We start from the raw sequence: 576,716 nt of genomic DNA, 5'->3' as shown, positions 1-576,716 counted from the left end.
TTATTTCCCCAATTCCTCTGTGGCTTCAGCTGGGGCCAGGGTAGAGTATATTCAGTCATGTATCTCCTTAGGTCCAGCTCCCATCTGAAAAAGAGAAGCAGATTCTACAACAGAGAGTGAAGTTGGCGCAAGTTAAATGGGATAATCATTATTGATTTAGAGAAAATATAAAGGTGTAAACCCTATTATAGCCCAAGATTAGTTGGAGCTTGACAATGGAAAGCAGAATCATTATCTGTGTATGATTCTGACTTGTTTTCCAGTTCCAGATATGGTTTCCTTTCCAGTGAGTGGATGTATTAGCAGCTGGTTACCCACCATGGCTGTGTGCCACTTGTGGGTGAGCATTATGTCAGGTTGTTTGCTTCTAAGTCGCTTAGACTTTGAGTTGCTCAGACAGATGTTGGCCACTTTCCCCCAGTAGCTCATGTGTGCCTTCCAGTACTAGATGGGCTAATTGTCTGGGGACTGGCTCTCTTCTGGATTCCAACCAGGTCTCTCCATGGCTCATGCCAACAGCATATGGTATCTTCAGCAGTTGAATCTTACCATTAACCACTGATGGGTAATCAAGTGCTCTGAAAGAAGTCTGTCTTGTTTGTTTTGGAAGCGCTAGTAGGTCTCTCTGATCAGTAGTTCATTGTGAATGTAAACTACATCCTGTTACAGGGAGTTACAGGCCAGCACCAAGGAAAAGAAAAAAGAAAAATACAGAAATGAAAGATAGAACAACTCTAAGGTTAGGCTTCATCTCACCCTTTCTAGGGCCCTTAAATTCAGGTGCTCCTTCTAAGATCCTCTTGAAGGGTCTAGTTTTTAGAATAAGTTCTAGGATATAGGATTCTATGGTACCAGTTTAATTTAGGTTCAGTTTTGTGTCCCTCTTCCTCTTCCCCTTCCCTCAAGCCCTACCCTCACTATTGTCCAAGCCTCAAAATGCCATTCAGGTATGCCAGCAACTCGGGCTGATCCAGATTAGTAACTGCAGACAAGTGAGATCATGTGATGATTGTCTTTGTGTGATTGTGTGAGTTCACTTAGAATGATCTCTTCCAAGTTAGACTATTTCTCTACAAATTTCATTGTGTCATTTTTTTCTTACTGCTGAGTAGAATTCCATCTTGCAGATATACCACATCTTGGTTATCCATTCATCCAATGACAAGCACCTGGGCTGATTCCAGTTTTTACCTATTATGAATTGAGCAGCTGTAAACATGGTTGAGCAAATATCTCTGAACTGAGATGTGGAGCTATTAAGGTAAATGCCCACTAAGGGAATAACAGGGTCTGTTGGTAACTCTATATCCATCCTTTTCAGGAGTCTCCATATTGATTTCCATGTGGTTGTACCAGCTTACATTCCCACCAACAGTGAAAGAGTGTTCCTGTTTTTCCATAGCCTCACCATTTGTTTTCATTTGATTTTTTCATGTTTGCTATCCTTACCAGGGTAAGGTGGAATCTCATAGTTGTTTTAATTTGCATTTCTTTAATGGCTAGGAATGTTGAACATTTTCTTAAGTGTGTGTTAGCCATTTGTAATTCTTCCTCTGAGAACTCCTATCTAGTCCTCTGCCCCAGTTTTGGAGGGGGTTGTTTGATTTTAACTTTTACTTTTATTCATTTGAAAGAGAGAGAGAGGCAAAGAGAGGGAGAGAGAGAGAGAATGGGTGCAGCAGGGACTCCTGCCACTGCAAACTAACTCCAGATGCATGTGCCCCCTTGTGCATCTGGTTTACGGGGGTCCTGGGGAATTGAACCGAGGTCCTTTGGCTTTGCAGGCAAATGCCTTAACCACTAAGCCATCTCTCCAGCCCCCAGATTTTTTTTTATTGTTTAGTTTTTTGAGTTCTTTGTACAGTCTAGATATTAGGCTTCTGTCAATGATATAGCTTGTGAAGATTATTTCCCATTCAGTGGGTAATCAGTCTATTGACTCTGCTTATGGTATGTTTATCTGTGAAGAAGCTTTTTAACTTCATAAGATCCCATTGGTTGAGTGCTTGTTTAATTTCCAGCCTCAGGTATTTTTGATTAAGCTTCAAACTTAAGTCTCCAGCTGGAAGGGCCCTGCTGGAGGAGGTTGTGTGTTACCAGGAGCAGACATTGGAGTGTGTCTGAGCCAGCCTGAACCCTGGCTGTTTTCTTTCTCTGCTATGGATGTATGGTAAATTGAGCCAGGTTCTTCTGCCATGATGAGGCTTCCCCTGGAATCTGGAAGCCTGAAATAAACCCTTTCCTCCCCTAAGTTGCTTCTGATCTTGTGTTTGTTCCAGCAATGAGAAGGTAACTATGACATATGGTTTAGATATAAAATGTCTCCCCCGCAAAGCTCATGTGTTAAAGGCTTGGTTCCCCAGCTAGTGGAACTATTGACAAGTGATTGCACCAGGATGGGCTAACCTGATCTATGAGTTAATGTATGGATGAGTTCAGGCTAGAGGGAGGTAGGACTGAGTTGGAGGAAATACGTCAGTGGGGGTATGACCTTGAAGGGTAATCTTGTCCCTGTACCCTTCTCTCTTTCTTCTCTATTTGCTTCTTGACTACCATGAGCTTTCTTCCTCATGCCTTTTCTGCATGATGTTTCTGCCTTGTCAGTCTATGGCTTACTCCTTGGTAAGCCAGCCTTACCAAAAATTGGTAGCTCTGGGTTCAGAGGGAGACTTTCTCAAGGAAACATGCGGAATGAAATCTCTGGAACCATGAACCATGGTAAGCCCTTTCCCCTATGACTTGTTCACTTCACCTGCTTTTTTCTTTCTTACAAGAATGCAAAGCAGGCAAAGTAGAGAGGCAAACACTACCATGCAGACAGGTGCCAGCTCAGGTTCCCTGAGTCAGCTCTGGTTGTCTGTGGAGGCGATCAGAGGAGTGCTGATGGTGGAAGCCTACCTGGGAACTCTTGCTTTTTCTCTTTGTGATTACTCATTAAGAATTCATTTTGGGGCGGGGGCTGGAAAGATAGCTCAACAGGAAGAGCACATACCACGCTAGAGGGTCTAATTCACCCTGAGCCTGATTCCCCATCACCCATGTAAATAGCTGGGTGTGGCCACACATGCCTGTAACCCTGTTCTGTACATAGTGGAAACCAGAGACTTGCTGTGGCTCACTGGTAAGCCAGCGTCACCAAAAATGGTAGCTCTGAGTTCAGTAAGAGATGATGTCTCAAGGAAACAAGTTCAAAGCCATCCTCAGCTACATAACAAGGTCAAGACCAGCTTGGAGTACATGAGACTTTGTCTTGAAAAAAAGAACAGATACCGTTTTTGGCATTGGTGACTCAGATTGTGTTCTTCACCCCACTCAATCTTTCCAGATATATGGCGATTTTAGTTGTCGTTATTGTTGCTTATCTTTGGAGAAGGAAGCTGTGTATCTGGCAGTGGTAATTAAAGTGTGTGTGTGTGTGTGTGTGTGTGTGTGTGTGTGTGTGTGTGTGTGAAATGATGTAGATTCTAGTTGAAACGTTTGGGAGAAGGGAACTTTTTTTATTGATACCTTACAGATCAGGGTGAGGCATGTGGAAAGTTAGTGGTACCTTGGGAAGCCGCATTCTTTGGGTTTAAAATTTTCCCAGGGAAATATCATGACCCATTTCATCCCTAGGTAGCAAGTGTACAGAAGGACTTTGGAAGGTCATCTTCCTGGAGGTGTCAGTCACCTACTCCCAGCCCACCACCTTCTGTGAGTTTCCTGTATGTACTGTTGGTAGGCAGATAGCGCTACATGTGTTCGGCCTCATGTCCATAAGCAATTAGGGTGAATAGAACCTAGTATCAGAAAATCACGTTTTCACAGAGGCCTGAATTCATCTAGAGGCCATGTATTCGGGAGAGAGAGAGTGTCTGCTGTACAAATTGATCTCAGGTTGTAACTCCTTCTCTTGTAGGGCAACTGGCCAGGCAACTTCAGGTTAAAGATGAAATTCCATACTTACCTTTTTATTTATTTATTTGACAGAGAAAGAGGGAGGGAATAACACAGAGAGAGAGAGAGAATGGGAATGCCAGGGCCTCCAGCTACTGCAAACCAACTCCGGACGCGTCCACCCTCTTGTGCATCTGGCTAATGTGGGTCCTGGGGAATTGAACTTGGGTTTGCAGGCAAATGCCTTAACCGCTAAGCCATCCCTCCAGGACTTCCATATTTACCTTTCTCTCAGTCAAGGAGGCTATGAGTAAACTGTCTTAGAGCCAACCCCCTCAGTTCATTTCCAGCTCATGAGTGGAGTTTGCCAGAAACACGATGGGAGTGAGTTGATCTCAGTTTGAATCCCCAATACCCACATATATCCAGATGTATAAAGTGGCACATGTGTTGAGTTTGTTTGCAGTGGTGTTTTTTTTTTTTCTCTCTCTCTCTAATAAATAAAATGTTTAAAAAATACAAACCAGGATTGGGGAAATGATTATTTAGCGTATTAAAATGCTTTCTGAGTCTTAAGAGATGGCATTTGCCTGTGAAACTTAAGGACCCAGGTTCAATTCCCCCAGCACCCCCATAAGCCAAATGCACAGGGTGGTGCATGTGTCTGGAATTCATTTGCAGTGGCTAAAAGGCCCTGCTGTGCCCATTCTCTATCTGTCCCTTCCTCTCTCTCTCTCTCTCTCAAATAAATAAATAATAAAAATATTCAAAAATGCTTTCTGTATAAGCATGATAACCTGAGTTTGGGTCCCAAGGGCCCCTGTAAAGCTAGACACAGTAGAAAGATCTATAATCCCAGAATGTGTATGGAAAGATGGGATGCAGAGACAGGAGAATCTTTGCAGTCTCTTGGGCCAGTTAGCCTGGTGTGCATAATAGTGAATGAGAAAGTGGAAGGTGAGGACCAAAAGCCAAGTTTGTCCTCTGACCTCTGGGTACACATGCACAGGTGCATTCACTCACACATGAACACACACACACACACACACACACACACACACACACACACATTAAAACACAGATATACACACAAAAGTTTTAAAAAGTACAAATCAAACATATGGGAGGTCTATATACGAATATCTCCACACTGTTGGGAGAATGTGCAGATATGAAAATGGCAGCTGTAGCTAGGTTCAAAGAGAAACTTCCTCTCAAGGAAATTTACAGATGAGTAACACAGGAGGACACCCAGTTGCCTTTTCTGGTGTTTATATGCACACATTTACACATCTACACACATATGTGCATGCAACACACATGCGAAAAACAAAGACTCATACAGCTGGCAATTCTCCCAACTAGAAACAGGATTCAGGTTCTGGGCAGCCACGAAGAATATTTCATGGGCATTGGATATAACTCATTGAAATACTATAGTCAAAGGCTGCTAATTAATTAATCATTTTTTTTTATCTGAAGGCGTTTTTGGCAAACCATAGGTGGTGGTTTGAATCACACGTCCTCTATAATCTCATGTGTTCTGAACGCTTGCTTCCCAGCTGTTGGCAATTTGAGAGGTGGGGCCTTGATGGATGAGGTATGTTATTGAAGGCAGGCTTAGGGCTGTTATTGCCAACTTCCCCTTGCCAGAACTCAGCTTACTCTCCTGCTCCTGTTTTCCACCCACTGTGGTAGAAGTGATGTCCAGCCTCTGCTCATTCCATGCTTTCTCTGCCATCATGAAGCTTCCCCTTGAGTCTGTAAGCCAAAATAAAAACTTTCCTCACATCACATGCTTTTGGTTGAGTGCTTTGTTCCAGCAATGAGAAAGTAACTACAGGCCAGGCATGGTGGCACGCACCTTTAATGCCAGCACTCAGAAGGCAGAGGTAAGAAGATCGCTGTGAATTGGAGGCCACCCTGAGACTACATAGTGAATTCCAGGTCAGCCTGGGCTAGAGCGAGACCCTACCTTGGAAAAAAACCCAAAAAACCAAAGAAACAAAAAGAGAGAAAGAAAGAAATTAACTATAAAACCATACAATTTAGTCTTTTGTGTTGCAAGAGATGACTTTTTTTTGTTTCCATCATTAGCTTGGTTGAAGACCAAAACTAAACTTATTGTATTTGGAGATAACACAGAGCTAATGTGAAATACTAATTCATTTAAAAGTAAAGTAGGAGTCCCAGATTATTTCCAAACACCTGAACCCATCAGTGGGAGCTGGGGTCTATCTCAGTGAAGAGTGCTTTCCTACCATGAACAAGGCACCAGAAACATATAGTAGGCTCTGCTTTTGAGGTGTAAATCCAAATCCTTAACCATGAAGTTGCTATTAACAAACAAGGAGTCATTTAATGGGTTTCCAAGAAAGCTTACCAGATATATAGTATTTGGTACAAAGCCTTCTGCCTTGATCTGCATGGGAGGCACCATGGCAGAGACCTGTGCCAAATTTCTAGTGCCACAGTCTACAAGGGGCCCTACAAGTTGGCAGCTGTCAGAGGGCCAGCAAGATGGTCATCTCAGACTCATGGTACAGGAAGAATGAAGGAGCTGAAGGATCTTTGCCTGAACAGAAGCCTCAGAGATAAGAGAGAGAGAAAGAGAAGTGTGGGGAGTACAGTGTCATATACCGATATTCTTGGCTGGTTGGGAGGCTGAGGCAGGAGAAGCATGTGAGCCTGGGAGTTAAAAGGCCAGCCTGGGCAATAGTGAGACCTCAGAGCAAACAAAGAAAAATAAGGAAGTGGTTGGCTGGGAGTGCTTAGCACCCCGGTGGTAAAGAGTGGGTGCTTAGCATGTGCAAGGCCCTGCTTTATCCCCAATATGGAAAAGAACTTACAGCAGCAATAACCAAAATAGGGGTTGACAATTATTGAAAGGCTGTTCACATGGAAGACTGAGGTGAGGAAACAGGAAGCCCCCCACCCTGTGTGGAGAGACAGCAGAGTTACCATCAATGAAATTGTTCAGAGAAGATAGTGGAAGGAAGCACTTAGAGGTATGGTTCAGGAAGTTCAAACTATGTGTACAGGACATGAACATTCAGCTTTAAAATTCTATTTTCCATGAAAACAAAGGATTTCAGGGAAGAAAACTAGCTCTTGTGTGTATTTAAAGAGCTTCTTTAGGGCTGGAGAGATGGCTCAGTGGTTAAAGCATTTGCTTACAAAGCCTAACAACCTGAGTTTGATTCCTCACTACCCACATAAAGCCAGATCCACAAAGTGGCACATGCATCTGGAAGTTGTTTGCAGTCGCTGGAGGCTCTAGCACTCATTTTCTCATTTGTCTCTCTTCTCTCTTTCTCTGCTTGCAAATAAATAAATGAATAAAATATTTTTAAAGTGCTTTAAAAAGAAAAAGGAAAAACAAACAAGCCTCTGTTTTAGGGCTAGGGAAATAGCCTAGTCAGTAAAGTGCTTACTTACAAGGATGAGGAGATGAGTTAGATCCTCAGAACACACATCACAAGAAGATGGGCTTTGTAATCTCAGAGCTGGGGAGGCAGAGGCAGGTGGATCCTGGGAGACCACTGGTCAGCCAGTCTAGCCTACATAGCAAATTCCAAGACCCTGTCTCAAAAAGTTGTGGATGGCTCCTAATGAATGATTCCTAAAATTGCTCTCCAGCTTTCATGCACACACATATGCATGCATTCAAACACATGCTTGCATGCACAAATTGTGTTTTTTTTTAATTGTTTTTATTATGTTTTGTTTGAGGCAGAATCTCACTCCAGTACAGACAGATTTGGAACTCACTATATATTTGAGATCCAGGCTGGCCACAAATTCATGGCAATCCTCTCGCCTCAGCCTCCTGAGTACTGGGATTAGAAAACATTTTATTTTATCAATTAATTATTTAATTACTTAAGAGAGAGAGAGAGGCAGATAGAGAGGGAGAGAGAAAGAAAGAATGGGCATGCCACCTTTTGCATCTGGCTTACATGGGTACTGGGGAATTGAACTTGGGTCCTTAGGCTTTGCAGGGCAGCAGATCAACTACTAGACCAGTCCTTAGAAACCATTTTTTAACTTATTTATTGACAACTACATTAATTATAGAAAATAAATCATGATAATTCCCTCCCCTCCCCCACTTTCCCATTCACAAATCCACTCTCCATCATATCCCTTCCCCCTCTCAATAGGTCTCCCTTTTATTTTGATGTCATCATCTCTTCCACCTATTATGAGGGTTTTGTGAAGGTAGTGCTAGGCACTGTAAGGTCATGGATATCCAGGGCATGTGTCTGGAAGAGTACATTATAAGCAGTCCCTCCCCTTCTTTTGGCTCTTACATACTTTCTGTCACCTCTTCTGCAATGGACCCTGAGCCTTGGAGGGTGTGTTTCAGTGCTGGACACTCCTCTGTCACTTCTTCTCAGCACTATGGTGTCTTCTGAGTCATCCCCAGGTCACCATCTAAAAAGAGAAGTGTCTCTAAGCAAAAGTGAGAGTAGCATTAATATATGGGTATGAACATTAAGAGAAGTGCTTACAGGGCAGTTTGATGAGCATAATATATGCATTTAGATATCCACACAAGAGCAGGCATTACATTTCTAGGGCTCATGACCTCCCCAGCCATAGTCTTTTGATTAGGTTTTCAGTACCAGGCATGTATTCCCTCCCATAGAGCAGGCCTCCTGTCCAATTAGAGAGCAGTTGGTTTCCTTCAGAGCAGACATGTCATTATTGTACTTGTTCAGTCATTTGGCCTGTCTGTCCAAACTTGAGGCTTCCAATGTCCACTGTTTTCATCACTGATGACTTCTGTCTCCCATAAGGCTACATATATACAGTGCAGCTTTTTCCAGCTTTCAGTCAGCTGGTCTACAGGGAGGAGTTTTTCAACTCAGCTCCAGTTTGATCTGTCAGTGATCTTGCAGCCCAGGCATGTGGAGTCTTCAGCAAAAGGGTTTTATTATCTATTCCTGGTGGGAAACAAAGAGCCTTGGCAGTTACCTGTAATTATTTGGGGGCATCAGGGACCTCCCTGGCCAATAACTCAATGGAAGGTATTCTATCCTTGGTACTGAAATTTTTCTAGTAAAAGTCTATGTCTTCTGGGTACACCATTATCCAAAAAAGTAGGTTTCTATATGACTTATTCATAACATCTTGAATTTTGATCAAAACTTCCCACCCTTCTTTTAACCATCTCTTCCCATGACCTCACTTAGGCCATTGCATCCCCAGTAATCTGTTGATCTACTTAAATATATTGAATACTGTCCCCTTAAGTCCTCCCATCTCCTCCCTCCCTTATAACCCCATTCTAGCTTACTAGCCTCTGCTAACAAGTTTTATTCCAACTCATGTAAAAGTCTCATCATTTGTAGCTAGGATCCACATATGAGAGAGAACATGTGACATTTGGCTTTCTGGGCTTGAGTTACCTCACTTAGTATAATCCTTTCCAGGTCCATGCATTTCCCTGCAATTTTCATTACGTACCACATCTGCATTATCCACTTGTCAGTTGAAGGACATCTAGGTTGGTTCTATTTCCTAGCTATTGTGACTAGAGTGGCAGTAAACATGGTTGAGCAAGTATCTCTATCGTAGTGGGACAAGTCCTTAGAGTGGTATTGCTGGGTCATATGGTAGATCTATTTTTAGTTGTCTCATGAACCTCCACACTGATTTCCACAATGGCTGTATAAGTTTACATTCCCACCAACAGTACAGAAGGATTCTCTTTTTCCACATCCTCACCAGCATTGATTGTCATTTGTTTTCTTGATGATAGCCATTCTGACAGGAATGAGATGGAATCTCAAAGTAGGTTTAATTTGCATTTCCCTGATGACTAAGGATACAAAACATTTTTCTAGATGTTTATAGGCCATATGTACTTTTTATTTTGAGAACTGTATATTTAGTTCCATAGTCCATGTTTTGTTTGGGTTTTTTGATTGCTTATCCTTTAGTATTTTGAGTTCTCTGTATATCTTGAATATTAATCCTCTGTCAGATGTATAGCTGGCAAAGATTTTCTCCCATTCTGTAGGTTTTATCTACTCATCGTTTCCTTTGCTGTACAAAAGTCTTATACCTTCATGAGCATTCGAATGGTTGATTTGTGGTTTTACTTCCTGAGCAACAGGGATTAACATTCAGAAAGTCGTTGCCTCTGCCAATATGTAGAAGTGTCTCCCCTACTTTTTCCTCTAGCAGTTTCAGAGTTTCAGGTCTTATATTAAGGTCTTTGATCCATATGGACTTGATTCTTGTGCATGAAAAGAGATAAAGATCTATTTTCCTCCTTCTACATACTGATATCTAGTTTTCCAGCACTATTTGTTAAAGAAACCTTAAGGGCTGGAGAGATGGCTTAGCGGTTAAGCGCTTGCCTGTGAAGCCTAAGGACCCCGGTTCAAGGCTCGGTTCCCCAGGTCCCACGTTAGCCAGATGCACAAGGGGGCGCACGCGTCTGGAGTTCGTTTGCAGAGGCTGGAAGCCCTGGCGCGCCCATTCTCTCTCTCTCCCTCTATCTGTCTTTCTCTCTCTGTCTGTCACTCTCAAATAAATAAATAAAAAATTTAAAAAAAAAAAAAAAAGAAACCTTAAGCAGGTGGCTGTAGCTGCCTGGATTAACACCTGGGTCCTCTATTCTGTTCCGTTGCTCTATGTGTCTGTCTTCGTGCCAGTAGCATGCTGGTTTTGTTACTATGGCTCTGTGGTATAGATTAAAATTAGGTATGGTGATATGGCCAGCCTCATTTTTGTTGTTTAAAATTGTTTTGGCTATTGGAAGGGCTTTTGTGTGTGTGTGTTTCCAAATTAATTTTAGGGTTTTTTTTCTATTTCCATGAAGAATTCCATTTGAATTTTGATGGGGATTACATTAAATATGTAGATTGCTTTTGGTAAGATTGACATTTTCACAATATTTTAAATCCAAGAACATGGGATATCTTTCCATTTCCTAGTGTCTTCTGCAATTTCTCTCTTGAGTGTTTTAAATTTTTATTGTAGAGCTCCTTCACTTTCTTGGTTGGATTTATTCCGTGGAACTTTTTTTTTTTTTTTGGTTTCTTTCAAGGTAGGGTCTCACTCTCTAGCCCAGGCTGACCTGGAATTCACTATGTAGTCTCAGGGTGGCCTCGAACTCACGGCAATCCTCCTACCTCTGCCTCCCGAGTGCTGGGATTAAAGGCGTGCGCCACCACGCCCGGCAATTCCATGGAACTTTATATATTTTTTTTGAGGCAATTGTGAATGATCCCCTGATTTCAGTTTCAGCATACTTGTTGTTAGTATATAGAAAGGCTACTGATTTCTGTGTTTATTTTGTTTGTTGCTTTATTTTTTTATTATTTATTTTTTGAGGTAGGGTCTCATACTAGCCCAGGCTGATCTGGAATTCACTATGTAGTTTCAGGGTGTCCTTGAACTCATAATGATCTTCCTACCTCTGCCTCCCAAGTGCTGGGATTAAAGGCATGTGCCACCATGCCTAGGTCTGTATTTATTTTGTTTCCTGATACATTGTTAAAAGTGTTTATCAGCTCTAACAGTTTGCTGGTAGAGTCTTTAGGGCTCCTATATGTATAGAATCATATCATCTGCAAATATTGATAATTTGACCTCTTACTTTCCAATTTGTATTCCTTTTATGCATGCCTCTTGCCTTATTGCTATAGCTAAGACTTCTAGTACTATATTAAATAAAAGTGGAAGAGGGGCTGGAGAGATGGCTAACAGTTAACACACTTTCCTGTAAAGACAAAAGACACAGGTTTGATTTCCCAGTACCCACATAAGGCAGATGCACAAAGTGGCACATGCATCTGAAATTCATTTACAGTGTCTGGAGGCCCTGACATGCCCATTTTCTTTCTATCTTCCTCTTTCTCTCCTCCCACTCTCAAATAAATAAATAAATATATTTTTTAGAATGTTTAAATAAAAGTGGGGGCAGTAGACACCCTTGTCTTGTTCCTGATTTTGGTGGAAAATCTTGAAGTGTTTTTTCCACATTTAGTATTATGTTGGCTGTAGATTTGTTATAAATAGCCTTTATTATGTTGAGATATGTTCCTTCAATTCCCAGTTTCTTTACCTTTTGCTGTGAAGGAATGTTGGATTTTGTCAAATGATTTTTCTGCATCTAATGAGATGATTATGTGATTTTTTTGCCCTTCAGTCTCTTTAGATAGTATATTACATTTATTGATTTGCATATGTTGGACCATCCTTGCATCTCTGGGATAATGCCTACTTGGTTTGGGTAAATGATCTTTTTGATATCTTTTTATATTGTTTGCCATTATTTTGTTGAGAATTTTTGTATCTATGTTCATGAGGGAGATTGGTCTGTAATTTTCTTTTTATTTCTTTCTTTCTTTTTTTTTTTTTTTGTCCTGTCTTTGTCTGGTTTTGGTATCAGGGTGATTCTGGCTTTATAGAAGGAGTTTGGTAGAACACCTTCCTTTTCTATCTTATGGAAAAGTTTGAGAAGCATTGTGTTAGTTTTTCCATGAAGGTCTATAAAATTCACCAGTGAATCCATCTGGGCCTGGACTTTTTATAGCTGGGAGATTTTTTTTTTATAACTGCCTGGATCTCCATACTTGCATAGGTCTATTTAAGTGGTTTATCTTATCTTGATTAAATTTTGGTAGGTCATATAAATCAAGGAAATCATCAATTTCTTTCAGATTTTCCAAACTTAGTGGAGTATATAGTCTTAAAGTATGTCCTTATGATTTTCTTCAATAAATGTTTAAATGGTGCCTTCTTCATGTCTAATTTTATTAATTTGTGTCTCTTCTCTCTTTCTTCTGATCAGGTTTTCTAAGGGTTTATCAATCTGGTTTATCCTTCCAAACAACCAACTCTGTTTCATTGATTCCTGTATTTTTTTTTGGGGGGGGGGGTGATGGTTTCTATTTTGTTAATTTCTGCCCTAATTATTATTTCCCCCTATCTACTGATTTTTGATTTGCCTTGTTGTTCTTTTTCTAAGGCCTTCAGGTGAAGCATTAAGTGGTTTGCTTGGGAACTTCCTAGTTTCTTTTTTTTTTTTTTTTTTTAAAGGCAAGCCCAATAGACTAGCCTTTTTTTTTTAATGAGAGGGAGAGAGAGAAGCAAGACAGGCAATTGGCATGTCAGGGCCTCCAGCCACTGCATTCAAACCCCAGTCTTGTGCACCCCCTTGTGTGAAAGTGCATCACTGCATGCTTGCATCACTGTATGTCTGGCTTATGAGGGATCTATAGAGTTGAACATGGGTCCTTAGGCTTTGCAGGGAAGTGGCTTAACTGCTAAACCATCTCTCCAGCCCTCTAATTTCTTAATATAGGCACTTAAAGGTATAAATTTCCCTTTCAGGACTGCCTTCATTGTGTCCTAAAGATTTTGGTATGTTGTTTTATCATTTGATTCTATGGATTTTTAAAAATTTTCTTTTTGATTTCTTCAATGACCCAATCATCATTAAGTAGTGTACTGTTTAGTTTCCATGATTTTGTATATGTTCTATAATTTTTCTTGTTGTTTATTTGTAGTTTAATCCCATTGTGATCAGATGGAATACAAGGAATTATTTAAATTTTTCTGTATTCATTAAGATTTGCTTTGTGTCCTAATATATGGTCTATTTTATAGAATGTTCCATGTGCTGTTGAAAAGAATGTGTACTCTGCAGAATTTGGATGGAATGTTCTGTACATATCTGTTAAGTCCATTTTTTTCTATGAAATTATTTATTCTAGATGTCTCTCTATTTTTTTTCTGGGATTACCTGTCAATTGATAAAAGTGGGGTACTGAATCACCAACTACAATTGTGCTTGGTGTTATCTGTGAACTAAAATCTCATAGTGTTTGTTTGATGAAATTGGGAGCACCCATATTAGGTGCATATATGTTTAGAATTGTAAAGTCCTTCTGTTGGAATGTTCCTTTAATCAATATAAAGTGAACTTCTTTATCTTTCCTAACTAATGTTGGTTTGAAGTTTATTCTGTCAAATATTAGGATAGTAATACCTGCTTCTTTTCTAAGCCTGTTTGCTTGAAATATAAATTTCCATCCTTTCACTCTATTACAGTGTCTGTCTTTTATGGAGAGGTGAGTTTTTGGTGGCAACAAACAGAAGGATCCTGCCTTTTAATCCAGCCTGAAAGCCTGTGTCTTTTGACTGAGGTATTGAGGCCATTGATATTAAGAATTATTAGTTAAAGGTATGTATTTATTCTTTCCATACTTCTTGTTTTGTCATACCTGTTTTCCCTTTACTCTCTTGCCATTAACTGTTATTTGAGTATGGTTGATTTTTTTCCTGTTTCCTCATGTGTGTGTTTCCTTTCTCTGCAACATGAAGGATCTCTTCAAATATATTCTGTAAAGCTTGCTTAATGTTCATGTATTCCTTTAGCCTGTTTTTGTTGTGAAACGTCCTTATTTTTCAATCAATTTGGATGAATAGCTTTGCAGGATAAAGTAATCTTGGTTGACAGTTGTTATCCTTCAGAATTTGGAATACATCATTCCAAGCCCTTCTGGCTTTTAAAGTTTGTGTTGAGTAATCTCCTGTTATCCTGATGGGTTTGCCTTTCTATGAAACTTGATTTTTCTCCCTGCTTTCAAAATATTTCTTTGGCTTGTGTGTTTTGTTGTTTAATTATAATATGAAAAGGAGAGATTCTTTCCTGGTTTTGTCTGTTTGGTGTTCTAAAGGCTTCCTATATCTATATTGGCATTTCTTTCCCTATTTAGGGGACATTTTCTTCTGATTTGGGTGAAAACAGCTACTATGGCTTTGGAGTGAAATTTTTCTCCTTGTACTATACTCTAAATTCTTATGTTTGATTTTTTCATAGTGTCCCGAATATCTTGAAATTCCCATTTTTATCTTCCTTTTAGTTTGTCTTTAGCTTTGTTGGACTGTATTATATCTGCCACATGGTCTTCTAGTTTAGATATTCTGTTGTCTCCTTCATCTAGTCTATTGGTGAGACTTTCTAGTGGGTTTTTTATTTGACTTACTGAGTTTTTCATTTCTAGTATTTCTGAATTTTTTTCTTCAGTATTTCTATTTCCTTACACATGTCTTATATTAACCTACTTGTTTCATTAAGTTGGTTTCCTGTGTTATCCTTCAGGAGTTTGTTTTCTTTTATGATTCCCTTGAACATAATGATAATCATTCTTTTGAAATCTTTGTCAGGTATTTCATCTGAACCAGTCTTGTTGGCAGTCATTTCTGACAGATTTATAATTTTTGGTGAATTATATTGTCTTTTGTGTTTCTTGTATTATAATGTAGAGATTTTTACATCTTGAGTTAATTTGATGCTTGAGTTTTCTAACTTTCTGCAGTATTCCTAGATGTGTAACTTTAATCTTATATATTTTCAGGGTAAGAGCTTAAGGTACCAGGTGTGGCTCTCATATTACTCCCAGAGTAACAACAGAAGTAACCCTAGGTGTAGGGTTCACCTGCTATGCAAATATTCTAGTAGGCTAGGTAGAGCAAAATACAAACAAATTCTAAAATTCAACTGAGCAATACACACATTCAAGCAAAGCCTCATGGTGAATATATGTAATAGTCGGCATTCAAACAAGCAGATAATCTAGCAAAGTCAAAGTCCCGAAGGGTGTGTGTTGTCCCACACCCTCAAGCCTCTCAACTGGGAGGCTGAGATTTCTGGTCTGTAAAGGGTTCCAGGTCAGCCCAAGAATGACAAAAGAAGATGTAAAGACACTATAAGTCAGGAAGCAACAAAGGATAACCCCAAAATACAGCTTATTTAAGAGTGGCAAAGTAGCCGGGTGTGGTGGCGGATACCTTTAATCCCAGCACTCGGGAGGCAGAGGTAGGAGGATTGCCATGAGTTCAAGGACACCCTGAGACTCCTTAGTGAATTCCAGGTCAGCCTGGGCTAGAGTGAGACCCTACCTCGAAAAATCAAAAAAAAAAAAAAAAAAAAAAACAGATAAAAAAAGAATGGCAAAGCTGACCATCAATCAAATCTAACACATAATCTGCCCTAACATGGAAGGTATGATTAGCACTTCAAATGCAGGCTTATATACCAGCCTTGGGGAAGGTACTGACCCAGTGTAAGGAGTCCCTGTTGCCTTTTCCGGTGGACCCAAGCTCACCTTCCCTATGTGCCCACTTGGGTCCCTCTCTAGTGCTCTGTGGGCTTGGCTAGGCTGGCTGGGTTGGTCATCCACTGCTCTGATCACCTGTTCTCAGTTTGGTGTAGCTGAGTTCCTTTTCCCAGGTCTCTAGTGGTTGCTGGAGCTAGCAATTGGTGAGAGGTGGCTATGGAGGGTGCCTTACTTATGAGCCACTCAGCTAGTCCCTATTGCCTTCTCCTTCAGGTTTTTGACTTTATGAGGAGGCTGGTGTGAGTGAAGAGTCCCCCAACCTGGGTTCTGCTCCTGTGGCTCAGGAACATGGCTCTTCCCAGGGACTGGGACCGGGACCAGGGCTAGGGCAGGAGCTGGTCCTGGCTGGTTGCCTGCTTACTGGAAGCTCTGAGTCTCTCTTATTTCTCTGTTGAGGTTGATAATTTCTTACATACCTCCACTTTTTGGTAGAAGAATGTATTGTGGTGTTTTTCTGATTATTATTTCCTCTAGGATGCTTTGACATGGCTACTACATCGCCATCTTAACCCAAGTCCCCCAGAAGACATTTTTAATATGAGAAAGGGATAAAGAAGTTCTGGGGGTGGGGGTGGGAAGAAGTTCCAGGGACCAGCTAAGCCTGACAAAGACTGCACAGGAAGCTCACAAATAGAGAGTAAATGCTATTGGGTAAGCCTCAGATACAGCCACCAGTAAGGATGTTCCTAGGCCTGTTTGGTTTGGACTCTGAGCATGGGTCACAATAACCAAGAAATAAACTGCTATCCATTTAATTTTTCTTTTAAGGAAGGATTCAGAGCAGAGCTGGCTGCCGTTCCAGGGAGCATAGTGTTTTCTGGCTGCCCACATGAGCCAAGAGGTTATTCCCCAGGGGCAACCAAACCAGACAGCCAGTAATTGCTTATTCATTCTCCATGGAATACTTGGGCTACACCCAATTTATAATAGAACTTAAGGAATGTCCTCGTTTTACCTACAGGATTTGAAAGGCTTTTATTTCTTCTGAGTCACAGTAGGCTCATGAGCCATAGTTTGCTCCTAGAGAGGGGAGAAAGGAATCAGAGAAATGATTGCAGAGGAAGTAAACAATGGTGTTTAGCCCTCTGGTACTCAGAGAGACACAATTGAACCTCTTAACCACATACCGAGAGATGAATACTTCAGAGGCCAGACAGGGAGAAGCATGGTGGTTATGTTGGTTGAACACCTGGAGAGGTGTGGCTGGCCTGATAGGGTGGTGTCTGTGAGGTGTAGCGAATCATCACAGGCTGGCATTAAAGATGATAGTCACAACATGCTGCACCATCATTTCCTGCTTCCAAGATAACAGATTAATTAATTGCTCATATTCTTAGGTTAAGACATCATGGAAGGCAGCTGTGGTGGCTGGTTCCTATATTCCCAGTACTGGTGTTACCAGCTTCCTCTTTCTTTCTCTCTGTCGATGTTCCCATGTTCTTTGCATCTTACTCAAAGAATTGAAGGAAGACACACACAAGTAGTGAAGCAGCAAGGAAATAAGAGCAAAGCGCTGGTAAAGATTTGAGTATACTGCCGCAGGGGAAGCGGGACACTTAGGGGTGGAGAGAACTGAAGGGCGCCAGGCAGTGGTCTGGGGCTTCTGCTTATAGGATTTTAGGAGAGGATGAATTGATTGCTTGGGAGTACAGTTTGGGTGGTCCTCTGGTTTGATTGACAGGTTTGGGCTATATAATGTTTCCTTCCCATAAGACATCTGGTTTGAATCATATGTGCACCCAGTTTTACATAAACATAAGATGGTAAATAGGGGTTTCTCCTTAACAGTTCACTTCGAGGACACAGATTGCCTTATTGCATATGCAACCAAACTCTGTTGAGGCTGGATGGCCCCCTGCCATTCTGATTCCAGGTCTAAGCATATATTTGAATGGGTATTTATCATGAATAATGGTTTCTACACAGAAGAAAAAACTAGTTCATTGTTTGAAGTGAGGTGTATGTGCAGCTTGGTACAGGTGGGTCCTAGGTTCCCAGTAGCTCACTAGGTGCATTGTTGAGGAGAAGGGTGTGTTTACTGCTCAAGCCAAGCAGTGTCCCAGATAGCTAAACTATTCCTTATGTTTTCCTGCCTCATTTTGGGCAGTGGGCTAAGACAGAAGGACTACAGTGAGTACAAGACCAGCCTGAACTTCTATTTTTTGGTCTACATAGTGAGTCCTGGCCATCTTGAGCTACAGTAAGAGAACCTGTCTCAGAAAACCAAAGGAGGATTGGAGTGGATAATACACTTGCCACATAGGTCCCCAGAACCCATGTAAAGCCACACATGGTAGCATGCACCTATAACCCTAGCATTCCTATGGTAAGATAGGTGGCAGAGACAGGAGAATCCCTCGAAGCCTACAGGCAAGACTGCCTGGCCCATGCATCAGGGAACAAGCAGTTACCCTGTCCCAAACAAGATGGAAGGTGAGGATCAACACCTAGAGTTGTCCACTGACCTCCACATGTATGTCATGGCATGACATGTCTGCACTCACACACATGAACATGGACACACACATAAACACATACACACAAAGAATTTTTAAAAGATATTATGGTAGAAATAATGATTATTACTGATCAGTGGATAAAGCACTTGTCATGCAAGCTTGAGTACTTGAGTTTAGATCCCCAGAGCAAATGTAAAAGATGGGAGCCATAGTGAGCTTCTATAATCTCAGTACACCAATGACAAGTCGGGAGGTGGAGATAGAAGATTTTTCTAGAAGTTTGTGGACCAGTGCAGGGATAAATAATGAGAAAAAAAGGCTTTCCTCAAATGAGGTAGAAGGTGATGACCCATTGTCCTCTGATTTCTCTCTCTCTCTCTCTCTCTCTCTCTCTCTCTCTCTCTCTCTCTCTATATATATATATATATATATATATATATATATATATATATGTTTTTGTTTTTTTTCTTGAGGTAGGGTCTCACTCTAGCACAGGCTGACCTGGAATTCACTATGTAGTCTCAGACTGGCCTCAAAATCACAGCAAACCTCCTACCTCTGCCTCTCAAGTGCTGGAATTAAAGACGTGTCCCACCACGCCCGGTCCTCTGACTTCTTAACGCATGCAATAGTAGATGCACCCCAACCCCCACCACCACGCACATGAACATGCAGCCATGTATGCACATGTCTGCAAAGTTTTCTTGTGTATGTATGGTGAAGTGAAGTGAAGTGTGTGAAGATGTGGCATATGCACATGTATGTGTAGATGCAGCATCCCATGTGAACTTGTGTGGAGACCTCAGGAGAAAGCTGGGTATCCCTGCTTGCTCCATCATTCATTTATCTACTTGTGTCCTTGAGATGGAATCTTTCACTAATTCTCGAGCTTTGCTCTTTTTTTTTTTTTTTTTTTTTTTGCAAGCCCTTGAGATTATCTGGTCTCTGCTCCCCACACACAGGGTGGGGTTACAGACATATGTGGCTATGCCCAGCATTAATGGTGGGTGCTAGGGAATCAAACTCGGGTGGTCTCAAGGCCCCTCAGGCCTTCCTGCATGTGTGGAAAGTAGTCTTAACTGCTGAGCCGTCTCTCCAGTCTTCCTCAAAATGATTGAAACATTAGGGTATATCAATATTCATGTCTTTCAGGTCCATATAAAAGACCTTTATCTGGGGCTGGAGAGATGGCTTAGTGGTTAATGTGTTTGCCTGCAAAGCCTAAGGACCCAGGTTCAATACACTGGAACCGATGTAAGCAGATGCACATGGTGGTACATGTGTCTGGAGTTTGTTTGCATTGGCTATAGGCCCTGGCATGCCAATTCTCTCTCTCTGTTTCTCTGATAAGTAAACAAAAATAAAATATTTAAAGAAGACATTTATCTTTCTCCCCAGTGCTTCTCCAATTTACATTTTTATAAAGTCAAAATACACTTGTCCCTTAGTAAAATGGGGGATGTGTTCCAGGACCCCTGTAGATACTCAAGCCTCTTCTATAAAACATTGTAATATTTGTGCACGGCCTGTGTGCATTCTCCCATGTACTTTAAATTCCCTCTGGATAACTATAATACTTAATGTGATGCATATGTTATGTGAGTAGTTACTTTAGGAAAAATGATAAGAAAAATAACTGTTCATGTTCAGGACGGATGCTTTATTTTTTTCAGTTGGTTGAATCCATGGATGCAGACACCCTAGCAGTGAGCCACTGCTCCCGTGCTTATTGCTGCGTGCCTGCCCCAGGTCTTAACACACTCCCAGATGCAGGCAGATTCCCAGCGTGCAAGGCTCTGTGACTGCGACATTTTGAGGGCATAGACAAAGGGCAGCGGTTTCAAATGCATTCAGAGGGTTTCATGTCTACAGTGACATCTCAGCCTTGCAAAACTGAATGCTATTTTTCTGTAATTGCATTTAATTTACTCATAAGGAGATTTGGCACTTTCAGATAATTACCCCATGTCTGACTTTAAACGCTCCTGCAATTACATGGTCAATTCAAGATTTAACTTCCTCAGGGGCCCTTTGTCCTGCCTTTTCCTCTGGGTAAGCCTTGGGTCTGAGTTCCCCACTCCTGTTCTGTGGCCTCCCTTTGGTCTTGAAGACATCTTGTCACTTTGGTCATGAATGTCAGTCTTGGTCTCTTCTGCCTTCTCTCCAATCTAGATCTGCTCGCAGGCAGTGTGGGGTGGCTGCTCCCCGCCCCACGGAGCAGTTAGTGCTGTTCTCACCAACTCCTCCCTCTTGCAGCTTCCATGCCCTGAGCTGGGGGCTCCTTTCCTGATTTCTTCACGTCCTTGTTTCTGTGACCAAACACCAGACAAGAAGCAACCTAAAGATGCTGGGGCAGGTGAGACATTTTCTTCAGTGGTGTAGCTATTGGTAAGTTTCCCAGGCTCTGGTAAATTACCCTTCATCCACACTCATGCACGAGACCCTAATTAAACTCAGAGAGTCATAAAAAAGACATTAAATAGGGCTGGAGAGATGGCTTAGCGGTTAAGCGCTTGCCTGTGAAGCCTAAGGACCCAGGTTCAAGGCTCGGTTCCCCAGGTCCCACGTTAGCCAGATGCACAAGGGGGCGCACGCGTCTGGAGTTCGTTTGCAGAGGCTGGAAGCCCTGGTGCGCCCATTCTCTCTCTCTCCCTCTATCTGTCTTTCTCTCTGTGTCTGTCGCTCTCAAATAAATAAATAAATAAAAGACATTAAATAGAATTAGGACTAGTTGGGAAGAAAAAGGGGCCTAGCAAAAGGGGAGGGGCCAAGAGAAGATAATGGAAGGTGAATCTAATCAAAATACATTTTATACATATGTAGAAATTGTCAATACAGTGCATGGCCATTGCACTCATCAGCTCACAGAAGCTGTGGTTACCTGGGGTTACAAAAGATAGAGCCCCTCAACAGGATATCGAGGATGGGGCAGGGGTCTATGAGTTCGTAGCTAATGGAATTGATGACTGCTGGGGAAGAGGAAATCATGCTCTTCAGTGGTGGATCCACCCGTTGTCAGCGGTGGGCAAAAGAAGGGATTCAGCCCGGTGGGAGGGGCATGAAAAAGGGTAATGGAGGCCTACATTATCAAACTACAATGTATATACATGAATTTGTCAAACAACGTTAGAAAGAGAAGGTCCAAGAGATTTTACACACACACACACACACACACACACACACACACACACGCTGACAATAAATAAAATAAAATAAAATTTTAAAAAGAAGTAAAAAGCACCTGTGGTGGTTTGATTCAGGTGTCCTCCATAAATTTACGTGTTCAGAATGCTGGGATTGCCAGTTGATGGAGATTTGGGGATTAACGCCTCCTGGAGGCAGTGTATTGTTGGAGGCGGGCTTATGGGTGGTATAACCAGTGTTCCCTTGCCAGTGTTTGCCACACTCTCCTGTTGCTATCGCCCACCTTATGTTGACCAGGGGGTGATGTCCACCCTCTGCTCATGCCGTCGTTTCCCCTGCCGTCACGGAGCTGCCCCCTGGAGCCTGCAGGCCACAGATAAACCTCTTCCTCACCCCCCACCCCCACAAGTTGCTCTTGGTTGGGTGATTGCTACCAGCAGTGCGAACCTGAATGCAACAGCACGTTGCTGAAGGAAGGTTTTATTTTGGCCCACAGCTTGGGGCTGCGGTCCACCCAGGCCAGAAGCCGGCGGCAAGCGCGGGAAGCGGCTGGGCAGCCCAGCCTGCAGGGGGCGGGCGGGAGCGGCGGCGGCGCGCTGGGGCGCTCTCCTTTCCGCGCAGCCCAAGACCCCGGCCCAGGGACTGGTGCAGCCCACGTGTAGAGCAAGTCTTCCCGCCTCAGCTGCCCTGATCTAGAAAGTCCCTCACGGGTGTGTCCACTGGTTTGTTTCTGTGGTGATCAGAATTCTGTCACGTGGAGCACGGAGGTTAACCAGTGCACCCGCACAGGAAAAACGTGATGGAAACTCCAGGATTGGTTGTTTGAAGCTCCTTTTCAGTCCAGGTTACCTGGTACCTTTCTTATTCTACCTGTCGCCCCTCCCCATGTTCTTGCAAAGCACACTGTGAGGGTTTTCGGTGGAAACAAGGCCAAAGTATTTTTCCCTTCCCTCTCCTTACTCTCTACCCCAGCCAGCAACATTTCAGCTCAGGGGTAGACCCGCAGCTCCTCCGGGAATGTATGTGTTCTCTCTCCATCAATCTCTCCCTCCCTCCTCTCTCCCTCCCTCGGCCTCGGGCTGCCTGGGCTCTGCTCGCAACCTCCTCTACTCCTGGTCAGGACAACAACTTTTTTTGCTTTCCTTTGTGAAGGGAAAATGACCTTGTATCATGACCTGCATCCCTTAGAGGTAAATGTCTACAGTAAGCAGGATGCTTTGGTCCCTGAAACTTTTACTAACATCTTAAAACAAAACCCTTTTGGAATTGAAAACAAGCCACCTCTCTCACATGACTAGCTCTTTGAAGTCCCACTGGCTTCAGATGTGAATTTGATGTCTTGAGTTCAGCACCTCTACAGACAGCTTCGTTCTGGCTGTTTCCACTGAATGTCCTGGGTCCAATAGGGGCAGAGCTGATAACTCCGGGAAGGGAAGGAAACAGTTTAAAACTTTAAACATAGGATGTGCGTGGTGGTGCATGCTTTTAATCCCAGCACTAAGGAGGCAGAGGTAGGAGGATCACCTTGAGTTCAAGGCTACCCTGAGACTCCATAGTGAATTCCAGGTCAGCCTGGGCTAGAAACCCTACCTTGAAATCCCCCCCACCCAAAAAAAGTTTAAGCATAGCTGGGAATTCCAGGTCAGCCTGAGCCTGAGTGAGATCCCACCTCAAACAACAAAACAAAACAAAAAATGTTTAAAAATGTTAGAATTTTGTTTTGTTGTTTGAGGTAGGGTCTCAGTAGCTCAGGCTGACCTGGAATTCACTGTGTATTCTCAGGATGGCCTTGAACTCACGGCAGTCCTCTTACCTCTGCCTCCTGAGTGCTGGGATTAAAGGCATGCGCCACCATGCCCCACTCATTATTTGAATTTTTGATAAGTCCTATGTCTCCATGCTGAACAAATGAAGATCAAAATGTATGAATACACATCAAGAGGACATCTTTGCCGGGCGTGGTGGCGCACACCTTTAATCCCAGCACTTGGGAGGCAGAGGTAGGAGGATCGCTGAGAGTTCGAGGCCACCCTGAGACTACATAGTGAATTCCAGGTCAGCCTGGACCAGAGTGAGACCCTACCTCGAAAAACAAAAAACAAAACAAAACAAAGAGGACATCTCAGTCCTAGTGTAAGAAAAAGCAGATGTCTCCTTATAGGTCAAAAGAACTTATTAAGTTTGTTAACAATTCTGTTTTTAAACCATCCACAAAGAAAATCTCACGTAGGTCACGCAGCCTCCTCTGCGACCTTGTGGAGATGCTGACCATCTGCAGTTCTGTTTTCATCTTCAACAACTGGTAGCACAGTGGTCATGATTTGTTCTGTAGCGTGTCACAAGGACTGTATGTCTTAGAGGGAGACTTGCTTTCTGCTCTTTGTATCTGCCTTGGTCTTGTCTGGTGTGCCTCGGCTGTGTTTGGGTAAACACTTCTTATAGAAATGGTCGCTCAGGGCATAGTAAACACCATGGATGCCTGGGAGAATTGCTAAGACCCTTCAGACTCCAGTGAAGGGGGTTGCTGCCACTGCAGGCATCACTAGAGGGCCCCCTCACTCCTGGCACCATCTTCTCTTCCTCCACCAAGCCCAGTTTCCTGGGTCTTGTAGGTGGATGGCCCCTACTTTTTAATGGAGCATCCTGGTGATGGGAAGAGAAAATGGCCGGTAGGAAGTTACCCTAAGGGACCCATAGGAACAGCTGGGCTTGGTGCAGTGAAGGCAGGGCTTGTGGGTGAAGCAGGGAATGATTAAAAACCAGAAGATAAGATTGTTTTTTAAATTTCTTTTTATGAGAGAGAGAGAGAGAAAATTGGGCCTGGTCCTCTAGCCACTGCAATCAAACTCCAGATGTGTGTGCCACCTCGTGCACATGTGTGACCTTGTGCATGAGTTTTGTGCATCTGGCTTACATGGGATCTGGAGAAGCAAACATGAGTCATTGGGCTTCTCAGGCAAGTGGGTTAACTGCCAAGCCATCTCTCCAGCTGAACATATGATTTTTTTTTTTTAAATGAGGAAGAGGGTATTCATGGTCTCACAGGGCTGATACTATCTACATAAGACCTGCATAGTATAGGGGAAAACTATATCAAAATAGAAGGCAGACTAGTTGAAAAGAAGAAATACTGTGGCATGGAGGGTTCAGGAAAGGGAAAAGGGAAGGTGATGGGAGGGGACTATAATCATGATATATTGTCTATGTGTTTAGAAGCTATCAATAAAAAGTTTAGAAAACTGCATTCAGTTTTGAGGTTTTGCTTGGTAAGGCCACTCAGAATTCTAGGACTGTGTTTTGAATTTGGGATAGCATTTACCCAAAACCTTTATGAGCAAATTGTGATTTTTGAGGGAATGTTCCCGCTGACTTGCGTCTGGTTGTGTGTGCTTCAAACGGTTTAGGTCGAGGGGCTGCATGCTCGAGGGCTAGAAGGTGATGATACATTCATATTGTGGTGTAAATTCTGGCAAGGACACACGTGCCACAGAGCAGGGCGAGCGGGCGCAGGCGCGGGGTTTCCTAGGAGCTTTTCCTCCATCAGCATGTCTAGCAGTGACTTTATATGCAGATATTTCTACAGTTCTACTAGATGTAAATGTTCCCTCAGCTCCAGCTGAATGCATCCCTTCCTCAGCTTCACTTTACTTAGATCTCCAAAACACTCATCTCTTTGCCACCAAACACAGTGGGTGTTAGAGACGAAAGCAGATGTCTTGGCCACCTGAATGAACATTTTTTTGCATGTCACATAGCTATGAGTTCCTAGGGCCTTAGAAAGTCGAGTTTAACGATGTCCCTGAGCACAGTAGAGTCACATCCCAACAAATCCATCATAAATGGAAAGTATCATAAGTCGAAATACATTTAATGTCCCTAACCTACAAAACACTGCATATCAGCAACACTATCAAAGAGATGGTTGTTTCTGATTGTTATCATGAAACTGACTAGGTCTGAGGCTTACTACTCTTGCCACTGCATTAAAGATACTGTAGCAGATTACTAACCCAAGAAATTAAAAATCAAAATGTGGTTATATTAAATGCATCTTATTTTCATGCCACTGTAAAGTCAAAACATTGAAGTTTGGGCTGGAGAGAGGGCTTAACGGTTAAGGCACTTGCCTGTACAGCCTTAAGGACCCATGTTTGACTCTCCAGGTCCCATGTAAGCCAGATGCAAGGTGATGCAAGTGTGCAAGGTTACATGTGCACTAGGTGGCACACACATCTGGAGTTAAATTACAATGGCCCTGGCGTGTCAATTCTCTCTCTCTCATTCCTACTCTCTCTCACACACTAAAAAACAAAAAGCCAGTCTATTGGGCTTGGCTTAAAAAAAAAAAATGAAGCTTAACCATGGCAAATGGGAGAACTTCTAAATGACCACTTTGGTGAGGCAGAAGTCACCTTCTTGCTGAGAAGATTGGCACAAGAGCTACAGCACCACATCATTCCCTTCAGTGACTTGCTGACTATGTCACCTTGAAGGAGGGTAAAGGTGGGATTAAGCACTGACTGGCATCTGGGAAAGAGACCTTTTGCGCTCCCCAGCGTCTGCACAAAGTCAGCAACCCCTTAGCAAGTCTTCATCAGGATGGTGTTGAGACTTAAACAATGTCTGCCACTTTAACTTTCTGGACTCTGAAGTCATTCCATTCTTTTCCATGTTATGTTCCTTCTTTGAATGGGGGGTCAGGCTTGGTATTCTGTGATAGACCTATGAACCAAGGGTGTCGTTTGGCATATCTAACATACAGTAACACTGTCAGGTGCTAGAGGTTGAAGGGGAACACGTTCGTTGAGAAGCTACCACGGCGGCATTTTGTGGAGGAATTATAGTTGTTGCTCTTTAGGGTGTATTTTGCTTTGCCTGAAAAAGCTAATGTGTTTTATGGTTGCCTCCGGAAAACGACTTAGGCCCAGGGAGATCTTGGTGCAACAATGGCTGTCTTATGTAACAGTTGTTGGCTTTACGACCGCCCGAGGAAGCACAAGAAGCATATGAAACCCACAGGGCTGGTTGTGGGGGCTACCTTGTCTCCCGTCAGTTCAGGAAGGAAAAGATCAAGCCACACAGCCCGGGGACCTCGTGCCTAACAAACATCCCTGATTAGCATCAATGCCTGGAAAGTCAGTATATGGAGCAGTGAGCATGAGCGGCTCCCCAACAGTGCTGTCCTATCAGGGACCTGTCCATACTGGGTGATCATGACTGGTCGTTAAATGTCTTCCTGCTCAGGGCTGTCTGAATTTTAGGGGCAATGCTTAAGTATCTTTTTGTCCCCTCCTTCCACCCTATTCCCCCTTTCCTCTGAATTTCTGCCAAAGTAACTAGAGTCATGTAATTTTAGAGCTGGGAGCCCAGGAAGAAAGGTTGGGGTGCTGATGAACTAAGCGTGGGTGAGACTTGAAAACCTAAGCGAGCCTCTGTGGTGGGTCCCATGCAGTTACTTCCCATTAGCTGTGGCAGAGGCTGATGCTGGAAAGACTACAAATAAGCAAGTGCTGATTTCACTTAGAAAGCCTCTGGTTTTGGGTAACCAACTGCTGTCTGATTGGATTGGAGCCCCCCTTCACAGGAGGGAATTCATGCCTGGTACTGAAAAAGCCTTTGGCTGGGAAAGTCATAAACCCTCGGGGGGAAGCTAAGACTGTTGTTTGGCTAAATGGATATATTATGTCCACTAAATTGCCTTTCTAAGTGTTTATATTTATATCCATATATTAGTTCTACTCTCACCTTTAGTTAGAAACGCTTCTCTTTTCTGATGGTACTGTTGGGGAGACTGAAAACTAGTTAAAGAGCTGAGAAAAGACAGTTGAGTGTTCAGCACTAAATGAGACATCTCTGTAACATCCTGAAGGGCTCAGGACCATGGTGGAGGAGATAGTAGAAAAAATGTAAGAAGTAAAGGATGGAGAAGAGTGCTTGGAAATGCTTTCTTCCAGACACAAAATAGCTGGTGCCTTCCTGATCTCACAGTGCTGTTGTTTCCTGAACAAGACCTGCATTAACATGTTGTCATGGACACTGGGGAGCAACAATAACAACAACAAAATACGGCCACGTCCAAGTGGAAGAGGGACTACTTGGACAAAAGAAAGGGCTTCGTGGAAAGGGGCGTGAGAGAGCAGAACAAAGGAGAGTCACGGGGGATAGTAATAAAATAAAAATAAAGCCTCTAGCTTCTAATAACCACACAAATTATGCAGTTGCCTAGTCCCACAACACTCAGAGTTAACCAGAGATTTTTTTTAAAATGATTTATTTTTTATCTGTTGACAGTTTCATACATGAAAATGATGTGTTTTGATCACATTCACTCCCATTACTCCCCTTCCCCTTCCTGCTGCGCCTTTCTTCTTCCGGATCAGCCCTCCTTCCTCGTACTTAGGTAGGATTGCTTGCAGAGCGTGGCTTGGGGGTGTTTACTGGCGCAGGCAGGGAGAAGAAGGGGAGAGGAAACAGGAAGTGGGGGGCTGGAGCAGTGCAAGGGCACCCCAGTGACGTATTTCCTCCAGCCAGGCTCCGTCGCCCAGGGGTTCCCATAACCTTCTAGAATAGCGCCTCCACGCAGGGGCCTATAGGCATCATTTTACAATCAGACCACCACGCCCATCCTGCTGGGTTTTGGTTTTAGCTTCAGCATTTATATAATGTGGCGTTGGGAACCCCACCCAGGACTGTTATGAATGTACATAAAAATATTATATTTTTGAAACTGAAAGCCAAAAGTTCCAGATGCTTTGGCTTAGGGAATCAAACACATCACTTGGGTTTCTCTCTGTGCTCTGTACATTCATGGGGTACAACAGTACCTACGTTCATTCTCCCCTAATTAGGAAACCTCAAGATACTCTAAGGAAACTTAATTCCTCTTCTACTAACTGTATAGCCAGGCATGACCCAGACTTGATTTCTATTCCATGAAATAAGCACCAATATCCCAGAGAAAATGGTTATGTTCTACTGACAATCTAAATCTGTATGTAGCGTTTCTGCTGGCACAAGAACCAGCCATGGAAAAGAGATTCTAGGGCATGTTACCTACTATGCTGGACACACATTTGGCCTCAGGGAAGACGACTACTCATACATTATCATAAATTGCCCATGAATGAAAACACACAGAGTAGAAAACGTGAGCTTCTAGAAGAAGGAAGATTTATTGGTAAGTTTCCAAGGCTTCTCAATCGGAATGGTGACTTGATGTTGGCCTCCAAAGCAAAGACTCCAAGGGTCACTGTGCTCCCAGAGACACTAGGATGCTGAATACAGAGATACCATCCTTATGGCTTTTGATGTCTCTGATCACGCATCCCCACGAGGGACATTTGGGACTGAATTGCTTTGATGGAAATGAAACAGACTTTAGGAGGTCTGGTTTCAGAGGTGCTCCAAAAGCGGAATGTTACATTTTGATTTGTTCCAGAAAGTGCTGGCAACTTGGTACAGCACATTTGATCACCACCATACGTGGGGACTGCCTCGGCGATCTTGCCATGCGCGTGACGAGGCTGCAGAGCAGCTTGCGTTCGTGAGGAAATGACGGGCTCAACAAGGAAGGGCTGAGCAGCGGCGACTGCTCCTAATTGTGCACGGGGAAAGAAGGCTGTTGCCTCGCAGAATGGCATTCTGGTTGGAAGAAGGGATCCATCAGCAGGACGGGCAGGGTGAACGGAGACTTCTTGTGACAGAAGGGAGAACATTTTGTGCTTGTCGGGAAGGCAGGGTCAGAGGTCAATGTCAGGTATCCCTCAGCTGCCCTCCATCTGATATTTTGTGACAGTCTCCCACTGAACCTAGAGCTCATGGAATCAGCTAGACTGGATAGTCAGCAAGCCCCAGGGGTCTCTTGTCTCTGCCTCCCCAGAGCTGGGATTATGAGCAAGCACCACTGCACCCAGAGTTTATGTGGGTGCAAGGGGTCTAGATTCAGGTCATCATGCCTGTGCAACAAATGCTGTTTTTACCCACTGAGTTATTTTCCCTGCCCCCCACCCCCAGAGGAGCCTTTCATCCGAACTCTGGGAAGGATTCAGTCCCAGAGGACGTGAGCTGTGGAGTAGATGTAAACTGTTTTCAAAGCCTTGAAAGCCAGAGGCAAGCTTGCTTGCTTCTTGAAAGCTCCCTTACCATAGAGGATTTCCTCAGGTCTGGCTTAAAAGACTCTTCCTCTTCCCCAAGATTGTTTCTTCTTATAGAAGTCTAAGACTCATGGGTGGTCCTTAGGAATCACTCTCTTGCAAACTGGATTTCTGGTGTAGTTCATCTGAAAAACAGATTTACTGGAATATTGCCTTCACCAAATGGGGCTTACCTGTGGTTGGTGGGTCTGATGTTTAGCAAACAGTGGTGTTTCTAGCCCAGGCCTGTGTGGAAGAAGAAACCGAGGTAGGAAGAGGCGATGGTTGTCACCTTAGGGAAATGCTGGATTTTCCACAGCAGAAGCCTTGCTTGCAAGGATGGTTGCGTACCTGCTGAAAGATGTGCTCAGATGTCCAGAGGAAAGAGTGGGAAGCTGGAATGTTATGGAGAGCTTGGAGGAACTGGCATGGAAGCTTTTTCTCCTCCTTCTCCAGGTGAAAACAGTCTTCACATAGTTGTGGACAGAGAATAATGGTTCCCAGAGTCTCCAGCCTGCCTTGGTGTGATTGCTCAGAAAAGCAGCATGTATCAAGTGACATAATGACCCCACTCTAGAGCCAAGCCTGAGGTCAGGAGCACAAGGCAGGGTGGAGGTAGAAGAGGATCCCTCCTCTCTTACCGAGTTTGACTCGTAAGCAATTCTGAACATGAGAGCATGTTGACTTCCAGCCATCAGTGGGGGGTTGTTACTTTCTAAGCTGACCTCCAGAGGACAATTGTAGATATTATCTATCCCACAGCCTGAGAATTCAATACCTCCCTTTCTGTCTCGTGCCCTGTGATGGTCTGGTTAGACTGGCCTTGTGTTCTTGGAGAGGACAGGAATTGGAAGCAGACCAGAACTGGAAGCAGGGTCAGTCTGTGGCTTCTTCAGGTCACCTTTTAAGCCATGCCCAATCATAAGTCCTCTGCTCTGCTTTGCATATCTTCTTTGAAAACTTAAAAAAAAAATTATGGCTGAGAGTGCACACCTTTAGTCCCAGCACTTGGGAGGAATGATTTTGAGGCCAGCCTGGGGTTACAGAGTGAATTCTAGGTCAGTCTACCTCACTAAAACAAACAAACAAAACTAATTATGGGGCTGGAGGAATGGCTTAGCGGTTAAGGCGTTTGCCTGCAAAGCCAAAGGACCCAATTTTGATTCCCCAAGACCCATGTTAGGCAGATGCACAAGGAGGCGCATGTGTCTGGAGTTCGTTCGCAGTGGCTGGAGGCCCTGGCATGCCCATTCTCTCTCTCCCTCCCTCTTTCTCTGTTAAATAGATAAATAAAATATGTTTTTTTTTAAAAAAAATATGGACTACTATGTTTCATACATGTGGAAAAGTTCAAAAAATAATACAACGCAACCAACCACCTCTCAGATTTTTAAAAACATTAACATTTTGCTCCATTGTATCAGACACATTTTATAAATTTTTACAAACTGTGTGAATGACCTCACATGCCACAGTGCATGTGGCTAGAAGACGACCTTGAGGTGACTGTGCTCCACCTTCTTTGAGACAGGATCTCTTGCTGCTGCCAACAAACTGATGGGTTGTAAATGAATGCCAGACTAACTGGCCCAGGTGCTTGAGATTCTCTTGGTTCCACGTCCCCTTGTCATAGGTGCATTGGGCTCACAGATACTCCTGCCCCTATGCATCCAGCTTGATGTGGAGGCTGAGGAATCCTGGCCAGGAAGATTTGCATGCAAGTGCCTTTTAGTGGCTAAGCCATTTCTCCAGCCCCTATGTCAGATACTTTAAAAACTATTTGTACAGGCCCGGGGAGATGGCTCCTTGGATAAAGCACTTACTACTCAAGCCTGAGTACTGGAGTTCAATCCCCAGACCACAAGCAAAGCTGGAAACCGTGGCAGACTTCTATAGCGCCAGCAATGACAGCAAGATGGGAGGTGGAGGCAGGAGAAGCCCCACCTCACATGAGGAGGCATGGCAAGCACTCACCAGGAAGTTGTCCTCTGACCTCCACTCACCCACTGTGGCATTTACGCATCTACACTTATGCATGCAACATAAAGATTAGGGGCTGGGGAGATGGTTCAGTGGTTAAAGGTGCTGACTTGCAAAGCCTGTCAGCCTGGGTTCAGTTCCCCAGTGCCTACATAAACCCAGGTACACAAAGTGGCACCGTGTCTGGAATTCATCTGCAGTGGCAAGAGGCCCTTGTGTGCCTCTGTCTCTGCTTGCAAATGAATAAAAATGTTTTATAAACTTTAAAAATTAAAAATTATTGCTAGAAATAATACCTTGCATATGTTTTTGTTGGAGAATGGAGCTTAACAATCTAATTCTAGTTGGTAAGCTGTATTAAGTCACTGACTTTGGATTTTCAGACAATTGAAACAGTAGATTAGCATATAGCACTAAAGTCCCAGGTTTGTGTCCAACCAGAATGACTGCCAGGCAAGTGTTCATTTTAGGATTTGACCAAATCACAAATCTTCTCAAGCTTACATGGTGCATCTTTCTCCACCAGTCTGTCAGTGTCCATAGCATGAATACGTATTCCAGCCAAAGTCAAGAGCTTTGGGACTCCCAAGGTGACAGGGTTGAAAAAGTACCCAGCCAATTCAGAGTCTGGGGCCTATAAAATAAGACAAACTTGTGTAGATATACCACATCTTAGTTATCCGTTCTTCTAGTGATGGACATCCTGGTTGATTCCAGCTCTTAGCTATTATAAACTGAGCCGCTATCAACATGGTTGAGCAAATCTCTCTGGCCTGTGGTTTGAAGGTTTTAGGGTAGATGCCCAGTAAGGGAATAACTGGGTCTGTTGGTAACTTTATAGTCAGCCTTTTCAGGAGTCTCCATATTGCTTTTCAAAGTAATGGAATTCTACACAGCAGTGAGAAAAAAATGACACAATGAAATTTGAGGAAAAATGGCTGAACCTGGAACAGATCATTATCAGTGAACTTACCCAATCACAGAGAGAAAATTGCCACATAGTCTCACTTATGTACAGAACCTAACCTGAATCTACCCAAGATGCTGACATACCCAGCAAGCATCTTGAGGACTAGACAATAGGGTGGGTAAGGAGGGAGGGGAGGGCAAGGAAGGGGGTGGAAGACACAAATCTAGACCCAAACAGCAATGGTACAATACAATTCTACATCCTAAAAGGCAGACCAAATGGCTGAACCTTCACCAGGCCCTTAGAGGGAACGCCTGAGCCACAAGACACTGGAGAGGGTAAGACGAAGACTGACTTAATCTTCTACAGCTTCTCTCTCTCTTGCTCTCTTCTCTCTAACTCTTTTATATTAGTTATCTTTTTCTTCCTTTTCTTAGTGGGCACTAACCTGTAACTCCCAGTACCAGCATGTGGCTATCATCCACAATGAGCTTTTGATCAGAGAGACCTACAAGGTTTCCTAAAAGAAAGAGAGATTTCTATCAGAGTACTTAATGACCCACCAAAGGTTAGTGGTAAGACCCTACTGCTGAAGACACCATATGTGGTTGACACGTAAAATGGAATGACATGGCTGGAAGCTGGAAGAGAGTCAGTCCCCAAGTAGTCAGCGCATCTAGTGCCAGAAGGTGCTACATGGGCGACTGGGGGAAAATGACCAATATCTGTCCAAGCAACTCATGGTCTAACATACTTAGCAGCAAATAACTTGTGATGCCCACACAAGTGCAATAGTGGCACACAGCCATGGTGGGAAACCAACTGCTCTTGATTTGGCTAAATGATCCTCTCAGTGGAATGGGACCCATAGCTGGAGCTGGGAAACAAGTCAGAACCATATCCAAACATAAGCCTGCTCTCCATTATCAAGATATCATCAATGAATGGTGGGACACAAGAGGGCCTACACTTATTAAATTCTCTATAAAAAAATAAGGATTATCCCATTTGTCTGGTGCTAACTTTACTCTCTGTTGGAGAATCTGCTTCTCTTTTTCAGAGAGATGCAGATCCTAAGGAGAGAACCACCCCATCATACCTCAAAAGGGTCCCAGCTGAAGCTAAGAACAATTGGTGAAACAAACAAGGGTGCCATTTTCTTGGTGAACTGGGTACCAGCACAAGGGTGAAGGAGATCAACACAGAGAACAATCAACTCCTACCATATCAGATATCCAGAGACCCAGAGGCTCCCAACACCTCATCACTGAAGCAGACCTAAAAGGAACACAATATGGCTCAGGGAAATTTTGCAGAAGAGGGGGCGGAAAGAATGTCAGAGGCACATGTTAGGTCATGATATGCAGAGACATTTATCCTACTTATAACTGTGGGCTAACTCCAGAATGCATGACCCATATACCTCAAAGAAGGAGGGATCAGGGGGAGGGGGTAGGATATAGATGAGCCTAACAATGGTACCAACTTGACTGTATTCACTGAGTACAAACTAATTAATAAAAAATTAATAAATTAAAAAAATAATTAGAACTCTCATGAGCTGCAGTGGTTATGGCACTTGACTGCAAAGCCTAAGGACTAGGGTTTGATTTCCTATTGCCCATGTAAAGCCAGATGCACAATCTGGAGTTCATTTGCAATGGCAGGAAGCCCTGGTGTGCCCATACCATATTTCTCTCTCTCTCTCATAAATAATTTAATTAATAAATATTTTAAAATTGATTATAAAAAATAAGACAAAGTTACTAAATATATTTTGGAAATTTAGGTGTTGCAGTGAAGTTCACCTTGCTAGTAGAAATCACCTGAGCAAGAGCAGCTTGTGGGAAAAAGAGGTTTATTTTGGCTTGCAGGCTTGAGGGGGAAGCTCCACGATGGCAGGGAAAATGACATGAGCAGAGGGTGGACATCACCCCCTGGCCAACATATGGTAGGTCATAGCAACAGGAGAGTGTGCCAAACACTAACAAGGGGAAACTGGCTATACCACCCATAAGTCCGCCCCCAACATTACACTGCCTCCTGGAGGTGTTAATTCCCAAATCTCCATCAGCTGCGAACCTAGCATTCAGAACACCTAAGTTTGTGGGGGACACCTGAATCAAACCACCACATTAGGTAACTCTTTAGACAGCACTCAGAACTTTAAACATCCACAATAGCTAAACTGTTGGAAAGACAAGCATTTGTTCACCTACTGTTGAGAGGCTAAATTATATAAAGGGTTAAGCAGAGGCATCTCTCTGGAATTTTAGTCGTGAATTTTCCATTCAGTTAATTCCCACTAGAATGTTCTGTGACATATTTCAAACTTCAGAGCCCGAAGCCAAAGTCATTCTCTTTTCATCTCATTATCTCCTCTTTCCAGTTACCTTTGTTCTCTTCCCTCATGAAGCACACGGCTATTCTTCCTGCCGCCCGGACTCAAAGCCTCAGAACCTCAATTCCCTGGTCCCCCTTGTCTTCAGAGACCTTCCATCCACTAAATCTTATTGAGTTGCTCCAAAAAATATTTCTCTTATCTGTTTGTTTGTTCCATCCCTGTCCCACAGCCACTGTTCATGTTGGGATGCTCACACTGACGGTTTGCTAAATGAGCACTTCAGCCTCTCCCCTTTCTCCTTTCAATCTGTTATCACTACCAGATAAATCTGCTCAAAGAAGGATTTTTGCACAATTATGCTCAACCTAAATTCTGTGGCTCCCATAGCTTTCCAAAGTCAATTTTGATTCTGTTCAGTGTTTTCCACAGTCTTTTACATGCTCACCTTTCTACATACACTGCATTATTATCCCATTAATGCTATTATCTTAGGCACAAAGCCCTATTTTTTTAATTTTCATTTTGTTTTGTTTTGCTTTGGAGATAGTATCTCATTCTGTGTGAATCTTCCTTCCTCTCCTCCATCAAACTAAGCAGCCCTCATTGGGTAGCTAATGCGAACCAGCTCATGTGCAAGCCTATTATAGTAAAATGGAGAAGAAGACAGAAGTGATACCCATACAAGCCTTACTACCTAGTAAATAAGAGAATAAGTAGATAATTGGCATACCAGGCTGCACAGTAAGTACTATGCTGGGAAAGACAAGGCCCTCAGAGCCAGACAGGGTATTCCAAATGGGTTCTCCAGAGGAATAGATATCTAAATTATTATTCATGCTTCATGACAATTAACTGGGTAAAGAGGGAATGAGCTCTGTAGCAGAAAATTATCCTTTTTAACTTGTACCCATCCTTTGGTGCAGTCCTCTGGTGCCTTCTTGACTAGATGGGTGAGGTGGTATGAGTATACAGGCTTACACTTACCCTGGACAAATTCTAAACCTAGCCCTGATACATAGTCCTTGTATAAATGACTATGAAAAATTTATTCAATCTTACTAAAGAGCCAGTTTCCCAGTCTGTGAAGACTTTATATCATAATATAATTAACTTTATACCACAGTCTACTCATTCAATAAATACGTGCCAAGGATAAGAGCCAAATACTCTTCTTGGTGATAAGGAAAATCCCATGAGCATGACAGGAACACTGGATTTTATGACACTGACATTTTAATAGGGGAAATAGATAATAAATAAAGCAAGGGCATAAATTATAATTAAAATAGAGGGTGATAAATCCTACAAAGGAAAAGGATGAGGCAGCGGAGACATAGCATGTACATGGAGTTTCGATTTATTCATTCATTTCCTTAACTTACTCATTCGTTTAAACAAATAGCATTGAAAACCTTGCACACAATGCCAGGCGCTGTTCCAGGTCCCAAGAACAACAGACAAAAACATTTGCCTTTATGGAACTTATATTTTGTTAGATGGCAGTGATGCAAAACAAGAAGATAGAAAGGGAAATATGGAGACATTTGCTTATAACAGAAACATGAGAAAAATGAGGAGACATTTTCCAATATTAGACAAAGGAGGCTAGATAAGTGTAGGGAGAAGGCAGGAGCTGCTTCGAGGTGTGGGAGTAGTGGAGAGGCGAGCGAGTGAGGAGGTGGAGGGAGAGCTCCAGGGACAGCATCCAGAGCAGGGTGATGCTGGCCCACACAGGGGAGGAGGTGAGGGGAGAACAGAGAGACGCACGTGGGTAAAGGGGCCTGTGGGTTGTTAGTTTATATTCAGAGTGATGGACAGCCGTTTTGGAGGAGAGGAGTGACCTTGTCAAATTTATATTTTAACAGACAGTCTGGGAGCTGTCTGTCTGTCTGTCTCAAGAGGAGTCTGGTGTGCAGCCCTGTGGCTTCAGCTGCTTGGGAGGCTGAAGTTGGGGATTGCTACAACAGCCGTAGGCATGACTGAGGCAAGGGGGTGGACCGTGGCGGCAGCCAAGGAGGACCGGAGAAGTGGTGCTGCTCAGGGTGCGGTTTCTCTTCTTTATATCTTCCTTCCTTTTTTATTTTATTTTTTATTTATTTGAGAGCAAGAGAGTGAAAGAGAAAGAAAGAGGCAGACAGAGAGAGAGAGAGAGAGAGAGAGAGAGAGAGAGAATGGGTGCATCCTGGCCTCTAGCCACTGCAAACAAATTCCAGATGTATGCACCACCTTGTACATCTGGCTTACATGGGTCCTGGAGAATTAAAACTGGGTTCTTAGGCTTCAGAGGCAAGCACCTTAACCACTAAGGCATCTCTCTAGTGCGTTCTCTCTCTCCTTTTTAGACAAGGTCTTGTTGTATAGCCCAATGTGGCCTTGAATTCACAATCTTCCTGCCCCAGCTTCCACAATGCTCAGATTATAGGCATGCCCCACCACTTCTGGGTGTATTTTAAAGGCAGGACCAAGCAGTGAGACTGACAGTAGATCAGGGGCCAGACTTGGGATGTAGCTATAAGAATGGAATTGATCTTAGCTGTGATAGAGAAGATACTGGGGAGAATATTTGGTTGGGAAATATCAGAAGGTCAAGTTTGGACATGGTGGTTTAGGGCAGCCATTCAAGGTTTCGCTCCAAAGGAGACATTTTGTTAAGTACATGAAGGATTAGAGGGAGCAAAGATGATTAAATAAGAGGATGTTTGGGAGACCACCTAGCTTAGACAAGCTCAGGCGGAGTCAACTCCTTTTCCTTATCCATCACAAACTCCTTATGTGCCAGGGGGCACAGACTGCTGCTTCCTGGATGTAATACTCTCCCTCTAGTGGGAGACTGGACCTTGTCCACTGCAGTTGCTAAACTATCTTTGCTTGAATGCATGAGAGACAGGAAGAAGCTCTAATCAGTAATACAAACTGTTCAGTCAGCTTCCTTTTCTCCTTCCCTTCCAAGGAAGACATCCCAGCCAAGTTGCTCCTGCCTCTGGAAGGAAGGAACTGGAGACTCGTGTCTCTCAGCCTCTAGCCAGCAGTTTCACACTGTGGAGCCTCTCCAAGTGTGGCACCACCTGCCGTAGACTCAGGAGGGAACTGGTAAAATAGAAATACCTGGACCCTTTCCCAGATCATCTCACTCTGGCTTTTGGGGGGAAAGTGGGGCCATTCCATCACAGACACACCAAGCCTTGGAAACTAAATGTTAAGAACTCCCCACATGAAAGAAGATGACCCCTTGTTGACATATTTCCTCGGAGGGAGATGATTTCTGGCCATGATGTGGTGAATTATAGCTGCTCTGCAATTTTATGATAATGCGTGCTCATCACCTAATCAAACTGTTCCAGTTGAGCTGGACCCTGGCTGACTCCGATCCCCACGCACATTGTCAGGTGATTGCTTCAGCAAAAAGCCTCTTGCCAAATTCCACTCATTTGAACTTGGTGATGTGAGGAGAAATCTGAGGGAACACATGAATTGCACAGCTCTTCTAACTCTAAGAGTTTTCAAACAGTGGACATGATTCCAGCCCACATTCTCAAGAGTAGCATACCTGTTCTTCTCTCAACTGTAATGAAGCAAGAAACTCAGTTCTTCATGTAGCCCCAAGGCTGACTAAAAGTCTAAAAGTCACATGTTGACTTTTGGTTCTGAGATATGTGTGTGTGTGTGTGTCCATCTTGCTCTATCCCAGACTGATCTGGAACTCTCTGTAGCTTAGGCTGGCCTCAAACTTACAGTGATTCTCCTGCCTCAGCCTCCCAAATGCTGAGGTTAAAGGTATGGGCCACCACCCCTGGCTACATGTTAACTTTTGGCACTATTGGGGGGGGGATGGTGTGTGTGTGTGTGCCACGTGCAGTATACCTGTGCCCTGGCCTGTTGGGGGCCTGAGGAGAACAGGAGAATATTCTGTGTCCTTCTCCATCACTCTCCTGCTTCTCCGTGTTATGAGCTTGCTGTTCATGAGTGTCAGCAGTTCTCTAGTCTCTGATCCCTAGCCAGGGTTCTAGATGTGCATGGCCATGCCTTGCTGTTTACAGGGGACCTGAAGATTCAAACTCAGGCAGTCTCAGGCCCCTTCAGGCCTTCATGTGTGTACAGGAAATACCCTTGACCATCGAATATCCTCTCCGGCCCTGGCACCATTTTCAGTGAACCACTTATGTTCCACTTCCCTATATCATTAAAAATGCTAGCTTCATGAAATAAATATTAATGCCGCTCACTGCTCTCTCCCCAGTGCATAGGAGTGGCAAGCCCACAGTAGTCATTCTGTAAATGAATAGATACATATTGCTTCCTGAATAGAAGAGCCACGTTTGCATGCATCTCCATCTGTGGCACATCACTGTTTCCTGTAGTTTACTTGTACATTCCCCACCCCACAGTTAACTACCCCACATACATCTGTGCACTTTTCACGTAACTTATAACTTTCTGGTGACCCCATAAAAAGTTGGCAGAACTTCTCGGAAAGGATGATATTGTAATTGGTCTTGAGGGGATCCATGGAGGGATAAATTTCACATTATTCATGTTTCCAGATGGGCCTTACTCCCGAGGGCAGTCCTTTTCTCAGCATTAAGTTTACTGTGAGAAATATAAATAGTGATTTAGGGCTTGATTGCTCCCACAAAAGGCTCCCCTGTTTTGGTACAGGGTAGGAAGTGCAGCAGAGGAAAAGGCAGCTGGAATGCAGGATGAGGGGCTGGAGTCCATAGGGAAGGTCTTGTGTGTGAGAGAGATGTTGGTCCGCCGTGTCCCTCGGGAGGCTAAGAGCCGAAGGTGAGGAGGGGATCAGCTAGATGGAATTGTCCAGCACTTCAGGAAGCTGTGAGCAGCAGTGAGCCTTGGATGCAAATGTCAAGGTGGAAGTAGATGGAGGTTTGTTCAGCCCATCCCCCGAGTCTTTAAATCTTAAGGCCACTTTCAACCTTGGTGATCAATGGGGTGACAGACATTGTAATCAGGTGGCCTCACATCCCTAAGGCCACTTACAGCTGTTTGGAGTGCTCCTCTGCTGAGGTTGAATCATACTATCAGAGTATCTTTCAAGATCTTACTAGGCTCACTTTTTTTTTTTTTTTGAAGTGGGGTCTCACTCTGGCTTAGGCTGACCTGGCAGGGTGGCCTCAATCTCACAGAGATCCTCCTACCTCTGCCTTCCGAGTGCTGGGAGTAAAGATGTGCACCACCATGCTGGCTAGGCTAACATTTTAATACCTTCAACATGCATTGTTGTGTCCAGTTCTGTGCTGAGGATATGGCCAGGAACATGATGTGGACCAAGTTTTCTTTTTACCAGCGAAGTTCTCCATGGAATTGCCTGATTCTGGCTCTCACCAAATATTTCTCAAATACTTGCTGCTGTTTTCCAAGGGCTTCGTTCAGAATAGGAAGATGTACTCACTACCTGACCGAAAACAACTTCAAGAAGGAAGGGTTGACTTCAGCTTGCTTGCAGTCCATTGTGGAAGGGCAGGTATGGAGGCAGGAGCAGAGCTGGTCACACTGAGTCCATATTTGGGAGGCAGGAAATGCTGAACACTGGTACTCAACTAGCTTTCTGGTTTTCTATACCCAGTCCAGTTCCCCAGCCAGCAGAATGGTTCTGCCCACCGTTCAGGTGGGGTTTCTTACCTCAATGAACCCAACCATCAGCATGCCCAGAAGCTAACATAGTCTAGATAATTTCTCCCAAGTAACTCTAGGTCAGGCCAAGTTGACAAAAAATATAAATCATCACAGCATATCAGGGAAAATTCTTCACAGGTTATCAACTGTGGGGTGGGATCAGGGAATCATGATGTGTGTGTGTGTGTGTTTACGTGGTACAGTGTGTTGTGTGTATATAAGGTGTATGCACATGTCTGTAGAAGCACGTGCCTGGTACACAGAGGCCAGAGGAGAATGTTGAGTGTTCTCCTCTCTCTCTCATCTGCATGCTTCTGTGGGAAAGAGACTCTCACAGAACCTGGAGCTGATGTTTTCTGTCATACTGGCTATGGTGGTTTGATTCAGGTGTCCCCCATAAACTTAGGTGTTCTGAATGCTCGGTTCCCAGCTGATGGATATTTGGGAATTAATGCCTCCTGGAGGGTGTATTGTTAGGGGCGGGCTTATGGGTGTTATAGCCAGTTTCCCCATGCCAGTGTTTGACACACCCTCCTGTTGCTATTGTCCATCTTATGTTGGCCAGGGGGTGATGTCCACCCTCTGCTCATGCCATCGTTTCCCCCTGCCATAGTGGAGCTTCCCCTCGAGCCTGTAAGTCAAAATAAACCTCTTTTTCCCAGAAGCTGCTCTTGGTTGGGTGATTTCTACCAGCAATGCGGACCGGACTGCAACACTGGCTGACCAGCAAGCCCCCATGATTCTCTTGTTTCTGCTCCCCAAAGGACTGAGGTTGTGTGCTCATGTCCAGCTTTTGCTTAATATTTTGTTCTTATTTATTTATTTGACAGAGAAAAAGAGAGAGGAGAGAATGGGCACACCAGGGCCTCCAGCCACTGCAAAACTCCAGATGTGTGCACCCCCTTGTGCATCTGGCCAAAGTGGATCCTGGGCAATTGAACCTGGGTCCTTTGGCTTTGCAGGCAAACGCCTTAACCTCTAAGCAATCCCTCCAGCCTCATGTCCAGTTTTTTTTTTTTAAATTTTTATTTATTTATTTGAGAGCAATAGACACAGAGAGAAAGACAGAGAGAGGGAGAGAGAGAATGGGCGCGCCAGGGCTTCCAGCCTCTGCAAACGAACTCCAGACGCGTGCGCCCCCTTGTGCATCTGGCTAACGTGGGACCTGGGGAACCGAGCCTCGAACCAGGGTCCTTAGGCTTCACAGGCAAGCGCTTAACCGCTACGCCATCTCTCCAGCCCATGTCCAGTTTTTTATGGGGGCACTGGGGAATCAAACTCAGGGCAAATCGGGCTCTCTCCGGCCCTCGGGCTTATGCAGCAAGTGCTGTCACCTGCTCCTTTTCCCCAGCCCTGAATCCTGGCATTCTAAGGATATGATGATACAAGTTATGGTTGAAAACCATCCAGACAAGCACACATTAAGTGTTCAATCCGTGGTAAATCAGAATTTCAGCATGAACTTGGTTAGACCTGAAGCACTTTCCCACCTTATCTTTGCTTACCTCACTCCTCAAGATTCTGAGTTCAGTTCAACCATTTCCTCAGAGAGGTCCTTCCTGACCCCCTTATCTTAAGTAGTTTCATACCTCTTTCCCACAGCATCTCTTTATCTCTGCAGCACATTTCATATTCTTCATGGAAGGACTATTATATTAATTTAGGGTAATAAATATGTATTGCATGAATGAATATGTATCATATTTATTAATCACCCAAGGGTTTCCTGGAGACGTCTATGATTGTTAATAGCTTGGCAATGGTTTGCCAGCACTTTAAAAATCATATTTAAAAACACAGTGTATGACGTAGAATATAGTCCCTAATCTTCATGCAGTACTTAATCATTTTTTTAAAAATATATTTTATTTTTATTTATTTATTTGAGAGAGAGAGAATGGGCACTCTAGGGCCTCCACCACTGCAAACAAACTCCAGATGCATATTCCCCCTTGTCCATCTGGTTTATGTGGACCCTGGGGTATTGAACCTGATTCCTTTGGCTTTGAAGGCAAGCGTCTTAAGTGCTAAGCCATCTTTCCAGCCCAGTAATTTTTGTTAAATTAACTTGAACTAAGTTATCACCAGACCAGTGACTGTGGAAAACACATGGGAGCATAGGAAGAGGAGCTCTTAATAGTTGCTGGTTAAAATTGGCAGTGTGAGGGCTGGAAGTGTAGCTCAGTGGTACAGCCTTGGGTTTGAACCTCAGCACCAAAATCAAAACAAAACAAAACAAAATTGTCATAGTCACATATCTTTGCTAGAAATGCAAGATGGTGGGAGCGTGCATGGTGTTACCCAATAAAAGCAAGAGCATGTAGCAAGCAGGGCTGGTTGAAATGTGATGGACGGGTTTGATGTTGCCCTTCTTAATCTGTTTAGTAGCTACACTTCCTGAATTGACAGTCTCTCTGTGTAAAACTGACAAGGAGAATATTAAAGCTTGCCCCTGTTATTTCTTTTTTTCTTTCTGGTCACACATGAATAACCAATTAGGTCCTAGCAGCTGGTTAAAATTCATATTTCCCTTGTCAGGTTTTTAGCCACTGTGAAGATCGGGTTAACAGATGTCTCCCCTCCCTTTGTCCTCTTGCTAACTAGCTAGCCGTGCGTGTGTGTGTGTGCGTGTGTGTGTGTGTGCGTGCGTGTGTGTGTGTGTGTGTGTGTGTGTGTACTTTTTCCCTCTGCCCCCTTGACAAAGGCAGTGTCAGAAATGTCATAGTATCTTCACAGATGTTCTGTGTTAGAAAGCGTTTGCTTTTTTGTAAATAAAGAGACAGGATGTGTTTAACTCTTTCAGCGACTTAAGTTCAAAGAATATTTTTTTCTCAGAATTGAATGTCAACAAAAAGACTAGGAATTTGGACATTTTATAATCCAGCTGGAATGGAAAGTTCCGAACATTGCACAATAGTCTTCCATGCATATAGATTTGTTTACAGAGCCAAAACCAGACAACTGTTCCACTGCTTCATGGAAAGGAAGACTCACTTGCCTCAAACTTGGCATGCTTTTCACACCTGTGATACACCTGGCACCAGCGCCTGTCTTGCCTCTTCTCGGCTCTGTGGAGTGGTCAAATCAGAGCTGTGGAAACAGATGATCTTAACCCTCTGTTCATGTCCCTTCTTGACGCACACCTCACACAGCCCAGAGTCGCAGTGTCCTGCCAGCCACCCACAGACCTGCCCTCCAAACTGCTGAGGGAAAACTGAGTGAGAAACTAAGAGACACCCCTAGATTTTATAAGCAAAGCCCAAGAAAACAGCTGCCCATCCTGCAGAGGGATGCAAAAGAGAGAGTAGGCTACAAATTGTCCTCATCTCAAAACTTTCTGGAGGGAGGTATTCCTGAGGATTATGGGAAATTTGTTTTTGACCCAAAGGTCAGAGAATAGCTTACCAGGAATTTTAACTGGCTGCCAAGAAATTGCTAGTTTTCACCTCTAATTTTCAAAATAAAAGTGACTATTAAATGAATTTAGCACCCTATTATTTGAGATAGAGTCTCTCACTGAAAACGGAGCTCACTAATTAAGCTCTTCTAGCTAGCGAGCTAGCCCCAGAGATTCCTTACTCTGCCTCTCAAGCTCTGAGATTACAGATGTGCACCCCACACCCTGCATGTATGTGGGTTCTGGGGATCTGAACTCAGGTCCTCACAACTGTGCAGAAAATGTCTTACCAAATAAGTCATTCCCCAGCCCTATGTCACCATCTTATCAAGGTAATACTAAATGTACTTTTTTTTTTGGTTGATATTTCTTTTATTTTTATTTTTATTAACATTTCCATGATTATAAAATATATCCCATGGTAATTCCCTCCCTCCCCACGCCCACACTTTCCCATTTGAAATTCCATTCTCCATCATATTACCTCCCCATTACATTCATTGTAATTACATATGTGTATATTTATTATATACAAGTACATTGTGTATATATTATACAATTATATATGCAAGTATATTGTATATATATTATATATATAATATATCTTATATATTTTGTATATACTTCTTGTTAGATGTCATCATCTAACAAGTTCAAGTACAACTGAAAGCTGCCACTACACATTTTATAGGAAGCATGAATATGGTATTACCAGGTTTCTATAGAGATTTCTATACTCTTGATAGATAAGATGCTTTTCACTATGCTTTTATTACAAGAATTAGTAGTGCTTCATGGAGAACTTGTGCTCTAGATGCTGAGGGAACAACCATGAACAAAACAATTTAAACAAGATCCCTATCCTCATGAAACATACTGTGACCGAAGCAGGGAGAATGAAAATGCAAGTGAGGAGACATGTACAAGTACCCTTAGCTAGGAGAGAGGCCTAGAAGAGACTCTCCCTGGGGCCTTCGGAGGAGCACCACCCTGTCAACACCTATGTCACACCTCTGACCTCCCCAACACCTTCATCTCCACGATGGAAAAAGTGATGGTCCACTGACTGCCTTGTATACATGGGGACACCTCTCTATTCCCCAGCTGGATCCACCCTAAGTGGCCTCATCAGAGGGAGGTTCAGTACACCCAGAAAGAAAAAATTAATCTTCACACTTTGGGCTAGCTAGTGAGAATGTGTAGCCTTCTGGAGAGACAGGGAGTCTTCACACTTAGAAACTGTGGATCCCACCAAGGGTCCAGCTTACTTTCAGTTGGCATAACTCTTTAGTCTCCTGTGTTGTCTCACAGCTCATGGTTACAGTCCATCATGGCAGCAGGAGCTTGAAGCAGCTGGTTATAATCATTCCACAGTGAGGAGACAGAGCGATGAATGCAGCTTTTCAGCCAGCTCTCTCCTTTTTATGTAGTCCAGGATCCCAACCCATGGAATGTTACAGCCTACAGTTAAGATGGGTTTTCCTACCTCATTTAACCTAGTCAGGAAATCCTTCACAGGCATGCCCAGAAGTTTGTTTCCAGGGTGATTCCAAGTCTTATCAAGTTGGCAACAGGGATTAACCATCATATACAATAATCATGAGTGCTATAAAGAAATGAGTGTGAGAGCTGTGGAAGAGATGGGAAATTGATCATTTTACTTTTGCTGGAATGCCAGGGAAGGCATTTCTGAGGAGACTTTATTAGAACTTGGAAAATGAAAGAAGCCAGTCATGTGGAATGCTGGGGTTGAAGTGAGCAGGCCAAGGGCTGGAGGTGTAGAGCCGTGATGGAACATTTGACTACCATGGGCAGGCTCTGGGTTGGATCCCTGACATCACACATACAAACGTCCTGAGACCAGAACTAACTTCTCAGGTTTGGAGAAAAAGTAGCACCATGTGAAGAAAGGGGCTGACACATAATATTTGTCTTTCTGAGACTGGTTTAATTTGTTTAATATGATTATCACCAGTCACATCCATTTTCCTGCAATAATGTAACTTGGTTCATCTTTATGGCTAAAATAATTCCACTGGACATATATGCCACATTTTCTTATTCCATTCCTCTCTCTTTGGACACTTGGATTGGTTCCAGAACTTAGCTATTGTGAATAATGCTACAATAAACATTGAGATGCAAACATGATATGTTGATTTATAGGCCTTTGTATAAACACTGTATTAGTCAGGGTTCTATAGAGGAACAGAACTGCTAGAATGAATTACTTTAAAAAGGGAATTCATTGGATTAGCTTATTAGTCCAATAGCAGTTGCAGGCCCAATAATCACAGAAACTGGTAGCTGCTCAGTTCATGTGGCCAGATGCCTCAGAAGTCCTGATCTGGCTCTGCAGATGGTGTCAGAAGGCCTGGAGGTTTCCTGAGAAGCTGCTGGGTTTCGATCCATGCTCGTCTTCAGTCTGCGCTGGTCTTCAGTCCACGCTGGAAGGCAGCAAGTAGCTCCAGCAGCCAAGTGGACGGAAGGAAGGGGGCTTTCCACCCAGAGCTTCCTTGTATGAAGTCCCCCTCTGAGTGGGGCTGCCCACTCTGGGGGAAGGGCTACTCTGGGGGAAGGACTTCCACCTTTAGTTGATCCTTCCTGGAATCAACCTCTGAGACCCACCTGAAAGGGATTTCTGTGGATTACTAAACAGATCAAGTTGACATCACCTTAACTATAACAAGTCCACACCTTGTCAACTTTGCACCAAATCATATCTCTTTACATCATACTGAATTTCCAAATGAAAACAGTAACAAGCTCTTAGTTCCGCCTAACATGGTGTAACTATCCCACGTACAACTGGAACTGCAAAATCTTTCCCCAAATGCAAAGCTTACTCTCTAATATAATAGGTCTAATATAAATTCAACAGTGAGCTAGTGATATAATCTTAATATGGGTGTAGGTATGTATAAACACTTTGTATCAAGATAGGACAGAAACCTTGCAATTACCATCCTCGGTTCAGTAATTGCTCACGTGACCTTAGCTGGTATTTGTAACTGCCTTCTTCTACTACCCATTCTGTATTTCCTCCACCTTTAGCAAGCACCTCAGCAGGTCTTGGTTCTTTACCTGGAGGGGTGGCTCATACCTTCATTCCTGAAGGATCTGGGCCATTTATCACACTATTTCTATTGGGTTGTTCCAATTGTCCATTGGCTTTGATAACAAGGTATGGTAACACTAAGAGATGCTCTATGGGATCTCCTGTAGTCCAGACATACTCTTCCTTACCTCAACTGGGGAGGAGCAATACAATTTTCTCCTGGTAATATGGATCAATCATCCCTGCTATCACTGTAACTCCTTTCTCAGCCTGTTCACTCAAGGGCATTAGGAACCCAAAGTGACCAGGAGGAAGTCTTAGCTTCCAGTTCAGTGGAATGTTCTTTGTGTCTCCTGGCAAAAGCACTCCCCTCTCTGGAATCAAGACTTGTAGGCCAGCAGAGCGTAAGGTTGTGGGAACAAGAAGCAAAAATTTAGCTAATGGGTCACTTGGGGTGATAGTAAGTGGGACCATTCCCATTTCTACCCCTTGATTCCTGGACCTGTGAATCTGGGCTATAGGAGAAACAGTACCATATATAGGATGTTGATTCAAAGCATATACAGCTTGCTGGAGGACACGTCCCCCACCCTCCAAGCTATTGCCTCCTAGTTGGTGCTGTAGCTGTTTCTTTAAAAGATTGTTCCACTCTTCTATCAAGCCAGCTGCTTCAGGACAGTGGGGCACAACATGGTAAGGCCAGTGGATTCCATGATTATGAGCCCACTGCCTTACTTCCTTGGTGGTGAAGTAAGTTCCTTGGTCAGAAGCAATGCTGTGTGGAATGCCATGACGGTGGATAAGGCATTCTGTAAGCCCATGGATGGTAGTTTTGGCAGAAGCACTATGTGCAGGAAAGGCAATTGTACCCAGAATAAGTGTCTATTCCAGTAAGCAAAAGATGCAACCCTTTCCATGATGGAAGTGGTCCAATGTAGTCAACCTTCCACTAAATTTCTGGCTGGTCACCCAAGAAATACTACCATATCGGGGGCTCAGAGTTGGTTTCTGCTGCTGGATAATTTGGCACTCAGCAGTAGCTGTAGCCAGGTCAGCCTTTGTTAGTGGAAGTCTATGTTGTTGGGCCCATGCATAGCCTGCATCTCTGCCACCATGGCCACTTTGCTCGTGGACCCATTGGGCAATGACAGGGGTGGCTGAGGAAAGAGGTTGACAGCCCACTATCCACAGAATATGTCAGCTTATCTACTTGATTATTAAAGTCATCCTCCAATGAGGTCACCTTCTGATGAACATTAATATGGGACACAAGTATCTTTATATCCTTTGCCTATTCAGAGAGTTCCATCCACATACAACTTCCTAAATGTCCTTCTCATCAATTTTCCAATTGTGCTCCTTCCAAGTCCCAGACCATTGAGCCAAACCATTGGCCACAGCCCATGAATCAGTGTATAATCACTCATCTGGCCATTTTTCTTTCCAAGAAAAATGCACAACCATGTGCACTGCCTGAAGTTCTGCCCATTGTGAAGATTTCCCTTCACCACAGTCCTTCAGAGTTGTTCCAGAAAGGGGCTGTAATGCTGCAGCTGTCCACTTCTGGGCAGTGTCTGTATAACATGCTGAACCATCTATAAACCATGCCCTAGTCCTCTCCTCCTCAGTCAATTGACCACAGGGCACACCCCATGATGCCATAGGTACATGTTTGGGGACAGAAGGTATTGTGGCAGGAGTAGAAACCATAGGCATTTGGGCAACTTTCTCATGTAACTTACTCATACCTTCAGGGCCTGCTTGAGCCGGATCACTTATATACCACTTCCACTTAATGATGGACTACTGCTGTGCATATCTAACTTTACAGCCTTGTGGTCAGATAACACTCAGCTCATAATGGGAAGGTCTGGTCACATAGTAACTTGATGGCCCATTGTCAAACATTCAGTTTCCTCTAAGGCCCAATAGCAGGCCAAGAGCTATCTCTCAAAGGGAGAATAATTGTCTGCAGATGATGACAGGGCCTTGCTCCAAAATCCCAAGTGCCTCTGTTGTGATTCACCTATGGGGACCTGCCAAAGGATCCAAACAGCATCCCTGTCTGCCACTGAAACCTCAAGTACCATAGGATCTGCTGGATCATACAGCCCAAGGGGCAGAGCAGCTTGGATATGTTGAAGAGCCTTCTTTTTTTTAAAATTTATTTATTTATTTATTTATTTATTTATTTATTTATTTATTTGAGAGCGACAGACACAGAGAGAAAGACAGATAGAGGGAGAGAGAGAGAATGGGCGCGCCAGGGCTTCCAGCCACTGCAAACGAACTATAGACGCGTGCGCCCCCTTGTGCATCTGGCTAACGTGGGACCTGGGGAACTGAGCCTCGAACCGGGGTCCTTAGGCTTCACAGGCAAGCGCTTAACTGCTAAGCCATCTCTCCAGCCCGAAGAGTCTTCTTTTATTCTGGACCCTACTGAAAGCAATTTCACTGAGGTGGAAGGTCCTTGAATTGGATGGATTTATTTCCCATCCCCTGATGCGCATATGCTATACCAGCAACTTCAGAGTGATTGCCACCTTCTGCTCATTTGATCCAATTAGTATTATGTCACTGATATAATGGGTCAATGTGACACCCTGTGGAAGGGACAGGTGATCAAGGTCCCTGCAAACTAAGCTATGACACAGGGCTGGAGAGTTAATATAACCTTGAGGTAAAACAGTCAATGTGTACTGCTGACCTTGCCAGCTGAAGGAAAAATGGCTTCTGATGGTCCTTATGGACAGATATGGAGAAGAAAGCATTAGCTAGATCAATGGCTGCATACCAGATACCTGGAGATGTTAATCTGCTCAAGTAAATGAACCACATCTGGTACAGCAGCTGCAATTGGAGTCACCACCTGATTAAGTTTTTGATAATCCACTGTCATTCTCCATGATCCATCTGTCTTCTGAACAGGCCAAGTAGGAGAGTTAAAGGGAAATGTGGTGGCAACATCACCATCCCAAGTCACAGGATTCCACACTTACACAATCAGTGCCCTCACTTTAACTTCTGGTAGCCAGTGAGGCTGGGATTTAAGTTTACGTTGCAAGTTAGCCAGTCTCACAATGAGAGCTTGGGTTTGGTTTTTCTGCAATCTGAGCCCTGTTCTGCCTAGAGAGGAGACTCTCCTCCAGGGCACCCTTAGAAACTTTGAGATCATGTACGTAGGTCTTAAGCTTGGAATTTTCCTTTTTGAGTTCTTCTGTTCCCTCGCTAGTTTGTCCAGAGATACTAAGAGCGACCAACCAACCTCATCATTTGTCTTATTTTTCCACAAATATTCAAATGTTTTAAATACAGAGTCACTAATTTCCTTGCTCTTCACAAGACATGACTCAGGATCACCAAATACATCTATCACATGGAGTTCTTTAAATAGTGCACACCATGGATTATTAGTGCACTCCTTATTCCCAGTAAAAGTGCTCTCATTATGACCAGTAGGGCCTTTAGTAGCATTGAAGTTGGAGAGCCAATCCCAGATAGCACCAAGCCCACTAGAGAAATCCACCCTTACAATTCTGTTTCTCTAGAACCACTTCTGGTACCAAAATCTGTATTAGTCAGGGTTCTCTAGAGGAACAGAACTGCTAGAATGAATTATTTTTTAAAGGGAATTTATTGGATTAGTTTACAGTAGCCCAATAGCAGTTGCAGGCTCGAGAATCACGGAACCTGGTAACTGCTCTGTCCTCATAGCCAGATGCCTCAGAAGTCCCAACCTGGCACTGCAAATGGCACCAGAAGGCCTGGAGGCTTCCTGAGGAGCTGCTGGGTTCCGGTCCATGTTGGTCTTCAGTTGATGCTAGTCCTCAGTCCATGCTGGAAGGCAGCAAGCAGCTCCAGTAGCCAAGTGAAAGGAAGCAGAAGGGGCTCTCTTCACCTTCCTTGTATGAAGTCCCCCTCTGAGAGGGGTGGCCACTGTGGGGGAAGGGCTTACTCTGGGGAACGGACTTCCTCCTCTGGTTGATCCTTCCTAGAAGAAACCTCTGAGATCCACCCAAAAAGATTTCTGTGGATTACTAAACAGCTCAAGTTGACAACCTCTTAACTATCACACACACCTACATGTGGTATGGCTGGGTTATATGGTAGAGCTAGTTTTAGTTGTTTGAAGAATCTCTATTTTGATTTCCATATTAGTTAGACTAGTTTACATTCCCACCAGCAGTGTATGAGCCCTCTTTTGTCCACATCTGTTCCAGCCCTTGTTATTATAGGACCTGTGTGTGTGAGTGTGTGTGTGTGTAAAAGAGAGGTGTGTTCAGAGTATGTGTGTGGTGTGTGTGATGTGTGGTACATGCACATGTGTGTGCACATGCATGTCCAATGGATTACATGTGGGGGGAGGTCAGAAGAAAACGTCAGGTGTTCTTTTATCATTAGCCCATGTAATTTCCTTGAGATGGGGTCTGTTTCTCTCAACTTGTCCATCAGTGAACCCCAGCAAATCTATGGTCTCTGTCCCCCACTCTCCCTCCTACAGACAGGGATTATAGATGTTTGAGGCTACAGCCAGCTATTTTCTTTTTTAATCTACGTTCTGGGGAGTCAAACTTGGCAGTATCCAGTCTAGAGGACCTCATGTTTAGGTGGAAAGCAGTCTTAACCACTGAGCCATCTACCCAGCCTGTGATTTTCATTGTTAAAAGAGTATGCTGTGGAGGGCTGGAGAGATGGCTTAGTGGTTAAGCGCTTGCCTGTGAAGCCTAAGGACCCCGGTTCGAGGCTCAGTTCCCCAGGTCCCACGTTAGCCAGATGCACAAGGGGGCGCAAGCGTCTGGAGTTCGTTTGCAGAGGCTGGAAGCCCTGGCGCGCCCATTCTCTCTCTCTCCCTCTATCTATCTTTCTCTCTATGTCTGTCGCTCTCAAATAAATAAAATAAAAAATGAACAAAAAAAATTAAAAAAAAAAAAGTATGCTGTGGAGAACGGAGCAGCATGGAGACCAGTTAGTAAGCTGCTGCATCAGGAAGGGGCACTGTATATGCAATTTAGCAGTGGAGTGAGGCACCCTGAGTTTTGATGTACACTGGGATGTGTTTTGAAAGAGAGCTGGTAGAGACTGCAGCTTTACTGAGACTAGATTTTCACACACACTAAAAAGCATTACTACCAATTTCTTTCAGGCTCAGTGTCTTTGAATATACAGTCCACTATGCTGTGGTTTGAAAGTGAGATGTTCCTATGTGGCTGAACTCTTGGTTCCTAGCTAGTGGCACTGTTTAGGAAATTTTAGGATCTGGAGGAAGTGGGCTATTGTGGTGCATGGCCTCACTTCCTGTTTGTTTCTGTGGTTCCTGTCTGCCCTGGGGTTGCTGTACATCAGTTTCCCAGAGGTCCAGGCAACTGCAGAGCAGGGTCTTGAGTGGCTGTGAGCGGGAGGAGACTGTGGCAGAGAACAGCTCATTTATTTGTTGGGGAAATGGGCTTATAAGTGTTCATGTAGTGGTGGGAAAGGTACAGGGTATGGGTCACAGGGGGATTGACTGTGAAGGCTGCTGGCTGATACCTCATAAACATATAGGGACCTTCCAGGTGAGTGGTAAGAGGTCACATGGCCACAGGAAACAGAAACCTAAGTCTTATCTGTAGGTCCAGGTGCCCAAGGTAAAGGGAGGAGAAAGGCCCCATTCCTGCCAGTCTCAAGGTGAGATTATCAGGGTCTGGGCTGCTGCAACCTCCTGCTGCCTAAGGTCCTTAGTAGGGCCTGAAAGCTCAGGCCTAATTTAGCCTACCGTGGCCTGGGGCCCATAACTGTACCAGACGTGTTTCCTGTTTCCTGGCTGGTTGCACTGTGACCAATTGCCTCATGCTCCTGCTACCATGCCTTCCTCATCATGACAGACTGCATCCCTTGAAATTGTAAGCCAACATAAATCTTTCCTCCATTAAGTTCTATTTTGTCTGGTATTTGACCACAACAATGGAGAAAGTAACTGATGCAGACTATTGTGGTGTTTGGCAGAGAAACCTACAGGGTGAAACCAAGAGTTGGGAGATGAAACCCATAGGGTACCACGTATTACTGCCCATGTGTTATCTGCAGCGAGAACCTCTGGGGCTGTGGGGCAGCGAACTGCACAGCCTTCTCCTGCCATCCTTCTAGCTCCAGGCTCCCTGTATTCCAAATCAGAGCACTCTGATTTGGATTTCTTAGGATTTATCATGAATCATTCTTGTGGGACTAGGAGGGTAATGAATGCTACCTATTAACTTGCTAGTATTCTCTATAACTAGAGGATGTTTCATTGCAAAGCAAGTGAGGTAATGATCTCTTTATTGTGTATGAATGTTCTTACATGACTCACTTGGGCATTCAGGACTAGTTAGCTCAGATCAACAGGTGTACAGGTATAGGCTAAAGACAGCATCTCCATTCATGCCCCATCACTTCCTTCTAAATTTGGGGCCATAGGGTCCATCTCTTACAGTGTGAGTTGACCATTGAGTCTGAAAGTACAAATAGAACTATTTCATCATACAATGTTGGTAACTTGGTCTGTGTTGACTTGGGTTTCCAGAATGTAATAAACTCACTGGAGGCACTTTGGGGGACATGTTTCCTAACACAACATTCTGATAAGCAATCTTCCCCCAGTGTTTCTGAGACATGCCCCTGATTCCCACAAGTGAACTTGAAGAGACTCTTGCCTATGCTATGTCATTTACCTCCCTGGTCTCCAATGATTGGGCAAGAGGTGAATGCTCTGATTCAAGCAGGCCCAACCAGAATCTTTACCTCAGGAGCAGCCATATGGAGTGAGCCAGCTAGCCCCTGCTAGTGACAAGAACAGTTAAAATTGTGGTTCAGCCATATTCAGCCTTGCTGATAGAGAAGCAAAGGAAGCTGGACTCTAGTGTCTGAAAATGGAGTAGAGACACAAAAAAGCATGCTGCAGAGGAGAGATTGACCAAGAATGCATGTTGGGCTAGGTATGGTGTTGTATGGCTATAGTTCCAGCACTCTGGAGGAGAAGGCAGAAAATTGAGAGTTCAAGGCTGGCCTGGGCTATGTAGTGAGACTTATGGATGCACGCACACATGCTTACACAACTCAGGAACGTAATTACTTTGAACTCTCAGTTCCAACCCTTAACATCTGGCACCATTCCTGCTCTTGACACACTTGTATATCTTTCGACCAAATTCCCCTTAATGCTTAAGCAGAGACCAGCTGGTTTCTGTTATTTGCTACCAGAGTCTGGAGTTACATGACTGTTTCCTCTCTTGTCCTATCTCCCCAGGGAATTCCAATAGCCATGAGGGTCAGGCGGAGTGTGTAGATATGTATGAATCTATTGTCATTCATGTGGAAAGAATCTAAGAGCATCCCTTGGTATAGTGGCACCAAGCCTTTCCTTTACACACAACAGGCAGTCACGTTCCCTCTTGCAGCTCAAGGAAAACTCTTCTTGCATTGCCAATATTTTCTTTTCTTCCTTCCCTCTCTCCCTCCCTCCCTCCTTCCCTCCCTCCCCCCTCCCTCCCTCCCCTTCTCCCTTTCTTTCTACCAGAGGAGTTTCCCTGAGGTACAGACAGCAGAGTCTGCTGTTTGAAAAACAATTTCGAATGCTCATACTCCAGCAGGACTGCACACAAATGAACACTGTTCTGGATATCTATGGCTTAATGTGCATGTAGGTTGTTTATGATATCCTTTATGGAAACTCTCCCATCTAGTGGAACTACACAGAGCTGTATTTTCTAACTGCACACTGCATATCCTTTATGATAAGGGTGATGGTCCTGGCTTTAAATGGTTAGTGGCAGGAGGGGCAGTAAATCTGTCTGTTCTATGACAGAAATATTGGGAAAGAGGACTGAGAGTTTCAGGCTATCCTGGGCTATGGTATAAGATTCTCTCTCTCTTTTAATATTTCATCTATTTATTTAATTTATTTATTTGACAGAGAGAACGAAAGAGAGAGAGCGACAGAGAGAGGAGAGAGAACGGGCACACCAGGGCCTCCAGCCACTGCAAACAAACTCCAGACACACGTGCCACCTTGTGCATCTGGCTAACGTGGGTCCTGGGGAATTGAACCTGGGTCGTTTGGTTTTGCAAGCAAATGCCTTAACCACTAAGCCATTCCCTCCAGCCCCGGCCCCTCTCTCTTTTTTTTTTAAAAAGGGTCTGGAGAAATGGATCTGTAGTTAAAGGTGCTTGTTCATAAAGCCTGCTGGCCCAAGTTTGATCCTCTAGTACCCACATAAAGCCAGATACACAAAAGTGGTATGTGTGTCTGGAGTTTGTTTGCAGTGGTAAGAGGCCTGGTGTGTCCCCATTCTCTCAGTCTCTCTCTGTCTTAAATAAATAAAAATGCTTTTAAAAAGGAAAAGCAAAAGGAAATACAGAGAAGGCAAAAGGCTAATGATCCCAGAGGCCTAGATGGAAACAAGAAGTCAGTCATGCTTGTGGAGTGAACCATAAGAATGAAGACTGGAAAGAACTGATAAAATGATGCACTATGTTACCCATCACTAATAGGGCACAAATTTGTTTCCATCAGACTTAATACTCTTGAATTTGGCCACCCAATTATATTCTGAAGTCAACTGTGGACATACAAAACAAAATTCTAGAAAGCTTGTCAGGTTCCCACAGTTAAGACCCTAATATTGTTTTGTTTTGTTTTGCTTTGGTTTCAGCAGGACTAAGGATTATACCTAGTGCCTCATGAACACTAGGCAAGTACCCTACCACTGAGCAGTGTCCTCAGTTGGTCATACTATTTTGAATAGAGATGTAAGTCACAATTCAAAGTGCCTGATCTACCCCATGCATATATGAGTAGAAGGTTCACTCTGACCTTTGTTTTGCAATAGCCTTAAAAAAAATTTTTTTTTTACATAGAGGTTCAAATATCCCAGGCTTGCCTAGAATTCACTATGTAAGCAAAGGTGACCTTGAACTTCTGATCCTCCTGTCTCTGGGAGTACAGATGTGTACTATCACACCAGATTTATGTGGAGCTGGGGCTGAACCCCAGAACTTCATGCATGCTAGGCAGGTCTTCTACCAACTGAGACACATCCCTAGCCCAGGACCACTATTTTTTCAGAAAATATTTATTTATTTATGAGAGAGAGTGAGAGAGAGAAAGAGAAAGTGAGATATTTGGCATACTATGGCCTCTTTCCACTGCAAACAAACTCCTGACTGATGTATAGGAGTGTGCATCTGTCTTTGTGTGGGTACTTGGGAATTGAACCCAGGTCATAGGCTTTGAAAGCAAGTGCCTTTTATCACTAGGCCATTGACTGAGCTCCAGGATCACTTTTAATATTCTATTATGTATTTATTTATTATTTATTTGAGAGAGGGAAGGAAGAAGAGGCAGATAGAGAGGGAACATGGGTGTACCAAGGCCTCCTGCCACGGCAAACGAACTCCAGAGTCATGAGCCACCCCATGCCTCTGGTTTACGTGGGTACTGGGGAATGGGACCTGGGTCCTTAAGCTTCACGGGCAAGTACCTTAACCCCTAAGCTATCCCTCCAGCCCTCACTTTTAATATTCCAATGGCTGCTCTACTTGAGCCACCCCACCCATAAAAGACAAGACCAGCAGTACTTCCAACCTGGTACCTGCAGTCTGGTGCCAGCCCTGTGCTGAGGCACAGGAAACCACAACCACCCTTTTAATTACAGTCTCTGGAGGAAGACACTGTGCCTCTCTGAGTTGAAGAAAGCCTTTTAATTTTTTTTCTTATTAACAATAACATATTCCAGCACTCCAATAATTACAGACCTAGTCCTAAAGCAATCAAATTGCTTATTTGAAAGAAAGTCTGTTTCCTTTCCCTAATGAATGCGAACTGTCCCCCAGAGCCCAAAGGTGATGTGTGTGAAAGCCTCCCTGGAACAATGAAGAACGATTATAAATAAATGACAGAGAGTGGCTCTGTTCTCCAGAGTCACCGCGTGATCAGTTTGCACCATGCATCGCGATGGCACTCAGGAGAGTCTGTTTTAATTATTCTGCCCCAAGGAAAATGGTACTTTGTTCTTTGCTGGTGCCGTCCTATGGAGAAGCTTAAAGAGACCCGAAAAATATGATCGTATTCATCTTCTTCACACCACTGGCAGATAGAGCTGCCCTCGTTTGCCAGAGTCGGGAGGAACCGAGGTGCTGATAGACAAGTGTTTCTGTTCTCAGTGGGATGTTTAAAGGCTTATCATCAACAAATCTCACTGATTTATCTCTTTCCTACTTAATTGCCCTGACAATTGTTTGCGTTTGAAAATACATGGAATAAGGAAGAAATCATGGGAAGGCTGTGGAGACTAACTTTAATTTAATTTGTTATTATTGTTGTCGTTAACTGTTTTTTTTTTTTTTTTTTTGAGGCAGGGTCTCCCTGTAGCCAAGGTTGACCTGGAACACCCTGTGTGGATCCAAGCTGGCCTTGCCCTCATGGTCATTTTTGTACGTCAGCCTTCCAAGTGCTAGGATTAAAGGAATGGGCCACCATATCTGGCTTGAGAGAACTTAATTTTATCAGCTACCAATTCTTCAATGTAATTTAAAAATGAGGCATGTGTGCATGTGAATGTTTGAATATGTCTTCATTTTGAGGTCAGGAATTAGTATAGAAACATGTGTAAACTGAAGGTATTTCATGTCAGAAACTTAACACTGGACTCACCGTCCTGCATTGAAGGCTGGCACATATGGCCTACAGAGGGACTGGGTTATAGTTCTGCCAGCCCAGGGCACTTTTGAATAAAATCTTTAGAATATAAAGGAAATTCTGGCTGCTAGCTGATAGAGGGAGCTGTCTGAGCCCTGCCATCGCCAGGCACCTTTGCATCACCTCATTGTCTGATTCCTACCCATATGGCACCCATCAGGAGTTGGCAGAACACTCGAACTCCAACAAAACTTCACAGGAGGCTTGTTTTTGCTTCTTTCAGAAAGAAGAGTACTCAGAAAACATGTGAAAGGGTTTCTGGAACTTGACAATCTATATGGTTTGACAGCTTTGAGTGAATCAGCAAATCACTTTGCCCAGATCTCTGGTTAGCTCAGAAGAGCAAGCAGCAGCCCAAATTTCAGCTAATGCTCAAATCAATTAGTTGTTCTTGTTTGATTTCTTCCTCTCCTCTACCTACTCTCCATTTTTTCTCATGTTCTAAAAATGATCTATACTATCTGTTTCCTGAAGTATCCTTCATGTAACATTTCCCTGTGTGTCAGCATTAGAAATATATTTGGATAAGCTTTGGGTCTATTTTAGAATTTTCATCCCTCTATTTCAGCTCTTATCTCCATTATTTCAGGCAGCAAGGTAACATTAAAATGGACACACACACACAAACACACAGATATGTGTGTACACACATTCATATGGAAAGAAAAGGAAACAAAGCAAAACAAATAAAAAAATAACACGGGCTGGAGAGATGGCTTAGCGGTTAAGCGCTTGCCTGTGAAGCTAAGGACCCCGGTTCAAGGCTCGGTTCCCCAGGTCCCACGTTAGCCAGATGCACAAGGGGGCGCATGCGTCTGGAGTTGGTTTGCAGAGGCTGGAAGCCCTGGCGCGCCCATTCTCTCTCTCTCCCTCTATCTGTCTTTCTCCCTGTGTCTGTCGCTCTCAAATAAATAAATAAATAAATGAACAACAACAACAAAAAAAAAACAGGAAGGAATTCATGCCTGGTACTGTGAACCCAGTCAAAAGTCTATGGCTGGGATGGTTATAAGCCCTGGAGGGGAAGCTATTACTGTCATCTGGCTCAATGGATATATTATGCCTACCAAAGTGCCCTCTAAATATTTATGTCTATATCCATATATCAGCACTGTTCTCAGTTTTGGTGAGGGAAGATTCTGTGTTCAGCTGGCAGTGACTACTGACATGACTCAAAACTCACCAGAGTGCTGAGAAGAAGGGACAGTAGCGTGTTCAGCATTAAGTGAAACATCTCTGTCACACTGAGGAAGAGGGCAGGAAGAGTGTAAGGGCCAAAGGTGGAAAAGAGTACTTTGTAATGATGTCTTTCAGACACAAAGTAGCCAGTGCCTTCACTGTCATGATCTGCATAAAATCTGCCTATTATTGGACCCACTAACATGTCATGGATGATAGAGGAAAGCAAAAACAAAAAACAGATGACAGCAAAATAGAAGAGGTACTAGTTGGAAAGAAGGGATTCAGTGGAAAGTGGATGGGGAGGTGGTGGTGGGGAGAAAGAAGTTAATGGGAGGGGATCATGATCAATATATATGATTTCTTAATGATGATTTCTCTTATGATTTTTTAATCTGTTATTTTATTGCCTGAGCAAGTGGGGTTGTATTCAGAAAGTCTTTGCCAAGACCAATATGTTGAAGGGTTTCCCCTACTTTTTCCTCTAGTAGTTTCAGAGTTTCAGGTCTGGTGTTAAGATCTTTATTGTGAATGGAGAGAGAGAGAAGAATCTATTTTCATCCTTCTGTAGATACATATCCAGTTTTCCCAGCAGCATTTGCTGAAGGGCTGCCTTTTCTCCAATGAGTATTTTGGCATTTTTGTAGAATATCAGGTGGCTATAGTTACCTGGACTTGCATCTGGGTCCTCTATTCTGTTCCATTGATCTACATGTTTGTTTTTGTGCCAGTACCATGCTGGTTTTGTTAGTATGGCTCTGTAGTATAGGTTAAAATCAGGTATGGTGATACCACCTGCCTTATTTTTGTTGCTCAGTATTGTTTTAGATATTAGAGATTTTTTGTGATTCCAAATAAATTTTTTTATTGTTTTTTCTATTTCTGTGAAGAATGCCATTGGAATTTTGATGGAGAGTGCATTAAATGTGTAGATTGCTTTTGGTAAGATTGCTATTTTCACAATATTGATTCTTCTAGTCCAGGAACAAGGGATGTCTTTCCATTCCTAGTGTCTTCTGCAATTTCTTGCTTGAGAGTTTTAAAGTTTTCATTGTAGAGATCCTTCACATCATTGGTTAGCTTTATTCCAAGATACTTTATTTATTTATTTATTTGATGCAATTGTGAATGGAGTGTTTCTCTGATTTCATCCTCTGTGTGTTTGTTGTCAGCATATAGGAAGGCTACTGATTTCTGTATGTTTATTTTGTATCCTGGCTATGGTGTTTATCAGCTCTAACAGTTTGCTAGTAGAGTCTTTAGGGTCCTTTATGCATAGAATCACGTCATCTGCAAATAATGATAACTTGATCTCTACCTTTCCAATTTGTATCCCTTTTATGTGTGTCTCTTGCCTTATTGCTATGGCTAAGACTTCCAATACTATATTAAATAAAAGTGGGTCAGTGGACACCCTTGTCTTGTTCCTGATTTTAATGGACAAGCTTCCAGTTTTTCCCCATTTAGTAATATTTTGGCTGTTGGCTTGTCATAAATAGCCTTTATTATATTGAGATATGTTCCTTCTATTCTCAGTGTTTGTAGGGCTTTTAAAAAATTTTTTGTTTATTTTTATTTATTTATTTGAAAGTGACAGAGAGAGAAAGAGGGAGAGAGAAAGGGTATTCCAGGGCTTCCAGCCCTTGCAAATGAACTTCACACATGTGCTCCCCCTTGTGCATCTGACTAACGTGGGTCTTGGGGAAACTGAGCCTCAAACAGGGGTCCTTGGGCTTCACAGGCAAGCACTTAACTTCTAAGCCATTTTTCCAGCCCTCTGTAGAACTTATATCATGAAGGAATGTTGGATTTTGTCAAGTGCTTTCTCTGCATCTAATAGATGAGATGATCGTGTGATTTTTGTCCTACAGTCCATTTATATAAAGTATAACACTTATCGATTTGCATATGTTGAACCATCCCTGCATCTCTGGGATAAAGCCTACTTGGTCAGGGTGAATGACCAGCCGACATTACACCCCTAAGGCTCATAACTACCCCTGTTGTAGGTTTTCAGTATCAGGGATGTATTCCCTCCCATGGAGCGGGCCTCCAGTCAAATTAGAGAGCAGCTGGTTTCCCCCATAATAGGCATGCCACTATGGCACCTGTTGGCTCATTTGGCCTGGCTGGCTAAATATAAGGCTTGCAGTGTCCACTGAGTATCTTCGCTGATAATTTCTCTCTTTCCTCCACTAAACTGCATGCAGCATGGCTTGTTCCAGCTTTCTGTCAACTGGTCTACATGGAGGAAGTTTTCAGCTCAGCTCCAGCAGGATTTCCTCAGTGGCCTTGCAGCCCAAGTATGTGGAATCTTCAGTAATAGAGTCTAACCATTTATTCCTGGTGGGAAACCAAGGGCCTCAGCAATGGCCTGTAATGTTTTGGAGGTATCAGGGACCTCCCTGGCCAACAACTCACTGGAAGGTATCCCATCTTGGGCAGTGAAAGTTTTCTAGGAACAATCCTAGAAGTCCATATGACTTATTTATGTCCTCTTATATTTAGATTAGTCCTCCCTCCACATTTCCTTTACTCAATCTCTTCCTCTGACCTCATTTAGGGCTTTTCACCCCCATTAATCTGTTCTTCCACTTACATATATACAATACCATCCTACTAAGTCTCCCTCCCTCCCTTTCTATTCCCTTCTGTTCTCCTTTCTAGCTTACTGGCTTCTGCTACTGAGTGTTCTTCCTACTCACAGGGAAGTCCAATCACTTGTAGCTAGGATCCACATATGAGAGAGAACATCTTGGGTCTATTCCCTGTACTCCTGGAGTTCTTTCAGAAAGGTCTTACCTATACCTATAACTTCCAGTATATCAACTACATTTTCCTCTAGTATTTTCAGGTTTTATGGCTTTACATGAATGTCTTTAATCCATTTTTAATTGATGTTTGTGCTGGTGAGAGATGTGGATTTAATTTTATTCTTCTGCAGGTGGAGATCCAGTTTTGCCAGCACCATCTATTGAATATGCTGTTTTCTTCCAGTGTATGTTTTTGATGCTTTTGTCCAAAATTAGGTGACCATTGTTTTGTGGGCTTATTTCTAGGTTCTTCTCTTCTCTTCTCTTCTCTTCTCTTCTCTTCTCTTCTCTTCTCTTCTCTTCTCTTCTCTTCTCTTCTCTTCTCTTCTCTTCTCTTCTCTTCTCTTCATCTATGAGACTGTCTGTTTTTGTGCCAGTGTCTTGATCTTTGTCACTGTGGATCTATGGTATAATTCTAGAACAGGTATTGTGATACCCCCAGAAATATTCTTTCCACTTAGGTTTGCTTTGGCTATGTTAGGGTCTTCTGTGTTTCCATATGAATTGCTGGATGGTCTTTTTCTAGTTCTGAGAAGAATGCCAATGGAACTTTGATGAGAATTGCAATGAATTTATAGATTACTTTGGGTAATATATCCATTTTCACAATTTTGACTTTGCCAATACAGGAAGATGAAAGGTCTATTTGACATCTGGTGCCTTCTTTTATTATGTTTTTTAGTGTCTTAAAGTATTGGGAGGGGTATAAAGAAGCACCCACCCACCTAATCCTTCAAGGAAGTTTTAATGACCCTATGGAATTCTGCATTTTAAAACACATTGTGTACTTCTTCTCTGTAAATCTTGACAACATTCTGTGGCTTATTCAACTATTACTGTGCCTACATAATGTCAAAAACAAAATAAATTCACCAGACATGGTGTAACAATGCAGAAGGCTGGACAAAACAGGGGCATGGTGAATAAGAGGCTAACCTGGACTATGTACTGAGATGCTGTCTCAAGAAACAAAAGGAGAGGGGAAAGGGGATTGAAGGATGGAGGGGAAAGGAGAAAAGGGGGATAGGAAGGAGGAGAGTGGAATGGAGTGATGAGTAGGCCCCCGCATGTGCTGGGTAAGCACTCTACCATTCAGCTATATTCCAAATCTAAATTTCATGGTGGTTATTTTAATTTTTATTGACATGTTTCATATATATATATATATGTATATGTCCTTTGTATGGCAAAGGACACTGCATAAAGCAAAGAGGCAACCCGCAGAGTGGGAAAAAATCTTTGCCAGCTATACATCTTATAGAGGATTATATCTAGGATATACAAAGAACTCAAAAAATTGAATAATAAGAAATCAAACAATCCAGTTAAAAAATGGTCTATGGAACTAAATAGAGAGTTCTCAAAAGAAGAAATATGGATGGCATACAAGCATGTGAAGAAATATTCTGCATCCCTAGTTGTGGTGGTTTGAATAAATAGCCCCCAATATATTCAGTTTTTTATTTGTTTGTAGTTTGCATCTGCAGCCACCTGGCTGGAGGCAGTGTCACTGGATGGACCTTAAGGTGTAGTGGTGGGTTTAAGATTTCAATCTAAAGATATGCAAAGTGTGCCTAGCTGGAATTACTAAAGTGTGCTATGTGGCTTTTGACTTTTTGGCTTGTGCTTCTCTCTCTCTGCTTGGTCCTGTGAAGGCAGGCCAGTTTCTTCTGCCTTATGGAACTTCCCCTGGATCCGTAAGCTTAATAAATATCCCTTCCTCCATACCTGTATCTGGTCTGAAAGTTCATCTCAGTGAACCTGAAGCTGTCTGCTACACTAGTCTTCAGGGAAAGGCAGATTATAACTATATTGAGATTCCATCTCACTGTGGTTAGATTGGCTACCATGATGAAAACAAATGACCATAAATGTTGGCAAAGATGTGGAAAAAGAGGAACCTTTCTACACTGTTGATGGGAATGCAGTCTGGTCCAGCCATTGTGGAAATCAGTGTGGAGGTTCCTAATACAGCTAAAAATAGATCTACCATATGACCTAACCATAGTACTCCTAGGCATGTACCCTAAGGACTCATCTCATTACCTTATAGATACCTGCTCAACCATGTTTATTGCTGCCCAATTCACAATAGCTGGGAAATGGAACCAGCCTAGATACCCCTCAACTGATGAATGGATAATGAAGATATGGCACATTTATACAATGGAGTTCTACTCAGTGGTAAAGAAAAACGAAGTTATGAAATTTTCAGGAAAATGGATGGATCTGGAAAGGATTATACTAAGTGAGTTAACCCAGGCCCAGGAAGACAAGCGTCACATGTTCTCTCTCATATGTGGATCTTAGCTACAGATGATTGGGCTTCTGTGTGAGTAGGAAGAAAACCCAGTAGCAAAGGCTAGAACACAGATATAAAGGGAAGAGAAAAGAAGAGAGGGGGATACTTAACAGGATGGTATTGCATATATGTAAGTAGAAGAATGGATTAATAGGGGTGAAAAGGCTCAAGTGAGATCAGGGAAAGAGATTGAGTAAAGGAAAGGTGGAGGGAGGGCTAATCTAAATCTAAGAGGATATAAATAAATCATCTGGATACCTATGTTTTGGACAATGGAACACTCAGGAGCCATAGATTGTTACTAGAAAATTTTCAGTGCCAGGGATGGGATACCTTCCAGTTATTTGTTGGCCAGGGAGGTCCCTGATGGCCCCAAAACATTACAGGACATTGCCGAGGTTAGTTTCCTTCCAGGAATAGATGGGAAGACCCTATTGCTGAAGACTCCACATACTTGGGTTGCAAGGCTACTGAGAAATCCTGCTGGAACTGAGCTGATAACCTCCTCCATGTAGACCAGTTGACAGAAAGCTGGAAGAAGCCATTATGGATGCAGTTCAATGGGGAAAAGATAAAACACCAGTGAAGACACTTAATAGTGGACACTGTAAACCTTATACTTGGCCAGCCAGGCCAAATGAACCAAGGGATGCAACTGTGGCACATCTGTCATGGTGGAAACCACCTGCCCTCTAATTGGACTGGAGGACCCCTCCATGGGAGGGAGTACATCCCTGATCCTGAAAACTTACAACAAGTGTAGTCATGAGCCCTAGGGGTGTAACGTCTGCTGCTGTTTGGCTAAATGTATATACTATGCTTATCAAACTGCCCAGTAAGCACTTCTCTTAATATTCTTACTCTTATATTAATGTTGCTCTCACTTTTGGTAGATAATCTTCTCTTTTCAGATGGCAGTGACCTTGGGATGACTTAGAAGGCATCATGGTGCTGGAAAGAAGTGACCAGAGTGCTTAGTACTGCAATGTATCTATCATACCTTACAAGGCTCAGGGTCTATTGCAGAAGAGTTGGTGGAAAGTATGTAAGAGCCAAAGGAAGGGTAGGACTCCTAACAAAGTGCTTCCCCCAGACAGAAAATGGCCTGGATATCCTTGACCTCACAGTGCCTGATACTACCTACACAAGACCATCATAATAGGAGGAAAATATCATGACATCAAAATAGAAGAGACTGATTGAGATGGGGAGGGATATGATGGAGAATGGAGTTTCAAAGGGAAAAGTGGGGGGAGGGAGGGTATTACAATGGGATGTTCTCTATAATCATGGAAGATGTTAATAAAAAATTTTTTGAAAAAAAATTATGGAAAATGGATAGAATTAGAAAAAATTGTAAGTGAGGTAACCCAAACACAGAAAGACAGAAATCACATGTTCTCTCTCTTGCATGTGGATCTTTCCTTTTAATGTTTATACGTATGCAAATATGGGAATGTAAGACCAAGTCTGGGCTATGAGAGGAGACAGGAGGTCATGAGAGGGGAACAAGAGGTGATGAGAAGGGGGAAAGGGAAAGGAATCATGCAATGAAAAAGCTGATAGGAAGTTAAGTTGGGGATGGGCACAAAGGGAAGGGTGAAAGAGAAACCAAAAATATGTTTGAAAACACCTAATGAAACCTAATTATTTTTATTCCAATAAAAAAATAAAAGAATAGGTTGGGAGTTGGGGAGATGGCTCAGGGGGTAAAACACCATGGAAACATGAGGGCCTGAGTTCAGATCCCCATAATACACATAAAGTCAGATACAGTAGTGTACACCTGCAATCCTAGTGCTCCTGTAGCAACATAGGAAGTGGACACTGAATTCCTGGAAGCACAGGCCAGTTAGCCTGGTATCTGCACATGTCAACAACAAGAGATCCTGTCTCAAACAAGGTGGAAGGTGAGGACCACACACAGGAGAGGTTATCCATGTGCATGCCATGGCATGTGTGTTCCTGCACTCACACACAGGAACACACACATACCACACACAAGATTTTTACAAAGACGTAGATGGAATTAAGTGGGTTAAGCTCACCTGGTTAAAAAAAAAGAAAAAGAAAGAAAGAAAAAACAGAGGACTAGTCTTGCCAGGGAATAAAATCTCTGCAGAAATTGATTATGTGGAGGCCCTTTGTGGGGCTTCGAACAATTAGTTCTCAGAAAATGAGAGGACAGCCTTTGTACTTCTGAGTATTTGAAAATAGCAGGTGAGTATAGCTGATGTCCCTTAGGAAACTCCTCACTCCTTCCTGACTTGTTCACTCACTTTCTCACCTCTATCTATATTTCTGATGCCTTCTCCTGTGGGATAAATCCAAGCTTAATAAAGTTACAGATTTTGAGTCATTAAGGGCTTGTCTCATTGGAATCTTGGAATACATTTCTGTATCAAGAGCCCACCACTTCACTTCCAGGGGTGTTTTTCATCAAAGAAAAAAGGAGTTCTTTCTCCCATTAAGAAAAATTAAGAGCTAAGTTGCTGTAGTGGCCTGGAATGTAAAATGTCTCCTATGGCTCATCTATTTGAAAACCTGCTCCCCAACTGGTAGCACTGCTTTGGGAGACTGTGGACCCTCTAGGAGATGGAGCCTTGCTGGAGGAAGTGGATCACAGAGGGCAGGACTTGAGGTTTTCTTAGTTCAGCTCTACTTCCTGTTGCTCTCTGCTTCCTGACTACCAATGTAGTGTGATCATTCAACTCACTCTCCTGCTGTCATGCCTTCCCCTCCACAAAATGCAAATCCAATACATCCTTCCTCGCTTAAGTTGGTTCTGGTCAGGTAATTGGTTGCAGCAGTAAGAAAAGCACCTATATTACTGGCATAGACTTAAAACCATCCCCCATGGCTCAGGGAATTTTGCAGAAGAGGAGGTAGAAAGATTGTAAGAGCCACAGGTGGGGGGGGGGTATATCCAGAGGCACTCCTCCCCAATGACTGGCTGCTGCCCTCACAACACATAACCCCCAACCCTATGGGGGAATACAGCAACCCCACTGAGGAGGGCTCTCAGTGGAATGGGGGCAGGGAGGAGGGAAAATATGGTATCAACAGGTGATGTATCCATACAAAGTCTGTTGTTAATTTTAAAAAAAGTTTAACCATCTAATATGGTTGATGCAATTCCTATTAGGTGGGATGAGAAGGAGACATTTTTTTTTCTTTTCCTGTCAATTTAATGATTAAATCTTTAGGATGATATGAACAATGGAAAAAGTGACTGGGCCTGAATCTTCCTGAATTGTGAGCTTGGCAGTGTGTGTGTGTGTGCTCGTGTGTGTGTGTGCTCGTGTGTGTGTGTGTGTGTGTGTGTGTGTGTGTGTGTAAGAGGTAGTGCTAAGAATCAGCAGAAGCCAGGAAAGGACAGAGAGGGAGGAGGCAGAGGAGAGCAATTTTCTCATTTTACCTGCTGAGAAAGATGAGATGTATTTATGCCAGGACGAGTGTTATTAAACTGTTGAAGGACAATCTGACAGAGTTAATTAAGGAACCAGAGAAACCGATATCTCCTGGCCTGTGTAGCAGGAGGAAGGTGTGGAAAAGGGATGTCCCAGTGGGAGGCTGAGTGCTTTTCCCACAAGAAATAGGCAGAACATGCTTTCTTTAGGGTAAAAGACTGCAATATTTTGGGATGGGAATGACATTGGTAGTGCTGTGTATGCTTAGAAGGTGCTGTGAAAATTCCTTCTACGAAGAGACCCACTTTTGAGGAGACTATCTCTCTAAGCCTCCTGGGAAGGAGCCAGGCATCCTTTGTTGTCTAAGTCAAAGTCCTCAGAGGCCAGACAGGATAACTTTGCCTAGTATGGATCAAAGCTGAAGGAGGGGAGGATGGCACTGATAAGCAGGCCTTGGTGAAGCATGTGTGTTGTAGCAGTTATCTTCTTGTTGCTGGGACAAAAAACCCAGCCAGAAGCAGCTGATGGGAGGAGAGGGTTTATTTCAGCTTACAGTTTCAAGGGGAAGTTCCACTGTAACAGGAAACATATGGTGCAAGCCAAATAGCAGAGTGTCAACTTTGGTCATATCAGTTGGAGGAAATAGTATCAGAGTGAGCTACCTGAGAACACCCAGTGGGCTGAAATAATAAACCTCGAGGCTCCATCTCCCAAAGGTCTTCCAACTCCCTCAAGGTTCACGGCACACTTGAGAAATGAGCAAATGCCCAGCTCAGCATGAGATGATGACTCCTCATAGTTCTCCATATCTTCGGGATAGGTTAAAGTGGAGAAAAGTGCCTGATAGTGGATTATTTCCTTTCATATTATCTGTGATCATAATACCTGAAAGAAACCAAGAGGGAGGAAGGACTGATTTTTGGCATATAGCTTCAGTCCATCATAGCAGGAAAAGAATGGCAGACTGGCTGGGTCCGTGGCCCTTGGACACGTTGGCAAAGGCTGTTCACATGGTGCAGCCCAGAAAGAAGGGAGTGAGGCCATAACTAAGCACCTGGTTATATATAATCTCCAAAGGCCTATCCCCTAGTGACCTACTTCTGCCAGCCAAGGCACACACCCTGCAGGTTCCAGTGTCTACCAATACAATACAGGGAAAAAGCATTCAAAATTTGAATCTTTCTGCCGTGAAGGGGAGGAGTGGGGTTCAAACCATAATAGATGAAAATGGATTTTTTAAATTGGTCACCGTGGGAGGGGGACAGATATAGAATGTGTGGATATGGGTCCTGGAAGCAGAGGGACCTCTAAGCTGTAAATAGGAAAGGGATAGGAATCATGGTTGGCCCCACTTGATGTCTAAGTTATAGAATATTGTGGTTTGAATGTAAAATGTATTCGGACGTGTATTTGAACACTTGGTCCCAGCAGTTGAAGGCACTTGCTTGCATAGGATGATCTCAGCTGAGCCTAGCTCAGGCTACATAGCAGAGCTCTGTCTCAGATAACCATATGCAAGGAGGTAGCTCAGTGGTAGAGAGCACTTGCCTAAAAAGTGCAATGCCCTGGGTGTGATCTTCAGCCACACGAGAATAAGCTGAGATGTAGGAAAAGAAGAAAAAAGAAGGTGAGGATAGACACAGCAGAGTGTGTGGGAGACCTCACACTGCTGTGATGGAAGGCGGTAAGAGGGTCCAGTTAAAACAGAGCGGACGTGAGGCGTTGCAGTCACACCATCCAGAGAGAAGCAAGGGGGCATCTGGAAGTGCTACTTTGTTTTCTGCTCAGTCCTAATCTACGTCGGACGTGCAACGATACAAAACCAATCCCAAGCAGAGATCAGGCCTGGCCGTGGGGGACTGGTCTGCGTGCTTCCCTGCAGAACCCTGGGCAGGGCCAGTTCCGCCGGAGAAGCCTTTGTCTTTGTTTCTGGACCCGAACACAGCCCCAAGCAGGCTGCCGCGACGCTCAGGTGCGGCGCGTTTGCGCATTCTTAACGAGCCTGCAGGGAGGGGCGGAAAGCCCCTGTCCTCCCAATTCCTTATCGGGAAGAGGTGGAAATGCAGGTCGCGCAGAACGGAAAGAGCCAGGTGGTATCAAGCTTCTGTCGTTTCAAAGAGAATATGTTAAAACGCCAATGCTGAAAAACCACCAGAAAGGAGGTAGTCAGGCTGCATTGTGCTGCATATATTTATTTTCAAATGGTTGAAGAGTATCTCCTGTGCTTCCACTGACTTGAAGGGTGAGCAGGGCTTGGTGTCTTCAAAATGGCGATGTTGTTTCTGATAACTTTCTAGAAAAATGAAATGTGCTGTGAAGAATAAATTACAGTTTAATGCAAGTTGTCTTGTTAAAATGTCATTCCTCTTCCGCAGCAAACCTACTTCCCGTCTCATTAAGCCAGTTGACTGGCTATATCTAGACAATTATGCTGGTGATTTACTACCTTAATGCGTGGTTGTTACTGGGCGCCCAGGGGTGGGGGAAGGGCCACAGCCTTCCAGTCCCCGGTGTCTCTGGGAGGGATGATCAAGTCCTCAGCCGCAGCATTAAACACAGGGATGGAACACAGACACAGTAAAGCATTTTCACTGCGGTTGTGAGCTGAGATATAAAATGAGATTTATTTGCAACAATCTGATAGAGAAAATTGAGTCCTGGGAATTGATGTCCTAGAAAGGCTTTCAAGTCACCTAGGAGCTACCAGAGGATGTGATTCTCACAGCAAAGGGAAAAAAAAAAAATCAGAGAGTGGGGGCAGGGAATGAGCTTTGGCATTTTTTTTTTTTTTTGCAGCCACTATTAAAGATAAAGGAATTGACCAGTTTGTACAATATGAAATATAGCCACAATTATAGTCTTCCCTGATCCAGTCTCTCCTCACAGTTGGATACCTTGGATCTTAAATTGATGCTATAATTCAGCTTTTTAAAAAGCAGTTCTTCTGTACATGTCATGCCAAATAAACAAAATGTACAAATAGCGTGCTCCTATCCCCAAAAGGCTCAATCCTAGGAAATAACTTTAAATAATTGTGATGCATCTTCTGGCATTTCATGTTTTACTTCTGAAATTCTCTGAAAATTGCATTGCAATCTGAATGTAATGATATAGTCATTCCAAGTTAATATTTTTAAATGTGACTAGATATTAGAAGTTTGTGCTAAATTTCACTTGCTCAGGTATTCACCCAGTATTCATGGTTACAACTTTCTAATGTGCATCTGATGCTGGTAGGCTGTGTTCAGAGAGAAGGTCTCTATGACTTTTTAATTTGTGTATAATCCAGTTAGTGGTTCCAAAATACGTTCTCTGTGTCTATGTTTGCCAACAGCCAGAGACCAAGGTCAGAGCTGAAAGCAGGTCAGAGTTTGTTCACTCCATAGGGCTTGGGCGAGATCAGTAATGACTCCTTTCCTTTTGGACTTCCTTCAGTTCCCTCTCTTCCTCTATCCCTATGGTCCTTCCTTCCTTCCTTCTTCCCTCCCTTCTTTCCTCATTCTCTCTGCCTACCTCTCTCCCTCACTCCCTATCTTCCTTCTTTCCTTCCTGTCTATCTTCTTTATTTAAACAAATTTTTATTTATTTGAGAGACAGAGAGAGTCAGATAGATAGAGAATGAGAGATTGGGCATGCCAGGGCCTTCATGAACTCCAGATGCATGCATCACCTTGTGCATCTGACTTATGTGCGTCCTGGGGAATCAAACCTGGGTCCTCTGGCTTTGCAGGCAAGCACCTTAAACGCTCAATCATCTCTCTAGCCCTCTATCTTCTTTCTTATTACTTTTCTCCTTCCTTTTTCTTCTCATTTCCTGTGCTGTTTTTGTTTTCATGACAGGGTTTTGGTATATAGCTCACTTTGTTCTTGAATTCATAATCCTCCCCCTGCGTCTTCTTCCCCATGGTTCCTCACTATTCCTGGCTTAGTGTTTATTTTTATTTTTTACTATTTTATGGAGCAATGGTTTTGAAGGTTCAGGACAACAGGTAACTAGAACCAGTTTTCCTGCTGCCTTCTATGTTCTTCCCAAGATAATAGTAGACAACATTTACATACTATACCTGTTTTGGCTGCAGTAATGGTTCTCAGAAGTTTTATGAATCTTTACTTCCTCTCCCTTTTAAAATATTTTAATTTATTTATAAAGAGATAGAAAGAAAGACAGAGAGAGAGAGAGAGAGAGAGAGAGAGAGAGAACATAGTACCAGGGGCTCTAGCTACTACAAACAAATTCCAGATGCATGTCTGTGCATTTGGCTTTACGTGGGTCCTGGGGAATCCAACTTGGGTCATCAGGCTTTGTAGGAAAGTGCCTTGACTACTACTGAGCCATCTCTCCAGCCACTTGATCCCCCCCCCCCCCCTTTTTTTTTGAGGTAGGGTCTAACTCTAGCCCAGGCTGACCTGGAAGTCACTATGGGGTCTCAGGGAGGCCTCGAATTGTCAGTGATCCTTCTACTTCTGCCTCCAGGCGTGCGCCACCATGCCCAGCGATCCCCCCTTTTATTGATATGGATTTTGCTCATAATCTACAGCTACTTTAGTGAATAAGAAAGAGACTAACTCAAAAAAGTAAATTTTTCTGTCCTCCAGTACATGGAAACAAGAATCATACCTGTGACATTGTATTGTAACTGGGGCTTTTGTGGATAGCCTTTTATTCTCCTCAAAGTGTTTTTATAAGACTTTTCAGACATTTCCTGTTATACTTATTGTGAATATGTTCAATTCATTTTTTTCTGGGGAAAGTTTAATCAGTGTTCATGTAACTTAATAGTTCCAACTCGTTAGACTCATCAATTTTTTAATCCCCCAGAAGGTGACTAATTTGACAAATGGCTACTTGTGTGGACATAGTGAGTCTTCCTTTGTCTATAAAAGGTCATGGGTGGGGCTGGGGAGGTGGCTCAGTGGATAAGAGCCCTTGCCACTCAAGCATTAGGGCTGGTGGGCCTGTTTCCTCCTGGATTCAATTCCCCAGCACCCATATAAGCAGCTGTGCATGATCATGCGCACCTGTAATCCCAGTGGGAGCAGACTGGAGAACCACTGGGGCTTGGGGTCAGCTAGTCTGACCCAAATCATCAGCTCCACTTTTAGAGAGAGAGAGAGACTCCATCTCAAGGAAACATGTGACTGGATGAAGGAGGACAGCCAGTGTTCTCCTCTGGCCTCCACATGTGCACACACGTGTACATCAACCATACAGGCTCTGAAGTGCATATTCTCTCTCTCTCTCAAATAAATAAATAATAAGAAAAAAAGCTTAAAAAAGAAAAGGTGGAAAGTGATTAAGAAAGACACCCAATGTTAACTTTTTATCTCCATATACACACACATACACAAATGTGCATATATTACCCCCCACATACATGTACGTACATATACAAACATGCACACACATGTGTATCAGACAGATATACACATGAACAAAAAAATCAACTAAACAACACTCCCCCCAAATACCCTCTAAGAGAAGGGCTGCAGATGAATCCAGTGGCAAAGTCCTTTCCCAGGGTGGTGAGGCCCAGGGCCCAATCATTAGCACCCATATGTGTGAAAAAGAGATTAATGTGGATGCCACTGTGAAAAGAATTCCTGGCCAGTCAGTTGTTTCTTTGTTCAATTAATAAGATTGAGGCTTAAAAAACAAAACAAAACAAAAAACCTTTATTTTGAAGTAACCATAGACTCACAGAAAGTTGAAAATCTAATAGGGGTCTATGTACTCTCCTATCCATCCATCTTCTCCCATCTCCATAGAACTGTAGTATGATGTACTAACCCAGTAAATTACCATAGATTATTGATGCTAGGTAGGTCATCCACATCTTAGTTTCACAAGTTTAAAAGTTTTATTTATTTATTTATTTGTTTGTTTAGGAGAAAGATATAGTGACAGAGAAAAAGAGGAAGACAGAGTGAGTATAGGCATGCCAGGATCTCCTGCCACTTCAAACAAACTCCAGATGCATGTGCCACTTTGTGCATCTGGCTTTATGTGGGCTCTGAGGAATCTAACCAGTGTTGACAAGCTTTGTAAGCAAGCATTTTTAACCACCGACCCATCTCTCTAGTTCCTTCACCAGTTTTTATGTATGCTTATTTGTGTATGGGTGTTTAGTATTTGTGTTTATAGTTCTATGTAGGGTTCTTTTTTTTTTTTTCTTCTGGCCTTGGCAGTTGAATCCAGGGCCTCATGTATGCCAGGTAAGTGTGCTGATCACGTCTTGGCCCAGTTGTATGCATCCCCCCCCCCCCCCCCCCCCCCCCCCCCCCCGCCGACCAGATCTCTGTAACTACCATTGCATTGACATGCAGGACTGTCTTAGCACTACAAAGCTACATTTTTCTTTCATTTTCTGTTTACATCCTCCCTCAACCCCTTTCCTAACCTCTGGCAACCACTAATCTGTTCTCTATCACCATATTTTTCTGTATTTTGTATTTTATTGTTTTATTTTTATGTAGCAGAGGCTGGTGATTCTCCTGTTTCCACCTCCTGAATGCTGAAGTTGGCAGGTGTGCAATACCATGCCTGGCTTGCTTGAGTTTTTATTTTCTTCCTCCCTCCTTCCCTTCCTTCCTTTCTTTTGGTGTTGTGGCATGGTGTGTGTATGTATTGTGTACACCTATGTGTGCAGATATGTGCACCCCATGCACATGGGTATAGAGGCCCAAGGAGAAGGTCAGCTCAGGTGTTCTCTATCTCTCTTCCATGTTGTTTCTTTCAGGTGAGGTCATGAGAGTGAGGCCCTCATGATGGGATTGAGGGATTTTTAAGGGAGACCTGAATTGATACACTTCATTATTGTCATCCTGTGACCCCTCTGCCATGTAGTGATATAACAGGAAGCCAGCCCATCCTCAGGTGCTACGGAACTTGCCAGTCTCAAGAACTGTGAGAAACAAGCTTATTTTCTTCATAAATGATCCAGCTCGTGGAGTTATTTTTATGGCATAAGAGTATGTAACATTTTTTAATTAATTTATTATTTTTATATTTTATTTATTTGCAAGGAGAGAGAGAGAGAACAAATGAGAATGGGCATCTCAGGACCTCTAGCCACTGCAAAGAATACATAACTTTTGAGCTTGACATTTTTCAGTAAATACTTGGGACCCATGTCAGTTGTTCTGTGTATTAGTAGGTCATTGCTTTAATTTATACTTGTTTCATTGCTGGGTAGTACATTTCACTGTATGCATGCCAGGGTGTTTTAACTATCCAATCATCTTTGGAAGACATTTGAGTTATTCTTGGATTTTTGGCTAGGACAAATGAAGGGTCAGGAAACATTCCTGTACAGGTATGGTTTGTGTGTGTATGAACGTAAGCTTTAATTTCCCTGGACTAAATAAATTCCATAAAGAAAATAGTTGCTAGACTATACAGAAAGTGCCAGCTTATTTTTACTTTTATTTTTAAATTTTACCATAGAAATTTTTATTTTTACTTTTTTAATTAATTAATTTTTTATTAACAACTTCCATGATTGTAAACATTATCCCATGGTAATGCCCGCCCTCCCTGTCCCCACTTTCCCCTTTGAAACTCCATTCTCTATCATATCCCCTCCCTGTCTCAATCAGTCTTTTATTTTTTTTAAATTTTTTGTTTATTATTATTTTTTTAATTTGAGAGTGGCAGACAGAGAGAGAGAGAGAGAGAGAGAGAGAGAGAGAGAGAGAGAGAGAATGGGTGTGCTAGAGCCTTCAGCCATTGCATATGAACTCCAGATGTGTGGGGCCCCTTGTGCATCTGGTTAATGTGGGTCTTGGGGAATGGAGCTGTGAACCGGGGTCCTTAGACTTCACAGGCAAGCGCTTAATGGTTAAGCCATCTCTCCAGCCCCTTTTATTTTGATATCATGATCTTTTTCCTCCTATTATGCTGGTCTTGTGTAGGTAGTATCAGGCACTATGAGGTCATGGAGATCCAGGCCATTTTGTGTCTGGAGGAGCATGTTGTAAGGAGTCCTACCTTTTCTTTGGCTCTTACATTCTTTTTTTTTATTTTTGAGATAAGGTCTCTCCCTAGTCCAGGCAGACCTATAATTCACTATGTAGTCTCAGAGTGGTCTCGAACTCATGTAGGTCCTCCTACAACTGCCTCCCAAGTGCTGGATTAAAGGCATGTACCACCATACCTAGCTGGCTCTTAAATTCTTTCTGCCACCTCTTCTGCAATGAACCCTGAGCCTTGGAAGGTGTGATAGAGATATTGCAGTGCTGAGTACTCCTGTCACTTCTTCCCAGCATCATGATGCCTTCTGAGTCATCCCCAGGTTACTGCCATCTGAAAAGTGAAGGTTCTCTACCAAAAGTGAGAGTAGCATTAATATATGGGAATGAACATTAAGAGAGGTGCTTACTGGGCAGTTTGATGAGTATATATATACATTTAGCCAGACAGTAGAATATGTTACACCCCTAGAGCTCATGACTACTCCTGTTGTAGGTATATAGTCCTTCCCATGGAGTGGGCCTCCAATCCAATTCGAGGGCAGGTGTTTTCCACCATGACAGATGTGCTACTTTTGCACCCACTGGCTCATTTGGCCTGGCTGGCCAAATATAAGGCTTGCAGTGTCCACTGTCGAGTATCTTCACTGGTGATTTCTGTCTCCCATTGAACTGCATGCAGCATGGCTTTTTCCAGCTTTCTGTCAGCTGGACTACATGGAGGAGGTTTTCAGCTGGCTTTCTCAGTGGCCTTGAAGCCCAAGTATGTGGAGTCTTCAGCAATAGAGTCTTACCGTGTATTCCTAGTAGGAAATCAAGGGCCTCAGCAATGGCCTGTAATGTTTTGGGTTATCTCATCCCTGGCACTAAAAATTTTCTATTAATAATCTATGGCTCCTGAGTGATCCATTGCCTAGAAAAGTAGGTTTCCATATGAGTTATTTATATCCTCTTAGACTTTTTTAAAAAAAAAGATTTTATTCATTTTTATTTATTTGAGAGTGACAGACAGAGAGAGAAAGAGGCAGAGAGAGAATGGGCATGCCAGGGCCTCCAGCCAATGCAAATGAACTCCAGATGCATGTGTCCCCTTGTGCATCTGGCTAACATGGGTCCTGGGGAATCGAGCCTTGAACTGGGGTCATTAGGCTTCACAGGCAAGCACTTAACCACTAAGCCATCTCTCCAGCCCTCCTCTTAGATTTTTATTAGTCCTCCCTCCACCTTTCCTTTACTCAATCTCTTCTACTGACCTCACTTAGGCCTTTTCACCCCCATTAATCTATTCTTCTACTTACATATATATAATACCATCCTATTAAGTACCCCTTCCCTTCCTTTCTCTTCCCTTTTTTTTATCTCCTTTCTAGCTTACTGGCCTTTGCTACTGAGTTTTCTTCCTACTAACACAGAAGTCCAATCATCTGTAACTAGGATCCATATAAGAGAGAGAACATGAAATGTTTGGCTTTCTGGGCCTGGGTTACCTCACTTAGTATAATCCTTTCCAGATCCATCCATTTTCCTGAAAATTTCATAACTTCTATTTTCTTTACCGCTGAGTAGAACTCCATTGTGTAAATGTGCCATATCTTCATTATCCACTCATCAGTTGAGGGAGATTTAGGCTGGTTCCATTTCCCAGCTATTGTGAATAGAGTGGCAATAAACATGGTTGAACAAGTATCTCTAAGGTAATGAGATGAGTCCTTAGGATATATGCCTAGGAATGCTATAGCTGGGTCATATGGTAGATCTATTTTTAGCTGTCTTCAGAACCTCCACACTGATTTCCATAATGGCTACATCAGATTGCATTCCCACCAGTGGTGTAGAGGGTTCCTCTTTTTTCACATCCTTGCCAGCATTAGTGGTCATTTGTTTTCATGGTGGTGGCCAATCTGACAGCAGTGAGATGGAATCTCATGTCGCTTCTCAGTCCGACCAGCAGAAAGGAACGACACCACACAACGTTCTTCTCAAAGCAGTTTATTCAGGAACCTTTTCCGCATGCAAAGAAAGAAAAAAATGAATCCTGAGCCCTTCCCAGTCCATCCTTAAATCCCTAGCCTGCACCACTCAGAGTCTGCCGCATAAGTCTCTTCCATAGGCTCACGTCAGCACAACGTCAGATGGTCTGATCTTGCATAGCAATGAGTCTGCGCAGTGCGCACTGCAGACGTGGCTATTCAGGGGTGTATGAGGAAGTCAGGTGCAAATCATACGACTTGGCAGCTGTCCCGGGCGCCATCTTGGAATGGCTGCCACACCCGCTCCCTACAATTCCCCCCTTTTTTTTATTGTTTATGGCAGAGAGAATGCCTGTCTTAGGTTGCCCCCTGTGACAATGCTCCTTACCCGTCATGGGGAGTCAAACAGCATTGGTTTAATCCCTGTCTTAGGTTGGTAGCACGTCCAGGGAGTCTTACCTGTCTTTGACTACTTTTCTAGCATGCCAAGCCACACTTGAGGAGATTGTCCCATCTCCATCGCTGCAAATGCTTGTATAAGCAAGGCTTGATTCTTTTGTTGATGAACTCTCAAGTTACATATGCACCAGAACGCTAGGCAACTGATGAGGAGCAGGCATAGGGCTAACCCCCCCCCCAGTCCAGCTCATTCCTTCAGATGAGACATTGCTTGAGGAATCCAATTGGTTAATCCCAAAGCTAGAGAGGCATCCACTCTGGTTGAATTTATGTGGACAATGGACTGTCGCAGTTCCCTCAGCTTGGTATCCAGCTCGCAAGACCAATTACCTGTAAGATAGCTAGAAAGCTCTTGGGAAAGATTACCAGCAGCACTTGCATTATGGAAAGGAACAGAGGTTACACACAATCCTGGATAACGCCATTGTCACCCTAGCTGCGCTAACTCCATCAGCCTCTGCAAAAGGGAGCCCACTTGGGCTGTGCAGGAATACTTGTATTGCCCTTGGCAACAAAAGCAGGCCAAACTCCATGCATCCAAGTTGCATTTGCCTGAGTGGGATTTTTAAAGGGTGAATCAAACCAAGCTCCAGTTTGATTATACAATCGAACACATGAGCTATCATGAGAAATATTAGTCACTAATTGAAAACACAAAACTCCCTCAACTGCAATGTCAGAGGATCTTGCACCAGAGCAACCTCTCCATCCCAAGGTAAATAAGGCAACTGTAAGGAAGTATTGCTAACAAAAAATCTAGGAAAACTTGTGCAGAATGTATCAAAGGAATAGGCTTAGGAAACACTGACAATATATCCCATCGTAATTCATCACTCTTTATCATGGGAAGCATCCACATCAGCAGGAGCACTTTCATGGCTAGCATGATCACAATCTTCAGATTGCACAACTCTGGTTAGTCACTCTGGAACCCAAATCGGCTGTCGTTGATCCTGGGGAAACACACAAACAGAACCTCTTGCCCAGACCAACACAGGATCTGGGCCATTCCAGCAGCCTGTCAACACATCTTTCCACATTACCCTGCCTTTCTTGGAGGAATCGGGATCAGCATGACGATTGGCAGCAGAGCACCCCTGCTTATCTTCGGTCAAAAAATTTAGGGTAAAAAGGGCAATAGCTAATCTTTTCCTTGGCGTATGGCCCGAGGCAATTCCCCCTCTTTGTTTAAAAAGATATTCTTTCAGGGTGCAATGAGCTCGCTCAATAATTCCTTGTCCTTGGGGATTGTAAGGCAATCCATGATTAAGATGAACTCCCATCATTTTACAAAAGGATATAAAAGAGGCAGAAGTATATGCAGGCCCGTTATCAGTTTTTAATTCTTTAGGCATGCCCCAAGCACTCCAAGCTTCAAAACAATGTGCAATAGCATGTCGTGCCTTCTCTCCTGAATGCAGGGAGGCGAACAAAGCACCTGAAGCAGTATCTATAGAAACATGAATATATTTTAACTTCCCAAATTCAGACAAATGGGTTACATCCATTTGTCACACATGTAGAGGGCGCAAACCTCGAGGATTGACCCCTACACTTACTTGTGGTAAAAATGGAGCACAGGACTGGCATGATTTAACGATGTCTCTCGCTTCCGCACGAGAAATACCAAAGCGTGAAGACAGGGTCTTAGAATTTACATGAAACTGTGTATGGAAATTTCGGGCCAAATCAACGGAAGAAGAGGCTAAGAAAACCATACAGGCCTTGGAAGCTTTATCCACTGCATCATTTCCTTCAGCTAAAGGTCCTGGCAATCCAGTATGAACACGAATATGTTGTACAAAAAAGGGTGACATCCTATTCCAAATTAGTATTTGTAGTTTGGCAAGCAACTCTCCAATAATAGATTTCAAATTAATCTTTCCTACTATTTCCAGGGATTTAAGAATATTTAGAACAAATTGACTATCAGATATTAAATTGAATGAATTATGAAATTTTTCAAAAACAGTAATTACTATTTGCAATTCAATAACGAGGTGAGGCTGGAGGGAACTCTACTACAACTGGCTGAGATCCATTAACCATATATGCTCCACATCCTGTTTTTGAACCATCAGTAAAAATGACAGGACATTCTGACAATGGATCCACACAAGTAACACGAGGAAAAACCACAGGATGCATACTAACCATTTGTAAAATAGGATCTTTTGGAAAATGATTATCTATAAGACCATTAAAAGAACATCTTAAAACTGCCCAATCATCCACAGTTGCTGACAACACTTCAACCTGAGCTGAAGTATAAGTAACAAACAAAATTTCTGGTTGAGTTCCAAAATATTGGATACATTGTTGTATACCCATCATGGCCAGCTGGGCTACAGCTGTTGGGTAATGAGTAAGTGTTTTTGCTGGTGAAATCTTAGGATGCACCCAAAATAGGGGGGCCCTTTGCCATAACACTCCTGTAGGCTGACATTCAGTTTGTAAAATGCACAATACTATGGCCTTAGCTTCATCTCTACGCCTAAGGGCAGCCTTTTGTATACTCTTTTCCACTAACTGCAAAGCTGCTCGAGCTGCATCAGTAAGTTGTCTTGGGGAATTTAAATCTGAATCACCTGGCAGGATATCATATAATGGTTGCAGTTGTTTATTGGTCAGAGAAAGATAAGGACTAACCCATTGAATATCCCCTAATAATTTTTGAAAATCATTCAAGGTGCGCAGTCCATCTGTACGAATTTGAACCTTCTGAGGAGTTACTTGTTCTGGTGTTATTCTAGTTCCTAAATAATTTACTACAGAATCCTTTTGCACCTTTTCTGGGGCTACAACCAAATGTTTCCTTTTCAATTGTAAAATAACAAAACTGTAAGTTTCATCAAGCATTACTTCCGTGGGGGCAGCTATAAGAATATCATCCATGTAATGGTAACATTTAGCCTTGGGGAATTTTTCTCTAATCTCTTTTAAAGCATCATCAACATATAACTGACACATGGCAGGGCTATTTGCCATTCTCTGTGGCAAAACAACCCATTCATATCTTTTATCAGGTTCTGCATGATTCAAAGAAGGAACCGTAAAGGTTCCTGTATCCTTTTGATGCAATGGAATGGAAAAGAAACAATCTTTAATATCCAAAATCAAGTGGCTCATGATAGTGGTTACCTTAGGCATCCTGAAGTACAGGAAAACACTGAGCATGTAGCTCCCTCCAAACCTTGGGGTGCAAACTCCATCCCGAAACTCCATTAGGAGCGTACGGAGGCAGACGCGGCGGTCCTGGTGCTGAAGGTTCTACTTTTAGTTTCACTTCCTAAACTTTCAGCTATGCTTTCAAGCTCGTCTTCAGAGACCTCCTCATCGGCAGAACTCTCAGCAGCCTCAGATCTCTGCGACCACTCCTCTCTTAACTGCTCCAACGCCTCTGTGCCCTTTTCTAGTTCCACTCCACAGCCCTCCTTATCCTCTATACAATTCCTAACTAGCTCCCAGACTGGCAGTACCCTGGTCAGCAGTATGCCCTGCTCTTCAGCAAACTTTAAATCCTTCCCTAGCTTCTCCCAACTGGGTGCCGTAAGACGTCCTGATACTGAAAACCAGGGCGCAACTTCATCAACCACCCGTAAAAATTTCTCAACAGTAGCTTTCTTAAGGCCAACTCCTTTCGCTTTTAAAAGACTTCGGAGGGCCTGACTGACTGAACTGGCAGAAGATGTATTTCCCATAGTGCTTGTGCAACTTGTCCCTCAATCGGGAACCTTATTGTCTCTTGCCGAGAACTTGCCCTCGCACCACTTACCTGGGAACTTACCAGCTAGCTGCCCTGACTGCGATGAGTTCTGAACATCCCTGTACGGGCCACCACTTGTCGCTTCTCAGTCCGACCAGCAGAAAGGAACGACGCCACACAACATTCTTCTCAAAGCAGTTTATTCAGGAACCTTTTCCGCATGCAAAGAAAGAAAAAAATGAATCCCGAGCCCTTCCCAGTCCATCCTTAAATCCCTAGCCTGCACCACTCAGAGTCTGCCGCGTAAGTCTCTTCCATAGGCTCACGTCAGCACAACGTCAGATGGTCTGATCTTGCATAGCAACGAGTCTGCGCAGTGCGCACTGCGGACGTGGCTATTCAGGGGTGTATAAGGACGTCAGGTGCAAATCATAGGACTTGGCAGCCGTCCCAGGCACCATCTTGGAATGGCTGCCACACCCACTCCCTACAATCTCAATGTAGTTTTAATATGCATTTCCCTGATGACTAGGGATGTAGAACATTTTTTTAGATGTTTATATGCTATCTGTATTTCTTCTTGTGAGAACTCTCTATTTAGTTCCATAGCCTTTTTTTTTTTCTTTTTGGTTTTTCGAGGTAGGGTCTCACTATATAGCCCAGGCTTCCAACTCATGGCATTTCTCCTATGTCTGCCTCCCGAGTGCTGGGATTAAAGGCATGCACCACCATGCCCAGCTCATTGCCTGTTTTTTTAATTGGCTTGTTCCATTTCTTATTAATTTTTTGAGTTCTTTGTATATCTTAGATATTAATCCTGTATCAGATGTATAGCTGGCAAGGATTTTTTCCATTTTGTAGGTTGCCTCTTTGCTTCATTCACTGTGTCCTTTGCCATCTTTGTAATTTCATGAGTCCTTGTGGTTGATCTGTGGTTTTATTGCCTGAGCAAGTGGGGTTATATTCAGCAAGTCTTTGCCAAAACCAATATGTTGAAGGGCTCCCCCTACTTTTTCCTCTAACAGTTTCCGAGTTTCAGGTCTAATTTTAAGGTCTTTAATCAATTTGGACTTAATTCTTGTTCATGGAGAGAGAAGGATCTATTTTCATCCTTCTACAGATATATATCCAGTTTCCCAAGTACCATTTGCTGAAGAGGCTGTCTTTTCTCCAATAAGTATTTTTGCATTTTTGTCTAATATCAGGTGGCTATAGCTATCCGGACTTACATCTGGGTCCTCTAGTCTGTTCCACTAATCTACATGTCTGCTTTTGTGCCAGTACCATGTTGTTTTTGTTACTATTGCTCTGTAGTATAGGTTAAAATCAGGTATGATGATACCACCAGCCTTATTTTTGTTGCTCAAGATTATTTTAGATATTTGAGATTTTTTGTGACTCCACATGAATTTTTGGATTGTTTTTTCTATTTCTGTGAAGAATGCCATTGGAATTTTGATGGTGATTGCATTAAATGTATAGATTGCTTTTGTGAGATTGCCATTTTCACAATATTGACTCTTCTGATCCAGGATCAAGGGTTATTTTTCCATTTCCTAGTGTCTTCTGCAATTTCTTGCTTGAGTGTTTTAAAGTTTTCATTGTAGAAATCCTTCACTTCCTTAGTTATATTTATTCCAAGGTACTTTTTTTATTTATTTTTTTGATGCAATTGTGAATGGGAGTGTTTCTATGATTTCATCCTCTGTGTGTTTGTTGTCAGCATATAGGAAGGCTACTGATTTCTGTGTGTTTATTTTGTATCCTGCTACATGGCTATGGTGTTTATCAGCTCTAACAGTTTGCTGCTAGAGTCTTTAGGGTCCTTTGTGCATAGAATTATGTTATCTGCAAATAATGATAACTTGACTCCTTCCTTTCCAATTTCTATTCCTCTTATGTGCTTCTCTTACCTTATTGGAATGGCTAAGACTTCCAGTACTATATTAAATAAAAGTGGGGACAGTGGACACCCTTTTCTTGTTCCTGATTTTAGTGGAAAAGCTTCCAGTTTTTCCCAATTTAGTTATATGTTGTCTGTAGACTTGTCATAAATAGCCTTTACTACGTTGAGATATGTTCCTTCTATTCCCAGTCTCTGTAGGACTTTTATCATAAAGGGATGTGGATTTTGTCAAATGCTATTTCTGCATCTAATGAGATGATCATGTGATTTTTGTCCCTTAGTCCATTTACATAATGTATTATACTTACTGATTTGCATATGTTGAACCATCTCTGTATCTCTGGAATAAAGCCTACTTGGTCAGAGTGGATGATCTTTCTGATATATTCTTGTATTCTCTTTGCCAATATTTTGTTGAGAATAAAACATTTTTATTTATTTATTTATTTATTTATTTATTTATTTATTTATTTATGAGAGAGAGAGAGAGAGAGAGAGAGACAGAAGTAGAGCAAGTGAGTGAGTGAGTGAGCGAGAGAGAGAGAGGGAGAATGGGTATACCAGGTCCTCCAGCCACTGCAAATGAACTCCTGATGCATGTGCCTCCTTGTGCATCTGGCTTACATGGGTGCTAGGGAATTGAACTGGGGTCTTTTGGCTTTGCATGTGAGCACCTTAGTTACTAATCCATCTTCTCCAGCCCCCAGTTTAGTTTTATAAGTAACTGTCATGTTTCTAAAGTAGCTGTACATTTTATATTTCTACCAGGAGCTTTTCTGCATCCTTGTCAGTACTGTTAGGTAAATGATCATCTAAACATCCTTAGAAGTCACACAAAAGCAGAAAAAAAGCCTGAGAAAAGTGTAGGGAAGTAGATACCTGTCTTGTCTACAGGCTGCAGAGCATTGTGGGAGAGGTGGCAGCATTTATTATCACTTTCCTCTCGATGTACATCAGCTAGTAAATGGCTGCAAGTGACGGAAAACCCAACTGCAGTCATTTACCCATGTGGGGCTATTTTCCTCAGACAACAAGAAGTCCAGAAATCAGTGTGTGCAGAGGTCCAAATTGATGGCTACCACTCCCTCAAGAGTCATGTCCACATTCCTTCTTGAATGAGGAAGGAAAATGCTTTCCCAAGAACATGCCATCTTCTGGTTGGGTCTTGCCATAGTCCTGATATGGTTTGAGTGTATCCCTGTAAGTGCATGTGTGAGGGGCTCGGCCCCCAGCGTGGAAGTGACGAGGTGATAGAGCTTTACAAGTGGGGTCTGGTAGAAGGTGGAACGTTGGGTCGCTGGAAGATACTGCTCTTGGAAGAGATTATTATAGTTCTTATGGGACCTTGAGTAGTTCACACAAAAGCATGTTGTTATTTTTTTTTTAAAAAAAGGACAAGCCTGATCCTGAACTGCTCTGGCTCCCTGTCTCACCATGTGATCTCTCTCTTGCATTCAGCCCCACCATGAGATCATCAAACTATATTACTTACTTTTTCTCATTTCTGTGAAAAAAATACCTGATAGAAGCAACTTGGACAAGGAAGTGTTTATTTTGGCTCACAGTCTGAGGATACGGTCCATCATGTTAGAGAAGGCGAGGCAATGACAGCACGAGGCGGCTGGCTGATCACACTGCATCTGCGGTGAGGAAGCTGAGAGAGACAAATGGGTGTGTTCAACTGGGTGTTTCTTTTCTTCCTTTTTATTCAATCTGAGACCCTAGTTCATTGGATGGTGCTGCCCACAGTCAGGGTAAGTCTTCCCTTCTAAGTTAAACCTCTCTAGAAACACAGACACTCCCACAGGTATTGCTCCTAGATGATTCCAAATCCAGCCATGATGACAATGAAGGCTAACCATTACTTCCAGTGTGCTGTGACAGACCCAGGAGATGCAACTGTTCCCAGAGGTAACTAAGGTACTTCCCATGAGATGCTGGTCGGTTCTTGAGAAAAGTTTGCTAGGCTCCCTGTCCCTGATCTCTTGTTTTCTATCTTGTCATTTACCTCTCCTGTGACACAGCCATCTGTTGTGGTATCATAGTTCTTCAGCTGAGCAGAAGCCAATACGATGTTGAACCTCTGAAACTTTTACCTAAATAGACATCTTTTATTTATGTGAATCAGCCTGAGGTATTTTGTTATAGTAACAGAAAATGAACTAATACAGTCTCTTACCATCATGTTCATACCTCACCAACAAGATGGAAGAAAGTAGACAAAGGGCAGTATTACCTTACTTTTAGGACCATGACCAGGAAATTGCCTCCACAATTTCTCTTAAATTTTATTAACATTACCTTAGAATAATTGCTTCACTTAGCTGCAAGTGAGGCTGGGAAGTAAGGTCATGATTTTAGGAAGTCACTCAATTAATTATCAAAACAGGATCATAGATTTTGGGGAGGAACTAGCAGAACCAAGTACAGTGTCTTCTGGATTTAAGCCTGAAACGAGTGCTACAATTTAGGAGAGTGGCTCGTAACCAAAGCTACTTTTCCCTTGGGGGACATTTGACAATGGCAGGCTGTTATTGGTTGTCACACCAGGAATATGTGCACTACTACATCTAGAGGGGGACAGTGATAAATCTCCATCCTGTCCCCCACATTGCCCACAATGTCAATAGTCCTGAGATTGAGAAACCCTGCATTAGTGATCTGTCTTTCCTAGAAAAATGCCCTTTTAGGTGAGATTTGAGAGATGTTGCAATGAACTTTTCAATGCTGGGACAAAACATTCAATAAAAGCAGGTAAATTCCATTATGAAATAATTTATGTCAGCTTTTAGGGGAAGGTTCTACAAGTGTGGCAGAACCAACAACCAAGCATCACATCTTGTCACATCAGTAGGAAGGCAGCAGCAAGAATGAGCTAGCTGGGTACCCTGTCGCCACAGTAGCAGGAAAGAAGTACTCTGAGAGAGCTCACTAGCACTGGGGTGGATTATAAAGTCCCAAAGCCCACTCCTAGCAGCACACCTCCTCCAAAGCTCTACCTCCCAAAGCCTCCACCCACTGGGGATTGAGTGTGTGGCTTAATCACAAACACATAAGGCAAGAGAGAATATTTCACATTCAAACCATCACAGGTGATATTAGTGAACTTCCAGTAAAGTAGAATTAGAATTGTGAGACACTTTATAATACTGTGGCCATTTGCCATGAGACATTTTTTATTTTATTTTATTTTTTGAGGCAAGCCCAACAGACTGACTTTTTAAATGCAAGAATGTGTGTGTGTGTGAGTGTGTGTGTGTCTGTGTGTGTGTGTGTGTGTGTGTGTGTGTGTGTGTGTGTGAGAGAGAGAGAGAGAGAGAGAGAGAGAGAGAGAGAGAGAGAGAGAGAACTGGTGTGCTAGGGCCTCAGTCACTGAAATTGAACTCCAGACAATGTACCTCCTTGTGTGCATGGGTGACCTTGTGGCTTACATGGAACCTGGAGAGTGGAAAATGAATCCTTAGACTTCTCAGGCAGGCGCCTTAACTGCTAAGCCATCTCTCCAGCCACTGTGAGTCATTTTTTAACAAAAGAAATGAAACTGTGTATGCTTTCATGAGAGCCATTACCAACCTGGATTTCATTTTAAAGAGAAAGATTTTCTTCTTTGCGTTTTCCCAAGGTAGTTAATAATATATAATCCCTCACTAATGCAGAGAAAAGAAGTAAAGCTATTCAATTAAAGACAAGTATAATTTTGTGTAATTAATCAGTCTTCTTTAAGGGAAATAAAAATAATTTGTTTTTAGTAAGAAGGAACCCATAATTATTCAGTAAGAGAGGAAAACCCACTCATTAATATATCACATTTCCTCTGAGTGTGGCAAATGTGTTCACTGCAGTGTTGGCTCAGTCTTTTAGTCTCCGGCAGGAAAAGTGTATGCTAAACAGTGGAATTTCTGGTTCTGATCATCTGCTTTAATGGTAGATTAAACATGCCGCTTGGCATTTCGAGCATAAATCCCCAAATCACCAACCTGAGAGAATAGCGTGGAACCCTACCAAGAGATTTCTAACACAAGACAGTGGCACTTCTTAATAAACTCAGGATTAGTGATGTAACTTGTCACCTGTTCAAGCCAGAAGCTGCAGAAGAATGATACAGTTGTGACAGTGACCACTCAGAAGTTGTGTTCTTTAAATCTACACAACTTGTGGAGGTCCTCCCCTGGGATGGAGATATATGGTGTGACAGCCATGCATCATGAAAACCTTTGCTTATTTAAGGCTGTTATATAGACAGCAGACCTTTTTCTTATGCACAAGCAGATTAAGCCTTATTTCCCAGTTTCCTGTATCTGAACAATTTCCTTCTGGGTTCTTCACAGGACTTCAGCATTTCCTCTCTTAAAGCATCATTTTGCAGTGAGTCACGTGTTCCTTTTGTATTTGTATTTCATTTCCATCCATCCTGTTTTTCATGTCTTTGTTATTTGCCTTTCCAAATTTGACAGCAATAGTCTTTAGGAAAAATTTCACTTCTTGTACTTTATTTTTCACATACTTGGTCAGCTTTATACCTAAACCATACATGGTCACTGATTTTTGTGTTTTAGCTTTGTTTGATATATGGCTGAGTCACAGACGTTTATGCATTGTGAGACAGCTTGCTATTATAGTGTTCCGTTATGAAACATACACAAATTTTAATACAGAAGAATAGAAAATAAAGGATGTAGATTTTGTGAAATGATGAGCTATTTTAAGCAGTGAAAATGAACATGGATTCATTAAAATAATGTCTAGAATTTTAACCATTATATCTGTTGATACCTGAAGAAAACCATTTAAAGAAAAATGCATGTAAAATGTTAAGCATATGTGGCATCAACGATAGCTTCTCACATCCCCGTTCATTTGCTATGTGCCAGAAGCACAGCCTTTGCGCCAGGACAAGGACCTGGGTGCCCTGTCTTACCTCACCATTAACTGGCTGTGTGTCAATGAGCAAGTTACTTTAACCTCAGAGAGCCCCACTTGGAAGGAAATCCCCTATCATATCCAATATTAATAGAAAAACTTGAAAATGGCTGACCGTAAATAGCTTTAGAGTTTTAGATGTTCTCCCTTGTTGATATAGATTTGTATTTGCAGTATATTTGTAGGGTATTTTGTGTGTGAATATGTTGATGTGGTGTGTGTGTGTGTATGGGCATGCGCATGCCATCCATGTGGAGGTCAGAGGACAATCCTGGGGTGTCAGTTCCTTGCCTCCCACTTTGCTTGAGGCAGGGTCTCTCTTGTTGTTTGCTGCTATGAATACCAGTCTACCTGGCCCTTGAGCTTCAGGATTCTCCTGGCTCTGCCTCCCAATGCCATAGGTGTATTGGCATTACAAATGTGTGTGCTACTTGTTTTAGGAATCCTGACTCTGCCTCCCAAAGCTAAGCATATTGGGATTACAGATCAGTGTGCTACTTGTGCCAGGCTTTACCTGTATTGAAGATCTGAACTCTGGCCATTAACCTTGTCCAAACAAGTGCTTTTTAACCCCTGTGAACTAAAGTTCCAGAAACTACTGCATCTGCTGCGCCTACTTCCAGCAAGACTAAATGGACTGATAGAACTCCTGTGATTATATAGAGATGAGATGTTGCAAGGCCAGAGCCAGATTACCTTGGGCGGTCTTTAGGCCTCCAATAGCCATTTATTGCCCTTCTCTGCGTCTGACCTAACATCCTGATGATTATCAGTTAATCGGTGTGATCCTTTTTTGGGTTGTAAGAACAGACCCTCACCTGCTTCCTCCAACCCAAGGGCTAAGAATATCATCAGATAGCATCTGAAGTCTGTGGTGGAGATGCCCCACTTATCTGATGGTCAGCCAATGTATTTGAAAAGTGTCTTGATTTGTAAAACCTTCATGAAATTGTTAACACATTGGAACATGGAATTGGGGTAAACTAAACTGTGTTCCTGGACCATGGTTACTCCAGAATAAACTGTTTTATCCCCTTTGAGGTGAGAGCTGTCTTTTGCATTGACATCACTGAACCACAGCCCCAGTTCTGAGGAATTTTTTTTTTTAAATTATTTATTTATTTATTTATTTGAGAGAGACAGACACAGAGAGAAAGACAGATAGAGGGAGAGAGAGAATGGGCGCGCCAGGGCTTCCAGCCTCTGCAAACGAACTCCAGACGCGTGCGCCCCCTTGTGCATCTGGCTAACGTGGGACCTGGGGAACCGAGCCTCGAACCGGGGTCCTTAGGCTTCACAGGCAAGCGCTTAACCCCTAAGCCATCTCTCCAGCCCAGTTCTGAGGAATTTTATTATTCTTTATTTTCGGTGTTTCGAGGTCATGTCTTGCTCTAGCCCAGGCTGACCTGAAATTATGAGACTATATAGTCTCAGGGTGGCTTTGAATTCACAGTGATTCTCCTACATTTACCTACCAAGTGCTGAGATTAAAGTCATGTGCCACCATGCCTGGATCTGAGGATTTTTTTTTCCCGGTGGTGTCATGAGAGAACTTTTCCCCTAGGGAGATGTGAACACAAGTCTTCTCTCCTAGATAAGGCACAGATGACAGGCCAAAGGACAGTTATACCAAAATCAGTTTTGGTGAACCAATGAGTTTATTGAGGTTACTTACAGAGTTGGGTGAAGGGTTACTTACAGGGGCATGGGTGACTCAAGTACAGCTGCGTCACCAAAAAGTCCCACCCCATCCTGAATGACAACCTCATAGAAGCTACATCATGGCATCCCGCTTCTAGTTAACCTTCTCCCTCCTCCTAAGATCACTTGCAGCTGAAGGGAGGGCAGGAAACAATTGTTGCAACTTCAGGTGAGGGTCTTGTGACCCTCCCCTCCTCCATCTTCTAGGGAGCTGTCAGTAGCTCCATTACTATTATTATAGGCATTGTATCACAGTGTTGTTCTGCTGCAAAGTTGCCATAGCTACCTGACCAAAGTATCCTTTATGTCAAGATGGCTTCATGTTATGCCCAGAGGAAAAACACTAGAGACAGATGGGGTCTCGCTATATTGCACAGGCTGGTTTTAAACTTGGGGATTGAGGAAATGCTCCCACCTCACCCATCCAAGTAGTTGAAACTACAGGCACACCTACCATGCCCAGCTTGCAATATATTTTGAAAGTATTTAGTATGCATATATATTATATATTACATGTATTTTTTTAATATATGGAATATATAGTGTTGCTAAGGGGTTATTCTTAGATTATGTAGTGATTAAACATGATTGTCCTTGGTATTTCACAAAGCATCCATGTCTTTTACATGCTATTTATGCTATTTTTCTGAGGCTGGAGTGTGTTAACACTTCTTCCTTATAGCTAAGGATGAGAGAGATATCCTTGCAGAGGTTTGATGTCCAGGGCACACTGCTTTATGTATGAGTCAACACTTTATCCATAGTTTCAAAACAGCTCCCAGAATTGCACCTAAGTGCAGGCTTGCGCTTGTGTCAGGGAAATACATCTCTTCACACTGCAAACAAGGACGCAGCAAGTGCTCGCCGAGAAAAACATCTCATCACAGTGTTTTGAGGTGTGCAACTTTAGAAACATACTTGAGAAGAATCCTTTACAAAGATTCTTGTCTGACTTGTCAGACATCTGGCTTACATGGATACTGGGGAATAGAGCCTCTAACGGGGTCCTTAGGCTTCACAGGCAAGCGCTTAACTGCTAAGCCATCTCTACAACCCTCATGGTTATTTATTTAGTTTTGTTAGTGGACTCAGTATTATGCAGGTAACAGCTGCTGTGAGGTCATGACTGCAATGGCCACAGCATTGTTAGGTCAGGATAAAATGGAGTTATAGCAGGAGGGTGAATTGAATCATCCACGTTCCTCAAGAAATTGCCCAGCTATTTTCCCTTCCCCTGCCTAACAAGGCTCCACGTCTGGATTTACTCCCCCCTTATCTCTCACTGTGTCACTTCTGGTCTCACCCTATGGCTAATGTAAAGAACAGAAACTCATTGACCCAATAAAGAAATTTCTTCCCTTCCTCACCTTCCCCCAGTTGAAAAGCCTATAAAGCCCACTATCTGTAACCCCAAGCTGACTGCTCCGCTCTTGAGAGTCAGTCCTGGCAGCTCGCGCCCACCACATAAAAACTTCCATTTTTGCCTCAGGTGGTCTCTGTGGTCCTTGGTCCCTCTTGAACCTTACAGTCATGTCCAGAAGATAGTGTTACACAGCACTTCTCCGGCTCTTAAGTTCTTTCTGACACCTCTTCTGTAATTGTTTCAGGTTGGAGCTCTGGGTGGCATGATTCTTAAGTTGCAGGCTCTTCTCTATGTTTAGCAAAGAACTGAAAAACATGAACTCCAGAGAACAGTAAGTTGTGGAGAACTTACTACGGTAGAGTAGAAACAAGAGGGAAGGAAGTCCTTCCCTTCCAACAAGCTTGTCTGGGATGAGAGAGGAGATAGACAGGTGAAAGCTCCTCTGACCCCTTCTCCCTGAGCAACCCCAACACCACTAATTTGGAAGTAGGAAGCCAGGCTGAAGAACCCCGAAAGCAGGAAATGTAGGTTCTAGCAGTCAGTGAGGGAGCAGCCTGCAGAGGGCGCTCTGCCACCTCACTTGCTTCCTTTTCATGCCTGGGTCTGGAGTCAGCTGAGTGAGCCCGAGAATCCATCTTTGGGGTTGTACAGACAGCCCTCTAGGATCCCACTCTCACCCTCAGGGGCTCTTCTTGTGACCAAGTGAACTACCCCCACCTTCTGTAAATACATTTAATAAATGGTGCCGATGTATTCACAGAAAAAAAAAATTGTGGCTCACATGGGGAAAAAAATTTCTTTTCACACACATGGATCAGGTCCATTTATATGAGTTAGGCAGCCAATTAGAATGAACCTCATTGCCCAGATCAGTTGTATAGGAAGGACCCTTATTGGCTGACCACCTAAGAAAATAAAAGCTAACTTGCTCCTAATCTGTATCACAGTGCTGCCTGAGTCTTAGAGAGCATGAAGGAGATACCTCATTTAGAGCTGAACACTCAACAGTTACTTATTCTTGGCACTTTGTGGACTTTTAAGTCTCCCCAGTGGTCACCACTGTGTGCAAAAGGAATCATTTATACGTCTCATTTTTTAACTTCCATTCCTCTCAAATAAAGTAAAATATCTTTTGTCTGAGATTCAGGGAGTAAGATATTTCAAAAAATACTGATTAAAAAAGTAAGACCTTACTGCTAAAGACACTATATGCTGTTGGTACAGAACATGGAGTGACCTGGCTGGAAATTGAAAGAGAGTCAGTCCCCAGACAGTTAACTTGTCTAGTGCTACATGAAGGTGCTACATGGGCAACTCGGGGAAAATGACCAACATCTGTCCAAGCAACTTGTGGTCTAAGCTACCTAGCAGCAAACAACCTGACAGGATGCTCACACAATTGCAATAATGACACACAGCAATGGTGGGTAACCAACTGCTCTTGATTTGGCTAACAGATCTGCTTGGTGGAACAGAACCCATAGCTGGATCTGGGAAACAAGTCAGAACCATATCCAAAAAGTGAGCCCTCTCTCCATTATCATGCTCCCACCAATCGTGGGCTACAAGAGGACCTACACCTATTAAATTCTCTCTAAAATAATAATGGTTATCCCATTTATCTGGTGCTGGATTCACTCTCCATTGGAGAATTTGCTTCTCTTTTTTAGATGGATGGAGAACCTGAGGAGAGAATCAGCCCATCACTCCTCAACAAGGCCCCAGCTGAAACTGTACAGTAATTGGGGAAATGAGCAAGAGTGCTACTTTCTTGGTGAACCTAGTACCAGCACAAGAGTGAAGGAGATAGAAACATAGAACACTCAAATCCTACCAAATCATATATCCAGAGACACAGAGGCTCCCCAGACCTCATCACTGAAGTAGACCTAAAATGAACCCAATATGGCTCAGGGAAATTCATGGAAGAGGGGACAGAAAGATTGTTAGAGCCACAAGTTGGGATATTATGTACGCAGACATTGCCTCCTCCCCATAACTGATGGCTGACCCCACAATGCACAACCCACATTCCCCAATGAGGAGGGTCCCTTTGGAGTGGGGAGGACTGAGAGGAGGCTAATGATGGTACCCACATGGCTGTACACACTCTGTGTATATAACTAATAAAAAATCAATTAATTAAAAAGTACTTTCTTAGCTGAGAAACCAGAATAATGACACAAGGAAAGTCTCAATATAATGCACACACCATAATCCTCCTACAATGACCCCAGATTTCCTATTGGAAGGCAGCCTTGCTGCTGCTGCTGAGAGATTGTGAGCGGAGGCTTTGTGCTGAGTGTTTTCCACAGGAGCAACTCATTCATGCCTGTGAATAGCTCATATCAATAGTATGTTCCCTATTTGTCTGATAAGGAAATTTTAACTAAGAGGATATAATACCTTTCCCAAGTTCAAATAGCTTTGGAACAGCTGGGATTCAATCCAGGTAATTTAAATCCCAAGTTACACAGTGCTATATAGTCAATGTAATATAAGGTTATAAAACCTTGCCTAAAACAGCTACATTTGGAGGGATGGCTTAGCAGTTAAGGCATTTGCCTGCAAAGCCAAAGGACCCAGGTTCGATTCCTCAGGACCCATGTTAGCCAGATGCATAAGGGGCCCACACATCTGGAGTTCATTTTCAGTGGCTGGAGGCCCTGGCATGCCCATTCTCTCTCTGTTTTTCTTTCTCTGTCAAATAAATAAATAATAATAAAATATTTAAAAAACCAGCTACACTCAGTCTGTATTTCAAATGAAAAAAATAAATTCATGGGTCTGGGGAGATGGGCCAGAGAGTAAGTGTTCTTGCTGTGTAAGTATGAGGACCTGAATCAGATCCATGGTACTCACACAAGAAGCTAGGCATGGCCATGCAAGCCTGTATCCTCAGTGCTGAGGGGGCAGAGACATAAGGAATGATCCCTGGGGCTCACTGACCAAACAAATGACAAATGGTGAACAAATCAGCATTATATATCTATTTAGTCAGATAACAGTAGGTCATATGACAGTCTCCCAAGGGCATATGACCTCCTTAGCTATAGGCTGATAATTAGGTTTTCCGTACCAGGTATGAATTCCTTCCCATAGAACAGGACCCCAATCCAATCAGAGAGCTATTGGTTTCACCCATAACTGACATGCAACCATTGCAACGGATGATGCATTTGGCCTGGCTATTCACCCATGGAGCTTTCACGACCCACTCCTGATTAAGATCATTGATGACTTTCCTCCCTCAACAGGCTGCATAGGTCTTTCCAGCATGCTGACAGCTAGTCAACAGGAAGGACACTCCAACTTGATTTCTCAGTGACCTGCAGCCAAGCATATGGTATCTTCAGAAAGAGGATCTTACCATCTAGTTTTAGTGGATAACCAAGAGCCTTGGAAACAGCCTGTATTGTTTTGGAGGGGTGTGGCATCTGAGGCCTCCCTGGCCAACAACCCATTTGAAGGTATTCCATCCCTGGCACTGTATTTTTTATGTAACAGTCTATGGCTTCTGGACACAGCACTATCCACCCCACAGTGTAATTCTGCCCAAAATTTTTTAAAAACATACATATATTAGCTAGCAAAGGAAGTAGGTTTTCATATGGCTTATCCATAACATCATTAATTTTGATGAACCCTCCTTTCTCCCTTCTTTTTCTCGTCCCATCTCCTGACCCAACCTTAGTCCATTCCATCCCCAGTATGTCCATTTCACTTTGTGAAAACTAACCCATGGTGTCTTACCTCTGATGATATCATTTCCTCTTCAGTTTCTCCAGATGTTACATGATATGCTGGCTCTGGTATCTACTTCTGATTAATTAGGACAAAACGTTCACAGAAGTCATGAAGCTCCACTGCTTTAAAAAGAGAGGCATGGCATACATTTTACATTGAAAACCAGAGCATGTTTTGAATCGGGGTCACCGGCTTGCTGCAGGGTATCTTTTTCTATGTTTGGTTGAGCCTCCATGGTCACCATGTTTGGTTGCAGTTGCTCCTTAAGTCTGAGTACCTGACTCACACAGCAGGACCTGGTGAACCACTCTGCACAGGAGCTCAGCCATCAATGGACTGAGGAGCAATCAAATTTTCTGTCTTGAGCACAAGGAGCCAGAGTTCAGCCTCCTGCACTGAGAAGCTCTGTGAGGAGCTCTAGGCTGCCATTTCCCTCCCTACACCTGTGGGTGAGTAAGCAGAGAAAGAGGGTCTGCGAGAAGAAGGGGAAATTTGGAATAGAGGAGAGCAGAGAAAGGAGGTCTTGTGGCCTCGGAGAGTATTAAAGAGGCAGAGAGGGTTTGCTGCTGTGTTCCTTGAGGCTATGCAGTTCCCAGTCCCAGGTCTCAGGAGACCCCTTTCCTTTCCTTTCAGTGAAGCACTCCTATACAACTCATTCCTCAGTATTGAAAGTGCTTCAGTAGGTTTCTTTCTTACAGTCAGAAAAGCTTGATGATGTTATAACTGCCTAAGAACACTTCCCAGATTGGGGTTCAGGTGAACGTCATGGACTTCCTGCATGCCTGGGATGAACAGACAATCTGAGGTAGTACTTGGAAGGGCAGGCTTGCTAGCCAGACTGGGTGGCATTTCCAGTTCTGTCACTTCTGACTTGTTTGATCTTGAACAAGCTAACATCTTTAGGCTTTGATTTTCTTGTTTTCAAACACAACAGTAGCAATATTTTTATACAATATTTTTCTATAGCATAGTTAGTTGTGGGGATTAAACACATATTTATATTACTCTTGGTTCATAGTGTTTGAGGACCTAAGGAATGATAGCTGTTGTCTTAGCAAGGCCTTGTTTTTACACATTCCCCTCTACACCATGTACTCACATACATAAACATATACATGTATATGAATGCATGTACTACAATGCACATATGCCTATAGGAATACATACTTACAATAAAATACACACATATATGTATATAATGTATCCATACATGGACACACATAAACCTAATTATCAGGCCTGAGTTTGAAGCTCTAGATTCCTCTAACACTTTGTCTCTGGCGTTCTGATTCCACCCCTCCAGCTAGGCTACTCACAGTCCTGGAAAACTTCATCAGGGCCAGCAGCTTTCCTTAGCAGCCTTCTTGTGGTCCCGACATCACTGGGTCTCCACTGCAATCCATGGTTCATCCTCATGGCCCCATGGGGTCTCCATGCAGGCATCCAGCAAACCTCCTTCTCACTGCCCATGGCCATTTGCAAAACACAGGACCCTGTTGCAAATTCAATGACTCTCTCTTTCCTGCACTTCTTATATTCCACAATACCAGGTAGGGTGCCAGTTTGTTAATGGGGGGGGCGGGGAAATAAAGCAGACTTTGAAGAACAGAACACTTCTTGAGCACTCAGGCCCCTCCAAAAGAGTCTACATTCTTACTATTGCCCCAGTGCAGGTCAGCTGGCCCAATCTCAAAGGTTGTGATCTCTTAATTGCAGCTGAATGGGCAAGAGTTCACCCAAAGATTTTTCTTTCTGTGTCATATCCCTCTGCTCACTCCAGTTCATTTCTACACAAAGCAACCCTGCACAACTTCTCAGGACATAGGCATAAGAGTAAGCTTCTCACATAAACTGCTAGCCCAGTCCAAGCAAAGCTCATAAGCCAAACCTCATAGTCCATAATTCTTACTGCATTCAGGTCTTGCAGCTCTGACCTGAATAGTCAATCAAGCTGTACTTTCAGCACTGCAAGGTGTCTCTTAGGCCAAGGTTTCGAATCCTTCCACATTCCTCTTGAAAATCAGCTCCAAAAGGCCAAAACCACACAGTCAGGTGTCTAGCAGCAATCTCACTCCTCGGTACCACTTTACTGTTGCAGTCAGGTTTGCATTGCTGGTAGAAATCACACAACCAAGAGCAGCTTATGTGAAAAAGAGGTTTATTTTGGCTTACAGGCTCAAGGGGGAAACTCCATGATGGCAGAGAAAATGATGGCATGAGCAGAGGGTGGATATCATCTCCTGGCCAACATAAGGTGGACAATAGCAACAGGAGAGTGTGCCAAACACTGGCATGGAGAAACTGGATAGAACACCCATAAGCCCACCCCCAACAACACTCTGCCTCCAGGGGGCTTCAATTTCCAATTGCCATCAGCTGAGGAACCTAGCATCCAGAACAACTAAGTTTATGGGTGACACCTGAATCAAACCACCACTGTGACATTTCTCTTTCCAGCTTAATTCATAAATCAGCCATGGTTGAATGATATCAAGCCTCACTTTTCTTTCTTTCTTTCTTTCTTTCTTTCTTTCTTTCTTTCTTTCTTTCTTTCTTTCTTTCCTGTCTCCCTTCTCTCTCTCTTCTTTCTTTCCTTCTTCTCTCCTTTACTCCCTCCCTCCATGCCTGCTTGTGTTCTCCCTCCCTCCCTCCCTCCCTCCCTCCCTCCCTCCTTCCTTCCTTCCTTCCTTCCTTCCTTCCTTCCTTCCTTCCTTTCTTCCTTTCTTTCTTTCCTTCTTTGTTTGTTGTTTCTTTCTTTTCTTTGGAAAGCCCAACAGACTGGCCTTTTTATGTGTGAGAGACCAAGAGCAAAAGCAAGAGAGAGATAGAGAGAATTGGAAGCCAGCATCTCCAGCCACTGTGATTGAACTCTAGACGCATGCACTACCGTGTGCACATGTGTGACTGTGTATGTGTCACCTTGTGCATCTGGGTTATGTGGCATCTAGGGAGTTTAACATGGCTCTGTAAGCTTTGCAGGCAAGTGCCTTTAACACTAAGCCATCTCTCCGGCCCCTTTTCTTTTTTTTCCCTTTCTTTCTTTTTAAGCAGAGTCTTGCTATACAGCCCTGGCTGGCCTAAAACTTTTGATCCTCCTGGATGAAGCCTCTTGAGTTCTGGGATTACAGGTACAGTTATGGGCCACCAAGCCTGGCCTGAGTGGTGTTTTCTTGCAGCTTGCGGGTAGTAGAGTAGAACCGAACTGTCACATTGCATTATCTGCTAAGGCAGCCATAACAAAATATCAGACTGGGTAGCTTAAACAATTTGTTTTGTCACAGTTGGAGAGGCTAGAAACCTGGATCACGATGTCATCTACGACAGTTTCTGGAGAGGTCTTTCTTCCTAGCCCAAGGACAGCTGCCTTGTCAGTGAACTCACATGGCCTTGCCTCTGTATACTGAGGGAGAGAGGAAAGGAGAGAGAAGGAGAGAGAGAGACAATGAGGGGGAGGGAATGAGCACACTCTGTAAACATCATTTCATATCTCTTACTTTACTTATAAATTCACCAGTCCTGTTGGATCAGAGCCTGTCTTGTGACTTTCCTGAGGAGACATAAATGAAAGGGTTGTTTTTCCCAAATAGGGAGGGAGCTGACAGATCAAAGAAAGTGTCAAACCCTGCTTGACAAATAACTGATTTTACCGGAGGCACAAGAGCATGGATGACTCATAAACAGGTGTACCACTGAAAAGTCCCTCCCCAGTCAATCTTTGACCTGTTTTGTACTGTGTGCAGATGGGTATTTGGAAGGAAGGACATGTGATTGGAGACTCAGGGGCATCTCATATAATGAAGCTGTGATTTGGTTCTTTGAGAAGGAATGTGAACAGCTCCATTACTGTGAGTGCACTCTTAGCTTCCTGCTGTAGAGTTCTGCAGATTCCATTGTCATGACCTCCTGTGTATTATCTTTAAGATGATAACGGTCAGGTCAAGATGCCTGGAGGAAACAGCTTTGCTACAGGACTTTACTAACCTTATTCATTCATTCATTCATTCATCTTGAGACAAGGTCTTACTGCATAGACCAGGGTGAGCTGGAACTTGTAGTGATCTCCCTGCAGAGATACAGGCCTAAGACACCATACCTGGCTGACTTTACTAATCTTAATTACTTTCCTGAAGGTCCTAATTCCAAATAAGGTCACAGTTGAGGTTAGACCTTTAACATATGAATGTTGTATTATGTGTGTGTGTTGAAGGCCAAGCTCTAACAGATGTGAGTTTCGATTTGGAGGATGTTGTGTATGTATGTGTGTGGCATATGCACATGTGTGTGCCCATGGCCATTTCACATAGCAGTATGGGCTCCCTGCAGTGGTAGGATCAGAACTTTGGGTGTCCCACTTCATTCTAACTTCTTATTTAAGTCAGAGACTCTTGTTGATCCTAGAGCTTGCTGGATTCCCTCCGGTCCCCCCACCAAAAAAAACCAGGAGCTCCAGCAATTCTCAGGTCTCGGCTTCCCTATAGGTCAGCAGTTACTGATGTGCATATTTATGTGGGTCCTGGGGATCAAATGTGAGTGGTCTCTCAGGCCTCCTCAGGCCCTGATATTTTCACAAGAGATGCTCTTAACCTCTGAGTGATGTCTTCAGCGTTGGGGGGTGTCTTTCTTAAAAAACGGTAGCCCTGGTATCAGCATGTGGAAGCCCATTTTTATTACAAGGTTTTGTTTGGGGTACAAATTTTCTACTCTGCATGACTATGTGATCTGAAAGCAGGCTGAGGGTCTCTGAAGTCTACAGATGGAGGAAAAGGCAGTTGCAATGAAATCCCCAAGTCACACAGGTGCTGCCTGGCAAAGCAGAAGCCATCACACGCAGGACACTCCCACATGTGCAACTTGCAGTATGGACCGTGGCTTTTCCAGATGAACTTGGGAGAGTCCGATCAAGCAGAACCAGGTGTGGTGAAGGCTGCCAGCCAGAGGCAACCATGGCGGGGCTGCAAGTGTCCCAGAGCTGCCCCAGAGCCATGCCAGGTTCAGTGTGAGCATCCACAAGGGGCTTTGGGTTCAGAGACAGTGGTGAGTTATGAGTCAGGGAGACGGTGCAACTGGGAGGGCCGAGCCGGGCAGGAGGAGGAGATAAGGCAGAGAGATGAGATGGAGGTGGTGGAGGGTCTGAGGGCTGGCCAGCTTCAGAGCCAATTTCAAGAACTTTTTTTTTTTTTAATTCATTGCTTGGCAGGCATGCCACATTTGAGATGTGATCTTAAGTACCCAGAGCTACCATATGAAAATTTTGGGCAGATGACAAGAAATCTTGTAAAATTTCATACAATTACATTCTTCTACAGTCCTTCCTGCCTCAGTGATGTCATTAAGGAATAAAAACAAACTCTTGAGCCAGGATGGTGGTGTACAACTTTAATCCCAGCACTTGGGAGGCTGAGGTAGAAGGGTCAGCGTGAGTTCCAGGCCACCCTGGGCTATACAGTGAGTGCCAGGTCAGCTTGGGCTAGAGTGAGACCCTGCCTCGAAAATCCCCTTTCCCTCCCCGGAAAACAAATCCTGCTTTGACTAGCAATCTCTTCCATCACCTCAAAGGGAATTTTAAAATTTCGACTTTATTCTTTGTGTACAGATAACATAACCTACTAGTTAGCCTAATGGATTTGTTAATGACTTGAATCTGAAGGAGTGTACCCCGCAGGCTCTTGGTTTGAATACTTGTCGACCACCAGGTGGTGCTATTTTTTGAAGCCTGTAAAACCTTTAAGAGGTGGGGCCTGGCTGGTGGAAGTAGGCCACTGAAGGTGGGGGCGGGGTTCAGAAGATTATTGTCTGGCCCCTGGGTCCAACCTTCTTTCTGTTTCCTGTCTGTGGGATGTCAACTGTCCCCACTGTGATTGGCTGAAATCCTCTGAAACTGTGAACTAAATAAATCTTTCCTCTGACATTGTTTCTATCACAGCAGGTTCAAAATTGTAGTTTTCATTTTTGTAATGTTTCTTTCTTTTTAGTCATTTGCCTTATGAACATTATGTCCCCAGAGATACCTTCTCTGATCTCAGTCCTCAGTTATTTCCTCTCCTAATAGTTAGTATGTCTCCTTTATAGGTCATCCCATCTTTGTAATTCAATAGTAATTGCAGGATTGTTTCATGTCTGTCTTTTTTGCCAAAATATTTTCCCAATGAAAGCAACAGCCAGGTCTCTCTCAGTCACAACTATCTAACAGAGGTTCTTGCCTATAGCAATAAATTCTTTTTAAATAAGTTCTTTCATTCACTTGAGTATTCATCCACTAATTAATTTATTTAGCATTCACAAACTCTAGGAAGCATACTACAATTAAGAAAACAAAAATTAATAAGAAAAAGGACAGATTTATGCTTTCATGACCCCATAGTGAATACCATAACCCCACTGAGGAAGGCCCCTAGAGTAACAGGAGCTGGACAAGGGGTGAAAGAGTACAACCTGTTATAATATGTATAAAATTAAATTAAATTAAATTAAAAATAGATTTTAAAATTTAAATAACAAGACAGTTTCTTCATTCAAAGATTTGACAGTTGAGTACAGAAAGCTATTGCTAGTTCTAGGTAAAAGTTCCCTTTGAGAAAGAGGTGGCCTCTCTGCCCAAATTACGAACCTGAAATGACTGCAAGATTTTGCATTCTATGTGCATTCATTATCTCCCCAAAGTTCTCTGGAATCTGAAGTCAAGATCCTCCATGAAATAGACTTGGAGGCAAGGTCAGGGGAAAGAAAGAGAAACATTAGCATATCCTCTTGTATTAATTGCTTGTCACTGTGACAAAACACCTGGCAGAAACAACTTAAGTAAAGCAAGATTTATTTTGTCTCATGGTTTCAGACAGCCTGGCCCATCATGTCAGGAGGCAAAACAGGGCAGCTGGGTCTGTGGCAGCAGGCGTGGGAGGAGCCAGGTTTTCACATTGTGGCAGATTCTGAAACAGAAGTTTCCAGAACCACAGGCAGGTATATAACCTTCCAGGCCCACCGCTAATTACCCACCTCCTCTAGTGAGGTCTCACATCCCCAAAGCTCCAGGATGTCCTCAAATAATGTCACCAGTTTGGGAAGACTAGATGTTTAAAACTGTGGGGGAAGATTTCAGATTCAAACTACATTGGTGTCCATCCATATCATGGCTGATAACGCAGGCATCACCAGGAAAGAGACAGCAGTAGAAACAGAGCTGGCAGTGTTTGTAAAAGCATGAAGTGTGAAGAAACACACTGTGGCAGGGAATTGCCAGTACCTTGTGGAACTGAGGGGAGAAGCTGAGAGATTGTGGGGTGGTGGAGCGGAAAGGCTGGTCACTCATGAAGGAGGACTTTGTTATATCCTGTGGGAGCTCCTGGGGTTATATTCAGGACGACTGAGATGGGTTTGTGGTTTAGAGGGAGCTCTCTGTGGTGATGGCAGCAGCTACACTTGCTTTTTGGGCCCCAGGACCTGAGTAAAAGTGTGCGATAGGGGTGAAAGGGGGGGCACAGTCAGGACGAGAGTTACACAGGCAGGAGAATCAGCAGGGCTTTGTGACTGATGGGATGTGGGTAAATGAGAAAGGCTAGGAATCAACTCCCAGACTGTGTCTTAGATACAAGGATACTACTGGGTTTAGGTGTTCATGCCAGCCTCTTAGGCATGAATGCCAAGTGCTGAGTGGGGCTGGGGAAATGTCAAGCACAAGAACCTGAGTTCAAAGCCCCAATATCCATGTGAAAAGCCGAGCAGCCTGTACCTGTGATCCCAGTGCTAGGGAGGTGGAGATAGCAAGATCACTGGGGCTTGCTGGCCAGTCAGTCTACCTCAAAGAGTTACAAGTTCATTGGGAGATCCTGTCTCAAAATAAAGTGGAGAGAGATCAAGGTAGATACCAACACTGACCTCTAACGTACACACACTCATGTGCACATACATGGACATATACACACACACAAAACACAAACAGGTGATCAGGAGTTACTTCTTACACATCCAAAATGAAGGAAACTTTTGAAAATAATATGACTCTGTGCCTTACAACTTAAATGACCCAGCAGACTGAAGAATGCTGAGAAAATCAGTCTTGGGTGCTTATCAATCACAAATGCTACCTGGCCACACGAAGGCAGCTTTCCAGTCCTCTTCTTGAGCTAAGAGTACATTCTGTATTGGAATGCTGGGCTGGCCGTGCACAGTGCTGGTCAGGCACATCACTTGTCAGTGCCCAGTGACTTCTGGGAGGCTGTATTCTTGGTAGCAAGGGGGACAGTTTAGTTAGGGATCTCTTAAGTTGTATACCTTTAGTAGAGATTAATATTAAGTCAGAATTATGAACTGATTATCAATAGAATTTCCATCAGTCCTAGTAGCATGTGTCTATAATCCTAGCACTTAGGAGTTGATGAGAGGCTCAAGAATTTAAAACCAACTTGGACTGCATAGTGAGCTTGAGGTCAGTCTGGAGTACACAGTGAGACCCTGTCTCAAAATAAATAAACAAATCAGAATGGTGTAGGCTGTAATCCTGCAACCTGGGGGTATTAGCAGCAGGATCTGGAGTTTAATGGTCAGTCTGGGCTAGATGATATCTTGTCTAAAAAATTAGTAATACAACAAAATTTCCATTTGTAATCTTAAGCATGATAGATCTTGACTAATGATAAAAAACATTCACAAATGGTACACTCCATGTACAATTAGTTGTAGAGTTGATGTTCATCTACCAGAGTGGCAGGCTTTCAACTGAAAGCATTTTTTTAAAAATCAAATTCTGCTGTGATAGATTCAAATACCATATAATTTACACACATAAAATATACAGTGTTTTCAATTAAGTTGTATTTACTTTGAAAGGTACTTGTTTTCTAATTTCTGTCAATAATATTCATTGTGTAGAAAGAAAAATAATACAGAAATTTAATGTTTTATAGAACAGTCCTAACATATAAAGAATTTTCTCTTCTGATTATCAGAGCTGAGAGAAAATACATCCTCTGTGAATTTAAATTACAAAAAGTATAAAATATGATCAAAAGTATATGAGGAAAGTGATATGTTTCGTGAGAAGACTGAGATGTGTAGCCCTAATGGTTTTTGCCAGTGCCCTGCTGGAAGACCCAGTTTAATTTACAGACCCTGATTTTGCTATCAGGGGATTAGAGAAAAAATTCCCCTAGCAGCAATCCTTTCAGCTAAAGGCTGATAGGTTGTGATGGGGGAATTCTTATCCAGGGTAGTGGTGATATTGTATTAAGAGGAAAAAATAAACAGTAGCCTTGGGGTTTAAACTGATGTGTGTATTGAAGGAAAAGCTCAATCCATCCCTTTATTGTGTGCGCACAGAGAAAACAGATGGAAGGTGGTGAGAATTTGGACTGCCACCTCCCATCAGGTGTTGATGATCTTTAGGACAGGTGGCACAGATCTAAAAAAAAAAAACAAAAATCATATTGCCTTGTTAAAATAACTGTGTGTGTGGAAAACATATCACCCTATAATTCCCTATAAAGCAGATGGAACTGTCTGAAAACACTGATCTTTTCCACTTTGCCCTTGGGTGCTGGTTGGCTGGAGTAGGTGTAGCAGCTACACTGCCCTGTGCATGGGAGGCTTCCCTGTGCATTTTCCTTTCTGAAACTGCTCATGGGTATATTGTGGGAGAAGGGCTAATGGTGGTTGTTATTTCTTATTTATCTGTTTATTTTGGATGTAGAAGTTCACTCTAGCCTAGGCTGACCTGGCGCTCACTCTGTAGCTCCAGGCTGGCCTCGCACTCATGGCAGCCTTCCTACCCCTGCCTCCCAACTGCTGAAATTAGAGGTGTGTGCCATCACACTGGGCCTTGTTTTTGTTTTTGAACCAAGGTCTCCCCATGTACAGCCCAGGCTGGACTTGAACTCATGACCCTCGGTGTCTACTGGGATCACTGGCATATACCAATATGCCTGGCTTAGACTAATGGTCCTGTGTGTGTGTGTGTGTGTGTGTGTGTGTGTGTGTGTGTGTGTATCAGTGGGCACATGTATATAAGTGTATGTGCACTGTCAGCTAGACTAGCTAGCTAGTCAGCAAACCTCAGGCATCCCTGGTCTCTGCCTCCTCAGCACTGCACTGGGGATTGCAGGTGTATGCTGGATTCTGGGGATTTGAACTTAGGTCCTCATGATCGCACAACAAGCATTTTACTGACCAGAGCATCTTCCCAGATGAATGGTCTCATAAATTCAGCTTTATCTTACTTCTAGTGTCAAAATTCTGCACAACAGTCCCAGTTTAGCACTTGTGTATGGTTTTAAAGCCTGTTACAACCTTCTGTGGTCCCGCCATCCCTACTGTAGTTATTTTTATTTTTAATTTATCTTGGTTTTTTGAGGTAGGGTCTCACTCTGGCCCAGGCTGACCTGGAATTCACTATGTAGCCTACTACAGTTACTTTTAGTAAAGCAGAATAGATGCTATAACAATTGCCACGCAACCCTCTGTCCCCCATGAAGAACATTGCCCAGCATATTGCTAACTCTACCCTTTAGGAGGATCCACGAGAGGGAATAGTGCCCTGACCGCCCCCCTGTACAGCAAAGATGTTTACTTTGCATAGAATTTCTCACAAGAAATTGTATTCCATTGTTGCTTTGGCTGCTGGAAGACTCAGAGTAGCATCTGCGTCTCTGTAGTACTAACTAGATTTTTGTTTGTTTTCTGCAGTGCTGGTGATCAAACCTAGAAGCTCACATGCTAGGAGAATGCTCTACTTCTGAGCTATACCCTCACCCTAAATACTCCATATAAATTATTTAAAATTTTTATTTATTTGTTTATTTTGTGTTTGTGTATGTGCATATACTAAGGTCTATTGCTGCTGTAAACAAATGCCTCTGCTGCATTACATAGGTGGCTGGGGAATTGAACCTGGCTGGCAGGTTTTGCAAGTAAGCACCTTTAACCACGGAACAATCTTCCCAGCCCCATAAATTCTCATATCATGACTTTATTTGTATTGTTTTTCCACTGGCCTTACTTTATTGTACCAGCCTTTGGGAAGAAGGGATAGTTAAGGGTGGTTGAATGATTTATTATTTATTCAGGTTTTTAATGATATTAAAAATCCTTATTTATTTGAGAGACACAGGAGAAAGAGACAGAGTGAGTGTTCGAGTCTCCTGCCATTGCAAATGAACTGCAGAAATATGTGCCACTTTGTGCATCTGGTTTGATGTGGGTACTAGGGAACTGAACCCTGGTCATCAAACTTTGCAAGCAAGTGCCTTTAAGCACTGAGACATCTCGCCAGCATATATATATAGTACTGAGAAATGAACCTAGAGCACATGCTGGGGAAGTCCTCTATAACCTCAATGTTAGCTCCAGTCATCTTTTTTTCACATTTTGATTTTGTTTACTTGGGATTTTACTAAGTTTCCTAGGCTGGACTTTAACTCAGTATGTAGTTAAGGCAGGCCTTGAACTTTCCAGACTTCTGCCTCAGTGTCGCCAGGATTATAGGGATTACAAGGCTGCACCACTAGGACTGACCCCTTTTGCCTTTTTAAAAAATTTACTCTGGTTTGGAGTGGTGGGGCACAGCTTTAAGGCCACCACTCAACAGACTGAAGAGGAAGATCATGTGTTTGAAGGTAGGCTGTGGCAAGACTCTGTTTTCAAATCCTTTTGGCCCAGGTGAAATAAAAAGTAAAATTTCAATAATGCTCAATTTGTTCATAATCTTTTTGCTTTTCTCTTCCTGTTTTTCAATCCTTATCAAGCAATCAAATCCAGCTTTTCCATCGTTCCACTTATTCAATCCTCACTGATCTCCATTTTATTTTGAGTTCTGTGTTCATATAATTTTGTACTTAAGTAAATAACTTTACTCCCCAGTATTTCCTGTGTACTGGTTCTTTGTGGATATATTTTTTTCAATAGCCCAAGGGATCATGGTTTATGCTCTTCCTAATATAGGGCAACAATATTGTATCAATAAATGTTTTCTTTTTACCCTAGAATGGTAGCAAATGTTTACTATTTTTTAAAGGCTACTAACAGAGCACTTTTGTCAATACTGGCCCAGGGTTTCTCTGCTACTCTTGAACAGCTATTCAAACCACTCAATTACTGGCTCGTGCTGGTAATTCTAGCCGGGGTTCAAAGTGAGTTCAAGGCCAGGCTGTGCTGTGTAAGGAAACTGAACAAACCAAATACCATTTCTTGAACTCCTTCTGTACAGTACTCTTCCTTGTGGCTTTTTAAAATTTACTTTTCTGAGACAAGGTCTCACTCTGTAGCCTAGGCTGGTCTGTAACTCCCAGAGATCCTCCTGCCTCAGCCCCCTGAGTCAGGTAGAATTTTATGCCTGAGTGACCACCAGGCGACAGAGTAACAACACCGCGCAGGTAACAGGCACGTTTCTGCAGCAACTTGAGGGGGAAACACAGCTTTTGGTGCAAGGCAGGCGCTGACGCCCGGACATGCCCACGCCCAGCAGGACTTACTGCAGGTGCTTACTAGAGTTTGCCAGGGAAAGTCCAGAATCTCGATAACCTTGTTATCTCTGAGCAAAGGACTACTGGTTACCCAGGCTGTCCCGTCCATCCACGCGTGCCAGCGTGTGAAGAGGCCTCCAGCTGCGAGGAGCGCGCACTGCGCAGGCGCCACGCCTCTTGAAGACTACACATCCCAGCATGCAACGAAACTCCCGCGCCCTAGGACGTCGAGCAGTGCGTGCTGCCGTCGCGCTCCTCTCGTCCTCCTACACCTCCAGGCATGCCCCTGGAGGAAGTGCGGTTCGGGCTCTTCCTGCAGGTGTTTGTGTGACCGGAAGTTTGGATTCTGGGGTCCCTACTCCTCTCTGTCCTTCAGTCTGTGACGCCGCTGTCCAAGATGGACAAAGTCGGTGCCATTTTTGGAGGCTCCCGGGGTATTGGCAAGGCAGTAGCTAAGTTAATGGCCCAGAAAGGCTACCGACTGGCGATCGTGGCCAGAGATCTGGAAGTGGCCAAAGCCGCCGCGGGCGAGCTGGGCGGTAGGTACCGAACCCGAGCTCCCCAGCCGTGTGGCCCCGGTGCCCTCGTCCAGCTCGGGCCAGCGAGCCAGGGCAGCTTGCAGGGCTCGGTGCGACCGGCCGCCGCGTGCCGGGCACCCCGCCCCGGGGGTGGCCCATCCACACTCCGGACTAGCCTCGAGCGGAGCATTCGCGTCAGGGGTGTGCCGAAGTCCCGGGAGAAGGAGACCTCGCTTGTGGCCAGAGACCCCGAGAGGCTGTGCTGATGTAGGGAAGAGGACGACAGCCCGCCTCCTGGGTGCAGGAGAGGAGTTTAAGTGAGGCAGGAAGGTCAGGGAGGCTATACAAACCGCCCGCTCCTGTTCTTGCCCAATGCAAATACACAGAGCTCTTTCAAAGGGAACCCCCTTTGAGTACCAGCCAGTGGATAGATACATCTGGTGTGATATACTAGACCAATCAGACACTTTATAAGTTATTAGTTTGCTTTCATGCGTTTCATAAATAATTTTTTTTGCCAAATCCTTTTCGTTGCACTCAAACTTCATTTTTTTCTTTTTCTTTTCTTTTCTTTTCTTTTCTTTTCTCTTCTCTTTTCTTCTCTTCTCTTTTCTTTCCCTCCCTCCCTCCCTCCCTCCCTCCCTCCCTCCCTCCCTCCCTCCCTCCCTCCTTTCTTTCTTTCTTTCTTATTTTTTTTTCCGAGGTAGGGTCTCATTCTAGCTCAGGCTGACCTGGAATTCACTATGTAGTATCAGGGTGCCCTTGAACTCAGGGCGATCCTCCTACCTCTGCCTCCCAAGTGCTGGGAGCTGGGATTAAAGGCGTGTACCAACATGCCCAGCTTTTTTTTTCTTTCTGATTATTAATAAAGGATTAGTTAACTGTTTTGCAAGTTTAAGTCTTGATGATAGGGAGAAACAGGACATTTGTGAGATACTAAGACAGTAGAGCTGTTTAATTACCAGAATGGAGAAATACAAGTCATTATTAGGGAGGCATTGGCGGTAATAGAACTCTGAGAGTATTATCTTCGTGTCTGTCTGCCTTTCTTTCTTTTCCTTTCCTTTCCTCCTTTTTTCTTTTCTTTGGAAACAGGGACTTCCTGTGTACTCCAGACTGGCCTTGAATTCCTGCCTCAACTTCCCTAATGCCAAGGTGTGGCAGCAATAGTATAAACCATACTTTGAATTTGAATAGATTTCTAAGATAACAATATGCAATGTGATGTCTCCCACCTTCCTTTCTTTCCCTGAGACAGGGTCTCATTGTGTAGACCAGACTGTCCTGGAACACAGATTCTGCCTCAGTGCCTGGATTACAGGGGAGCACCATTGCTGCCAGCTGCCATAATTTTGATGTTGGGCTTTGCCTCAGCTCCCAGAAAGTCAACACCAACAGAGACAACTGGTACTCCACAGTGTGCTGTTGCTAAGTGACCTGATGGGTGATGTGATGATTAATCTCTGGTTGTCAACTTGACAGGATTTTGAATCACCATTGAAACAAATCTGCATTCATGTTGAGGGATTTTCTCAATTGGATTATTTGAGGTGGAGGACCCACCATAACTTTGGATTGTACCATCCCCATGAGCTGGGTTCCTGGACTGTATAAAGAGGAGGGAGATGGTCAAGCACTCAGCATTTGTTGCTCTGCTTGGCTTCTACTCTGCTGATGTGATGATGAGATGCTAGCTTCCTGCTCCTGTCATGCTTTCCCTGTTATGGTGAACTTCCCCTTGAAACTGGAAGGTGGAAACAAACCCTGTCAAGTTATTTCTGGCTAAATATTTTTGTCCCAGCAATGAGAACATAACTGATTCAGGAGGATAAGATGTATTTATTGTGCTTTCATTGTATGGTTGGTTTGTGTAGGTGCAGCCTCATCCACAGGGCTGCATAGTGAAATCCTGTCTCGGAGAAAGAAAAAAGGCAAAAGGGAGATGTCAGTCTGCATGTTACTAGCTTAGGAAATGATCCAAATTGAATCAAGGTGCTTATTAAGTAGAAAATGGTTTTTCTTTGAAGGTGGTAGTAGAGATCAAACAGGGAGCTGTACTGAGCCACAACCCAAGCTCCCCTGTCCCACTCTTCCTATTTTCTCTCTTGTTTGTGAGACTAGGTCTCTGTAGCACAGTTGACCTTGAACTTGCAGCAGCAGTCTCCTGTCTCAGCTCTTAGAGTGCTGGGATTATAGACATACACTACCACACACAGGTGGTTTTCCTATTTTTAAAAATTTCAAGTAATTTTTTTTTTTTTGACATCTTACTTGCTCAGGCTGGCCTGAAACTTGTGGGCTCCAGCAAGCTTCCAGCCTCTTCATTGTAGATGGCTATAGCTATAAACATACCATTACTGTCAGCAAGAGAATCTCCAAATTTAAAAGTTAATTTTCTATAATAACATTTGAATTCAGTGAGACTTTATGGTGCACACCTGTAATCTTGTTTGGGAGGCTGAGACAGAAACATTCTTTGTGGCCAACCTGTACTACATAGGAAGACCCTGTTTTAAAGAAACGAATATAAATGAGAAAATTATTTGCTTTGCCTGCTACCCATTTATTTTTATCTTTTTTCTAGGTTTAGCACAGGCCTGCCATAGAGGTTTTTTTTTTTTTTTTTTGAGGTAGGGTCTCACTCTAGCCCAGGCTGACCTGGAAATCATGTATTCTCGGGCTGGCTTCTAACTCACAGCAGTCCTCCTACCTCTGCCTCTGGAGTGCTGGGATTAAAGGTGTGCACCACCATGCCCAGCTTTGCCATAAAGTCTTACACGTATGTTGAGTAAAGTTAAAATTCAAGTTATAACTTGTAGGTCATTTTAATTTTTGTTTGTTTTGTAGGAAGTCACTTGGCATTTAGCTGTGACATTGCAAAAGAGCAGGAAGTTCACCATACCTTTGCAGAGATTGAGAAACATTTAGGTCAAGTAAATTTCTTGGTAAATGCAGCTGGTATTAACAGGTTGGTAACAAATTTAGGGAAATTTCTGATACTTTTTTTAAACATTCTTTTCTTAACAGGTTAGTATAAAATAATGTGTTAGGCTGTTTTACTTCTAGGTGAAAAAAATGGATATTTTAATTTAATTTTGTTTATTTGGGGGGGGAGAGAGAGGGAAGGAGAGAGAGATTTGCAGAGAGAAAGAGAATCTGGACATCCAGGGCTTTTAGCCACTTTAAAAGAACTCCAGACATGGGCTGGAGAGATGGCTTAGCCGTTAAGTGCTTACCTGTGAAGCCTAAGGACCCCGGTTCGAGGCTTGGTTCCCCAGGTCCCACGTTAGCCAGATGCACAAGGGGGCGCACGCGTCTGGAGTTCGTTAGCAGAGACTGGAAGCCCTGGCACGCCCATTCTCTCTCTCCCTCTATCTGTCTTTCTCTCTGTGTCTGTTGCTCTCAAATAAATAAATAAAAAAATTTTTAAAAAGTTAAAAAAAAAATAAAAAAAAGAACTCCAGACACATGCACCACCTTGTACCTCTGATTTATGTGAGTCCTGGGGAATTGAAACTGGATCCTTTGGCTTTGCAGGCAAACAACTTAACCACTAAGCCATCTCTCCAGCCCAGAAAAAGTACATATTTTAAGTATTGTCAAACCATATATTTTTTTGTTTCATATTGAGATAAATGCCCAGTTTGGCCAGTTCTGACATTGTCAACACCCATGTAGAGCTGTACAGCATTGCTGGCACTCCAGATGGTTGCTCAGTGTCTTCACTTTCCAGAGGAGACCAATGTTCTGGGTTCTGTCATCATACCTAGTGAGCTTAATACTGAAGGAGTCATCTTAGAGTAGTTTTGTTTTTAAAAATGGGTTTTGGAGAATATTGATTAATTATTTTGTTAAACAAGGCAACACCGGCAGTTGCTTAGTCCATTCAGTCTATTTTGGCTACATGACACTATGTCTAGCAGTTGGGACTGTTTGCCACTGTCGCAGAGGGAGTAGGAACCCGCTCTCCATGTGGATCCTTGTTGGTACATCTATCTCTGTAAAAGTGGTTTCTCAAGGCCAGTGCAAAATAGAACTATCCAGGCAGTTAGGTAGCACGCACATCTTCTACTCTACTTTTAAGTCAAATGGTACATATGTTTTGACTTGTTTTTAATCTAACAATGAATTCACATGCTGGTTTTTTAATTGTAGGGATAGCCTTTTAGTAAGAACAAAAATGGAAGACATGCTGTCTCAGCTTCAGACTAACCTGGTGGGTTCCATGCTGACATGTAAAGTGGCTGTGAGGACTATGCTTCAACGGCAGGGTGGGTCCATAGTTAACATAGGTGAGTTCTCACCCTGTGGCCTGTGATGATCTCATACTTGTACAAGTGCTTAATCCACTTGGGAGAGTAGAGGGGTTCATCTGGAGTGGGAGGGGATATGATCACACTAGAATGAATATATATATATATATATATATATATATATATATATTTGTCAAAAAAATTAAAAACAAAAAAGTACTTAATTTACTTATTTGTCACTTGTGAAAACTGGATGAAATTTATATTTGTATTATTTTCAGAAGCAACATTTAACTGATCAGAAAGTAAAACAGGAATCATAAGTTTCCATTCTGATAAGAGTCAGGAAGATAGTAAATGAGTGACATCTAACTTTAGCAGATCACAGTAGAAGGCAAGTGATGAAATTATAGATTATAATAGAGATGAAAAATCATCCTGCTTAGTATCTTTACTGTGGTTTTCTTTTACTGTTTTTCATAAATACTCATCATGACTTTACAGTTGCCTCCAGCAATGTGCTGTATAGGTTGCTTGTTGCCTGGTAACAATAGGCTATGCCATGTGCATAGGTGTAGTAAGCTATATATCATTTCGGATTATAGAAGCATGCTCTATGGTGTTTACACCAATGAGACCACCTAACAGTGTGCTTCTTCTCAGCATTATCACTGACCCTAAGTGATGCACAGCTGGGTAATCTGGGTAAATATATTAATATTGGGCTTATTGATTATAATAGAAAAAGTAGAATGGTTTCAGAGTAATTTCAAACATTTTTGTGAGATCTTCATTTAATTTTTATATCCTTACATATTTACTTATTTATAAAGATTTTTATTTATTTATTTACGAGCAGAACCTCTAGCCATTGCAAATGAACTCCAGCTACAGGTGCTACTTTGTGCATCTGGCTTTATGTGGGTACTCAGGAATTGAGCTCAGGTCATTAGGTTTTGCCAGCAAGCACCTTATCCACTGAGCCATCTCTCCAGTCCTCTTACATACTTGTTAAGTGAGGTGAGATCACCTAGGAATCTTTAGTAGGCAATGCTAGTTACAGTATATAACTGAATGTAGCAAAATTGCACTGCTGAGAAAAGTTTGGGGAAGAGAACTATTGTATGAACTATTCTTTTAGGGAATGTATTTCTTCATTATTATGGTTATGGAATCTTATTTAAAATTTTTTTTATTTATTTGCAAGCACACGGGGATGGGGTAAGGGGGAGAGAAATGTTAATGGGCCCAGTAGGACCTTCAGCTATTGCAGATGAACTCCAGTTACATGTTTCCTGTGCATCTGGCTTTACGTGGGTATTGGGGAACTGAACCAGGGTCAATAGGCTTTGCAGGCCAGCACCTTAACTGACGAGCCACCTCTCTAGCCTGGTTGTAGAATCTTAAAATGAATGTTTTTATTTCTGATTTCATATTCTTTTTGCTGGACTCTTGTTTTGTTATATCTGACTTTCACTGTGCTTACAGTAGGTCCCTTTCAGTGCAAGCCTCTTGTCTGTTGGTGGTTTTACATCAGTTCTCTTGCATCGCATTTTCTATATATATCTCAGCAGGTTGGACTCTTTCTTACTCTGCAAGGGATAGTGCTTAGAGTTACTGATTTTAGCAAAAGATAGGGGAAAGTCGGTTTTACATTTTGGTGTGTTGACTATATGTTGTTTGAATTTTCAAGTAACCCCACTAATTGGTTTAATTTATTTCCTTTTTTTCTTGCAGGGAGTATTATTGGATTAAAAGGCAATTCTGGCCAGTGTGTGTACAGTGCTAGCAAAGGAGGGTTGGTTGGATTTTCACGTGCCCTTGCTAAGGAGGTTGCAAGAAAGAAAATCAGAGTGAATGTCGTTGCACCAGGTCCGTGGTAACTTTTTATTAGACTAACATCATTATAATTTTGTTTTAGAGAGGGTATGAATTAGTACATTAATTAGTAGTCATTAGTTAACATTTGGGGAGTGTTTCTACAATCATTGTGGAATGACATAATAAACTGGTGACAAGAAAAAGAACTCTTTGTATCTCATATTTTATGAAGAATACTTATTTTGAAATTTTGTACTAGGTAAGTAAAAACAAGGTCAAGAGGATTTTGGATATCATCTTTAAAAAAAACTTTATTATTTATTTGAGAGAGAGAGAGAGAGAGAGAAGGAGGGAGGGATGGGGGAGGGAGGGGGAGAGGCACAGAGAGGGAGAGAGAGAATGGGTACACCAGGGCCTCCAGCCACTGCAAATGAACTCCAGACATGTGCACCAACTTGTGCATCTGGCTTACATGGGTTCTGGGAAATCAAACTGAGGTCCTTTGGCTTTGCAGGAAAATGCCTTAACCACTATGCCATCTCTCCAGCCCCTCCCCCCTTTTTTGGAGATGGTCTTACCATGTAGCCATGTAGGTGGGCTGGGAATTCACTAGGTAGCCCAAGGTGGACTTGAACTTGAGATCCTCCTGCCTCAGCCAGGCCTGTGCTCTCACATGTGGCTTATCCCAGTCCTAATGCAGACTGACATTGTGACCTAGATTTCAGAGTGGGTCGCCTCAGGCTGCCTGGCTATTTTACAGAAGGGCAGGAGATAACGCCCCTATGATTTCTGTTAAATTCTCTGCAAGTCTTAGATCTTTTTTGTTTTGTTTTGTTTTGTGTTTTTGTTTTTCGAGGTAGGATCTCACTCACTCTAGCCCAGGCTGACCTGAAATTCACTATGGAGTCTCAGGGTGGCCTTGAACTCATGGCAATCCTCCTACCTCTGCCTCCCAAATGCTGGGATTAAAGACGTGTGCCACCATGTGCAGACAGACTTTTTAAAAATTTTTATTCCACAGGGTCACAGGTGAATTTCCAGTTGGGAGATTATTTAACATTTATGACTTATTTAACATTTATAATCCTTGATAAATCTTTAGGTAGTGTCTTACTGTGACATATTTTGGTTCAGGAAGAAGTATTTTACTCTTTAAAATATTTATTTATTTAATTGTAGGGACAGGGAAATAGAGAAGAGAGACAGACAGAGAGAATGGGCATGTCAGATCCTCCAGCCACTGCAAACTTACTCCAGGTGCATGCACCTCTTTGTTCATCTGGTACTGGGAATCTAACCTAGGACATTAGAATTTACAAGCAGCACATTAACTGCTGAGCCATCTCTCCAACCCCACATCTATCTATCTAGCTATATACATATATATGTATATGTATGTATGTGTGTGTGTGTGTGTGTGTGTGTGTGTGTGTGTATGTATATATACATACATACATATACATACATATACAAACACATATATATATATACATTTATACTTATATATTTTCATTGACAACTTCTATACTTACAGACAACAAACCATGGTATTTCCCTCCCCTTCCCTACTTTCCCCTTCATAATTCTGCTCTCTATCATATCACTTCCTTCTCTCCATTAGACTCTCTTTTAATTTGATGTCATCACCATTTTCTCCTATTATGAGGGTCTTGTGTGGGTATAGCTAGGCGCTGCAAGGTCTTGGATATTGAGGCCAAATTGTCTGGACAGTTGTATGTAAGGAGTGGTACCCTTCCTTTGGCTTTTACATTCTTTTCTGCACCTCTTCCTCAGTGAACTCTGAACCTTGGAGGGTATGAGATGTTTCAGTGCTGGACAGTCCTCCATCCCTTCTTCTCAGCACTAGGTTGCTTTTGGGGTCATCACCATCTGAAAAGAGAAGCTCCTCTAACCAGAAGTGAGAGTAGCATGAATATATGAATATTAACATTAAGTGTAGTGCTTTCAGAGCAATTTGGTGAGAGTAATATATGCATTTATCCAGACAAGAGTAGGCTTTATACCCCTAAGGCTTATGACCTCCTCTGCCATAGGCTTTTGATTATGTTTTCAGTACCAGGCATGTACCCCCTCCATAGAGTGGGCCTTCAGTCCAGTTAGAGAACAGTTAGTTTTCCCCAGAGAAGACATGCCACTATTGCACTCGTTCAGTCATTTGGCCTGTCTGACCAAACTTGATGTTTCCAGTGTCCACTGTTTTTACCGCTGATGACTTCTGTCTTCCATAAGACTGCATATAGTGCAGCTTTTTCCAGCTTTCGGCTGGCTGGGCTACAGGGAGAAGGGTTTCTGCTCAGCACCAGATTGATTTCTCAGTTACTTTGCCACTCAGGCATGTGAAGTCCTTAGCAATAGGGTCTTGCCATCTCCTTCTCATGGGAAACCGAGGACTTTGGCAATAGCCTGTAATGCTTTGGAGGCAACAGAGACCTCTCTGGCCAACAACTCATTGAAAGGTATCCTATCCCTGGCACTGAAATGTTTTTAGTAACAATCTATGGCTTCTGGATGTGCCATTATTCAAGAAAGTAGATTTTCATATGTCCTATTCAGAACATCTTAAGTTTTGATTGACCCTCCCCCCACCTTTCTTTTATACAGTCTCTTCCCCTGACCTCCATTAGGCCTTTCCCCTCCCTGTAATCTGTTCTTCTACTTACATATATGCAATGCCATCCCCTTAAGACTTTCCCTCTCCTCCATGTCTTATAGCTTTTTTATAGCTTTTGGGCCTCTGCTACTGATTTTTGATTCCAGATCACACACAAGTCTATACATTTGTAGCTAGTATCCACATATAAGAGAGAACATGGGATGTTTGGCTTTGGTTGGCTTGGATCTTTTTAAAAAAATATTTTATGTATTTTTATTTGTTTATTTGAGAGAGGGGGGGATAGAAATTGGCAATTACAGAGAGAGAAAGAATGGGCATGCCAGGGCTTCCAGCCACTGCAGACTAACTCCAGATGTGTGCACCCCCTTGTGCATCTGGCTTATGTGGGACCTGGAGAATCAATCTGGGGACCTTTGGCTTTGCAAGCAAGCACATTAACCGCTAAACCATCTCTCCAGCCCAAGGTTTGATCTTTTCATCCTTCTGCAACTATATTTTATCTAAACTGGCCAGAACTCTCCCAGTTTTCCTGTCTGTCAAATATGTTGATTCAGTTTTCCTTTCCTTCATTAATTTTTACATTATTTGCCTTTTGCCATATTAGTAGTTGATAAAATTGTCTGAATCAGGGCAGAGGTGATTAAAAGGTGCTGGAACCCACATCTACATTGTCAGTTATTTGTTGGCTTGCTAGAAAAACTTTGTAAATTAGATATTTACTTGACTTCTGAATAAAATGAATGTTTTCACCTATCTCTGCCAGTTACACTGTTAGTTCTCATGGGCTCTTTGTTTTAGCTTGCTTAACAGGTAAGAGTTAATCACTTATGTTTAAAAAAAAAAGGCCATTGTCAGTCACTAGTGTTTTGTAGGAGATCATGCCCCCTTTCTCTTCAAGTCCCACACTGCTGTAGCTTAGAATGTAGAGGGGCTCTATCTGGTTATTGTGTTGAGCCAGTAGGTATCAAGGATTTGTCAAAATGCTTTGCTAACCCATTTGCTCTGTAGCTTGCCTTCTTCTAAGTGAGTTGTCACAGAAACTAATTAAATTCAGACATTCCAAATCCATGAGCATAACTGATTACACTATAGGAGTATATACCTTTAAAAAGAAAAAAAACCCTTGTATGTGAAAGCTGCATTGTCACTCTCTTGTCATTGTGTGTTGGTGTAGTCATCAACATGTTGCTGAGACAAAACATCTGACCGGAAGCAGCTGATGGGAAGAAAGGCTTATTTCAGTTTATGGTCTTGAGGGGAAGCTTCACCATGGCAGAGCAGAGGCTGGACATCATGTCTTGCCACGGCAGTTGGCAGGAAGTAGTGAGTGAGTGGAACTCTACTGGCAAAGGAGGAGCTGGGCTGTAACATCCCTCAGCCCATGCCAGCAACATACCTCCTCCATCAAGGCTCCACCGCACAAATTGTCACCATCAGGGGACTAATAATTCAGAGCACATGAGGCTGTGGAGGTCATCTGATACAAGCCACCACATGTACTTTGTTCAACTGTCAGTATTAGTGTAGTCTTAGGTTAACTATTATGAGATGACTGTTTGTGTTTGGGAGTTCATGCCTGGGATTGTGTGAGTAATGAAGGATTAATTCTAGTTCATGACCGTTTCAAAGCTAATTAGTTCAGGGGTAATACACTTGTCCCTAATTCATGTGAACTCATGTGTCAGACTTCCAGGAGTGTCTCCCTACATGTAAAGGCTGTGCTCAGCTCTGTAGTTCAAATAATGCATCAGATGTTTCTGCTACAAGGAGCTGAACACAGTAGAAAAGACAGATGTATAAATAAATAATTACAGTATCAGGTGATGAAGGTAAAATAGAGCTGCATTGTTCTGCTGTGGAAATGCTGAAGAAGCAATGCCTAATTTTGTCTAATGTGAATTAGGTGTCAAGGCAATGGGGTAAAGATGGGAATCCAGTCTGTGTACAGGCAGGAGGTTTTAAGAGTGTTATGCAAATGTGGTAAAGCCTTTCTTCCAGATCTTTCTTTCCAGTGCAATTAAACTATGGGTAAAAACCTATTGCTAAATACATGAACAGTTAATAGGGTAGCCTTTATAACAATGTTGTATTAGCTCTGTGATACATATAGTGGGTTTCATGGTTCACATGAAATAAGAGGATTAAATCAATTCAGTGGATTATTAACTACTTTTACTAGCCCCTTTAAAAAGTTTTATTAGTATAAATTAATTATACATAATTATGGGTTTCCCTTTAGCATTTTGATGCATATAATGTGCTTTGATCATATTAAACCCCCATTAACCTCTTTTGTCCCACTCCCGCTGATCACCTTCCTCTTCCCAAATTGTCTCCCTTCTGTTTTCATGTCCTTTCTTCCCTTCTGTGAACCATTGAGTTTAATTAGAGTTACTTCTTTGAGCATTAGTAAGGGGTTATTTACAGGGGCACAGGAAATTTAACAGTGGCTACCCCAGTGAAGAATCCATCTCTCCTCCAGTACCACTGAGCACCTATAAATCCTCAGAGAGGGGTGGAGCCTCTTGAGCCACCCCCCACCCCATGATGGACCACCGACAGGCCCAGTCTTGTGCAGGGTATTGCAGCTGCCGAGAGTTCCAGAGTGCACCCTCTATGTCATGCCTGGACGTCAGTGTCTCACAGCCCTACACCTCTTCCTCTCGCACATTCATTCCAACCTCTCTTCTTCAGTGTTCTCTGGGCTTTGAAAGAGGTAATGTAGGTGTCCCATTTAGGACATTTAGGAATGAACATTCAATAGTTGCATGTGCTCAGCAGCTTGACCAGTTGGGAGTTCTTGCAGTAACTTTCACTCACTGCAAAAAGAAACATCTATGACCAAAGGTGGAACCGTTCTGTGGTCATAAACATAAATGCTTCAAAGGTAATTTGATAGGGACATCATGTGCTTTTAATAACATGTGTGTGTGTGTGTGTGTGTGTGTGTGTGTGTGTGTGTGGTGTGTAGTATGTATGGTGGTGTGTGTGATGTAGCATATGAGTCTAGTGTACCCATTAGTCATGTAGGCTGAGGCCAGAGGAGAACCCTGGGCTTCCCTTCTCTATCACTCATTAACTTGTTTCCTTGAGTCAGAGTTTCTACTGATTCTGGAGCTTGCTATTGTTGCCAGCCCCAGCCATTCTCTAGTCTCTGCTCCCCCTAGGACTGGGGTTACAGGCGTGCATGGCCACACCCAGCTCTTTACATGGGTGCTAGGGATTCAAACTCAAGCAGATTCAGGCCCCTTAGGCCCTCATGTTTGTAGAAAAAGCTCTGTTAACTGCTCAGCCACTTTTTAGCCCATGAATAAGTTTTATTTTTGGTATCAATTTCAACCAGTGTCTTCACCATATTTTTCAATTTATTTATTGATTTAGAATTGGCATGTTAGGACCTCAACCACTGCAATCGAAGTCCAGATGCTTGTGCCATCTGTTGGGCATGTGTGACCTTGTACTTGCCTCACCTTTTTGCATCTGGCTTATGTGGGATCTGGAGAGAGATTGAATATGGGTCCTTAGGCTTTGCAGGCAAGCACTTTAACTGCTAAGCCATGGGGGTATCACTATGACCCAGGCTGACCTGAGACTACCTCTGTAGCTAGGTTGGCCTTGAATTTGTGGTGATTCTCCTGCCTCAGTCTCCTAAATACTGGGCGTATAGACCCAGCTCTTCACCAAATATTTTTATTTATTTATATTTTGGTTTTTTGATGTAGGGTCTCACTCTGGTCCAGGCTGACCTGGAATTAGTCTCAGGGTGGCCTCACACTCATGATGATTCTCCTACCTCTGCCTCCGGAGTGCTGGGATTAAAGGTGTGCGCCACCATACCTAGCTCTTCACCGAATCTTTTAACAGAGTTTACAAACATTAGAGTTAATGGTTCCTTTCTTTTTATAAAATGCTTGTGGACCTGAGTACCCACCTGAAATGCCAAGTGTTGTGGCATGGTGTCTGTAATCTCAGCATTGAGGAAGCAGACACAGGCCAGCCCTTGAGGCTTATTGGCCAGTTGGTCTAACCTATTCGGTGAGCTCTAGGCCAGTGGGAAATCCTATTTCTAAAGAGATAGATACTGTTTCTGAAGAACAGTGACCAAGATTATCTTCTGACCTCCATATGCATCCATATGTATACCACACATGAATCCACACAAGCACTTCCATATAAACTGTGTTTTAAATAGGCAGTAAATACATCCTGTATGGAAATCAGAAGTACAAAAAGGCAGAGTGATAAGTGAGTCTTTTAGACATTCAGGCTCCTTCCTTAAAGCCTATCAGTTAGTCTCTTCTATATCTCACATTTGTATAAGAAAACACAAATTATATCACACTAGTCAAAATCTTTTATTACTTGCATTCTTCACAGAATAATAGATATTGAGGGTGAATCTGGATTCCATATAGAGCTACTTCTTCCTTATAAAAACGTAATTTTATCTATTTCCAAGTCCCAGAAACTTAGATACATGGCATCTGAACCAGTATATGTATTAAACACTGCCAGTTTCACAGTCAATCATGCAGGTTGATAATCTAAACCTGAAATCTGAATTGCTCCAAAGTTTACAACTTTTAGAGTGCTACTACAAGTAGACAATTCCACATCAGTCCTCAGGTGACAGTTGCAGTCAAAATGCAGCACACAAAAAATAACTTTATAAAAATTGCTTTCATAGCTAGGCATGGTAGCACACAGCTTTAGTCCCAGCACTCAGGAGACAGAGGTAGTAGGATTGCCATGAATTCCAGGTCAGCCTAGGCTAGAGTGAGACCCTATCATGAAAAAAAAAAAAAAAAAGAAAAAAGAAAAAAATTACTTTCAGGCTATTTGTATAAGGTCTACTACATAACACATAAATGAATTTCATGTTTAGATGTGGGGGCCATTACCTAAATGTCTCATATATATACAAATATTTTAAGATTTGAAAAAAATTGAAATTCTTCTTTCCCAAGTATTTCCAGTAGGGGATACTTACCCTGTCCTAGGTCATAGGGTAAAATCCTAGTGTGCTGTAATTGTGAAAATCGCATTTGTTTACAAACATTTGGAAATTAAAGTAGTATCCTAGTAAGTGTGGAAATGAATAGCCATAGCTAGCCAAAAATGAATAAAATGTTTGCTTCAGAGTTTATAAAATTTGAGTCCTCAAATTGACTAGAGCTATATACTTGTGTTTATGAACAAAAATATCTCTGATTCTAAAGAGTTCATATTTTTAAAGTGCTTTATGAGGTGTGACTTATGGCCATAGCCTGTCCCAGCATGTACAAAGCCTTGGTGTTTGATCCCAGCTCCACAAAGTATGCTTGGTATAATGGTGCATATATGGTACTAGAACAGAAGTACCCTTGTTCTAAGTTGGTAGAGTGCATGCCATGTCACTTATCTAGCTGTCATCTGTCTGTCTGTCTGTCTGCCTATCTATCTATCTATCTATCTATCTATCTATCTATCTATCTATCTATCCATCCATCCATCCATCCCTGTCATATATCTATCATCTATCTTTCTATTGCTGTCATCTTTCTATCTCTGTCATCTATCTATCTATCATCCATCTATCTATTACTTTAAGGAAAGGCAGCTTTGTAGTTGATTGCAAACTTCTAAATGTCCAGTGAAGTAATGCAGTAACATCATTTGTTGGACAGTGGCACCTACTGGTAGTTTATAATTTTTATAGCCCAGCTTTGAAGTTATTGTAAATAAATAAATAGTAAAAATTCCAGAACTTTATTAATAAGACTGATATAAGGGAGAGGCTGTTGGGAGAAGGAAAGAAAACACAAACTCGAAAGTAAAACACTTAAGCATAAACCATTGCCTAAGGACCACAAATCATCTCCTCAAGTCTATAATACATAGTGTAGAACACAGAAGAGCGTTTATATGTAGAGCATTGGGTTGGGAATGAATTTATAAAAGGATTATGTGGCCCATGAGCTTCAGCACGTATTTCCTACTTATTTTTTTGATGAACTGTGACATTTCTGAGTTTTGAAACACTGTAGATAGATTAGGTCGAGGAACTATTCTGCACAATACTGTCGTGGTGGTAACATGCCATTATGCATTTGTCAGAACCCATAGAGCTGTACTGCCTGAAGTGTGGCACTTCATGCCTTGGGGATTGTATGTACTAAGTTCTTACTACTGCTTCATTAGTTTTGCACATGTAACACATAAAGATAAGATGTTAATTATAGGGGAAAAAGTGGGTAGGGTATATACTCCAAAGGAGATACAGGAACTTTCTGAATTTTTTACCTACTTGTTCTGTAAACCTAAAATTGCTTCAAAAGTTAAAAAGATGCTGCAGATGTCAAGAGGAGGCCCTTTAGGCAGATTTCCCCCTCATATCAAGCATAATCTAAGTGGAAAAGTCAGTACATCTGGGAGAATTCTCTTCATCCTTCCCACATACCCTGTCACACCCAACTTTACTTTTAGACTTTTATCACGGAGTTTAGTAATGGCCAGCAGCTGTCCCATGAGGCTGGTTATTCCAAGTGTGTCTTCATACATCTGGGGAGAGGCTGTAGTAAGGATCCTCTGATAAGAGATGTCCTTATCTTCCAGGCTGGAGCCCGGCTTGTAGGGAGAATCTTCTTGTGTAGTGAGCGGCTGAACATCTTGATCTCAGTTTCCAGACTTGTACTTAGGCTGGACACAGCAGTCACCCACTCCCTGCAAGGAATATTGCCTAACATGGGCAGAACTAAATCCAGGCACTAATGTTTTCTACCACTTTACAAAAAGCTTCAGGACCCGCCCTTTAGCCATTCCATGTGTTTTGCTGACATGGTTTGTTCTTGAGGCTCTCAGTGTCTCACAGCTCACATCCATGTAGTGGAAGTCCCTTTCCATCTCCATCTCATTGGGGTTGTCCTTGACCTTGTCTCACTGCCCAAGTCTCCCTTTCTACAGTTTGCCCCCACACATCCAGCCTTTTCAGATTTGCTGTTTCCCAGGGTGGAAACCCCTTCAGAGGGTGTCTCACTCATAGTGTGGCCTTATTCTTTGCAAAAGGATGTGCACATGAGAACTAGCATGTCCCCAGAGCAGGGTAGGTTAGCTCTTTCTTCCCAGATTAGCACCAGTGCTTTTGAACTGGAGCTTCTCTAACCTCCACACAGCTTTTCATATAAGAACCAAGGCCCTTGGAAGGGAGCTGAATTCTTTAAACTTCTGGTAGAGTATGAAGTCATAAGGACTACTTAATGAGGCATACTTTTCTCATTGAGAAAAAACTATGTCCAGCTGAAAGAAAACCTCAGGTCTGTCATTTTTCATCTGCCTCATTCCAGTTATGTTGCAGAAGCAGCCACCCACTCTCAGTTAATACATAACTTTCCTTAGGTTACCCATTAATAGCATTGCAAAGCAGGGCATAGACTCCTCTTTACTGTCTCCTAATCCAGGAATCTTTTTACTACCAGAAAAATACCATCAGAGCTAGTTAGACGTTAAGCCTGGAATTGCTAAATCATATTCTCAAGACCATTCTTAAAAAACATTTTTATTTATTTTTCTGTGTTTTAGATTAAATGACATCTTTTTTTTTTCTTGCTGAGAGTTTGTGGAGTTACTGGGAAGCATTTTATGCCAATTTTGTTAGAATTCAAAAAGATAGTGGTAGTATGAATGATATCATGAATTCTTTGAGATGTTAACATGGTTTTCAGTGCTACATTTGTAATTTAACTTTATACAGCTTTTGGGGGGATTGGATGCAAGACTTATTGGTGAACGTGTTTGATGTGGTGGGTGATTCAGTCCAGTGGAAACCTTCATGAGTGCAGGGCCCACCACACATCCAGGGGACTACAACCGGCAACAGGCAAACTTGAATTGGGTCCTAAACAGGCCCTCAGTCACATGTTCCTTATCCTGCATTGTGCTGCAGATGCACAAGATGATGTGGCTCCAGTGAATTCTGGTCACTGTGCCCCAAGACTTCCCAAAGGCATCTCACATAACTGTCTATAGCCCAGCATGGGGACAACATGAGACCAGAAACATGAATATCCTCCAGTGAACTGTGTCCACGGTCCCTTAGGGTAGCCCGTGGAAGCAGCAGGCTTGGCACAGTACCAGGGTGGCTGTTGCTGGTAGATGTGGCACCACTCCTGGGCTCCCAGAGTGGTTGGCTTAATTGGCTGCAGAGTGGCGAGTTGCCTTCCTAAGATTCTCTCCGAGGTGTCTGAAAGTAAGTCCAGAGACACAAAACCCTGGCTAAGAACACCTTGACAAGTTCTCAAGGTGATGCCGCTGCCTGCCAGTAGTGTGGCTCTGCTGGGGCGTCACACTTCACGTCACACTCAGTGGAATCCCAGAGGCCCATTGTCGTTATCTATGTCAGCTGCTACTGCTGCTGTTCTTGGTGCCGCCATTGTTTTCATGATGAAAGGAAACACTGGGAGTGTTGCTGACTCTTCAGATCAGTGTGGTAAGATATCATGGCAGAGGAGGTTGTATTTCACAATATAATCTCATTGAGAAATATAAATAATACAAAATTAGCTTTCTTAGTTCTGTCCTCATTGTAGACCCTGTGAAACTAGTACTATGCATATTTTTTTTAATAACTATCTGAAACCAAAATAATATGCATCTGTTTTGGACAGCTTAAAAAATAGAAAAGTACTGGGCTGGAGAGATGGCTTAGCGGTTAAGCGCTTGCCTGTGAAGCCTAAGGACCCCGGTTCGAGGCTCGGTTCCCCAGGACCCACGTTAGCCAGATGCACAAGGGGGTGCACGTGTCTGGAGTTCGTTTGCAGTGGCTGGAAGCCCTGGTGCGCCATTTCTCAATCATTCTCTCTGTCTCTTTCTCTCTCTCTGTCACTCTCAAATAAATTAATAAAAAATGAACAAAAAAAATTTTAAAAAAAAAGTAGAAAAGTACAAAGAAAATAATCATCACCTGATATCTAATGTAATTCTGATAGCATAATTCTAGTATCTAATGAGAATCAGATGATAATGCTTAGTATATTATTTAGTATATATTTTTGCTGTGTTTTTAGCTGTTATGTATTGAATTCATTAAAAACCTGTCTTTTAAGTATACAAGTGTTTTTTCATTTAAGTATATTTCTATTTGCATTATTGTTAATATTTAAAATATTATTATCTGTGTGGATGTGTCATGACTAATTTAACTAGTTCCTTATTGAAAGACCTTCATTTTGTTTCCAAAATGTCCCCAGTAATCTGCTACCATTATATACTTTATGGCAGAAAAAAATCTATGATTGCTTCTCATAGCACTTTAAAGAACATATTTAAGTATTTATAAGTGAAAACCCAAAGTAAATTTGCTTATGTAGCTTTGTACACTAAGCCAGTAACCTGATCTAGTATTTCTCTCACATATGTCATGGTATTTTATAAATGACAGTATATTTCAGTTGCTTTATAGTTTAAATTATAAGCAATTCACTTTTTTGGCATTTTATTGACAACTTCCATACTTACAGACAATAAACCTGAGAGAGAGAGAATGAATGAATGAATGAATGAATGAATGACTAGGAGCACATCAGGGCCTCCAGCCATTGTAAATGAGCTCTAGATGCATGTGCCACCTTGTATATCTGGCTCACCTGGGTACTAAGGAATTGAACCTGGGTCCTTAGATTTCACAGGCAAGTGCCTTAATGGCTAAGCTATCTTTCTGGCCCTCTGAACACTTTAATTGGACAAACATACCAAGATAAATACTGATTTTATATATATATATTTGTATCAGCATTAGATATGACTATAATATATTTTTTTCTTATAAGTATTAGACTTTCTATTCATGAGTTTTGATTTTTAGCAAGTAGAACTAATTCTTGTTAGAAGTGTCAAATCAATTCATATGGCCACCATTGTAATGCCTTTCTCAACATTGCTTCTTGCTTTTCTACCACCACCAAGTGAAACTGATCTCTGTAGTATTTTATTTATTCCTCTGTAAGAATATTCACCAAACTTCCTTATAATATATTATAGTATTACATTATAGTTGTATTTTATTTGTTCCTCTGTAAGGAGATTCACCAAAATTCCTCATATTACATTACAGTTATATTTCATTTGTTCCTCTGAAAGGATATGTAGCAGACAGCTTCAGGTTTGCTGAGATGAACTTCTAGACCAGGCACAGTTTTGGGGGAAGGAATTTATTGAAGCTTACAGATCCAGGAGGAGTTCTATAATGGCAGAGGAAGATGGCCTGTTTTTCACAGGTCCAAGCAGAGAGATAAAAGCCACAAGCCAAAACCTAAAGGCTACATAGGACAGTTCAGGTACTCTTCGCATATTTTTAGATTTGAATTTCAAACCCACCACCATAACTTAAGATCCAACTAGTGACACCTCCAGTCAGGTGGCTGCAGATCCAAACTACAAACTAATAAAACACAGAATATATTGGGGCCATCTTTTCAAATTACCATATTCCATCCCTAACCCCCCATAGATTCAAAACCATCACACACTGTATATTGTATTCAGTTCAATTTCAAAGGTCTCCATAGTCTTGATGAACTTAAGATAGTTCCAAAATCCCAAGTCTCCTCTGAGATTTATATTTGTCTCTTAGCTGTGAATCCTATAAAATCAAGCAAGTTATATACATTCAACATATAAAGGCACAGAGTAAACATTTTCTACTGGTATAAGGCATAGCAAGAAGAGATTAGAACAATGCTAACTCAACAACCATCAAGCAAACATCAAATTTCTGCAGTTCAAGTCCAGTGACTAGCAGTCTCAAGATTTTCCAATTCCTCACCTTCAGGTGGGCTGAGTAGACAGGAAAAATGTCCATCCCCAGACAAGAGCTTAGCCCTTGCACAGTCCTGGTATATCCAAAACAACTCTGGGTCTTCATGCAAACCACAGTCCATCTTCTAAAGGCTCTTTCAGCCTATTAGAGTTATCACGCCCTGCCTCATGCTGCATCTCAGCAGCAGCTCCTGGAACAATGTGCAATTCATGACCACTCCACACATTTTCATGCTTCCAAAACTAATATGAGGTGTGTAAGACACAGCCATATTCTTAATTCAGTGATGAAATAAATCATAACCTTGAAAAGCAAAACTAAGTCTCAAAGCTTGAGGTTTTCCAACTTAAAATTTTAAATCTTTCAGTCCAGTATCTTTAGCCAAGCACATCAGTCCATTACAAATCTAACCTTGATCAAACTCTCTGTATCTTGGCAGCAAAACACAGTCAGTCCTGTGCCAGTAGTCCACGCCCAACAAAGTCCTCTGCAGTCTTTCCTTCCCCTTAGAAAGCTCATAAGTCAAGCCTCAAAGTTCAATACTGTCTGTACTTAGCATTCTCAAACTCTCATCACAATAGTCCATAAAACTTCACTTACTGCTCCAGAAGTCATCTTCAGTTACAAGCACCAATTCCATGCCTGTTGCTCCAAAACAAAAGTTCCAAAAGGCCAAAATCCACATGGTCAGGTTCATTTAACCCCACTCCTGGTACTAATTTCTGTAGCAGACAGCTTTAGTTTCATTGAGATGAACTTCCAGACCAGGCAAAATTATGGAGGAAGGAATTTATTGAAGCTTAACAGACCCAGGGGAAATTCCATAATGGCAGAAGAAGTTGGCCTGCTTTTCATAGGTCCAGGCAGAGAGAGAAAAACCACAAGCCAAAAACCAAAAGCCAAACAGCACACTTCAGGAACTCTGCGTATCTTTAGATTGGAATTTCAAACCCACCACCATACCTTAAGATCTGCCCAGTGACACCTCCTCCAGCCAGGTGGCTCTAGATCCAAACTACAAACTAATAAAACGCTGTATATATTGGAGTCCATCCTTTCAAACCACCACAGGATATTCACCAAACTTCTTCATATTGTATTGTAGTATTACATTGCACTTGTGTTTCATTTGTTCTTCTGTAAGAATATTCACCAAGCTTCCTTCTATTACATTGTAGTGTTACATTACAGTTGTATTTTATTTGTTCCCCAGAAAGGATGTTTACCGAACTTCCTTACAGACAGTTGAAAGTCCAAGTGAGTGCTTCCTCATGTCAATTATATGTTACCCAAGTGGAAATTTTGTTTTATTCAAGTTTCTATCCACCATTGGTAACACAGTCTTTTCCTTACATTTTGCTGGGAGTTGGATCAAGTACTTGAAAACCTGGTATTGTGGTATTCAATAAACATTCATTATGTTAAAGTGAATAAAATTATAGACTTAGTTAATTATTAACAACACTCTGTGTTTCAGACACTGTTTATTAATAGTCTCAAAATCTCGAGAGTCAATTCATTGTTTTGAAGTTGGACAGATACTTTTAGTATCTACTCTTTTTCAACTTTAATGAACGTTTCTCTTTCAGGATTTGTTCATACAGATATGACGAAAAACTTGAATGAAGAACAGCTGAAGAAAAACATTCCTCTTGGGAGGTTTGGAGACCCCACTGAAGTGGCACATGCGGTCGTGTTTCTGTTAGAATCACCATATGTTACAGGCCATGTTCTAGTTGTGGATGGGGGATTGCAACTCGTGATATAACTGGAGATTACTTAATAACAATGGTGGTTAGCATCAGGACACATTTTGTTGGTTACTATTTAGATGATCATACCTGCAAGGATGACATTTTTCAGGGAAAAGTACATTGATTCCTGCCTTCATGTCTCAAAACAGCATTTAAGCAATTCTTTTTTATTTAATGGTGTGGGTCTGTTTTTATAGGCCATAGAAATTTTAGCATATATACATTTTTCAAGGAATATAAACCAGCATTAATTTATATACTTTGTCTTGAAATTAAAAGAAAATTATGTTGTCTAATTGTGATAATTTCCTTGTATCAGGCTGAATTTTCAAGAAGATAACCTTTTGGGTCACCAAATAAGAGTATTTATAGAACATTTATTAATTGCCAATACTTTAGTAGCCCAGCTCTAGTTAAACTTTTCTCTGTTTTTGTTTGTTGAGGAAGGATCTCATGATGAAGCCCAGGTTGAACTCAGCCTCAAACTCTGTTCTCTTGTCCTCAGCCTTCCTGGTTCAGGGATTACATGTGTGTGCCACCACACTCTGCTTACTGGATTGTTAAAGCATGTGTGTAGGCAATCAGCTTTTATATAAGTTGGAAAAAATAGTATCAGATAAAGACATGCATTTAGAGATGATTTCTTTCTTCAACCTTCCTCTTCCTCTTCGCTCCCTCTTCCCTTGCCCTTCTCTTCCTTTATTCTGTGGCAAGGTCTCATCCTGTAGCCCTTGCTGGCCTTGAATTCAGAACATTCCTTCTTCAGTTGAGTGCTGGGAATATAGACATAAGTCTCCATGCCTGGCTTATACTTGACTCCTTAATTGATAGCAAAGTAATCTGCAAGTTTAAGTGCAATGCAGTTGACTGCCTATGGCTAGACATTCACAAATTATGAAGATTGGTCCTTATTGTAGGGTTAAATATCTGCTATAGTTATACATTGCATCAATCATGAATTTAGGGAATTTTTTTCCCCTACAAAAACCTTAGTCCTAGCCCTCTACTTAAAAACCAGTTAAGGGCTGGAGAGATGGCTTAGCAGTTAAGCGCTTGCCTGTGAAGCCTAAGGATCCCGGTTCAAGGCTTGGTTCCCCAGGTCCCACGTTAGCCAGATGCACAAGGGGGTGCACGTGTCTGGAGTTTGTTTGCAGAGGCTGGAGGCCCTGGCGTGCCCATTCTCTCTCTCTCCCTCTATCTGTCTTTCTCTCTATGTCTGTTGCTCTCAAATAAAAAACAAAAAACAACAACAACAAAAAAAAACCCAGTTAAGAAGCTGAGCATTCCAAGTGTGGCCTTTGTGTCCCAGCACCCAGGAGGCTGAGGTGATGATTAAGAGCTTGAGTTCAGCCTAATCTACTTAGTGAAGCCAGACCACTTGGTTAACACAGGGAGATCTTGCCTAAACAAAAAGCAACAGAAAGGCTAGGGAGATGGCTCAGTGGTCAAAATCACTTGCTTGAAAATCCTGTTGACCCAGCTTCAGTTCGCAAGCCATCCATGTTAACCACACCACAAAAAGTAATGCAAACACATGGTGTTTATTTGCAGTGACAAGAGGCCCTGGTATACACACACAATACATAAACAAATATAAGATCAAAGCAAAAAACAGTAAGAAATATTAAATTAAAGGTAATAATTACTCATGAACAGTCATAAAATATGTGGTAACAATAAATGTCTTTCCAGGAAACAGAGTATTCATTTTCGTTTTATTTGTGTGGTGCTGGAGATCAAACCCATGGTCTAGTTAGGCAAGTGCTGTACCACCGAGCTACACACCCAGCACTTTATGCAGGGTATAGAACATTCAGTGCAGGTACCATTAGTGCTGCTGAGCAAATGCAAGGCACGGCACTCTGTAGAGTCTACTGGGGATTAGTATTCCTAGGCATGTGCAGCATCCAGGATGTTTTCACACGTGGTGCTTCTAAGCCAGGAACATTTATGCAGACAGAGAATGTAGTTTCTTGTGCCTTGGTCCACATTCATTTGTCCACGAAGGCATTCCTCTCAGGCTTCAGTCCCCTGCAGAACACATGTTCTGAAGTCTCCAGTGAAGTGGAGGTGATATATGATCAAGAAATTGAAGGGAGGGAGAAAGAGAGAAAGTAAAAGAAAGAAAAGGTGGGAGTGGTATTGCGCACCTGTAAATTTAACATCTGGGAGGTGCAAGTAGGTTAATCTAGACTTCATGTTCATTCTTAGCTACATAGTGAGCTTGAGGTCAGCCTGGGCTACATGAAGTCTTGCCTTTAAAAGATGAAAAGAAAAGGAAGGAAGGGAGGGAAGGAAGGAGGGAGGTAGGAATATCAAGATATGGCTAGACCAGTGACATTGAGATGTAGGTGCCCTATAGGATTAACCTTTAAGTTTGTGTATTTATACTTTAAAATAAGAGATTTAACCTTGCAAACTATTCTGACCCTTCCTTTGTGTAAAACTGGTGAAATATGTGGAATGATCTTGAACTAGGTGAAATTACCCTCCTGTAGAATATATAACTCAATACTTGCCAATGATTGCCTTATGTTCAGACTTGAGAACTTCAGTGAATGCTTAACAGAAGACTCATCTGTAGCTGTTACCTGACTCATAACAGCTCATAAGCTAGTCTCTGTTTAGCATTAAAAAAAAAAAAAAAAACAAGTTAGGGGCTGGAAAGATTGCTTAGTGATTAGGGAACTAAGCTGTAAAGCCAAAGGCCCCAGGTTCAACTCCCCAGGACCCACGTAAGCCAGATGCACAAGATGGAGCATGTGTCTGGAGTTTGTTTTTAGCAGAGGCCCTGACACACCCATTCTCTCTTTCCTTCATTCTCTGTCTTAAATAAATAAAAATAAAAAATATTAAGAAACAACAGGTTAACGAACAAAACCAATTTTTATACTGAGATTCTTAAATTTGTGCCATTTTATGCTGTTATTCATGCAGTTTATGAGGAGTTGTAACTGCTTTGTAGAGATAGAATTATTTCTTATAATAAACTGGTTTGGAAGGGATAATTTGTGCAAAAAAGAGACATTAACATACATGTTCTATCAATCAGAATTAGAAGACTGTCCAAAATTCCAGGCTTAATACATGATGTTACTGAAACATATTTTTCAAGCATTGTTCAAGGAAATATGTGTAAATTAAGAAACTATATCACTGTCCTGTTTGATAAACATACTTTTTAAAAATAAAGTATTTAATAGCTAACTTTTGTTTACCTTAATTTTATCTTTCAACTACATTGTAAGCCCTTGAGAACAGAGTATGCACCATGTTTTCATTTAAGTAATTAAATAATTGTTGAACTTTTCTGATATTCTGTGTCTGTTCATCTCCATACACAGACATTGGATTGGTGCGAACTAATCACACATTTTCATTAATTCAAGATCATCAGACATTGCATTGTGTTCTAATTAGGGAGGTGATTGCAAAAAGTATGTTCTATGCTTGGTACCTATCCCGGAATGTGTGTGTGTGCGTGTGTGTGTGTGTGTGTGTGTGTGTGTGTGTACGCGCGCGCGTGCGCGTGCTTGTAACCAGAGGGTAGTCTCAGGTGGGTTCCTCTGGAACACTCTCCCTTTCCTTCCTCCTCTTTCTCCCTCCTCCTTTCTTCTTTTTCTTTCTCCTTTCTCTTTTGAGATAGGGTTTCTCACTGTCCTGAAGTTCACCAGTGAGGTTAGACTGACTGCGATTGCAACAAGCACCACCATGCCTACATTTTATGTGGGTTTTGGGGTTGAGTTCAGGTCCTCATGCTTGCGAAGCAAGTACTTCAATGACTGAGCTCTCTCCCTAACCTCCTGAAATAGGGTTTTTGACCAGGTTGTGGCCTGTAGCACCTTCCTTTGTTGGCTATTTGTCTATTGTACTTATTTCTACTTTATAACTGAATTTACAGTGCTAAGCCAATCAGCCATTTCTCTTTGATCAATATGCCTTCAGTTTGAATAATTACCACCAGTTTAATTTGGAATTCTCGGGCCAATAATCTAAATGGAGGTTGTATTAGTACCATGTATGACTGAGTGTACTTGCCACTTGAGTGACTCAAGGAAGGTTGCCAGGGCAAGGAAGATGATTCATTTGTCAACCCACAAGATGGAAGATGGAAGACTGGGATCCCAAAGGCCATCTAAACATAAGTGTTAAAACTCCTTTTATTTTTAGGAGTAAATGATTGATGGAAGCTGACAGCTGGCAATCTGTTGGTTTGTATCAGTCTTGAAGGAGGAGGAGCAGTAAGATGAAGGGAGTTTTGGATAAATAACCAAGGCTCTTTCTGGTAAAGGTTAGCCATCAGCACAGTTACAGTTTTTACCTGGTGTCAGTGTACTATTTCACAGCCAGCCACTGCTGCTGGGGCTACTCCTTGCTGGAGGCAAGTGAATGAGGGGCTGATGGTGGGAGGGAACTGTTTTACCTAGACAGTTGGGACAACTGGAAAGTCTGAAGGCACAGGCCATCCTGTAAATCCTAAGTCTGCACACAGTGTCTCTACACTTGAGTACTAATTACATAATAGATTTCCTCATTTATCAGCTGCTACTTGTACTTGATGATGTGCCTTTCAGCTGCTTTTGAAATAGCTTTAGGGACTGGGGAGATAGATGGCTAGCTGGTTAAGTGTACCTGATTCATAAGTCGAGGGCCTGAGACAGTGTGAGTTCGATCCCCAACACTCACATAAAAAGCTGGGTCAAGAGCAGCTGTAACAGCCATGTGGAGGGTGGAAGACAGAGAATCTAGGGCCTCCTGGTCAGCCAGTCTGACCAAAAAAATAGTATCTCTAGGTTCACTGGAAAACTCCATCTCAGGGAAACAAAGTAGAAAAATGACAGAGGAAGAAGATACCCAATGTTTGCCTCTGGCCTCTGCACATATGTGCCTAGGGCATGTGCATCTGTGCACATACATGCAAACACTATACACATATACCTCTTTGTATTGTTAGGGGTGATCCCTTAACAATAATGTTAGTTGTAAATTCTTAATGCTTCATGAAGGGATCTGAAAACTCTATGGTATAAAGTTTTATTCCTTGTCAATGAAATCAGCCCTTCCCCATGTATCAAATGCTGTACATTGGGGTTTTATCTGTAGGCTAGGTTAGACTTAAGTCATCATTCCCTTGAGTGAGGGCACGAGCGAAGTCCCTCCTTTGGAGCACAGTCTAGGTAGGGCTGAGTCCATGTGAGAGAGCCTGTCTGCTACCCATTGTCCCCAATCCCACTGGCTGTAGCACTTTATCAAATTATCCCTGTAGCACTGCAAAGGGGGTCATAAGAGAAATATCTCCCCATAATATTAATGAGGAAAAGGTAAAATTACCATGGTTTTCTTAAAAATTTGAGTTCTATGGATCACACTCCAGAAGTTCAGTGACCTTGTTGGAATGGACAAACTTGGGTGTAGGCTTCAATATTCACTGGCTTTATTCTGGCATGTTTGGCAGATGAATAGTAGGTCTTTAGGAGTTTTCCGTTGGGGGCTGGAGCAGTGGCTTAGCAGTTAAGGCACTTCTCTGCCAAGCTTAAGAAACCAGGTTCAATTCCCCACTACCCATGTAAGCCAGATACACAGATACACATGTGAGCCACGTGTCTGGAGTTCATTAGTAACTAGAGGTCCTGGTGCACCCATTCTCTCTCTTTCTGCCTCTTTCTAAACAAATACACAAACAAACAAAATGTCAGATGGATGGTCCAGGCTGTTGATTTGTCATCAGTTGTTTGTTTTTCAGCTGGGATCTATGTGTCCCAGACTGGTCTCCAATTTGAGAGCCTTCCAAATAGCTGGGATTGTAGGAAGGCATCATTGTGGCTGATTCCTCCCAAGGGTTGGTTGGTTGGTTGGTTGCTTTTTGAGACATGTAGCCCAGGCTGGCTTCAAAGTCACTATGCTACTGAGGAGAATGACCTTGAAGTCCTGGCCCTCCTGCTTCTACTTCCCTAGCTTTGGGGTGACAGGCATGTGCCCCATGGCCTGTTTATGCAGTGCCAGGGATAGAACCCAGGGTTTCATGCCTGCTAGGCAGCACTCTACCATTTGGGGTTACAGCCCTGGCTCCTTCCAGGGTTTTTTTTAAAATGCTTTTAATAAAAATTTTGATCAATTTTATTTTGAGAGTTAGTGAAAAAGAAGGAGTGAGAGAGAGAGAGAGAGAGAGAGAAAGAAAATGTGGGGCACAGTAAGGCCTCCAGCCACTGCAAACAAACTCTAGATGCATGCACCATCTTATGCATCTGGCTTATGTGGGTCCTGGGGAATTGAACCTGGGTCCTTATGCTTCATAGGCAAGCACCTTAACAGCTAAGCCATCTTTCTAGCCTCCCACCTTTTCCACATTTTTTTTTTTTCCTATAAAGGACTGGTTGTCAAAATGAAGTAGCAGATCAGTGGGGTATACAGACTTGTCTTAGGCAAACTTTTGGATAGAAGTTCATATAGTCACTGGTATTTTTATGTATTGAACCACTACCTTATCCTTTAATAAACTAGCATTTTCGTCTCATGTAGGGGAAGAGATTGGAAACAGTCTACCATTTAGTATGTTGACTGAGTATTTTGGAAGAACTCATTTTGAGTCTGCTTTGAGGAGGCTCCTTCATCTGTAACAGTCACTAGAAGTGAAGATAACTTCTTGAAAGGCTTTTGTGATACTTTTACTTAAAGTGTGATTTATTTTCTCAGTCTTTCCTATCAACTAAGACCTCCAAGAAGAGTGTAATTTCCAAGTAACAAAGTGTCTTGAACATATCTTGGGCCACAGCCACGGCAAAGATCTGCTGTCACTTTGAATTGTGTTAGGCGAGCCAAATCTCCGGATGCATTCCTTTGAAAGTGCCTAGACAATTTCAAATACATTTTAATGCTGGTTGGGTAGGGCTATAACCACCAGGAGAGGAGTCTACAAAAACATATCCAATTTCTCAAGGCATGGGGTATTTGAATGAGATCAACTTGCCAGTCTGTGGTTGGGTATTCTCCAGAAACTGAACTTCCATCCAACAGTGATATCCTTTGATTATTGTTGGCAGATATCAGCGATTTTGAGTGACGTGTTGAAGAGTTCTTTGTAAATTGGACTCCTTATTTCTGTATCCATCGGAGGGTGGTATCTTTCCCATAATAAGTGTTATTATGGGTATGTTCTATCACAGTCTCTGGGAGGGCTGTTAGGATCTGACACTCCCCAAGAGACTGCTGATCAAAAGTGAAACTCGATTCCTTATCCCTCTCTGTTTTTATCAGTATATGAGATCTGTATTGAGAGATCCAATTAGGACTATGAAGTCACCCACACTGGTGGCCTGCTTGGCTGCTTTGTCACCAGGTGGTTTCTGTTATCCTTTAGGTATTCTTTTAGGTGACAAGAACCACATTATTGCCTAGCAGAGAGGCTTGTGAACAGCCTCTAGGAATTGCAAGATTTCAAGGGACATGTGTGATTTCTCGGCTCTCTGTAATAAGGCCTCTCTTTCCATATGGTCCCATGGGCTTGTGCTATTCAAAAGGACTATAATAAGCCAGTATGTATGTCTCCTGACTTCCCTCAGCTAGGGAGAGCCCTGGCAGGACAATGATTTCTGCCTTCTGAGCCAAGTGTCAAGAGGCAGTGCTTTGGCGTCCAGTGTTTTGTTTTTTTTGTTTTTTTTTTTTGGTCGGGTTACTATCCATACCCAGCCTGGCACTTACCTTGGCTCCTAAAGTGCTCACATCTGGAAACAGTTCTCACTTGTAGCTTTCAGAGAGATAGAGCTGGCCAACATACTTGTTTCAATAACTTCCTCACCATTACATTGTGGTGGGTCAAAGACCTCATTTGGGAGCAACACCACAATGTAATAATGCAGAGGTATTTGGTACTTTCATATTTTGGTACTTTCAGCATCTCACATAAAAGAAGAGATTGTCTGGTAGCATGGTTAAGTGATTTCCCACTGTCCCTGAAGTGAACTAAGAGTCCTTTCTGTTCTTATGAGGAGAAGACATGGTGAGATATGCCTGGTCACAAGTTTCCCAAAGCTTAATTTTACTCCTTTCTGCAGAATCACAGATGGCTGTACCTACACATAAGTGAGGAAAGCATCCTTAGCCACATCATAATTTGTTTGGAAAGATAACCACCAGACATGGTTCATTTCTTAAGGGCTAAGTTAGAACTCCAGGCATATCTCTTGTTTTTCATGAATGTACAGGTGGGGTAGCATTTGCAAGTTGGGAAATCTTAGGGCAGGAGTTGTTTCTAACTTCTCTTTCCTTGATTTAAAGGTCTTTTGATATTTCTTAATCCATTTTAAGGCTCAAGATCATGCCCCTAAAGGATCTCAAAGAACAGTGCTGTTATCAACTCATAATTGGAAAACCAAAATCTAGCCATTCCCCCCAATGTTTTCCAATCACCTCTAGGTGTTGGGAGTGATGGTTGCATGTTTAGTCTGGCAAAAGCCTCTTTACCCCTGGAAACAGGCAAAGCCCAAATAGCTGTCTTGATTTAACTTGAAAGACCGATGTAGTCAGCTTTGTATTGCAGGCAGAAAATACCTGACCAAGAGCAGCTTGTGGGAAGAAAGGGTTTATTTTGGCTTACAGACTCCAGGGGAAGCTCCTTGATGGTAGGGCAAATGATGGCTTGAGCAGAGGGTGGACATCACCCCCTAGTCAACATCAGACAGACAACAGCAGTAGGAGAGTGTGCCAAACACTGGCAAGAGGGAGATAGTTATAACACCCATAAGCCCGCCTCCAGCAAAACATCTTTTACAGGAGGCTCCAGTTCCCAAATTGCCACTAGCTGAGGGCCTAGCATTCAGAATACATACATTTATGGAGAACACCTGAATCAAACCAACACATTCCACCCCTGGCCCCCATAAACTGATAGCCATCCATGATGTAAAATGCAATCCATTCATTCCAACTTTAAAAATCCCCATAGTTTTTTTTTAATCCTAATGCTTTTCAAACATCGCCATAGTCTAAGGTCTTTTAACTAAGCCATAATACATACAAAAAAACCCTATAATGGCACAGAATAAACATTCATACTGCAAAAGATGGAACTGGGATAGCAAAGAAATATTCAACCTATACAAGATTTAAAACAAACAGAGCAAACACCAAACTCTAACTTCAAGTCTAATCAAGCCTAACAACTCTAGCCACTGACAAATCTTCAAGTCTAATCATTCTAATCAGTGATGAGTCTCTGGAGTTCCAATTCTAACCTTCCAGCTAGGCCACTCACAGTCCAAGAAAACTTCAACCGGTGCCAAAAATTCTCCTTGGCAGTCATGCCATAGTCCTGGCATCTCCACTGAGTCTCCACTGCAAACCACGGTCCATCCTCATGGCTCCATCTGACCTCCACTCAGGTGGCCCAACAAGCCTGTTTTACACTGCCCATGGCCATTTCCAAAACAAATCTATGTTTCAAATTCAATGACCCTTTCTTTCCTGCATTTGTTCTATACCATACTACTAGGTGGGGTGCCAACTTGTTAATCTCGGGGGAGGGGGATAAAGCAGACTTTGAAGAACAGGACACTTCTTTAGCATTGAGGCCCCTTACTTCAAAAGAGTATGCATTATTCCTGTTGTTCCAGTGAAGGTCAACTGGCCCAATCTCAGTGGTTGTATTTTCTTAAATAATTGCACCTAAACAGGCAGCATCTTCAGCTCAAATTTTAATTTCTTTCTATGCTGTATCAATCTGCTCAAACCAGTCCATTTCTAGATAATCCAACCCTGACCAAGTTCTCAGGACACAGGCAGGCAGAACACAGCAAGCGTCTCACATAAACTGCTTCTAGACTAGTCCTGACAAAGTACTTTCTCATCTTCATAAGTTGAATCTCAGTCCATAGTTCTTACTGCATTCAGTTCTTTCAACTCTGACAAGAATGGTCCATCAAGCTGTACTTACAGCACTTCAAGGGGTCTCTTAGGGCAAGGTTTCAAATTTTTCCACATTCTTCCCTCAAATAAATTCCAAATGATCAAAGCCACACTTACATGTCTAGCAGCAATGACCCCACTCCTCTGGTACCAACTTATTGTTGCAGTAAGTTTCTTACTGCTGGCAAAAAACACCTAACCAAGAGCAGCTTGTGGGAAGAATGGGTTTATTTTGGCTATAGACTAGAGGGGAAACTTCATGATGGTTGGATAAGCAATGCTATGAGCAGAGGGTGGACATTCCCTCCTGGCCAACATTAGGTGGAAAATAGCACAGGAGAGTACACTGTCAACATGAGGCTTTAATTCCAAATTACCATCAGTTGGGACCCAGCATTCAGAATATCTAAGTTTATGGGGGACCCCTGAATCAAACCACTACAAAGACCTCAGATGTTTTAGTCAGAATTTGCCCAAACAAGCTAAGGGGATTCTTATAACCTTGGGTTAGTACAGACCAATAGTATCACTGAGGTGACCACATTCCTGGGTCCTGCTACACAAATGCACAGTTTTTGTTTCCTACTGTGAAAAGTTGTCCCCTCATAGGAAGCTTTAAGAATAAATTTTAGCTGATCGTGGTAGTACACGCTTTTAATCCCAGCACTTGGGAGGCAGAGGTAGGTGGATTGCCATGAGTTCAAGGCCACTATATAATGAATTCCAGGTCTCCCATGGCTAGAGTGAGACCCTACCTTGAAAAAAAAAAAAAAAAGATTAGATTTTTGTCCTTTGTGGACCTTGACTCTGCCAGGGCCTCATGTCAGTTAGGGACCTTTGCTTCCCTATTCAGGAAATTATCTCAGGGAAACATTCTCAGTCTTGCCATGGCCCCACTGCCCACACGTTGGGCCTTACCTCCTGATGTCTTTAGGTAACATGTGTTACTCTCATGCTCCTTGGACTTCTAGAGGGTGAATGGCAGCTTCTAAGCCTACCCCGGTGTACCTCCATATAGTATCATCCTGGTGATGCAGTTACTTGAGCATTTAATTTACACTGGAGATCTCATCTGAAAATGGTAAATGGACACCCTGGAATATACAAGAAATTATATTTAGGGTCAAATCTAAGGATGACATAACTGTATTTTCCCCTCGACTCCTCTCATGGAAGATGTCTGTAAAGCTTTTTGTACCAATTTAGTATTCAGTTCCTACTTCATTGTTTTGGTACTTGGCAATAGTAGACACTAGCAAAATATTTACTGCACAGAAAAAAATGTGGTCAACTTTGAGGTAATCTCTATTATGTGTTCATGAAATAATGATTGTATTTCAGAAATTACTCTTTTCCACTAAGCAAATAATATTTTTAAAGTTCTGCTTCTAGAGAAACAAATAGGAGCAAATTCTACTTCCAACATCTTCAAACCATACATATTTAAGAATAAATTTAATGGAAGTATAAAACTTCCATTGCAATAAAACTTTTAGGAGACAATGTAGGAAAAATCCTATGACCATGGTGCATGCCTTATTCCTTAGATAAGATATAGACAGTCTGAATCATAGAGAAAAGAAATTGGTAACTTAGGTTTTATTAAAATCAGGAAACTTTGTCTTTGGAAGATACCACTAAGGAAATGAAAAGAGGCCCTGGGATGGCTCAGTGGTGGTGTCTTCACAAGCTGAGCTCTATCCCTAGCACCAAAACAAACAAACAAATAAACAAACAAACAAACCCTCAAAGTAGAAGCAGGCAAGTCATGAATGAGACAATTATTCTCAATCCAGATTCTCAAAAAGACTTGTGTCCAGAACACATAACAAATTCTTACAGTGAAATAACCACAACCAAGTACCTAATGTCCAGAAAGTTTAATAGCTACTTCTAAAAAAGGTACATAAATGGCCACAGGTACTTGAGAATGTGCTCAGGAGCTTTTTCCACTGAGGGAATGAAAACAAAGTACAGTAAAGTATACCTAAATACCTGTTGCAATGGCTGAGAAGTAAAGGACGGGCAGTGGCAGCTGATGCTATGGAGCAAGGAACTCCTTTAGTGCTGGAAGTAATGGAAAATATGACAGGCTGAAACAGTGTTTGGCTCCATCTTGAAATGTTGGACATAAGCCTTCTTATAAGATGTAGCCATTCTTTCCCTAAGTATTTTCTTGATATCAGTGAAAACATATACCCACACAAAATATGTTCATCATTGTTCACGGTAGCTATAGGAGACAAAACAGTAACAAAATATTTTTCTATGAATAAGAGAATGGATAAGCAGAAACAATATGTCTCTATAATAGACTATTATTTAGTAACACAAAACCAACACAGATACACGTGGATGAATTTTAAAATCATTGTGCTGCATAAAGACAATCAGATTTTAAGAGAGTGCAGAGTGCATAACTCCAGACATTCAAAATTCTGCAAAGTAATTGGAAGTGACAGAAGGAGGACCAGGGGCTGTCTGGGTCAGGGGGTGGACTGCAGAAGGATGTGAGAAAACTTGTTGAGGTGATGAAAATATTTTGTATCTTTACCATGGTAGTAGCTTCATAGGTGCATCAGGCACATATATACATGAATAATTACATATATAGTTATTCATATGAGATTGAATTGTGATTTAGTCAAGTTGATAAACAAAGGGGAGATGGTTAATGGAGGCAGCATTGTGAAGTTTAAGTGAAAATACAACTTAAGGTACATGGTTAGTGGAACAAAATTTCCCTCATGTTTACTAGGATGCAAGATGATAGCCTTGTAGTGAGTAACATGTTAGTCATACATCTGGTGATGTAAGCATGCAAGGTCGCACATGTGCACAAGGTGGCACATAAGTCTGGAATTTGATGTGGCAGCTGGAGGTCCTGAAGTGCCAATTCACTCTCTCTGTTTTGCTTTCTCTCTCGCTCACTCATTCATTAAAGTGGGCAGTTTGTTGGGCTTGCCTCAAAAAGAAATCATTTTTAGTTTAGAGACATTTAATATTGGTTATTCTTTGGAAAACTTTTGGGGGAAAACATTGGTGGTTAGTGCTCAGAACATATCTTTTTTTTTTAAAGAAATTTATTTAGAGAGAGAGATAGAGAGAGAGAGAGAGAGAGAATGAGTACTCCAAGGCCTCCAGCCACTGCAAATGAACTCCAGATTCATGTGCCACCTTGTGCCTCTGTCTTACATGTGTCTTGGAGAATTGAACCTGAGTCTTTGGGCTTTGCAGGCAAGCTCCTTAACTGCTAAACCAGCTTTCCAGCCCAAAATATATTTTTTTGTACATTGAGATAGGGCTCTACTGCGTAGCCCAAAGGGGTTTCAAATTCTTTTTTTTAAAAATTTTTATTTATTTACTTGATAGTGACAGAGAGAGAGAGAAAGAGGCAGACAGGGAGAGAAGAGAGAGAATGGGCACGCCAGGGCCTCCAGCCATTGCAAACGAACTCCAGACGCGTATGCCCCCTTGTGCATCTGACTAACGTGGGTCCTGGGGAAATGAGCCTCGAACCGGGGTCCTTAGGCTTCACAGGCAAGTGCTTAACCGCTAAGCCATCTCTCCAGCCCGCTGCCTTCACTTTCTGAGGGCTGGGACAACAGTTGTGTGCCACCATGCCTTGATTTACACTGAAGTTAGCTGTCTCACTTCTCATTTCCTAGAAGGAGAGTATAGAGTATGTTCATGCCTCACTGTTCACTGCAGTGAGCTCTACAAATCCTCATCTAGCAGGACAGTATGTCCATGCCACACTCTTCCCTGGAGAGAGCTCTACAGATTACAATCTCCTAGCAGGACAGTATGTCCATGCCTTACTTTTCACTGGAGTGAGCTCTACAGATTCTCATCTCCTGGAAGGATATTATATCACTGATTTCTAGTGCCCTTTTATCGATAATGTAAAAAACGCAAGCAGAAGGTTGTGTATCTTTTACAATGAGACCAAGGACAGGGAATATAAGGCCTGTAGAGCTATCAAGTGCTGAGTTTAAACTCCAACTGTACGTCATTGGAAGCATAGTCATTTCCGCCCCTCCTGATCCAGTGCTTCACCTGAAAAAGAGAGTAATACTTCCTACAGTTTTTGGTAAGGATTAAATAAATGATATCAAGGTCTTAGGACAAGCCTAGCACTTAGTAATGATGCTTAGTTAATATCACTTCCATTCCTCCTGAGAGCAATGCTGTTGCATTCTGTCTGGGGCTCACCTAGTGTTGGAAGCATCACAGTTTCTATGTTTGTCCCACTTTTGCTGATGCACTTTCTGAACTTTATTTTTCAAGTCTTATGTTCAAATTCATTCCTCTTGATCTGAAACTCGAGTTCTGAGCAGTATAGTTCTGGTTTGTTCACAAAATGCTCACTCTGAGCTTTACCACCGAGCACATTCCAGAGTCCAAATTCTCTGTCTTAAGCCCTACCCAGTAGGTTATATTCTTTCGGCCACACACTTGCATACTTCAGATAAGGGGGTCACTTAGTAGTAAATATTCATGTCCTCAGGCTATTGGGGTGCTGCCAAGCAACAATGTTAGTTTCCTAAGGTTCCTTCTGCCAAGATTTGGACTCATTTTAATCATACAGCTGGTAGCTGTGTTGTACTGAGCTCAGATTAATTCCTATGGCCACAGATGACAGCTTGAATGCCCTAGGCCTGGACTTCATGCTCTGTGTCTCACACACACACACCTGATGTCAGGTCTAAGGCTGGTTGCCTGAGTTCCTAACCTTTGACCCTTGGTGGGACGGACTAGGACTAGGGGTCAGGCTAGAAGATAGCTTTGGGATACTGCTTTCCACAGGGGCCTAGATTTGCTCTGCAGTTTTGCAAGTGGGAGTGTACCAATCTTGTGAATGAGAACTATGACCTAAACTTCAACCTGAATACAATCAAAAAGGAGACTAGAACCAGACAGAATCTGCTTGGCTGGCTTTGATAAATATTTTATTTATTTATTCATTTACTTATTTGAGAAAGAGAGAGTCAAAGAGGCAGATAGACAGAGAATGGGTGTGCCTGCAGCCCATGCAGACAAACTCCAGACACATGTACCACCCTGTGCATCTGGCTTATGTGGGTATTAGGGAATCAAGCCTGGGTCCTTAGGCTTTGTAGGCTAGTGCCTTTAGTGCTAAGTCATCTCTCCAGTCCATTGGCTGGCTTTGAAAAAGGACTGGATCCATAGTTGTAGCCCCATCAATTTTGTAGCTTAGTGTCTGCTTAAATTTATTTTTTCGATTTGTCAGTTTTACATTAACATAATTTAGTCATTTCTTATTCCTCATAATAATTTTAATCTCTGATCATTTGGTGTTAATTTCCTTATTTCTCAATGCTTCCTGGCTTTTGAGAATTAGGCATTATGTATTGACTCCCTACTAAAGAAGTAGATAATTCTGCTGGGCGTGGTGGTACACACCTTTAATCCAGCACTCAGGAGGCAGAGGTAGAATTGCCATGAGTTTGAGGCCACTCTGAGACTCCATAGTGAATTCTTGGTCAGCCTGGGCTAGAGTGAGACCCTACCTTGAAAAACCAAAAAAAAAAAAAAAGTAGAGAATTCTCCTTTTGTTGGCCAACACAGCCACTACTACATGCTTGGACACCTCTCAGACCCCAAGAGAGTTACGTCATAGTGAGTAGTTACATTGTAATTGTATAAATACTATTTATAGCTGGGGTGTGGATTATTTGTAGTTATATTTCCTTTTCTGTACAATATTTTGCTTTCACTGGAATTGATAATTCTCTACATTAATCCCAAACCTCCTCAATTGTGTGAATATCCTTTTAGTAGATTTAGAAACATTTATCAGTTTTGTATCCTGAACAAAGTTTTCCAGCCTCTAGATTTTCCAGTCTGTTCCATTCTTAGCTGACAATTCTTTTATTTATTTACTTGAGAGAGAGAGAAGGAGACAGAAAGAGAAAGAGGAAGAGAGATAATGGGTGCACCAGGGTCTCTAGCTACTTCAAGAGAACTCCAGAAGCATGTGCCACCTGGTTTATCTGGCTTATGTGGGTCCTGGGGAATCGAACTTAGGTCCTTAGGCTTTGCAGGCAAATACCTTAACAGCTAAGCCATCTCTCCAGCCCTCAGCTGATAATTCTTTAATTCTATTTCACTGATATCCTGTGACAGTACCATTTTGTCAATTCCCTTTGCCTCTCATACTGTAGATACCCTGTTCCATGCATCTCCTGTCTTTCTTTGCTTGTTTTAAAAAATATTATTACTATTTTGCTTTTGTTGCAGTAGGAATTGAATTCAGGAGCTCTTGCATGTTAGGCAAATGTTCTTTCTGTTTCTGAGTCACATCTCTGGTCCCCCACTTCTCGGCTTATGATCTCATTCCAAGAAGCACATCTTCCAGTAACTTTCTGAGATAGGGTCCACAGGTCATAAAATTTTGAAGGTGAAAAGTTTGATTACTAATAGACATATTCTTATGTACTTGTCAGAGAATGAGAGTGAAAAGGGCAAATGACATTGTAGCATTACTTTGAGAACAAATTTGACATTCCTACTCCCTTGGAGGAGCAAGGGACTGTCAGGGTTCTTCTCTAGGACACTTGGGTTCTTCAGAGAAGACTCTTGCCTAGAATGCTGTCTTTCACCATTCCTGACAGCCAGTCTCTTGTCAGGAGACTAAGGCCTGTAGGGGAAGAAAGCTTTGAAATTTGTCTTTATTCCACAGTCACTGTTCTGGCCACTCTCCATCCAGCAGCCCTGTGTTTTGTGGGTCAACTTCCTGCCCAAAGTGAGGAGTTCAGAGTCCAAGGACCTCTATAAGTTTGCCCACACTTTGACTTATAGAGTTACCAAGTCTATTTCTATGGCCCTTTTATGAGCCTTGTCTTAAAACTTGCTTGTTTTTCCACTTATCTCCATTGCTGGCTAACATATTAACATTTTGTACACTTAAGAAACATTAAAAGCATTTACTAGCTTTGGTTGCTGACAGTCTTAGAATCTTCCAGTTTCATGAAGTCATCACTTGGCATCTGTGGGCGATGAAGTGCGGGATTTTTGTGGATAAAATCTGTGAACACCCAAGTCCCTTTTATAACATGTTCTAGTATTTGCATACAATGAGCACAAATCCTCCCATATACTGTGGTCTCCAGATGACTTATAATACCCTACCAATGTACATGCTGGGCAAATAGTTCTCTTACCATGCTATTTGAAGAATAGTGTCAAGAAAAAGTATGCACATGCTCAGTAGAGACAACTAATTTTTCCAAATATTTCCAATCCATGATTGGTGGAATCTATAGAATTCCCACTTTCACATTCAGTCAGATTCTGGTGAAATGGTGGTGTACTCTCACAGGTTTTCTGTGGCAGTTTAGTTCTCTATTGCCGTGTCAGCATTTCACTGGGGTTGTGACCTATGGTTGCTGAATTTTGAGCAGACCTTTTTTTAAATTTTTTTTTAGTTTTTTTTTTTTTTTTTTTTTTTAGTTTTTCAAGGTAGGGTGTTACTCTGGCCCAAGCTGACCTGTAATTAACTATGTAGTCTCAGTGTGGCCTTGAACTCACGGTGATCCTCCTACCTCTACCTCCTGAGTGCTGGGATTAAAGGTTTGTGCCACCACGCCCAGCCCATTGAGCACACTTTGATACTATGGTAGAGGTTTAGGTTACCATTGGGACTCTGCTTAGTGATCAAGTCATGCTTTCTCAAACCCCTTTCCAGTGTTCAGCTAACACAACTGTTTGAAAAAGGTAGAGCAGAGCCAACACCTGGCTGCTAGCCACAGTCAACTTCTTTTAAATCCCTCCATGGTCCTAAGGAAAAAAAATTCTACATCTAAGTTTCTTTTGTATTCAAGCAGAGTCTTGCTGTATGGCCCTGGCTAGCTAGAAACTTGCTATGTAGACAAGGCTGGCCTCAAACTTTTGATCCTCCAATCTTCCTACCACGGGTTGGGATTATAGACTTGTACCACCACACCTAGCTATTTTACATGTTTTTTTTTATTTTTTATTTTCCAATAGGAGTAATTTACCAGTTCACCTACTCAAGCTAAATTTCTGACAGTTTAGATGGATAATGGATGTAACTTAAATATAATGAATTTAATGAACAGAAAGTCACTGGTGGGAGATTCTATTTTATATAGGGGACATTTTTCTCTTGGCACATTTTTCGTATTTCACACATCAAAGACAAGAATGAGTAGTGTTAGCCAAATGTTTGTCAATAGAATCCATTTCAATCAAAAAGGACTGGGGTGGAAAGATGGTTCAGTGGTTAAGGCACTTGCCTAAAAAGTCTAAGGACCAGGGACTTGATTCTCCAGTACCCACATAAAATCCGATGTACATGGTGATGCAAGTGTCTTGAGCAGTGGCTAGAGGCACTGGTGTACCCAGTCTCTTCCCTCTATGTGCCTCTTTCTCTCTCAATAAATAAACAAAAATAAATAAATAAATAAAAAGGGGAAACTGGAGAGATGGCTTAGTGGTTAAGCGCTTGCCTGTGAAGCCTAAGGACCCTGGTTCGTGGCTTGGTTCCCCAGGACCCACGTTAGCCAGATACACAAGGGGACGCACGCTTCTGGAGTTCGTTTGCAGTGGCCAGAGGCCCTGGTGTGCCCATTCTCTCTGTCTCTTTCAAATAAATAAATAAATAAAAAGGGGAGCTTATTCTGAGTTATACTGTACTGACTTCATGTGAAGTTCATTTGAACATTTTTGTATCCACTCTTCCTCCTTCCCCTCAGGTTGTTTCCTCCTCATATACAGCTCAGGTAGAATCACACTTTTTATTGTCAGGTTAGTGAGCTACCCTACTATACTCAGTAACTGAAACGTCATCATGGCTTTTATAACTTTTTGTAAAAGGAACTATTATTCTGTCCTTGTTGAGATGGAGAGATACAAAAATTATCCAAAGTCAACAGTATACCTGTCATGTAAGACAACCTTAGTGCCATTTGCATAATAACAGAACATTCTGCAGGCTTCAGGAAGTTTGGGTTGTCACACTAAGCACATGATTCTCAAGTATTTACAGCATGTCCATGGACAGGAATAACTCAAAAGGTACCTGGAAGCTTCTTGACACATGGTGCTTTGCATGAATTATGATCTTTCTTTTTCAGAGTACTCACTTGAATTATTGAAATATTTTGGGCATGTGTGTATGTGTACAGTTTGTGTGGCATGGCTGTGATGCGATGTAACTCTAGTGTATGCATGTTTGTGCAGATACAAGCACCCAGTACAGAGAATGTGCGCACAGGCTGTGGGAGAATGCTGTGTGACCTCTTGTTCTCACTCATCTGCCTGTTTCCTTGAGGTGGAGTCTCTCACTCAACTTAGAGTTGCTTTTTTTTTTTTTTTTTTTTGTCATCAAACCCTAGCAATTCTCTGGTCTCTCCTCCCTTCCCACCCATTGGTCTGGGGTAACAAATGTGCATGACCATATCCAACTGTTTATGTGGATGCTAGGAAATTGAACTTCGGTGGTTGCAGGCCCTCTTGGCCCTCATGCTTGGGCAGCAAGTTCTCTTAACCACTGAGCCTTCTCCCCTGCTCCTGAATCACTAAATCTTTACAATGATTTAGCAGTCCATGTGGTTCCCACATAGCCTCATGGGTTTTCTCACTTACCTTGCTGTATCAGTTACTTTCTCATGGCTGGGACAGAATAGTTCACCAGAAGCAGCTCATGGAAAGAATAGGGTTTATTTTGACTTATGGTTTCAGAGTGCACAGGGCATCATGGCAAGGAAAGCATGGCAAGAGCAGGGAGCTGCTGCCACATCATCACATCAGCAGGGAGGAGGTAGCGGGGGGGGGGGACTAAAAGCTGGAGCTCAGCCAGAAATCTCCTTGTTATACAGTCCAGGACTCCCCCCCACCGCCCCGCCGCTATTAAAGTGAGTCTTCCCACCCCAACCTAATCAAGATAATCTCTCAGGTGACTCTAGGTCTTGTCAAGTTGATAATTAATACAATCTAACACACTTGCCATGTTTATGGTAATGTACGTGTAGGGGTCAGAACACTTAGTGAAAGCCAGCATTGATACTAAGGATAAAGAGGTCTGAGAGTCAGGATTCTTAGCCTGACAATAAAGCTTTGGAAAATAAAGTTGTTCTGTTGACAGCATCTTCTCAAGGTTGTTGTTTGGGTGTTTCTGGTTTTACACGGGGACATAACTGAAAGAGCTTTCATGAGATTCTTCTGAATGGAGATGTGTTGGCTTAAACAATTCATTTTTGCTACACATAAATGTTTATTGTATGCATGTGTGAGTTTCCCTTCTGAGAGAGTACACAGAGTATATAGTCACAGATTCCCTTCTCCACTGGGAAGTGTCGGAGCTGACATTCTTGGGATGTAGCTCATGAAATGTTGCTGTGGCAGAAATGCCACAGTTGAGTGGTAGTTGTGCTGGGCATGTCTGACTCTGCTAGTCCAGTCAGCCATCATCTGGGTCCCTCAGGCTTGGAATCCCTAGAACATTTCGACTTTTTTCCTTCTCTTAGCTTCTGTGACCAATTGCTGCCAAGTTCATATACTACATCCCACATCTTCCGTTGTCCTCATAGTTCTTTGCTGGCCTTGACGTGTCTCATGCATCTTCTCTCTTTCGTCTATGTCAGACTAGCCAGTAAATTCTTCCTCAGTTTTTTCTGTGTCAGCTCTCTGTACAAAAACTTCCAGGAGCTTTTTACTGCATATGACAAAGTAAAAATATCTCAGCCTACCTGTGTAGAACTCTGTATATATTGTTGAAAGACTGGAACATGAAGTCTACCTTCACAATAGACTTTTAAATGTATCCAGTGGTACTGCTAACCCTGAGGACACTACGCTGTTGGGTAGCTGGCCAATCAATTTCCTTCATCGTCTTATAGTAAGACTCTGCTGACTGTTTTCTCTTCTCCCTAGCTCCTGGCAAACCCCTATTCTAATTTCTGCTCCTAAGAATATGACAGTTTTACTCATGTAAGTGGAATCAGTAACCACAAAATAGATAGATAATCACTTTTATTCATTTATTTTTTTCAGGGCTGCATTAATTTGAGAATAATTATATGCATATAGACAATACCATTTTCCCATACTTCATATAATTACTTCGGAAAACTGAAGATCATCTTTCCTATGTCCCTTCCAGAGATACTACTTCCTGACACTTGGATTATTCCCATGCATCTTTAAAGGGTTTTTTTTTTTTTTTTTTTTTTTCCCTCCTCCTCAAGATAGAATCTCACTCTAGCCCAGGCTGACCTGGAATTCACTATGTAGCCTCAGGCTGGCCTTGAGCTCATGGTGATCCTCCTACCTCTGCCTCCTGAGTGCTAGGATTAAAGGTGTGCACCACCATGCCCAGCTTAAAGTATGCTTTGTTAAAATTCACATAATTGATTTACATAAATAAGCCCACTCTGTTCACATCCTTTTGTCACCAAATGCAAGATTTAAAAAATACGTATTTCTTAAATTAAATTAAATATTTATTTATTATTATTTATTAGAGAGAGAGAGAGAGAGAGAGAGAGAGAGAGAGGGAGAGAATGTATGCACCAGTGCCTCTGGCCACTGCAGATAAACTCCAGATGCATGTGCCATCACCATCTTGTGCACCTGGCTTTACGTGGGTACTGGGGAATTGAACCTGAGTCCTTTGACTTCTCCCACAAATGCTTTAACCACTAATCCATCTCTCCAGCCCTAAATACAATTTTTGATGCTTACCCATATTCACGGATGTAAATCCGGTTTTGCACTTTAACTCAGTATTAACATCCCATTTACTGTAGTTGCATTCTCTTTGCTTAGATAAACCACCAACCAAAAGCAGCTGATAGGAAGAAAGGGTTTATTTTGGCTTCCAGTCTTGAGGGAAGGCAAAGTTTCAACATGGCAGGGGGAACCATGGTAGAGGAGAGTCTGGACATCACTTATTGCCACAGCAGCTGGCAGAAAGTAGCAAGAGTGAGCTAAGCTGTGGCAATGGGGGTGCTGGCTAGAACACTCCTAAACCCACCTCTAGCAGTACAACCGCTCCAGCAAGGTTCCATGAAATTGCCACCAGCTGGGCAAAACATAAGTCTATGGGGGACATCTGATTCTAACCACCATACGTACAATATGAGTACAGCACCTTATTTCTTTCAATAAGTAATTAAGGAGTCTTCTTTTCTTTTGGCAATTGTCCTGTGTAAAGCATTCTTGCTGTGTCTCCTTTTCCACATGTTTGTGTTTCTGCAGGCATAGTTCTTAGTTTTTTGAGGCCATGCTCTTCTGACATGTTAATGAATCATATGGCACTCTTATCAAAATGCTTATAATACATAAACTACATTGGAAATGAATTATTCTAACATAATTACCTCATATTAAAGACAGAATTATGATACATATTGCTCAAATCACACATATTGGTAGGCATAACTACTATAAATGTGAGGTAGTGCCAAGTGTTGGTGGTATTTTGTTTGGTTTTTATGATTTACTTTACTCAGTGAACATATAGCATATTGGTCATATTCCCATTGGGTTATACTCTTATATACCCTCTCCTCTGCCCCCATCCCACCAAGGGGCCTCCTTAGTGGGGTCATTGATATTCACTGTGGGCCCATGAATGTATCAGTCTTAGGTGGGCAGTGCCTCAGGATACCTCTTCCCACTCTGTAGCTCTTCACAGTCTTTTTTGCCCCTTCTCCTGCAATATTCCCTGAGCATCGGTGAGTGTTTTAAGTCTCCTTTAGTGTTAAGCTACTGATATCCTTTAATTTCTGCTTTTATAAGTTTTGAGTCTCCTCGGGTCTACCACCAGATTTCCCTGGAGGAGGTGGTAAAACTAGCAGTGGGAGCAACACTCATGTTTGAATTACTATTTTCTTTACAATGTCTCCTGGGCCCTGGCAGATGTGATAGCGGTGGCTCATATCTTTTCTTGTTGTACTGATGGATCTTGGTTCTCCCAAGTATTTGCTGCCATCCATTAAAAATTTAAAAAGCAGATTCTTCAACCAAGAATGAGAGCAGCATGTTGCTTTTGATTTTGGGGGGTTTGTTTCTGTCATTTTAAAAAATTTATTTATTTGAGAGCGATAGAGAGAGAAAGAGGCAGATAGATCAATAGAGAACAGGCATGCCAGGGCCTCTAGCCACTGCAAAGGAACTCCAGACGCGTGCACACCCTTGTGCATCTGGCTAACGTGGGTCCTGGGGAATCGAGCCTTGAACCGGGGGCCTTAGGCTTGACAGGCAAGCGCTTAACTGCTAAGCCATCTCTCCAGCCCTGTTTCTGTCATTTTTTTAATGTGTGTACATATGAGTGTGCATGCTCATTTGTGTGAGGGATGGCATGTGCTTGCTGCTGTGTAGTTAGTCATCAGAAGAAAACTCAGTCCTTGTCTGCCACCTTGTCTGAGGCAGGCTCTCTCATTGCTGTTTACATCTACGTTCACTCGCCTAGCTGGCCCATGAGCTTGTGGGAGATGCTCCTTACTCCCCAGTGGTAGGCACACAGGGTATACAGAAGCCTGCTATAGCGTCCAGCTTTTACATGGGTTCTGAGGATCCAAATGCAGGTACACACACTTGTGTGGTGCTTTATCCACCGAACCATCTTGCCAGTTCCTGTTTCTGTCTTTTAGAGATAGTCCCATGTAGTCCAGGCTCACCTGAAACTCCGTATGTAGCAGAGGATGGCTTTGAACTCCTGATCCTCCTGCCTTGGCCTCCTGAGTGCTGAAATTACAGGCCACCATACACGGCTTGAATACTGATGGTATTTTAGGATACTGGCAGTATTTAAAATATAATTTCTACTGGGATAGCTACAGGTACCTCTGTACTCCTGTGTATTATTGCCTACTTTCACAAGTAAGAGAAATTCTAAATTTCCCACCCAAGTTCATAGATTTTTACCACTTAAATTTATACCATTTGTAACTGAAATGTTCACCAAATTATTTTAGCGTTCAAACTACGTAAAAATACCAGCTGGCATTTACCTAGCTTTTAGTAGCAAGTATCAGGCACCACACTAAAAATTTTACATGCATGATCTCATGTAACTTCACGAGAGACATTAGTTTCATCTCTATTTTACAGATAAGAAACAGAGACTTGGGAGACCCACTCATCCCTGAGGGGCTATGGACAGTTAATGGTTGCTAGAGGAGGGGGAAGACACGTTCTTCAGTGTAAGTTGCCCATATACCAGTACCTAGCCCCTACCCATGCTCATGCAAACAAATAGGGTTTAACTCAGTGGTTCACAGAAAAGAAATGAAAGCAGGAAGAGGATTAGTTGAGAAGAAGTGGTTTAGAGAGGGAAGGGGATAAAAAAGGGTATAGTGAAGCAGTGACTGTGATTAAAATACATTTTATACATACACACACACACACACACACACACACACACACACACACATATATATATATATAGTGTGTATATAAAATTGTCAAAAATAAAAAAAAGCCTGAGACTTGGGGACATGAAGTAACTTCCTTAGTTAACATAAAATTGCTGATACACAAATCCTCGTTGGTCAACTCTAAAGCCCAAATTCCTTACCACCAAGCTGTAGACCCATGTTCCTATAATTTTAGAGAATCAGACTTTTCATTATATTAGCCCCTACCTACTGGGTGCACTAAACTGAGGGAACTATTGTGTTTTGCTCACGGTCATATAAAGATAAATTAAGAATACTTTCAGTATTAAAATATACAATGGATTTTCTAAGGTCCATAGCAAGGAAGAAGACAGAAGACACAGGGTACAATTGGTGAAGTATACAATTCTGGTTTAATCTGAATCTATACTCAAAGCTCTATCATATACCTATGGAAAAGATGAAATATTTTCATTTACTAGAGACTGTGAAGTACCTGTGTCCAGCTAATTGTTTTTACTATAGCAGACAATCTCTGGAGCCAAATATATTATCTACTTGTGGTAATTATTTACATATTAGTTTTATATATATATGTGTGTGTGTGTGTGTGTGTGTGTGTGTGTGTATGTGCATGCAGCCTCATTTTAATGTGTATGTCCATGTATTTATGCATGTGGCACATGCATGTGTAGGTGTGTATGTGTGAGTGTGCATATGGAGCCAAGAGGTTGATGTCATGTCTTCTTAGAACCCTCTCTACACTATTTATGAAAGCAGGGTCTCTTACTGAGCCCAGAGCTTGGCAATTCAGCTAGCCTAGCTAGCCAGCTGGCCTTAGGGATCCCCTGCCTCTGCTTCCTCAGTGCTGGCATTGCAGGCAGCTGCTCTCCCACCAGGCATCTTGTGGATGCTGGCAATCTGAACTCCAGGACTCAGGCTTTTGTGCAGTACGCGCTTTGTCCATGAGCTGTTTCCCCAGACCACCTCATTCTTTATTCAATAATGTTCTTACCCTTTCCCTCACTTTTCACTTATATTACTATCTTTTATGTACCCATGTAAACTGTGCCATTGATAAATATATGTGTTCATCAATACAATAACCTGATATGCTGGCAGAATTCTAAGATGGTACTTAGTATCTCTGTCTGTTTGTCATACACCCACCTCGTATTCGATCAAACTTGAATCTATATGCCACTCTGAATGGATTTTGAAGCTCCAATTAGGGTCCTAAATCAAGTGACTTTTAAGAAAGGGAGGTTATCTGGGTGGGCCTGACTTACTCAGATGCCTCTTTAGAAGGGACATGGCCCTTAACACGTACGTCAGAGGACAAGAGGGTATAACATGAGGGAAACTGGCTTTGCTGGCTTTGAAGATGGAGGGGGACCAGGAATACCCACAGTTTTTGTGGCAGGGGCATAGCCTTTGGCAGACACTGAATATGTCCTCTGTCTCACAATTGCAAGGCAGGGAATTCTGACACAGTCACTTAGCTTTAGATGAGAATGCAGTCTGTGTCACAGCGAGAGAACTGGGGCACCTCATGTTCAATTGCTAATCTACAGAATTGGGATAATATGGCAATATTTGAAGCCTCTGAGTTTTTGTCAACTTTTTACACAGCAGTAGAAAATTAAAACAATGGACTCTTCAGCTTCTCAGAGTTTCAACTACTATTAAGTATTTATTGATGTTGACTCCACATTACAACAGCACAACACTCCAAAGTAGTATGATAGTACTTTTTTTTTTTATAAATACAACATAGAAGGTGGCAAAATAATGCTAGTTAATCCCAAGCCCAGCAAATTAGCAAAAAAGTCACATTCAGAAAAATTTGGCAAGTACAATATATGACCTAAATCATAATTCTAGAAGAGATAGGTCCATGAGACTCTGTATGGTATCTTATATCCCACATCAGCAGTGCGAGTGTGGTCAGAGACTTGTACCACGCTGTAGAGAACAACTACCGCCCAGCGCTCAAGCCTTTTAGGCATTTAATACTTGGCTGGTTGATGTTCTTACAGAGCTGTAGAAAGCTGTACATGTGAAGCGGTAATATGAAATATATGGGGTGACTACAACATTATTTTAAGAAATACTATGTATGAATTGAGTAACTAAGCTAAGAAAGTTCAACACTTTTATAAATAATGAAAGATATATATGTTTTTCATAAAGAACACAGTGTTTTCTTTTCATAGCAAAGTACCATTAAAGCCTCATGTTTGTACTGTTCAGCCAAATTATTATTTTTTTTTTTCCTCATTTAAAGGTTTTATTGGTTCCGACTTAACACCATCAAGTCTGGTCAGAATCAACTCAGTCTAGCTGATGTTGAATCATTGCATTCAAAAAGCGGTCTTTGAAGATTGGCCTTACAGACTACTCAGGGCCCAGCACCTTCTTAAGGCAAGGTTCTATGCCATCAGGGAAGTGAAATGAACTAAACATTTTCATCTACCACATCTTAGTGCCAATGGGAAGAAATATCTTGTAGCATAAGCTTCTTTTCTTCCTCGCTAAGTCTCCCTTTCTCTCAAGTAGTCTAGCTCCTACGGGCAGCTTCTCATCGATGCCACTCTCAGTCTCACCCACATTCAACTTGCTCAACACGTCTCAAATCTTCAGCTACACAGGCCTCAGCTCCGTTCATGTCCCCTGGCACATGTGCTCCAAATGTCCAGCCACCTTCACATTCCTTGACTCATGAATGGCAGTGTTTTTTGTTTTTGTTTTTGTTTTTACCTACATTTTAAGGTTTAGAAGAAAAGCAAAGGAAAGTCTGGCCTCTACCAGCTCTCCTGCCCCTATGCTGCTTTTATCCAGCCAAATATCCACCCACCCCCACACCTTCCAAACCCTGTTTCCTCCAATCACTGTAGGCCTTGGTCATTGGGGTTAGGGGTCTGGATGCCTCTTGTGGAATGGACTGTAATATAGTTCTGTTTTATTCAGAATCCTTTAAATTATTTAAATTTAAGTTAGCTTTTAATATGGATTGTAAATAAGCTTCCTACCAAGGTAGCATATGAAGGAAATACTACACAAAAAAAAGGTGAAAACTAAGGTATTAACTCTGTTACAAAGCCCTTGATATGTATACAATTTAAGGCAAGTAGTTCCTTCCTTATGGTTTGATAGAAAGAATTTTGCACAGACGAGGCATTTACTGAGTTCTTTGTCTTTTGCTCTTCCTTTGCCATCCTCACGTATTGCACGGTTTCTCTGTAGCTGTCTGAAGACACTGCACCTTCAGAGCCACGGAAGTGTCCTCTTACACACTTCACACCAGCATGCTATGTAGCACCCACATCTTGTGTTTAAAGGCACTTGGAGATAATATAAAATGTGGTTACCTTTGAATATTTAGTTGCCTTTAGTATTTTGGCATTTTAGACCACTTTAATCACAGCAATTCCAAAAGTTTTAGATTGGACAATACATGTTAATTTTCTGTGCAATGTGTACAAGTCTATAAGCATCACCTACTTAAACTATCAAGTAAGAAAAATATTATTTTGGTGTTTTTTTAAAAAAATTCTCTTAAGTCAAAAGTATATTTCTGCCTTTTACATAAGGTGACAGAGGAGTATGTTGGTCAGAGCGACGGCTCACAAGTTTTCAGCTTGAACAAGGGTGCTGGTCACAGGTCCTCACTTTCTACCAAGCCGCTGCTCAGTGTCAGGTGAGATGGATTGGCCTCCGGCTGGAACGCGGCCTTGATGTCTAGTCCCTGGTCCGAAAGGGCTGCGTAGCGACTGGCTGACGGCCGCACTTTTTTTGGCTTGGTGGTCTGTGGCTGATGATGCCACTGGGCTACAAAGAGAAAGAGTGAGTTCAGATTTTTATCCAAGACATCCTTGGAAAGCCCTTAGATGCTTCTAGCAAAAACAGACTGTCTTTTGAACTGGGCATGGTAGCTCACACCTGCAGTTCCAGCACTCTGGAGGGGAGACAGAGCCAGGAGGATTGCTGTAAGTTTGAGGCTAGCTAGGGTTGCATAGTGAGTTTCAGGCCAACCTAAGCTACAGAATGAGAAAACAAAAAGCACACACACAAAAAGAATTTCTTTTGGTAGACACCAGGCACAATTTTTTTTTTTTTTTCATGAAAGACTGAACACATCCATGGTAAAGACATGGAAAATTTAGAGATATGCATTTTCTTCATATATCACATAATTACTATTTCATTACTTCTATGGTATGGTAAGAGCTAGGTAATAAAGGGCACATTTATCCTTACATTAATAATACTGCAACAGCAGAAATCCTTCAGAATAGTTGGCAAGCTTCTAAATCTTACCTGTCTTCCTCATTCTAAAAGCGTATTACCTTCAAGAATTATAGCTAGGAATTCTAGATGAATATTTTAATGTTAATAAATTAGACACAATTGGGCAATTAGAATGTTGAGGACACTCATTTATTGAAGGACCTCAGACATTGATTTCTTTTTCAAAAACAGGTAAAATTTAAAATTAGTTTTTATGGAGGGTTTCCTTACATCAGTGGATCATAGGATGTGATTGTACTAGTGTTTAACTTCAATAGGAAGTTTAAAAATGTTTTTAGGATGCACATAAACAAACACACATACACAAATAATGAGAAATATTCTAGTGAGCTGCTTAAGTATATTAATGAGAAAAGCAGGGAGCCATTGCACGCATCTCAACATGGGTGGTTCACACATTTAGAGTATAGTAGGACACTGTGACAGAATCATAACATAGGAAGAAATGTTAAAAGACAGTCATTTGCAGAACACAGTAACGAGAAAATGTGAAAAGTATTTGTTCTTGTCTATGGTTAACTCCTAAGGATGCTCAGTAAGGAAGCCACAGCTGACTAGCCAGCGTCAGAAATCAACATGCACATCTTGCTAATGTTCAGAGCTCCTGATTGATACTTGGACATTTGTTCTCCTGCTGGGATTTCACTATTAATGTCGAGAAACTACAAATAGAAAGAGAAAGAGCAACATGAATTGTCTTGGCAAACAAAAGAGGCTGCAGTTTATAAGACGAGCATAACGTCCAGAGATCTTTAATTCAGTGCGTGATGCAGGAAAAGGAAGGAAGCAGCACTCACTGTAGACGTCCAGCCTGGCGGTGCAGGACACAATGCCTGCGTCATTCTTGGCTGACACAGTGTACCACCCAGCGTCTTCTTTTGTGGCTCCCTGAATGAGCAGGCAGATGTAGCCATGATTATCCTGGTGCATGCTGGGGAAAAGGATGAAGTCATTAGGGCTCTAAATTTTTAAAAAGTAGCTGTGGACGTGAGGCATCATTTTTAATTAGGTCATTAGAAACAGAACTGTGCAAGTGGCAGATAAAAGGATCATGCTTATTCTGGAGAGGCGGCTAGCCCCATTAAGCGAATGGAGGAGAGAAGCAGACCTCCAGAGGGTGAATACATCTGCACTGATTCCTAGGGGAGGCCCCGCTTTCCCAAAGCCGGTGACCCGTCCCCTTGTCACCACTGTAGCAAGTGAATTCATTCGTCTTGTCTTTTTCATATCAACACTTAAAAACTCGGTACTGCGTTAAGTACTATGCGATTCATTCCCATACCAATATAGCTTCCCTGCAAAAGCTTAAACCTACATTTGGGTACACAGTGACCTTTGTCTTTGACATCACGACTTTTACAGGTACTGATTTCTATGCTGTACTGGTACCGATCATCAGAACTGAGCCATTTTGCAGTCTTACCTTACTCGGTCAGTGCTGTGAGTGAGTGACTCATTTTCTTTCTTCCAGAATATCTGAGGTGGTGGGACTCCTGAAATGCGGCACTCCAGCCGTACCGGGTACCCATCAGCAACTCCTGTGTTTTGCAGCTTCTCAAGAAACACAGGAGGTTTGTGGGCTTCTTTAGCTAAGAAAACATGAGGTGAATTATCTATCAGTTATTTATCAATGATACACAAAGGATTCAGAAGCCTTTAAGCAAAAGATTGCTTGAGTAGACATTTCATTTTGTGACACCATTTTCACTTCAGGTGGTAAGAGGCTAACCCTCTCCTGTCGACGCTTTACCAAGCGAAGGTGTGTTTCCTGCCCTCAGTCCCCTCAGTTAATTCACACTGATTGGCCCCCACAGCCCACTGGCCATCTGTCTGACAGACTGTGGCTTCGGAAGTCAGGGATATAGATAGCATCAGTGGGGTCTTTGCTACTGCTAATGTTGGCAGGTGTGCAGTCACAGCCTTGGCTATCTACTGCCACCTAGTGATGCTAGAGGGACAGTGTTTGCAGGAAGCGGAGCTGCTTGGATTCCCCCACTGCCAGCTGATATGTTTACTGTGAAGATTTTGCAGCGGTAACTTGTAACTTAAGTGAGACATATTGTATGGTTTAATGAGGAAAAACACAAGATGGATTTCTGTCAAAATTTTGCAGCTCTAAGTAGTTACCTGTAAACTAAGAATGTACATCCTATAAATTACAAATCCACACTTGTGTGCTTTGAAGGGAACTATTTAAAATGGCAATTTTTCGAGCCTACCCTGAGACTACAGTGAATTTCAGGTCAGCCTGAGCCAGAGTGAGACCCTACCTTGAAAAACCAAAAAAGAAAAAAAAAGGCAACTTTATCATTGTCTTATAGGAAGGAAGCTTTAAGACTCAGCCTGAATAATTGGAACTGACTGACTGATGATCAGTAACACTCTTGAGTATTTCCAGCCAGTGGAAATTATTTTGGAGGGCCATTGTGGAAACAATTTCAGAGGAAGAATAAGGTTTGATTTTCTTCTGCACTCACAAAAATGCATTTGAAGATTCACATCTTTCTGTCCCTACCACCTCATCTGGAGTGACATATATATCACAATGTGTAGTTAGGACAGTGCTCAAGAGAATAGAAATCCTACTAGAAATTTTCGAGCACCTAACATCTGGAGTTCTGTAGTGGGCTGCATTCTTACTGACATTTGCACAGTTATTGACCTAGACTATTTGGAGGAGAATGGGAACAGAAGCTCACTTCACATTCTGTCTGGGTCTCAGTGTTGAAAAGAGCATCAAGTGTTTAAAGCCATTCCGGATATTCTAACAGCTCAGTGGTAGGGATAATGTGCTGCTCTGGAGCACTGCTGGGCAGGGCACTGGTTAAAACATACTGAAACACTATGGTTCCCACTCTTATATGGGGAGGCTAGGATGCTGAGGCATTTGTCATCTGTTTGCTGAAGGTGATATGACTCCTAAAGTCTACACAGACTGGTAAACTAATACCCGATGGTAAAAACCTTCATTCCTGTCACTATGCACTGCCAATTCCTGACTGACGTGCTTAGGCATCAGAGATGTCTGTGCCCTTTGGATCCTCAAGTCTCAGTCCTGAAGGACAGCTGTGGCTGTGATCAAAAGGTATACTTAGGGCAGCAGAGATGGCTTAGTGGTTAAGGTGATTGCCTGTGAAGCCGAAGGATCCAAGTTTTATTCCCCAGAACCCATGTAAGCCATGTATGCACAAGGTGGCAAACGTGTCTGGTATGTGTTTGTAGTGGCTAAAGGCCCTGGCGTGCCCATCCTCTCTCTCTCTGCCTCTTTTTCTCTGTCTCTTAAATAAATAAATAAGTAAATAAAATATTAAAAATTTATTGAAAAAGAGGCATTTAATTGGAGAAAGGTGAACAGCTTTAGTGGAGGTGAGAGGATGAGTGACAGGAACCCTAACGGGAGGGCTCTCCATTGCTCTGCGCGCCATGCAACAGCACAGTTAAAGTGACAGCGCAGCTGCACAGGGCTGCGCGGGGACTCACCAAGACTGCACGTGGCGGGCTTCGCAAACAGAGGTTTAAAAACAAACGTTGCCAGGCGTGGTGGCGCACACCTTTAATCCCAGCACTCAGGAGGCTGAGGTAGGAGGATTGTGCTGAGTTTGAGGCCAGCCTGAGATTAATTCCAGGTCAGCCTGAGCTAGAGCAAGACCCTACCTCCAAGAACAAAGCAATAAAACAAACAAATGTTATGTTTTGGTATGCTTCTTCTTTTTTGAAAAAAATATTTTATTATTTATTTATTTGAGAGAGAGAAAGAGAGAGAGAGAGAGATTGAGAATGAATGGGTGTGCCAGAGCCTCAAGCCACTGCAAATGAACTCCAGATGCATGCGCCCCCTTGTGCATCTGGTTTATGTGGGTCCTGGAGAATAGAATTTGGATCCTTTGGCTTTGCAGGCAACGTCTTAACCGATAAGCCATCTCTCCAGCCCAGGTATGCTTCTTTTTAAAAACAGATTTCAGACTATCAGTATTTTTACTTATGCCATATTTCTAAGGATGGTATAAATCTTTCCATTAATGTATTTTCCTTTTAAACTTTTCAAAGGGTATGAGTTCATATAATAGCACTTACAAAATTTACTTAAAGTAGAATCATTTAAAGAGAAAATCTGACTTTAATTTGATTATGAAATTCGATGTGGGTGACAATGTTATTTATAGTTTTTTAAAATTAAATTACTATATTTATTGAGGAAAGTACAGAGCTAAGGAAAAGCACCCATGCAGTCAGAGATCCCATGTGGGGGGCCTGGAAAAACCTTGTAAAGAAGAGAGAGAAAAGGAGGCTGGAGAAATAAATAGCTTAGCAGTTAAGGTGCTTGCCTGCGAAGCCTAATAATCCATGTTCGACTCTCCAGCTCCCACTAAGCCATATGTACAAGAAAATGCAAGCATGCAGAGTCACACAGGCACACAAGATGGTGGACATGTCTGGAGTTTGATTGCAATGGATAGAGAGGCCCTTGCACACTAATTCTCTCTTCCATAAACAAAAATACGGGGGGGGGGGGAGAGGGAGGGAGGGAGGGAGGGAGGGAGGGAGGGAGAGAAAGAGAGAGAGAGAGGAAAATTTGAGGAACTCCTGCCATGCGGTGAGCTGGAGGGATAAAGAACCTATAAGAACTTATGTAGAGGGTAAGGGCTGGAAGTTCTCAAGTGGTCAGAGAGATTTACAATTTTTGAAGTTTGAAATCAGTGTCTACTCTGCTAAAAATAAGTGTACTGTGCAATGTGTGTAAGAACCTTCTTCAGTTCTTGAAGGCTTTGGTGCTGTTGGTCTTTCCTGTGTAACATGGGGGTCATCGTGTACGTGATGAGGTGTGACTCAGAAAAGATGCTGGAACCTTTTCCCTTCTATGTCAGGCTACAACAGCCATGCTGAAGTAAGAGAATCACTGCTTTTGATTTACTAAACCTCTAGCATGCCCTCATCCTATTTTGGTGACAATCTGTTTTGTTAGACTTTTGACTTATTCTCCACATTGCTTAATAATGTAGAATTAGTTTCCAAGCATAATCTGATGACATTCATTATGGCAATAAGAAAGGAACTCCGCCACAGCCTACCAGCGACCACAAGCTCCAGACTAAATGAGTTCTGTCCTGCTCTGTTGGTGGCTATACAGGTGTAGATGCCAGCATCTCGGGACGTGACGGGTTCTATGATCAGAGAGTGCACCCCATTCTCACGGACGAGCATCTTGTGAGCGCTATCAGGGCGAATTGGCTTCCCATCGAGTTGCCAGCTTAGATCTGGGGTTGGTAATCCACTGACCTAAATAAATCAGAAAGGAAATACATATAAATTTCTCTAATATTATAATGATGAATTCATGGATAACCAACAGACCAGCTTTAGTTCCTTCTTTGGTTGAACAAGAGAAGGCTGCAGAAGCAGCATGCATTATGTTAAGTCTTTTGCTTAAATCCTTTGCATGTTTTTATCAGCAATCACTGGCTTACTTTTAAACATTTCTTACAGAACAATCTAGAGACAAGTGGATTAGGGATTAAAAAAAAATTCTGCCATCATCTTCTTTCACTCAGGACTATAAAAATTCTTGGGGTGATGTCAGCACCAGTTCTGAGTTCTTTGGAAAAAAAGTGAACCCTTCGCAGCAATCACAGGCCCTCAGCTGGCACACACGCAGCTAAGCTCTGCATGATGGGAGTGGCCATTGCTATGGAGACACTGGTTAATGCATCCATTAGGACACAGAGCTATTATTATTCTATAATCTTTGAAACGGAATCACAAAAGCAACTTGAAATTACCCAGAAAGTCATCTCAACAAATTAGCATCACAATGGATACATCATAAAATCTTAAAACCATGACAGTTGTGTTGACCAAGGAGCAGATAAAAGCGCATTTAATTGCTACTAACACGTTGTGCTGGGAAGGAAAGGGATGGCTGCCATCTGTCAGCCTTTTACAGCACTGCCCTGATTGAGAACAGGAGAAAACCACAGTTAAGAATGGTCTTTTTTTTTTTTTTTTTTGCCTCCCCTTCCTCTACACTACTAGTGAGGTATTAAGACACGAGGAGAAATGTCTGTTCGATTATAAAACAATTCCTTTGAAGAGCTAGCTTTGCCCAAATCAGCCAGAGAACTCACAAATTCCATGCCTGCCTAATCACTTCTACCTACAAGACATTTCCCACTCATGCAGTAAAGTTTAGAGAATCTGAAGGAATAAAAATCCAGATACACCTAAACTATAGGTTCACAGGGCAAGAGTTCAGAGACAGTCGTAAAGTAGTGGCTTTTGAGATGACGAGGCTTCATTGCCCATCTGTGCCCTTGCCGTCCCCCGTTCTCCACAGGCGCACTTTCCCCACGCGGAGCCAGCAGAAGCAGTATAGAGGCAGGGGGAGTAGACACATCTGCTTGGGCTCCAGGCCTTTGCCATGTTTAGAAATAAAGTACCATGATGCTTCCCTTGCTCCCTGGGTTAGATACTGGACATGCAGGATCATGACAGAGGCTGTAGGAAGTTTAGCAGGAGAGAGGCCCAAGGCACCAGGTCCTCTCAGAACGCCTAAGTCACGGCAGACAGGTTCCAGCGGGTGGAGTACTCATGCCTAGGCAAGGGAGGCTGTCTTATTTCTGTCACTGCAATGCTCCCAGTGCGTAAGTAAAGAAGCATGATCTCAGAAGCGTGAGGCCATTACGAGCTGGCACCAAGGGATCTGCACTCTTGATACACGTGGGAACGGAGCGAGAAGAGCACGTCTGCTAGTACAAGATTCTTTCTCCTGGGATTTGCTACCTGGGAAGGTACAAGCGGAGCATGAGATGTGCCTCTGGGGATGCAGGGGTGGGCTCTGGAGGAGAAGTAAGCTCTAGTCTCAGCGTTTGGCTTGCTAAGACATCCCCCCACACCACCGCTCCTTTCAAAAGCTCAAATACACTGAGAAAAATTTCCCTCAGAAGTAGGTAACAATATCTATTCCTGTGGCAAGACTATTTTTTTTTTGAGACAGGGTCACATGTAACCCAGGTCGACCTCATTCTAAGTAGCCAATTACTTTGCACTCCTGATCCTCCTGCCCCTCCTTCTCTAGGTCTGGGATTACAGGGGTGAGGGGGTGCCACAACCTGGTAACTTTTTATATTTTCTTTATTCTCGTTAGATCATCAGAGTGAAATCAAGCACAGATCATTTTGTTTCCCAGTATCTTTTTTTTTTCTCTTTCTTCAAGGTAGGGTCTCACTTTAGCCCAGGCTGACCTGGAATTCACTATGTGGTATCAAGGTGGCCTCGAACTCACAGCGATCCTCCTACCTCTGCCTCCCAAGTACTGGGATTAAAGGTGTGTGTCACTACGCCTGGCCTAGAAAATTATTTTTAATTGGCAAATAAAAATGGTAACTTTATATTTATTGCACACATGATGTTTGGGGATATGTACACATTACGGAAAGGCAAAATTAAGCTAATTAGCACATGCATTATCTCAATGTTTACCTTTTTGTGGTAAAAACATTTAAAGTCTGCATTCATTTCAAGTACATGATAGATCATTTTACCAGCTTCTCAGACTTGCTCCCCCCGCCCTTAGTAACCACCCTTCATTTCTCTGCTCCCCTGAGTTCAACTTTTTAAGACTGTACAGAAGTGATGCGTGAATGAGGTCATGCAGGATTTGTATTTCTATGCCTGGATTATTTCACTTAACATAATGTCCTCCAGATTCATTATGCTGTCATTAATGGCAGAATTTCTTTCTTTTAAACTGCTGGAGAGTGGTCCATTGTGCATGTAATTTGTTGACAAATTGATTTATCTGTTGATGGACACTAAGTTGACTATTTTGGCTGCTGTGAAAACTGTGACTAATGGGAGTGAATATGCCTCTGATTCTATTACCTCTGGCATGGGATGTAGATTGTGCAGTCATTCAATGCATGGACTCTGAAGAGTCTAAAAATGAGGGTTGGAGAGGTGGCTCAGTGGTTAAAGGAATTTATTTGCTTGCAAAGCCTGCTGACCTGGGTTCAATTCCCCAGTATCCATGTAAAGCCAGATGCACAAAGTGGTCCATGCATCTTGAGTTTGCTGAAGTGGCAAGAGGCCCTAGCATGCCCATATTTTTCTCTCTCTTTCTCAAATGAAATATAACATAAATAAAATATATTGAAATTCAATTTGTCTTTATTCTGCAAAATTATTTTGGAAAACAAAATATTTTAAAGAATATATCTATTCTTCTTGTATGTTTTTTCTTTCTATTTGTTTTTAGGAGTCTAAATCTATTTTTTTGAAAAGGAAATAATGGCAAATCCTCTAAGCAGTTACTTTCTGAAATCCCAGACAGACCCAGCAGAGGGAGCCAAATAATTTTTAACACTATCCATATTTAAGAGGTTGCTAAGGAATAGAGCAAGAAGGGAGGAATACAAGAGTAGATATATGAATAGATGAAAAAATGAAGATCACCTGAAGGGCACTGGTAGATCCATCACCTTTAATACTTGAACAAAGTGAACAACTAAAGGAAGAAATGAAACCCTCCTGTGACTTTCTGGAATTGACGCCAGGGTTCAGAGTAAAGAAACCTTTACAAGAAATCCAGAAGTAGAGAAGCGGCATGGTGGAAAGTGTAGATATGGAACAGTTTCCATGTGCGGCCTTCTTAGTTTACCTAAGGAGCTGCACAGATGCAATAAGGGACAGGGGAGGAGCAGTTTGGAGGCAGGAGCCAACTCACTTTGCAGTCCATTCGGCAGAGCTTTCCTTCCTGAACCGTCAGGTCTCCAGGCGCCTGCAAGAAGTGAGGTCTGAAGAATCGCTCCTGAATGGGTTCGTTTTCATCTCCACTGTCCCTTGATCTAGACCGAGGCCTGGAAACAGGATACAAGGTAGGCTGATAAATTGACAGACACGTAGGAATCCAGGCTTAGGTCTGTTTTTTTTATAATAACATGATAAATTCCTTATCTGATACCTACACCCCCAAGATTTGCAAATAACAAAAACCAGACAAAACAAAACAAAAAAGACAAAAAGAAAAAATAAGCAAACAAAAATATCATTATTTTCACTTGGAAGTTTTTAAAACAAACATTTATTTATTTGAGAGAGAGAAAGAGGGAGGGGGAGGGAGGAAGGGAGGGAGAGAGGGAGAGAGAGAGAGAGAGAGAGAGAGAGAGAAAGAGAGAGAGAGAGAGAGAGAGAGAGAGAGAGGAGAGAGGGATGGAATAGGTGCTCCAGGGCCTCCAGCCACTGCAGATGAACTCCAGATGCATGCAACCCCTTGTGCTTATGTGGGTCCTGGAGAGTGGAAATGGGATCCTTTGGCATTGCAGGCAAACGCCTTAACCATTAAGCCATCTCTCCAGCCCTCATTTGGAAGTTTATGATGAATTAAATAGTTTGCCAAGTGCAGACTAATATATAAATGGAAAAGCTGGTCATGGTGGTGCATGCCTTTAGTTCCAGCACTTGGAAGGCAGAGGTGGGAGGATTACTGTGAATTCAAGGCCAGCCTGGGACTAGAGTAAGACCCTACCAGAATAGGCAAAACAAAACAAAAAAGTAAAATGGCTTTTCCTAATGCTTACCAAATCTTTTCATAGAAATTGCTATTAATTTTCTACTATGGTTTTAACTTTGTAGCTAATAAAAATTTATAAAATTAATATATTTCTAATTCCTTCTTTATGTAAATCAGGAAAACAGACTACATTTTTAGACAAGTTTTGGTTTTCATTAGTTTACCCATATGCTTAAGGACATGATTTTCTGCTTTAAAACAAGACTGTACAAATCTCTTGGTCATGTGTATCTGCTATACATAGATTTTCAGAGGAACTAACTCCAAGTCATTGTAGGAGAAGGCTTCAGAAATGAACAAGATGTGGACTATAAACTGTGAGAAACCATTAGGAAAATTAAATTTCAAAGCACCTGGAAAACACAACAGTGGAAGAATAATAGATTAGTACCTTTGGCTAATGATTTTCAATTTTGTTCATTTAGTTTAGTGTTCTCCAAATACAGACATAATTTGCAAAGAGAATGCCTTACAGGAGCCACTGACACATGGAGAAACTGAAATGAATGAAAACAAGGAGACGATACAGGCAATGGACCTGATACTTCATGTGTATTTCTAGCTGGAGACACAGGCCATTTCCTGGACCTCACACTGTATGTGTTTTCCAGCCACAGGTCAGGCCATTTCCTGAGAGCAGACGTCGCTGCAGCAGGCTGAGAGTGCAGTCTGACATGCTCAGGTACTTGCTATCCAAGTACTAAACTAAGGGCTCTTACATCCAGGCACATGAGGTGCTACATACATGCCACTTGTTAAGTGACTTCTCAGTTTTTCTACTTTCTCTTTACAAAAGGAGCTTGCATGTATGGCCTGTAATTTAGTCAGACTATTTTAGGATGCTCTCTATACTATATCTAAATGGGAATCTAGATGGACTAACCATATTCCCTTTTTTAAAAGATATTCCTTTCTTTAAAAAATTTTATTTATTTATTTGAGAGAGATAAAGAGGCAGAGAGAGAGAGAGAGAGAGGGAGAGAACAGGTGTGCCAGGACCTCCAGCCACTGTAAATGAACTTCAGACACATGCACCACCTTGTGCATTTGGCTTACATGGGTCCTAGGGAATTGAACCTGGGTCCTTTGGCTTTGCAGGCAACTGCCTTAACTGCTAAGCCATCTCTCCAGCCCTAACCATTTTCTTTTTAAAGTTCAAATGTATGACTAGGCAAAAACATCTCTTTTGTGCCCCTGTTTGCCACTACTCGCTCAGCATCCTATCATAGCCTCAGGGCTATTAGGGATGGCAAGGGCACACACTATGTTCAGCAGGTACCTGTCTGAATACACAGACTATGACAAATCTCACCTACGTGATTTATGTTCTCATGATGTTCAAGCTGTAACTAAGTGATTTAAGAATGTACATTAACCAGTTAGCTGATCTTAAGAAAACTGGAGGCTGGAGAGATAGCTCAGTGCTGAGGCATTTGCCTGCAAAGCCCAACAACCAGAGTTCAATTCCCCACTACCCAGGTAAACCCAGATGCACAGTGGTGCATGCAGTAGAGTTCGTTTGCAGCTGCCAGGGGCCATTCTCTCTTCTCGCTGTCTCTTCTATCTCTTTCTGCGTGCAAATAAATAAAAATTTTTAAAAAAGGAATCTGGGCACTCACAATGGTCAGCCTATAATTAGCTACTGGCTAGAGAGGGTTGGTTTCGACTTTGAACATCTGCTGTGTTATATATGGTGCTGAGTCTTGATTTCTGTACACTTTGTAAATGTGTTCTACTTAGCAAACCGAAGACCATATATCTGACCAGGCTTGGCACATACTGGTCCCTCTGCATTATGAATGGCAGAGGGGTAAAATAAAGGCACTGCACGCTTGAATTTGTGTTCATATTTTGTCTTCGGTTATGTCTGCTGTGTGGTTATGCTATGCATGCTCCAGTAGCACTGACTGGATAGCAGTAGGTCAATAAGGAGCAGCACACACAGGAAGGAACGTCTGAAATACCTTCTGGCATGAGGATGGCCCGAGGGAGAGCGAGGACTGCGACCTCTTTGGTTGACAGCCTGTACCATTAGCCGTCCAGTGCAACTGACGCGGCCCTGTCAGAGACACCAGGAAAAGACATTATGTGCTGTGAACAACAGTCCACCATTACACACTGTCATGACTAGCCTCCTCTTCTCCATAAGTCATTATTTCATACTCATGTACCACTGGTAGTAAAAACCCATCTGTCTTAGAAAGGCAGTTCCTTTACTTAGGATCCCAGCTAAACTACACTTACTCAAAGAACTCAGGTGGCAAGGTCTTTCTTGTGATGTTAAATAAAGCTTTACTGTTTTATCTAGGATGGCAGTTAAAGTGACACCCTGATTAATCTGCTAAACAAAGTCTCCCTAATGCAGGCAGCTGGTCTGTGAAAGATAGCAGGAAGACATTATGCTCTTGTGATGAGTCCATTTCCATGGTCAGATATTGACTGGTTGTGGCCAATTCTGAAATTAAAGTAGAGGATTTTAGTTTTCTGGAAAAACTAGTAATATATTATTATTTAGTAATATATTTATTAAATTTAGTAGTGGCATTTCCCCAAGCCATGTACTGAGGGGAGTCTGCATGAGAACATGAGCATCACATAAGAAGAATGCATGCACAGGACAGCAAGGAGAGCATTATGACTCTGTGATACTCTGTTCTTATGAAATGAATGCATGCGTGAGTTTTCTAAAGCTTTGGGCAGGAGGAGAATACACACATGTGAATACATACATACACACATACCTCACAGAGACGCTATAAGGGTTAAATATTTGAACATAAGTTGGTCTCATAAATATCAAATAGTACATGCCGTTACAAATCGTCATTATGAAATCATAGCTAGTACTGTGTTATCATTGCCATAAGACATTCGATATGCTGAACATGCCACCAGGTGACTTTCAGGGGCCCCAGCTTTGGCATGGCTGATCCCAATAACCCGTCCTCTCTTGGCATATGTATTTTTTTGCTGAGACAGGGTCTTTCTATGTAGTTGGGCTGGCCTTCAGCTCACTGAGTAGCCTAGACTGCTTTTGAACTTAAGTCTTCCTTTCTCAGCCTCCCAAGTGTTGGGATCTCAGAAAGACTGCCCAAGTTATTTTTTAAAGTTATTTATTTACTTGCGTGTGTGCCAAGTCCTCTTGCTGCTGCAATCAAATGTCTGTATAGCTTTATGTGGGTGGCTGGGGACTTGAACCCTGACTGGCAGGCTTTGTAACTGCTTTTAACTTTAACTGCTGAGCTATCTCTTCAGGCTTTCCCTCAGTGTTCTTAATGCCAAGATGAGCCTCAGATCCATTGAATGGCTGCTTTAGCTCTGGTTTCACAGAGTCTAGGTGTGTAAGTTAGTTGCCTCGCTTACAACTGAATGACTTAATGGGTTAAAAATGTAGTACTTGTTATTATGTTTTGCATATAGTAAGCATTCACAATGTTAAAAGATTTGAGTATTGAGTATGGACATAATGGTAATAACAATCAGATGAATATAAGGCATCTATTGAATTATTTTAGCACAAATTGAATTATTTTAGCACAAAGAATTGTTTCCTGCATCTGTAGTGAACTTTCCTTTTCTTGGAAGTAGGATGTAATTTACTCCAAAAGGAAAACAAAGTACTTTTAGCACAGAAGTCAGCAAGTTTGGGAAGCAGATAAACCATTTAAACTTGCAAGGAGTCAAGTGCAGTGAGGTTTCACAGGCTTGTTTTCGGGGTGGCTGCATGTGTGGCGAAGACGCGAGATGCTGGGCTGGCTGCAACTCTAACTCAGCCCTCCTCTCTCCCTCTGCAATGACCACAGGGTGCAACATCTTGACAGACTATTCTGGAGATATTACTCATTCCTATACTGCTTTCAAGCTGTTTACTAGAAGAATACATACAAATATTGCTGGGAAATATTACCATAGCCTAGAGTTTAAGAAAAAGACATAGGTTACCACTTACAACCTTTCTAATCACTACCGAGACAGGGAGGACATGGTCTACAGGAGGCAGGACTATTAGTCTGATTACTAGTATCACTGTCCAAATATGTCACTAGCCAGTACATGACCAGGAACATTTCAAAAGGTATCTCAACTAAGAAGTTATGTATTTTTATTGAAAAAAAATCTCAGAATTCTGTGAAACCATTCTGAAGATGCCTCCTGTGTACCTTACTGAAAAGGTCAGGCTTCAAGTGTGCACATCTTATTTAGGAGAATGCTCATCCAGTATCAGCATTAAGTACTTTTAATCAGGCCAGTATGCCAATTGACTATAGAAACCATCACAATTAGAAGGCTCCAATCCACTAATGCGGTAATGCTTTTGACATTCCTGTATCTATCTGCTTTTATCATCTATGAAATAACTATGATTGTGAGCATTTCAACTGAAGCTAAAAGCAAGCCAGGAAACCTTGCTAACACACACACACACACACACACACACACACACACACACGTGCATGCATTCAACACACTAGCCTTCTAATTTTCCTTTTATTTATTTATTTGAGAGAAAGAGAAAGACAGAGAGAATGGGCATACCAGGGACTCCAGCTTTTGCAAACACCACCTTGTGCATTTGGCTGATGTGGGTCCTAGGGAGTTGAACCTAGGTCCTTTGGCTTTGAAGGCAAGTGACTTAACCACTAAGCAATCTCTCCAGCCCCACACTAGCCTTCTATACTCAGCTGTTGTTACTTTCCTATTTTGAAAAATTCCACAGAGTTTAAACCTATCATACAAAATAGGACATCTGAATTATTAATGAGATTCTGTATTAAACATCCAGCTTGTAAAGGTTGCTTGATGCCTCAAGCAAAGCCAATTATTTATGTAATATGAAAATAACATTTATGTTTCATAGTTTATGAATTTAACTTGTGGCACGCGAGCCTTTGTAAAAGCTTGCCACTTGTATACACAATGCAGTTTGAGGAAACATAAGACTGCTAAACAGGCATCCCAAACCCAAACGCAGGTCCAAGTAACTTAGCAACACAACCAAACAAAGGAAAACATTCATGTTTAGTTTTAGTCGTGTCTTAAAGATAGGATTAGGGTCTCAAATAAGCAGTTTTGGTGATCCTCCTTCTGGCTCTGCCAGGTGGAACGGGCACAATCACGCATTGTTTGGCTCAGCTTCGGTCTCTTCGGAGTTGCTTTAGCTATACAGGCTGTGCACAGTTCGAGACGCAATCAGTATGTGTTTAGAGCAGTGTGTTCTATCCCAAGTAGAATCTGGATGCAGTCAACAATATGAGCATGTTTCTTATTCCCCAAAGATTAACCCGGGTGGGAAAATACTATATTCTATAAAATACCCTGCAAAACGTTGCTATTTTCCTCTTGGTTCTCGCCCTTTCCTTGGCTGCTTTCTGTATTATTTCCACTGCCCAGGAAAGCTTGGCCTCCTGGGTTTTATTACTGAATCCGTGTTCCACTCCAGTCTCTTCCTCTTTCCCCTGGTCATTTCACAGCAGTTACGCTTCAGTGAATTAGCTACCTCCTCCTCAAGCCCAAATGCTTTTAAAATTTGAAAAGAATTTAAGGTAACAAAATGATATCAAGGATGTAGAGAGCTAACTTCACTTTTCTGTCAGTTATACTTTAAGCCTTTGAAATTAATGTCTCTTGAGAGAATTAACATTTAATTCTGATTTTCTTTTGGTATTTGCTTATGGAATAAAAAATCATTTTAAATGCATAAATTATAAGAATACCAAAAGAGTTCAATATGCAATAATAAGTGGTATAAGGTGGTGATTATGCCAGTCTTAAACATTTTTGTTACATCATTTCCATAGCCACAAAAAGATAATTTATACTGAGGTTTAGGTAGCAAAATGGCCTGCTAGTTTGTCCTCGCTTAAATACCACTTTTTAGGTGTGTACTAAAATTCCTTTCATTATTTAGACATGATTCATAAAAATCTATATCTGACATACTTGGATACATATCCTACTGGAAAATCAGGATGAAAAAGGAGTTTTACTCTTGGAATTAATACCAGCCAGGCAACACAATCAGAACCTTGTAACAGCAATAGTGCTGAGCAGTATAAATGCCAAAATTCTCTTAGAGTAACTTCGATGTGATATAATCATCTACACACTCTGAGCCTAAGGGTATAGTCAGTCCACTTGAAGGGCTCCCCCACAGTCTCTTCATAAAGTTTCCTCTTCAATTTTTTTTCTCTCTCTCTCCTTTCTCTGGTTCTGGAGATAGGACCTAGGACCCTATGTATCTTGGGTACAGACTGTATGATTGAGCTACATGCTTGGCTCCCACCTTGTCTTCTTTTAACAGGGAAAAGGAGACCCGTTGCCCTACTAATATTGTGTACATTTGGAGACAATGACATTCTAAACATTAGGAATCAGTTTGAGTATAGTGACCCTAGGGGTCTTTGACTCTTTTGCTCTTCCTGGTAGACCCAGAGAACTCATAATAATTTCCCTTTGAAAATCATTGGTGGGATGGGAGGGTTATTCTTTTAGGAGTGCTAGGCTTTTGGTTAACTGATGTAAACTGGTTCCCTTTTAATGTGCCTGTCTTCTCTCTAAAGGATGGGAGGCAAGAACCAAGGAGGAGTAATCATGGGGTTTTGCCTGGATTTGGTAAGGCAGAATCACTGAGGCTTAGGATTAGAGCAGTGATCACTCTCTGAGTCTTCTCTTGGCTCTGAGGGTGCTGGGAAAAGAACATCTACCCGGTGTCAGCTGTGCTGTGGGTGTGACCCCCATCTAGATCACAGCACCCTTCAGCACAGCTGTGGCCACTGTGGCAAAGCCATGTTTGCTACTTAACTTCTTTCCCACGGGGGTGATAAGTGGAATAAGAGGTGGTCAGAGGACCACACACCAGCAGCAAGTTAGCCACACTCCACCCCAGCTGCCTTGCTCACTCCTAATGTTCTGTGGGGTAGACTACCCCAAACAGAACTGGTCTTTGCCATCCTGGTTCCACAGGCTCGGGCAAGTAAATAGGGTTAGTGTTTGTGAATTAGAATGATGACAATCATTGTATTTACTAAAGATCCAGTGTTCTTTATATGCACTATTTATACCTATACTATTACTCTGGCTGTTTAGCAGTAAATTGACCTGCTAAAGGTCACATAGGTGGTAAAAAGCAGAGCTAGCATGGCAACTGAGATTTGCTTGATGCCAGAATGCATGCCCCTTGCCTTCATAATGACCCTGTCTGTATGGCTTCTTCTTAAGATGACCCCCCCCCCACCATCGCCCTACCTTTTCAAGGAGAAAGGCACAGGGCTTGGGGTTAGACTGCATTTGTTTGTTTGTTGTTGAGGCAAGATACCATGGAATTCAGGCTGGTCTCAAACTTCTTATGTAGTTGAGATAAACTTGAACTTCTGATCCATCTGTCTGTATCTACTAATTATAGATTATAGGTGAGTATCTCCTCACCTGGTTTGTGCAGTGCAATTAAGGCCAACACTTGAACAACTGAGCTATATCTTCAGCCACGGTAATTAATTAATTTTTGGTTTTTTGAGGTAGAATTTCACTCTAGCCCAGCCTGACCTGGGCAATGTGGAATGATCTGGGGGGATCTTCCGCAGTTGTCAGCGCATTGCACACAGTCAGAAGAGGCTAGGTGAAGAGGCAGATGGACCCTTGAGGCATGTCCAGTATCTCACTATGCTCTGCCTTTCATCATTTAGCACTTTTCCGTTTGTGTAACTATGCCAGATGAAGAGGAGAAGCAGACTCAACTGCAGTTTTACATTCATGTTCTTTTGTCCTTGAAAGTGGTTAATTCCAACACCAATTTAAAACAGCCTGGGAAAATGCCTTGAAATTAACAGCAGGAGTCCAGTGCTGCCACGTACTTTAGATACACAGAGAATTCTACCCTACAATGAATCCTGGATCTTCTCGGAAAAAGAGGAATAAAGGATCCAAAAAAAGATTTTGAATTTTGTTGAGTTCCCTACCATTTCTTTTAAGCAGTTTGAAAGTTGTTAATTATTAAGGAAATTTGTTAATTACTACAGAAATCTACTGAAAATACAGTATGAAAAAAGCAAATGCTACATTTGTTTTTTCCTACAATTACTACAAATACGAGCATAAGCACTAAAATGTCATTTCTCAATAGACGCTATGATTTTGACTATTTGTAATATATACTTACTTATTTGCAAGAGGAGAGAGAGAATGGGTACACCAGGGCCTCCTGCCACTACAAATGAACTCCAGATACATGTGCCCCTTTGTGCATCAGGTTTTATGTGGCTACTGGGGAATCAAACCTGGGTCATTAGACTTTGCAAGTAAGCGCCTTAACTGCTAAGCCATCTCTTTGGCCCGATTTTTGCTACCTTTCAGGGTGATGGCCATGCAGTCATTATTACAAAAACAGACTTTAAGAAGATACTCTGCCATAAAAACTTTATATCCACAGTGACAAGTTTGCTCTTCTCTTCCATAACCTGATAGCTGGACAGTCTGTCTTATTTTAATTTGAATAGTACTGCAGACAAATATCTCTGCATGAATAAACTATTAAAGTAAAATAAATCTGCCGGGTGTGTTGGCACATGCCTTTAATCCCAGCACTTGGGAGGCAGAGGTAGGAGGATCACTGTGAGTTCAAGGCTACCCTGAAACTACATAGTGAAATCCAGGTCAGCCTGAGCTAGAGTGAAACCCTACCTCAGAAAATAAAATAATATAAAATAAATCTTATTCAAGCTTTCTAAAACTTGCAAGTTTTGTTTAAATATCATTTTTTCTCCCACCTAAACACTAAACAGGACCAACTCTGTTTATCTTAGAAATCTGATGGGATTGAGTACATTCAACATACTATGGTCACACACTAAAACATTTTCCAATCCAATATTGTTTTCAAAAAAAGCAATGAAATATGAAACAATAAAAATAGAACTTGGGACTTGGAAGATAGCCTAGTAGTTAAAGGTGCTTGCTTGCTACATACAAAAAGTGGTACAAGCATTTGGCAATTGTTTAAAGTGGTAAGAGACCCTGGTACACACATGCACACACGCACGTGCACACACAATCAAAACACAGACCAGGAGCCTGGGGGAGTGGTTAAAGGTGCTTGCTTGCAAAGCATACTGCCTTGGATTCAATTCCCAAGTACTCATGTAAAGCTAAATGCACAGGTAGTGAATGCATCTGGATTTTGTTTGCAGTGGCAAGAGGTCTTGGTACACCCATACTTACTCATTCTCTCTCTCTGCTCAAAAACAAACAAATAAAATATTAAAAATATAGATCAGATATTTTTAACAATATTGCTTCTGGACTATCTCACTAGTTACAAAGTAAGTTAATATTAGCCTCCTTTTCAAGATTAATATATTTTTGTGGAATCAGGGAAATTACCCTGTCATACATTGAGCTCTTAAGGTACATAGTAACTTCTTACTCATTTTGTATCCCTTAAAACCAGCATAATACCTAAAATATAAGATACTCAATCAAAAAGGATGTGTTGGTTTGAGCTGGGAGCATGATACCCTGCTGCCTACTAAATTCTAGAAGAGCAACTGATTTTTTTTCATCCTAAATTTAAGATCAATGTAAGATAAAACATCTTGATACAAACAAAACCTAAGGTTTTCTGTTATTTATAATCTATACATGCCCTCACTCAGTCTGCATCCTTTTCTCTTTTTATTTTCTTCATAGAACTTAACTTTACCTAAAATTATAAATAAAATTCACTTGTTTACAGGCTTCCATTCTTTCTCAGAGCTTTGTCCTTGCAACCACTGAATCCCATAATGTAGGAGGCCCTTTATATTCGTGGAAGGAATACACATGCGTGCCAGAATTATTCCTACATAGGAATACTTGATGGAATAGATGCTTAGGATTCAAAGGCTTTTTCTATTGTTGAAAGCAAGATGGATACAGGATCTGGAAAATAGTCCCATAGGTCAAGTGAGCAAATTCACCACTTAAGTTAGGCAATTCCTTGGTCCCATCAGAGTCCTGTAAACACCAAATCCAGAGAAAAGCCCAGACCCCTACACCTCTTCACCTGAGGGTTGGCAGCCAGGATGGTATAGTTCCCATCATCATCCAGGGTGGAGGCTGCAGTACGGAGAGAACAGGTCCCATCAAGGTCTCTCTGAATGGTGTAGTGATCACTCTTGGGAGAAATCTGCTTTCCATCTTTAAACCAGTAGATCTGTAGAAGAAAGCAGAGATTTAAAGATCACAAATGTACTCTTATTGTGTGAAAAGTGTGAAAATAACAATGTAGTCTGCAGAGTGGATCTAAGTTTTCATGTTAACATGTTACACCAAGAAGGCTCAGGAGATTACTCAGTGGGTAAAATGCTTGCCGCAAGCATGAAGACCTACCTATGTAAAAGTTGGGTGTGGTGGCATATTCCTGTTATCCCAGCACTGGGGAGACAAAGATAGGGGGATTCTTGGGGTCTGATTAGCCAGTGTAGTCTTCTTCCTTCCCCAACATTTAAATAAAGCTGCCGGTTCAAGATGTGTGCTAACCTATTATTCTCTGTGCACTACACAGGTGCAAGATGGGACCATCACAATGAATCAGAATGCAGCATCCTGTCCACTAGACTCGCGGTTAGGAAAAAAAAAAGTCTCCTTTAGAAACCAAGGTTAAATTCTTCATTGCCACACCTGACAGAGCCTAACTTGAGACTCTTCCTTAAAACATATATGCAAATTGAAATCATAAACTGGCATTCACATTCAGTTTTGTAAATTATGTGAATCTGAAAATCTTTTTTTTTTAAGTTCTACTTTTTAAGCAGGGTAAAATAAAAATACATGTAATAAAGTAGAAGGGGTCCTAGGACTAACTGGGAAAAAAGGGAACTGGTTGGAGGGGTACCCTGTTTGGGGGAGAGTAGCAGGAGTGAGGATCAAATGGGAACAATGAATATGACACAAGTGCATGCATGTGCATGCACACGTGTGTGTGCACACACACACACACACACATACACACACACTCACGCTGATGCAAGCCATTACTTGATATGCTACCTTACAAAGTTAATAAAGACAAGTTTTATTTTTAAAATAGGAGAGGGTTAGAGACATGGCTTAGTGGTTAAGGCACTTGCCTGCAAAGTCTTAAGGACCCAGGTTCAATTCCCCAAGACCTATGTAAGCCAGATATACAAAGTGGCACATGCGTCTGGAAATTGTTTTCAGTGGCTACAGGCCCCAGCACACCCATTTTCTCTCTCTCTTTCTTCCACTTTCTCTATCACTCAAATAAATAAATAAAAGGTAAAGATTTATGTAAAAAAAGATAGGAGAATATGAAACAAATATAGTACTGCAGAAATGCACCAGCAGGATGTGGTGGTTCACAGCTTTAACCCCAGCACTCGGGAGGCAGAGGTAGGAGGTTTACCATGAGTTCAAGGCCACCCTGAAACTAAAACTACATAGTGAATTGCAGGTCAGCCTGGGCTAGAGTGAGACCCTATTTTTTGGGGGGGGAGGGAAATGCATCAATTATCAGAATCTGATTGCTCCAGTTTTTCTAGCTCCAACATTTTAAAAGTAGATCTAAATTATGCAAACTGTATCATGTATTAATCATTCAAACTAAAAGTTAATCACCAACTAGACTTAACATTCAGTTCTAAATTAAGTTATACCAGGTATCATACTTTCTACTTCTGTTTTTCGTGACTCAATTATTTCTGGCGAAACAACACTACAACTGGGAAACAATTTCTTCCTTCTGCATTGTGGTCATAATGTTGGATGTGCAGAGTATTTTTTTCCTCTAAGCATATCTTTCATTTCCTCTTTTCTTAGAGTACAACTTTCAAACAAGAATAAATAATATGAATTTTTCCCAAGAGTGCCAATGGAGAGAGGAGGGCACAGGAAATGAAAACTTGATAGATTAGAAATTATTTTCCATCTTTCCATTTCTCTACTAGAACAAGCATGCCAAGGAAAGAATATTTTTCTTTCTCAAAAAAAATAAGCTAAAAAGGGATATATTTCTTCAAACATGATGGATCTTCCATACACTAACAGTCTCAATATGATTTATATAACATGCACAGAGATGGGTCTTTGATAGGGAAGGAACAAACAGGAGAGAGAAAGAAGGGTGAGAAGGGAAGAAGGATGAAAGAAGAAAATGTGACAGTAATAAGTTCCCGAATCTTTTGAAGCAAAGATTTTAACCATCCAGAACTACATTTCATATTAATTTTTCTGCTTTTGAGTCAATATCATGTGAGAGTATAAAGTCAAGGTTTTACTTATTTATTTATTCTTTTTTCAAAGTAGGGTCTCACTCTAGCCCAGGATGACCTAGAATTCACTACATAGTCTCAGGCTGGCCTTGAACTCACAGTGAAATCCTACCTTGGCCTTCCGAATGCTGGGATTAAAGGTGTGTGCCACCATGCTCAGCAAATTCAAGATTTTAATATATCATCTTTTTCACACAAGTTAAAGTATAAATTTGTTTAGTGCTATGCTGAGTTGTTGAAGAGTTATTCTAATACACCTTTTTTATTTTTTAATTATGTGTGTGTTCTGTGTACCTGTGGACTGACCCATGTGAAGGCATATGTGGAGGTCTCAGGGCAATCTCGGGGTGCCCATCCTCTCCCCCAACCCTGCTAGAAACAGATGCTGTTTTGCTTCATGTGTGCTAGTCTAAATGACTCATGGGCTTCTGGGTTATCCTGGCTCTGCCTCCCAATTCCATAGGCTTTTTGGGATCACAGTGGGCTTTACATGGGTACTGGGGAATGGAACTTGAACTGAAAGGCTTGCAAGCAAGTGCCTTTTAATGCTATGCCATCACCCTGGTCCATCTAATCTGTCATTTAAAGATAGTATGGCTCCCTATAAAGCAATTCAATTTGTAGGGAGAAGGCTCCCATGCCTGTTGGTTCAGTCATCCATACAATGAGCTCTGTGTCTTTTTCTGAGGCAGTCTTGCTAATTAGTCCAGGCTGGCTTCAAGCTTTCCAGTCATCCTTCCCCAGTCCCCTAGCTGCTAGAATCAAACCTCAGCTTCACTCCTCTTTCCCTCCACTCTTTTTGGTCTCTAATGCCTCCTGAACATAAGGGCATTTCAAATATTTTACATCTGCCCAGCATATTGAAAAAGCCAGTCTATATCTCTTCTTGCCTGATTGGCTTTGTTCTGGAGGTTAAAGTTTCTCCAAAACCACAATTTTTGTTGTAGTGTGGTTTGCACTGGAACTCATTGGCTGGACACTCAGAACAGCAGAACTGAGAGGTGAGACCTGCAGGAGGTGATGGGGTTTTGAGGGTTCTGCCTTCATGGTTGATAAAGTCACTCAAAGCTGTAATGATGCAGGGGCCATGTGAGGAGGCGTTTTCCTGTAACACGTGCTGTCTTGCCATGCGCTGACCTGCTTGTTACCATGAGCTGCAGCAACAGGGAGGTTTGGGCTTGCACCACGCTACTACATTTTCCGGACTCCATAATTGTGAGCCAAAATGAGCTTTTTTCCTTCTGAGCTACCCAGCACTTCTTCAAAGTCAGGGTTTCTGCTTACCTTTGGCTTTGGGTTCCCAGCCACTCGACACGTGAAAGTTACAGGCATTCCCTCAAAGATCTTGTAATGTTTCAGCTTCATCTCAAAGAACGGTGCTACTCCATTTTCCACAGGAACATCCCCATACTGAATTTCATCCCCTGACTCCTCCACAGGAGACCTTTCTAGCCTGTACTCGATCTCACTTATGAGCCTCTGTTCACAGCTGGAGACCTTGTATTCCTATGCCAGACAAAGAGAGTTCAGGTTAACAACCACAATCTCTCCCAGCACAGAGTATCTCATTAGTCTTATTCCCCATCTCCTATAAAACACTGCAATGTAGGGGGTTTTTACTACAGGGCTTAAAACCACAGTCTGAGCTCAGTTCAGTTCCACAGAAAACATCTGGAAATGAGTATATATGATATTTCAAATTGTCTTCAAGCCCTATCATTAAAAAAAAACCCAAACAAATAAGAAAACCTTTCCCTTGGAAGGTGAAGGGGAGATGGAATGGGGCAAGAGCTCTCTATTCCTAAATCATTCCTTCTGGAGAGTAAAAGCTGACTCAGGGCGGTGTATCTCTCCAGAAGGCTTCTAGTACATATGGCTAGCAGCTGTAGCAGTACACAGAATTTTATCAAATGAGTAATAACCTCATCTCATAGGAGCTCTCTCCTTAATCTGCACCTATTAGGAACCACCTCTTTAAAAGAAAAACAGGGCTGGAAATTCCAGCCAAAATTTCAGTTAAAAGCACAAAAGCAGGGCTGGAGACATGGCTGAGCATTTAAGGCACTTGCTTACAAAGCCAAAGGACCTAGGTTTGATTCCCCTGGACCTATGTAAACCAGATGCACAAGGTGGTGTGTGCATCTGGAGCTTGTTTGCAGAGGCTGAAGGCTCTGGTACACCCATTCTTCCTCTCCTCCCCCACCCCTCTGGCCTCTTTCTCTTTCAAATAAATAGAAATTAAAATTAAAAAAACACAAAAGCAAAACCAAGAACTGATCAACATATTATGGTGTCTAAGGTGGATGCTATAGTCTTCCAGCATACCAAGGACAGTGAATGAAGACAAGAAAGCCTACCGTAACACATTCCTTACAGACTACTAAGACTTTTTGCTTATTTGTTTGTTTGCTTGAGACAAGGTCTTGCTATGAAGGCTAGCCTATTTTGCACCTTGCTATGTAGCCCACACTGGCCTCAAACTCAACCATCCTCCTGCCCCAGCTTCTTGAGTGCTAAGACTACAGGTATGCACTGCCACACTTGGCTTATGAGGTCATTTGACCTACATTGTTTTCCCTTAGAGGTAGTTATTTAACTTTTGAAAATAGTTTATTGGTTTGAAGGTAGGAATACAGTGGTATGAATAAAACTGAACAACACAACACAAATTGTTAACTTTCCTTTACTTCCTATCAAATTAATTACTTCCAAAATTAATGAAAAGTCACACTGCAGTAAATTTGTTCATCTGATATTAAGTGAAAAACCAATACTGATTATTAAACTTATAGTGAAGGCCTGACAGTAAAGACAGACATACAGACAAGAATGGAAGGACAGAAGAAAACAGATACAGTGGAAGTCTGGAGAGAGAGGAAAGAGAAGAGCTTAACCTTTTGACCATCCAGAGGACTCCCTGCAGAAGCATGAGGAGACCCAACGTCCTGTAACGGCAGAAAAGAAGAAGTGAACACTAGCAGTGGAAATCGGCAGATGCAGTGAGGCTCTCGTGTCCGTAACTGAAACTTGTGTGGGAGCACTATGTAACACAGGCACACTTCCAGATTTTGAAGGATGATCTATTTCTCAGTAAAGATGAGAAACAGTTTACTTAATCCTTTAGACTTGCTTTAAAAGTTTGTTTGTTTTTAGTTTGAAACTTCACCTGGGAGCTCCAATCAGTATATTCGAGCTCACAAAGAAGCTTCCATCAGTCACAAAATGACCTTTTTGGGTAGCAGCAGGGGAATGAAAGAGCATCTTGGGTATTTTGTCGGGTAGTGTCTTTTGATTCTACACATGAAGGAAGACAGAGACAGTCTTTTCTGAGCAGAGATGTTTTACTTTGGCTGATAATCAGAATAGTATGGGAAATATTTATAAGCTTACTTAGTACATCAGTAGGAGTAAGTTTGTCCACACAAAACTATTTTGTAATAAAGCATAGGACAGGAAAAACAAAAATACCAAAAGGAAATGAGCTGATCAATAAGAAGATTAAAAGAAAAACCAGATACCACTGATCGGGGTGACTCTGCTGGCCACGTAAGTGTGTCAGGCACAGAGAATCTGCCCAATAAACATTATCTATGGGGTGGACTGATGAGATCAATACTGCTTCTCTGTGATTTGCCCTGGACTTTTCAGAACACTGATCCTAAGGATAGTGTCCAGGGCAGTGGTCAAGGTAGACAGCAGCATTCTTAGTGTCCAAAGAGTCCAGAGCAGCCAAGTACCTGATTTGCCATTTCTTCTTCTGGCTCCTGGGTATGGAAGACATTTGCACCGTCAGCACCTAGTAGTCGGCGAGCCATCCTCTCCTCATATGTTAGCCTCTGAACAAAGAGAGTCACAGAGACACAGACATTAGAAAACATGCAACTACATACTCCCCTGTGAAAACAGAGTACATAAAGAAAACATTTTTGATTGTTTTTATAGCTATCTCTCTTGAGCTTCAGATAGCTGCAGTGCAAAAGGAACCTTGTTCCACCCCTGATTCTGGTCCTCATGGCCTGGTCCAGCGCTGGGAGATGAGGCAGTGATCCTGGCCGCCACCCACTGATGCGGCATAAGTTACATGAACAGTAAGTAACAAGGTAGAGAACACACAGGAAAGTTATGCCACTCTTATCCTTAATGAAGAACAGAGTATAAAGAAAGCCATGTAAATAGCAAAATACAAGTTACAGGAAAAGTTATTTTTATAGACTTAGGCTTCGGAACAGCCAAGTCAGTTCCAAGACAAAATGTCAGAAAAAGATAGAAAGCTACTCAAAAGCAGAGCAAGCACGTCAATAAGAATATTAAAAAGAACAGGTATCACTGACAAAAATCATTCTACCAGGCCAGACATGGTGGCACAGCCTTTGATTCCAGCACTTGAGAGGCAGAGGTAGAAGGACCGAGATGAGTTTGAGTCCAGCCGGGGACTACAGAGTAAGTTGTTCCAAGATAGTCTGAGCTACAGCCTACTCATAAAAACAAAACTATGCCTCCCCCCCCCAAAAAAAAATAAAATAGAATATCCTACCAGTCACTTAACCCTGTCTGGCATATAGTATATGCTCAATAAATATTAGCACATGGAAGTTTCAGGCCAGTTTTACCTCTAAGAACACGCCCTAGGCTATTGTGTAATGTGAGTGAATTGAGGCAAATCTAATCCAGAAAGAATGACTGCACATGGCTGAAGAAGGAACAAGAGTATGAATGATGCTAGCTATGGTAGTTTCAATAGATGGCCCCCAATATATTCAAGATTTTATTGCTGTTTATAATTTAGATGTGCAGCCACTTAGCTGGAGGAGGTGTCACTAGACAGATCTTATGGTCCAGTCCTAAGGTGTGGTGGATTTGCAACTCCAGTTTAAAGATAGGCAAAGTGCCTGGAGTTCTTGAAGTGTGCTGTATTGTATGGCTTTAGGGTTTTTTGGCTTGGAGTTTCTCTCTGCTTGGAGCTGTGAAAGCAGGCCAGTTCCTTCTGCCATTATGGAACTTCTCCTGAATCTGTAATATTTAATAAATACCCCTTTCTCCAAAACTGTTCCCAGTTTGGAAGTTCATCTCAGTGACTTGAGGCTGTCTGCTACACTGGCCAAAGCCTGTATCCAGGATTCATAACTCAGCTCAGAAGCAACCTTGTCTATCAAGAAGAAAATGGCACATCACTGGGCGCATGTAGCAGGTCAGCCCTTAGGAGCTGGGCTATACCACTTGTGGAAGTCATTCTCATTCATACAAAGTGCCACATTTGCGTCCGGCCTTGTGGGGGGATTCTTCTATTTCCCAATCATGAATTCAGGAGAACTTTTGAGATCCTTCTGCCCCTTTAGGAGCATTTTAAGAGCATGGGTTTAACTAGAAATAGGGAACAGCAGGGCATGGTGGTACATGCCTTTAATTCCAGCTCTTGGGAGGCAGAGGTAGGAGGATCAGTATGAATTCTAGGTCAGCCTGGGCTAGAGTGAGACTTTACCTACAAAAACAAAGAAAAATTGTTTGGGCTGGAGAGATGGCTCAGTGCTTAAGGTGCTAGCCTGCAAAGCCTACAGACCCAAGTATGATTCCCCAGGACGCACATAAAGCCATATGCACAAGGTGGCGCATGCATGTGGAGTCCGTTTGCAGTGGCTGGAGGCCCTGGTGTGCCCATTCTGTCTATCTGCCTCTTTCTTTCACTCCCTCATAAACATAATACCTAAATAAATAAATAGAGAAATAAATAGAAATAGGGAGCAATTAATAAGGCAGACTCTACGAAAAAACTACAAACATTATTTCTGATAAACATACAAACTTTTGGATGTAGATACAAATACTGTCAGAGATTCTCTAATTGGGAAAATATGTTGGGTGAATTTACAGTTTCCAGTAATTGCTGGTTCTAGTCCCAGCTGAAACCGGGAAGTGAAAGAAATCAAGTGCCAACTAGTCCTAAAGTTCAAATTACTTCATTTACTAAAGAAAGGGCAAGGACCATCGGAGTTAAGGCCTCTGAATGTTGCCTGCACTGACTCAGTCCAGAAGGCTATTATGTAAATTAGCTTTTTCAGGTCAACACCAGGGAGTTCAGTTTTCAAAGGGAGCTTTAAATCTCTGTTCCTTTAAGTAAGAAGGCCACCTGGAGTTCTGATGGAGAATAGCATCATCCATGGAGGGCTATGGTTTCTATATCTCAGCTCCTCTCCGGCACAAACAGTAATGTCTTGACAGCTATTCTTTCACCAGAACGTACCTGCTACTGTGAGAAGCCATACTGCTCAGACGTGTTTCTGAGCCACTGTGCCACATGGAAAAAATAAAATAACAGTATTATGTAACATTAGGAAAAAGTTATTTTAGAATACCAGCTCCTTTTCCTAAGAAAGGAATCCTTATTTTTTTCTTGTACTACAGTATCAAATGTGGATGCCTATGGAACTAATGTGAATGTTCTTTATTGCTAAGTAGCAAATACAATTAATGTGTAATCACATAAGATATATAATAGGTAAATTAAAATGTAACTATAGGGCTGGAGAGATGGCTTAGCGGTTAAAGCGCTTGCCTGTGAAGCCTAAGGACCCCGGTTCGAGGCTCGGTTCCCCAGGTCCCACGTTAGCCAGATGCACAAGGGGGCGCACGAGTCTGGAGTTCGTTTGCAGAGGCTGGAAGCCCTGGCGCGCCCATTCTCTCTCTCCCCCTCTATCTGTCTTTCTCTCTGTGTCTGTCACTCTCAAATAAATAAATAAAAAATTAAAAAAAAAATGTAACTATATGCAATATAGTTGAGTAGTGGCTTATAGAAAGCTTACTTTACTCCAAGAGAATCCTAGACCATAAGGACTATTTAAACAAACAACTGAAAATGGTGGTGGGGAAAAATGCTGGAGAGATGCCTTTACCTGGCTAGAAAAAGTTCCCATAAGTATTCACTTTAATCTTTCAAAGGCTTTAGTTTCCAGAGCCAGGAAAAACTTCCAGAGTATGTACATTACACATGTAATCACTTATTTCAGGGAGAAAATATTTTCCTTTTGTGAGGATCTTTTCTATATCCCATGAAATGAGCAACACAAAACTCATTAGAATTTTAATCTTTCTTAATCATACTAAGATGTCCTAATCATTAAAATCAGGATCTAACACCCCATTTTTCATTATCCACCTTTCCAATTAAATTTCATCTGTCTTCATGTTTTAATGTATCATTGTTTGACAATTAAAAGCCCCAGGAAACATAATTAGGATAGGTTTCTGAGAGGGAGATGTTATGTGAAAAGGCCTGCCTCATCTAATGAAGAGCCAAGCATGCGTATTCTCCTGAAAATATCTCATGATAAATCTACCTATGACTCCTCTCCTTTACTCTGTTTGCTAGGCTTGCTTTTTCTAGCCCCTTAAAATGGCTTGAATAACATGTCAAGGTCAGAGTTAAGCAAGTAAACAGAATCATTAAGTATTTAAGTCCAGTAGAGTCCAATGTCTATTTCTCATCTTCACATGTGAACTCTACAATCTTTTATTTAGTCTAAAATATTTTGTTTGTTTGTTGGCTGTCTAGTTCAGTTGTATTGCTGTAACACCCGAACAAGACTGTAGATGGCGTTGCCCTCAGATTGCTGAACCAGTGTCAAGGCAGAGGCAGAGGCAGAGGCAGACAGAACAACACTCAGCTTCAACATTGGTTTCTCTAGTACAGATGTTTTTGTGTACAAGTAATCTGCACCATACCATCCTTAACTTACAGCTCTCTGATTATGAGAACCAACTCTCTGAGATCACCTTCTCCCTGCATTCACCTAGCAGTCTGTAGGTCTTTTTCTTTATAACAATGTCCTTATTCACTGGTTGTATTCTTACCCTTAATTGCTGCCATCCCTCTTCTATCCTACTCACTAGGAGGAGTGCTGAGATTGAGGGCAATGAAACAGTTTGCTGGGCAAAATCTATGAGTCTAGCCCTCAGGAAAACAAGAGATCTGTGATGTAGGGAGCTAAGATTCCAAGTCCATGCCCCCCATCTGTCTCAGTACCGGCTGGCCATTGTTCAGGAGGTCCTCCTTGAAGCGAAGTTTCCGTTCCAGGTCTTGAATGACAGCATCCTTTGTGCCTTGGATCTCCTCATCAGACGCTATCCTAGCAGTTCTACTGGTTTTCTTTGGAAATCCCCTGCAGGACAAAAGAAAGACAAGGTTGTACAGTCAAGTGCCGGGCATCTACGTCGGATCAAACATTCAAGTTCAACAAGGAGTGCAGTGTATCAACATGCCATTTGTATATATTTTTAGTTTTTACAGTTACATATATTGCAACTAGTATGTAAAGAATCATGAAAGATGGTTTCAGCACTGCAAGACACACTAACTGGAACTAGTGTTTAGAGAAGTTCCAATGCCCAAGGGGAGTATGCCTAAGTAGTTAGGGAAATGCCAATGACAGGGAAGGCCTGTGTTTCAGTGTAGTAAAAAATAATGGTGAAATGTGTTAACAGATTTGAAAATCTGATTGACCTTGTGTTCTGTTTGTATCTTGGGCAATTTTCCTGAACCCTCTGATTAAATACAAATAAAAATGTAGGCAACATATGAATATTAATGTTTCTCCCACATTTTAGTATTCTGTTTTATACTTTGTTTTGTTTTATTTTTGTTTTTGAGGTAGGGTCTTGCTTTAGCCCAGGATGACCTGGAATTCACTAAGTAGTTTTAGGTTAGCCTCAAACTCACAGTGATCCTCCTACCTCTGCCTCCCGAGTACTGGGATTAAAGGTATGTGCCATTCTGCCCGGCTTTATATTATTTTGTAATCTATTTTATTTAGGAACAGTGGCTAACTTACTATAAGCAAACACAGATGGAGTATCATTTATCAAAAGTACTTAGATGGTAAGATAAAAAGCAGACATAAAGGGAAGAGAAAGGAAGGGAGGAGGGTACTTAATAGGTTGATATTGTATATATGTAAGTACAATGATTGGGATGGGGAGGTAATATGATGGAGAATGGAATTCAAAGGGGAAAGTGTGGAGAGGGAGGGAATTACCATGGGATTTTTTTTATAATCATGGAAAATGCTAATAAAAATAAAAAAAGTACTTAGATGGCTCAGTGCTTGCAAAGCCTGCCAGCCTGAGTTCCATCCCCCAATACTCATGTAAAGCCAGACATACAAAGTTGCACATGTGTCTAGAAGTTGCAGCAGCAGGAGGCCCTCTAGCTTCCTCTCTCTCAAATAAATATATAAATATTTCAAAATATTAAAATAAATGTGAAAATTGTTAAAAAAATACTTAGAATTCAAAGCATTTTGGATTTTGCATGGTTTCCCTATCCATTATGAGATACCTTTGAGGTAGGGCTGGAGCCTATACACCCTTTATATGCTGTCTACATACAAGGAATGTCTCTACAGATTCCTTACTGTACCTGCATTCTGACTGTGTGGGCCATCACATTTCAGTCTTTGCATTTTCAGGTTTAGGGGTACTCTAAATCTAAACAAAGTATGTCACTTCCCCTTGGCCTCTATGTACCCATGTAACTAGAGTGAGCCCGTGTCAGATGATATAGGTCTTCAGTCTATGTTTTCATACTAGAGGCATGTCTGCAGGTTTTACCATGGCAGGCAGACCTTATGCTTCCTTGACTTCTAAAACAGGAAAGGTGATATCTTGGGACCTTCTCTCCAAGGACTATAGTTCCCTGGACCATATGAACGAAAGGCCACTGGTACCATATGGTTGAAGGAAGTGGGAATCACTTCTGCTGGCACCATAAGCAAGTTGCTTTCCAGTTTCTTTGCGTTTCCTTCATAAGTGAGTGGAGATTAATGGGAAACGAAATACCATATGAGATGAAATGAAGGCCCTTTCACTACCCTTATCAACAAAAGTGAATTTAAATGACAAAATATGAAAGAAAGCACCTAACAGTTCTGCATATAAACGGGCTGGACTGGGCAGTGGTTCTCAGAATGGACCAGCAGTGTCGGCGTGACCCAGAGGGACTGTTAGCTACAGTTCCACAGCCTCATTCCAAACCTACTGAATCAGAAACTTTGGGCTGGAGCCCAGAAGTCTGTATTTTAACAAGTCCTCTAGGTGATTCTGATACATGTGAACATTTGATAAACAAGTTAGGGAAACTTACATATGTGGTAAAACTATAAAAAGAACCAAGAGAACATTAACATAGAAATTCAGGGTAGTGGTTAAGTCTCCGGGGAGTGTAGTATATGCAACTGGATGTGCAGGAGCTTCAAAGGTACTAGAAGTAGATGGGCATGATTTTAGGATACATTTTATACATATACATACATATATATATATATATATGTTCCTTACTTGAACATTTCATGATAGGACATTTATAGGTTTAATGGTTTACTGAAAATGTGTCACAGTATTGTGTGCCTAACACAGAAAACACCAGTCTGATCTGCAAGACACTGGGTTTACCAACTCTCAGCTTCTCAGTTTCACTCGGTTTTTCTGGAAGCAACAACATCAGCAGCAGTAAGTCCCTAAGGACTGAAGCGCAAATCACGAAGATCCGAGCCAGCCCTGTCATTCATCCTGCGCGCTCCTGAGACTTGCTGTCTTCCCAGTGGCCATTCTTTCTAGTGGTCTTTTGTTTCTTGTTGAATTTTTCTGATTTTATTGGGTGCTTACCCTTCAATGTGCTTAAAGAGGTGATCCCCAACCTTTAATTCAAAGGTGGTTGGTCTAAACCAATTTTAATGTTTTTGATCTATCTCCCAAATAGTGATTTCTTTAGCCAGAGGCAGGTGTCTGGGCTAGTGAGACTGCTATCGGAACAGGAATGAGAGGGAAAGGTGCTCTCGTTCAAAGCCTCCCATCTCTCAAACAGGACGTACAGGAAGAGCAGACCCTTTCATTCACTGGTGATCGCTGTCATAATCATAACAAAGACTGCTGCATTTACTGCACGATGACAAGAGATCCCATGACACGTCAACAATGATGGGTTAGGAAGACAAAGTTCCTGGGCATGTTTGGGGTCAACACTGTGCTAATGTACCATGAACAAGCTCCTTTCTGAGCATTCTTTTCAAGTAAGCAGCCCTGTGTATGTATGCTACTTGTAGGCCAGTTGTCTAAATACCTACATTAGAAAATATCTTGATAAAATCTGTATTCTGAAGGCCATCCCACTTAATTGTTTGGTCCTGCACACTAGAATTAGACATTAACAAAGCAATGAAATAGTGTGACATCCTAAATGGTCAGTCACAAATTAACTTGTATTCTATACTGGGAATTGATCTTACTGTTTTGGGAAATGGGAACTGAACCTAAGACATGTCGGTGGCAAGTCGTGGGAGTTGTGATTTATAATTCCAGTTTTACTTCCATAGGGCCATTTAAAAAGTATGAATAGTTTGCAGGCTATCATAAAACTCTTTGCTATGGTACATCATCAGTCTTCATGCTTAATTATTCCTGGGGAAAATGTTCCAAAGTCTACTCTGTTAGTAATGCCCCGTTTGTTTTCTTCAAAGCACCAATCATGCTGATGTGTGCTTAAATGACTTCTCTCAGCACGGCTGTTTGGGTGACCACAGTGCGTGTGAGCAGACATTTCTACCATGAGTGAACAGAGGCACTGCCTCTCTTCACCTCTCCCTCTCTCCTTCCCCTGTTTACTTAAGGACACTCTGCCACATTCATCTGAAATCAGATGACATGTAAAAAGCCAGGCTTTACATGGGACAACTGGATATTATGCCATTTCAAAGAACATTTTACATTGCCTTGCCTAGAGCCCTACATCAGTGAAACAGAAGACCTGGGTTTTGAAGTCCCCAAAGACAATTGTGGAGATAGTGAGCTCTCCCATGAGCTAATGCTGGGCACGCAGCTTCCCACTGTTACACCAAGCCTGAGCAACCCAAGCGAGCCGCACCACTGTGCCACGAGCAGCCTCTGATGACAGAGGCGTTTCTCTGTTGCAGTCAGACTACACTGAGAGCTGTGTTCTCAACCAATGTGAACCAAAGTGGTAAGAGATGAATACCAAGGACAGAAGAGATCTGATGGGAAACATAGAACTGGTGTTTGTGAAGACAGTCACAATTGTCTTGGACAACTGAACTCCTGTCTGTTTATAATAGAGCAAGACTTGGGTTTGGAAGGCATTTTTCAGTGAACTTGACTTTTCCAGGTGGACTTACAACATCTGCTCTGGAACATTTCATGGATAAGCCATTTATCTTGGCTTGGGTTCCTTCCACCAGGTATTTTATCATTTTTCACAGTACAGTTAAGATTATTCTTCTATCCAAATAAAAATCCTATCCATTCTGTATTTCTTTTAACAAGCCAATTTCCTAAACATAACAAGATTACCAGTATTATGTACTGGATGTGGTGTCTCATGCCTCTAATCTCAGCTCTCAGGAGGCTGAGCAGGAAGATCACCAATTCAAGGCCAACCTGGGCTATCCATACAATCTTGTCTCAAACAAGAACAAAACAACCAAGATTAATAGCATTAGAAGGACATTTACATAGTTTCTGTTTTCTTCCTAGTTTCAAAACATTTTTATCTGTTGAAGGCACTCATATTTTCTTGGTTCTAAATAGTTAGCACTATCATAAGAATTGATCAATGGAAAGATTTGTTAATGTCCAATTCCAAAAACAGATACTGAACATGTAGTAAGACCCTGTGGTAGGCTTAAATATCAATGCAAATGTTGTTGAGTTTAGAAAACAAGCAGTTCATAACGTTACTGACTTCTTGACATGAAATTCTATGAATTAGGAGCAAAACACGTAGTACTTACTCTAAAACTGACAGGAGTCAGAAGAAATAGAAACTAATACTGGGAGAATGGCTGCCAAGAGCCATGTGCAGGAAGACAGACTGACAGGCACCTAAGGCAGACCATGAAGGGTGTGATGTTGTGAGAATCAAGGAGGAGGAGAAGAGAGGCAGAGTTAGCTCAGAAGGGCTGAGACAAAGGCATTTTTTCTATTACCATTTAAGAGACCTAAGGCTTGGGCTCATTCCTTCACGATGATGTACATTAGTTCCCTCCCTGGTAAGTGTGAACTGCAGATGTTAGAAGCAATGTGGCCACACAGGAATACTGGGAAGACAACGTGAGCTCGTGTGCAGTGAGCCCTCAGGACAGGACCTGCCATGATGGGGTGGACTTGGACATGCCAGTACCAAATATCCAGCATGGAAGTCAGTCACAGAGATGAGACTGGCCAAGGGAAACAGAACACTGATAAGGGTTTAAAATGATGCCAGAAAATTCTTCGAGTTTCCTAGAATGTGCAAGTAACCCTTACCAACTCCCTTTTCAGTGCTCAACTTTGTTCTTGATGCTGGGAATGTAATATTGAACACATGGACTGTCGTAGTACTCAGAAAAATAATATTCTACCATAGAGATGGCTGAATTAGGGGGAAGAATAGAGTGAAGGACATACCAGGAAGTGCCACATAGTGACAGGTGCATGCACAGATGGCTAGGTCAGTAGTCCGTCAAGCCTCTAAGGAAGTGACTCTAGAAAGCTACTAGTCGTGTGAAGACCTACAGGGAGAGACCTAGCCTGTGCAGAGGCCCCACATCAGGGTGAGCCTGGCAGGGCAACAGAAAGGCCATCTTGAGGTAGAGAAGGTGTCATTCCTCACACTTACCAAACTTTGAATTTCCTTGTCATCTCTCCCTCTTTTTTTTTTTTTTTTAAGAGTGCATCTTATTGAGATAATATAACTCAGAAAATATTTAGGAAAGTTTGTTAAAAACTTCCAACAGGGCTTAGGGTTAACATGTCAGGCTGGTATTTGATATCAAAAAGGAGCATATGGAGAGGGGAGACACATGGAAGGAAAAGTAATTGTGTGTCAGGTAAAGCATGGGAACTGAGTTTGTTTCCTATAAACATGATTCTGTGTTGGAGTCAAATATAGGAGGGCATGGGTTTGCTTCTCCAGATAGTACCAGTTCTTGATAAGATGGGGCCAGCTCACTAGGAAACAGATGTTCTCTACTCATTTTTTAAATACTTATTCAAAGTAAATCGTACCCAAACCAGAACACTTTACGAAAATCCATACGTGGAGGCAAACCTTACCCAATAAACAGTTCCTAGCAGGCCTCCCATACTGAGCACTTCTGTGTATACATGAAGCCCAACTGTGCACCATGACTGGGCTGTTTACTCAGGCTTTGACAGTAGGTCACCTGCCTTTGAAAACAGTACTCACTTGGCAGTGTGAAGACATTTACAACATATACACAAGCATCTGGAGGGTGAGCTTGTCCAGATATGAGCACCTCCAAGTCCCAGAAGCTCTCCCTCCTCCCTAGACTGCTGAACACCTTGACTGCCTCCTTCTCTTGATAAACTACTCCTGGTCAAGTCTGTCAGTACATTGCAGAAACTCAAATCTGCAGAGTTCAACCTTTACTTAAGAGTTCAGGTGCCTGTCTTTTTAAGTTGGTAAAAGTTCCTTTATTTTCCTGAAATTCAGTGGAATTTGAGCGTAACTAAACCCCACGGCCATTTCAACTCATGAACATGATGGTATTTAGGTATCTTCTATACTGGACGATACCTTATTCATGAATATAAAAAGAGAGCCTAAGATGCACAGTGTTTATCAGTTCTTAGCTGATTTTATGTTAGCAAAGTGGTCAAAAGACAAAAAGTGACCAGCTTCAGCTCTTAGCTTTTACTTACAAGAACATAGGTAACATCACTCTGTAATAGTCATTCTCTTTGCATTGTCTTTGGTGAAGAATGAAATGACAAAGGTACAACTGAGTGATGGCCATTCCTGACTGAGGACACGGCCCTGGGGTGCCTCCGGCCCTCTAAGCCCTGCTCTCTGATGGAGGATAGCAGGGATATCAGTGAGCTATCTCATTGATATCTCAATGCCCAATGCCCCTTCTGTCTGTTGGGTTCTTTTTTATTGGTTACTATTTAACCAATGCTAAGGCATTTCACCAAGATGCTCAGGTAAAGCTTAAAGGTTCAACTCATGTGTGACAAGCAGGCTTTCCCCCCGACACTTGGGAGTCTTTGTGCTCCTGTAACTGCAGTCAAGAAGCATCAGGTAGCAGGGTTACTTAGCAAGGGCTTGTATCTGCTGGGCTATCTCCCCAGCCTAGATACCAGGTTTAGTAACAGGCAACAGTGGCTATCTGCCAAAGGCCATGTCACACTCAATTCACTTTGCTCAGCTCATTCAAGGTGCCTAGCAAAGTGTTCCTCACCTGCCTGTTTCCTGTATGCCAGGTGTAAAAAAGGGGACACTAGGAAGGTTGTAAAAGCAGAGTGTCTTGAATAAAGCCATTCATTGCATCCACATAAAACCCCTGCTTGGGCTGGAGAGATGGTACAATAATTAAGGTGCTTGCCTGCAAAGCCTAATGACTTGGGTTCAATCCCCCAGTTCCCACATAAAGCTGGATGCACAAAGAGATGTATGTATCTGGAGTTTGGTTGCAGTTGCTGGAGGCCCTAGTGTGCCCATTCTCTCTCTCTCTCTCCCTCCCCTTTGTAAATACATAAAGAATGATATAATAAAAAAAGCTCCCATTGCTATATGCTCTTATTTGTGACAAATGGGATAACATTTCAAACTAAAACCTACGTTTCAAGCCTATTTATGTAAACGAGGAAAAAACTAACAGACAATATATACCAGACAAGGTGCACACCTGTAACCCTAGCACTCAGGTAGTGGTGGCAGGAGGACCAGGAATTCAAGTCAAAGTTTGGGGACAGTCTAGGTTACACAAGACCCTGTCTCAATAAAATGAGATGGAGGGGGGAGAAGAAGGACAAGGAAGAGAAGAGGAAGGAGAGGAAGAGGAGAGAGTTGGGATGAAAGAAGGGAATTCCCAAGGGGGAGAAGAAGAGAGACTGTAATTTGGGTTTAGTGTTCCATGCCTGTAATCTAAGCATTCAAGGCCTATGCAGGAGGATAATGAGGCCCTCCCAGTAACAGGAACAAACAAACACCCCCACCCAACCACAGATTAGAAACATTGTGACCCTTGGCATCCTGCTATCCCTCAGGAGAACAGCTCCCCAGTCTGTGAAGGCGGACACAGAGGCCTGATTCTTGGGTATGGAGCCATCCAGATCTACTTTCCAGACTTGGCACTGCTGTATGGAGACCCACAGAGACAGAACTGCTGCCCACACAGCATGGCATTGCCAAATCCTCAAGATCCCCACCTCTAGAGGACAGGTTACTGTGTGGAAAGGCAAGTGGTGGCAGTGGAAGCTGTCAAACGACAGCAATGCCTTATGTTTCATCAAAGTATAAACAGATTTCTTTCTCTGCAGGGTTCCTCAGTGCCTATGTGTGAAGATGTGCAATTCAGTCTGAAGGAAATGAAGATGTTGGAAATTGGTATTTACGATTTTAGTAAAACAAGGCAGGTGGGGAAAAATCTGCTGAATTCCTGTTTAGTTCAGTCATTCATAATCACCCCGTTGCTGGCACTGGACACGATTTGACTACAGTCTGGGAGTTCTTACAATTAGTCTCAGCAGCCCTGAAAGGGATACTATCTTTGGCATTTTTTTTCCCGACCATTAATGAAGGATAAATAGCAACATATTTTACTTTTTAATTCAGAATGCAAGTTACAGTTTACAGTATTCTAGAGGAAAACATATTTGGAAGGACACAGTATCCAACTGAAGAATGGATTCTTCAAGTATGTGTGATTGAGCAACAGGAAAATTCCTTCAAGACAAGAGGGCAGCCACATAATAATGGCTTTCTGGGCTGACACAAGCTAAAAATCTGCAGCCTGATATTGTTACCTATCTTTGGCATCATGGTATGTAACATTTTTTGGTATAGCTTTTCACAGGCATACATCAACTTGGCCTCTCCACTGATTTTTATGAGATGTTAGGAATTACTGGGCCCTTGTGGTAACAATTATATTTTGGCTCCAGAAAGTAAGTGTGATAGACATTGCTAAGGAGGTAAGCCCTTCAAACTGGTATCTTCGTGAGAGTTTCTAAGCCAAAGATCTAAATACATCATAACTTCTACCTAAGATGATTTAAGGCCATGACCATGCAGTGCCTTTGAAAGACTATTCCCTTTGATCAAATTCTCCACGAGATGAGAAGTGTCAGATGGATTAGCTGTGTGGTCCTTATCTTCGGGGGAAACAAGACTTCATACCTCTGCAGTGAGGGCACCACCCATTCGGTGCATCTGATAGCCGGCCTCTTTGTAGCAATATGAAGCTTCATTTTCTATCAGTAAAAAAAAAAAAAGGCTCCAGCAGGAAAGTTGGGGACAGAGTTTTTCCTTAGGCTCTCTGACTCAACTTTTAGTAGAAGGCCATTTTCCCATCATTACTATACAGAATCCACTCTTTCATTTACAGATTTGTTTTGACTTATGCTCACTCCAATCCGAATTTAAGAAGAAGCCAGATTTAAACACAGAATTCACATAATCAACACTTGGAAAGTGTCAACAAAGCAAGCCATTGCTCATTGAAGCTCTGTGGTCTGCCTAGTTAAGGCCAGACATAGCAATGCTTGTCTTTTGTGTGTGTGTGTGTGTGTGTGAGCCAGAAGTCGAAATCTGAGGTTTTCCTCAATAGCTCCCCACCCAGTGTCCCTGGCTGACCATGGAACTCACCAATTCAGCTAGAGGAGGCTAGACTAGCTAGTCAGTGAGCCAGGGTTTCTGTCTGGGGCTCCCCGGTGCTGGGGTTAGGGGTGCATGCACGACTTCTGACATTTTTATACAGCTGAGGAGCTATTGCCCCCGTCCCAAAATGCCTGTCCCTAATGTGGTACTGGTATGTCCCGTCAATGGAAAACTGCCTAAGAATAAACATAAATCCAGTGTCTCCTAGTTTATTCCTTAGTAACGGCCTATCATGTCTGTCCCAAGCATGAGGCCTCTGACAAACAATGCAGTAGGCTTTCAACAGGAGTAGCCGCCCCTTGCTAACGCTTATGTTTTCCTTTTGAGACAAGTTCTCACGTAGCTGAGGCTAGACTGGAACTTCTGATCCTCCTGCCTCTACCTCACAGTGCTGGGATTATAGGCATGCCTTCCATCCTTGGTGGGCGAGGTGCTGAGGAGGATGGAACTCAGGACTTCATGAGTGCTAGGTAGCACTGTACCTGTGGAGCCGCATTCCCAGCCAGCCTTCACGCTTACTCACTTTTGAAATCTACCCTGAAGTGAGTGCTGGTCTCGCTCAGATTCATTTCACCCTCCAGCAAGTCAAGCCAACACTTGGCTGATGTTTCTCCTGAAGGTTATATACTGCACTTTTATCTAGTAGACTATGGTTTCCTATTTTAAAGAGTTTTACAGTTGTCACTGTGAGATTAGGAGAAACAGATATATCATCTGAGCGGTTAAGGAGTTTTCCTACAAAGAAGCCAAAGGACCCAGGTTGGATTCCCCAGGACCCAAACAAACCAGATGCACAAGGTGGCACATGCGTCTGGAGTTCATGTGCAGCAGCTGCAGGGCCTGGCGTGCCCATTCTCTCCCTCTCTCCCCCTCCCTCTTTCTCGGTATCAACTACATAAAAATATGCTTTTTTTTGAGGTAGGGTCTCACTCTAGCCCAGGCTGACCTGGAATTCACTATGTAGTCTCAGGGTGGCCTCAAACTCACAGCAATCCTCCTACCTCTGCCTCCCGAGTGCTGGGTTTAAAGGCGTGCGCCACCACGCTCGGCAAAATACATATTAAAAAAAAGAAAGAGGAAGAAAAAGCGAAATCCTGTCATCTGCCTAGCGACCACTGTTGGCCAGGGGCTCAACTGCTACCATCATTTCTCACCTGATCTTACACTTCTGGTTTAACTGCATCAGGGTATGAAGACATTTAATGCTTTACCCCAAACTTGGATGTGTTGAAGGCTTTATTAACTCTGTTTAGTTTTTCTCACTTATTTTCCTCACCCAACTCCACCTAGCATATTACTGATCTGAAATACGGATGCAGCATGGAGCTGCGAGCCCTTGGAGTGAGACAGACACACGGAGTCCATCTCAGGTTAGTGACCATGTGACCCTGGGCAGGTCATTTAGTTAGGGAGTGTGACAAGGACACCTCCTAGGAGTGTCGTTCGTAGGGGGTGGAACGAGACACCGTGAGCGGCTTAGGCGCACGTGTAGTAAAAGGCAGGGCAGGGCACCCAGGCGGGGACCCCAGGAGCAAGCGCGGGTGTCACTCACGCGGGGGTGACGCCCCGGGGCAGCCCCAGGGCGTTGACGGCGGCGGGCGGCGGCTGCGAGGGCAGCAGCGCGCTCAGGAAGGCGGCGGGCGTCTGGCCGGGCGCGAGGCGGGCCGCGGGCGAGGGCGAGGGCGCGGGCGCGGCGGGCAGCGGAGGCGGCGGCGGCGGCAGCGGGAACACGTCGGGCACCGGGAAGGCCGAGCTGGGGCTGAGGGCCGGCGGCGGCGGCGGCGGCGGCGGCGAGGGCGAGGACGGGCCCCAGGGCGCGTCGGGCTCGGGTCCGAAGGGCGGTCCGGACGCGCGGCCGAGGCGCTGGGGCGTCGGGGACATGGGCGACGGCAGGCTGGACGAGCTGGGGCTGGAGGCCGGCGTGGGGCCCCGGCTCTGCGCCGCCGCGATGAACTGCTTGGGGCGCGCGTAGTTGAACGAGCCGGAGGACTGCATGGAGGAGGCGGCGGCGGCGGCGGCGGCTCGGGACGCCAGCGCGCTCATGGGCTCGGCGGGCGCCGGCGACACGCAGGCCGCGAGCTCGGGGAAGGCGGGCGGCGGCGGGAAGGGCGGCGACGGCGGGGTGCCCGGGGCCGCGGGGGAGCGCGCGCCCGCCTCCTGCTCCAGCCGCACCTGCTTCTGCAGCTGCTGGAGCTGCAGCGGGTCCCTGCGGACAGAGAGAGAGAGGCGACACCGTCAGAGAGGTGGTGACATGACTCTCAGACCCACCTTTCCCAAGATGCTCCAGCGTGCGGGGCAGGGGGAGGTCCCGGTGACGGGAGACCCTGAGGTGTGGGGGCTGGTCTCTTGGGCACCAAGTGTCAGCCGCTGACATGGGATGGGCCAGGTCAGTGTCTGACCAGTTTGCTGATCCCAGGAAACCTGTCCACCTTCCACGAGCTGTATTTCAACACAACCAGAGAAAAATCAAGAAATCAGAGAAAAATCAAGAGAAAAACTTGGCATCAAGAGAGTGACAAGATTTCTCAGTCTTTTTGTCACCTATACCCAATGTTTTTTTTTTTTTTAAGATTTTATATTTTACTTATTTATTTGAAAGGGAGAATGACAGGAAAAGAGAAAGAGACAGAAAGACAGAACGGGCACCCCAGTGCCTCCTGCCACCGCAAGCGCGGGTGCACACACACACTCTCTCCCCCCCTCTCTCTTTCTCAAATAAATATTTTAAAAAATCAAAACAAAACAAATAGGCGTGGTGCTTTGTTGGCAGCACTTGGAAGGCAGAGGCTGGGGCCTCAGGAGTGCAAAGCTACATGGTGAGGTTGAGGCCAGCCTGGGGTACGTGAGACCTTGTCACAAAACAAACATACAAACAATAACAAAAAAAACCTGAGTGAAAACAAGTAAACACTTTCATTCTGAGCATCTTCCTTGAAAGAACCTTTGGTATTTAACTCTACAATGCCAAGTACTTATACAAACCTTAATACAGACTGATAAAGTATGCCACAGCTCAGGCTGGAGAGATGGCTTAGCAGTTAAGGCACTTGCCTGAGAAGCCTAAGGACCTATGTTCTACTCTCCAGATCCCACATAAGCCAGAAACACAAAGGTGAGGCAAGTGCAAGGTTGCACATGCCCACTAGGAGTTCAACTGCAGTGGCTGAGGCCCTGACATGCCAATTCTCTCTCTCCCTCTTTCTCTCTTAAATTAAAAAAAAATTAAAAAGTGTGCCATAGCTCAAACAACTCAAACAAATGACAGTGTTTTTAACATATAGGTATACAATAAGCAATAATTTACAAATCTTTTATTGTAGGTTTCTTTCCCCAGCATTTTCCATTTAATAAAAGTAAGCAGCAAACAATTGGAAAAAACCTGCCTTTTTAACAATCAAGTTTTCTTATATAATTTGATTGTATATGTAAGATGTTTCCCCGGCTGCTGAGGTGAACATAGGGACCAATGGCTGTCAAAATAAACTTCAACAGAAGGTGGCACTGTGAGCAGCAGATAAAATAGGAGCAATTTTATGGAAAGGCAGTTATTACTTTAAACTTTAAAAAATAATATTTAAAAAGTTCCCAAAGCTTTTTGATCCCCAGGGACTTAATCTTCAAACACAAAGACTCCCAAAGCCCAGAGCAAGAAAGGTGAAGCCATGGATGAGACATGAGAATATGGTTCCAAATTCTTCATCTTTGCAAAACATCAAAGATTCCTAAGGACAAGGGAGTTAGTTGGTGGTGGTGGTGGTGGTGGTGTGTGTGGACGGGGAGGGGAGTCCCACTGGATTAATTTGAGCTTTTTTTTTTAAATTTGGTTTTTGGAGATAGGGTCTCGTTCTAGCCCAGGCTGACCTGGAATTCACTATGTAGTCTCAGGCTTGTTTCAAACTCACAGCGATCTTCCTGAGTTCTTGGATTAAGCAGTCATGTGGCTGCTGGGACTCACCACTGCCCTGAGACCCCAAATATCTATGTAGTGTGGGCAGACTCTGGCTCATGTGCTCCTGCTTCATGACTTGAGAGCTTGTAAAAGCCACCCAGCAGCTCTCAAACCCATGACCCAGCAATCTCACGCCCCATTCCCTAAAGCTACATCCTGGACTGCCTTTATTAGCTCTGCATATTGTCAAGCAAGGAAAGACACCCTCTTCTGGAATCCTCTCCCACACTTCAGCTGACACTGTGCCTGGGCTGGAAGCGACCTAGGTGGCACCCCACAAAGACTGCCACTCCTCTTCTCTGCGGCCTCACTCCTCACAATGGCGAAGGAGCCACAGCTGTGTCTGAAGGTATTTTAAGCATGGCCTGCATCAGCACATGGCCTGAGGTGTGGTTCTTGAGGCTGCTGCAGACATCACATGCCATCTCCCTGGGGTGAGGAGCCATCTGCTCCTGGAGGAGGGAGTGGCTCTGAGAAGCCACCTACATTGGTTCTGGCTTCCCATCACCTCATCCTTCTCAAGCAAGAAAGACTAGGGGATTTGCTAAGCAAATGGTTTCGGAGCTGCTGAGGTGCTACTTGGAGGAAGGTAATAGTCCAAGGAATTATTAATATGGCATTTCAAAGGAAATCTTGTGGTTTGGCTGCTGCTCTGTTGCACTGAAGAAGTTTGCTGGGATATCTGCTCTTTCATGTTTCAGTGCTTCTATGCAAAGAATATAACAGAATATGCAATATAATATAATATGCAAGAACGTGCAGGTAATCAGGGACCCAATACACTGATCTTGAATCTTCAAGTGTTTGGCTTGATTTCTGTGCAAATGACAGCTTTGCTCAAGTACTTAAGTGTACTTGAAACCTGGATTTTGAAATCATGAAATCCACACTTTTAAATCATTTTCTCCAGCCTTATCAAGTTACTGTTATGAAAGTTGATTTGCACAGAGATTGAAAGACAAAGAAAGCAACTGTCAGAAACTCAAGGTTGTCTGTGGCCTTCAGAAGTTACTTAAAATTTACTTATGCAATAGGTAAGAGGGTAAGAATGCTTGCTTCTGAAGCATGAGGGCTTGAGAGGGCCCCATTAGCCCCGAGTTTGATCCCCCAGCACTCTTGTAAATAGCTGAGTGTGGCCAAGCATGCCTGTAACCCGAGCCTGTGGGGAGCAGGGAGAGGAGAACCTCACTGGGGCTGGCTGGTCAGCCAGTAGCTCTGGGCTGAGGGAAAAACTGCTTCACGAAAGCCCGTTCTCTCTCTGAAACAAATATTTATGAGAATCTGTGAGAGATAGAGGAGGACATCTGGCGTTCTCCTCTGGCCTCCACATCTGCACACAGGACACATGCATCTGCACACATATGGATATACCTTACACACCATGACACACATACGATAAACACACACACATGTTATTTGCCATAAAAAATTTCAATTTTTTTGTTTTCCTAACTTAAGCTGACCTGGAATTCGCTATGCAGCCTAGACCAGCCTTGAATTTCTCAATCTGCTATCTTTCTACTGAAAATGAAAGTGAACTGAACCTTTGGGGTATACTGTGTGAAGAGAAAGTTATTGTAAGTTGCTACAGTACCAAGGACATGTTGAATGTTATATTGCTTGAATCTTAGGTTATGCACCACTAATCCATTAATCTCCCTCCTGACTTTTTCTCCTCTCTCTTCACCACACCCTCCCTTCAGGGAGTCTAAGAAGTACCCCACTCTTCAATTCTAAACGTTTCTAGACCTCAGGAAAAAAGCCACCCAAACCTTCTGGTGTGAACCTGTCTATTTGCAAATGGGAAGAGGTGTACAGTAGCTTGGTCAAGTTTACAGACCCATGTTAGAACCTATGACTGCCTTTTGCTTCTTTTACTATACAAAGTATGCCAGCATCAAAGAACTTTGACCTTACAGAAAAAAAAAAAAACAAAAAACTAGGGTTCTATTCCCTCCTCAGTACTTTATCAGTTGCATGGATGGCTCCTTGCACAGATGAATAGTCCAGGATTTTGTTTTGTTTTGAGACAGTGTCTCCCACTCACTCAAACCCAAGGTGACCTGGAATTCGCTATGCAGCCTAGATTCCTCTTGAACTCCTAGCCAATCTTCTTGCCTCAGCCTGCCAAGTGCTGGGATGATAGCAGTGAGCCACCATGCTTGGCTTGACAGATCAAGTTACATATTTAAGAATATATGACTTCAGACTTTATTCATTTTAGGATGACATAGGACAGAATAAGGTTTGGCAGCATACAGGAAGGAAACACATAAACACTAACCCAATGGAGTCCCCCATCTTACATGATAAAAAAAAAAAAATCAAGAACCCACTCCAATAGTTTTCACAAAGCTTTCAACAAGAATAATCTTACAGATGGTTGTATTGGGCAAATGTTTAGATTTGATAAAGTTTGTGGTGGCCTGAATGTGATGTCCCCATAGCCTTAGGTATTTCTGATTAAGCTTAAGCTTCCTGGGCTGGAGAGATGGCTCAGCAGTTAAAGGTGCCTACTTGCAAAGCCTGACAGACGGTTCAATTCCCTAGTCCCCATGTAAAGCCAGATGTGAAAATGACTCATGTATCTGGAGTTCGTTTACAGTGGCAGGAGACCTTAGCATGCCATTTCTCTCTCTTTCCTGTCCCTCTCAAATATTATATGTGTATGTATGTGTGTGTATATATATATATGCATGCATGTATGTATCTTTTTTTTTTTCGAGGTAGGGTTTCACTCTAGTCCAGGATGACCTGTAATTCACTATGTTATCTCAGGGTGGCCTCGAACTCATGTTGATCCACCTAACTCTGCTCCCGAGTGCTGGGATTAAAGGCGTGCACCACCACGCCCACCCACAAAAATATATTTTTAAAAATGATTAAGCTTCCTACTTAAGTCTTCAGCAGGCAGAGCCCTACTGTAGAAGGTGTGTTACTGGGGTCGACGGACCCTCAGCCTAGCCTACTCGATGTGCTCTGAAGCAGCTCGGGCTGGTGGGTGCTGGCTGCTTCTCTCCCAACCCCCTGCTGTGGATGCATGACAACCTAAACCTGCTTCTTCTGCCATGATGAGGCTTCCCCTGGAATCTGGAAATCTGAAATCAATACTTTCTTCCCATAAACTGCCTCTGGTTCTGTGTTTGTCTCAGTGAGAGGGAAGTGTATAACCCAACTCATTTTCCAGTTAAGGCATCTATCCTACAACCACACTAAAGCAAGATGGGAAGGAAGAAGAAACCAGACTGTGAGAGCAGCCCCAAGCAGCAGCACCGTCCGAGAAGGGGCTAGTTCCCCAGTGAGGCTGCTACAGCCTGAACCTAGACGAGCTGTTAGCTGTGGGTGATTAAATGAACACCAGCTCAGATTCACAGGATGAACTCAAAAGAGCCTTTCCTGTCAGAAAAGAACAACCCTGTCAAGCCTGGTGACTTCCAAATGGATCTCTGACAAGAGGGAAGAGAGTTCCACTTACTGCAGGGATTTTCCTCACAACTGTTTACCATTGCAAGTGGCTGGCCAAGGAGTAGCAGAGGCAGATTGGAAGACTTTCAGCACTGTTCTCTCTCTTAGGCCTAGGCATGGGGTGCCTGTCATGTGCCTGGAACTGGATCAACCCATTGTAAAGTTGCCAGAGGCTAGTGAGGTCAAGTGCTTTATCCAAGGACAGAGCCTATGTGTGAAAGATCAGGGCTCATACAACCTTGTTCTTCATCCTCTCCTAAGTGTCCAGTAACAAAGAGGCTCCCTGAAAGATATAACATTATTACTGCACACTACTGTTTCTCTGGAGAACTGCTGCCCAAGCTCAAAATAAACAATGAGAAAAGAAACTTCTGGAAAACAACTTTTATGTAAATTGGAAATTCCCAGCTATGTCTCTTGAAAGCAATGTTTGAGTTGTGAGAAATAATCTGTCCCCTGTTCAAACTAATATAGATGGAGGTGCATAATTGTCATAATTCTCAAGATCATGAAACTTGAAAACATTTGTAATTTTAGAGTACATAAGCTATTTATATGTTTTCTTTCATTTGATTGTGTAATACAGAAATCACTGTATGACAAAGAATGGCAGTCCAGCACCCTGTGAGTTGTGAACTTCTCTGGTCCTGCTATCCATGCACACTTTGAAGGCAAGGACTGGAACTTGAACTTAACAAAACACTAAACATGGCAGACTCAGAATTGTCAAGGAAAAGTATTCCATACCTGTTTAAGCATATTTAAGAAAGATAATTCCTAGCTGGGCATGGTGGTGCAGGCCTTTATTCCCAGCACTCAGGAGGCAGAGGTAGGAGGATCGCTGTGAGTTCGAGGCCACCCTGAGACTATATAGTGAATTCCAGGTCGGCCTGGACCAGAGAGTGAGACCCTACCTCGAAACACCCCCCCAAAAAAAAACAAACAAAGAAAAGAAAAGAAAAGAAAAGAAAGAAAGAAAGAAAGAAAGAAAGAAAGAAAGAAAGAAAGAAAGAAAGAAAGAAAAGCAACCCTACAGCAAGGAGAGTGTCCTGTAACGGACTGGGGAAGTTTTAGAAATTTCCCAGTGAATTTGAGAATTAGGGGATAAGTCACTGCATGTTCCTGATCTCTATTTCTTTCTGGAGAGTCTCGCTCAGCATCCTATGACTAGACAATATATTAATTTCTGGAGCTTATGAAATCAGTGTGGTATGAAACTCCAAACGTGCCCGGCCAGGTAGAACTGACTTCCTTTGCCAGTGCTCCCACTTCCACCGCTTTCCTGTGTTCGTGCTGCAGCTGTCGTACTTGCGTTCAGTTACTTACGCTTCAGCATATTCAAATTCAAATTGTAAAAACTGAGCCAACTTCTTGACAGTCAAGATGCACGCATGTCCTGTGCGTGGTGGTGCACACCTTTAATCCCAGCACTCAGGAGGCAGAGGTAGGAGGATTACTGTGAGTTCGAGGCCACCCTGAGAATACATAGTGAATTTCAGCTCAGTCTGGGCTACAGCAAAACCCTACCTTGAAAAACAAACAGCAACAACAAAAAGATACACTCATTTGTTTGCTTTAGTGCTAATTTACTGCCCATCTTAAAAGGTATAAAATCCCAATGTTGAGAGTAATATTTATTCTATAATAATCTAAGTCACAAAGTATGACATGTAATGCATGAAAATGCAAGCAAATGCTCTTAACTGCTGGACCATCTCTCCAGCCCCATAGATATGAAAATGACACAGCAAATCCCATCAGATTGTGTGCTAACTTAAAACACTAAGAGAGAGCAAAAAACATCAGTGTCAGCCAAATGAGAACATATGACATTGCCCTTAAAGGGGTATGAACATAAATATAACTATGAGTCCAAGTTCATTCTCCAGAGGTTGCAAGACAGAGCAAGGGTAAAGATGTGGGTTTGGTGCAAAGGACAAGTTGAAAGTGATCATTTCTTGGGAATGTGCATTTATTTATCATGTATTGCAAAATGACAGAGGTTTCTCTGCAAAGCCCCATTCTTTGATCTTTAATTCATTTTTAGCCTTTTGTAAATTGTGTTGACTCTAGAGAGAGCCAGAACTGAACATAATTAATTACACAGGAGGGTTCCAGGGAAGAAGTGGCCTGATCAAAATCAGCACACGGCTTGAGTGGCTTTAAGACAGATCTGTCCTTTGCATTTAGAATAAGAACCACATTTGGCTTTGCTACAGAAAGACAGTAGCTTTTATGTCTTCATTCATAAAGCTGATCTCTGTTTGAAGTCATTCCTTGTACCATGATAAAGAGAGAAGGAGCCACTGCTGACCAGTTCTTAATCCTCCTGGGAACTTCTGAGAAATCAAAGGAGGCTACATTTCTCTCATGTGGTGCAAGAGTAAGGACTGAAAAGATGGGAAGCTGGGGTTCTGTCCAGGGGAACTCTCCCTCAGAAACTGAGTCCTGCAGCTGGCTCCTGAAGTGGAGAATTCACATCTTGGAGGTCCACGTGAGTTGAACTCTGTGCAGAGCAAAGTGCAAGGCTGTAGGACGTTCTTCCAAACTTTTATAGTCCCACCTAAATCTCAGGGTTTGTAACCTTACACGAGCTTTGTGATAACAGGTGGGGCTCTGGTGATGTCAGCAGTCATGGAAGGACGTACAACACTGGGGTTTTGGCTTCGGCCTCTTTGGGGGAGGAATGCAAGGTCAGGTTCTGAAAGCACTAACTCAGCACTGCAGTGAAATGTGCCTTAGTGATTTTCATTTCTACTGCTTCAAAGGCCAGTGAAAACAGCAGGAAGACATTAGCTGCTGATTCTTATAAGAGCTATGCTAATTTAGTGGACATTAAAGGAATACAAACTGTTCCTAATTGAAAGTACATGGGATTAAATCATAACATAGGCAAAGTATATTTTTGAAGAAAAATCTGTTTTCTAACCTTTTTTTTGTCAATGCTTGAGGCAAAATCACTGATCTCATTTTCTAATTGAAACCCAAAGAGAATTCCCTGTGAGACAGATGTTGAAGAACTTTTAGTCTTTAGGCAGAAAATTTCTCTTGAGATTTTTGAAGAACTGGGGAGAAACAATGAACAAATAATTAACTTGCTGCCATACAATTAAATAAAGAATTTGGCATATTTCAAGGTTGCAGATGGTTAACATTTCTTGAACTTTCCATTTTACCACTGTAGGGGCTTCTGCCATCTCCATTTTAGCTCAGGCTGAGATGAATATATGGAATAGTTGATTGAACAGTGGTGTAAGAATGTATTACTACTGAGGAGGGTCATATCTTTAAAGAGAAATAATAATCAATACATGCTTACTACATGTCTACAGAATAGCCACTCCCTGTGTCTCTGTGCCCTCTTCAAATGTTTTCTCTATAGGGCCTTTCTCTCTTAACTAAATTTGACAAATATAAAACCCTTAGTGTCTGTTCCATCCAGTGGTATAACAGCAACACATAGCTGTGTGACTAATCTGAGAGACATCACCATCAGCATGTCAGTTATTTACAAGTAGAACACAAAGTCAGCAAAATAGAGATGTTCATTCAAGAAGTTCAATTACAGCTCTGCCAAGAGCTGTTTATGATTTTATTTATTTTTATTTATTTATTTGAGAGTGACAGACAGACAGACAGACAGACATAGAGAAAGAGGAAGAGATAGAGAGAGAATGTGTGCTCCAGGGCCTCCAGTCACTTCAAACGAACTCCAGATGCATGTGCCAACTTGTGCATCTGGCTAACGTGGGTCCTGGGGAATTGAGCCTCGAACAGGGGTCCTTAGGCTTCACAGGCAAGTGCTTAACCACTAAGCCATCTCTCCAGCCCCTGTTTATGATTTCTGACAGTTCACTTATCCTTTCTGGGGCCATCTTTTTTCAGTTTTGAAATGGAAATTTATAATGTGATATATATACATCTATCTATCTATCTATCTATCTATCTATCTATCTATCTATATATGATTTCAATAAACTTAGATTTTTATGACCTGTGCACTTTAGCTCTTTAAGATTTAAACAATATAAAGAAACTATTTTTTAAGGAGCAAACAACTAAATCAGCAGTTCACATATGGAATATAAACCTTTTCGTTCTTTCTACCACAACACTTTTATTGCTTAGCCTGATTTTGTATATCTTCCCAAAGTTTGTTTGTGCTATTTTGCTGGACATAAAGGTAGGCTGAGGGTTAGGCTTTGTCTGGGCTCCGGAATCTTGCAGTACCATTGCCTCTCTGTTATCTTGCAGCATGTGACAGTGACTCACCACCCCTCTTTCTTAAAGCATTCTTCTCCCTGCCATCTCATCCTGCTTCTGATGCTCCACATTGTTTCCCTCCCTGGCTCTTTTCCAGCTCTTTCAATCTGGGGATTCCTCCAGGAGCTAAGCTTTATGATCTTCCTTGCACAGTCCCTGCCTCACCCTCACTCCCTGATCTCTAACTGGAATATCAGTCCTGAGATTCAGCTGTTACTCCCACATTAACAAATGTACTTCCCACTGCAGACTCAGCATGTCTGAAACACAGCCTCTCTCATCCCAACTCCTCTCCCTAACACCTGATATTCAAAATCTCCACAACATAATGCCAGATGGTCTCTTTCCACTTTTTTCATTCTCCCAAATTTGTCTCCTTGTTCCTCAAATTTACTTGGGTTTTCTGTCCTTTTGGTCTTTTCTCATGTCCTGCTCTTGTTGAGGAGACCCACCTCTGCCCATTTTTCTCCATTCACTGGGGCGTTTGTTCTTGGGTACTCATCTCACTGTCCATCTCTTTTGGCAGCCCTCCCTGATACTGCCTTGCAGACCTTTCTCCGGTTCCCAAGCTGCTCCAGCTCAAGGCTGATGTACTCTGTTGGCAGTGGCAGAAGTGTTAACACACCTCTCACCAACAAACCAGGTCTCCCAGGCTCATGTAGCATGACAGTGCTTGGCAAGTAGATGCATTAATTCCCTGTAGAGACTGCTAGGCGTCCTTTGACATGACATGTAGGGAAGGGACATGTGTCTTGTCCTAAGGGGTGGGTATATAGTTATATCTATGGAAATGCAAACACAAGTATTAGCATTAGTGCTCGTATAGCATCAGTACTTACATTTCTGGCTTTCTAGTGTCTAAAATGTTAAACTCCCATCCCCAAAGGAGAGTGTTTGTGGACCTGGCAAACTGAGTTCCTAACTTGGCATCTGCGAGGCACTCATCCCTTCATGTTCCAGGCAGTGGCTGGCTGTACTGGTGCCCATTTTCCATTTTATTTGGTTATTAGTCAAAAATGCATGAAGTTTATGTTTGCTCTGAGAAGCACCTCAGGGATATTTTACTGCTAGCTGAGAACTTCGGATGTCTCTGGGTGACTCTTTTCCTAGACAGGACCCGTCCTTCCCTCACCACACTGTTTTATAACTCAACATGGACGGAATCGTGAGGTAACAAAGTTGGTCCCTGTATGGAAAGAGGATCTGTGTGTCCATGTGTGGCAGATCATAAACACCCAACAGCAGCACTGACTGCCTAAGCTGGGTCTCCACTGTGAAGCAATGGTGTCTGCTTGGGGCATCACACTGATGTCCATACTCATTCTTTTCCAGGGTTGTGGAGTTCCTGTCAAGAGTTACAGGCTGATGCTAACTTGAAGAATGTGGAGGTTGAGGTCAAGCCTTCTGTGGACAGATAATGAAGCCAATGGTTGAAGACATGGCTGTAAGTGTTCATAAAAGCAAGTAATAATTCACGAGCAGGCAGAGAACTGAATGAGTTCCTCTTAAAGTCACTTTCCTGAGACTCTAGGTGGTATGGCATCCATGTTTATCTATCATTTATCTGTCATTCTTCCTTTCATCTGGTAGTGGCCTTTTCCTTCCTGTGCATACCTATTTCTACCCCACTTCTGGAGCTCTGCCAGTCATATTCCCCCAGCCATTGGTAACAGGGTATGTGGCTCAGAACTACTCAATAATTGTATGGATCCAGCAAACCCAGGAGAAATACATAAACCTGGTCAATCAGAGCCTTTCCTTCTAAGTTTCAATACTGAACATGGATGAGGAAAAAAATGTCTTTTTGCTCTTTCATACTACCAAAACAGGACAGAATCCCTAGATTTGCTGCCTGTTATGGAAGAGTCTGTAGGAAGAAGTCAATGGCATGGAAAAGGAGCCAAGTTGACAGATAACAGACAATGGAAGAAGGAAGTTAAATTCATGGTAGTATTTTAGCACCTAGATCCAAATAACCCTCAGAAAAATTTGATTTCTGAATTCCACTTACCAATTAACTTCTCTTTTTCCCTTTTCCTCCTTAAAAAAGTTATTTTAAATTGTCTCTAAAACTCGCGTATTTATTTGACAGATATGGAAACTTAGCAATATTTTCAACTGGTTGGTGCCAAAGGCCTGACAAGAACATCATGCTGGGAGCATAGTAAAAATTAACCCCATAATACTGTTTCAGACTGCAGTTTCAAGTGAATGGAGGAATGCACTGTGCAAAAAGTTGTAAAAGAAACAAATGATTAAAGGAGTTCATTTCGGAAAGATAAGTCTAGAATATAAGTGGAGGAAGTTTGTGATTTTTACATTTTATGAATTACAATGTTTGAATTTTATGAAATCATATAGATGTAAAATGGTTAAAATGACTCTTAAAATACAGAGGCCTAAGTATGCAGTTCAGTGTTGGAGTGTTATATAACACATATTAGGATGTACATTTCATGTCCAACACCATAAAAATAAGTAAATATGCACATAAAAAATTCTGGAAGTTTATATGAAAGAAGATACAAGGCTGTTGCCAAAGTAACTAAATATCTTGGAAGCATGCGAAAGGATTCATTTCTTCATTCCCCATGTTTGAAGCGACCAGGAGAGTCATCCTTTGAAGACCTTAGTCATTAGTCATAGTAATTACTACTGCTGCTATCACCAGCAGCCTGATGATAGCTAATTAGTAGTAGTTTAAGTGACTGTGAACCAAACCCCAGTATGAGGTGCTTTATCTACCAAAACTCATCTAATCTTTTAACATCCTAGGAACAGTGGTTGTAGAGATGGCTTAGTGGTTAAGGCATTTGTCCACAAAGCCAAAGGGCCAACTTATAATCTCCCTTTTATAGCAAGGAAACTGAGGCATGAAGACATGTAAATTTGTTTGGGGTTGCACAACTGGAATGCACCATAGTGTTACGTGTGTCTAATCAAAGTGCCTTAATGTCCCCAGTACTGACAATGTGCTTGGTGACTTCTCCAGAGAGAAAGACAGATAGAGAGAGAGAGAGAGAGAGAATGGGCACGCCAGGGCTTCCAGCCACTGCAAACGAACTCCAGACGCATGCGCCCCCTTGTGCATCTGGCTAACGTGGGACCTGGGGAACTGAGCCTCGAACCGGGGTCCTTAGGCTTCACAGGCAAGCGCTTAACCACTAAGCCATCTCTCCAGCCCGACAGACCTTTCTAATTTAGGTTCCTTCTAGGGTGTGACTCCCTGTCACTCCCCTCGCCTCTGTTTCTGTATTATTGAACTATAGATATTGCTATAGAACTCAAAACTGCTCACGACTGATATAGCCCATGCCCTGAAGACATTCCGTGTATTTAGTTTGAAGTAGTTAGGTTTCATGAAACAGGCTTTAAAAAATGTATTGGAGAAGCTGTAAGAATTCACAAAGCAAGAAGAGATGGGTGTCCAAACCAAAGCACTGTGTTGACTTCCATGACGCCTTCTTTCAGTTTTGGTTATCACTGGACAGCATTCATTGTATTAGGAAGCTGTCAGATGCCTAGTCTCTGAGCAGACATCATCTACTTACAGTTCTACACTTGTCCCCAAAATGTAGAGGGGTATGAGGAAGAAGCTGATAGGTAAAGGTACATAATTTTTAAAATTATTTATTTATTTGTACATGAGTGTGTGTGTAGCAGTGGTGGTGGGGAGGAGCCAGGGCTACTTGGAGTTACAAGTGAATACTGGATGCTTACACCACTCACTTTTTGTGACTAACATGTAGATAGCTGGGGAACTGAAAGTAGGCTGACCAGGCTTTGCAAGCAAGCACCTTTAACCACTGAACCATCTTCCCAGGCCTTGAGTTCATAGTTTGCAAGTAAGATATGAGTCCAAATGTCTGAGTGTCCAAAGGCATGGTACATAATGGCACTGAAACCTCCGTAAGAGTTTCACAGTTCAGGTTTCCAGCTACTTGTAGCTCTCATCCTCATCTCCACTTTAATGGAACATTTCTTACTGACAAAGTAAAGAAACAAACAAAGCAATGTGCAAAGTACTTGGGACTGAACTCTTACACATGGCTTTGGTTTTGAAATGTTGAAATCTCAGACAGCCCTGGTCATTTAGAACCTCCGGCCCCTGAGCCGCACAGCACACTCCCTGGCAGAAGTGACTGCATCGCCATTTGTGTGGGCCTGGCCTCAACTAAATCACTCTGCATCTCAGTTTCCTCATGATCGGTGAACTAGCAAGTTGGGTCTTCATGCAATTAAAAAGCACTGTCTGGTCTTCAAATGTGTATAGCCAAGTCCTACAAATATTCTCATAAGCTATGTTACTCAGCCTCTTGAGAGACTGTATCACTAACTATGCTGGGATTTAGGAATATATTATACATGTTGATGAAAAACATGTATTTATAAAGATGGTTTTTTGTTCCCAAGTTTCTATTAACATAGGATGATCAGTGAATCATTTCTGAATAAATAAAACATTGTCAATACATTTTCCACATATTTTGGTCTCACAAGAGTAAATAAATGGAAGGAATGTGCAGTTGGCTCTGGATACTTGGAGTAATTTATTTCCCCTTAAAGGTCAACTATTGCTAGTTTGAATATTAAAAGCCAAGACATACAAGCCAAGGGTTTTGTGACTGTAGACTTTACCCTTCACCAGGCTCCCCTTCCAACCCCTCATGTGAAGGAAGCTGCTGTGGAGAAAACCCCTCAAAAATGCACTCTGGAAACCTCAGGAGATGTTGCTTAGCAGATGAATTATGACACTTGTGACCATGGAAAAGAACTGTGGATTTGAAATGGCTTTCAACCCTTCTTAGCTTTTGACCAGCTAACCTTCACATTCCTTAGAGGCCAAAGGATGAGATGCAGTAATGGCAGGTCTAGCCAGCCTTTCCCCTCATGATGCAGATCCGACCTGCAGCAGCAAACAAATTCTATCCATACTTGTTCAGAGAAGAACTATATAATAAATGAGGTTCCTCCCAGAGAAGTGACTAAAACCTCCAAAATAATTCCTAGATAAAATAACCCAATTATTTAATATAATTATTCTTAGGGGGGGGGAAAGGACATTTATCATAGCTACATGAAGTTTCCAACATAAATTTAATGAGTCATTTATCTGGTACTTTGTTGCATGTAGTTTGTATAATATGGTACTTATGATCATTCTCAATACAGTAAAAATGCTAACCAACCTTGAAATGACTTTCAAAAGAACTGTATAGTGTGTATAGCTGTTGTACTGACTTATTGTGCATGTATGCAACACTGCCTGTGGCTCATTGCGTCTGGGTTTCATGAGGATACTATGTGACTATAAAATCCATTGTTTCATTTAGGGAGGTAATATATATATATATATATATATATATATATATATATATATATATATATATATATATATATGTAAAAGATGAATGAATGTGATCATTCTTTTAAAAATTAAGAGAGGTAAGGCAAGAAGTCCCTTGCATGTGTGATGACGTGATGGAGTCATGACATGTAGGGACCCGGGTCATACTGCCCACCAGTGAGAAGTTTGGTGGTGATCTGCACTGGAGGCTTTAATTAGTGTCTTTGCTTTAAGTCTCTCCCATGAGGACATCAAGGAAACAAATTCTCTCTCAAATAGGCTTAATCTTTTAGCTTATTTTCAATAAGAATACAGAATAAGCATTCCAAAGCACAAAGAAAAATAAATGTCCAAATCCGTCAGATGACATCTTCCCTTAAAGGGTGAGGATGAGCTTTTGTTTAAGAGTCAGACAGAGTGGGTTGTCCAGCAGCTTCAGATCCCAGTAACACAGCCCCATCATGTGCACACATGTGCATGCATGCATGTACACACACACACACACACACACACACACACACACACACACTGACTAGATATAGTGGTACTAAAATAATACATATTTTCAAGTTTAAGTGTGGTAAAATTACTGTCTAATGACTCAAATCCTAGGTCAAATGATTCAGAGAATATAGAATAGTGTCTTTTTGGCTAAGGCTTTCAAGTATTACTTTCTATCTCGACTGTAGGCAGTAGAAAAGAAGACAGTATCTTGGATTTGCAGAAGCACAGATGATTCATACTAGGGATCAAAATTAATCATTAGTACTTTTGTGACTAATAACCTTCAAAAAAGACATTAATAACATGAAAATTATGAATTTATAAAAGTTATGAATTATTTTCTTGCTATATTTGATATTTACATACATGTGAGAAGGAAAATTACAGATCCACAACATTTACAAAAAAAATGTTGAATTAATCCAGAAGACATTAAAGTTAATACATGATACGTGTCAATGACTTAATAAATGAGTCATTTTTCTCTTAGACTTTTTAGGCACATCATGCTATTGCCTGTAAGAAACCAGTATTCTATGGTAGCAGTAAGGCGTGAGAATGCTGAAAAGGCATCTGTCTGTCCCTGTGATTTCCTGGGGAGGGACTTTTGGAGAGAACCGCTCCTGGTCATTCGCTCTTCTTGCGGAGTGTGGGTGGTCGTGGGTTGGGGTTTGTCCCCACCCTCCCTTCTTCTTCTCATTTTGGATCTACAGGGATTAGAACACTTTTTATCATCTTGGGGAGAAGATGGAATCTGCTCCAATAAGCTCTATAATGATGCCAGTGATGGGTAAGAGTACTGAACTCCAGGGTGAAGCTTTCTTGGTCTTGAAACACACCCCTTTCTCTTTCAAGTGCTCCTAGAGTAAATGTGGCAAACAACTGTCTTTTTGACTCCTCAGGTTATCTTTCAAATGGTTTTAAACTTGATTATGGAGCAGGAAAATCTCTCTTCACATGTATAATGGTCATACTCTTTAGTGGCCTGACAGAATCTTAAGCTATATGGGCTACACAGTAACTAGTGAATCTGTAAACCAATGGTCATGGCTTGGTCCACATTTCATTTGAGGGCCTATGCCTCGCTGTGGTGAAGGCTATGAAGTTAAGTGTGTGGCTTTGTGTTTACTCAGTGCAAGGAAGTGAGTTTCTCAGTGCCAGTCCTTGGATAAAACTGGTGGACCATCTGTGGTACCTTTGGTGGCAGGGTCATAGTCCTGATCTTCAGGATTTAGAAAGAGTTCCTCCACTCTGTAAATCAGCTCTTCCTAAGCAGTTGTGGTAAATACAAATGTATTCATTTCTAATAAAGTTCTTACATCTCTCTCCACTCCTATAGGAAAACTTGTCTTTATGACTACTTTCAATTCAGCTGATGTAAATAGTTCAAATTTACTGTAAGAAATGGCTTGTAACATTTCTAGTTTCTTGCCTTGTAATGACTTAGTGCCATCCAGATTTGCTTGTAAAAAAGTTTCTAAAGGCCAGGCACTATATTAGCATGCAATCAAGCACATAAACTTTGTGACCAAAGGAATTTAACTGTTTTGCCTTAAAGAATGAAACACAATGATTGTTTCTGAAAATCAGTCAGGTAATCATTATATAAGATTTTCTTTTAAAAGTAGAACTCATAGCTAGTAACATTTTAAAATATTTTTTATCTCTTTTGAAATTAAGTTCTTTTCTTCACATCATGAAAAAAATCCAAAAAACATTAATGGAGTTTTACATACCAATCCTCTACTCACAACCGTTTCTTCCTGAGTTCTCCTAGCTCCCTAGACACAATATGCATATAGATGTTCACTGTAGGGTAATCCTTTGCTCTTTACATCAGAAGTGTTTTACATGGGTTTCCATACTTAATACGTTTCTGCAATTGTTTAGGGCAGTACCACACTTGTGATAGCACACACTGGTCCTGCACATAGCTGAGACTAAAGTCTTTAGAAGTAATTAGTTTTGAAGTTCGACTTAAGCAAATATGGAGATGAAACTGATAAAAACTTTTCTTTTGTTTGCCCCACCTAAAAAAATCAAAACAAGTAAAATCTTTCAGAAGTTGTCAGTCCCACTGTACTTATGAGGGCACACTTATATTTCAGCCATGTTGGCTATTGTAACTTAAGGAGAGATGTTGGCATTTGGGGCCTGGTACTAAAGTAATACTGCACTTCAGTTTCCCCATTTCCTTGGGCAGTATGTTTTTAAATAAAGACATTCTCTTTTAAAGATTAATGAGATTCTCTTTAGTCACTTTGATAATTGGAGGAAGTATTTGCCTTAGGCTGAAAGTATGTTTTCTTTTTCATACAACACAGCATAATTTACCCCAAAATGTGTTCACTTAATACATGACTGAGCAAGACATGTGTTCCCATCTCTAATCCATTATCCTGTTTTATTGCACAGCCCTGACTAGTGAAAGTACTTACTGCATTGGTGTATTTTTCCTTCTAGTTTCTGCCAGAATGCCCAACCTTCTCCTCCTACCTCTGTACCTGCCCAATACAGCAATGCCTTAAGAATGGGACCTTTTTTTTATGGCTCTGGATCTAAAAATATGGATGACACAGATTCGTTTCCACTGATGACCTCCATGTCTACCTCCGGGATTGGCCTTGGATACTGTACCCTAGCTTGTGAATTAGCAGCAGTTTTAGATGTGGATGATGGAGTTGACTGTTTATAAGAATGGATGGTTTCTGTAAAATTGGTTTGGAGTGTAAAGGTTTGTATGATTTGAATTCATACCTCCAGACTTGCCCTGTTAAAATATGGTAGTCACTGGCTTCATGGGACTCTGAATGCTTGAACTGTGGTTAGTTCAAAGTAACCGTATGTTGAAAATTTAGTTCAAAAGCAATGTTAAATGATTTCATTGCTCATTTGTATACTACTTACATGCTCAAATCATATGTTTTGAGTATACTGGGTTAAATAAAATATGTTATTGAAATTTATCTAAAAGCATTAATCTTGCTACTCTCTCCTTTTTAATGTCACTAGATAACTAGAAGTGTGTGAGTGGCCTGCATTTCTGGTCCTTACAACCTTTCTATTGCACTGTTCTCCCAGAAGCCTGGTTCTAAAGGTTCCCTAATCCCTCCCGCAGTTTATAGTCTCTGGGTCATCTACAAGCTTCCTAGGGCTTCACTTCACAGGAATCAAACTGCAAAGCCTGAGAATCCAGGACTTGATCTCTGAGGATTCAGTATTATGGAATAGTGGTGGATTTGTGCGTGATCGTGGCAGAAAGTTGCCCTCCAATTCCTTACTGATTTTTCTCACTTAAAAAAAAATTGTTTTTTGTTGCTATTTTATTTATTTTAGAGTGACAGACAGAGAGAAAGAGGCAGAGATAGAGAGAGAGAGAATGGGCACGCCAGGGCCTCCAGCCATTGCAAACGAACTCCAGACGCGTGTGCCCCCTTGTGCATCTGGCTAACATGGGTCCTGGGGAATCAAGCCTCGAACCGGGATCCTTAGGCTTCACAGGCAAGCGCTTAACTGCTAAGCCATCTCTCCAGCCCTGATTTTTCTCACTTATCAGCTGACTTCTCATCAAGCAATATCAGAAATGGCATGACCACTTCACTCTGCTAAGATGTCTATGTATGGTAAGACTATCCTGGACACCTCTGGTGCTACTGATGATGATGATGGATGTGGGCATCCCGTCTCCTGCATGCATTCTCCTCCAGGCAGTCAGAGGACTCTGCTTCCACAGAGAGCCTTATTCTATAAGAATGAGGTTGTAGAGGAAAGTCAGTCCAATGGATGCCACTCAGCTGAGGGGAAGAGCTGTGACCTCTGAGGGCTCAGCGGAAAGGGCAGCAGTACCAGGCTTTAAAGTTTGAATGTTCTCCCACACAAAATGCAGTATAAGGCTTGGTTCACGTAATGGAGCAAAGGCAAAAATATGAGAACATGTCAATAAAAGGGGACTAGTGACAAAGCTCAAATTTTATGTTTAAATAAGGTAGCAGATTTGATTTTCTCCACTCAGTTTATAAACTGTTTAAAAAACGTGAGAGCACAGAGACAGTCATAGTCTTAAAATACAGAGCCCATTTTAAAAATATTTATTTTGTGCATCTGGCTAACATGGGTCATGAGGAATCGAACCTGGGTCCTTTGGCTTTGCAGGCAAACACCTTAACTGCTAAGCCATCCCTCCAGTCCACAGAGCCCATTTTTAATTGAAGGTGAGTTTAGGGGAGGTGGAACTGAATCTGGGCTGAATGGTACCAGAATGTGGGCAGCAGCACACTGCTGTTAAACACACCTCAGCTCACTTCCGCAAGACTATGGTCATTTGCTAAAGTCCATTTGGAAAAAGTGAATTACAATCATGTCAACTATGGTAAAATAGGTAAGTACTGATCTTTTGATCCAAAACCACTATCTTGAAGAACTTGCTGAGTTAAAGAGAGGTTACAACAGACACTTTTTTATATACTCAAAGCAAAAGGTAAAATTTTAATAAAATATTATTTAAACTTGATCAAGCTTTATAAAAGATGCCTAGAAAATCAATTTCTAGTATTCTGCATGTAATAGGACTTAAAAAAGATGTCTCCCAATATTAGTAACTTATTTTGACTAAATAGTCGGCAGCCCACATGTTTCACAGCATGTTTCCCCCTGGAATTCAGCTAACATAAATAAAACAAATGAAGGGAATCTGGCCCCCCTCCATGAACATTACATCATTCTTCCATATTAGGAAGAGGTTTTCAAATCTGAAATTTTGATCCAAACAATCACAGTCTAATTCTCAATGAGTGATTCTAGATACGGCGTTGTTCTCACAGAAACACTATTTTATGTAGACAGAAATGTGTCCTGACAGCATTTTCTACCACAGTAATAAAAACAACATCAAGATGCATTTAGTTCCCAACTCAAGTATATTTAGGAAAGTATGTGTAATTAATTTTTCTCCATTTTTTGCTTTCTATTTTTTGACATGTACATATTACTCTGAATAGGAGAGAAAGCAGGAATGATAGTTCACACCAAAAATATGCTTGTATAATAAGGTTGCTCTTCAGGAGTTAAGTGGTGGTAAAGAGGCCAGGCAGACCCCCAGCCTCTCCTGAGTGATGTCTATAATGCTTGACAACTTTGGGTTGTCATTTTTGCTTTAAGGTATTAACATATTAACATGTTAACTAATTTAGGCTTCTTGGTGAGAAAAGACTTATGAAGTTAATATGAGTTTGCCAAATAAAGATATCAATCACTAATGCTCCTTCAACATTACCTTTCCATTGATAGAAATAAAGGTATTCCCTACTTTGTTTGCCCATTCTACTTAGTATTTCATTTTCCTTTCAAACATGATGCAAGGTCTAGTTTCATGAGAAAAAATCTAGTTGAAAAAAAACAGTGATCAATCCAAAGTCCACAGTGGTTTAATGGTGTTGAAAAAGCTAATACAAAACCCTAAAACAAATAATTTCTAAGTCAACAACCACAAGACACACACTACCATGCTCATATGAAACCATGGAGTTGTCCTATACCGTGTGCTGCTTTTACCTGATGGTACCTAAGAAGCCTCACCAATTTCTCACAGGACACTTTGGATTGTGAACAGAAGCACAGTTCTTGAAAATGTGTAGGGTGAGGAATGGCTGTCAGATACGGGCTATGGAAAGAAGAAAGGCAGATCTGGACAAGAAAACAAGAAAGTTCTGACACTTCCAAGGGTGTATTTCTACATATTTTATTTTAGTTTTGAGCGAGCAAGCAAGTGAGAGAGATGCAGAGAGAATGGGCATGCTAGGGTCTTTCAGCTGCTGTGAATGAACTCTAGATGCATGTGGCCCCTTGTGCGCATGTGACATTGCATGCTTGTGTCACTGTGTGTATGGCTATGTGGGACCTGAAGATATGAGCATGAATTCTTGGGCTTTGCAAGCAAGCACCTTAACTGCTAAGCCATCTCTCTAGCCCTGTTTCTACACCTTTTACTAAACTTTTCTAACATGCCATTTTCCAAAAGAAAGAACATCTGTGCTCACTCAGTGGGGTAGTGGATATTCTCACCATTACCCATCAAAGGTCCCTGCACTGGAAAATTGGGAAAGCAATGCCATTCAAGGACTTAAGAGAAGTTTCCAGGTCCAATGGACCTTTTCATTATCTGAGGTGTTTTAGTCACACCCTACTTACTGACTTAGTAATTAAAGTAATGGTATATTTCTTGGCCATGCAGACTCTGGAACAAAATTGCCTATGTTTAGGTTTCAAACTCTATTGCTTCCTCAATCACTTGACCTTTTGGAACCTGTTTTCTCTAAAATAGGGAGTCATAACAGCACCTATCTTCTAGGCTGTGAGATGAAGTATGTATATAAAGTGTATAGAGCAAGATTCCAGCAGATCTTCAATAAGTCTTAGCTATTAATATTCAGAATGAATATATATACAGATATATATTCATTCATCTATCTATCTATATATATATATATATATCTTTAATTTATTTTCCAAATGTTTGACATGTTGTTTGGGACATACGGTATATTGGAAGGCCTCTGGGACACTAGGCAAATCACTGTCCTGGGAAAAATTAAATATGTAGCTGTGTAATCAATTATATAACGTTCAGGTCACATTGAGATAAACTGACTTACAAAATTAACAAAATTTATACATCATTGAGTTCTAGAGTGTACAGAAAATTAGACTGCATAAGAAAACCTAGACAAAAAATTTCTAATCATAATGTGAAGCATTTAGGACAGAGAACATATACATGTCAACTGACATTTTGCTGAACTTAGAATATCCCTTTCAACATTATTCCAAATATATGATAAAGTTTACTTGTAATCATTTCAGCAACATTTTCATTCTTCTTCCTGGCCCCCTCTCCACAGAAATCAGGGAAATGGGAGTATCACAAGATGGAAAGGGAGGACAGGAACAGTAAATGAAGAAGTGAGTATAAGTTCAGTTTATTAACCAAGGACAACAGAGATAAATACAAGTAACAGGACTGTTTCTCTCCTGCCCTGGGGAACTGTCCCCTGATACATTGTCATTATGGAAATAGAAAACACATCTGTTAAAAATGAGCTTTAGTGGAAAAAATTCAGCTGGCATTCTCTTTTCTTGGCTGTAGCCTTTCTTTTTTTTTTTTTTTTAAAAAAAACCCTCTTATGTAAGTTCCTTACTATATATAGTTGAGAATGAAGAGTTGTGATATGACCTGTTCAGAGGCAGTCACTCAGATTTGGGCTCGTTTAATACCACCTCGTACCCAAAGGACGGCAGGAGCCTTGCAAGTTCCAAAACTTGGGATCTCTTGGGATACTGACGTGCCTGGCTCCCCTTGGCCTCTCCATCTGTGGGACTGGCACAAGGCCCACATGATTCATTAGAGGTGGCAGTGCCTGTGAAACCTGCGAGGACACCTGGGAATCTTCTCTTTAGCTCAATCAGTAAGTTGTAACTCTCACTCTCATGTCCACCCAGCTCTAACATCTCAGTCTAAGGATCCTAGACATCCTATAGACTCTGGCCAGCTTTTCCAAGCAAGATAACTCTGGTTAGTGCCTGTTTTTTCCATTAGGCTTCAGTCTGTGTGGACGCAGGGTCCACATCTGCTGTGGTCACCAATGTTATCTAAGGAAGTGCCTTTAACCACCACTGAGCCATCTTCCCTTCAACCAATGTTATCTAAAGCATGGCCAGCGGTCCAAGAACGGATGAATGAATGAGTTAAGAACACTTACTGTGTGGTTTTGGAGCATTCATCTCTCTATACCGTGGTTTTCTCATTCATGTAATAGGATAATGATAGAATCTGGATGACAAAGCTGCTATGAGGATGGGATGAGAAAAGAGTATGGCGTGTGCTCTGTTAACAGCAGTTGAGACTGCCTCTTCCTCCTCACCATTCTATCATTCCGATTCCACTTTGCATGTCAGAATGCCAGGGGTTTCAAAACTCATACATGATCTTGTGACTCTCTAACTTCCCTGTTCATGATAGCTTCTGCTGGCTACTAGAATAAATTCCAAATTCTTTAGTCTGGCCCACCAAGCCTGCATCTGGCTATTATCTCTTCTCAGAGTTTCAGCCTTACCTATCACTATGCATCTTCTCCTGACTCTACATCTTATCTCTCCCATTCATCCTTCAGATGTCAGTTCATACCTCACTTCCTATGCCTGCAGCATGTGTGAGGCTCATCAGTGGCCTGCCTTTCAGGGTTCTAGAACATGTGTCCCACAAGTGCCACATGGGTATTCCCTAGACATCTGTCTGTGCTAAGGCCATGCACTCATGCCCTTCAGGGCTTTTCCTATAGCTCTTTAATAAGACGAAAATGAGGCGACAGCATGAATAACAGGAAAAGAGTGGGTATGGCCAATGGAGAGACAATCCTGGTGTGGATTCTGCTGTAGCTCTCTCTGGACTTTACTGTAGTCATCTATAAAAAACAAAAATCTCTGCAAAAATTTTTAAGGCTGAAAGCTCTCTTGGGATTTAAAAAAAGGTCTCTGTACACACATGAAAAACTTGAGGATTTTGAAGTCTGAAAATTACCACACAGGTTGCTCTCAAATGTTGCCATGGCACTTCTCTTCCTCTTACAGTCATTTAGCTTAGTGTGGCCCCTCTCCATTACATAGCAATGTGGTCCCTTCCCATTTAACCTAAGGGCTGAACTTCAGAAAATTAATTTTATGAATCCTAAAAGGTAAAACTGACATTTTTTGCAAACTCTGATGACGAATTAACAAATAATATTCCCAAAAGCACCTGAAGAGGAGGAGATACTCCAGCACAAAGAATGAGAGTAAGCTGATTTCCCTCAGCCACTGGGAAATAAGGGAAAAAGTAGCCACTTAATTTAGTTATCTAAAAACCCATGGTACAGAATAAATAAATAATATGTTCATGGTTTAAGGCAAAGCTTAATGCCACAGGCAAAATAAGCAAAACTTTGAGATTCAACAACAGAAACACAGTCTTTATTATTACTAACTTTGCAGATCTTGGTGGTTTGAATCAGATGTCACCTATAAATTCATGTGTTTTGAATGCTTGGTCCTCAGCTGATGGCAATTTGGGAGGTGGAGCCTTGCTGGAGATGTGTTGTCGGAGGCAGGCTTAGGAATGTTCTAGCCAGCTCCCCCTTGCCAGAACTGGACTTTATTGCTGCTATTTTCCACCTGCTATGGCAGAAGTGATGTCCAGCCTCTCTCTACTCATGCCATGATTTCCCCTGCTATCATGAAGCTTCCCCTTGAGACTGTAAGCTAAAATAAATCTTTTCCTCCCATCAGCTGCTTTGGTCACATGTTTTGTCCAAGAAGTTAACTGCAACAGACATGGGCCCCTGCCCGGTGCTGTCCTGCCCTTCTTCCTCCTTGCCCACCCCTTTTGTGAGTGTCACAAACACTGAAGGCACTTTTGCATTTTGCCAGGCACTGAGGTGCTGGAAATATGCTGTAACCCACAACACTGTACATGTGATAAACTTTTCCTCTGGCATTTCTGGTGAAAGAAGTGTGGCTCAGCATGAGACTGTGTGCTAGACATGGCTACTGTAGTGTCTTTACTAATGTCAACTATATGCTTATCAACGTGGGTAAAAAAAATCATCATTTTGGAGGGCCTATAGAGATGGCTTCCCAGTTCAAGGCACCTGCTTACAAGGCTGCCAACTGCAGTTCCATCTTCCTTAGTGCCCACGTAATGCTGTAAAGCTGGCGGAGGCCAAGTGGTGCTCATGTCTGTAATCCCAATGTGCCTACAGCAATGACAAGCAGAGCCAGAAGAATCCGGAAGCTCTCAAGAAGCAGTGACAAGAGAAATCCTGTCTCAAGAGATGGTGGAAGGAGAAGACAACATCTTGAAGTTGTCCTCTGACCTCTACATGTGCACTCTACATACATCACACACACACACGCACATACACACAGGACTAAAAATGGGAGAAAACGAAAAATCATCATTTCAAAATCTCTAACATTAACAGTTTTGACAAATTACTGACTAATGTGCTATGGTATGAGTGTTTCCACTGAAATATTTTGGGGTTTCTATGGCCATATCTTCCTGAATGTGCCTGATCTCACAAAGAACTCAGGGTGAACAGCAATAGAGACCCCAAAAGACTGAAAAGTCAAAAAAAATTAACCTAGCAAATGCTTTTATTCTTTCTTTCACTTTACATATTTAGGTTGGTTTGAATTTGTGAGGGAAAGAGGAGAGAGAATAAAATCCAGATCATGGGTCTATAGTCTAAAACATGGAGAATTCATTCAGGAGCAATGGGTAGGGCGGAGACACACAGGAGGAATGAGTATGTGGCTGAGGAAAGGCAAGGACTGACCGCAGGAGAGGGTGCATAGGATGCGCAGGGAAGACAGCTGCCCAGCCAGCCTCTTCTTTATCTCAGTGATTAGCTAAGTCAGCAACATGTGTCATGGGTAGTTGGGGCATGCTGGGCTCTGAGATAGGACCTAAAGATGCTCATTCTAAACAGGAGCAGGGAGCATGTGTTTTGTGCAACACTTTGCTAGTTTGAGAACATAACTCAAAATGACAGAATGCGAAATCATACCACTAGTGACTATATAAGTGACAAAAGGAGATGGGGTTTCCTAATCAATGGTGCTTTGGATTTTTCTAGGCTTCTCAACTATGTTTGGAATGCGAAGAATTGCCATCTTTTTGAGGACTTTGATAGGGGATTTCAGTAGGATAGGCCCACACATACCATATCTAAAACAGACTATTTTACAGCAGGGAAATATTTTCCTGTTGTCTTTTAATTTTTGGTGGGACTGGAAAATGCTTGGAGAACATTTGCTCCTTCTGGTCTGCAGAAGACGGTATTTCCTCTGAGGAGGTGGAAGACAAGCTCACCCCACATTTAGGGCCTGGAAGATCACTTACCTCTCCCGCAAAGTATGTTTTCTGGCTTTACAGCCCGACTTAGCTCTGCCTGTCTGCTGTTAGAGCCTTTGTTTCTTGGTATTCTTCAAGATTCGGAGGGGATTAAGAGAGTTTAATAATTTTAAAAATTAAATCTATTAAGCAATAGGTTAGGAGGTTATTTATTGTATTTTATGACATTTTAGCAAATCAACTGTTAATTTCACATCATGAAACAGAACAAGATGGCTCTCTTAAGTTCCCTCCTCCCGCCCCCCCCCCCCGTCGGGGGTGGGGGTTAGAAGGAAGTGGAAGAACAACTGGGGATTAGTCTTGTATTCATTGTCTCACTGATCTAGTCAAATACATGTGGTATGAATCTGAAATGTCCAGGAAACTGGCCTCAATGGGGAAACTAGTGCTTACTAATGGTATTGCTGATAAAACTTCAGGGACATTATGAACACAAAAATATGATGTTGACGGCAGGGGTGATGGTTCAGTTGATAAAGTATTTAGTTTGCAAGCATGACAACCTGAGTTTGATCCTCAGCACCCACTTAAAATATCACGTGTGCTGACAAGCACCTATAATCCCAGAGCTTGGGATATGGAGACGGGAACTACTGGAACTCTCTGGCAAGACTGTCTAGACCACTGGTGAGCTCCAATGACAGATCCTGTCTCCAGTAGCAAAAGAAAAGGTGGACAGCATACCTAATGAAAATATCCAAGGTTGAACTCTGACTTACACACACTATAAAAAAAGGCATTGTTAAATACCAGCACTTGGGAAGCAGATGCAGGAGGATCACTGTGAGTTTGAGGCCAGATTGGGACTACAAAGTGAGTTCCAGGTTAGCCTGGGCTAAAGTGAGACCTTACTTTGAACACACACACACACACACACACACACACACACACACACACACACACAGAGGGGGGGGGCATTACTATATAATGTTGAATTTAGCTGTCAAGAAATTTTAGTCTCACTTTCCCTTAATACAGATAAAATCTGAATATTGTTTGGTTTGTACCAAAGTCTTTCTCAAGGTCTCAGAATCTATGGAGAATTTAATTCAGACATTTAAAAGCAGACACACATTCTCTGCAGGTCTGCCAATGAATACACAGTCTAAATATGTCTAAATATGTACTCCCTTTTCCTCCCCCCTTTGCTTTCATGACTAGGTTAGTGGGAGCACCTTAAACATATATCCTTCCTCTGCTGGAGTTGAGACAATGAAGAGAATCCAATGTGGCTTCTTGGGACAGCAAACAATAGACATCCAAGCACTTCACAGCACCCAGAATCTGAGAGCTGGAGCTTGCACAATGGGCATGAGGAGGTCTGGAGCCTGTTAAAACTCAGTTCTCAGTTCTCTGTGGTCAGCTTATCTCTTCCTCTTCTGATACTATCAGTTGCCAAGGAAAGCTAAGACAAAAGTCAACTGTTGAACCAAGTTGGAATGTGAGTGTGTTCAGGAATGTCACAACAGGGTAGGACTAATTTATATTCAGAAGGGAAGGACTCTACTGGTAAGGACTGAATCAGTATCTTTGGCCTGAAGGGAAAGAATTCTCACACCCTGTAGAAAGAGTTGCCAAGTTAACTCCTCCCATGTTTATGAACTGTAACCAGGACTCTCCTGTGAAGATTTAGGGGAAGCTTCTTTGTGTCCACTCTTCCCATGACTTTGCAAAAGGCTGATTCAGATCATTATGTGGTATGAAAGATGGTTTGTCAGTTGCAGCCTTTCAACTATTTAAGGCAAAGAATGAAAGTGCATTCTACTACATAGCCCATTATCAGTATTTAGATAAAAATTCAAATGAACATAGTTAAGTTTTATTTTGCTTTTGGTCTCATCTCCTTTCATATACTAAGTGTGTTTAAATTTTCTGCAACCAATTTTATCATCAGTGGTGCATGAAGACTGGGGGAAGGTGTGACTCCAAATTGATCTGTGTCTCATTTGTATGGCATTCTCTCTGGATTGAAAAGCAGTGTGTATTAGATCTGGTCACTTGTCACTCACTGCAAAGAACAATGCATGCTTTTCCTAAATTATACTTTATTAGTCCTAGATCCCAATGCCAAGCCCGATGTTGGGTACACTTTCACATGAGTAAGCAGCAAGGACTATGGATTCTTTCTTTCATTTTTTTAAAGTTATTTATTTATTTTTATTTATTTATGAAACAGAGAAGAAGAGAATGAGAATGTACATGCCAGGTCCTCTAGCCACTGCAATCAAACTCCAGATGCATGTGCTATCTTGTGTACCGGGCATTACATGGGTACTGGGGAATCAAATCTGGGTCCTTAGGATATGCAGTCAAATGCCTTCACCATTAAGCAATTTCTCCAGCCCTCTTTCAGTTTTATCTTCTTGGCCCTAGGAGTGCAGGGGTGAAAGGGAAGATGGGGGGTGAGTCTATATAGCACCTTGGTCACCACCTGAGAAGTGGCTCTCCAGCCCTTAGTCTTCTGGTCTCAGTTTCTTTGCCAGTAAAATGAGTAGTCAGGTAAAGTTCTGAGGAAAGGGATAGGGGAATGAGGAATGATCCTGAATAACTCTACCCGGGACGTAGGCGATCTGGTTTAGTTTTTCTGCTAATTAACTGACTTTCCAGGACTTGGTGTCTTTCTGATATTTTTCAACAGGAATAATATTAAGTGAGAGAAAAAAAAAAAGAACCAATGTGAAGCTGGGCGTGGTGGTGCACACTTTTAATCCCAGCACTCGGGAGGCAGAGGTAGGAGGATCACCATGAGTTTGAGGCCACCCTGAGACTACATAGTGAATTCCAGGTCAGCCTGAGCTAGAGTGAAATCCTACCTCGAAAAACAAAAACAAAAAATCAACGTGAGAAATTCAAGTATAAAAATATAAAAGATGGGCTGGAAGGATGGCTTAGCAGTTAAGGCATTTGCCTGCAAAGCCAAAGGACCCTGGCTCAATTCCCCAGGATGCATGTTTGCCAGATGCATAAGGGGGCACATGCATCTGGAGTTCATTTGCAGTGGCTGGAGGCCCTGGTGCACCCATTCTCTCTCTCTCTCTCTCTTTTTCTGTCTTACACCCTCTTTCTCTGTCAAATAAATAAATAAGTAAAAATAAAATAAAATAAAAATTGGGCTAGAGAGATGGCTTAGTGGTTAAGCGCTTGCCTGTGAAGCCTAAGGACCCCAGTTGGAGGCTTGATTCCCCAGGACCCACGTTAGTCAGATGCACAAGGGGGCGCACACGTCTGGAGTTCTTTTGCAGTGGCTGGAAGCCCTGGCGCACCCATTCTCTCTCTCTCTCTCTCTCTCTCTCTCTCTCTCTCTCTACCTCTCTCTCTGTCACTCTCAAATAAATAAAAATGAGAAAAAAATATTTAAAAAAAATAAAATAAAAATAAAAGATGTAGGATGATAAAGTAAAAATGAAAATTCTTCCCCATGATCACCTAGCCTGAGATAGTCCCATCCCCTCAGGAAAAACTACTGTTAATATTTTGGAGCTATTATTTTCCAGAAACTTCACTATTTGAATATAAATACATGTGGCACACTTATCTTGCATATGAGTTTTGTTTTAAAAATTTGAATTAAGCATATACATATTTTCCCATCATGATTTTTTAACCTTTCAGTTATATATCAGATAATTTTATGTCAGTGTGCAAAGATGTATTTCATGCTGTTTAATGGCCTTCAAATATTCCATATATAGGATATTATTCTTTACTCATGATATATATGCTCTTTTTGAATACTAACTAGTATTAAGTAGTGTGACAAGGAAACACTTCATATAATTTGTGTCCTTGAGTTTTCTATGGGGAAAAATGCTATGAAAGTGGAGCCAAACATATATGAGGGCTGGAGAGATGGATTAGCTGTTAAGGCACATGCCTAAAAAGCATAAGGACACAGGTTCGATTCTCTAGGTTCCACATAAGCCAGATGCATAAGGTGGCACATGCATTTGGAGTTCACTTGCAGAGGCTGAGGCCCTGGTGTGCCTATTCTCATTCTCTCTCTCTGTCTGTCTCTAATAAATAAATAAAAATAAATTTAAAAATGTATATGAATTTGAAATTTTAATGTGCACCATCCTCAAAAGGATGGTACAAACTTATCTTTATTGGGAAAAAGGAAGAAATAAAAAATGATAATTTTTCATTCTTGTTCCCAACTGAACTTTCAATTAAATTAAGAAGGATTAATCCAGGGCTGTGGTTTATATCTGTGGTACTAGTGACTTTAACAGGCTAAGGCAGGAGGATTGCTTGAGCTCAGGAGTTTGGAGCTGGGTTGGACAACACAGCAAGACTTTTCTTTGAAAAGCAGAATGTTAAGATGGGCACTTTGAGGTCCATTCTTTTTTTAATCATTGACTTCGAGATTCCTTTCATTAGCAAATATTAAAGCTCTGCTTTGCTTTAGTCATAATATTGGTAGATTAACTATTTTTCTTGATGATATTGGTAAACATATATGAAAATACTGTGTATTTCTAGTAGTGGGTAAGAAATGGATGCCCAGCCATCCCTGGAGATCACTGGTCTGGCTTCCCATGATGGTATGGCTGTCAACACAGGAAGGAGTAGTCATCCCCACTCTGTGAGAACTGTTGCGTTTTTAGAATGCCCAGTAATTCTTGAGTGTGGATTTGAAATCGGCATATCATCCATTACCTTACTCCGGGTAGACTATCAACATGAGTGTGAATGGTACTCACTGAAAGTGCTGTCGTAAGTCTTTCACATCTCACCTGTATGCATGCAGGCTCCTAACTCATCACCTGTAAGGGGCAAGCTGCAGGAGTCCACAGGGATTGCCCCCAGTTACCAGCTGTGCAGTGGACCTACTGCCCTACAGATACCACATACTTAAAAATCCTATAAGGTAGTTGAAAACAGTTCCATGCCTTCCACTCAAGGATGATTCTGTGCTGATGATGTGCTTCTGGCTTTGTATGGTTACTCAAGATCTTAAGTTTATGATAACCACAAGATGCCTATAGCTCCTGTAGCTTTTTAAATTGCACCTACTAGACAGTGGACATACTTGGCTCTCAGTTATTCAAGTTATAAAAGTAAGCAGGAGAAAATGAATGACATGAAAACTGTAATCTTCACCATTGCGAAGTAGATTTGAAGAACATCTCCAGTGTACTTTCTGCTCTACACATCTTGTCTCTAAGAATAAAAACAGTGCCTTTTACAGTGGCGTATTAGATACTATACTGGCTGCTACGATAAAACACCTCACCTGAAGCAAGCTTAAGAAACAAAGACTGATTTTGCTCTACAAAAAAAAGAAGACAGAATCCATCATGGCAAGGAATGCATGGTGCTGGGAGAGGAAAGCCTACTGGTCACACTACATCCAGTAAGGAAAAGAAAACAAGCAGGAAGACCAGGTTATGAAATCTCAAGACCCACCCCTAGTGACCTAATTCCTGCAACACTTCCCCACCTCCCAAATATTCCACAACCTTCCCAAACTGCAACACCAGCTGGGAACCAAGTGCTGGAGCACATGGGTCCACAGGGGCATTTACATTCAAAGTACAGCAGTGCACCCATTCTCCCTCACTATCTGCCTCTCTCTCTCTTAAATAACAAAATAAATTATATTTTTTTATAAAAAGGATGGAGGGATGGCTTAGTGATTAAGGTGCTTGCCTACAAAGTCAAAGGACCCAGGTTCAATTTCCCCAGGACACATGTAAGCCAGATGCACAAAGTGACACATGCGTTTGGAGTTGGTTTGCAGTGGCTAAAGGCCCTGGCATGCCCATTCTCCCTATCTGCCTCTTTCTCTCTCTCTCAAATAAATGAAATATATTTTTTAAAAGCACAACAGTGGGCATAGAATTGGATAAACTTGCAAGCTACTATTTAAATATACACAAGGTAGTGAATTTTATTAGTGATAAGGATGAAAACAGGCTATATGGATTTATTCTTTATACAGGAGATAGCCAAATTTGTCAGGCTGGATTATAAAATTGAAGACTTCTGGCCAGTCCATTGTGATATACCTCACCCACAAGATTGGGGTTGGTGTTAACTTGTGTGTACATGTGTGTATGGTGTGAATTTCAAGAGCTAAATTCCCATCATAGAAACAGCTGTGTGCCACCTCAAGCTACAGGAAAAGGAAATTTCTTTCCCTTAGATCACATTAATCAAGGATCTCCAATTGCCCTTAACAACTACAACAGGAGTTTGCCAAACAAGTCAATGGTGTGAAAACTGACAAAAGATCAGTGAAGACAAGCTCTGTTCAAGCCCTTTGGAAGAATGCATTATACTAGGACTTAAACCAGGGCATTCCTTCCTGCCAGGACTTTCTTAGTCATGACCAACCAAGGTCATTGTTGACAAAATCTTTCATCAAATATTTTTTATTATGTTAGGGTCTTTTAAGCCTATAACAACCTGTCTCAACAAGCAATCTAAATAAGATGATGCAAAGGTATCAGGAGGAAATGGTAAGTGGGTCCCACAATTTCTCAATAATAAAAAGCAGGACGGGAGGGAGAGTAGCCTGGTTTGAGAGAGGAGCCAAGACAATACCGTTTTAAGTTAAAGCTCAGGATAGTTGGAAACAATGTTCCAAGGTTCCATAATGGGGTCCAATGCCAAAGACAGACGAAGGGAAGGACAAGCTCCTGAAATCCAAAGAACCAAGCAAGGTGGTCCACCCTCTTGAGTTTCCAGAGGGACGGGCTCTGAGCATAGACTGCATGGAAGACGGCCCAGAGGCAATGGAGGGACAAGATGAAGGTCTCAGCCCTTCAAGGCCTGGGAGAGAAGTGGCTGTTCTGCCGGACCCTCCCCTTAGAAGGACTCAATGCCATCACCCAGGTAGCCTTGGTTTTCCCAGGCCACAAGGAGGAGGCTCTTAAAGTGACCATGTCTATTTTCTATGGTAAATACATCCAGCTAGGCTTCTCAAGAAACAGACAGGCAATATTTTTATCAGTTCGTACCTATTCATGGACATGCTGGAGATAGCAGCAAAGATCTCTTATCTCCTGTTTGGGTTCCTCTTGGGTCACACTTGCTACACACCAACCACCTCCAGATACACAGCCTTCCCCATCTCAGGCCTTTGGATGAGCCATTGAGCTGCTCTGACCCCACCTGTAACTTCCTACCTTTCTGAGGTCAGGTCTCGGGTTTCCGTTCTTTCCCAAAGCTTCTCCCTCCCACAGGTAGGACTGGTCCGAGGACAGGTCCTCCAAGGACCTGTGTGTGGCTCACCACTCCCTCCTACTTCTGGGCTCTACCCTTAGCTTTAGGGCTTGTACAATGTCTTATTCAGGTGAGCACTGAGCATGGAACACACTGGATGTGTGTTTGCCAAGTCAGTGAGAGACAATGGCTTTGTTTGCTAGCTCTGTCAAGTACTGGAAAGTCTTTCAAGTACGTCAGGCAATAGCCCTTTAAGATTTGGAACCCATCCTTATTTATTAGGAAGGTGGCAGGGGACACGTGACTTTTCTAATTTCCTGCTGTGCAACTTTTTTCACTTCACATATATAATAAGTAAATCTTAGATGAAGTTAGGAGCCTGCAGAAATTTCAGAATCTCATTCACAAAGAATATGCTTTTTTTTCTAATTTTTTTTATTTATTAGAGTCAGAGAGAGGAGCGGGGGGGGGGGGGGTGTACCAGGGACTCCAGCCACCATAAACGAACTCCAGATGCATGCGCCCCTTTGTGCATCTGGCTTACGTGGGTCCTGGGAAATTGAACCTGGGTTCTTTGGCTTTGCAGGCAAATGCCTTAACTGCTAAGCCTTTCCTCCAGCCCAAGGCATACGGTTTTTGAGAGATTGGGAGTGAGGAAATCTCACTGTGAGCTCTGTACAGCAGGACTCCTCTGACGGCAACCAATTTAACTCCTCAAGGATCATGTTTTTTACATTTTAAAAAAAAATTTTGTTTATTTGCAATTGGAGATAGAGAAGAGTTTTTAAACATACATTTATATGTACTTAACAAAAGTTAAAAGATAATTTCACAGGACTGTGGTAAGAATTAATCTAGACTGTACATAGCATAAGATTGCCAGCAACTTTAAACATTCACTGGAAACACAGCAATCTGGGTAGAGAAGGGTTGGTCAAGTACAGCTGTTGTTTCTGCACATAGTCAATCACGATGTGGAATTACTTGAAGGTAATCTTACTACTCTCTAAGAAATGAGGCCCTATACAAATATAATGGATCAAAATGCAAACTGTTTGCCAGAGCTCTTTGACTTATACAGCCCTTCACACTACTTTCCTGGTGAGCCACAATTCACAGTAGACTGCACTTGACAAAAGCACGTTTTTAACTGCAAGGATACCATACCATATTTTCCTCAAGGCTGTTAAAATGCAAACTTCAGTGCTGGGGAGGTTACTTAGTAGTTAAGGAACTTGCCTGTGAAGCCAAAGGACCCAGGTTCGATTCCCCTGGGCCCTCATAAGCCAGATGCACAAGGGGCGCATGCGTCTGGAGTTCCTTTGCTGTGGCTGGAGGCCCTGGTGTGCCCATTCTCACTGTGTCTTCTCTCTTTCTTTCTCTCTCTCTGCTTGCAAGTAAATAAGTAAAAATAAGTTATATAAAAAATGCAAACTTCACCTCTCCTTCACATTCACAAGGCTTCTTGAACAGTGTGCTACGTGGCTGTAATGACTCCAGGCAACATGAAGGTACCAAGTTTTGGCAGGGGAAGGCTGGCAGGGAAGCATGATTTCCGCAACATTGTTTCTAGCCCAGGAAATGGCTCAGGTGGTTTGGTATGGGCAAACCGCTGCCAGGTTTTCGGGTATGGGCTTGCTACCCTTGGATGACATCATTTACCTGAATTCCTTACTCTGTTTGCCCTAAAGAAGCCTTTACATTCAACTAGTCTCCATTTTTTTTTTTTTCTCAAATACTTCATGTGATTCAAAGAGCCTAATATGGAAGGGCTCTGAATTCATGTGATGAACCTCCCTGCCTGTTAACATAGCAACAGCATGTACTAAGGTACACGTCAAACCACTGCACAATGGCAGGGCATTTTACTGCAGCCTCATTACCTAGAAAAATGAGAGATCACCATGTGTGCACTGTGTGACCAGGACACTTACAGACCGTAAGTACCATATTAAATGTGTTTATCCTGAGGCCTAACAGCCATCTGAGATCACTGAAAAATCAAGAAATAAATTTAAAAGGTCCTTTTAAAAACTATGTCAACTTTTCTCTAACTTGGGCTAAACAGAGAAAACAAAGTCGTAAGCAGAGAACGCCTGTCAGCTAAACTTTTCATTTCGCAACATGGTTTTCCTGATACCCTAGTCCAAAGTATCATCTCTGGAAATATGCTAGCCTCAAAACTCCAGTAAACCTTACAAGTTATTCTTTTACTGAAGTTTCATGGCCCACTCATGGTAAGTCTTTCCATATTTGAAATTCCTTTCTGATAGAGCCACAGTAAGTCACGCTTATGAGCTAACTCGGTTGGGTGACGCAGTGACACAGCTGAGACACGGCCTTCGTAAGCTGTGGCATGTCCACATCTACACATTTCTTCGTAAGCTGTGGCATGTCCACATCTACACATTTCTTCGTAAGCTGTGGCATGTCCACATCTACACATTTCTTCGTAAGCTGTGGCATGTCCACATCTACACATTTCTTCAGCCACCTCTGTCATCATGTTTTTGGATAATGGGTACTTGGCAGCTTTGAGATGCCTTTATTTCTAAAGTAATTTTACTGATTATACACAGGCCTATAATTTGAATAAGAATGTATCACTTATTGAAGTTTGGGATCCATATTTTAACTTGTCCAAATCTTGGAAACCATATCTCATGCAATCATCAACTTCTTAACATATTTTAACCAAAAACTCCCTGAGAGCAAAAAGGTGAGGAGATCAGAGGCAGAAATAAGCTGGGAACAATTTTATATTCCTCCCTCCCATGACATTAAGAACATTAAAGATGAGAAGGACCTAGGTTCCCCTCACCTAGTCCTTTGACTTCATGACAAGTGGAGACCCAGAGGCAATGTAGCTAATCTCAGAAAAGACAGCTGGAGGCAGATGACTAAGGTAGAACCTGCAGCCCATCAGAGGGTAGACTTGGCACACAGCCACTTCCTCAACCAGTTCAGAAATAAAGGAAGACTGCTCTTAGCAACAGACTGCAGCATATTCCTAAGCCTGCCTGCATCCTTAACTGGAGACATGCACACACCGAAATGCAAGTCTCTGCCCAGGGAAAACACCAGGCGTGCACTCGCTGTGCCAGGAGATGACCCAGATGTTCACTCAGATCCTGGGCTTTCATAGTACTCTGACCTTTAATCAGACTGCCTGGAGCTACAATGGCATCAGTGTCTCCCTAATTGGCAATTTTAGTCGAAGGCTTGTCACCAGTAAAAGTTAAATTGTCTATCTTTTTTCCCCCAGTGGTTATGTACACACAAGAAGGAATGTGTATTTAAAACCATATCTAAAGCACAGCAAATGAAAACGTGAGCAGAGTAGTGTCACCTTGAAGTCAGATGAAAATCCAAAAGCTACTATGCAAAAAGAGAAACCACAAACAAGATACACAGCAGAGCTAACAGTACAGCTAGATTTTTTTTTTTAATGTGGCCTGACTGTAACTCAAGATATTAAGTCTTTACCCTTTCCTTGCCAAGTCTTCAAATGACTAAGCCTGAACACTGTAGAAGTTTCTCTACATGACAGCTGTTTACTTTCTTTACTTAAGACATAGTGAACTAATAAGGGTTGTACAACACAGGGTATAAAACCACTTACCATGAGAGTAATTCTGAGATACCTGCTAGTTATAGACAGAAGGTGAATACAAAATGAAAATGGGAGCCATAGCGACACTGAGCAAGTATGTTAACAGTGTGGTCATCTTCCTCTTTCATTTTCAGAGCTTAATAAACAGACGAAATAAAAATCCAGAGCTAAACAATAAACACATAAGAATGCTTAACTTCCAAAGTGGGTCACAGTCATGGGAATTACGTATTCTACAGAGAACAGAGAGACAGGTGCAGAGTAACTGTCACTCAACAGCTGCTGCACTGCTGCACCCACTGAGCATTACTGTCACATTCTCTCATCAGCTACACTAGGGAGGTGATCACCATGCATAAAGTGCCTCTGTGAGGCTGTCACAGTAATCCAGCCAGAAGGGGATGTCACAGTATTCCAACAAGAATTGAAATGTCTTTCCCAGGAAAACTGGTTTTAGGATTGACGTAGTATTTACTCTTCATCATTTTCCTGAACATGCAATTGGTGCCCTCATTTTGACTGTGTCAGATTTGCCATCTGTGCAAAAGCTTTTTGGAAAGTTCTGCTTTTGCTCTCATCCTGCCCATTTTCAAGGGTCCACCACCCTGCATCTTAGGGTCTGCCTAGTATGCAGAAAAGAAAAGCATAACTTGGCCTCAGGAAACCCACGTCCTAGAAGAACTGCACCTTGGACAAAGTCATTTCTACATAATGCATTTTTTAAAGGTCACCATAGCAGAGATAATGGCAGCTATCCTACTCTACTCCTCTAGTAAGAAGTGACACATGTCCCAGAGTTTCCTGATGAATGAAAACTGGGTCTTCACAAATATAATATCAAATGTACATCTCATCCCTTATAGGCTTCTCAGTCTAAAATCAGCCTTTAAAAAATCTCTTGGTACAAAAAAATTCCAAAAACCCTTTTTTGCATGTGTACATGTGTGTTGTATGTATGCACTTGTATTTATGTATACGTGTGTGGGGTGGGCATGCACATGCATGTGGAGAGCTGAGGACTACTTCAGGTGTTAGCCTCAGGTACCCCATCCATTTCTTTTTGAGAAATGGTCTCTTATTGGCCTGCAGCTCACCAATTAGGCTAGACTGGCTGGCCAAATGAACTCCAGGGATCCACTTATCTCCACCTCCCAGTGCTGGAATTATACCACATTTACATGCATTTACATAGATGCTAGGGAATGACCTCAGGTTCTCATGCTTGTAAAGCAAGCACTGTACAGACTGACTAACCCCTCCAACCCCCAAATAACTTTCTAAGGTAAGTCATCAGACTATGGCATTCATTTTGTACCCAAAGGCAAAGAATTGATCTGAGCAAAGGTTTGGCAGTTTCACATATGTAGTTTCACCAAATATCTACCACACACTGTTGGTTAGGTATGAGAAGATGGGAGATGAACTGACATTCAAGGATATAACTCTGTGTTTGCAAACTTACAGCACCTGCTGGTTGTGTATAAAGAGAGGCCAAGGAATGCATGGGCTTGGATAACTGCCCTCTTATCCTTGAATAATTTTTCTGCCAGACCAAAAGATTTGCAAATTCTTATATACTACTCTCTTGCAAATAAAGTCTCCCCTTTGGAAAGTAAGGTCCAAACCCTTATCTACTACCCCTGAGTATCTTGTAGTCAACCGCCTGGACAGATTTCCAGCTTTTGGTACGGCCAGTATGTTCTCACAGAGTACATTACATAACAAAATACTGTGATATGAAGAAAGTATGGTGTATATGTGGATTCATTTTATCTCTTAATAGGAACCAAAAATAAATCTATTGAAAAATCCATGTCACCTTCCATACAAACATATCCATTTTTAGTTAGGAAGACAAGTAAAAAATGAGACTTTACTAAGAAAAACCACAGACTTTTTTTAAAATTCCAGTTCTGAACCAATTCATTCGTAGTTTTACTGGAATATGTTTTGCTTCAATATTCTGTCATTGGGCAGATTTTGAATACTATGGACAGCTTAGTCAAATAAATGAGTTTGGCTTACTCAACCTTCCAACACAGAGTTTAGTTATTTTATCCTTTTTTTTTTTTTTAGGGGCAAAGCCATTCTCTCCCAAGGCCTTTTTAAAAAAAACAAACAAACATATTTTACTTTTATTTATTTGAAAGAGGCAGATTGAGAAAAAGAGAGAATGGGTACATCAGGGCCACCAGCCATTGGAAACAAACTCCAAATATATGCACCACCTTGTGTATATGGCTTACATGGGTCCTAGGGAACCAAACCTGGATCCTTTGGCTTTGTAGGCAAGCGCCTTAACGGCTAAGTCATCTCTCCAAGCCCTCCTAAGGCCCTAATTACAATATCTGGTGATCCTTCCCAAATCTCCTTGTTCCACTCAGATTTAAAGTGTTTACTTTTGGGCGGGGGGGGGGGGGTGGTATCTGCATGGGATGTTTAGAACTGTGCTTAGAAGTCATACACATTATCCCCTCCAGGACTCAGAGAATATCAGGAAGATGAGACAGCAAGAATGCACCATCTGGAAGATGGAACTATAGAACTCTGGTGACTAAATATGACATGAACAATGCACTTGAGAGCTCTCACCAGATGTGGCTGCCTGCACAAGACCTGAACATTATGGGGCCAGTCAATATTCTGTTATAAAGAGGGGAGGGACTTGGGAGACCATGCCCTTTCTTAATGTTCTAATGACAGTTAAAGGTTGTCAAGGAGAATCAGAGGCATAACTGTTGGTAAGTCATGAGAAATGATGAGGAATGCAGTGAGACCGAGGAGGAAAAGGGAGAGTAGAGTGGGGTGCATATGGTTAAAATCTAACATATATGCATGGAAATGTAAAAAAATAAAAAGCTAAAAAAAAAAAAAAGAATTGCATTGTTTGCATTGAACTTCTGTCCTTCTGTCTTTCCGTCTGTGAAAGGCAGTCTCATCTACTCACCCACACCCCAAGTTCATGGCCCTCCATCCCTTTCACATACCAACACCGAATGTAGTCCGTTCTTTTAACTTCCCTTAACATCCATTCATGTAACCAGTTCCTTTGCCTCTAAATCAGTTGAGATCATCTGATATCTACTACCACCCCCACTGGCTTTCCTACTTAGAGTTTGCCCCAACACAATGTGCTAGCCAGTGATTCACGTAATTCAAGGACAAGGTGTCTTTGCTGACCTCAACAAAGCCACAGTATGAAAGGAATCAGGTTCAATATAAGTAGGCACCCCCAACACAAAAGAGCATGGAAGTACGCCTTCTCTCACAGGAGACGGGTGTGTTGGTATATGGGTATGGTCTCAGCGACCTGGAGGATAATTCCCATCCAGGAGTTTGAGGCCAGCCTGGACAGTGAGACCCAGGTTCAAAATTAACCAAATAAAAAGAATCCTCTCCTAGTTTGCAGATTGGATTAAATCAAGGTTATTTTTAGCAATACAATACATTGGCATACCAGTGCTGTTTTAAAGGCCATATGAGTCAACATTTGAGAGGAGGAAGAGGACAATATAACATACAAGATAGAAATTTTCAGTGATCTTTCTGGACAGTGTATAGATTTATTGGAGCCATCACTGAGTAGATACTAACTGCCCATTAACTGAAGGGTTCTCTTAAGTGAGTGACAGACACACACCAATCACAAGACACTCCCTCTCCTCAAGGGTGAGCTCATTACAGAATTCTGAGCCCTGAAATTTGATGAATGTAAACACTGACAGTTAGACCTTGGCCAGACCCTGGGCGCATAATTCACCAGCAAACACACAGGTTCCCTCTCTCCAGGTCACTACTGCACATCTTTCTTCTTACAGTCTTCCCACAACCCTCCCAATCCACTCTCAGCTGACAAACATGCTCCCCATTTTACCAGAAAACAAAAGCAGACAGAAGAGAATTCCCACTCCTACTTCCCCCACCCCAGCACTGCGGACCCTGAGCCTGCAGGAGAGCCTTCCTTGGACTGTTGCCTCAGGCCAAGCCCTCTGCTTGTGCTATGGATCCCCACCATCTCCTGCATGTCTCCATCTCTCCTGACCTCTGGATAAGAGAGCTCAACCCTTCACGAGTTGTTCTTGGATACCGCTCAGTCATTCGCTGGGGGATTAACAGTGACTGACGAGGATGGCATGGACTCAAATATTCACTGTGACAGAATAAAATGGTGTAAGAAACAACAGTATGAGAGCTCTGGGTTTCCTTCTCTGACGTAGAATCACTCCACAGTCTGTATTTTCTTTCTTTTTTTTGAATATTTTATTTTTATTTATTTATATGATTGAGGGCAAGAAACAGGGAGAGAGAAAGAAGAAAAGAGAGGCCTCTAGTCACTGCAAACGAACTCCAGATTCATGTGCCACCTTGTGTATCTGGCTTACATGGGTACTGGGGAATTGAACCTGCGTCCTCAGGCTTTGTAGGTAAGCACCTTAATTGCTAAGCCACCTCTCTAGTCCTATATTCTGTATTTTCTATCTCACTCACTTGTATCCCAGTTTATTCCTTCTCTTCCTCATAGCTTTATTTTTCCATGTTACGTCCATCTGAAGGACTAGGTATTTAGTTTATGCTTATATTTTTTTTCCTGCCACTGTAATATAAGCCCTAGAAGGACACAAATTTTTATATATTTGTCCATTTAGAACACTGCTTGAGTTCCACAACTTATCACAATAAGGCACAGGAGTTGCTCAATACTATTTATTGATTTACTAAGGTAGAGCCCTGCCCTTTCTGGCATGTGTGACTCAGGGGAGATGATTTACTCTTTCTGAATCTCATTTTGATCCTTTTATAGATGGGGGTGCTCATGGTACTGACTACATGGAATTGGATGAGGATGAAATGACAGATCAAATATCTTAGCATGTGGTCTAATATGAACTAGTGCTCAAAAGTGTTACCTGTTCTATGATAAAACAGAACAGTATCCACACATACACCCACACACATACATATTATAACAGAATAGGCATATATCACATCTAAGATTACCTTAAATTTGCCCAACCCCAAGTTGATACCAGTTCAGGAATTTGGCAGACTGGCAACAAAAAGAGAAACAGTGTCTTTGTATTTGCTTTCCTTATACTACTAAAGATTCTATTTAAAACCTAGTCCTGTTTTTTATTTTTATTTTTTTAGGTAGAGTCTCCCTCTAGCCTAGGCTGACTTGAAATTTACTCTGTATTCTCAGGGTGGCCGTGGGTGTGTGCCACCACGCCCGGCCCTAATCCTGGTTTTAAAAACATTGAACATACGTTGAATAGTGTTAATGTCTAGGTCTATGTTCTGCAGTTAAAACTCATGTTTAGTAAGGAAATCCTTGAGTCATTGGGTAGCTCCCTTGAATAAGTCATTGCAATCTGGTCCCACAGGTGAAGGATGACCAGCCCTCTCTTCTTCCTTTCTTCTGGTTGTTACGAAGCAGCTTCTGCCTGGGTGGGGTCTCTGTTAGCATAAGGGGACAATGAAATGAAACCCTTCTCTGTACCTTGATTTCTCTCCAGGATTAAAACAGTAAAAGAGAAGGTGGCTCCTTCTGCCATTGTTGGTGGGATAGAAAAGAAAATCTCAAATGTTTATGTTGGAGCCTAGTGCATTTCGCCCACAACAGCCATGTTATATATAGTGTCTTGGTTTTATAATACTATCAATAAATGCTGGCCTTGGAATGAAAGCACTGTGTGAGATATAGCTTCAGTGGAAAAAAAAAAAAGTATTTACAGCTTTTAGAGGTAAGATTTGCAATCCACAGGTGGCGCACGCTTTTAATCCCAGCACTCGGGAGGCACAGGTACAATGATCGCCGTGAGTTCGAGGCCACCCTGAGACTACAGAGTGAATTCCAGGTCAGCCTAGACTACAGTGAAACCCTACCTCAAAAAGCAAAAAAAAAAAAAAAATAAAATAAATAATAATAATAATGATAAAATAAAAATGAAAGAATAAAAGTCCTAATTCCCTAATCACAAAATACAGATGTTCATCTCAGAGCACACTGTGACAACTATGGGGTCTACTTAATAAATGCTTAAAAAAACACAGCACAGGTTAGATATTTCTTTCCTGTCTCGCTGGTGAAATACCAACGTTTATTCTTTTTACTTGGCTTGGTGTGTCTTCTTAAGAGAGTCTATTTTTAACAGTTCTGTATATTTTTTTAAAAGCAACATTTGTGCCAACAGAAGCCAGAAAACAGTTACTGCTCATTTCTTCTGGCTGACACACCTTGTCTGCTAATGGCAGCTTCTCCCTCGGGAGGAAAGCTTTTCCATCCAATAAGCCTGCATGCATGCCTTCCAACAGCCAGTGCCAAGCTGTGAAAATCACCAGCTTCCTTTGCCATCGTGGCAACACGGCCAGGAGGGTTAATGTGTGGCGAGTGGGGCGACTCTGGCCTGAGATTAGTTAGTTTTCAGTTTGATACAAGTAGGAGGCTTCACCTACCTGGAATGGCTCATGTTACCAATTATGGTTAACCCTAAAGCAAGCAAGCAACAAGCCAGCTCATATTTACTGTAGGGAAGAAGTCTATGCCTGAAGGAGTCCATGTGGCAGGGAAGCACTGTCCATGTCCCTGGGCTCTCAGGCTTCTCCCTCCTGCACACCTCTGGCCTTCTTTCCTCCAGCTGCCCCCATGCCTTTTCTGTAACAAAAGGACCCTGCTTTCTGCTCACTAAATCTGCTTGCATGAAACTATCCTGAATATTAGCGTCTGACATGCATACAGAACTTCCCTGTGAGAACTTTCTCAATGCTGCACAAGGATCTATCACTGGAAAGGATGTATGGCTATAAAACAGCCAGAGCACATTCAGGAAAGCAGTTAGTATGCTTTTATTATTTGTGTTATTGTGTGTGTTATGTGGCGGTGTGTGCAAATGTGTATTCAGATGCAGGTGGGGGTGAAAAAGAAAGGTCCCACATCCTTTTCCATTGCTCATCTTCATATTTCCTTGAGGCTGATTCCCTTGGGACTGCAGTTTCTGGTCCAACTGGCAGATGGTGAGCCTCAGAGATCCTCCTGTTTCTCCTCTGCTCCCCACAAATCTGGAATTACAGGCATATGTGGCCATACCCACTGTTTCTAAGGGTACTGGGGAATTGAACTAGGAGTGAATCGGGTCCTCTGAGACCCTCACTCTTGTGCAGGCAAGGGCTCTTATCCACCAAGCAGCTGTACAAGCCCAGCATTATTTAAGTGCAAATTCGGTGGCTTTCTTCTCCATTTACTGGAAGAGAGGACATTGGCAAGATAATAGTAGGTAATTTGTGAAGTACAGTAGACTTAGATTAGGCAATGTTTATCTGGATCTTCTGAGATAAATGCCTAAAACGTACAATACATTTTGATATAAAACTACTTATATGGAAATAGACACAAAACAGATGACAATGACATGCATATTTTTTTCAGTTCCCCAAAACCAAAAAAGAAATCTGTAGAGAGGGAAGAATACATTCTTTGGATAGTTGGTAATTGTTTGAAGAGATTCACAACTTCCTATAGAAATAAAGCTTTGGTACTTAGAACAGTGGAGACTGCAAATTTCCAGGAAATGCTTTCCCTTTCAGTGATATATTACTAGTCAATGGTTTGCTGCAACTTGAATAAAGTAACACATGTGGGGGGGGGGGAAGGCTACTACTTCAAAAAGTAGTGTAATACAGTTCAGGGGCAATGTTTTAAAGACACTAGTTTTAGACTTAAGCACTTAAAGTTTGTTGATCAATCCCAACGCAATGTAGTAAGTCCCATTACATTTTTGTTAAGAAATGCTATCTAGAGGCCCCAAGGATATTCTGAAGCAATACCAAGGCTCCTATAAGGAGGGCATTCATCTATTGTCTAAGACAGTGCCCTCACCTGGGACAGGCTGGCACGCAGCTATTACATCATGAGAAGCAGGTAAACCGTTGTACCATGCCAGGTATCAGAATTTCATGATTCATGACTTTCAACAATCACAGAAAATAAAGCTACCTTATCTCCATCCACCTACCCATGATCTTCCCTCAGCACACCAGGCTTGAGCACAGACAGATGGCCAGCATGTTGTTTCTCACTGAACATGCTCAGTTTCTTAAGTGAGGTGGTGTGAGCCTAGGACAACTCACCCCCATTCCATTTACTAAAGACAATAATATATATTTGGCAAAATAAAAAAAAAATTAGGCTTAGGAATTAGTTGGAAAAAATCTATTGGCAATCTAGTTCTCTTGTGCTTTAAAATTTTTTTGTTTATTTTTATTTAGTTATTTGAGGGCGACAGATGGAGAGAGAGAGAGAGAGAGATAGAAAATGGGCGTGCCAAGTCCTCCACTCACTGCCAACGACTCCTAATGCGCCATCTCGTGCATCTGGGTCCTGGAGAATCAAGCCTTGGACCGGGGTCCTTAGGCTTCACAGGCAAGTGTTTAACCACTAAGCCATCTCTCCAGCTCTCTCTTGTGCTCTTACAGGTTTACTGTTCAATGTCGTGCTGGCCACTTAACTGCCTCACGAACATATTCTTCCAGTCACTGGAAGCAAAGAACTTAAGTGCGCAAGTAGCACACACACTGTCTCCCATCTCAGCCAATACCAATAGCCAGGGAAAGAAAGCAAATTCACTCAGAATTCTACCACAAAACCCAAGCCTGCCAGCTCTTGAGGAAAAGCAAAGCAAAGCAAAACACAACCAAACCAAACAATGAAGTCTTTGGTGGTGGTGAGGATGCCTGCTGTGTGCACTGCCCCGCAGAAGTACTCCAGCACCTCTGCCTGGAGGCAGCCAGCCTTCCCCTAGAAGGTGGCAGTCCTTGAGAAGCCTAGATAACAAATGAGCAAATGTCCTCACAGACAGCTGGTGGGACCAACTCTCTAGACTGGCAGTGGCGGGCGGGGGGGGGGGGCGGGGAGAAGCTTCTCAAATGTGCTCCCTAGGAATGTAGGAGTCCTCATTCCATGTCTCAGACTCTTGGCATTGCTTTTTCTGCCTTTCTCAAGTCAGTCAGTCCCCACATACCAGTGGGACAGCCTGCTACTGCTCCTGCAGACGGCGGGGGGCGGGGGGTGGCCGGGGGAGGTTCCCTGGGTTTCTCCTGAAGTCCACTTACTGGGCCAGGCTTGAACAAATCCTTTGTGGATTCAGAACTACTCACTATTCCGGACAGAGACACCCTGGTGGCCAAGAGCCAGAAGACCCCGGGCTCCGGACGGCTCGGCTAGCTTCCCCAGGCCTGGGGCTCCAGGTTTCGATGCGCATCATCCCTCATCCCGCAGAGGATGGGCCTGACTGGATATCATCCCGGAGAGGATGGCTGGACACTAGGTCTGACTCTAGCTAACTTGCGCCAAGAGCAGATCCCGCGCGTCCCGCGCTGCCCACAAACCGCGGCCCGGCGGGGGGGGGGGGGGGGGGGGCAGCGGGGACGACGCGGCGGGACCCGCACCGGCTGGCCTGCAAGTCACCCCACGGCGCGCGGGGACACCGCAGCCCCGGCGCCAGCCCGCCAGGGCCCGCACCAAGTCCGTGCGAAAGGCGCCAGCGCCAGCGCGCGGCGACCCACCCCCGGCGAGGAGGCTCGGCGTGGAGAGGGGCGAGGACGCAGCTCCGGCTGGGCTCGGGAGCCGGGGACCCCTCCTCCCCCCCCCCCCAGCCGGCCGCCAGAGGATGAGGTCATCCCCTCCCCGCCCCCAGCCCCCGGCGGCCCCGCTCGGTCCGTCCCCGACGAGCGGGGCCTCGGCGAAGCGAGGGATGGAGGCAGAGAAGTTAGGAGACGGGGTGAGCATCTCTAAGAGTGCCGACCCAGGGCAAACGAAGCCCGCCGCGAGCTCGGCTCTCGGGGGTCTGCGCTCAGATGGGGGGGGGCACTGGCAGGCAGGGCGGGGGTCCGGACGCTCGGGGGTCCCCACCACCCCGCCCCCAGCCTCCTCCTCCACGGGCTCTCCCCGCACCCTCCGCTCGCCGGGATGCCAGCGGACACCCAGCCTCGGGGCCGCGCAGTCCCGCGCCTACCTTGGGTCTCCAGGCTCGGCCCGCTGCCCGGCCCCCGCTCCCCAGTCCCCGCGCTCGACAGGCAGGGCGCCCGGCTGGGCTACGCGGGGCAGGTACCCGCGCTATATAGCGCCACGCCGCCGGTGACTCACCGGGGCTCCCGGCTGCTGCCCGCCGCCCTTCAAAATAAGAGTCCGCGGCGGGCCAGCCCGGCGGCCCGAGCGAGGCAAGGGGGCGTGGCCCAGCCCTGGGAAGCAGCCCCCAGGTTAGGGCTCCCTCCCCCTTTTTACGTGTCCCGCCTTTTACATCTTTCTCATTGCAAGCCTCTTCTGGGCCAAAGCCAAGTTCCTGGAAATTAAAAACAGCAACAACAAACACCGATAACGGGAAAGAACTTAGTTTAAACTTTTCTAAGTCAATAGGAATATTGGCTGCACGTTACATAGATGATTCCCCCTTTTAAATTCCGTTTTTCTTTTACAAACCAGTGTCCTAGCAATCCCACCCCAGGTCATTTCTAGGAGACAGGATTGAAAATTCAGAGGAATGGAGGCACCAGAGAGGAAGACAGCTTCCAGCTGGAGTGCATGGGGGGCGGGCAGGGGGGACGGGACGGTCCAGGCCCAGACAGTGCAAAAATAAAAAAGGTACATCACATTCCAGAGCAGGATTTTTTCCTAAGGAAAAAAAAAGGGGGGGGGGACTGGACAGTTTATTGACTTGCATAAATTAGCTCTGTGTATGGGTTCTGTGGCCATTGGGGTAAGAAGTGTATCTCAGTCCTCACAACGTCATAGAAATGCGCGTCCTCTGTCTGGCTATCCTGCTTTCCTCTTCTGTCATAGAGTACTGGAGGCCCTCAGTCACTTGCCTTAAGCTTCTACTGGGGAATTTCTGCGTAAGTGTTTTTAGCTGAAGAAGTGAAATCATTAGTTCGAGAATTAATTTGTTATGTCAAAATGGTGACAAATTATGGACTCAGTCATAAATCCAGATCTCCAACATTCCCCTTTCCCACTTCAGCTCAGGACAGCTAGGCTCTGCACAATAATCCTCTAGTATCTGAGCTGGCACTCTTATCATTTATTTCTGGCCTGTTTCTCCTGTCAGGGTGTGTATTCTTTGCTTACTGTGACCAATTCTATTATACGTAATAAGCTGTCAATGAGATAATGAATGAATGAACAAATAAATAAATGAATAAAAAAAAAAACACCTAATATTTACTGTAAGCTGTAAGAGACTTTCTGTAGGCCCTGTTAGGAGCTGGTGCCCAGCTAGGGGTCATAGCTGGGGCCCTAGCAATTTCTGTAAAGTGGTCAAAAAGTAAATGCCAGTAAATATCAACTAGTTTTAATAGTCAGTAGACTGCTAGTTTAAATGGTCTAGTAGCTTCATTACTACCTTCATTATTACATCTACAAAACTGCACAGTACTAAGGTATGTTTTCTCACTTTCTCTCACCACACAAATTTCTTCATTGATTTTGAGATGAAAAAAATTATGCCTGTAAAATATTCAAACAATAAATCAAAGATGAATGTCACTCTGTAATCTGGCCCTCAGAGATAAACATTGTTAACTGCCTAGAGTAGACTTTTCCAAGCTTTTGTATGTGTATTTAGAACATAGATTAGATCATTGTTTGCATATGATTCTATAGTCTATTTTAAAAACCTAACAATATGCTGCTGTCCTCTTTGTAGTCATGATACAGGGCTTATTATTTTTAATGTAAGAGAGGGTGATAAGTCAATGTCTCTATTGGCCGGGGGAAAATATTTTAAAAAGTGGAAAGGTAACATTTACGAAGTAACTTTGCCTTTCTTTATAAATTTGCACATTCCTGTGCCCAATGGCCATCAGGTGGGAACAGTGCCATCACTTGTCAGCCACAGGATCTTTTCACAAATTGTAGGGTGTCACTGAAAAAAGTTAGGACTTATGGTCTCTGTCCTTAACTGTGAGACACCCAGACTTTCTTATTTCCTCAAGGAGGGGACTCATGTGATGCATTTTAAAATCACATTTCTGAAGTCTTGTCATTTGTATGCTAAAAACATGGAAGGAATGAGCAGATACACATCAATTACTACCACTACCACATCCACTGTTTTCCAGCTCTAAGAGGGGGTATAGGGTAAAATAGACTCCTTGAGCCAGGTAACCCACTTCTTTTACTCTCAAAAGGCAGCAGAAGGATAGCCCTCCCATTAGATCTGCTGTCTTGGTGCTGGCCTTAGTCTTGCTCAAGGTATACCCAAGGAAGCATTGATTTTTTCATGTGGACCAACTTTAATTTTTCAGTGCTGATGCAAAAAAAACTGAAGATATGGCTGTTTTCAACATCAGGGTTTTTATGGAGAAGCTGCAATGATGAAGCAGGTCAATAAAAACTAAATGGGGGCTGGTGAGATGGCTCAGCAGTTAAGGCCCTTGCCTATATGTCCTAGTGACCTGGGTTTGTTTCCCCAGGACCCACATACCAGATGCACAAAGTGGTGCATGCATCAGGAGTTTGTCTGCAATGGCTAGAAGCCTTGGAATGCCTGTTGTCTCTTGTCTGTCTCTCTTTGCTTGAAAATAAATTTTAAATTCTTTTTTTTAAAAAACACCAAAAGGATTAGAGAGATGCCTCAGTTGGTAAAATGCATGCCTCTGAGTTTGGATGCTCAGGGCTCTTATAAAACGACATGGTGGTGGCATGAACCTATAATTGCAGTTCTGGGGAATCTTAGATAGGGAAGCCTTGGGGCTCCCTGGCCAGCTGTTCTAGATGATTTGGTGAGCTTCTGTAGTTCAGAGAGAGAACATGTCTGAAAGAATAAGGTTGAAAAGAGGAAGACCAACATTGCCCTCTGGCCTCTACATGCACATATACATATGTGCACCTGCATACATATGTACTCCTGAAAACATACACACACACATACATACATACTACACATACACATGTAAAAAAAAATAAGCTAAAAATAAATGGCACCCCTGAACAAAGATGATTTTGAATTCTCTCTTGCTCTCATAAATAGGTATTAATTATACATCATCAATCTCCAAATACTATAAGTAATAGTTTTTAAAATATATATATTTATTTATTTGAGAGAGAGAGAGAGAAAGTAGGCACTGCCACTGTAAATGAATTCCAGGTGCATGAGCCACTTTGTGCATCTGGCGTTATGTGGGTACTGGGGACTTGAGCCCAAACCATCAGGCTTTATAGGCAAGTGCCTTTAACCACTGAGCAATTTCTCCAGCTCCAGAACAATCTGTTATAAAAGCAGAGCACACTTGATCAATGCAGACTGGAAGAACAGTGACAACGAATGTGCAAATGTATACTGCCTAGCCAGCCTCTTTTAACTTAAACTTGAGCCCCAAATCTGTATTTTCATTACTTTGATTTACATGAAGCAGTAAAAGAATGTTAATATGTCTTCAGGCACTTTGCTAAAAATAATATTTTAATGGAAGTTAGCAAAACTTGAGGTTTTTCTCAGAAAAGTTTTGGCTTCTAGGCTGGCACACTTTACATAGGAGGCCTTTCTATGTATTTCCTCAGTGTGAACAGCGGTGCCCGAAACAGATGCTAAGATGTGTTTATCACTGAGGTCAATATCCATTCACTTCTGATGCTTTGATATTATTTTTAACACTTTTGTTGATTTAGCTTTTGCTGCAATTTTAAGGTGTAAAAATCTTGGCCCAGTGACCTGCCACTCCCTTCTGTAGCTATTTCTGCATCCCAGCCACAGTCTGCAAAGGAGAACCAGACTAGAAAATCTGTTGGTTAAGGATTCTACCTGATGGTGAGTCCAACTAATGTTAGTTTTAGGGAGTTTTTCTGGGAGTACGTGTCTTAAAACTACTTTTATTCCATTTATTCAAAAATAAATAACTTTAAAAAACCATAGACAATTTTGAATTTGGATTCTAATTAGAGATAATACTTCATAAGAATTGCAGTCATTTCTATATTACCACCTCTTAGTTATTCTAACAAAAATAAGAAACAAGCAAGATGTGGCTCTTCTAAAGAGATTAAACCCTGTGCATTATTTAAGCATGGATCCAGGCTGTTGGGGGAGGAGGGAGAGAGCAGCCCCCCAGGACAATTCATACCTTCAACATAAAGGTATTAATGTATTCCAATGGCCAAGATAACTTTATGGGTCTCTGTACACAATTTTTTACCAAGAGTGAGGGGAAAAGATAAGAAAGAAAATAATAAGTCTGTTTGTAATTCTGTGACCCCAGAGCACATGAAACAGTGTGTCAGAGGGAACATGACAAACAGAAGTTCTGCACTTGTGGAATGTAATGAAAGACCATGACTGGTAAACAAAAGAACTGAGTGCCTTTGTGCAAGCAAAGCAAATCTTGAGCCTCCAAAGTGACCTAAACCAACTCGAAAGCTCGGATCCAAGAGCAGATGGAAGAGAGAGGTCACCTCGTGTCCTGAAAAAGGTGGACTTTGGAGCAGGATAGTGCAGGGTCAATCATAGTCTGTTTACATGCACTTGAAAAGATGGGATTTTTTTTTTATTTGTACAATCAAGGTAAAGGCATGATCCTGAGCAGCTGTTAAGAAGATGGAGTGAACTGCCACTGTGTGGGGCCTAACACACCGACACCTATCAGTGAGACCACGTGCGTACATGTGCCCATGTGTGGGAGGAGGTTTTCCTTTTCATTACTTTGGGTTCTTTTATGATGCTGAAGTGTGGATTTAACCCAGGTTTTTGCATATGATGGGTAAGTGCTCTTCCACTGAGCTATATTCTCCACCCCCCATAAACGATATTGTTTCCTTTTTTTTAAAAAAAAATGGTATTTTGGGGCTGGGGGAATGGCTTAGTGGTTAAGGTGCTTGCCTACAAAGCCAAAGGACCCAGGTTCAATTCCCCAAGACCCACACTAGCCAGATGCACAAGGGGGTGCATGCGTCTGGAGTTCATTTGCAGTGGCTGGAAGCCCTGGCATGCCCATTCTCTCTCTCTTTTTCTCTGTCAAATAAATACATGGATAAAAATAAAATATATTTTAAAAATTGTATTTGGTTTGATTTGTGTGTGGCGTATAGTGTATGCATCTTGCTCTGACATGTTTTCTTGTGACAGAGTCTGGTATTTTTATTGTTGTTGTTTTTTAAATTTTTTTATTTTGGTCAGACTTGCTGACAAGTAAGCCCCAGTGATTCTTCTATCTAGGTCCCCATGGGGACCGAAGTCACAGGCATGCATGGCCATGTGTGGCCATGCCTGGCTTTTTATGTGGCTGCTGGGAATTGAACTCAGGTCCTCATGTTTGTGTAACAAGCACTCTTGCCCATTGAACCATGTCTCCAGACTCAGCATTAAAGCACATGCAAACATACACAAATTCATGCATAATGTGCGCGTGCACACACACACACACACACACACACACACACACCCTGGAGTGTTTAGTTAGGAACAGTGTGCAAAGTAATGATGTGAATTTTGCATGGATTGGCACTATGTAAATCGCTTATCATACATTCTCTCATTTTCTATGACTATGCAAACCATGAGGAAGTTTGGTTGTTACCATCTTTTTCACTCCATAGAGGAGTACAGTAAACACAGATGGTAGAAAACTTACTCAGGATGCAGAGCTTGTAAACAGAGGCACTTTGATGTAAATTATTAACTCTAGAGCCGAAATTCCAGGGTACATAAGATTAAAGTGAAAGATACATGAGTGGAAAGTACATTAACCATCCCAGCATATAAAGATCTCTTTCAGTAAATCAATAAAAGTTTGATTGCAAATCTTGCTGTCTACTCAACCTGAAATAGTTTAGTCAGTTTCTAAACATGTCCTGTTTGGGCCACAGAAGAATCCGACTCAATCTTTGTCCCAATTCCCAAATCAAATGTGTTATGCTGGCTCTGATGGGATCATCCATAGATTTCACTGAATTACCGCAGAGGCATAGTTAACTTAGGAATTTGCCTTTTATTTGACTCTTCTGAACCAATGAGAAGACATTATAACATGATTGGCTAGTTTAACTTTATCTTACATAGGAAAAACCTGGCTGTATCTTACAAATGTAGTAAAGTGGTTAGAATCACAGATCTTATGTTAATCCCAATGGCAAAGCACAGCTATGGGTGGGATGGTGCATAACTTTCTCAGTTATTTCTCTTAATACAGTTAAACTTTTGATGATGCCGTAACAGGGGATCTTATCTTATATGTCATATAGATTCTTTGAGCACTTAGAAAGAAAACATCAGGTCAGTCATCACTCCATTGTTGCTACAGAAATACAGGAAGTAAAACTAAGTAATGGAACCTTATGAGTGTTGGCACACCCTTTTTAGAATGATGAAATGAATGCAGAAGACACCATATCCTCCAACAGGACATATAGAGCCCCCCCTCTCTCTCATACACACACACAAACATACACCCCACATAAAAGTACACTTTCTTTTGCCCTTCTGCCTTCCAGTACAGAATTAAGCAAAAGCGTGTGAGGAATAAAAGTATTTTCTTTATAAATCATCCAATTCATTGTACTGCATTATGGAGGCACAAACAGATAAAAACATCTTGTCTCCTCCAAACACTTCACATTCTATTTTTATTTGTTTGTTTCTTTGAGGTAGGGTCTTGCTCTGGCCCAGTCTGACTGGGGATTCACTATGCAGTCTCAGAGTGGCCTCGAACTCATGGTGATCCTCCTACCTCTGCCTCCCAAGTGCTGTGATTAAAGGCGTGCACCACCACACCCAGATTTTGTATTATTATTGAGGGGGGAGAGAGAGAGAGAGAGAGAGAGAGAGAGGGAGGGAGAATGAATGAGAATGAGAATGAGAATGAGAATGAGAATGAGAATGCCAGGGCCTCTTGCCACTGCAAACAAACTCCAGATGCATGTAGTACTTTGTGCATTTGGCTTCATGTGGGTACTGGGGAATTGAACCCTGGGCCAGGAGACTTTGCAAGCAAGTACCATTAACCACTGGGCCATCTCCCTAGCCCTAGAACACTTCACTTGACAAATAGAATTGACAAAGTAAGAGTTGTAGACCCAAGTTTTCAAAGCAAAGCAAAAAAAAAAAAAAAAAGTTAGCAGCCATAAATAAGAACCAATTCCAGTCCTCCTTCTTTAAAAATCAAACTCTCTGCAAATTATCTCAGTTTTTGTGAAAGGCCTCATTAGAGGTCACTTTATTGGCACATGCATAACTTAGCCCATTGTTGCAATTAGATCATTAGCTTATAGGTGGTGACATTATTATTCTAACTTCATTGTGGGTGGTGTGAGAAGAAACCTGACATGACTTTGGTGTCATTGTTCCCATGTTTGTGTAGCTTCTATGTGGTGCTGAACAAAACTTATAACCCAGCAATTTAAAAACTGATCTGGTCAAAACTAATCCTTTCAAATTGATCAGATATTTTAGAGGACACAGGTAGACTTTTACTCTCCTAGAGGAATTAATTTTGGATTTAGCTCTCTGTCTCATGGTCTTCATGTAATAACCAGAAGACTCTCCATGAGCAGTACTGGTAGAGCAGGATGACTGAGGGGCACTCCCTGGCTTTTCTAGGCTACATGGTGTTATTCAGAGATAGAGATCTCTGCTCTTTGAGCTACCCACTACTGTGATAGAAGCATCAGGAAGAACAGAAGTCAAAGGGGATTCCCAATGTTCTTTGTTACATGGGGTAAAAATAGGAGAGGTCAGTTGTGGTTTTATGACGTTCCCTCATCCATCATCTTAGACAAGAAAAATTTACCCATTAGGCATGATAGATAAGTGAAGAGGCCCATCACCCTTCCACCCTTTCAGTAGGCATTTATACACACACACACACACACACACACACACACACACGCTACATGTCTAAACTCAGAAGAAAAGAAATTAGAATAAATGAGTAAAATAATACCTACAATATAATGAATCTAGAGTGGAATGTGTTAATATTCATATTATTATAATTATGACATATAATTCCAATATTTCAACTGCAAAAGGGATTCACAAAGACAAAAGTGCCTAAGATCCATAGAAGCCACAATGAAGCCCTAATCTGGGCTGTCCAGTGGTAATCTGAACCTTTGGCAGTTTCCTTTCATTAAATATAAAGACAAGCTACACCATCTATTCTCTATTCATGGCTTTATTCTATGTGAACCTGAACCAGTAGGTGTCACACATTCTTAAAGGAAGAAAGTGTGGTTTTCTGTTCTCAAGCTCTTTACAATCTAAGCAAGAAGACAAAATCAGCTGTGAGCAACAGGTGCTCTGCAGTTGTTCATTCATTTGGACACTGCTTTTATGAGTTAATTACTCATAACTCCCTTGTGAACCATCTGCACATCTGGGAAAATAAAACTGCCCACTGAAAGTGAATTACTGGAGCGTAGGTGAAACACAATGGTTAATTCATCTGGATACCCATAAAAGGCTGAACAAAAATCCCTGAAGCACTGAGAAGCTGGTCCTCATGTCTGAAGAGTGAGTTAGCATCAGGCTAAAAGCCACAACATGGGAGTGTATGACTCTAGCTCAGCCTTCAGCTCCTAGTACTTCCCTGGGCCACCCACCCTCTCTCATTTGCATAGCCATCTCCTTCGGAGCTCTCTCATAGTAGCATTGACCTCACCTGCAAAGAGTTCTGCCTTAAATTTTCCTTTTCAATTCCAACTACTTGTGGTAAAAAAGAGAACATTCTGTTATCAAACAAAATAGCCTATTTATTTGATAAAATAATGCCTAAGCCTCATTCATTATTTTCAATTTGTATTATCTACAAATTGTGCCCTAAGGTACAAGTCATTTCTTCTTATGTAACCTTATCTATTGTGGAGTGAAAGTACAGTATGAACCTTAAGATTCTCTCTGGCTGCATGATTCTGAGATTTGGCCCAAGGCCAACCCACTATGACCTGGTGGAGGACTTCATAGTGACTCTTCCAATGGGTGTTGAAGCATTGCAGACATTAGTGTTCTTCAAGAACAACACAGAGAGAAAAGACCCAACTGTCTCTTCATGCTAATGTTCACCTCATCCTTTGATTTTTTATTTGTGAGTGAGTGTGTGTATATATATGTATGTATATATATGTATATATATTTTGGTTTTCTGAGGTAGGGTTTCACTCTAGCTCAGGCTATTTGTGTATATTTTAAAAATCTGTATAATCACAAATATACATGTATATGTTCATATAGACACATACATACATATATAAGTATATACAGCATATCTTATTAAAAGGGGTAAATGATCATCCCCTGAATCCTATAAGTAAGACAAAAGACATTAATACAGTTCACCAGAAGATATTTAAGGAAGAGGACTTGGAACTTCCATGTCTAGCTTCACTGTAGCACTATTTTGTTTGTAAACATATAGCTCCAAGTAGATATAAAAATATTTGGTTTATTTTGTAATAATATGGAGAGCAGAATGATTACATAATAGGTTAAAGTAATTATTTCAAACTGTTTCATGTTTTTATTTTTAATGTTCCTTTATGTAGAGGTTCAACTAAATACACCAGAGCAATGGAAGACTGACAGAGTCACTGTGGAGGTGGGGGCTTGTGCTCACCTCTATCCTATAAGTAATGCACTCTATTATTTTGGGTAAAGCTTTATGGCTTCTGTGGTTGGAGCTTGGCTGTCATGAACAAGCAGAGCATTGGACTTACCCAATGCTTTTTACTATTGACGGTGCAAGACTCACATATCTCCCTCTAAGTACAGAGACATTTATTAGTCAACTCTTACTGAGATCCTCATTTAATTAATATAAATAGCCTCGATCAATTCCTTTGCTGATACTACATATAATATTTAAAAAATTATCTATCTGTCCTACTTTTTTACTTATGCAGGTAGTTTTGGAGCTGTCTGAAAATAACCATTCTCGTATTGAGAATGACAGATTGTCATTTCACTACCTGGTTCCTTGAAGATCATTTTATCTTCTCAAAGAAGAAATTCTTACTCATATTTTGGTTGCTTTCAAAAGAATTACAGTCTATTTGGATACTTTATGTCCTGCAGTAAAATCAATTTCATGTTGAAAACTCAGGCCTTGGATCTGAATTTTAACTTTATCACTTGCCAGATGTTTGACTTTGAGCACGTTACTTAACCTCTCTGTGTTATAGTTGCATCCTCTGGTAAAATGAGGACAATACCTCCAAAAGCCTCATGGATTGCTGTAAGAGTAAATTGAGAGGTTGGAAAACACTTCCCACAGTGTAGTGTGGCACTTCTATCCAAAGGCAACAAATTTCGGGGTGGGGGAGGGTACAGCTCAGAGGTAGAGCATTTGACTACAAAGGCAGTAATTTTCATCATTCCAACTATTTCTGAGAAACATGGACTTTTGTCTCCTATGAAGGCATTGATTCCTTGAACTGGATGAAGCAAACCTAGAAAGTCTCACCTTGTCTAAGTCAACAATAAGGACTGTCTGCAGCCCCCTTCAAATGCTTAGTGTGTCAGAACACCACTGATGGAAGTGCTGTTTAAATTCACCACAGAAGCTAAAGGCAGTAAGCAGAACTGCAAGAGAAAAACGTCCATTAGGGATTTAAATACTGTATTCAGCAGAGGCCCTGGGTCTGCCATTAACTCACTGAGAGGTCTTCTTGTGCAATCCACTTCAAGTCCTGGGTCTCAGTTTCCAATCTGTAGGAGGCTGAGATTATACTGAGTGTTCTATAGCTATTAGTTATTGCAACCCATGCATATATATTGATTTCCTTCTCTCTGCTTTTTGATACCTGCTGTTGCAGTCAGGTTTGCATTGCTGGTAGAAATCACCCAACAAAGAGCACCTTGTGAGAAAAAGAGGTTTATTTTGGCTTACAGGCTCGAGGGGAAGCTCCACGATGGTGGGGGAAAATGATGGCATGAGCAGAGGGTGGACATTACCCCCTGGCCAACATAAGGTGGAATAGCAACAGGAGAGTGTGCTAAACACTGGCATAAGGAAACTGGCTATAATACCCATAGGCCTGCTCCCAAAAATACACTACCTTCAGGAGGTGTTAATTCCCAAATCTCCATCAACTGGTAACCTAGCATTCAGAACACCTCAGGATATGGGGTCACCTGAATCAAACTATGACATTCCACCCCTTGCCCCCACAAACTATTTACCATGATGTAAAATGCAATTTATTTAAAAGTCCCCATCATTTTTTATCAATTCCAATACATCTCCATAGTCCAAGGTCTTCTAACTGAGCCATAACACCCAAAAAATAGCCTCAAAAAAACCCCATTATGGCGCAGAATAAACATTCACACTGCAGAAAATCGCATTAGGTATAGCAAAGAAGCATTCAGCCAATATAAGATTTAAAACAACCAGGGAAAACATCAAACTCTGTAGCTTCAAGTCCAACAACTCTAGCCAGTGACAAATCTCCAAGTCTGATAATTCCAACCAGCAACAAGTCTCTAGCATTCCAATTCTGTCCCTCCAGCTAGGCTACTCACAGTCCTGGAAAACTTCATCTGGGCCAGCAGCTTTCCTGAGCAGCCATCTCGTGGTCCTGGCATCTCCACTGGGTCTCCACTGCAAGCCACGGTTCATCTTCATGGCCCCATGGGGTCTCCCTGCAGGCATCCAGCAAACCTGCTTCACACTGCCCATGGCCATTTCCAAAATACAAGACCATGTTTCAAACTCAGTGACCCTCTTTTCAGCATTTCTTTATACTCCACAATACCAGGTAGGGTGCCAGTTTGTTAATCCAGGGGGAATAAAGCAGACTTTGAAGAACAGGACACTCCTTGAACATTCAGGCCCCTTCAAAACAGTCTACATTCCTCCTGTTGCCCCAGTGAAGGTCAGCTGACCCAATCTCAAAGGTTATAATTTCTCAAACAACTTGTAGGTGAATGGGCAGCAGTTTAGGCCCAAAGATTTCATTTTTTTTCTGTGCCACATCCCTCTGTTCACACCAGTTCATTTCTATGCAAAGCAACCCTGTACAATTTCTCAGGGCAGGGGCATAACAACAAGCTTCTCATACAAACTGCTTCTAGCCCAGTCCAAGCAAAGCTCTTTCTCACCCTCATAAGCCAAACCTCACAGTCCATAGTTCTTACTGCATTCAGGTCTTCCAACTCTGACCAGAATAGTCCATCAAGCTGTACTTACAGCACTGCAAGGCATCTCTTAAGCCAAGCTTTCAAATCCTTCCACATTCCTCTTGAAAATCACCTCCAAAAAGGCCAAAGCCACATAGTCAGGTGTCTAGTAGTAATCCCACTCCTTGGTACCACTTTACTGTTGCAGTCAGGTTTGCATTGCTGGTAGAAATCACCCAACCAAGAGAAGCTTGTGTGGAAAAAGAGGTTTATTTTGGCTTACAGGCTCAAGGGGAAGCTCCATGATGGCAGGGGAAAATGATGGCATGAGCAGAGGGTGGACATCACCCCCTGGCCAAAATAAGGTGGACAATAGCAATAGGAGAGTATGCCAAACACTGCATGGGGAAACTGGCTATAACACGCATAAGCCCACCCCCAACAATGCACTCCTTCCAGGAGGCGTTAATTCCCAAATTTCCATCAACTGGTAATGTAGCATTCAGAACACCTAAGTTTATGCAGGACACCTGAATCAAACTACCACACCTGGGTATGTAAGTAATTTGTAAACTGTTCTAAGTCTTGATTAATTTTCCCTTGGGGAAAGTGGAATAGTTTCCATGGATTGATTTCCTTTTTAGATATTGAAAAATATTTTTTAAATTTATTTATTGGAGAAAGAGGAGAGGGAGAGGCTGGCAGAGAGAGAGAATGAATGGACTCACTAGGGCCTGCAGCTACTGACAATGAACTCCAGACACATGCAACACCTTGTGCATCTGGCTTATGTGGATGCTGGGGAATTGAACCTGGATCCTTAGGCTTCACAGGCAAGTGCCTTAACTGCTAAGCCATCTCTCCAGCCCTTTTAAAAATATTTATTTATTTATTTATGTGTTTGTTTGTTTATGAGAAACAGAAAGAGGGGGGAATGGATGGGTGTGCCAGGGCCTCCTGCCATTGCAAAAATACTCCAGATGCATGCACCACTTTGTGCATCTGGCTTTATGTGGGTACTGTGCAACTCAGGCCATTAGGCTTTGCAAACAAGTGCCTTTAACTAGTGAACCATCACTTCAGCCTCCCAAAGAATTGATTTCTATAAAGGTTTTCTAACCACTTGGATGCTTTTGTAGTTTTTCTAGCAAAAGAAGAATCACCAAAACCGATGAACTTTAAGATTAAATGAATTTTAAATTTTAAGGTGAAATGAATAGTTCTGAGAACAGAGACTAGATTTCTGAGCTCTCGGTGTCAAGACTAAGTGACCAGGGGCTTCCAAAGATCCTTGTGTGGGTGTCCTGCATCTTCTTTTCTTTAAACGGGGATCCAGCTGATATGGATGTTATCCTGGGCTCACTTCACATTAGTCTAAGCCATGCTGGAGGGAGGACAGAGACATGGTCCCGAAGTCTCCACAGTTACTGGTTTTCAAAAGACTACAGCTAGCTTTGCTACTTCCATATGAGTGATATGTCGTTAGTATGCAAGGCATCACTATGAATGGTAGCCTGGTACAGTAAGTAACATTAATTACACAAAGTGACTTTGTGGCCTATATCTGCTGTGTAGAAAAGCTAGGAAGGTAGAGATATTTCTTACCTCTTACCTGTTAGCTTTTTCATTGTTCTTGAAAAAAATTACTTATAAAAACATTCAAGGGCTGGAGAGATTGCTTAGTGGTTAAGGCATTTGCCTGTGAAACCTAAAGACCTAGGTTTGGTCCCCCAGTATCCAAAGCCAGATGCACAAGGTTGTACATACATCTGGAGTTCATATGCTGTGGCCAGAGGCCATGGTGTGCCTTCATTCTCTTTCTCTCTCTCTCAAAATAAACAAGTAAATAAACAAGATTAAGAAATATTCAAGGGCTGGAGAGATGGCTTAGCGGTTAAGCGCTTGCCTGTGAAGCCTAAGAACCCCGGTTCGAGGCTTGGTTCCCCAGGTCCTACGTTAGCCAGATGCACAAGGGGGCGCACGCATCTGGAGTTCGTTTGCAGAGGCTGGAGGCCCTGGTGAGCCCATTCTCTCTCTCTCCCTCTATCTGTCTTTCTCTCTGTGTCTGTCACTCTCAAATAAATAAATAAATAATTTTAAAAAAAGAAATATTCAAATAATGGCCATAGAATATATATCCTTATTATATCTTTATGCAATGCACATTAGCACTATTATTTTCTCCTAAAGCATAGGTATACTAGTAGTCTAACTTTAAAAGGTACCCTTTTTGAATTATGTCATGCATCATGTCTTTGCCTTTGTAGTCTTAATCATTACTAGGATTATTTGTTGTATAATATTTCATTAGTTAAGACAAGCAAGCTAACATTCTGTTGTGGCTCTTAAATTTTTTTCTTTTAAAATTGTGGTTTAAAAGGTACATTAAATAGTTTTAAGGGATGGTGAGATGGCTCAGAAGTTAAAGGCACTTGCTTGCACAGCCTGACAGCATGGGTTCAATTTCCCAGTACCCATGTATAGCTAGATGCACAAAGTGGCTTATGTGTCTGGAATTCGTTTGCAATGGCAGGAGGCCCTGGCAAGCTCTCCTTCCTCCCCCACTGTCTCAAATAAATAAAATAAATTAAAACATCTCATACTGATTAGTTTCTTTCTTTTTTGAATTATTTCCTCAGGGAAAATTTGGAAAAGTATGATTTTGTAGATCTTGATTTCTTTTGCTAAATTGTCTTTTTAAAATTGAGTCAGTTTACCAAGCATGGCTAGGATACAGTTGGCCATTTAAAGATGGTAATTTTGGGGTAAACATTGTGTCTAATTTTCAACTCAGTTCTTTGTGCGATGATAAACATGTCCTCTTAGGCCTGGCATTTCCAGGAGAGTGGTCAAAGCTGTGTAATAAATGGAGTTTATGCTTAAGCTGAAGGAGGGTGTTTGGAACTACAGCATACTACACTCTAAAGTCAACTAAAGTCAGTGGTCAATCTTCGCATGCTAAGATAGCCCTTTTATTGTCCTCCAGTCAGCTCTGTGCTCAAACTCTTCTATTTACCATTCAGCAGAGTTCTAGTAGTTTCTGACTCAAGTGTGGGTGGTCCAATTGTGTATCTGGCGTGGGAACAGAAGGACAGATCTGTTCACTTGCCTAACTTAAAGATGCCAACAAATTAGAGTCATTGAAGATTTTCAAAATACTGACCCAGCACAAATGCCTCATTGACTACCAGCTGTGGCTATACATAGGCTTCTTGGTTAATAGAAAAATAATTCATCAAAGTGGTACACACGGCACGGCAGACACACACACACACACACACACACACACACACACACACACACACACACAAACCAATATTTATAATTAGGTTCAGCTGTATTTTGAATTCTTCTTCCAAATCTATGCCCCAATCTGTCTACACCATAAGAAAATATTAAAATAATATCACCATTAATCCATGTTTTGATAACAATATCACCACTCTGGACAGTTTGGAAGGAGATATTGAGGGACTGTAATGGGCACTCACAGTTCTCTGCATAGCTGCCTCATTTTGTATGGCCTTCAGCAATGATTAGCATATTTAAATTGACACTGTAGTTAATGGGTATTTAGTTTATTAAGATGTAAGATTAGAATATTCATAATCCAGTGCTTAGGATATGTTTGAAGGTGGGTTTCAAAATATTTTTGTTGATTCTTAGGAAGTTTCATCATCTTAAGCTAAAAGTCATATGAATTACACATAAAAAGGACATGATAATCTTCTACTGTACTTATATTTTTGTATGTTAATCAGGATTATGTTTATTATTTCATCTGTTTCTAAGAGTTTCTAAATATCTCTGCATATGCATGTCTACAAAAAAGCCAACAAACAGGGCCAGATGCAAATTGTATTTCTCATTTTTATTTTAACACTAGAGATACTATTTTTACTGTAGCTGTATGTAAGAGAGCAAAACTAAACTTCTTTGCCATTCTTCTTTGCTTATTTTTACTCATGGGTTGACTTGCATCTCTGACACACTTCTATTCTGAAAAACTTCAGCACCCACTTCCTTATTTGGTTGCTGGAGCTGCTCTTTGTCTTGTTAAACATTCTGCTAAGCTTGCAGCCTGCCTTTACTCCCGCCCCTTGCCCACTGCTCCCTCCCTACATGCGCGTGCGCGGGGCCACACACACACACACACACACACACACACACACACACACACACACACACACACTGGCTTCAACAGTTTGCTCTGACTCAGCCTTTTCCCTTCTCTGTAGTTCACTCACAATCACCCATCAGTTATGCCCATTTAAGGAGTACCTTTCGCAAATCATAAGGAACAAGACTTTTCAGCTGTTTGGAAAGATTACTATGTTGAAGTCACCACAAAGCATGTATTTCACACAATTACCCTCCTCATATAAGATATGTATTTAAAACAAAACTAACAAGAAACAAGACCCCCTCCAAAAAAAACCCTCAAAAAGCAAAAAGACAAAACAAAACAAAAAACAAACTCAAAATACCCTCCCAAATCTCCCACCCCCAAATTCCAGGCTGCTTAATTAATGGTTAGTGGTTACTTTAGTCCTCACTGTTCTGGCACTTAGATTTGGCTAGCAGATAGTGTGATTTTCTTTGGTTTTCAACTTAATCCACTATAGTCTATGCCAAATCCTCCAATCTAATATTTTGAGAAAATATATAACATAGGTCTGAGTAAATAGTCCAATACACAAAGTAAAGCCCTGTGTTCTTAAGTCAAGAGCATACACTTTCATGCTTCCCTTGCTCTCTGGAGTTGAAAACAGCCAGACATGTGAAGAGCTGAAGGCTAGTTTCTGGTTTCTCTGCTCAGATGTGTATGGAAACAGCTCAGCTCTCTCCATTCCCTATTTAAGAAAGAAGCCTTGGCCCCATCCAATAAAACAGACCAGTGTTTTCTTACATATAAACAACTGAGAAATTCCTAGGGCAAGCGCAGAGACTTTTGCTTCTTGGAACAAAGTGGACGGTGGTATTTATTATGTCAAATAAACACATCATCCACACTGCAGAGGGAAACCTGAAACAATAAGCTGGACAAAGCAGTTTTCAAGGTTTTAATCATTTCGCAATTAGCTCTTGTCTAACTCTGCTGAAAAATTAAGAACGAGCTCTTTTCCCAGAAGTCAGTAGTTATGTGATTAAATATCCAGTTTGTTCCCAACACTTCATCTGAAAAAAGAACCAGAGCTCATGTCCAGAGGCTAGTAATATAAACATACAGGATATCCTATCACTTAATATGATCTCTTATTTAGCCACCCAAAATGCTCTGTCCCTTCTCTTGTCTATTGTACTAATTACTACAGCCCTGACATTGGGCTACATGCTGTGACTAACCTTTATAGCTACCAGTTTGATCATTACCAGAAGCAGACCAAATTCTAAAGACAGTGCATTTCTCCTTGCCTTGGTACCATCCAGTGAATATTGCTTATTTGTGTTCTCCATAGTGACCAATGTGGAAATAGCATTCAGCTTATGAAATTCCCAAACTGCATGACCTTCCTTCATTTAGGACAGTTGTGGACTGGCTTGATGGATTCTTGCTGGGAGAAGATTCCCATCATTCTTGGCTATGGACAGACTATAAAGTATAAAAATATGCTTTCAGTGCCTTCCATTGGTTAGAACCTCCATGAAATAGAATCTGCATTACAATATGGCTTGTGGGCTCAAGCTTGTTTAGCTTCTAGAGCACATGGAAGTCATGGATTTTTGCACACTATTATACTTCATTCTTTTTTTAAAAAAGATAATATTCTAGCTGGTTATGGTGGTGCACTTTTGCAATCCCTGGACTCTGGAGGCTAAGACAGAAGAACTAAGAGTTCAAAGTCAGCCTGGGACATATAACAAGTTCAATGCTGGCCAGAACTACATAGCAAAATACAATTGTTGCAGCCAGCTTCATGCAGCTGGACAAACACCCAAATAAAGGCAGCTTATAGGAGGAAGGGGTTCATTTCAGGCTTACACGTTCCAGCAGAAACACTATCAATGGCAGAAGAAGCTGGCTCATTTTCAAAGAGCCACACAGAGAGACACCACCAACAGCCAGCAAACACCAAAAAGCATGAACATTCAGAGCTTTAAACTGCTCTCTACACACCTTAGGACTGGACTCATGATCTGCCCCCAAACACACCTTAGAGCTAGACTCCAAGATCCGCCCCCAGGGACATACCCCCGAAGCAAGTTTCTATCTGCCTGTTAGGGGCTCAAGTTGCAAGCTCAATTTTAATAAAATACCCAAGTCTATGGGTCAATACATTTAACCTACCCCATTCCAATTATCACAACAATCTTAAAGAGGAAAATGGTGATATACTTTACTTGGAATATTGAAATGTAAGTACATAACCTGAAAAATAAAACCTGCCAAAGTCCTTGTGATTTATTTTAAGTAAAATTTACATTTCAAGTAAAATCTGCATTTGTTTAGCCATCTGATTTTTGAGAAGAAAATTAGTAGCAGTCAAAGATTAAAAAAAAAATCACTTCTATAGGAGAAGAAGATGCAATTTAGGAAATTTAAGTGCAAGTTTGGAGAAACTATCACTATGTGCTTCAAGGCCAGTGTCCTGGAAGGCATCACTGGAAAATCTCTGGCATCAAAAACCCAGGCAGGTGGGCTGGGAAGATGGATCAATGGTTAAAGGTATAGCTTGCAAAGCCTGCTTGTTCAGTGTTCAATTCCCAAGACATCCACATAAACTGAATGCAAAAGTGGTGCAAGTGTGTGGTGTTGACTTGCAGCAGCCAGAGGTCCTGATACACACACACACACACACACACACACACAAATAAATAAATAAATAAAATTTAAAGAACATATAGTAACTGGGTAACAACAACAATAACAACAACAAAAACATTCTGATCCAGTTTGGGAGTACATACCTGAGACCCAGCTATGACCCAAGAGGCTATGACAGGATGATCACAAGTTCAAGACCAGCATGAGTATATCATGATAATTTGTCTGAAAAACCAAAACTACTGAAAGAAAGAAAGAAAGGAAGGAAGGAAGGAAGGAAGGAAGGAAGGAAGGAAGGAAGGAAGGAAGGAAGGAAGGAAGGAAAAAGGAGGAAGGATGAAAGGAAGGGAGGAAGGAAGCAACTTAAAAGACCTGTAACTTCTGTCTCCTGCCTTTTTTTTTTATTCTGCAGTTAGCTGTGTCACTTCTGAGGAAGTCATTTCATTCCATCAGTCTTCTTTTCCTCATTGACAAAAGGTCAACTAATTCTAAATCAGAATTCCTAAAGTGGATTTGGGTTCAGCATTCCAAGGAATCTTAGTAGAAATTTTGCATTTGTTCATAATAGACCCTGTAGGCTATTACTTAATGAATTTTCCCTCTCATTGTCCCAGCTTTGCTGGTATCAACATTTGGTACATAAGTAGATATCTGAATTTTGGGTGGGCACAAAAGACAGATTAGGAAGTAGTAGATTTCATATAATGTTACCCAATCTAAGCTTCTTAATTTTAGAAGGATAAAGGCTATTTGTCCTGATATTGTTGGTTTATAGACTTTGCACTGAGGGCTCCCAAAGTCAATCAGAATCATAGGTTGATTGAGGCCCAACCTTTCTCTCAACATTCATTAAATCAGTCTCAGTCTTTGGGTATGTCTCAAAAATGCTGCAAAAAAATGTATCTTGATAGACTCCAAACATACTTCTTTTGTTTGCCTTCACTGCACACCATCTTGGCTGAATCCAGGGCTCACTGGGATTCAGTTCTTTTTGCATCCATCCTTTCTCCCCACATCTTGTTCTGGGCTTAGTGTAAGTGAGGAATGCTGTGAGGTTCCACAGTGAGGTGGATCTGTGATGGAGCTAGGGTGAGGGGTTCCACTAGCCACATGATTCAATCATTTCAATAGTTTTTGTGGATAGGTCAAGTATGTGATATGTAGTGTATGCACTTGTATGTGCTGATGCGTGGGCCCCGTATGCATGTGTTTGGGGGCTAACCGAGAATATCAGTTGTCCTCCTCTTTTCTTTATTTGCCTTTTTCCTTGAGGCAAGTCTCTCACTCAACTTACAGCTGCTGTTTTATCATTCCCCTCACCCCCCAGTTTGCAAGCCCCAGCAGTCTCTAACTCCTCCTAGGACTGGGGTAACAGATGTGCATGGCCATTCCCAACTATTGAAGTGGATGCTGGGGGAACTGAACTCAGGTAATCTCAGGTCCCTTTAGACCCTTGTGCTTGAGTAGCAAGTACTCTTAACCACTGAACCATCTCCCTAGCCCATGGAAGCTTTTAAAAGCCAAATAAGCTGTATGTGGTAGTGTATGCCTATGATCTAAACACTTGGGAGGCTGAGGGAGGAAGACCTCCATGAGTTCAAGGCAAAAAGAAAAGCCAAAATGATGATATGTTTTATGTGGGGAGTAGTCAAAATATTCAATAGCTCTACTTTACCACTTAAGCTCTATATGAATGGACTATTAAATTTTTAATTCTCAGCAGAGTTTAACTGTTTTCTGCTGAAATAGGAAAGGATCCTTACAAGTATCTTTCATTTATATTCTCTGTGGACCTAGAAAAACACTGGGCACAATGCAGTATCAAAGACCATGACCTATAAGTGAAGAGCAAATAAAACACTATGATCCCAACAAATCAATAATATTGTCCTCATGCCTTCCACTCATTGCTTCTATGGGCTTGACTTTTACAGTTACCATTATTTTGAGAAAACAGTACTTCTTGGATCTTAAAACTTGAGGTAGGAAATAGATTTCAATTATTTTTTCCTCACAAGGATTGCATTTTCCAAAAGGAGATGAATCCATTCTTATAAAGCTCCAGGAGTGATAAACTGTTGTATGCCAGAATTCAAACTATCTATTTGCCTTTGGGGAAGATGCTCACTCCTAGGGACCAACATGTTTTTAGAGAGCCTGGCATCTGGGCTGGTGAGTCTATGTGTGGGTTGGGAATGTGTACAGTGGATGAGGGGAGGGATAAGGAGGGAGATAAAAGAGGAGGAGGAGGAGGATGTAGAGGAGGTGGTAGGAGGAAGAAAAGAAGGAAGAGGTGGAGGAAGATGTAAAGGAAGAAGAGAAAAAGGTAGAGGAGGAAGAGAAGGTGGAGAAGGAGGTGAAAGGGGGTGGGGGAGGATGGTGGAGAACAGCATGCACAACTTTTAGGTCTCATTCTAATTTCCATGCCTATTAGAAACTCTCTAATTTTGTAACTTATCCTCCAGGTTTTGATGATGAAAAAAAGGAAATGGTTGCCATATGCTTCTCCAAATTTGTTTCAAATGCAAAAAGAAACACACACACACACAGACACACACACACACACACACACACTCTTCATTATGAAACATCAAATAAATGAATATAATTGAAAGCTGATTCCTCAGTCTTGACTCTGAATCTAAATACTCATCAAGGAATCCTAATTGAGGATAAAACATGCTCATAATGTCTTCACATTAAGTAGTCTTCGCTACTATTAGGAAGAGCTGCAAAAATATCCCCTGAGATGGAAATTCTTTACAAACTAACAAGCAGGAGGGACTGCAGCTGAAATTGTTACCAGCAATGTGTTGGAAATGTAGTCTCCCAACATCTGGTATGACTCAGATTGCCATCCCGGGTAATTCCTTCTGAAATTCCTGCCAAGCTCTCTGTTCCACAGATGCTGTCCTACTTGTCCATCCATGTTGATCAGCTGCATTTAATTGAGTATTGACTGTAGTATAATTTTGTATATGCAGTGTCCAGACAAACCAGCCTGAGCTGGTTACCTTTGTGGAATGACAAACAGAAAGGAAAGTCTCAAAAAGTCACAGACACACCTTACAAATGGTCTGTACTGACATAGTTCTTAGGAGGTCAGGCTTGGACAAAAATGATCTGGAGGGAGCCTGGCTTGGTATTAATTGGCTCCAGGTCACAGTTTGAAGTTAGTTATCTTAAAACCAAAGTTGAGTCTTTGTCTCATCAATCTAATATAAGATGAGTTTCAGAACATCATTTATTAGTGTTTTACATGTATTGGCTGCAGAGATGGCTCAGTGGTTAAAGCTCTTCTTTGTAAAGCTGGCCAACCTGGATTTAATTCCCAAGTACCCATGTAAAGCCAGATGCACAAAGTAGTGCATGAGTCTGGAGTTCATTTGCAGTGGCAAAAGGCCCTGACATTCAACTATACTCTTCCTCACATACATACATACATACATATATACAATGTTTTAAAATAAAACCATTTATTGACACACATCTCATGAATCATCATAATCACTCTCATCTCATGTTTCTCTTCTTTTTTCATGTATATGTATACACATATACATATACTCTTACACACATGTACACACACATACATCTGCTTGGATTTTTGCATGTTTACATGTCTGTTTGGTGCACAGTGAGTGCATGTGCACATGTATGTGCATGTGTGTGTATGCCAACAAACAACCTCAGCTGTTGTTTCTTAATTCTGTCTACCTTTTCTCAGACAAGGTCTTTTATTGGTCTGGAGCTCTTCAACAAAGTAATTGGCCATGGGGCCTCAAGAATCATCCTATCTCCACACCCCCAGTGCTGGGCTTATAGGTGCACATCACCAAACCTGGCGTGTTTACGTGGGTGCTGGGACTGAATTCAGATCCCTGTGCTTATGAGGCAAGCACTTTACTGACTTGGGCATGTCCCCAGCTCTCTGCTTGATTTGTTGCTTCGTGCCCTTGATGTTTCTCTCTATTGTCTAGTAAAGCTCCAAAGTAGTTTTATGTGACCATGTTCTTACTTCATTCAGTAGCTCTTCGACAAGCAGGTTAGAGTAGGACTATCATCATTAGCCAATGTTTCTATTGAGTTTTTATATTTCCATCTCACACTCCTTATGTTGTAAGTTGAGCATCTCCTTTTATCCTTAAAGCTGCTATGGTATTTGATTACATTTCTGCCCAATTCAATAAGCACTTTTCAATAGCTATTGAACTATAAATCCAGATGATGTCATCTGTTATGCTTGCTCACAATGCTTTTTATTCCTAGTACAAAGTGGATGACTGATTTGCTGTAATAAATGCTATCTTTTCTCATCCTCTTTAAGCTGCCTAATCTCATCCCACCTCTCAACATCTGCTCTAGCTAGATCTTTATCACCTGATCTGTGGGAACACAATATAGATATTCTTTTTTTGTCCTCAGGTTCTGAATTTGTAAAAATATTTTCAATCCCTTGAAATACTATGGAACCCCCAAGTGCTGTTCATGGTTTGATTTCTTCTAATCTTCTCCAGAGTTCATATCCACCTTTGCTTTCTTGAGTTTTAAATCTTTGGATATCCTTTCATTGTCAACTGACATTAGTTTATTTTGAGGTCATCTTTAATGACCTTCATGATCACAAACAACCATTTTCCCCTTCCTTTTGTCACCATTTTTTCCCCTATGTAGTCTTGGCTGACCTTGCACTTTTAGGCCAAAGTAGACTCAGACTTGAAGTGATCCTCCTACTTCTGCTTCCTGAGTGCTGGAATTACAAGCATGTACCATGTAGCCCGACTTCATCACCACACATTTTTTAAAAGCATAGTATTTTGTGTGCTACCTGCTATCTCCAGGTTGCCCTTTTACATGACCTTCGTGACACTCTGACCCCTTGTTTTCTCAGCTGGAATAGTACCAAGACTGGCCTGAAAAGGTATTCAGTGGTTGCTAAAGCACCATAGTCTTTCATCATTGGTAAAGTGGGCTGAGATGCTTACACAAAGAGCAGACATTAGTGGCTGCCAGCTCCAAGCAGACCCAGCAACTAGCAGGCAGTTGGTAGGGTTCCTGGGAGTGGCTAGGAATTGAGACTGCACAAGGCAAAGGGCTGTGACAACAGAAACTGTGGGTGAGGCAAAGGGATTGGAAGGATGGTGGCTGCCAGATTCTGGAACAATTCCGGAGAGCTACCAGCAACTCCTAACTCAGGATAACAAGTAGTAAGTGGGAAATGAGTGGTCATACTGAGCTGAGGGCCACTGGCATTTGAGGCTTGTATATATAACATCAAAAGCTAAGGGCTGATGTTTGCCCTCAAAGCCTGAGGTTGTAACACAAAGTACTTCATATATTGGTGACTCCTATCCAAATAAAGTGAAATAGAGCCCTGTTTAGTAACAGCAGCATAAAAACCAGAAACAAAACAAATCTTAAGGTTGGCCCAAGATGAAGCATCTCATAAAAGACCTTCATGAAAGGACCCTTGGTGCAAAGACAAACCTATTTTAAAGACATTCCACACCCCAATGGTCATAGAGTTACAGAGGAAGTTACCTTGATATTTAGGAGAACAGTGAAGAGAAACAGTGTGGAGAATAATAAAACTACAATTGAACCTCTTGTGATTTCTCAACCTTAGATGATTGCAAAAAGAAAAGCCAGCCAGCAAGAAAACTGACAAACAGCTCTCAATCTTTGAATTTAGATTCAAACCATCCCAGGTTTGGGATTTCTTTAAACTTCTGGCAGAACCAAACAAATCCTGAAAAAGGCACCTTCACTATAGGCCTCTAGGAAGTCTCACATTTTTCAAAGAACACCAGTGGCTTTCAGTTAAATAAAATCATTAAGGATGCACGGGGAAAAAAGGCAGCATGAGCAAGAACCAGCAGATACAACAAAAGAGACTCAAACAACTTGCAATATAGGATTTTAGACATAGGGCATATAAAAATAATACTGTGCTTAAAGAAATGAGGCAACAATGTTTTTTATCTCATTTCTCATCTTCTAATTTCCTGGTTCAAGGGATCTTGGATCTCTGGCTAATGCTTAAACTTCTTAGCACTTATGTTAAACTTATCTGGATGTATTTCCTCTTATGTGACTAGCTACTTGATTGTTAACACATAGCTTAGCATTTGCCATTCTCATGATGTTCTCCCAAATTTATATACATTACCCTTATATTCTCATGAACTTTTTGTGGTATATAGTAGTATTATATTACAGGCATCAGATATGTTCTATTTTTCCCACTGGTCTTTTGACTTTCTTATTGGGTGTTTTGTCCCAGTAACAAGAAGTTTACTGCTGTACATGTCTTACATTTGAAAATATTCTTCAAATCTAACTGCCACCTACATTGCATTTTTATTCACTTTTGGAGTAAATAATCATGGCTGGTACCTGACCTATGATGTTAAAAATGATCAGAGATTGGATGTACACAATGAGCATTTACTGCATATCTACTATGCTGTGCTGGGCATGGGCCCAGGTGTAACATAATACGTGAGATAAAATCACTGCTTGAAAGAGTCTTACTTTGTAGGGAAGCAGAGATAGAGGTAGAGATACAGGGCCAAAGCCACCGCCTATCTGCTGGAGAGCAGGGAGGCCTTCCGCCTCACGACTGTCCACAAGCTGGCTGAGTAAGCAGGCATGTGCGGCGTTAGGAAGGGAGCAAGGGCATTCCACCTTGTGAAAACACTGCGCATAGGAGCATGAAGTTGGCTAAGAACCCTGCATGCTTAGAACTGTGAGAAGTGGCTTGAACATAACCCCAAAGGAAATCCAGGCAAGTTTAAGCATGGATTGGACCAAGGAGAGGAAAAGAGTGCTTTGGGTGTAAAGCAGGGGAAAAAATTCCTTGAATATTTTTGTTTGTTACTAGTCTCATCTTTGTGTTCCTTTTCAACCAGTAGTGGTGCTTTAGTTTCCCTCCTTACAGCCTTGCAGCAGAGCTTTCTTCCAGTCTCATGAACTTTAAGGAAAGGTTATTTTGTGCCCTGTTACAGAGGTAGTCTATAGACCAGGAAATACTTGCAGACCTAGTTAATGGGAGCCCTTCCTTTAAGTACATGAAAGGGAGAATTCAGCTTACTCTGCTTTACTCTTTTGGTTGATGCATTTATTTTGGAAACTTTTCCTTCAAAGAGAAACTACATATCTCTCCAGATTTGTTTTGAATAATCTTAAAATGAAAAAAAATATGTTCATGTATTAAAGTTCTCAATTAAAAATAATTCCTTTTTAGAACATTGACAGAGATGGGATATTATGGGCCATAAGTATGATATTTACTGAATTATAAGCAATAGAAATACTACTAAATGACAGGTCAGGTGTTAGCACATGCCTCATAAGACAGGTGATTGTAACTGTATAACGAGTATTATTTAGGGCTGCCACTGAAGCGGGACATTTGGGTGATGTGCCTGGCACTCACTTTTATCATCACCAGAAGCCAGAAACATCATCTATTACTAGAGCCACAGAATCTGACAATAAGAAGGGGCTTTAATCACAACTTTCAAAAGTCTTATGGCTTAGCGGTTAAGCACTTGCCTGTGAAGCCTAAGGACCCCGGTTCGAGGCTGGGTTCCCCAGGTCCCATGTTAGCCAGATATCTGCACAAGGGGGTGCACGCGTCTGGAGTTCATTTGCAGTGGCTGGAAGCCCTGGCGCGTCCATCCTCTCTCTCTCCCTCTATCTGTCTTTCTCCCTGTGTCTGTCACTCTCAAATAAATAAATAAAAAATGAACAAAATATATTAAAAAAAAAAGCCACCTGAATTGTATTGCATCAGTTACTCTCTCATCGCCGTGAACAGATACCTGATCAGAAGCAACTTTGGAAGGAAAGGGATTTAATTCGATTTACGGTTCCAGAAGGTAAAGTCTGTTATGGCAGGGAAAGCATGGAAAGAGCAGAAACCAACACCACACCATCACATCAGCAGGGAACAAATAGAGAGAGAAGAGCAAGTGGGCCTGGGCTCTAACACTACATGGTTTGCCGCTGCGACACACTTCCTACAGCAGGGCTCTGCCTAATAGAGGTCATACAACCTTCCCAAATAGTGTCATTTTGCTGGGGACCAACTGGCCTAACACATGGGTCTATGAGGGGCATTATAGCCAAACCACGACACATGTCTAAAAATTTGAAGATTATCTGAAAAATATCTACCTGTGGTTCCTCACTGTCTTCTGAACATCACCAGATGGTGGGCAGGTAGCAAAGCCACTGGTGTGTGGCTTAGACTAACTTTGAGGCAAATATTTAGGGACATTTTCTGGGGGTGACTGTAAAGAAACATCATCTATTACTAGAGCCACAGAATCTGACAATAAGAAGTTAAATTCTGAATTAATATATTTCTAGTTTGCTTTAGATATAAGGCACAAACTTCTTACTTTGATCAGAAAAATAGAATTTGGGGCTGGAGAGATGGTTCAGTGGTTAAAGGTACTTGTTTACAAAGCCTGCTGGCTCATGTTCAATTCCCCAGTGCCCAAGTAAAGCCAGATACACAAAAGTGCTGTATGTGTCTGGAGTTAGTTTGCAATGGCAAGAGGCCATGGTAATCCATTCTCTCTTTGCTTGTAAATAAATAAAGAAATAAATAACAAATAGAATAAATAGAATATGGGAGGGTGTGTTTTCTACCAGCAGCTCTTTGGACTGATACTGTCCTTATTGTACCTTGTTCCTACACTGAAAGTCCAGTAGTGTGATTACTACCACAGAAGCTCCACACTGTAAAAGAAAAAGACGACAGCATATCACCAGCAGAGACATGCCTGAACAGCATTCCCAGGAATCCTTCCTCCACAGGAAAAACAACTCCCAACAGGCCCCCTCAGTCTGCACAGAGTGTAAATTAGCTTCCGCTGACAACATACTCTGTACACCTCTCTGCACCAAAGATGTCTTGCCATGCCAAAGTCAACAGTGAGCTCTCTGACAACACAGGGCCCTGAAGCTGTCCTTTAAGCCCTCTCTGTCACAGCCCAAGAAATACCAACAAGAAAATCTTTTAAATTCCTGGGACAATTTTCAATGGGCCTAAAGAAGTCCCTAGCTGGGGATGAGCCCTGGAGCACTTTCACAGGAGGTCAAGTAGATTCTTTCTCTAGATCCTTGTTGTCAAGGAGGATTTGTTGCTTTGTGTCGTTTCAACAAGGAACACTTGCTATGTGAGAATCTAGAATTTAGATCATAGAATATTTACTATACAGATGAATGGGGCAGTACTTTTGTTTTGATTATTACTAGAGAGATACTAGTTGGTAAACACCCAATGTATAAGCTGTTGTAAATAATAAATGCATAAAGGGGAAAAGTTACTGTCATTGAGAGTGGGACATGCGAATAGAAGTCTGGGCTCTCTTCTTCCTCCTGGACACATAGCTAGACTACTTGCAGTTAAATCTACACATGAGGGAGCAAGAAGCAGTACCAAGCATCTGTGGTTATGTCCCACATTGCCCTTATCTCTGCAAAGAAAGTCTTCATTAGTGCAAATGGACTACCACTAAAGTTGGTGTTATTTATGTGGGGTTGCGGGTGAACAAGAGAGGATCTGCCCAAGACCCAGCAAAGCCCCTACAGATACAGCTGGGTGTCACCAAGAAGTGTAATCCCAATCCCTTTTTAAAAACAATTTTTTTTTTCATTTAAGAGGGGAGAGAGAGAGAAAGAAAGAGAGAGAGAAGAGAGAGAGAGAGAGGGAGGGAGAGAGAGGAGAATATATGAAGGCCCCAGGGTCTCCTTCCCCTGCAAATAAACTACAGATACACATCTAGTGTTTACTGGGGAATTGAGCCTGGGCAGTCAGGCTTTATAAGAAAGTGCCTTTAGCATCTGAAGTATCTCTCCATGCCCCAATACCTTTTATTACTTAGCTTGGGTATAAATTCTTAGTGACACCCTGCCTCTCTCTTCTCTATCTCTCTCTCTCTTTTTTTTTTTGTTTTTTGTTTTTTGTTTTTTGAGGTAGGGTTTCACTCTAGTCCAGGCTGACCTGGAATTCACTATGGAGTCTCAGGGTGGCCTCAAACTCACAGCAGTCCTCCTACCTCTGCTTCCCGAGTGCTGGGATTAAAGGCGTGCGCCACCACGCCTGGCTTCTCTTCTCTGTTCTTAAATAATTATAAAAAAATTTATCTAAATGTTAAAAAAAATGTACTCCTTACCAAAAAGTTATAAAACAAACACTCAGATGGTAACTACCACCCAGGTCGAAAACTGAAGTGTCCTGGGAGGTTCTCCTTTGTGGATTTTCTTTATTGTCACCATCCTGATATGTATCTCTAAACATTTTACTTTTCCCTCCCCCTTTGTAAAGCTTTATATAAATGAAACTCTCCTTTATGTATTAATTTGTGGGTTTTTTGTCCTATATTATTTTTGTTTTGAGTTTTATTTATTTATTTATTTTTTTGGTTTTTCGAGGTAGTGTCTCTCTCTAGCTCAGGCTGACCTGGAATTCACTATGTAGTCTCTGGGTGGCCTCGAATTCACATGGATCCTGCTACCTCTGCCTCCTGAGTGCTGGGATTAAAGGCATGCACCACCACACCCAGCCCATTCCATATTATTTTTGTAAGATCTATTTATATTTTTCGGACTAACTTTAGTTCATTTATGTTTGCTAAAGAACATTGAATTGAGTGATTCTATCCCTGATTCTTTCTCCAGTCTACTGTTGATTGGCCCCTCAATTGTTTCCAGTTTGGGGCACCAGGAGCAGGGTTGCCCTGCGTATGCTGCACATGGGTCTCTGGGTACACGTGTGGAAGTATTTCTATGAGGACATTCTTAAGAGTGGAATTGCTAGGTCACCAGGTTTATGTAACATCTGGGTTTATCAAATGTTGCCAAAATTTTTTTCCAGTGTGTGTGTGTGTGTATACCAATTTATACTCCCACGAGCAATGTATGAAATTTCCTGTTACTTCATATCCTTGCCAGAACTTAGTATAGTCAGACTTCAATTTTTGCCAGTCAAGTGGGTGTATAATAGTATCTCTGTTATTTTAATTCATATTTTCTTTATTACTAATAACGGTGAACATCTTTTCAGGTTTATTGGCATTTTGAATTTTCTCTTTGGTAATTTGGCTATCCCAGTCTTTAAATTATTATCATTGTTATTACTATTATTTTGGGGTGTGTATGTGTGGTGTATATGTGTGTACATGTTCAAGTATGTGCATATTTCAGGTGTCTTCTGTTAGGGTGGGACAGGATCCCAAAAATGGAGTCACCAAGGATACCTGAATAGCAACAGAGATTTATCCATATTCCTCAAGAGACCACCTAGCCATTATCCCTTCTTTGTCTAACAATGCTCCCCCCCATCATTTCCTGCCCCTTTATCTCCTAAGTTGCCTGCTCACTGTTCTGGTCTCACACCCTAGCTATTTGAAATGGCTAATGTAAAGAACAAAGGACTTCTTTTCCCTTCCTCACCTTACCCCAACTGAACAGCCCTATAAAGCACACTATCTGGAATCTCAGGTTGGCTGTGCTCTGTTCTTGAGAGTCAGTCCTGGCAGCTTGTGCTTTTCCCAAATAAAAGCTTTCATCTTTGCCTCAGAGTGGTTTGCATGGTCTTGTTCACTCCCAAACCTTACATTTTCAACAACTGCTCTCCATTTTATTTATTTTACTTTATGTATTTGAGAAAGAGAGAGAGACAGAGAGAGAGAGAGAGGGAGAGAGAATGGAAATGCCAGGGCCTTAGTATCTGTGAATGAACTCCAAATGCGTGTTGCCCCCTTGTGCATATGTGTGACATTGCATGTTTATATCGTCACATCTGCTATGTGGGACCTGGAGATTTGACCATGAGTTCTTAGGTCTCACAGGCAAGAGCTTTAACTGCTAAGCCATCTCTCTAGCCTGCCACTGTGATTTTTGAGACAGTCTCTCACTGACCCTGGAGCTCACCTTAGTGGGATTGGCAGGCCAGCAAGCCTCAGAAGTTCTCAGAGCTGGGATTACAGGCTTACATGTGCAGTCATGCCTGGCATTATGCGCATGCTGAAGATCCAAACTCAGGTCCTCCTATTTGCATGACAAGCACTTCACCCAATGAGCCATCAGCCTCAACCTCAATTGTTATTATTTTTTAAGTGATTGGTTAATTTCTTCTTCTTGATATGTAGGTTTTTTTTTTTTCTTCCTGGTTTTACTTAGTATATTGTGGACCAGTATTGTCTACATGATTTGCAAATATTTTCCACTGTGTGTCTTGTGTTTTTACCTTTAAATTTTTATTTATTTTTTGTGTGTGCTTTCACTTTTTACAGAGTTATATGATGCTCAGAAGTTATTTATTTGAACATATCTGAATTACCAAACTTTTCTTTATGATCTGTTTTATGTTTTCTTTAATTTACCTGGACTAGGCTTTTGTGTAAGGTACAGGGAAGGTATTCACTTTTAAAACAAAAGCGTGCTCTCTTCATTGGCACATATACTAAATTAAGAACAATATATGTAACAAGGATAACACACAAAATAGAAACATAATAGTTAGCAGGTATTGTTTTATAGGAAGGGGAATTTTTGAAGCAAATGTTTCATATTTTCCGGTATTGCAAATATGAATTCTGCCTCTAAGAAGAAGCCAACAGATTTTCATGGACCTTGTGTAGGGACACAACATCCATGAGGATACATATGTTATAGGCCTCATATAGGTAATGCCCCCAGTAGGACCTGATCTAAAGGCAGGAATACAAATATGTACACAATATATAGATAATAGGTACATTTAGTACTCTTTCTGGAAAGATATATGGGAAATAATTACAGTAGCTACTGTGGGTAATAAGTTACCTCAGCATTCTGCCTCAAGGCAAATAAGATGATGTTTTTAAGACACACTGCTATAGTACTTTAGAAAGAAAATATAGTCAGATATACCAACATTCATTACCTATGTTCTTTCACAAACCCATCAATCAAATGCAAGTGCTATTTTTGAATTATTTTATTTTATTTTACTTTTTCTTTTTAGGGGTGGTGTTTCACTCTAATCCAAGCCAACCTAGAATTAACTATGTAGTCTCAGGCTGGCCTCAAACTCATGGCAATCCTCCTACCTCTGCCTCCTGAGTGGTGGAATTAAAGGCATGTGCCACCATGCCCAACTCAACTATTTTTATTATTTATTTTTATTAATTATGTACACAGTGTGTATACAGTCATGTTGATACCATTGTTAGCCTCCTCCCTGTCTTCCCCACTCCACAGGGACCATCCTCTTTGGGGCATATGGGTCACGCATTGTGGGGTTAGCCATCAGTTATGGGTAAGAGGCAATGTCTCTGTTCATAATGACACAATGTATGGCTCTAACATTCATTCTGCCCCCTCTTCCATGAATTTCCCTGAGCCATGTTGGGTTCATTTTGGGTCTGCTTCAGTGATGAGATCTTGGGAGCCTCTGTGTCTCTGGATATCTGGTTTGGTAGACAACTCAACTATGTTATATAAGCTTTCTTCACTCCCTCAAAATGCTGGTTACCTGAGGAATACAGGAATGATTGCAATCCATAATGTGCCAAATGACAAAGTTCTCAGTCCTTGCCTAAGCCACAGGACTTGAGTTCGGATAGTGCTTTCCATAGGATTGATAGTGCAAGTGATAAGGGATATCTGTCTGTAAGTTCAAGGTGAGACGGAATAGAGCCACTTTAGGAATCTGTGTCATGGATGATTTGACTTTAGGATTCTTTGGCTATCCTTTTGGTGAACTACTTTGGAAGATGTAAAGGACAGGCATTTTCTTTTCCTTCTATATTTTCTGTTAGACAATTTAGTTGTACAGGGAATTATGATTTTTCTCACCCTGGACCAAATGAAGCCATTTATTTAAAGTTTAGTGAACCATAGCTACAATGTTATTGAAAGTAGTATAGTTTCAGCAAAAAATATGAATATACTTATATATACATTTTAAATGTTTAAGTCATTTCAGCCAAGCCAGTATTTACAATGTGTGATATAGTAGGATGAAATCAGTACATGTAATATATGGTTCTACTTTAAAAGTATGCCTACTGAAACATTTACAAGGTTAAGAGGGGAGGTGAACTAGAGGGTGTAGGTTAGTGGTAAAGAATGTATGTAGCAAGAATGCAATGAGGCCCTGAGTTTGATATAAATAAATAAAATTAAAGATAATTAATAGTGACAACAGGGATATAGAAGTGGGTTACAGGAAATTTATAATTATTTTTTATGTGTTTTCAATACCTTTCCAACTCTAGCTCTAGAATAAATGTAGTAAAAGCAATAAGAAAGTATGACAAATGCCTCAGCTCTAGTCATAAGCTTTCATTTGTAATATTAAGATTTTGAATAAAAAGAAATTTCCTGTGTTTTGGCAATTCAGGAAATAACACTTTCCATTCAGGAGTGCTAAATCAGGATTTCAAAATGAAACCTTTAGCTTTCATTCTATTTTGGTGGGGGAGGCAAAGTCTCATGTATTTTAGCCTGGCCTCATGTTTGCTAACTCATGAATGACAAACTTCTGATTTTTCCTGCTGCCACTCTCCCCCACCCCCGCCCATTTATGTTATTACAAGCCTATGCTACCATGTCTGGTTTATGCAGCAATGGGAATCAAACCCAGGGTTGTGCGTATGTTAAGCAGGCAATCTACCAACTGAGCTACATCCTTGCCCCAACTTTTCTTTACATACAGTTTAAGTTCATTCAAATGAATTTTTTTCCAGTGGCTCTTTTTACATACTGAGATCATAAGGATAAGAATGAAGATGAGGAAGAATACATCAGTAGAGTATGGTGCTGGGGAGATGGCTTAGCAGGTAAGCATGCTTACTGGGTAAGCATGAAGACCTAAATTTGAGCCCCAGAACCCATGTTAAAAAAAAAAAGAAAAACAGTTGTCCATGACAGTGAAAGCCCAGAGCCCAAATCTAGCTCTAGAATAAAAACAGTAAAAACAATAAGAAAGTATGACAAATGCCTCAGCTCAGTCCCAAGAGGGGAAGAGACAGAGTCACTGAGGTACCGCCAGTCAAATGAAAAATGGCAGCTCCAGGTTAGTGAGAGACTGCATCTCAAGGGAGTATTAGTGAAAGGTGATAGAGGAGGCCCACTGATGTTGTCTTCTGGCCTCTGCATGTGTGTGCCTGGGCACATGCATCTGCACACATATGTGTATACACTGTACATATACAAAGTAATTTTTTAAAAGTGGGTGTGCTGGAATAAACCTAATTTAATTTCCTTAAATTGCAACTCCTGACCCTGGATTCAATTAAGAAAGTGGCAAGTAGGTGTGCAGGCAGCCTTTCACAAAGATGAGGTGGCTTGCTCATGTATAACTCTGAATATAACCTTTCATAAGAGTGCCCTAGCTTCCACCTTCATGAGCAAACCAGGAAGAATAGCCAGATTAGGATCAGAAAGGAAGTTTCCTGTCTAATTCAATATATTACAAAATTTCCTGAGAGATTTGCTTAATGCGTGAATTATATGTAGGGGAAATAGGCTGTGTAATTGGCAAGTGAGCAGCTGAATGAGAGGGTGTGGCAGTGAGGGAGAAGGTCAGTGCAGAGCCAGTGACAATGACAACAAAACAAACCTCTGATGGCAGCTATAGTTGGAATTTTGATTTTGTGTTAAACTGTTAACTGCTGGGCTTTGATTTTTTAATTAGCTTTTCATTTTTTTCTTGCAAAGGAACTTGAGGAATAGTTTGACCTTTCCATGCATATTGTCAATTCCAAGTCCTTTACTGCCATTTATTCAGTGACCTTCTCAGTGTTGGGACAAAACACTCAGCCAGAAGCACCTAATGGAAGGAAAGGGTATATTTCTGATTACCCTTCTGCGGGGAAGTTTCATCATGGTGGGGAAAGCCTGACAGGCAGCAAAGAGGAAGCAACAAGAGTGAGCTAGCTAGCACTGGCACATAGTGCTAGATTACGAAATCCCAGGGCCTGCTCCCAGCGATACACCGCCTTCAGCAAGGCTCCGCCTCCCAAAGGCTGCACCAGCTGGAGATAGAGTATAAGGGGGGGGAGGTATTTTACAGTCAAACCACCATCTCTTCAGAATAAAGCTGAGAACATTTTAAACAAAAATCTAGTTCTCATGAATATTGTTTTGTTTTCATAAAGTACCTTCTCTTTCTCAGTGTGAAAATGCCTATGAACCTATCCCAGAGTAATGTATTAAGGAATTAAATAATTTCCTGTGGATGATGATGATGAGCAGATGAACAATTCTGCTTACAGTGTTAAACTGTCTTCATGGTCTAAATACAGGGCGGCCTTGGAGGCTTGAGAAGTACTGCCTCATGGTATTGGGTAAAGAAGACTCGAAGCCAAAAGGTGGGATGGAGGTATGCAAATGAGAGATTTCAAGCCAAGCATTCAGCCATTCAGAATATCTGCAGGCCAGTTGATGATGTTTTTCTTTGTCCATCCATCTGTGTCCATTTCAAGGTAAGGATTTTTCAGAGAAGTAAAACTGTTCAGTTATTCAAAGATTCTTACAAGTCAGAACACAAGCACACTGACACTACTGGACTTTTCACACATACACACACACATGAGTGTGTGATGCATGATGCATGTGTATGTATGGGTGAGATGTGTGTATGATGCATATGTATGTGTGAATGATGCAAGTGTAAGTGTGTATGGGTAAGTGTGTGTATGATGTGTGTGTATGATGCGTACGTATGTATATGTGTGTATGTGTGTGGTGTGTATATATGTGTGGGTGTGTGTATAATGTATGTGCATATATAGGTGAATGTGTGTATGATGCGTGTGTGGGATTGAGTGTGTGGATGATGTGTGTATGTGTGTGTGAGTGTGTGTGTGAATGATGTGTGTATGTGCATATGATGCATGTGTAGGGTTAGTGTGGGCACGCGTGTGGCATGGTGCATGTGTGGAGGCCAGAGGACAACTTCAGAAGCTGGTCTTCACCTTTCTCCTGTTTGAAGCAGGGTCTCTGGTGTTCCTGCTGTGTTCCAGGCTACCTGGCCCAAGAGCTTCCAGTTCTCCTGCCTTGGTCTTCCATCTCATGGTAGGTGTGCAAGGATTACAGACACACAAGCTTCCACACTGTCTACATTTTATGTGGGTGCTGGGGTTCTCAATTCCATTTCTCATGCTTACACAGCAAGTGCCTTATCTACAGAGCCATCTCCCCACTTTTTGGTTAGTTTTGAGAGGAAATGGAAGACACACTTATTTGGTTGAGTTTCTTGGGAAATAAAGACAGGTGAATTTCTTTCTTGCAGCCATCACCACTGCTTCTATAAACAGGCCAGGTATTCCTGGTGTGGTCCAGGTAACAGCATTCTGGAAGCTTTACATGGGGTAAAATGTACTTTGCTGGTTGTAGCTCAGCTTAGAGTGACCTCACATTGTGCGACAAGGAGAGTGAAATGTGTTCTCTGTAACACAGTTACTATTTCTATCACAAATGGGTACCCTTTTAACTCAATGAGACCCCTGTTTTATGGGAAACTATATGATATAATTCCTTTCATATGAATATATTGAAGCTTTTCTTCAAATACCCAATTTTACTGAAATTCTTTAGAATTTACAAGACAGGCCATTTGAAAATCTGCCAGAGGTGGTTTTCCTCACATAGATGGATCCTCTTGCTCCTTCCTCAATTTCTTTCTTTTTTCTTTCCTTCCTTCCTCCTTCTTTTCTTCTTCCTTCATCTTTCTTTCTTTCTTTCTTTCTTTCTTTCTTTCTTTCTTTCTTTCTTTCTTTCTTTCTTTCTTCCTTTCTTTCTTTCTTTCTTTCTTCTCTCTACCTATCTTCTCTCTATCATCTATTTATGCATCAATCTATCATGTTATTTGTGACAATGCCTCACAAGGTAGCCCAATCTGGCATTAAACTCAGTTTTCTTGCCTTAGCCTCCTGAATGCCTGAATGATAGGATTACAGTGTGCAACACCATGCCTGGCTACTCAAATATTGTTAAGCAGATGTTACAGCTTGGGCGGCAGTGAAGACCGAGGTGGACCCTCCAGCCTGGTGCACCTTAATGACTGACGCTGGTGCACACACACACAACCAAATGTGTTAGTAATTCCAGTACAAGTGGACAACCAGGCCAAGTGCCAGACGTTAGACAGCATTGACTAACACTCTTATGTTGGGCTCTCAGAATAAAAAGTGTAAAATATGTTCACTGTTTCTCATGTTTTGGGGACTACTACACTCATTCCTAAGAAATTATTATGGGACAACACAAAACAATTCGTTATTAGCTATGGAACAACTGTACTCACTGCAGAGGCCCATGGGGAACACAGTGTTCTCTGTATCTTAGTACTCACAAACACACGGACTTGTTTAGCAAGAACACACAGATACTTAAATGCGAATTAGTGTAGTGGGTAAATGCAAAACTTCAGATGCTACAAATAATTTTTGATGGTACACAATAGTAAATGCATTTTGAAACCACAGCACATATACTTACATATTTGAAAATGATAATTTTATAAAGCAAACCCTATTTAATGAAAATATATTATCAAGTTTTTCCTCCTACTATCTGACTTCACATAAAAATTAGCATCTGAATCCCAGAGATGGTGGTGCATGCCTATAATCCCAGTACTTGGAAGACTGAGCCAGGAAGATTGCATGTTGAGGGCCATCCTGAGCTATATAGTGAGTTCAAAGGCAAACTCAGTGGCATAGTAAGACACTGGCTCAAAAAAAAAAAAAAAAAAGACAAAAACAAAAGAAAAGAAAATTGTTAAGAACTTTTAAATTGATGTCCTAATGGTAGCTTATGAAAAACATTGCAATAGTCTAGACTTTTCAAACTCCGGTAAAGCTGCATGAGACAAGGCTACAGACAAAAATGTTTGTGTCCCTCTAAAATCTGTATGCTGAAATCACCAGCCCCAATGTGTCACTTTTAGTAGATGTGGCTCTTGCTAGATGATTGTGTCTATGGAGGAATCCTTATAAAGAAGATCTTGATGGAAGTGGGGAGATAGCTCAGTTGGTTACATGCCTGACTCGCATACCACAAGAACCCGAGGCTGATTCCCAGTGTCCATGCAAAGATGCCAGGGATTACAGTGGCCACATGCAATCCCAGCACACAGGAGGAAGAGTCAGGTGGATGGCCAGAGCTTTCCCTCAGGTCAGTCTAGCAGAGTTGGCGAACACCAGGCCAATGAGGGACCTTGTCTCATGGAAAAAGGGATGGTGCTTCTGAGGGTGACACTCTGGCTTCCACATGCACATGTGCATGTATGTGCCCTCGCACATGTGAGTGTTTACATATCCATGCATGCAAACCACACACAAACATGCCAAAACAATGAAGAAGTCCTGAACTCCATGGTCCCTTCTCTTGTGTGAGGACACAGTAAGAAGATGATCTTCTCTGAACTGAGAGGCAGCCTTCACCAGGAACTGAACCTGCTGCTTCAATGTTGGATTTCTATTATTTATTAGCTTTCTAGTCTATAATGGCTTGATATAGGGGCCTGAACAGAATGAGATTGTAAGAAAACACGTCTTGATCACTTCCTACTACAAATAATGATAGCAAATGTTTACTGGGCTGGTATTATTTACCATGCTTTCACTTTACTACAGGATGTTAGGTTGTAATTCCTTCAGCCTCAGTTTGACTGATTGCCCATAGGCTCTGAATGATAGAAGAGATACCAAATTGACTCTGAAGGAAACTGTTAAACAACCATGCTGGATGACTAAAGGATGGAGGTAGGCTGGGTCCACACAGAAACCAGTTCTGGCCTTTGATCACCCATCCAGCTTATGAAAGAGGAGGTCGAAGCAGCTGAGGAAGCTGGGTCTCCAGGATCCATCCATCCATCCTTCCTTACTTTCTTCCTTCCCCTCCCTCCTTCCTTCCTTTCCCTCCCTCCTTCCCTTCTTTCTTTCTTTCTTTCTTTCTTTCCTTCCTTCTTTCTCTTCCTTCCTTCTCTTCTTTCCTTCCTTCCTTCCTTCCTTCCTTCCTTCCTTCCTTCCTTCCTTCCTTCCTTCCTTCCTTCCTTTCTCCTTTCTTTCCTTTCTTCCTTCTCTTCTTTCTTTCCTTCCTCCCTCCCTCCCTCCCTTCCCTCCCTCCCTCCCTCCCTCCCTCCCTCCCTCCCTCCCTCCCTCCCTCCCTCCCTCCCTCCCTCCCTCCCTCCCTCCCTTCTTTCTTTCTTTCTTTCTTTCTTTCTTTCTTTCTTTCTTTCTTTCGTTCTTTCGTTCTTTCTTTCTTTCTTTCTTTCATGGTTTTCCAAGACAGGGTCTTGCTCTAGCCCAGGCTGACCTAGAATTCACTATGAAGTTTCAGGGTAGTCTTGAACTCAAGGCGATCCTCCTACTTCTGCTTCTGCCTCTGCCTCCTGAGTGCTGAGATTAAAGGTGTATGCCACCATGCCTGAATTTTTGTTTGTTTGTTTGTTTGTTTATTTCCCTAGGGAACAATTTGCCTTTAGTTAAGTGGGAGAGACCCCAGGAGGCCCGAATCCCCTGAACCTGAGGCTACATGGGAGAGAGCAGGGTCTCTCTGTGGAACAGCATACATGATTCCCCCTCATTCTAAGTGGCTCTAAGAAGATGCTTGTAGCCATAATTATATAAGGAACCCATCAGGAACTCATACTGGGCTGGAAAGATGGCTCAGTGATTAAGGTCATTTGCTTGCAAAGACTGAAAGCCTGGGTTTAGTTCCACAGTAATCAGGTAAATCCAGATGTACCAAGTGGCACATGTATCTGGAGTTTGTTTGCAGTGCCAGAAGGCCTTGGTGTGCCCATTCCCTCCCTCCCTCCCTCCCTCCCTCCCTCCCTCCCTCCCTCCCTCCCTCCCTCCCTCCCTCCCTTCCTTCCTTCCTTCCTTCCTTCCTTTCTTTCCTTCTCTCTCTCTCTCTCTCTCTCTCTCTCTCTCTCTCTCTCTTTCTCTCTCCATGTGTGTGTGTTTAAAAGAGGCCAGTCTGACAGGTGAAGTATCCTGACTTGAAAGGGAGAGACTAAGGATTAGAAAAGGGGAGACAGAACAGTGACTGCAGCTAGAAGGTGGGAGGAAGAGAGGGAGGGAGGGACAGAGGCTGAGAGAATGTCAACCCTGTGCTCGTCCACTCCACAGATGGCCCAGCCAGGCCCTGGCCTTCCTGACACAAAGAAGGGTGGGGTGGAAGATGTTTTTATATAGGACTAGATCTGAGTTTAGATTACTGCACTGGACAGGATTTTAATTACTATAATGATCAGTTGCTGATGAGAAAAGTTCTGTCTACATGCTTCTACAAAGTGAAGAGGTCAGCTGGGATTTCACCCAGTGCAGGGAAAGAACCGACCACAGGAAGTCTGCCAAGGAGGGAGGAAAGATGATGTGTGTATTGCAAAGACCCTCTCTGAGCCCTACATGCTCAGCGTTTACTGAACACATTACACATCTAATCCTTCCAAAGACTCCAAGATGTAATCACTTTGCTATTTGACTTTTACCAATGGGGAGACTGATGCTCAGAAGAAAGTTAAGTCATCTCTAGGCTAAGAAGTTTCATACTAGTGGCTGGTGGGGCCAGAGTGGCAACTAAGGCAGTGTAAAGCAGACTGGGAAGGAGCAGGAAGGAAAAGTTAAATAACTCAACTCATGGCTAACATGCCTTTCTCCATTCCACATAATGATTTTATTTGTGACGTATGTGCATATAAGATATATTTACTTAAAAATAATATACATATATCATTTAAAGATATGCCCCCTAAGGGGCAGGGCATGGTGGCGCACGCCTTTAATCCCAGTACTCAGGAGACAGAGGTAGGAGGATTGCCGTGAGTTCAAGGCCACCCTGAGACTCCATAGTGAATTCCAGGTCAGCCTGTACTATAGTGAAACCTTACCTTGAAAAAAATAAAAGATATGAAAAGATATGCCCTAAGTATAAACTCCATGAGATTGAATAATTTTCTGCTTGTCCACAGACATATTTTGTAGTGGATGCCTCTGATTGTGTGGACTACTTTAGACTTTGTTCCTAAAGACCTTGGGTCACTAACTAGCATTAAGCCCACCCTTCCGCTACTATTTGCAGTACTGGGGCTTGAACCCAAGGCCTTGGGCGTGCTATGCAAGTGCTGTATTACTGAGCCACATCCCTAACTGCTTGGACATCTTTTGTGGAAATATTTAAAGAGTGGGAGGATTGAGTTGAAGCAGGAAGAAAAGTTTCTTGAGTAACAGGACCAAGGAACCTTGAGGAAATCAAACTTTGTGGTTAGTGAGGGGAAAATGAACTATAAGAAAGATACCAGGCATGGTGGTGCATGCCTTTACTCCCAGCACTTGGGAGGCAGAGGTAGGAAGATCGCGTGATGATTTTATTTATGACGTATGTGCATATAAGATATATTTACTTAAAAATAATATAAATATATCATTTAATATATGTATATGTATATTATTATATATAATAATATAATATATATATTTAATATATCATTTAAAGATATGCCCCCTAAGGGGCAGGGCGTGGTGGCGCACGCCTTTAATCCCAGTACTCAGGAGACAGAGGTAGGAGGATTGCCGTGAGTTCAAGGCCACCCTGAGACTACATAGTGAATTCCAGGTCAGCATGGGCTAAGTCAAGACCCTACCTCAAAAACCAAAACAAAAATTTTGACATGGAGTGCAGGCTATTGACTGAAGACATTTAGCAGTATTCTTTGCTAGTTCTTAGACTACGAGGAAAGTTTTACCCTAAAAAGAGGTATATTTTGGAAGGCAGCCTCTGCTTTGTGCAACAGCAATAGGCATTGACTGTAGGGAAGCTAAGAGCACCAACACCACCTCAGGTATTTGAAAGCAGTAAAATTTACCTCACTAACCACCAATTCCCCAAAATCCTACTCAAGACTATGTCTGGGCACATAATGTGTTCAAAGAAAAGGATCCATAGCTTCCATCAGGTTTTTGAAGAGTTTTGATCTCCTAAAATAAGAATGGCTGTTCCATGTATGCATGTGAATAGATCTTTCCCTAAAACAGGACTTACCTTGTGAGAGGAAAGTCACTTTTTAAAAATGTATATAATAAGGAACATGTTTTATTCTAAAGCACTACTTAATAGAAGAAAAAGATGCACCTTTCCCTCTTACCTGTCTCCAGAAGGAAATTTTGTTAATAGTTTATTGTCTATGTGATCAAAACCAACCTTAGCAGTACTTTATATAGAACTTCAATATTGACTTAAAACCTACAAGGGGCCACAGAAGGCATCAGAGCTTGAAGGACGGGGCAGTGGGACAGTGCGAAAGGCTCTTTTGAATACAGGACACTCTGGTGCAGGATGCCTGGTTAGGGCATTCGATGGGGCTTTGGGCAGGCCAGCGTCACAGTGCAAAGGAAACTGACAAGTAGATTTAGGTCAGAACCAGAAATCCCCATCTTTAGGGCCCCAGTGGTGATGGGTGTTAAGGACTTTGGGGATCATTGCTATGGTCTCACATGCAAATAATTTATCACAAATGACAGGCCTGATATCTAATGTAACACAGGATTATAAAACCAGAAATAGACAAAATCTACATAAAGATGAAGAAAGTTTACTAAAAGAAATAGAAACATTTCTAGACAGTCATTTTCACAGATAGTAAGAGTCAATGACCAGAGCAGTGCCTGATGGCTCAGGACTCTAGTCCTGTCTACTCAGGAGGCTGCGGTAGGAGGATCTAAAGTTCAAGGCCTTCCTGGTCTACAGGGTGAATTCAAACCCAACCTGAACCAAATGCTGAGACCCTGCTTCAAAATCACTAGTAGGAAGTCAGAGATATAGCTCATTCTCAGAATGTTTGTCTTGAGTGTGCGAGGCTCTAGGCTCATATCCAGTAAACTACAGGCAGCAAAAAATTTCAGCCAGGTGTACTCACTCCTGCAGTTCTAGCACATTCGGTAGGCTGAGACGGGAAGACTGCTGAGAGGCCAAGGCCAGTGTGGGCTGTGACGGAAGGCCTGTCTCAAAGCAACAGCAACAAAAACTCAAAATTCATAACTTATCACTATATAACAACATACATTTTAGAAGTTAAAAAACGGAAAGTCAAAATATCAGTTGCCAATAGTACTACAGTTTTGAAACTTTTACATTTCTGGTCCTCCAGAAGACAATGCAGGGTCACTTTGCAATATTGTAGTTTTGCCCTATCACAATGTACCTAACAGAAATATATCACTGAAATTTACATATTTCAAAAATCATGCCTCCTTAAGGACAGGGAGTGTTTTCTTCAGTGTTACGTTACTAAAAATAAAAGGAGCAAATTTTCCAGCAAATCAGACTTAACTCTCTCTTTTTTTTTACCCTCCAACCTGAGAAGTCATGTTCTGTTGCTGAGTAAGCATACTCTGCGAGCTGGCGAAGCCACCATACTTGCATATTTCAAACCAGAAATGATAACACAGTGGTCAGTTCATCAGCACCACTGACGCCTCCCACTGCACAGCAGAATGCATTAATTTGAACTGTCACAATGGACTTGCAATCTGCCTAGTTAATGCCAAGGTTTACAGAAATGCTCGCCAACCCAATAAGACATGAGTAGGCCTTGTCAACAATAACTTTAGTAAAGCATCAACATAGAAAAGAAGGTACACTGTCATGATTGCTTTAAAGTCCCAAACTGAAAAAATGCAATTATGTTGTTTGAAAACACATATCTATCATAGAATTACAAATGAAATGAAGGAAATATTTATCCCAGAATTAAAGACAGTGGTTTACTTGTTAAGTAGGAGTTGTAAAACAAGAACAGATAGGTAAAATTAGGGTAGCAAGGGTCTATTTTTTGCCATAGGTGATAAACATATTAATCATACTTTACTTTTTAAATATATATATACTTTTGTTTTTTTGAGTCAAGGCTCTCTGTAGCCCAGGCTGGCTTTGAACTCCTTATCCTCCTGCCTTGTTCTCATAAATGCCACATTCTACTTTGAACACTTGAAGGCAGCTTGACCTATTAGAACTTGGGAGATTGTGGCGAGCTTGGAATGTTGCAGGTCCGGAGTCAAGTTATCTTGTGCTATCTTAGCCTGGTAAGTAGTCATTTATTGTGTGTGACCTAACAGCCTTGTGACTATTAGGGTAAATCCTTTTGGAATGTATGAGCAGCTTCCCTGGCTTCCACCAACAGGCAAGATAAGAATGACATCAGAAGTTGCTGAGGCCATAGTGGAGATTTTCCTGCTTTGCTGCAACCTACCTGCCTGATGCCTACACCAATGTATCTGAAAAGTATTTTGATTTATGACTTTACTTATTCATTTACTATAAAACTTTCATGAAATTTTTAATGTGTTGGAACATGGGAATTTGGAGTAACCTAATTACTCCTGAGCCATGGTCACTCAAGCATGGCTTCCTCATTCCCTTTGAGGTGAGAACTGATTTTTTTTAATCTTATATATCTATCATTATAACTTTTTAGCAGCACTGTCCTAAAACCCCCTGTGTTCTCCTGCCCCATCTCTTACCGTCCTCGGCCCTGGGACCACTGATCCTTTCACTAACTGTCCTCATGCCCCACCTTTTGCTAACAGTGTCGTTCGCTGGAATCATATAGTATATAGCTTTTCAAACTGACTCCTCTCAGTAATACACATTTAAATTTTCACCACATCTTTTCATGGCTCTATAGTTAATTTCTCTTTAGTGCTCAGTAATATTTCATTATCTGTATTACCAAAGTTTATTTAACTATTTACATACTAAAGAGCATCTTTACAATCATAAATCAAACTGTGTAGACATTTGTGTGCAAGGTTTATGTGGCCATGAGCTTTTACATCCTTTGGGTATATATATATCTCAAGGAGCACAATTGCTGGGTCATACATGTGGTAAGAATATACTTGGGTTTTGTAAAAAGCTGCCAAACCTTCCCAAGGGTAGTGTTTGCATTTTTTGCTAGCAACAAAGGAGAGATCCAGTGCCTCCTCACCCTCATCAGCATCTGGTGTTGTCATGTTTTCTCTTGGCAGCTCACGGTTGTTTTCATTTGGAATCTCCCAATGGCCCACCATTTTGAGTATATTTTCATATTCTTACTCATCATCTGCATAGCTTTTTTGGTGAGATAATTGTGCTTTTATTGTTTTCTGATGCTTTGATATCAGGGCTGTTATTGGTCCTGGTGAGACTTCCTCCCCCCAAGGCTGACCATTTCCCACATGTAGGATGGAACTTGCCTTTAGACAGGATTTTCAGATGCCCACTAATCACACCCATATATCCATCACCTCTGCTATTGGGCACACTTCCCTACTCTAACCACCCCAGGGCCATGTACCTGACAGCTAATCATAAATCTGCATGCTGGATCTCCCCTCTTCGTTCTCATAATCCTTCTCTGTTATTCCTTCTTTCCTGCCTGACCCTGGTGTTTCCCATGTAGCCCCCTGGACCCTTCTCTTAGTACTTGTATATGATAAACTCTCTTTTCAATGGCAGTTATCCTTTACCACACAAATAAAAGTCTGCATTTTAGAACAAAATGTAGGTCTTCTCTTAGCAATTACTTGTTCAACTGAGCATTTTTTTGGCGTGTGTCTCTATTGTAGTATTCTGTGTATGTGTGTGCAGTATATGCAGACATGTGTGTAGATGCATATACCCCATTGCACACATGAGGAAGTCAGAGGAGGATACCAAGTGTCCCTTATTGCTCTTCTGCCTTGTTTCCCTGTCAGAAACATTGTTTCTCATTCAACCTGGAGTTTACATAGCTTTTGGTTATCCTTACCCCTGAGTCCCAGTGATCCTCTTCTCTATGTCTCCCTTAGCACTGGACTTACAGGCATGCATGGCCATGGCCAACTCTCTACATGCTGTTGGGAATAGAACGCAAGTCCTTACGCTTACACAGCAAGCCCTCTTACTCAGTGAGCCATCTATGTAGGCCCTGAACATCTTGTTGCTAAGATTTTTTTTTTTCATGATAAAAGTGATAAATAAATGGTCAACTTAAGCGATGCTGTCAGGCACGGTTGTGCACACCTTTAATCACAGCACTTGGGAGGCAAAGGTAGGAGGATTTCTGTGAGTTCAAGGTCAGCCTAGGACTACAGACTGAGTTTCAGGTCAGCCTGGGTTTAAGTGAGGCCCTAAAAATCAACAACTCAAAACCAACATACAAAAGAGTGATGCTGCAACTCAGACATGGTGACACACACTTGTAATCCTAGCACTAGAGAAACAGGATGATTGCAAGTTTAAGACCAGTCTGAGCCACATAGTAAGACCTTGTCTCAACAAACAAACAAAAAAATGAAACCAACCAACAAAATAAACAAACATCAAAAACCTTACAAAATGAAAAACAACAGCAACAAAAAGCAAACCTGCCTTTAAGAAAGAACAAGGGGGGTTGGAGAGATGGATTAGCAGTTAAAGTTCATGTTTATGAAATTTAAGGACCCAGGTTCAATTTTCCAGGTTCCATGTAAGCCAGATGCACATAGTGGCACATGTGTCTGGAATTTGTTTGCAGTGGCTAGAGGTCCTGGCACACCCACTCTCTCCCTCCTTCCCTCCTTCCTTCTCTCTCTCTCTCAAATGAATGAATAAAAAATATTTTTTTTAAAAAAAGAAAGAACAATATATATACACTGTGCTTTTCTAGACATTTTCCTAAGAAAAGATCCAGTTCAACATAATTGTAAGGAACATTGGAAAATTCCTGGGCTGTGATTTCAGTTTTTACGTTTCCACTCAAATGAAAAGTAGGAATTAGGTCATTTTCACCTTCTATCTGTGGGGCTGAGCAATGTTTGTTGTCTTAAAAAAAAAAAAACTGGGATTTTTGGCAGGGTATCCAGCAGCAATACCCAGAGAAAGTGGACAAGAATGTCAGATTAGTAACAGTTTAGCAGTTTAACATTAACGAACATGCTCAAAGTCAAGATAAACAGAACTTTTCGCTGTTGCTGCAACTCTCAAGTGTCATTTACAACCATTTTACATTAATATTTAACTAAGTTTCTATAAGTACACGTAAGTGTGAGTGGATTGAGTGAGACCTTTGACGTCTGCTCTCTGGAGCTGGTGCTAAGACACGCTGGCGTTAAGAGCTCGTGTCTTAGCGAGTTTAGAAAAAAGTAGGGTAAACCAAAGCAAACTTCCAATCAGTATCCCAATTCTCCTTCTTTTCGGTATGTGCAATGTGCACCCATGTGTGTGTGAGTGCAATGCACATGGGCACATGCGTGTAGCTGTGTTCATGCTTGTTCAGTTTGTTCAGTGTGTGTGCATGCGTGTGGAGGTAGAGGTGTCTTCCTCCATCGTTCTCCATCTTACTCTGAGACAGGTCTCTTGTTAAACCTAGAACTCACTAGTTCAGCGAGGCAGCTAGTCGGTAAATCTCAGGGGATCTTCCTGTCTCTGCCTCCCCAGTGCTGGCATTACTGGTGTGTGCTGCCAGATCTGGTATTTCTACATGGTACTGGGGAGAAGAACTCAGGTACTCACGCTTTCATAGCAAGAACTTTATCCACTGAGCCATCTCTTTCCCTAGCTATCCTAATTCTTTTATTTATGTCATTTTTATTTATTTATATGAGAGAGGGAGAGAGGGAGAGGGAGATGGTGAGAGAGAGAGAGAGAACGGGCACGCCAGGGCCTCTAGTTACTGCAGTGTGCCACCTTGTGTGTCTGGGTGCTGGAGAATTATATCTGGGTCCTTAGGCATTGCAGGCAAGTTTCTTAACCACCGAGCAATCTCTCCACTCTTCCTAATTCTTAATACATGATGGAAAAAACTGTGGAAAAATGCCTCCTTACACATAGTGCTTTCAGATATGTGTAACCCAGCAATATCTCAGAGAAGTGTCCGTGGCGTTTTAGTTGTGCTCTGTCCAGACAGTCCTCTATAGTAGCCACCAACAGCACACCGACACTCGGCACTTGAAATGGGGCTGGAGTGACCGAGGAGTTAAAATTTTGATTTGATTATTTATTTATTTCAAAGAGAAGGTGGGGGAGAGAGAGACTAGGCATGTTAGGGCCTCTAGCCACTGCAAACCAACTCCAAACACATGTGCCACCTTGTGCATCTGGCTTATGTGGATCCTGAGAAATTAAAGCTGAGTCCTTTGGTTTTGCAGGCAAGCACCTTAGCTGCTAAGCATCTCTTAAGCCCCTTAATTTGATTTTTAATTTAAATGGTCACATGTAGTAAGTGCCTACTATATTACATAGCATAGGTTTAGACAACTGTACTAATTTATTACCACGTTACTTCTTGAAAAAATTAAAATTTAAGACATTCACTAGATTTTTAAATAATCATTTTTATTTATAATTAGGAGAGAGAGAGGCAGGGAAAGTATAAGCACCAGAGCCTCTTGCCACTGCAAATAAATCCCAGACACAAGCACCCCTTTGTTGATCTCACTTTATGTGGGCGCTGGGGTATAGAACCTAGGCTATCAGGCTTTGTAAGCAAGTGCCTTTAACCACAGAGTCATCTTTCCAGTCCCAATTCAACAGACCTTTAATGAACTTGTCCTTACTATAAATCAAGAATGTAAGTAATCTCTCCTGACCTCTTACACTCAAAAGGGACACACAAAAATTGACTGAAAACAGAAAACTTGAACAATGAAAAAGATTTTAAGTATGCCTACTATACATGGCTTTTGGCATGCTCTTAATAAATATTAGTGGAAAAAACAGATAAATAAGTTCATGAATGAAATGATAGGCAACTTACTTAACCTCCTGCCTAGAGAAAAGAAAAATTTGCTGGCAAGTTGTAAACAGCTTCACATCTACTTTTTATATCTTTTTTTTTTTTTTTTTTTTTTTTGAGGACCTTCCTCTGTAGCCTGGTCTGGAACTTGCTATGTAGCTTAGGGTGGCCTCAAACTTAGAGCGATCCTCCTCTAATTTCCTCAAAAAAATTCTGTTTCCTGAATGCTGGGGTTAAAGGCATGTGACACCACACTTGGTTGTGTGTGTGTGTGTGCACATGTGAGTGTGTGTAGAGGCCAAAGATGACAACTTTGGGCATCATTTCTCAAGCCCTGCCACCTGTCTTTGAGATAGGAAATTTCACTAGCCTGGAAATTACCGAATTTAGCCAGATTTAATACACAGAGAGCCACAAAGATCTTCCTGTCTGTCAATCCAGCATCAGGATTACAAGCATGTGATACCACGTCCAGCATTTTTACATGAGTTCTAGGGATTGTGCTTGGGTCTCATACGTGCAAGCCAAGCACTTTAGTGACTGACAGGCAGGTGGGTGGGTGGACAGGAGGCAGGCTGGCTCGCTAGACTGACCACTGATATGGTACACGGGGAGTGGCACAGTTGTCACTGTCTTCATGGGGCATTGCTTCTAGGTCTCTTCTCAGACACCAAAATTACCAGATGTGTACCACCTTCACATAAATGTATATGGTCTATGCACATTCCCTAGTACACTTTAAAGTATCCTTACTTGGGCTGGACAGATGGCTTAACAGTTAAGATGCTTGCCTTCAAAGCCAAATGACCCAGGTTTGATTCCCCAGGACTCATATAAGCCAGATGCACATTCTGGCGCATGCATCTGGAATTCGTTTGTCATGGTTGGAGGCCCTGGTGCACCCATTCTCTCTCTCTCAAATAAATAATAAAAAAGTATCTTTACTGATAATAGTCAATAAAATGTTAATGCTTACTATGTAAGTAGTTGGTATCCTTTATTGTTAGGGAACAACGACAAGAAGAAAATGTGTAGATCTTGAGTACACATGCACTCCCCCCCCCCCCACAATACTTTTGATCAATGGCTGTTTGAATCTGTAGACATAGAAGCAGACGGCCCCGGATATAAAGGCGGCTGTAACAGGTTTGCTCATGGTTATCTCCCAAGGGGCTGCCTCTCTTTGGCTTTGGGATGTGAAGAGCTTCTTATTCCCCTAACCCTCATGTTGCCTTTTCTGCTTAAAGACAAGTGATTGCATTGCATATATTGTTTTTATTTTTTATCTTACACAAGTTAATTTTTAGAAACATTCCAAAGGAAAGTAAATACTGCCCAGTATATTACTGCTCAGATATAATGGAGTAACAATTCTGATGTTGATCTGGCCTTTTCTCTTGTTTCTGAAAATGCCTGCATGTGATGTTTCAAAATATTCTTAAGTTGAAATGAGGTTTTATTTCATAGTTATATTTGCTGCTATTGAAACACTATACTATTGTTGAATATTGCTGTACCAACTAGTATGTTCCTATAATACTATTTTGACCATATTTATTGATACACAGTATTTTATTGCCTAAAATATTTTTTATTATATTTATTTGTAAGCAAAGAGAGAGAGAGAGAGAGAGAGAGAGAATGGGTGCACAACGACTTCAAGCAGCTGAAAAAAAACTCCAGACACATGTGCTACTTTGCGTATCTGGCTTTAGGTGGGCACTGAGGAAGGGAACCTGGGTCAGCACCTAACTGCTGAGCCACCTCTCCAGCCTGTCTAAAATGTTAATATGGGTGACAATCCTGCTTCTATTCCTCTCTTCACTTCTCTATATGGCTTTTAGTTTTAAAAGTTTTACCATATTTATTGGCATATGCGTATGGCTATACCAGGGCTTCTAGCTACTGCAAATGAACGTCAGACTCCCGGGCCACCCTGTGCTTGTGGCTTATGTGGAAGCTTGGGAATTGAACTCAGGTAAAACCAATTTTGCAAGCAAGTGCTTTTAACTGCTGTGCTATCACCCCAGCTCTCTATGCGGCTTTCTGATGATAACTGAACAACTTTCTTAAAACTGGCTTTATAATGCCGCATGAATTTCTTTAATGTATTAGGGTTAACATAATCAATAGAGCACAGGCTAGGCCCCCACTGTCAGGCCATCACATTCCTTTGAGATGCCAGGACTTAGATGACTTGAGAATGAACTTATTTGTAGGGTCTTCATGTACCATCAGAAGGGCAGTATGCAAGGCTAACAGCTGTCAAGTCTCCCAAACCAGAGGTGGGGTCTGGGAAATGAGGGAAAGGACTTCAGCACTGCGGCATGTGCAGGAACTTCTAGAAGGCTTGCAGAACTTCTAAGGAGTTACCACTTCCCAGAACATGGAGCATCTCTGGGTCAAAGAGCAAATGTTCACATTTTTCATCATGCAGAGAGCTCATTGTTTTGGTTTAACTCTAAAAGCCTTGGGTTTCATCACTATGAGAAAGGAATTTCCCATGGACTTGTTTTGTGATCCACACTCCTATCTGCAGAGAAGATAAGCCTTGGGTGATGCACACACACCGTTCCAGCCAAGGCATCCACTGCAGGATGGGGCGCAGGAGCCTGCGGTGATCTGTCACATTGGGAACAAACAGCAAGGCCCATATTCACGTACACCCCACCCCCACACACGCATGCACACGCACACTCACACGCACACACGCCTTGTGTTTGAAAGTCTTCAGGGTGCTCCTTGTTAAAATGGAGTCCCACTGGCTAGCGGGTTAATTCACCAGCCTGCTAACTAATCCCCACCAGCAGCTGAGATCAAAAGTTAATGAAGCACAGCCAGGGCCCCATTACGCTTCACATGTAACAATCTTTCACTACAAAAAGAGCCGGGGCTTCATTAAAAGGAAAATGTCCAGGAGATCATTTGGGCTGGAATGAACCCTCAGCCAGGGCATTCCTGAACTGAGCCAGGTCCCAGGGAAGTTGCTTCTGAGGCAGGAAAGAAACCCGCACAGGTCCCCATGGCTCGACTGACCGAGATGCTTGTGGCTGGGCAGGGTCTGCTGGGGACGGTAAGAGTGCATATGGACTACTGCACACTTTACAGCTTCACACCTGGTCCTGCGAGGAAGCTCACACTTCATTCCTACTTCCCAAGGAGGAGGAGGTGGGGAACCCATGTCTTCTCTGCTCCCTCCCACGTTTGAGTAAACAACCGCCTCTCTCTCTCTCTCTCTCTCTCTCTCTCTCTCTGTCATTCTCATCTTTTGAGTCAGAGTCTCATGTAGCTCAGACTAGCTTAAAACTCCCTGTGCAGCCAAGGCTAGCCTTGTGCTCCTGAGTCCACTGCCCCCAGCTATCTCTCAGATGGTGGACTATGGGTGTGAGCCACCTTGCCTAGTGCAGGAATGAGCAAATTCTTGACATAATGCTCTTTTTTCTGGGCTGATTCGCTGCCTGGACACTTTGGTGGTCACTTCTGCATTGATGGTTCCCGAGTATCCATCTAGGGTTTCAACTCAAACCCCCTCTGACTTCATGTGGTCTGCACCCTGAGTTTGCACCAGTACCTCCAATACACATGGGCAAAGTCAGTTTTCCCACAGACCAGATTTACTGCTTTACTTCCTGACACCTTCAAGAAGTCAGGCAGTCACCTTTCACATGCCTTATTTATCAGTCACTTACTTAGGATTGGGGGTGATGCACACCAGAAGAGTCTGGCCCATGTCCTGTAGGCTCTTGACTAGGTGGCCCCAGGATCCACTGTGACTCCATCTTACCATATCTTACTAACCACTCACTAGTTTGACTCTAGCTTTGATAACTACTGGTATAATATATGCTAAGGGCTAGAAACTGCTGTAAATATTTTACAAATATTAACCTTTTTTTACATGTGTTTGTATGAATTTGTATGCATGCTTGTATGTGTGTGTGTGTATGTGTACGTGTGTGTGTGTGTGTGTGTGTGTGTGTGCATGTGGAGGCCAGAGGTTGTCATCAAGTATCTTCCTCAGTTGGTCTCCATCTTATTATTTTCTCTCTTTCTTTCTTTCTTTCTTTCTTTCTTTCTTTCTTTCTTTCTTTCTTTCTTTCTTTCTTTCTTTCTTTCCTTCTTTCTTCCTTTCTCTTATTTATTTATTTATTTTTTATTTTATTTATTTACTTACTTATTTGAGAGTGACAGACACAGAGAGAAAGACAGATAGAGGAAGAGAGAGAAAGGGCGTGCCAGGGCTTCCAGCCTCTGCAAACGAACTCCAGACGCGTGCGCCCCCTTGTGCATCTGGCTAACGTGGGACCTGGGGAACCAAGCCTCAAACCGGGGTCCTTAGGCTTCACAGGCAAGCACTTAACCTCTAAGCCATCTCTCCAGCCCTTTTTTTTTTATTTTGAGACAGGGCCCCTCACTGAACCTGGCACTCACTAATTTGGCTAGATCAGCTACCCAGCAAGCCCTAGGCTTCCTCTTGCCTCCGCAGTACTGAGATTCCAGGCACCTGCCACCATGTCCCCCTTTTACATGGGTGATGGGAACTGAAACACAGGTCCTCAGGCTTACAGGGAAGGAGGCACTTTACTGACTGAGCTACAACTATTAACTTTTTTTTTTTTTTTTTTTTTTTGGCTTTTCAAGGTAGGGTCTTGCTCTAGCCCAGGCTGACCTAGAATTCACCATGTAGACTAAGGGTGCCTTGAACTCATGGCGATCCTCCCACTTTTGCTTCCTGAGTGGTGGGGATTAAAGGCATGCACCTGACTGTTAACTGTTAAAATCTTCAGGACTGTCCTACCAGGGTTGAACTTCCAACCTTCAACTGCTGGAAGAAGAGGTACAGAGTGGGATTGCCTTTCCTTGGCCAGCCTCCTTGCTCTGCTAACCTTCAAGTATTGTTTGTTGTCTCTCAATATCTCTGCTCCTGCTTTTCTTGGCTTTACTACCTCTCTTCTAGAATGTTTTCCTCTTTTCTGTTTACGGATCTGAGCATGTCCCAGGACCCATCCAAAGCTACCCTCCCTCATGGAGACCTAATTGCTCTTCTCTGAGCCTCCCTGCATTTGCTCTCTGCAGTCTTTGCTTGCTCAATGGCTTTGAACTTACTGACTTGTCTCCTACTCTGAGCTCCTGAAGGACAGAGATCACCAACATCTGCTTTTATCTACATCCAGCATTGGTCAAAAACATAGCTAGTACTTATTCATTACTATTTTACTAATTCAATATGATAAGCATTGCCATTACCCAAGAAAAAGCAGGAGAACTCACCCAAAGCTGTCTTTTGCTTTTACATGTACTTAGAGTATATATTTTTCTGAGTTCTATGAGAACAGTATGTTATATTTACGCACAGATACAGATGTTATGGTCTTGCTTGTATTTTTAGACCACGGCTTGATAACTTATAGCCCATGGTCAAAATATAACCATCCTAAGCTATTTTTACAAAGTTTTATGGGCACAAAGCCACACTTATTCATTTGTCTTTTCTATTGCTGCTTCTTCACCCCAAAGACAGATTTCTGGTAGAGACTGTGTATCTGACAAAGCCAAAGATAGTTACATGAAAACTCTACTACTCTCTTCTGTAGATGAAACAATCATTAACACTTGAGAAGGAAACTTTCCTTCCTCCCTCCCTCCCTCCCTCCCTCCCTCCCTCCCTCCCTCCCTCCCTCCCTTTCTTCCTTCCTCTTTCTTCAGTTTTCGAGGTAGGATCTTACTGTAGCCAAGGATTACCTACAATACACTATGTAGTCTCAGGTGGCTTCCAACTCACTACAATGTACCTCCTACTTCAGCTTCCTAAGTGCTGGGATTAAAATGTGCACTACTCTGCCCAGCTTTTTTGGGAAGGAGGGGTGTTTCCAAGGTAGGACTTCACTCTAGCACAGGCTTCCCTGGAATTCACTACAGAGTCTCAGAGTCTCAGAGTGTCCTTGAATTCATTGCGATCCTCCTACCTTTGCATCCCGAGAACTGGGATTAAAGGCGTGTGTCACCATGCCTGGCTTTGTTTTTATGTTTAATTTGAATTTATTTTTCAAAGCCTCCCTTCTCTTCTTTTCCCTCTCCTTCCTTCCTTTCTTTTGGCTTTTTGAGACAGGATCTTGTGAAGTTCAGACTGGCCTCCCAGTTGCTATGTAGCAGAAGCTGGCCTTGAACTCCTGACCCTTCTACTTCTCCCTCTCAAATGCTCGGATTACAAGTGTGTACCACCACACCCACTCCCTACTGATTTTGTTGATGAAATTGTGCATGTGAACCACAAGTTGCATATAAGAACACTCAAAAAGAGTTGGCCAGGGTAGGATGTATGCCCTAGAAAGTTTCATTTCTGATTGTAAAGTTCCTGGTGATCTGCAAGTATCTTGCTCAAGACAACATCTCTGAATGTTTCATACTCTTCTGTCATCTTATTAAGAGTCTGAGCCATTGGCAGCTGCCTCACGAGTTTGCTTGTGATTACCTACATTTTCCATGCCAATGGAGGCAGGAGGTAACATGGGTGATAAAATCAGATAATCTCAAGCAAACTAGGTAGGAAATGAGACACACAGAGAGACAATACTTAGCACTGAGGAGTGTTTTGTTTTTGAAATTCCATTACTGATTAAAAAGAGAGGAACTTCTTATGTTATGGTAACGAAAAATTCGTTAGTTAATTACACATAATTTCAACACACTGGAGGAATGACTTTATAATTTTTAAAAATATTTTATTTATTAGAGAGAAAGAGAGGCAGATAGAGAGAGAATGGGTATGCCAGGGCCTCCAGCCACTGAAAATAAACTCTGGCTACATGTGCCACCTTGTGTATCTGCCTCATGTAGGTACTGGGAGATCCAACCTGGGTCCTTGGGATTCACAGACAAGTGCCTTAATTGCTGAGCCATCTCTCTAACCCAACTTTATGATTTTACCTGAACCTGTTTTAGGCCCACTCCCATTCTTGTCTTCTGTGAGCCACAGCTATGTGAGCATGCCATGCCTTTCATTGCTGAATCGCTTTCCTGCTGCCTTAATCTAATAGCTCAGGAGTTCTGACTTATCAGCCCAATGCTACCTGGTGACAGGTGTCTCTCTTGTTGACAGTGTGTGTAGCTCTCTCACATCTCCCAGGCTTCCTGTCCTCATGTCACTGGGATGCCTTTTGGCCTTGTATCATGGTGTAGTTCTCCTGTTCACGCTACCAGTCATGCTAAGAACCTGCAGTAACATCTGCCTGGGGCACTGTGGAGTTCTTCATCACTCGTTCCTGATCTTCCCTGTCCCACTCCTCTTTCCTGGGCTCTTCCCAGTTTCCACATGAAACTGGGTAAAATGAAGGGGAGAAAGATGGCATTACATACTCACTAAATATCAACTATCATAGTGTTTAATGACTCTGGTGTATATATAGCCAATACCCAGTAACTTTCCCAGTTTGTATTCTATTTTGGTATCTTAAAGAAACTGAGGACAAGCTACTTTAACTTTCACAAAACCACATTTTATAGGTCTGTCATTACAGAAATAAGAGAAAAAGAGAGAGAGAGAGAGAGAGAGAGAGAGAGAGAGAGAGAGAGACTAACAAATTAGTTGTGGCTCTTTTCTGTGTATGCCAATATTACTTTGGGATTCAAAAAGTACTATCTTCAGAAATGTACAATAATGAAGCAGGATAGCAGTGAATGCTGGGTAATTTTGTATGGAAACAAGTGTCAGAGACTAAAACAGGATAGCTATATTGAGTAATAGCAGTAACAAAATTGTGCTAAATATTATGTGGTTATAAATCAAGAAATAAAGCATGGCAAGAAAATATCCTAGGGCTGGAGAGATGGCTTAGTGGTTAAGGCACTTGCCTGCAAAGCCTGAAGACCCAGGTTTGATTTCCCAATACTCATGTAAGCCAGAAGCACAAGGTGGTGCAGGCATCTAGAGTTCATTTGCAGTGGCTGGAGGCTCTGGCTAGCCCATTCTCTCTCTCTTTATCTTCTTCTCTCTTTCTCTCCCTCTTAAATAAATGAATGAATGAACAAATAAATTAAATAATAAAAAATTGCATTAAACTCTGGTGTGTTGGCACACATCTTTAATCCCAGCATTCAGGAGGAAGATGTAGGAGTATCACTATGAGTTTGAGGTCACCCTGTGACAACATACTGAATTCTAGGTCTTCCTGAGCTAGTGCAAGAGCCTACTTTGAAAAACTAAAAAAAAAAAAAAAACAAACAAAAAAAACAAACCCCAAACCACTAAAAATACAGATCAGGGGCTGAGGAGATGGCTCAGTGAGTACAGACTACTTCCCTTGAAAGCATAAGGACCTGAGCTCAATCTCCAGCAGCTACGTAAAAGTAAAAGTGCCAAGTGTGTTGGCACAAGCCTGTTATCCAAGAACTGGAAGATAGAGACTGAAGGATCCCTAAGGCTTATTACTTAGTTACACTGGCCTCATTGCTGAGCTCCTGGCCAATGAGACAACCTGTCTCAAGGGAGGGAGGCAGCATTCCTGAGGATGACACAGGTGATACCCAAGGTTCTCTTCTGGTATAGAGATGTACATGTGCACATATGCTCGTGTACCTATACACACGTGTGTGTACTCTTCCATGACACTCCCCCCCCCCACAGAGAGAGAGAGAGAGAGAGAGAGAGAGCGAGATCAAAAACATTTAATGGGAAAATGACAAAGACTGAATGAAGACAGAAGTCTACTGACTCAAATATTCTACATTTAGAATATTATGTGTAATTATTTGGGGCCTAGTCATTGAGAATGTTGTAGCAACTTCTATCTAACTGGAAATACTACAAAATGGGGAGCAAATAGAAAAACATGGCAGAGTAGACTTTTGCTGAGTGGTGCACTGAAAGCCAAATAAGTTACAAATCTAAGGTGTGTTCATGGCTATCCCAGAGTTCACAAGTTAGGTACAAGGATGTGTACATACAGCAGATATGCAAATTTTAAAATTAGCCCCTACTTACTATCAAAATAAAAGAAAATATTTTATCTTAAACATCTCTACATTGGAAAGTCTGAAATTAGCCAAGAACAAAGAAATGATTTCAGATTTATATTACAGGATAGAATATAGAACGAGCAAAACCATGGCTAAGTAAGCACTCTTCCTTGTGATTACTACAGTGAAAGAAGCCCTGATGCTCGGTTAGCTTAAGAGGAAGTTTGGGGTAGGCAATCGATAAGCGCTCAATCTACAGAACAAGATATGTTCTGCTGTTTAACTGCTTTAGAAAACTTCACATGGTCCTCATTTTAAAAATCTTTATTTCAGAGAGAGAGAGAAAGAGAGAAAATGGGCTTGCCAGTACCTCGAGCTGCTGCAGACAAACTTCAGACACATGTGCCACCTTGGGCATCTGGCTTTAAATGGGTATTGGGCAGTTGAACGTAGGTCCTTTGGCTTTGTGGGCAAGCGCCTTAACTGCTGAGTTATCTCTCTAGTTCTGTCCTTGTTTTTTTCTTTTTAATGTTGAATGATATTACAATCTCCTAAGTGTCATATATTACTGCCTGGAAGTTAAGTATCAACATCTTCTTATCAGTGTAAAGAACAGGACCTCTGGAGCCAGTCTGCTTGGGCTAGAAAGCTCACTCCTTTCACTAGTTGTGTGACCTTGGACAGCTGGTCAGCCTGTATTAGTTTGCCCTTCTGGAAAATGAAGATAACGGCTTCTCCTTTACTGTGTGTGAGGGGGAAGATGGTCTTATATCTGAGGATATTTAAAATAGTGCTTTACTGCTATATAAAGGTTTGTTACATATAAATATTTATTGTGTATCTACCATGTGCTAGGCACCCGGGATCCAAACACAGCCAGAAGACAGCCCTGCCCTAAAGGGATTCAACACCATAAATCATGATTATTGTACGCCACATATGCGAACAGAGAAGCTTTAGGTTTGACTTGGATTTGTAGAACCCATCTTCTCAGTCCCACAAATAGGCCAAATACATAACAGGCATTGATCATGTTAGGTACCTCACCTGCCTGTCTTAAGACCACAGCATATTTATCAAGTAGATCACATCTTCTTTTAGAGAGTAGGATGTTCTTTGGAGACAATCACTTAGCCAGACTCCCAGTAAGCAAGAACATGAAGATCCTACTTATCACTCTAAAACAATCACAGATTGGAGCTTTTGGTGACCTATCTACAAAAAGACATTCAGGAAAGATAACAGGAAGGAAAAGTTCTCTTGACTTTGGATCGCCTCCTCCTTTCCTTTTCCTTGCTCATCCCTCCCCAACATCTCCCCCAACCCTCTGCCATCGAAAGTTCTCAGAGTTCATCCACGAGATAGAAATGAAATGCAAAAGGGTGATCTGAGGTAGAGGCAAGTCTGCTGCTCCCCTCTGAGTTTTTCATGGCTGAACACAAAGTAGCCTGAGATCGCTATAAGCTGCTGTCATTTTCTTTTTCCCCAAGCCAGCTGGTTCCCTGGACTGTAGTGCAGGACTGGGATTCAAAGAATAGGTGAGGCCACACGAGGTGAGTGCTAATTAGTTGGCGCTGAATGAGCAGACTGTGAGAGTCCCTGGCCATGTAAGGTGCCATTGTCTGTGACAGGCTATAGTCTGAGCTTGTGTGGTGAGGCATTGCCTCCAAGGAAATAATTACAACTGGATTTGGGGAGAGGGATAATTTTCCAAATATATTAGAGAAAACAGAAAGTGTGTTAGAAGATTAATACTCTGTACAGTCTAGCCTTATTTTTCTCATCAGTAAACTAGGTGAGGAGGTCTCCATAGGCCCTGCTAGCCATTGATAATGTCTGAATCTATGTATAAAGCCATAGGACCTCCTGGGTCTGCTTCTTGTCTGTGTCCTTGGTTTTGCTTTTCTGGTTCATTTCCTAGATACTGTCTCTCCCATCACCTATTAAAATGGTTAAAATTAAGAAAAATTTAGAATACTCATTTTGGATAGGATTAGAGGAGCACCCATTCATTGATGGTGGGAAAGTAAAATGACAGGGCCATTTTGGAAAACTATTAGTTTCTTTAAAAATTAAGTCAGTAAGCCGAGCGTGGTGGCACACGCCTTTAAACACCAGCACTTGGGAGGCAGAGGAAGGAGGATCCCCGTGAGTTCGAGGCCACCCTGGAAATACAGAGTGAATTTCAGGTCAACCTGGGCTAGAGTGAGACCCTACCTTGAAACACCAAAAAAAAAGTACCTGTGACATGGCCTAGGCATCTCAGTCGCCTCGGTCTTATCAAAAGCTTTGTAGCAAGCAGCTTGGCTTATGACATGAGAAAATGGAAACAGGTGTAATAACAGCTGAATGGGTAAAATGGAATACTATTTGCTAGTAGAGAGTTATAAATGCTTACACATGTAACATGATGCAAATTTTAATGGAGTCATGCTGAATGAAAGAATTCAGATAAATAAGAGGGAACATATTTATGATTCCATTTATACAAATGTCTGTAAGATGTAAACAATTATATTCTAATACAAACAGAGCAGTGATTATCTGAAAGGCGCACAGGGCAGGAAGAGGGTATTACAAACAGGTAGGAGGACACTTTTCAAAAGATGAGTATATTTTCTATCTTGCCTGGGTGATACTTCCAAGGCTGCATACATGTGCCAAAAGTTATCAGATTGCTTATTAGCAAATATGTGCTATGGATTGTATTATGCTACTTTGAAAAAATATTAAAAGCTATCTGCACTTAAAAATTCCACAAGGGGGCTGGAGAGATGGCTCAGCTGCTAGAGGTGTTTGTTTGTGAAGCCTGATGGCCTGGGTTCAGTTCCCTAGTACCCATGTGAAGTTAGATGCACAAAGTGGCACATATGCCTGGAGTGTGTTTGCAGTGGGTGGAAGCCCTGATATACCCATCCACCCACTCACTCTCTATCTCATTCCCTTCCTCCTTCCCTCTCTGTTTCTTTGTCTCTCTTTCTCAAATAAATAAATAAAAGTTTTACAAGATTCCACTAGGGACCAAGGATAAGCTTAGTAGTCAAGCACCTTGCTTAGCATGTAGCATGTGCAAAGCCCTGCCTTGGATTCCTAGCATTGAAAAAAAAATACATAAGGTTTTAAGTTAGAACAATATTCACAATGTTAACTTTGAAGGAGGCAAGGCCCAGGTCACAGGATTTCTGGGACATGTGTCAAAGTTTTATTACTAGAGCTGAGTGGTGATACAGGACCCTCAGTTTATATTCACTTATTACATATGAATTCATTATTTATATACAATATTGCTTGGTTCTTGTAGTTTTCTACATTTGTGTTTCCCTTTAAAAGAAAAAGATTTTTTTTCTTAACCAAAAAAGAAAGAAAGAAAATAAGACAATGACTTGTGAGGAGGGGACACATGAAAATGTGACTCAGCTTGTGATAGGCACATTTCCAACACTTACTCCCAGGGCTATACAATAGTGAGGAAAGGGAAATTGGAATGATATGTGGTTAAATTGAAAATGAAGCTTAATAGACTTGTGAAATGGCTGCAGCATTTAAGGAACACTTCCTAAATATTAGAGGGGAAGCTAACTAAATGCTATCTCAAGTTGGGTGTGTAGCTGTGACCTTTCCAACTCAGTGAGAGAATGGGCAGTGAGGTGGGTGGGGAAGGCGGGGTGGGGCGCGTCACATGCCACAGAAGCTAAGGCACGGACATTAACAGAAAGGCCAAGAACAACAACAGTAAAAAAAAAATAAAAAATAAAAATCAAGACGTCTTGGCCTAGCCTATATGAAAGCTGTCATGAGGTAATACACGAGATGGCTTACAAGAGCATGGGTTCCAGGGTCTGCCTCAGTTTCCTTCCAACACTTAGACAAGCCATTTTTTTTTTCTGCTTTCTGCCTCACTTTGTCATTCTGTGATGTGGTCCCCATGATGTGAAATACCGTGAGAATTAAATGAGACAATACCTGCTCACCACTCAACATCCTACCTGACAAGGCAATAAACACTACCTGTAATTACTGTTGACATCTTAAGCATATAAATTTCAAATCTTGGTATTGACTCAGTGGTCAGATGAAGCATGGCTATACAAAGACATGATTGTGTGTGAGGCGGCTTCAGGGCTTGCATGGATGATAGATAAGCAGCTAGAAACTCTTGCCAGAATTCATTTAGAGTGCATTTTCGGTTTGGACTTCACCAGCCATTAGGATTTAAATGGATAAAGACAGGCTTGGGCATTTAGATCACACATAGCTTTTTAGTTATTTACTTGAAAGCAAAAGTTTCTTTGTTACTTTATCAAAATCCTCTTATATTCTAAACTCCTGGGAGAGTGTTGTGGTTTGAACACCAAATACCTCATGCTGGCTCATGTGTTTGAATGTTGGTCACTGTTTGGGAAGTCTGTGGTATCCTGAGGAGGTGGTGTCCTGCTGAAGAAGTTGTTCACTGAAAATGGGCCTTGAGGTTCATAGCCCAGCCCCACTTCCTGTTTGAGCTCTGCTTCCTGACTGCTAATGTGACTAGCTCTGCTGCATGCTCCTGCCACAATGTCTTCCCTATCATGAAACTTCCCCTCAAAACTGTAAGTTAAAATAAATTCTCCCTTCCTAAATTCCTTCTGGTCAGGTGATTGTTCAAAGCAACAAGAAAATAACTAATACAGAGAGTGTCCTAGAAGAAAGATTAATTCGTATGGGGTCATTGAAGATGGAATGTCACAATCTTAAACAATGACTATTTAGTAATAAGGTAAGCCAGAGACAGACCCACTCACAGAGAAGCACACACAGGGCAGCCATCCTTCTTCTTTATTGTCTCCTAATTCCCTCTCTTCTCTTTCTCTTCCTTGCTGTGCTTTTGTTTCTTTTATATTCTGACATATTTTTTTCTTTTTTTGGGGGGGGGGCAAGGTAGCACCTTACTCTAGCTCAGGCTGACCTGGAATTCACTATGGAGTCTCGGGATGGCCTCGAACTCATGGTGATCCTCCTACCTCTGCCTCCTGAGTGCTGGGATTAAAGGAATTTATCACCACGCCCAGCCTATTCTGGCAAATTAAAAAAAAAACAAAACAGCTTATTTAATTTAGTTTAATTTAATTTATTTGATTGCAAGGAGAGAGAAAGTGTGTGTGTGTGTGTGTGTGTGTGTGTGTGTGAGAGAGAGAGAGAGAGAGAGAGAGAGGGAGAGAGAGAGAGAGAGAGAGAGAGAGAGAGAGAGAGAGAGAGAGAGAGAATGGGTATGCCAGGGCCTCTAGCTGCTGCAAACTCCAGATGCAAGTGTGACTTCGTGTATCTGGCTTTAAGTGGGTACTGGGGAATTGAAACTGGGTCATTAGGCTTTGCAGGCAAGTGCCTAAATTGCTGAGCCATATCTCCAGTGACATGTATATATGGTGCTTGTTACTAAGCCCAGGTCCTTGTACATGGCAGACAAGTGTTCTATCACTGAGCTACACTCACACTCCTGTTTTCAGTCCTTTTATTAATTCATTTACCCATTCACTCACTATATTTACTACCTGTCATCACTAAGCCTTGGAAATACAGAAAAGAATGGGACATGTTTCCTGTCTTCATTCTGCTGGTGTTACAGGCATGCTACCCTGTGATGAAGTAAATATATTACAGAACACCCAATTTGGACTATGCATGTGTATCACTCCCAGAATGCATCATTTCTCTATTTCTAGGCTTGAAGCTTGAAAGCTTTTATAATTAAGACCAGAACTTAGTCCTGATCTCTGTGGTACACTGAGTGGTGCAGTTGTTAATGTCTCAGATGTGATTAGTCTATTGCTGCTTAGGCTTTCTGTCCAGTGGGGGACGTGAGACAAGTGTAAAGGACCTGTAATTAAGATGGCAATAAAAACACAGGTCATTTGAAAATGGAAAGAGTGAGAAAATGGCAAATTGGAATTGCTACAGTACTGACTTGGCTGTGTGCATGATGCTAGGAGACTAGACTGCAAAGTTCACCAGTCTGTATCATTCCTAACATTACTCTCCCCATAATCTTAATGAAGTCATTACCTGCAAAATGGGAATAAAAACCCATCCAGCTCATTGGGCTGTGATGAGGGTCATATGCTGGGCACATACTAACAATACTGTCTGTGAAAGAGAGTCTGTATGTCAGTCAGCCACAGACTGATGGAACATGTCTGTGCTGATAGTTCTACTATGCAAAAAGGGTTTAATTAGTAATGGACAACCAGTTACTTTTATGAAGGCATATTCCTCCCCTGTCTCCTAATCCTATCCCTAATACTACCTCAGGCATTCTGTGTTGGTTAATGCACGCTGACTTCCTTCCCTGGCTTCCAAGTGAGCTGTAAAGTGGCTATCCAGGATAGTTCACAAGTAAAAATTTAAAACATCCACAGCCACCCTTCTCTGTGGGCAAAGACCACTGGAAGCTCAACTGAAAGAAGTTGGCAGAGGGAATATGGGTGGTTCTGAGGGGCTCAGATCATATAAAACCCCAGTAGGACACATTTAGAAGATAGCATCTGGGGTAAGTATAGACAAGCTCTGTGAGGTGGGCTCCCATAGCTAGAATCAATCTTATTTACAACATTAGCTGTGCTGTTCAAAGGAGGGCCAGTGTGAATGAGTGTATTGAGTGAGACAGAGCGTGTGTGGGTGGGTGTGTATAGGTGCATGCTTTCCACTTCTCCTGGGAGAAGATCTTACTGAGCAATAACTGAATGGGCAGGACCACCATGTAGTCAGGCTTGATGAGCCCATTTCCTGAGCATCTCATCTAGGTTCAGAGCAGCTGTGAGTTGTTAATCCTTGGATGAAGAGTATAGGTATGTTCATGTCCTAATTCTATCTTTAAAATGCATAACAGTATATTTTACGTTTCATGCTGTAGCAGACTTGAATCCTTCTACAGCAGGGGGTACTCACACATTTTTTTTTTTTGTTCTTATTGTGTTTTACATGCTTATATCTAGGGATTCATGCAAATGCATGCTAAAAGTATATGCTAATTATATTTGAGTATGCAATAAAATGGGTAATTTTTAGGTAACAACTTCAAGATTTTGGACACACACACACAAATATATATTGGTACACACACACAAATATATATATATATATATATGCATAGCATTAAGGGTTTTAAAAGCTATAGTCTGATTATTAGGAAATTTTAAATTGGTCCTTAAGCTGTGGTTCCATTTGAAGTTTATAGAATATGGCCTCAGTAGAACTTTGGGATGTTTGTGGAAAACTATTTGGTTCAGGACTGGCATTTTTATTTTTTTGCATGTGTGTGTGTGCATATGCATGTTTGCATGAAGATGGGATATATGTGTTCAAGTGTGAGTGGGTTTATGTGTTTATTTCTTATTCACTATACCTTATTTATTAGGTCACAGTTTGTCAGTTGAACGCAGAGGTCACTGATTGGGATAGTCTGGCTAGCTAGCTTGCCCGAGAGAGCCTCTGTGTCCATCTCCCTGGAGCTGGGATTATAAGCAGGCCATTATGACCACTCAGCATCTACATGGGTGCTGGGGATCTGAGCCTTTCTCCTATACTCTTGACAGCAAGTGCTTTCCTCTCCAGACCCAGGGTTGACTTTTTATTTTTATTTATTTAATTTTGTTAAATTTTTTTTGTTCATTTTTATTTATTTATTTGAGAGTGACAGACAGAGAGAGAAAGAGGCAGATAGAGAGAAAGAGAGAGAATGGGTGCACCAGGGCCTTCAGCCACTGCAAACAAACTCCAGATGTGTGCGCCCCCTTGTGCATCTGGCTAACATGGGTCCTGGGGAATCGAGCCTTGAACCAGGGTCCTTAGGCTTCACAGGCAAGCACTTAACCACTAAGAAATCTCTCTAGCCCAGGGTTTACTTTTTAAAAGAGTAGAAGAATCCACTTCAGTGCAAGAATGCATAACAGTTTAGAAAAGATTTGAGCGCTCCATGAAAAACAGGAATTCCTTCTTATTGAAAGGTTGAAAGTCAGTCTTAGAACTTGGCTTTCTATTGGACTTCTGTTGTGGTCACCCCTCTGCAAGGACCTGTCAAGCCAGAAGGCCTTACCACAGAAAACCTGTGCAGTAGCTCGCCTCAGTTTAAGTACCCCCAAACTCCCCCTCCCCTCCACCGCACACAGAAGCACAGGGCTGGGTGTCCTCTGAAGGGATGCACACTTCTCTGGGCTCACCTGCTGTCACACGTCTGAAGGTTTGTGAAAATAATTTTAGCTAAGCTTGCAGGTGACCCAGGGCCAAATTTTTCCAGAAAGGGCACAACTTTAAACAGCGGTTTCAAGAGTATGTGTTGTTACTCAGGAGAAGGAACCACTGTAATATGTTTGCCTTTTCTGTCTTCATTGCTCCTTCACCACCAACTCACCATTGACCATCTAAGTTCCCTTCTCCTGAACCTCCTCTTGCTAAGATAAGACTGCTCCACGTTAAACACAGCAAGCATAGATTTTTGGCTACCTGCCTGTGCTTTGTAGGGATGTTGCTGAAAGCTCAGAACATAGAAGGAAATTTGTGCAGTGCCTCATTTGGGAGAGATGAAATATTTTAATAGCAGTGTTTATGTTCTTGGTCTGTAGATAACTAAAAACCAGCAAGATTTTTTTTTTTTTTTTACAGCATGTTTGAAATGAAAAATATCACCCACTCAATGGAAATGCAAATCTCATCCCTCTTGCCCTTTGCCCTGTCAATGTTATTCTTCACGATGTTCCTGCTCTCTTTGAGATCTCTGAGTCACCACAGAGGGAGACCCAACGTGGTGTCTGGCCAAGTTTTGCAGGCTTAGCATTCTCAACAAAAGCAGACTTGAAAGGTTTCCTTTCAGGGTTCCCTGAGCTCCCCAGACAGTCTGGAGCAGAAGCTGTCCTGGGACCCGTGATGGAGAGGAGGGCAGAGCTGCAGCAGGCAGCAGGAGTTCAAAGGTTCACACCAGCCCACTGCCTTCTGGGCTGTGTTCCGAGGCCAGCCAGGCCTGCCTCTACAGACCCAGGATGACTCCCAGACGCTGCTCGCCCTTAACCTTCCAAGTCCAGCCCTGTGAGAGACTCAAGCCCCAAATTCCCAGTCGTTTTCCCTCTCCCTCAAGATGGGAGCATAGCAGACAAAGCAAATTTTTTCAAGGTCACTGTTCAGGGGCAGTCATGTGCATGGCCACACTCTCCTGAGATTAAGTGGGCTTGAAAATCTGATTTATGGCAGTGAGGAGAATAGCTCATTTTTAATAGTTGACTGGGTTAAAATAGATGTTCTGTGCTGGAAAAGTCACCAGTATACTCCACAAAAACACATACCATTCAATTGAGCTGTCTCGGGCTGAGTTGTGTCTGTATTAATTTAGTTAGTGCACTCCAGAAATAAACGAGATCTATGTTACACATGTGAAATAAAGCAATCTTAATAAGCAGACTGAAGACATGCATCCTGAACATATAAGAGTACCAATTTAAGACACTTTTGACACCCACTACCCTTAGACTACTGACCAGAACATAACTTTGCTTCTTCCCTCTGCCCTTAAATGAGCCCATTATTCCAATGCCTGACCTGCCATTCCTTGGAGCACTGGGTCCCCGGGACAGTGTGATTCATGGGAACATCACAAGACAGACTATGAAAGGAAGAAAACCTCTCTTCATTCTTCCTCTTTCAACACAGTTTTCAGATGCTATCGTTTGGAATATGGCTGCTAGGGTAGGACTTGGTCTTGGTCAAGCATATCCAAAGAATTATAAAAAACACTAGTGTCTAAGATCAATAGTCAGGCAGAGTGGCTCACACTTATAATCTCAGCACTCAAGAGGCTGAGGCAGGAGGATTTCTATGAATTCCAGATTAGCCTGAGCTACACAGTGGCACTCTGTCTAAAAAATAAATAAGTTGACATAGATAGAGATGATGGAATGGGGAGCTGTGATGGCCAGGGTATGTGGGAGGAAGGGACAGGCTCCTGGAGGAGGTAACATTGTAAATTTTATCTTGAGGATGGTGGAGAATACTGGGGAGATCCAGGATACACCAATATATCAGGAGTAGATAGGCGACTGCATACCATGAGGTGGGTCACCTCTACCACATCTGCCGGGGGTCCCAGGAGTCATTGTAGAGGAAATGGAGTCATGAAGACTATTCTCATTGCCAGCCTGACAACCAGTTCCAGGAAGATAGCTACACTCAAACGTCATGAAAGCAGAAATGCAGAGGCTACAGAGACAGCCACACCAAATCAGATCCCCTATCTCGCCTGCCACGGCTCAGGTAACATTGCAGAAGAAGGGGCAGAAAGAGTACAATGCCTCCCGATGGGCGGGACTACCTTGAGGAACCCTCTCCTACACAGAGACCGACTGAGGCCTTCAGGACCCCACAACGAATACCAATAACCCTACTGAGGAGGACCCTCAGTAAAATGGGGGTGGGAGAGAGGGGTATAAGAATACAGCCTTTTATTTAAAGAAACTATAACTAGGGATGGAGAGATGGCTTAGTAGTTAGGGCACTTGTCTGTGAAGCCTAAGGACCCAGGTTTGATTACCCAGTACCCACATAAGCCAGATAGATGCACAAAGTGGTACACGTGTCTGCAGTTCGTTCGCCGTAACTAGAGGCCCCAGCATTCCCATTCTCTCTCTCTCTTTCGTCTTCCCCCCTCCTTCTCTCTCTCAAATAAATAAGTAAATAAATAAAATGGAAGAGTTTTCAGAAGCACAAATGAGGGTGATGGGGAAAATTCTAGAAGATCATGTGGAGTGAAGCAGTCTGAAGTGTGGTGGGTATGCACAACAGATGGGCATTGCTTGGGAATAAGGATAGAGATGTGCTGGTGTAAAGACCAGACTTGAATTGAGGTCTGCTACAAAGGGCATGTGGACTGATATGGTGTAGTCAGAGAGGAAGTGCTATAAACCTCGGCATGGAAGGAAAACCACAAATGCTTATTTTTTATAAAATATAATTTGCATTAGCATAAGAAAAGCTAATAGTGTCATCTCTGGATACATCTGGATACTGTAATTTTGGAAGCTGATTTTCACTTGTTGTACAATACCATGAAGATCACGTTGCTTGTAGAACAAAATGGGGGAAATCATTAAATGTGCATGTATAGAATGGGGAAGCACTGGGGGAAGAGCCATTCATGAGGAGATGGCCCTGTGGCTTATGCTGCTGTACCCACGGTGCATGCCACCATATGACTGTGGTGACTTAAAAGGCTGCAAGAAGCTCAGGGTCTTGTTTTCAGTCTCTGCTTGTTCAGTTCTGAGCTGTGATGCCCAGCTATGGGGACCCCAGTTTCAAGAGCAGAAGCTGGGTTTTCTGGAAGAGGGATATCAGAACCAAATGTCTGAAAACCACAGCATAAAAGGAAGTAGACAATATCTTGAGATGTTTATCCTGAAGAATAGATAACTTATGAAGTCACCATAGCCACCTGTCAATGATCTAATGAATTACCACATCAAGGAGAGAGTAGGCTGTCCTCTGGAGTTCTCTAAGTCAGTACTAATACCATGGCTGGCAGTTACAAGGAGGCCAGTTTTGCCTGAGTTGGAAGAAAAATTTAAGGTACAATGTTTTGGCTAGAAGTGACTGATGTCATATTAAACCTCACAGCTGAGCCAGAGTGACTTATCCTCAAGTTCTTCTAGCTGGTGAGTTGGGAGAACAAGAGCTGAACCATTTTTTTATTCCTCTAAGGCCAATACTCTCTCCTGCATTTTGCTCAGGTATTGGGATGTTTCTGCCCAGCTCCAGGCTAGATGTGGATGGCTCCCTGTCAAGGGTGCTTCTATGGAAGGTCTGTAATGGGCAGAATGTTATTTAAGTTACAGCCCCATAGACTGCTTTCAAGTCTACATTAGTTCAAGTTGAGTTTCGGGATATGACCTGAAAGCTAGACTTGAGTCAAATAGAACTGCAAGGATTAAGTGAAGTCTAAGAACTTGGGACAATGGTTGGTATAGAAAAAACGTGGAGGAAACTACCTAGTATAGTGACCCAATTTCTTAACTCACCACAGTTATAATTGGTATTTTAGGGTTGATCCATCTCTCCCACTTCTCACATTTGGCAGGAGTTGAGTGTGTTAGGTGGGGAAAAGGCTAGCTTTCTGTTTGGGTCCCTCCCTACCCTGCCTATTAGGAATGGTGATATCCCTACAGAAAGGAACTGAGTCCACATGGGTGTGCCCTGAGCCATGGCAGGATGCCACTTGGAAATTGTCACAGAACAGATTATAATAACACTCTAAGCATTTTCATTCATTTTGGCTGATGCCAAGAAAAGACTCACTCCCTTTTCCTCCTCCCCACCCTCACCCACCACACTTAAAAAAAGTCTGCACACCCATTACTAACTCAGCCATTTCTTTGGCTCACAATCATAGGAAAAGGCGGAATTGCTTACCTCACTAGCTGCATATCCAAATCTCGAATCTACACGTGGAAGAATGTGCAGCACAGGATTTCCCTCATTACCCGTGAACTGCAGGTGATAAATTCATTAATTAAAAGCCATTTTCTGGCTCCTGGTGTGTCTGCTCTTTGGGAAAGAGATTAACATCGGCGGTGTGTAGTAAGTAAGCCCATAAAATAAGAGCCCAGGTCTGTAGTATGAGCTGGCCCTGAGTTTAATTGTCCATGACCATGTGACTAAATGAATCTGAGGCAAAATTGTTAAGTATACACCATGACACTGTCTTTGCAAAGTTATTCTATACTCCTAAGAACTTCTTTGACTTGTATAACTTTAAGCCATCTTTTGATAAAATTTCTAGTGTATTCTTATCCATACATTCCTTTTCCCTACTTACATGTAACGATGCCTAATCTCATATCCCCAGGGCCCCGCCCTTTATCTCCCAAGATTATTATTTAAAAATTTCTCTTCTCTTTCTCTTTGTTTCTCTCTCTCTCTGTGCCCTCTCCTCTCTCACCATTGTTTCCATTTTCTGAATACCCTACATTCTAAGTCTGGTGCTGTATGTTTTACATATATAATCTCATCTGTTCCTCATTCATTGGATTCTTATGTTTCAGATAATTGAAATAACTTGCTTACCTTAAAATTTAGTGGTGTAGAGATGAGAAAACAAGATTTTGTTGTTGCTGTTGTTTGAGACAAGGTCTCATGTAGCCTGGGCTGACCTTGAACTCCTGAGATTCTTGCCTCTATCTCTGAACTGCTGGTATTAGAGACATGCACAATTTAATTCCTAAACTTTTTGGATGAAAGATTTGGAAGAAAAGTTACTTACTCTGACCAGAGACTGTACACTAACCCTTATTTTAAATGAGGAAAAGTTACCATATACAAAGGCAAGGTGGATAGGAAGTTAACTTTGACTCTGTTCCAGCCAAAAGGAAGGCATGGGAAGATGTGATAGGTGTTTCATATTGGCCCTCGAGGCCAGAAGAGGTGTCAGAACTCAAGGGGGTAGGTAAAGGAGAAAAGGATACTTGAGTCAAGATGGTACAGATTGAGGACACAGGAAATAAGGAGATAGCTCAATCAGTACAGTGCTTGTCTGTATTATAAGCATGAAAACCTGAGTTTGATCCCTAGTGCCCCTGTAAAATTGCTGGACATGGTAGCTCACATGCTTATAACTGAACACTAAGGAGACCAAGACAGGAGGCTCCCTGGTGCTTGCTGACCAGCCAGTCTAGCTTAATAGGGTAGCTCGAGGCCAATGACAGACTCTGTCTCAGAAAGGTGAACGGCATTTCTTAGGAGGCTCTCCTCAGTCTTACACATATGCACACAAGTGTATACATGCACATATGCACAACACAAACATGAAGACACAAAGAGTAAAAAATACTTAAGGGGGATGGAGAGATGGATTAGTGATTAAGGTGTCTGCCTGCAAAGCCAAAGGCTCTCGGTTTGATTCCCTAGGACCCACATAAGCCAGATATACAAGGTGAAGCATGTGTCTGGAGTTCATTTGCAGTGGCTTTAGGCCCTGGCATGACCATTTTCTCTTTCTCTGTCAAATAAATAAATAGATAGCTACATAGATAACAAGAATACTTAAGGGCCAAAGTGTACAAGGAGTTTATGAAATACACTTTATACATTATCTAAAGGAAAATACTAGAATTGCCTTGTGTCAAAGGGAAATCAAAAGGTGTAATATTTGTAATGAGCACGGTGGTTCATGTCTGTAACCTTAGACTTGGGAAGTGGAAGTAGGAGAATCTGGAGATCAAGGCTAGCCTGGGGTACATGGTGAGACCCTATCACAAACAAATAAGCCAATACCCTGAAAAGGGGAATAGTTCTGTTTATCTCCCTCCTCCCCTCCAGTAATAGTACTGAGACCCATGTCTTGAAGGAATGCCAAGCACTTGTAAAGTTGGGAATAAGCTCTGAGGATCTCCAGAGAACTGGGAGAAAGGTCCATGCAAGGCCTGGTAAACTCCCATCTGAAGCAATTTGAGTTAACGTCTGTTTGGTTCTGGATTTGCATTCCTAGCACTGACCTGAAACAAAAGTCATGGTCAGGGTACAATGGCTGCAGGCACTAGTGTTCATCATGACCTGTATCCTCAGAGTAGTCCAGAGGTTCCTGACTCAGAGGAGAACCAGCTTGTTCCAACCTGTAGAGCAGCTCACAGGGAAGCAGGGTCTCCAGCGCCTCTCCTGGGAACGTCTCTGTGCATGTGTTAAAAAGAGAGTCATCCAGGCTGGAGAGATGGCTTAACAGCTAAGGCGTTTGCCTGAAAAGCCAAAGGATCCTGGTTCAATTCTCCTGGACCCATGTAAGCCAGATGCACAGGGTGGTGCCTACATCTGGAGTTCGTTTGCAGTGGCTGGAAGCCCTGCTGCACCCATTTCCCCCCTCTCCCTCCTTCTCTCTCTCTTAAATAAATAAATAAATAAAATAAAATATATTTTTAAAAAAGGGAGCCCTTCATCTTCTTCATGTGTGCTAAGTGTTCTGGCAGCTGGATGGTGTGAGAAGCAGATGTAGTTTCAGATAGCGCTTCCTATGGGACCTGGTCTATGTCATAACTCAGAATCTCAGTTTTCTTGTAAATGAAAAGGAAACACCACCACATGCTTTGGTAGAAGGCGAGAGTGAAAGGACAACAAAGGGAACATAATTAGAGTACTTGGCCAAACATAAAAGGCACTCTAAATTGAGTCTAAATTTCATGAAAAGTTATTATAATTATTTCACATATGAAAACCATGTAGTGATTGATTTCAAGCTCTGAGATTAAAACTTTATCAAACTCTTTGGGTAAAGATTTGCATTTTAATGTAGCTTAAGTTCAATACGATATAAGTGCTCAATAATATAATTACAGCATGACAACACGAGGCAATTTTAAATAACCAGAAGGTGTACATGCACTTGATTCTGAAGTTGTTATTATGTGATTATTATGAAATGGAACTTTTATGGTATATATGTGTGTGTGTATGGTGCATATGTGTGCTGTGTATGTGTGCATGTATGGCATATATGTATGTGTGTTCATGCGTGTGAGTGTGTGTGTGTAGAAGTCAGAGGACATTTCTGGGGTGTGGGTCCTCACCTTTCACCTCATTTGGGGTGAGGTCTGTCATTATTCATGGCTCCACTTATCAGGTTAGCTGGACAGTGAGCTTCTGGTGGGTTCTTCTGTCTCCTCCTCCCTTCCTGACATCTGCATGCTGAGATTCCAGGTGTCCTCCATAGCACTCAGCTTTCTGTGTGCTCGGGATTCAAGCAGTCAAGCTTGCACTGCAAATGCTATCCAACGAGCCATTTTTCTACCACCATAAAATAACCTTTTTGGAGGGGCTTTTCGAGGTAGGGTCTCACTCTAGTTCAGGCTGACCTGGAATTCACCATGTAGTCTCAGGGTGGCCTCAAACTCACAGTGATCCTCTACCTCTGCCTCCCGAGTGCTGGGATTAAAGGTGTGCACCACCATGTCTGGCTAAAATAAATTTTTAACAAGTAGGTAAAGATAGACTTTATCTTTCTTTTAGGCCCTAAAAATGAAAATCACAGGGAAATAAGCTTTCAGAACAGAGAATTGAATAAGAGAAGATTATAAAATAATATAAAATAATTCTTTGCAAGTCCACATGAGAAGGGAAGCAAATACAATGACCCCAGTCCTTTGCTGAAGCTAGAATACACATACTGTTTTTGTAGGCCATTTTCTAGCCATCTCACAGAAAAAGTACCAGATACAATATTGCAATTCCAGAAAATCCTGCCAGTGTGATTTTAACTGGATAGAAAGAATCTCAAAGTTTTATGTGGGAAGAAAGAAGAGGCTCAGGGGTGTCCCTATAGCACACAGGGGGACTCATCTTTGAGAGTTCCAGTTGGAGAAATGCTATCATTTCTATGCCAAAGACAATAGCCTTGGGAACCACTGTGGGGAAATCTTTTTCCTTGGAAATGTATGTTTAAAAACCTTTCTTCCTGTACCACAGTGCCTTCTCTATACATTTCTTAAGAAGGAGAGAAAAGAATCACTGAGATCTTATCAATGTAGATTCAGACATCGATGAGCCCTTGGCTTCCAATTCTGTTTTTAAGTTAAAAGAATGATGGAGAGCCAAGCATGGTGATGTGCGCCTTTCACCCCAGCACCTGGGAGGCAGAGGCAAGAGGACTGCTGAGTGTTCAGGCCACCCTGAGACTCCATAGTGAGTTCCAGGTCAGCCTGGGTTAGAGCGAGACACACTATCTTGAAAAACCATATATATATATATATAAGCTGAGGCAAGAGGATTTTTGCAAGTTGGAAGCCAGTGTGGGCTACACTGTGAAAATTTTTTCAATACAAAATGATAACTGAGCAGAAAATGTGCACTAGGTATTTATAGGCTGACCTAGAATTCATTGCAGTCTTCCTGTCTCAGCCTCCTGAGGTCTGGGATTACAGGCATGAGCCACCACGCCTGGCTAGCAGCTTTCTGCTGGTTGAGAATGAGCCATCCACATTGCCCAGGAAGAGCAGAGGTCAGTGGAGAACATCATTGCTCGGCTCTGAGAGAAAAACAATAGGCACGAATGTTCTGGATTTCCCTTTTAAGAGCCAGACACTTGAGAGAAAAAATAGAAAAATCTTTTCTTGGTAGCTGGGCATTGAATATCCACAACCAATTTTAGACACTGAGGCCAAAAAATGTTCCAATTGCTCATAAGGCAGATGTTAGACATGGTGTAGGGGCAGCTCCTCTCCCCAGAGGGAAGTATAAAAGTCCTTTCTGGCCTGGGGGAAGATCATTTTGGAGAGTTTGAAAGGGAATAAGACTTCTGTTAAGGCTGCCCATGTCTCTTCTCAGGCACCCAGTGACACTCCCCCACCCCCGTCTCATGAAGGACAGGAAGAGGAGGATGAAAAAAACATAATAGAAATGTCAGATAGAACAGCAGAAATCCAAAGTTAGAAGAGCCATAATTGCAACTGGGTACTTGGAAGAAGGTCTCTGGCCCTCCAGCCAGAGGCAAAGGGGATGATGGTGTGTTCAGCCTAAGTGCCTGCTCCTTACTCCTTACTGCCCTCAGCCAGCTGTGGCCCTGAGTGGGGGTGAGGGGTGGGGGGGGGGAAGCAGCTGTGAGAGAAGGCGGGGGCGGGGGAGCAAGGACACAAAGCATGCACAATAGGCCAGCAGCTGCCCAGGAGGAAGGACAGCGGGAGAAGCCACTGTGTCATGAAGCACAGAAGCCTCATGACAGAGCCTTTGCCTCATGGTCTCGTCCTTCCTCCGAGGTGGAAGACAAGGATGGCTTAGGAGGTCCTTGGAAGCTGCGTAAGGAATGTAGAGATGGAGTTCACCCAGAAAAGCGTAGGTTAGACACAAAAATTGATGCAGTTTCTTTCTTAGGTGAGTTGAGGTACACACTTTTCTTGCCGAGCTGAGTTTTATCTATTATGAAGAAAGGTGGTCTTCTGCCCAAGAGGACTCGTGTGTTTTTGAAAAACCCACTAAATGTAAATGCTTAGTCAATTACTGTGTTTCACAATGGGAGGATCAGTACAATGAAGTAAACATTTTTATACCTTCAATATGATCCATTTGTGTAGGCCTAACCCACTGGTCTGTAATGTAGCATGTATTTGTGCATTTCTGCACGTGTGTATGTGTATGTGTATTTGTGTGCTGTATGTGTCCATGTATGTTCATGTGTGTGAGTGCTGGCATGTGCTTGCCGTGGTGTACGTGCAAAGGCTGGAGGACAACTTAGGTGTTGGGTCTTGCCCTCCACCTTGTTTGAGGACAAGGTCTCTAGTTGTTCATTGGTGCAAGCACCACCACAGCTGGCTGACCCGCTAACTTCCAGGAGCTTCTCCTGCCTGGGCCTCCCTTCTCCCCTAGACACACTGACATTACCGAAACTAGTGCCACAGTGTGCGGCTTTCCATGGGTTCTGCGGGTCTGAACTCGGGTTCTCACACTCACACTGAAAGCACTTTATCACTGAAACATCTCCTCATCTCTAGCATGTACTTGTTTTGGTGAGAGAAACTAGAGATTTAAACTATGCACAAGTCAAGGAAGTGGGAGGAAAAAAATAACATTTTAAAACATTTTAAATTTACTGTTCGTGGTTACAAGTTTCCTTAGGAGACATAATATTTTTTTTTTTTTTTTGCTTGTCTAAAAAAAATAATTTGGACTAACCTCAAAAAAGCTGAGTTTAATGTTTCTCAGACTGTCTCCAAGCAGACTAAAATACCAACAAACTCATGTCCACAGGGAGAGCTTTCTGGTTCACCAAGTTTTCAGGACTCATACTGAAGAGCTTACATGCCTGATTCGCATGATGGACGGATGTGGCACACATGGTAAAGGGTGGGTTCCTTATAGTGGCTGCCTGGCCCTGAGGGTCATGCGGGGGGATCATCATGGGAAGGAAATGATAATGAAGAATGACAGCTTTGCACATCATTTTGATCTGCATGGGAAAGCGCTCTGGTAGCACCTTCAGAAATCCAAGCTGGAGCAACAGCTGGGCCAACATTTAAGCACCATGTTCTAATCCACCCTCTTCAACACAACTGCTCTAGCCTGAAAATATGAGTTTCAAACTTAGAAAAAACTTTTTGTTTTTTATTTATTTATTTGAGAGCAACAGACAGAGAGAGAAAGAGGCACATAGATAGATAGAGAATGGGCACGACAGGGCCTCTAGCCACGCAAAGGAACTCCAGATGCGTGTGCCCCTTGTGCATCTGGCTAACGTGGGTCCTGGGGAATCGAGCCTTGAACTGGGGTCCTTAGGCCTGACAGACAAGCGCTTAGCCACTAAGCCACCTATCCAGCCCTCAAACTTTCTTTTTTAAAGTACGGTAAGGGCTGGAGCAAAGAGTCTCTATAGGAATAAAGCAAAGGACCCAGGTTCAATCCCCAGGACCTATGTAAACCAGATGCACAAGATTTGTTTGCAGGGGCTGGAGGTCTCATTTTCCCTCTCTCTCAAATAAGTAAATAAGCAAAACAAAAAAAAATTAAGATAAAGACAGTATGGAGTTATCTAATAGTTGATCCATCCATGGTCAAAATGCCAGTAATTAATTTTATGATGAGATCAGGCCCTTCCCTAAGTTACTCCATGTTGTATCAAACAGTGGTTTTCAGACTGTGCTTAGGCCTGAGAGACTTCATTTTGCATGCATCATTTGACTTTGTTTTCAGGATAGAGGATGACTGTGTACCTTGGGTGGGCAAATAAATAAACACCACCATCAGGCACCACCATGAAACACAGATTGATAAGTAATTTATTCCAAAAAAGGGCATGGTATAAATATGCGAACTATAGGAGGACATTAAAATCATATTCAGAAAACCAGACCCAAGCACATATTGGCCACATCAGAGTGAGGAAAGGGTATAATTCCCTTACTGGACCCCATAAAGAGAAAGATACCAACTCTACGAGGGTCATGGCCCCATTACCCATCCTCTGACCACCCAGTGTGTGTGTGAAGGGACTGACAAGGAGGGAACTCCTGACTGTCCCAGGGTCTCCGGCTAGGCTTTCTCCATGCTGACATGAATTGCCAACTGCTCATCCACCTGTTGGTGCCGTCCTTCACCCATCCACCGGGCCCCTGTCTTGCCCTTTGCCTCTACAAGCCTCCACCATGCTGCTCCTTGCTTTGACAGCTCTGCTCGGACCTTTGGTCCAGCAGCAGCCTCTCCAGCAGGCTGCCTGGGCTAGTTGTCTTATTCCTACAGAGACTCTGCGTGGCTCTCAGCTTCCTTAGCTTCTGCTCCTCAGGCCTCTTTGGAACTCCTTAAACTCTGATGTGGCCTCTTTAACCCTTCACAGCCATTCTGTAGCCTACACATATATCAACAGACATGCTTAATGTGTGATCATATTAGTAATTAACCTGAGAATAAAAGATCTTGTGCTTGCCTTGACCTGGCTCAAAGTGACAGTACTTGGCAAATTGCTGCCAAGTAAATCTCTATACTTTGTGACTTTACTGTTATTCAATAAATTCTGACACTGTGGAAAGACGTAAACTTGTTTATCTATGTTTCTGACATAGTGTATCCATGACCTGTGTGAGGCAGCATGTTAAGTGGTACTTATCTGTAAATAAGTTAATGTTGTGAAAGGACTTGCTGAATTCAAAAGTGATGATGGCAGTTACTGTCATTATTATTTCCATCTTCAGTCACCTCTACCACCAGCAGCTACACAAACCAGAGGTAATGTGTTACACAGTAACATGGTGTCCTATTTGGCTAGGGGAGAATGTGAAGGCTTTGGGGTCTAATTACAGACACCAATCCATCTTTTATGAACTTGGTTCTTTGTATCAGTAAAATAGCATACTACCTATTTGAATCACAAAACAACTGTAAGTAAGTTAATGGATGCAAGTTGTTCTCAAAATAGAATATTTAACGCACTTTGTTCTGGGTATCAGAACTCATGTGGTCCTTGTGAAGCAAGGACTTTTACCCACTGACCCATCTCCCTAGCTACTTAAAGCATTTTGTATGATTTCTGTTATTGTGATCATTGCCTGGCCATTTGTACTGATGCAATATTCCTAGTCGGTCAGCAGACCACTAACAATCCAGGAATCAGCAAGTATTTTCTTTGTCGGTCCTTTCAAGCTATTTCCCCAGGACTTTTTTTTTTTTTTTTTTGACCTGATTGTTTGGCATATAAGTGATCTAAAACTTTTCATATCACAGAAAAAAAATCTGAGAAAATCAACAAGCTACCTTGTTATTGTTCTGTGTAGCCTGACAGGAAATTTCTTTAAACATTTATTTCCACTCATGGCTGTTTTTAAAGCTCCCTTTCTTTCCTTCCTTTAGCACTCTGCACTTGGGCCTTGTCACCACCGTGCCATGGCAATGCCTCTAGTCTGTGTTTACCTGGACCTCCAACTTGCCAAGCCCCAAAGATCTCTCTTTCTGTCCTCTTGTTTCAGGACACTGTGCAGCCTGTGTAGAATGGATCTCTCTCTTCTGAATGCGTGTCCTTCATAGGGGACTTGCTCTTCTGGGGTTCCCTTTCCAGCTCTCTTAGATGCTGGAGATCTTCCAGACCCAGTTCTAAGATCCTCTCTCTGTTTATATTCATCACCTTAGGAGATAGCATATACTCTCATGGTCTTTATAGCGCTCAACCAATATCTTGTTATTTGTATTCCCAGCTGCCTGCTTGACATTTCCATTTGGAAGTTCATAAAAGCACTTCAAAATAAACATTGCCAAATCAGAAATACTGATTTTTTTTTTCTGTCCTCTTCCTAAATTGATCCTTCCTGCTGGTCACCATGTTCATAAATGCTATCATCTTTCACCCAGCTCTTGGACTAAAACCCAGGAAGTCATTTTTGATTCTTTTCTTTCAGAGAATCCTGTCATCTGGATCTGAATTCCCATCACTCTTATTGTCTACACCAACAACCACCACTCTTACCGAGCCACTCTCATTTCCTGCCTGAATGAAAATAATCTACAAAGAGGCCTTTCTCTTACTTTCTTACTGTCTCCAGACTAGTCATGCAGCTACCAGAGAGATATTTCAAAGTTAAATTAGAGCCTATAACTTAGTTGTTTGGAATTTTACTGTGGCTTTCCATCATACTTGGAATAAGCACCAAACTCTTCACCCTGGCCTGCAAGTTTCCTGTTTATTTCTCAATCTCGTCTATCTCTTCCCCATTCCCCCATCATGCTGTGCTTGTTCACATCTCATTCTCTGATCTCGAGTCCTCTAAGCTCCTACATGCCAAACTGCTTTTTAACCCAGGCTCTTTAAAGTTGATCTTTCTCTGCTGGGAATGTTCTTCCTTAGGTCTTTATGTGGTGTGTTCATTTCATATCACTCAGTTCTCTGCCAACATTTTACTTCCTTGATTCTTTATTGAAAATAGAACCTTTTTAAATGTCATTCTTTCTACTATCCCTTTAGTTTGCCCATTTCCTTTTTTTTTTTTTTTTTGGTTTTTCGAGGTAGGGTCTCATTGTAGCCCAAGTGGACCTAGAATTTATTATGTGGTCTTAGGGTGGCCTTGAATTCACAGTGATTCTCCTACCTCTGCCTTCCAAGTGCTGGGATTAAAGGCATGACCCACCACCCCGACTTACTTAGCCCATTTCGTTTAGCACTTTTCAATAACCAAAATTATGTTGCTTAGTGTTTATTTTTCTAGGAGCTGCCTCTCAGACTAAAACACGTCTCATGAAGCAAGGCTTTTCCGTGTCTTGCCATTACTCTTCGCATCCCCAGGCCTACCTTAGCCCTTAGTGCACTTGAGCTGTCCGTCACACACTCACTGAACATTTGTGCAAAATATACTAAGTGGCTTATAGCCAAACATTAGACAGAATGATGGTAGCGAGTTGGTAGGGTTAGACTAACTCATTTTACTCTGAGGTTCTCTGGGCATCTTGCTTGAATCTTGGTTTTTGGTTCTAGCTAAAGCAGAAAATTGTTTTTATTTTGACTGTTCCCATATAAAAATCATCACCATGTAATGATCTTATGAAACACCAGAATGGAAAATAATAGTCAGCATAATTCTAGCATCTGGAAAGCCACAATTATGATCTTATCTCTGATTTGTCCTGGAAAATGTTAATAGCAATTTTACTGTACAACATGGAGGAATTTGCATTCAATTCTACTTATTTTAATTACCAAAAATCCAATCATTATGTAAAGCATGAAATACAGTGTGCAACGAGAAAAAGAAATGAATGGTATACTCATGTGCAATAATTTTAACTAAGTAGAAATGATTATGTATTTAAAAGTAGAGTATAGCAGCATTACTGTTTTTCAAAAAAAGCTAAGTCTGGATAATCTTCAATATAGATGGGCAGTGATTTATTACATGTCCTGCTATACATGGTTATTTCTTCCCTAAAATCTAAGCAAATGAAGACAAAGCAGAAAAACATCAATTCATCTTTGTATTTATAGAAGGGCAATTACTATAGGCTCTAAGCATTTAAACAAAATAATAAACCATATTTTTCCTTACACTTAAAGGGGCACTATAAGCTGATGATGAATATTTAAAGAATTTTAAAGGCTAACCCAACTTTGGCAATTTCTTTAGCTACTAAGTGGTTGATGTCTTTCTTCAAGGACAAGCTATGAGGATATTCTTTGAGATTTGTCAAAAATATCTCTTTCTTGCTTTTTTCCCTCATAATGAATACACTATTTATATGTTTCAGGATTTTTTTTTAATCTCCCATGGAAATTTTGTCACAAGTCTAGGCTGTTTCCTCTTTCTCCTATTCATTCTCCTCTCATTCATTCTATTGTCATTCTAAAGCCCTCCTTTCAATTGTTTTGTAATTATTCATAATATAAGTTTTGAAAGACTTTTGATACTGAACACAATCAAAACAGTTGGAAATTTGTTAAGTGTTGCCATTAAAAACCAGCTATGGGAGCCGGGCATGGTGGCACATGACTTTAATTTCAGCACTTCGGAAGCAGAGGTAGGAGGACAGCCATGAGTCCAAAGCCACCCTGAGACTGCATAGTGAATTCCAGGTTAGCCTGGACTAGAGCAAGACCCTACCTCAAAAAACCAAGCAACCAACCGAACCAACAAATAAACAAAACAGCTATGGGCTGGAGAGATGGCTTAGTGGTTAAGGTGCTTGCCTGTGAAGTCTAATGACTCAGGTTCAGTATCCCAGTACCCACTTAAGCCAGGTACACAAGATGGCACATGCATCTGGAGTTTGTTTGCAGTGGCTAGAGGCTCGGGTATACCTGTGCTCTCTATATATCTGCCTTTCTCTCTCTCTCTCTCTCTCAAATAAATAAACAAAATATAAAAGCCTGCTCTGAGTTATTGAAACTCATCAGTCAATACAAGTGTCAATCAAACAAATCCAAAACAAAACAACAGAAAATAAAGCACACGGCAACACTATTCTGCTCAGGATATAGTTGTCAAGGGTCACTTACAAGTGTCTAAATAGAGTTATCTTTTGAAAATGGAAAATAAAATAAAGAGGGAGCACTATCCTGCTTAATCTCAGAGCACAGAGCTGTGTAAGACAAGTTACAGACAGCCCTCAAGTCATCTTACAGACAAACAGCATGGCCAAGCGAGTATACCTATCCCCGGGAAAAGCACAGGCAGTCACATTTGTCTTCTTATGAAGGAATTTATGGGCTCTGATTAGGTTCCTGCAGGGAATGGAAATAGCTCTAGCGACCAATGTTTTAAAGTTTGAGCTTGATCTGTGGAGTCCCCTAGGGTGGTCTAGTGTTCAGCAGAGTACTGATGTGTCATGCCATTCTAGCACCTATCCCCTGGATTGACTCTTCATGTTCTGTGCAATCCTGATGGTAGTGCTTAGGACAATGTGCTAATTCTATTGTCCTCAGTCCTGTGACATGGACAGACTTCCCCATGCCACGGATTCCAAAGTAGTTCCTCATGTCCTATCACTCCACTCACTTCTTCTCTGGTATTCAAAATACTACCGTTGCATGAGAAGATGGAGACTATATGAATGACTGTAGGCCAATGCAATGTATACTGAGTCTGTGTTTGCTTGCAAGTGATTATCCCAACAAAAGAACATGATATGTGTGCATCCTCACCTTCCTGAGCTGAGTTTAAATTGGAGAGTCCTTGCTATGGTTTATAAACTGTGTCATGAAATTTAGTACTTCTGGGACTGGAGAGATGGCTCAGAAGATAAAGCATTTGTCATACAAGTATGAGGACCTGAGGTGGGGTTCCCAGCATTCATTTAGAAGCTGGTGCAGCAATGCCTGCCTGAACTCTCAGTGCCGGGGAAACAAAGACAGAAGGGTCCCTAGGAGTTGCTGACTAATTGCTCTTGCTCAATCAGTGAGCTCTAGTTTCAGTAACAGACCTTGCTTCAAAAAAAAAATATAATAATAAGGGAGAGAGCAATTGAGGAAGACACTCAAAGTCAACCCCTGGCCTCTAGACACATGTGCACATATGTACCTGCAGACACGAGTGTGCCCCCCCACACAAGAACATTTGCACACATATGCACACACACCACACACATATATACACATGCAGAAAAGGTTAAAAAGGAAATTTAATATTTGTTACTTGAGGTTTTTTTTATTAAGACATGGCTATTGAGGAAAGAAGCATAGCATCAGTAAGTACCTTGTCGAAAGTCACACAGCCATTATAACTGGAGATTCTGGGGAAGGAACTCAATGACATCTAGTTCCAAAGCTGCTATTATATGGCGATATGTTATATGATTATAATACTCCATTGACATGTTAATCTACATTGAATAAATTTTAGTAAGTTTCCTTTTATAATTCAACCAACCTTACTATCAGCTCCAACTATAGCACATATGATCTCATTAATATAATTACTATCTACTTACAGTTTGCCTCACTGCCAGTTCTAAAAGATGCTGTAATGCTATTGGAAAAAGTGACAATGGCTTGTCTCTGAGGAACTTAATATCTAGGTAGGTGATAAATCACCTACTGCAGTAATTGCAAAGCAAACCAGAGAAGTACAACAATACTGTAGGCTTTAAAAGATTTCCAGCTGGATGCAAAAGGAAAGCCATTGTGGAGAAGTCACTTGGGTGAGTCCTTGAAGCATGCCTAGGAGTCAGGTAAGGGAGGCCCGGGGAACACGGCTTCCATCATACCCTGTTCAGTAGGACAGATTTTCTTTCTAACCTCATGAACTTTTCTTGCCTTTGAAAGAAAACCTAGTCTTTGATCTCAACTTGCTAAGGCCACAATCATTTAAAAGATTCCTCTAGTTAAAACATGCTGTAGTTTAAAAGAAAAATATACTAAATAAACTGTGGTTAATTTTGTAAAAATAATAAGGATGACAGTTTGTGCCTGTGGAAAACATGCCTGGAGTAGAAGTTACATCCACATATGATCCCTTGTCCGTGATTGTGGGAATAAGTTGCATCTCGTTTCTGACCAATTGAATGTGTCCAAGGTGATGGAAGTCACTCACTTGACTAGTTTACAGTAGTGGTTTGGAGGGAAGATGTCTCATTTGTATGAACACTTGGTCCCTAGCTAGTGGTGCTGTCTTGGGAGAGTGTGGAAGCTTTAGGAGTGAGGCCCACAAGGCAGAAGCAGGTTTGCCAGGATCAACCCATGTCAGGTTATACACAGCCCCCGGCTCCTGCGAGCTCCCTGTTCCTTGATGTACTAGGAAGTGAATGGCTGGCATACGGTCTGTGCTTCCAGGCCTTCCCCTCTGTGATACATTAAAATTCTCGGAAACTGTGGGCTCACATGAATATCTCCTCCCTTAAGTTGTTTCTGTCAGGTATTTTGAGCACAGTGACAGAAAGTAACCAATACAGGCCATTTAATTTTTTTCCTAAAGGATACGATGAAGTCACTCCCATGTCACTTGAACTATCCTCTTTCCAGTTGTGCTGCTCTGACAGACAAATCCACACCAGTGATGAGAATCACCTGCTAGGTTTGTTTACAGTGTAGATTATGAAGTCTTGCTTCCTCGGTTTCTGGTTAGTTGATTTGGGCTGAGCTTGAAAATAAATTTGCATTTCTCACATTTCTAGTTAACGCTGGTTTGCTGGTTTGAGGGCTGACATTTTGATGACCACTGAATGATGCATACTAATTTATCTTCTGAACATTTTTGTGTGAGTTTACACCTTTTCAAAAAAGAATCACAGCATTCACTTTTCAAATACTTAGTTATCTAAAATTCCTGAAAGCTTTACACCATCACTTTGCTGTGAATTTCTCCCTTCCTACCGTGTATCATTAAAATGTTGATTTTTCCAAACAGACAGTTACAAATAAATTCAGAAGGTTGAACACTGTGTGGAAGATGAAGTGATGTTTTTAAAGAAATGGGAGCCATGGACAAGTAAGATTTTTCGGTGGTTACAGCTACCTGCTTGCAAAGCCTTCTGGCCTGGCTGGGTTCGATTCCCCAGTACCCATGTAAAGCCATATGCTCAAAGTGTTGCATGCATATGAAGAAATTGCAGCTAGGATATCATAATAAATGTTAGGAACTATTGCTGAAATAGGTGAAATACTAAGTAAAAATATTACTTATCCTAGCAGTTATAAATCTTTCAAAATGGTGGAATTTCTTGGATTTATTATAGTATCTGTTGCAGTCAGGTTCATATTGCTGGTAGAAATCACCAAGAGCAGCTTGTGGGAAAAAAGAGGTTTATTTTGGCTTACAGGCTAGAGGGGGAAGCTCCACTATGGCAGGGTAAACGATTGCATGACCAGAGGGTGGACATCACTTCCTGGCCAATATCAGGAGGATAATCACAACAGGAGAGTGTGCCAAACACTGGCATGGGGAAACTGGCTATAACACCTGTAAGCCTGCCCCCAACAATACATCACCTCCAGAAGGCTTCAGTTTCCAATTGTCATCAGCTGGGGAACCTAGCATGCAGAACACCAAAGTTTATGGGGGACACCTGAGTGAAACCACCACAGTATCTAAGGCACAAGAACCCAGGTTCATAACTTTTTCTGCTTTGGGAAGGGAGTTAGAATACTCATCTGTTGAGTAGCATGGTAAAGGGCTCGTTATTTATCCAAACACTACTGAAAGTGTCACATGCTAAGCACTCAGGTAGCAGTGGAAACACATGGTTGAATGAGCCAGTGTTCTCTATGCCTCATGTTTTATGTCCCAGGGATATTTTGTCTTAGATATCACTGGCACACTAAATTTAACCCTTCCCCTTGATGACAAAGGAACATTTTGATTAGGGCAATCTGATTAGCCAAATGGGTTTTAAGCATTTATGTACACAAATTTTATGCTTACAGGAGAGTAGAAAGAGGAGGGTAGGAAGAGGCAAACTGTGTCCAGACATAGATCTGATAGTGACATTGAAGCTGGTGAAAGAGGCAAGCTCTAAAAACTGGGACGTTTTATGGATCAGGGAAAGATGTGACTTAAATCTGATTTGAGTTTGGATCTGAAATATCTTGACTCATTCTGTTCTGTACTGTGGAGGTATTGTGCCAGACCCCAAGGTCATGGAGGTCAGTCAGGTTTCTATAGATGGATAATGGTACAGAAAAGAAAAGAAGTTGTCCTCACAGGCTTCCTTGAGTGTCACTGGTACCAAGTTCTAAACAGGAAGACTCAGGATCGTGAACAGAGGCACAGAGCTAAGCAAGCCCCTGGGAGTCATTCTTCCACGGGCCCTGTCCTCCTGAGCAGGCTCTCATGCTTTGGAATCAGTGGCCATGTTCACCAGAGAGCTTGGCCTTTCTCCTGGTTATCTGGAGAGGAAATGCTGATTGCAGAGAAACATCCTATGGCTGAGGTGACTGTCAAGAGAGCTGTCCTTTGAGTTGAGAGCATTCATGACAGGCAGGCTTCCTGACTTCTGACATCTGTTTTCTGTCCCCCTTGCTCCTCTTTGCCCAGACAGTAAGGACAGAGAACCCCACCCACAGAGCTCTCAGGCTTGTTTTGGTCCCTATTCCCCTCTATCCAAAACAGCCACTTCTCAGATAATTGATGCAGATGTTCATCTGCTATAGTGTGGAAACTTGCAAATTCTCCTTTGGACAATTTTATTTGAGAGAGAGAGAGAGAGAGAGAGAGGGAGAGAAAGAGAGAGAATTGGCATGCCAGGGCCTCAGCCACTACAATTGAACTCTGGACACTTGTGCCACTTAGTGGTCATGTGCAGCTTTGAGCTTGCCTCAGCTTTGTAAGTCTGGCTTAAGTGGTATCTGGAGAGTCAAACATGGTTCCTTGGGCTTTGCATGGAATTGCCTTAACTGCTGAGCCATCTCTCCAGCCCCCAAATTTCCCTTGTTGATGTTGTGCTTGCTGTAGAAAATCTGGGCAATGTCTAGAGATAGATATATGGGGGCTCCTAAAGAATGCATTTAAAACATTGCAAAACTGAATGGCAGTGAGATCAAACTGCAAGCTATTCTTGTTTTTAGGCTCCATGCCAGACCTAATCAAGCAGCACACAGAAAATAAACAAGGACAGCAAGCTATAAAACCTAGTCAGCAACCTTATTCAAACTCCTCAAACAACAGAGAGAAGAGTAAATATCTCCGAAGTGCTAAGTTTAATTTGAAGATCCTCATAGCTCTGGGGTCATGGCATTACACTGGCTGGCAGATGGATTCAGTTGGTGAGAGGTGACTGGATTATGATGGCACAAACTTCATCCATGGATTAATCACTAATGGGCTCATGATGAATGGACTATTAGAGGTGAGGCCTGGTTGTAGAAATTATGTCATTCACTGGAGGCAAATCTTCATCCTATGTGCCTGTCTCTCTTTGCATCCTGGCAGCCTTCCCCCAATGTGCCCATCTGCTACCATGCAGACCCAGAAACACAGAACCAAGTGACTGCAGACCGAACCCTGTGAAACTGCACACCAAATTAAGTCTTTCCTCCTTTAACTTGATCTTCTCAGGCACAGTGAAGTCCAAAGCCTTTAATTCCCCATAAAAAAGCATACAAACAAAAGAATAAAAATATTCTTCTGAATGATCACTTTTCTCTTTACCACATCTGTTTTATGAAAAGCACATCAAAAGCAGTAGAGCTATCTACCTCACAAAGTTGGATTTCGTTGCATAGAAATGAGCCATACACAGGAGCAGGTCATGCAGCCAGCGGGAAGAATGAATAAGTAGGAATGAGGCAAATCAAGCCCATGCTACACCTAATCTTCTCCATTCAATACAGGTCACTTTCCTCCAGATACTATTTTGAGCATAAAAGACTTTGGAAATTCTGTAAGAACAAAGTTAATTAAACAGTATAGTGAACTGGAAAACAGCTGTCATGGAATGTTTTTTAAAAATTAAGGACATTCAGCCTGTTTTCTTAAACTCATTTCATAGTTACTTACTATTGTGTCCTGACTGCAAGTTCATGCATTTTTGGAATGAGAGGGTTTATATCAATTTCATACAACTGGTAGTAGAAAAGCCATTCAGACAAAAGGACAGTTAGGGGTGACTTGTAGAGATATTTCTTTTCTTCTGTATTTTATTTTCACTCTGCTCAGTTCACTTGGCTAAGCTCTTCAACTCTTTTAAATTAACTTTTTCCATCTTTCAAAAGAACTTTCCATACCACCAACTCTGACTCTAGACGTTTTTTTAATGGTCCTTCTCAATTATGTGGCAAGCACCTGCTACCTTGACTAAGAAAACTAACTGCTCTCAAATCATGTCAGAAAACAATTATCACAGCAGTATTTTGAGATGCAAGTCATATTTCACTAAGCATCCATGGTTAAAATTTTAATCTATTTAAAAAAAAAACATTTAGGGAATGTTACACACACATTTCAGACATTTACATTCTAAAGCATCAACATTTTAGATCAGAAAGAAGAGATTAAGAAGGTTTTCTTTCTGCAAAAGTACATGGGTACAAGGAAAATGTAGAACTCAAAAAGTGACCAGAGGGGAAGCAGAGAGGTTCATATCCTTATCTTTCTTCTTTTATCTCTTACAACATCTGTTCAGATGTCTCCCAGTGTTTGAATTCATCCAGCAATCATTGGCATATATCCCACATAACATTACACAATTTATAAGAACAAATACTTTTTACATAGCTGTCTCTAAGTGGGCGGCGCTACTTTTTTGTTTTCCAGGTTCTTTGTGGCACTGACATGGAACCTAAGAGGAAGCAATGAATTATCACGCTGTTTGTTTACACAGGCCCCTTGCAACCTCCTAATCAAGAATGTTTGAAACAAACAATCGTCTCTGTTGAATCAAGGAAGAGATGATGTAAATAAATGCTTCAAGTTTAACGTCAATGGACATGGGAAGAAGTCTAAGTAGACCTGTAATAAGATGGCTCTGAAACAAATGGAATGTTTTATTTGTGTTTATTTTATTGTATTTCACATTGCTTTTGAAAAAGGGTCTCACACTATAGTCCAGCTTGGTCTGGAACACATCGTGTAGCGCAGGCTGGCCCTGAGTTTGTGGCACCCCTGCGATAGCTTTCTGAGTGCTGGGATTAGAGGTGTGAGCCACCACACTCAGTTTAAGCATGTGAGTGTGTTTTAGAATAAGATCTGGGCTGTCGAAAATGGCTCTTGAAGATAATTGATTCCAAACCCTGACTATGTTTTGAGCTTCTTTTCTTCAAATCAGTTTCTGACCACAAATCAATGTAGAGTGTAGAAGGAAATGGCCGTGAACACTGAGGGGCAGGACAGAGGGGCCATGGTTGTAAACGAGAGGCTGGAATTGACGGTGGGTACAACTCCAGCACACTCCATAGCTCGGGAAGAGTCGGGAAACAGATGAGGCACACGGGGCTGCTCTCTCTGGTCGCCGCGTCGTGCGTGCTTTGCCAGCTTGATGCCAGGACCACAGCGTGGCAGGACGTTATCCTGCCCCCCGGTGTCTGCAATGTGATTATTCGAGGACCAGGGAGCAGTGCTGTGTGAGGGTTTAGGGTCTCGGTTGAGTTTTTCTCTTTTCTTTTTGTTTTTCTCTTCTATTTTCATTTCTTTTTCTTCTATCGTTTCCTTTTCCTGAGGGTCTCACAGAGCCCAGACTGGCCTTGTAGTTGCTGAGAAGGATCTTAAACTACCGATCCTCCAGCTCCAGAGTGCTGGGATGACAGATGAGCGCCACCGGGGCCCAGCTGTGCAGTGCCAGGGGCTGGAGCCAGGGCCGTAAGCTAGGCAAGCACTCTGGCAACTGCGTTTTCCCTGCTTTCTTTAACTTGGTTTCACTTGATTCCCACCTAACGCGAGATCAGCACAGAGCCGGGGAGGAAGTACACTGCCAAACCCATTCTGTGAAAGGAGTTCCTGCTAAGGGACTGACACAGCTGTTACACCTTAAAGTGGAAACAGCACAAATTAAAACAAAAATGGAAGTGTGTGTACGTGTGATGTGCTCCACACACACCCTCGTGGGGAGGCACACCTGCGTACTGTCGCTAGGGCAGACTGTCCTGTCTCTTTACTCGCGGGGCTCCCGTGATTCTTGAGTCTCTGCTCTAGTCCCGGGCTGGGGTTGCAGGTGTGCATGGCCACGCCCAGCTGTTTCTGTGGGACAAGGAGATCTGAGCTCTAGTGACCTCCGGCCCCCCTCAGGGTCTCCTGCTTCCTCAGGAAGCACACTTAACTGCGGAGGCACCTCCCAAGCCCAACAAAACACATTTTGCTAAGGAATACAGAGAAGAAATTCAGGGCAGAAGGCAAAATGATGCATTTTTGTTTTACATCCAGGTTCCTTATTAAAAATACTGTCTTGGGAAAAAAAAATGGCACCTGCTGTTTGTGTCATCCACTAAATAATATGAAAACATGGCCCCTTGAGAAAACCCTTTCCAAACCTCATTTCTAACGCAGACAACAATGCCCTGTAGCGTGCCTTCGTCTGGGTATGTGTTTCCCCTAGTTTCTCACTCTACAGATATCTTCTCCACCTGGTACTCAACAATTTTGTCACTTGCCTATAATTTTAATATAATAATAAAAAGATCTGGCTTCAACTAAGTGTCACAGGGCGAATCTGTGAGCTGTGTTGGAGATCTGAGCATTTTGCCCATCAGCTTCCTTTCCATTCCTTTGAGTTCTCTGGAGGCGCATGCCCTGGACTCCAGGCCTGTCCACTGTGGCAGTCAGAAGAAGTCTGGATGTTTAACAGAGAAGGCAACAAGCACTCACTTTCCAGGTGTGGCACAGGATTTTATCCAGCACAGAGGACCACTACTTTGCATACTCCAATTTTGTTACAGGTTGGTATGGAAAGTTGCCTTTTGGACGTATGCACTTTTACACACACACACACACACACACACACACACACACACACACTCCTGTCCCTGTTGTCCCAGAAGGATTAAGCTCCTTGCTTCCTGCCTGCGTAGTTCACAGTGTGTGTTAGTAACCAGCCCCATGGCTATTTCTCCCACTGGTGTTCTTGTCTCTGCCTATCTCTTCATCACAATTGTCAGCACATTTTTGGCACTGAGGTCACATGGAATTTGGAGTGCATGCTCAAGGGCCAGTGTTGGAAAACGTTGGGAGCATGTTGCAGCAGATGTTTCATGGTGTGAGCTCCCTCACTGCACCCCAGCTCCACCCAAATTCAACCCTGATTTTACAGATAAAATGAAACAAAGATCCTTCTCAAGCCCAGGAATGAGTTATGACTGGTTGCCATCAGGCACGCTGATTCCATTCTGCTTTGCCAGATATTTGTTCAACCTTTTCTTTTTCAATTTCCTTTTTTTTTTTTTTGTTTTTTTGAGGTAGGGTCTCACTTTAGCTCAGGCAGACCTCTAACTCACTATATAGTCTCAGGGTGGCTTTGAACTCATGGCTATCCTCCTACTTCTGCTTCCTGAGTGCTGGGATTAAAGGCGTGAGCCACCATACTTGGCCCTTTTTCATTTAATATAGTTACATTAAGATTCTTTGTTGTGCCTTGCACTTTATTTACACTTCATTTTTACTATTTTTTGGGTGCATGTGTAGTCACGTGTGTGTGTGGATGGGCACACAGGTATGTACGTATGGAGGTGCATGTGGAGGACAAAAATCAATGTTGGTGTCTTCCTCAATCACTCTCTGCCATATCTTTGGAGGCAGGGTCTCTCATTGGAGCTCACAGTTTCAGCTGGACTAGCTAGTCAACAAGCTCCAGGGATGCCCAGTCTCTGCCTCCTCAGTACTGGGATTACAGGTGACACAGCTAAGCCTGTCTTTAAAAAATTATTTTGGGCTGGAGAGATGGCTTAGTGGTTAAGCGCTTGCCTGTGAAGCCTAAGGACTCCGGTTCGAGGCTCGGTTCCCCAGGTCCCACATTAGCCAGATGCACGGGGGGGGGGGGCGCATGCATCTGGAGTTCGTTTGCAGAGGCTGGAAGCCATGGCACACCCATTCCCTCTCTCTCCCTCTATCTGTCTTTCTCTCTGTGTCTGTCGCTCTCAAATAAATAAATTAAAAAAAATATTTTATTTATTTATTTAAGAGGGGCAGGGATGCCAGGACCTTCACCCACTGCAAATGAACTCTTGATGCATGCTTCACTTTGTGTATCTGGCTTTATGCGGGTAACGGGGAATTGAACCTGGGTCTTTAGGTTTCATAGGCAAGTGCCTTAACTGTTAAGTCATCTCTCCAGCTCTGAGCCTGGCTTTTATGTGGGGGCTAGGAATTGAACTCACGTCTTCATGCTTTCTTGGCAACACCACAACTGACTGAGCCACCTTCCCAGCTCCACAAAACCCTTTCCTGCACCTAAAAGTGTCCTGAGAACAGTTCTGGCTGATGACATTTAAGAAGATATCTGCTTAAAGTACACAGAGCTTCACAAAGTTTATTGTTTCTGTCCTGTCCTTTTTGCTCTGTCATTGTGGGGACGTGATGTTGAAGCAGTTGCAGCCACTTTACAATTATGTCATGTCTAAGCCCCTGGAACCAGCCTAGGCTGACAATATACAGTGTATGATGCTTGTCTAAGGATGCATACCTTGCAGAACTAAGTTCTGTTCATTACCGATGCTAACATTTGATGCTCACAAATGAGGCCCCTTTTGTGATAGGCAAAATCAAAGCAAACATGAAGCAATGAGCCAAGTCAAATTAAAGATATGCTCAGAGCAGACTTTCTATTCTAGAGCTCGTTCTAGGGATGCCAAATCAGGTGTGTTTCTTGGTCTGTCTTTGCTGTTTCCTTCAAGTGGAGTTTAGGTTAAGCTATGGAATGTCAGCCATCTGCCCATCCATGAGGAACAGTAGCTCCACTTTTCACAGAGCGAATTGCCAACATGGGACATAGCAGAAAGTCAAAATGATAAAATTACTTCCTAATTTTTCAGAAGAGACACTTGTAGTAACTATCAGGGGGCAAAAGTGAGGCTGCTCTCAAATCCTACTCCTCAAAAACGTCCTGCAGGGAGTTTTCGCCAACATGACTGTGGACTGTGTATGCAGAGAGGCACACTAGCAGAAGCAGTCAAAAACCATAGTAATCCAGGGAAAGATGTGAAAGGAAACTAAGTTTGAAAACGAGAGAAAAGAGGTCTTAATGTATGACTGGAAGCAGACATGCTAACATATACCTATAAGCTCAGTATTCAGGGGGATGAGGCAGGATTGTAAGGTTTGGACCAATCTGGGCTACAAATTCAAACCCAGCCTGCCTCAAGTACATAATAGAAATGGAGAGAGGAAGGAAAGAGAGACTGAGTAGGCACAATAATTCCATGTGTCCTAAGTATCTTGTCATAGGTGATTAACATGAGCAAGAGTGAGGCCTTTCTCTTTCTTTCTTTCTCTCTCTTTCTTTTGTTCCCACAGGTAAGTGAAGAGTGGTACTAGGTACAGATGGACCCCCACCTCTGGAAGTGTCATCCTCGAGTTTAACCAACCACAGATTGACAGTACTCAATGAAGGACTTTGGAGAGTACCAAACATATCCAGACTTTTCTTGTTATTCATGCAGCTCTACATTGGGTTCAATGTTGTAAGTCACCCAGAGATGATATGAAGTATTTAGGAGTATAAGTGTATAGTTATATGTGGATTTCATGCCACGCTGTGTAAGGAATATTGTGAGAGGAATATGCTCTGTGAAGTGGAGGGAGTGAGGGAGGGCCGGGACCCCGCAGAGGAGGGAGGAAGCAGAGTTTGGAGGGCTGTTAGCCGTGGGACAGACAGTTTGTCTGTTAAAGAGCAAAATATATAGCTGTTTTGACTTGGCTTTGGAACTCACTCAGTCATTGTTTTAGGGCATCTCGCTTAAATATTACACTGCAAATGCTGGTTAGTGGATAACAGGTTTGATCTTTGATGTCAAGAACATTTGATTCAGCTTCCAAGACAAGTTTCCGTTAGTGTGCACAGGGATGGACAGCGCAGAGCCTTTGCATCCTCACTGCCCTATGACATCAACCTGCCTCCATTTCCCCCGTTCCTCTTCTCAGCTTTTTCTTTTCTATCTGGTGCGTAACAGAATAATGTTAGCTTTTGTTTCCTAACATGGTTAGTTTGCTTGAAAGCTCCTTTATTTTGAAGCTGGTATTTTAGAAACATCTATACAAACTTATTTATAGTAAAGGCTAGTAAGGACTGAAGGCAGAGATGGAATAATGTAAGAAAGTGGGCCACCCTTCTTCAAGGAGCTTATACCACTCAGCTATGGGTTATTCCTTCCCTCAGGGACTATCTCTGGACCAACCTGTCTTATCCCGTGTGCTTTTCTAAACTTTCTATTTCCTGGAACATTTTTATTTCTATTCTTTTGGCCGGGTGTGGTGGCACATGTCTTTAACCCCAGTACTTGGGAGGCAGAGGTAGGTGGATCTCTGTAATTTCGAGGCTACCCTGAGACTACATAGTGAATTACAGGTCAGCCTGAATTAGAGTGAGACCCTATCTTTAAAAACCAATGACAATAATAAGTAAATATTTATTTATTTGAGGGACAGAGAGGGAGGGAGGGCAATTTGATGGGCACACAACATATCCATTGCCTATTAAGTGCTCAGCTCTAAGTGCGACATCTATGTCACCCCTTCTAAGGTTCGCTGCAGAAAGAATGGAAGAACCAGAGGATTGGGAGGAATTCTTTGGAAGAGTGGTTCATCACCATGAACTGACAGTTATATTCATGACCTCATATGGGCTATCATTACTTGCATAAGGCCTGCACAATACTGGGCTCATCAGCATTCCATCACGTATGGTGGAGGAGGGCAAAAGAAAAAAGAAAGACAACAAAGTAGAAGCTGGACAAGTTTTAAAGGGGCTCAGTGGAAGGGGCATGGGGGAGGGGGAACAAGATAAGGTAACGGAAGGGGATTAGGATAAAAATATTATATATATGTGTGTATAAAATTATCAGTAAAAAAGAGAAGATAAATAAAATCTCTTAACTAAAGTAAAAATCAAGTGGGTTTTATAAAGTAAGTGTGTACTGAAGGGAAAATTCTTTAATACATTACCCAAGAGGAAATGATTCCTGAAATAAGGCAATTTTACAAATGTTTAAAATGCCTCAAGTACTAATGATATTCCAAAAAATGTGAAAGTTATTTAGAACTGAATCTAGATAGATCAATTACCTGTTAATTACAGGTGGGTGATAAGGGAAAATAACTTCAAAGTAATCACAAGAAAAATCCAATTTATTTGTCTGCATGATATTGTGAGAGAGGGATTTTCCTGATGCCACCAACGTGAGTGGCTTCACCAGGTGTATTGCCCCTTGGTCAGTTCTTTGGATGAACAGGATGAGAGGTAGCACATTAGCAAGTGTCTCCCAGCCAGGCGTGGTGGTGCACACCTTTAATTCCAGCACTCGGGAGGCCGAGGGAGTAGGATGGTCCTGAGTTCAAGGCCGCTCTGAGACTACATAGTGAATTCTGAGACCCTTCCTCGAAAACCAAACCAAAACAAAAACAACAACAAAAAAGAAGTATCTCCCTAATGCGATCTTAGTTGTTTGTTAACATGTTTAGAGATCGGGGCTGGAAAGATGGATTAGTGGTTAAGGCACTTGCTTGCAAAGCTAAAGGATCCCGGTTAGATTCCCCAGGACCCATGTAAGCCAGATGCCCAAGGGGGTGTATGCATCTGGAGTTCGTTTGCAGTGGCTGGAGGCCCTGGTATGCCCATTCTCTCCTTTTCCGCCTCTGTCTCTCTTTCTCACAAGTAAGTAAATAAATAAATAAATAAAATATTAAAAAATGTTTAGAGATGCCTGGCGTTTTCAAGCAGGAAGCATGACAAGTACTAGTTATCAGCCTTTAGCCATCAGTGTGGAACAGGCCTTACTCATGCCCTATCTGGTCGTCTGTTCTGTTAACTGTTTTCTGCATGACTCCATACCTCAATGTGTACAAGAGAATATGCTATCAACCTCCACAGCTCATCATCTGTACTCTGACACCAGCATGGCTTCCACTTCCAACATTTCACTTGATAAAGTTAATTTCCAGGAACTTTAGGGTGGTTTGAAAAAGAAACAAGAAATTCTCCTAAGTGGTCAGTGATTTTGTTTTTCATATTTTTTTTCTTAACTATTTTAATGTAGTGGTAGAAAAATGAGTCCCAGTGAGAACCCACTGGTGTTTTTTTTTTCTTTGTTTCTTTTTGCAATCTTTATAAGTTGCCTGCTCAGAAATTTGATATATACTCAAGTAACAAAGAATTCATTGTTAACATCCTCTTAACAATAACAAAAATAATGTCCGTCTCTGTGCCGTGTGCTGCGTTTGTGTGGTATTTCGTGTGACCACAATCCCGTGAAGCAGGTTCTGTCACCACTCCCTTTGACTGACAAAGAAACTGTGTCTAGCAGCAGTAAGTAGCTGGCCCAAGGTCACCTCCTTGGAGATGGTGGAGATTCCATCTCTGTCCTGCACTATCTTTGGCTGGAAAGAATCTAATTTAAAAACAAGCTCTGAAGTCATATGTTGACATCTACATAAACATGGTAGCTTAAATGGGATGTGCTTATTTTTGTTACTTTCTTGCTAATCTCTCTCCCCATAAAAATGAGAGCAAAGGAATGAGAGACTGTATGCTCACTGGCAATTCATGTGAATACAGGAGCTGTCACTCAGCAGGAGAGTAAAGAGGAAACCCAAGTGTGTTCAGAGGTGAGGCAGACAAGGGCAGTCACTTGAACAACAGGAACCTTGATCACAGGGCTCTTCCCAAGGTGGAGAAGAGGGATGAGGCACCAGCCAAGAGCGCTGGTTACAAGTTTGGAGGAGAGCCAGCTCCACTCCATTCCTCGTTCCTTGCAGTTAGTAAGCCATTCCTCCTCTGCCCCTCCAGGACACAGGAACTCACTTTTTGGGAATGGGGAGCCAAAACAACTTCAGACCAACACACACACGGCACAGCAGAGTAAAGGAAAAGAGGAGAGGGTTGAAAGTATTATGTGAGGTATAAAAGAAAGAATTGTACGAGTTTGCATGCGTGCTAAAAGCTGCAAGGCACCTCTTTCCCTTAACAGGCCTCCAAGTGCTGCTGGTTCTGCCCCTCACTCCCCGCATTTGGCATTTGAAGTCCATGCCTATCTTAGGGTGCAGGCTGCCAGTGTACAAATCCCAACTCAGCAGATAGTTTCCAGCCAAGATTTCAGTGCCAAAGGTCATGAAATACTTATACAAAGCTTTGAAGATGACATTTAGTCCAAATAAACATGTAGAAAAAGGAATGTTAAGGAATACAGATACAGCAAAAAAAGAGAGAAAGGAGGACCAAAGCAAAATGACCTTGACCATCAGAACTGGCCTCCTCATCTGTAATGAGATAAAGGGACAGGGCCCTAGTGTATACAAGTGTAGAGAATGAGGAAGAAGCCTTGGGAATTAAAACTATGAACAGAGGGCCGGGCGCTGTGGCATACACCTTTACTCCCAGCATTTGGCAGGCAGAGGTCGGAGAGACTACATAGTGAATTCCAGGTCATCCTGAGTTAGAGTGAGACCCTACCTCAAGAAAACAAAAAAGAGGGCTGGAGAGATTTCTCAGTGGTTAGGGCACTTGCCTTCAATGCCTAACAATGCAAGTTTGATTCCCCAGTACCCATGTAAGGCCAGATATATAAAGTGGTATATGAGTCTGAAATTTGTTTACAGTGGCTAGAGGTCCTGGTGAACCCGTTCTCTCTCCCTCTCTTTAAAGATACATAAAAATACTTTTAAAAAACACAATAAATAAATAAATAACAAAATGAACAGAAATAACCAGGATCACTGTCAATGTAATACAGCACATAAACAAGGTTCAACACAAAAACCACATGATCATTTCAATAGATGCAGAAAAGGCCTTTGACAAGATACAATATCACTTCATGATCAAAACATTGGAGAGAATTGGCATTGTTGGTTCATATCTTAACATAATAAAGGCAATATACAAAGCTCCTAAGGCCCAAATAATACTTAATGGAGAGAGACTGGAGGATTTCCCATTGAGATCAGGAACAAGACAGGGATGTCCACTCTCACCTCTGCTTTTCAATATAGTACTGGAAGTCCTAGCTCAAGCAATAAGACAGGAGAAGGAAATAAAAGGGATACAATTTGGAAAGGAAGAAGTTAAGGTAGCTCTATTCATTGATGACATGATTGTATATGTAAGAGACCCGAGAGACTCCATCCCAAAACTCCTGAAGGTGATTAACTCCTATAGCAAAGTACCAGGATACAAAATCAATGAACAAAAATCAGTAGCCTTTCTATATGCCAGTGACAAAGATACAGAGGATCAGAAGGCTTGAAAGATAAAAATTAACAGATGTACAGAAAGTACACCAAAATAAGCAAACAAACTCAAAACAGCACAACAAAACATAAAAGATATGCTTTTAAGAATGTTAACATTACAATATTCCAAGTTTCAAATAGAGATAACAATAAAAAATTTAAAGTTTTTGGAAATTTCCCTGCAATGTACACATGAGAGTTTCCAGACTAAAAGGGCATTTAAATATATTGATCATACATAAAATATTACATTTAATTATGAAATTTCTGAGATTAAAGAGTGTAGCTGAGCCTGGTGACACAGGCAGACTGTGAAGGAGGACAGCAAGTTCAAGGCCTGCCTGGGCTGTAGTGTGAGTTCAAGGTCGGCCTCTGCAACTTCGTGAGAGTCTTTCATAAAACATAGAAAGAAGGGTAGGGATAGAATTCAGTGGTTGAATGCTTGCTTAGCATGTGTGAGGCCCTAGGTTCAATCCCTAGTACAGAAACAAGTAAAAAGAAAATGAGAAAAGTCTATAAAAAACAAGAAAATAAGAAATAAGAAAATAAGAAAAAAAATAAGACATGTGCAAAGGGTCAAAACCCAGACTGTCATTAAACTGTGCTACAATAACACTAGAATCTGAGGTAATTCCTTCAGAATCCTCAGGAAAAACCTGTAATTCTCAACCCAGACAAACTTTGAATTCAGAGTGAGGATAGAATGGAGACATTTTTCAGATGAGCAGGGTAAGGACACTTAGTGTGCTTTGCAGTTTTTCTCTGGAAGCCACTGTAAGACATGCTTCTGGCAAATTAGAGACTAACATGTAATAATGAAGTGACATTTGGAAATCAGGAGAGGAAAAAGGCAGGATGTACTCCCACAACAGTGTTGAGGGAAGCCTGTGGAGATGGCTTGGATTAAGCTCGGAGAGCAGCTTGTCTAGAGGGAGATGCAGGGCAACCCCAGGAAGAAAGCTTCCTGCATTCAAGGGTGTTGCACTCCGGTTTGCATTGCTGGTAGAAATCACCCAACCAAGAGTAGCTTCTGGGAAAAAGAGGTTTATTTTGGCTCACAGGCTTGAGGGGAAGCTTCATGATGGCAGGGGAAAACGATGGCATGACCAGAGGGTGGACATCACCCCCTGGCAAACATAAGATGGACCACAGCAACAGAAGGGTGTGCCAAACACTGGCAAGGGGAAACTGGCTTTAATACCCATAAGCCGGCCCCCAACAATACACTCCCTCCAGGAGGCATTAATTCCCAAATCTCCATCAGCTGGGAACCTAGCATTCAGAACACCTAAGTTTATGGGGGACCCCTGAATCAAACCACCACAAAGGGACACTGCTTTTGGAGCAGGGAAACTCCTAAGAAAAACAATGTTTTCAAGCACACCCACTAGCTATACTGTGGTCCCAAGAGGTCTGACACATGCATGTAATAGTTTATTGTGGAAAAAAATAGTCATAACCAAGACTAGAAAAATAAAGACTGATAACATTTTCACACATTATCAAAACATTTCAGCAAACATTAACAGTTTTTTTGTGTGTGTATGATATACTCTCATGTAGCCCAGGCTGTCCTTGAACTTGCAGAGGATAATCCTGAACTTCTGCTCTTCCTGCCTCTACCTCCTGAGTGCTAGGATTACAGGTATGTGCCACTGTGCCCAGTTTATGAGAAGCTAGGGATTGAACCCAGGGCTTCATGCACGTCAGGCAAGCCCTCTACCAATTGAGCTACATCCCTACTTTCCATTGTTAGTTTATTTTATTTTACTCTATTTTATTTTAGTTTAGTTTTGTTGAGTTTAGTATTTTCATGGCAGGGTCTCACTCTATCCTAGGCTGACCTGGAATTCACTATGTAGCCTCAGGCTGGCCTTGACCTCATCATGCTCCCAAGTGCTGTGATTAAAGGCGTGTGCCACCAAGCCTGGCCCAATGTCATATTTTTGTGATATAAATTATTCTCTTCTCTATCATATCAGTGTGACAAATGTTCATAAGTAGCATCAATGAGGGTCTGGCGGGAAAGCATCAGCAATGGCTACATACTCGGCTGTAACTGAATGATGCAATGATTGCTTATCAGAAACTTAGCACTTGCTCTTGGCAGAAAGAGTGCCCAGTGCAAGGTGGAGGCACCTGGCCTATGAACTGTGCATGGTGAGTTTTCTATCCCTTGCTGAGTGCAAGGAAGCTCAGAAATAAAAACATTGCATTCACCTAGAATAAGACATGTTGATGTTTGTGAGTCTTGCATGAAGACAGATTATGGTGAATTTGATGGTAAGAGGGAAATTGATTGCACTAATTCAGGATTTCTGTCTGTTTACTCCTAACTTCTCAGGATGCGGCTAGCAAGGGCTTTTTGGTCATGGTACTCTGACATTAGCCAACATGTGGAATATGCAACTTAGACTGACAGGGACCTGGGAGAAAGAGATGAATTTAAAACTTTATCCACCTCAGACATCCACAAAGTTGTGGTAACTTTTGATAGCTTTTCAGAGTTCCAACTCAAGAAAATGGCATGTAAGTCACTGAAACCTCACACTCAACCCCATACTTCACCCCAGCCTTGCAGGATGGCTTCCTTAGAATACTCCAGTGTGTCAGGTACCTTTGGGTCTTCTTAGCTTGGCATGGACATTTCATAACCCCTCAGTCTTTCCAAATTCAATTCTATATGGTGAGACTGAGCTGGATCCAGGTGGAAGTCTGTTTATTTGCAGACCTGTATTTCCCTAGTTTAAGCCAGTGTAGTACGAGAAGACAGAAGATTCCATGCAGCAGCTCATGATGCAGTGGTAGACAAAACCCTAGAGCAGAATCCAGAGAGCACTCTCTACCAGTCTCATCAGAAGGACAAGGAACTAAGACAATAATCTGAAATAAGTACTTTATTCCCTTTCACTTCCAATTTTTGTTGGAATGCAATCTGAATGTACTGAGATCACATATTACTACCACTAAAGTGTAAGATGGAGCTTCATCTTAAAAAGCAGCTTTTGGTGACACAAGCTGAGAAAATTCAAAGCTTTCCTCAACTCTGCCATGACGAAAGAGGGGGCAATGGTCTTCAACATAAATCAACGCCTCAGTTACGAGAACTTCAAGACTCGGTGACCATGTTAGAAGGCTATAATAATGTATGGTGAAAGAGTACTTCCCAGTAAAGCAGCTGCTTATTATCAGAAAGTTTTATTTATTTATTTTATTTTTATTTTTGAGTTAGAGTTTTCCTCTATAGCCCAAATGGGCCTGAAAACCACTATATAATCAAGCTGGCCCAGAACTCCTGGCAAGGCTTCTGCCTCATCCTCTTCAAGTACTGGGATTTCAGGCATCAGCCACTGTTCCCTCCCAGCTAACCCTCTAATAACCAAATATAATCCTGCTTTAAAAATATTTATTCTTGTGTGAATGTGTGTGTGTGTGTGTGTGTGTGTGTGTGTGTGTGTGTAGGTATATCAGGGCTTGCACTACAAATGCCGGATGCATGTGCCACTTTTTTTGTCTGTTTTTATATGGGTTATGAGCAATTGAACCAAGCAACATAGGCCTTGCAAGGAGTCACATTTAACTGCTGAGCCATCTCCCCAATCCCAAATATTGCTTTTTAAAATAGAATAATTAAAATAAATATGCAGTAAAACTCTTGTTCTTATTTTTGAAGGTATCATCATGAAAAATCCTCTTTTTAAATCCAAAATTTCTTTATAAAAGAATAAAAATAAATGTGGATATTTCTCATTTAAGGGCATGATGTTGGAGGAAGGTGATAGCTATAATGGAAAGGAAAGGGCCAGACGTGGAAAAATAGTCATAACAAAAATTTACCCTCGGGGCTGGAGAGATGGCTTAGCAGTTAAGTGCTTGCCTGTGAAGCCTAAGGACCCCGGTTCGAGGCTCGATTCTCCAGGACCCACGTTGGCCAGATGCACAAGGGGGCACATGCGTCTGGAGTTTATTTGCAGTGGCTAGAGGCCCTGGTGCACCCATTCCCTTTCTTTCTCTCTATCTGCATCTTTCCCTCTGTCGGTCACTCTCAAATAAATAAAAAAAAATAAACAAAAACATTAAAAAAAATTTACCCTCAAGGCTGAAGGTGTTTGGAAGTCTAAGCTACAAACTCTAGTTTAGAAACTTCACAGAAACAAAGGCATTTGTATTTTTTTACTGCCTCATATTCAAGCCACCTTTTACAGCTCTATGCATATATGTATTTGCTACAGATATTATTGGCTACAATGGTACATTTCTGAAACCAGATGGCATATGAACTATTTCAACAAAGACAGAAAAAAGGGCAAGAAAATATTTGTGAGCTTTCCAAAAATCTTTCACAACTTTCACATTTAATGGCAATTACCAAGAAAGCAGCATGTTTCAAATTGTAGCTGAGGCATATAATTACCCATATCTGACCTATTTATAAACTCCTGTGAGCAAAAAGAATCCCACATTGCTGCACCAACTCTGACAGAGGATGAAGGAAACAATCTGGATAAGGTGATAGCAACTCTATTGTCCCACCAGCTTCTTACCAGGAGGGTCTCAGCTAGAGGCCTTCAAATGGTATGGATTATGGAAAATAGCATATATATATATATATCACATTTACATAACAATAGTATATATATGTGTGTATATATGTATATATCTATACACACACACACACACACACACACATATAATCACCACATTCATATAACAAAGAAGAACAGAAGAACAGTGTGAGACAGAGCAGAGCACTCAACAAAGATATACGTCAGTGTATCAGAGTTGAAGTAGGGTAGGATCCTGGGTTTTAGGGAAACAGTGGGAATGCAGACACCAGAGTGAAGTCAAAGTGCCATTACAACGTTGTTTCCTCTCAGCACTCTCAAAAACTCTTATAATCCATGTGCATCCTGACCATAACCTTGATAAAGAGGAACAAATCTTATCTTGCCAGAGAACCCCCATATCCTGATGTTGGAAGGCATGAACTTGGCATACTCTACTAGCAAAGTCTGATGGCAAATAATTTATTGTATCCTTTTGGACAATGAAGCCAATGTGTGCTCAAATTTTAATGTGATCTGGTCAGTCAGCTTGTTTTATGAAAATCTGTATATTTCATCAAATTAGTTAAATACATGCAGTATTCTTAAAATCAAACCAACGAGTATCTAATACCCTGCCACATATGGAAAAGGTTTAAAAAAAGATGCTATAGTGAGTCCAGTGTTATCCCAAGGTCTGTATAATCATAACTTCAGTCAAGTAAGGAAGCAGCCATTCTTGGATTTGTTGAGAAAATGAACTGTCTGCTTTTACACATGTAATAGAAACCAACTAAAATAAACCTTCCCATTACTAACGTTCTCACCATCAGGTGATATATTAGTTTGAATGAAAAACTTACACATTCACATAAAAGAATACATCAATGGTGAAAAAATTGGCAGTCAAATATAGTTCAGTCTGCAGTAGACAGAAATAAATTCCCAAGTAGCAAAAGTTGTAGACATGAAGTGAAATTCAATAAATATGAATTAGGGAGTCATTAATTAAGAACAGTCATTTAAACAATATCAAAGGGCTGGAGAGATGGCTTAGTGGTTATGCGCTTGCCTGTGAAGCCTAAAGACCCCAGTTCGAGGCTTGATTCCCCAGGACCCACATTAGCCAGATGCACAAGGGGGTGCAAGTATCTGGAGTTCCTTTACAGAGGCTGAAGGCCCTGGCATGACCATTCTCTCTCTCTGCCTCTTTCTCTCTGTCTGTCGCTCTCAAATAAATAAATAAAAATTAAAAAATAAAAAAGATATCCAAATATAGGAAATAGGTTTGTTCAATAAAAACTCCACTCAGGCTCTCCCTCAGATAGAGGAGGTTGGTATTTGCAAAATGTATCATGGTGCTGACATGTAACTGAAATACATAGGGGACTAAAAAAAGCCCCCCAGAAATTACAAAGGACAGGACTCTACCGGCATTCTGCTCCCACTAGAAATAGACGTTCTTTGTGACAGGTGAGCCAGTGGTCCTCTGCCTACCTCCCAGGTATCAACCTCTTCCCTTTGACTCTCTTCCACCTACTCCTCCTACTTCATCATCCCCTAGAGACTTTTTCTAGATCTTTCTCCTTGCTTTTGGAACCTCATGACTCTTTCTAACCAGTGTCTGCGCTCTCTCAAGCTTTTTCCTTGAAAATGCTGCTTTCAGTTAAAACCTGGTTTTCCTCAGTGATGTTACTAGCCCCCTATGATCTTCCCCTGGGCAGATTTCTGCCTGCTCGCTGCTTCCTAAGCTACTCCTACATTGACTTGCCATCATCACTCATCATCTGCTTCTCTTTTGAAGCCCAAGCCCTCCACCCATAATCACTCCTTCCCTGCTGTCACCAACAACCTTGGCCATTTCCTCACTTTTCTGAATGACTTTACTATTTAGCATTTGGGCTTCTGCCATCATCGTTGGCCACCATCCACACTGGTGTTTCTTCTAACATGATTCCTTGACAGCTTCCCCTACTCTTGTAACCCTAACTTCCCCTTGAATGAGCCACTCAGAGACATCTTAATTTCTTTTGTCATTTAGAAGATGTTTTTCTTCAGATTTTGAACTTTAGAATCCTCTTTTTGATCATAACTACTATTCTTGCTCTGTACTTCTGGTCTCACAATACCTTTAGTCTTTTTTTGTTCATGGTATAACCTCTATTATCTTAATCCCTTCCACCTTGGGGTTCCTTTCTTCTTAACTCTTAGGCCTTTGTCTGGTTTACTTTGCTTTCTTTTTTAAGTCTATGCACTGCCTGGATGATGTTTTGAATAATGTTTTCCAAGGGTAGTCAAATTCAATATAATAGTATCTGTATTGTGCCAGGACCCTCAGCTATATGTATTCTCTGTTTCTACCTCTGACTGGTAAAGACGGCTGCAGTGAAGTCATGCAAAGATGTTTACTTAGTCTAAATTGGGTTTTCACTCTTTTTAAAGTTGAAAAAAAATTGTATTATTTACTGATGAGAGAGAGGGGGAGACGCAAATCGAGAGAATGGATGTGCCAGGGCCTCAGCTATAGCAAATGAACTCCAGACACATGCACCACCTTGTGCATCTGGCTTACGTAGGTCCTGGGGAATTGAGCCTGGGTCCTTTGGCTTTGCAGGCAAGTGCCTTAACTGCTAAGCCATCCCTTAAGCCCGGTTTTAACTCTCTGATCTCAAACATGTTCGCATTATTGCTAGGAAATATACACGTTCTTTCTGTACGCCTCTTTTAATCTTCACAATTCCACAGTTAATACAACTATCTTTCCTCTTTTAATCAATGCTTTCATGGCATACTTTTCAGTTATTTTGTATATGTACTTCTAATTGAATATTATACACCAAATAAGTCTCCTACCTACAAAAATAAGGAACAAGACCTCTTCTGGAAATACCATTAAATATTACATTCAGCAAGAGACTAGCACAGCAGAGTCATATTAATCTAATACCTAAGAATGTGACAGTGTGTTATAACCAATATTTATATGGAAAAGTATCATGAGGAAGAATCTATCAAAATGTGACTTTATTTCTTTTAGTTAAGAGATTCATGCTTTGGGAAGTTCCTTGATTGAACTTTCTTTTTAGGCAGGAATTGTTTTCAAAGATCTCTCATACCACCACTGTTAGGTACAGTCGCCGTCACATGCATTTATGAAGAGATCACATCCACTTGGCCCACTACTGCAGACGGAGGGCCAGCATCACTTCCCCATTCCTTCTGCATCACCCACCAATGGGCTGTGTGTGTATAAGTGTGTGTAACTTTATAATAACAAATTCAAGAGTCTAAACTGTCCCATTCCCCCTCCCCCAAGTCATTTTTAAGGTCATTTGATTTCATACTTTGTACTTTCACCAATACTAACTTGCTGTTTGACTACATTAAAAAATTTTTTTTGTTTATTTTTATTTATTTGAGAGCCAGAGAGCGAGAGAGAAAGAGACACACAGAGAGAGAGAAAAAGAGAGAATGGGCACGCCAGGGCTTCCAGCCACTGCAAATGAACTCCAGTCGCGTGCGCCCCCTTCTGCATCTGGCTAATGTGGGTCCTGGGGAATCAAGCTTCCAACCAAAGTCCTTAGGCTTTTAACCATTAAGCCATCTCTCCAGCCCTTGACTACATTTTGTAGATAATGAAATTCACTTAGTCACAAATGGAACCCTGGTAGTTATTAAATCTTCAAAATCAAAAGTAAATTGACTTATCTTCTAAATAGTGGGAAGATAGGTATTTGGACTTCATTGAATCTAATTTAGAGGTTGTTCAAATTAGTGTCATGTTAGAAGATTTGTTGTGGGCTGGGGAGATGGCTCAGTGGTTCAAGGTGATTGTTTGCAAAGCCTGTGCCCTGAGTTCAATTCTCTAGCATCCATGTAAAGCCAGTGACTCAAGCATATGAAATTCATTTGCACTGGCCACAGACCTTGAATACATACACACACACACACACACACACACACACACAAACAAGAATTTTTTTTTAAAGATGCATTGGATTTTACATATGTGATTAAGTGTACATTCTTCCCAGTATAATCTTGGATATCATCAGATTGCAGGTTATTCAAAGGCAGTGCTCTTAACTCTTTGATCTTTGAGTCTAGCATTTCACAGCACTTTGCACAAGTTTAACACAGTGAGGGAAAGAACAGTGTGCTAGACTTTAAAATGTATTAAAGTGTGTTCAAGGACCTACTCACAATTGCTTGTTGATTACATCTCCATGACTGTCATAACACATTACCTCCCCTCCCCCTGCCATTGTTTTGCTCACTTTCCCTTTGGCTTTCATATTAGGTCTTGGCCTTTAATCTACCAGGTAAGACTTAAGCTAGAACAGAGCCTAGGAAACTGTTTGTATTCTGATGTCAAACAGTAATATAGTGAGATCCTGAACCTTAACTAGTGGAGGTGAAAGGATGGAAAAACGTTCAATTTTCTGAGCTACACTGCCCAAGCCACATGTTGGAGTCTGAGCCACCGTCCAACAAAAACAGGACAGGAAGGGAGTAGCACAGAAGCTCCCAGCCCTTCATCAGGAGTCTGGAATCTGATGGGGATGTTAACATGTCAATTGCACACACCTTGAAATGGCAGTTTGATTGCACTTGGGCAAAGTAACATTGCAAGTATGTACTAGAGAGTGAACGAGTCCTTCTGCTTCTTTCAAATGTCTCATTTTCTCCACAATGTCTTTAAGGCATGACAATCAAATAGGAAAGCAGAAGAAATGAGGAAGGAGTGACAAGGTTCCCAGCTAAGAAAGTTGGATGATTTTTTTTTTTTCTAATGCCATTCTATCTCATGGGATTTTTTTTTTTTTACTGAATTCTTTGTTCTCATTCAGTTCTTGTCACTTAGAAGAGATAAAAGATGTGAGTTGCAAATATATGATAATGTGGGAAAACTCTGGAAGTGGTACAGTTTGAAAACTGAAATCCTGGAGAATAGCTAGGGAGAACATTATACAGAATGAATGGGTTTGTTTTAAAGATGGGGGATCTTCCTCTTCCTCTTTATTGTTCTGTTTCAGTTTTACTCATTCAAAAAATGCTTTTGGTCATCTTCCATTCTCTAGATCACAGTGAAAAAGCACTAAAGAAAAACAGGTCCCCAGGATAGCACTGGAGAGAATGCAACATCTAACCCCCAAAGCAAGTCAACAGACACCATGGATAATTATGTGCTATGCAATAATTGAAAGGAAGGATTTACTAGAGAGTGGCTGGCTGGCTGCTTTAGACAGGGTGCTCAGGGAATGGGGTGACATTAGATTGAAATTTGATCGACAAGAAAAAGTCAGCTATTAGAAGCAGAACATTCCAGGAACAGAACATTCCAAGCAAGGGAACAACTTGTACTTTGATTTGTGTCTAGGAGTATGAGGGACCCCTGAAGGAACTTCCAAGTATAGAAAGCCTGGTACAGTTTAGTCACTGATAAGGACTGACACAGACTGCAATTTCCTTCTATCTGTCAGGTACCCCATCTACCCTTCACCTATAGGCAACAGAGGGACATCACTCTGACTTTAAACAGTGCTGATTATTATGAACATATGGTTTTACTTTATGAGCCTTAAACTGCACAGGGTTGTCAGCAAACATTTCTGATACCTTGGTATAATAGAATTTATGTGATGTGTCCCTCCAACCCTTCAGACAAGATTTGTAGACATCAGATGTCTGAGGGTGTGAGCAGGTGCAAAGAGAAAGAACAAAAAGGTAGTTAAAGGCAATTATTTAAGAAAGACTGACTCAATTTGAAATCATTTTACTTTTTTTTTACATTTTACATAGGAAGTGCTGATACTGTTTTTTCTCTTTAGAGACTAGGGGAAGAGTAGGAACAGAAAGACCTATTGACTTCACATACAAAAAATTTTGAACAATTTCAATATCAAATGAGGATGGGCTTTTATGGCAATGTGTATGTTTTTGGTACTTTGGTGACAAATAAGAATTTTATCTGCTGACCTGGCTTGCTTGCTTCTGGGTGCAAGGGTATGCCCATGATGTGACTCTTCATTAACCTGCCCTTTGATTTCTCATTTTGTTTGCTGCCTGAGTTTAGACAGTACCTCCTTCGCATGAGACAGAAGAGGAACAGAGAAATCAGAAAAATAAATATGGCTTTAATAAAGCATATTGTTATTCACATGTTATTTGATCTCATTTAGGAGGGAAGCTCAATGTCCAAGCATGATTATACTTTTCTATATGATCAGTGCATTGCCTATGGAAATTGGCATTCACATACTTCCCTACAGGCTTCTTTGAAGGAACTCATGCAGATACTTGCCTTTGAGGAACTGTTTTATGAACTAGAGAATCCATGGTTTCACCCCAGGTCTTACATTTACTTGAGTCTCCAAGCATGAGACACAGAGAAAGGGCAGCAACAGACTTGTTTGGTGCGAAGAATACACTAACACAGTCAGTAAGTCGTGTTTCTGCTCATTTCCTCCCATTTTCCTCTGGAAAGCTGAATGAGTGAAGTGAGATGTGGCTTTCTTTGGAGTGTCATAGGAGGCTGAATCTCAGTTGTCACACCACAGAAATAGCTCTGCCCATCACTTTTCTGTGCTGGGTGTAGTGCTTGTCAGGGCCCTAGAGCAAGTGGCAAAGTCCAGAGGGGAAGGCCCCTGGCAATTCCTTAATGACCTGCATCTGATTATGCTCAGCTTGTACTTATGGGGCAGTGTCAGAGACACAGATCCTGGGAGAAGCGGACCCTGACGGTGATACCTGTATGACAAGGGGCCATGAAGCTATGTATGACAGGTGTGACAGACCTTGGAGGGGGTCTGGGACGCTTGCGAGGCTATTGGAGAGGACTGCTATTGGGCAACAGAAGATGGGGGCTTCGTTCAGATCAATTCATTTGAAAAGTGTGACTCATGCTGACACTACTCTCATTCTGACTATCTGTCCTCTCTCGCTTCTTATTCATTTGATCAGATGATGATGAAGCATGAAGTGTCATAAAGCCACCAAATGTAAACCTTTCCTATGACACAGAAGAAAATCACAGACTGATGGATAAAGATAAGTGCAAACCGTAGCTCTGGCTGCCTACCATAAGAGGCAAGCAGAATCCTCTTCATTTACCCACCGTGTATGAAAAGAAAGACATGCATCAGGATTTTATTTATCAGTCACCTATCATCATTAATCACTTTAAGTGACTTAGCATTACCCTTTCCAGGAGCCCAGTGCTCAACAAAGAGCACACCTCTTCTGAATACTGTGATAACACAGAAAAGAATAGACCTCAGATCAAACCCATGACACAGGATACCTCAAGATAGGGGGAGAGAAGTTTGGAAGATGGATGCAGAGAATATTTTTTTTAAGTTTTTTTTGAAGTAGGGTTTCATTCTAGACCAGGCTGACCTGTAACTCACTATGCAGTCCAGTCTCAGGGTGGCCTCAAATTCACAGTGATCCTCCTACCTCTGCCTCCCGAGTGTTGGGATTAGAGGCATGTGCCCCCATGCCCAGCTCAGATGCAGAGAAACTTAGTTTTCTCCACGATGTTGAATTATAACATCTGCATGCATTTGTTTTGTGACTGAAATTAAATCATACAGAGTATAGGTCACAAGAAAATGAAGTATCATTACACACTATCTTCTACCTAATAAAGTAGCAGTGAATTATTCAATAGGAGAATTACAAAGCAATGCTTTAAGGAAACACTTAAAAACTTAAATATTTGGATAAAAAAGAAAAGAAGAGCCAGTCGCAAAATCTGTCATATGTCAATGTCACATCTAAGTATCAGGTTTCCTATTAGGTACTTGCTCATGTTTTTCCCCTAAATTTCCTCATGAAAGGTGGGCAATCTCTTTTTGCAAATATTCTTTCCCCCGTGTTTTATTTTACATGGACCATCTTACTTCTAAGCAAATCCTGACATCATACTGGACACTTGTGTTGAAGCTACACAACATCCTAATAACTGCAAAACTATTTTGTTTGTCGTTTATGGACAGCTCCCACTATGCACAACAACCACCACAGTAAGGTTCACTTCAGCTAAGGGCTGAAGAGCTGCTGAAATGTCTGAGATAAGGAGGGCTGTAAATGCTTGTTAAGAGCTCCTGTTTACTCTTCTGTGATGTATTCCCAATTGATGATGGTCCTTAGAGCATATGCGTTTCACTGAATCTAAGGGTCATAGTGAAGTCCTCCTCATTAAACACATTTGCCCTTCCCCAGGAGGGCAGGTCCCTGCTTCACTAAAAGTACTACAAATACATATTCAGAAGGCAAAGAAGAAGGAAGCCAGTAGTGGCAATTAACTTTTATGGCTGGTGCTGTAAGAATGTAAATCTCTTTCATGGGTGTTATCTATTTTAAGTCTATTTTACCTGCTCAGTCTCTCCGTGGAGTGGAAACTGTTCACCTTTCACACTGTTGTATGTAAGCCTAGGCACTAGTTCTTCTGTCTTACACAAGACCCAGAACAGCATCAAAATTAGGTGCTGGATAACAATGGGTAGATTTCTGAAAGTGCCTCACAGATTGTCTAAAAGTTTTATAAAATTGTCCATGTGTTAATGGGTTCTTTGTCTTGGTTTGCTATTTGGTTAATGTTCATGAAATCCCTTTGCAAATAATATAGTGATGTACAATAAAAGGTGTTATTCTAGTTCAAACATCTTATCATTTCTAACATTTCTAACAAATGGTCTGACCACAGAGAAAACATAGCCCTCTAGGGAAGCAAAGAATTCCTGTTGTGAAGAAATTCTTCCTTCTTCGAATAAAAAACATTAGACATAACGGGGATTTACAAGGGACTTTCCTATATTTGGGAAAATTCAGTCTCATGGAAATGTGACCCAGTAGAAAATATATACAATTTACATGACTCTTACATTTCTACTGACCCTGTTAGGAAATAATTCAAGATGTGTCATACTATGATAGAACCTTAGGAGTTAATTTATTTCTGCCTCTCTTTGACATGGTAATGGCTCCATTCATAACAGCTCTGTGCTGGATAGTGCCAATGGAAACAGCTCATGCAAGGTTTATCATCCTAAGAAAATAATGGAAATTAAACATGAAGGGGGCAGTAGGCAGTTGAACAGAATTCCAAAGGCAGGCAGGCTGAGCTGTGAGGGCACTCCACTTCCTGACAGACCCACCTCTGATTTGTCTCCTCTGACCTGGGTCTGCACACTGAATTTCCACCCTTGATTTTACTTTCTTCCTTCTACCTGCACCCAGTCTCCCTACGAAGTCCTACAGTTAAAGCATGTGTCTGTGTTTTAACAGAGGACTCCAAGAAGATCCTGTCTGGAGAGCAACTACATCCTGGCTACACGTCGCAAGGCAACGTCACTCACAGATATTTTCATAGCCGCAACCAATTACAGCCTTTAGCAAAGGGCAGACTGAGCCATATTTCTCATTTACCTTCTTGATTTTCAAGTATCTTTCATGTACCTTGAAGGATGCCCACTTAGCAGCAAGGTCCTCTGAGTCAGGGACAACTTGCCTGTAGAAGAGGCAACATGCCACATGGTTCACTGCAGGCAAAAGGCTTCTTTTCACCAGAGAGGAAATTGAGCAGGGACATGGAAAGTATTATAAAACCATGCAGAAGTACTCACAGTTTTGGTTTGGCAAGCAGCGGTGGTGGCTCTTTGGTGGGTGAAAGCAGGGCAGCTGGTGTCGGGAGAGATGGATTGCCATTAGCTTTGCCATTAATCAGCCCATTGACTCCATGGTCTGGATGGACACCGTTGGTTTCCCTCTCAGCAGAACTGAATTGCTTCTGAAGGGCTGTCATACCGAGCTCTAAGTCAGGGCTGTTCACCTGCTGCCTCTCAGATGGTTTCTTTGGCGCCAAGTCAAAAGACCCAGACTCCAAGATTGGGGGCGGTGGTGGAAAGTGTTGGAAATGATCATTGTTGGATTCTCCCATGGAGTTGTAGCTATAGGTCTCAGTATTGGCTAAAGAAGTGGAAAAGGACAGGATAATAAGCTAAATGTCCCCAAAGCCCCAGATCTTCTGAGGATGCCTGTGTCCTATTAGAGAAGTTATATTCCTGGGACACAAAAGCCCTGTAGCTGCAGGACCTGTCTCTTCTGAGCTTGTTTGGAATGGACACCATTTGTCTCATTTTCTGACTGAGCTCACATAAGGGGAAATCACCCACTCGTTCATTAACAAATTTCAAACAGGAGCTAAAGATCAAACCTGGTGAAAGATGGCAACTTCAGGGTTGAGGAGATAGTTTAGTTGATAAAGTGCTTGCTTCACAAACATGAGGACCTGAGCTTGACCCCTAGTACCCATGTAAAAACGCTGGGCATGGTGGGGTGCTGATCCAAGCACTGGCCAGGTGGAGAGAGTGGGATCCTTGGAGCTCCATGGCCAGGCACAGTGAAGCCTAAGTGGTAAGTTCCAGCCCAATGAAAGTCCCTGTCGTAAAAAAAGGTTGACAGCATTCTTGAGGTTGTCCTCTGGTCTCTCTCTCTCTCTCTCTCTCTCTCTACACACACACACACACGCACACGCACACACACACACACACACACACACACCACATTTTCATGACAACCCAAATAGTTCAACCAAAATGCCTTATCTTCTCACCCTTAAGTAAGCCCATGGATCCAACTGAACATCCTATTCATGCTTCCCAACCATGGCTCCAGGTCAGAAGGATTCATGCGGGTATTCATTCTATTTTAATTTTAATCCTAGGGAAGAGAAAGCCCCGAGTCCATGTGAAATGGCTATCTGTGACTTAGTATGAAAGAAAAGTACTGGATATCCTCAATAGGCTTCAAGTGTCTTGAGATCAAGCTCCCAGCCCAGCAGACCTTCTGGAATGCACTCAAAAAATTCTTACTGAGGTAAACAGAATGCTCAAAAATATTTGTTGATTATGTTTGACCTATAGTAGATTTACTCCTAGATAGAAGTAGAAAATATTACACATAAGTTTTTGCTCCTCAAACTTATAGTCCAGTTTTTATGACTTTTTTTGTTCTGTTTTATTTTTTGAAGCAGAGTCTTACTATAGCCTGGGCTAATAAGGAACTCATTTTGTAGTCCAGGCTGGCCTCAAACTTAAGGCATTCAACACACAACCTCAACTTATAGAGTCCAGTTTTTTGATTTTTTGTTTTGTTTTGTTTTGTTCAGGCTAATATGGAACTCACTCTGTAGTCCAGGCTGGCCTTGAACTCATTGCAATCCTCCTACTTCAACCTCCCAGGTGCTGGGATTAAAGGAGTGTGCCACTGTATCCGGCTTCAGAGTCTAGTTTTGTTGCTGTTACTGTTTGAGCCCCACTGTGGCCATGTGATAGTCATTTGAAGGCATAATCTTTCAACCAACTGAAAATCAGAATGCTGGGCTGCTCCCTGCTATGCAAGCAGAGCTAGCACTGTGGTTTCCACTCCACATTTATGGCAGTCGTTCATATTAACCATTCCTCAACTAAGGTGAACCTCCCACAGTTTATCCTAATGTGTGTGAGAAAGCATTTACAATCCCCACTCTGATATGCCCAAGTTGGTTCTGGCCAAGCCTCTGCTGCCCCCTAGCCCCAAGTCCTTGCTCTTCTAGGACTCAAAGGGCAATTGAATTACCTTATCCAGCCAGTCATCCACTTACTGGTTCTCCACTGTGTGTATGTATCTGGCTTGGTCAAAGAGATAGTTTTAAAATCTCTGTTAAACAACTTGGGATGAGGCAACCACTATAGCTTAAAGTTCACTAGTAACAGTGGAAAATAATTAATTAAAAATAAATTAGGGCTGGAGAGATGGCTTAGCTTTTAAGGAGCTTGTCTGTGAAGCCTAAGGACCAAAGTTCAACTCCCCAGATCCCACGTAAGCCAGATGCACAAGGTAACGTGTGTGCAAGGTTGCACACGCATATAGTGTGGTACACATGCCCAGAGTTCTATTGCAGTGGCTACATGCCCTGGTAAGCCAATTCTCTCTCTTTCATGTAAAAAAATAAATTAAAACAAAATCCTATTTATTTTCCTATTGGTGAGGTTTTGTTAACTTTTTTATTGACAACTTCCATAATTAGAAACCATGATAATTCCCTCCTCTCCCCCACTTTCTCCTCACAAATTCACTCTCTATCAAAGCCCTCCCCCTCTAAATTAGTCTCACTTTAATTTTGATGTCATCTTTTCCTTCTTTTATGAGGATCTTGTATAGGTGGGGCTAGGCACTGTGAGGTCATGGAGATTCAGGTCATTTTGTGTCTGCAAGATTGCATTGTAAGCAATCCTACTCTTCCTTTGGCTCTTCTGTTCTTTCTGCGCCCCACCTCCCTTGGTGAGCTTTTGAGTTTAGAAGATGCTTACATATTTTTGAATGCTGGCTTAAGAAGTACAGTGTTTTACTTTTTTTATATTAAAGCTGTACCTTCACATTGGCATGTGCTGTCAGTGAGATCTGATTGCTGAGAGCTTCACTGCTTCTATGAATAGTGCTGTGTTTGTCACTCATTACCTTCTCACAAGTCTCAATAGTGAATTACACAGTAATGACGCATCAGTACCAGCCTCTTTGTGTTGGCACTGCTGAGAACCATGACGGCACCTGGGACATAGAGGTGACCTTCTCTGGTAAGAGACTTAGATGAGCATGAAGGCATGAGGGGAACTGCTCCATTGTTTCCAGGGCCAAATCATGTTTCCCTGATTTGAAAACATGGCCCTGTGAGGGCGTGTTCACTTTTATTATCTTGTTTGCCATCTCCACTTCCACCCCCCTCTCCTGTTCCTTCTCTAAGGCTGTTTGTATTAGATGACATATCTGATTGTTAGGGGTAACTCCCGGAGTGGCCAGCAACATTCCTAAAGGTTGAGTTCTCTTCTTGGGACAGTCACTTTCCACCTTGGGCAACCACACCACCACCAGGCAACAGAACGGGGCCACTTTGATTCCCACATACCTGAGGTAACGATGAGCTGAGCAGTGCTGGCAGCCGACCCGAAATGGTTTCTGGCTGAGCAGGTGAAGATCCCCGCGTCCTCTGGAAAAGTCTCCGCAATCACGAGGGTGCAAATCTCCTCTGGGAACACAGTCCAAGGGAGTTCATTGGGGCGCTGACAAGCCATTCCCAAACCAGAGCCCTGCTCCCGACCTCCTCCCACTCCTAAGTGTGGGCTGATTCAATAATGCTTCTTTCCTCAATTTAACCATGAATAGAAGATGAGCAAGCTGGTCTCAAAGTATATTGTATATTTCAAACACTAGAAGAAAAACATACTCACTGCGGGTCAAAGGGCCACCTTGCAAGAAAACTTTTTTTTTTGGTTTATTCAGGTGATGTCTTTTTATGTACAAATAAAAAGAATAACAAGTAAAGTATAAATTGAAAAGAATGATCTTTTCTAATCTAGTTTTCTTGCTAGCCAATGTGCCTTAATAATCCCTGCCTCCTAAACACAGTTTATTGCATTTGAATTTCCAAAATAATTAACATAGCTTTTCAAAGTTTATCTAAGTATTATCAAAGTACATGGTTTTTGATGTAGCATTACTGGGTCAAATGTGGAAACCTTTGCTTTATCAAGTAATAAGGTCTGCAGGCCTCACTAGCATTATTCCATTTCTCCATTCTTGGGCTTAATTCCACCTGTGACCTCATCCCATCCCCACTTCTAATGATGCTGATGAAAGGAAGCCCAGTTAATAGACTGCTTGAGATTTTCCTTACAGCTGAAAGTGCAGGATCCTTTCATATCCAATGTTATGTTGCTATGGAAGGATCCAGGGAACATTATGATTTTAGCCATCTGTACAGTTCAAGGTGAATGTTTTCCACCACATATTAATATAGGTTTAAGCTTGCAAGAGTTATAAAAACATGCAGCTTATTCTTTCAGCCTACTATTTAATTTGATGTTTAAATGGGGTGCACAAAAGTAGGTCCAATGTACAACACAAAGATGAAAAATAATAGAGCTTGACAGACAAATGACAGGAATTGAACTTGTAAGGTAAAGAAAAGTGGCAGGATTAAAACTACAAGGTTCTACTGATAAGGTATCTGAACAAGCCACACTTAGCAGAGGTGTTGAGCTGTGGTGGCTAGGGTGGCTGCAGGTGATGGGGGACGGTCATTGTGTGCACTGTATAGAGGTTTAGAGACAGGCACGGTGGAAAAGTCCTGGAAGATCTGCTATATAATAGTTCACTGAGCACACAAAATTTAAGATAGTAACTTTCATGTCATATATGTTCTACTACAATAAAAAAGTAGAGTGATTAAATCTAGTATATACAGTATTGATTCATTGAAATACCAGTTTAGGTAAACATTTGACAGGGATCATACATATAAAGATATTGATATAAGGAAGATGTTGCTCATATATTTTAAATTTTTCTTAAGAATAAGAAGAATAAGCAGGCCAGAATTCCAGAAAGAGGGAAGAAGGTAGTTGGAATGAGCAGAAGGATTCATTCATGGAAGGTTATATAATATCAAGATTTTATATATATGGCCTGGAATCTCTTGTGAACAGCTTCTAGGAATCTCCAGAACTCACCTGTTCAGTATGTTAAGATATTAAGAGATAAAACTCATGGCTCCTACTGTCGATTTGTTATGATTCTTCAGGGGATGGGCCATGTTTGCTATTAGGACTCAAATTAGAAGATCTCCAGATGAGGCAGTCAGTATGGATAATCATAACTAACTTGTCAAGTGTTGACAATACATGATTGAGAAGTGCTTGGCCCTCAATAGAGCATGCACATCAGTGTCTCCAGGACTTGGAGAACATCACAGAGGGGATGGGAAGGAGCAGGGGGACACTGGCTCCTGGGCATGACAAGACTATTGAGCTAATACACTCACAGCAGATGTGGCTACCTGCAGAGCACCTGCGCATGATGGAGCCAGTTATCAATTAGATATAGACAGGGGAAGACCTCGGGAAGCCAGTCCTTTTCCTAGTTATCTAATGACTGTTAAAGGTTGCAGGGCGGACCAAGTTTTCCAGTTCTTGTTGACGAGAAATATAGTGGGACTGGAGGAGAGAGGGTCATGCTGGGTACATATTATCAAAATGCAATATATAGGTACAAGAAAAAAAGAAAAAAGGGGAAATCTCTAGATGGATCCCAACAATTGTACTTATAGCTTCTTTCTTTCTAGCCTTCCTTCTGCTTTTCTAAAACCATGCTATCTTAAAAAATGGTACAGTTGCTTGCAAGTGAAAATGCTTATCAGAAAGTTCCATTTTGCAAAAACTTGTTGAAACAGAAGATGGAAATTCGAAATATTGGGCTGGAGAGATGGCTTAGTGGTTAAGTGCTTGCCTGTGAAGCCTAAGGACCCCGGTTCGAGGCTCGGTGCCCCATGGCCCACGTTAGCCAGATGCACAAGGGGACGCACGTGTCTGGAGTTCGTTTGCAGAGGCTGGAAGCCCTGGCGCGCCCATTCTCTTTCTCTCCCTCTATCTGTCTTTCTCTGTGTGTCTGTCACTCTCAAATAAATAAATAAAAATTAAAAAAAAGAAATAGCAAATATTGATTTAAGGTTTTTAGGTAGCTGAAGATAGATGAGGACCTGGAGAGTTAAGGCACTTGCCTGATTCCCTAGTAGCTATGTAAAGCCAGATACACAAAGTGGTGCATGTATCTGGAGTTCATTTTCAGTGTCAAGAGACCTTGGTGTGCCTATTCTTTCTCTCTTTCTCTGTCTCCCCTTGCAAATAAATAAATTATTTATGTATATATATTTTCTTTTTTGGGGGGGGGGTTCAAGGTAGATTCTTGTTCTAGCTAAGGCTGACGTGGAATTCTCTATGTAGTCTCAGAGTGGCCTCAAACTCATGACGATCTTTCTACCTCTGCCTTCTGAGTGCTGGGATTAAAGGTGTGCACTACCAAGCCTGGCTATAAATAATCAGTAAGTATTTTTTAAAAGAATGTAGTTTTTAGAATTATAGGTATTTTAAAATAATTCATTATTTATTTGACAGAGAAAGAGGAGAGAGAGAGAGAGAAAGAGAGAGAGAGAGAGAGGGAGAGAGAGGGAGAAAATGGGCATGTGAGGACCTCCCACCCCTGCAAACGAACTCCAGATGTGTGTGCCCCCTTGTGCATCTGGTTAACATAGGTCCTGGAGACTTGAACCTGAGTCCTTTGGCTCTGCAGGCAAATGCCTTAAGTGCTAAGCCATCCCTCCAGCCCAGAAGAATGTATTTTTTAAAAAATAGATGGGGAAAAGGAGAAAAAATCTTCTGGTGTTTACATTTATTTCAGATTTCTGGAGGCATCAAACTTCTAGCCAGCTAAATAGTACCTTTTAAAATAGGGTAAACATTAGATATACTGCAATTACCATATAACCAAAAGGACAAGATCGTTTTGTCTTCTCCGACTTTGAAAAGCTTCACAACTTTACATTGACTTTATATAAACAAAATGAAACGTTCCCTGGAATACATTTTGGGACCATACAGTGTCCCCAGTAAAAACCAGTGGGATTTTACTATATCAGATAGTTTTGTATAAGGAACTTTGGGTCTTATCTGAGTAACAAAGATGGCAGGTAGCTTTGAGAATTTCTTCCATCTCTCATCACTGAGTAATATAACAAGTTATGCTTTTAAATATATGGTCAGTACAGACCTTTAAAAGTTACTTTTTCTGGGAGTGGTGGTACACACCTTTAATCCCAGCACTCAGGAGGCTGAGATAGGAGGATTGCTATGAGTTCAAGGCCAGCCTGAGACTAGTTCCAGGTCAGCCTGGTTAGATCAAGTCCTACCTTGAAAACCAAGAAAAATAAAAAAAAAAGTTACTCTTGAGTGCCTGGGTATGTGGCTCAGCTGGTAGAGAAAGTACTTGCCCAGTGTGGACAAAGCCCTGGCTTTGAACAGCAGCACCACATAGCTCAGGTGTAGTGGCACAGGCCTGGAATCCTAGCACTATGGAGGTAGAGGAAGGAGGATCAGAAGTTCAAGGTTACCCTCAGCTACATAATGAGGTTGAGACCAGGCTATGCTACACGAGGCCCTGTCTTAAACAAGAAGGCATTTAGTATTACTGGTATGAATATGGATTTATATGGATTACACTTCTCTCTTTCCCAATGCTACCTGAGAGGAAAATAAAGCTGGTTGAGTTCACTATGAGTACAGTATTTTGCTCTACTCTTGTGGCACTGGTAATAGCAAAAGGGAGGAAAAAGGCATTCAAAATTTGAACTTAGGTTGCATACTATGCTTCGAATATCAAGATTGTAATTCTATAAGAAAGGCTCACATTAAGAGCACACCATGTGAAAAAGGCAGCTGTGGGGGAAACGGGCCAAAGGAAAGATGTAAACCCAAGACAGGTTGTGCATTTCAGTGTCTGTGCAGTGCAGGAGGCCTGCTATCTTGAGATGCACCATGGGAACTGGGAAAATGTCACCAATGAATCGTGCAATGCTATGGCATGTAATTTATATTTCAGCTCTCCTGGTATTTTAAAATCAGTGATTCTATTTACAGAAATGAAGGAAAACTAAGGAATAAAAAGTAACTTGTGAATGCTGGAATGAGTGGGGACACTGGTTTTGTTTCTATACTACATTTGGCCCTTGATAGAAGTCAAGGATTCAGCTAGAACCATTGCTTAAATTCATACAACTTTAAGCTATAGTGTCTGAGCTCCTCAGTAACACTGATGAGCACTGATGAGTTTCTGAGAGATGTTAGCTATGAGATGGTTGTGCACGATCCTTAGCTTTTCCAGTCTTGACTCTTTTATGACAGTGTTTCTCAGGCCTGTTAGATGATAAGAATCACCTGGAGTATTTACTAAATACGCCAGTTTCTCCACCCTCTCCTCTCCTCTAGGGTCTGATTCAGTAGATCTGGGTTGGGGCCAAGGATTTCTTTTTTAAATTACACTTTCCAGTTGATTTCTGTCTTGAAAACAAAGCATAGAAAATTTTGTCCTAAAAAGTAGATTTCAAACATTTATTATTAGAACCCATAGAAGTGGCTACATGTTATGTCCAGCCTGTCCATGTGTACATAATAAAGGTGTGTGCATACACATAGTGGCAAAAGCTTCACAGAATACTAAGCATAGGCACTCTTCTAATTTATATTCTAATTATTTTTAAAGACAGGGTCCTCCTATGTATCCATAGCAAGATCCAGGCCTCAAATTTATAATCCTGCTTGTGAGATTCTGCCATCACACCTGGCTCTGTTTATTTTATTTTTTTTAATGGTGGTTGTGGCCTGAGGTGATGGCTAAGTTGGTAAAGTCCTTGCTGTGAAAGCATAAAGAACTGAGTTTGGATCCCCAGAACCCATGTCAAATGCCAGGCATGGTAGCATGCACTTATAATGCCAGAGCTGAGGAGGCAGATAGGATCCCTGGGGTTCCCTTGCCAGCTATTTTCACAGCATGGGTGAACTCTGGGTTCACAAAGAGATCATGTCTCAAAAAATAAGGTGCAGAGCAATTGAGGAAGACACCCAACACTGGACTCTGGACTCCTTTCACTTGCACCATGAAGACCCACACACAAATGAACATGAATACACTCACACATATATCACACTCATATACTCACACAAAAATAATAGCAAGTAACTCTTTCAAAAAATGGGATGCAAAAGAAGGCCACAGATGATGTTGAGTGCCAGAACATTTGTCTAGCATGAATAAGGCCCTGGGTTTGATACCCAACACTTCACAGGAAAAAATATGATGGTTTCCCTCCACTTCAATGAGTCAGAAGCAGTAGCCGTTGGGCCAGCCGTTATGAGGACACTGTCCCACAGCCCCTAGTACAACTCCTGGCTCTGAAAATGTCCATTGATTCTGGGTTGATAAATTTTAAGGAATGGGTTTGCAGATACAGGTTTGTGTGACAGATGCTAATGTATTTAAAGGACAAGTAGTTTATTAAAAGGTTCACTGGCTGGAAGGAAATCAATAAAATTAATAGAGTGAGCATGAGGTCACTTTGCATGTTTTGACAAAACATACAAAGTTCCTGGCTTTACAACTGAAGAGGAAGATAGAAATTGGGGAAATAAATCAAGTTAGAGCTTTACATAAGATTAATCACTTGGGAAGTAGAATGTAACTGGAAAGGTACAAGGAACTGAGAGGTTTTCATTAAATACGTATGGTCACAGAATGAGGTCAATGTGAACTTAATGAGAGAATGGTAAAAGAAACCTAGGGAATTAATGCTGTAAGAGACTTGGTCAGACCTGCCTAAGGTGAAGAGACACCTTTGGCCCAAAGCCATACTTTCAAGGTTATGTAGTCTAGATGCTAATGGTAGTCTACCCGCCTCCTACAAGGTGGGCTCTTTATTTCTATAACACATACACACACTCTAGTTGCTCTGTGTTTTCCCCTAATGTGGGACACAAGGAAACTGAAGCAAAGAGCAAGGCAATGAAAGACTTACATTCAGAAGGTGGAAGCTTCCTGATGCTGAACATTCTTACCACTCTTATCATCCCCATGAATCACCAGAGCTCAGGTGTACAAGGAGAGATGGGTGGACCATCTCAGATAGCTTCCCAAGAAATCACTAGATCCCATGTGTACAAGGAGATACATGGATAGACTGTCTTCTCAGCTTCCCACGAAATCACTAGAGCCCATGTTTATAAGGAGAGATGGGTGAACTGTCCTCTCAGAAATCACCTCAATTTATCCCAGAGCTCAGGTGTACAAGGCATCCTCTTAGAGCATCCCCATGAATCACTAGAACCTATCAGATATCAGTGCTATTGGATCTGTCAAAAATGCATTACAATATGGGTATGTTTGCCTTAGAAGAAATGATCAGCCATTCTTAGGGCATTAAGGGCAACTCCCTCATGTTGTGGCTGCCTGGAGAGATGGTCTTCATGCAGTGGGATGAGGCAGGCACACCTTTGTTGTCTCTGGGCAGATTCTGCTGAGAGCAGGGAAGCCTTCCAGCTCTCAGTGACACGTGATTATTTCTTGCTTGCAGTCTTGACGTCTGTCCTGGACCTGTCTTCTCAGCATTTGTGATGTCCTTGAAATCCCTCACCCAGATCTGTCCATACCTGGGTAGGCTGAATGTCGGCAGACTTTTAAAGAATGTTACTGCCAGTACAATGTCTGAGCATGTGCCACTGTAGATAGAGATGTATCTAGCTCAGTACTTTGAAGCTTTTGTGTATGAATAGCATAAAATTTTATCTTGCAGGGATAATCTAAGTGGTTGTGGATGATGATGTTGATGACTTCTCAAGAGTCATATGATGCTTTTTCCATCAGATTTTTTCCCCTAAGAGTTTGATGTTTTTGAATTGAGGTCCTCTTAAGAAAGCTTGAAGTTGTATATATAGTTGTTCCTTTTAAGTAAAAGGGCTTTTTGTTTGAGGCAGGTTCTCATGTAGCTCCTTGCCTTCTGACCTTTCAGCCCCTGGCTGGTCAGCAGTTCCTTGAGAAGCCACTTTCCTTTCACTAACAAGCCCTGTCTTAGAATCTTGATCAGATTATATGATGACAAAATTTCCTAGGATACATCTATCACAACTATAATTAAATAATTTACTATACTATTAATTTATTTGTTTCTGTTCCTTGTTTAGAATAAAGCTTTCATCATAAGTCATTAGTTCTACTCATGGCCATGTAGTCTCAGCACATATTACAAAGCAGGTTTCTCACAATTGTTTTTAATAAGTGCATGGGTGGAATTCAGATCAAAGGAAAAAATACTTGCTTTACAAAACACTATTTTCTAAAAAAATCCTGAGATTGATTTTCCTATAAGCTTCCTTTGTACATTCAAATTTGATCAAGAGGGACTTATTTTATGAATTTTTAGAAATACTATGTATAAAATAAGGTACCAACTGATGCTAGACAACCAAACAATTGTCTAGAAAAGTTAACTTAAAGAACAAAACAAAGGCATTCGGTGTTATTTCAGTCACTTTGATACCACAATCATTTTTACTAGTGAAAAGTTCAATGCTTCAAAGGTTGCTTAGCCTTTTCATTTTTTTTTTCTTTTTCTTAGAAATGATCTTTCAAATGTGCCATAGGATCTTGCTTTGTTAAGGGGAAGGAGAATCAAAATGTGCATGGTTCTGACATTATAAAAATGAAGAAAGCCATAGGAAATGAGAGGTGCCAGGTTGTAGTATGGAATTTTCATCTGGTAGCATCTTACTTAACAAAGACCTCAGTCTAAGACATCTGTAAAATAAATTCTGGTAAGGAGTGGAGGTCAGGAAATGACTGCTTATGTCAAATAAAGGGAGTTGGAGGCTTAATGATCTCTGCTAAAAGACTGTCTCCTTTATAAATGGAAAAAGTTAAAGTTCTTCATAACTTTAATTATGATCCATGTTAATCCAATTTTCCCCAGTTTGATTTCTTAAGGGCATAATTACTAAGTCAGAAAATATTTTTACTAGTAATAAATTCTTTTCATAGTTACCTGAAATTTGCTTAATTTAGCAGTATCTTTAAAGGCAATTCTTGATCTTGTTTGAGCTCTGGAATGTACTTAACACTTGGTAAAATACAAACAAAACCCAATTTGTTTGCAGAAACTCATAAAATGATGAGACAGCAAGGTTAAGATCACTAGGTCCCTTGGGTCCTAAGGGACATTTTCAAACACATAGTTCTGCATAGCCTTTTCAGTGTTTTATGTGGAATCACAGCAAGAAATACAGCTTTTATGTTTCAGATGACATAATTTGGTGAAAACAACTGATAAAAAGTATGCTGGGCTAAAACCAACAAGAATTTAAATGTGGGTGAATGCAATGTTCCATATTAATATTCACTAAGGATTTTTAAAGATGGTCAGTTCTATCTATATAGGAAGGAGGATATTTGAAATGTGCAGCTTAAGGAGCAATAATGAAATGAACCCCTGTGTTTCTATTAACTTTAAGAAATAAAATCCCACTAATGCTTTAGCAATGCTTGTATATCCTCCCCAATTTCAACTTCCCTCTCCTTTTGACATAATAATTCATTTGGTATTCTGTAAAAAAATAGACAACAGGTACAGTCTCTTGGTTGTTTTCCTGCATGTGTATGTATATGTGTGTGTATATGTGTGTGTGTGTTATGTGTATGTGTGTGAGTGCGTGTGTGTGTGTGTGCTTGTGTGTGCAGAGGTCAGAGGCTGATACTGGTATTTACCTCAGTGGCTCCCCACCTCACTTATTGAGTCAAGGTCTCTAACTTGAACCCAGATCTGCCCAGTTTAGCTAACCTAGCTAGCATACTTGCCTCAGGCAGCTCGTCTATATCTCCCAAATGCTGGTAGTCCAACTGGTTGTTGCCATGGCTAATTGGCATTTATGAGTGCTAGGATGAGAACTGAAGTCTTCGTGTTTGCATGGCAAGTGGTTTACCCACTGACCATCTCCTCAGCCCCATACTTGTTTTGAATAATTGGGTAACTTTGCCATTGTCAGAAAAAAGCTCCTAGCCTTTATCTTGGATAAGCCAACTTCATCTTCTTGAATGTTACAGAAAAATCTATTTTGGCAAGCAATTGTGTCAGTGAATCTGTAGAAATGCAAGGCTTACCTCAATGGGGTGGTTTGACGGGGCTGGGTGTGGATAGGAACTGCATATCCAGTAGCAGTTATTTGTGGAGACAAGTTATTTATTTATTTATTTATTGCTTCTGAACACCAGGGCCAAATTTTAGATATTGGAACTTACTGGATCAAAGTAGAAAAAACAAAAAAACTTCTGTGCAAGCAAAATGAGTGTCCTCCCTGTTCAGGTGGAAGGGCATGGAGGTGAGGGTAGGACCGACAAGCAGGGGTAGTAACTTGGCCAGGCTGTCACCCAGCCATTTTGCCATCGGGGTAAATATTGAAGGAGCAGGGGCAATGGAGCCGAGAGTGAGCAGGCAGCTGCGCTGCACGTCTGTCTCCTGAGTCACACTTGCCCTCCTCCCGGGTACACAGCTGGCGCCCTCCTGGAGGTTCCCTTTGATCTCCTGCTTCCTGTTACCCACATCTGCATCTTGCCCTTTCTGGATCAGATCTCTCGTGGTAGAGCACATCCTCCCTTGGAGGCTGTGGAGGAACATTTCTGAGTCGTTGCAAATCTGGAAATATCTTTATGAGATCCTCTTATGGAACCAGAGGACTGGCTGTGGGTAGAATCCCAAGTAAGAGGCAGTTTTACATTTGAGGGTTTTACTTCATTGTCTGGTTGTGTCTAATGTGGCTGCTGAGAAGGCCTAAGACTTTCTGATTTCATTGATTTGAAGCTAACCTGATGCTTTCTCCATAGGCCGTTGTACAATAATTTGCTTGTCTTGGGTATTCTGAACGTCATGAGGATGTGCATATGTTTTTCTTCCACACATTGCACATTTAGTATGATTTTCAATCTGGAAATGGATAGCTTTCAGTTGGGAGGAACATTTTTTTTTTTCTTTATTCCTTCCCTCCTCTGCCTTCTTTTCTTTGTTTTCTTTTCTTTTTCTCTTTCTTTCCTCCATTTTTTCCTCCCTCCCTCCCTCTCTCCTTCCCCTCCTTCTTTGCTTTCCTTCCTTCTCCTTTTCTTTTGTTCATTCAAATCTTTGTGTGTATGTTGGGGGGGGGGGTAAATTCAGAGGACAACCTCACAGGTCAGTCCTTGTCTTCCACCTTTGTGTGAGGCAGGCACTCTTGTTCATGGCTATGTACACCAGGCTCGCTGGCCCATGCGCTTCAGGGGCTTTTCCTGTCTCCACTTCCCATCTTGCCTTAGGAATGGCTGGCACTGCAGACTTGTGTTGCCACATCCAACTTTACATGAGTGCTGGGAATGTGAACTCAAATCCTCATGCTTGCTTGGCAAGCGCTTTACCCACGCAGTCATCTCCTCACCCTAAAGTATCATTTATTTTTATAATGCTCCTTCTCTCTCTTGTCTCCTCCTGGAACCCCGATTATGCATGGTCTCCCAGGATGGTTTTCTAACTTTTTAGTTTGTTCTTTTTCAGATTATATTTTTTGCTATGCTTTGGGGGCCATTTCCTTAACTTTGATTTATGCTGCCAACTTTTCCATTCTAAAAACTCTTTATTTTTCAAATGCCCTCCACACATTTTCATAGCTTTTTAGTTTTAATACTTAGATCACTGATTTTATTATCTGCTTGAAGAGATAGAATTCTAAACAATTGTTTTGTATTTTTTCCTGTTTTCATATCTATTATCACCAAGTAGCTTTTGGAAGAATTGCTTGTTTTTTTCCCCCCCTTCATCATTCACATCAGAGGTTTCCTCAGATGTCTTCTATTTCTGCTTTTCTGACATGGTTATGAGTTGCTTAGATGCTCTGAGTCCAAGAGAGGAATTTGCCAACTTTGATCTTCCCTATTACATTATCTAGGTGGTGTCTTTAGAGAATAAACTGCAAAATTATTATGAACATTTTTTTTCTTGAGATGTTCAGATTACCAGAAAAGAGTCCTTTAATCTCTGCCAAGAGAGACAAAGTTCAAAAGTCAAAATTCTAGAATGAGAGCAGGAAGAGGATGACATTGGTGTATTCAACATTTAGATTTTAGACACTCGGTTTTCTATTTCTTTTCTTTTGAAACAAGAAGCCCAGGCTAGCTGGCCTCGAACTCATAATCCTCTTGCCTCAGTTTTCTGAATGCATGCTGAGATTAGAGGTATTTGCTACTGTGCTCAGCTTTTTAAATTTCCTTTTTTGGTACACACTCAATAGTGCTTGGAGTGCTGGAGAGATGCTTAGCAGTTAAGACACTGGCCTGTGAAGCCTAAGGAGCCAGGTTTGATTCCTTAGTACCCACGTAAAGCCAGATGCATGTATCCAGAGTTCATTTGCAGTGGCTGGAGCCCAATACCCACTCTTGCTCTATTTGCCACTCTCGTGCTCTCTCTCTTAAATAAATAAACACATATATATATTTTTAAAGTTCCTGGAGTCTTCCTCCTTCCTCCAGAAGGTTAAACTAAACTTTCTTGGATCACGGGACCCTATGCATCTCAATTTTTTTTTTATAGTACTCTTAAGCCAACAGATAAACTTGTCAGTTCCAAGTATTAGGTAGTTGTTTCATTAGAACTTAATAAATTATGTCAGGACAAGTTAGGTACTGTTTGCAAAGGCTACATGCTTTTTTTTTTTTTTTTTGGTTTTTCAAGGTAGGGTCTCACTCTGGTCCAGGCTGACCTGGAATTAACTCTGTAGTCTCAGGGTGACCTTGAACTCATGGCGATCCTCCTACCTCTGCCTCCTGAGAGCTGGGATTAAAGGTGTGTGCCACCACGCCCGGCCTACATGCTTTAAAAGAAAACTATTATTTTGTTCTTAATCACAATTGCTTCATAATGAATGTGTGTACTTGTAAGACTGCATAATCTCTTTGGAGTCAGGACAGATATATCCAATCTCATTTCATAGTCCATGAAGATTTTTCAGGTGGTACCTGCTTTCTAACACATTCGGTAAAAGGTACCCAAACTTTCACACTTACACCAGTGCCTCTGACAGTTTACAGAAGCATTTTGGGTTGCCTTGTCACATGGTTTGGGAACCACAGTTCACATACAGCTTACTTTCGTCCCAGTACCTCACCTATAATTTACATAACATTTTCACCTGTGAATCATCTACCAACATCTCGGTCAACATCTCCAACACCCCCTCCAACTACTCAGCACTTAGCACACTTAACTAGTACATTGTACTTCATATTCTGAAGTGCAGAATCCAAACAGGGACTACTCTACCATACAAGAGCTAAGCTCTTGGTTAGCAGATTCATTTTGAAAATAGGAGATAATACACACACACATTCCTCAATGACATTTTTTGTGGTTTGACTTTTGCATGTCATTCGAAAAAGCAATAGAAGCAACTCAAGAAGTCTGTGGCTCTTTCCTGGCATCTGAGTAACAGTCCAAGTATTCAGATGTGTAAACGAGTCTTTGCCTCCTACCTCAGACTAGCCTTTGAAGGATTCAGTCAGGGTGAAGACACAAGAAGGAAACCAAGGCAGGCAATATGACAAACGGATATTGGTCTTAAGTAAGCTGACTAACTATTAATTCACAGAACAGTCTGAAAAGATTTGTGATGCAAGCTGACTTCTGTCTAGACAGAGAGGGGAGTGTGAAACACATTAGACAGATACAACACAGTAGTGACAAGAAAAACCTGTTTCTGTTGCATAAACGCATGGGGGAAGGAATCAGCTGTTTCCTTTTTTATCTAAATATCTAGTCCTAATGGTGCAATATCTTGGCACTAGGGAATTTCAATTTTATTTTTAGAGCTTTAAAACCTCTTGCCCATGAATAAGTAAAGAGAGTGAAGAGAACAAGAGATAAGAAGAATAAGGGAGTAGATGGAGAAAAGAAAGGGAGGGAAGGAATAAGGCAGGGCAGAAAATGAAGAGACATCAGAAAGAAAGACTGTGTAGAGGAAGGGAAGAGAGGCAATAAAACCCAAATGTTTAAATATTTGTCTAAATTTCAAAGGCTATTTATGTTCCAGCATTTGGAAAACATCAGTGACCCAGTCATATAAAATTTATCTCTTGCCTCAGATGTATTGTAGTGACTGCTGTTTTTTGCTTTTCTACTTAACAGTGCCTCAAGTGCAGCTACCAGAGAAGCTAGCTTCGACATTCATTCTATGTATTGAATGCCCTAGTGGCCCATTAAACAGAGCAATCAATCAGGCCGTTTAAGGAAAGTAAACAGTTTGAGAAGTGTGTGTGTGTGTGTGTGTGTGTGTGTGTGTGTGTCTTTTGAGATGGAAACATCAAGATCAGTGTAAGAAAAACATTTGACAATTAATATATGAATCCCATCTAGTTTTGTTAGGCTTGCTCAACTTTGTTTAAACACAAATGTGCTTTAAAATTGGCTTTTCCTAAAGTTTATACTCCAATCAACTTAAATAAACAGTCACTGGAGTACTTCATGTTTAAAAACTTTTTTGGTTATAAAATATGAGCATGGATTTTATTTAAGACCACATGCCAAGGGTAGATTTTAATGCCTGAATGTAAAAGAGACAGGAACAATTATAGTATTGTCCTGGTAAATAAGACTATGCCACAATGGAAAATAAAAATAAGATGACTCAGTATGCACATTAAAAATGTTCACACATTGCTAGGGTGCAGAGCTTAAAAGTGCCTCACACATGTTCTGCTCATACCTATGATTGTGCCATATTAATCCCCCAAACACGTAAGTTCTAGAGGTCACGTGATTCCAAGACTAATTTTATTAAATAATTCCTGATGAAAACTCTCTTTTAAAAACAAAATAACAATCTGTAACTGAAACAGAAGGACTTGGTAGGGGTTAAGGGGTGAGAGAGTGGAGAGCAGAGGTAGACATTTCCATTGTCCTTATCCAGGTGTGTTTCTTGGTGATATATTCTGAATGTTTGCCATGTTCAAACATGTACATACTCAACAGTAAACCAAGCAGATGCCACCCAGAACTTTGGACACCGAGATGACAGTTTATGATATCCCAGCCTATGCTATGGGAGACCTTTAGTAAGTCATTGTCATCAGGAAGATGACGACAACATGGGACAAGAGTCTCATGCAATGTCCAGAGTAAATGAAACCTCAAAAGCAGATCTATCTCTTGCATCCCAGAAGTGACATTTTAGGATTTTTGGTTCCAGATTTCAGTGTTACTTGTACATAAGACATTCAAAGACATTCATTGTTATATATAACAAACTCTTCTGTAGATAAAGGAGATGTTTGGCTCCTATTTCTTGGATCTGTCTGCAACCTATTCTCCATCTTCCAATGACTATTGGAAATAGTAAATGCAATGTGCCCTTCCTCCCTGTAAGGTCTCTATAGCTGCTCATGCAGAAGAGATATTCTCAGAAGTTCCAGGCATCACGGACTTACCATTATTCAATTTTATACAAACACATATCACAGACAAAATAAAAGCAATGTATTTCCACAGTCTGGAGAGTGACTATAGTATTTGATGTGGTGACTACCACACTGACTGGGGTGACATGCTGTAGTTATAAACCCAGAAGTCCTTAGATATGTTCCAGTTGTTACCACAGGATGCTAAGAAGCATCTTTTAAGCTCTGAATCCTAATAGGACCATCCTCAGCATTTAAAGACCTGGTATTCAGATGTGACAGGATCAGGAGCTGATCACAGTCATTTGACCTGTACTAGGCCACAGAGAACCTTCACATTCCCAGGCAAAGGTCAGGGCAAGGTTATGCTTCCCCAAGCACATTTGGCAGGATCTGCTCAACTCCGAAACAGAAGCACAAATAGCAAAAACAGGAAAATGAGTTGTTTTTCTAACCTCTGTTAAGACCTAAGTGAGGCTGTGGCTTTGCTGATGGGAAAATACGAAAGAAAACAGTCTTGAGGAGGATGGATGATGAACTACCTGGACACACAGCTTTTTGGTCTATGGGGAGTCATAAATATCCCCGAGGTCTAAGGCAGGGGTACAGTTGGCCCCGGTGCTTCTGGACTACATAGCTCTCTGTGGAGGTCAGAGGACCCCGTAATTAAGAGGGATCCTAGGGCATGGTGAATTTCTTCATGCTTGTAGAAGAGTAAAAGTTTATGGCTCATGCAACATAGATGAGACACACCTGGGGGTTGACTCTGCTCATATGGGTGGGCCACCCTCACTTGAGGCACACTTCTATGCTATGGAGTATTGTTTTTAGTGGACTTCAGTCAGTAGAAGTTTGTAGATTGCCCTTTCTACTGGAGTTTTATAAGGTGGTGTCCTCAGCATAAGCCTGGTTTGCTGGTTTCTGAGTCTAAAAGCCTTATGTCATGGGAGCTTGGCCTTTCTGCCTTCGTGTTTTACTAATAAAGGAGATGATGTGAATTGCAGCGTTCAGACCCAGTGATAAAGAAGATATTGTTTTTTTGGGGGTTCACATTTCTGTGGAACTACATACTGTCCTGAGAATGCCTTTAAAGCAGTAACAAAGAACTATTGAAACCCCAAAGATACATCACCCCACAAAGGATAAAATGCTTACCAGGTTCAGCAGTGGATCTAGGTTCTGTATGCCACATGAGAAAAAAAAAAAAATCAAGACAGTATTAGAATAGGGGTCCGTGAATAATAAAACTACCTCTCTTTTCCTGTTACCTCACTAAGTCCAGTCTATATAAATGGTATAATAGCTAACATGTTCAGAGAGGTGAGTACCAATATGTCCATTTATATTGCTACAAATACATAGAATTGAATTCCAGGAACACTTTACACTGGGAAGTGTAAAACAATGTAGTTTCATAGGATGAGCTTTTTACTTGTAAGCCTCCTAAAATCATTTGTCCAACTTTGAGTATGTGGGTGGTATTTTTCTGAACATTTATAGATTTCACAAGTTTCAATCAGGCCACAGTTGGTTTTCAATAATTAGGTAGATCAGCATTTTGTATTTTACAAGTATGATTTTCAAAAGGTCATTTGACAAATTTGAGTATTAACTTTGAATTCCATATACATTTTTTTAACAAACAAGACATTATTCTTTGCGTTTTTTAACACAGGCAAAGTGTGCTAGTGTGCGTTATTACCATTACAAATGGTAGAGCTTGAGAGATTTGAAGATGTAACATTAAAGATATAGGATGCTTTCTTTCAACCACTACTGAGTTGATAAATAACATAACATGAATATATATTGATGGCTATCATGACTAGTGATTTGTAGAAAAAAAAAGCTGATATCTCTGCATATGCAGAAAAAGCTGAAACCAACAAGCACCATGCACACTGGGGTTTCTATCTGTAGATGAATGAGCACACAGGTTCCCATGGTCCCAAGTTTACAGGGGAAATGGTGAGTGGAGGAGAGACACGGCTGCAGAGAGAGAGACTGGCAGTGCACACTGAGTTACAGAGCTGGAACAGAGCAGGCCACCGGTCCTCACACACTAGAGACTAACTATCCAGTTTTGGAAATAGAAATCAACTTATCTGAATGAAGGAGTCCTTCTTGGTTTTCCTGAAACCAGAAAGAATAAGACAACAAGATTTGGGAGAATGAGGACCTCTCCTTACTTTTCTGGAGAATTCTGAAGTCTGGAGAGTCTTGGATTTCACTCCCTTGCCTGAACCACTGCACCTGCAGAGGGGGTGCTCCTCGGACGCGGCACTCTAGGACCACCACCTGGCCCTCTGAGGCTGCTGTGTCGTGTAGTTCCTGAAATCCAAGGAGCAAAGTGTTTCCCCTCAGACTTGGTGCATTCTTAAAACATCTCACAACAATGAATACAAATTTTGATCTTTAGACAGAAATCAAAGCAAACCAAAACAACCTACTCCAAAAGATGCATTATAAAATAATTACTACACTCTTGGAAAAAAGATAAACATCTTTAAGTTCATTGGTCATTAGCTATTCATAATCTCCAGGTTCTGAAATTACCCATGTTTAGCATAAGCTTTATAATACTTTTTGGCCTGTTCATATATTTGCATTAGCTTCTTAGGTATTTATGAAATTCCATACTAAAGGCTATCAGTTTTTTAAAAAATCTCCATGTAAGAATAGACTGGCAGAATGCAAGCATCTTAAAACAATTATACTCCAAATAAATATAGATCTTTCAGAAAGCCAGGTAAGACAAGAAAAAAGGTACACATTTGCTTTGCATGCCCTGACCAGTTCATGCACTCTCCCACCACTTCTAGTCAACAAGTTTCCTGTGTCAGGTTTATGAAGCTAAGAGAGTTTGACATTTTCTCATTTTGTGGCTCTGAGTTAAGCATATAAACCACACTGTGTGCCCACGTCGGCCTTCATTGCCGCCTCCCTCATCTTTGCCCTTGCTGCCCTTGACCCACTCCAACTCCAGACCAATAAAGTTTTACAATGCAAAAGATTCAAAATTAATTGGATTTTGTAGATGCCAAGAAGTAAGTTCTTTTGTGCATGTAATTAAATATCAGAATGCTAATAATTGCCTTTTATATGTCCTCTCTATACCTTCCTCCCCTAGGATTGACTAGCGACGAGGACTGGTTGACTTTGCTGATATTTAAAATTTTGACTAGATGATGAGATGTATCGTAAAACATTTAGGTGTCTTTGTTTTGTTTTTGTTTTGTTTTAAATGGTCTGAGGAACTCACAAATATTATAGCAAATGGGAGAAACAAATGCTATTTAGAAATGGCCTGCAGTAGATGGACTAAAGCAATGTGGAAAATTTAAACATCTGCCAGGTTGGTCAATGAATTATAAAAGTAGAGTGAGAAGTTTTAAATTATAAAAGTACACTTTGAATTTTTGTAGTTAACTATAATATCACTTTTTTTAAAATAAAAAGTTTAAGGTTTTCAACTACTGATTGCATTCCTTCCCATTTGTATTTTTAAATGTAAAAATATCTCTTACTTAAAGGTTTTTTGTTTGTTTGTTTTTCTTTTTACTTTGTGATTGGAATCAGGGAATTAATTTCCTTTCCTTCCTTCCCTTCTTCCTTTTATGTCTTCTCTTCCCTTCTTCCTTCTTTCTGTTTGCAAAAGCCACGGCTAAGTACAGTAAGCCACCCGGACATTTAGAAACGAAACTGGAAGCCCTCCAAGCAGGGGTTGGCGAGATGGCTCAGTGGGTAAAGTGACTGCTGTGTGGGCATGAGGACCTGAGTTCATATCCGCAGCGTGAAAGGTGAGCACAGCGGCGCACGCTTCCAATCTCAGTACTGGGAGGCTCACAGAGGAGGAGTCGAAGACTGGCTAGTCTAGCCAAATCAGTGAGTTTTGCGTTCACGATGAGACTTTGTCTCAAAAAATAAGGAAATTGAGGCAGACACTTGACATTGACCTCCACTTTCACAGAACACACCTGCATACACATGTGGCCACCCAATATGAACATGTCTATGCACATGCTCAACCACCACACACGTACACATACAGAAAAGAAGAAGCGAGCATCAACCTTGAGAAGCTGCACTCAGATCGCCTAGCCAACATAAGAAATGGGGCTGCAGGATACTCTGGGGTTCAGAAAAGGGCATCACTTGTTTATCTGGCATTGCGGTTCCTTAGAGAGGTCTAGAAAGAAATAAGCCATGGGGGTAGCTCTCCTGTAGCTACAGCCCCACACTGTACAACCAGCTCTACTGGGGGATCCAAGCCTACTCCTCCGTCCAGAGCCCAGGAGGAGGTGATGGCTATGCTTCAGACTGGGTACCTGTGAGGAAATGGGTAGAAGCTCCCTTGGACTGACAAAGTCCTTCACTGTCAGCATCATGCACAAGGGGAAGGTCAAAGACAGTGCCAGGGGCAACAAACCCAAGGTTAGTTGACTGACAGGGCAAATGAGCAGGGTTATTTTCTAAGACTGCCCATATGAACCAGAATCCAGGCTTAACAAGAATTGGCAAAGCTCAGACAGAAGCTGCCCAAAGGGAGGCAAAAGAAAAGCAGACCCAAGAAAGGGAAGAACCCAGCAAAAGCAAGAGTGCCATCATGGCGAGCTGGCTTGTGGGACGTGGGAACCAAACAGCATTGCATGATCTGTTTCCAGAGACTGCTGCTTAAGAGCTCTCAAAAATCAACCTATATAAAAACAATTTTGCTTTACTTCTTTTCTTTTTTTTTTAAAATGCATGTTTTTTGTTGTTGTTGGCGGTGGTGATGGTAGTGTTTGTGTGTGTTGTGTGTGCGTGTGAGAGAGAGAGAGAGAAAGTGGTGTGTGTGTGTGTGTGTGTGTGTGTGTGTGTGTGTGTGTATGTCAGGAAGAAAGATGACACAACACAATGTCTGTTTCAGAAGTTACTGCAATGTCAAACACTGGGTTTTGTGTCTGGATTTTGAAGCTCCATTCCCCTTGGTACCTAGGAGGACTGTAACATTTATACATGCTGGGCCACTACCGCAGAACCCTGTGGTGAGGAACAGCAAAATGTAACCTCCATTTTCTTCTGCTTATATCTCCAACATGGATTTACTTTACTTAAGTCCTCATGGCATATGAATGCTAGCCTTGGGGGTGCATGCCTGTAATACCAGCATTCAGGAGATAGCATGAGAGTCGTGAGTTTGAAGCCAGCCTGGCTGCACAGTGAGACTTCAGTCTCAAAACAAGGGGAGGCTGGGGAGGTGCCTCAGCAGGAGGGAGCACTGGCTGCACAGGCATGAGGACTTCAGTTCCATCCTCAGTAAACTGCGCTGGGTTCTGCCACCCCCAAATCATCTTGAGTCTTGGTTAATATTGCATGAGGCAACACAATCTTCCTGGTTTTGACCTTGAGAAGTTGCTTGTGGAAAAATTCTTATAGTCCATCCTAAGTACGAGTGCCTCCCTCTGTGAATGCTATCTGATCTGAGCACAAAAGGGACACTCCATTGGTTGTTTCAGCAACTTATACATTTGTTCAAGACATATGACATTTTTGCTATTATTGTTAGTATATCTGGAGGGGAGTTCCAAAATGGTCAACTCTTATCATTTGTCCCCTGTGACCACTGGAAATAGAGAAACTACTTATGAAAAGATTTAATAAAACTTGGATTTACTCAGGCTTAGGAAGAACAATCATTCCTATGAAGATAATAGATACTATTTTTACAAACCCACAGAAATTTTGGAGTTCTTCTCTCTCTCTCTCTCTCTCTCTCTCTCTCTCATCTTTCTCTATAGTTCAGGCAGGCTCAAACTCATGACAATCCTCTTGCCTCAGACCCCGGTGGTGTTACAAGGCATAAACCACCATATCTGGTTTCATCACAAATGTTTATAGGTTTGCTTTCACATTTGTCTCAGTTTATTTAAAATTTATGCTGTGTCAAAAATGTAAGAGTCAAATTTAATTTTTTCCTACCTCTACTGAAGCCTTCATTATGTCTCCAATTAATCTGCTAGTTTTTATAGGTGTTAGAGTATGTCTGTGGGTGCCATTCTGATGACTCAGCAATTTTTTAAGCTCTGTTGCAGTACTCCACTTGAGTACTCTAAACTCAAAATACCTGGGACCAGAAGAGTGTGGGATTTTTTGGAATATTTGTGTATGTGTGAGATATCTTGGGAGGAGACCCAACCTAGATATGGAATTCATTAATAGTTCATAAATACTTCATACATCAGCCCAAATGTATTTCTATGCCATCTTTCTAGTGCATTTGTATTTTGACTTGTTACATGAGGTCAAGAATAGAATATTCCACTTGAGTTATCATGTCAATGCTCAACGTTTTGGATTTTGGAGCATTTTAGAGTGGGGCTGCTCTGCCTGTCTTATAACTACTCTACCTTTGGGAAGCCTTGGTATTTCATGGGGTAAATTCTGCTCCCTCCCTAACACTAGTTTGTTAACTTCTTACATATCCTGTGTATTCTTAGACATTTGTTCTTCACAAGAACTTTTAGAACCAACTTACTAAGTTCTATATTAAACTAATGGCTAGAAATTTAAAAATAAGAGATTTTAGTGAGATCTGCATTTGTATAAGCAGCATGCCCTGACTTCTTCAGAGTCTTTCAGGTCACAAGAATGGCAATGCAAATCACCAATGTACACCAATGTATTAGTCAATAGTTTTTGAATTGCTGTAAAACTTGCTAGATCTTCCAAGCAAGTTCTTTGGGTGTGGGAAGGAAAATTTTCTTCCTCTATCTATCTATCTATCTATCTATCTATCTATCTATCTATCTATCTATCTATCTATCAAGCAATCAATCATATATTGTCTAATCTATCATGTATCTCATCTCTCTATCATCTATTTATCTACATCTACTTATTTGTTTATTTTAAGGGGTCAGGGTCTCACTATATTGTCCTTGCTGGTCTGAAGTTCACTAGAGAGAGCAGACTGTCCTCAGACCTACAGTGATCCTCCTGCGTCTGCCTCCTGAGTACTGGGATTTTAGGCATATGTGCTACCATGCCAGACTTAAAAAAAAAAAAAGGAAGAGTTAAATCGCACATGTCTTATTTCTTTTCTAAATATCTTGGCTTTCCCAATGGACCTGGAGTTGGGTTCTGCCCATATTTCTCAAACCTGACTGTCGCCAGTCACATGGCCATTATTCAACAAGTATCTATTTAGCCCCAAAGGTAACCACAATGATCATCCTATTAATCTGTTCATTGAATTTTTCAAGGCTGCTTGATGAAGCCACATGTGAATGAAATTTAAGGACCAAAGCAAACATGGGGAATGAGACTTCCAGATGTCAGTCAGACCTTTGTGAAAACAGGAGGAAGGCAGGCTGCAGTGGTAGCTCCATCAGGTCGGCAGAGATATGAAGTAGGACTGTGAACCTGAAAATGCAGAGACACATGGGTCAGATTATAAATATATAAATCCCTGAAAAGATGGGCTAAAGAAACCTTTCATTATTGGGATCATTTGAACAGAACGAATGAAGACAGTATCACTACCCCCGCAACCCCCCACTGGTTCACCCTCACAGAACAGGCATTGTTCTCTTCCTCATTTCACATCTGTTACTATTCTCTGTTCAAAAGGATATTGAAGGTAAAAGTTCTCTGGGTCCTGGGGGATCTCAGAGCTCTTAAATGCTATTACCAAATGGATTTCTGTGTGTGGGACTTCCACAGGGGTCTTTTAAGAAGTTCTTGTAGACATTATATTTTATTTCAAAATACAGTCTGGATTTATTGAATCAAAAGGATAAGCTATTGGCAGTGGAAGGTAAAGTAACTTATCAAAGCATCAACCTATTTTATTTTTAGATTGTACTCTTGATAAAGAGGAAAATAAAATGAGGGAGAAAGAAATCAAATTTATTTCTTGATGTGCAACAACCGCCCCTCTCCAAATCAAAGGTGTTGAAACACTTACTGAATGACATTTATCTCTAGGGAAATAAAAAGGTTTAAGAATAGCGAATGGGAAATATTTTAGGTGCACAATTGGTTATTTTCAAATAGCCTGGATTTACTCACTTATGCAATGATGCCATGATCCAGGCTATGCTGCAGGACTGTAGATGTCAGTATTAGACCCTATTTATCATAACTGGAAGACTTTCTATTGACTTGTGATTCAGGAGGTCTGTGTCTTACTTCTCATTCTCTTCTGATGTCCAAAGAATACATGAAGACTTTTATAGCATCTGCTCTGTGCCAGACATTGTCTTAAAAGTTGTGTGAAGATGAACTCACTGAATCTTCATGCTCCCCAGTGAGATAGCTGGTATTATCATCTTCCTTTAGCAAATGAAGGAAGTAGGCTCAGAGAAGCTATATTGTTTGTTCCTAGCCTCTTAATAAGTGGTAGTTCTGGGATTCAAACCAGGGAGTCTGGCTTGTGAGTGTTAACTTTTTCATCTTGTTGTCTTAAACAAAGCAGTGATTGTATTTCCCTGAGTTCTTCATTCTCCCTTCTTTAAAGGTGGGGTGTATTACCTTCCATTAAGTGCTGCTATGGATCTAAAATGGTTTGACATCACTGATGGCTCAGGGGTTAAAGGCACTTGATTTCAAAGCCCCATATGGGGCCAGGGTTCATTTCCCCAGCTACCCATATAAGGCTTAACAGGCATGCATTGTGGTGGGTAGCAAGAGATTCTATCATGTCCATACATATACACACACGAAAAACAAGAGTTATACCGCACCATATCCTGCTAAAAAATTCCCCCCAAAGATTTAACAATGTATTAATAGCATAACTTGTAGTATTTATATCTATACATTAATATGTGTCTTTCCATTTTTAGCCTTATGAATCATATCTCTATAAATTCTGTCTTTTAGTCAGGTATGGTGGTGGTGTCTTTAATCCCAGAAGTCTGGAGGCAGAGGTAGTAGGATCAGTGTGAATTTGAGGCCAGCCTGAGACTACATAGAGACTTCCAGGACAGCCTGGACTAGAGTGAGACCCTACCTTGAAAAATCAATAATAAATAAAAAAATAAAAATTAATAATAAAAAATTTCTGTGCTTTTAAAAGAAGGGCCTCAAGTTATATTTTCTGAGCCTCAGACTAATGGATATGTTAGGAATGGAATTCTGATGACTTTGTTTTTCCTACCATGTAATTTCTAGTGTAGTGCTTGGTATGCAAATAAATCCGTCTCAATATTTAAATATTAAACACCTTGAGAAACAACTCTTGGATTTAATCAGATGTATTTCTATAAATGTTGCTCTAGTTTAAGGGCTTAAAGGAAGTATCTACTATATATGCCTTCCTTGGGTTACCTGAACTTGATTTAATTCGAGTTTATGAATGCAAATGTCTTTCCTCTATAGTTTGCATCTATCATGTTATAGACTATGTACCATGTGCTACAGTCATTGAAGTCTTTACAAATGCTGAGTAGGAAAGAAAACCTGATAGAAGGCTTGTTGATGTACTTAAGATGAATTCCTTTAAGACTGGATTTACAGATAGCCTGGTGGTACACACTTTATTTCAGCACTCAGGAGGCAGATGTAGGAGGATCAATGTGAGTCCAAGGTCAATCTGGACTACAGAGTGGGTTCCAAGTCAACCTGAGCTATAGTGCTCAAAAAACAAAAAATAAATACAAGAAAATAAATAATGTACATGTCAAAAGAATAGGGGAAGCCTTCTTCAAGTGTTGAACTTTCTCCTATCAGTTATTTAGACATCTTTTGACTTTTCTTTTTTTACTTAAAAATTAATAATATTTATGTTGCACAGTAAACTCACTACTTTCTAGTAGTGTATATTATTTTATATTATTGTTTTTCTCTGGTAAATAAATCTTAAAGTGACATAAAACCAGTATTAAAAGTATGGTGATGCCAAGGAATTTGAAATTTTTTTGTTATGTGTTTAGCTTTCAGAGATTGGAAAGCTTCCTGTTGGTATGTGGATTTTTCTAGTCTTCTTCTTCTCCTTCTCCTCCTCCTTTTTCTTTTTGCTTGTACATGGCTGTGGGTAGTAGCTGTGGTGTGTGTGTGTGTTTAGGGTGTACACATGTGTGTGTGCACATGCAGTGCCCAGTAAGTGCACAGGCCCAGGGGAGAAAGTCAGGTGTCCATCTCCATAGCTTGTCTGTTTGTTCCCTTGAGACAAAGTCTGTGCACTTATTCCAGATCTTTGGTAGTTTTGCAAGCCCCAGCGATTCTCCTGTCTTTGCTCTCCACAGAACTGCGATGACAGGTGTGTATGGCCATGCACAGCTGTTTACTTACGTTCTGGGAAGGGAACTCAGTGGTCTCAGGATACCTGTGGCCTCATGTGTGCACAGGAAGTGATCTTAAGTGCTGAGTCATCTCTCCAGCCCTTTTTGGGTCTCATAAATGACCAAATGAAACAGGCTCAATGGAAGAATATACATGTGTTGGGAAATAGTCAAATAGAACTGAAACGGATATCATTGTCTATTCATAGGACCCTAACCATAAAGATTTCAAGAATATGCTTATTGACAAAGATTGGTCTTTTCCAAGGGTAATGTTCCTGAATCTGTATCATTGGCAATATTGCCTCTAGCTGATTTTCTTTCACCCATGTGTTTACTTCACTAAAATTTGTCCCTAGTACATTCTCCTTTGTGCAAGGCAGGTTTCTGACTAATTGGCCATGTGGCTTAGATTATGGATTACTTTTAAAGGACTAGGAACAAAAATGCTATCTACCTCTTCCTCCAATTCTGTTTTAACTTAGAAAATACTTCAAGGGGAACAAGACAGTTAGAATCAAAGCCTCAGTCTTAAGACTGAGCCATAGGCCAGGGAATTCATTCTTTGGGTCTGGCTCAGTGCACAATTACCGGTTGGACAGGAATGGATAAGGGCTGAATCACAGCTGTGGTCACTCCTGTCTTTGGTGATGATGCTCCTATTGTCAGGGAAACAGAAGTTGTTTTCTTCTGAGCTCTGGAAAATAGGAACATTAGAAATTAGGAATCAGAATAGAAATTAGAACATTTCTATGTATGTAATGTGTATGTGGTGTGTGTGTGTGTTTGTGTGTGTGGGTGGGTAAACATGTGTACATGTGTGCATGAGGCCAGAAATTGACTTCTGGGGTCTTTTTCAACTGCTTTCCACTTTACTTACTGAGTGTTTCTCTGTTGAACCCAGAGCTTGATGACTGGGCAAGCCTATCTGGCAAACTTGCTCCTCAGATGACTGTCTCTTCTTGCAAATGCTGGGATTACAGGTAAACTGCTATACCCACCTAGCACTTATGTGGTGCTAGGAGTTGAAACTCTGGTCCTCACTTGTAGCGTAAGCATTTTAACACCTGAACCATCTCCCTAGTCCCCAGGATATTTTTAAAAGCAGGAATTATTCTTTAAATATTTCTACAAAGAGCCTGGTTTTCTCTTTGAATACTCAATTCACTGCAGTTGCAATTTGTTTCAGAATTATAATGCACCATAGCAGACAACTAGAAGAGGGAGATCAGTATATGCATAGAATTTACTAGGGACAAATTTTAGTGAAGTAAACACATAGGTGAAAGAAAATCAGCTAGAGGCAATATTGCCAATGATACAGATTCAGGAACATTACCCTTGGAAAAGACCAATCTTTGTCAATAAGCATATTCTTGAAATCTTTATGGTTAGGGTCCTATGCTTAATTCAATGTTTTAAATATCTATTTTAGGCCTAGAAGCTGTCCTTTGTGATAGCTTGTAATTATGTTGAGAGTATCTTGGAATCCATGTCTTTTCTTAGTGCATGGAAGTTACTGAGTATAAGGGCAGATTAAGAGGTGTCTGTTTCTAGCCCCACCACTGACAAGTAGCTGGTATCTTCACTGAGCTTGAACTCTATCTGAAGTCAAAGGTGGAAAAGTATAAGATGTTATAGGGTCCTTTCAGCATCTGATTATTTGATAATGAATGGACATAGTTGTTCTTTTAGAGTTATCCATTTATTATTACAGTGTGGTTATTCAATACATGTATATAATACATAATGAGCAGATCAGTGTACTTACCATTTTCATAGGCCATAACTTATGAATAAACTAGCAAATAAAGACATTGGTGAGCACATCTCAATATGAATGGAACTTTGTAGCTAATTCTGATAGATTTTATTTTATTCTTTTATAAAAAATGAAAGCGGTAAAATACTTCTTAATAGTCCATATGCCTTTTAAGAATAAGTAAATTTTGTGACTTTTCAGGTAGATACTTCAACTAGCAATGGATCCAGTGAAAATCCATTTCTGGCCAAATGAGATATTCTTGACCTCCAGTCACATTTCAGCAGTGATCTAACTGAGTTTTCTTTCAGTGTGACTGGTATTGTCATTTGTTTCTAATCAGTCCAGAGTTGCGTGTGAGACTGACACTGTATATGAGAGATGAAGGGCAGGCTCCAAACCCGTCAGTTCTGTCCCCCTCTTTGTTTCATGGACCATTGACAGACACAGAGGCACTTACTGAGGCATCGCTCCAGCTTGTGATATGAACGCTAAACTTTCACTGTCAGAGTCCGTTGAACTGGCTCCTAAGAAAACATTACAAGTTATGTAGTTAAGACATCTCGTTCAAATTATCTATCATAATTTCAAAGAGAGATGTTCTTCATTTTTAGACAGTACCATGCAAGGTCTTATTTCTGCTCTAAGTACACAATAAAATAGAAAATGTTGCAATTTCAAATCATTTTTTATTGTGCTGTTTCTTTGGAAAATCATTTTTTAAGAAAGAAGCACTATAAATAGCTTCCTTTAAAACACTTCACTTCTAAGGCCAAATTTATTATTAGTTTCATTTTTATCTCTTTGGTTATCTGAGCCATCCTTTTTAATTATTTAAGAACTATGAAACAAATGTGAATGTCCATGTGGAAAAATGTCCATGGTTTTGAACTTTAACCCTAAGACATCACATGGCATGGGTTAGTAATGTCTTTCTTATCACCAGAGGATGCTCTCTGATGCTGGGACAACTTTGAGTATTACGGTGGCTTCATTCTTGAATTAATAAGGTCTCTGATTTTGGATCATGCCCTCTTAAACTCTTTTTCATAATAGTTCCATAATTAAAAATTATGGTTGTAATTTTAACTAAAGTAAAACATTACTCAAATTTTAATGCTTATACATTTTTAGTTGAGGTTTTAATTTTAATGGTTAAAAGGATATTCTTGATGTTTCTTTTATAAAATACATTTCCCTTGGGTAACACTTTAATGTTGCTAGGGTTAGAGTTGTTAGGGACAGAGCTAGAGTCCTGGCAGGTCTAACAAGCTAGAGCTCAAGTCAAACTAAAAAGCTGAGAACATAGATGTATTGTGATGGCCTAATTGGGGAGAGAAACAAACAAGTTCAGTGACCACTCCCTTCCCAAGTCTATTTCTAGGGTCCTGACTTGAAGTTTGGGTTTAAGCAGAGGGCAGAGGTACGTATAGCTCATAGACCTGGTCAAGGTGGGACCACAGCCATTATCATCTGGGCTTCAGCCTCTCGGACAATTTGTGAACTCTTTTTCCAAGACACAGGTTACTCTTTCAGCTGGTACCAGGCTTCAACCTTTGCCTTCTCCGGCATGAGATTCCTAAGGAAATCCCAATTCCTAGGGGACCACTGTTTTCACAGTCTGGTAGCCAAAATGAGGAACACAAATCTTTCTCTTTAGGATGTCTTCATTTCTTCCTGGATGGTTACATGCATAAAAATACAAAGCAGCACAGAATCATGGGACTTTGTTAAGCTAAGAGGTACTCTCCTCAATACCACTTGACACAGATTTGATGTGGAATTTTCAGCTAAGTTTAATGTATCAGCACACTTATGTTTCTGTACCTAAGTACACAAATGGATTCACACTCAGTGTGCGCTTTGCTACTTTTTCCTATCAGAGGATTTAGAATCTCTACTTCTATTCAGTGGTGCTGGGTGGTGGTCATGAATTCCTGCCCATGCCTCCACTGTGCTGTTTCTCCCGTCTTTTGTTGACCTTGAAAATAGTCATGCTTAAATAACTGCTGGAATGTTTGCTCTGTCCCTTCTTGCTTCTTCCTATGGCAACCATGCAGTATAGCAGGCACGCAGTACAGTAGCCATGCAATATAGCAGTATGGGGTTTCTTCACCTGGCTCCTGACCTAGCACAATGACTCTTATCTTCTCGTCTCTCCACCTCCCAATTCCTCCTTGCCTTATGTCAGACAAGTTTTTCTGGGGGTGGGGATACACAATGTCTGTGTCTCAGTGAGATAAAACTCTTCATATTTGACATTCAACTGCTCTCCTGACTTCCAACCTGATTTTCCTAATCTCAACTTCCTTTATTTCCAAGTCATGTGATCCTAATCCAGAGAGCTAACAAACTCACTGGAACACACCCCTAGGAAAGGGGAATGTTATCCTAGGTCAACACACACACATATTCCTGCCCTTACAGTTTGCAGTCTTGTGAGCACTGAGACATAGGAGAGAGAAGCAATTATGTTATAGAATGGATTGGGCAATAGGTAAAGCAGGGGAAAGATGTGGGCAGTCACGAGCAAGGCACAGCGTTGCAGTTCTAGGTGGGGACAAGGAGGATTCCATAGGACCCAAGGAAAGGGAAGTGTGTTTAGGAAGGGCACAACCGGCTTCTGAACACTTAGCATTTACCTGGCAATCCACTCAGCTCTTTAGGTCATTTGATGGCTTTAATAATGAACCTCACCAAGAAATAAGATATGTCCAATGTACAGGCAGAAAAATTGAGGAACCAAGTGATTAGGTAACTTCCACGAGGTCACATAATTATGAGGGCAGGAACTATACCCATGTGTTTTGGCTTTCCCATCCCCGTGAGCCTCACAGGCTGCGCATGTCTGTATTCCTCATTGTGTTCAGCTCAAGGCCTGCCCAGGCCTGGCCCTCAGCCTCTGCTGGAACGAATATCCGCAATGAAGGAATTGTGAGGTTTGTCTGGGGACAGGGGAAAGGACTGTGTAAGCAGAGAGGAGCAGGGTGCTCGGGGGCAGCAGCCTCAGGCTTGTCTAAAAGCATAAGGTGGGTCTAGAATGTTGGGCCAGAATGGTCTAGGGCTCATTATCTAGATATTGGTGAATGTGATGGGGAATTATATTTAGGATTAACAGAAGGTGGGGAGTAGCAAAACCAGGAACAACACGTTAACAAACTATCAGAAACAGGTTTTGGACAAGGAGGAAGTTTACATTGAGGCACAGAGGTACGGTAGCCAAGGCGGGTAAACCCTATGAACTACCAAGGAAGCCTGTTATCAGCAGGGCTGGAGTCACCTGAGAGACAAATTTAATTGGAATCATAAAAGTGTTTACAAGGAGGAAGAGCAAAGTCCTATGGTTATCTCAGACACCATGGAATGGCCAGACATAAGGGAGAGAAGCAGCTATTTTTCACTTGATTCAAAACACTTAAATCATTTTAAAAATCCCCTTTGGTGATGTCCATTTAAAAAACCATTCTTGCCAGGTGAAACACTTGGGCATCTGAGGCAGGAGGATTACCTTGAGTTTGAAGCCAGCCTGGGTTTTAGAGTGAGACTGTGTTTGAAAACAAACAAACACCAAGGGAGTTTCCTTGAAGACAGGTGTAGTAGACTGCAAGCCTGGTTAGTACTCAGGGGGCTGAGGCGGGAGCAGTCTTGGGAGTTTGAGGCCAGCTTCGGCTCTATATCAGTGTGCTGCCTCAAACAAAGCAGAGACAGAGAAAAAGGCAAATAGATGACAGACAGATAGATAGATAGATAGATAGATAGATAGATAGATAGATAGATAGATAGATGACAGATAGATAGACTGAATGGGTGTGCCAAGGCCTTTTGCCACTGCAAACAAACTCCAGACACATGTGCCACCTCATGCATCTGGCTTTACATGGGTGTGGGGGAATCAAACCTGTGCCATCAAGCTTTTCACACAAGTGTTTTTAATCACTGAGCAATATATCCAGCCCCATTACTCTTTTTTATAAACATATTTTATTTGTTTATTTATGAGAGACAGAGAGAGAGAGAGAGAGAGAGAAAGGGCACATCAGGGACTATAGTCACTGCAAACAAACTTCGGATGCATGTGCCACCTTGTGTATCTGGCTTTATGTGGGTACTGGGGAACTGAACCTGGAACCTTAGGCTTTGCAGGCAAGCACTTTAGCTGTTGAGCCACCTCTCCAGCCCTCATTATTCTTTAAAAGAAGAGACTAGTAAAAGTAATAACCCTTGAATATTTGATTCAACTGTCCAGCCCTTGAGAAATGTCAATGCCACCTGTCAATGGCTCCGACAGACAGAGGCAGATCAAATCTTCCTTTTCCCTACCTCACTTCAGGGCAATTCTTCCCTCCCTCTCCCACTCTGTCTGTCTGTTTAGTCATTTGCTGATTAAAAAAAAGGGGGGGGGGGCTGGAGAGATGACTTAGCGGTTAAGCGCTTGCCTGTGAAGCCTAAGGACCCCGGTTCGAGGCTCGGTTCCCCAGGTCCCACGTTAGCCAGATGCACAAGGGGGCGCACGCGTCTGGAGTTCATTTGCAGAGGCTGGAAGCCCTGGCACGCCCATTCTCTCTCTTTCCCTCTATCTGTCTTTCTCTCTGTGTCTGTCGCTCTCAAATAAATAAACAAAAAAATTAAAAAAAATTAAAAAAAAATGGAATCCTTATGACAAATCCTTATGCTTGTGAGACAACAGGTTGAATTAAAAAAAAACAAAACACCAACGACAGGGTACAGGGCTGGAGGAATGGCTTAGTGGTTAAGGTGCTTGCCTGAAAAGCCAAAGAACCCAGGTTCAATTCCCCAGGACCCACATAAGCCAGATATGCAAGGTGGCATATGCGTCTGGAGTTCATTTGCAGTGGCTAGAGGCCCTGACATGCCCATTCTCTCTTCTGCTTCTTTCTCTCAAACAAATAAATAAAAATAAAAATAATTTTAAAACAAATTTTAAATAAAAATTTTAAAAACAGGGTAAAAAAGGGTATTAAAAGTAAAAGAAACACACATACCATAAATTAGAATAATATAGTAAGTATGTGGCAAAAGGTGTGACTCAGTGGTGTAGTATGTACCTGCCATGTGAAAGGCCTTGGGTTTTATCTCCAGCAACACACACACACACACACACACACACACACACATACACATATCCCATAAGCCAGTGAAGTATGTTAGATTTGTAAAAATGAGAATGTGCTTATTTTTGTAACTGTCAGAATAACCTACATCATGCGCCATGCATTCAATCCTGGTGACAATTGTGATTATTAATTTCTAGTTGTCATCCTGATGGAAATTTACAATTGATATAGGAGTTAGGGTTCTTTGCCAATACACCAATATGATACATCAATATACCAATATGATATGGGAATGTTTGGGGTGTCTCTGGATTCATGTCTTATGGATTCAAAGAATTGAATTTCACAGATGACCAAAGAGTAAATGAAATGCTTTGAAAAAAGTTTTGCAAAATATGGACATGACAGCAGATACCAGATTCCCATGAAGAACTTTTGCTTAGAGAGCTTTTATTAGATTGAGAGAAGGAAATGGCAGAAAGTGCAGAGAGCTCCTGCCTGTGAGATGGCAGGTGTGAGGTAAAGCACCTAGACACCTAGATTAGAGTCTTTTACCAGCTCTGAAGAGGACTGAGCTAACTCACCACAATGCCAGGCACAGGTTTTTTTTTTTTTTCGAGGTAGGGTCTCACTCTGGCCCAGGCTGACCTGGAACTCACTATGTAGTCTCAGGGTGGCCTCGAACTCCAGGCGATCCTCCTACCTCTGCTTCCCGAGTGCTGGGATTAAACGCGTGCACCACCAAGCCTGGCTTTCAGGTTCAGATTTAATACTTCTAGGAACCTTGATTCTAGAAGAACTCAAGTTGAGTTTAAGGAAAAACAGTTCTGGGGAACTCCTTTAGACTGGCAAAAGAAAGGAGAAGCCCAGGTTTCTCTGACTTCTAGCAAAGTGAAGACTGGAAGGGCACGCTCTAAAGACACTCCTTGCTTTTACTTTTGGGGGGTCTTGTTTTTCTTAAACGTTCTCAGAATCTCATGGCATGTTTGTTAGGAATTTTCTAGATTAGATTGATTAAGGTGAGAAGACTCACCCTAACTTTGCGTGACACCATTCCAGGGGCGGGGGTCCTGGACTGCACTAGATGATAGACTCACGGGAGCACAGCACTCAGTGCTCTCTGCTTCCTCCCAGCGAATGGGACTTTCCTGTGTGACAGACTCACCCCCTCACAGCCAGAGGCCCAAGTAAAGCCTTTCCTCCAGAAGATGCTTTTCGTTGGGGTATTTAATCCCAGCAACAAGAAAGTAATGAACACGACAATCTAATTTTCTCCCCATCCAGACAAAACACACACACACACACACACACACACAACAAAGTATAGTGCTGTTTACTGACTATTCAACACCACAGAACAAAACACTAAGTTGTTCATAAAATACTATGAAAAATTACTTTTAAATACATACTGTGGAGGAGGCCAAACTGTGCTTAAGCTCCTTCAGTTTCTCCTCATAAAGTCTTTCTCTAGCACACGGAATCTATATTTGGTTATCTATCTTATATCAGACATCAGACCACTATGGTGGCTCTGGCCTCTAGGGTTGTACAAAAAAATGAAAAAAAAAAAAAGCCCATATAACGTCACAGCACACTTCTGAATGCAATGCACTTGTTTGATTATTCATAATGGCAGGGAAATAAATGTCAAGTAGGGTCTGCATACCTGCGTCCTCCTCTGGAATTCCTGCCCAGCCCACCCTCTTCTACTGCTCTGCTTTCCTTTCCTCCAGACCCACATCTTCTTGCCCACAAGTTCTGGTTCTGCCCAGCTTCCTTTAGCCCAGGATGCAGAGCCTCTGCCCCACCCTCTTCAGAGCTCTTAAAACGGTAATGATCATATTACCTGTTTCACAATCATGGGGAGGAGGTGGTAGTGGAATTGAGATATCTTTATTTCACATGCTGTTTGTCTTTCCTACTTATACAATGAAATTCACGAGATAATCTCTTTACCATCTAGCCTTGAAGGAGAAACTCTCTTGCTCATCTAGCACACATGTGGACCACATTCCCTTTCCACCTTTTAAAGACTTTTTACATCTCATTTGTCCTCTCTCCTGAATAATCTATTGTTCTCTCTTGCACTATTTTCATCACAATATAAACATACTCCAGTAACTCCTCCCTGAAAAAAAAAAAAAACTATAAAGTATCAATCTGGGGCTGGAGAGATAGCTCCATGTTTAAGGCACTTTCCTGCAAAGACTAGTGACCCAGGTTCCACCCACATAAAGCCAAATGCACAGTGGTGCATGCATCTAGAATTAGTTTGCAGCAGCTGGAAGTTCTGGCATTCCCATTCTCATATTTCTCTTTCTCTCTCTCCTCCTTATCTCTCTCTTCTTGCAAATAAATAAATAAGAATCAATCCTTGAGATTGGAGGCCTGCTCCATGGGAGGGAATTCCTGCCTGGCACTGAAGCCTGTGGCTTAGAAGATCATAAGCCCCAGTGGGGAAACTACTCTTACTATTGTCTGGCTAAATGGATGCATTATGCTTAATAAACTCAAAACACTTATGTTCACACCCATATATTAATGTACTCTCACTTTTGGTTAGAAAAGCTTCCTTTTCAAATGTGGTGACTATTGGGGTGATTCAAAATTGGCCAAAGGATTGAAAAGAAGTGACAATGGAGTGTTCAGCACTGAGATGTCTCTATCATTCCCTCCAAGGCTCAGAAATCATTGCGGAAGAGGTGGCAGAAAGAATGTCAGAGCCAAAGGAAGGGGAAGTCTGCTTACAAACTCTCAGCCAGACACAAAATGGTCTGGATATCCATGACTTCACAGTGGTTAACACTACAAACACATGACCCGTATATTAGGACGAAAACATTCCTATGACATCACAAATAGAAGATTATCTAGTTGGAAAGATGTTCATTGGGATTTGGGATGAAGAAATGGGAGTTGTTGGAGGAGACTTTGATCATGGTATTTTGTCTATACTTATGGGGGTTTTCAATAAAAAGTTAAAAAAACATAACATACATTATACACATGTATAAAAATTGTCAATAAAAGTTTAAAAATCAGATAGAGCTTAATTTAGTGAAGATATGTAAAAGTTCTACATAGAAACTGTAAAGTACTGCTAAAAGAAATTAAATATGAATGAAAAAAATCTGTCATTACTTCATACTTATTTCCAGATACTTCCCAATACTGCCTAATTCTCTACTTGTGGCTAAGCAGCACTTCTCCATGGGAATGCAGTGTCCACTACTGTGTCCATATTTTGCAAACATTTTTAAAAACATTTCATTTGCTTTTTGGTCCTCTCTTGACTCCCCAAACCTCTCTTGGTCGAATAACCCACAACATTGCAAGTGCTAAATCGAGTGGTTTCCTCCTTGCCCTCATGTGACTTCTCAGCAAGATGAACACCTCTGGCCACCCCTCCTTCTTGAAGCCGTTTGCATTGGCTACCCTTACAACCTTACTCTGCTCCAGTAGTTTCTTGACTCCTCTTGCAACCCCAACATGTGAGAGGGTAGCAGGCTCCGACGTAGCCCTCTTGCTCCCCTATCTCTTCCTTCCCCCTAGCTGATTTTTTCAGAGAGTGTATCCAGTCCAGCAGCTTTAGTTATCATCTGTCCAGATGCTCCAAAGAGAATTTTCTGTCTGTTTACTAGACGATTCACATCCACGGGGCTCTCTAGATTAAGACTTCAAGCTTATGTTCAAACACAACACTTACTCCTTCTATCCCCAAACCTGTTCTCTCAAAGACTTCCCAAGTCAGGGACAGACAACGTTGTCCACACCTTGATGGAGCTGAAACACACCATATTCAAACCTGAAACCTTCTTCCCACCCTTCGGCCTCACTTCTGATCCCCTGCAGGGCTCTGTAGTCTACCTCTGAATTCGAATTCAAATCAGACTGCCATTGGTGCCATGTCCTCCCAGAGAGATCAGTGTATCTACTCTGTCCTGCTACTCTTGGCTTCTGTCTCCTTGATTATAAGCCAAAACAACAGGTTACAAACATGTCAGAAGGGCTGAGAATATAGCTCATGGGCACAGCATTTGCGTAGAATACATGAAGCCTTGGGTTTGATCTCTAACACACACACACACACACACACACACACACACAGACCACATCACGGACCACATCACATCACATCACATCACATCACATCACATCACATCACATCACATCACATATTAGACAATCTAGCCTTTCAACTTAAGTCTTTCATGATTTGCGATGTGATTCAGAGTCCAAGCCACACTGATCCATTATGGAACTTCACCTGGTTCTGTAAGCTTGAATAAACCCCATTCCTCTCATAATCTGTGTCTGTTTGGAAGTTCATCCCTGCAATGTGGAGCTGAGCTGACTGCAACAACATTTAAAGGATATTTTGAGATTTAAAATTCTATAGAAAACTTCCTACTTTCTGATAGACATCTAGTATTTCTGTGCTGATGCAGAAATACCAATGTGCTTTAGGAAGGAGCTAAATAAAGTATGCCTCAGTATAATTTAATGCTGGACTTAAATACATAAAGTTCTGATGCTGAGTCATAATGAGCCTAAGAATCTATATGACCTTGTCTCTCGTTTCATGTCATTCCTCTTTGAGGTAGATAAAAATAGAGTAAAAATTTTCACATAAAAATGTTATCACCTGTATATCACAGAGTCTGCATAAGCACTTTCCTACAGAAGGTTATGCTACTCTCAAAGATGAACCCCTATAGCACTTTATTCTTCCTGTGAGCAGCTCCTTGATCCTCTCTTCAGTTTATCTAAGGTCACACACCATCTACTCATAGCCACAAAGCGGTATCATGGGAAAACTGCAGTGGAGAAAGAAACCCACCAACTCGGTTGTGTCCTGAAATGAAATATACACAGCATATGGAAGTAGTGGTGGTGTGTTACCATGAGTAGCTCATCCAGATGATTTCAAAGGCTGACAAGGACTGACATCTCTGAAGCTTCTATGTGGAAGAACTAAGTTTAATTAAAATTAAAGATCAGTGTTGCCAATGTTTGCCCCACCCCTACCCCAGTGTTAATAAACTGGTTTTAGAAGTAAAAGGAATATTTTCTTTTACTATACAAAGAGTGTTATTCTTCATCTGCAGTTGACCTTTTAGTTCATTTCTATCTCGAGTTGGCATGTGTGTTTGTGTAACATGGCATATGTGGGGTGCTGTATGTACCCATGTGGTGATCCATGGACTCAACTCAAATGACTGGAGCAAAATACCAGGTGTGCAGTATTCTGACCTTGCTCTTTCTTCCATTCTTTTCTTTTTGTGAGATACACTCCCACTGTAGCCCGGGCTGACATGGAACTCACTCTGTACTCCCAGGCTGGCCTCAAACTCACAGTGAGCCTTCCACCACTGCTTTCCAAGTGCTGCCATCAAAGGCAGTGTCACCACGCCCACTTTCTTACCCCCATTCTCACCTGAGCTAATCTCACTGACCTCAGAGGCGAGGCACTCACGTGAACGTGCGTGTGCAGAACTCAGCAATCACAGGCATCACGCTTCAGATATGCTGTCCGCTTCTTCTTCAGACAGAGTCGCTCACTGGTCTGAAGCTCACTGATTGAGCTACACTGGATGGCCCCAGGGATCTGCCCATGTCTGCCTCCCCAAAGCGGGGATTACAGGCTTGTGCTATCATACCTGGCATGCCATGTCATATAGGCTCCGGGGACCCAAATTCAGGTCCCTAGTCTTGCAAGGCAAGCACTTGCCTGACAGAGCTGTCTCTCCATCCTAAGTAGGAGCTACTCTTTTTTTTTTTTTTTTTTTGGTTTTTCGAGGTAGGGTCTCACTCTAGCCCAGGCTGACCTGGAATTTACTATGGAGTCTCAGGGTGGCCTCGAGCTCACAGTGATCCTCCTACCTCTGCCTCCCAAGTGCTGGGATTAAAGGCATGCGCCACCATGCCTGGCAGGAGCTACTTTCAACCCGCTTCTGTCAGTTCTTGTCGCACTAAATGATAGCTCACTTCTTGTTTTCTCCTGTTTTACATAATTAAATATATTGCTACCAACCTAATAACAGATCCCTTGGGTATTTTAATGTTCTTTCTACATTTTAGCTATTATTTTGAGAAGCAAATGATTTACGAGATATTCACACACTGTGATATTTGCAACACTTCCAACTATTTAAAAATATTGGTATAGATACAACATAGTAATATTAAAAACTTTACTTCTTTAATCATCAAGTTTTCCAGTGTCCCAGAGACTTAATCTTATAAAAGAAAAATAGATGGATAGAACAAAAGGAATATTCCATTGCCTTCTTACCACTCTTTAATGCAACACTGGTTACTGAAATTACCCTCACCTACTAATGGCAACTTCATGGTTCATTCTTGTAGGAATAATGAAGTCGTAACACAAAAAGGACAATTTTTACAATTTAGTAAAAATATTCAATCATTACTCAAATTTTCCATGAATAATTTCTTATATCCTTTATGGTTTAGCTTTTATTGATACAGTATTTCAATTATACTCCTTACACTTCATTTATTTGAGAAGCAAAATACTAAGTTGGATACTTTATATTGCAAATAAATTGCACTTAATATAGCTGAAACATTTTTTTAAATTGAAAGAAATGAATGCTGACATTAGACACAATTAATATGCACCATTTAATGCATTTGTAGTTTTTTTCCCCCCAAGAGAAATGAGGTTTGAATCACACCACCACTGAGCTGTTTGCATTGAATTGGAAAAGCATAGTTACAAGAATTCCCTTCAAGGACTCCTGAGGGTCAGTCACAAGACCTTTACACTTCACACCCCTGTACTTCCCCTTACCTTCAATGAACACCTCTGCTGAGGTTGCGTCTGAGCCACTGGGGTTTGTAGCCAGACAGGTATAGCGACCTGTGTCGTCCTCAAAGGCTTCAGCGATGATCAGGGTATGGAGGTCTCCACCCTCGCAGTGGATCTGAATGTCAGGTGTGTTACACAGCTCCTTCCCCTCACAGAACCATCTGCAGGCCAAATGGAGGGTAAGGACAGGAGATCAGAGAGGAACTGGTGATGTTTACAACAATAAAGCAAAAACCAAAGGCTAAATGGTTTGCAGTAAGATGTTTGATAAAATATCTCTGTCTGTATTACTCATGGAAACTCTCCATTTAGACCGTGAAATTAATGACTAGACAACCCCCACCCCCGTAGGTTTTCTTTGTAACACATCTACCCTTTTTGATTAACTTTAAAATAAGGAACCTTGTCGAACATGGAAAGACCATTTTGGTTACAAAATTAAGAAACAGAAGCTCAAAATGTCTTACAAAACGTTTTCTAATAAATGCCTCCTATGCTTATAATTGTATCTAATATTCTCATCTAAAAACACAAAACTAATGCAAATATTATTCTCAAACTTAGATGTCAAAGGAAACTTATTATCATGTTAAAAACTCATAGGCAGCAATATTTTTGTTGACCCCAAGCATTCTGGTCATCTGAGCAGTAACAGAGTTAATGCCTTCCACATTCCTGGTATTTACAAAAGTTTCTAGCAGACTGGTTTGGTCTCCAAGCTGTAGAGCAAGAGCGCAACTGCACCGTGATTCTTTCTTGCTACTCAGCACTTTTCCTTTCCCAAGTAGCCAGGACCTAGTGGTGGAAGGCTGAAGTTCCTAGACTGTTTCAGCCCAGGTTCACACTCTTTCTTCAGTACTTTCACACCTCAATCTCTCAACAGCATTTGATTGCTTTTACATTAAAAATAAACAGCACCTTGAGGCTGAGGAGATGGCACAGTAGCTAAAGGCACTTGCAAAGCCTGCTCATCCAAGTTCAGTTCCTTAGTACCCACATAAAACTGGATGCAAACAGATGCATGCAAGACTTGGATGCGCGAGCGCACGCACGCACACACACAAATAAAACCTTCCCAGCATACCCTTTAGTGTGATTAATTTTTCAAGTTATAAGTAGGAATGCACCATTTAAAATTAATAGGACGGAAGTCTCTAGCATTATAGTGCCCATTTAATTCTTAATAACACTGAGATTTTTTTGTGTTTTGCTCTGAGTCAAATATTCCATAAAATTCTTTGGACTTGACACCCTTTGTGAAAATATGACACTGAAGGCTAACTTTTTCTTTATTTGGAATAGCTTCATATAGGTATGTGTCTGTATTTAATTTGAAAATAAAATTTATGAAGCAAAGGAGCTAGCTAATCAAGTACTATCCTCAGGAACCACATTAAAAATTCAATCCAGTAAGGGATCACTTGGAAAAGTGTTTGCCACGCAAGTATGCTAGCCTGAGTCTGATTTCTAGGGACCCTTTCACAAAATTGTGGGTTTTGTAGTTTGCTCTTATAATTCTAACACCAGGGAGGCAGAGGCAGGCACATCTCTGAAGCTCACTGGCCAGCCAGTCTAGCATATTTGGTGAGTTCCAGGCCAGTGAGAAACCCTTGTCTTAAAAAAAAAAAGGTAAAGAATGCCTAAGGTACAGCATTTGGCCTCTACCAGGTATACATGCATGTGCACGTGCACTTACACATACACAAGTACCTACACATTCAGACACTCTTGTGAGTGCACACAATACATGCACAGAAACACACAACTTACTATGGGATACTCACAAAAGAAGACTTGACTTTGCAAATGAACATAACATAAACAGCCAACACCGCTGGACCATCTACACAATGAAGGGTCATGTTTCTTGATTCTGGGACACACTGTGGTTTTTCCTTCTTTGTTTTCATAGTCTGGGAGAACTACCCAGCCTAAAGCCATCTTCCCACCCCCTTTTCTCTGCTGATTCCAAAGCCACAGTCTGGCTTGTCACCCGTCAGCACTAACTGTGCCTTTAGCCATAATTGATCTCACCATCTCCAGTGAACAAGAAATTTTCTGTTGTCTGTCATCAGATTTCTCAACCATACATACATCATTCCTTAAAATTTAAATCTGTCATTGAGGTTTTTTTTAATGACTTGGCCTTAACTTTATTTTCTTCATTTTTAATAATAATTATCTTTTTTCTGTCAAATATTTCTAGGGGTTTACTGTTCTATCTATAACCCTGGAGGGTACTTGTCTCTCTTCTTTCCTACACTTTCCCCTCCCTGGAATGCTTTTTGACTGTCTTCAATACTTTTGGTTAGGAACAACTCTGAAAAACAAGCCAACCCCTTTCTTTACATCTGAACTTCAACTGAATATGCATTTGCTGAATGTTGCCTATGTGAAAGGTATTGCATAATGCCTTGTAAACTCTGAAATGAATAGAAGAGTTTGCACAAACTCTGAAACTAATGTTCATGAATGATTTTATTTTCCATAAAAAGATATAAACACACTCCCACTGACACCCCCTCCCCCACTGAGGTAGGGTCTCACTTTAGCACAGGCTAGCCTGGCACTCATTCTGTAGTACCAGGCTGGCCTAGAACTCATGGTGATCCTCCTAGTTCTGTTGCCTGAGTGCTAGGATTAATAGTATGCGCACCATCACAACTGGCTAAATGCACTTTTAATGGACAATGAAACAGGAAAAAATATAATAGAGGTTTAAGAGAAAGATGAAGTTCATAGGAAAATTATTCTGCACAGCATCAGGAATATGGCATCTTGTACTCTAACTCTGCAAAGTTAAAGCCTGCAAACTTATTTTTGCATGGGTGGCAGCAAATACTGCTTATTTTTCTTTTACATGGTTTTGAGAAAGCTCAAACTTAGAAGTCACTATTGTTTTTAAATGTAGCCATCCTTATTCAAGTGCACACCATCTCTAGCTGTATTTGCATTGCGATGACTCCGTAGAGAAGGAGTTGCAACCTAATATCTACACCTTAGAGCCTCTGGTACTATCTGAATCTTCTAGAAATAGTTTGCCAGCTCTTGCTTTTTTCTTCTCAAACTGTGATCCTTGGACCAATAATAGCGTCAGCATCTCCTGGGAGTGTGTAAGACACTGGAATCTTGACCCTCATCTCAAACCTGCTCCATCAAGGTGATCTCTCACCTGATCTTTGATTCACATGCACATAAAGTTGAAGTCTGGATCTGATATATTCTGGTCCATGCTAACCTACGTCAGACTAAATCCTACTTCTCTATCCAGTCCATGCACTTCATTAGTACAGCAACTGCATTTTATGTCTCTCGGCACCCTTGCCCATAGGTGCATGCAAAATGGCATTTTTCTTTCTCCATTGTCTACTTAAAAAACTTTAAAATCACTCATTTGACCATTATTCTTATTATTTTTGTTCTTTTGAGGCAGGGTCTCATTTCAGCCAAAGCTAATCTGGAAATTAGCTCTGTAGTCTCAGCCTGGCCTTGAGTTTATAGTAATCCTCCTACCTCTGCCTCCTGAGTGCTGGCATTAAGGGCATGGACCACCATGCCCAGCTTTCATTTGACAATTGATATTTTATTATTTTGTGATATCTTTCATACTGTTTCTGAATTTATCATATTCAAATCCTAATACATTTATCTTATTTTCTTATCTGGAAAATTTGACTTTTTTACCAGCACATATGTTATACAAAATAATGTTTTTGTAACAATTTCATAGATGCAGATAACATATTTTGATCATATGTACTATTGTATTTAAAACAAATTAAAGTTGCACATGGTAGCACATGCCTTTAATCACAGCAATTGGGAGGCAGAGGTAGGAGGATCACTATGAGTTTGAGGCCAGCCTGGGACTACAGAGTGAGTTCCAAGACACCCTGGGCTAGATAGAGTGAGACCCTATCTTGAAAAAATAAAGTTAAGGCCAATTATAAAATGATTGATAAGGATAAGTATAAAGCTCAAAAGAAAACAAATGGAAGCATTACAGTATACTTGATATCTACATAAATACTGTCAAAAAAGAGTAGGGTAACAAATGCTTTTTGTACAATAATAGATTTAAGACTTTTTAAAATCAAAGCCATGGTACTTAATTTTCTATAACGCACACACGCACACACATACTCATACATTTGAAAGAAGAATTTTTGAGAAAGGATCTTATTTAGCACAGGCTAGTCTCAGACTTACTACATAGCAGAGGTTGGCCTCTAATTCCTCATCCTGAAGGCATGTGCCACCATGCGCAGCCTCGCTTTCCATATTCTACTGAAGTTAGTTGTTCATGTGCCTTTCAATCCTACTAGCATATAAGTCTTGTTGATTTACTCATTTGGCTTCAGTGGAGTGTTTAACACATGGAAAGGTATCAGTCAGGTCTGTTAATTTCTATTTCTGCTGCTTTGCCATCTGGAGTCTTGGGGAACTGAGAGAAATTGCTTCTGCCAGAGACAGTCAGTGCTAGGGATTTAAAACTGTTTGGCAAGCACACCTTTCACATGTAAGCTCCCCAACCTAGAGCCCATGTCCCAGTGGGCTTCTTCATGGTGCTTCCCCTCAAGGCTGCCCCCAGGAGCCTGCTCTCCTCACTCTCTGGCCAGTTGTCACACCAACTGGGACAGTTCAAGTGCCTGGAAGCACCTGAGCTAGAGTGAAACCCTACCTTGAAAAAAAATTAAAGAGACAGAAAGGAAGAAGGAAATAAAGAAAAAGAGGGCTGGAGATATGGCTTAGCAGTTAAGGTGCAGGTTTGATTCTTCAGTACCTACATAAGCCAGACACAAAAGGTGACACTTGTGTCTGGAGTTCTTTTGCAGTGGTTGGAGGCCCTGGGGCTCCTATTCTCTCTCTCTTCCTTTCTCTCTCTGTTTTGCTCTCTCTCTCTCTCTCTCTGCCTCTCTCATAAGTAAATAAAAAAATTAAAGGGGAAAGAAGGAAGGGAAGAATAAAAATTTCAAGTGCAAATGAAGTTAAGTTGAGGTTAAGAATGGTAGTATAGATATTGTAATTTCTATTTTCCAATATGTTTTCTAGTAGGGTACTTACCATGTAAATGGTTTCCAGGTATTCAAACGGGAAAGAACAGGTCTGGGAATGACCTCAGGTGGTATTCTAACTCAGTAGACGCTCTCTGAAGCATACCATGTGTTTCCACACATGCTCCCCTTCAAACTACCACCCCATGGCACCTGTTTTGAACTTTCTAGGAATAGACCAAACCAAAGATGAGAAATATGTCTCATATCCATTTTCAACTTCATTCCTTTGTAGTTTGCACAAACAGCTATGCTAGACTTTTGACACACTCCATTTCCCAATCAACAAACTTTCAGATCAATTAGTTACATCTACTACAGGGGAAGGAATGGAGATACAGTCCCTGCCTGTGCTAAGAATCTAATACTAAAATAACTCAGAAGGTCAATATTTAATCAACCAACCTAACCTTTACCTCTCTCTAAATAACATTAAATATATCAGCTTCTTTGCCAAGGAAGTTGTTAGGTTTACCAACTTTAAAACACTCAGCTAAGCAGACATCACTGTAGTACACAGCTCATTCAATAAGAGATACCAAACCTTCAACTCTCAGGGATTGTCTTAGCTTTGATGAAAAGGTGATTTATAATGGGTCTACTATAGAAAGTGTGATCAAGACTGGTTTTCTCTTGTGAGGTATACATTGACCCAGTGATTTTAAATTTTATTTAATGTTTATTGAGTACACTTCAGCTTATTTGGTCATGTTGAATAAACTTCTTGGCATAAATGTCTTAAAGCAAAATCCACGACACTGATATTGTTTAAAACATTTTCAATTCTTTCTTTATTTGTACTCCTTTTTCTCCTTCTAGTTCCTCTTCTACTCCTCCTCTTCCTCCTTCTTCTCCCCCTTCCCTTTTCTCCTCCTCTGTCTTCTTCCTGCTGTGCTTCTTCTTCTAGTTCAGAGCCATGATCCATGTGATATTTTGCATGTGTATGTGTATGTGATATGTATGGGTGTGCATGCATACTCATGTATGAGGGGCACATATGTGTGCGGGGTGTGCATATGTGTGTGTGTATGTGTGTCCACATCCAGCATCTCTCTCTATCACAGTCTATTTTACTTTTGGAGACAGGGTCTCTCACTAAACCCAGACCTCACTGCTCCAGCTATTGTAGTCATCTTGCCTATAGGATCCCCTTTCTCTGTCTCCCAAATGCAGGAATTATAGATGTTCACCACTATACCCAGCCTTTATGTGGATACGGGGAATCCAAAATCAAGTCCTCATACTTGTGTGGCAAGTGCCACACTGAGTGAGCCCTGCCCCTGCCCCAGCCCAACTTTTGAGCAGTTGTTTTATTGTTAGTAAGATCTGGTGAGGCCAATGGATCAGGAAATGATTGCAATAAAAAAAAAATTATTAGTAGGGAGATGAGGTAGGAGGATTTGCCAGTTCAAAGTCAGCCTGGGCAGCATAGTGAGACCCATAGTGAGATAGAGGGAGGAAGAAAGGGAAGAAGAGATAGAGATCATTTATGCTTATAGTTTCCAAGAGAAGAGGGTGCTTTCCACACCACAGGAAGAAGCACAGGGCAGTCCCAAGGCAAAAGAAAAGGAGGGGGGCGGGCTGGAGAGATGGCTTGGCAGTTAGGTGCTTACCTGTGAAGCCTAAGGACCCTGGTTTGAGGCGCGAGTACCCAGGACCCAAGTAGGCCAGATGCACAAAGTGGTGCATGCATCTGCAGTTCCTTTGGGGTGGCTGGAGGCCCTGGCACACCCGCTCTCTATCTATCTGCCTCTTTCTCTCTCTGTCACTTTCAAATAAATAAATAAAAATAAACAAAAAAATTAAAAATAAAAAAAGGTGTGTGCTTGGTGGGGAGAACTGTGGACAGGAGCTGTTCTTGTGCCTTCCACAGGAAGGAATCAGTAGGGCAGAGTGAGCTGATTTGTGATTGGTTAGTTCAGATGGTTTTAGGTTGACCTGGAATTCACGATGTAGTCTCAAGGTGGCCTAGAACTCATGGTGATCCATGTTCATCTGACTTCCAAGTGCCTGAATTAAAGGCATGTGCAACCCCACCCAGCATTTTTGTCTTTTTAAATTTTTAAAAAATGATTTTACTTATTTGTAAGTAGAGAGAAGAGTGGCAGAGACAATGGGTGCCCCAGGATCTCTAGCCTTGGTAAATGAACTCCAAATGCATGCACCACTCCACTTTGTGCATCTGGCTTTATGTGGGTACTGGGGAATTGAACCTAGGTCATTAGGCTTTGCATGCAAGTGCTTTAACCACTAAGCAATCTCTCCAGCCTTGCCTTTTTTTTAGAGTCTTACTATGTAGCCCAGGCTGGCCCGAAACTTAAAATTATCTTCTTGCCTCGGACTCTTGAATGCCAGAACTACAGAGGTATGTTATCACACCTTAACACATTTCAAATAATGTTTTTAACCATAAAGGATTAAAATATGTAAGTAAAATCTCATGGTTGCAATGAAGAGATGATATCATATTTAAAAATACTGGCATTGTTTAGAGTTTAATATAAATTAAAATTAAAGACAAATGTTAATATTTATTGACTGGCTGTTACATTTTATATTTGCATATAAGAACTTGTTTTAGTCTCACAACAATCTTGTGAAGTCTTTTCCATTGTGTGTTTAGATATAGGCAGCTCTTCTTTATCTATAGTAATGAGGAAGAAGAATACAGGTGATCAAATCCAGATAATCTCCAAAATTCCATCTTCCTCCATGTTTTTATCTCTGCCTTTCATCAGGATTTCAATTATGAATAAAAACGTGTTTTAACAGCACTTACTGATTCGTCTTTCCTAATCTCTGGTGCAGCTGCTAGGCAGCTATGTAGTTGCTGCCCAGTGGGTGCTGAGTGGAGATGGAGGAGCCAACATTGAAGAAGTTAGTGTGTGTGCTAAATCCCCTTCAAAAGAATGAAGGGAAGCTAATGCAGGAGAAAACCAGTTGGGACTGGTTGTCAGATTTCAAGGCCATAAGTACCGTATGAAAATATTTTTACACTAATTTGAAATAAAATATGCAGGGTTAGGTTACATGTCCTGTTCATTCTTTTAGTCATCAGTTGTGTATTCATTTATAATTCATTCACTCATTCATTCATTCATGGGGCTTCTTGTACTAAACTCCAAATCAGAAACGTCTGGGAGCCCAGGTATCAGCTTAAATAAGTTTTTTTATCTCATGGTGCTAGAAGTAGGGGCTTAAAGAGAATAAATCCTGGTCACAGGGCTAAGGAAAGGCTGAACAAGCTCAGGCTCCTGTCTATATCACAAGGAAGCTTGCACTGCTTCAGTAATCTTTCAGAGCTAAGTATGACTAAATATCTACAGATTTAAATTTGCTATGGAGAGAAGACTTTGGTCAAAACCAGTTTACTGAAGACAGGATAATGTGGATGGACTTTATAAATTTTCAGTTTTATCCTTTTTCACATTAAGTGTTATAGAACATTAGAGAAGAAAAGAATTTTTAAAAGCTCTGTAAGAATACGTATTTCTTCTATTCAAGGCTGAGATTTTAAAACACACACACACACACACACACACACACACACACACACACACACACAATTTGTTTTTGCTGTGTGATCTCCTTCCCCTCACCCAGGAATTCCCAAACATTCCAAACTAAAATTAAGATGGTGCCAAAAATCCAAGCATTGTATTATGACACCAGCAGGAAGTGGTTGGACTGAAATTCAAGAAGGTGTTTCACATAGAACAGCTCAATATTTAATTGTTCATTTTCACATTTCAAGGTGAAGTGAAGGGGAGCCACCAAGTTGGTGTGAGTCCAAGGGTTTAAGGTCAGTGGCTGCATCTGTCTGACAGCCTTTGCTGACTTGGTTAGAGATCAAACAGGTCAAGAAGATAAATAAAATGAGGGGACTGCAGCTGCCTCTGAGCAAATGGCTATCCCTAAAAAATCATCCATCCTTCCCATTCTTGAGTGGTGTAAGAAGATTTAAAACTCTACTTCCCTACATGGCCTTCCTTTCTCCCTAGCAACTGGTTTTGAGTCTCGGAACCGTACACTGAAGCTGGACCCCCATCTGCGACTCCTCAGAACACTCTGATTCCCCAAGCCCTGGCCATAAATGTTGACTTTTATGAGAATCAATTCAACTGGTATAGGAGAGGAACCAACCACCACACTGACAAAGTATGATACACACTTTCTAGTACAAACTATTGACAGTTTGTGTCTTGAAATTATGTGTGGCATCATCTGGCTAGTAACAGCATCTGCTGAGTAGTTGTACCATTCTGATATGACCAAGAAACATAGATTTTATGACTGACAGTATTTTAGGCCATCTTTATTTTACTGAACCACAACTCGGCATCACGGAGATATTTGGTGCACTGGATTTTAAACATGTGGCTTTTAAAATGAAACAAATCCAACTTGTAAAATGTACAAAGCTTCACTAGTGAATTCTGGCTAATGCTCTCTAACTGTGCTGAGCAAAAATGGCAAGTTGAAGAAGTCAGCTAATAAAAACAATAAAATGTATATGAAATAAAATCCTTTACAACCAATTGAGTTTTTATATTTTTTTCATTAAGTTAGTTTCTTTGAGCTTATGAGGAATCAAGTCTATGTTGAAAGTTGTCTCTTACTTATTTTCTCCATGAAGTCACTGATGTACTTCTTAGAAAAATTTATCTTCAAAAAGGTGTCAATGATTATTGTTGGAGGTAAACTGAAACCCTCAGCTGACCTCTATTCCAAAGTGCAACTAGCCATGTGGCTTCAGGCTAGTCCAGGTTAGAAGAAAACTAAAGGGACCAGGTCACTTTTAAATACTGTTGTAAGGGAAATGAAAAGAGAAAACAGAGAGATCTGAGATTTGGCACTGGTTATAGTTTCTCCCAAAGGAATTCGTAAGGCTCTGTCACAAACTGGAGACTTGCAAAATCAAGTTGGCAAGTGATGCCCAACAAATGCGTTCTTTCTGTCTAAACTCAAAGTTAGACCATTTGTAAGATTACATTTTGTTCATCCTCAATTAAATATCAATTAATTTTTATGGACTACATTTTATCTTGTCACCAAAGATTTCTTAATTTTTTACATGTGTTCCTATTCACCATAAGATGAGCCATGTTTACTCTGTCATGTAGATTTACAGGCAGACTGAAGTGAAATTAGTTCTTCTCTAAATTTACTATGGCTATAATTTCATGACTGCTTCTCTTGAAGGCCAATAGCTAAATTTGTGTGGACAACAGATGTATTTTAACCTTATGGTCCAAAAGAGACCAATAAACACATTGCCTTTTTGAAACTCAAAGCAGGAAATGATCAAATAGATTCTGAACTAAAACCAGACTCGTGTCTAGGGATTCCTTCCTCAATAATCACTTTATCTCCTAAAAACAAAAAGAATCAAAACAATAGTGGGTTAGAGCAGTCCAGATAAGATTAAATGCTAAAAATGATTTTATCTTGTTTGGACCATGAGTGATAGTTTCGTGACTGGACATTATGAGCACAGAAATATTTAATTGCTATCCTTAAAAAACAACTATTAAAATACTCAAGTGGAATCTATACTAAATATTTGTGTTGCCAGAAGCTGTTAAAACCATGGCTTTTTCTTTTTTTAATATGTTCCACCCTTGTGATGCAGTAGAAAGGACCTTAGGAATGGAAGTCAGCAGCTCTGGGTTCCTTAGCCCAGTCTATAAAGCAGCTGGGGTGACTGTAATCTGTTCACTCTCTCATTTGGGGTTTGATTTGACTTATTTTTGAAAAGGGAGGAATGAATTAGACCAGTATTCCTCCAAGTGGGTCCCAAGAAAGCAACTCTGCAACAAGCTGACAGATAACATGGGAGAGTTCTTCCGCCAAACGCATTTACGAAACACTGGGTTAAACAAAGTTAAACATCTGCCTTCACTACAGAACTTTCTAGAGCTCTGACTATGCCAATATACATGGAATTTCTGTGAGAGAAATATGGCAGACATCATTCTCATGCTTGCCCATGGAGCTAGTGTTTGGAAAGCCTCGGTGAAGGAACAGTGTAATGTGGAACACGTGCTGGAAAAATCATCCAGTAATGACTTATTACTAACCTTCTATCTCATGCTGTGATAGTGACATTTAATACCTGGCATACATTTTACAAATCCCTCTTCAGTGCTCAGAACAATATAAGTGAGCAGTGCTACGAGCAGCCATTACCTGGACCAAGGTATCTATCATACCTTTTCTAGTGCTCTCTGTTCAAAAACAGAGAAACAAAAATCTTATATTCTTACACAGGATGAGGTAAAACAATTATTTTCCCCTTTTCTTTATTCGTGACTGTTAACTCTATGCATTTGCTTTCTTTAAGAAAAAAACAAAACAAAACAAAACAAAACAAATTACTTTATTTCCCCAGCATTATTATTACTATTATTGAGGCAGAGTCTCACAGGTCCAGGCTGGTTTTGAACTTGCTGAATAGCCAAACATGACCTTGAACTTTTGAGCCTCCTACTTCTTCCTCCTGAATCCTGAGATTACAGGCATGAGCCATCACACTGTTTTATGCTGTGTTGGAGAGCAGCCCCATGGCTTCTTGCTGGTCAAGAGAGCACCCTGCCAACTGAGCTACAACTCCAGCCCCTCTAAACATGTTCTTTCCACAAACTGCCATGTTGAAACGACACATGTGAATACCATGCTTTTCTCCTCACTTTGGACAATACCGACAGCATTTTGTTCAAGACATGACAAGCCATTAACCATTGCAGGAGTAAATAATCATTGTTTCTGGGAAATCCAGGTGAGTAATGGTCCCTCTTTATTCCAAGAACAACTTAAATACACCATTTTGGATTTGGAGAATATTTTTAACTCTCTTCAAATGTGATACATTCCCAGGAGTAGACAAAGTAAATTTTACAGTACATGGGGGGGGGGGGCTGGAATATTCCCTACCCATATGCCACTCAATCACAGATTTTCAAGTTACACCTGTTAGTTAAATAGTAGCTTCAAACTCTCCAATTCTCTCTGCAAGCACACAAGTAAATGAGCATGACTTGACAAGCCATACTTCAAAGTTTCCTACACTTTGAAAATTTGCAAATCTTCACTGGGGGGTGGGGGAAGGAATGGATTATGGAGCACCTGAGCATGTGAATTCACATGCATAAAAACAGCTTGAGGTGCACACTCAGCTATTTTGTTGCTATAGTTATAGCAGGTAATTATTAGCTATTGTTGGAACTTGGATTGCATTCCAAAAGGGATAACATGGGAGATGTTTTATTAGACAGAGCTGTCAATCTTCCATGTTCATGGAACCTGTCCACCGAAATACAATGATTACCTCAGAATTACGAAACTCAAAGGGCCCAAAGCCAAATCTGGGAAAGGGACAGAGGCTCCTCTTGGAATCACAGAAACTCTGTAATTCATATTTGGACTCCCCGTAGCCCAGCAGTTCTACTATTTTGCCTGAAGTGACAAGCATCGAATGCAACTTCTTCCTCAGTGGCAGAACATCTTTCTCCAAAGCCAAGCTGAGATTTCATGTAAAATGTCCCTCCTTCATTAGTTAGCCTACCCATTTCTTATCTTCTTTCAAGCAGAAGGGGATGCAGAAATGCAAGTGGGGGCAGAGAAATGAGGGGGGCACACTTCTGTCTAAGCAGCTGACACGTGGGAACTCTGTAGGTCTGTTTCTCTGTCCTTCACCTCTTCTCTAGGTGAGTCTTTGCCTGGTGGTGGAGGCTTCTTCAGGACAACCAAATTCAGGGTGGTTTCTGGGGCTCAGATTGGTGGACGCTCTGTCCTGTCAGAGTCCAGGGAGAGCTTGAGGCCTCCTCTCTAGCATTTTGGTTCCACTCTTGTCTAATTACATTCAAATGTGGCTAACAAGGTCTTTCAAGAACCATGAAGCAATTATCCTAAACTGAGTATGAGTACAAGCAAAATTATACTATAAACTGATCCACTGGTAACTGTAAGTACAGTAAGAATGGGGGTTTTTCAAGATAATTTTTCCCCCCCAGATAGCTTCTTTCAAAGATATCTTCTCTCCTGAATGTCTGACCTGTGTCCTTACTTTATGTTCATTTTAGAAACCATATGTAGAGATTAGCTTTCTGAGAACAGCTATAGCAAATGAAGAATCCACTGTGGAGAGCATGCTTTTACCACAATATGAAAAATTAGGGGTGTAAAGAATTATATTGCTAGCAGATATCACTCATGGGCCTTCTAGAAACTCTTACTGGAACAGTGAGTGCTTTAATAAGAAAATATTCCTCAATGTTCTTGTGTGTGCACATGCATATGCACACACACACACACACACACACACACACACACACCCACACACACACACCCACCATATCTGTATATATACACTTCTACCTCGGTTTTACATCTGTCATAGTCCTGGAATCAAATTCTTACAGCTTCTCAAATACCCTGCAAATACTGCTTTGCCCAAACATTCTGATTTTAGCCTTACTGGTCCTTCTCTCTGTCCTGTCTCTAACTCCCACCATTTGGATCAAATACATACTTTCAGATTCGTAGACAAGTGAGACATTTTCCAAGAAAGCTGGCTCCAGTGCGTCTCCTCAGCTCTCCTGCCTGCGTGTGACTACTGCTGGAGCCGGGAGGGGCCTCGAGTGTGTGATAAAGGACAGGAAGTCTGGATTAATTATACCTTGCAGTATCTAGCCATTTGAATAACGAATCAAATGGCATGTTCCAGGTCAGTTGGTTGCTCAGAGCAAATTGCCTGAGGCTGACATTTCATTCCCAATTGGCCACATGTTTTTTTTTTTTAAGTGTGAGAATTACTATTATGACCAGACATAGACTTAAAATTTATCTTTTTCTTTGAAGGAAAGTATAGAGTTTGTTATGTCATGATAAAAGTGTTTTCCTTTCCTCCTTTTTGATTACCATGAGACTCCCTCCCCATCCTCAACCTGGCTGCATACCGTCATGCTCACATCCTGTATGCCCCAAAGGTGTTGTGATCTCATCATACATAACTTGAACTTGGCTTAAAAGGCATGTATGGATTTGGCTAAACACAAAACTAAATGAAAAATACATATGGGATTTCTACCACAGAAGAGCTGCTAAGATGCTGAAATGATGCTGGGGGAAATCAGGGAAAGGGGTTTTAGTATATGCTACTTACTAGCTATAAAACATCACATTCCTTTGCTTTCATAGTAAATAAAAATACATGTGCTTAAAAATACCACTGACTGGGGCTGGAGAGATTGCTTAGTGGTTAAAGCCTTTGCAAAGCCAAAGTATCCTGGTTTGACTCTCCAGGACCCACGTAAGCCAGATACACAAGATGGCACATGCATCTGGAGTTCATTTGCAGCGGCTGGAGGCCCTGGTGCACCATCCTCTGTCTCTCTCTCTCTCTCTCTCTCTCTCTCTCTCTGCTTCATTCTTTCTCTCAAATAAATAAATAAAATATATTTTTAAAAATCACTGATTAATAACAGTTGCATGTGTTTACTGTGTAAAAAAAGTATTGTACTCAAAATTTGTCTGGAGCTGGAGAGATGGCCCAGAGGTTAAAGGCACTTGCTTGCTGGGGTTCCATTCCCCAGTACTCATGTAAAGCCAGATGTACAAAGTGGCACATGCATCTGGAGTTGATTTGCAGTGGCAGAAGGCCTTGATGCACCCATGCTCACTCTGCCTCTTTGTCCATTTTACTCTTAAATTAATAAATAAATAATATATATATATATATGTATTTTTAAAATGTTTATCTTGTGGTTGTGGATTCTGTTATGTGTATCCCAGAACATTTAGATAATATGCACTGTACCTCAGCCACCTCCCCTCTTGGAATTTCAAGCTTGTATACATTATGAGAAATCCTTCCCTTATTATCTTATCATTTTTAAAATTTACATATTGGGGAAATAAAAAATACTTTATGTTCATAAAAGTATAAGGGACTATGTTGTAAATAATGTTTCATTTAATGTGTTCTGTGACCTTATTTTGTGTTCTTTCTAGAATCCACATATAGAGATTAACTTTTTGAGAAGCTAATAACATGACCTTGGTTACCCAACAGCTTTTAGCACTCAAGTTCCATAGTTTTTGTAGGTTGTTTGAAATTGGTCTTAAAATTATTTGTTAGGTCAATTTTAAAAGATTTTAGGCTGAGCTGGCCATGGTGTCATAGGCTTTTAATCCCAGCAGTTGGGAGACAGAGATAGGAACATTGTTGTGAGTTTGAGGTCACCCTGAGATTACACAATGAATTCCATGTTAGCCTGGGCTAGAGTGAGACCCAGCTTTGAAAAAAAAAAAAAAAAAAGATCTTGGGCTAGAGAGATGGCTTAATGGTTAAGGCACTTGTCTGTGAAGCCTAAGGACCCAGGTTTGATTCCCCAGTACCCATACAAGCCTGATGCACAAGGTGGCACATGCATCTGGAGTATGTTTGCAGTGGCTGGAGGGCCCTGGTGCACCCATTCTCTCTTTCTTTCCCCCTATCTCTCATGATATATATATATATATATCATGAGATATTATATATTATATATATATATTTACATCCCCTTTCTCAAATAAATAAATAAAATATTTTTAAAAGCTATAAAATTTCCTGGACTATTTTTTGATAGCTAACATTTTCCATCTGTCCTGAGATAGAATAAACTGGCCTGAGTTAGTGAGTTCCCTGTTAGAGACAGTGATGGTCTAAGAACAACCAGCAGGGAAGTGTAGAGAGAATGCAAGAACCAGATGCATTGAGCAACTGTGATGGTGAGAACAGTTGAGGGTTGATGGACAAAGTAGGAATGAAACACGGAGTAACTGCTGCACTGCAAACTAAAGAACGTGCGGGCCTTTTAGTTATGGCATTCTTGCTGGATTGGGTGCATTTACTCCTGAGAGTTCTCAAGATTTCCAGGGCTCTTTACTTACTTGGGTTCACTTGGGAGGCATAGTCATTATGGTCATTATGCGGGGCTTGCGTTCAACACCCCTCCCGCTCCACACACACCACTGCAGTGTTTCCAGCTTCCTAGAAACTCCGCATCGCCTTTTGCAACACCACTCCTTCTTTGCCTACAACCATGAGTTGGTATGTGAAGCAGAGTACTTTCTCTAATAAAAAACTTTCTCTATTTAACCACATGCACGAATGCTATGTGTCTACAGCTTCCCATTTCATTCCTGAGGTTCATGTTTTAGCTCACTTTCATTAACATAGAACCTCTAACTTAAAAAGAAAAAAGAAAGATGTTAGGAAATCACATAGTATATTCACAGTCAATGAGGTGTAATTTAATTTCTCAAAAACACATCTGAGCACTTTAAAGAGATTTTTAAAATGTGGTGATGAAACTAGGGTAATTCCTAAGAAATTTATTTTATATATGTATTTTGATGGCTTCTAGAGCGCTCTACCCATTCCTCTAATTTTTTCATCTTCTGTTTTGATTTATTGCAGCATTTTTCTTGGGGAAGGATCTTAAGCTTATCAACCAAAGATAAAGAAAAGACTTGATTTTTTTCTTGGGGCAGTTGCACTCATAAGTGCACATGTGGGGTAGAAAAGTGCTTTTCTCTGCACAAGACCCATGCTGTTACGGTCACAGTATGTGAGAATTCCTTACAGCATTGCAGCCTCAGACCCTAGCCTCCAAAGAAGTGTTGGATGCTGCCTCCTCTACATCAAGCACCATCTATTCTCTCTGCTGAGAGGTCAAAACTCACTGAAGGAAAAGCACCTCCACAGCTGTTTGTATACCACTAACCATCCCTTCTAGCTGTTCACTCTGGTTCTAGAGCAATGCTTCACAATAAAGCTATATATACTGTGGTGGTTTGATTCAGGTGTCCCCCATAAACTTAGGTGTTCTGAATGCTAAGTTCCCAGCTGATGGATATTTGGGAATTAATGCCTCCTGGTGGGAGTGTATTGTTGGGGGCGGGCTTATGGGCTTTATAGCCAGTTTCCCCATGCCAGTGTTTGGCACACCCTCCTGTTGCTGTGGTCCATCTTATGTTGGCCAGGGGGTGATGTCCACCCTCTGCTCATGCCATCGTTTTCCCCTGCCATCGTGGAGCTTCCCCTCGAGCCTGTAAGCTAAAATAAACCTCTTTTTCCCAGAAGTTACTCTTGGTTGGGTGATTTCTACCAGCAATGCGAACCGGACTGCAACAGTAAAGTGGTACCGAGGAGTGGGGTTGCTGCTAGACACCTGACTATGTGGCTTCAGCCTTTTGGAGCTGATTTTCAACAGGAATGTGGAAGGAGTTGAAACCTTGGCCCAAGAGATGCTTTGCAGTGCTGTAAGTACAGCTTGATGGTCTATTCTGGTCTGAGCTGCAAGACCTGAAGGCAGTAAGAACTATGGACTGTGAGGTTTGGCTTATGAGGGTGAGAAAGAACTTTTCCTGGACTGGGCTAGCAGTTTGTGTGAGAAGCTTGCTCTTATGCCCATGCCCTGAGGAGTTGTGCAGGGTTGCTTTGCGTAGAAATGAACTGGTGTGAGTAGAGGGATATGGCACAGAAAGAAAAATCTTTGGGTGAACTGTTGTCCATTCAGCTGCAACTGAGAGATTACAACCTTTAAGACTGGGCTAGCTGACCTGCGCTGGGGCAACAAGAAGAATGTCGACTCTTTTGAAGGGGCCTGAGTGCTCAAGGACTGTCCTGTTCTTCAAAGTCTGCTTTATTCCCCCCTGGATTAACAAATTGGCACCTACCTGGTATCGTGGAGTAGAAAAAATTCTGGAAAAGGGTCATTGAGTTTGCAACACGGTCTTGTGTTTTGGAAATGGCCATGGGCAATGTGAAGCGGGTTTGCTGGTTGCCTGCATAGAGACCCCATGGGGCCATGAGGATGAACCGTGGCTTGCAGTGGAGACCCAGTGGAGATGCCGGGACCATGAGATGGCTGCCGAGGAGCTGCTGGCCCCGATGAAGTTTCCCAGGACTGTGAGTAGCCTAGCTGGAGGGGCGGAATTGGAATGCCAGAGACTTGTTGCTGGTTAGAATTATCGGACTTGAAGATTTGTCCCTGGCTAGAGTTGCTGGACTTGAAGCTACAGATGTTTGCCCCGGTTGTTTTAAATCTTGTATTGGTTGAATGTTTCTTTGCTATGCCCAATGCCATCTATTGCAGTGTGAATATTTATTCTGTGCCATTCTGGGTTTTTTGAGGTTATATTTTGGTATTATGGCTCAGTTAAAAGATCTTGAACTATGGGGATGTATGAACATCATTGGGATTGATAAAAACTATGGGGACTTTTAAAGTCAGACTGAAAGCATTGTATTTTACATCATGTATGGATATCAGTTTATGGGGGCCAGGGGCGGAATATGGTGGTTTGATTCAGGTGTCCCCCATAAACTTAGGTGTTCTGAATGCTAAGTTCCCAGCTGATGGATATTTGGGAATTAATACCTCCTGGTGGGAGTGTATTGTTGGGGGCGGGCTTATGGGCTTTATAGCCAGTTTCCCCATGCCAGTGTTTGGCACACCCTCCTGTTGCTGTGGTCCATCTTATGTTGGCCAGGGGGTGATGTCCACCCTCTGCTCATGCCATCGTTTTCCCCTGCCATCGTGGAGCTTCCCCTCGAGCTTGTAAGCTAAAATAAACCTCTTTTTCCCAGAAGTTACTCTTGGTTGGATGATTTCTACCAGCAATGCGAACCGGACTGCAACATATACTATATAATTTAATTATTTATTTACTTGTGGGGCTAGGGATTGAACCCAGAACCTCACACATGTTAGTCATATGTTCTACCACTAGACTATATCCTTAGTTCCAAAACAACTTTGTGTTTGCATATGTGTGGTGCGAATCATGTGTTTGTCGGTATGTGTGTGTGCATGCATGTGTGTGTGCATGTGGAAGCCAGAGGTCAGCATTGGATATCTTCCTCAGTTACTGCTCCCCATTATATTCTTTGAACCAGGGTCTCTGGCTGAACTTCAAGCTCATTAATTTGGCTAAATGAGCTAGCCAACCAGCTCTAGGGATCCCCTTACCTCTGCCTCCCCAGCGCTGGGATTAGAGGTGTCCGTGCACTACCACATCTGCAGACCCAAACTCAGATCTACACGCTTGTGTGACTTAGCCAGCTCTCTTGGCTAGAAGTTTGTTCAGGCATAAACAATATATAAATATCAATATGTTTTCTATTTTATTTACTAATTTATTTGAGAAAGAAATAGAGGCTGATACATATGGACACACACACACACACACACACACACACACACACACACACACACATATATATATATATATATATATATATATATATATATATATATATATTTAGAGAGAGAGAGAGAGAGAGAATGGGAGTGCCAGGGCCTCCAGCTGCTGTGACTGAATTCCAGACACATGTGTCACCTTATGCATCTGGCTTACGTGGGTCCTGGGGAATCGAATCTGGGTCCTTTGGCTTTGCAGGCAAGTACCTTCACTGCAAAGCCACCTCTCCAGCAGAAAATATCAATAAATTTATTTCACATTTTTCTTCTTTTCTGCTTGATACACCTCAAACTACCAACCAGACTGGCTTAAAACCCACTGTGTGCCTTCAAGCTCCTGGCAATCCTTCTGCTTCAGCCTCCCAAGAGCTGAATGACAGATGAAGCCACCACACCCAGCATGACCTCCCACTTGTCTAACCCAACCTCATGACACCCAGGAGAGTGACATACATCCTTCTTCCCCCACGCCTTCTTCCTGTAAAACAATGTATTTTTAGAGTGAATACAGCCAAAGTCTTTAATACCTCTAAAATTCTAGTGGGATTAGAGGTCTTTTGTGGCCAATGACTAAAGAGTTAACACTGAACATTACAAAGAAAATGTTAAATCTGTTGCCAAGCCATTTACTGCAATGTTAAAAGCTGAAGAAATGAGTTTGTCCAACACCCTGGAGCCTAATAATATCATTGTAACTGGTATAAAATGGAGAAGGAACAGTGTTAGTATGCTGTTTTTGAAAGGATTTATTAATCCCCACACAATAATTTTTCAGCAATTCATATAACCAGAATTTATAGATTTATTCAGAAAACATTGACTTCATCCTGAACCCTTTGCCTTTTTGCATCAATCTTTGAATTGCAATTAGCTAAGTTAAATCTCACGATCCTCCAAAGGCATCCCACGCCCCTGTGAGCAAGATCTGGTTTTCCAAACTTTGGATTATATCATTCAATGGTTAGAAAGTCAGTTGTAAGTACATCTATGCTTTAAGCAAATAGCATCATCGGGACATACATACTTTACATAAAGAAGGCATAAAAAGAGATACACATAATACTCCATGTTTCTTTACAAAAAGAAGTCAATAAAGAGACAGTCATAATATTTCTGCAACATAAATACATGTGTCCTTAGTGCAGGGCATGGCCACAAGAGCTTTCTGTTGGGGAGCAGTGTCAACCTCCTCAAGTGCAGTCAACACATTTCAAATGCAAGCTCATACTCATAGGTTAGAAACTGCTGTTAACTCATCTAAGACTGTGGATTGGTGTAAGTGCTTAGGAAGATAACATAACCAGTACCCCATGGCCAGAACAATCACAACACTCAGAGAGAAGCCTCTAGTGTTCCTGGCTCCCCATGCAAATTGAGAGGATAGCCTCATCACAATGTGTCTCGAGCTCTTAGGCATATACCCTTTAGCCAGAGCTTCTCTTACCCTTGGCAGGAGAATCTGTTTTATCTTACAGATGGCAGTCAATACCAGGGAGCACCAAGATCCATCATCAACACAAGAAAAGAGCTGAATGCCAGCAATGTGCTGGGCCACCTCTATCTTATCTACCAGAGTCCAGAAGAAAGCATGGAGGAAGCAGCGACTGTGCAGCTCCCACTGCTAGCCCAGCATCGGCATCTAGGAAGACCACAACATACTGTGGTGAACGGAAACCCATCACCACAGAAGTACTGATGACACAGCTGCCTAACTCAGGGATTGCTGCGAGGGAGGGGCGTGCAGGTCGATTGTAAGAGCCACAAGACAGGTAGAAACAGCCAGAAGCACAGCTTCTCCCAGAGACAGAGGCCCTATTCACCCCACAGTGACACCAATCACTCTACTGAGGAGGGCCCTCGTGGAAATGAGGAGGAGGAACACGTACTATAACCTATATTAATAATTAACTAATAAAACTAATTTTAAAAAAGAAGATAACAAGATTTAGAAGATATGTGCATTTGACTTAGAAGTTTCATTAGTAGGAGCTTGGGCTTCAACATACTCATATAAGAACACAAAGACATGAAAAACTAAGATAACTTTAGCATAGATACACACACACGAAAATAGCTTGCCCTAACCATCCATCAAAGAGAATATGGCAAATTCAGTGAATTCAGTGCCATACAATGAAATAGTGCACAGCCTTTACAAATAATGAGGCCAGCTGGGTGTGGTGGCTCACGCCTTTAATTCCAGCACTCGGGAGGCAGAGGTAGGAGGATCGCTGTGAGTTCAAGGCCACCCTGAGACTCCATAGTGAATTCCAGGTCAGTTGGAGCTAGAGTGAGACCCTACCTTGAAAAACCAAAAAAAAAAAAAAAAAAAAAAAAAAAAAAAAAAAAGAGGCCATCGTAATATAGCATGTAAAACCATAAAATAGAAGGAATGATGAATGTCTGGAGAATTATATAAGAGATTTGTAGCATAAGAAATATATTATTTGAAGTTATTCTGAGGGGAGGAAGGGGGTGGGGGATGATAGCGAATTTTCCTTTTCAGTTTGAAGCTTTGTGTATATTTTTTGAAAACCACAGCAAATTCAAATATTATTCTATACATGTTAAATAAGTTTCAAATGAACCACAAGGAAACCAAAAGGAAATCACGGTAACAAAAAATACCCAACTTTGGCAGTATTTAAGAAACTGAAAAGAAGAAGCTAGGCATGGTAGCCCATGCCTTTAATTCTGGCATTTGGGAAGTAGACCTCTAATTTGGTGCCAGCCAGAAATACACAGTAAGACCCTGTCTCAAAAAGAAATGTTGAAATGAAACATAAACCTTTTAGAGCAATTATGTTGTATTAAAAGACTTGAAATAATTATGTCATCATCCATTAATTACTGTGGTCTCTTAAACCCATATTTTATTTGAACCTTTCTAGGGTTATGAGGATTAAAGAAGGTAATTCATGTCTAACCTTTGGTGTAGGACTTAATTCTTTTCCTCAGTCATGCTAGCTGGCTGCTGATTTTTTTATTTCTAGTAGAAGCCAAGGAAGAGGCACAAAGAAACAGATTAAGAAGGTAAACTTTGGGCTGTAGAGATGGCTTAGCAGTTAAGGTGCTTGCCTGCAAAGTCTAAGGACCTAGGTTTGACTCCCCAGTACCCACATAAGCCAGATGCACAAGGTGGCACAGGTGTCTGGAGTTTCCTTGCAGTGGCTAGAGGCCCTGGTGCACCCATTCTCTCTCTTTGTCTGCCTCTCTCTCTTTCTCTTCCTCTAATAAATAAATAAAATAAAAATATATTTTTAAAAAAATTTAAGTCTTGAGGTAGGGGTGATGGCTCAGAGGTTAAAAGTGGTTGCTTGCAAAGCCTGTGGTCCTGGGATTGATTCCTCAATACCCATGTAAAGCCTGATGCACAAAATGGCACATGTGTCTGGATTTTGTTTGCAATGGCAGGTGGCCTGATATGCCCATTCTCTCTCTCTATGTCAACTCTCTCTCCCTTTAATAAATAAATAAAAATATTTAAAGAAGGTAAGTCTTTGAATTTGGATGTAAGTAAGTAAGTATTGGTTTTCTACTGTTTCCAGAAGCACCTTTACTGGTTTGTATATTAACATGTTTATAATACCTTTAAAATATTTTTTATTTACTTTAGAGAGAAAGGGAGAGAGAGAGAGAGAGGGAGAGAGAGAGAGAGAGAGAGAGAGAGAGAGAGAGAGAGAGAGAGAAAATATGAGAGAATGGGCACTCTAGGGCCTCCAGCTGTTTCAAATGAACTCCAGAAACATGTGTCATCTTGTGGGTCCTGGGGAACTTAACATGGGTCCATTTGCTTTGCAGGCAAGAGCTTTAATAGCTAAGCCATCTCTCTGGCTCAATAATACTTTCTTTATGAAGCTTCACATTACTTCGAGAGCTATTGCATACTTTCTGAATACACGGTCACAATAAGACTTATACCAAACCTCACTCCTCCCAGAGGATTCATAGGCAGTTAAAGGTTACTGGAGGTTTTGGAAGGGTTCCCGAGGCACCACCCCTCCCTGAGGAGGAGCTTTTAGCAATTAGTGGCTCCTGTAGAAGGGAAGTCATTTTCTTCAGTGGTATAAGCCTTGGTAAGTTGCCTATATTCTGGTAAATAACCTCCTCTTTTCACATGTCAGCAGCCCTATGACACTGATTGGATCACAAAGAAATGAGTTTTTAAGACAATATGAGGGATGGAGAGATGGATCAATGGTTAAGATACTTCCTTACCAAGCGTGACAGAATGGGTTCACTTTCTCAGTTCCCACATAAAGCCAGATGAGCAAAGTGGCCCACATATCTAAAGTGAATTTGCAGTGGCAAGAAGACCTGATGTACCCATTCTCTCTCTCTCTCTCTCTCTCTCTCTCTCTCTCTCTCTCTCTCCTTTTTTCTTGCAAACAAATACATAAAAATATTTTAAAAAACCACGAAAGTAGTAGGGGGATGAGTTGGGAAGAGGAAGGGGTTAAGAAGGAGGACAAGAGAGGGTAATGGCGTGAATATGGTGAAGTAACTACACATGTATGTAATTGTCAAATAAATGGAAAGAAAAAGCATTACACTAAGCTTGACTGAAGAAGACCAATGGTAGTATGTTATCCCCCACAAGTCAGTACATAGTCCTAGAACCAGTCTACTGATTCAAACAGATACTAGAAAGGAGTCACATCTTCTCTTGCTTCAGAGAGCAAGTGAAAAATGCCACACTATGTCATGAACAGGGGCATGTAGAATGTGACACCTAGGGGAGTATTTCTTTATTGTCTGAGCAATAGCTATGGGCTTGTTTTGGGCCATGCTGAGTGGGTGTCTCTTGACCGGGATGCTTTTTCTCCATAAAATGATTTTCACACAGACCAAAGGGATATCAGCTCCATCTCCCAAGTAGCCTTAGAGCTGGCCCTAAAACCTCTTGCTGAAGGAGGGAAGCTAGGTCTAAGACACAGGAAAGGCTTGACAGTGTACCAGACCACAGAGGGTCCTCTCACAGTGGGGAGAGAAGACATGCTCAAACTAATTTCTACCCCGTTTTACATAGCCACAAAGCAGGCAGCAAAGGCACAGCCTGAGTGCTTGGAGCGCCCCCAGGGTTCGTGAGTTGCGGAATGTGGGGAGCTCTTTTCCCAGCAATGAGCAACAACATCACCTATCTGCAAAGAGGTCCCTGGCAGCTTGGATTGATTAATGACTGGCCAGTCTCATATTTTCAGGCAAACACTACCTGTTTTCTTTTCCAGGAGCATCCTCTCATGTTAATAATACACCTAGAAGGACCAAAACTGCTTCTACTTATGACTTAAAATAGCATCCCAGTCTATTTCTACAGTGAGAAAGCCCATTGTCTTCTTTCTTTAAACCATGGGTTTCTAATTTGTGTAAGTGGTAAGACAGCTGTTATTAATGAATATGAAGAGATTTAAAATTCAAATTTGCTATTACATGGTGAACAGCTCTTTGCAGCTGCAGCTACTGCAAACTACACAGCTTCTTCCTGCATCTGAACCTTATGAGGGCTCTGCTGGGCAGAAAATACTGAAGAGCGGAGCGCTTGGTGTTCTTGGGTAAGACCTGCCTCTACTGCACTCTGAGGCTGACAGCAGGTTAGTTCTTTCTATGAAGCCAACAACCAGAAACTGGGAGTGACCGCGAGTGACTGCCGTGGATGGGTGGGAGTCGGACTAAAGGAAAAATGAGATGACCTTGTTTTAAGTATGCAGTTTGGGTAAACAAGAAAAGGCTGCACATTTTAAAAGTCAAATACATTTTAATTCCTTTGAATATTTATTTATTTGATCATGAATTTATTATTGAGATGGAGTCTCATGTAGCCCAGGCTGGTTTCTCACTTCCTATGTTGATAAGGATAACCTTGAACTTCTGAAATTCCAACCTGTATCTCCCAAGCACTGATATTACTGGTGTATACCACCACTGCCTGTTTATAGAGTGCTGCATGTTAAATCCATGGGTTCTTTTATGCTAAAAAGCACTTCATCCCAACCTGGGAGTTCTTCAACTTGAGGGGTCCACTGTAATGCAATGATCTTCTAGAGAAAAACTTTAAAGAAGGTCAGGACATGATTTTCAACTATTAGTGAGTACAAGGTGCCTGCCATCCTTTGAGTAAGAGGACACATCACTGGTGGTTTATTTGTGGGACACACTGTTATGATTTCTTTTCCATGCAGCCTTAGAAATGTGATTTCCTTCAAATATTTTAATAATCTTGATTTTTGAAGAGAACAACACAAACAAGACAAAACATTTTTGGCTGTAATAAATGTCAGAGAATCTCACTCATTTTATGCCACAGTTAATAAGGTCAGATTAATCTTTCTAAAGAATTAAACTAAACAGGGCCTTCTAAAGTTTTAAGAGAATTTTTAAAATTCTAATCTTTATACTTTTGCAGGGGGACTTCAAGGACTAACACAGTAACTTTAAAACTGGTAGAAGGAAAAAAAGGGATGGAGAGATTGCTTAGTGGTTAAGGCACTTGCCTGAAAAGCCAAAGCACCCAGGTTCAATTCTCAGGGCTCATGTAAGCCAGATGTACATGGCACATGCACCTGGAGTTTGTTTGCAGTGGCTGGATGCCCTGGCGTGCCACTCTCTCTTTCTCTCTTTCCTTCTTTCTTTCCTGCTTGCTTGCTTGCTTGCTTGCTTGCTTGCTTTCTTTCTTTCTTTCTTTCTTTCTTTCTTTCTTTCTTTCTTTCTTTCTTTCTTTCTTTCTCTTTCTCTCTACTTCTCTCTGTCTGTCTCAAATAAATAAATTACATTTTTTTTTTTAAAAGCTGTTAGAAGTTGCCATGTGTGGTAGTGCACACCTTTAATCCCAGCACTCAGGAGGCTGAGGTAGGAGGATTGCTGTGCATTCAAGGTCAGCCTGAGACTAATTCCAAGTCAGCCTTGGCTAGAATGTGACCCTGCTTAGAAAACCAAAACCCAGCTCAACCCAACCAAACCAAAGCAAAACAAAACAAAAAACTGGTAAAAGGGCACGGTGGCAAACACTTTTAACCCTAGCACTCACTAGGCTCAGGCAAGAGGATCACTATGAATTCAAGGCCAGCCTGAGACTACATAGTGAATTACAGGTCAGCCTGGGCTAGAGCAAAACCCTCTCTCTCTCTCTTTCAGTCTCGCTCTCACACAGCAGCAGCAGCAACAACAACAACAACAGTAATAAAGAGACAACCAAAACAAAACAAAACCTGATAGAAGGAAGAGAAATAATACTATGTTTTTCTTTTGACTGGTGGACTTTTCAATTTTGTTTTTGTTTGCACCATTTGTTTTTGCTGAGTTGAGAAAATGGTCCATGGTTCCATAATACTCACTTAAAAGCATCAGTGTTATAGGGCTATTTTTTGTTTTTTGTTATTTGGAGGTTGTTTCTCACTCTAGCTCAGGCTGACCTGGAATTTATTATGAGGTCTCAGGTGACCTCGAACTCATAGCAATCCTCCTACCTCTGTCTCCCAAGTGCTGGGATGAAAGGAGTGCATGTGCCCCCATGCCCAGCTTGTCTTATATGCTATTAAAATAAAGGCCTTAAAGTTTTTGGTAGTCTTAAAGATTGGGATTTAGTTATATTCTTATTTGGAGAAGTCAGACTATATTTTAAATTGTATACTTACCAGAAAAGCATAAAGTTTGTATGTCATGAAGTGCTATATTTTTGATGGATAAGACTTAAATATATATTATTCTTATCTCCTAATACTTTATACTGCAAGGCTTCGTGCAAGGCTAAGATGCTGTTTGTTTTGTGGCAAAGAGAAATAGGCTGTTTCTACAGTCATTGCTTGGAGCCATGAAAGTTCATCTTATGCCACTGAAACTGAGGGGAAGCCAGGGGGAGGCCTCAAGTCGTATGCTGGCAGTGTGCCAGATCTTGATTCATTCTTGGATGCCTCAAACACCCCATTTCTTAAGTGATACCTGGAGACCACTTGAGTATATTTCATTTTAGTGTGTGGCTTGGTTCAGGAGAGAGGAATGCTTCAGGGCTGGGTGGTAAAGTTGTAAATAGGGACTGATGGACTGTTATCTCCAAAATTACAGAACTCTGTGCTCTCCACAAACGTGTCAAGCCCTGGCAACAAAGCCTCAGGCTTGGCCCCGTCCAACCCTGGAATCCTGCTGTGAAAGCAGATTGCTGGTGGCCCCTGTTATGTGCACTGGTATAAAAAGGCGCGCACCATCAAGGTTCTACTTGGTAGGTTCTGATTTAGAATGCTGCCTCTCAGTGCTCCTCAAAGGAGCACCTTGGGAATGAGATGCAGTGAGCGGGGACAGATGTACATCTGGAAGGACATCTCTAGCCCTTCTTTGTGTGGACAATTGAGCAGCCTTGTAGAGAAGAGGGGATGGCCTGGATCTGCTTAGATGCAGCCACATGCTGCCGTCCCTTGAACAGCAGCCAGTAGACCACTTTGTCACCTGGTGATGAAGTTGGCATCTGGCCCATTTCTTCTTAAAACACCAAATAACATACAAGACTCAGCATCCCTGTGAGGTCTTTCCCTGGTTTTTAATAATTTCTTGTATTTACTTAGTGCCGTTTCCCTCTCCCAGGAGCTAAGTAAAAGAGTTTCCCATATGTTCCTTCAATAGTCCTCATTACAGCCCCGTGCCTGAGCTGGTTAGAGAATGGTGCTAATGGGGCCAAGGGCAGCAGCTCTCAGCCTCCCACAAACCCACCTATTGGTAGCCCCATTTACACTGAGAAAATGTGCTGTGTCCTCACTCTGCCCAGAAAATTCTAACCAATTATTTCAGAAAGCTTGCAGGAGGATAGCAAAAAGAATATGATAATAATACTGATTAATCATAGTGCTTAATGTTTAGAGGTCTTACTCTGTCTCAGGCTTTGTTTTTTTTTTTTTTTTTGCTTTGTATATGCATGTGTGTGAGATGTATGCATGTGTGTGATATGTATATGTGTGCATGTTCATATGTGTGTAGGGCCAGTGTATGTGTGGCTGCATGTGCATGTCCGTGTGGAGGCCTGAGGTTGACCCTGGATGTCTTCCATAGTCATTCTCCACTTGATTTACTAAGGCAGGGTCTCTCATTTGAACCACAGCTTGCTGATTTGGCTAGTCCAAGTTAGCAAGCTTGTTCCAGACATCCTTTGTCTCGACCCCTGAGCTCTGGTGTTACAAGCAGTACCATATCTGCCTGGTATTTATGTGGGTGCTGGAGGTCTGAACTCAGGTCCTCATGTTTGTGTGGCAAGCACTTTAACAACTGAGCCATCTCCCCAGCCCCACATCATGCATTTTCCAAATGCTAATAATCATAGACAAACTAATTTTATCCTTTCCCAAATTCCAGAGGGATGAATATTATTGCAGTCATTTTAAAGAAGTTGAAACCAAGGCCCAAGGAAGTTCTGATGACAGAACTCAGGAGACAAATCCCTTCTCATACATCTGCATATTAAGGCCAAATTGCAGACATGGAGGATGTGATGGGAAGTTAAGAAAAGGGCACGTTAGCCTTCAAAAGCCACAGTTAGTAATTCAGGCCAACTGCTGTTACATTCCATAGGTGTTCTCCCATTCCATCTTCGCACATACACTTTGAAGCAGACTTTATTTCAACATTTGGGAGCTTTCTGTTGCTGAATCCTCTTTCCACAACTGCTCATTGGCCTTGTTTACCTACTGGAGTTGAGCAGAAATCAAGACAAGCCTTAGGATCACAGCGCAAATGCTGAGTTAGAAAATGCAGGGTTACTTTCAAGTGAACTGGGGGTGTTAAAAATTACCTTGTTTGTTTTCTGGGTGAAGTCAAGGATATAGCCTGTCTAAATTTGTCCTTTGGGACAAACTCAGGGCCCAACAAATAAATGCTTGAAAGATATCAGCAACTAAAGAATTTCTGTCTGACTCTTGTTTAGCTAAATGGTTATATTATGCCCACCAAATTGCCCTCAAAATATTTATGTGTATGTCCATATGGTAATCCTACTCTCATTTTTTGGTTAGAGAAGCTTCTGTGTTTAGATGAGGATGACTGCTGGGGAGACTGAAAACTCCTTAACGTGCTGAGACAGTGGAGTAAGTGTTCAGTATTAAGTGAGACTTTCTAGCACATCCTCAAATGCTCAGGGGCCATTGCAGGAGAAATGGTGGAAAGAGTGTAAGTGCCAAAGGAAGGGGAAGAGTGCTTTCAAATGCTGTCTTTCAGATACCCAGTGGCTGTGGTATTCATAAACTCACAATGGCTGACGGACCTACAAAAGACTGCATAGTGGGAGAGGCGGGGGAAGTAGTGATCTTAAACCAGGAGAGGGGCTAGTTGGAAAGAAGGGGTTCAATGGAGGGAGGACAAAGGAGAAGGGACAAGGGAAGGTGGTGGGAGGGGATCATGATCAGGGTATATAGATGATAGATAGATAGAAGAGAAAAGCTGTCAATAAAAAGTTTAAAAATTAAAAATCTTCTGAAGCAAATGGGACTATTACATACCATTTCCTTCTCTAGAAGCCACCATGTAGCTTTAAAAAAAGAATGGCCAATCGATAAGCTCTGGGTTCAGGTGAGAGGGCCTACCACAGTCAGGTGGAGCGTGCTCTGGAGTCAGGCACACAGGGTGGTACTCTTGCCCTACCAACCCTCCTGTATGAACACGGGAGAGTTAATCACTCAGCCTCCCCAGCTTCAGTTTCCTAATCAGGAAATGGGGACAATGACTACTTATGTTGTGGGTGCAGTCGTTAGATCAGAGGAGACAGTCACTATAAGGTGGCTTCTGATCCAACTTAGTCAAGGCTAACCATTATTGTTAAGGGGAATCTTTGTGTGAAATGAATAAAGAACTGTGCTTCCATTTCCTGCCCCCCCCCCATCTCCTGAGCCCCACACCACACGCATGGGAGTTCCATGCTAGTTACACTCTGCTGCTTCAGGCGCTCTGGACCGGCCTGTTCTCCCAACACTGTTTGTTAGTGCTGGGGATTCTCTTTTCCAGCAGATAAAGTTTCAAAGTGCACTAGCAGGACGTGTTCCCGACCTTGATGAATAGCTTGGTACACGTTTGTATTAGTAGTAATAACTAGCACATGTGTGTGGGACATCACACGCGGCATTGTTCACCTCACGTTATGATAAACGGCAGCTATCTTAAGCAGGGACATGCTGGTGAGCTGGCTGTCATAACCATTAATGCAGTAAGGCTGGCTCCTGGATTTCAAATTCCCTGTAGCTTAAATATCAAAACCAAAAGAAAGAAAGAAAAACCCAGGTTGTTTCATGAATATTATCCTCAAGTTAGATAATGCAATCTGCATAAGAATTCCACCCCAAAGCAACACTTCCACTGTAGTTAGAAAAGCAGACTCTTTTTGAGTTGAACTTGATGTAATTTAGGGTAGGGTATAGAATTTTACCATTTGCCCTGAGATCCTTGAATGAGTCAGTTCACATTAGTATTATTCAATAGCCTGCTAAGATAGGATATAACAGGTAACTATGTCCTTCAACAAAACTTAAGGTCTTTAAATTTTTTGGTTTATTTTATTTATTTATATGAGAGTGACAGACAAACAGAGAGAGAAAGAGGAAGGCAGAGAGAGAGAGAAGAGTGAAGGAGAGAGGAGAGAGAGGGAGACAATGGGCATGCCAGGGCCTCCAGCCACTGAAAAGGAACTCCAGATGCATGCACCACCTTGTATATCTGGCTTACGGGTCCTGGACCAGGGTCCTTAGGCTTTAAAGGCAAGCACTTAACTGCTAAGTCATCTCTCCAGCCCAACTTAAGGTCTTTAAAATAGACAACTCTAAGGCTCTCAGGCCAGCCTTTAAGATGACCCCAAGCAACCCTTTCCTCCAACTCCACATGCTCTGTTACCTTCCCTGAGAGCTCTAAAATCTGCTAATGATATACAAGGTACACATCTGCCAATCAGAACATTTATGCTTGGAAATTCCTCTTTAGAGTGTCCCAAGATAGGTGAAGAAGAAACCCTTCACAGTGTTATTTGCTGTCAAAGTTCATTTTTATTTTCTGTCCAACAATCACAATCTGGATGTCTTTAATGAGGACAAGGCAGGTGTCAAACCTATTGTGTAAAAGGTGTCCACACCTAGAAAAGGGAATGGAAGAGAAGTGGTAATGGAACATGTCTATAAAGACTGGAAGTTAAGCCGGGCATGGTGGTGCACATCTTTAATCCTAGAACTCGGGAGACAGAGATAGGGGGATTGCCATTAGTTTGAGGCCACCCTGAGACTACATAGTGAATTCCAGGTCAGCCTGAGCTAGAGTGAGACCTTACCTCAAAAAACAAAACAAAACAAAACAAAACAAACAAACAAAAAGACTTGGAGTTAAAATGTGTTCCATGTAAAATTTCAGCCATTCTGTTAATTCACTTTAAACCCAGGAAAACGTTCTTCTATATTATATCTCTTCTATGAAACATGCACAAAAGATTCTAGCACCCAATGGGAGACGAGGAGTTGGGGATGAGTGATTCTGGAGTGATGATTATGTCAGCAAAGTGTCTGCCTTGCAAGCATGAGGGCCTGTGTTTGATCCCCAGAACCCACATCAAAAAAGGCACATGTGGTGGTGCACACTTGTAATCCCAGTGCTGAGGAGGAAGGGAAAGATAGATCCTTGGAGTTTGCTATCTAGCCAGTCTATCCCAACTGGTGAGCTCCAGGCTGGTGAGAGACCCTTTCTCAACAACAGCAAAACCCAGATGTATGAGCTTGAGAGGCATGATGCTCAGAATTGTCCTCTGTCCTCTACATACATGCACACACAGGAACACACACATGTCCAAAAAAAATCTGTCCTGGGATTCTTGCATATTATTTGAGCCTAAAATACCCTATGAGACTGATGGGTACTCTGCTCAGTCAAGGGGCTGACAACTTCCAGGTGCCTTGGGAGTGGAAACTAGGCAAATTCAGAACTGCCCTTATCAGTGAAAAGCTAGTGAGACGTCGTTCATGGGAGGGAGTCAGCAAGGTGTGTGGTATTTCACCAGTGCCCAGGTTGTGCTTGCTGCACCGCCTATACCCTCCACCTGTATGGGCTAAGGAGAGCATCTGGCTTGCCAAGAACAATGAGTTTTTAGCATCTCTGTTAGAACCATAAAGATCACAATGTCTTACTTGAAGCCAACTGGCCAGGAAGCTTTCCCTCAGTGTGCTTTGTAACTGATGCTAAGCAGAGTATGTTAGTCAATTTCTTGTTCCTGGGACAAAGTACTAGATAAAGATCAGTTTAAGAAAGGAAGAATTTATTTCAGCTTGTAGTTCCAGGTTACAGTCCCTCATGTGGAGAAGGAATGGTAGTAGGAGTCTGGAAAAGATAGTTTAAGAAAGGGGCTTCTAAATAGTTTACTGACTCTTCCTGCGGACCCTCTGAACAGCCTGATGAAATGCAGATACACAGCCAGGGTGTAGTTGGTGAAGGGCATGTCTGACATGCACAAGGCCCTGGATTCCATCACCATCATGGTATAAGCTGGGCACAGTGGTGCACGCCTGTCATTCCAGCTCTGGAGGGTTAGAGGCAGTGAAGACTGCCAGTGCAAGTCGTCTTTGGCTACCTAGCTAGTTCTAGGCCAGCTTGAGCTACACAAGGCTCTGAGTCATAAATAAATGGTTGATTAATTAAAATAAGGTACTCTAGGGTAATAGTCAGGTTTAACCAATCAATATGTCTTGAGGACACAGCCCCAGCCTCTGTATTTTAGATAAATAATATGTTCATGGTATTATTTTTTAAGTAAAAATTCTAAGTTTGGGTCTGTAGAGATGGCTCAGTGGTTAAGTGTGCTTCCTGCACAAGCAAGCCTGGAGGCCTAAGGGGACATGAGACTCAGTTCAAATCTCTAGATCCCATGTAAAACAGCTGAGTGTGGCCAAGCATGCCTGTAACCCCCATTCTTGCAGGACAGCAGAGACCTGAGAGCCCATGAAGCTTCACAAGCCTCCATCAGTAAACTGAGACTCTAGCTCAAACAACAACAACAACAAACCCAAAACCAGGCAGAAGAGAAATAAAGTGGGACACCTGAAGTTCCACTCTGGTCACCACAGGCCAGAAAACCTGGTACAAGTGAACATATGGTGCTCCACAAGGGCACATACATATGGATACACCCCCACCCCCACCCCACATGACACACACAAGTCACTGCCTCATTAAGCCTTGGAATTGTCTTCTATAAACTGGGATAATGTACTTCTTTATAAGAATTGTTTAATCTAAAGGATGTAGAGGTGGTTTGTAAATGCAAATATGTGTGGTTCATGTTTTTGGACAGAAGGAAGACCTAGATGATTTCCATCAGAGAGCTATCAAAGACTGGCCCATGTAGTGTTAGCTATCTTTGTTCTTACATATGTTACTTATAGCACTTAAGTACATGTTTCCTGAATATACCTCTGGTGAGCTATTACATTATCCAGAACCTCTACCCTTCTCTGATGGTCAGCTGGAACATCTGGTGATAGGAAATGGACTAACTGCTTTTACAATCCTGGAGATGGGGTGAAGAGCTTTGAGGGTCACAAGTGTCTTGGGTCTTCTGCTTTCATGGAAGGGAAATTCCAAGGTCTTTTGATGTGCTAAGCTGTGTGGGACAGTAGCTGGGGTTAAGAATTAAGAAATGGCTCAGGGAATTTTGCGGAAGAAGGGGAGGAAAGATCATTAGAGCCATAAGTTGGGACATGATGCCCAGAGGCATTGCCTGTCCCCAATAATTGCCTGTTGCTCCCAGAATGCAGAACCCACAAACCCCACAGGGATAACCTGCCATCCCTAGGAGGAGGGCCCTCTTTGGAAAGGAGAACAGGGATGAGGTAAAGGATGGTGCCAACACATGTTATTTCCATACTATGTATGTCTGTAATTAATAAAAAAAGAATTAAACAGAAAAAAATTAAGAAGTTGAAGAACAATAAGATTAGCTTCCAAGTGAGCTGATGCATTAGAGAAATAATGAAAAAAATGAAAAAAAAAAGTTCAGGAGGAAAGGTTCTAAATGATACATGGAGGGAATGATCATTATTACAAACACATAAGCCATGTCTAGCAAATGAGACTAAAAGGCTGAAAAAAGACATGGAAAAGGCTGTGTGTCCCAGCTGTCAGTTTAGACAGCGTGAATGCTGGCTGCACTGACAGCCGCACAATTTGAAGGCGCTGTGAGGTCATCGTCCCTCTATCATACCTTTATGAGACGTCTTCGTCCAGCTGTGGACTGCACAGTGTGAGAAGCATGGATTCCTTGGATTTAGTTCAACAGATAGAAATAAAGATGATGAAATCACTGGAGAACAACTATGGGAGAAAGCAAAAAGATCTGGGATCATTTAGACTAAAGAAAGGAAAGCTAAGGGGAGACTTAACTCTTCCAGTCCCTGAGTTAGAGCTGACCGTGACCAGTTACTCTGGAAGAGTAAATGTGTTTACGTTCATCAGAAGGGCTGTTTGTTAAATGAAACAACAGAAATTCTTGTGAAAGTTAAATGTCTAAGCTGGCTCCTGTGGGAAGGGAAAGAGAACTTTCAAATACCGATAAAAGGGTGTATATTTGTCATTTTTGCATTGCTTTTACCAAAACATCTGCAGAAACCACTTATGGGAAGAAAGATTTATTTTGGCCCATGGTTTCAGAGGGTTGTGTTACCCTGGTGGGGAAGGCAGGGTAGAACAAACAGTAACTTCAATGGTGGTGGGAACTATGTGGCTGTTCATACGGCCATAGACCAGGAGGCAGGAAGGGTGGGACTTAACTGGCATTGGTAGAACCTGCCAAGGCACATCCTGGTGATCTATTTCTGCCATCTAGGCCCTGTCTCCCACAGACTCCCCAGCCTTCAGAACAGCACCATGATATAGGCACTCTGCTCCAAACATGGGCCTGTGGGGGAATTCCAGACATAAGCCATACCAGGGCCACACAAACTAGAAGATGTAGACCAAATACAATGACAGAGTTAAACTATTTTGAAAACAATGCTGACTCTATGGGAACCTGTCCTGCTGTCAGAGCTGTCCTTTGGAGTTAAGCAATTGGCTTTTCTGGAACTCAGTTTCCTCATTTGTAACGTAAATGTGACAAATCAGAGGAGCCCCTCTGCACATTCAGATTCTGTGATAGGAGACAGCAATGTGGTGGCTGTGCTTAGCATACTAAACTTGACCTACCAGTGAAGGGAAAATAGTTGATATGTGGAGAATCTGGGCATTTGATCACCAAATGGAATGGCATGACATCCTATTTCTGGGTTGATGTCATGGGGTGGGCAAACTTGAGAAAGTATCTGATTCTGAGAGAAATTTTAGGAAAGAGAATGTGTGGATTTCTGGGAAGAGGGATGTGGGGAGCAGGAATGGAACTTGAGGGGTACCAGAAATTCACTGAGGGGTGAACACAAGAAAAAGGAAGGAGATTGTGTGCTATGTGTCAGCATAAGCAGATTGCTATGGTGTGAATGTTGGCATTCCTCGGAATTCACATGAAGTCTTAACACCCAAGGTGAGTGTACTAGGAGATGATGAGGGGAAAGGTTGAAGCCCCCACAAATGGGATCAGTGCCCTAATGAAAGAGACCCAGGGGATCTCAGGACACAGTGAGAAGGCACCATTCTATGAAGGGGAGAGCAGGCTGTCATCCAACACTGAGAGATATGCCTTGATCATGGATCTCCCAACCTCTGGGATTGTGAACAATATATTTCTGTTGCTCATAAGTCACCCACTTGTGGTAATTTCTTATAGCAACCCAACAAGACTAAGACTGACTGAGATGAAGCCTTTGTTAAGGGACCAAACAGAGTTATTGGACATGGTCTAGACCTTAAGCAGCTGAAGGGATCACTACAGGGACTGTCACCTGAAACCAAGAGTGTTCAAGCTATGTGCATATACGACAAGGCCCGAATGCTTCAGAGCCCTATGGGTCTGAAATCACATGGATTTTGGAGCAAGACAGTTGGTTTGAATTTTGCCTCTGCTAATAGCCAGATGATCTTGGGCAAGATAGTAATACTTGTCAGAACTGTTTCCAGATAATAAAATGGGGATATCTACTGCATAATATTTTTGTGCATAATATTTAAAGGCCATGCTCACAAAAATATTATGACCTATGATATGCATGGAAAAACTGCTATAATTCTGATTTTAGGCTGACAACGAAATTAAGACAGAATAGAAAGAGCTATCAGTGACATCATGGTTTAAAAAAGGGTCTGAAACTGAATGACTCTTCATAATGATGAAAATTGATTTCTACATACCACACTGACCTGTGTCCTCACAACAGAGGCCTAAGGAATATGAAAATTTATGTTTTAATTAAAAATTATTTGTTTTGTTTATTTAGGAGAGAGAGACAGGGAGGGAGATACAGGGGGGGGGAGAGAAAAGAGAGAGAGATTGGGAACATCAGGGACTTCAGCTGTTGCAAATGAACTCCAGATGCATATGCCACCTTGTGCATCTGGCTTACATGGGCTGTAGAAAATTAAGCCTGGGTCGTTTTGCTTTGCAGACAAGCATGGTAACTGCTAAACCATCTCTCCAGCCTGGAATGTGAAACTTTAAAGTAGGTACTGTTAGCACATTTCACAGATGAACTATTGAGGCCTAGCATGTATAATGCCTGTGTAAGCTCAATTTGTAAGCAGTAGTGTTACAATACTCAAGTCTTCTGGATCCAAAGACTTTTTTTTTTTTTTATTCCTATCCATTTCTTGGGATTGAAGTGTGAAGAACAAGAGAGAACGGAAGAACAAGGCCACTGTTTTAGTTATAACCAATTTAGTTGAGCAAGGTGATACTAAACTTGTAACTTAGTCTGATGGCTGGTCATTGTTCTTGAAAGGTTGCTAGACTTAAGATGATGGTTTTGTCTGTGATAAACAGTGCTGGGATGGCAGAAAGAAAGGAGTGCGGCCTTCAATTCAGTCTCAGGAGCATTACTTTCTGATAGTCATGCCATGGCAACCCCTCTAGGACAAGCCAACTATGAGCTAACTGAACACAGCCTTCTGTTTGTCACACATACTAGATGAAGAGGACGGTATCTCTTTAAAGAGAAGCACTGCCATTGGTTTGCAGTCACCGCACTCTCCAGGAGCCCTTAGTCACTGTGAGAGCATTCCTGAGGCACTTACCTCTTTCCTGGGAGCAGAGCCACCATCTTTCTGATGTCTCTTGACAGAATGCCTTCCCAGCCATGATGTGCATTAATGACTCTTCCCTGCTACTTTCGATGTTGACACATGAGACCTCAAATATCCCAGGCTCGCCTCGAACTTATGTTGTAGCTGAGAATGACCATGAATGTTGGATCCTCCTGTATCTACCTCCTGCATGCTGGGACTACAGGCATGTGCTCCTATGCCCAGTCGATGGAGTTCTGAGGGTAGAATCTGGGGCTTTCTGCAACTAACAAGCACTATATTAAGTAAGCTATATCCCCAGCTCCCAGATAGGCACTTCCAGTGAGGCAATATCCAAATCTTCTAAACCTGAGATCCCACATCACCCACTGAGCACTGACATGTCACTTTGCTTTCTCTTTCTTACCCCACTGTGCAATCAGACACTGTCTTGAGCCAGGCCCCTTTCTGCTCTAAGGCAGCTCGAAAAGGGCTTACATTTTCTTTTCAAAATAGTTTAGATAGAGTCCTGCTGGAAGCAAGGAATCTGACTAAGTGATTTCTTCAAGTCCTTTCCAGCCGGTGATTCATCAGACGCAGAATTTTAAGTTGGAATGGACTATAGTATCCTGGGCCAAAAGTCTCATTTTTGCAAATGAAGAGAGTGAAGTCCATAGAGGTTAAGAGTTGTAGGGGGTGCTTGTTAAAATAAAAATAATATGGGATTTGAAGTTAAAAGTTGTGAGTTTGGGGCCAAATTCCAACACTTACATTCTGTGTGACCTCGAGTAAGTTGATAACCACTAGAACTCCAGTTTCCATACTTGTGAAATACAAATAACATGGTGGCATGGTGTCAGCCTTTATGTCACAGGGCGCCATGTGTATGAATAACATAATAAAAATAGTATAGGGCCTTCCCAATATATTACATTATTAACTAATTTGTCCAAGGTCACATTGGTGACAAATGAAACCAGGATCTTCAATTCCCCTATCATCTCATTTCCATCATCCTAGATTGTCTCTTTGACATATTTTCCCCCTCCTTTCTTCCCTTCCTTTCTTCCTTCCTTCTTTCTTTTTTTAAAGGTAGGGTTTCACTTCAGTTCAGGCTGACCTGGAATTCACTATGTAGTCTCAGAGTGGAGTGCTGGGATTAAAGGTGTGCACCACCACACACAGTTGACATTTCTTAAAATTCTATAGTTAGGAGATTTTCCCACAAGCCACCATACTGATGTGATCTTCATGTGTATTCATTTGAAACTTTTTATATACATAGATTCAAAGTGGGGATTGAGACTGGCTTGGAAGGGTTACAGAGCAGCAGATATGAGGACATGGTGAGGATGATCCAAGCAGCCTTCCATTACATCACAATGCTGACCAATGACCCTCACATGTTGGACTGATAGCTACTAGGAGACTGGCCATGCTCATGAATGGGCTTTCCATATTGCTTCCTTACCAGTATCATAATATCTACCCGGAAGTTGGAATTGGTTATTTTATATACACATACATATACACACACACACACACATATACACACACACATATATGTATACACATATATACATATACATTCATATATATATGTATGTATGTATGTATGTATATATGTATTGTGGGCTACCAGGCTACGGTATATACCTGGAACTAAAATAGGATGGGTTTGATCCATGGAATAATTTAATAATAGATACTTTAGGTTCATGCTGGAAAGAGATTTGGGAACTTGTTCAGTAATAATAGGTGGTTGAGTGTGCCAATCTGTGGTAGCCCACAGGGAAGGAGGTGGCAGCTCAGTCTCAAATGAAGTGTGGGTCCAAGGACTATGTGTTTCTGTGGACCACTAATGAGAAGGGGTACTGGTTGTGGAGTCCAATCACCATTATTTGTGCATTGGAAAAGATTGTGTGTTTCATTTGGCCCCATTATTAATCACAGGGAATGCTGAGTCTTCAAGAGGTTGACCAAAAATCACTTCTCCCACTTAGCAAGCAATATTCATGGACTGCTAGTAGTGATGTGCTTGGACCCTCTAGTTCAATGTGATAGCTTCAAACTTGCTCCTTGAATAACTGATTCTTGCCCAAGCTTACCAAAGGATGTTCTTTCAGTTATAGAGAAGAGCGGGCCTCTCCTTCACCTATGATCTATGGTCCAAAGAGGATACTCAGAATTTCGCTGTTTACTTAAGCATAAACCATTTTTCTAGCTTTCAGAAATAATGGGAAGGTCAAACTTACAATAAATAGGGAGTGCTGCTTTTTTTGCTCTAAGCAATAAAAAAGGGAAAAAGGGAAAAAACACTGTGAGCCAGTTCAGCCAACAATTTCCATGTTAAAAAAAAGTTCCAGTTGGAGCCATGTGGTCTCAATAAAGTAGTAAAATATATTTTCTTTACCCTACACTTCATGTGCCCATAGCCTTCCTTTTAAATCATCTCTAACCAGCCCCAAATCACTCTAACCGCAAATCATTTGGTGGCTTTGGTCTCCAGGCGACGGAATGTGCTGGAGCAGACGAGGAGTCGCTACCAAGTGCGCTCCGAGGGGGCTTCCACTACCCTTGCTCAGACGCCCAGACCCCAGCAGAGCCTCCACAGTTCTGCGCTTAGATAGCACATGACATCATAGCTCAATCATTCAGGAAAAAACTGCAAGGGCTGCAGAACAGCACAACATGCCACAAACCACAGTGGGCAGATAAAGCCGAGGAACAGCTTTTCTTACGAAAACATTCACAAATACCACAGGCAGCTGGCAGAGACACGTTTAATTACATTTACAGAAATCCATTGTCGCCATTAGCCCCCACCATCTTTGGAGCTGACCAATAAATGGGAAGGTCACCCACCAAAGCTGTGTTCAAAATGGAAAAGCCAGGAGAATCCGAAATGCATGGCACTGCATTCATAATGTGTGTGACGATCAGACTTGACCTAGCAGTAAAACCATATGATAGCCCCTGAAAGGATTTCTAAGTGAACTAGATCTCAATAGTAACCTATCTTTAAATTTACAGCTGAAGAGTTCAGTGCAGCCCATGGTGTGTGAAATCAATTATTCAACATATGATTAATTTAAGAGACACTGAGCCCATCCTGTGCATAAACAAAACTCTTGCGACTACCATCTGCCATCACATCAGAGGACCTAGTCTTGTATTTTGCAAGTGACACCAGATCTTTTGTTTATTTGCTAAAAGGAGTTCTTCAAAGTGTTAAGTATACAGTCTTTGAAGGGTTGGTAAATAAATCGGGTGTGCCTTTAGGCACCTCAGGGAAACAAAGTTCAACAAGCATTGGTAAAGTATGATTAAAGCTCCGGGGAGGAGGGGGTATTGTTCACATAAATGCACTATTTTAAAGAGTACCTAGGCATCATCTTACAGTAATTGCTAAAGTGGGAGGTTAAAGGAGGCTGTGCAGAACCTTCTAGGAGACAAGCAGGCTAAGCCTAAATGGCTTGTGTGCTTTCTAATTTGAGCCCTACAAAACTATATCATTGCTAATTCTAGTCTGTGATTTCATCCAGGGAAAGGGAGGTTTTCAATGGAAGGGGCGGGGGACCCAGCAAAATCACACAACAAAATAAACAACCAACAAGTGGAAATACTGTTAACGATCATAGTGGGTCTCTTCCCTAAAGGGACAACTACATAGATCCTGCAGACACTTATGTCTACCAGCTATAATCTTGCCTGAAAAATGTCATTTTACAGCCTGGTAATGTATCTGGCAGCAATCTTTCTCATCACACACCCAATGGTAATTTCTCATTTCAGTTGGAAGTGCATTTCATTTCAGTTCAAATGCACACTTGGTCATAGCTTTATGCAAGCTCTAAAACAATGGTGGAGAGAAAATACAGGACTCTTGGGTTAGTGAAAATAACCTGCTTGCCATTATGTGAGCAATTATAAGCTAGGACTTGCTTTTTGAAATTGCTGGGTTCAGCAGAGATTTCCCATGGACTTATCAGCAACAGAAATAAACAAGCGTTCCGCTGTGTTCCACTTGGAAGTGTGAGAAGGGTTAGTGAAAGTCTTTTTTGGTCATGTGGTCAGAAATTTTACATGACCTGCTAGAGATAGTAAGCTACATTCCAGCACCCTGATGATTTTCTTAATCATCAGAAGGTTGAAAGCACCCTGGTGCTTGGAGGACAACTCCCTTCTCAGGTGACCCTCCCCCCATGCCTTGGCACACATCAAATCACATTACATCGCTGTGTTTCAGTCCCTAGCCTACCAGCCAGGGCAGGAAAAGGTGACTTCCGAATGACTGGGGTGCAGGTGCCAGGGTCTGTAGGCTTGCTTCCACTGTAGGTAGACTGTGGGAAATCTCTCTAAAGGCAAGGTGGCTGCTTCTGGATTCGATCCTTTTACAAAACTGAATGAATACTTATAATAAAACAGCGACAGGCAGTGCTTCGCGTCAGAACGAATGGGGGATGGCACCGTTTCAGCTGAGTCCGTCCGTGGTGGACGAGTCATCAGGAATTTATCCGTCCCTATTGTACTCTGTCTGCCACTTGTTCCCCTGAGAACCACAGCCAACTGCATGCAGAGTAAGGACAGAGGACTCTGTCCAAAGGAGCAGAGAAAGTCTCATTCGATTTTGTAAAACAAAGGGCACCAATGACCCAAGAAAACAAACAACTTTCAGGCTAGTGAAAAACAACAGGTGTGAAAAACCCTCAGAGTTTTCCAGAGAGGGGGAAAAAAAGCACCCAAACTTTCCTTGATATAAAGTGTTTCCAGCTAGAGTTCATTCAGCTGCTGAGTAGCTCAGCCTATCAGAACTGAATTGCTTTGTGAGCTTCCTTCTATTTCCATCAACAGATGACAAAGAAATTAACACGAAGACCGAGATCCAGCTCTAACTGCGCGGCGCATGCAAACACAAAGTATAGTTTTTGAAATGGGGAGTTAAAGGTGGGGGGGGGACTGCAGCCTCCCGCCGTTCTCCCATCCCCCTTCGGGCAGTACACAACAAAGTCCCGCCGAGCGGAGCGGGACCAGCGAGAAGAGGTGAGGAGGCCGGTGCCGGGAGACCGCCTTCCGCGGCGCAGGTCGGCTCGGGGAGCATCCCGCGGGAGTGCCGGCGGCTGGCAGCCGGGGGCGAGGTCCCGCCTCGCTTCCCGGGCTCTCGCGGCTCTCACGCTGACACTTACCAGCTGGGCACAGAACGCGCTCTGCTTCCCCAAGGCAGCTCCGCTTAGGGTCATGCGGAACTCCGCTATGCTCAGCGTGCAGGCGGAGGGCGCTGAGTTGAGTCTAATTTGCAGAAATGCAGCGGAGACAATGAAGGCGCTGCGGGGCAGCCTGCCGTGAGGACCACGGAGACTTTGGTCCCTATGTCCCACCGCCCGCCCGTGCCAGGCAGCTGGGCTGCAGCCTCGCTAGTGCGCCGCGCCGTGCGCGCAGTGAGTGTGTGTGTGTGTGTGTGTGTGTGTGTGTGTGTGTGAGAGAGAGAGAGAGAGAGAGAGAGAGAGAGAGAGAGAGAGAGCGCGAGAGCGAGCGAGCGAGCGCAGGCTGCTGGGGAGGGGGAGTGGGCGAGGGTGTGTCCTGGGTAGGAATGTTGCAAATGTCCAGAAATAACTCCCCTCTGTCCTACCTTATCACACGTCGGAAGGCTTTTGTTTTGCCCTGGGGTGGGGGATTGCAGTCACCCAGGGCGAAGGAAGCAAGCAAGTCCCAGCCGCCAGCAAGTTCTAAGAGCCTCTTGCCAGCTCAGCTGTGGTTTGAAGTTTCTCCTAGAGACCTCTGTTCATTTCTCAAATGTTGCATCTCCCGAAGTACCTGGGGCGGTGCTCGCTAGTGGTGGGTGTACCTATATACCTAAGTTATAAAAGAAAAGAGCTTCCTCCTTCACCTTCTTAGATCCGCTTTTCCGCAGGGGCATCTTTCAGTTATCCTTCCCATGGGCATGACCCCTCTTACGTCAAATTGCGCCTTACTGCAAAAGCTGTAAATTGATTACCATATTACACACGGAGCCCCCAGGAAAGGGAACGCCAAGAATAAATTTGGTCTTTGTTCTTTTTTTGATGTCAAACAAGCCTGTCGTTTATCAAGGCTCCCCCCACATCTAGGGAATAGGCCCCATGTTTGGGCTCCCTGATGTGTATGTGCACAAGTCAGCTTGTACCTCAGTCCTTGTTAACACACAGAGACGCACAGACGGACATGAGAGGGGACTACAGGAAAAACAAAGCCAACCATTTCATAAAAACCACCTACTGGCCAGCTATCACCCACTGGCAGACAGCACTTCATTTTTACACATTTCAAAAGGTGACCTCACTACTTGTGGCGTTCCCCATCTTCCAGTAACAGAATTAGCTTGTCTGAGGTACAGAGATCCAGAACTACACTTGGAAACTTAAAGAAGAGATTCATAGGGACCAGTGAAGCTATTAATTTTCATGGGGCATATCAAAAGTCAAAGGAAGGAGAGACTCTTGAAGTCAGTTAGAACCCATTTTAGAGAGGGGGTTCCAGAAATAGAATCACCGTGAGAGGTCTAAACTACAGACAGTGGAAGAGATATTTTTTGAAGCATAAATAAAATGTTAAAAGAGCTCCTCACAGTTATCCTGAGGAACTGATGGGTCCTGAAATGTTGGATTTTCCTTAGGAAAATTTCCCCTTTCTTTGGGAGTCGATGTAAAATTAATAAGACTCAGGTTGCTTTTCAAAGGGAAAACGTTCTGGGTTTGGCAGGTTCAGTCCCTTGTTGAATGTCCTTTTATTTCTTTTCCTTTACATTTCAGTTGTAGTTTTCCTAGAGTTATTGGATAACAGTGAAACATTGGTCTTCGGAAAGGCTGCAAAGAGAAGCAAGGGTATCTTGTTGGTGGGTCTTGCCCACACCTGTGTCAGATCCCATCTGCCTTCCTCACCTACTGAAGGGTCATCAGAAGCATCTCGACTGAAATAAATGGCCCAGGGGCCAGGGGGATGACTCAGTGGTTAAAGGTGCTTGCTTGCAAGCCTGCCTGCAGAGTTCAATTCCTTGTACCCATGAAAAAGCTGGACCCAGAGTGACACACACACGTGTAATCCCAACATACTTGTGGCAATGGGTACCAGGAAGACCTGGAAGCTTGGTGCAGAGTGGGGGCAGGGTGTAGGCTGGCACTCAGGCAGCAGCACATTAAAGGGAGACCCTGTCTCAAGCAAGGTAGAACGAGAGGACAACGTCCCAAGGTTGTCTCTAGACCTCTACATGTGTACTGCTGCATGCACACATGTTCATACAGACACACACACACACATATGCACCCCCCCCCACAATCCACATATGCATACATATATGCGCAGCAAAAAAAAAAAAAAAGACCAGAGCAGAAGTAAAATTGGGAGGGTTTTCAGGTATGGTTACCATGAATGTAGAAATCTGAGCAGCCACTTGAGCTCCTTTTGCTTGATTAGTGAACCATTTAGACTTGTGAAAAGCAATCGTGGTAAAAGACAGTGCTCTTGCATGGCCCTCTTTAAGTGTGTGGACGAGACTGAAGGACAGATGGAGCCTGCTGTCCCTCCAGGTCTTGTGCCCGACGAGGCACTATGACTGGTAGACAATGTTCATGGAAGCCTTGACTGACTCTTATCTGCCCATCTCTGCACATCTGCTTGAGCTCTAGGCAGGGGCATCTCATTGCTGCCTGTTCTGTACCATTTCTTGGGGCAGGAGCAGTGACAGATTTCTCAGTGTGTGATCGGTCCACAGAGCAGCCAGGAGGGGGCAGGAAGGTGGAGACCTTGTTGAACACACAAATTCCCTGAGAGCTTCTCACCACTAGTAGATTAAGAACCTTCCCCGTCTGGGAACCATGACATCATTAAACAAAAAAATTTGAATGTTTGAAATAAGCACTATTTCACATAAACAAAAGCACATGACCACTCTTGCCTATAGCCCTGCACAGATTATCAGTTATATTAGTTTTCACTGCTCACTTGCAGATTACTTTGTGCATATGCATGCAAAACTAATTCTTGATAGTTTTTTTCCCTTCGTATTTTTTAAGACAACATAGGCATTCTTCGATTTAGGATTTTTCCATACATATTTAATTTTTTCATTCACTTAGAAGGAAAAAACTACACAGTCAGCATTGGCTGTGTGCCAGTTATTGTTGTATATGTTGATGACAGTAGGTAGATTGACTGACATTCCTGCTCTGTAGGATCTTTATCTTGAGAGAGGAGAGAAGGCAGACAATAGATGCAAATGAGTAAATTAGATACTATGTTGGAACAAAATCGGACCAACTGAAAGAAGTGTAGCAAGATCACGATGGCTAGGACGTGGCGATTATAATTTAGGGTGGAGTGGTCAGAGAGAGCTTTCCTGAGAAAGTGACATGTGACGAAAGTCTTTCGAAAAAATGTTTATGAGGCGGTGGGGAGGGGAGTGCTCCAGAACCTCCTGCTACTGCAAACAAACTCCAGACAAAAGTGCCACTTTGTGCATCTGGCTTTACATGTATCCTGGGGAATGGAACCCAGGCTATTAAGCCTTTTAAGCCAGTGCCTCTAGTAGCTGAGCCACCTCTCCAGCCCTTTGAACAAAGTCTCGATGGCAAGCGAATGAGTGAGTTTTGGAATTACTTGGAGGAACAGAAAGCTAGTGCAGATACCTGAGGTGGTAGTGTGAAGAATATACTTGAAGAAGAGCAAAGAGGCCAATGTGGCTGGAACAGTTAAAGTGAGGTGTAATGTCAGCTGAGCTAGACTGAGTAGGAGATGGCAAGCCAAGGGGATGATTTCTGGCTTTTACTTTTAGAACGATGGGCAACCCCTGGAGGATCTTATGGAAAAAGAGACTTTATATAGCGCACATGTGCATTCACACACACACATGATACAGAAAATATTTTAATGCTTAAATTTGCCTAAGCATAAATGCACAATGTGATTTATTTAACCAGGATCACAATGATAGACATATGACTTGTTTCCAACTTTTAAGCAATGTTGCAAACTTCCATATATGACATTTTACACTTGTGCAAGTATATCTATGGTATTAATTCCCACAAGTAGGATTACTGGAGTTTGCATTCCTGATTTTGATAGATAAAGTTAAATTGCCCATGAAAGGGTGGAACTAATTTTTACTCCCACTAGCAGTATTCGAGAGTGCTACAGCTTTGCCAAAAAGTGTGCAGTTAAACTTCTGGGTCTGTGCCAATCTGATAGGTGAAAAGTGATGTCTCAAGATAGTTTTGATTTGCATTTCTCTGATTTTGAGTGAGAATGAGTAACTTTTTCATACATTGAAGAGTCACATCTACTTCCTTTTAATGGCTTGTTTGTATACCTTTCCCACATTCTGCTGAAACCTTGGTCTGTATAGATTTTTTAAGCTTCCTGCATCATAAGGAGATTATTTCTTTGTGAGTTCCAGATTTCCACATTTCACAATTTGTCACTGGGCTTGGCATACGGTACCCTGTGACATGTAAACATTTCTAATTCTCATGAAGTTGCGTTTATCTTTTCTTAAAAATGTGTTTATTAGCATACATTAAGGTTTCATTGTGACGTTTTCATATTTGCAGATAATGTATTTCCATCATCTTCACTTTCCATTACCCTTCCCCCCTTCCATTACTGCGGAACCCTTCTTCCAAATTAGTCCCCCTTCTGTCTTTTGACCATTTTTTTTTTCTTTTTGTGAATTTAATTAGGACAGCTTGCCACAGCATGGGGGATGATATTTACTGGATCATGGGCAGCTTAGCAGACTTGGATCTCCTTCTCTCATTAACCATTAACTACACAGGCCTACACACCCTCCATGACCAATTGTTGATGAGCCCTGGTGTGTGTGTGTGTGTGTGTGTGTGTGTGTGTGTGTGTGTGTACGTATATATTTAGTTATTCCATGTAGAGTCTCTCTCTAGCCAAGGCTGACCTGGAATTCACTGTGTAGTCTCAGGGTGGCCTCAAACTCACAATGATCCTACTATCTCTGCCTCCCCAGGGCTGGGATTAAAGGTGTGCACCACCACACCTGGCTTTGGGTCATTTTGACATATCTTTCACTTTTTCTTTTCTGATGTAAACTTTGGAGTTATCCATTTTTAAATGTCATAGTTAGAAAGGCCCTTTCTAGTCCACATATTCAGAATTTTATTTTTGGTTCTGAGGATTTCAATTTGTATTTTATCCTTGCTGAGTTTATATTGTATTAAGGTTTGCATCTTGCTTTACTTTGTTGCAATTAATGATCCAATTACCCACTACCACTTCTTACAAAAATAACTACTTTGGGGCTGGGAAGATGGCTCCGTGGTTAAATATATTTCTTGCAAAGCTATCTGGCTTGGGTTCAATTCCTCAGTACCCATGTAAGGTCAGATGCACAAGTAGTGCATGTACCAGAGCTTATTTGCAGTGGCAGGAGGCCCTGGCATGGCCCATCCCCCTCTGCTTGCAAATAAATAAAACTATTTAAAAACAAAATAATTATTTTTATATTATGGTAAAAGACATATAACAAAATTTGCCTTCTCAATCATTTTAATGCAAAGTTTAGTACTATGTCCACTCATGTGTGCAATAGCTTTACAGAAGTATTTTGTCTTGCAAAACTAAAACTCAATACTCATTGAATAACTCCCTATGTATTTACCATCAGCCCCCAACCAATAGTCTTGTCTCTGTTTCAGTGGAGTTAAGTACTTCGCATACCTCATAGGAGTGAAACATGCAACTTTTAAAAAAATTTTTAACTCACATTTCACTTAGCATCATTTCTTCATTTCACATGTGTTGTGACGTGTGACAGGATATTCTTCCTTTTCCCAGTTGAAAATATCCCACGTATATGTACATATTTTCTTTCACCATGTATCCACTGGTATACATTTGGCTTACTTACACCTCTTGACTATTGTGAAATATCCTGTAGTGGACATAGATGGATACATATTTCTTCAAAACTTAGCTTTCAATCATTTTGGATGTATACTGCAAAGAGGATATACTGCATTATATAATAATTCTACTTTGATTTCTTTTGAGGAATTTCCATCATGACTGTACCATTTTAAAGCTCCACCAACAGTGCATGTGAGATCCAACTCTCCATAACCTTGTCAACATGTGTTATTTTCTGTGGTTTGATAGCTCTCGCCATGGGTATGAAGCACAGCTTATCATAGTTTTGAGCTTTAATTCTTTCTTTTAAATTTATTCATTTATTTATTTATTTGAGAATGACAGAGAGAGAAAAAGGCAGAGAAAGAGAGAGAGGAGACAGAATGGGTGTGCCAGGGCCTCCAGCCACTGCACACCCGCTTGTGCATCTGGCTAACATGGGTCCTGGGGAATCGAGCCTTGGACTGGGGTCCTTAGGCTTCACAGGAAAGCACTTAACTGCTAAGCCATCTCTCCAGCCCGAGCTTTAATTCTTTATGACTGATGATATTGAGCATTTCTCCTTTAATTGTTATACATTTGCATTCCTGGGAACATGGGAGAAATGTCTATTACAGTCCTTTTATCCATCTTTCAAGTGATCATCTTTTTGTTATTGAGGTATAGACACTCTTCATGTGTTCTGGATACTGACTGTTAATCAGATGTATGAATTTCTACTATCTGGGATACCTACTGTTTACCATATATGTGATTGTAAATAGCCTATTCCACTGACAGACCTTTCATTCAGGGGGGCTTCTGCCTTTCACACATAGAGGTTGTCAAGAACCCTGATATCCCACTTGTCTGCTTTGGCCTTCACTGCCTGGCTAACTCTTTGTGGCAGCATCTTTCCCCCTGCATTTTGAGATAGCATGTTTGTCCTCGTGGAGTCAATTTCTGGATATCTGCTCCACTTCTTTGGTTGATCTCTTACATGATGTGTTATTGCCATATTGTTTTCAGCACTGAGGCTGTTAGTTTAGTACCTAATTGGGTTCTGTAAAGTTCAGTGTCTAGTGCTGTCATAAGTTTTCCCCCATTTTGTTTGTTTTTCACGTGATCTACCAAGGATACAAACAATGTAACAACAAAAGCATGTATTACCACGCTGTAGCTTTTCATTTAAATTCTAATGTGGGGAAGTTAGTTTTTGTGTGTGTGTGTGTGTTGTTTAGTATCATAGTATCTAGCTAGACATTAGCAAGTAATTATAATGTATTTATTCTGTAAAAATAAAGATTAACTGGCTCCTATGCACTTTCTTTTGAGGCAGGGTCTCATGCTAGTCCATGCTGACCTGGAACTCACTGTGGAGCCCAGCTGACCTTGGACTCACTACAACCCTCCTACCTCAGCCTCCTGAATGCTTGGATTTATATGCATGAGCTAACACATCCCATATTTTCATATTTTACTTTCATTTTCCCTTCCAACTGAATTGCCTTTAGGTCTTCTCCCATGTGGAGCAAGCGTAGTGCCCGTGGGCCGCTGTGTCTCTGATCTTCATAGAAGAGCTCCCATGTTGCTCCAGTGAGCCTGGGCTGAGGATGATATATTCGTTCATGGTAAGGAAGAAAGCAGTCACTTGTTCTTTTTTATTCAAAGGTACTGTTTTCACAGTCACACAACTGTCTCATGATCAAATATTTTGGGGGGCATCTTCTTTGATTCTTGTATTTATTTTTCTTATTTTATTTTTACTTTTTTAAAAATGTGAACTTTAATATTTAAACACACTACAAATTGGTAATATTTCCACTAGTTACCTTTTTATGTCCCCTACTCCCATCCCCTTTCCCTTGAGGGCCCCCTTTAGTGGGATAGCATTAATCACTGTGGGGTCATGATTGTACCAGTCAGTTCCCATGGGGAGAAAAATGCCTCCTGGTACACCTTCCCCCCATGTTCCTCTTACATTCTTTCTGCTGCCTCTTTCACAATGTTCTTGGGGGCATTTTTAGAGTTATCACATAACCTTTCCAATAAGATATATTAATTGGATGGAATATAATAAATTTCTCAGAGATGAACTATTCTTCCATTACTGCAATAAAACCCACTTGGTCATGGTAATTATTTTTAATGTGCTGACAGATGCTGTTTGCCAGTAATTTGTTTGGACTTTTTATATCCATATTCACCACTGAGATTTTGAATATTTTTGCCTTACTGCACTGTGATCAAAGAATGAAGTCTAGACGCAGCTATAGCTCAGGGGTAGAGCTTGCTTAGTGTGTTGGAAGCTCTAGGTTTATTCTACAGAACTTCAAAATAAATAAATATATAGATAGAAAAGATAATGAAAGAAAAGAAAAAATAAAATTTCTATCAGCTCAGTAGTTAAGGCATTTGATTACAAAACCTAATAACCCAGGTTTGATTCCCTACTATTCATGTAAAGCTAGACGCACAAAGTGGCACACGCATCTGGAGCTCATTTGCAGTGGCAAGAGGCCCTGGTATGCCCATTCTCTCTCTTGCTCTCTGATTGCAAGTAAATTTTAAAAAGTATGTGTGTGTGTTTGTGTATTACATGCCTGTGTATGGGCAGATGTACACACTCCACTTGCATGCTGGGGAGGCTAGAATACTATGTTGAATTTGGGTGTTGTCCATAGTTCTTCTGCCTTATTTTTCTAAGACAGAGTCTCTTACTGAACTTCGAGCTCCCTGTTTCTTCAGCTAAGCTGGCTGACCAAAGGGCCCCAGTGTTCCCCTTGTCTCCGTCTTCAACCTCAGTGAAGCAATGCCAGGCGCGCTGTCATGCCCGACTTCCTATGAGAGCTCTGGAGGTGGGACTTGGGTCCTCATGGTGGAGCAGCAAGCACTCTTACCTGTTGAATCACCTCTCCAGCTGCAAAGTTTCTGTCTTTTAGAATTTATTGCTTTTTCCTTTGCAGCCTAATGTTCGGTCAGTTTTCAGGTCAGATGTAAAAAATGGTGCTGTCTATAAGATAGAGTTGAAAAGCATCTATCTTATAATTAATGCTATTTTTGTCATTTTGGAATTTCAGCTATGTTGACATGATTTATCACTGACTAAGTTTTTTTTTCATTTCTGTATATTTCAGTTATGTCTTCTGTAACTTTGGCTTTATAAAGTAGCTACTGTTATTTGATACAAATGTACTCACCATCGTTTCATCTTCATGGTGAGTTTTGCCATTTAGCAATATAGAGTTCCTGTGTTCCTATTCTACTTATTTCTTGGCTTAAATTCCACCTCATCCAATGGTAAAGCCACAAGATTACTTTATTTTCAGTCCTCTTTGCCCAGTGTCCCTTTTCTTATTCCTTCACACTGATGCTGCTTGTGCCAGGTTACTCTGTACCTCTCTCCTTCTCCCCCCTTTGCTGTGAACTGAGCGCAGGGCCCCAGGCTTGTGAATTAGCGCTCTGCCACTGGGCTGCCTTCCCTGCGGATCCCGCGCCATCGAGCACACAGCCTTTGCCTCCATCCTCGCTGACCCAGTTCCTATGTCCACCACTCCTGCAGTGGACACAGCTTTCTGCTATTGCTCTTTAGGGGGAGTCCCTCAACTTTGGGAAGAGGATTTTTCCCTGGTTCGTTACCAGGTATTAACATACAGTTTGCTCATATGGGTACTAAAATGTTATCCTATGAACAAAATATTGGTGTATACAATTTAAGCCCATGCATTTACAGTATGTTTCTTGATGCCCATTATTTGTATAATGGGGCAATTTTTAAAAGTATTTTCAGATTCAACCTTAGAATGATTTTTTTTTTTTTTTTTTTTTTGGTGGTGATACAAATAACACCTTTCTTGGGCAAGGTCTCTTCTGATTCTTCCAGCACCATTGTGAGTTTGGGAAAACACTTATTCCCACTGGCTGGATGAGGGAGACTAACGTATGATTTCTAAAAAAAATTCTCATTATTTTTATATGAGTAGAAAGACAATTTAGTTTTCTGATATACTACAGAAAGACTTGATGCAAAGAGAAATGTTTTCTGGGCTCAAGGGACACATTGTCAAAATAATGGTAAGAAAATGAAAAGTGGATTCAACTTCCTTCAGAAAAGGCTATCATAGCTAAAACACTGGAGCACTTACTTAGGGAGGTCACAGAATCTGCCTTTCTGTGGAAACTTCAAAAATGAAAAGATCCTCATCTCTGGGACAGTTTGAGTGTGGTCTTGCCCTAAGGCCTGCTCGGGTGACTGCACAACCTCCGGTGTCCCTTCCCCACAAATGCTCAAAAAGAATATCACAGGTGCTCATACCCGTCCAAGTGATTCATTTTCAAATCTAGACACCAGAAGCATGATCTGTCAGAGATTGTTATCAATAGTATTGGGATTCAAAAGCATAGAATGGTTATGTAACAGGATGCTACCTGATGGAGAAACTTAAGTGTAGGCCCAATTACAGCTAATAACACTGCTTCTCTTTGGGGCTTAGAGACAGGAAGATCATAATCAACTTCCAGTTGCCTCAGGTTCAAGGAAACATAAGAGTTGTTCACACATGACCCCCTCGCCCCCCACCTTTTTTTCTAGCTGAAAGGGAAAAAGAGAAATATATGGCAATCTTTCACATGGAGACACTTCAGGAAAAGGTTTTTTTCCAATGTGAAATTCCCAAGTTGTCTCGAAATTCAACATCTGAATCATGCCGACTAGTGAGACATCATTTCACCAAGACTGGAATTCTGAACATTCTTCAAGGCTTCATAAAAATCCCCAATGATGGACAAATGCTTATGTTGTGGTCATGGAAAATAAAGCCCCCCTCATGATTTGGGATTGAGTTTGTTCATTTGATATTTATAGTTTCCACACTGAAGGAATGTAGAATTTGGCATGGGGAAGAGGATAGAGAAGGAAGGAAGGAATGGAAGTCAGGCTTTGTGTGCATGTGTGAGTGAGTGCTTGGGTACATGCATGCATATGTATATGTGTGTGTGTGTTTTGTGTGTATGTTAAGCCTAGAGACTATGTGGGGAAAGAGAGATTTTTTTGTTTTGTTCATTTGCCTTTAAAGCAGAATCTCTTCAGGTCCCTAGTGCTGGAGAGTGGCTGGAAGAAGTTTTTGCTTTCCTTGTAAGCAGCACCATCTGTTTACAATGAATGCTTGGCTTCTACTTTTTGGCACAAATAAAAACCCTAGGGTGCCCATATAAGTCAAACAGATGAAGCATGTGTTCCCAGACCTGAAGGATCGCCCACTTCTGCTGGCACTCAGCTTTCATGGTAGATTTACACAGCATCTCTCCCCTTCATAAATTTCAGAAGAAGCTTCTGGAAAGCAAAGGCGGGTCACAGGTCACTGGACTTCACAGCCTGCACAGGTCATCTGCCAACTAATGGGGTGAAGGAACCCTGGTGTCACACTTGCCAAGAGAGAGGCTGGTAAGTGGCAAGCAAGCCATGTAGTAAAAATTCCTTTCACCACTTGTCATGGGACTCTTAAGCTTTCAGGAGAGGGATTTACACACCAAAACAAGGAAATATGTTCTTTGAATAATTTCTAAAATTGGACTCAAATTCCAGTTAAGATGGCATGTTTCAGTAAACAGCAAAGTATATAATAAGAAAGCAGACAAAAATTCTAGTACCAACTACCAAGACTAGGGTGGAAGGAGCAGGGCGTGAAAACAGGACCAGGCACTTTCCTTTCTCACGCTGCTTTATGTTAGGTCTCAGCAACAGACCGATGGCTCCCCACCTAGAGGAGAGAGCTTTAACCCTGCCTCTAATGTAAACTTCAAATAAAGGGCCATAAGAAAAGGACAACAGTGAGTAAGTTATACATCTTGAAAAATTTTGGCTTCATATAGTATTATGTACTTGACATCACTTACTGTTTATTGAGCCTACCCTCCATGACATTACCTGATGGAAGGTCTGTACTTAATTTTCAGAGGATGACCAATGGCTGGGGAAGAGAAAAGCAAAGGAAACTCATATTCTGTTGAAGACTTGAATATGAATTTTTAAATCTGGAATTGTGGTTGCGTGCCTCAGAATCAAATGAGCCTTGATAGCATGCAGGCTCTCCAGTACCACAGCTTAGATGCAAAGGCTGAGGGATCTGTATGTTGATCAAGGATCCTCAAGTTCTGGAAGTAAATGAATGGTAATGGCTGATCTTTACTTTCAACTTGACTGTGTTTAAAATCACTATGGAAACATTCCTCTAATTGTTTCCAGAAAGTTTTAACCAAGGAGGGAAGACTTAGCCTGAATGTGGGTAGTACCATCCCATGGGCCTGGGCCTGGCTCTTCCACTGAATAGGAAATGGAAAGCACGTGGGGTTCCAGCATGCATCTCTTCCTGCTTCCTCAATGCAGATGAAATGTGACCAGCCACCTCACTGGCCTGTTGCCACACCTTCCCCATCTTAATGTGCTGAATATTTTTCTTAAACTGTGAAACCAAACAAACCTTTCCTTCCTTAAGTTGCTTGCTTTGTCAGTTATTTTCTCACAACAATGAGAAAAGCAACTAATCATCTTTAAAATCTACTTTGATAATTGCTAGTCTAGAATATTCTCTTATCTTACTTAAAAAGAGTTGTATGAGGCTGGGGCAGTAGCTTAAAGTGCTTGCTGTGCTAGCACAAGCGCCTGCATTTGGTCCCCAGAACCTACCTTAAAAAAAAAAAAAAAGCTTGGCATGGTGGCACACATTTGTAATCCCGGGGCTCTGGATGTAGGGGTAGGAGGGTCCCTTGGGTTCTCTGGCCATTCAGTCTAGCCTAATTGGTGAACCCCAAGCCAATGAGATATGCTGTCTCAAAAAAAAAAGGTGGGCAGTGTTCCAAAGGAATGACCCTCAACATTGTCTTCTGGTTTCCACATATATATACACACATGTACTCCTTCACACACACGCACCTACACACACACACACACACACACACACACAAACACACACGAGGTGTGAGGGAATTAATATGCTGAGTTCTTCCTACCCATAGTTTTTGCACATGACATGCCACAAGTCAGTAAGCAGTTTAGTCAGAGTTTCCTTGCCAAATCTGGTCTCTTCTCCTGACAAATGTGCTGCTATCAGGGAGTGCAAGGCTGCCTGACCAGTCTAGGTGTGGCATGTGTTTGCCCCCCAGCATGCCTCTCCTAAGCCAGTCTTCACTTGGCACCCAAAATGAGCCATTGATGTCAATCTTAGCATGGTATAACATTATATTCTATTATTACAATTCAATTTTTTTTTGTTTTTTGTTTTTTTGTTTTTGAGATAGGGTTTCACTCTAGCTCAGGCTGACCTGGAATTCACTATGTAGTCCCAGGGTGGCCTCGAACTCATGTCGATCCTCCTACTTCTACCTCCCAAGTAAAGGCGTGTGCCACCATGCCCGGCATGATTTAATTTTTTTTAACCACGTAAATAATTTGGACATGCTTCTAGTTAGATTCTATTGAGGATTTTTGGGCCATTGGAGGACAATGTTTTTGAAGGGCCATTTGTTAATTACTTTTCTTATTGCTGTGAAAAAAATACCTGGCAGAGCCAACATAAGGTATGGTGGTGAAAGCTTGTGGCATTGCTTTTGTGCATACTGGCAGGTCAGGAAGCAGAGAGGAGACCGGAGCCAGAGAGGCTGGCTTTGTCAAGGACCTCCCCTAGAGCGCCACTTCCACCAGCCACCCGTCTATGCTCACAGGCTTCACAGCCTCCCTGCGTAGCACCACCAGCTGAGGACCAAATGCAAACAAGCAGGATTTGTAGATTCCAACCATAACATGGTTTTAATGCAAAAATTAGGTAAGTATCATTAATCAGTCCTGTTAACGACATGTGTTAGCATAGAGCCAGGGTAGCTTGTGGCTTACATTTGGGTAACTCGCTCTGCTCTATGTCAGCAGGCTGTGCGCTAATCTTAAAACATTCGAACTATGGGTCAGGAAAATGTGCGGAGGGCTTTGCACAACTTCATCCACTCCTGTGGGAAAGGCCTCCAAGGGCATGTTCTCCTGATACTGGTTAGGGGAGCTGTGTTTCTCATTATGGAGAACCATGTTTCTGTTTAAGATGAAGCTTGGTGACAGTTCAAGCCAATGTCAGAACCTTTGCGGGAGGCCAGCTCTGAGGTGGACTCACACTCATGGGGGTTGTTCCTCTCAGGACTCTCTCAGGTATAAGAAGACTTAGAAGCAGTAGTTCAGCCTTAAAAAAAAAAAAAAAAACCCTCCGACATGGTACATGTACAATAACCCTGGAGTTTGCTGCAAATACTGATCCCTCCACCACTCTTGTCTCCCCAGCTGGTAAGAGCCTCAGCTCTCTAGAGTTCTGCTGAAATATCCCTCACATCAGTGTGAGTTGCAGTTGATCCCAAAGTCCTCCAGCTCTACTGATATGAGCCCCAGACAACAGGAGACCCTCTGGTGGGCTTTCCCTGCTGCAGCATGTTAGCGTGCATGCTTGATCAGGTCAGGTCCCTGTTTAAAACAACTAAGTAACTCTTTGTTACAACGAGATTAAAAGCCAGAGTCATTGAAACGCCAAACAGGACATACATGATTTGTCTGCTACTTACTTCCCAGCCAATTCTAACTCCCTTCTCCATTCCAGCCTGACTGGTTTCTTTCAACTTCGCATCCATATTGACTCCTTTACTACTGAAGCTCTTTGCACCACTTCTTAGCCATCTTCAAATCTTTGCTCATAAGTCATCTATCTCCTAGGGAATCATTACAGTTATCTTCTCGTTTCTGGGACAACCCCCAGACAGAAGTAGCTTATGTAAGGAAAGGGTTTATTTCAGGCTTATTGTTTCAAGGGGAAGTTTCATCACAGTAGAGAAATCATGGCTGAGCAGATAGCCAGCTTGCATCCTCAAGCCTCGGTAGCAGGGCTAGAGCAGTTTGAGTGAGCTCTGAACACCCAGTGGACTGGATTAATGAACCTCAAGTCCCCTGCCCCAGTGACACTCCTCCTCTGGCATAGCTCCACCTTCCAAACATTCCACCCGCTGGGGACCATGTAAGAGGCTTAATCACAAACACGTGAGGCTCTGGGCCACATTGTATAATGAAACCACCACAGGAAGTTTTCCACTAACAGTGGATGCTAATTTTCAATCACCTATCAAAAATATTTGCATCTTGGCCTTGAGAGATGGTTTAGTGGTGAAGGTACTTGCCTGCACAGCCAAAGGACCCAGGTTCAATTCCTCAGTCAGCCAGACGCACAAGGTGGCACATGCATCTGGAGTTCATTAGCAGGGCTAAAGGCCCTGGTGTGCCCATTCTTATTCTCTATGTGCTTCTTTCTCTCTGTCAAATAAATGAATCAAATCAAATACATATTTAAAAAATATTGCATCTTTGTGTTCTTCTGCTAATGGGTGGCCTCCATAAACATGCTCATATCCACAAGTCTGTGCTCCACATAGACCTGGCACATAATCAATGCTAAAAACAGAAGGAGCAGCCAGGGCCTGCTGGCTGGCCAGCCATATCCTTAAAAACTGCACTCAAGCACTCAGCTTTGTTGGGTGTAAAGTAAAAAGATGACTAGGATTGCCTTCTAGAAACTAAGAGTCTAATTCTAAGAGTCTAAGAGAGCATCTATGTGAGAAACAAGTGTGTGCTAGGACTTATAATGACCTACCAGATGAAGCAAGTAAAGCAGGGTATGGCGGGAAGGAAGCTTACGCATAAATGAAGGGAAATTTTATAGGGGCTAGTATTTTCCTTTGAAGGCAAGACTCATTCTTGCGGCCATGCAGAGGTGAGAGGTGGCATTTTTTTACTCCAGATGTCATCTAAGGGCTTCAAACTGGAATGGAGTGAGGGTTACCCTCATGCCACACATATTCACTGCATTTGGAAGAGCTTTTTGCATTTCCTCTTAATATTTGACTATGGCTGGCCTTTCAAAACTCAGTTTGTCCAAAATGGGTTAAATAAGAGACTAAGTATATCACGGAAAGACTTTTGAGACATGGATGTATTGTTCTGGTGAACAGCCCTAACAGCCCTGAAAAGTCAGTAGCCTGAGCTCATAGTGACCATAATTTGTGGCCAGAGGATCACAGAAGTCAGAATTAATTGGTACAGAGCTGATCTACTGGAGAGAGCTCCTGTTAGCTCTAGAAACATACCATGGAGCCCAAACTTACAATGAAACCATACAGCTCCTCACAACTTAAAAAGTTGAAAGACTTTCTTGTGACTTGGATCATCTGAGCAGCTATTATGCATTCTGTCCTATAGAAAACTGAGGCACTAGAATATAGGTGGTTTGGTTGAGATCACCAGTCAACAAAGTAACCAGAGATGTAAGGACTGAAACTCCACATGGAATAGCTTCCTATGATTTCCCTTCCATGGGCTCAGCACACTTAATAATTATATGGGGGGTGAAGAGATGGCTTAGTGGTTAAAGTGCTAGCCTGTGAATCCTAAGGACCCTGGTCCAATTTCCCAAGATCCATGTAAGCCAGATAGATGTATAAGGTGGCTCATGCATTTGGAGTTTGTTTGCAGTGGCTGAGGGACCCTGGTACACCCATTCTTTCCCTCTCTGTCTCTTTTTCTCTTTCTCTCCATTTTTTTTTATCTCTTTCTCAAATTAAAAAAAAAAAAAACTTAAAAAATATGTTGGGCTGGAGGGATGGCTTAGTGGTTAAGTTGTTTGCCTGCAAAGCCAAAGGACACAGGTTCGATTTCCCAGGACCACGTTAGCCAGATGCACAAGGGGACACACATATCTGGAATTTGTTTGCAGTGGATGGAGGCTCTGGCACGCCCACTCCCTCTCCTTCTTTCTCTGTCAAATAAACAAAAATAAAATATTTAGAAAAAGAAATGTATGGAAATCTGAGGGTTGTTTCTCTGCAAATCAATGAAAGCACTTCCCAAACTCAACCCCTTTTCAGTTACTTATTTTTTAAGTTGGAGCAAAGTTGTATAATCATGTAGCTGGTAGAATAGAATTACCTAACTATATTTCTTGATGCTTCTTACTTCCAAGAATACTAAGTTGTAAGGGTGCTTTATAAGCATCTTAATTTTACAGTGCAATACATTGGGGTTTGAAGGACATGGGCACCTTGTTGAATGACACATGTAAAGTAAGTTGGAAGGACAGGATCTGGACTCAAGGGAAATTTATTTTACTTTTGCTCTCATCACCAAGTTATTGTTTCATGAATTCTGTGGATTTCACAAGGTTGCAGCCCCAGCCCTTAATCAGCCCTGCATGGTTTGGATAGGTTGTATCCACTCAAAAGCCTCATGGGGAGAAGGTTTTGTGTTTAGCTGGTGGCACTGAATAAAGGTGACTAGATCATGGGAGTGCAACCTAGGAGGTGGGGGCTAGTTGAAACTGGAGATGGTGCTTTTAAATGGCTTATCTCGTCTCCTTGTCCCCGAATCCCTCTCCTCGTCTCTTGGCTGCCACACATCCCTGCCACTATGATGTTTGCCTGCAGGCAAAGCTCAGGCACTTGGCATTTCTTTAGACTGGAATTCTAAATGCACACCCAAACCTTAGGGCTGGACCCTGGGATCCACCCACAGTGACACCTCTTCCAGCCATGTGGCTGCCTAAATCACAAACTTTAATAAAATCCTGAATATACTGGGTGCTGTTCATTCAAACTACCACATGGCTTAACGGCACTTGCTTGCAAAGCCTGAGGTCCCACGTTCAATTCCCCAGTGCCCATATAGAGCCAGATGCACAAACTGGCACATGCATTTGGAGCTTGCTTGTGGTGGCAGGAGGCCCTGGCGTGCCCGTCACTTCTCTCACTCTCTTCCTCTCTCTACTTGCAAATAAATAAATAATTACTTGTTTCAAATCTTGTATTCTTGGAGTCCCTGTTAGAGGTTCTGTCTTAGTAAGTTAGGGCTCATGATCTTCCTGTTCTTCAATCCACCTACTGCCTCTTTGTCATATTTTCATGCAGAGGTTCAGAGCCCTCTGGGTAGATGTCACTTTGAGTTCCAGCAAGACACCAGGAGTTCAAAAGAGAGAGAATGAGGAACTCTGGTGAACATAAGTAAGAAGATAAAACTAAACTACTTCTCCCCTGGTAAAATTTAAACACTATCTAACTGGCTTGCCCAGTAGCTGCAGCACAGTCCTTATCTGGATGAGGTACAAATAAATTCTCCCTCTAAGTGAAGTGAGTGGGTGCCATGAAGGATTCTTTTAACTCAGAGAATCTCTTCTGGAATAATTTTCTAGTAGTTTTAGAATTTAGAATACATCCAGAAAAAAAAATCCTAATTTTTATTTTCTTTTCTAGTTAAGCCTTTATTTCCCCTAGTTTCATGCATTCCATGCAGTTGGGAGGGAGAGTAAACGATGGGTGAAAGAAATCATGTGATCCATGTGTGTGAAGTCAGCAGCTGTGACTGGGCCACAAAGAGTAATCATGGTAAGTTGTTAATTACATGTCATGAGTCAGGTAAGCATTCTGCATTATAATAGGTCAACACATTCAAACTCTACAATTCTGCAAGATGCATATGATAGTAGCTATCTTGAGACGAAGAAACTGAGGCACAGTGATGTTATGAAACTAAGATCCACCTGCCAGCCTCAAAGGTCTAGTCTATGCCACTGTTGTAACTCAACAGGGAGAACTTGTTCAGACTAAAGGATTAAATCAATGGCACTGGGTTGGTTTACATTTATATTGGGAACAGGTGTGAGGTAAGGTAATGCTGAGTCCCGTGTACTATTGCTGTATCATTTACACATTTAACCTTTCTGTCTACTACTGTGCTTGAGCCTTAGAACAATGGACAAGACAGTCAGATGAACATCACTATATAAAAGGAAATGAGGACTGGAGAAATGTTTTAGCCATTAAGGCACTTGCCTGTGAAGCCTAATGATCCAGGTTTGATTAACCAGAACCCACGTAAACCAGATGCACAAGATGTTACACATGTCTGGAGTTGGTTTGCAGTGGCTAGAGGCTCTGGTGAGCCCATTCTCTCTCCATGTATATTTGCTTCTCTCTCTTTTTTAAAGAAATAAATGAAAATGTAAAAAAAATAAAAAGGAAATGAACCACAAGAGGTGAGAAATGCCTAATCTTAGATGCTTTCCTTGAAGCAGGGAAAAGAACCAGCAACCTGGAGGCAAAAACACAGAAAGGCAGTACTAACTGTGCTGCCCTGACACTCAGCTACTTTACCAGGGGTGTGCAAAAGTAATTTCCAACAGAAACAGAGGGGCTACCTCATGCGCAATTTCAATTCCTTCATAGCCACATTTATTTATTTTTAAAAATATATTTGTTTATTTGAGAGAAAAAGAGAGAGAACGGGCATGCCAAACAAACTCCAGATGCATGTTCCCCCTTGTGCATCTGGCTAACATGGGTTCTGGAGAATTGAACCAGGATCCTTTGGCTTTGCAGGAAAGCACCTTAACCACTAAACCATCTCTCCAGCCCGATAGTCACATTTAAATAAAACAAATGAAATTAAATTTTAAATATTTTATCTTTTCAACATGAAGTCAATATGACACTATTGACCTTCTGCATACTTTAAAAAACACTCATTGAAATTCAGTACTGTATGGATTTTATGCTTACAGTATAACTCAATTAAGGATGGTTTCATATCATGTATTCTCTGTGAACATATGTAACAAATGACTCTAGTGTAGAATTTTATTTCTAATCTCTAAGGCCTAAAATGAGGAAAAAAGGCTTAATCACCTCCTTTCCTGCAAGATTCAAACATAACATGACTAAGGAACTCCAGGCAGGGTATCTCTGAATGCAGACCCTTGTCACAAAATTAAAGTGGACTCCTTAAAATATAATTCAGCTTAAGCTCAAGGCCAAAAAAAAAAAAAAAGATGTATGGAATAGGCAAGAAATATTGTAGCAGTCATCTAATCTAAGAACTAGAGAGGAGAGGGAGAGAAACACTATCATCCTTCCTTAACAATTACATCATAAATCACCTTGCCTAGCTAGCAACAAACTCTTTTCATCCATAACTTGGAGGTGGAAACTTCGTAAATTGACTGGGGATCATTCCCCTCTGACCAAAAGGCAATGATTGTATTTTAAACTGAAGGCGCCTGGCCTTGCCTTTTGCAGAGGGAGTTACTGGTGGGGTTCAGAATGGTCGACATTCATTGCTCTGGTGACTGACACCTCAAAGATAATACAAGAGGAATTAGCAACCCCTGTGGCTGGAGAGGCAGTATCATAGCCTTTTAGACGTCAGTCACCTCAGACATCTCTGATCTGCCCAGAGGACTACTCCTATCACTGTGCTTCTTCTACTGTTGGCAGAGCTGGAAAGGTATGGAACACATGTTTTTGATTACTCAAAGAGATTGAATATAAAAAAGCAAAACTTAATCCAAAAAGGAATGTAAATCTCCTCTTCATGCCCTGTTGAAATGTAATGTCAGTACTTAAGAATTTCTTTTTGCCACCAAATGGACTCAGGCCAGATACTGACACTCAGTCCCCAGTTCTGTTATTTTCCTAGTGCAACTGGCAGGAGAAATGTCTTCATGATTACCAAAGTGTGTGTGGATAGACGGTAATGAAGACAAATCATGTTCCTTTCCCTGATACTCAAGCCCTTTGTGGGATGCCACATGTAGCTTTAAAAATAGTGTATTTATTTATATAGTGTTGGTACAGAAACTGTGTGAAACTTCAGCATGGATAGCATTTCTAACCTCAGTGCTTTTTATATGAATGTCTTAAAGCAATGCTTTATGAAGGCTTTTTTTTTTTTTTTTAAATTTTGCATCATCCCCTGGAGATTAAGGCAAAAGTATTCTAAAGACATGTTGAAAGGACTACAAGCCAAACCCTACATAGAGCAGTTCATTCTCTTAGTCCATTCCTTTAATCATGGGATCCTAATCAATCAACCCCATGATATCCATGCACTCATGCTGGCTGGCTCTGCTATCCTCACATGTGAGCAATCCTGCAGCCATTGTGTTTTAAATACCCACTGCCCATTGCCAATCTCAGTGCTGTTGTAAATGGTTTATTGAAACAGTATTGTCCCATACTGATGTGGTTGGCTGTGGAGGCTATGGCGAAACATATGCTTTTTAGAAACAAGAGAGGCCTTTGTTATTACAATTGCTTTCTGTTCTTTGTACTTTTGGCTTTTTTTTAATAGCATTTAGTTCTTTTCATATGCATTTAAAAAATTAATACTGAAAGAATATGCCAAATAGAAATAATAGAAAGCTACAGATCAGGGTTGCTGCAGCTACATCTGCAAGTGATGGGCGTTCACTGTGCAAAAACAAAGGCAAAATAAGACAATTTCATAAATACTTGTAAAAGTATGCATGATGCTTATAAAGTGTTTTCCACCAGAGTCCTATTTGTTTATTGCTGCTTTATGGTTTTTCAAATTGGAGAAAGTTATTTCGAACATGGATCTCTCTCTCTCTCTCTCTCTCTCTCTCTCTCTCTCTCTCTCTCTCTCTCTCTCTCACACACACACACACACACACACACACCAGCAATTTCCAGATAAGAGAAAACCATTGGCAAAAAAAACTACCATCTCGGAGCCAGCCAGAGTGGCTGTTCTCTCCCTCTGCCTTGGTCTGGGGGCTGTGACTTGGGTTTCAGGGCTCTCCCAGCATGGCGCTGTGTCTGTTGTGGGATCTCCCATTAATGTATGACGATGTTGCTTTTTATATATGGGCCACAGAATTCTCAGGGTCTTTTTAAAAATCATAATCTGGTCCAGGACCACAAAGAAACACGGAGAGCAGTATGTGTTCATATGATGATAGAAAGCAAGAGACCAGGGGCAGGAACTAAGCCAAGAGGTAAAGAGACTTTTAATTTTCTCCCTGAGACTGGAGATTCTTTGTGAGAGTAAAGGCGCCATCCACACAGACGAGTTACATCTGATGACCATTACTTATGACATTGCTGAAGCAGAGAAAGAACAGCCGACACCACATTCTCCAGCCTTTAAATGAATTCCCAGCTCCAAACCAGAACACGGTTAGGTCTTTGGGGCAGCCGCATACACGTGTAGCTCCCCAACTCAGGTTTCTTTGCACAGTGTTGGCACGACTTTGTGAGATCCATGTATTATTTATGTGGCACCCATACCATGTTTTAAGATAATTTTTGGAGGCATGCCCATAAATTAGGATAATCTAATTCTCCCACTTTTATCCATAATGAGTTCTAGACTTCATAGCCAACATGACTTGGGGCACACTCCATGTCTCATGAAAACTTGGGGTAATCCCAACGACTCATTATTTCTAATTGCTCCATATCTAAAAGTAGTGCTGAGCTCACTTCACACAGCAGCCAAAAGAGGTAGGACTCCTCTCCACCACTTTCCTCTCGAATATAAATATGTATATTTCACAACCTCACCCTTTCAGCCAAAGCCCCAAACCTGCATCTATTTCTGGCATTGTTATCTGGAATACAGGATGTAGCACGATTAGTGAGTGTTGACACACATCCAGAAGATGAGGAAAAGATGAGGTGGATAGGCAATGATTAGGACTGGGGACAGAATGCAGGGCTAGGGAAGTTCTGAAAAGAATTATGGTCCATGCTTTTCCTTGGAGCGCAACATCAAAAACATATGATGCCTTAGCCAGGGCATTTGTCTCCGTGATGTCTCAGTGTCTCTGTCATTGGATCACAGCACTAGGATGACCAATTCATCTGAGCTTGCCCTGCACTTTGTCAGTTTGATCCTGACATCCTCATGCCTGTGCTAGCAGGACAGCCGAGTACAAGGCACTTGGGCAGATGCATCTCAATACGGAGATGAAGGCAATGCATTTTGAAGAATTACACTTGAAATCCAGTTTTTCAAGCTGAGGCTATGGCTCTGTAGGTAAAGGGCTTGCCTTTTAAGCATGAGGACGTGAGTTTGGATCTCTAGCAGCCATGTGAAATCAGGGTGTGGGGGTGTGTGCTTGCTTGTAACCACAGCATTGGGAAGCACATACAGGGTATCCCTAGGGCTCTCTGGCTAACTAGTCTAGCCAAATTGGTGTGTTCTACATTCAATGAGAGACCCTATCTCAAAAATAACGTGGAGCTGGGCTGGGGAGATTGCTTAGTGGTTAAGGTGCTTTGCCTAAAATCTTAAAGACCCAGGTTTGATTCCCAGTACCCTTGTAAGACAGATGCACAAAACGGTACATGTGTCTGGAGTTTGTTTGCAGTGGCTGGAGGATTTTCTGTGCCCATTCTCTCTCTTTCTCTTAAATAAATAAATAAATAAATAATATTTAAAAATAATGTGGAGAGTCAATGAGGAGCATATCTGACAGTGACCACTGCCCTATAGGCACACCTATGAACAGGCCCACACATGCTTGGTCACTAAGTATAAATATTTTCATTTTTAAAAACTTATTTATTGATTGATTTGAGAGAGAGAGAAAGAGAGAGAGAGAATGGGGTATGCCAGGGCCTTCTGCCACTGCAAACAATCTCCAGACACATGGGCCACCTTGTGCATCTGGCTTACGTGGGTCCCGAGGAATCAAATCTGGGTTCTTTGGCTTTGCAGGCGAGCACCTTAACCTCTAAGCCATCTATCCAGCCCAATATTTTCATTTTTGTCTACTGAAGGAAGGTATGAGAATAAGGTGCTGAGGAGGCAACATCTTTAGCCTTCACAATAGCAAGCAGATTCTTAGGATGGAAGCCCAGCAGCTCTGGATGTTGTAAGGGGAGAGTTAGAGAGCATTTCATGGTTCCAGAGTCGGATCTTCAAGTAGAACCACTCAATTTCTTTCCATACTCTCTCCTAGGGAGGATGCTGTGTGGTTGCATTCGCCTCCAGAGCACTGGAGAAGATTGCCAGGAAACTCGATGCCACACAGCACTGTGTAAGCCAGTCTAGTCTGTGCCCATGGTGCCTCTAGCAAATCAGAAAAAAAAAATTGTTTTTGTGTGTGTGTTGCAAATGTGTGTGACCCAGGCACATGTATGCGGAGGCCAGAGGAGAATGTCAGTTTTCCTCTTACTGCACAGTTGTCCTCTTACTATGTATCCACATGTTTACTTAGAGTGAGTCTCTCCCTCAACATGGGGCTGCTGTCTGTCAGTGAGCCCTAGCTATTCTCAACTCCCTGCCCTGAAAATTGGGGTCACAGACATGTGTGGTCATGCCCAACTTTTTACATGGGTTCTGGGGAGTTAAACTTGGCAGTCTCTGGCCCAAGAGTCCTTCTTGCTTAAGCAGTAAGCGCTCTTAACTGTTGAGCCAAGTCTGAACTCCCAAAAATTATTTTTTAAAAGATCTTTCTGGCAACACATTTCTGTTTCTCTTGGCTGGGTTGTCCTGCTGAGATCAACTCTGAAGCAGGTACAAGGCAGTCTGGTTCAATTCACCTTGAATTTTGAGGTACAAATAAGTTAGATTTTGAACCTAAAGAACAATTCATGGCGGCATGCTGGATAAAACCATTAAGCCAGAATAAGTGAGGAAACCACTTCACTGGTGTTCAGCATGGGACAAATGGAACAAGGTTGCTGGGGATCCTTTGACACAGCATGTCATGGCTTTTGGAAAACTGGATTAACCACCATGAAAGAAATCACATGTTGGGGCTGGGTTCATCATAAGAACTACCACATGCAGATCGTGGCCAATGATTTCCCTAATTTGAAATGTTTGAAGCAATGATTGTGGAAATTAATAGATGAGCATTTAAAAATAAACAAAAGTGCCAGGCATGGTGACATGTGCCTTTAATCTCAACACTTAGGAGAAAAAAGTAGTAGGATTGCTTTGAATTTGAGGCCTACCTGAGACTACAGAGTGAATTCCAGGTCAGTGAAATACTACCTTGAAAAAAAACAAAAACAAACAAACAAACAACCCCCCCAAACAAACCAAAAAACAAACAAAAGGAAATAAGTAAATTAAGATTTCAAGGGTAACTTATGTTTTAAAATGGAAATTTTTAATTAAAAATTCCTCACTTGGGGAGGTTGAGAAAAGGTCTATGGCAAACATGTTCAGATGTGTGTACCTGCCCTGACTAATGAAGACTGCCTCCTCTGAGATCTTGTGATAGGACGCAGACTCAGCCAGCCCTTTAAAACTATGGTGAAGTCTACATACAATGGGAAGCTAGAGAAGTCCATCCAGAGTATAAAGCTAGGTTCTAGGGATCTTATATTAAAATGGTGCTGGACATGTAAAATCTTGAGGAAGAGAAATACCATAAATTTTATTGAATAGAAATTGCCATTAGAACTTGGTCATGGAATAAGGCTTCAAGGACCTCAGTTTTAAAGCTGGCAGTCTTGCAAAACATACATATGTCAATCTGTACAGTTCATGGGAACCCATGTTGAGGGGTTTTGTTGTTTAGTTTTGCTCTTGTTTTATCCCACACTAACAAGATAGAAGGTACTCCTGTATTTGGGCTTCAGGAGTGTTGGCATCTGGCCCCTGGTAAGGTGAGATGGAACACCCCTAAGAGAATCAGAGATGATCAGAGACAATGATTCAATATTTTACATGTTTATTTGAGAAAGAATCAGAGAATATACCAGAGCCTTCAGCTACTACAAACGAACTCCAGATGCATGGGTGCCCTTGTGCATTTGGCTTGGGCCCTGGGGAATTGAACTGGGAACCTTTGGCTTTTCAGGCAAACACTTTAACTACTAAACCATCCCTCCAGCCCAAGAGAATGCTTTATAGCTAAGCTTCTTAACAAGTCTAGGCCTCACCCCAAGGTTTTTCTTTGGAGGAGACTTGAGAGAGAAAATGACTCAGTTTGCTTTTGTCCTGTCCATATCAGCAAGGGCCTGGGCAGAACAGTTGACCAGTTTAATGAATCCTGGAAGCTGCAAGATATCCTATGTAATTGAAAATCCTATATGCCTAGACACTGGCCAGATCCTTGGTCCCCAGATGACCAGGCCCTTGCTGATATCTTGCTCAGCCTCAGGTTCATTGTTAAACCTGTCTCCCATCTGATTACTAGGCAAGATTTGGGAGGGTGGAGCCACACCCATGGCTTTTCTTTATGGTGAGAAGGTCCATGATCTTGTCTGCTTGATAGAGAACCTGACAGAGTAGCTCCCACTCCTGAGCCCCATCCCCCACTGTTCTCTGGATCACTGGCCAGATGAACCACCATCAACATCATCTCCCCAAGGTGAGACTTCTGGTTACAGGAAAACCCAAACCCCTATGAGGTCAAGCCGCAGTAAATCATGCTGCTGCTTCTTCACCGGTGAGCATCACTTTGGCTCGGATACAGTTTGATCTGAGACACAGAGGGAGCTTGAATGGAGGAAGTTAGAATCCTGTTGCTGAATGTTCAACTTCAGGATAATTCTAGATTCCCAGGCTTGACAAGAGTAATGCTCCAAGTGCCTTGGAGAGAATTCTATTTAGCTCAGCAGGAGACAGGAAGGAAATAGGCGGGGGTGGCGGGTGGGCGGGAGGTAAGGCATGAACTGGGAGAAACTCTGGGTGCCTTAGGGGAATGACCCCCCTTTGTGCAAAACTGTGATAATTTCAGTAAGACAAAACTTAGTAAGGCAAAAATAGGTTTAGGTTTTTCCTTCATCTTCCTGCACTTATTTGATCACACAACAGCAAAGAAAATAAATGAAAGTTACAAAAAAACTCAAAACACAAACAAAAAAAAGCCAGATTTGTGTAGGTTGATGTATGAAAAAAAAAAAAACTACTTAGTGAGTGAGGCATTCAGGACAAAGGGGAGTAGTGGAAGGGGATTATGAACAGGGTACTTTATGTATATATACATAACACACACACATATGGAGTTGTCAATAAAAAAATTTCCGTTTGAAAAACAACAACAACAGCTTTTGATATGTGAAAAAGGTCAAAACAAGTTTGGAGAGTGACAGGAGAGAAATACCCAGTAAGGATTTCTGAAGAAGTTTAATGAAATAATTTAGTGAAATTATTTCCCCTATATCTGCTTCAAGAAACTCATGTTTACATTGTATCATTTGAGGATTTGGGATATGTCTCTTTGGGAAGTAATATTGTCCTAATACAGTTCATGAAATTTTGTTCTCAAGAGGACTAACACTGTAATATTTCATGAAAGTTACAACCATCCAGAGAAGACTAAAGCCATCTTGAGATGCAGCTGTAGGCCTCATGATATAGTAGTGGGCTTGCTGTGCATCAGATATGCGTCTCTTTAATCACAGAAACTGTCCACCCTCTGGGGCTGCAGTTCCCATATGGGAAAATTCAACCAATGGCAGATCAAAATTATTTGAAAAAATGTTCCTCTGTACTGAACATATGCAGACCCTTTTTCTTATCATTATTCCCAAACAATATAGTCAATATATCAGCTATTTACTGGGCATTCACCTTGTATTAAGTTCTTTAAATAATCTAGAAATGATAAAAGTGTTGTGGAATATGTATGGAAATGTTACATTTTTACAATAAGAACATTGTCATCTGCAGATATTTTATCTGTAGGGGTCCCAGAAGCAATTCCCTCAGGTACTTATGAGCCACTGGAGTCACTTGCAGTCATGAGTCTTTATTTGTCTGCTAAGGAGCTTCCTTTCAAAGCCACATCTTGTAGGCTACACATTGTTATAGCTTGCATCTAGACTGTCCCCTGAAGATCCAAGTCAATCAAGTTGATTTTCAGTTTCTTGAAGCCAATAATAGTAGGGATAATGATGCTAATAAAAGTGGTCATGGATAATTAGCATCATAAAGAAATAAATGAGCATGTGCTCCAACCTATGTTCCTCGTGGCTACAAACTACCACAACTCAATGCTCTTAGGCAAGATGGTGTTTTCAAATTTTTTGTTTCCTTAGTTGATAAGTGGGGATATTAATTTTTACCAGGTTTACAGCTTTCCCTTACTTATGTATTAATGCTGCAGATAAAGCACTTGGAAAAGTGTCTAGCCTTCATAAGTAGTAAATAGACTCTGTTATCACTCACTATGAGTGGCACTCTAGTCAACCCCTGCATTATTAGGGTCGGCCACGGTGATTAGTCCATTCATACAGCTCACACTGGAGGCCAAGGTCAACACATTGTATGAGTCAGAACAACCATCCACCAATCACAGCTACATCCACTGTATGCTCCATGCTTCCCAGAGCACCCTGCCATTGCTTATTTTTGAGTAAAACACATAAAATATCATGAAAATTAACAGGGTGTCAAAGTGGAGAGGTATCTTAGTCAGTTAAGTGCTGGCCACTCAAGCATGACAACCCGAATTCAATCCCGGGAACCCACATTAAAAAGAAGCAAACAGGGCTAGAGAGATGACTTAGCAATTAAGGGTCTTGTCTGCAAAAACAAACGACCCAGGTTCGATTTCCCAGAACCCATGTAAGTCAGATTCACAAGGTCCGTGTGAATGGAGTTCATTTTCAGGGGCTAGAGGCCCTGGTGTATCCATTCTCTCTGTCTGTCTGTCTCTCTCTCTGCCTCTTTCTCTCTCTTTCAAATAAATAAGTGAAACTTTTTTCTTTTAAAGACTAGCCCCCTGTGCCTTTTGTATTTTAGATACTTAGTATAGGTGAGTTAAATACATTAAACATAATGACTTTTATGTTTTTCATCTTAAAAGAAATTGGTTGGCATATCTGAGACTCTTAGTCCTTAAGTCTTTGGAAATAAGTGCTATGAGCAATGTAGACTCTGCAGTTATCACTTAAGATAATTCTTATAATTTTCCACACAAGTCTCAGTGTATAAGTTTATGTGGTGCGAGGCTTAGGCCTCCCTGCATGCAGGGAGTCAGTGTTCCTGCTCTAGGCTCTGATATCCAAGGAGAAACATGAGCACCCATATTCAACCATTGAGGCCCTATATTTTTATTCTAGAACAAATTGTGTGAGGAAACTGATGAAGTTTGATCTTAAATTATGGATGTCCTCGACTCCAGCTGAAGCAGGATTGGTAAGACACAGCACAGCCAGTAGTTTGAGCATCTAGAGGCAGGAACAGCACTGCCCAGTATAAAGTAGGTCATTCGTCCAAACCTGCAAGCAACAACAATAACAACAGCAAAAACATCTATCTTGCCCTCATTCTACAGCAAAACTGAAAATTAAAAATAACCACTTGGGTGCTGGGGAAATGGCTCAACAGTTAAAAAGGTGCTTGCTGGCAAAGCCTGTTGGCCTAGATTCAATTCCCTAGCTACCCACCCACATAAAGCCAGATGCAAAACATGCCACATGTGTCTGGTGTTCTGTTTGCAGTGGCAACAGATCCTGACCTGCCCTCTCCCAACATGTGTAAATAAAATAAATTAATTAAAAAATTTGTGCTGTACTCATTTAAAATATCACCAAAACTCTTCTTATGTATTAACCTTCTACATGCTCTTAAATTATTATCATAAAGCAATATCTATCGTTCCACAAAGTATTTAAAATAGACTATAGCCTCCATCATTCTCCATGGAAATGTGAGTCATTTGACATGTATGCAAACATTGTGCTACTTGTAACTGAATGTTTTACCGTTTTCCGGACCCCCCTCCGCTCCCCTTGCCAGCTCTTGGGAAGAGCTCTGCATTCCTTCCTTCTCTTAAGTTCTGGGCTCTCCAGTTTTGGGGAGCTCTGCTCTTGCCTTCTGTAGGGCAGAAGCTCTCTGTGTTCTTTTCCTTTTCCTTCTCTTAAGTGATTTAAGCTCTATAGTCCCTATAATAAAATCTCTCTAAGCTGAAAATTTCAGATGAGTATGTATGTAAGAAGCATAAAAGTGGGTGATAATATTCATATAAAGTGGTTAAGTGAATAACAAATATTGTTGAAGAGGCAAAGCTACAAGTAAAGATGTCGTCACCAGTAATCACAGGACTATAGAGATGGGGCTATAGTTCAGCAGGAGAGACTTCCCTAGTGTGCTCAAGGCCCTGGGTTCAAACACAAAAGCAAATAAAACAACAGAAATATAAGTTGAAAGTAATACACTCTATTTCTACTTCTCATATTGTTAAAGATGAAAATGATTTCTAGTTCACTGTATAACACTAAACATAGAGAAATAGTATCACTGAGCAGTAATAAGTTAATACAGTCTTTCTGGAAGGGACTTGGGCAGTGGCTATAGAGAAAGATATATATACTTTCATTTAAAAAATCAAAAATTTGTGTTCATAGAAAGATTGTTAGAGCCACAGTTGGGATATTATGCACAGAGACATTGCCTCTCTCCCATAATTCACTGCTGCCCCCACAATGCATGACCCACAATCCCCTTGGGGATGATCTGCATCCCCAATGAGGAGGGCCCCTTTGGAAAAGGGGAAGGGATGAGGGAAAGGATGGTCCCAACATGTGTTGTTTATATACTATGTACGTCCATAGCTAATAAAAATAAATTTTACAAAATTGTGTTCAATAGCCAGGCATGATAGTACATGCCTTTAATCTCAGCACTTGGGAGGCAGAGGTAGAAGGATCATTGTGAGTTTGAGGCCACCCTGAGACTACACAGTGAATTCCATGTCAACCTGAGCTAGAGTGAGACCCTAGCTCAAAAAAAAAAAAAAAAAAGAAAGAAAAGAAAAAAAGAATGTGTTCATAAAATTAGGTGAATTCTAAAAATTATATAAATGTATACATTTTCCTTTGCATAGCATAGACTGAGTATCAAAATCTAAACAGCAAATTTCTCTGGTGATAGGCATTCCTTTAAAAACATTTTTATAGTATCTAAAACTTTTATAAAAAGAAAACTATGCTTATTTATTTAATGGATGGTGGTGGTGATAGTGTAACTGGTCACAGTTAGAGAGACTGAGGAGAAAACCTCTGTGGACCCCAGATGTTCCCAGCTCCAATTCTAGAAGGCAGAACCTATTTTTAGTGCAGGCTCCTTGGCCCAGGCTGTGTGTCATTACCATGGGTTCCACTTGAAAACATTGATCTAGGTGCCACACTCCCTGCTTCTACGTGGCTTGTCTTCTAGTGTTCTAAGTGCTGGTCCTAAGCAACTAATTGGATAGTCATCATAAGGTGTGGGGATCATCTGCATGATTGTCATTATTATTATTATTATTAAATATTTTTTGTTCATTTTTATTTATTTATTTGAAAGTGACAGAGAGAGAGGGAGAGAAAGAGAGAGGTAGAGAGGGAATGGGTGTGCCAGGGCTTCCAGCCACTGCAAATGAACTCCAGACGCATGCGCCCCCTTGTGCATCTGGCTTACATGGGTCCTGGGGAACCGAGCTTCGAACAGCGGTCCTTAGGCTTCACAGGCAAGCGCTTAACCACTAAGCCATCTCTCTAGCCCCATTATTATTATTTTTAGTATTTTGATAATTGTTTAAAGTTAAGATTAGTTACTCAGCTTGTCATGAATAGAACAGCTTTTGACTTTTATTTAGAATTATCTAGCGAACTTTTAACACATACATAGATTCTATCCTGAGAGAGTTTATTGATTTGATCCAAGATGTGGGTCAAACACATTTATGTTTCCAAAAGTCCTTCAAATGAATCTCATGAACAGCCAGGTTGGGAATCCATTGTTTCCAGGGCTAAAAACTCAAGAAGGAACACAGTAAGTTTGTATAGAATAATTTGGAGTTTCCATCAGAAATAGCTTTGTTTTAGGTTTTCTTTTTTGAGACAGTCTTAATATGTAGCCCAAGCTGGACTCCACCTTGGAATGTTCCTCCTGCCTTCGCCTCCTAGTGCTGGGATTAGAAGCATGCACCACTAAGTTTGTCTAGAAAGACGGACCATTCAAGTTTCCATCAATTACTTGTTCACACCTTCTCAGAACTGGAAGCTCAGTTGCCAACAAAACATTTATTTTTATTAAAAAGTTTCACCCTGTAAGGATCTTAGTTAGAAAGCCAGTCTGGAGAGACAGCTCAACAGTTAAGATCACTCCTGTGCCAGCATGAGAGCCAGAGGAGCTCTGCGGGACTGCTCACGTCTGATCCCCAGGACCCTCAGACATAGCTGCGAGTGACGTGCATACTTGTAGTCCTGGCCCTGTAGGAAAACAGAGACCCAGGAGTCACCAGAACTTGGGGAATAAACAGCAAGCTCCAGGATCAGTAAGAGGCTCCAGCTCAAATAACAGGAGGAAGAACAATGGAGCAGGATGCCCAAAGTTCTACTCCAGTCACTGCAGGTGAGAGCATAGGGCACTGAATAGGCACATGTATGTGCAACACCACCACCACCACACACACACACACACACACACACACACACACACACACACACACGAAGCCAACCTGCAGGCTGGAGAATGGCTTAGGGGTTAATGCCATTGCCTGCATAGCCTAGGACTCAGGTTTGATTCCCCAATACCCACTGCTCTCATAAACTAGTTTCTTAAGGGATCACTTTTGGAGGCATTTTCTTGAATTATTATATGATAAGGAGTCTATAGTATGAGTTAAGCCCATGATTCATAAGGTGGCGCATATATCTAGAGTTTGTGTGCAGTGGCTGGAGGCCCTGGAACATCTATTCTCTCTATTTGCCTCTTTATCTCTTTGAAATATAAATAAATAAATTATTTTTTTAAACGAAATCAGCTTCTTTATGGTGTTTTTGCCTTTCTTGATTGCATTGGTAGGAGGCAGATTGGATACCCTCTGAACCATGCAATCTGTACTAAGACTGGACTTGCAGAAACAACAGAACCTTGTAGACTTTTCTACTGGTTGTGAACATTCTCTTCCCTTTCTTCTATTCACCACAGTGCATAGGCCTGCATCTGCCAGACATTCTCTAGGTCTCATGAGGCCCGTGTCTGAACTTCAGATGAGTCACCATCAGTGGCATTGTCAGGTAGCAGGCAATTCTCCAGTAACGTCCTTTTCTATCTCTGACCGCAGAAGTACTCAGACAATGCACATTATTCAACCCTTTTGCTGTTAAATCACATGCACTATTAATATTCATGTTACCACACAATAATATTGAGTTTTGTAGAAATATGTTCTGTTTTCTCCAATTTCTCTGTGTGACTTAATCAAGCATTTTTAGCCTGTTAATGTCACTGTGCTTTCCTTGTTATGTCTGGATATGTTCAAATTCAGGCACTATTATAGCCTTTGCAAGACTGTTGGACCAACCGCTACATTGGCCAGGTTGAAATTTCAGTTAGTGAGATTTTATGAGATTTCTCTGGGTGTTTCCTGAGGTAAACTGAAACAGTTCCTTTGGCTTTCTTGTTTGAACTAGAAATGAGCAAAAATAAAGATCAGGGACACATGATTTGTACCTGGTCATTAAAGGCTGTCCTTAGTGAAACGGGAAATTCATCTGGTGCCTTTTTATTCATCTTGGTTTATATAAAACTACTGAATTTAGTGTCTAACCCTCCAGCCTTTATAGAGTTTGTCAGACATGTTATTTCTTCTCTTTCTTGGTTTTCATAACTGCTCTCATAAACTAGTTTCTTAAGGGATCACTTTTGGAGGCATTTTCTTGAATTATTATATGATAAGGAGTCTATAGTATGAGTTAAGCCCATGAGATATTTCTGGATATAAAAGGGGTTTATGTGTATGTCTGAGAGTTACTGCAGACTAGCCTTCTTCCTGGAGATTTACAAAGCACATGTCTAGTCTCTGGGACGTCTGTAATGAAAAAAAGAACTATTTGGATTAAAAAAAAACCCTCAATACTCACAACCTACTTCTACCAGAGAACCCTTTTCCACCCTGTGGACAGTTAGAGAAATGTGGAAAAAAATACTGACCAGTTCAACACTTACCAACTGTGTAACATTGGGCAAGATACTTAATTTAATAGTGTTTCTTACCCCCTTCCTTCCTTCCTTCCTTCCTTCCTTCCTTCCTTCCTTCCTTCCTTCCTTCCTTCCTTCCTTCCTTCCTTTCTTCCTTCCCTCCCTCCTTCCCTCCTCCCTCCCTCCCTCCCTTCCTTCCTTCCTTCCTTTCTTCCTCCTTCCCTCCCTCCTCTTCTTCACCCCCTCCTTCCATCCCTTCCTTACTTTCTTCTTCTCTCCCTCCCTTTCCTTCTTTAGTTCTTCCTCCTCATGCTTCTTCCCCTCCCTTCCTCTCTCCCTCCATCCATTACTCTCATCCTCTTTCTTTGTCTCTCTCTCTTTTTTTTTTAAATTTTTTTTTGTTCACTATTTATTTATTTATTTGAGAGGGACAGACACAGAGAGAAAGACAGATAGAGGGAGAGAGAGAATGGGCGCGCCAGGGCTTCCAGCCTCTGCAAACGAACTCCAGACGTGTGCGCCCCCTTGTGCATCTGGCTAACGTGGGACCTGGGGAACCGAGCCTCGAACCGGGGTTCTTAGGCTTCACAGGCAAGCGCTTAACCGCTAAGCCATCTCTCCAGCCCTCTCTCTCTTTTTTTTGAGACAAGATCTCACTATATATCTCAGGCTGATTTGGAACTAACCATGAAATCCAGGCTGGCCTCAAACTGCCAGTCCTCCTGTCTCGGCTCTCAAGTACTGAAATTATAGGCGTGTGCCACCAAAGTCAGCTAAGTCAGTAACTTAAGTTTTTAAACCTTATTTCATTTGTAAAGGAGTGACATGTGTCCCTCCTACCTTGTGAAGACATGTTGTAACCTGAGGATTACCAGAAGAGTCACAAGAAACACCCTAAGCAAAACAAAACGAATAACATGAACAGTTGTACCTAAGACAAGGTTTGGGTTCTATTTTGCATTTTGAAAAACAATTGTCTTCTGAAATTTCTGATGAGACACAGTAAGATGCCATTGAGAAAACAGCATATTCTAGGCTGGGTGTGATGACACACACCTTTACTCCTAGCACTTGGAGAGGAGGCAGAAGGAGAAGGTTCTCTGTGAGTTCAAGCTTGGGAGTACAGAGTGAGTTTCAGATCAGCCTGGGTTAGAGTGAGACCCTACCTCAAGACTATACAACAACAACAAAACTTATAACTATATTCATGATTAACTAGCAAGATACTCGTGAGCAAATCAGTATCTTTAAAAACACTTTAAAATATAAAGCTGCCTAGATACAGACCACCAGATGAACAGACTAACTGTGATTCGTTGTTTTCTTAGGGAAATAAATCCCCTATAAATACACTTTGAATTTTAAGTTAGCAGGTCAAGAATGTTTAACTGGTCCATTAAACTGTTGATAAACACTACAAGTTTACAGATGGGATTGGCTGGCTCAAGCTCTTCTAAGAAGCCTTGCAGTCAGCCCATACATTAGAGATAAATGTGAGGTCGTCAGGAACAGATTTCTTCTTAGAGTGCTTAATCCATGTCTGGGATATCATTGCATAATTCTAATATACTCAGCTAGGTCTGTTTTCCCTAGAGCTGCCTTCGAGAAATCATATTTTACTGAAGTTTATAGACTGTAGTCTTCCCTTCCTAGTCACAGTGACTTACATTTTCACTTACAGCTGAAGGCTCACAGCCCATGGAAAATCTTCTGGATTGCCTGTTCCTCTATGTTCCTGAAGGCCTGAATGCAGGTCTCATGTAGTAGCTAATCCTTATTCACTCACTAGTTTATCACTAAACTCTAAGCTTCTTGAGGCCACAGGCTGTGTCTTATTGACTTATTAATGTATTGAAGATCAACCACAAGACATTGTGCATGCTATGGAACTGTTCTACTATAGAATGATATCCCTAGACACTTTTTTTTCAGACAGGGTCTTACAAACACATCTTATGCTGGCCTTGAACTTGTGATATTCTTTTCTCAGCCTTCTGAGTACTGGGCTTGTAGGTGTAGCCACCATGTCTGGCAGAGGCTAGGGTTTTAGCTGGAATTTATTTCTAGTAGGGAAACTAGTGTTCTACACTTACACACACAGTGAATTGTTGAATGGTAATGTAAAGGAGTGGTATTCACGATACTCGCTCGTTACGTAGGTAGCCCATTTTTGAGAGCCCTCTCTCGAAATAGTGTTCTGTAGAGTTTTTGATGTTCAGTTCCCATGTTCTATATCATGCATTGCTGTCGCTCTTGCCTCAACTGGTAAGACCAGCTGTCTGACTCAAACAGTGCTACCCACAAGCTCCCATCATGAACGATGGCAAGGTCTGTTCTGGGTTGTGGCTGCCCTGCCCTATCATCCACTCCCTGTTGTGGTGAGTTTCCATGGTTAGAAAGCAGAGAGAGAACAGTGGAAAGAAGTAGAGAGGTTGTGAAAGATGGCCACTAGATGGCAGAAGTTGGGCCATGGGGAAAGCAGTGGACAGAAGTGGGCTAAGAGGTCAAAAGTCAGAATGAAGAGAAGTTAAGGGAAGTCATGAGCTCACTCATCAGAGTTGAGGCTTTTGGATGTCCTAGAGCTACTGTTGGGCCCTGGAGTCCCTGATATATTCATTTCCAGGAAGAAATGGATTCCTTGACTGGCCATGCCAGGCTAGACAATTGCTGAGGCTTTATTTTCTTTTACATCCCTTTGTGTCTGCATTAAACTTCTATCTTTGTTTTCTTCTTTCTGTACTATGGGTTGGACCTAGGGCATGTACACGATGGAGAAGTACCCTACCACTGAGCTATAGTTCCAGACCTAATTTCGATTTTAATGCTGGATAGGAGTTCATCAAGTTTCCCAGGTTGGCCTCAAGTTTACAATTCTCTTGCTCCACCTTCCATGTAACCTGGGTTATAGGTCTGCATCATCAGACCCAGCTTAGGTTTCTATTATTTAGTCTAACCTATGCATGTCAGGTTACAGGACAATGCATTTTCAATTCCTAGGTGTATCACTGAGAAAGTAGACAGTCGCATCTGTTCAGAGGTTTCCTTGACTTTGTACACAGACTTTCTCCACCAGGAACCTGTGGCTCCATGGCAGGCTTCTTAGTGTAATTCTGAGCATCATGGCATGTTGGTGACACTGATGGTGGTAGTGGTGGTGGGTGGATCATTCCCCTGATGATGGACACATTAAGTCAACATCCTAAACATTTTCTGGACCAAAGGCGACCAATCACTAGTCTTTTCACCAGTGCATTCATGCCCCAGCATTTCTGTCTAAAACAAGCCATTCAGTCTGTTGGACTGAGATCGATGGATTTTTCCACTCTCTACATAGTATGATGTGTAATGTAATTTGTCTTTAGAAACATTAGTTACTGAATCTTTTTAAATAAATAATTTGTCAAAAAGCTTGGAATCTTGGACCCATGTTGTAACTAAGATTACTGAAGCAAAACAAAACAAAACAAAAATCCCAAGACAAATCCAGACTTGCAGAAGAGAAAATATTGAGACACAAGGAAATAGTGATAAATCATTGATTTCTTAACATCCTTGCATCATTTAGAAAATTAGGCTAAAGACAGCTCTCAGGCAAGCCTGCACATTCCCTTCTCCCCAGGCGAGGCTGACACTGCATCAGAGAGAGCTGGCTCTTCTTCAGGATTACCTTTCTCTTTTGAAGGAAATCTCTCCTGAAAATGTCTAGAATACACCCATCACTCTCTTGAGAGACGTATTGTCTGCTTGAAGATGACTCCCCACAATAGAATGGCTATAATGCTTTCTCAAGAAAAAAACAGCCCTCAAGTAATTCTGATTATCCAATCACTTTATTCAGGCATTATTCAGGAAATTCTGATAGATTTGGGGCTTATTGTCCTAAAGCTTCATGAGCATAAGACTGTCTTCAACACTGAGGAGGAAAACAAATCCCAACTTGAGAGAGAAAATGAAGTGGTTATAGGTGATTCTGTAAGCTGAGGTTTTCTAGGAGATTCTGTCTTACTTATTGTTTGAAATGGTAAGTGTGAAGAGAGAGAGAAAGTCAATCACACACTAGAAGCCATGATAGTTATCTTTGAGAACTAGTTGTATTTTGATTACAAAAGAATAGAATAGTGTTAAACTATATATATTTCATGAGTAGAAATCTTGTAGTCACTGTTAATGATACTTATTGCCTAGAATTATTCTCTATAAATGTATAAAGTCAATTGTGGCTAAATTATACATGCTATTTTACAATTACTCTTTGCATTTAAGATATAATCCGTGTATATGTTTCATGATGAAATATAGATAGAGGGGTTTAACTTAATCCTTTAAATAACTATACAGCATAACATAATGTAAATATTTATAAATGATTTGTTGATTATTTATTCTTAGTGTGGTTTCATTCCTTTGTTATAAACGATGTTTTGTGAAACATGCTTATACATAAAACCTTGCTTATTTGTGAGAGTCTGCCTGTAAAGTGAATTATTAGAAGCAGAACATTGACTCAAAAGACTCATGTTACTAAATTCTGCTAGATATTGCTATATTTTCCTCTAAGATGATGATTCTAATTTTAATTATCACCTGAAGAGTGCATTGAGAAATATTTACAGAAAGCTAATTGCCATGAGATTCAATTTTTTACTTGTGTGATGCTCCAATGTGCCAATGAAGGGCTTGAACATGGAGAAATTGGCTAAGGAGATAGCCAACTGGACAAAATGCCTGCTGCACAGGCACGAGGGCCTGAGTCCTGAGTGCCAGAGCTCAGGAAAAATGCTTCGTGCAGTGGCACACACCTGTCTGGAAAGACAGAGAAAGGAGGATCCTCGTACCGTCTTGGCTAGTCAGTGTAGCTTAATCCATGAGCTCTGGATTCAGTGAGAGAACCTGCCTCAAAAAAATAAGGTGAATAATGGTTGAGGAAGACACCCACCATTGCCTTCTGATCTCCATACACAAGTGCAGGTACACTCACACACATGTACCAACACACATTCGTGCAAACAGGCATAAAACAAACACAAGCAAAAATATGCAGACATTTCTAATACTTTTGTAAAATTAATCAAGTAAGATATTTTAACCATTGTCAGTTATGATCTCTAAGCCTTTCTTCTTCTTGTCTTATCCCTCCTACACAGGTGGAATTGGAGCAGCTGTTAGATATTTTGGAGATCAGGCTTGGGGAAGCTGAGATGAGAATACACCATTTTAACAGATATTAATAGAGATCTTTTAGGAGGTCAATATAATGAGAGTAATGATCAACTCCAGAGATAGACATAAAAGGCCTTCTTTAAAGAAATGGTAGAAGGGCTGGAGAGATGGCTTAGCGGTTAAGCGCTTGCCTGTGAAGCCTAAGGACCCCGGTTCGAGGCTCGGTTCCCCAGGTCCCACGTTAGCCAGATGCACAAGGGGGCGCACGCGTCTGGAGTTCGTTTGCAGAGGCTGGAAGCCCTGGCGCGCCCATTCTGTCTCTCTCCCTCTATCTGTCTTTCTCTCTGTGTCTATCGCTCTCAAATAAATAAATAAAAAATTAAAAAAAAAAGAAATGGTAGAATACAAAACCAAGTAGTAAAAATAACTGGCAAAATCCATAGAAATTATTTTGATAAAATGAATTGAAATGTGGGAAAAAATTCCTGTCACTTCAAGCTGGTAATTTATTGAAAAAAACCAAAATATTTATATAGAAGTAGGGTAGATCATGGGTTACTGGATATTAAATTTATGAGGAAAAAATTCATGCCAGTATATTGAGAGTGATGGATTTGGAAGGAAATATCAGCACAGATAACAATAATACAAAGCTCATGACTCAGGTTGTGGACACCAGCTACCAAATAAAGCCATTGATTCAAGGTGTCTTTGATATTAATTAGTCTCTACTTCATAATGCTTGACATTCTCTTATATGCCATGGATCATATGGGAAAGAAGAACCTTAGAGGTTTTTCTAAATTTATCAGCTATTCTAAAAAATTATATGACACTTTGGTTAGTTGTGAAACTGAAAGTAATGTTTCTAATTTGTAAAAAGTGAAAAGAACCACCTAGCAAGCAATAGAAGATGACATGTTTCCATTGTGTCTATATTAAATATTGAACAAATTGTCATATAAGATGATGATGATCAGAAAGTATACTACCAAAGATGTAAGGAAAAGACATTATAGAAGTAGTCTTCATTGGACATTCTGTAAATTAATATGTTAGAGTAATAATACACATGCTAGGATTCCACAGATTTTGTAATGTCTATAGTATTTGTCATCTTTAAGACATTATAATTTGAGCTGGAGCGATGGCTCAGCAGTTATGGCACTTGTCTGCAAACTGCAAAGCCTAGCACCCTAGGTTTTGATTTCCCAGTCCCTATATAAAGCCAGATGCACAAAACGACACAAGCAATTGGAGTTCACTTGCAGTGGTTAGAGGCCCTGGCGTTTTCATTCTCTCTGACTCTGTTTGTAAATAAATAAATAAAAACACTTTTCAAAAATTATAATTCAGGGCTGAAGAGACAGATTAGCAGTTAAGACAATTACCTGTAAAACCTAAGGACCCAGGTTCAATTCTCCAGTACCTACATAGGCTAAATGCACAAAGTGGCACATGTGTCTGGAATTCAGTTGCAGTGGCTGGAGGCCCTGGTATGCCCATTCTCTCACTCTCTATCTGTCTCTCTCTCAAATAAAAAAAAATAAAAATATATAATTCATCAGAATAGTTCCTAATCTAAATGATTTAAGACCACACTTAATTCTATATGTTCTTCTTAAAGAGATCTCTCATTATATGAGCTTCAGGCACAAAAGTTAGATCCTCCCCTGAGTCTATGAGAGTGTCTGTTTCCACACACTCATGCCAATTCTGGATAGTATTAAAATCTTTTATATACTTGCCAATCTGATAATGCATGGTATATCTTTGTTGTTTTAATTTATATTTCTTTAATTAGGACTTAAGATGAACATTTCATGTGATTATTTTCTATAGAACTCTCAGTTATTATCTTTGCCTATTAATTCCTTTTAAAAATTATCTGTGACAATTCTGGACACAGTATTTGTCTTGCTGCTTGTGAATCATATTTCAAACACTGTCCTCAACTATTTTCTAGTTATTTAACTTTGCTTATGATTCTTCTCTCATTCAAAAGCATTCAATTTTTGTTAGATTTACCAAATCACAGCACATTATTTTTTATATCTTATTTTGAAACAGCCTCGCAGCGTAGCTCAGGTTACTTGCTGTGGCCTCCTCTGCCTCACTCGTGCCACCCCTGGTGACATAAATATTTTAAAAAGAGCAAAAGCATTTCATAGAGTATGATGATACATCATAAAAGTTGATGCAATTAACTAACTTGAATGAAAGACAAAGAACTTGAGAAGCATCAAAAAAAGAAAAACCCTGTATACTTTGACTTACTTTCTCCAAGTCAGAAGGATGTTGAAATTTTTTCTTTAGAAATGAATTTCTTCCCCTCTCATTTTTCTACAAGGCTGAGTTATTCTGCATTTGAAACTGCTGAAGGAAGAGACCCATCCTACAGGACTGGCATCTGTGAAGCCAGAAGTTAGTCTGAAAGTGTAGCCCTAAGTCATGTATGTTGCTGTGTTCTGGGAAGTGCCTGGTGGCTCTACTTCTGGCCTGGGCATCCAAAGGTCATTTCTATAGGGTCTTCGCTTGATGTGTCTTGATGAATGAACTAGGCCATCCACACAAGATGAGAGCTTTGCACACAAACACAGCTCTCTGGTCCATTCAACAGCCTCGCCCATGAAAGCAAGCTTTGGTTGCTCGCTTTCCTGGATCACCACTTTTCACTTTTATGACTCACTAAATAAAACTTTCCTGGATCCCCAAGGAATAATCAATCCCTTCCTCATTGATATTTTTGTAGCAATTGATTTACAGTATCTCCTAGTGCTCAAGGTATATTATGATGCAATGTATAGATGTGTATTTCTTCTCTAGTATATTATGAACTCTGGTTCCCTTGTCTTTAAATCTATAGAACTCAACATGGGTTTTGTCATACAGTAGATATGCAAGGCCAGTTTTTGGAGTGTGTATAGAGTCTATAACATGACAAGTATAGAATGAAATCACATATACCCAAAACACTAAGCACTCCATTCAAAGAAGTGTGGTATGGATTGCTCTGGAGCTTACTGAAAGGAGGGTATTATGTTGAGTAGGCAAATAAATGTGAGGCTGACTGGTTATTCTTAGGTTTCTCAGACTTTTGGCCTTCACACCTGAGAGCATATCCATATTCACTCTCAAGAGCACAGAACACTGTGTCAGCAGTCTGGGGAGACATGGTCTTGCTTTGCTCTGCGTTCACAAAGTCCCTCTACAGAACCACACTTTTTCACAATGTGAAAACTGCTCCCATCCATATACAGGCATGAATTAGGCACTAATATGGCAGTACATGTACTTTAATAAATACTCATCTTTATAATTACACTTAATAGGCATCTTGGCCAAAGGCTTCAAAACCACTTAAACATTTATGGTAAATGATGTGATCTGGTGGGGGGAAGTAGATCCCTTGGGATCCCAGTGCCAAGTGCTTTGGGCATCATCCCATCTGTTCATTATGTAGTACAGACGTCCATAAATCACTGCACACTGGAATAGCGTCTTGCTGATACTTTCCAAAACACAATAGTGTTGAGGAAACTGAAACAGCCTGGTACTTAATAGGTTTTAGCATATGTACTAATACTGCATTATTAACACCAATAGTTGGTATTGTTTCAGAAACCGAATTATTAATTCAATAAAAACAGTGAATTACCCCAAGCCTACCTCCTGATGAAGGTCAGGGGCAGATAAGCATTCATCTAGGTCATGAATTATCTACTCAATGTATCTAATTCATAGTTTCTCACTCACGTTATCAGTAGTCTGGGTAAAGGAATCCCACAAAGATTTGTTCAAATACATATGATCTTGAGCTATAAAATGGATAATTTCTTTACTTGGAATGGCTACTTTTCTGAGAGAATTCTGTTAATTGGAATTATTTATTTGAAGTTTCTACAGCAACTCTGACAATTCCATATGGAATTACTTATGTTAACCCTATTCTTAATCTTCTATCTACTTGATACACTATAACTTAAAAGTCATTTTGGTACAGGTTCAAATTCCATAGGCATATCACTGGGAAAATAAGTTGCAAGGCATTGCTAGCAGATTTCAGAAACTTTGAGGTTTTAGGTTCAGTCAGAGAATTTCTAGTCAAAACAGGCTGTGTATAATATCTTCTCAACAGCCCACCACATGCTCAACTGTAATACATGCCCATTAAGGACTAAGCAAGATCACATAACAACTAGAATTCAAATCCATAGTGGTCTGACTATGCATGCACAAGTATGCTGCCATGCCGCTTTCCTCACTGTCTGTACAGGGTGCTGGGGAAAAGTTCACACGCTGTTACACATGCCTAATTTGTGAACATTTTATAGGACACTCACTGTAACTTTATTCAGCAACACCATCCCTGCTTTCTCTATCTTGTTAAGAATGATGGCACCAGCTGGTCTGAATGTGGGGTGTCTCCAAGGTTTCATGTCTTTCAAACTTTGGGGTATAAGGTAGTAGCAGAAATGGACCACTGAGGCACAGCCAGTTCCTGTCTCTGGGCTGAGCTTCCTGCTGCCTGTCTGTCACCATGGTATGACCAGCTTGCCTCACATTCCTTATGCCACAGTCAGGATCCCATCTGCTACTGTTCCTTCCATGCCACGGTGGACTCTTCCCTCTGAACTGTGAACAAAAATAGACCTTTCCTCCATAGGTTGCTTCTGTGAGGTTTTGAACATGGCCACAAGAAAAGTAACCAATACAACTGGGAACCAGGGTAAGAATTGTCCTGTCTTTTGCTACATCTTGACATGCTTGGTCTATATCTCTCTATGTTCCTTTATTTATTATGTTACTAATAACTGATAGGTAAATTCCACTTTAAAGAAAGTCCTTCTCATTCATATGTGCAGGATCCTTAAATCATCTCTTTCTCTTCATCAAGGCTTACCTTGCTCTAAAAAATGTCTTTGGTCTCGAGATATAGCTCAGCAGTTAAGGCACTTTCCTGAAAAGCCTAATGACCTTGGTTCAGTTTCCCAGTACTCACATAAATCCAGATGCACAAAGTGGTGCATGCATCTGGTGTTCATTTGCAGTGGCTGCAGCCCCTGGTGCACCAATTCTCTTTCTCACTGTCTCTCTCTCTGCTTGCAAATAAATAACAATATTTGAAAAACTGTTTACTATAACTTCTACTTTTCTAATTTTGTTTGTTCAAAGAGTTTTCCTAATCATGACTGACAAATGTAAGAGGGCCATCAATAATATACCTGAAACCAAAGAATGCTAATGTCTTAGGCTTAGAAACAACTCAGATGGCTCCATCCTACCAGCTGCCTATAATTTCTGATGCCTTCCGCTAGCAGAGTATTTCTCAAGAGTAATAATAAATCACTGTTTATGTCTAATTTTTCCTGATCGCAATTGCATTGGCTCATTTCTATTTTAACCACAGATGTACAAAGTACCTGACATGATGAGGGTTTGGTGTACTGGCTTCAGAGCATTGTTTCTAAGGGAATGTGTCATCTGGTTTCAAACAACTGACTGACAAGCCACAACATGTTATTATTATTATTTTTAGATTATGGACTCTGTGCTGGGGAGATGGCTCCATGGTTCAAGATACTTGCTTGTAAAACCTACCAGCCCAATTTCAATTTCCCAGGATCCATGTAAAAACAGATGCACAATGTGGCACATGCATTTGGAGTTCATTTGCAGTGGGAAGAAGCCATGGCACATTCATACTCAATCTCTGTCTCCAGAAATAAATAAATAAAACTATTTAAAAAGATAAGTCATGGACTCCAGGTATTCTCTTTCATTGGAGAAGTATATATTCCTCTTGGTTATGTGTAGGTGACTGGATTTCCTGTGGGATCTTCTTGCATTCTATCCCCTTTCTCCATCAGTATCTGGTCAAGAGGATGGCTGATCTTTCACTTGGATGAAGGCATGTGTTTGGAACAGAATTTTAAAACTAAATGATTGATTACTCAGAGTTTGACTAGAGTCTTCTTTTCTTTTTTTCCTGGTGATGATAATGTCTCTTTTTAATAAAATCTTTACCTTGCTTGAGTAGACAGAAAAAAAAAACCCAGAAAACTGCTCTTATTCTTCTTAATTAGAGAGAAGCTACAGTGCATAGCCCACCATGCTGGAAGGCATCCAGAAACCTTTATGTTGAAAAAAGTAAAGCTTAGAAACACACTAAAACTTGGCAGAATGAAGACAGGATCCATATGAAAGTGTAAGATTAAACTGACCATAAACACTTTAAAATGTATGATGATTATTTTTAAAAAATCCAATAGCTTCTACAAAGTAAAAATTTATAGAGAAGATGGGTATGACATCATTTTACTATATTATAGATCATTTTATTTCTTATAATAGCTTTTGCACAGTTGAGTATGTTTTTAAAGAATGGGGTCAGTTATATTACATTTGATTCACATGTAAATCTCAAAAGCTAAGCCTTAATTCATGTGGTTACTTGGCATGGTTCTAGACATGTAGGCCTCTTCAAAATTTTACAGCACAGATCTGTCAGGACAATGACCTAGATTCCTCTTCAAGTTTGGTCCTGTAGCACTTGTTGTCCCACAAAGTATAATAACACTATTCTTTATGTCTTGGCTTATGGACAGATCGTGCAGGAGGAACTTAAAAAAAAATGAACACTTCAAGTTGCCACCTTTGCAAAAAGCGATATGAAATCTAAGCAATAAATCATAATAGAGAAGAGTTAGCATGAAATAGCAGGGTCAATTGTGACAATTGACTCAGAGTATTTGCTATAACTTAGTGATCTCCATGTAACAGAGATCTTGGGTTTGAGAAACAGATCAATTTATCAATTTTTTTATATTACTTTCCTAACAATTGCTTTTGAAAACACACCTTATCATAACTAAAAGTGTTTTTGAGGCCTTAGAGCAAAAGTATCTCCATATAGTTTATTATATTCTCTTGATTTTAGAATAATGCTTATTTTATCCCTCCAAGCTTAGCTCTTATATACATTTGCTGTGGCATGGTTGGGTCTTCTCAAGACCTCTCTAAGTCCATCATAATTCTCAATTGTTGTGAGTTGTATACCTACTGCTTATTTTATATCCTTGTATCTTGGAAATTATTTCTCAACTAACTTCTAAGGATAATTTATCTTGCTTGTGCATATGATGTGCTTGTGTATGTATTGGTATGTGTGTGGGTGCATGTGCACTTGTGTGTGCATGTGTGTAGAGGCCAGGAAACAACTTTGGGTATTGCTCCTCAAGTGTAGTGTCTGCCTCATTTTGAGACAAGGGCTTTTACTGGCCTGGAGTTCAATGCTGGATTGGCTGGCCAGTGAGCTCCAGGGTCCTCCTTTCTCTGCTTCCCGACCACTAGGATTACAGGCACGCATCACCATGCCTGTCACTTTCATAAATTTTTTTTTTTTTTTTTTTAAACACAAGTATTTGGCTTATTTATTTGTAAGTAAAGGGAAGGAGGTGAGAAAGAGAATGGGTGCTCTAGGGATTCTAGCTACTGCACATGAACTCCAGATGCATTCACTACTTTTTGTGTCTGGATTTACGTGGGTACTGGGGAATCAAACCCAGATCATTAGGCATTACAGGCAAGTGCCTTAACCACTGAGCAATCTCTCCAGCCTCCATGCTTGTCATTTTTAAGAGGGTACCAAACTCGGGTCCACATGTTTGCAAGGCAAGCACTTTACTGAAGGAAATATCTTATTCCCTTTTCTCCAAAGAAAATACTCAACATTTCTTGGGGACTAAAAGACAAATAGTATAAATAGTATAATCAGTCATTAACATTAAAAAACATTTAATTAAGGGCCGGAGAGATGGCTTGGTGGTTAAGCGCTTGCCTGTGAAGCCTAAGGACCCCGGTTCGAGGCTCGGTTCCCCAGGACCCATGTTAGCCAGATGCACAAGGGGGTGCACACGTCTGGAGTTCATTTGCATTGGCTGGAGGCCCTGGTGCGCCCATTCTCTCTCTCGCTATCTCTTTCTCTCTCTGTCTGTTGCTCTCAAATAAATAAATAACAATGAATAAAAAATTAAAAAAAAGAACATCTAATTTTTAGGAATTTAAACCTTTTTCACTGGATAGGAGTGCCCACTAGTTCCAATTCTCAAAGTCTCAAAGGAAGTTCAGATGACACCTGGATTCCCACACTGCTCAGCAGCCGTGCCTCTTATCCCTAACAACTCCAAGCTTCTCTTTCTTACCTGTAATATGGCTGAGAATTCAGATTTCAGTTTATTCCTCTTTTTTTCTTGAGACTTCAAATATGAAGAGGGAAGAAAGTGTGAGCTTTTAAACTCTTTTTGTGTCTGTGGTGATGGGAGGGGAGTCTTGTAGAGTAGGGTAGCCCAGGAAAACGCTCACAACGATGAGGCCCTGGACTGAAAAGCATAGCGCCGGCACACAGAGGAAAAGGACATGAAATTGAATTTTAAAAGATGACTCGGAATTCTGACTCAGAGGGATTTGGGCCAATTTCTGATCTCATCCTGGAGCGTCTGTCCTTTAGCACCTGGGTTTTCCTTGGAGGTCTCCTACCTAGGCTAGGGCTTAGGCCACACCTGTCTGGCCCAGAGGGGATAAACTGATGAGAACTGCCTATAGTGGAATGCAGCTGCTCCCATTAGATCAGATGAGGATCAGAGTGTAACTTCTCCAAGCATAATTTATCATACTTTTCAATCATGAATTACAAATTCCGGAATAATAAAGAAAGCACTTTAAAAGGAAGAGAGAACTTTCCCTGTTCAGGAAACCTATACTTAACCAGAAAGTTTCTGTTTGGCATTAGTTTATTTCACACTGGAAATGTCCTAGTACTTAGGGTTTGGTTTAAAGAAACTCCAACTTCAAATTCAAGTTTTGACCCAAATGTGGAAACTGGGAAAAGAAAGGTCTATGAATTTCAAAACTTATCTTACTTAAGGTTGCAAATTCACAAAAGGGAGCACATGAAAGAAGAAATTGGCTGGAAGAAAATAATGTTACTTGAAGGAATTTCTAGTAGAGCTTTCATGAGACTTTTTTTTTTTTAAGATATCTTGCTCTTTCTACATGTTAAAGAAGTGCCTTTGTGAAGTAACTTGAGGAGGATTGCAATCAGAGCCTGCTTAAACACTTTCTGAAATGATTTCTCTTTCACTGTAAAGGTCTTTGGATAGCCCACCTGGGGTTGCCTAGGTAGACAGTTTGAGGATGCTCTGACTTGGCCTTTTGCTCTTGACCTTACAGGATCATGACTCTACCTGTAGCCCTAGGAGCTGGGCCCCAGGCATTTTTCTGCACATCTAACTGCCCAGAGCTACCAATAATCCTGGTAGGAGTCTAGGCAGGGAATCAGGGGAGAAGGAAAGCAAAGCAGTGACTCAGACTTGCATAAGCTTCTGAGATCACTGTTGATAGCAATGGACACTCCACAGGCATCCCCAGACCGCACCGAGACTGTCCCAAATGCAACAGAGCCAGTCAGCATCAGATTCACCTTACGAATGACTCAACCAACATTTCTGCCCTAAATAACTTGGTTCTGGAAGAGGCAGCAGGAAATGAACTTTCCGTGACCGTCCCTAGGGCCTTATCTCTTACCTACAGTTCTCTCCCACTAGTAGTCTTGCCTTCCCACTCTGTTCACTCACCCTTTCTGCTTCCTCTATTGTGCTGAAATGAATAATCAGAGCCCTGTTGGGCCAAGGGGTGACTATGTTCCTTATTTGTTGAGAATTCTCCCAACTTACTATAGTAATTCCCGTCTGGTGGGAAACGGGAGACAGCATTAGGTCTTACTCCTCAGTAAGAGCTGGGCACGCTATGGAGAGGAGGAATGTTCAAAGCACTGAGTCAAAGGTTAACTTAGCCATGCCCAGGCAATACAGTTGGAGGAAAAAATGGCAAAATCGAGAGATTTTTGGTGGCAGCACTGTCCTTCATCACCACTGTCATACGGATTCTCCCAACCTCGCCCAGACTTAGTGGGTCCCTGGCAGAGTCTGCGCCGGCAGTCTTTCCAGAAAAATCTGGTGAGCTGTCTGCTGTTGTGGCCAAGCATGGCTGCTACTGAATGATGTAAGCAGTTCCTGTTCTTCAAGGGCAAAATCATGCTGGTGTGTCCTAGCAAACCGAGGAAAAGGTGAAAACTATTTGGGTTTTATGCAACTGTTTGACTATATGCCACCATGCAACCTTCAAAGCAGCCCTGCCTTGTTGAGGCATTGTCATGATGCCAGGATTTTCCAATGAGCACACCTTTCTTCTGAGACAGCAGGGTCTCATGTAGCCTAGGCTGGCCTCAAACTTGCTATATAGCTGAGGGTTGTCTTACACTTTTTTACTTTTTATGTTTTTATGACAGAGAGAGGAGAGAGGAGAGAGGAGAGAGGAGAGAGGAGAGTGGAGAGAGGGGAGAGAGAGAGAGAGAGAGAGAGAGAGATAGAGAGAGAGAGTGAGAGAGAGAGAGAGAGAGAGAGAGAGAGAGAGAGAGAGAATTGGCTGTCAGGGCCTCAGTCACTGCAACCAAACTCAAGATGCTTGCGCCACCTAGTGGGCATGTGCGACCTTGCACTTGGCTCACCTTTGTGCGTTTAGCTTGCATTGTTATCTGGAGAGTCCAACAAGGCATCTCAGGCAAATGCCTTAACCAGGAAGCCATCTCTCCACCCTGATCTTGAACTCTTGATCCCCTGCTTCCCCTTTGTGAAGGTTAGGATGATAGTGTGTACAACTATACCAAGTTTATGCAGTGCTGGGGATTGAATACAGGGCTAGCCATGAAAACATGCCATCAAGTGAGCTACATTCTTAGCCTTGGATGGATATATATTTGAAGACCTTTCAAGCTTCCATTACCTGAAAGTCTAGCATATTGTAGTTCATAATGATGTGCCAGGGTATTTTAACCTCTGTACTCCTGGCATCTTAAGGTAAAATGCATACTCTGAGGGAGTGGGGCCGGTTATCTAGTACACTGCACTATGTTCAACAATCATCGGCCTCTACTTACTAGATGCTGACCATAATCTCTCCTCCAGCTGTAACAGCCCAGCTGTCCAAGCATTGACAAATGACTTGGAGAGAAGGACGATAAGGCCTAATGAATCACTGCTCTATCTACATTGGTAACAGACTTTTACTTTTTACTCATCTTATGTCACATGGTGTTCCAGGCTGTGGTAGTTTAAATCAGATGTATCCCCTCCAACACACATACACTCATGTATTTTCAATGCTTGGTCCCCAGCTTGTGGAAGTTTGGGAAGTAGAAATTTGCTGGAGGAATTGTGTTGGTGGAGGCAGGCTTTGGGCTGTTAAGGCCAGCTCCTTCTTGCCAGAATTTACCTCACTCTCTTGCTGATATTTTCCACCTGCTGCAGCAAGAATGGCTGTCCGTCCTCTGCTCTACCAACTTTTCCTGCCATCATGAAGCTTCCCTTTAAAACGTAAGCTAAAATAAACCCTTTCCTCCAATTGGCTGCTTTTGGTCAGGTGTTTTGTCCCAGCAGCTTGAAGGTAACTACCTCCCAAGCCACATGGCTTTGCCTGGAGGCCATAATTGCGTTGCTTAAGAAAATCTAGGAGAAAAGACTTTTAAATTCTACAAAAAAATTAGTAGAGAATTGAGAATGCTGAGGATTTGGTATATGAAAATTTTAGGTAATACTTTTGTTTATGGCTCCTTTGAACCTAAGAAGCACTAACATACACAGGAAAACTGGATGGCCGATGGCTAGATATTGGATTATGATCCCAGTGCTGGGTTTTAATCCATACTTAACCATAATTCAACTGACATTTTGGCTTGGCAACTACATAATTCTCTGGATACCACAATTTTACTTGCTCTAAAGTAAATGTAGAGACCTGACACTCTGTCCTTTCCAAATTCCAAATTATCAATTACAGAAAGGCCAGTTGAGGTCAGCATCCAGGCAATGGTCAACTTGGACAGTTCTGGGTGAAAAATCTCAATTGTGAAGTCTAGTAAGCATTCTGTGTTCTGCAAGAGGGAATTGCTGTATAAGTTTGGGATATTTCCAGTCCCTGATGGTTTACCATGAGTTTGGAGAATATTAGAATCAGAGGGATGATGATCTCAATTTTCTGTTTTCTTGGTTGGAAATCATATCCTGACCAGCCCTAATTGGGTAGGAAAAAAAATTCCCCCAAGATCTCTTGAGGATTGGGTGAAATGATATGGCACATAATATTAAAGTGCTAAAAACCGATTAAATAGAAGAAAACCAATTACATTTTTAATTTCAAAGAAAATTATCAAATATAAGCAAACTAATAACATTTACATGCAAAATTCACTTTAGAGAAGTCTACAACAGTTAGCATAACTGTACAAGGTTGGGGTGGGGGGAGATTAATCAAGACAGCCCTCTCTTCCTGATATTCCATTAATATGAAAAATTATATAGTCAGTATTTTAAATGGGTGTCACTCTATAAAAATTGCAAATCTGATCTCTCAAGAGACCTAAGAAGTTCCTCTGATCCTCTCTAACACTGTTTGGAAAATTTGGAGCAGGGAAGTGGTAGCCGCTTGGTTCCACCCATGGTTATGGAGTGGTTCAGTAGGTACTATGTCCTCATGCTCCCTCAGCTGGTGCCTCAGAAAATGACAGGATTCTTACACCACTGGTCTTGAGCCAGGAGAGGAAGATTCCAGCAGTGGGGACAGGTGCCCAACTCCCTCACTCTTCCTTTCTATTGAAGGTACACAGCAGCCTAGCTATGGAATGAGTCTTATTTGTAGTTCAGAAAGAACTTTGTTGGTGTTGGGTTGGTGAAGAGAAGTGGGGATTCAAATGTCCTTTCTGGGATAACAGAAATCAGCCCTGTTTTGCGGATGGCAGAAACAATATAACTGATATATATATAACTGAACACTATGTGTGTGTGTGATATATATATAACTGAACACTATGTATGTGAGTACAAAACATTTGGTGGCGCAGGTCTCATATATACACACACACATACATACAGTATAACTGAACACTGTGAGTCACATCACTAGTGTCTTCATGTATGAAAAGCATAAATAATGTTTCATTTTTCCATCCTATAATGGTATTCACACATATGCATACATATGCATGCACCATACACACACACACAAAATGCCATGAGATTTGACTAAGATGGTGGCTATGTGCTATAAACTCAAAATCATGTTTTTAATTACACATCATGTGAGTCTATGGGGCTCTACATTTACACTATCATATTCAAACTACCACAACAGCTAACACACTGTAAAAAGTGGAAAACTTTTCCTTTAAGACCAGGAAAAAAATAATGATGCTCACTCCTATTATTGTTAAACATATTATTGGAAGTTCTAGCCATAGAAATTAGACATGAAAAAAATAATTACATCCAAACCAGAGAGAAAGAAATAAGTTTGTTTGTTTTCATATGACATGATCTTACATATAGAAATAGCTACAGAAACTAAAAAGGTGTACATGTGGGTACACACACATACAGTGTCAGAATTAATAAACAAATTCAGGAAAGTTACAGGATACAAACTAACATACAAAAGCCAGTTGTGCTTTAATACACTACCAATGAACTATGCAAAATGATTTCCGTGTTATAAACAAGAAAGCAATCTTATTTATAATAACATCTAAAAGAATAAAATATTTAGGAATAAATTTAACCAAGATCAGAGGTACTATAAAACAATGATGAACTAAACTGAGGATGCAAATAAGTGGATTTGAAGAAGCAAAATCCCTAAAATTTTCATATTACTTAAACATATCTACAAATTCAGTATAATTCCCATCAAAATTCCAATTTTTCTTTGACAAAGAAAATCCTAAAACATATGGAACTACAAAAGATTCTGAGCAATTAATTTTAAACAAAATGAGCAAAGGTGGAGGCATTATCCTATCTGAATTCAAAATATATTACAAGTCTGCAGGACTCAAACAGTAAGATCACAAGCACAGGAAGGGTATAGACCAATGTGTGGAGCCCCTACAGATATTGCCAGTTGCCCTTGAGCAAGGGTGACAAGATCAAACAGGGAAAGAATAGTCTCTTTAGTGAATGGTGCTAGGAGAAAAGTAGATCCTTATCCTATAAGAACGTGAAATCTAACTCAAAATAGACTTAAACATAAGACATGATACATCTGAAAAAAGACCCATAAAACCTGAAATAGTAAAACTACTAGGAGAAAACACAGTGAAAAACATGACACTGTTGTAGGCAATTTTTTTTTTTAATTAACTTTTTGAGTTATATTCTCACTGTAATCCAAGCTGGTCTCGAACTACCTGCAAAATCACAGAAATCCTCCTGGACCTGCCTGCCAGAGCGCTGGGATTAGAGGTGTGAACCATCATGCCTGGTCTAGTAGTTTATCTTCTATATGTAAGCCATCCTACTTTGCTCATACTCGCCCCACCCCTGCTTCTCCTCTCCCCTCTCAAGGGCCTCCTCCGCCCCTTCTGGATACAGAACAGTGCAAACACAGACAAACGGGCCTGCAGCCATCAGGAGTTTCTACACACAAAGGAGATGGTAGCAGAGTGAAAGGATGGCCACAGAATCGGGAAAACCCTTGCAAACCAGACATTTGACGAGAGGTTGACATCCATAATCTATAAGTAGTTCAAAGCAACTCCATTACAAGATAAAACAATAAAATGCACATCCCCCAATGAGCCAAGGATATAGGTTGTCATTTCTGCAAAGAAGACAAAGAAATAGTCAACAGGTATGTGAGAAGTGCTGCCATCACTAATAATAAAAACGCAAATAAAAACAATGATATCTCCTCACAACTGTTGGATTGAAGAAAAAGTCAAGTTAAATGAGAGTATGAAACAAAGGGAACCTTGTTCACTGTGTAGTGTCACATAAGCTGACAAAACCATTATGGAAAGCAAATATAGAGTTTCCTCCAAATATTGAAAGCAAATTATATTATTTGGTATTTCTACTTCTGGGTATATACCCACCCAGGATACTGAAGGAAATGAAATCAGTTTCCAGAAACATTACCTAAGCTTACATGGCCATTGTGGCATTATTCACAATAGGCAAGATTTAGAAACAACTATGTGGATGAGTGAATGGATAAAGAAAATCTATCTATCTATATATATGAAAATATAATTTGTATGTATATGATGAGCCACACACACACATGATATATATATATATATATATATATATATACATATATATATATATATATATATATTCCTGTAAGATTATATTGCCTAGTAACTTCATAGCAGTCTTAGTTTGTGTAATTATGCTCTATAATATTTACAAAATGATGAAAACATTTGGTGGCGCAGGTCTCATAAAGTATTCTGTCATAATGCAATGCATGAGTACACACACACATATACACAGTGGAACGGAATACAGGTGTCCCTGAAGTATTATTATTATTTTTGTGATTATAGGCAAGCATTATATACATAGTACTCATTGCACTTAGAACCTTGAATTTTGATATTTTCCTGGGCTAGCTATACAGAGTACAATCTTGTCTTGGTGCTGGGCAGCAGTAGCAAGCTGCTTATCCCAGGTAGCCCCCCAATCACAGGGATAAACAGCCCATATGTTACAGACTACTTTGTCACTGTGGTGCTCAGTAGATGCATTTTTGGCTTATGATATTTTCAGTTTATAGTGGGTCTTTTGGGATATAATCCTATGATAAACTGAGAAGCATATTTATATTCAGTCTGCAAAGAGAAGGAAGGTGAACATTTGCAATAACCAAGAATAACCTGGAGGGCATTATGCTAAGTGAAATAAGACAGAAAAGCAAATATTGCTTTACCTGACTTATGTTCAGTATCTGACAAAAGACAAAGTGATAAAGCAGAGAGGAGGATGGTGGTTACCAGGGGGTGGGGGATGCTAATAATGGGCAGACGTTAGTCAGAGGACAGTTTCAGTTATACAGTAACAAAAAGTTCTATATCTAACATATAGAATGGTAACTATAGATTATAACCTTGTATTATATTCTTGAAGCTTGCACAAAGGTAGATCTTAAGTATTCCCACCACACACAAAAGAGGTAATTATGCTATGTAATGATTATGCTACTACCTTCATTGTGATAGTCATTTCACAAGATACAAGTATTTCAAGAGATCACATGCTACACTTTCAAAAGATATAATTATGATTTGTGAAAATCAAATTCTAGCCATATTTTATATTCTTTTAATTTTTAGGTAAGAAACTGTTTTAAAATATTTTTAAAGATTTAAAAACAATTTCCTCATAATAGCTGTTTAAAATCTCTGTATGTGTATATGTGTGAGTGTAGGCACACACATGCTATGGCACACGTGTGGAAGTCAGAAGATAACAACAGGTGTCAGTCTTCACATTCCCTTTTGTGAGAGGCAGGGTATCTTGTTTGCTGCTGTGCACACCTGGAACTACACATTAGCATGCCTGGTTTTATGTGGTTTCTGGGGGTTCAAACTCAACATGGCAAGCACTTTTGCCCACTGAGCCATCTTCTTAGTCCTATCTTTTTTTTTCTTTTTCTTTTTTCAGGGTAGGGTCTTACTCACCTGGAACTCATTCTGTAGTGCCAGAATGGCCTCAAACTCAAAGCGATCCTCCCACCTTTACCTACCAAGTGCTGGGATTAAAGGCATGCACTATGATGTCTGGCTTCATTATATATATATATATTAGCAGAGGGAGACAGAGAGAAGAGGAAAGGAGAGTGAATGGACGTGCCAGGGCCTCTAGCCACTGCAAACAATCTCCAGATGCATGCGCCACATTGTGTATCTGATTTACATGGATATTGGGCAGTTGAACCCGGGTTGTTAGGTTTTGCATGCAAGCACCTTAACAGCTGACCCATTTCTCCAGCCCTAAAATATTTTTTGATAAAATTATGCCCTTCAGCTGCCAAAGGCACATAAACATGATTCTAGTGTTTTTATAAGTATTTATTTTAGAAACATTGGCATAGCTCTTTTCCATCTCTAACTATTCAATACTGTATGACTTTTTACCCACTTAGATATATTGTTCACTAATGCCTATGTATTCACATATTTGTATATGTAATTTTGAAGGGATTATTGCAATACCCGAGTTTCCTCATGATTTTCAAGCAAAATTTATTTTACGTATTGATTACTTATTACATTCTATTTTAATATTCACAATGTGCTTGAGAATACATCTTTCTTTCTTTTTAAAAAATATTTTATTTTACTTATTTGAGAGAGATGAGGGAGAGAGGGAGAGGCAGATAGAGAGAACGGGCACACCAGGGCCTCTACCTACTGCAAACAAACTCCCCACACATGGGCCACCTTGCACATCTGGCTTACATGGGTGCTGGGGAATTACATCTGGGTCTTCAGTCTTCACAGGCAAGTGCCTTAACTGCTAAGCCACCTCTACCCCAAGACATATTTCCTATTGTTTTATATGACTATACAGCTGAGGTTTAGGGCGATTATGTAACTGGCAAGTTGCTGGATTTTACAGGGTTGAGGAAAGCCCTGAGCTAGTAACCATTTGGCAAACTACCTTGTCCTCCCTCTGTGGGGCACTTAATAGGACTTCCTGGGGATTGAAGGCAAGGCCTGCCTCAGGCTAAAGCACACAGCTGAGATTTAATTTTAGGTTTTCTCCATGGTTCTTTCTTCTGGTCTCCATATGCTCTTTTTTTCCCATGAAAACTCTTCCCTTAGTTGGAAGCAGAAAATTGGTAGGAATCAGTTAAATTTGAAATAGATGCTAACTAAAATTCTCCAGAATAGTGTTTCACTGAAGAATTTTTTTTTTTTTTTCTTGAGACAGGATCTCACTATGCAACCCAAGTATGGAAGTGCTTTTTCATTGCTGGAACAAAACACCCAGCCAGGAGCACTTTATGGAAAGAAAGGGTTGATTTCAGCTTATAGGTTCTAGAGAAAAATTCATTATGACCGGGGAAGCATGGCAAGAGCAGACAGAAAGACAGAAGGGTGTCACAGCTTGTCACATCAACAGAAAGGAAGCAGCAAGACTGAGCTAGCCTGCACTGTTAGGGATGGCGAGTGGACTAGAAACCTCCAGGTCCACCTCCTCCAGCAATGTCTCACCTCTCAAAGGCCACCAGCTGGGGGTCAAGTATGAGGCTTACTCACAAACACAGGAGGCTATGAGGGAAACTGTATTTTTAAACCAGTGCACTAAGTTTGCCTTGATTCCACTGTTACAGACTATCTTATGCTAGGATTACTGGCTTGTACCACCAATCCAAACTCATTTGAAGTGAATAGTGCTCCTCAGAGTTCTCTGCCTAAATGAATCTGAGAAACCTTCTTTAAAAGGATAAACAACTAACTGTCTTTTGCATAGGTTAATAGTAAGAATTTATCTATCAATTATCTGTCATCAATATGTGTGATTGTGACACATCCATGATGCCTGTTTTTCACACTTTTGTAAATTAGAGTATAAATTTTAGAAATATTCTTATAAGGGATATTTAAACATATATATATGTTTTCAAAGCTCTAAATTAAGAGAAGATTTATGTCCAAGGAGATTGCTGACCTCAAAAGATAATTTGGAGTAAACAAATGTCAAATTAACAAGTTGTTGGTTAATTCTGGACCATCTTGTCTCAGTATGTCCTACATCCGAAGGGAACACATGTTAAGTTCAAAGAACACTGGAAAGTCTCATGTGTCTTCATAAACTTCTCAGGAAGTGACGGAAGTGACTGGGGACTCACATTGTGAAACCTACCTCCCAACCTTCCTGGCACATGTCTCCCCTCATTTATGTCTCACTTCCCAGGGAGTCCCTCTTTGCTTCTCTCTGCACTGCCACACACAGGTTTCTCCTTTATCCCCCACTCCCCCACCTTTCCTTGATTACATCCAGTAAGAGTTCTTGGAACTGAACTTAGCTTCTTTATATTTTTTTCCCCCAAATTTCCTTTCTACTCTTTACTCCTCTCTACAGCAAGCAAATATTTTCCTCAGAAAGAGACAGAACATTACAAACATGTTTGATACATTTTATATCTTTCCTATATGATAGAAGCTTGAATTGAACTGTACTGAAACAGGATTTCTGGGGCTGGAGAAATGCTGTGTTTCAGTGTGCTTCCTGTTTAAGCATGAAGGTCTGGAACCACCCAAGTACAAATCTGCAGATCCCACTTTAACATATGGTCATGCATTCCTGTAACCAAAGTGCCACACAGGGGAGCAGAGACCAGGGAATCACCTGGGCTTGTGAAAAACAGAAAGTTCTGGTACCAGTAAGATTCCATCTCGAACAAGATGGAAGTGTGGGAGAGTAGAATACTTGATGTTCGGCTCTGGCCACTGCAGGTAAGTGCCTCCTGCTGCAGGTGAGAACATGGGGCCATGCATGTGCATACCCAACCCCCCCATGACTACATACCACATTACATACACACAAGCAAAATAACCAGCATTTGTATTGTAAATGAGGCTTGCTTATTTGTTTTTTTTCAAATCTTTAAAAATTAATATACTGGGTTTCCTAAAATATAAAAGGAACTATATTTTATCTACCGTTTTATGAACCACAGAGAAAAATATTCTAGCTGTCATAACTGTAAACACCATGGATTGTAAGGGGAACCCAGTGTTTAGAAATGCCTGGGGGGAACTTCCGGTTAAGATGGCGGCGTAGGTACCACGCCAAAGCAGCCTAGGGGGGAAAAAGACCAAAAAAACTCAGCAAAATACACGTTTTTACTAAAAAGTGAGGTGTATAGGAAATTAAAGCGGCAGCGGAGAAGTAGAAGAGTTATAGAGCATCCAGAGCCCGCACAGGCGGGAAAAGCGGCTCCGGCAGCTCGGCCAACTGCCACGGCCGCGGCACAGCAGAAAACCGCCAGACTCGGCTCGAGCCGCAGGAAAAGCCAGGTGCGGGATTTTCCCCTCACACCGCGCTCTCCGCAACTCGGGAAACGTGAGGGGAGAGTGGCAGCGAGCAGTGGAGGAGAAGACCGCGAGGTAAAAGAACACTTGGAGCAGCGAGACAACCAGAGCAGCTGCGGCTCCCTCCCCTCCCCCACCGCCTGAACCCAGCTCCAGCGAACAGAGCAGCGGCCCGGGACCCGGCCACGCCAACTTGGGCTGACAACGGGACCCAAGCAGGAGCAGAGTTCGGGAGCAACATCAGCGGCTCCAGCACCGGTACCAGCGGCCCCAGCAGCAGCAGACCCAGGAGCGGCAGCAGTGGCAGATCCCGCAGCAGCAGCTTCAGGGGGTGCAGCGGCAGTGGACATATCAGCAGCAGCAGCTTCAGCAGCAGTGGTGGCTCCAGCAGTGGCAGCTACAGCAGCAGCAGAGGCAGCAGCAGCGGCTCAGTTTGCCCCGTAGGAAAAGCAAGTGCCCAGCTCCAGAAATCAGAACAGCAGCCCGACGACCCAGGCAGCAACTTGACTGAGACCAAAATCACCCAAGGTAACTGGGATTGCACCAGGGAAGGGTCTCACTTGGTCACAAGCTGACTTGGATCCCTCAACAGGCCAGAAATCTAAACCTCTTTGTTGATAGAGGATCTGGTCATTATAATAACTACTCTTGCATACATACTCGGGGCTGTTTTTGATTGAATGTGTACAGTGTTTAGTTAAATTTTAGAATCTACCTGTATTTTATTCCACTCAGCCTGCTTGAATACTCCTATAGCAGGGAAACTCAACCCCTAAGAACATCTTTGTAGATACTCTGAGAGTCTTAAGAGCCACACCTCACACCTTAAGGTCCTACCCTGAAAATATATTACATCAAATCAATTGATACAGCTAAGAATACACAGCTAGCTAGAAAATCCAAGCATTAACTTAATCCAAGATGCAAAAATATATACATTATAACACAAGAAACACTAAAAAGCAAGACGATATAAATCCACCTAAAAGTATTAATGCATCAGAAATGTCCTCCAGTGAGAAAGAGTTAGAGGAAATGCCTGAGAAAGAGTTCAAAAGAATAATTATAAATATGTTCAAAGAGGTCAAAGAACACATGAAAACAATCAAAGAAGAAATCAAAGAGGAAATCAAAGAGGAAATCAAAGGAATCAAAGAAGAGGCAGGACACCAATTTAATGAAATAAAGAAGGCAATACAAGACATAAATAGGGAAATAGAAATAATAAAGAAAAACCAGTCAGAATTACTAGCAATGAAGAACACAGTTAATGAAATAAAAAACTCTGTAGAAAATCTCACCAGTAGGATGGATGAGGGAGAGGACAGAATATCTAAGCTAGAAGACCAGGTGGCAGACCTAATGCAGTCCAACAAAGAGAAAGACAAACTTATAGAAAAGTATGAGTGGGAATTTCAAGATATTCGGGACACTATGAAAAGATCCAATATAAGAATTCAGGGCATAGTAGAAGGAGAAGAACTCCACTCCAGAGGCATAGTAGGCATCTTCAACAAAATCATAGAGGAAAATTTCCCCCAAATTGGGAAAGAGGTGCCAATACAGATACAGGAAACCTTTAGAACCCCAGCCAGACAAAACCCAGAAAGAACCTCTCCTCGCCATATTATAATCAAACTTCCAAACACACACACCAAAGAAAAAATAATGAAAGCAGTTAGAGAGAAAAATCAAGTTACCTACAAAAGCAAGCCCATCAGGATTACATCAGATTATTTAACACAAACTTTTAAAGCCAGAAGGGCTTGGAGTGATATATTCCAAGTTCTGAAAGATAACAACTGTCAACCAAGGTTACTTTATCCTGCAAAGTTATCCATTCAAATAGATGGAGAAATAAAGACATTCCATGACAAAAGCAGGTTAAAGGAGTATTTGAAGACAAAACCAGCTCTACAGAAAATACTTGATAGAATCCTCCATGCTGAACAAAAGGAAAAGCACACATATAAGGAACCTAGAAAAAACAAGCTATACTCAAATACCAGTTAACAGAAGAGAGCACAGGTAGAACCAGAAACACACACACACAAAAAAAAATGACAAACATAAAAATAGAAATGCCTGGGAAAAATCAGAGATAAAAGGTATTTGCTTGCAAAGCCTGCCATCCCAGGTCCAATTCCCCAATCATCTGGTAAAGCCAGATGGATGTTCATTTGAAGTGGCAAGAGAACATGGTACACACACACAGACACACACACACACACACACACACACACACACACCCTTTTAAAATGCATTTGGGGAATAATGAAATAGAACAATATTTTTTTTCTGTATTCTCAAAGAAATTTAGGAATTTTTAATAGCATTTATGTGAAAATTTTACAAATGATTTCTGTCTAGGGCAATTTTGCTCCTCAATCGTGTACCATAGACTCTGGGCTGTTCATTAAAACTGCAGAATTCTAGGATTCCCCTGTAGGTTGACTGAAAGAGAATTTTGTAGCAGGACTCTCACAGGAGTTTGTTTTTAAAGCTTTTGGGGGGATCTTAATATGCAGCCAGAGAGGAGAATTCCTCAAAGGGGACCTTCAAGTCCAAAACAACAGCATCAGCTGGAAGCTTTTTAGGTATGAAGAATCTCAAGCCGTATCCATGATCTGCTGAAGCAGAATCTAAATATTAAATGATTTTATTTATTTATTTATAAGGAGAAAGAGAGAGAGAGAGAGGAATAAATAGGCATTCCAGGGCCCCCTCCTACCACTGCAACTAAACTCCAGATGGCATGCACCACTCTGGTCATCTGGCTTTACATGAGAATGGGAGAATCAAGCCCAGGCCACCAGGCCTTGGAAGCAACTACCCTTAACTGCTAAGCCATCTCACCAGCACAGAAGAACCTCTATTTTAAGATGCCCAGGTGATTCGTGGGTGTAGTAAAATGAAACAACCAGGGACTAGGGAGATGGCTCAGTGAATTAAGTACTCACTGCTTAAGGCACAGCACTCAAATTTGATCCCTATATCCTATGCACAAAAATATGGAAGCTTTGGTAATCCTATCATGCTGACCATGAGATGGGAGAGGGAGATAGGAGAATGGCCCAGAAGCTTCAGTAGAGCACATAAAAGAACAATAATAAAGCCAGAATCCAGAGAGAGAGAAGCCCTGCCTTAGAGGAGGTGGGAAGACAAGGACTGACCCAGAGTTGACCTCTGACCTCCGCGCGTACACAGTGACATGCACACACCTGCATCAACATACAAACATGCTCTCCCCCCACATGCACACAGTACATGTGTCCTCTCTCAAATGTAAAATAAATAATGAAAAAAATTAAAAACCATTGTAGCTCTCAGGAATTTTTAAAGGGTATCTGTAGATGTGTTTAGTGTTATTCAAGAACTTAGAAATATAATTTCTTAGGGACCAGTCCAGAACCATCCAATCAAAATCATGGGTGCAATGTTCTGAACAACCAGAAGATCCTGCCAGATACTAAGTCAAACATCTAGACAAGAAATGCACACTTCAGCCTATGTGGGTAACTAATGGCTCTCTAATTGGACAAGAGACTCACTCGAAGGGAGGGAACTCTTGGCCGGTACTGGGAATCAAATCAGAATCTTATGGAGATGATAGTCATTGACTCCGGAGAGAAGCTTCAATGAAGTCTTAGGCTAAAAAAGGGGCTACACCCACCAAAATCTCTCTTAATTAACTATGCCTATCCCTCTTAACCCATGATGCTCTCACTCTCCATTGGAGAACCTATTTTCTCTTTTACACAATACAGTGAAAACCATTGTGAACCAAAAATCCACCAACATGACAACACTCCCTATCATGAGATCAGCCGTCTCTTGCACATCACCCAGGGTACAGGTGAAACCAGAGAGGAATTGGTGAGTGAAGCAAGAGTGCTGCTTTCACAGCCAGCCTGACAACCTGCACCAGGGAGATGGTGATAGACACTGAGGACACACAAAATGTGGGCCAGAGAGATGGCTTAGCGGTTAAGGTGCTTGCCTGTGAAGCCTAAAGACTCATGTTCAACTCTCCAGGTCCCAAGTAAGCCAGATGCACAGCGACACAAGTGCATAAGTTTGCATATACATACAAGGGGACACAAATGTCTGAAGTTTGATTTCAGTGGGTAGATGCTCTGGCATGCCATTTCTCTCTCTCTCTCTTTCTCTCTATCTCCATGTCTCACACTCATGCATAAAATAAGGCCACTCTGTTGGTCTTGCCTCAAAAAAATCTGTCAAAGCAGAAATTCAGAAGTTGCTGAGAGACATCCACCAAGGCTCAGGGAACATTGCAGAAGGGGGAGTGGAAAGATTATAAGAGCCACAGGGTGTGAAGGAGTATCCTGAGGCATTGACCCCACTTTGCACAATGACTGACTGCTGCTCTCATAACCCATAACCCATAACCCATAACCCCATGATGAAATACCAGTCACTCCACTGAGGAAGGCCCTCAGTGGAATAGGGTCAGGGTGGGGGGGAATAGAACCAACATATGATATTTCCATTCAACAAAGTTTCTAATTTTAAAAAAAGGGGGTGTATGGGTGGAGTAAAGCTCAATTTCTGTGTGTCTTCAAATGTTTATTTATTTGCATGTGAGCATGTGGATGTATAGGTGCACCAGGGTCTCTTGCTATTGAAAACCAACTCCAGACCCATGTGTCCAGCTTTATGTGAGTGATTGGGAATCTAACCCAGACTGGCAAGCTTTGTAAGCAAGTGCTTTAGCCACTGAACAATCTCCCTAGCTCAGAATTCTCTGTGTTCTGATAAATTCTCTTGGTGATTTTGATGTGCATGAAAGTGAGAGAACCACCTTTGCAGCCCATTCTTTTCTCCAACACATCTGCAGACAAGCACTGGCCAATTAGAGCAGTGCAAGGAGTCAGGGCTATGGGCAGGTAGGTACCTGTTTTGTAGTCATAGTGAGTAAGAGGCATTAACTCATGTCTGAAGGGGTAGGTAAGCTTTTAATCCCAGATGTTAAAATAACAGGAGCTATAACAATTGGGAAGACACAGGTAACAAAATGCTGGTTAATGATGATCTCTCTCTCTTTAAATGAGTCAGAGTGATAAATACATCCTCACCGTGAAGAATGTTTCTAACTTTAATCTCTTATTCTAGCAGCTTGTTCCCTGACTGTTTAGAGAGTTCATCTATAACAAAGTAGCCATATTATTAGTTCTCTGTATTACCAAATGAGTTCTATTTTGAAACACTTCTGCCCTCCAACTAAAATTCATGGCAAAAGGGGAGAGTTTAATATTTGTTTTTCTTATTTATACAAAAAGGAGGATTCACAATGTGAAATCTTTGGAGAATGATTCATTCATTCTACAGGTTATAGAACATGTACCCCCAAATCAGATGATGTTGGATACTAAGAATTTGGAGGCAAAAAGATGTTTTTTCCCCAAGGAGCAAAAAGTCTACTGGGGAAATAAATATAGTGTTTAGAGAATTTCATTTACTGTTGATACATTGTGTACAGGCATGATCATTTGTTATAACTATGGGCTACCATAGTTTGAAGATGAGTTTTAGGCAGGTAAGACTAATGAGAAAAAAGACCAACTGACTTAATAATGATTTAAGCAAGAGGGTTATCAGTGGCCACATGAAGAAGGGGCCTCCCTGTTAACGTACTCTAAACCACCATTGATTATAATCAGCTACTGACCCACTGCACCCACCAGAAGGGTCTCAGGTTAATCACATGCTTTTTTAAAGTTTTGACTTCACTCAGTTTTATAAAAATCATACTTTAAACTATACAATAAGTGCATGATGCTTCACAACATGTCCTTTCTATTATCTCCAGCATTCCGTGACTATATTGTTTATGCCAGTATTATGCTTAATTAAGCACCATGGCAATATCAAGGAGAGTCTGAAAGCCAGATGTGGCCCAGAACATCCAAAAATGCAGCTATCCTGGCAGGCTGAGGATATGCCTTCCAAAGAGGAAAGGAAAGAGAACGAGCGAGAACACTGAGACTCTCACTTCCCAGAAAATGTTTTCTCTTTATTCAAATATACAAACCCAAGGGATTGTTTTCCGAGGATACATGAGGCCAGCCTGGGCTATCATGTGATACCATCTCAAAAACAAATGAAATAATAGAAAGAACAAAAAAAGGCAGTTTGTTTAGAGTATAGCTGTACCGATGAATTGGGAAGCAGAGTGGATGATGAAGTTGGCGAGGAAGGCAGCGTGTAGACTGTGCTGGACACTCTTGTAGACGGATTGGAAGAGAGCACACTGTTCTCATCACAGTAAAGAGTCACTGCTGGGTTACTAGTAGGCTAGGCTCTTGACCAGACTTTCATTTTTTAAAAGACCACTTCATTCTACGGAACAAAGAAGAAGTAGCATTTAGAAGGTAGCTATAGATGTGAAGGCAGAGATGTTTTGGGCCAAGGTTGAGTGACAGATGTTGGTGAAGTACTCAAGCTTGGAGGATTTGCCAGTAGGACTGGCTGATACAGTTGGGTCTGGAAGCAAGACAACTGGACTTGTAGGCTTTGGCCATACGCAAGTGGGCAGGTGTACATTGGGAAGTGGGAAGGAAAACCCAGTATTTTATTTTGGACATTGTCAGTGGGAGAAGCCTATGACATATCCACATCTGCTGGAGAGGTTTAATAACCTTGGGCAAATCAGAACAAGGAGGGATGCCTTAATGTTCTTCTACCAGTACAGAAAAATAGGTGAGACCACTCATCCTAGCTCTTGGAGGGAGAAACACCTAAATTTTTAACCCTTATTTTCTCATTTAACAAATCATGCTTTTTGGGGGTAATATCCACCCTTAGCCTTAGTTCCCATATTTTCCAACTGCATATACCCCATGCGATTGTTTTGAAGACTATACTGGGTTGCGTATGTGAAATGTCTGTGGAATTCCACATGTTGAACAATGACAGCTCAGACTGATGGCTCTAAGGGTGGCATTAATGAACTAGGCAAAGGAAGAAACACAGGGGAATCTTCTTGGGCATGCAGAGCAAGAGTGTCCACTGTGTTTTGGGACTGCCAAAAGGAAGACAGAGAATCTGGTTTTAGTTAGCAGCATCTTTCTCCACATACTTGGAGATTTTATTACTTCTTGTGTTAGAAGAGTCCAAATTTCCCACGGTGCAAGCTGACCTTCCTGCAGGTGCAAGATTTCTTTGAGTCATGAATAGGCTATGTTTTACATAATTTTTAAAATGTGGTGAATGTGCATCTATAAATTTCATTATTTACATTTGCAGTCCATATTTAAATGTGCAATTCAGTGGTATTAAGCATTCTTGCCTTGAACAACTGTTACTGCCTTCCAATTCCAGAATTTACTTCATCTTCCAAAACCAAGACTTCCTGACCATTAAATATTGTTAAGACTCCAACTCTGTGAGTCACCATTTTATTTCTAAAAATTGACTTCTCTAGGTACTCCATATAAAAGTCAACATACATGATAAGTCTTCTTAAATTTTTTATTTACTTGCAAGCAGAGACATATAGAGAAGATGCAGTAGGTTAGGGGAGAGACAGAGAATGGGCATCCTAGAGCCTTTGGCTGCACTGCAAAAGAATCCCAGATGCATGTGCCACTTTGTGTATCTGGCTTTGCGTGGGTACCTGGGGAATCAAACCTGGGTTGTTAGGCTTGCAGGCAAGCAACTTAATTGCTGAGCCATCTCCCTAGCCTGATTTGACCTTTTTGACTGGCATTATTCTCAAGGTACATCCATGTTGCATGTGTTAGTATTTCCTCACTTCCATGACTGAATATTATTTCATTGTATGGACATATCATATTTTGTTTACCTATTTATTTGCCCATAGATACTTGGGTTCCTTCCACATTTTGGCTATTGAAAATTATGCTCCTGAACATGGGTGTACTGTATAAGCTGTTTTATGAGGCAGTATAAATATTCAGTTACTTATTAATTCATTTGCTCATTCTCTCCCTTGACAAATATTTCCTGAGTGCTAATTTAGGGTGGAATTGATAATCCTTATGAGGAAAATACTGTAACTCCGTCACTTAAGAGGTAGCATAGTTATTCAGCATATTCATTTCTCTGCAGGAGAAACTTTAAGACACTGTAGTGTAGAAATATATTCAATAAAAATGTTCTTGAAGACAGTATGAAATCTGTCTCAAAAAATCTTGCATTCTGCTCCACCAAACCAGTGTTCTAAAGAATACTAAAATCTACCCATAGATAGCAAAGAAAATGAAGAGATGAATGGTACAACTCATACAGCTTTCAAAATTTGGATCTTAAGAAAAGTAAATTACATTTTGGGAGTCAAGTGGAATTTTGAAAAATTTCAAGGATTGCCAAAGTCTTTTCTGAGGCATACATAAAAATCTCTACTTCAATGATAAATTATGAGAATAATCTCATGTTTATTGTAGCCAATCAGCAATCAAAGTGGATATACTTGATCAATAGTATGAGGATTATTCTTAAATTTAGGGAAAATCCTAAATTTTCTTAGGTATGAAATAAATCCAGGATAAGAAACATAGATTGACTGGTGCATGTTCTGTATACATGGTGAAAACTATGTGAAGGGGAAAGGTTTGTGTAGAGAAGAGGAATGAGAAGGGAGTGGTGATGAGATCAAGGGCTGTGGGAAGAAGCGGCCTGAAAGGTTTTCAGCTCTCTGTGCTTCCTTCTTCAGATGAGAAGCATGCTGTTATTTTCAAAGAGAGCCAGGCACAAGCTTCAGAGTCAGAATCAAGATTACAAACTGAGGGCTGGAGAGATGGCTTAGCGGTTAAGCGCTTGCCTGTGAAGCCTATGGAACCCGGTTCAAGGACCCATATTAGCCAAATGCACAACAGGGCGCACGCGTCTGGATTTCCTTTGCAGGGGCGGGGAGCCCTGGCACGCCATTAAAAAAAAAAAAAAAAGAAAAAGGAAAAAAAGATTACAAACTGAGTCAGGCATGCAGCCTAAATAAATGTCTCACAGAGTATACATTTATAGTCACGTCTTTGTTGTTCCTGAAATGTACTTTCAGAAGAATTGTGGATGAAAGACATTTCCAGTTTTAGGCATGTGAGAGAGTAAGGACTGATCAATATTCAGGAATTACCTAAGAGTGTCAACCCAGGACAAAAATGAATGTGAACAGCTGTGTTTCCCAATGTGACCTCAGGACATTGGATCTTTAGTATTTCCATAATATGACTGTTAAAAAATATGTTTCTCTAGCCTTATTTGCTTTCCTTAATGGATAATGCTTCTGGCTTGGATCGTTGTGTGGAAAAAAGGATCTTTTGTCTCCTAAAATGTTACAGATGCTACTATGGTAACACATTTTAATTTTATTCCTATCTCAGAAGATAAATATGGAAAAATGCAACTGGCAACTTAATTTAATATTTAGTATCAGCTTTAGGTCCACAGAGCATTTTGGTTTTTGTTTTTCATGAACATTGGCACTTTTGTTAACCTGCTGTGCTCAATTAAGCAGGATCCTAAAGGCTTGTCTAAAAGGTATGGCTCTGCCAACTTGAAAATACCACGTGGCCAAGTTTTAAAAGCCACAGGGGAAAGAAGGCATGCTGCTTCTATGACAAAATTCCTAGGTGGTCAGAATGAGTTTGCATTTGTGGGAATTTTCTCTTGGGCTAAAGACAAAAATCAAACATCTCAGCATTTACAAAAACAGTCTCCATTTGGTGGTTTAAAACACAGAGGCATTGATAGACAACGGCTGAAACTGGTTTTCTTCTATTAGTAAAGCCTGTGACATAGCACATTAGAACTTGTGCATTAAAACAAGCTGCTTGATTTGCACTCAGTAAATAACCAAAGTTACTGTGTCCGGAGAAGGTAATTTGAAGCCCCGGTTCCCTATTGAGTTACAATGCTATACATTTCCATGGGTCAGGGCTAGAATTCCACACTAGCTGGTGGCATAAGACAAAGCAAAAAGCACAAGCAAAGGAATAGGCACAGGAAACAGTAATCCTCTCTATGGGTCTAAACCTACCACATATCCTTTGCTATTGCAAAGAAACATTAGCCTCTGTTGTTGTTGCTATTATTATTATTATTATTACTATTTATTGTATTTTATTGGCTTTTGCAAGGCTGGGTCTTACTGCAGCCTAGGCTGACCTGGAGATCACTGTGTAGCCCCTGGCTAGCCTTGAACTCATGGCAATCCTCCTACCTCAGCCTCCTGTGTACTGAGATGACAGGCATGTGCCATCACGCCTGGCTTGCTATAATTTTAAGGGCCCTTCTCTGTTTTTCTCACTTCATATTTACTATTGTTATTAATTATTATTTCCCTTCCATAATAGGAAGTATGGGCAGCTAAACAGTTAATGAAGGTCTTGGTCAGCACACACAAAGTTTTGGTAACAAACCAGTGCAGGTCAAGTCTGATTTTGTTTTACCATGTGCCACACTAACTTGTTCCAGAACATTTTCTGCCAACATTTTAAAACCAGGATCTTGGCTTATCCATTAAGTGATTAGGAATCTGCATTCTGCTTAATTTTAGACAATCTAGATGCTTACAGAGTGAAAAATTATCATTACTACTGATGGGACACACTGACATTTAGAAATTTTAACAAACATACTAACAATCCTTTTCAAATACCCCAATATAGACAAGTTGGTAATAATGAAACTAACATGCCTACCTAAGTTGTCCTTGCAGCATACTTCAGCCCTGTGTAATATTGTCCCTTCATAAAAGTCCCCAAGCATTTACAGTCTGTAGATGAGATCATTCTCTTGAAATGGTAGAGATGAAATGAGAAAGTGAATGAGAGTGAAAGGCAGGCTGTTGCATCACACTGCCAGCAATGAGAAGATTCGGAGGCACTGTCTTGTTTCTCATTGGTCACTTAGAGTGCAGGAACAATATTTGCCCAGTTGCTATGTGGAGAGGGGTGGCTGCCAATTCACTCCACTAATAAGCCTGAACCTGGCCTTTGCAGATAAGAGCGGCTATTGTTTGCCTTATTGTGTTTGCTGATAGCACACTCACTAAGGCAGGTACAAAAGATATTTTTCTTTGGGACAAGCTCTACAATGATCACAGATATCTCTCTGTCACTCTGAGTTTTATTTTATTATTTTATTTATTTATTTTTCTTTATTTATTTGAAAGTGACAGAGAGAGAGAGAGAGAGAGAGAGAGAGAGAGAGAGAGAGAGAGAAAGGCAGATAGAGAGAGAGAGAATGGGGGTGCCAGGGCCTCCAGCCATTGTAAACAATCTCCAGATGCTTGAGTCCCCTTGTGCATCTCGCTAACGTGGGTCCTGGGGAATCGAGCCTTGAACCTGGGTCCTTAGGCTTCACAGGCAAGCAATTAACTGCTAAGCCATCTCTCCAGCCCCACTGTGAGTTTTAACTGCTGTTATAGAAAGTAAACCAGGAGATGATTTCTGCTTTATGATTTTATAAGTTAAACTTTATTATTCAAGAATGCATGTCTAATAAGATTGCATTTAAATGTTTCCTAAAAAGGACACTATATTTAAAATGCTGGAAGAATGTCACCCACTGCAACTCTGAGAATCTATTAAAATGTATTTATATATAATCATCAAATGGTCCATAACCACACACACACACACACACACACACGTAAAGGAATATATAAATGAAGGTTGACTTTAGGAAAATTTCTCCAAATTTCAAAGGCTATAGCTTAATTTTGTAGGTATACAAATACGTGCATCACTACTAGGCTCTGTGTGAGCACACAAAATGTACACATGCATGCTAATGCAAAGCACATGCCAATTTAGGCAGAATTCTTAAAAAATTTAAAGGCAGATTTTTTTTTCTCTTTTTTCTTTAGAGAAATATTCTTATTTTTTAAATTTGTGCACATTCTCATGAGTTGTTTGAATGGAAGGTTTTTGAGATCCTGAATTTAACATGTAATGAACAGAGGCATATGACAACAAGCATATTCAATACACCATTAATAACCAAGTTATGGAGATGATTATGCTAAGCCCAATATTGTGAAAAAATAGAATAAATTGCTTAATAAGTAGTTTGCTTTTTAGTGGCCCTCTATAGAATTTATCATAAAGATTATTAAGTATGATATATATTGTCAATATACCTCTAGTCTCCTCTTATCACTAGGTAGTTAGGCCCAGTAATTTTTTTTGCTATATATTTGGTTATTGGATAATAAAAGAAATAAAAACCAATAAAACAATACATTCTTAATACTATGTCTGTAAAATTTCTTGTAGACCTAAAGCGCTTCTATTGCTTTAAACGCTATACTAGAACATTGAGGAATTGTCATTTTATCTTGAGCACTTTTCAGGAAAAATGCAAAAACAAAACTCAGATAACTGAAGAGAATTTTAATGGACAAACCCAACAGGTTAGGTTGTGTCTGTCTAAAAATATTATTGTATCTTGAACTTAAGCATGCAACTAAGACAAACTTGGCTCTTTCTAACATGGAGCTACAGAGAGGACTCACTGGTTAGATCACTGAACAACACTCATAGCTCGGCAGAGTGCAGAAGTGGTTCCACTGGTTTCCTCTGTTACCTCCTCAATTAAGACAAGATGTTCCTTGAGTGAGCTTGTGTCCAAAGCCCCAATACATCTGTTCATCTCTGCTGAACACGGCCAATTCAAACTACCCAGAGATTCTTTATTTTGTGACCATGAAAAGTGAAACATCTAAACGATCCAAACATTTACACCAATATACAGTTTTGTCTGCTGAGACCTTTATTGCAATACTTGGTATGACTAAGGCTAAAAGAAAAGAACAAGATTAGTAATTCTCATGCTACTGTAGGAGCAAGCATAAAAAGAAGAAATATGCTCATTAAGGAGAACACACTTTATCTTTATGAATTAAACTTGTAAAATCTAAATACTTAAGGTTGCTAATTATAACAAGAATTTTTATGGAAAACTGAAGAATTGGATTTTTTATAACAATGTTTAAACCTGGAAAAGAATGAGCTAAATTAGGTATCTTAAAAAATATATTACCTTTTAGGAATTGATACTGGATTCTTCCCAGAGAAAATTTTCTGTTGGGTGATGGCCAAAGAGATTAATGAATGGTAAAAGACAATGCTCTTTCTCGTACACTATCTCTGCCCTGTTTCATACTATTATAATCATAATATTCCCTTTATGTCCAGAGTTTGTCACAGGAGAGGTCAAAAGTTCTACTACTATTTTGAGGGAGGAAAAATAAAACATTATATAACATAAACATTCTACAATAGACACCACTATTACTTGGCTAGGTTTAGAGGACAAAATTTTCTCAAGGACATAAAATTTTATGGAGTATTTAAAAAATACAAAAAAATCAACTTGTGATTATGATAGCTTTAAAAAAAAATTAAAGCCACATACTCTTCCATTAACCTTTCTTTATTCCCTTTTCTCCTTATTTGTATTAAGGAGAAGGTGACCAGGTAAAAAATCCCCTACAAGTAGACATGGTGGAAAAACATCAGAATCTTGCTTCTAGGAATGGTCTTCATGAGTTTACATCTGAATATGTGCTTTGTGTCTGAGACACTGGGACCCTTGCCCTCCAGATCACATACACTGGTCGTATGACCCCTCCATTCCAATCTTCTACTTCTGTCTGGAGTTTATCCTGCTTTGAGCATACTCCACAGAGGTTTTAGTGAGTGAAGTCTCCATGTTCTTTCACCCTTTAGGTTTCCCACATTTGGTTTGCTTGGCCCAGAGTGTGTTCTTTCTTTGCTCCTTTTCCTTGGCCTCCTTCAGATCTCGGGCTGGTGTTGCATGACCTCCTTGCTCTACATTTCCAAGCCTCTCAGACATGTGTCATTAATTACTTCTGCATACAGGACAGGAACGGTCTCTGTTCCCTGATATATCCTCACAGTCACTTCAGTGTCTGGCTGGCATCTAGTAAACACTCAATGAATATTTGTGTAATGAGCATGAATGTGAACAGTCACTGGTGATCCTGGCATTGTTCAGAAAAAAAAAAAAATGTGAAGGACTAAAGTTTACCCAAGGGTGATAAAGTATTGACTTGAGGAAAATATGTGGTATGTTTATGGGAGCAAAGGTAATGACTATGGCTCTGCTTTTGATCAGCCTGAAGACCTATGACTTAATCTAAATCTGCTGTGATTTTCTCTAAAGCTATGAAGATGCAGATCAAAGGTTAATAAGTACATAAATGCCCTTGGAATCCTCGTGGAATCAGTTTTGTAAATGTTATATATTACATATCACTATTTAGGCTGTTTTTTTCATTTATTTCCATTCCAAGTTTTAGTCTACAAACTTTTAATTTCTTTATGAATTTCTGTTATTAGTCTGAAGCAAGAATTTTAACAGGAATTTTATGTCCCTCTATTATTGAATCCATCTGCAATTTTATTTCATTTTTTTAAATAAACTTAACTAATTTTCTGTGGTGCTAGGGCTTGAACCCAGGGCCTTCTGTGCATTAAGTAAGCACTTTACCACTAAATTACATCCTGGAGGGGTCCACCATCTCTAATGTTAGGTCATCATTTCATCTTTTTAAATAAGCTTTTAAAGAGCAGTATGTTTCATTTGTACATTTTCTAGTTTTTGTTTGTATTTTTTTAAAACTTATTTATTCGCTTATTTGAGAGAGAAAGAGCAGAGAGAGAGAGAGAGAGAGAGAGAGAGAGAGAGAGAGAGAGAGAAAGAGAGAACAGGCGCACCAGGTCCTCCAGCCACTGCAAACAAACCTCAGGTGCATGTGCCCCCTTGTGCATCTGGCTTGCGTGAATCCTGAGGAGGTGAACCCAGGTCCTTTGGCTTTGTAGGCAAATACCTTAACCGCAAAGCCATCTCTCCAGCCCAGTATTTCTGTTTTTTTGTTTGTATTTCTATCTGTGCTGAAACAGTGTTAGACAATAGTAATTGCTCAGGTCCTTGACAAGTAAATAGATAAATAAATGAAAAATAAGCAGTTATTTTCATGAAAAAAATTATAAAGACACTAAAAGTTAAAACTCACCTTAGGTTGAGGGAGAAATCATCTCACTGGGGACAATGGAGAGCTGGAATCAGCATGGCCTTATCTAACCTCACCTTGGTAAGAAACACAGGCTTTACTAACATTGGAACAAGAGGCCTGAAAATGCTAATTCAGGATCTCAGGAACTGCCCAGTGAATTCCCCATGAATCACATTTGAATAGTGTGAACTATAAAGTCATTGTAAAGGGACAGCTTGATTCAGAACTGAGCTTTCATCTTTCCCATCATAATGAAGCTCAAACAAATGTTCTTCCACACCACTTTTAAAGTTGTTTTATAGCCTTTGGGTTTATAGCACAAGTTGAAGAATCAGCACCTTGGGAAAAAGATTATATTGAGGGCTACCAGGTTCTTAGTTCTAGGTCTTAGTTGGTGGCTCACATCCCATCCCTGAAGATGAGGTAGAAAGTCTCTAACCACTGGAGGATGGGGAAGAAGACTGTGGGACACTTTCTTCTGGAAATGACATGGCTATTGCAGGCATGAACTCAGAGCAGCTGTGGCTGCTTACATAAGCCCTTTAGAAAATTGGTCCCTTCAAAGTTCTAACATGAGGCCCTCTCTCACTGACAAGCTTTTGACAATTAAATTTGCTAGGGAAGAAGACATTTTCTTTTGTGGTGTAGCCACTGGGAAGGTGCCCATGCTCGTGTAAATAACCCATGTTCCTACAAAAAAACCTTAAACTCAATGACAGACAGACAGACAGACAGACACACCCACACTAGGGGGGGGGGAGTGAAAGAAAGTGGAGAGGGGGTGAGTTGGAAAGAAGAATGGGTTTAGCAGAATTGAGAGTGGGACAAGAGACAGTAATAGGGGCAGTGAATGTGAGCAAAATACATTGTATACATTATCAAAACATAAACTCATTGAAAAAAAGACTTTAAATATATTTTAATATGGGGCACCACCACATGCACTTTCTCAGAGGATGAAGTTTGTCCCGACTTGATATCACTCTCAATGTTATATTTATATCAAAGATGTTTTAAAATGAGTAACATAAGGAATAGCCAAGGCAAAAAATTGACAAATAGTTGTATGTGTAATATTCTGGGGATTTCTCAGTTGTATTAAGATCTGACTTTAATCATGGAAATGGAATGGTTTAATGGAAAGACATCTCACTGATGTCATGATGTCTGATCTGTGTGTTGCTAACTTATAGCAAACTTCCAGACTCTAAGTCTTATCACCTAGCAGCTCATGTCTACCCTGGTCCATGGTTTTATATGCCTTAGACATAGCACCTACCCCCACTATACCTCCAGCATCCTCCTGTCATTGAGCTGTAGATTCTTAAGCATACTGTTCTCAACTGAATAATTATTTCAACTCTCAGCTGCCTGCCTATGAAACGTGTTTATGCAGTAGTTTCTATTTCAAATAGATCCATTCTCCATTCAATTTTTCAGGCCCCAAATTATCCTTAATTTTTCTTCTGGTCAATCTCCACAACCAGTCTGTCAGCAAGTTCTTCCAGCTTTAGCTCTTATAAATTCAAGTTCTTTTTGCCATCTCCATGGCTATCACAAGTCACTCCTATTTTCCTGTTGGATTCATCATCTCTCTCCCTTCCCACTTCCTCAACTCCTTTCTCCACTTAGATAACAGAACTACAAACACCTTATGAAAGCAGAACTGAGAATTACTCTCTTAGAATTATCTAAAGGGAGATGGATCAGTTGTTAAAGGTGCTTGCATGCAAGGCTGATGGCCCAAGTTCAATTCCCCAGAACACATGTAAAGCCAGACACCAAGTGACACACTCCTCTGTAATCCCAATGTGACAATAGCAATGGTAGTAGAGCCAGGAAAATCCAGAAGCTTGCAAGCAACAGAGGGGGGAAAGAGAGAGAGAGAGAGAGAGAGAAGTTATCTCAAAAGAGAGTGTGGAAGGAAAGGAGAAACACTCCAAGATTACCCTCCAACCTCCACACTTGCACTGTGACACACACACACACACCCATACACACATCATACACTTATGCTATCACACATATTAACAAAGTAATAATAAAAATTTTTAGAATCACAGAGGTTTTTCACTGTAGGTAGCATAACAGCCAAACTCCCTTGCTTGTCTTAGAGCCTGTATTAATCCATTTGTCTCCCTGTGGCCAAAACACTCAGTAGAAACAAGTTATGGGAGAAATGATTTCTCTTCGTTCATGGATTCAGACAGATTTCAGACTAGTGTGGTAGAGAAGTCATGGTGAGGAAGTGTGCAATGAAGGCTGTTTACAGCACAATGGAGCAGAAAGCAGAGTGAGGAGCTGGGATGAAACTTTCAAAGGCTGATCTCTAGTGTCCCAGTTCTGCCAGTTTAGCCTGACCTACTAAAGGTTCCAATCCCTTCCAAAATACTGCCACCCCCAGGACAGCAAGAGTTCAAAACATGGTCCTGTAGGGACATTTCACTTACAAACCTTATCAGAGCCCCACTGTAATCCGGATCTTTCTAAAGTCCTTTTCCACACCCTCCATGCTCCAGACATGTGGGCAGTCTGTCCACTCTTCAGGCGCCTCTTGCACCTGCATCGCAGGGCCATTCTCCACTAGTTTCTTCACAGAACTGCTACTTTTGGTCTACTTCCACACCACCCTGAACATGCCTGTTCTTTGAACTGTTATTTTCCCTGGGTAAAAAAGCATGCCTCTTCTCAAGGACTTCATTTGAAATGATGACTCACTTGCTCGTTTATGTGTTTGCTCTCTTCCTCCTATGTCCAGAACACACTCTTGATAGCAGGACCATCATCTCCCTTGTTCACACTTACCTTCCTAGAACAAAAATCACCTAGTATACTGCCAGAAACATGAGACAGTGAACAGATCTTTGCCGACTATAGAAAGGATGTTGCTCCAATACGTCTTAGCATATGCTGGGAAGTAATGTAATATAATTGCTAAAGATGTTTGGAAGCTCAAGATGCCAAATAATGATGAAGAGTTGGAAATATGCATGGCCTTGATTTCATCAGTCTGTGTTACACATGTATGTGTTGAAATATTGTATGGTATCCCATAATATGCACAATTATTCAATGTTTATCAAAAATATTTGGGTTTTTTTTTGAGAGTAAGCTTTACCTTATAGTCTAGGCTGCATTGAAACTCACTTTGCGGTACTGACTGACTTCAAAATCACATGAGTCCTTCTGCCTCAGCCTAGCAGGTCTTTGGATTACTCAGCAAAAAATAAAAATAAAATAAATAAATAAAAATAAAAATTGATTAAGGAGATGGAAATGTTAGCTACTATAATGTGATCATTCAACACTATTTACAAATATGGACTTATCACACTACATCTTATAAATGTGTAAAATTAAAACAAAATTCAAGACTTAGAAGTATAGGGTTAGAATTCCTATTTATTTTTACTATCTATGTGAGCCTTGAGCCAGTGCTTTAATATCTTTGAGATTCAGTTTCCTTGCCTGTGAAACAATAGCTTAGTTGTTATGAAGAAAAATGTTTAGGGAATATTTGTCAAAAGTGCTTTTTAGTGTTTAAATGTGAAGCAAATACATTTAATATAAACATTTTTTGGCATGTGAAAATAACTGTTAATTATTCTTTCCACTGATATTCTTCCTGAAATAATTGTATGCTATAGTCTCAAAACTGTCCTCATTGCAGATGAACTGGTTTACCCAACAAGCCGTGACTTGGATCTAACCAATAAAACCAGTGGCTATCTTTGAAGATCCCCTGCCCCTTTTGTGTGTATGGTGTACATGCATGTTTATATGTGTGTCAGCACACGTGTGTGTGAAATCACTTTTAAGAGGTTGGAAAAATATTAAGAAATGTTTAAGCAGAATATGTGTTGAATGCATGAATAAAAGTTTTCAATAAGGGCGGAAGAGATTGCTTAGTGGTTAGGACACTTGCCTGCAAAGCCAAAGGACTCACATAAAGCCAAATACACAAGGTGACACATGTATCTAGTATATGTTTGTAGCAGCTAGAGGCTCTGGTGTGATTCTCTCTACATCTCCCTCTTTCTGTCAAATAAATAAGTAATAATAACGTTAAAAAGTTCTCAATAAGAAAGTACTTTAGGGCTGGAGAGATGGCTTGGTGGTTAAGCACTTGCCTGTGAAGCCTAAGGACCCCAGTTTGAGGCTCGATTCCCCAGGACCCACATTAGCCAGATGCACAAGGGTGCGCACACATCTGGAGTTCGTTTGCAGTGGCTGGAGGCCCTGGCATGCCCATTCTCTTTCTCTCTCTCTCTCTGTCACTCTCAAATAAATAAATAAATAAATGTATAAAAGAAAGTACTTTATATTTTGAACTTCATTTTCTAACTTGAAGATTTGCTTATTCCCCCAGTTGGATGGTCTGATTTTCAATTTTTTAAAAAATTTTTCTTTATTTATTTGAGACAGAGAGAGAGGATAGATAGAGAGAGAGAGTGAGAGAGAGAGAGAGAGAGAGAGAGAGAGAGAGAGAGAGAGAGGGAGAGAATGGGTGTGCCAGGGCTTCCAGCCACTGCAAATGAACTCCAGATGCATGTGCCCCTTGTGCATCTGGCTTACGTGGGACCTGGGGAATTGAAGCTAGGTCCTTTGGCTTTGCAGAAAACTGTCTTCACCACTAAGCAACTTCTCCAGCCCAGCCTGATTTTTAAAAATGATGTCATTCATAGTATCTGGGACAACTTTGGGAAGAGGGGTCTTTATGGCAGTTTGGTCCTCAGTGACGTTTCCTTGGTGCATTACAGCAGTTTGGACCATGGCACTTCAGGACAGGGCCTCTCCCAGGGGTCTCACATGCCTCACTGTCACCTTTCCAACTCCAGGATGTAATGTCCGGCATAATATTCCCCTCCTGACAGCAAATATGCTTTCCTCCTTTTCCAATGACACTGCTTCCTCTGTTACTATCAGCAGTAGTTTTCCAAAGCAAACAAATCATGAACAACTGCCTGTGTAGGATAGCTTATTTGTATGTATATACTTTTTAAGCAGAAAAATAATCTTCATCCATTTCCATAAAGTGAATCTAAATAAAACAACCCAGCATTCTGTGGAAATATACTGAAGGTTTAGAACTTCATGACACTAACAGGCTTCCAGAGGCACCAGCAGTACTAGGAGGTGTTCAAGGGCACAGTGTTGGATTCATGTCTGAATGAGTGAAGGATTTCTTCTCTAGTCCTCTAATAGTGTGATCCCAGAAACAGGTGCTATGGTAACAGACATTGACCAGGAAGGTGCTATGGGTCACATCACTTTAATGCTTTCTAATTCATTTCGATTGCTAAGAACAATCACTCTCCTGCTATTTGCACTCTTGGTTTTCCAGTGTAAGCAAAACATTTTAGAGAAAGTTTCAAAAGAAATATGTCTGGTTCAGATTATGTGTGAACCTGATACTAGAAGCTGAAGGCTAGTTTCAGATTGCAATGTCAACATAGTGTTCACTTCTAGCACTTTCTAGCATGGTTTTTCCTGGCTGGCAGTGTGACTGGATGAGGACTTCATTCTTAAAGGATTGGGTAAGGTGATGGCTGTCGTTGTGGAAAGCAAGTGACCTCATAGAATGAGAAGGGTTTTTCTTAGAGGTCACATATTTCATTTACAGTATCTGAGCTATTTTGTTTCATAAGCTACAAACCTAGTTGTCCATCTTTAGAAAGAATATTCCATAATCTGTTTCAGTTCATGCTTGTTGTTGGCATTACTTGTCATCACCCCCCTTCATACTCTACCTGACACTGAATTCTGAAGGTGCCTTTGAATAACTTCTATGAACTAAGTAGTGACATGTGTAAAAATGCCATTTAAATGTTCTATGGACTCACACATTTTTAATAATTGTCTGGTGGAATGCATCCATTTTACACTGTCTTCTTTATGAGACTCAGTGTTCTCTACAAACTGTTTCATATTATCACTGTGACAACTTTTTTCATTTGAAAAAAATGAATATTTACACAGGTTATCTTAAAGTATTTCAACTATGTTTAAATTTTGATTTAATTCTACTTGCTAGTGGTGAAAATTCAGTACCAAGGTACAGCATAGTTTTATCAGTTCAGGAACAAATAGTCATGCACTATTTATCAGAAAGTTTAGGTCAATATTCCATGCTTTATACCGTCAGTGACTTCCCCCTGCCATACACACATGCTTTCAGCAAAACTTCCCCACACTTCTTACTTTCTTCCAGTCTTGTACCACTGGATAACTGTTGGAAGTTGTTAAAGTGACTTGTCTTTTCAGAGGCTAAAGATAACATGATCAAACTAAGAGTCTTAGTAAGTATAAATAAAGAGCTTGTCATGCCTTAAAGTCTGGGTTTCTTTTGCTCTTTCCTATTTTGTTTTGTGGGATATATTTACACTCTTCTTGTTAAAGGGATTTTTTTTGATTCGGTGTGAGAAAAAAGGGTGAAATCTCGAGTATCATACCAAATTATACTGTGCTATCTTGGAGCAAACAAAATCATATGGATAATCCATTCATTTAGACTCTACCTCTATAATAGCTACTTAGTACATAATTTCAATAGCCATGTGGAAAGTTACAGTGTAATGTGAACTTTGTCATTCTATAAACACAGAAGAAAGACACACCTAGGGTTGGATTTGACAATAAATGGAAGATCATTATTGCTTCCTTTGGTATTTCCTTTGCAATGCTGATTATGATGAAGTCCTGGCACCATGACAATGCCATTCCAAAGAAATTCCATTTTCACTTATGTAACAGGATGCCAGAGAACAGGGTTATCTGCTTCATCTAACAAAATGTGGTGGATACCACATTCATGAGGCAGTTACAACCAGGAGCAAGACTCTTGAGCCCTTCTCTCAGTCAGTACAGACCCAGTGGCAGAAAATGGAGAAAGAGGGTGACGGGTGAAGATAGTCATCCGGAGAGAGATGTTACTAAGCATACTTTCCTTATGAAAGGGTCAAGGATGAGTGTTGCCTCCAGACATAAAAGTAGTGATGGGGGCATGACCATCTCCAGAAATCTAGAATGTGACCCCGTGAGATACCTCACAGGCTGGCAAATGATTTGTGCTTGACAAAGCGGAAATATGCGGTGAACTGGGTTCTAGTTAATTTGAAAAATTCCAGAGGTAAGTCTCAGTCCTTGAGTGTGGATGAGCCAGGAAACATTAATATCTTGGGATGAGACATTGTATGGAGACAGGGTTGAGGACATATAAGTGGAAGAGATGAAAAGCAGTAGGTCCAATAGGGCAGCCAGGAGGGGTGAAAAGAGAACTTGTCTGAAAGGGACAGGCAATGAATATCTGATTGCCATGGGGATGAGGGAGTCTCAAATGAATGGCCACTCCAAATGAGTGGACATCTACTAGTTCACGGGACATTGAGGACCGTGGCTTAGCGGCAAGGCTCCAAGGAACCTACAAAAAGCACCCAGTGAGAAACAGAATTGGTGTGAGCTGTCACAGGCCCCGAGAGAGCAAAATTGTCCATCCAGGCTCTGTTTTCTCCCTCACATTTCCTCCTTATTATACTTCCTTGCCGGCAGGAAATGTCCTGGGCAGGAGGGAAGAGGTTAGTAGAGAGAGTTTCCCTGCCCACTGCTGGCTCCGAGCCTAAACCAGATTCTCATGGTGGGGGAGTAATGTCACACTTCTCAAGATCAGAGGTTCTGTAATTATATCAGATTACGTGTTTAAAAATTCTTATTGAGACTGCTTCTGAGTTAGTGTGAGTGGAAGGCATCTTACTAAACAGTGGATAGTGTTTATAGAATTTCCACCATGGGACAATGACTGATTCTTTCCAGAGAATCTAGTGGACTTAGAGAAACAGTGGATTAGAAGAATGGCCTGTCATTTGTTCCATCTGTACCTTTTGACATTGTGACATGACCTTGTCATCTACAACATTCACACTCAAGAACTGCACAAATGAGTTACCAAAAAACAATTTTTAAAAAATCTTATAATATTTAAGGTGTGTTTCTAATTTTGTATTGGGTGCATGCGTACTTAGGAGTATATGACCACAGGTGGGATAAACAAATGATTATGGGTCATATAGAGAATCACAAAAAATGGAGGACAGTGATGCCTTTTGCTTTGAAATAGATTCAGATTCTCTGGAATGTTCTTGGGCACATGAAGGTCAGGATAAGCATACATAAAACAAATGGAAGGTGGAATCTGAGTTGAGGGGGCTCCGTGTAAGTATTCTTGGGGAGAATGACTGTGGGGTCATCTGCGCTGCTGTCTCTGAGGTGTGCAGGGCAGGCTCCTTGGGCATCAAATGAGGCCTTAAGCTCCGGCAGAAGTGGCTCGCTTGTTCTAGGCTTCATATCTTAGACACAAGGGAATATGGTGCACTCTATACCTACCAGGCAAGAGGGGATCAGTGTGTTGCTCTGAAGCATTGAAACCTCCCTCATACCTTTTCTCATCTTTCAGTACTTTCCCATTTTCTCTGAGTCATTCTTGTTATCTTAGTGTGGTGTTTGAATGTAAAATGTCCTCATAGCTGCAAGTGTCTGTAACTAAGTCTGCTATTAAGTCCCCAACTGGTAGAGCCTCTAGGGGGTGGAGTCTTGTTGAAGGAGGAGTACCACTAGTTCAAGAAGATGACAAGGCATTCTTAGGTAACATAGTCAACATCTGACTATGACTGGATGAGTTCCATACCTCTACATACATCTAAGCTTTTAACAATTTTTAAATTTGTGGCAGGGACTGTTGCTGCCCCAAATGAATACCAAGTATATGTGCTATTTTGCATCTGGCTTTACATAGATTCTGGGGAAATTGAAACTGAGCCAACAGGCTTTGTAAGCAAGCACTATTGAGCCAATTCCCCAGCCCCTAGATCTAAGCTTTTTAATAAATTATAATAAGGTGTCCATATAGGCCGTGATGATGAATACAGACATGGATAATGAGGGATGAAATCAACTGCTTTGGAATGAACTATATTTTGTTTCTGAATCTGTTATACTTGGCAAGTCCATACAGAAAAGGAACAGCTGGTCAGCTTACTTTAGTGGTAGGCTGCCTCACCGTCCCTCTCACTCCATCTTGACCCTGGTTTAATTGTGTCACAGAAAGCAGAGTAAGGGATGATTTCTTTGCTAATGTCAGCTCCTTACTTATCATAAGAACTCCAATTGAAAATTCTAAAAGAAATTGAACATAACCTCAGTGTGCTCTGGGCAGAAACCCAGGGAGCAGCATGTTTCCCCAGCAAGTGAGTCCATGTCAGGCTTCCAGCAAACTTCAGATCTGAGTATAGTGAGCCCACCTGACCAGGCATCCCCTCCTTGTGTGATGATTCGGGCATCTCACCCAAGTTTTAAAAAATTGGTTTTAAATTATGTGTGTTTGTGTGTGTGTGTGTGTGCACATGTGCATGTGATATTTGTGTGTGTGTGTGTGTGTGTGTGTGTGTGTGTGTGTGTGTGTGTGTGTAGGCTGGCACATGCCATCACAGGTGTGTGGAGATCAGAGAACCATTATGGATATTGGTCCTTACCTCCACTTTCTATGAGGCAGGGTCTCTTTGTTGTTGGCTCTCAAGATTCTGGTTATTCTCCTGCCCTGCCTACCACCTCACCATAGGAGTGCAAGGATTACAGACACATGCTACCAGGTCCAGTCTTTTACATGGATTCTGGGGATCTGAACTTAGGTATGAAAGAACATAAGAAATCCTTAATAATGGAAAATCTATATTCCCTCTTTATTTCTTAAATTTGTATTTATTTATTCATTTATTTAAGAGAGAGAGATGGAAGGCAGCATGCACTAATTGTACATCTGGCTTTATGAGGGTGTTAGGGAATTTAATCTGGACCACCAGATTCTGCCTCTAACCACTGAACTATCATCCCAGGCCATATTCCTCTCCTTTTTTAAAAAATCAAACTTGACTAGACTTCTAGAACATTCTAGTAAAACATGCTGAAAATACTTTACTTCTTGTTAAATAATTAAAAATGGAGCATCATAAAACAATCTCTGAAAAACATGCTGCTAGAGGCAGGTGCCACTAAATTTTGATGTGCTTTCTTCCAGTAATTTGTAACTTACCCCATTGAAATTTCAATACATGAGTGATATATTTGTCCTTTAATTATCAATAAATTCTTGAGATAAAACTAACAGCTGATGACTCATTTTGAGGAAGCTTAAGAGTTAAATTTTGGTGTTTTGATAAAACCAGGATGATTATTGGAACAAGAAAAACGAAAAAAAAAATCTTCACATATGGAATTTTGAGGACGTTTGTATTGCCTGCTCTATAATAAACTATTCTTTAAAATTTAAATTTAGGGCTTACTTAGCTTTAAACATTTTAATGTACTTACCAGGTCAGCTTTGCACCCTGCTTAATAATTGTTACTTTAATATTTAAAAATCCTAAACATGGCTTATAGGTAAGCATGGTTGCTGTGAGACTGTGAGCATCTATGGGGATAAGCAAATGGGCAGCCCAGGTCTTTGAGCCTCTCATGGTGGTTTTATGGTCCTATAGACTTCTCCATATCGAGATGATGAAAAGTATGGTTGCAGCATTGCTGGATTTTTAAAAATATTTTCTTTTTTTTTTTGAGAGAGTGAAAAAGAGGCAGAGAGAGAGGGGAAGGAGAATGAGACAGAGAGAAAGAAAAGGAGAGAATGGGTGCGCCAGGGCCTCCAGCCACTGCAAACGAACTCCAGATGCATGTGCCCCCTTGTGCAGCTGTATTATGTAGGTTTTGGGGAATTGAACCAGGGTCCTTTGGCTTTGCGGGCAAGTGTCTTAACCACTAAGTCATCCCTCCAACGCTGGATTCTTTCTCTCTTTCTTTCTTTCTTTCTTTCTTTCTTTCTTTCTTTCTTTCTTTCTTTCTTTCTTTCTTTCTTTTTGTTTTTTGTTTTTCGTGGTAGTGTCTCACTCTGGTCCAGGCTGACCTGGAATTAACTCTGTAGTCTCAGGGTGGCCTTGAACTCACAGCGATCCTCCTACCTCTGCCTCCCGAGTGCTGGGATTAAAGGCGTGCACCACCATGCCTGGCCAGCCCTGGATTCTTTACCCACTAGTCATTGGTGGCCTGAAGATGAAGAGCAGCTGAATCAGGGCACTGGAGAAAGTGAAAAGTGAACCAGCTTTCCTTATCCATTGGACATTGCAAGATGCAGCATGTCCTTAATGTGCAGGTAGTCACACAAATCAAATGAAGAAGAAATGACCTAATGATAATGGGATTTCACATGTCAGATGCTTCATAAAGGACAGTGGTCAGATGGTTCCCATCCACATTAAGTGGAGCAAATCAGCTCTTTCTGAAAGCTCAAGGGTTTCCTGCATTGATGAAGGATTTGTGATGGTGTGCCATGTGCTGAATGCTGTGCTGTCATGGGATGATGTGGGATTTGCAATATCAAATGTCCCCCACAGACTCATGAGTTTGAAGAATTATTCCTCAGTCAATGGCTCTGTTCAGCAAGGTTGTGGAACATTGAGGAGGCGGAGCCTTGCCAGGAGGATGTAAATGAGGGAGGGCCCTGGGGTGCAGTTTCATAGTCAGCCCTGTTTGCTGTTCTTACCCTCTCTGCTTCCTCTCAGCAGGTGTGACAGCGTGAGTCAGCCTTCTTGCTCCTGTCATACTTTCCCCTGATGTAATAGCCTTCCCTCTGAAATTGTAAGCTGAAAAGAAATCCTTTGCTTCCTTCAGCTGCTTCTGGTGGGGTATTCTGTCCCAACAAGAATATAACTGATACAAGTGGGTTTTTGGAGACACAGCAAATGTAGTTTTAAAAATTACCAGTGTTATGAATAACAGAAACCTATTCAACAGGGGATTCTATCCAGAATATAGGGTTTCTTGATTTAGTAAACAAAAACCTGTGATGCCTTGCCCACCTCTCCATTGCATGGTGGTGGCACTGGAAAGAGAGCAAGCATGACAGTGAGGGACAACGTGTATCCCAAATTTCCTGGCTGGGAAGGCAGCTTGGAGTGTATAGGAATCTAAATTAGGAGCTGAGAAGATGGCTTAGTGGTCAAAAGCAGATGCTTGCAAATCCTGCAGCCTGTACCCATGTAAAGACAGATGCACAAAATGGCACATATGTGTGGTGTTTGCTTGCAGAAGCAAAACGCCCTGGTATACCATATGCACTCTCTCTCTTTCATATCTCTCTGCTAGAAAATAAGTAATTAAATAAATAATATTTAAAGACTCTAAATTAAACATAGGAAAATAAAAGCAGGCTCTTCCCAAAAAAGCCAGGTCATCTGAAAAACTGGGTGAGCACACCTAAGATATTTTGTAAAGTTCAGATTAAGCATTTCTGTACAGAAATTTAAGTGCCTCTTTCAACAGTAACATTAAAAAAATATTTCATGGGCACACATAACTATTTTTCTTTGATGCCAAGTCACACATACAATCCTTTACTCAAGTAACCTGGTTTTCCTTTATCTACCAATGTCAAATGCAGCAATCACTTTTTAGTTGATCTAACCATTTGAAATATTTTTGGCTGTATTACCTGTGTTAATGATTCTCATGAATGAATTGCTTTCCTCTCAGCACATCCTATTTGATTTATCTATTTCTACTTTCTATGGACTGCTGTTTGAGCCATTGCATACCTTCTCTATCCAGACGGGCACATCCTCCTCATAGACCCATCAAGACCCTTCATGGTGTGGCTGTTCCTCTCACATGAGGGTCCAGTAAGGGACAAGCTCTTAACTAGACCACTCTTCATTACTGGCTGGTTGAACTTGGATGACTTACTGAACATCTTTGAGACTCAGTTCTTGCATCTCGAAGATGGACCAATAACCACAGAGTCACGACCATACAAGGCTGTTTCCTGGATTTAATAGTTCTCCCCCACATGTGAGATATTAGCACCATGCCTAAATATGTAGTATTTACTTCCATTTCATGACTTGGAAAACCTGGAGTTGCCTTTAAGTTGGAAATATCAGTTTATATTTCCTCTTTTCAATCATGTGCCAATATGCCAAGTCAGATGTTTCTAGCATCAATGACAAGGAAACACTACTATCTAGTTAAACTTCATGCAGCAGAGAGTTGCCTTGGTTTTCAATCTCAAAGTCAGTGTATATCCAGGGACAAGCTGCCCCAAATCCATGGTGTTCCTGACTTCTTTACTGTTGTTGCTATTATTATTTATTATTTTTGTTATTATCAGTTATAAAATGTGATGAATCACTTCCTAACACAATTAAAATTAAATTAAATTATTCTTTCTATGAACAATTATCAAAGGCTGTTGCATGTCTTAATAGGTCTATCTTTAGTTTTACTTTGATCCACACACATATCTCCTTCATCAATAGTAGATAATGAATTACTGTGTCATGGTTATTAGAATTTTAAATTTAAACTTCCTTTAGTAATGAATGGGCAAGTACTCAGGAATTCTGCCACTTTCACCCCAAAGCCTTTAACTTGCACATGTACAGTTTGAAATATAGTCACAGAATCCTTGTAAGTAGAATATTAATGAAATGTCACATTGACAGTTTGAAGCAAGTCATAAAATGTGGCTAATAGCTTTCTCAGTTTACCATTGGCTTAAAATTTTGTTAGCAGGAAGAGAAAGAGGGGGGGGGGATTAGATCAGTAGAGCCTCCAGCCATTACAGCCAAACTCCAGACACGTGTGCCACCTTGTGTACACGTGTGACTTTGTGTGCTATGTCCTTGTGCATCTGGCTTATTTGGGTTCTGGGGAAGTGAACATGGGTCTTCAGGCTTTGCAGGAAAGTGCTTTAACTGCTAAGCCATTTCTGTAGCCCCATGACTTTCTTTAATTATTTAAACAATGGGCAAAAGACTTCAATGAACAATTGATGAAGGAGAAAATTTTTAAAAATTAAAGTGTACTCAATATTCCAAAAAATAAAACAAAAATTTGGTTTTTATTTATGCATTTTAAATATCTATTTATTTGAGGCAGCGACAGAGAAATAGAGAGTGAGGGGTAATCTTGCCACTGCAAATAAACTCCAGACATATGTACCATTTTATGCAACTGGCTTTATGTGAGTACTAGGAAATCAAACCCAGGCTGGCAAGCTTTACAAGCAAGTGCCTAGCATTGAAACAACCTCTTGCCACAGTTTTTTTTTTATTAAATTAACAAAGATTAAAAATATACTATCAAGGCTGGAGGGATGGCTTAGCAGTTAAGGTGCTTGCCCACAAAGCCAAAGGACCAGGTTCAATTCCCCAGGACCACGTAAGCCAGATGCACAAGGTAGAACATGCATATTTAGTTAGTTTACACTGGCTGAAGGCCCTGGCACTCATTGTCTGTCCCTCAAATAAATGAATAAAAATAAAAGTAAATTATATATATGCAAATTAAATAAAAGTAAACTAAATATATATATATACACACACACACATACACACACACACACACACACACACACATATATATATGTATATATATATATATGTATATATATATATACATACATATACACACACACACTGTCGAGTTGGGTATGGTGGTACACATCTTTAATCTCAACACTCAAGAGGTAGAGGTAGAGGATTGCTGTGAGGGCAGCCTGGGATTATGTTGAATTGAAGGCCAGCCTGGGCCAGAGTGAGACCTATCTCAAAAAAATAAAAATCGACTGTTTAGGGCTAGATAGATGTCTCACCACTTAAAGGCACTTGTTTGCAAAGCCTGATGACCTGGGTTCAATTCCCCAGTGCCTATTTAAAGCCAGGCACAAAGCAGTACATATACTGGAGTTCATTTGCATTGACTACAGGCCCTGGCGTGTCCATACTCTTCTCTCTCTATCTGCCTCTTTTTCTCTTTCTGTCTGTCTATCTCTTTCTCCCCCAAAAATAAATAAATAACAATTAAAAGCTAGATTGTCAGACTGGAGAGATGGCTTTGCAGTTAAGGCGCTTACCTGCAAAGCTAAGGGATCCAGGTTCAATTCCCTAGGACCCATGTAAGCCAGAAACACAGGGTAGTGCATGCATCTGAAGTTTTTTTGCAGTGGCTGGAGGCTCTGGCATGCTATTAAATAATGATGTGGAAACAATGTATATAGTAAATCCACAACCAGTACAAATATATATAATACATAATAAGAAAGAGTCCAAACAAAGAGAGCCAGGAGTGACAGTGTATGTCTGTGGTAAGCATTTGGGAGGCTGACACAAGGAGGATCAAGAGTTCAAGGCTATCCTGGGCTACATAACAAGACCTTCCCTATCTCAAAAAACAAATATAGACTTATAAGGACACAAATTATAATGGTAAAATGATTCTAAACTTGGTCACTGTGTTTATACAGTGTAAATCTTCCAGAATCAATCAAAAACTTTGTCAAAGCTGTGTATCGGTGCTGGAAAATTCTTCCTCAATTCACAGTGTGCACAATATGTGCTAGTAACAAGATAGTAACTGGAAACCAGATGCATAGGTGAAACACTACAGTTTAAGTAAAGCATATATATTTGGGACAGTATGGCAAACATCTATATTAATAATTAAAAAATTCATGACACATGCTTGAGAGGAGACCAAGCTAAATCCTGACCACCTCCTGCACAAAGAAATCCTGTATAGCAAGAACAATGACTTTGCCTGTTCTGCTTACCTAGGGAAGCTTCAGATGGGGGTACCTGCACAGTGAACAATGGAAGTTAGTGCAGAAGGTCAGGTGGGCATTTGGTACAAGCAGACCAGAGGGTCTTCAGAAGTCCACGAGTATCTAACTCTAGCTTGACGTCCACATGAGTTCTAGAAATTTACCTTGATTTGTAATTTTTTTCCAAAAAGTGTTAATATTTTTTCAGTTCCATACTTGTCTTCCTCTGGAAATCTTTCAAAATGTTACACTATTTTATCCCAGAAGGACACAGAATTAAGATAAAGAAATAGTTAGGTTGGAACAGCTTGATGACTTGGATATACTCATTTTTTTTGCATTAGATAGTATATTTGAAGAACTTACTGTTTATGTTTTATTTTCCATTTTACTGAAAAATTAATTATTTTTTTTCTCAGTTACTCAAAACAAAATTCTGTCTCTGAAGCTAGGCTTATCTCTGAACACTTAGCTTCCTCTTATTGGTTGTTTCTAGCAATTACCCTAAACATCTGCTGACAAAGAGAAAAATGTAATGTTCACTGAGATAAATGGACCTGTTTTAGCTTCCAGTGCTTTGCTGCCCCGGTTAATGGGTACATTACTTAGTTGCTCTGATATATTTCCTTCATTTGTCAAATGGTTAATCACGGATTTGGGGAAGAATACATGAAAAAGCATGTAAGAAATTGTTTGGAAAAATATGATTCCATATAAATGAATGATCATTATTATGATCATCACCTTCATTGCTAAGTGTGGTGATATTTGACCTGCCAAATGTTACTTTGAAATAAGGCATTTATAACATTTTGTTTTTCTTTCTTTTTTTAATTTATTTGCTAGTGGGGAGAGAGAGAAAAAGACACATACACGCACACACACACACACACACACACACACACACAGAGAGAGAGAGATAGAGAGAGAGAGGGAGGGAGACAATGAGAATGAACACATGCCAGGGTTTCTAGCCACTGCAAACAAACTCCAGGTGCATGTGCTACTTTGTGCATCTGGCTTTACGTGGGTACTGGAGAATCACAACAAACTCAGGTCATTAGGCTTTGCAGGCAAGTGCCTTAACTGCTGAGCCATTTCTCCAGTCCTATTTTTTATTTTCTGAGTTTTAAGCTTGGGGTCTATTTTAAAATTCTGTATTTTAGCCTTCCATGAATGACCACAAATGTCTATCAAATAATCATTTGATAAAAATCTTAGTTTTTATATATATACTCAGAATATAGAAATTAATTATAAATTTATTAAAATAGAATACTTCTTTGTTCAGACAGTTGGATGAAGTCTGAAGAGAATAAATTAAAATAAGTTTTAAAAAAGTCCAAGATATTCTGTTAGTAGATGCTTGAAAAATCCAAAGAAACAAATAATGGGAACATTAATTAAGGAGTCGAGTTTGCCTTGCACATCATATCAACAGTGAGCATTAGCATATATGAGCTGCTGCCCCAGTCAAGCTCTGTGGCTATACAAACATATTCCCAGACACGTTTGATTTAAAAAAATCTCTTGAACACCTACCAGTAAGAACATCTGTTTCTTACTTACAAACTTAACTTTTGACTTAGATTCTGTAACATTGGATTTTTTTGAGAGATGTGATGTCACAATTAACTAACAATTTTACTTATCATAGTAATAACTTTGTAGAAGAAGAAACTCTCTCACTCAAAAAGCCTACTGCATGGCAGTCTAATGGTGCAACATATAACCCCCAGTCTCGAGATTTATTGTCCCAGCTGTTGTTTTTTTTGATTGTTATACTCTTATTAATGTTAGTATCATTATCACTATTCTCAAAATTATGTTTAAATAGATAACTTCAAGAATCAAAATATTTAAGATACAGCTAGAAGTGGTGGTGCACACACACCTTTAATCCCAGGCAGAGGTAGGAGGATTGCTGTCAGTTTGAGGCCAGCCTGAGATGACATAGTGGATTCTAGGTCAGCCTGGGCTAAAGAAAAACCTTACCTCAAAAAAATCAAGATTAAAAACAAAAACAAAAAAATTAAGATAATTTGAAATCAACTTTAGAGTGAAATTAACATGTAAAACAGATTTTTTCCCAATGATTTGATTATATCAGCATACTTTATCATATCATTAGATGCTCCTCCCTAGAGCTTGAACTTTCTGTGGCTTTTTGTTTCAGACTGTGGTTCTCACCCTGTGAACACACTAAATTTCCCTAATTGAAAACCACTTCAATCAGAGACCCAGATGATGGGAACCCCATAGCAGTATTTTATTTTCCTCTTCTGAGGCTTGACCTCTCCTTGGATAAAACTAGTTACTTGGAAGAACTGAGTCTCGAAAGATTCAAATGATTTTTTTTGTCTGAATATACTATTGAATGATCTGATGAAAACCCTTGACTTCTATCTTGCTTTATGTTCCTGAGGTTGAGGAAATAATATTTTTGTTCTCTTTCATCTGAGAAAAGAAAAGACACAGTTACCTCCATTTTTACTTAATTAATTTATTGTTAGTTGGCATACAGAGATGGAGGCATCATTCACTTTGGCAATTTCAAGGGAAACTTGGTTTTGTTTATTCTCTTCCCCTCATTCTCACCCCTTTCTATCCCTCCCAACCTTCCCCCCAGCATCTTCCCTCTTTCATGTGTTATTGTGCCCTTCCAGCTCATCTCTCCATATTCACTTTTGATTGCCAAATGTGTCATATATATATATATATATATATATATATACACACACAGTGGAAGAAAAATAAAATTATGATATTTGCAGGAAAATGGATAGGCTTGGGAAGTCCCCTCCATCTTAAAGTCAGAGCCATACTTGTAATTATTAGTCATTACTGGCTGTGGCTCAAACCGTAGCTCTCCTTTTAACTTTCAGAGTTGTTTTTCATGGTTTATGATAAAATTCTCTGTGCGGTTCACTTTTGTTTGTTGAACACTGGGGCCGCTGAATCTGGTGGACAGTAAATACCCTAGAAACAAATGCTGGATAACAATATCCAGAGCTCGCTTATCGGATCTCTAGAGGGTTCCAACCTCATCATGGCTTATTATCTGTGTTGTATGGTCCTCAGCGAATACAAGGATGCTAACCATGGCAATGCTGCATATATTTGCATAGCAATTAATTTAGTTGAAAAGTTGGTTTTCAGGTGTGTAGTTTTATACAAACAAGTACAGGTAGTTTGTCATAGGTTGGTTTTTGTTTTACGAATGGAGAACTTGAGATTCTGAAAGGTCTGTTGTTTCCCATGCTCCTATTTAGTGGTAAATATGGAGGTCCAACCTCCCTCAGATCTGCTAACATCTCTCTTTCCTCACCCTGTAACCTCTGGTAGCATGAAGGCATGTGGACAGAATCCACAGCTGCCAAAGAGGATAATAGGATCAGAGTTCTGAAATATTAGCTGATGGGAATGTCGGCCAGTGAAACCCCAAAGATGACATGTAATAGGAAAAACTACAAAGCCTTAAGTATGTAATATATACAAACATGAAATGTAGCTCTGAGGGGCAGGGGGAAGGGACACAATTTGTTCTTGTTAAATAATGTTTGTGGCTATGAGATAAACTTGGGATGGTTTGAAATACATACTGCAAACAAATTACTTTTATAGCATTTCTAGAAGTATAATAAAGTTCAGGAAATGAGAGAGGTCCCCTGCTCCTCTCTGTGCTGGAAGTAAACCACTTGGAATCTTATTCAATTGTGCCCATCATATTTTAATGGGACAGTGATAAATTAACTTTTCTGTGGACAAGGGTGATTGCTCTTGCCTATGTGTTACCTGGGGTCTTGGGATCCTCTTGGTGTACCTCTTCCTACGCCAGGAACTGTGGAAGATGTAATGGCTTTGAGAATCTCCCATGAGAGTGCAGGGGCTGAAATTCTCATGGTAACTTCTCATGCTAAAATCCCACTTTATAAAATGCAAATTACACAATTCCTCCCTTTCTCCAAGGTTTTCCTTTCTGAAGTTTCAGTTACTGACTTGGGAAAATCGGTCTTTGTCAGTGTGGAGCCAGGAGTTGTAGACTGTCTGCTGGCCTTTAAACACTCCCTGCCCATACTGAGTTCTCTGTGGTCTGCATCTAAAATTAAAGTCAGTAAGATATGTGGTAGTCTCTTATCCTCGCCTTTTGCTTTCGATGGTGTTAGTTACCTGTGGTAGTCTACTGAAATCTAAAAATATTAAATGGTAAATTCTAGAAAGAAATGATTCATCAGTTTTACATGGCACACTGTCACGGGTAGTGTGATGGACTCTCCCGAGTCTGGCTCTATCCCACTTGTCTGGTGTCCACGCTGTCTATGACACCTGCTCATTAGTTACTGTGCAGGATCACAGTGGCATTTCAGACCTTGTGGTCACATCACCCTTTTCTTAGTTCAAAGCTTGAGAGTATAAGATGAGGGATATTCCAATTCCCATATGCCAAAGAGAAGTCCAAAAGTATTCAAGGGCAAAAGTCAAAGCTGTGACCTTAACATGGAAAGGAAAATAACGTGGGGTAAACTGAGATTGCTAAAATCGTCAGCAAGAATGAAACCTCGGGGAGGGAGGGAATTACAATGGGATATTTTTTTATAATCATGGAAAATGTTAATAAAAATTAAAAAATTGAAAAAAAAAAGAATGAAACCTCTCCTGGTGAAATTGTTTTCAAAAAAAAGTTGAAGAGAATTACATTTGTTTTGCTGCTCTATTTCAAACAGCAGAAGTTATGGCTGCAGGGCTGAGAGATGCTCAGCAGTTATAGATCGTGCTTGCAAAGCTTGCCAACCCAGGTTCAACTTCCCAGTTGTCCATGTAAGCCAGGTGAAAAAAGTATCACAAGTGTCTGATGTTAGTTTGCAGTGACAAGAGACTCTGGTGTGCCTCCCTGCCCCCAGCATATATATAAAAGTTACGTCTATACTGCGTAATCAATGCTCATCTAGGATGGGAAAGTCATTATATTTGTGGATGGAGGACATGAGCGGCAAATATGTTCTCATTCATGGCTGAAAAGCACAAAAATTGTTTGAAAAGCAAGGGACCCTGAAATGAATAGTTTCAGGAATAGATTTGAATTGGAAATTGTTAACTTCTTATTGGGCTTAGTTTATAAATTAAACTTTATTATAGGTGAGTTATGTATATGGAGAAAAAGTCCTGAATATAGGATTTAGTACCACTGGTGGTTTCAGGCACCTGGGGGGAAGTTCTTGGGATGTACCTTCTCGTGATAAGTGGGAAACTGAACAGCATCCTGCATGGGTTTAGTTAGTTATATTTTGTGGGTCAAGCTAGTTTGGGTTTTTGATCTGGCTTCCTTAGAATTCCTCTTATTTTAGGCTTCTGTGTGCTAGGAAATCTTACTATTGATTTAGTGAGACAAGGAAGGCTCATGCAGCAGGAAGAGACAAAATTGAAAAGCAGACATCCTCCTTCATAAAATACTTTTCCTTTCTTCCTTCCTTTCTTCCTTATTTTATTATGATGGGCCATTCTTTCTTCTGGGAATTTTTTTTTTTTATATAGGGCCTTTACTATGTTCTTAGCACTCTGATCTTGCTGGCTTCTCTCTCTCCCACTCAGTTTTGCTCCTCATTCACTTCCTCTCAGATATCCTGTAGGAATTCCATGTTTTTCCAGTTACTATAAGCAGCCATGGGCCAAAGTCCATTCCAAGCCAACTGATACATGTACAATAGTCATTAAGATGCTTGGTTTAACAACAGGGCCACTCAGAGTTTTCTTCCCTAACAGAATCCTTTCTTCCTAGAATGGAGCTGTGTAGTTAACTAGCATTTTATTCCTCTGTTAAGCCAGGAAAATGAGGGGTTTGAAAATGGCAGCTTCTCAACCCCTGTGTTAAGTAATTTAAAATATTTAAGTCATTTAATTGTCCTGTGTAAGGGGTCATTCCTCTTCCCACATCGTAATCCTATATGAATGGAAACTCTTTTTTTAATTATGGAAAGTGCATATTATATAAACTCAGTTGTTTACCTTCTAAATACATAATGGTAGTTACAACAGTGTCTTTGAGACAGGGAAAGAGTCATGTAATAGCTGTACATGTGGAACATATATAGGACAGATGTGAAAAATGGATGGTAAGCAAAAGGCCCAGACTAAAATAGTGAATTAAGTATGAAAACTAGAAAGGTTTATAATTTCCTATATGTAGTATTGGCTGGAGGAAAGAAATAGAGAACGAAATGCAGGAACAAGAAACTAGTTATAAATAGGTTCAAGTTTTAGAGACAGAATAGGTATGGTATTTGAATTGGGGAAACCAGAGAGGGTGTAAGAGAAAGCTCCTGCCGAAATGGTTAAGTCTGAACTGAGATGATTTCTGGAAGCCCCCACCTTCCTTTCTTTTCTCAGGCAGACACTATTAGTAGAGTTTTCCTAAAACCACAGTTGCTGCATCTGAATGAAACATCAAGTCCTATATCTATCTGGGTAAGGCTGTCCTCTCCCCAAGCTGCCTGCTTCTTGTTTATACGTGCTCATTAAGGTGTTGGCCTTTAAGAACCTGAAGCTGGCCCAAACAAGCCTATAGCAATGAGTTTAGCTGAAGAAGCTTAGTCCCAGTATAATGACAAGAGTAACTGGGAAATGATGAGGAATATAAAGTTTTCTACAAATGCTAATAAATAAAAATAAGTATAAAACTAAACTATTCTCTTTGAGTCCATAATTCACTTAGATACTTTATTAATGGCCTGTTAATGTAATAGTTAACAGATGGGCAGGAGTTTCTAGTGCCAAAGCACAGACTCTAGGGCCAAACTGCTAGGACTTAGCATTACCTAGCATGTCACTCATCACCGGGGTGATGCTGGACACATTACTTACCCTTGCTGTGCCTTACTGGTTTCATCTGTATACTACAGGTAGGAACAGTATAATCTGAGAGGTTTGCATATGTGTGTAAGATAATTAAATGAGTTCAAGATGGACACAGGCAAATTATCCCAAGACCGCAGTAGCTGCATCTGAATGCAACATTAAGTCCTGTATCCATTCTCCCCAAGCTGCCTGCTGGCTATTTCATGTGTAATATATACACATCATAATGAATATGGATACATAGCAATAACACAGATGTGTTAGGTCTGGCATCTATCTGTCACTTCTTTCCCCTCACCCTTGCAACTCAAATGTCACACCAGAGGGCAGCACATCTTCTGTTTCTCCACTCCTGCACTCTGATCAGTGCCTACTCTTAGTAAGTGCTCAATACTTGTCTCTTGAATGGAAAGGACACTTAGAGGCAAATAAGTTGGCTAATCAAATGGTCTATGCTTATTTAAAGATAACCAGAAAGTGAGAGAGTAAATAAATGCAAATCTGATATAGTTAATATACAGTAAGATATAGTATGTATAATATTATAATAAAGTAAGTATTACAACAATACAATAATGAAGGGCTTTTAAACATGATTATGCCTACTCACTGTACATAAAGACACTGAGTATATTGTGTATTCTCTAACCCATCCTTCCCCCTCCCCTGCCAATCTCCCCTCTGCAGCTTCCACTGGTGTTAGTCCCATTTTTCCCCAGACAGCTCTGATTCTGCTTTCATCTCATATATATATACAAATGATTCTATGTACCTATAGAAAAATCTAGGAACTGTAAATGAGAGAAAACATATTGGTCTTTCTGAGACTAGCCTAATTAGCTTAATATGATTATTATCTCCAGTAAAAAAGATATTTTTGTAGGATAAGTGTATGGATTTTATTGTTAGAAATGCCATTGTCTAAACAATTCACATAGGAGAGAAAGCAAGAGTAAATAAAAAAGGTAAACCATAAATAACAGAAAAGGATGAAGAAGGAATGCAGTTTAGCTTCCAGGATGTTCTTTCCCCATCCTGATCCTTGTTGAAATAAGGACTCAGGTAGTCAGCTCACAGAGTTCCACATGACAGCCAGTCAGCATAGATGCATAACCACCGAAGTGTATTGGCACATTTTCCTTTGTGTAATTCTCAGTCCACAGAGGGTTCTGAGACCAGCTATTGTCTCCACAACCAGTCAACAGCTTAGAGGGCCTCCATGGGCCTTCCACAAAATTCGTAATGGGAAATGAAGGCTGGGGGCAAGGACAAGGAGCATCAAAAAAAATTTTTAGTTTGTCACTGCTACTCCATCAACATGACAGTGTAAAATGGGCCTTTATAATTCCACCCGTGCTATGGTTTGGGTAGGAAGATCTCCCAAAAGGTTCATGTATTGTAGGTTTAGCTACAAGTTTATGGACTGAAAGGTAACTGGATAATTAGAATATTGATCTAACCAATGGATTCCTTACTTAATGGGTCCAGGGTGGGATGGCATTATTGGAAGGTGGTGGAAAATAGGAAGTAGGGCCTCATTGGAGGAAGTAGGTTTTTGGGAGTATATAGTGGTAGGATATCTGGTTCCTGACCATCTCCTGTATTGCTGTCTACTTCCTGTCCACCATGTGGTGAGCAGTTCTGCACACCACAAGCCCAGAACAAGTGAGACCAAATTAATATGGATTGACACCACTGTAACTGTCAGGTAAAATAATTCCCCCCTGTTTTAATTGTTTCTTTCTGGTGTTTGTCACAGAGATGGAAAAATAGGCTCACACAAATAAACAGCAAGTGATTTTATCCTGCCATCTGTCACTGGCCATCCCATTCAGGGAGAGGCTCTGGGAGCTTCGGTTCAATGTTTTAAGAGAATGTGTAATACCCACCATGTTCCTCACCCAAGGAGGAATTTAGTTCCCATCTCCTAATGCCAACAGCTTGTAAATGGGTAAAAGAAGAAACCAAAAAGGGAAAGAACATAAAAAACACTTCAGCATATCCTTTACTCCTTGATCAAAAAAAATTGCTCAAATTAAAACTCATTTTAAATAGATTTTGTCTCACTAGCCAGAACTCAGGCTGTCTAACTGAAATACAATTCTCACCATTGGGTATAGCCCTTCACTCCTAAAGCCTGCTTCAGGATGAAATATAATTTGGGGATTCCCATCGACACAAAGAATGTGAGATGCTTTCTGTAGTTTTATGTTTCAGAACAGAGAAGGAGAGTCCTGGAGAATGCCAAATGACTGTAGCAGACACAAATCAAATGTAATCACCCACTCACACAACGGGAAAGCCTTCTTGATCTTTTATGTAATCATCCACTCACACAACGGGAAAGCCTTCCTGATCTTTTAAGCTTGCCTGTAATTTATCTTTGGAGCCTGGAGACATGATAAGGTGAGAAAGAATCTGATATCAGTGGTTGTGACCATCAAGATAGTGGAAAGCCTTCATGGAACCCAACTAAAGCATCCTCTTAAGGAGTCAAGTCCTGTCCAAAGACTACACATGGCCTAGCCAAAGCACAGTGTCAGAGTTGATGGTCTATTCCAGCTTCAGGTCACTGAAATTCTTAGGCTACGGTGTGATTTATTTTGTTTTATTTAGCATAGAATCAACTGAAATGACAAAAGTTATTTAAGCCACTTGATGGCTGCTGATCTTGGTGTGATGAATTATATGAAAACCTTGTGAGGATGTTGGGGTTGCTCGACCTGGTACAGACAGCACATGCTGGGTTCAACCCCAGCACTGTCCCCCCGCACCTCACCTGAAAATAAAGGAAAGGAAAAAGAAAAGAAATTGTAAAGTCTCTGTACAAACTTTAGACTTTTCAAGGAATCCTGATAAATGGGCAACAGTGAAATGACTTGTTAGAGGTCGAATAAACGCTTGCATGTGAGTGCACCACTTTCTATCCAACAAAGTGTGCAAACGATACCTAAGTTCTCTGAGCCTCAGTTTTTCTCAGTTGTGAGAATTAAATAAAACAAAAATATTCTGTTAAAGTTCATTCGTCATTTATTTGAGTACCATTAATTTAAATCTCATATTATAAATCTTAAGATAGCTTTATTGCATGGTGTAAATTAAGCATTTCCCTGAATCTGTGAAATGCCTATAAGATCTATTTTCTTTTCTGGGACAAGGGAAGGCTAAATTCTAATAGATGTGAGGATGAACACTTGGATCTGGCTGGAAGATGGTGGAGTAGAGGGGAGTTTTAATACGGAATATTTTTCTTTAAATTCCAAAGGCCTAGAATGTTCCACTTCCTGAGAAATTGAAATTTAATTAAAAATTATCAAGATTTATTTTGTGTCCTACTTTGTACATTTGCCTCCCTTCTGGAGTGTGAGAATGAGAACCAACAGAATGAGTGTAGGTAGAAATGAAGTGCAAAGTCATTTGAAAAAATACACCAGGGTTAAAATCAATTTCATAATTTTATTTGCATCTAAAATAAATTTGGTCTGGAGTTGAGCTGAGTTTTTAATTTTGTTAACTCTTTGGATACTTTTGGTATTCTCACCTTTTTATTTCAAGGTATTGAAAACATTTTACTGTGTCCCACATAAGAAAAAATAATGCCCATGTGGACTGTTAAGTTTTGCAGGATAATAGACTGGATCTATTCTTCCAGTCACATAGCACATTAATAATTATACACATAATCTAGAGTCACTCCCGTTTTTATCCAGCTTATTCTTTTCTTTATCCTACTTCTTTAAGTAAATATGCCAGTAAGTATTTACTTACTGTGCCTACATATTAGAACTCTTCCAATAAAAATACAGAACTTTTTTCATATTGCCAATTCTTGTAAGTTGAAACAGGGAAAAGATCCAAGAATATAAACTATATCACAAAAAGTTACTTGTGTGGTTATTCTCACTTTAACGGGGAGAGAGTTCAATTTATTACTATCATATCAGGTTAAAAGTGCATGTTGCAATACATATAAATTATACTTAACTTGTTTTAAAAAACTCAAGCTTTACTTCCTAAGAACCTTTACCCATTTTGATGCGTTGAAATACTTAGATAAAAATGTTCTTCTCATTTTCATCTGCCTTTGTAGTCTGACTGAGCTGGGCTGGAGGCAGACACTGAAGCTCTTGCAAAGAAAGCCTGTTCTCACAGGATAGCCAGCCAGGATTTGTAGACTCAAGATGTTTGGAGAGTTGGAATAATCATCACCATGTTTGGAAGCCTTTCTGAGATAAACATTCATGCCAAACCTTGAGGGTCTCATTATTATTGTAATATGATTCAATATGAGGTTATTTCTGTTCTTGGCTGGTTGATATAATTATAAAGAGTCTTAATTGAAATTTAATTGGAGATACAAAGTAATACATGTCAGTTTTTCAAGCATCACAACTAAGCAATTTGCTTGAGAATACCAGATGAGCAGAAAGCAAATTAAAACATTCTTAGAACGGCTAAGTGACAAGTATGGGGAATAACTACTTCAGTCACTGAGAAGATAAGATTTATGGATTGGATAAAACATGTTCCTTTTTTTTTTTTTTCCTTTGCACTGAGAGGACTAGAGATGAGGATTCCTTTTTTCATGCCTGAAATATTCCCTCAGTCAGCTGTACATTCTATATGTACACAGCATAAAAGTTGAGGGGCATTTTCTTTTAGAAATAGATCTGCAGTAAAGATAAATTGTAAACACTACAGTCTAGGAAATTTGCTTCCATGCTTAAAAATTTGAAAAGGGGGCTGGAGAGTGGCTTAGAGGTTAAGCGCTTGCCTGTGAAGCCTAAGGATCCCGGTTCGAGGCTTGATTCCCCAGGACCCAAGTTAGCCAGATGCACAAAGGGGCGCACGCGTCTGGAGTTCGTTTGCAGTGGCTGGAAGCCCTGGGCGCCCATTCTCTCTCTCTCTCTCTCTCTCTCTCTCTCTCTCCTTCCCTCCCTCCCTCCCTTCTTCTCTCTGTCTGTTGCTCTCAAATAGCTAAATAAAAATAAAAAATAATAATAAAATTTGGAATTTGAAAAGGTAACCCAGGAAGGCAAGCATGGAGAGGATGGTGCTGAGTGGCTTCAGACTTTACATATCAAGACAGTTTCATCTTGAGGTGGGGATCAAGCGCCTCACCGGGTTTTGTACCATCTGAGATAGACAGCCTTTTAGAACATGCCATTTCCTTGTATTTTGCTGTGCTGAAAGGGCAAAGGGAATGCACTTATATAGCTGGGTGTGGTGGCACACGCCTTTAATCCCAGCACTCAGGAGGCAGAGGTAAGAGGATCACTGACAGTTCCAGGCCACCCTGAGAGTATAGAGTGAATTCCAGGTCAGCCTGATCTGGCCTGAGACCCTACCTTGGAAACCCCTCCGCCCCCCTCCCCCCCCAAAAAAAAAAGAAAAAGAAAAAGGCAGGCAGGAGTGAGCCTCAGAAGTCAAGGGTATTTTCGGGGAGAGCCATAGGTCTGGGATAATTAGCTTACTAAAACTAATACTTAAAGAAAGAGAAACAGGAAGCTTTTAACCTTAAGAAAAGATTCGAGTGAGCACTACTTAAATCCTTTTTCCTCAAGACAAGGGAGTGAAAGTTAAAATGTATTCCATGAGAGCTCTAGCTGGCATCAACGTGCCTAGAATTCTTTATATCTCGTGAATTACACACCATCTTACTTATATATGTGATGATGTAATAGTTGTATTTTTATGCAGAAAGAATATAAGCCTGGGTTGTGTCCTAAATTCCTGATTTTGCTCAGTTAACTCCTGTAAGACTAGTATTTGGAAACTTGCCACCTACAGTACATTCTTTCATTTTAAAAATAATAGCTAAGAGTTTGGAACTTATGTAAGTTTTTGCTATAGATATCATAAGGAAAGATTGCCTCTCAGATATTTGAAGAAGTGGCTATCATTCCCTTTGTTTGCCCAAACTTGCTGAACTTTGCAATAAGAAGCTCATGGTTTTCAAATAAAGTGAATCTTACTATGCTGTCTCCAGTATTGTGAGGTCACTGACATTCTACTTCATTAACTGCTATGATATTCACAATACTGTAAACTTCCCCAGCCTCTTCTTGGGATGTGGTACGTGTACCTTTCCTCCATTTCCCATTCTTCCTTTGCTACATCCATATGCGAACCACTGCTTCTTTGGAAGCTTTATGGTTATTGTTCCATCTTGAGATTTAATCGAGTGGTCTGTTAACTCTTCTACGATCCTGTACAATATTGAATCAATGTGTTTTTCTATCTGAAGACCCTACCTGTTATACAGGAAAGGCTAATTTTCTTCTTGGCCCTATGAATCTCCCTCAGTTCTCTATGGTTTTCCTCATATTATCATTCTTTTCTTTGTGACTCACATTTCAAGAAGCTTCTTTCCATATGAGATAATCAGCTCTACCTTTGAATTTCAAAATCTCCTCTGAAGTTTTTATTTTTGTACTTCAGTCCCAAATTTCATGATGACCTGTTACCCATACCAAATAACATGTTTTTATTTTTATCAATGCTATTTTTTTCTTGTTTTAATTAGGACTTAAAAGACTTTTGCTTAAATATTTTTTTCTTGAAATATCTTTGTTTCTTCTTGAGATTTATTCTGTATATGGTATCCTTCCATATTAAAGTTTTCCTTATAGTGCCCGAGTTTTTTGGCCCAACATTCTCAGCTTAGGAGCTAAGACAAAAGATACATTAGTAACATAACCCAATGTCATTCACTGACTTACATTTACCCCCAGTGACATTTTAACTTTGCTTAAGTTCAGAACTTAGGTTCTTTAACATCCACCTGCCTTAGGATAAGTTCCATCTATACGTAGACATTCTCTCCAAAGATTTCAAGACATCCCTTTGTCCCTGTGGTTTGTCCTAGCAAAATAATCATAAGCTTCTAGGCCTGGCTAGCCACTTCAGATTCATTGTCCGTTTAAAAACCACAGGCAGCCACCTTAGGCAATCTTTTTATTATTATTATTGTATAGAAGTCTGCTTTTCAGACATTCTGGCAAATAGTTGAAGAAAGAAAAATAATTCACCACATGTATGTGTATATATATGTATATATATACATATGTATATGAATACATATGTATATGAATACATATGTGTGTAATAAAGTAATGTTGCCATCTAATATCGCAACATTATTACTTGCCTATCTATTTTTCCATCCCTTGAGGTGGGGTATGTGACGACAAGCAGAGCATTTAAAAAACATGATGACAATTTCAAAAGTACTTCTTCCAGGTGTGTGGGGGAATCGCAACTGAAAACTTTTAGTGCCAAGGTGCCAGAGGAGGAAACGCTGGCCTGTCCATCAGGGGAAAGAACGTGGAGTTGCCAGCACAAAGAGGGGAAGGGAGAGTGGAGAGTGGAGCCCGCTGGGGAGAGGAGTGACAGCGAGGTGGGGAGAAGCCAGGGCTGGCGACTCTGGCCATGTCACTCCATGACACAATGGTCGTTGGTGGTTATAGGTGACATAAATGTCTGAAAATGACATCCAAGCTCCCAGACTATCTGCTGTAATAACCCACGTGTATAGTGTAGGCACTCTTGTGATGTCTGTCCTCTCTCCAAGTCCCAGGTTTACTGAAGGTGAGGACCTAGTCTTTGGACACTAAAAAAACTTTACCTTCAGAGAAGGTCCTAGAAAACATATGTGGAAATTCATGCCATTGATAGTAACATGAGTGCAGAGGTTGGAGGTCTTGCTGACAAATAAGTGCACTTTTTAATTAAGAAGGTTGAAATTACTGTTTAAAGTATTAAAGTTCCAGTTTATTTTCTTTATTAGTTACTTCTCTTAGTTCCAAATGCAACAGATCAGTTAGTGTTAGCTATAATTAGCCCCTTAATGACAAAGTACATTATCTGCTCACAAGTCTGGAGATTAAGTTGCCATCAAGGATTTCTTCCATTACTTTACAACGTGCAATTGTTGAAATATACAACCTGAGTGACACAGTGATGATGAAATAAAGTGTGGTTAAAATATGATCCATGTAGGTAGTGGGAAACCCAGCAGATATGTACAAAACTAGTTTGCAGTGTACACATATTGCTTGGGGACCAAAAAATAAATGTTTGAGCCAATAGTTTAGATGAAGAAGATCTATGCTTGGCTTTAATTTCAACAATGGTTTCTGTGAACATATTTTTTTTTTAAATTTATTTATTTGAGAGCGACAGACACAGAGAGAAAGACAGATAGAGGGAGAGAGAGAGAATGGGCGCGCCAGGGCTTCCAGCCTCTGCAAACCAACTCCAGACGCGTGCATCCCCTTGTGCATCTGGCTAACGTGGGACCTGGGGAACCGAGCCTCGAACCAGGGTCCTTAGGCTTCACAGGCAAGCGCTTAACCGCTAAGCCATCTCTCCAGCCCTTCTGTGAACATTTGATTTTACTTATTTAACCTAATTTTTATTTTGATAATCAATAATGTTCATACATATTTTTCCTTTTTGTTAATCTGGACGTGTTTTATTCCCTCCTTTTTTGACTCTTACTTCCCTCTAGCCCAGACTGACCTGGAATTCACTCTGTAGTCCCAGGCTGGCCTCAAACTCACAGCCATCTTCCTAAATCAACCTCTCAAGTACTGGGATTAAAGGCATGTGCCACAATGCCTGGCTTGCTTCAAACTATTATCCTCTTGTTCTACATTTCTCTCTCCCACTCCACAGTACCCTCTACTCATTGTATTCAGTAGGGTTGGATTAGTCTAAGAGAATAAATAGGAAAAAAAGTTCTCTGAGTATGCCTGTGGCAACCAGCCTTCAGGAAGACTAGGAAGTGGGAGAAAATAGTAAATTGCTTTGATACCACAAATTTTTAATTGGTTTGTGAGACATCATAAAATAATCAAGACATCACTTCAAACACATATGACACCAAAGATTTTAAATTAGCCAAGTTTGGGTGTTAACAATCCCAGATCCTTAGCCATTGATATGTTCTGGGGAAATCACCTCTTTGATTCTCAGTGTCTTTATCTATACAAGATGAGACAGAACTAGCAGGCTACTCTGTAGACCTCCTAAGAAAATTCTGGACTACTCATGGCTAAGTTACTTTGTTCATACACTACGTTATTCTAATAATTGTTGACTTTTAAGTCTTTAAGTAAACTTAATTTCCAATTCTATAGATTGGTAAAAGTATCACATTGATGACAAAGATATAAAAGACATTTGACATCTTCCGTAGAATGTTTTGGTCGATGATAAAACTAGGAACATGGAATTCAACACTACATAGGCCTAATCTTTTAGAAAGAGATTACCATAGATATATTGAGATCACAGACAAATAAATGTGACAGTTTGCTTCTGGCTTTATGTGAGTGCTAGAAAACTGAGCTCAAGGCAGTAGGCTTGCAAACAAGCACCTTTAGCCATTAAGTCATCTTCCCAGCTTCTTCCCTATGCATTTGTGATTAGTTTAGAGTTGACTCCTCTTACTTACTAAAGAACATGTTTACTGTAAAGTAACATGTCACATTCTGTTGCCATTAGCCTTAAATCTCTTGATGGCATCAAGAGGCCACACCAAATGACTGACCTATAGCATCTAGGGTTTCAAAAGCACATGCTAAGATCTTGGCATAGTGCTAAAATCAACTATTTCCTAGAGCTCATTTCCATGATAAGTGACACATGGCTGTATTTAGATTTAATAATCTTTCTAGAACATGTTTTGTTTAGTTGAGACAGGGAAAGAGAAGGACAGAAAGAGAGAGAATGAGTGTATGGGTGTGACAGACCTTATGCCACTGTATACAAACTCCAGACACATGCACTACTTGTGAATCTTGCGTCTGTATTAACACTGAGGAATGAAAGCTGGGTAGTCAGGGTTTACAAGCAAGTACCTTTAACTCCTGAGCTATCTTTACAGCCCCAAATTTAATAATCTTAACACGGTGTTTTGTCAGCTTGACCCAAATGGATGGTTATCACATTTCTGATTCATTAAGAAAGGTTTGGGAAAGCTGAAACACCTCAAGGTACTGTCTTCATTTTCTCCTGTACCTATCCTCAAAGCCATAAGGAAGCAATCACATTGCTCATCACTCTAATCCTATTAACATGTCTCCTCTCAAGAGTGACTCATGTCTCTTCAGAAGATGACTGCCACATAAATGTTAAATGTTTGTCATTGTGACCACATAACCATTTGTTCAGGAACAGTGGAGACAAATGCCAGGATTGGCTGTCAAAGGGGGTGACTCTTGCATATTAATTTCTATTCCTCCTTTGATCTGGGAACATTTGGATATAGATGTCATCAGGGTCTCTAGCACTCAGCTTTACCCCACTCTGCCTTTTCATTTCTTCTTGGAATGATTTATCAGGTCATCTGCTTCCAATCCTCCACCTTGTCTCTTTCTGAGTCCCTCCCTGAAGCCTTTACTTGTCTCTCTGCAATTTTGTAACTCCTGACTTGCAGCTCTCTTGCTGCTCTGAGATCCATGGTCTACTTACTCTGTTGGGCTGGAGGTCCTTAGAAGACTCAGACAATTTCTGATTGACATTACACATAGGCCATTAGTGTAGGTAGATGTTGTGTTTGAATGCTGAAAGAAAAACAAAATCCTGTTTCCCTCAACCTTCTTGAGGGGTAAGCTGGTCTGCTGGAAGGAAGTCAGACAAGAGGACAGAAGTTAGAGGAGTGAAGTAAGATTGGTTTGAAATGTATGTGTAAAGGAGAGAAAAACAAACAAACAAACAAACAAACACACACACAAACACACAACTCCTCCTTCAATTAGGATCACAATTCACTCTCGTTTCATGAGTGTGAGAAATTTTAACATGTCAACCAGAGAAAACAGTCATGAAAGAGAGGTTCCCACTGGAGTTAACCCTTTACTGATTTGTCAAAATCTGAAAGTTAGAAAATCATTAAAAGAAGAAGGGAAGCAACACACGTGGGAAGCCAACAGTTTGAGGAAGACCCTGTATAGAGTCTAAGGCCACAACGCATATTCTGCATCGCAGGTAGCTAAGGACTGGCCTCATGTTCTGAGAAGATCATGATCTGTAAACACCAGAGAGGTGTGGGGGAAGCTGCAGGGAGGCCGAGTGCTGTTCCGAGGCCTTGTTATAAGACACACCTTCAAATTCTAAAGAACTAAAGCCATGGTGCAACAGTGCACTGGATGAATCAGTGCTCACGTTTGAAAACCTGAAGATGAAAGGCATGAGGGCTGTATGCAAATTCAAAATTGGCAACATAAGTATTGCAGGTATACATTGTAGATTATACAGTGTCATAAAGTTACTTTGATTTGGAGTAGGATAGACACACCTTGTTAATGGATTCATTATTTTTTTTCCCTGCAATGACCTGTTAGGGTTTGGAAAAAAAAAGACAATTCAAAAACAACAGCTCTCACACAAGAGTAATGCCACTCATTATTTTTCTGTGGTGTATGTATTACTGAAGCATTATTTTCCCTATAATTAGAGTTATAGCTTTTCTAATTGGATGTAACACATTAGTAAGTTCCATTAACAAACTGTGAAATAAGTGGATGACTTCAAGCATATGTTCCAGTCTCTTCCAATTAAAACTTTCAGATATTAGGATCAATCAGGATATTAATGGAGTTGAATATGTACAAATGAGTAGCACATATATCCAGAAAGTGAAAGTGACTCACAGGAGGCATGATGGCATTTTCTAGAGAATGCTCTAACCTTTTTCCTCTAGGCTGAGGAATAGCTGTCACCTTAATGTGCTCACTGACTTCTCATGTGATAGCAACCCTTCACTTACATGTGGTCTAAAAGTGAAGATGATTTCTTGAATCTTCCTGCTTCCTTCTTGATTGCTACCTGTTCAAAGCTACAGTCATTTATTCTGTAAAAATCACGGTATTGTGCTGGGTTTCACAATGGCTTTTTGTACCACAGGTCTACCAGCAGTGAACTGAGCTGAGCAGTGTTGGTGAAGCTCTTTCCCCTCTCCTCCAGGCAGTGATGATTTGTCCTTGTTCTTGGAACACAGAAGAATTATGCAGCAGGATGCTGGCCAACATATGCCAGTGCATTCTTCATTAAAATACTGGCAACTAAACAGAAGAATTAACTAGTACCATACTGGATTACAAATGAGATTTGCTATGTTCTGTTTAGCATTAATGCTCTGTTTATGAGAGAGAGAAAGAGAGAACACCCAGCTACATGGCTTTGCCAGTGGAAGTCACATGGCTCTGCCTTCCCAAGCTGTACCCAGGGGGGTTGTGCTACCAGTGCGTGCCCCGAGCTCCCTCATGTCAACACCACCAAGTAGGCTGGGAATGTATAACATTTTCTCACGAGGACCACTAAGTAATTGATCATGGCTCTTTTTTAACATAGGTGTTCTTAACAATGGTTGGAGAAGTAGAAAGAAACCATTTATCAGCATTTGTTTTGAGAGACATAATTAACAATTCCTGTGTTAGATATTTCTGAGGCATGATGGTACTTGCCCTAACTCAGTTGTGGCACCAATCTTTAAGAATGCTGTTGATATCACTCTACTTTCTTTGCTAATACAGTGCATACATAGAAAGTGTAGATTCTGGGGCTGGAGAGATGGCTCAGCAGTTAAAGGCACTTGCTTAAAAAGCTTGATGGCTTGGATTCGATTCCCCAGTACCCATATAAAGCCAGGTGCACAAAGTAGAACTTTTGTCTGGAATTTGTATGCTGTGGCAGGAGGCCCTGGCACACTCATATTCACTCTGTCTGCCTCCTTCTCTCTGTCTTTCATTCATAAATAAATAAATAAATAAATAAATAAAAAGTATAGATTTTGGAGTTAGCTTGCACAGTATGAATTTTAGTTCTATCAAAAGTGGAAAATTGGGAAAATTTCCTAAACTAGCCATGTCTTAGTTCCTTATGTAAGCAGAAGAATAGATTAATGGATGTGAAAGGCCTAAGTGAGGTCAGAGGAAGAGATTGACTAAAGGAAAGATGGGGGGAGGGCTAATTAAAATCTAAGAGGATATAAATAAGTCATATGGAAACCTACTTTTTGGGACAATGGAACGCAAAGGAGCCATAGATTGTTACTAGAAAATTTTCAGTGCCAGGGATGGAATACCTCCCAGTGACTTGTTGGCCAAGGAGGGCCCTGATGCCCCCAGAACATTACAGGCATTTCTGAGGCCCCTGGCTTCCCACCAAGAAAAGATGGTAAAACCCTATTGCTGAAGACGCCACATACTTGGGTTGCAAGGTCACTGAGAAACCCTGCTGGAACTGAGCTGATAACCTCCTCCATGTAGACCAGCTGTCAGAAAGCTGGAAGAAGCCATTCTGCATGCAGTTCAATGGGAGAAAGAGAAATCACCAGTGAAGATACTCAACAGACACTGCAAGCCTTATACTTGGCCAGCCAGGCCAAATGAGCCAAAGGGTGCAATAGTGGCAAATCTGTTTATGGGGTAAACCAACCACCCTCTAATTTGACTGGAGGCCCTCTCCACGGGACAGAATACATCCATGATAATGAAAACCTACAACAGGGGTAGTCATGAGCCTAGGGGTGTAACATATGTATGCTGCTGTCTGGCTAAATGTATATACTGTCCTCTCCAAACCGCCCAGTAAGCACTTCTTTTAATGTTCATACCCATATATTAATGCTCCTCTCACTTTTGGTTAAACAACCTTCTCTTTTCAGATGGCACTGACCTTGGGATGACGCAGAAGGCACCATGGTGCTGAGAAGTGACAGAGGAGTACTCAGCACTGCAATATCTCTATCCCACATTCCATGGCCCAGGGTCCATTGCAGAAGAGGTGGTGAAAAGAATGTAAGAGCCAAAGGCAGGGTAGGTCTCCTTACAACGTGCTCCTCCAGACACAAAATGGCCTGGATATCCATGACCTCACAGTGCCTGACACTATCTACATAAGACCATCATAATAGGAAGAAAAGACCATGTCTTCAAAATAAATGAGAGACTGATTGAGAGGGGAAGGGTATATGATGGAGAGTGGAATTTCAAAGGGGAAAGTGGGGGTGAGGGAGGGACTTACCATAGGATATTGTTTACAATTGTGGAAGTTGTCAATAAAAAAATTTGTAGGTTATTAAACTTAACATCTTAACCACTATAAGATGTCACTATTTTATGAGCCATTAGGAAAGGAAACAGCAGCTTGAATTAGTCAGTGTTTGTGATAAAATGTGATAAAATATCTGAGATAAATGAGCTTAAGGGAAGAAAGATTTTTGGCTTGTAGTTTCAGATTTTAGTCCACTGTTGCTTAGTTCTGCTCATTTGGGGCCTGTGGTGAGGGAATCTATCACAGCGGAAGGACGTAGCTGAGAAATTGCTGAAATGATGATGGCCAGAAAGCAAGAGAGAAGAAAGAGCTCTAGGCCCAGTATCCTCTTCTAGACCACATACCTAACTCCTCTCATTAGGCTCCACATATGAAGAGTTCCACCACGTCCAGTAGCAGCAACACCAGCTAGCAAATAGACCTGTAACCCATGACTTTGGAAGGCACTCCAGATCCAATACACACATATTGATCAGGCAAGAAACTAAAATGACAAAATAGAGTCCTGAACAAATTTCTGTGTGTACAAGCTATGGGAGCCACATATGAATGTCATGTGACCGTGGTTATAAAAAGTCTCTTCCTTAAGAAGTGTTTGAATGACAGACATGTTAACTGTAGCAAAACATATGTTAGAGTCCAAGAAATCTGGTAGTATCTGGTAATTCTTGTTAGTGAGTTTATCTATATAAAGTACTTAGAAGAGAAAGTAGCACTTAAAAGAACTTAAGAAATGTTGGCTGTTAACAGCATTATATTCATTAAGATTGACAGCAGAATAAGAATCCCTGTTAAGAGAATTTAACTTCAGAAATCCGAAAAATAAGTGGGAATCATTTTAAGTTGTGACTTTAGGATAACAAGAGTTGAGAAGAATGGGAAAGACATTTTGGTATAAACTTCCTATGAGATGATGATAGATATAATTCGACACAACAATTGCTGGCAAATGCTACTTTAGGTGGCTAGTGTTAACTGTCTAGGCATGCTCTTTATGGAATAATAAGGGTCCTATTTGGGAATGAGCAGGTCTCCCACTAAGACATGACCTTGAATGAATCTTATTTGTTAATAATGCCTTATCACATTTTATGCAAAGAACCAAAATTTTAGCAGAAAGAAGTATTTATATTGTTACTCATACTTTGAACACACCAACATGTAGACCATTTTTACCTCTTGGTTTGCACAGTAAGCTATATTGGGTTTCAAGCATAATTATGTTTGCTACAGTTACATTTATAAAGTAACTCCTAACAGTTAAAAGAATGCAAAGTCTAAGTAGAGCTCTTGAATTGCTATAATTATACCTAAACAGACTCAGTGATCCATGATGAGGTATTGCCCCAAGGCAAATGAAGAAACATGTCAAGAAGAATTTAAATTAGCTCCAGAGAAAAGATGTGAGTGCTGAGGAGTTTAAACTGTTTAGGTATCTGAAACCAGACTCAAATTTTTTCTGAACAATTATTTCATACTAGAACATTATATGTCTAAAGGCACGTTCTTTTCTGTTCAAGAGCTTTGCAGTATGCTATGATACTTAGGAAGAAAGTCCAAAATTAAAACTAATCTATTTAGCTGACGAAAAGTCTGCATTTGTTACTCAAATTATTTTTAGAGTTTTCTTCCTGCTAAAATTATTGAAACACAAAAACAGGGAGTTGTTCAAGTATTTGGGAAAGCACTTTCAATCGCCTTTAGCAAATATTCAACAAGTCTCCATGAAACAAAGTGAGGGAAATGGCTAAACATCTTAAAGAGAATCAAGGAGACACTGGTCAGATTTGATTTTTGGAAGGCTCTCCAAGTTTACAGCAATCTGCAGTGCATGGCTGACTTTCACAACTTTGAGGTTTAGGAAGAAGATGGAGAGATAATTAGGTGTATAGGGGAGCAGCGGTGATTGTACAACAACAAGAAGAAAATCACTTGACCTTAATTCTAACCCCTACAGAAGAAATAAAGGACTAGAAGGGCAAATAAGTTAGAAGTGTCTAGAAACTGATAATACAGGGAGAACAGGGAAAGTGTCCCCATGGTAGAGCCACTTTGGTGAAGATTCACATCCAGGACAAACGGGAGCAGAATATCTGTCATCATGCATCACATTTCAAACAGGCTACTGGCTCAGGGTATAAGTCTGGCATGTTTCCCTCTATACCAATGTGAACGCTTAATAGCACAAAATAAAATTGCAATGCAAAAAGTAACTTTATAAATGTGAATAAGTATTAAGATAATGCTACATGTCCGACATAGTTTAAAATGCTTTCCCTGGGCTGGAGAGATGGCTTAGCGGTTAAGCGCTTGCCTGTGAAGCCTAAGGACCTCAGTTCGAGGCTTGGTTCCCCAGGTCCCACTTTAGCCAGATGCACAAGGGGGCGCACGCATCTGGAGTTCGTTTGCAGAGGCTGGAAGCCCTGGCGCGCCCATTCTCTCTCTCTCCCTCTATCTGTCTTTCTCTCTGTGTCTGTCACTCTCAAATAAATAAATAAAAATTAAAAAAAAATGCTTTCCCTGCATTAGTTGATTTAATTTTGTTCTAGAAGTATGTTTATTATTTTTATTGTTTTGCAAATCCTTAAAAGAATTTATTCTATTTGCTTGAATTTTATTTTTTATATTATAAATTTATTGACAATTTTCACACATGCACATATTGTATTTTGATGATAATTCACTCCCATTGTTTTCTTTTGTCCCACTCACCTGTACCTCCTTAACATAACCCCTTTTCCTCTTCCAACTAATTATTCTAATTTAATGTCTTTTAAAATGGCATACAAAAATAGAATTCTTTTTGAAATACCTTTATTTCTTTGCAAGCAGAGAGAAAGAGAGTGGGGGTTGCATGGGTGCATCAAGTTCTTGCCTGCAAACAAACTCTAGATGCATGCACCACCATGGGCATCTTGCTTTCTGTGGGTACTGAGGAATTGGACTAGGGTCGTTAGAGTTTGCAGGCAAGCACTTTAACTCCTGAGTCATCTCTCCAGCCCCTAGTTCAAAGCCTCTTACTGTTCCTTCTTCCATCATGCATGATGACATGCTGATGGACCCAGTATTGGGAAGGTAATGGCAACTGCTGTGAGGTCTTGAGTGCTTTGAACACTCTGTGTCCAGAAGACAGCGTTCCAAAGCACTCTTCCCCATCCTTCCATCCTTCTGCCACCTCTTCCACAATATTCCATGCGAGACTTAGTGGGTGTGATAATCATGTCTTACTTGGCGTTGAGCATTTAACTCTCACTTCTTCATAGCACTTTGATGAGTGCTGAGTCTCCCCCAATAGTTACCACCATCTACCAAAGAAGCTTCCCTACTGAAAGCGAGAGCACCAGTGTTACCAATGTGCACCCATCCCAGTCAAGAAGCTGGGTCCTATTGTTTTCTACTTTACTTTTCATTTCTTTTATTATTTAATTTATTTATGAGAGAGAAAGACAGACAGAGAGAGAGAGAGAAAGAGAGAGGAAGGAAGGAAGGAAGGAAGGAAGGGAGGGAGGGAGGGAGGGAGGGAGGGAGGAAGGAAGGAAGGAAGGAAGAAAGGAAAAGGCAGATATAGAGAGAGAATGGATGCACCAGGCCTCCAGCCACTTTAAACGAACTCCAGACAGGCACACCATCCTGTTCTTCTAGCTTACATGGGGTAATGGGGAATTGAAACTGAGTCCTTAGGCTTCACAAGCAAGTGCCTTAACCACTAAGCCATCTCTCCAGCCCTTGTTTCTACTTTTCTGAGGCACAGAAGCCTTATACAACTTATCAAGGTGACATGACAGTGAAGCAGCCCACTCTTGCTCCAGAACCTATACTTTCAACTACCAAGGTCTTCTGACATTGATTCTGCAAGCAAACTCATAATTCTAAGAGGATTATCTGTGGATGCTTTTATTCCTTAGCCAAATTTATTTTGATCTTTGTTTGTTTTCTTGTTAAATATTGAAACTTGGCCATTGACGTCCAAATTAATGCTAACATGTGGCTTGACTACTTCGGGCAAGAACTGGTAGTTCTCATCAACAGACTCTGATAACACTTCCCGATATGAGCTTCTTGAGTCACTGACAACAGTCTGAACAGCATCACTGTGAATGTCGTAAAAGGGCTTGTCACATATCACAGCACCGTGGGCTGCCCAGGAAGGGGATGTAAGACAGGGGCTGCTCTTCTTTCAACAATACCGTAGAACAGGACAGTGTCTCCTAGGCTGAGCACTACTGAAGGATTCCTTTTCCTTGAGGTCTTTAGGAAAAGGTTCAATAGTTTAGCAATTATGACCTTGTAGTTAAGTGGTGCATGTGTGTGTCTGCTTTATGCACTTTTTTTTTTTTTTTTGAGGTAGGGTCTTGCTCTAGCCCAGGCTGACATGGAATTCACTAAGTAGTATTGGGCTGGCCTTGAACTCACAGTGATCCTCTTAACTCAGCCTCCCAAGTGCTGGGGTTAAAGGCGTGCCTACTACACCCCGCAGTCTGTGCACATTGAGTGTGGAGGCCTGAAAAGAGGTGTCTTCTATCCCTCTTCATCTTTCTTTTCTAGACATGGAGAATCTCACTGAACCTAGAGCTGCCGGTTTTGGTCAGACTGGCTGAGCAGCGAGCCCTGGCGATTCTCCTGTGTCCCCTCAGGAGTTACAAGAATGCGTGGCCACTCCCGTTTGTTTTCCCCTGAGTGCTGGGGAATGACCTCAGGTCCTTGTGCTTGTGCAGCAGTGTTCTTACTGGCTGAGATCTCTCCCCACCCCTGGCATAACCAGCTTTTAAGGGGAGACTTACACTGGGCAGGTTTTGGATGGAAGCTGGAATTAACAAAGAACAGAGGTTAGAAAAGAGGAGAAAACATCAAGACATGGCCTCTATAAAATAGAAAGGCTTTATTTTCTCTATTCAGTGCAAACACATGGGGAAAAATAGACTTAAAAATAAAATAAATGATAAAAGAATGAGAACATGAGAAGCTATAAAACTAGGTTTTGTTTTCGTTATGGATTCTGTCTCACTGTATTTGCTCCTGTTACCCAAATGTTAGGATGGCTGGGAAGGCAATGGACAGCTCTTATTCATAGTCAGATTCAATGTGACCAATTAGAGTCTCTCTCTCTCTCTCTCTCTCTCTCTCTCTCTCTCTCTCTCTCTGTGTGTGTGTGTGTGTGTGTGTGTGTAAACATACAAAAGTGTCTAAATGCAGACCTTTCCCATAAGAATGAGAACCTCACATATAGATTTTGTATATTCTGTGACAAATAAACTAAGTAGATTATACTGTAAAAGGTCTCTGGCATGATAACAATAGTATTCTATTGAAACGTGACAAAATCAAAACAAAAATATTTTTAAGCTGTAGAATGTAATGAAAATAACTTAGAAAACTGATGAATAATAACATGATGTAAAATTGCTAAGTGCCACCCTACCCAATTCACATTGCTAGACACCAAGACATTTTCTGGATGGATTTTTATATGTGGTGGGACTGAACCCAGGGTTTTGTGTGCTGAGCAAATACTCTACCACTGAGCTATGTCCATAGCCTTCTGGATGGTTTTTATAAATAAAGTCATGCAATTCATTAGAAGCCCTACTGCTGAATTTGCCATTACATACTAAGAGTGGTAGAGGAAAATTTTAAAATTCAATTATTAAATATTAATTATAACACTAACAATTTACAAAACATATTTTTACTATATGAAATATCACAATTACAGGCACAGCCCTCTGTGTACTCCTGATCAATTGCATGCTCCTTTTTCTCTAGGATTACTGTTATCTAGAATTTAGCATCTGTCATTCTCACACATCTCTGTACTTTTACCACATCTGTAGGCATGAGACATTGCTGTTTTGCAGTATAACTGCAAGTGAAAACATCAACATGCAATTTCCGTGTCCTTTCTAATTTTCTTGTAGGTTTTGGTTGATATTTGTGCAAGGGCCATGGATATTACTTTCTGAAGGATGAGAAGTATCTGGATGGTTTGGGGCAGGGCTGTGGTCACAGCTGCCTTAAAAAGAACAACAGCAGGTGATACAGTCTGCAGAGTTTGTAGACTGGGGTGAGCAAAGGTGGAAGCAGGGAAATCTACCAGGCAATGTTGAAAATATCTGAAAGAAACCTGTTGGTAGCGTGGACCAGAACCACATTAGAACTGGTAGCATGAAGTGGTCATATTCTGGGTATTCAAAAAGCAGAGCCAACTGAGTTGTGGATTGATCAGAAATTAGGTAAAAGAAAAAGAGGAGTTGGGGATGGATGACTCCAGGGCTTTTCCTTGAGCATCCAGAAGGGTTTTGGCACATTTAATTTAATATGACAAATAGAGACAAATAGAGATGCCAAGTGGCCAACTGAGTATTATTTATATTCAAGTTTTATAGGCACATCTTAAATTTACTGGTTGTCACAAATTGTTTTCAAAGTTATTTGTACCCATTTACATTTCATACTGGCATAACACTACATGTTTTGGCAGCTTTTTCCATAGTGATCATCTGACGGTGTGTTAGTATGCCAATGCTGACCATTTTCTTGAACAATACTCCTGGACTAAGCCATCTGCATCTTTACTATATAAGCATTAACCTTACTGACAAGTGCTATGCAACATGATCATAGGATTATACCACATCCAGTCACCTTTCACAAGAAAAGTGAATTTCCAGCTCTCTTTTTTAGTCACTGACTTTGAGGAAATGGAAACTTCTACACAGTATTGCATAGATTTGATATACGGACAAACATGTTGGTTTGGCTTTGGATGACAAATCTTGTTACTAGAAACTAATTGGAAGCATTGGAAATATTGTTTTGATTATAAAAAGAATTTAATTAATTTTAATTACATGTATAAAATAAAACTTTACAATGCTACTAACGATGACCTAATAGGCATCTTATGATCAGTTATGAGCAACTGTATGTAGAACATTAAAGCACATGTTTGGACTATGGCTAGATTAAATTTTTACTGCAGTAGGTGGGTGTTTGAAAGTTTTTTTTTAAATTTTGCATTTGTGTATATTCACCTTACAATAATCTGAGCATGAGTGTGTATATGGACCCCTATTCTTTAACAGAAATGCTTTTTAAAAACAATATGTAGATATTTGATGGTGGGGAATATGTGCACGCTTAAAATATTTTTAGTTTATGATGACTGATAATTACTAATGTACTCAAGAAAAGAAGAATAACCACGAAGGGCTATGTTTTTTTTTCTTTTTTTTTTTTGTATAGAAAACCATTCTAGGGGCTGAGGAGAAAACCTAGCAGTTAAAGTGCTTGCTTTCAAAGCCTGATGGGCTGGGTTCTATCCCACAGTACCCATGTAAAGCCAAATGTACCAAGTAGCACATGCTTCTGGAGCTTGCTTGTAGCTGAAGAAGGTCCTGGTATGCCTGCCTATACTGCCTATATGCACTCACAATAAATAAATAAATATAATTGCCTAGTTTTAAACATTGGCAGTTCCACTCAAGTCCACTGGGTGGCAGTGCGCTGCACATAAACGCTCAGTAGTGACAGTGGCAAGGTCTCATTGACCTTGATAGGGAATCAGAACACCTGGCTTACATTCCAAGCTCTCTGATTGAGTAAGCATTTTTATGTTACTTGGCATGACATTGTCTGGTTTTCCATCTGAAGACTCCTGTATTTAAGTGGTTTAAAATCCATGATAGTCACAGGTTTGAAGGCAGAAAGTGAATAAGGAAAGGACTCCTTTTGGTCATGCTAGAAGTAGTTTTTGTTGTTTTATTTTGAGAGTTTTGCTATGTAGCCAAGCTGGCTTCAAGGTCAAGATTCTCCTGCCTCTATCTCTGAGTGCTACGAGCATGGCATGGTCCAGCACACATGACTTGAAACACTTTATTATTTTTTTATCAACTCAAAATTTGAGAATGAGAGAACAGGGAAGGCAATATGAGGGATTATGATATCTTCATGTTGCTCTGAAATCTGAGAAATGTGGACGTAGGACATAAGCACGTAAATGTATGACTTCTGAGTTGATTGTGTTTAACAGAATCATTTCAACTGTCAACAAGTAACTTACATATCATATAATGTCACCTAAATGTATACAAGTTCAATTATTATACATAATCTGTTTTCCCCCTCCAGTCCCTTCTTTTTCTGGTTGACATTTTGCTGGGCATGTAAGAATAGAGGAGGAAAATAAAATTTTTCCCCATGTTATTTGTGGTGTTTATATCATGGAAGTGTGATATGATCGTGTACAAAAAAGAAATGCCTTGAAATGACCTCACCATTATTTTCCTCCTCCCTCACCTTAGCTGGTGCTACACTACATTCATTGTTTGATTTTGGCCAGGATTCCAGACCAAATGGTCTTTAGGCCAAGATTAAGGATCTCTAGCTAGCAGCTTAGTATCCCTGTCAACTTAGTTGAGCAAGTTGCTTTCCTATTCTGGGCTGAATATACATGTGGTCATAACGTTCTGCCTCTTGTCACCAGCACTGAGTGTGTGCTTTCTCCTCATTCTGGTGTCTGGAGCTATGATCTTCTCATTCATTCACCTAAACTCCTGAAGGGCGAGTTTCTCCCTGTGCGCTAGTGGCTCCATCCAGATCCTGACACCGGTCACCATGCCGGCCATGGTGCATTATTTTCCTGTGGCTATGACCTTGCTCCTTCACACCATACCTATCCCTTCCCAGGGCAGCTGCTGACTATCTAACAAAGTGTGTCTCTGTATTGATCAACCAGAATCTTTCAGGTCTTTGCCTATTGCTAAGTTTCCCCTAAAATCTCCTTCCTCTACAAGGCTGATGCCATTTGAGCCATGTTCTAATGTCCCTCTTTATTAAAGGTTTTCTTTCTTGTACAAAATTTCTTTCACAGAAGACTTCCCATTAAGACCATTACATGCTTCATGTGGTCAATGAAACTCAATGTTCTTACATGTTTGATGGACTGACAAATACACAATCAAGATGAAAAAGATCTCCAGAACAGAAAAAAATTAAAAGCTTAGTATGCATCTATATACTTCCTCTTATAACAAAACAACAATAACAATCTCTAGAGGATGCAAAAGGACTCATTCACTAATGAACTATCAGACTTAATGATTTTAGAATGGTGCAGTTTGCAGTGTCTAATTAGCATTGGCCACTGACTCTAGCACCTTTGGAGATGACATGAGAAAAATAGTAATAATTTCACAGCTCCTAACTACATTCATGTAATCCCCAAAGTAATGCTGGGAGAGGAAGCCAGAGCACATTTTTGATGTCTCTTAGGCTTACCTACCCAATATTTAAGTGTACCTCAGTGCATAATTCTGGTTCACTAACTTGGATGAATCCCTTGATGCTAAAGGGAGTACTTGTGATTATTGTTTTAAAAAATTAATATTTAATTAAATTAATTAATTAATTTGACAGAGAGAGGTAGAGAGAGAGAGAGAAAGGGTGCACGAAAGCCTCCAGCCACTGCAAACAATCTCCAGACGCTTGTGCCTCCTTGTGCATCTGGCTAACATGGGTCATGGGGAATCCAACTTGGGTCCTTTGGCTTTGCAGGCAAATGCCCTTACCGCTAAGCCATCTCTCCAGTCCCGCGTGGTCATTTTTAGAAGTTACAGTACATTTGCTGTTGTGATACACTTAGAAGAGGCTATTTCAGAAATGCAAATTGGACCATATGAAAATTGAAAACTGGTGGTTCTATTTGGATTGGCATGTGAGTAGGTTTTTAACAAATTATTTATTCCCAAGATTGGTTAGTTTTTTTTATGACTTTCATAATTGTAAACAATATCCCATGGTAATACCCTCCCCTTTTCCACTTTTCCCTTTGAAACTCCACTCTTCATCATATCCCCTACCCCTCTTAATCAGTATCTCTTTTATTTTGATGTCATGATCTTTTCCTCCTATTATGATGGTTTTATGTAGGGAGTGTCAGGCTCTATGAGGTCATGTTCTTCTTTTTTCTAAATTTAAAACTTATATAATCATTAGGTGCATGATTGGGCTGGAGAGGCAGACAGCTTCCTGTGCAAGCCCAAGTATCTGAGGACCCTGAAACCACCTGGGTTCAAATCTCCTGATCCCATTTAAACAGCATGGCATGGACACACATGCCTGGAACCCCAGACCCACAAAAGGGATCAGAGAGCAGGGAATCACTTCTGCTCACCAAAAGTAGCAAGTTCCAATATTTATTTATTTATTTATTATTTTGGTTTTTCAAGGTAGGATCTCACTCTATCTAGCCCAGGCTGACCTAAAATTCACTATGTAGTCTCAGAGTAGCCTCAAACTCATGGTGATCCTCCTACCTCTGTCTCCCAAGTGCTGGGATTAAAGGCGTGTGCCACCACACCCGGATTGCAAGTTCCCATATTGTTAAGAGACTCAGAGTCAAAGAGTGGACAGAAGATCTAGGGAGTGGTCACCCTATGAGTGACTCCCACCACAGGCATGTGAACAGGATACAAGGGCTAAAACACATGCATCCATGACATACACACCATATCACATTAGAATTGTGTGTATTTAATATAAGTTTAATATACACATACACTGTGAAATAATCATCATAATCAAGTTAATTTGCATGTCCATCTCCTCACATAGTTACTACTTCTTTTTTTTTCTATTTTTCTATTATAGTGAGACACATTAAAATATGCTATCTTAGCTAATTTTTAAGCACCTGACACCATATTACTAAATACAGTCACATTCCTTTGTTCCCATTACTAATTTACAAGTTTGGTAACTTTAAAAAAATAGATAGAATTTGAAATTCCCCAGTTATACTTATATCAAAGGGAACATAATGTGGAAAGTAAGTTCTTATAGAAAACACATAAATACAGAATACAGAATCGCATAAACAAAGACAAAATAAAGTTTTTTACTGCCCCCTTCTGTCAGTTTCTTTAAAAAATTGCTAAATTAAAATATTTGTATGTATTTTCAAGGAGAGAGAGAGAGAGAAAGAGAGAGAAAGAATGGGTGCTTTAGGGCTCCTAGCCACTGCAAATGAACTCCAGATGTGTGCATCACTTTGTGTATCTGGCTTTTTGTGAGTACTGGGGAATGGGTTGTTAGGATTTGCAGGCAAGCACTTTAACTGCTGAGCCATCTCTCCAGCCTCAAAACAGCAAATTTAGTGTTAAAAATTGACAAGATAAATTGGCTGAATAACTCAGTTAGGGCAGTAATGGGGAGGGATTGCCTACCTCTAACTATATCACCTTTTGTTCAGCAACAGAGATACTTCATGCTGCTAGTAATGATTTGTAAAGTAAGAAACAAATAGTAGCAATGTGTGTATTAATGAATATAGGGTAAGGCATCCAACCTTGTAAAATGGGGTATATCACTTAAAAACCACATAATCAGAACTGAAGAGATGGCTTAGCAGTTAAGGTGCTTGCCTGCAAAGCCAAAGTACCCAGGTTTGATTCCCCAGTACCCACGTAAGCCAGATACACAAGGTGGTGTATGTGTCTGGAGTTTGTTTGCAGTGCAGAAGACCCTGATGTGCCTATTCTCTCTCTCTCTCTCTATCTGCTCCTATTTATCTATCTCTTTCAAATAAATAAATAAAATTAAAAAAAATCATGTAATCAAGTTACGAAAAAAGTCACAGAACTGCTCATCATATTTTAGGTAAGTATATGATTTTGTGATGGGCCTCAATCATAGCTCACCTCAGCCAATGCAAGCCTCAGGGAATACACACCTGAAAAGTTTGTGATTCATAAGATATGGTGAATAAGAAAACACTAGAGATTTGATTCTTAGTCACTCATGTTTGCTTTACTATTTTCTGAAATATTTTTAATTTATTTATTTGTTCTTCATTTATATGTGTGTGTGAGAGAGAGAGCACACATGGATGTGCCACGGTCTTCTGCCACTGCAAACGCACTCTAGATTCATGTGCCACTTTGTGCACTTGACGGTATATGGGTACCAGGAATTGAACCATCTTCTCATGCCCTTTCTGAATTATTTTGCTTTTGCTTTTTATTATTTACATAGTTGATAGTAAACATTCATTATTAGCAGAAGCAAAACCTTTAAAATGAATCACTGAATACTTATTTTGTAGCCCAATCCTTACTTGAACTGTCATTTGCATTTCATCATGAAATAAGGATAAGATGGGTATGTAATGTTAAGTTCTGAAGTGATTCTACCGTCCGCCTTTTGAATATTTTTGTCATTAAAAGGGCAGAGCTTACAGAAATTATAATCGACATGGTGGTGTGAGACTTTGACTAAGTGTACACTCATTCCATTGTCTGAGCTCGTGCACAAATAACCAACACGTTCTATTTGCTTTATTATCATTATTACTACTTCTACTACTGCTGAGACAGGGTCTCTCATGAGCCTAGAGCTTACTTATTCTGCTAGATTTTCCAGCCAATGACCCCTAGGTGTTCTCCTGCTCGGTTTCCCCCATGCTGGGATTCTGGGCATGCGCTGCCACACCCAGGGCTTATGTAGGTGCTGGGGTTCTGAACTCAGGTCCTCATGTTTACACTACAAACACCCGACTGAGCAATTTCTGCAGCCCATTATTGTTCTTAATTTTTTAAAAAAATCATTCATTTGAGAGAGAGAGAGTGAGAAAGAGAGAGGCAGATAGAAAGGAAGAGAAAATGGGCACACCAGGGCCTCTAGCCACTGCAAACAAACTCCAGATGTGTGTGCCACCTTGTGCATCTAGCTCACGTGGGTCCTGGGGAATTGAACCTGGGTCCTTTGGCTTTGTAGGCAAGTACCTTAACTGTTGAGCCATCTTCCCAGGCCCCCATTATTATTCTTCATAGAGAAGTTCTGTCTCCTTTGGTTGCATCACTTGGGAGGCGTGCGCACACAGTTTAGTGAACGCATGGGGGTTTGGCCCATCGATGCCTCGGACTGGATTATCTATTTGCAGATCATTTATGGTTGGGCTCTGCGGTTTGTCCTTTGTTGGCACCTCTACACAACTTTTAGCATTTAGCATTCGTCAATGACTCATTTGAATGCACACACACTTTTCCCAGTAGTTTGGATAACGAGTTTCACCTTTCACGAATCTGTAACCGCTATGAATTTCAGGGTCCTATATAAGAACCCCTTCGTGTTGCTCATGGCCTTTTGAAGTCCTTCCCCTTTTCTCTGAGTTTCACAGGACTAAGACAACAACAGCGTCTCACCAGGGACACCTAGTGTTTGCAACTTGTGTGCTTTTGCCTTGTAAGAACTTGATAAAAGCCTGCCTCCCTGGTCAGAGGACTCCCGAGGCAGGGAACGTTCCCTGCTCCCACACTGAAGTAGCAGGGACGGCGGGCAGAACCAGTGGGTATTCACAATAAGGAGTCCTTACCTGACTCGCGGAGCTGGGTTTCCCGTGACTCGACACTCCAAATAAACTCGACTTCCTTCGGCAACTTCCTGGCTCCTCAGCTTCTGGATGAAGCGAGGAGCCGATGGGAAGTGGTGCGCTTTCTGGGACTGCGGGCGAGGGACGCCGGGGCGGGGCAAGGCCGCCCCCGGGGCGTGGAGGGTCCCATAGCCGCGCGGGGCCTCCACGTCCCGCCGGTCGCCAGTGGGGCTCTGGCTGGCTGACGCGCTCATCCGGGCTGACGGCTGACTTTTCGGAGACAGGTACCCACTGTCTGGTGAGGAGGACTCCCCATTTGGGCTTCTGTTCCTTGGCTTGGCTGCCTCTCTGAAGATGGAAGTCAGCTCTTCAATGAAGTTGGCCGCCTTGTCACACAGCTCGCCCTGGGGTCCAGCCTTGCATGGCTGCGCTGGCTTGGGTTCTGCCTTTGGGTTGGGAAGTTTTGCACCTTGTTTCTCAGCCTTCCGGAGACTACGGATGTAGCTGGGCCTGGCCAGCAGGGGTGACGCGGTGGGCTTCCTCCTGGAAGCTGGTGAAGAGGTCTTCCCAGCTGGCTCTTCTACCAGAGACGGGGCGGGGGTCGGCCTGGCGGCCTGAGGTCTTTCTGAGGAAGCCTGCCCTCCCAGTTGGGTCTCCTGGTGGGCAGGAGCTTCAGCGAGGCTTACAGGAGACGTGTTGAGAATCTGGGAGATCTCCCTTTCTGAGTCAAAATCTTCCGTTTCTGAGTTGTCTATAGCTCTCCGGGCTAGGTCGAGACTCTTGTTGATTTCTTCCTGGCTTAGAAAAGCGGAGAGCCCGGGGAAGAAGTCAGCATTGTTGCTCTCTTCCTGCACGTCTGATAAGGAGTCATAGAAGGAGTCATGGGAGGAAGTCTCTGACATATTCGAACACTTCATACACTCCCGCCTTTCGGCAGAAAGGGCAGACACAGGAACCCCGTTTTCGTGTGCTCTGAAAGACAGCACAGAAAAATCATTATTGCTAAGGCTTTGCCCCAGTTTTTCGTGTCACTGGTAACCCAAAAACTAGGAGAAACATGAGGGTGAAAAACACGTCAGTTTTGTCTACACTACAAATTACAAGGAATAACAAGCATATTTACATTTCTAATTTGTATTTGACGATTGATGTTTTCTTTCTTTCGTTTGTCTGAGACAGGGTCTCATTGTAGCCCAGGCTGACCTGGAACTCACTCTGTAGCCCTGGCTGATCCCAAACTCACATCAGTCCTCCTACTTCAGCCTTAGAGTGCTGGGATTAAGGCTGTGAGCTACCATTCCTGACTTGATGCTTCAGTTTTTTAAGACAGGGTCTCTCTATGCAGCTCAGTCTGGACTCAAACTCGCAATCTTCCCATCTCTACCTGCCAAGACCAGGATGACAGCCATGGGTCTAGCATGATGTTTGGACTTTGACTCAGCATATGTATTATAAGTGAACACCGAGCACTACTCTAAGTAGTTTCCCATGATGCTAGAAATGGCAGTGCGCTCTGGTACTTCTCAGAGCCCTATCCCCAGCCATTATGCTTTTAAATATGACTTTGACCCTATGCCACAAAACCATTTTAACGATTTCAATTTTGCTTGGGTTTCAATGAAATATTTAATATTTAAAACTTCCTTGCCATAACCTTTCTTTACATCCAGTCATGTCCATTTATGTACATTTACTCAGCATTACTCCAACAGATGATAATAATCACTTCTTGACTTTGGGATGCTGGAGGGGCAGCTGTGCTCCAGACCAAGGAACCTGCCTTCTCTCTCAAGGGCCAGGTAGTAAATATAAGGATATTGTTTGTTAGCTTTGGGGCCACACAGTCTTTGTTATAATTACCCAACTTTGCACAACAGCATAAAACAGTCATAGGTGACACGTAAATAAGCATAACTGGGCCAATAAAACTTTATTTGAGGGTATTGATATTTAAATTTTATTTAATCTTTACAAGTAGAAAATAACATTCTCCTTTTTTTCTTCTTCTCCTTAATCTTCTCCTCTTCTTCCTGCTCTTTCTCTTCCCCGTCTTCCTCTTCCTCCTTCTTCTTGTTCTTCTTTTTGAGACAGGGTCTTACCATGAAGCACAGGCTGGCTTTGATTTTGAAAACAACTTGCCTCATTCTCTCCAAAGTGTTGGGCTTATAGCCATTTGCTACCATGCTTGGATTTTTTGATTTCTATTTTTACCAGCAGTTAAAAATGACTTTTTTTTTTTTTCATTTTCAATCTGTACAAAAAAAGGACAGTAGGATGGATTTGGTCCAGAACTTGCATGTTTTTATTCAACCCAGAACAGAAGACAAAGTCCTTCCATTCCAGAGTTACATGTCATAGCGATGGCCAGGTGGGAAGAAGTCTCTGTAGTAGACAGTTTCCATGTTGCTGGGATGAACTCCAAACCTGACACAATTTTATGGACGGAAGGGGATTTATTTCAGCTTACAGATCCAAGGGAAGTTGCATCAAGACTGGCAGAAGAACCTGGCTCCCATTCATAAATCCAAGCAGAGAGAGAAAAAACCACCACCAGCCAGCAAACACACACACACACACACACACACACACACACACACACACACACACACACACAAAAGCACCAAGACCAGCATCAAGCAAGCAAGAACTTCAGAGCACTCAAACCTCTCTGAACACTTCTGGGCTGAAAATCAAATCTGCCTCCAGTGACACTGTAGGGTTGGACCCCAGAATCCACCCCCAATGACACATACTCCAGCCTGGAGGCTGGAGACCCAAGTTACAAGCTTCAATAAAACACTGGAGTCTATAGGGGACATACACCCAAACTACCACAGTCTCTAAACAAGTGAGATATAAATGATAGAAAAATGTAAAAGTGTTTCAAAGCAAAGTGAAGACAGCCTTTGAGTCATGAGTGAGCGAGAAAGAGAGAGAGAGAGAGAGAGGAAAGAAAAGAGAGAGAAAGAGAGGGAGAGATTCCTAATTTAATTTTTGAAGGATATGTGAGACAATTATGTGTTTTACAGAGGAAATTTATTTATTTATTTTGGTTTTTTGAGGTAGGGTCTCACTGTAGTGCAGGCTGACCTATAATATACTGTGTAGTCTCAGAGTGGCCTTGAACTCACAGCGATCCTCCTACCTCTGCCTCCTGAGCACTGGGATTAAAGGCATACACCACCACGCCCAGCTACAGAGGACATTTATGTTAGAAATATCACTGGAATCGAATAAAGGGTACTTCATTATTTCTAAAATAATTGTACATCAAAATAAGTCCCCCATCAATCACTGTGAGGCAATGAGCCTTCTCTCACCAATTGTGCTGCTCTTTTTCCTATATATTGCTTATAGAATAATAAGAGGAAAGATCTAGAAAACCCTAGAGGGGTTTTTGCTTCAAGACTTAATCTAGATGTGAGTGAGGGAGGCTCTTAAGCATGGTGAATGTCACTTTATAAGGTTTGTCAGGAGTAAATCTGGTGGGGCATTCTCCAGAAATTGTGTGTAATAAGGACTTCATTGGGCTACTACTAGAGAAGGCTTTAATTTCAACAATTATTCTGATGGTTAATCTTGACTGCTAATTTGATGGGATTTATAAACACCTATAAAACAGATTCCTTTGGGCCTGTCTTTGGGTGTGTGCAAAAAGAATCAACTCAGAGAGGAACATCCACTCTCACAGAGTGCGTATCACCTTTTAACAAGTAATCCAGATTTAAAATGCAGTGGCCCAAGGAAAAGTGGTGCTGCCTACCTGCCATCTTCCTGAGTGAGCGCGTCTACTGCTGCTACTGCTATTCTCCACTGACATCAGACTCTAGCTTCTCTGGCCTTCCAATATGGACTGAAAACTAGAGATTCCCCAAAGAATGGCCAGGTCTTCGGTACAGATTGGGACTGCTAAGGCACCCAGTTTAGTGGCTCGACTTATTATTGGGTCATTTGCCTGACTAGTGTGCTAATGGTTATGGAACTACCCAACCCCTACGGGGTAGGCGCGTCTCATAAATCCCCCTTGAGGATCATTATAGATATAATTTCTGTTCTTCTAGACAACCCCACCTAGTACAAGCTTTGTTGTGCAAGAGTTGAGGAAGGTTCCACATATCTGTTAATTTTTAAAAGAATTTTTTAATATATTTGCAAGGAGAGGAGAGGAAGAAGGGAGGAAGAGGAAAGAGAGAGTGAGAAAGAAAGAGAGAAAGGGAGAATGCACTAAGGCCTCTTTTTGCTGAAAACATACTGCAGAGGTGTGCACCACTTGGAACATCTGGCTTTATGTGGGTGCTCAGAAGTTGAACACAGACCAGCAAATAAGCACTTTTAATGGTTGAGTCATCTCTCCAGCTGGAATTTATTAATTTAACTGATGGGATTTAATCAGAAATTGTAAAGCTCACTTTTAAGCTTCCATACCTTCTTGACTTGAATGTTGCATTAGCTGTGTTTTTAGGAAGATTATTTACTTTCTTGTGTCTGAACTTCAGATCTCCCACACTCTATTCCTGCTCTATGTACTAAATTGCGTCTCCTACAATCCTTTAAATAAATCCTAAAAGTTTACTGCCGTGGTTTTGTCACTACACTCATCCTTATCAACTTAAATGTCACTGTAATTTCTTTGTCTTGTCTGTGTGCCAGGATGGAGCCATCCTCATTGCTTTCCTATTATTAAATGTAGTCAACTAATGGAAGTTTGTAATCAGTCTACTTTGAACACTTGACTATGTTTTCTTCATGAGAAAAAAATTAAAGTATAATTTTGAGAAGTCAAAACCATGGCAAAAAATAAACAAGTATAAAACAAACATGCATGCAAGCTTGTATTTAATTAAGTTTACAATCCTGTCAAAGAAGGATCTGAGGATCAGACACATATGCACTTAGGAATGCTAAAGTGAATTTGCTAGGACATTTGCAACTGGTTATTATCTACAGAGCTGTCAAATACAGTGGCTGAAATTATCTGTACAGAATGGAAACCAATAGTACTTCCAGGGGCTGGAGAAATGGCTTAGCAGTTAAGGCATTTGTCTGCAAAAGCCTAAGGACTCATGTATAATTCCTCAGGACCCACATAAGCCAGATGCACAAGGGGCACATGCATTTGGAATTCATTTGCTGTGGCTACAAGCCCTTGCATGCCTACTCTCTCTCCGTCTCTCTCTTTATTTCTCTTTTCTGCTTGCAAATAAACAAAATTAAAAAATTAGTACTTCTACTTAGTTTACTGGGAAAACATGTATATCTGTGAACAATTATAATTTGCATTGCTAGATTTCCTCTACTTACAAAATTCTAAAGCTACCTAAGACAACAAAAGGCCCAGATCCCTATACAATCAAATGACTTAGCAACACATCAGAACCCATCCAGTGTTTCATTGAACAGGCACCCAGTACTGCTTTGTCTGTTTCAAAGTGAGCCACAGTTGGGAGTGGGGCGGTTGCTTCTCTCAGCACAGAGCTCTGAGGCTCAATCAGAGAACGTGCCTGTTAACATGTGGGCAAGACCAGCTCTTGTCATAAGGGGAAGACATATTAAGTAACAGACCCAGAAGGCAGATGAAGAAGAAAAGGAGGAGACAGGATAACAACATGTTTGCATACCCAAAACAAGCAGATTGTGCTTTTTTTTTAATTGTTAAAAACTTTCTTTTCTTTTCTTTTTTTTTTGGAAGAAAAACCAATGTGCTTTCAATCTGAGAGAAACTCAGTATTTTATTGGGTTCAAGGCTATAAGAGATTAGGTAACATTTTGTGTCTACCACACTTAGAGCAGACTAAGCTGAAATTCTAAGTAAATAGTTGAAACAGAATCTTTCATTCTTGCACTGACTGGCTTGAACCCCAACTGTGTTTGAGGTTCTACATCCAAATGAACATTCAAAAATGTGTTTGTGTAATACCTCCTAGGTGCCCAGCTGTCTTATACGGATGCAACGTTAACTTTGAAACAGCCAAGAATTTTGATTCTGTGGAACTTTAGAGACAAAGTTCTCCAATGAACACATATAGTTTAGTGTGTCAGGTACTTGATAAGAGAAAAATAAAATATTATTGTAACACCTAGAAGGGACAACAGGGTTTGGACTAAATAAAGTTTAATGGAAGACTGAAGGGGGCATGATGCACACAGGGTACAGGGTTGTTAATTAAATGTGATGTATAATGTCATTAACTTACATGTCCTATATAGAGGAACAAATTCTGTGACACAAGCTAAATGTTTTTTGAACCTTTTCTGCTTGAGGGATTGCCCAAAGGGCCATTGATCTGAGAGGATCAGGAGAAGGGACTGCGAATTATTGACCTGTGGGCAATTCTTACACTGAAGGATGGATAAGCTCATTAAGGTAGAAAGAAAGAAAAAAAGAAAACCCCCCAGAGTTTGGAGGGAAAACAGGAGAGTGAGGTATATAGAAAATGGCTAAGCCCAAAATGTCTTTTTGAGGAGATGTCCTTTTAGCTGAAGAAACTGGTTACACTGAGCACCATTGACAATAGCAGTATTGAGCATGCAATTGACATTCAAGACTTTGTCTTTTTATGAAAAGAAAGGAGCTACAAGCTGCTGGTACACTTGACTGTTTTGTGAATTCTAGAAAAGAAAGAAAGAAGGTCTAGAATAAAATGGTAACATCTATTGAGGGGTGTTTGTTGCTTTCTGATGCCTTTGGATGGGACACAAAACTATGTTTAAAGGTTGTGGGGTTAGTGAGTAGAGATGGAGAAGTGGAGCTGTCATACAAACGATGGGGATGACTTAAAGCCAGTGTTTCCAAAGATTTGAGAAGGAATGGGTTATTATAACACAAATGAGGTACTTAGCTTCAAAGGAGAGAAGTAAGAAGGTGTATGTTTGTGAGGGAAAAGAAGAGAAAAAGGGAGAGTAAGCGAGGGGCACAAAAATGGTGAGGAAGAGAGAATATCTGTATAAATTTGTAACTGAAAGAAAGATCTCTTAGCTTGAAACTGCCATGTGTTTGGAAATTTATGAGAGCAGGAGATGTTCAAAATACTGGTAGGGAAAAGAAGAAAGTTTTGTGAGAAAGATTTATGAGCAGAGGTGAGGGTTTACTTCATGTCAGATGTGATGTGTGTATTATAAGCAGAAGTGAGGGTTTAGTTGAAGCTAGAAGTGTTGTATTTATGGGATTATTAATCTGTATTATTGTGCAATTTTTTCCAACAGAGCTCATCATCCAGGGAAAGGTGTGAGGACAGATGATCCAGGTTTTGGAATGTAGGGGAGGTGGAAGGAAAGTGGGAACAGTGTTGAGAAACCCTTGCTGCACTGAAATTTGTGGGGAGGAGTTTGATCATAGAAGAGGGCCCAGTGGAAGCAAAGGGAAGGCACAGAAATAATACTTAAAAGAGATGCTCAGAATCTTGTGCTAGACAGTGACATGTCTCTATTGAATATTTCAGAGTTTTCTGAATCCTGGTTTCATTTCACTTGGGGTCACAGGCAGAAGGATCACCTCAAGTTCAAAGCCAGCTTCCCTATGCAGCCAATTGTAAGGCAGCCACACTATATATATGGTGAGACCCTGTCTCAAAAAGACCTAGATTCAAGTCCATGTCCAACCAATGCCAACTCTAGTGCATACAGTCTTAATGCAGCACATTATTACTATCATAGTTTCATTGGCAGTGGTCTCTGTTTTGGCCTTTCCAGCTTCTTGGCATTTTATTCAAAGAACTGAAGGAAGATGCACACAAGTAGTGAAGCAGCAAAAAACTTTATTAAGAGCAAAGTGATGGTAAAGGTTCAGGGGCAGGAAGGGGGCTCAGATGAGAGAACTCATGGATACCAGGAAGTGGTCTGGGGATTTTCTTTATTTTGAGAGGGTGATGGATGGGTTGCTAGGGGTGTAGTTTGGGTGGGTCTTTGTTTTATTGACAGTTTGGGGTTAAATAACATTTTCTGTACTGCATGTGTTGTTTCCATGATGCATCTGATTTTAATCATTTATTCACCCAATACATAGGCATAAGATGGTGAATGGGAGAGTTTCTTGCTAAAAGTTCACTTAGAAGACACAGCTTAGTTTGCACAGCTTAGTTTACTGCAGATGTACCCAGAAGCAGTCCAGGCTGGGTGGGCTCCCTGCAGTTCTGATCCATGATCTGTCCAGGAGCATATCTGAATAGGAACTGCTCACTGAATGATGCTCACAAACAGGAGGAGAAACCTAATGCATTGTATAGAGAGGGTATATGTGCAGGTTGGTACAGGTCATCAGCAGGTTGCTAGACACATTGAGAGAAAGGCATGTTTACTGTTCAAGCCAAGGGTGGTTAACCAATTCCCTATGCTTGCCTGCCTCAGTTGCGCAATGGAGAATCTTAAGCCTATATACCAGCCTAATAAATCAGGATCTGAGATCAGAGTTCCATTATTAATTCAATTATATTTTATTACAAAATGAGCACAGTATGATAATCTAAAGCTTTATGAAAAAGAAGCTTAAAGCTAATTGAACGATGAAAAAAGTTCAATTCTTATTGTTAAATAGGGAGTGTTTGCCGGAGGCACATTACCTCAACGTTTATTAGCTTACATTTTGGTTATAAAGAGGTACCACCTGACGGGATCCAGTTGTCAGGATTAGGTATAGTTTAAAAACTGTTTGCACAGTGAAAAATAAAATAATAGTTTTATGGCATATCTGGTTCATATTTAATTTGCAATTCAGTTATTGCTGCTGGAACCCTCATGTGGTATTGGGAATAAGAGCATTCAATGTGGATGAACAATGGAGGCTTCCAGGTGGCCCAGGTTCACTGGAAAATTATGCTTCAGAGATTTCCTTGTCAGTCAACACCTCAAAATTAAAAGGTCATAATGAAGAAGAATGAAATACAGTTGCAAACATCTTCATTACTTCCTAAAGCTTTCATATTTTCTGTCAGTGTTCATAGTAATTCAGTGCTGGGGTAAGAGAGGCAGAAGATGAAGTAGATTAAAAAAAAAAAAAACAACAACAAACATTTAAAGCTGGGCGTGGTGACGCAGACCTTTAATTCCAGCACTTGGGAGGCAGAGATAAGAGGATCACTGTGAGTTCAAGGCCAGCCTGAGACTACATACTGAATTCCAGGTCATCCTGGTCTAG

The 576,716-nt window shown here is 41.4% G+C and overlaps 2 protein-coding genes and 1 non-coding gene across 3 annotated transcripts; 1 reads left to right on the top strand and 2 right to left on the bottom strand.

Moving 5' to 3' along the window:
* The first annotated feature begins 107,947 nt into the window (after positions 1 to 107,947).
* Cbr4 (carbonyl reductase 4) lies at positions 107,948 to 130,593 on the top strand. Its single transcript, XM_045141651.1, has 5 exons — positions 107,948 to 108,220; positions 111,047 to 111,167; positions 112,355 to 112,491; positions 114,190 to 114,324; positions 129,290 to 130,593. Exons 1-5 carry the CDS (start codon positions 108,079 to 108,081, stop codon positions 129,466 to 129,468), a joined length of 714 nt encoding a protein of 237 aa, XP_044997586.1. The 5' UTR covers positions 107,948 to 108,078; the 3' UTR covers positions 129,469 to 130,593.
* LOC123457793 lies at positions 124,961 to 125,088 on the bottom strand. The gene has a single exon (XR_006635161.1). It is a non-coding gene; the product is annotated as a small nucleolar RNA SNORA70 (small nucleolar RNA).
* Positions 130,594 to 155,411: 24,818 nt separating the features above from the next.
* On the bottom strand, positions 155,412 to 568,488 carry Palld (palladin, cytoskeletal associated protein). The gene is made up of 20 exons (XM_045149173.1): positions 567,590 to 568,488; positions 401,459 to 401,637; positions 390,024 to 390,090; positions 388,393 to 388,498; positions 384,863 to 384,940; positions 379,726 to 379,867; positions 378,692 to 378,715; positions 362,607 to 362,726; positions 359,287 to 359,629; positions 199,098 to 199,751; positions 187,901 to 188,036; positions 183,621 to 183,719; positions 181,168 to 181,389; positions 177,657 to 177,806; positions 169,585 to 169,679; positions 166,775 to 166,907; positions 163,125 to 163,332; positions 159,479 to 159,644; positions 158,853 to 158,986; positions 155,412 to 157,575 (listed from the first exon to the last, which is right to left on the bottom strand). The coding sequence occupies exons 1-20, from the start codon at positions 568,486 to 568,488 to the stop codon at positions 157,403 to 157,405; spliced, it is 4,128 nt and encodes a 1,375-aa protein (XP_045005108.1). The 3' UTR covers positions 155,412 to 157,402.
* Between the last annotated feature and the right edge of the window lie 8,228 nt (positions 568,489 to 576,716).

Source organism: Jaculus jaculus, chromosome 1 (assembly GCF_020740685.1).
Source record: "Jaculus jaculus isolate mJacJac1 chromosome 1, mJacJac1.mat.Y.cur, whole genome shotgun sequence".
NCBI classification, from domain to species: domain Eukaryota; kingdom Metazoa; phylum Chordata; class Mammalia; order Rodentia; family Dipodidae; genus Jaculus; species Jaculus jaculus.
The sequence above is the reverse complement of the archived record's forward strand: the minus strand, read 5'-3'. Positions and strand labels throughout refer to the sequence as shown.

Bases quoted from the DNA above. Each gene is read 5' to 3' on its own strand.
- Cbr4 (XM_045141651.1), top strand. From the start codon at position 108,079: ATGGACAAAGTCGGTGCCATTTTTGGAGGCTCCCGGGGTATTGGCAAG. The intron at 108,221-111,046 runs GTAGGTACCGAA...TTTGTTTTGTAG, and splicing joins CGCCGCGGGCGAGCTGGGCG to GAAGTCACTTGGCATTTAGC. The intron at 112,492-114,189 runs GTGAGTTCTCAC...TTTTTCTTGCAG, and splicing joins TGGGTCCATAGTTAACATAG to GGAGTATTATTGGATTAAAA.
- Palld (XM_045149173.1), bottom strand. From the start codon at position 568,488: ATGTCAGAGACTTCCTCCCATGACTCCTTCTATGACTCCTTATCAGAC. The intron at 384,941-388,392 runs GTAATTGTGCAC...CTGCATTTTCAG, and splicing joins TATCCATTCCTGTCCAACCG to GTTCACAGTCCTACTTCATA. The intron at 166,908-169,584 runs GTATTTCAGACG...TCCTGTTTCCAG, and splicing joins GGCCATCCTCATGCCAGAAG to GCCTCGGTCTAGATCAAGGG.